The sequence below is a fragment of the Pseudophryne corroboree genome, chromosome 6 (assembly GCF_028390025.1).
Source record: "Pseudophryne corroboree isolate aPseCor3 chromosome 6, aPseCor3.hap2, whole genome shotgun sequence".
In the NCBI taxonomy this organism is placed as follows: Eukaryota; Metazoa; Chordata; class Amphibia; order Anura; family Myobatrachidae; genus Pseudophryne; species Pseudophryne corroboree.
Window position 1 is genome coordinate 428,975,053 of NC_086449.1, and position 553,110 is coordinate 429,528,162.

General features: G+C 45.3%; 2 protein-coding genes and 1 long non-coding RNA gene across 10 annotated transcripts; 1 reads left to right on the forward strand and 2 right to left on the reverse strand.

Moving 5' to 3' along the window:
• Positions 1-3,251: 3,251 nt before the first annotated feature.
• On the reverse strand, positions 3,252-31,553 carry EFCAB10 (EF-hand calcium binding domain 10). 2 transcript variants are annotated; one of them, XM_063927038.1, is made up of 5 exons: positions 31,395-31,553; positions 26,795-26,959; positions 9,639-9,720; positions 7,879-7,938; positions 3,252-3,550 (listed from the first exon to the last, which is right to left on the reverse strand). In XM_063927038.1, the coding sequence occupies exons 1-4, from the start codon at positions 31,495-31,497 to the stop codon at positions 7,896-7,898; spliced, it is 393 nt and encodes a 130-aa protein (XP_063783108.1). In that variant the 5' UTR covers positions 31,498-31,553; the 3' UTR covers positions 3,252-3,550; positions 7,879-7,895. The 2 variants fall into 2 exon arrangements, with proteins under 2 accessions (XP_063783108.1, XP_063783107.1); XM_063927037.1 differs by lacking the exon at positions 3,252-3,550 and adding an exon at positions 6,365-6,654.
• A 15,804-nt stretch (positions 31,554-47,357) lies between these two features.
• ATXN7L1 (ataxin 7 like 1) lies at positions 47,358-430,520 on the reverse strand. Of its 7 annotated transcripts, none has more exons than XM_063927041.1 (12): positions 430,252-430,520; positions 429,684-429,752; positions 328,183-328,287; positions 150,539-150,761; positions 102,718-102,977; positions 101,849-101,931; positions 100,840-101,096; positions 83,413-83,605; positions 73,706-73,827; positions 71,598-72,531; positions 67,786-67,860; positions 47,358-47,564 (listed from the first exon to the last, which is right to left on the reverse strand). In XM_063927041.1, exons 1-12 carry the CDS (start codon positions 430,502-430,504, stop codon positions 47,526-47,528), a joined length of 2,613 nt encoding a protein of 870 aa, XP_063783111.1. In that variant the 5' UTR covers positions 430,505-430,520; the 3' UTR covers positions 47,358-47,525. The 7 variants fall into 7 exon arrangements, with proteins under 7 accessions (XP_063783111.1, XP_063783110.1, XP_063783114.1 ...); XM_063927040.1 differs by having other exon boundaries at positions 47,358-47,567; XM_063927039.1 differs by lacking the exon at positions 47,358-47,564 and adding an exon at positions 61,420-61,563.
• LOC134932528 (uncharacterized) lies at positions 198,164-212,725 on the forward strand. Its single transcript, XR_010179384.1, has 3 exons — positions 198,164-198,289; positions 209,368-209,497; positions 212,347-212,725. It is a non-coding gene; the product is annotated as an uncharacterized LOC134932528 (long non-coding RNA).
• Positions 430,521-553,110: the final 122,590 nt, after the last annotated feature.

The window sequence follows — 553,110 nt, forward strand, 5'->3', positions numbered from 1 at the left end:
TCCATATTTCGGTCTGCCGGCTATTTTAGTGAAGCCGTGCCAGGTGCAGGGAGAATTACCTTCTTTGTCAACCTGGACAGTGCACTGTCTAACACAGGGGGTGTCTCCCATTTTTCCCTGTCCTCCACCGGGAAAGGATAAGCTATCTGAATTCTCTTGAGAATACGAAATTTCTTTTCGGGATTCACCCACATCCCTTCAAAGAGAGTATTAACCTCGTGGGAAGGAGGGAAGGTGACCTTGGATTTCTTTTCTTTATATAAATTAGCCTTCTCCTGAGGTACAGGGGTGGCTTCCGTGACTTCCAGCATTTCCCTTATAGCTACAATCATATATTGTATATTTTTTGCCAATTTATGATCTATTTCTCTGGAGTCACTATCGTCGACAACAAGAATCAGTGTCCATGTCGGTATCAGTATTCACAATATTCGCAAATGGTCTCTTATGTGACCCAGAGGGGTCGCCTGCGGATGGAAGAACAGAGCCCTGAAAAATCACATCTTCCACAGATTTTCTCCAGCACTCAGCATGACATTCAGACTTATCTAATCTCCTATTGATATGATGCATACTATCACGTATTTCTTTCACCCATGCAGGCTCTTGGTGTGCCGGCAGCGCCACCACATTACAACTCTGTGTCCCTAAAATGCCTTCCTCCGGGGAGGAACTCCCTGCCTCAGACATGTCACACACGTGTACAACACACTCTCAGACACGCTGGGACTTATAGGGGACAGACCCACAGTAAAATCTGTCAGAGGGACATAGTTTAGGAGCAGCCAGTTCACAACCCAGCGCCAAAGAAAAAGTCCCCGTGCCGCGTACTTTGTACCCAAAGACAAAATCCCCGTGTCGTGTACTCCGTACACAGAAACCTTTAAGCGCCATTATATTATGAACAATATGATTTAGCACCCAGGCCCCCCCTTTTGTCACCCTGATACTTGTTCAGAAGTGGATGAGGACCAGCGTCTTCTCTGCAGTCTGTGAATGAGAGATAATGGCGCTGAACAGTGCTGGCTTCCTGAGGAAGCTCTGCCCCCGCAATGGAGCGTTTCTCCTCAGAGATTTTTCACATAATATTTATACTGGCGGGGGTAGGGCTGTGCCTTGGCATCTTATGCCCCCTTTTATCCAGTTTACAAGGTTATTTGCTGCCCAGGGCACCCCAGCACCCTGCAGTGCCTGTGTATGTGTGGGTAGCAATGGCGCGCTGCGCTCCCGGCAGCCGCGCGGTACCTCAGCCGTCACTTTACTTCTGTCTTCTTAAACACTTTTTTCTGCTAAAAAGTACACTGAACTAGTGTGGGGAAAAAACTGCTTGCATAGAAAACAAAAATATGACAGGGATTTATTAGGATCTTTGATTGCTGTTTTTCAATCTAGTCAGTAAAAGTGGTTTAGGGACAGTCTTCTTATGTATTTTATATCTATATTTTAATAAAAGTAATTGAATTTTAGTATTGTTCAGTCTGTCAGCGCTTTTCTAGTTTTTTTTCTTAGAGATTGAACTCTTTGGCATGAATGTCAGGTGTCATGTTTGGCGGAAACCAGGCACCGCTCATCACCAGGCCAATACCATCCTACAGTGAAGCATGGTGGTGGCATTAGGCTGTGGGGATGTTTTTCAGTGGCAGGAACTGGGAGACTAGTCAGGATAGAGGGAAAGATGAATGCAGCAATGTACAGAGACATCCTGGATGAAAACCTGCTCCAGAGCGCTCTTGACCTCAGAATGGGGCGACGGTTCATCTTTCAGCAGGACAACGACCCTAAGCACACAGCCAAGATATCAAAGGAGTGGCTTCAGGACAACTCTGAATGTCCTTGAGTGGCCCAGCCAGAGCCCAGACCTGAATCTGATTGAACATCTCTGGAGAGATGTGGAAATGGCTGTGCACCATCGCTTCCAACCTGATGGAGCTTGAGAGGTGCTGCAAAGAGGAATGGGCAAAACTGCCCAAAGATAGGTGTGCTAAGCTTGTGGCATCATATTTAAAAAGACTTGAGGCAGTAATTGCTGCCAAAGGTGCATCAACAAAGTATTGAGCAAAGGCTGTGAATACTTATGTACATGTGATTTCTTAGATTTTACTTTTTAATAAATTTGCAAAAATCTCAAAATGACTTTTTTCACGGTCATTATGGGGTATTGTGTGTAGAATTCTGAGGGAAAAATTAATTTATTCCAGTTTGGAATAAGGCTGTAACATAACAAAATGTAGAAAAAGTGAAGTGCTGTGAGTGTCCGCTGCCCGGCGGCCTCTCTCCTGCTCTTCCTCCAGGCAACGCTGCAGGTGCACTATACAGTATCTCAGTGCCTTCAAGGGTGGGAAGACTGCGCAGGGCGGGTGGTAGGGAGCGCGGTGTGACATCAGCATGTCACATTGCAAACCAGATGGATCATGATGACGGGTAGGCTGTGCGGCCAGCCACCCACACAAGTAGTGCTGTGCTGGTGGGTGCTCGGGTCCGGGAGAGTGAAAATTAAATAAAGAGACCGATATTCCAAGTTATAGTGCAGAGATTTGGTTGCCTATAAATAGATGTAATTGCAACAAACCTGAATACAAAGCTGCCTCAATTCTTTGCCAGGCATCATCTTCCCAGGATGCTCTCTCACCAAGATGGGCTGTTTGTCTGGGTTATGTGTTCCCTCCATTCGCCTGAAAACTTGCACTTTGAAGAAAATCAGGGATGAACAGGTAAATGTGGCTAAGAAGAGCATGAATTTCAACCTATCTGGAAATGGGCACAAAAGAATCTTGCCTGTTGTCAGGTTGGATCAATTGCATCAGGGGCCACTTTTTCATCTGTAACTGGCAGGGCTCAGTTTGACGTATGGCGATTGAGTGGACATTGCTGAAAAAGGGCTTTCTGACCAGATAATTCAGGTCCCATTACAGGCATATTGCAGAATCTCGAAGACCTTTATCTCCTGTATAGGAACTATGGGCCTAATTCAGGGTTGTTCGCAAAAGCAAAATCTTTCTCTAATGGACAGAACCATGTGTAGTGCAGGTGGGGCAGATATGTAACGTGCAGAGAGTTAGATTTGGGTGGGTTATATTGTTTCTGGGTAAATACTGGCTGCTTTATTTTTACATTGCAATGTAGATTTCAGTTTGAACACACCACATCCAAATCTAACCCTCTCTGCACGTGTTATATCTGCACCCCCCCCCCCCCCCTGCAGTGCACATGGTTTTGCCCATTAGAGAAATATTTTGCTTTTGCGATCAACCCTGAATTAGGCCCTATGTTTGACTCTTTGAAAGTGAAGACTTCCTGGGTCCTGTACCTCCTACATGATGGTTTTATGAAAGGTTTAGCTGTGACAACAATGAAAGTACAGCTATCTGCTCGAAGTATTCTTCTGGATATGAAGTTAGCAGAAGAAGATTTAATTAAACAATTTTGTCCAGCAATAAAAAGAATTCAGCCACAGATTAGATCATTTGTAGCCCCATGGGATCTAAATTTGATCTTGAATGCCGTTATGTCCTCTCCATTTGAGCTCTTGAAGGAAACTTCTCAGAAGTATCTGAAATGAAATGTATTAATTGCAATCACATCAGACAGAAGAGTGAGTGAATTGCAGGCCCTGTTTGCAGAAGAGCCGTTAATGAACATTATGCTAGACAGGGTCATATTGAGAACAAATCCATTGGGTTTTTTTCTGAAAGCAGTATGTTCATCACACCTGAATCAGATTATGCTACCATCTTTTTATCCCTCAACCAAACAAAACACAAAAAAAAAAAGGAAGGAAAATGCATACTTTAGGCCTCGTTAGAGCAATATCAATATACCTATTAAGGGGTGTATTCAATAGCTGTCGGAGGCTGCCTTCTTGTCGGAAAGGCGGCAGCTTCCGTCAGATTTTGGTCGGAAGGGGTTCCGACTTATTCAAAATATGCATTTTTTTTCCCGACAAGCCGGGAATTCCTGACTTGTCGGAAAACATGTGGATCGGCGGAATAGCCACCGATCCATGTGCTTCTGTTGGAAATGGGGCCAAATCATACAGGTTTTGGCCCCCTTTCCGACAAACCCCTTGAAAACAAGTCGGATTGAGGGGAGGAGACGGGAAGTGGAGCAGCGGCTATGGGGAGCGGGGATGAGAGGTACCTTGATGGCTGTCCCCCGGCCAGGCACCTCTCTCCCTGCAGCGCCCCCCCCCTGCCGGCCGCCGATATCAGCTTCCCCCTCGCCACTGTCAGCGCACCCGGCAGCCACTGACAGCAGCGACAGGACACTGGGAACGGACAAATCCGACAGTCTGATTTGTCTGTTCATTGAATAGCCCCTTTCGGATCTATTCCAACAAATGCATGTCGGAATGGATCCGACACTTATTGAATACACCCCTAAGAGTAAAAGAGTTGCGGAAGACAGAACATCTCCCAGTGAAAATGTTAAAAATATTTAGGAGTTGATTCAGAGTTGAACATAAATTGTCTGTAATTACATATTTTATCTGCAGTCCGACTGCCCCCATCTGTACAAGATAATCTCCAGCGCTGACTTTAGGGTAAAGAAATGTAACTTTGTGTAAATACCATAAATGTTGATAAAGAGTACCCAGTATGGCCATAATGTTGTCTAATAAACAACCTGCTTGTTAACGCTCTTTACCTGAACTGTGCTCACAAGAAAAGGAGAATTGTCCACTACAATAGTTTAGATCAGTGGTTCCCAAACTTTTTGGAATCACAGCACCCTAGAGTATCAGACTTTTTTTCATGGCACACCTAGGCCAAACGTTTCTTATTGATAAATTTAGAAAACAAATATTACAATAATTAAATTGTGTTTATATGTCATCCTTAGGCTCAGTTATGTGCTGAGTGACAGGATTCACTTCTGTTTCTCCACATATTTTATGACTGGCAGCCACCAGCACTGGTTTTGGTGATCACATGGACCATAAATAATTGGAATTGGTCCTGGACACCAAACCAGGTCACCCCTGCAAGTGTCCCGAGACACCCCAGGGTGCCACGGCACACAGTTTCTAAACCACTGGTTTAGGTGTAAAAGAAATGCATTTTATATAATATACAGAATATAAGATACAAATATTTCTTGGAGCTCGTCAGTTCTTATAGCAGACCATACTAATAGAAAAAATAAATATATACATTTTAAAAGACTGTAGGCACTAAAAAGTCAGATAATACAAAGACCTAAAAATGCAAATCAAAAGAAAACAACATAATAAAAACAAAGTCTCACTTATACAGAGTCTTGCAATGTTTCACAGCTCAACCGTTTCCTCAGGCACGTCAGGTACAAAGTACACTAAACTCAGTGTATGAGATTATTTTTTATTTTACATCCATCTTTGGAAGCCATTTGGGAGACTTACGTTCATCTCTTCAGCTGCAGTCTTTAGATGCTGTGGCACCTGCCTTGCTGCTTGGTTTCATGGCATTCATCATTATGGTATACAATTAAAATACCGTCTGTGGTGATCCCAGCGTTCAGGAGACAGACGCTGGAGTCCCGGAAGCCGGTGAAATACCGCAGGGCGGAATCTCGACCTCTCCAGGGTATTCTGAGTGGGAATATAACCTGTGGCGAGCCAATGGGCCCGAAGCTTGGCGAGCATAGCGAGGGGAGTCGCTGCCAGGGTTCCGAAAGGCGGGATACCGCTGTCGGTATACTGACAGCCGTCATCCCGTCTGTCTGTAAAACATACCGATTCCAACATTATTAGTGCACACTTGCATCAGCCCTATCCACCTTGTGAGACTGCATGCTGTACTGATTTATGGATAGTGGAACTAAATAGAGGGGAAAATGTATTAAACCTTCTACAAAGTGGAGATGAAGACAAGTGGAGGAGTTGCCCATAGCAAACAGCTTCTTGCTAGAATTTATCAAGTACATTTTATTTTCCACGACTTCATAGATTTGATACATTTCTCCAATTGTCCTTTATTACACAACTAACGTTCACCTTCCCTATGACCTTCTAATGTAACTTACTGTACTCTTCTTTGAAGCCATTTAGTAAAACTGCAGACTGATTAATTGACAATATATCCAGTACAACTAAATTTAAAAGAAATGAGGATTGGTAGAAGTGAATCATTGACAGAATATGGTATGTGACATCTATGAAGTGTATTTCCAGCCAATTCAATTACTTTTTATTTGTTTACAAATGATGTTGCCCCAAGTATGCTGTTAATAACTTAAGCTTAGCAAGGAAACTTAATGAGGAAAAATATTAACCCCTGGGGAAGCTCTCTACTAAGCCCAAATTTACCTGTTAGGTAATTGACAATAACAATGTAGCAATAGAGTTATTTCCCTATAACCCCTTTTCCTAATCCACCTGCTTTTTCCATTTTTGTTTTCCATACAAAACATAAAAATTCAGCAGTTATAAGTGTTTACTTGGGTTTAACGGTCTCATTCTCTGATAATTATCTGTCTCCTTTATAAACGGTCACTTATTACTTTGAAGTGCTACAGAGCTGGCACCTTACACTCTATGTGGCTCATGGTTGAGTTGGACGTACACCGATCCGATTCTGCTTACTGTCAAATTTGCAAGTTTGTGCTGCTCATGCACTCCTCCCAAAAAAGTGTATAATTATGTCTGTATGCATTTCTAACACCTTTACCTTGGGGAAACTGAAAGAAAGAGAGAAAGGGCATGCAGTCAAAGTCGGGGACGGATTTTGGCTTTTGTTTTAGGGGGCAGTTTAGCAGCTAATAAAGATTCCTCCCTTTTCGATTCCTGGCTTTTCCCACATCTTAGTCAGTACTCCTCCATACTCTTACAATACAAATATAATAAAATAACTTGCCATTGAACATCATTCATAGTTCATCCTTTTAGTGGATTCAAACTACACACAACCTGTACCATAGTCGGGCATTTAACTGGCGAGTGATCAGTGATTTTATAGTATGTATTTTCACTGTGTTAATAATAACCTGCAGTGTTAAAATACATAATACTCCAGGCAAGGGATTTGAACACCAAACCTCTGGTCAGACACTTCTGTTACAATGTATTAGATATTTTCACCTGATTGCAGACTTGTATATTCTTGTCCACTTCACAACTGAAGATTTAATGGATTAGCAGGAGATGAAGACTAATATAGCTTCTAAAAAATATATATGTGCTTCATAAGTCAATAATCTAAAATATCTATGCAACATTTCTTCAACTATCCTTAAGTACACAACTTAGACAACATATTTTGCATAGTTGTTAGCATTACTACCTCACAGCAGTCACAATGATCAGTGTAATGGAGCTCAGTTGAGAATATTATTTCTGATATTGGAATATGTGCTCCAGAATGATGTTTGCACGGCATTCTGGGGCAGAAAATTGGCATGTAATGTCAGAGGTCAGAGACTGCTACATCACTCCAGCGGGGACAGATGATCGTGAGAAAATCCGCTCTGCGCATTTACAGTATAGATTTAATCTATCAAATGTAGGGGAAAGGAGGTAAGCATGATTGCATGGGATGCAACCACACTATTACGTCTGTGGTTGGTGTTATCTGCACCTCCATCTCAGCTGTCATCAATGACACTGTGGTAGATAAACTAGATTCTACACTACACTGAATAAAGTTGTTTGCACAGTGTTGCAGACTGTACTAGGATTATATAAATGAGGCATAATTATAACAGTTACTCTTTTTCTTCTATTGTTATATTAGACTTTTTGGGAGTGCTCCTTCAAAGGAGTGCACTTGATTTTGAGACAAGAGGTTTCAGTGTTATATTAAATGGAAAAATTACAATTTCATCAGCATGAAAAGCATTTTACTTATAAACAGACATGGTATTAAATACAGGACACAACTATTGTAGTCAGTAACCATAGCTTACATTATAACATGAAGGAATTATGCCTTGAATGTTGCACAGCTTTTTTTCAGCTGGATCCTCCTAAGGGGAGAAAGGAATTGTGTATTAGCTAGAGCCATAGTTATGGGTACTATTTAAAATAAGGTTTCAGGCTAATTGTGGTAACAAAGAAGGCAGGGACTCTGAACCTTGCATAACACATTCCAGGATAAGTATCTGCAGCTATGGATTAATGCATTTGTGGCACCCGAGATAAGGGCACTTACCACGGATTTATGTTCGAGCCTCCCTCAGGCTCAAACAGAAATCTACATTAAGTGCAGCCTAAGCGCTGATCACGGACTATAATTAAATACCCTGGCAGACAAATTAACCCACGGTTAATTGCCACAGCTGACTGAATCCGGCCCTAATTTTACCTATTTAATAGCATATATTTCTAGCATATTTCTGTTATTTATTTACATTACATTATATATCTATCTAAATAGACTGGCACTCCTCTCTCCAACTGGCGGTTGCTCCGGTGTGATCCGGATTAGTATAGAGATGTTCCAATTCAAGGGTATTAAAAAAGTGGTGACATACCAGCGTTTCTGGGCATAGTTATCACTTTGTCACGGTGAATACAATAAACTGGTAAAAGGCTTACTTGATAACAATGAAGAAGCCCGCCATGTGTGAAGGCTGGGACGGGGGAACGGGGTTGCTCCGCAGACACTTCCACCGTGACTCTCCCGGAAGACATCACGAAGATGGCCGCAGCTGGTTACCTTAGCAACCAGGAAACTTGCCACCTTGAAAGGCGCACCATGTGCTAAAAGTTACAGCACCCATAACTTTCAAGAGGAAAGGATTGCATGGAATTTCTACTTGAAATGACACAAGAAGTAGCGCGGCACCTGTGGCTAGCAACTGTGTGGAGCACAGAAGGAACTAGCACAGCACCTGCAGCCACTAAGTGCTCAGAGCCAAGTGATTATTGACTGCCTAGAGCCAGGAAATGGTGCTGTACATGAACATTTACTCCTATGAGCAACTCCAATTGTTCTGCCGATACCTGATGTATCAGCAGTTCACCACAACTCGTTAGAATGTAACCTTTTTTGGCTGGGGCCATATTTACCTTGTGATTAAGTCATTAGATTATATACTGATGCCCTCAATGTACAACGCTGCTTAGTACAGTATGCTGGGAAATTATATGGCTGCTATGTCTGCATACATTTCCATGATAGCATGTCATTACATGAGGGATATTGCTGTGGTGTCATGATCTACTCCTGCTTCCTCCTCATACTCTCAGTATTACACTGAATGTCATTTTGTTTTACATATTTTCTATATATTATATGCCATGAAAATGATGTTATTCAGTAGTGGAAAATGGTTCCTCACCCTTTCATAGTGGCCATGTTGATGTATCAAGAAGTGGACCAGTGCAGAAGTTGCCCATAGCAACAAACAAGCATCGATCAAGTACACGCTATAAATTATAGGTAGAAGCTTACTGGTTGCTACGGGCAACTTCACTCTTCTCACTACTGATTCATCAACCGTACATTATGTTACAGTGGAGAGCCACAGTCGCCTGATTACTGCGGCTGTAATGGTGCCCTAAGCTCTAATAAAGCGTCTGACTATTCTAGCTTTGATAAAAGGACATAATGAACTGTGACAAATAATTTTTCATTGGAATTCTGAGACTAAAAAAGTGGCCCACAATTGCATTACAGCTACATTTAGGAAAATGTGTTCAATAGAATATGTGTAATACCTACATATCGTATTTAAAGACTTCCAGTGTGATTTTCTCAGGTGGCGCTGGTAAGTTGGAAACATCTATACCCAGGGTTTTTAAAGCTGCCATTGGAAAGAAAAATAATAATGTTATATTGATAAGAAAAATGCACATCTAATCTGATTCTTTAAAAAATATCTTGTTTTAAGTGTAATTTCTTAATTATATTTTAAATTAAACCTTAAATTAAATATCTTTCTAGTTCTACTTTTTGTACAGACAGTAACCAAAATGTAGTAAAAACCATTATGGTAGCAAAGAGACTTTTGCAGGTGTAAAGTGTAAACAAGGGATACAATCACTTTTCCTTAATCCAACATATTTGTTGTCCAACAGCGCGCACACTGCCCAGGAGTGAGCACAGAAACATAGCGCACGCTACAAAAGAACAGTAAGGCATGAGAGTTGGCCTGGATCCTCATTTATTTCAGCTTTGAAGACTTTGCCTTTTGTACCATAGGTGTAAAAAAAAAAAAGAAAAAGGATTTTGGTACCTACCGGTAAATCCTTTTCTCGTAGTCCGTAGAGGATGCTGGGGTCCACATTAGTACAATGGGGTATAGACAGGTCCACCAGAAGCCATTGGCACTTTAAGAGTTTTAAAGTGTGGGCTGGCTCCTCCCTCTATGCCCCTCCTACCAGACTCAGTCTAGAAACTGTGCCCGAGGAGAAGACATACTTCGAGAAAAGGATTATACACAGATAGTGGTGAGATTCATACCAGCTCACAGATACAAGGCACATCAAGACAACTAGCTTGAACAACTCAGCAACAGCTGAAACATTACTTACCAAGTAACCATGCAGTACTCAACCAAATAACAATTGCAGGAAAACGAAGCACTGAGCGGGCGGCCAGCATCCTCTACGGACTACGAGAAAAGGATTTACTGGTAGGTACCAAAATCCTATTTTCTCTTACGTCCTAGAGGATGCTGGGGTCCACATTAGTACCATGGGGATGTACCAAAGCTCCCAGAAGGGGAGGGAGAGCGCAGAGGCTCCTGCAGAACTGATTGACTGAACTTCAGATCATCAGATGCCAAAGTATTGAACTTGTAGAACTTTGCAAACGTGTTCGACCCAGACCAAGTTGCAGCTCGGCAAAGTTGCACTGCCGAGACACCCCGGGCAAGACCCCACCTTAGGAGTAGAGTGGGCCTTAACAGATTTTGGACACGGCAGTCCTGCCGTAGAATAAGCGTGCTGGATAGTGAACCTAATCCAGCGAGAAATAGTCTGCTTAGAAGCAGGACACCCAATTTTCTTGGGATCATATAGGACAAACAGAGAGTCCGACTTCCTGTGATGAGAAGTTCTCTTCACATAAATCCTCAGAGCCCTCACGACATCCAAGGACTTTGAAGTAATTGAGGAGTCAGTAGCCACTGGCACCACAATAGGTTGGTTGATATGAAATGCCGACACAACCTTTGGAAGAAACTGCTGACGAGTCCGGAGCTCAGCTCTATCTTCATGGAAAATCAAGTAAGGGCTTTTACAGGATAAAGCCCCCAGCTCGGAGACACGTCTAGCAGAAGCCAAGGCCAACAAAGTGACCGCCTTCCATGTAAGAAATTTGAGTTCCACCTCCTGTAAAAGCTCAAACCAATCCGACTGGAGGAACTGCAACACCACGTTAAGGTCCCATGGCGCCGTAGGCGGTACAAACGGAGGTTGGATATGCAGAACTCCCTTCAAAAAGGTCTGAACCTAAGGGAGGGCAGCCAATTGCTTCAGAAATAGAAAATGGATAAGGCTGAAATCTGGACTTTCACAGATCCCGACCTAAGACCCATATCCACTCCTGCTTGCAGTTGAAATTCCACCGCATGAAACTTCTTGGACTCACACCAAGAAACATATTTCTTCCAAATACGATGGTAATGTTTTGACGTTACCCCTTTCCTAGCCTGTCTGAGGGTAGGAATAACCTTCTTCGGAATGCCCTTCCGAGCAAGAATCATGTGCTCAACTTTCATGCCGTCAAACGTAGCCGCGGTAAGTCTTGATAGGCGAACGGCCCCTGCTGCAGCAGGTCCTCCCGAAGAGGAAGAGGCCTCGGCTCTTCTAGCAGTAGATTCAGAAGGTCCGCGTACCAAGACCTTCTTGGCCAGTCTGGGGCAATGAGGATCGCTTGAACCCTTGTTCTCCTTATGAGCTTCAGGATTCTTGGGATGGGTGGGAGTGGTGGAAACACGTACACTGACTGGAACACCCACAGAGACACCAGGGCGTCCACTGCCACTGCCTGTGGGTCCCTCGACCTGGAACAATAACGCCAAAGCTTCTTGTTGAGACGAGAGGCCATCATGTCTATTTTGGGCAATCCTCAAAGATCTGTTATTTCCTTGAAAACCTCCGGATGGAGTCCCCACTCTCCTGGATGGAGATTGTGTCTGCTGAGGAAGTCTGCTTCCCAGTTGTCTACTCCCGGAATGAAGATGGCTGACAGCGCTAACGCGTGTTTTTCTGTCCAGAGAAGTATTCTTGTCACCTCTGACATTACCGCTCTGCTCTTTGTTCCGCCCTGTCGGTTTATGTAATCCACTGTTGTTACGTTGTCCGACTGCACTTGGATGGCCCGATTTCTCAGAAGAGGGGCCGCCTGAAGAAGACCGTTGTAGACGGCTCTTAGTTCCAGGATGTTGATGAGCAGGCCGGCTTCCAGGTTTGACCACTGTCTTTGGAAGGTTACTCCCCAGCCCCGGAGGCTCGCATCCGTTGTTAGCAGGTCCCAGTCCTGAATCCCGAACCTGCGGCCTTCTAGGAGGTGAGGCAATTGGAGCCACCAGAGGAGAGAAATCCTTGCCTTTGGCGACAGACGAATTCTCTGATGCATGTGGAGGTGAGATCCTGACCACTTGTCCAGGAGATCCAGTTGGAAGAGCCGAGCATGGAACCTCCCGTACTGGAGAGCCTTGTAGGAGGCTACCATCTTTCCCAATAGGCGAATGCATTGATGAACTGACACCCGGGGTGGCTTCAAGACATCCCAGACCATGGATTGGATCACCAACGCCTTGTCCCGTGGAAGAAACACCCGCTGCACTTCCGTATCCAGGATCATTCCCAGAAATGACAATCTCTGGGTTGGTTCCAAATGTGACTTTGGAAAATTCAGAATCCACCCGTGACTCTGGAGCAGTCGCGTTGTGAGAACAATGGACTGCAGCAGCTTCTCCTTGGACGATGCCTTTATCAGGAGATCGTCTGCGGTGACGTTGTCTGACTGGATCAGAACCGGTTGGTCGCGAAGAAAGGTCTCCGCTTGACGTAGGGCGTTGTATATGGCCCTTAGTTCCAATATGTTGATGTGAAGACAAGTCTCTTGACTTGACCAAAGACCTTTGAAATTTCTTCCCTGTGTGACTGCTCCCCAGCCTCGGAGGCACGCGTCCGTGGTCACCAGGATCCAGTCCTGAATGCTGAATCTGCAGCCCTCTAGAAGGTGAGCACTCTGCAGCCACCACAGGAGAGATACCCTGGCCCTGGGGGATAGGGTGATCAACTGATGAATCTGTAGATGTGACCCGGACCACTTGTCCAGTAGGTCCCATTGGAAAGTCCTCGCATGGAACCTGCCGAAGGGAATGTTTTTCCCAGGACTCGAGTGCAGTGATGCACTGACACCTGTCTTGGTTTCAATAGGTCCCTGACTAGAGTCATGAGTTCCTGGGCCTTCTCTATCTGAAGGTAAACCCATTTCTGGTCTGTATCCAGAATCATGTCCAAGAAGGGGAAAAAAAAGGAACCAACTGTGACCTCGGGAAATTGAGAATCCAGCCGTGTTGCTGTGACACCTTCAGCGAAAGTGACACGCTGTTCAACAACTGCTCTTTTGATCTCGCCCTTATTAGGAGATCGTCCAAGTATGGGATAACTGTGACTCCTTGCGTAGGAGCACCATTATTTCCGCCAATTACCCTGAAATTGGTAATGACAATCCTGTACCGCAATTGTCAGGTACGCCTGATGGGGTGGATAAATGGGAACATGAAGGTATGCAGCCTTTATGTCTAGATACACCATCAAATCCCCCCCTTCCAGGCTGGCGATGATCGCTCTGGGCGATTCCACTTTAAATTTGAACCTTTTCCCGTATAGGTTCAGAGATTTTAATTTTAAAATAGGTCTGACCGAACCGTACGGTTTCGGGACTACAGCCAAGGTTGAGTCATATCGCCTTCCTTGTTGCAGGAGGGGAACCTTGAGCACCACCTGTTGGAGATACAATGTGTGAATTGTATTTAATATTATCTCCCTTTCTGGGGGAGAAGCCGGTAGGTCCGATAAGGAAAAACCGGCGAGGAGGCACCTTTCGAATTCTAGCTTGTAACCCTGAGAAACAATTTTTATTGCCCCGGGATCCACCTGTGAGTGAACTCAGATGTGGCTGAAGAGTCGAAGACGTGCTCCCACTGGGACGGACTCCCTTAGCGGAGCTCCAGCGTCATGCGGTGGATGTAGTAGAGGCCGGGGAGGACTTCTGTTCCTGGGAACTAGCTGTGCCCTGTGCCCTTACCTCTGGTAAGAAAGGACGCTCCTCGTACTTTCTTGTTATTCTGCGACCGAAAGGACTGCATTTGATAATGTTGTGCTTTCTTAGGCTGTGAGGGAATATAAGGCAAAAGATCAGAATTACCAGCTATAGCTGTGGAGACCAGGTCTGAGAGCCCTTCTCCACACAATTCCTCAGCCTTGTAAGGTAAACCTTCCATATGCCTCTTTTAGTCGGCATCACCTGTCCATTGCATGTTCCACAGGACACGTCTAGCATAAATCGACATAGCGTTGACTCTAGAACCCAGTAGACTGAACTTCAGATCATCAGATGCCAAAGTATTGAACTAATGTCTCTTTGGGCATGTTTTATATATATATATATATATATATATATATATATATATATATATATAAGACAGCATCTTATATATATATATATATATATATATATATATATATATATATATATATATATATATATATATATATATATACTAGGGTCAATAACATGGTATCCGTATCTAGGGTTTCAATCTCCGCTGATATACCGCCTAGACACCATAAAACCTCGTGGGCTTAATGATAATATTCATTATGGCATTTTCTTGGATTAAATCTGGACTATCTATTTTCTTTTGCATTTCTAATTTTTTATTTATTTTTTATTTTTATTTTTACGTTTTCATCTTTATATATATTTTTTCTTGTTCCTGTGATGGTGGCTCATATATATGTGTATATATATTTTTTCTTTTTTCTGTATTCCTGAATTTGGTCCTTTCAATGGTTTAAATAGAAATGTTCACCTAATTAGGTGATTATTTCTATTTTTGATGGATACCATAATATTATGCTTTATTTAGTTGTATTGCTTGTCCACATGTATACAGGACTATATATCTATATCCTGTTGTACATGTGGTATACTTGCTATAGGGTTCTCCTACAGCTCCGCCCTACCTACCCAGTCCGGTTCAAGCTATTCATTACATTGCTAAATTGCTATATACCAACTTCGTTGGATATATCTAATATAGAATGCATACTTAACTATGATTCTTTAATGTCCACAATACAACATAGGACTTTGGGACCACTTGCGGGTGTCTGATCCCGGATATGCTGTGTGTAAATTCTATTATCCGGTTTGTTGTTTAGTTTCTATGGCAGCGCCCGACATCCGGTCAGGTGATGCGTTCCACTGGCAGGAAGTGAGGAGGCCGCTGGAACGCACGCCGGAGCGCTCGCCTCACTGATGTAATATCAAACACACACAGCTCTGTGATCTCTTCTTTGGACCTGACTGGATCTAGGTAGGATGGTGTTTGGTACTCTATGTACCTATTCATTTATTGTCTTGTATAAACAATGGGTACGTTTTTACAATTGTTGTTGTTATATTTATATGGGGTGTGGGGGCGTTGCTTTTGATTAACTAGTGGGTGGGTCTCTATGGGGGTATATAAGGGCACTCTGTTCAGTCTGTAATTATCTTGACAAAGGTCTACATGCAGACCGAAACGTCGATTTGATTCCTGCACTAATGATCTGAATAAAAACCAATTTTACTACTTTGAAGACTGGTGAGTGCTCCTGCCTTTTTTGTTGGATTTATATATATATATATATATATATATATATATATATATACTAGGGTCAATAACATGGTATCCGTATCTAGGGTTTCAATCTCCGCTGATAAGGTATCTGTCCACGCTGCTACAGCGCTATAAACCCATGCCGACACAATCGCCGGTCTGAGTAGTGTACCAGAATGTGTGTAAATGGACTTCAAAGTACTTTTACTGCATGCTATCTGCAGGATCCCTGAGGATAGCTGTTAAGTCAGCGCTACCTTTTGGGTAAACGTGACAAAGCTTTGTCCACCCTAGGGGAAGATTCCCATCGTATCCTGGCCCTAGTAGGGAAAGGATACTCCCTGAGAATTCTTTGTGGGAATCTGCAGTTTCTTGTCTGGAGATTCCCGCTCTTTTTCTTCATGAGAGGAGGGAAATTTACCTCAGCTTTCTTCCCCTTAAACATTTGTACCCTCGTGTCAGGTACAGAGGAGTCATCAGTGATATGCAAAACATCTTTTATTACAATAATCATATATTGAATACTTTGCTGCCAGTTTTGGCTGTAACTTTGCATTATCGTAGTCGACACTGGAGTCAGACTCCGTGTCGATATCAGTGTCTATTATTTTGGATATTGAGCGTTGTGAGACTCTGAAGGTCTCTGCGACATAGGGACAGACATGTGTAGATTCACTGTCTGTTCTCTAATCTTTTGTGCAATAAATTTACCTTAGCACTTAATTTCACACATCCAATCAGGTGTCGGCGTTGTCGACGGAGATACCGCTCACACACACATTTGCTCCATCTCCTCCTTAGGAGAGCCTTTTACCTCAGACATGTCGACACACACGTACCGACACACCACACACTCAGGGAATGCTCATCTGAAGATAATTCCCCCACAAGGCCCTTTGGAGAGACAGAGAGAGAGAGTATGCCAGCACCCCAGCGCTATATGACCCAGGAAAAAACACAGCAATTTAATGTTTATCCAGTAGCGCTGTTATTATCTGCGCCGAATTAAGTGCCCCACCTCTTCTTTAAAACCCTCTCTTCTACCGTGGTATAAGCAGGGGAGAGTCCGGGGAGCTTCCTCTCAGCGGTGCTGTGGAGAAAAACATGGCGCTGGTGAGTGCTGAGGGAGAAGCCCCGCCCCCTCGACGGCGGGCTTCTGTCCCGCTAAAAGTGTAAAATTGGCGGGGGCTCATACATATATACAGTATCCAGCTGTATATATGCTCCTTTTGCCAAATAAGAGGTTTATATTGCTGCCCAGGGCGCCCCCCCCCCCCCTACCTGCACCCTTACAGTGACCGGAGTATGTGAGGTGTGTGGGAGCAATGGCGCACAGCTGCAGTGCTGTGTGTTACCTCAGTGAAGATCATGAAGTCTTCTGCCGCCTCTGAAGTCTTCTTTTCTTCTCATACTCACCCGGCTTCTATCTTCCGGCTCTGCGAGGGGAACCGCGGCGCGGCCCTGGGCCGGACGGCTAGGGTGAGATCCTGCGTACCAATCCCTCTGGAGCTAATGGTGTCCAGTAGCCTAAGAAGCAGGACCTGCACTCAGAGAGTAGGGCTGCTTCTCTCCCCTCAGTCCCTCTATGCAGGGAGTCTGTTGCCAGCAGAGCTCCCTGAAAATAAAAAACCTAACAAAATACTTTCTATCAGCAAACTCAGGAGAGCTCACTGAAAAGCACCCAGCTCCTCTGGGCACAGTATCAAACTGAGGTCTGGAGGAGGGGCATAGAGGGAGGAGCCAGTGCACACCCAGGTCTAAAGACTTTCTTAAAGTGCCCATGTCTCCTGCGGAGCCCGTCTATCCCCATGGTCCTTACGGAGTCCCCAGCATCCTCTAGGACGTTAGAGAAAACCACCTTTTTTGAGAGTCTGGATACAGATGCGTCAACAATCGGCGGGTTTTCCCACCTTTTCCTATCCTCCGCAGGGAAAGGAAAAGCCACCAGAATCCTCTTAGGGATCTGAAACTTCTTTTCAGGGTTTACCCATGCTTTGTCAAATATAGCATTGAGCTCCTTTGACGCAAGAAAGGTTAGCGAGGCTTTCTTATTTTCAGTGAAAAAAGCCTCCTCAACCTGCTCAAGTGTGGTATCATTTACATTTAACACATCACTGATAGCCTCTATCAACAATTGCAGCCCCCTTGCAAGAGATGCGGACCCCCACAACACATCCCCATCACCATCTGTAGTGTCAGAATCGGTATCCGTGTCGTCTTGTGTGACATGCACAAGCGCACGTTTGTGGGGGTATATAGCGGGGTGTCCTGAGGTACCAGACACCGGTCATACTGCCATAGAGCTCTGTAATATCTGGGTTGCAGATTCATTACTAGCAACCCTGTCAGAAATCTGAGAAATTCAAGGTTTGATAGAGGAAAACCACTCTGGTTCCCTTGCTGTTATCTGTGCTAAACCAGTGCTAACCTGATTACATGGAATGGGATCACAACCCACACTTTGTAGCAAGGAGAAACCCCTCGTCAGCGCTGACTGTGCTCCTTAATAGAGCACACAGTCTAATTACAGCTTCCCCTCCTGTCTACAAGCCCCTGGTACTGTGTACAGTAAGCTGGAGTTGCTGTGAAGGGACCTGAATCTTCCTCTCAGCGCTTGCAGGCAGGAAAATGGCGCTGGAACGCTGCTGGGTCCGCTCTGAGAAGCTCTGCCCCCTTAATGGCGCTGTCTTCCCGCTCTTCAGATGATTATACTGGCCTGAGGAAAGTTGCTGGTTGAGATCCCTGGACCCCAACAGGCTTGCTGACCAGTATGGGGGGTATGCGCTGGCCCAGGGCGCCCCTCACAGCGCCGCACTATGTGCCTCTGGTACCATCCCAGGAGCACCCCTCCCCATTGCCGCCATCTTCACACTGGCTTGCTAGGTGGGTTGGTGACTAACTCACCACTCTCTTCAGCTCTGTAACAGGTTGGCGGCATGCTGCTGGGGCGAGAGGTTCCCCTGTGGCGGAGACCGATCAGACCCCTCTGGAGCTCAGTGTCCAGTCAGCAGAGTCAGTGGCTCAGACCCCGCAGGGCGGACACTGCTCCGCCCCTTAGTCCCTTGCTGCAGGCAGGCTGTTGCCAACAGCCTCCTGTAAAAAAATAAACTCTAAAATAAAACTTTTCTAGAAAAGTTCAGGAGAGCTCCCCTAGCTGTGACCGGCTCCTCCGGGCACATTTTCTAAACTGAGTCTGGTAAGAGGGGCATAGAGGGAGGAGCCAGCCCACACTCTCAAACTCTTAAAGTGCCAATGGCTCCTGGTGGACCAGTCTATACCCCATGGTACTAATGTGGACCCCAGCATCCTCTAGGACGTAAGAGGGGAAGAAAAAAAAAACAGTTTTACTCAACAGCAATTTTGTTTTGTTATTAATTTTTATTAATAATTTTTTTCGTTTTGCAAAACAGGTACAGAAGGAAAAAAAGAGGGGAGGGGAAGGTCATCATACAACTTCATGAGACAATAATATTAAAGAAGTTACATAATATTCAATACTGATCATACATCAATGAATATGCAAAACCTGATACAATAGAAAATAAAAGCAACAGTAAAAATAACACTAGTGAGAATGAGTCAATCCCAGAATTAAGGCTAGGAAGATTCCCTGTCGTCATGTGGACTAGGCAGACATGTGTCAGAGCAGGAGGTATGCGCAATCAATTTTGCGCCCTCGCCTTCCATGACGTAAACATGCCAAGGCATCCAATGGACAAGGGGAGGGTTAGCGGAAAAAGGATAAGGGATGTATTCAGTTTCCATTAGAAAATGTAGCTGGATTTTGTGAATAAATTTCAGTAGAGGGGGTGGTGAGGGTTGTTTTCAGTTCTGGGCTAGGGCCGCAATACATATGTGTCCTAGAACATAGTGTAAATGAGAACCTACTGAAAGTGGATACACGTTTAATAGGGCTATATGGGGAGAGGTGACAGGGAGACATCAAGAATCTTATTAATTAACACAAATATTTCATCCCAAAATATCTTAATAAGAGGACAAGTCCAGAAGACATGGAAGAGGTGGCCCACTTCTACGCAAAGGCGCCAACAAAACTGTGGACATGCAGGCTAAATCATATTAAACCTGTCAGGTGTAAGGTATAACCTATGCAGTAATTTGACGTGCATCTCGGAGTGGTTCAGACATTTTATAAGAAGACTGAAAAATATTTTGCCATTGAGAGTCGTGTTCTACCCAATATCCAATTCCCAACGAACTTGGGCTTTGGATTTGGGAGATGGAGATAGTTCTATTAACGTTTTGTACCAGAAAGAAATTTCACCTGGAAGTGTTTTATTAAAAAGCCGGCCTAATATAGATGCTATAAAAGGATTCGGTGGGTGATAACACGATGGAGACTGTTCCACCAGTGTTATATTTTGTTAGGCAAAGAGAAGCGAACTTGGAGATCGGAGTAGGAGCTAAGGACAGACCTATTTAGCAAATGTCCCAGAGAGCTAATCCCCTTGGAACACCACTTTGTAAGGTTAAGATTAGGGACGAGGGTGTAGAGAGATTAGGGACAAATTATGAAAGGAAGTGGATAGACCAGTGGTCATTCTGTCCCAAACCTGTAACGTCGCTCGAGTAGACAGAAGGAGATTTAAGCCCATTGGTGGCATAGATTTAGGTAGCCAGAGAAGGTCTTTCAAAGGAAATCTGGAGCAGGCCAAATCCTCCAGACACATCCACCCCAGACTCTTATCACTGCAATAAGCTTTAATATGAGCCAGGAGACAAGCTTCCTGATACAATGATAAATTTGGCATATTTTAAGCCACCTTTACTCTTTGGCAAGCGAGCTAGTTTGGGTGGGCGCGAAAACCATATGTATTTGGTTAGGATAGAATTACCTTTATCTACGTATTTCTTTGGGAAGGCGCAGGGAATCGTACAGAAAAGGAACATTAATTTAGGAAGCAATGACATCTTAAAAGCTGCTAAACGTCCTAACCATGATATGTCATAGTTAAGCCATGATTTAGTAAACAATAAAAGTGAGTTCAGTAGAGGAGGGAGGTTAATTTCAAAAACTGATGAGGAAGATGGGGGTAAGAATACCTAAATATCGTATCGAAGCTGTTTGCCAATTGTAGGGGTATACGGCACATAGAGAAGCAAGAGAATGGGCAAGATTAATGTATTAAGAGCATCAGTTTTGGATGTATTTAATTTGTAATAGGACGCTGCACAGTATTTATCCAGAATATTATGTAGATGAGGGAGTGTAGTGCAGGGGTCGACACTAAAAGAAGGACATCGTCCGCAAACAAAGTTTGTGAGAGGATGAGCCCATTTGGAGCCCCGGGAACAATGAGTCAGCTTGAATCTTAGCTGCTAGAGGTTTGATCGCCAAAACAAAAATGAGGGGAGAAAGGGGACATCCCTGACGGGTTCCATTGTGAATCAAGAAAGAAGTAGATAAGAAACCACTGCTAAAGACTCAAGCTTCTCTTCTCTATGTTATGTAATGTGTCGTATTTTGTCTGAAAGCTGCGGTTATCGGAAACAAATTCCTCATGTATTATGTACTGATGTACTTGGCAATAAACCGATTCTGATTCTGAGCTGAAGGGGAGCTATATAGGGCTAATACAGATCTGAAGGGGAGCTATATAGGGCTAATACAGATTAAAGAATTTGATCATGGAAGCCAAATTTTAATAGACCTTCACGCATATAGAGCCAATTTAGGCAGTTAAGAGCCTTCTCCGCATCTAGAGATAACAGAAGAAGACCTTGGTTGTGAAGTAGAGAATCAACGAGGTTGAATACTCTACGCGTGGTGTCAGATGCTTGTCTCTTGGGTACAAACCCGACCTGATCTGGGTGCGCTAGTCAGGGGAGAAAGACATTTAAACGGGAGGCTATTAGATTAGCATATATTTAATGTCCCCGTTCAGTAGTGCAATGGGACGGTAGTTCTGACAGAAAGCCTAATCCTTTTCAGGTTTAGGGATTGTGACAATTTGAGCCTCCAGCATCTCTTTCGGGAGATTACCCTGAGATGTTATTTTGTTGTAAACTGCGACCAGTGAAGGTACTAGGAGGTCCTGGAAAGAGACATAGAAGTTGTTAATAAAGCCATCAGGACCCGGTGCTTTACCTTTAGGGAGGGATTTAATTTCTCCAGTGATTTCCAAAGAGAACCAAGGGGCATTCAATAGCTTTAATTGATCTTCGGATATTGAAGGGTGTTTTAAATCTGCCAGGAATTAATTAATGGAAGAGAGAGTAGGTTGTAGAATGGAGGAGTCAGAGGAGAAATTATAAAGTTGAGAGTAGAAAGTTGTGAATTGGTTTGAAATCTCCAGGGGGGTAGAAATCTTAGTGCCAGAAGGGGATACAATGTGCTTAATTCTATTTCTAGCCTGTTGTGTCCGGAGTTTACAAGCAAGCATTTTTCCCGGTCTATTTCCTGCTAAGTAAAATTTTTGACGCATCCTATTTAAAGAAGCTTGAGTACGTGTCATAAGTAGTTTCTGTAATTGAGAAATAATATCAGTTAACTCTTTCTGAAGGGGTTTCGAAGGTCTAGTTTTATTTTTATCCTCCAACTCCTTTAAGTTCAGCAACGCCAGAACGATGTGGATTGAGTTTTTTGAGCTGTGCCCCCGCTTGTATTGCCGCCCCTCTAGTAACGGCCTTAAGTGCACACCAGAAGTTCAGGGTGGACATGTCTGATGGTCCGTTAAATTCCACATATGACGTGATGCTATCAGCTATGGCTTTTTTGGATACAGGGTCAATTAACAGATGAGGGGAGAGTCTCCAAGGGCGGGGAGGGGAATGTTGACTAGCAACATCCCATTTAAGAGTTATCAGGGCGTGGTCTAACTACGTTATAGGGAGAATGTCTATAGATCTAACAAATTGGAGAGTCTTCTTATCCGAGAACAAGAAATCAATATGGGAGTATGAGTTATGGACTGGTGAATAATAAGTGTATTCACGGCTAGTAGGATTCTGCACACATCATATATCATACTGGTCGAATTCCACTAAGAGATTATGGAAAGGCCAAACCTGGGGCAATAGAGGAGGTCAAAGAGGCGGGAGAAGACTTGGGAGATTTGTCTAACTTAGGGTCCAGTACTAAGTTGAAGTCCCCCCGTAACATGGAGAGAACCTTTACGAGCTTTCTGAATAGCTACGCAGAGCTTACGGAAAAAGGATATTTGATTTGAATTAAGGGCATATGCTGAAACCAAAGTAACTGGCTGGTCATCCAGAAGGCCAATTAAAATAAGATAACGGCCATTTTTATCGGCTATTTGGGAGTGCAAAGTAAATGGAACAGAATTCTTAAACAATATGGCCACACCATTCCTCTTGAAAGGACCATTAGCAAAATAACCAAGGGGAAATCTACGGTCTCTAAAGGTAGGGGGCACAAGAGACGAGAAGTGGGTCTCTTGCAATGTTACAATGTCTGCTCTGTGCTTGGCGAAATAGCCTAGCGCTAGCTAACCTTCGTTTATTGGGGGAATTCAACCCCTTAACATTCATAGGCAGAATCTGAACCACCAGGGATTAATAAAAAAGAGCAAATCACAACATGATGTATGCTATATGCGGTGTACAGCTGTGGCGTGATGAAAAGATACTGTCTTAAGCATCTAAAAAAACAAAAAAACAACTAGAAATGGAAAGGGCTGGGATGTCAGTAGGGAGGAGGAAAAAAAACAAACCAAAATTACCCAGTATATCAGGTCGGTTCAACTACTGCAGGGAAAAGTAAAAGGTGCAGTAGTGTAACAATGAGGGGGAACATGTGGCCTAGCGCCGCCACCCATTAACATAGAGAAAAACAATCGATAATAAGTACGCTCACCTAAAATGCAAAAGAACATGCAAACTGACCTAGAGACACGGAAACTTGGACTACGTCAGTAAAACCTCCAACATGTTAATTTACGTGTCCATATAACCCAACGAAATATAGGTAATACTGAGTCCCAATCATAGTAACTTCAGACTATATAGTCTGTAATAGAAGCCAAAATGTTTAGAGACGTTTCTCAAGTGATGGACCGGTCTGTTTGAAAAGTTGGCTGTTTCTTGGATACAGGGGGTAAGTTGACGGAGATATCCCATAACAATGATAGCTTGACTCCAGCATCTAGTGAAGAAACGCTGTATAGAAATGCTGTATAGGAAATTATTAGTTTCACCGGAAAATCCCCATCTATATGCTATTTCTTCAGCACGAAGAGCTGAGGTAATAGGGATCAGTTATGTCTGTTTAGCTAAAATCAGAGCAGAGAAGTCCAGGAAAAGCTTCAACCCACCAAGGATAACAGAGTCCGAGTCACCAGCCGCCCTCAGAATGTGCTCCTTCGTCGTAAAGAAGTGCACCCTCAGGAGCGTATCTCTTGGAAGCGAGGGGGCAAATGAAAATGGCCTGGGTAGGCGGTGTACCCTGCTGATGAGCAACTTCTTCGGATCTGAGCTAGGCAGTAGTTTCCGGAATTGTGAGAGAGCATAATCTTCCAACTCAGAATTCGCCACAGAGTCCGTGATGCCCCGAATTTTGATGTTGTTACGCATAGAGCGATCCTCTATATCAGCAAGCTTGACTTTAAATGCCTCAAAGTCACTCTGCTGTTGGTCGTGGGCTGCGGTGAGGTCGTTATGAGATGAAACCAACTCCTCTATCTTCGTTCCAGATGGTCTGTGCGCTCTCAGATAGAGCTCAATTCTGTCTTAACCTCACGTATAGCAGGCGTGAGATCTTGCGCTAACTCCGTTTTAAATGCTGAAAGGACTTGGTACAGAGTATTAACTGGAAGAGGAGCATCAGACTCAGTGTCGAACCCAGATACAGAGGAAAGGTCTTGAGGGTTACTCACTGCAGAGAAAAAAGCAGGTGACTTCGCTGCATAAGTTGAGGGGGGAGCAGCTTTCTGAGATGGAAAAGAACCTTTGGAGGGAGTACCCCCTTAGCCTTCTTCGGAGGCATTTTGATATATCACAAGTCCAAAGGTGGGGAGCCGATGTGGAAAGAGAAAAGGATCCTTAAAATACATTGAAAACATTCAGGTAAGCATAAAAATCATCGGTGGTGGAGAATAAATGGTCCGGACTACATTAAAGTGATGTAGGTACAGCTACTCAGTGATGAGGTACTTCAAACGGGCCTGATATCTGTACCCATGTTCAAACATTCTAGGCGGGGAGGTATACGGAGTCAAACACCAAGTAGGGCAACACAGCCAATTGGAGTAGGGGCCAATAAGGCAAGTGCCCATGTTAGGTGTCTATCACCCAGCTATAAATATCCTGATAGGCCCAAACATGGGACCGGTGCAGTAGAGAAATGTTAATCGGGGCCAATAATCAATCATGGGTAGAGAGGGTGAGGGGCTGAGTTTAGAGATTGCCAGTACTCAAAGCCCAGGAGAACAGTCTCTCAAGTCCACCTACGCAGGGTAATGAAGCCTCCTGCTGTCTCCCCTTAACGTAGCTACAGGCAAGAATAGGGGTGATGGAGGTGGAGAGGGAGTACCAGGGGCGCACTTCTGAAGAATGGGAGTCCGAGCGCCACTTCGCAGACTTCTGCGCCGATGGTGCACGTCTGCAAATTTAGGCTGCGGCTTCCGTATCTCGGGTAGGCCGCAACCTGCAGAGGCCTTATAAAGGTCTCCCGGCTCCGCGGCTCTATCCCGGATCACCTAGGGCGGCTGAAGGGATGTCTGACGGGCCGGTCAGGCTGAAGAGGACCGTGTAGAGAGGCAAGGAAAAGGTAGCCTGGCAGGAGCTCATCCTGTACCCGTCCTCACCGGACCACTGCTAGGCCACGCCCCCAGCAAGTTATTTTTTTAAGTGGTGTGGTGCAAGTATAAGTCTCCTATAATAGATATCCATGTAGCACTTTACAATAAAATTATCCTAAAACTTTATTTTAAATCCTGGAAACTAGACTTGAAAAAGTCATGTTAGCAATTTACAGCAACAAGTACATGATGGCAGAAGTAGAATGACCATCATAATATTGAGGTGAAGGTCAACAGCTATTTTGTTTAGATCATTACTTTAACAAGATATTTACTGTACATTGTCTTGTTGGCTAGGGATGCCTGTATTTGATTTATATATTTGAATCAATATCCAGACAGAGTTCACCTCTGATCTATACTTTTACAGAAGAACTCTACAGGGAAGAATTCAGTTTTCTTCAAGGGGATGTTGCTCCCAGGTAAACTGCCCAGCGCTATTCAGTTGTCTGCGCTGTAAATCCACAAATAATGGATTTCCGTTCACACCCTCCTGAGGTGCGAGCAAAAATCCTTGCTAACTAGTGCATCGGGGCTAGTTGCAGTGTTTCCATGAGCAGTAACTGCATTGAGTCTGGCACTTGAGCTGGAAAATGCAGTTTACCACAACTAAGCCCCAGCCATTCGTCAAACTGCATTTCCTGACTTAAGTGCCAGACCTAATACAGTCAATTGAATAGCTTTGAGCACTTAACCCGGGAGCTACATTCCCGCAAAGAGAACTGAATTCCCCATAAGTTAGCTGTATGTAGAGCATCACAGAATTGTCCCACAATAAGCAGTAATTCAATATGTTTATGTTACATGAATAATTAAAATGGAGTGTTCTTACAATTATTATATGTAATGTGTAGTTAATTATCATCCTGCGTTCACTGTCTTCTTTCTAACCACAGTAACAGACCCCAGTTATTCTGGATCTTTCCTCCTTTGGCCACTACATGTTGTCAAATTAAACAGTAGTCCTATTATCTTGTGCTCACTCGTGACAGTATCAGCCCATATGAAACCATCTACACTGACACATACAAGACAAGGGGCAGATGTATTAAGCCTGGAGAAGTGGTAAAGCAGTGATAAGTGCAAGGTGATAACGCACCAGCCAATCAGCTCCAATATGTAAATTGACAGTTAGGAGCCGATTGGCTGGTGCGTTATCACCTTCCACTTATCACTGCTTTATCACTTCTCCAGGCTTAATACATCTGCCCCAAGGAGAGAACAACATACAGATGTATATTCTTATTCCTTACATTCAACGTACTGAGTCCTTGTAATATAACCTTGGCCTGAAGGGTCCAGTATTCCAAAGACCGCATCCACATTAGATTCGTCAAAAAGGCAAGGATACTCTACATCGGCCAGCCTGGCAAGCTTTAACTTTTCCAGCTGAGTTATGAGAAATTCTTGTGGTTTTTCTGCAAAAACAAATATTGGAGGCGTGTAAGATCAAAGTAAGTATATTATTCTACCAAAAATGCAATTCAGCCATGAAGCTATGGGCCTGGGCTATATTAAAAAATAAGAATTATAAATAAGAATTATTAACTTCAATAACTATAGAGACCGGAAACCGCTATTTGCTGAAATATCAATAACCTGTACTTATCTATATTTTAGGACTCTAATCCAGGAGAGCCCCAATGTCCAAGTGTGAGGAGCGCGGTGACGCTGCCACTATAAAATGTTTCAATTCAGAGAGAGGAGGGGGTTCAAGTGCAATCTCAATCTGGGCCTCCTTCTTTCTGGTCAGCAGCGCAGTGGCACTCCAAGCGTTAGTAGGACAGTAGACAGTGGCACTATTTTCCTGGCAATTTTCCTACTTCGCATGCACAAAACACTGAGAAATAGTCCGCCATGCCATTTTCCTGGTGACCTGTGCAGCAACACAGGACTCCGGAGAGGAGGGTATTGAAGAAATGGACGTGTGGTGTGGGCCTCCTGGATCCAGGATCCCGTTTGCTGTGCACACCCTCCACTCATTATAGATACGCCACTGATTAACAGGGAATTACTCCTATGCCCTGCCCACTTCATTGGGGAAGTGGATAGGAGCAGGGAAGGCAGTCTACTCTTCTAGGAGAACTCACCAAAACCAGCATGTTTTCCATTTGTCCAATAACATGCTAGAAAAGTGACTTGGCTTCTGACAAAAAGGGATCCTAGCCTGTGTATGAATGTTAACGAACACAAGACTGTAAGCTCCAAATGAGTACAAACAAATATTTTTTAACCACTTAACGCGCAATTTTTCCCCTCAAAAACCGCTCAGAAATTCTCATTTTTCTTTAATGAGTGAGTTAGATGAAGAACATTAATTTAACCCTATCCAAAATGATTTTAGTTAAAAAAAATATATATATTTTTTAACCCCCTAAACATCGATCAGGAACATTGTGACCATCGAAAACATCGTGACCATTGTGGCATTCATTTTGAAAGCCAGGCCAGCCTCCAAGTATACAGGGGGGGTCTGGGGGTGGCTTGGGGGGTTAATTTACACTCCCCAGCGGTTGCTATTGTCTGCAGCTGCTGGAGGGGGGTCCGGCTGTGCTGACTGATCAGCAGTGATCGGCAGCACAGCAATCAGTAGGGGAGAGTGCAGGGAGGCAGAGGGACCGGAAATGACAGCAGCAGCGGAGGGAAGTTTCCCTTCCCTGCCGCTGCTAACACTGTTTATGTGACTGGTTGCATCCTGTGCACCCATGTCAGATAAGACACTTGCAGGCATGGTCGCATCTGATGCGACCATGCCAGGCAAGTGGTTAAACTAGTGCTATTAAAATCCTGCAGCTATGCTTAACAACAGGTGTACACCACACCAATGCTAAATCCTATGTATTCAACAAAGAGTGGTAAACTCAGCGCTGGATTTGTACACACAAGAGTATATTCAATGAGTAGCTGTTTCAAATATTCCATAATTCACAGAATGTTACTCCATGTGGTAAGTATATACTGAACATGCACAAATTAAATATGTGTAATACTTCGATGGTAAGTATCCTAAAGGTTTTTCAGTATGCTCTGTGTTGAAACTTGAAGTAACACTTAACAATTTGTCCACCTTGGTTCGTGCATGTCATGGTACCTTTATCATCTACTGGGACTTATCCTTTTCCTCCCGGCTGAGGGGCAGATTTATTAAGCCTGGTAAAGTGATAAAGTGGAAGGTGATAAAGCACCAGTCAGCTCCTGTCATATTTCACACCCAGCCTATGACATGGAAGTTAGGAGCTGATTGGCTGGTACTTTATCTCCTTCCGCTTTATCACTTCACCAGGCTTAATTAATCTGCCCCTGAGTCTTTTACGCTGTAGTGTTGGTAACCCGACACCCTCAGTATAGCGTGGGCTGTCAACCTGGTCAGTGTTCCCTTTTTGTTAAGGAAGAACGAGCCAGAGCCTGACAACCCATCATTAATGTCTAATCTGACACATTGGGAAACGCTTATCTGACACACTTGGAAAATCTTGCGTTTCCCAAGTGTGTCAGATAAGACATTGATAACTGCCATGTCACAGGCTGGATTTGAAAAATGACAGTTAGCAGCTGAGTGGCTGGTACTTTATCTTCATCCTCTTTATCTCCATCCAAAGATTTAGTAAATAGACCCCAAAGTAGCAGCCACTCAACTCCTGTCATTTTTCAAACAGTCGGTGACATGGCAGTTAGGAACCGATTGGCTGGTATTTTATCTCCATCCAAGGCATAGTAAATAGGCGGTCTATTCATAAAGCAGTGAAACGAGCGGAGAAACAGACCAGTGGAGAAGTTGCCCATTTAGCATCTCCCTTACATTTTATAGACTCTACTTGATAAAGGCTTCCTTCAAAGCTGACTGGTTGCTATGGGCAACTTGTCCACTGGTTCTTTTCTCCACTGCTTCATGAATAGACCCCTAGACCCCTTAGTTACAAAATGAGAACAATAGGTTAGAAAAATAGGAAAGCGTGTGAACTGCCATCTTAGGCTGGGTACACACCAGACAGATATATTAGTAGACCAGCCATCATGTCAACAGCAGCCGGTTCAGGTAGGTATACACACTTATTGATCGGCCGATTGATGTGTCCGTCTCCGCAGCAAGTGCACAGGTGGTCGGCAAACTGCCCATACACACAGTCATATGCGCTGACGAGATATGTCTGTGAACATTGTTCAGAGACATATTAGGTGTACATACCCACCGGCAGGCTTTGTTTGAACGCCCGATATATTGCCTCTTGTGTACCCAGTCTAAGGCTGGGTATACAAAGACGGATCCACTGGGCAGTTCTGGTAAGCGTATACACCTACCAATCGGTAACTTGATACGTCTGGATGTAAATCACAACTGGGCGGGCATTTAAATTTGCCCAATTGTGATGTAATTGTTGGCAGTTACTGTGGCCGTACACACATGCTGATGTACAAATATATTTGAACAAGAAAAAAAGCAATGGTTTCCCCAGCACCCTGAATGATAACAGTAACCAGATATAAATCCCACATGATAATAGAATTCAGAGATCTTCGTTACACATATTTGCGCAAATGTGTGGTTAAGCCCCAAAGCCGCATCAAGGCCTCTCTGTATATTTGGGGTCCCTAGCGCTATATCTAGGTGCAGAGTGTGGCACCCCAAAACACCAGAATGAGCCAGAAAGCCCAGCGTGGCATACCAGTGTAAAAAACTATAGTGTTAATAAATTAGTATTTAGGAAGCCGAAGCTATAGAGGGGGTGACACAAACATGAAATGTAATTAAAATAGAGAAATAGTGTTAGAAAATTATCATTATCATGTGGGATTTATATCTGGTTACTGTTATCATTCAGGGTGCTGGGGAAACAATTGCTTTTTTTCTTGTTCAGAAATACCCCTTCCTTTCGAGCACCTGAATGATATCACTAAGCTAATTGAGCATTTACCAATCTATATGTACAAATATATTTGCAAGATATAGTGGCACTGACTGTGCTGCAGGGCCGACAAGATATGTCTGTGAATAACGTTGTACAGGCATACAGACAGAAGAACTATGCGATATGTATACAATGTAAATGGTGGTATTAAATCGCGCCAATTTTTAACGGTGAATAGGGAATTTCTGTAGTTAACTTCTTACTAGGACTAGTTCATCTGTCTTCACCAGTATGTTGGCTCATCAATGGGAATGTTCATATGGAAAAAAAACACAAAACAAAATGTCTCAATGTGTAGTATTGTCTTAATAATAAAAGTCAAAGGGTCAAGGAATAATAGACGATCTTCAAATCCTCCACATTTATAGTGATGGAAAGGCGTAATGGGATCACCCAATAGGTGCAATAGTCAGAGAAGGTGATGCTCACTTCAAATCTTACTTTCAAAAGTCTGGTCCATACATATAAAGGTATCTTTAAATAGGTCCTGGGATGGCGTCCTCCAAACAAGTCTTATGCAGGCCCCTCCACAGGATATATATATAAATGTGGAAACAGAAAGGTATTCCAATATGTAGTACCGTAATAAATGATCTCTTGGAAAGGCGGTCATAGTAACCCTCAAACCGTGTCGCTAAACGTTAAGGGTCACCCACAACGTGTGTCTCAATAGTACATGATGCTCACTTTCATGCTTTAGTTCTATAGCGCCATCTGTTGGCCGAAAGTAGTTACACAGAAACGTTAATATTATTATTAGTTATTAATAGTAATAATCATCTGTATAATTATGTAAGCAGTATCTTCAGATGGGATCATACGTCCTCCTGGATGTATTATGTTTGTCCTGTCGCCTCTTACTGGTAACAGTAACGTGAGGAAGTCAAGACCAAGCTCACAGCAGCGCTCACACACAGTGTCACACAGTCACACACACGCGCGTTACCGGGCCGGTGGTAGAGGAGGAGACTGGTCAGGTTATTGACTAGCTCCATTATCTTATGTTCCCGAAGATAGTCTTGCGCTTCCAGCTCTCGGGCGGACGCCATGTTTGCACTCTGCGTTCCCCGTTGCCAGGTGACCGAAATACGTCACACACAGCGCGCACAGCACAGGATACAGAGTGTCTGACGTTTGAGCAAAAACTGTCCCCGAGTCCTGGGCACTGCGGGCTCATAGGCGCCATTTTCTGTGAGACCAACTTTATATTTTAAACCTAGTTTACTTTGTCGAGTGGTAACCATAACCAGCGCCAAAATAGGTCTCATCTTGATAATTTGCTGCCTACATGTAATCATCCGGGGCGGCGTCTCACTTATAGATTGCTCTGTAGATAATAAATACCGAGAGATCACGTCACAGCAGCTGCACATTTTCGTAGTAGAGACGACGGGATGTAGTTAAACCCAACCCGTAGAGACAATGCACTCTCTTCTGTAGTGTATTTGTATGTTATGTTAGAAATATTTTTGGCGCATCCCATCCAGCCCAAAAACAAACACTCTTATTTTGAAAAAGAAAACCTAATAGATAAGCATGGTAGATCTACAATAGTTATAGTAATGCAGATTTACCAAGGTGATGAAATGCAAGTGACTGGCAAGCAGTGAAGTTGCCAATCGCAACCAATCACTTTTGAGGTAGTATTTATCAAGTACAGTTTATAAAATGATAGCTCATAACTTCTCCACTAGTCCACGTCTCCCCTCTTTTTATGGCTTAATATACATATGCCCTTATTTGTCAATGAGTACAGGTTGAGTATCCCATATCCAAATATTCCGAAATACGGAATATTCCGAAATACGGACTTTTTTGAGTGAGAGTGAGATAGTGAAACTTTTGTTTTTTGATGGCTCAATGTACACAAACTTTGTTTAATACACAAAGTTATTAAAAATATTGTATTAAATGACCTTCAGGCTGTGTGTATAAGGTGTATATGAAACATACATGATTTGTGTGAATGTACACACACTTTGTTTATTGCACAAAGTTATTAAAAATATTGGCAAAAATTACCTTCAGGCTGTGTGTACAAGGTGTATATGTAACATAAATGCATTCTGTGCTTAGATTTAGGTCCCATCACCATGATATCTCATTATGGTATGCAATTATTCCAAAATACGGAAAAATCCGATATCCAAAATACCTCTGGTCCCAAGCATTTTGGATAAAGGATACTCAACCTGTAATAGATTTCACTGTGAGTGAAAAGTTGAACCAGCCAATCAGCTCCTAACTTCCATGTCACAGGCTGGGTTTGAAAAATGACAAGATCGGATTGGCTGGTGCAATTTATCACTCACAGTGAAATTTATCACTCATTGATAAATAAGGGCAATAGTGTTTAGTGGTGGGTTATAGTTTTATTTAGATGTTGGACAGTGTCACCTGCATGAACTCCAGCTCTAGAACAGCACTCCACTTTATTTGAACTAGATGACGACTGATAACTGCGCTAGATTTATCAGCTTGGAGAGAGGTGATCTGTTTCTAAACAAGAAAGGTTATGTTTAATAAATTTGAGATTTTCATAAAACCACAAGAAAAACTCATGTGAAATGTGAATAGGAGAAAATGATTTAGGCGGTAATTCAGTTAGCCCCGTTAATTTACCAGGGAATGAGATAGTGTGGTAGCTTCATGCTTTAACAACTCATGGCAATTCAACTAGAGCCCCTTTCCTGCCCCTGTAAATTACATTGTTAACAGGCGTTCATGCATAGAAGTTCCAAGACTTATGTGTTAATATATTCACGGCACAATTTATCGGACATTTCAGATTTTTAGAGTCCTGAAAAAAATCCCTGTAAACTTCAGTTTGCCAGCTACCTGCGGGGGTAAATTAATAGTGTGTCAGGGGATCAATTAATCCGTGATAATTTATCACGGATAATTGAATTACCCCCTTAAAGGGCAAACATAAAAATAATTGTACATACCGTATTTGCCGGCGTATAAGACGACTTTTTCCCCCTGAAAAACATGCCTCCAAGCGGGGGGTCGTCTTATACGCCGGGCGGGAAGTCGCGCTGTGGGAAGTCGTGAAACAGGGGCGTGGCCTAGCATAAGGGGGCGTGGCCTCACGGTCGGACCGCCGTTTTCAGCAATCCAGGGGGTTAAGAAGATGATGTTGGCTGCCCACCCCACTTCCCCCGTGAAGTGCCTCTATCTGTACGGTGATTGTATGGCGCTGCCGGCGGGTGAAGCTGTGTGAAGTCCGGCTCCTACACAGGGACAGGAGCCAGGCGCTGCACGTATTGTTACAGTGCAGCACCCGGCTCATGTCACTGAGCAGGAGCCGACATTCAGCAGTGACAGGCGGTTAGGCAGGGAGGACAGCGGCAGCACTGACATGTCTCTTACAGTATAAGAGATTTGGAGTATCAAGGAATGCATAAGAAGGGGGGGGGACGGGGACAGCGGCTTAGGCAGGGGGGACAGCGGCAGCACTGCAGGGAAGCTGCAGGTGAGGGGGGCTTACAACTTTATGTGGTGGGTTAATACTGGTACTACAGGTATCCATAATATGGATTCAAGGGCGGACCAGACAGCTGCTAGTGACAGGGAGACGGCAGAGGTAGTCTTATATGGCGAGTACATAACAAACTATGTTTTGAGTGGAAATGTTGGGGGGTCGTCTTATACGCCCAGTCGTCTTATACGCCGGCAAATACGGTAATTTATGTTGGCCTTAAGGACAGTGTGGATAACATTTTTGTAAAACTAGTGACTAGTGTTTATCAAACTAGATGCCACTGAATAGTGCAGCTTCAGATACGAATGTTTATTTTCTCTCTTGGTCTTGATGGGGTATTACAAAAAAGGTATATTTGGCTGCTCAACCTGAATTCCCTTAAAAATAAAAAAAGTACGAACTCTTGACACTGTACTAGGAAACCTACCACCCAACAGAAGTATCAAACTAAATTAGATCATATCTTTAGCATTAATTTTGTAGCCGAGTACAAATCAATACACTGCCCTTCTGTGTATTAATGAAAATGTTTTACTCTCTTACGTCCTAGAGGATGCTGGGGTTCACATTAGTACCATGGGGTATTGACGGGTCCCTTGGGAGCCATGGGCACTTTAAGAGTTTAATAGTGTGGGCTGGCTCCTCCCTCTATGCTGCACTCAGTTTAGAAAATGTGTCCAGTGGAGACGGTCACAGCTAGGGGAGCTCCTAGGAGTTCTTTTAGTTTTATTGTTTTTTTTTTTTTTTTATAGAGTTAGGCACATGGAACTTAGAGGGGGGGGGGGAGTAGTGTCCAACCCTCGGAGGTTAATGCCCACTATCTCCACTGACAGGACACTGAGCTCCTGAGGGTGATGATCGCAAGCCCTCAAGGCCACCGCTCACTCCCGCAGCATGCCGCCAACCCCTAACAGAGCCAAAAGACGTCGGTGGCGAGTAGGTTGCCGGCGAACCGACAGGTGGGGAGCCGGTGAGAATAGCGGCATCAGGGTAGGAGCGCAGCGCTGTGAGGGGCACCCTGGGCCAGCGCGATACCCTTAAAACTGGTCATCTGGGCTATCAGGGAAGTTATTCTACTGCTAGCAATGTGTTTTACCTCAGGCCAGTATAATCTTAAAGTGGAGGAAGACGCGCCATGACAGGGGGCGAAGCTTCTGAGAGCGGATCCAGCAGCTCACCAGCGCCATTTTCTCCCTGCAGATCACACACAGAGACGCTGACAGGGAGCGCTGACCCTCCACATAACTCCAGCTATCCTGTGCGGTACCAGGGGGTTATAGAAGGGGGTTAGTGTTATTCGCAATTTTACACTGTGTAGTCTATTAAGGTTGCACAGTCATCGCCAGGCCTTTATTATATAACTGCCTACTGTGTCCAGGGACTCTGGGGCAGGATTTATTAATCCTGGTGAAGGGATAAATTGGAAGATGATAAAGCACCAGCCAGTTATCTCGTAGCTGTCCTTTTTCAAACCCGGCCTGTGACATAGGAGCCGATTGGCTGGTGCTTTATCACCTTCCACTTTATCACTTCACCGAGCTTAATAAATCTGCCCTTCTGTGTCTTGTGCTGCAGAGTATGTATCTTCCCCAGAGGAATCCCTTCCATGTACTCAGGAATGTAATATCATGTCTCAGCCTTCTGCATCCGAACCATTGTGGGTGGCTTCAATTAAGGGAATGATATCCCAGATTTCATCTAGGATAGCTCATACTGAGACTGAAACACAGGTTTTGAGAAAATCTGTAGAGGTTTTGTCTGGTTCTGTTCCCACCACCTCATCAAACTCCCCTGGTATATGCCCAAAGAAGTGTGCCCTTGCCCAAATTATGCAAGTCGACACAAATATCGACTCTGATATGGGAGACGGTGATGGGGATATGCGGGGTGGGGGTGGGGGGTGAGGCATCCCTTGCAAAGGGGGTGCAGCTCATGATTGCGGCCATTAGGGATGTGTTACACATTACTGAAAGCACCTGAGCAGGTAGAGGAGGCTTACTTTACAGACAATAAGAAAGCCTCCCTGACCTTTCCTGCGTCTAAGGCATTAAACGCATTATTTGAAAAATCCTGTGAAAACCCGGAGAAAAAATTCCAGGTCACAAAAAGGGTTCCTGTTGCTTTTCCCTATCCTGAGGAGGATAGGAAAAAGTGGGAAAACCCCCCTATAGTAGACGCTTCAGTATCTAGACTGTCTAAAAAGGTGGTTTTACCTGTCCCTGGGTCTAGCGTTTTGAAAGAACCGGTAGACCGCAAGATTGAGACTATGCTCAAATCCATATACACTGCTTCAGGCGTGGCGATAAGGCCCACTATTGCCTGTGCATGGATTTCGAAAGCCATAGTAAAGTGGTCAGGCACATTACTTGAGGAATTAGATTCTCGGGATAGAAGTGACATTGAAATGTTTTTACGTCACATACAGGATTCTGCGGGTTTTATGGTGGAGGCCATGAAGAAACTGGGTCATCTGAATGCAAGGACGTCTTCCATGGCTGTCTCAGCAAGCAGGGGACTCTGGATGCGTCAATGGTCTGCAGACGCGGAATCCAAGAGAAGTGTGGAGAACCTACCCTTCACAGGTCAGGCTCTATTTGGGGAAGCATTGGATGCGTAGATCTCTACGGCAACTGCGGGTAAGTCAACCTTTCTTCCCTCAGCCACCGGGAAAAAAAAATTCTACATCTACAATGCAGTCCTTTCGGACCGCAAGGGTTAAGAAGTCCAAACCCCCTTACACTTTCTTCAGGAGGTGGTCGGGAAAAATCCAGAAAACCTGCACCTGCAGGTTCCCAGGAACAGAAGCCTGGCTCTGTTTCCTCAAAATCCTCAGCATGACGGTGACCCTCCCAGCGTGGAGAGCAGGCAGGTGGGAGCGAGACTCAGACTTTTCAGTCACGTCTGGATATCATCCGGCCTGGATCCCTGGGTACAGGATATTGTGTCTCAGGGGTACAGACTGGAGTTTCAAGAGCTCCCACCTCACAAATTCTTCAAATCAGGATTACCAGCTTTGGTGACAGAAAGGACTATCCTACAGGAAGCCATTAAAAAATTAGAAAAGACAAATGTCATTGTTCCAGTACCACCTCATCTGGAAAGCAAGGGTTACTATTCAAACTTACTTGTGTTACCGAACCATCAGATCAATTTTGAACCTGAAGTAGTTAAACATTTATTTGAGGGAAATCAAGCACAAAATGGAGTCTCTGAGAGCGGTGATCTCAGGTCTGGAGGAGGGGGAATTCCTAGTATCCCTAGACATCAAGGATGCGTACCTCCACATTCCGATTTGGCCGCCACACCAGGCTTATCTCAGATTTGCACTGTTGGACTGTCACTATCCGTTCCAGGCACTGCCAGTCGGCCGAAGGTGTTCACCAAGGTGATAGCAGAGATGATGGTACTCCTCTGCAGACGGGAGTGAAAATAATTCCATATCTGGATGATCTGCTGAAAAAGGCATCGTCCAAGGAGAGGTTGTTTCAGTCCATTGCTCTCACGACTCGTCTGCTCAGGGATCATGGATGGATCCTGAATCTTCCAAAGTCACATTTGGAGCCGACAAGAAGATTGTCTTTCCTGGGGATGATCCTCGACACGGAAGTGCAGAGGGTGTTTCTACTGGTGGATAAGGTTTTGGTGATACAAACAATGGTCCGGGATGTCTTGAAGCCTGCCCGGGTATCAGTTCATCAGTGCATTCACCTTCTGGGGAAGATGGTTGCCTCAGAGGCTCTACAGTACGGAATATTTCATGCACGGTCCTTCCAACTAGATCTCCTGGACAAGTGGTCCATTCTTTCAATAAACATTCTGGAACTAAGAGCTGTGTACAACGGTCTTCTACAAGCGGCACATCTTCTGCAAGATCAGGCCATTCAGGTGCAGTAGCACAATGTAACGACGGTGGCCTACATAAACCGACAGGAACGAAGAGCAGGGCTGCAATGTTGGAGGTAACAAGAATCCTCCTTTGGGCAGAAAGACAAGCAGTGGCGCAGTCAGCAATCTTCATTCCGAGAGTGGACAACTGGGAAGTGGACTTCCTCAGCAGACAAGATCTCCATCCGGGAGAGTGGGGCCTCCATCCGGAGGTGTTAACAGAGGTGGCAAATCTTTAGGGTGTACCTCAAATAGACATGATGGCCTCCCGCCTTAACAAGAAGCTTCGGAGGTACTGTTCCAGGTCGCGAGACCCACAGGCAGTGGCGGTGGACGCCCTGGTAACTCCGTGGGTGCTCAAGTCAATGTACGTGTTCCCTCCACTTACACTCATCACAAGACTTCTGAAACTCGTAAAGAAAACAAGAGTTCAGGCGATCCTCTTTGCTCCGGACTGGCCAAGAAGAGCTTGGTACGCGGATCTTCTGGAGTTACTGCTGGAAGATCCGAGGCCTCTTCCTTTTCGTGAGGACCTTCTGCAACAAGGGCCGTTCGCTTATCAAGACTTACCACGGCTACGTTTGACGGCATGGAGGTTGAACGCCGGATCTTAGCTCGGAAAGGCATTCCGGCCCAGGTTATTCCTACCCTGATACAGGCTAGGAAAGGCGTAAAATCAAAACATTACCATCGCATTTGGAAAAAGAATGTATCTTGGTGTGAATTCAGGAAGTTTCCTACGGTGGAGTTTCATCTTGGACGGTTTGTACTCTTCCTGCAAGCAGGTGTGGATGTGGGCCTGCATTTGGGATCCATAAAGTTCCAAATTTTGGCCTTATCCATTTTCCTCCAGAAACAATTGGCTGCCCTCCCTGAGGTTCAGACTTTCTTGAAAAAGGTTCTGCACATCCAACCACTATTTGTGCCTCCTACGGCACCCTGGGATCTTAACATGGCGTTGCAGTTCCTACAATCATATTGGTTCGAGCCTTTACAGGAGGTTGAGGTCAAGTATCTCATTTGGAAGGCTGTCACACTGTTGGCGTTAGCATCTGCTAGCTGTGTGTCGGAGTTGGGGGCTGAGCTCCGGACGCGTCAGCAGTTCCTTCCAAAGGTTGTGTCGGCTTTTCATATCAACCAACCTATTGTGGTGCCAGTGGCTAATTACTCCTCAATTCCCTCTAAGTCCTTGGATGTTGTGAGGGCTTTGAAGATCTATGTGAAGAGGACTACTCGTCACAGGAAGTCGGACGCTTTGTTTGTCCTTTATGATCCCAACAAGGTTGGGTGGCCTGCTTCTAAGCAGACAATTTCACGCTGGATTAGGTTCACTATCCAGCATGCGTATTCTACGGCAGGACTGCCGTGTCCAAAATCTGTTAAGGCCCACTCTACTCATAAGGTGGGTTCTTCCTTGGTGGCTGCCCGGGGTGTCTCGGCTTTACAACTTTGCCGAGCGGCTACTTGGTCAGGGTCGAACATGTTTGCTAAGTTCTACAAGTTCGATATTTTGGCCTCTGAGGACCTAAAGATTGGTCTATCAGTTCTGCAGCAGCATCCGCGCTCTCCCTCCCGTACTGGGAGCTTTGGTACATCCCCTTGGTACTAATGTGGACCCCAGCATCCTCTAGGATGTAAGAGAAAATACGATTTTAATTACCTACCGGTAAATCCTTTTCTCGTAGTCCGTAGAGGATGCTGGGCGCCCGCCCAGCGCTTCGTTTTTCCTGCAGTAGTTACTTGGTTCAGTACTGCCTTGTTACTTGGTTAAGTACTGTTGTTCAGCTGTTGCTGACTTGTTCAAGCTGGTTAGCTTGGTTTGCCTTGTTATGTGTGAGCTGGTGTGAATTTCGCCACTATCTGTGTATTTCCTTCTCTCGAAGTATGTCTGTCCCCTCGGGCACAATTTCTAGACTGAGTCTGGTAGGAGGGGCATAGAGGGAGGAGCCAGCCCACACTATTAAACGCCTAAAGTGCCCGTGGCTCCCAAGGGACCCATCTATACCCCACGGTACTAATGTGGATCCCAGCATCCTCTACGAACTAAGAGAAAAGGATTTACCGGTAGGTAATTAAAATCCTATTATTTTATGTTAAGCTTTCAGAGTGAAGACACGATGGTATTTGATAGAGTGTTTAGCATTTTTAATATATCATGCACATTTTTATTGTTACTGAAATTATACAGACCCTACACTTGTTCCACTGATATCGGGGTGTACTTTTTTCCTTACAGATGGACACTATATAACCATAGACCATTTGATCTACTTAACACACTATTCTGAACATCCAAATCTACAGAGTTGAGTGACATTATTATGACCACCAGCTAATAGTCGGGATTACCGCCATGTGCAGCACGGACAGCAGCTAGATGGGCTGAACTTTCATTTTAGACAAATGTCTGGTAGCCCCAAGGTTCATTTTGATGGTGAGCTGCTCCACTGTAGCGTGTCGGTCCACTCTCACGCACCTTCGTAGCAGACGTTCACCTCACATCAATGGCAGTTGGTGCTCCGCAGTTTCCACGTCGGTTATTCACAATTGCCATTTATCCAGACACGATACACCTTCACCACTTTCAGAAATACTGCAACCTTTGGCCCACATGCCGATAATCATCCCTTTTTGCAACTCTGATAAATCGCCCCTTTTACCTATGACAGCAACGAGTGATCTGTGTGCAGACAGCCTATCACATACCTTATATACTCACCAAGCCAGTGCACGGGATGTTGTGTACTTCATGGGCTACGCGCTGCCGACGTCAAATGTACGAGGTTGTCATAATAATGTGACTCGACCGTGTATATCTTAACATAGCCATAACAAACCCATCAATTTATTCAAAGAAAAAATGCAAAACAAATGTTTTTTTTTTCTTACAAACATATAAATTATTTTATTTACAAAGCCATGTTACAAAAAATAAAGAAAAACCAAAAATAAAAATAAATGTAAGACAATACCAATACATCCCTCACTGGAAAATATCTCCAGGCCAGGCACATGACCATGGCAGTATCAATCAGATACATTTGTTCAAAAATTTTTAAACTACTTTTTCATTTTTGAAACTTTATGCCATAGAATTTACTATTTACATCTACTTGAAACATATTGGGAGGGATTTTATTTTACAGTTTTACTCCACTGGAAAAAAAATACCCCAATATTTCTAGTTTTAGTTATTTTAATTACAGCTCCAGTCCAGCTTAACAGTCCATAAAAAAAGTATTTTTCCATTATTTTTATACAAAAATCAGTGTGAAATCCTCTACATAACTACCCATTATTGAGGACACTTCAAGTACATCGAAATTAAAATATCTAACTAAAAATACTCAAGCATATCCTTTCCTTAAATTTTTGCCCTGAATACTATCATAATCACCACACTCTTATATTTCAGTCAAATGTACCAGTTAAGGTTGGTTCTTATGTTACGCTGCATGACCTCTAAAGTGAGCTTTTCTGCATCTGGTTGCTCTCCCAAAAATTCAATTTAAAATGAGAACAGGATTTGTATTGTACTGCTTGACTACAGCATTGCAAAGTGGACTGGTGCCTGGGAGAAGGGGGAAAAAAAGTTTTTAAGGCCTTTGAGGAACAGACCCTATATGATCTGACATGATGAATCCTCCTTTAGTGTTGTTTAACCCTGTCAGTACTGGAGAGAGTTGTATGTTCTCCCCAACAATGAGAAGGTTAAGGCATTTGTGTTTCAAAAGACATCCTGTATGTGGAGTATCTCTATACATTGAACCAAACTGAGGCTCCACTGTACTCGTGGGACCCTGATCATTTGCCAGCTTCCCCCTTTAAAGCAGAAGTGAGAGGAGTTATAATTTGATCAGATTCCCATCACCCACTCTCTGCTCTCAAGTATTATAATCATGGAATGATTTACACTGGATACTGCTAATACATAAAAGTGCAGAACAAAGAAAGGAAATGCTTAATGTTACAAAGTCTGGATTTTTAAAATAAATTCCCACTAAACATAGGAACTGTAATAAATTATTTGGGCACACGTTCTTCAAAAGTCTTCTGGAAAGCGCATTAGATTTAGCCAAATTATTATTTTCTTTTCCGCACAATGAGCTTGAAAACCCAGGACAAACCAGCTAATCAATGCCCTGTTATACCGTTGTTCAAGTTTCATGGGAGAAACGGCATACCTAAATAAGAGCTGATGAAACAAAAATATTTTGTGTTGTTTTTAAACAGTTAGCCAATCATCCAGCGATAATAGACTACGCTGTAAAAACTATATTCTACAAAAGGTCAGTCGGTACTATGTACATTCTTACACTGCTAAAAAAAAGAAGGCAAATATGTTCTCTGTGTCATTTTTTTATGGCTAACCGGCCTATGCAGCCTGAGCTTCTGTTGCTGGGAATGTAATTCCAATTATTACATCACGAACACCGTTCCCTTCAGCATATTGTTGCTCTTTCAACAAAAGGGTTAATGTGAAATGAGGACTAGTGTGTCCACTGACATTTCCAGATGAGGAGACCTCTGCTCATATGGACAGTAATATAAATGTGGTGTGTCAGATAAACAGAGGTCTACTTTAATGTTATACAAAGCTTGTGAGCGAGATCATCATTTGGTACCAATATTTCGCATGGATTTACTGCCAATAGGGCTTGCAACCGAACGAGAAATACCAGGGCTATGAAGTACTGTAAAATACCCATTAATACCAGTCTTCTTTTTAATCATCCTTTTTATATTTCATGAGATATATTAAAGTGCAGTTACAAGAATTGCTTAACGCTATGGAGAAAGCAAAAGCTGTTTTGGGAGTTGCCATGGAGACGTCAATGGTAGTAGATTGTGGCCTTTAAGTTTTGGATCTCAAGTCTTCAGGAGCAAAACTGGAATGCTTCTTTTAATGCTTGAAAAGCATTAAAGGAAACTACAATGACGCTTATTTAGCCACAGGGATAAGCTGCCAGGAGAACTGCATTGTGCTATAAAGTTCAGTCTCCAAACTGAACTGGTACCTAAAATCTGTAATAGCCAAGCCAGGACTTATATGGGTTTTACCTCAGGGACGGCTAAAGATTCAATGCTGAATTACAATGCACTTCAGCCTAGCTCCAATTTAAAGTTGTTTCTACTTCAGAGTAAATAAAAGCATTAGTCATGTTTAATATTATGCACACATAATCTTCCTAAGTAACAGTAACGTGTAAATTAGATAACATAACTAAAATAAGAGGCATATGTTGTATGTAAATGGATGATAAATCCGCTAATGGAAGTACCACAATTTAAGAGCTATTTGCCAGCCAAATCCCTCTATTGTGTCATCTTGACACAAGAACAGTTCTACTTGCCGCTTCTGAGGAACTACAATGCACATATTTATAAAAAAAGAAAAAACAACAACACTGCAACCATAAATGAATGGATTGTACCTCTTACACATTAAGCCCACATACCTTCAATGTTATCTACAAAACCCTGGCATTTGCAGTGTACCAATGGTTTAAAGATAACTCTAAATACAAATGATTTCACTAACAACTAAAATTACTGTCACTTCTAAAAACGGTTTCCATCACAATAATTGTATGGCAACAATTACACATATATTCATCTTTGATCACAAAACACAAGTATTTTTTGCATGTTTCCAATCATGTGCAGTAGGTACAATCCATAGAAGTAACTGGACTCCATTTTTTTTTTTTTTTAAATATGTGCATATAACTTTTCCATGTTATTTCCCGGTAGAATAGTAGGTTACATTTATAACATTCTAAGCTACAGTGGACAGTACCAAAGAGTAGCGGAGATTAATGTGAGTAATAGTAGAACAAATAATTAGCTTTCATGTTAAAGTACTAAATGATTAATGGTTTAACGAGAATCTGTATAGCATGACATGTCCACTATAAAGTACAGTAACAGTGCCATGCCAGGACACTACAGTTCCATGGGCAGTCCCGTGACCCAGTCCCCCCAGGTGCACGTGCCATTATAACATTATGTGTGCTGTAAAGAGAAGGCTGGGACTATGAAGCTGGGCGCTTTCTATAGATGCATCTGTCACCTCTCATGAGGCCCAACAAGATGGATACAGGTATCACACTATCACATTGTGATCTGATGAGTTTGTGAAAACAGAGTTAAGCATTCAATGAATTTTTTACTTAAGCATTAATCTCCCCCTCATGCAGGTTACGTGCCTCTAAGCATATTTACCTTTCACATAATCTGCTCACTGCAATCTAGAATAATAGAAAATGTGCTTCTACAAAATAATGTGGTATAGCTCTTGGGGCGCTGATAAACAAAATCACCAAAAGTAATTTGATTCCCTTTCAAATGAAATATAAAACAAGCCCAAGCAAAACCTTTGCAACCAGGCAAACTGTATTCATTTGTTTAGATGTCTGTACAGACATCTGACAGAAGAAAATGACTTCAAAGTGTACAGTCATACCCATCATTCTACAAGGCACAGTGTCCTATTTTAGTACAGTTACCAAACTACTCACTGTAAAGACATTCCAGAAATGGGTATTTTAGTCGCCTCTGATTTGATAATGGGTACAAAGTACATGGTGGCAAAACAATTTGGTGAAATGTGCCACTAGCTAGGCATATCATCTTATAGATATTGCTTCATCATCTGCACTAACTGAAGTCTGGCCATAGTCTATTTGAGGCATATACAGTATGATGTAAGAATGTCAGACTTGATCTGCGGTGTCTTGTCTGGTCCTTCTGACCCCTAATTCGGACGCTAACAAATGTAGAAATTTTCCTTATGTTAGGAAGGAATGGGGAAGGAATGTAAAGCAGCAAAGGAAGAGGCAAGATTTTCAAATTACATCCTCAGTTTTAGAACCCCAGAAAGAGGAAAACAATAAATAAATAAGTAAAATGACCATAAGTAAGATCCTTACAATCTTTAAAAAAAATGTGCAAAAATAACCAAGATATGTACAGATTATTTTCATCTTTAGAAATATACAACACAATTCATATTAAAAAAAAAATATAAACATTGCTTTGACTTTCCTAATTTTCATTACTCAATCTCAGTCAATTATCTCAGCAAAACATAAATTATTATAAAATTAACACTTAATAACAAAAAAAGTCCTAAGTATCCTTAATGTTTTTCCCCTGAACAATCTTAGCATGGATTCATAATTGCTTTAATCCATTACAGATTCTGTATGGAGCAGTGTAGGAAAAACAAGCAGACATCCATTTCTGTACTTTGATGTAAAAGAAGCCAACATATTAAGTGCACTTTTAACACTGTAGAGACAAAGTGTTTGGTGTGACTGAAGTTCAGGAAACTTTCAGAAATCCCCTTTGACACTAGGTGAAACCAACCGATTGTACTGTAGAACAGGGCATTTCTTATTAAAAAAAACTGACCTTATACTTAACATTCCCACTACATCTGGCAGTGAAATGGTTGATTTTAAAACAAATCTATCAAATGTTGTTAGTAATTTATTATTTGCTGATGACACCGCCAAATTGCACAGATTTGCGTCTATGTGCTTGTTTATTAATGTATTTGTTGCAGATTTAAATTCAAACTCCTAATGTATAATCCTTGGTCCTGTAGCCCAACAGGAAATGACATTTCATCTCACAACACTACTGCAGCAACTTTCTAAGCATCTGTAAAAGCAGGCTCATACTCCGACCCCTTCTGGGTTCAGTGGTATAAAAACAGGATAGGGACAATGCTGCTATGCCACGCAGCACATAATTACTTACATTGCACTAATATTTAAATAAGGTCTTCTATAGCTACAAAGGAAATAAAGTTAAACAGCTGGACTGTCAAAAGTTGGCCAGACAAACCGATCCAGTGGATCCAGCTAAAAATAAGCTCACAATAACGGAGCGATAAAGAAGTGCAGCTTCACTACTGCAGTGAGTGCAGTTAAGTAAAGGACGCACATCACGAGCCGGATGTAATGTCTTGTGAGACGGCCGGAGCGCCAAGACTCTGGCTGAACTGGTAAGTTTTTTTTAAAGCAGTAAACATTTACAAGGCAAAACTTGGTTGGTATTGCCTTGTAAACGTTTGCCGCTTTTAAAAAAAAACGTACGAGTTCGGCCGGAGTCTAGGAGCTCCGGCCGTCTCGCAAGCCATTGCCTCCGGCACCACATTTCCAAAGCAAGAACATTGCAACAGAGTCCCACTCTGCACATATATGCATCCGTTTGATTTTTAACAATATTAGAAGATTCTCAATTATCCAACTCATGATATTTTTTGTATTGGTTAAAGTGTGCAAAATCAGATTACTAAATAAATTGCATCATCCAAGAAGGAGCCAGCGGTGGCATTATTTAGCCTCCTACTGCAGATAGCATTTCCATAAGTATCTTTTGTTTTTTAGTTATATCTCCACGTATATAAATATAAATATATATGTATGTACATAAAGAGTTATCAGTAATGTACACAAGTGAGATTGTATCTTTTTTAATTAATTTGTCAGCAGCTACTATGTTTTTTCTCTGTATACTTAATTTATTCAGTAGATTGGCTTTGGAGAAACTGAAGTACTAATATTCCCTCCCTAATGACCAGCATCATTAGCTCATTTTCTTTATAAGGGCTGGAGGACCAGGACCTACATTATAACACACAAGGTGGTAACTCCAGAGTAGTCACCAGATGCGGGCAGCATTGTCCCCTTACAGATCAGTCACTGAGGTAATGTAACAAAGACCCTCTTAGCAAACTGCAGCACAATGAGTGTGGGGGGACAGCTTCCAACACTGAACTGGTTTCAACTGAAAACAGCCATCTATTTGGGAGATGCTCTGCAAGTGAATGTTCCACAAAATATATGCAGTCAGTCACTCATACGAGGCCTCCAGTTATGCAAGTGCCCAGGAATATCATATTGTTGCATGATACAAAAGTGATCATTATATTATTTTAGGTTTTTTTTTCATAATTGTTCCTTATTTCTTCCTTTCATTGGCAAATGAGATTCCAAACTGGGAACAAAAATAATACAGGACATTTAACATGTAAACTTGATGTGACAGCATAGCTACACAAAAGATCAGGAACACTTCATAAAATGAAGGACAGAATTACTCCCTGCATCGTACAGCGCATCACAAACTAAAGCAGAACATTTGTACGCAGCACATCTCCCATGCCCACAAGTGGCTATAGCGGACTGCTAGCGCTATCAGACGTATGCACTCCCTGATTACCCTCTAATAAAAATCAGTGATTGTATACAATATTTCTTCACAAATGTAATTTGGATTCATCTAAAATGATTTCACCCAAGTGCCATATTTCCTCTGCTGCAGTTTTCATTCATGTAACGCAATATCGTAGTAGAGATGGGAGAGAAAATAAAATAAGGAGTACAGGCATCGCTGATGTGAATCAGAAGGGCTGGGATAGATGATCCTTCTTGCAAAAAAAAGGTTTCTAAATAGATTTTGCTTTTCTCCTAGAATACCTTTGAAATCAAGAAGAATGATTTGTACAGGAAAAAAAAGCAAACACACCAACATAAATGGCAAAAGCAAAAACACCCAGTTTGGTTCTGTAAACTTTAGACTGACAGGTCTCCATCACTTCGTTATGAAAGGCGACATTGTCTCTGCCCGCTGCAAATGAAGTGCTTGAGTAGGGATGCTGAGATCTCCAAGTAATCGGCTGATTATCTCCCAGTGTCATGGAAGTGTTCTTATCCTGCCAGTGCGGTTTGTAGTCTTCTTAAAAACAAAGAGAGAACAATTGTCACGACCATATTGCACCAGGATTCCAGTTTAATAAAAACACATTTTTGTTATTAAAATTTTGAAATAAAAAAATAACAGCTGCTACACAAACAATTTGAATAGGAAATAAATATAAGGTGTCAAACTGAACTGAAGCCAAATATCACAATTTAAGAGGATGTGCACTGCACAAAACATCGTAACAAGCTTCAATTACCACAACACACATTCACGTAATGTGTGTTGAGTCTAAAGGATGGGTGTTCCTTAGAGCATTATAATGAAAATCCCTTCAAAACATGATGGCATACTGTAGTTGACACCTTGACAGAATCACACTGTGTCATCAGTATACTGTGCTATGTGAATTACTAATGAAACAATGGAGCAAACCGTAAGCCACATCCAGGAACAAAAAACATGAAAGAACTGTAAGCGATCAACAGCTACTAACTGCTCAATCACAGATCATGCATTGTCAAGCTGCATGTACCTTCCTCAAATCCTCAACAAGCCTCCTCACTACACATCCAAGTCTGGTTTCAACTACAAAATGACCAGACCACCCGGCTACAGTGCTGGTGCCTCTATGGAAGGAAAGGAAGGGTATGTGATGGGATGGATTCAGCATTTTCCTCCCAGCTGTGTGCTACAAGGTAACTAACAAGACAGGGATCCTTGGAGTGTCCAGTTTGCTAGCACATGGTCCCGAGTTTAATTAGCAGGGGGGCTTAACCACTGTATTATTACTACTTGATGTGTTGTGGTCTTGATGAAACCCTCCCACTGGAAACACAATTCACCTGCTGATGACAGACATTAGATGCAAAACAAGCTGAGTAACTGAGAATCCCCTTTTCCACCAACCAATCCCTAGGTGTTTCTCAATCTTGGGTGGTAGGGGTGTGCTGTTAATCGTGGTTGTAGTCATTTAGCCGTGACCACTGCTATAGAGTGGGAGGGTCTGTTTTTATAAAGGAATTCTCTTGAGTTGGACTACAAACAAATATAAGATTTTAAACCTACCGGTAAATCTTTTTCTCCTTGTCCGTAGAGGATGCTGGGGACTCCGTAAGGACCATGGGGAATAGACGGGCTCCGCAGGAGACATGGGCACTAAAAAGAACTTTAGATATGGGTGTGCACTGGCTCCTCCCTCTATGCCACTCCTCCAGACCTCAGTTAGAGAAATTGTGCCCAGAGGAGACGGACAGTACGAGGAAAGGACTTGTGTTAATCTAAGGGCAAGATTCATACCAGCCCACACCATCCACACCGTATAACATGTACATACGAACCAGTCAACAGTATGAAACAAAACAGCATCAGCCCGAGACTGATCAAAACTGTAACATAACCCTTATGTAAGCAGAAACTATATGCAAGTCTTGCAGACTACGGACTAGGAGAAAAAGATTTACCGGTAGGTTTAAAATCGTATTTTCTCTTACGTCCTAGAGGATGCTGGGGACTCCGTAAGGACCATAGGGATTATACCAAAGCTCCAAAACGGGCGGGAGAGTGCGGATGACTCTGCAGCACCGATTGAGCAAACTTGAGGTCCTCATCAGCCAGGGTATCAAACTTGTAGAACTTTGCAAAGGTGTGTGAACCCGACCGAGTCGCCGCTCGGCAAAGCTGTAATGCCGAGACACCTCGGGCAGCCGTCCAAGAAGAGCCCACCTTCCTAGTGGAATGGGCCCCTACAGAATTTGGTAACGGCAATCCAGCCGTAGAATGAGCCTGCTGAATCGTGTTACAGATCCAGCGAGCAATAGTCTGCTTAGAAGCAGGAGCGCCAACCTTGTTGGCTGCATACAGGACAAACAGTGATTCTGTTTTTCTGACTCTAGCCGTTCTGGCTACGTAAATTTTCAAAGCCCTGGCCACATCCAGGGACTTGGAGTCCTCCAAGTCATGCGTAGCCACAGGCACCACAATAGGCTGGTTCATATGAAAGGATGATACCACCTTAGGCAGGAATTGAGGACGTTTCCGCAACTCCGCTCTATCGACATCGAAAACCAGATAGGGGCTTTTATGAGACAAAGCCGCCAATTCCGACACTTGCCTAGCCGAAGCCAAGGCTAATAACATGACCACCTTCCAAGTGAGATATTTTAACTCTACCGTTTTAGGTGGTTCAAACCAGTGTGACTTAAGGAAACTTAACACCACGTTAAGGTCCCAGGGCTCCACCAGAGGTACAAAAGTGCCTCTGTTTTCCCAACCCGAGCCGTTCTGGCCACATAAATTTTCAATGCCCTGACCACATCCAGGGACTCGGAATCCTCCAAGTCCCGCGTAGCCACAGGCACCACAATAGGTTGGTTCATATGAAAAGATGAAACCACCTTGGGCAAAAATTGAGGACGAGTCCGCAACTCCGCTCTATCCACATGGAAAACCAGATAGGGGCTTTTGTGAGATAAAGCCGCCAATTCCGACACTCACCCTGCCGATGCCAAGGCCAACAACATGACCACTTTCCAAGTAAGATACTTTGATTCCACCGTTTTAAGAGGCTCAAACCTGTGAGACTTAAGGAACCGCAACACCACGTTAAGGTCCCAGGGTGCCACTGGAGGTACAAAAGGAGGCTGGATATGCAGCACTCCCTTCACAAAAGTCTGTACTTCTGGAAGAGAAGCCAATTCCTTCTGAACGAAAATGGACAGGGCCGAAATCTGAACCTTAATGGAGCCTAATTTTAGGCCCAAATTCACTCCCGTCTGTAGGAAGTGAAGGAAACGGCCCAGATGGAATTCTTCCGGAGGAGCATTCCTGGACTCACACCAAGATACATACTTCTGCCATATATGGTGCTAATGTTTTGCTGTCACGTCCTTCCTAGCCTTTATCAGAGCAGGAATGACCTCATCCGGAATGCCCTTTTCCGCTAGGATCCGGCGTTCGACCGCCATGCCGTCAAACGCAGCCGCGATAAGTCTTGGAACAGACAGGGCCCCTGTTGTAACAGGTCCCCTCTGAGAGGAAGAGGCCACGGATCTTCTGTGAGCATTTCCTGCAGATCCGGATACCAGGCCCTTCGAGGCCAATCTGGAACAATGAGAATTGTCTGTACTCCTCTTCGTCTTATGATTCTCAATATCTTGGAGATGAGAGGAAGAGGAGGAAACACATAGACCGACTGGAACACCCACGGTGTCACCAGGGCGTCCACTGCTACCGCCTGAGGATCCCTTGACCTGGCGCAATACCTCGGTAGTTTTTTGTTGAGGCGTGACGCCATCATGTCTATCTGAGGCAGTCCCCACTGACTTGCAATCTCTGCAAAGACTTCCTGATGAAGTCCCCACTCTCCTGGATGTAGATCGTGTCTGCTGAGGAAGTCTGCTTCCCAGTTGTCCACTCCCGGAATGAAGACTGCTGTCAGAGCGCTTACATGATTTTCCGCCCAGCGAAGAATCCTGGTGGCTTCTGCCATTGCCACTCTGCTCTTTGTTCCGCCTTGGCGGTTTACATGAGCCACTGCGGTGATGTTGTCTGACTGAATCAGAACCGGTAGGTCGCGAAGCAAATTCTCCGCTTGACGAAGGCCGTTGTATATGGCCCTTAATACCAGTACGTTGATGTGAAGACAAGCCTCCTGGCTTGACCAGAGACCTTGGAAGTTTCTTCCCTGTGTGACTGCTCCCCAACCTCGGAAGCTCGCGTCCGTGGTTACCAGAACCCAGTCCTGAATGCCGAACCTGCGACCCTCTAGAAGGTGAGCACTCTGCAGCCACCACAGGAGAGATACCCTGGCCCTAGGGGACAGGCTAATCATCTGATGAATCTGTAGATGTGACCCGGACCACTTGTCCAGAAGGTCCCACTGAAAAGTCCTCACATGGAACCTGCCGAATGGAATGGCCTCGTAAGACGCCATGGTCTTTCCCAGAACTCGAGTGCAGTGATGCACCGACACCCTTTTTGGCTTCAAGAGGTCCCTGACCACATTCATGAGTTCTTGGGCCTTTTCCATCGGGAGATAAACCCTTTTCTGGTCTGTATCCAGAATCATGCCTAAGAAAGGCAAACGGGTCGTCGGAACCAACTGTGACTTCGGGATATTGAGAATCCAGCCGTGCTGCTGCAACACCCTCAGGGAAAGTGATACGCTGTTCAGCAACTGCTCTCTTGATCTCGCTTTTATTAGGAGATCGTCCAAGTACGGGATAATTGTGACACCCTGCTTGCGCAGGAGCACTATCATTTCCGCCATTACCTTGGTGAAAATCCTTGGGGCCGTGGAAAGCCCAAACGGCAACGTCTGAAATTGGTAATGACAATCCTGTACAGCAAATCTCAGGAACGCCTGATGAGGCGGATATATGGGAACATGAAGGTATGCATCCTTTATGTCCAGGGACACCATATAATCCCCGCCTTCCAGGCTGGCGATGACCGCTCTGTGCGATTCCATCTTGAACTTGAACCTTTTTAAGTATAGGTTTAAGGATTTTAAATTTAAAATGGGTCTGACCGAACCGTCCGGTTTCGGGACCACAAACAGGGTTGAGTAATACCCCATCCCCTGCTGAAGCAGGGGAACTTTGACCACCACTTGTTGAAGACACAATTTTTGAATTGCATTTAAAACTATCTCCCTCTCTGGGAAAGAAGCCGTTAGGGCCGATTTGAAAAACCTGCGAGGAGGCACCTCTTCGAATTCCAGCTTGTAACCCTGGGAAACAATTTCTATTGCCCAGGGATCCACCTGTGAGTGAACCCAGACGTGGCTGAAAAGTCGAAGACGTGCCCCCACTGGGGCGGACTCCCTCAGCGGAGCCCCAGATTTATGCGGTGGATTTTGTAGAGGCCGGTGAGGACTTCTGCTCCTGGGAACTAGCTGTAGTTGGCAGCTTTTTCCCCCTGCCCTTACCTCTGGCAAGAAAGGAAGATCCCCGTGCTCTCTTGGGTTCATGCGACCGAAAGGACTGCATCTGATAATGTGGCGTTTTCTTAGGCTGTGAGAAAACATAAGGCAAAAAAGTTGATTTACCTGCAGTAGCTGTGGAAACTAGGTCCGTGAGACCATCCCCAAACAATTCCTCACCCTTGTAAGGCAAAACCTCCATATGCCTCTTCGAGTCGGCATCACCCGTCCATTGTCGGGTCCATAGGGCTCGTCTAGCAGAAATCGCCATAGCGTTGGCTCTGGAACCCAGTAGGCCAACGTCTCTCTGAGCCTCTCTCATATATAGGACAGCATATTTAATATGACCCAGGGTCAATAATATGGTTTCCTTATCCAGCGTATCTATATCAGCAGATAAGGTATCTGTCCACGCTGCTACAGCGCTACAAACCCAAGCCGATGCTATCGCCGGTCTGAGTAATGTACCAGTATGTGTGTAAATTGACTTCAAGGTAGTCTCCTGCCTGCGATCAGCAGGATCCTTGAGGGTTGCGGTATCTTGAGATGGCAGCGCTACCTTTTTGGATAAGCGTGTCAACGCTTTGTCCACCCTTGGGCAGGATTCCCACCGTCTCCTGTCCTTAGCCGGGAAAGGATATGCCATAAGAATCCTTTTGGGAATCTGCAGTTTTTTGTCTGGAGATTCCCAAGCCTTTTCAAATAACTCGTTCAGCTCATGAGATGGGGGAAAGGTTACCTCAGGTTTCTTTTCCTTATACATGCGCACCCTCGTGTCAGGGACAGAGGGGTCATCTGTGATATGCAACACCTCTTTTATTGCAATAATCATATAATGAATACTTTTAGCCAATTTTGGCTGCAACTTCGCATCATCATAGTCGACACTGGAGTCAGAATCCGTGTCGGTATCAGTGTCTACAACTTGGGATAGTGGGCGCTTTTGAGACCCAGAAGGTCCCTGCGACATAGTAAAAGGCAGGGCTAGACTCCCTGTACATTCCCTGGACTCTGCTTTGTCCAACCTTTTATGTAATAAATTCACATTTGCATTTAAAACATTCCACATATCCACCCAGTCAGGTATCGGCGTTGCCGACGGAGACACCACACTCATTTGCTCCACCTCCTTCCTAGAAGAGCCTTCCGCTTCAGACATGCCGACACACGCGTACCGACACCCCACACACTCAGGGAAATCTCTAATCTGGAGACAGTTCCCCCACAAGGCCCTTAGGTGAGACAGAGAGAGAGAGTATGCCAGCACACACCCAGCGCCAATGACTTTGGAAAAAATTCCCAGATAGCGCTTTTTATATATATATTGATTGCGCCAAATTATGTGCCCCCCCCTTCTTTAAACCCCTCTGTCACCGCGTTCAGCAGGAGAGAGTCCGGGGAGCCAGCTTCTCAGCGTGTGCTGTGGAGAAAATGGCGCTGGTGAGTGCTGAGGGATCAAGCTCCGCCCCCTCAGCGGCGGGCTTCGGTCCCGCTCTAATCCATTCAAAAACTGGCGGGGGATACTCATATACAGCCCACATAGCCAATATATCTATTTTTACCAGTCCTAGAGGAGTAAATTGCTGCCCAGGGCGCCCCCCCCTGCGCCCTGCACCCATCAGTGCCTGCCATGTGTGTTCTGTGTGGGAGCAATGGCGCGTTACTTCAGTGAAGATCTGAAGTCTTCTGCTGCCTCTGAAGTCTTCTTATCTTCTTATACTCACCCGGCTTCTATCTTCCGGCTCTGGGAGGAGGACGGCGGCGCGGCTCCGAGACGAACAGCGAGAAGAGACCTGCGTTCCGACTCCCTCTGGAGCTAATGGTGTCCAGTAGCCTAAGAAGCAGAGCCTAGCATTTAAGTAGGTCTGCTTCTCTCTCCTCAGTCCCTCGATGCAGGGAGCCTGTTGCCAGCAGGCTCCCTGAAAATAAAAAACCTAACAAAATTCTTTCTTTCAGGAAACTCAGGAGAGCTCCCTGTAGTGCACCCAGTCTCCTCTGGGCACAGTATCAAACTGAGGTCTGGAGGAGGGGCATAGAGGGAGGAGCCAGTGCACACCCATATCGAAAGTTCTTTTTAGTGCCCATGTCTCCTGCGGAGCCCGTCTATTCCCCATGGTCCTTACGGAGTCCCCAGCATCCTCTAGGACGTAAGAGAAATAGATTTTAGTGAAGAAAAAAAGTTATGGGAAGTCTTTTTTTTTTTTTTTTTTAATTACATTTATTGAAAATTTGTGTGCACTGATGCTTTTCTTCTTCCTAAATTTCTTTTTATGGGTTCTGCATAGCCTGTATGTTATGCAATTCGAACTAGTTTAGGCTGTAGTAACAATGCTGCATACCAAGGTTTATACATAGAGGTGAAAGCTCAACAGAATAAATAGACATTACTTTCATACAACAATTATCTTTCTATACCTGTATGTCCATTGGAATACAAAAAAGGTTTTCTATATGCAGTGCGGTGTTGCTCTCTGCTGTAGTCTCTGCTGTAGTGCTCCTAGCACAATTTGGTCTTTATCTTGGCACCGAGATACAGACAATAAGAATTTACTTACCGATAATTCTATTTCTCGTAGTCCGTAGTGGATGCTGGGAACTCCGTAAGGACCAGGGGGGGTAGCGGCTCCGCAGGAGACTGGGCACAAAAGTAAAGCTTTAGGACTACCTGGTGTGCACTGGCTCCTCCCCCTATGACCCTACTCCAAGCCTCAGTTAGGATACTGTGCCCGGACGAGCGTACACAATAAGGAAGGATTTATGAATCCCGGGTAAGACTCATACCAGCCACACCAATCACACCGTACAACCTGTGATCTGAACCCAGTTAACAGCATGATAACAGAGGAGCCTCTGGATAGATGGCTCACAACAACAATAACCCGATTTAGTTAACAATAACTATGTACAAGTATTGCAGACAATCCGCACTTGGGATGGGCGCCCAGCATCCACTACGGACTACGAGAAATAGAATTATCGGTAAGTAAATTCTTATTTTCTCTGACGTCCTAGTGGATGCTGGGAACTCCGTAAGGACCATGGGGATTATACCAAAGCTCCCAAACGGGCGGGAGAGTGCGGATGACTCTGCAGCACCGAATGAGAGAACTCCAGGTCCTCCTCAGCCAGGGTATCAAATTTGTAGAATTTAGCAAACGTATTTGCCCCTGACCAAATAGCTGCTCGGCAAAGTTGTAAAGCCGAGACCCCTCGGGCAGCCGCCCAAGATGAGCCCACCTTCCTTGTGGAATGGGCTTTTACAGATTTTGGCTGTGGCAGGCCTGCCACAGAATGTGCAAGCTGAATTGTATTACAAATCCAACGAGCAATAGTCTGCTTAGAAGCAGGAGCACCCAGCTTGTTGGGTGCATACAGGATAAACAGCGAGTCAGATTTTCTGACTCCAGCCGTCCTGGAAACATATATTTTCAGGGCCCTGACTATGTCCAACAACTTGGAGTCCTCCAAGTCACTAGTAGCCGCAGGTACCACAATAGGTTGGTCCAGATGAAACGCTGAAACCACCTTAGGGAGAAAATGAGGACGAGTCCTCAATTCCGCCCTGTCTGAATGGAAGATCAGATAAGGGCTTTTACAGGATAAAGCCGCCAATTCTGACACGCGCCTGGCCTAGGCCAGGGCCAACAGCATGACCACTTTCCATGTGAGATATTTTAACTCCACAGATTCAAGTGGTTCAAACCATTGTGACTTTAGGAACCCCAAAACTACATTGAGATCCCAAGGTGCCACTGGAGGCACAAAAGGAGGCTGTATATGCAGTACCCCTTTTACAAACGTCTGAACTTCAGGAACTGAAGCTAGTTCTTTCTGGAAGAAAATTGACAGGGCCGAAATTTGAACCTTAATGGACCCCAATTTTAGGCCCATAGACACTCCTGTTTGCAGGAAATGCAGGAATCGACCTAGTTGAAATTCCTCCATCGGGGCCTTACTGGCCTCGCACCACGCAACATATTTTCGCCTAATGCGGTGATAATGCTTTGCGGTTACATCCTTCCTGGCTTTGATCAGGGTAGGGATGACTTCATCCGGAATGCCTTTTTCCTTCAGGATCCGGCGTTCAACCGCCCTGCCGTCAAACGCAGCCGCGGTAAGTCTTGGAATAGATAGGGTCCTTGATGGAGCAGGTCCCTTCTTAGAGGTAGAGGCCACGGGTCCTCCGTGAGCATCTCTTGAAGTTCCGGGTACCAAGTCCTTCTTGGCCAATCCGGAGCCACGAGTATAGTTCTTACTCCCCTCCGTCTTAAAATTCTCAATACTTTTGGTAAGAGAGGAAGAGGAGGGAACCCATACACTGACTGGTACACCCACGGTGTTACCAGAGCGTCCACAGCTATTGCCTGAGGGTCCCTTGACCTGGCGCAATACCTGTCCAATTTTTTGTTTAGGCGGGACGCCATCATGTCCACCTTTGGTTTTTCCCAACGGTTTACAATCATGTGGAAGACTTCTGCTGAGGAAGTCTGTTTCCCAGTTGTCCACTCCCGGAATGAACACTGCTGACAATGCTATCACATGATTTTCCGCCCAGCGAAAAATCCTTGCAGCTTCTCTACGTGGGCGACTGCCGTGATGTTGTCCGACTGGATCAGCACCGGCTGACCTTGAAGTAGAGGTCTTGCTTGGCTTAGGGCATTGTAAATGGCCCTTAGCTCCAAGATATTTATGTGAAGTGATGTCTCCAGGCTTGACCACAAGCCCTGGAAATTTCTTCCCTGTGTGACTGCTCCCCAGCCTCGCAGGCTGGCATCCGTGGTCACCAGGACCCAGTCCTGAATGCCGAATCTGCGCCCTCTAGAAGATGAGCACTCTGCAACCACCACAGGAGAGACACCCTTGTCTTTGGTGACAGGGTTATCCGCTGATGCATCTGAAGATGCGATCCGGACCACTTTTCCAGCAGGTCCCACTGGAAAGTTCTTGCGTGGAATCTGCCGAATGGAATTGCTTCGTAGGAAGCCACCATTTTTCCCAGGACCCTTGTGCACTGCTGCACTGACACTTGGCCTGGTTTTAGGAGGTTTCTGACTAGTTCGGATAACTCCCTGGCTTTCTCCTCCTGGAGAAACACCTTTTTCTGGACTGTGTCCAGGATCATCCTTAGGAATAGAAGACGTGTCGTCGGGATCAGCTGCGATTTTGGAATATTAAGAATCCAACCGTGCTGCCGCAACACTACTTGAGATAGTGCTACCCCGACTACCAACCGTTCCCTGGATCTTGCCCTTATCCGGAGATCGTCCAAGTAAGGGATAATTAAAACTCCCTTCCTTCGAAGGAGTATCATCATTTCGGCCATTACTTTGGTAAAGACCCGGGGTGCCGTGGACAAACCAAACGGCAGCGTCTGAAACTGATAGTGACAGTTCTGTACCACAAACCTGAGGTACCCTTGGTGAGAAGGGTAAATTGGGACATGGAGATAAGCATCCTTGATGTCCAGAGACACCATATAATCCCCTTCTTCCAGGTTTGCCATCACCGCTCTGAGTGACTCCATCTTGAATTTGAACCTTTGTATGTAAGTGTTCAAGGATTTCAGATTTAAATTAGGTCTCACCGAGCCGTCCGGCTTCGGTACCACAAACAGCGTGGAATAATACCCCTTTCCCTGTTGTAGGAGGGGTACCTTGATTATCACCTGCTGGGAATACAGCTTGTGAATGGCTTCCCATACCGCCTCCCTGTCGGAGGGAGACGTCGGTAAAGCAGACTTTAGGAAAACGGCGAAGGGGAGACGTCTCGAATTCCAATTTGTACCCCTGAGATACCACCTGAAGGATCCAGGGGTCCCCTGTGAGTGAGCCCACTGCACGCTGAAATTTTTGAGACGGGCCCCCACCGTGCCTGAGTCCGCTTGTAAAGCCCCAGCGTCCTGCTGAGGACTTGGCAGAAAACGGGAGAGGGCTTCTGTTCCTGGGAACTGGCTGTTTGCTGCAGCCTTTTTCCTCTCCCTCTGCCACGGGGCAGAAATGAGGAGCCTTTTGCCCGCTTGCCCTTATGGGGCCCAAAGGACTGCGCCTGATAATACGGCGTCTTCTTATGTTGAGAGGCTACCTGGGGTAAAAATGTGGATTTTCCAGCCGTTGCCGTGGCCACCAGGTCTGTTAGACCTACCCCAAATAACTCCTCCCTTTTATAAGGCGGTACTTCCATATGCCTTTTGGAATCAGCATCACCTGACCACTGTCTTGTCCATAACCCTCTTCTGGCAGAAATGGACAGCGCACTTACTCTTGATGCCAGTCGGCAAATATCCCTCTATGCATCACGCATATATAGAAATGCATCTTTTAAATGCTCTATAGTCAGTAATATACTGTCCCTATCTAGGGTATCAATATTGTCAGTCAGGGAATCCGACCAAGCCACCCCAGCACTGCACATCCAGGCTGAGGCGATTGCTGGTCGCAGTATCACACCCGTGTGAGTGTATATACATTTTAGGATATTTTACGGCTTTCTGTCAGCAGGTTCCTTAAGGGCGGCCGTATCCGGGGACGGTAGTGCCACCTGTTTAGACAAGCGTGTGAGCGCTTTATTCACCCTAGGGGGTGTTTCCCAACGTGCCCTATCCTCTGGCGGGAAGGGGTATGATGCTAATAACTTTTTAGGAATTAACAGTTTTTATCGGGGGAAACCCACGCATCATCACACACTTCATTTAATTCCTCAGATGCAGGAAAAACTACAGGCAGTTTTATTTTTCACCCAACATAATACCCTTTTTAGTGGTACTGGTATTATCAGAAATGTGTAAAAACATTTTCCATAGCCTCAATCATGTAACGTGTGGCCCTACTGGAAGTCACATTCGTCTCTTAATCGTCGACACTGGAGTCAGTATCCGTGTCGGCGTCTGTATCTGCCATCTGCGGTAACGGGCGTTTTAGAGCCCCTGATGGCTTTTGAGACACCTGGACAGGCACAGGCTGAGTCGCCGGCTGTCTCATGTCATCAATCTTTTGTAAAGAGCTGACTCACATAATTCCTTCCATAAGCTCATCCACTCAGATGTCGACTCCCTAGGGGGTGACATCTCTGTTACAGGCAATTGCTCCGCCTCCACCTCATTTTCCTCCTCATACATGTCGACACAACGTACCGACACACAGCACACACACAGGGAATGCTCTGATAGAGGACAGGACCCCACTAGCCCTTTGGGGAGACAGAGGGAGAGTATGCCAGCACACACCAGAGCGCTATATATATATATATATATATATATACACAGGGATAACCTTATATAAGTGTTTTTCCCCTTATAGCTGCTGTATTGTTATACTGCGCCTAATTAGTGCCCCCCTCTCTTTTTTAACCCCTTTCTGTAGTGTAGTAACTGCAGGGGAGAGCCAGGGAGCTTCCCTCCAACGGAGCTGTGAGAGAAAATGGCGCCAGTGTGCTGAGGAGATAGGCTCCGCCCCCTTCTCGGCGGCCTTTTCTCCCGTTTTTCTGTGGAATCTGGCAGGGGTTAAAATTCATCCATATAGCCCTGGGGGCTATATGTGATGTATTTTCGCCAGCCAAGGTGTTTTTATTGCTGCTCAGGGCGCCCCCCCCTAGCGCCCTGCACCCTCAGTGACCGAAGTGTGAAGTGTGCTGAGGAGCAATGGCGCACAGCTGCAGTGCTGTGCGCTACCTTGGTGAAGACAGGATGTCTTCTGCCGCCGATTTTCCGGACCTCTTCTTGCTTCTGGCTCTGTAAGGGGGCCGGCGGCGCGGCTCTGGGACCGAGCTCCGAGGCTGGGCCTGTGTTCGGTCCCTCTGGAGCTAATGGTGTCCAGTAGCCTAAGAAGCCCAATCCACCCTGCACGCAGGTGAGTTCGCTTCTTCTCCCCTTAGTCCCTCGATGCAGTGAGCCTGTTGCCAGCAGGTCTCACTGAAAATAAAAAACCTAAAACTAAACTTTCACTAAGAAGCTCAGGAGAGCCCCTAGTGTGCACCCTTCTCGGCCGGGCACAAAAATCTAACTGAGGCTTGGAGGAGGGTCATAGGGGGAGGAGCCAGTGCACACCAGGTAGTCCTAAAGCTTTACTTTTGTGCCCAGTCTCCTGCGGAGCCGCTACCCCCCCTGGTCCTTACGGAGTTCCCAGCATCCACTAGGACGTCAGAGAAAAGAGTGTTCTAGAGCCGCCAGAGCAGAGAGTGACACCCCAGGCAGGAAAGAGGAAATGCATGGTTTGTGACAGATGTAGGGTGCTTAAATGAACAGTATGGGGGGAATTCAAATGTTTGAAAAGTCGGTTAGGTGTCTATTTTTTCCTGTATAGTAGATAGGAAAAATAGACACCTAACTGACTTTTCAAACAATTGAATACCCCCTATGTATGGTACAATATATATATTTATTTTTGCTGCGTGCTTTGGTATCCTCCTACAAAAATCGGTACAGTATGTTAAATTACCCTGATATAAGCTCTAACAGGATAAAGGCTGAAGTTAATTTGCTCTAAAAGGCACTGTGTAATACGATGTAGCTATACAAATAAATGATAAGAATACTGTATACATCTAAAAGATCAACCTGTTACTGCCCAGCTGCTTTAGAACAGGGAGTCAAATACTGTCCATTTTTTAATTATTAATACTAGTCACGTCTCTATAGGACGGTCCTCCTATTAAGGGGTAATTCTGCCGATATGAACAAATCAGTACTCCAGGGAAAACAGACATCATAGCTCTACTATAGTTTGATTACCAGCCAGAGTACTAATCAGGCTGAGCTAAATACTATAATAGGTAAACCAGCGTCTGGTGATGTCTATGCGTTCCAGACTTCAGGCTGTAATTGACTGCAAAGGATTTGCAACAAAGTATTAAAAAGTGAAAGTTTGATTTAGGATTGTTTAGTTTGTCCCATTACTTTTGGTCCCTTAAAAAGTGGGAGGCACATATAGAAACCGTTGTAATTCCTACACCGTTCACCTGATTTGGATGTAAATACCCTCAAATTAAAGCGGAAAGTCTCCAGTTAAAGGACATCTTGATGGTTTCATTTCAAATCCATTGTGGTGGCGTATAGAGCCCAAAATATGAGAACTGTGTCGATGTACCATTATTTATGGGCCTGACTGTACCTGTCTATAGACCAAAGACGTTGTTATTAAATATACCAACTTAGAAAATTTAGTTTTAATTGAACAAAATACATACACTCCCCAACTCCCTAGTTAAGTAAGGGGTAGAGCTTAAACGTTATGAATACAGAAACTGACATTTCTAAATGAGTGCCTGTGCAAATGTGCTTAAAAATAAGAATTTACTTACCGATAATTCTATTTCTCGGAGTCCGTAGTGGATGCTGGGGTTCCTGAAAGGACCATGGGGAATAGCGGCTCCGCAGGAGACAGGGCACAAAAAGTAAAGCTTTCCGATCAGGTGGTGTGCACTGGCTCCTCCCCCTATGACCCTCCTCCAGACTCCAGTTAGGTACTGTGCCCGGACGAGCGTACACAATAAGGGAGGAATTTTGAATCCCGGGTAAGACTCATACCAGCCACACCAATCACACTGTACAACCTGTGATCTGAACCCAGTTAACAGTATGATAACAGCGGAGCCTCTGAAAAGATGGCTCACAACAACAATAACCCGATTTAGTTAGCAATAACTATGTACAAGTATTGCAGATAATCCGCACTTGGGATGGGCGCCCAGCATCCACTACGGACTCCGAGAAATAGAATTATCGGTAAGTAAATTCTTATTTTCTCTATCGTCCTTGTGGATGCTGGGGTTCCTGAAAGGACCATGGGGATTATACCAAAGCTCCCAAACGGGCGGGAGAGTGCGGATGACTCTGCAGCACCGAATGAGAGAACTCCAGGTCCTCTTTTGCCAGGGTATCAAATTTGTAGAATTTTACAAACGTGTTCTCCCCCGACCACGTAGCTGCTCGGCAAAATTGTAATGCCGAGACCCCTCGGGCAGCCGCCCAAGATGAGCCCACCTTCCTTGTGGAATGGGCCTTAACAGATTTAGACTGTGGCAGGCCTGCCACAGAATGTGCAAGTTGAATTGTGCTACCAATCCCACGAGCAATCGACTGCTTAGAAGCAGAAGCACCCAGCATTGTTGGGTGCATACAGGATAAACAGCAAGTCAGATTTCCTGACTCCAGCCAACCTGGAAACTATATTTTCAGGGCCCTGATAACATCCAGCAACTTGGAGTCCTCCAAGTCCCTAGTAGCCGCAGGTACCACAATAAGCTGGTTCAGGTGAAACGCTGACACCACCTTAAGGAGAAACTGGGGACGAGTCCGCAGCTTTGCTCTGTCCGAATGGACAATCAGATATGGCTTTGTGAGATAAAGCCGCCAATTCTGACACTCGCCTGGCCGAGGCCAGGACCAACAGCATGGTCATTTTCCATGTGAGATATATCAAATCCACAGATTTGAGTTGTTTAAACCAATGTGATTTTTTAGGAATCCCAAAACTACGTTGAGATCGCCCAGTGCCACTGGAGACATCAAAGGGGCTGTATATGCAGTACTCCCTTAACAACTTCTGGACTTCAGGAACTGAAGCCAATTTCTTTCTGGAAGAAAATCAACAGGCCGAAATTTGAACCTTAATGGACCCAATTTGAGACCCATAGACACTCCTGTTTGCAGGAAATGTAGAAATTAACCTAGTTGAAATTCTTCCGTGGAGCCTTCCTGGACTCACACCCTGGCACATATTTTCACCTAAGTGGTGATAATGTTGTGCGGTCACCTCCTTCCTGGCTCTGACCAGGGTAGGGATGACCTCTTCCGGAATGCCTCTTTCCCTTAGGATCCGGCGTTCACCCGCCTTGGCGTCAACGCAGCTGCGGTAAGTCCCGGAACAGACACGGTTCTTGCCGAATCAAGACCCTTCTTAGTATCTCTTGAAGTTCCGGGAACCAAGTCCTTCTTGGCCAAACCGGAGCCACGAGTATAGTTCTTACTCCTCTCCTTCCTATCATTTTCAATACATTGGGTATGAAAAGCAGAGGATGGAACACATACACCGACTGGTACACCGACGGTGTTACCAGAGCGTCCCAGCTATTGCCTGAGTGTCTCTTGACCTGGCGCTTCAGGTGGGACGCCATCATAACCACCTTTGGTCTTTCCCAACGGTTTACAATCATGTGGAAACTTCCAGATTAAGTTTCCACTTTTCCGGGTGGAATTCATTTATGCTGAGGAAATCTTCCCAGTTGCCCACTCCCGGAATGAACACTGCTGACAGTGTTATCACATGATTTTCCGCCCAGCGAAGAATCCTTGCTGTCATTGCCCTCCTGCTTCTTGTGTCGCCCCGTCTGATAACGTGGGCGACCGCCATGATGATGTCCTACTGGATCAGCACCGGTTGACTTTGAAGCAGGAGTCTTCCTAGGCTCAGAGCATTGTAAATTGCCCTTAGCTCCAATATATTCATGTGGAGAGAAGTCTCCAGACTTGACCACACTTCCTTGGAATTTTTTTTCCCTGTGTGACTACTCCCCAGCCTCTCAGGCTGGTATCCGTGGTCCCCAGAACACAGTCCTGAATGCTGAGTGTGCTGCCCTCTAAAAGATGAGCACTCTGCAGCCCCCACAGAAGAGACACCCTTGTCCTTGGAGACAGGATTATCCGCTGATGCATCTGAAAATGCGATCCGGACCATTCGTCCAGCAAATCCCCTGAGATCTGCCGAATGGAATCGCTTCGTAAGAAGCCACCATTTTTCCCAGGACTCCTGTGCATTGATGCACTGATACTTGGCCTGGTTTTAGGAGGTTTCTGACTAGGTCGAATAACTCCTTGGCTTTTTCCTCCCGGAGGAACACCTTTTTCTGGACTATGCCCAGAATCATTCCTAGGAACAGCAGACGTATCGTCGGAAAACAGCTGCGATTCTTGGAATATTTAGAATCCAGTCGTGCTGTCGTAGAACTACTTTAGATAGTGCTCGTCCGACCTCCAACTGTTCTCTGGAACTTGCCCTTTTCAGGATATCGTCCAAGTAAGGGATAATTTAGATGCCTTTTTTCTTTGAAGAAACATCTTTTCGGCCATTACCTTGGTAAAAGGCCCGGGGTGCCGTGGATAATTCAAACGGCATCGTCTGAAACTGATATTGACAGTTCTGTACCACGAACCAGAGGTACCCTTGTTGAGAAGGGCAAATTTGGACATGGAGGTAATCCTTGATGTCCAGGGACACCATATAGTCCCCTTTTTTCCGGTTCGCTATCACTGCTCTGAGTGACTCCATCTCGATTTGAACCTTTTATGTAAGTGTTCAAAGATTTCAGTTTAGACTATGTCTCACCAAGCCGTCTGGCGTCAGTACCACAATATAGTGTGGAAAAATAATACCCTTTTCCTTGTTGTAGGAGGGGTACTTTGATTTATCACCTGCTGGATATACAGCTTGTGAATTGTTTCCAATGCTGCCTCCCTGTCGGAGGGAGCCGTTGGTAAAGCAGACTTCAGAAAACTGCGAGGAGAAGATTTCTCGACTCTCCAATCTGTACCCCTGGGATAATACTTGTACTATCTAGGGGTCAACCTGCGAGTGATCCCACTGCGCGCTGAGACTCTTGAGACTACCCCCCCACCTTGAGTCCGCTTGCATGGCCCCAGCGTCATGCTGAGGACTTGGCAGACGCGGTGGAGGGCTTCTTTTCCTGGGAAGGGGCTGCCTGCTGCAGTCTACTTCCCTTACCTCTATGTCTGGGCAGATATGACTGGCCTTTTGCCTGCATGCCCTCATGGGAAAGGAAGGATTGAGGCTGAAAAGACGGTGTCTTTTTCAGCTGAGATGTAACTTGGGGTAAAAAGGTTGGATTTCCCAGCTGTTGCCGTGGTCCCCAGGTCCGATGGACCGACCCCAACTAACTCCTTCCCTTTATACGGCAATACTTCCATGTGCCGTATGGGATCTGTATCACCTGACCACTGTCGTGTCCATGACATCTTCTGGGTGATATGGACAACGTACTTATCTTGATGCCAGAGAGCAAATATCCCTCTGTGCATCTCACGTACATATATATAGAATGCATCCTATTAAATGCTCTATATGAATAAAATATTTTCAGTCAGGGAATCCGACCAAGCCAACCCAGCACTGCATCTCCAGGCTGATGGCGATCGCTGGTCGCAGTATAACCACCGTATGTGTGTATATACTTTTTAGGATATCTTTCCAGCTTCCTATCAGCTGGCTCCTTGAGGGCGGCCGTATCTGGAGACGGTAACGCCACTTGATAAGCGTGTGAGCGCCTTATCACCCTAAGGGGTGTTTCCCAACGCGCCCTAATTTCTGGCGGGAAAGGGTATAACGCCAATATTTGCTATCGGGGTAACCCCACGCATCATCACACACTTCATTTTATTTTATCTGATTCAGGAAAAACTACAGGTAGTTTTTTCACTCCCACATAATACCCTTTTTTGTGGTACTTGTAGTATCAGAAATATGCAACACCTCCTTCATTGCCCTTAACGTGTGGCCCTAATGAGAAATACGTTTGTTTATTCACCGTCGACACTGGATTCAGTGTCCGTGTCTGTGTCTGTGTCGACCGACTGAGGTAAATGGGCGTTTTTAACGCCCCTGACGGTGTTTCTGAGACGCCTGGACCGGTACTAATAGTTTGTCGGCCGTCTCACGTCGTCAACCGACCTTGCAGCGTGTTGACATTCTCACGTAATTCCCTAAATAAGCCATCCATTCCGGTGTCGACTCCCTAGAGAGTGACATCACCATTACAGGCAATTTCTCCGCCTCCTCACCAACATCGTCCTCATACATGTCGACACACACGTACCGACACACAGCACACACACCGGGAATGCTCTGACAGAGGACAGGACCCACACTAGCCCTTTGGGGAGACAGAGGGAGAGTTTGCCAGCACACACCAAAACGCTATAATTATATAGGGACAACCTTATATAAGTGTTTTCCCTTATAGCATCTTTATATATATCTCAATATCGCCAAAATCAGTGCCCCCCCTCTCTGTTTTAACCCTGTTTCTGTAGTGCAGTGCAGGGGAGAGCCTGGGAGCCTTCTCTCCAGGCTTTCTGTGAGAGAAAATGGCACTGTGTGCTGAGGAGATAGGCCCCGCCCCTTTTTCGGCGGGCTCGTCTCCCGCTATTTAGTGAATCTTGGCAGGGGTTAAATATCTCCATATAGCCTCTGGGGGCTATATGTGAGGTATTTTTCGCCAAAAAAGGTTTTCATTTGCCTCCCAGGGCGCCCCCCTCCCAGCGCCCTGCACCCTCAGTGACTGCCGTGTGAAGTGTGCTGAGAGGAAAATGGCGCACAGCTGCAGTGCTGTGCGCTACCTTTAGAAGACTGCAGGAGTCTTCAGCCGCCGATTCTGGACCTCTTCTTACTTCAGCATCTGCAAGGGGGCCGGCGGCGCGGCTCCGGTGACCATCCAGGCTGTACCTGTGATCGTCCCTCTGGAGCTGATGTCCAGTAGCCAAGAAGCCAATCCATCCTGCACGCAGGTGAGTTCACTCCTTCTCCCCTAAGTCCCTCGTTGCAGTGATCCTGTTGCCAGCAGGACTCACTGTAAAATAAAAAACCTAAGCTAAACTTTCTCTAAGCAGCTCTTTAGGAGAGCCACCTAGATTGCACCCTTCTCGGCCGGGCACAAAAATCTAACTGGAGTCTGGAGGAGGGTCATAGGGGGAGGAGCCAGTGCACACCACCTGATCGGAAAGCTTTACTTTTTGTGCCCTGTCTCCTGCGGAGCCGCTATTCCCCATGGTCCTTTCAGGAACCCCAGCATCCACAAGGACGATAGAGAAAAATCATGAGTGTAGGGATTTTTTATCACACAGTATAGGAGTAGTGGTCTGATCGGTGGCAACAATCAGACTCTTAAGGTGGGTACACACTAGTAGATATATCTGCAGATCAATTGATCTGCAGATATATCTATGTACGGATCGGGCAGTGTGCTGTGCATACACACTGCCCGATCCGTCGGGGGACTGACGTCATGAACTGGGCGGGCAGGCGCCCGCCCAGTTCACCTTTCAATCACCGCCGGCCGCCGCAGCATGTGTACGGGTGGTCGGACGACCGCCCCGTACACACACAGCGAAGCGCCAATATATCGTTAGATATATTGGCCGTCGGCTGTGCTGCGCAGCCGACGCGATACGTCTGTGAACGACGGAGTTCATAGACGTATCGCCCGTACACACTGGCCGACGGTCCCGCGATGTATCGGCCGTTCATGTTTATTTATACATGTATTTGCACTAAACAGTTAAACTTGAAATAAGGCAACAATCCCACTTATAACAAGTGTACTTACTTGTTTGTTGTGTGCAGGATTTGATGTACATGAAGAAGCAGATTGTGACAAAGCTACACTGCTACTTTTCCCCATCTGGAAAAAAGACATAAAAGAAAGTTACTGCAGGAAGCTTGTAGCCACAATAACAGCAAGAGTACGAGTTTGGCCAATTGCTACATACAGTAAATGTGCAACAGACATGGCGAGTTTCTACCACTGCAACAGACAATGCTGCATAATTCTCCCACAATCTGTGCCCATATTTGCACACTTTTTACATACAGTATTTTGGTGCAAAATGTTACCAATGCGGACACCCTGTTTTACAGAACACATCAATTATTGTGCTGCAGAGAAATTTATGCCAGCCTGTAAACACTGTTTAGAGCTTGCAGGATCTGTCTCCAACCCTTCTAGAGTCAGATTGGAGGTGGATGTCCAAAGATGTCCAAAGCTACTACCACAAATAAGATTTGGTGACAGAATCAAGTGAAAGCTGTTTAGTCCCAGCTCTGATGTTACACGAGTACCCACCAACACCACTATTAATCACTAAAGTATTTTTAGAGTTAAAGCAAATGTCCTGCTTCTTCTTCATATAAGGGGGGCAAATTTGGGTTGGTTAAAGGAGCTGTGTGATAGTTTACCCCCCACCAGAGCTATAAAAAGCAAACAAAAAAAAGTCTAGTAGTCCATGTTAAATGAATAACAATGTGTGGCATGCCCTGAAAGGTTCAGCTCTCATAACCGTAAATAAACATCAATACTACTCTGGAAGATGCACTGTCCCTGCTGAATCCCTGTGATCAGCAGATTAAAGTGCACACTTTACCCTGGTGTAGTACATGGAGCCCAACATCCTGTGTAAGCACAATCCAGACCACTGCCCAGCCGGGCCCTGAGCCACAGTAAGCAGTTGGCTAGGACGTACCCAGGAAAAGGTATTGGTCGACATGCATTAGGTCGACATTGGTCACTAGGTCGACATGGGAAAAGGCAGACATGCAGTTTTCTAATCTCTCCCCCCCCCCCATTTTTTAAAACTTTTTCATACTTTACAATCCACGTGGACTACGATTGGGAATAGTAACCTGTGCCGAGCGCAGCAAGGCACTTTGCCCGAAGCAGGTACACGGGTTCCCCGTCACTTTATGAAGAAAACGATACCAAATAAAGTAAAAAAAACAACTCATGTCAACCTTTTTCCATGTCGACCTTGTTCATGTCGACCAATAGTGGTCAACCTAATTGACTGTCGACCTAATGACCCATACCCATTGTGAAGGCAAGGATTAATTCCTTAATGTCTCCACTTGGTGGTGCGCCCAGAGTCAGAGGTAAGTATGTCAACAAACAGTTCGGAGAAAAAGAAGACTCTTATATAAGAGTGCGCCCACACAAGAGTCTTCTTTTTCTCTGAACTGTTTATAGGACGTACCCAGCTAAGAGGTGCTCCAGCAGCTATACACACTATGAATGAGAGTTAGCAGTACCTGGTGAAGGAGCCTGGTAATGGCAGCGATTACCCAGTGTAGAAGCAAATCACATATGTTCACAGCTGACACAGTGGTTAGCCAAGAAGCACCAACAGAAGTAGTCCGTAATGGCTAGCTGCTGACATAAAACCCCATAAAACATGATCGAGCAGGATGACAAGTTAACATGTGACACTGTAGCCAATTAGCAGCTGCCAGAAGGGAATGGGTTGATTGCCACAAGAATTCAAAACTAAATCCAAACAACTCCCCTTTAATCCCTAATTTGTGACATTAGTGCTGAAGAAAATAAATTTGCCAGCACTAAATGGCCAAAACATGATCAGAGAGAACAATTTACTAAGACAAAAATATTTATATGTCTGGAATGAGGGATTACAGGTAGATATGTAGTACTGTGCGGCGTCACTGCAATATTTCAGGTATTAATGAAGCAAAATGTTATTATACTTAAATGTCACTAATGTCAATTACCATGAAAAAATACTACTGCGGCAAAAACCTATAGATTCAGCAGTACACCAGTGAGTGTTGTTAGCACTAATAATTATTATAGATAAAAAAAACAGTGGGGTTAGTCAAGGACAGTAGTGTAATACTAATTATTTGCTGCATCCCTTTATATTAAGAATAATTTTGAAGAAAAAAAAAGTGTCAATAATGAAGGCGATAAGAATTATAAACAAAAAATAAATAAATAAATTATGAGATAACCCCAGATTAACAGTCTACAATTAAATCCTGGCTCCGATGCTACATGTAGGAAATCATCATCCTGTTATTTTAAATAGAACGTAACAGTTTTGAGACACTTTATCTTTTGTTTACGTAATACCCAGTGGATAAATCATACATGTTTGTAGAGATGAGCGGGTTCGGTTTTACTCGGTTCTCAAAACGGCATCTTATTGGCTCACGGATGTCACGTGTTTTGGATAGCCAATAAGATGCCGTTTTGAGAACCGAGTAAAACCGAACCCGCTCATCTCTAGTTTGTACTAGAAGATTCAGATGAAGAAAAACATAATTATTTAGCAAAAGGTTGCTATTTTTACACATTACCATTCTGTAACTGTAACATGTTTCACTTATGTAAGTAATCAAATTAAAACTTGCACAGTTCAATGATACTAAGAAACCAGTTAGCTAGGAAACTATCCCCATTGAACATAAGATACAAGTGCACCAAAACAAAATACTTCAAAACAATCAGACCAAACTACAGTATAAGAAGCGCCTGTGTGCTTATGTACTATAATATACAACATTGTACTTACGCAATGCACTAAAACACACACAAATACATTCTTCCATGTAAAGCTGGGATTAGTCTTACTCACTCCTTTAAAACAACCATATCTAGAGTCATAATTCAAAATTGTATAATGCTGTTTCAATTCTTATTAGTCTCATCAGTGCAACTCATTAATTATGGCAAATTTAGGGGGCCCAAAATCCTCAGGCAAGTTCTTTAAATTATTGCAATATCTGCCCTACAATGACATTTGCTCTTGTACACACTACACAAGTTTACCCAGCGACATTGTGGGTGACAGGAACCGGCATCGGCAACTGCATGCCTACACACTTGCGGATGCCAGCAGCAATGGAGCGACAGAGGGAGCCATGATGCAGAATGGCGGACGATACTCGGGAGGCACCACATAGCAGGTACACATTAGACGATGTACCAATATGTCGGTCCAATCCACTGGATCGGACGTCATATCATCTAGTGTGTACCCAGCTTTAGATGCTTGATCCTATCTATTAATTTTTGATTATGTTTGACTTTTTTTCTTAGAGAGAAACTGTATGGGATGTATGGGTCAATTTACCTACAATCAAAATCCCGACAGTGAAAATCCCGACAACCATTAACCGACGTTCAAAATCCATACAAGGTCAAAATCCCGACATTTAAAATATCGATAAGGTCAAAATACTGATGTTTAAAATGTCGACAGGTCAAAAAGTCGACATGAGTTTTTCATGATTCTTTTTATCGAAACAGACCTGTTCATACTTTACTATGCCAGTGGAGCTGGAGGGGGAAAATAATAGTGTGCCGAGCCATGCGAGGGGACGTGGCACACTTAAACGGTGTCCATGTCAACCTATGAAACACGCGTGTTGACTTTTTGACCCGTCAACACTTTAAATGTCGGTATTTTGACCTTGTCTGGATTTTGACCAAATACACATACAGTATACAAATATTATACAAACAGTATACAAATATTGATTAGGCAAACACACTTGCATAGAGATATATGCAATGCTAGTTTTTTACAATGAAGAATAACATGACAGAGAACCAATGAAGAAACCTACCTGCCGTGACAAGGAGCTATTTGGGGGATCTGGCACAGAAGATATAAGGTTGGTGGTGCTCTTTTTGTGAACACTGTTCATACCAGGCATTTTAGTGATTTTACAGGCCTTACTGCTTGCACTGGAGTTTTTACGCTTTTTGCCCTCTGATTTGTCAAAGGGAAGAGACATTGAAGACACTGCATTGTGCACTGCCAGTGTGTGCTCCCCAGGATGGTGCACCAGGGAAGACACCGACAGGCTGGAGTCAATACTGCTAACAACCATGCTCATATGTTTTATAGAGTCCGTTGAGCTACCAGATAAAGAAGTTCTTACTGGCGGTTCCAGTTTGGCACTGATTGGGCTTGTTCCATTGTTTGCATTGTGCACGGACACACTGTTATAGGAAGAAGTCGCCTGATAAGAGTTTATTGTCACACTAGAATTCAAAATGCAGTTTTTCTTGTGAGACCCTGAAAACGTAGACGATGAGGACGTCTGCAAAGGTAAAGAGGAGGAGGAGGTGGAAGAAGGCGTCTGAGGCTTTTTCTTTTTGTTACTTGAAGGCTCGTCGTTCCGCGAAGACAGGTCTTTTACTTTTGATGATTTGCCAGTCTTAGTTTTCGGCAGCTTATGAGATGGCAAAGGACTCATGGCCAACACAGGAGAAATGGCTGAAGGAGCTTTGAAAGTAGAGTCCATGATATTCAGTGTGCTTGTGACATGAGGGAATGCAGTCGTGTGCGATGTGACTGAGTTTGTGTCAGATGATGAAACAAAAGCCGCATTTGACAATACATAAGAGGAGGTGGTTCTGGAGTTAGTGGGAGGTGAGGGATGATATACTGAATTGGGGCTGCTGAAAGGCTGCAGAACAGATGCAGGGAAAGGGCTGCTGCTATGTGCAGCTGCTGGAGAAGGCATTGGACTGTCTGCGGCTGGTGGAATTTTTCTTTGGGAGACAAAAAATATTATATATCAGAACATAAGAATTCATACAGTCATTGAATAAATGAAAATATTACAATGAATAAATATGAAATAAGCACACTCGTTATGAAATAAAAAACAATATTGTATTCTGTATCTTGTGTTGTATATAGAACTATGATATCAAAGGTCACAACTACAGAGGTTTTTTTTCATATTTTTTCTTTAACACATTCAGGGAGAATGTATGAAGTGGTGATGTGGTTACAGCCACGCTATGTGCGTGCATCACCCACATGTATTAATTCCTGTTTGCCGGTAAATGCTGCAGGCGCAAAGCGCACGTGTCTTTACAGATGGCCAGTTATAAAGGTGGGCAGACGACAGACCCACCTGATGTATGAAAGGGCAGCTTGCATATACCAATCGGTAGTTTACCCCGAATGCATTCGGCACTTCAGTATGGAGCTGCATGCCCTCCCAGCTTCCTCTGTCACTTTTGTTTTTATTTTCCTGTTCCAATAAAGCTTTGTTTTAGAATGGTGCAGGATCCTCACTCCTGGCAAACCGGTAGTCTCTGAACAACGCGCGTCCACATCAGCCTTGGTGTCCCACTAATCGCACCATGAGCTAGGGATGGATGCGCTGGGAGAAGGAGAATCGGCACATGTGCAGTGAATACCACAGTGTCGATACCAAATGCCGAAAGTGGGAAAGTGCTCATCACTGGGAGGATGGTTTAACCCTCTTCCACTTCGGTATGATCAGGAGTAGTAAATTACGTTGATGTGTGGACCAGTTTCACCGCAATCTGGAGGTGAAGCAGGTCCACACACATAGGGGACAATACAAGAACATTAATACATTTACCCCTTAGATACAGTTCAATGTATAGAACCTATACACTATATATCAGGACAAAATGCTTTATTAAAACAAGGAGATTCCAGTCTAAAATGGGTTTACAAAAGTTGCTAGAAAACGGATTAGTTCTCTCTTTATGTTTTGTAGCAATTGTTCCTTTGTCTTAAGTTCACAACTGGTTTCAACTTATCATGAGAGTCTTATTTATAAGGAAAACACTCTGGCTGGCTTTTATACATCAAAACTGCAATAAAACACAAACTTCTGCCAAATAAGGAATGAATCAGGATATAGCACTGATGGAATAACATATTCAAACACTAAACACTTACTTCCACATCTGTGAATTCAAGTGTTTCTCCACCATGGAATTTAATGCAAAACGAAACCGGTCCCACCGCCTATCGAACACGTAGTACCCTCTTCCCATTAAACGACTTCCAAATGAGCAAAACTGCAAGTCAGCGCAATAAAGAACACATTAAAAATGTCTATAACTGTATAAATATATCTAGATCAGCAAGCACAACATTTCTAATAATTTTCTATTGTTGTTATAACATTTATTATAGATACTGCATCAATCATGCCATATAGATATCACATTTCTGTATTTATCACCCTACATTCTGTTAAGGACTATAACAACGTAGACTATCAAATTAAATACATTCTAAACATAATATAAAGAATTATATATTATTATAAATACATCTTACAACTGTTTTTCTTAATTATTTTATGCATTCCAGCTTTTCATAGTGAATAAGTTCATGCATGTATTTAGAGACACAAAGTGATTAGAGTAGGCAATTTACTTTCATGTGAAGGCACTAATTGAGCTCCACATGAACTAACGTAGTTCTGCCTATTTGAAAAATTATAAAAGTGTTATTAGATTTAATCTGGCGTTACACTGGCATTAAAACCAAAGGCAAACATAAGGAGAACATTCTATCAGCAGTCTCTACTTCAGAAAGACTGATTTGAAGCAACTAATGTGATTCAGATAACTCTCCAAAACAAACACCTAGCGGTATATTAACTAAAGGACGATTTTCATCGATTTAAAAGCTTCTTAAATAGATGTTGTGTTTCTGGGGCTAAAACACACACGTACTAACATTTAAAAAATAAGAATTTACTTACCGATAATTCTATTTCTCATAGTCCGTAGTGGATGCTGGGGACTCCGAAAGGACCATGGGGAATAGCGGCTCCGCAGGAGACTGGGCACAAAGTAAAAGCTTTAGGACTAGCTGGTGTGCACTGGCTCCTCCCCCTATGACCCTCCTCCAAGCCTCAGTTAGGATACTGTGCCCGGACGAGCGTACACAATAAGGAAGGATTTTGAATCCCGGGTAAGACTCATACCAGCCACACCAATCACACCGTACAACTTGTGATCTGAACCCAGTTAACAGCATGATAACAGAAGGAGCCTCTGAAAAGATGGCTCACAACAATAATAACCCGATTTTTGTAACTATGTACAAGTATTGCAGACAATCCGCACTTGGGATGGGCGCCCAGCATCCACTACGGACTATGAGAAATAGAATTATCGGTAAGTAAATTCTTATTTTCTCTAACGTCCTAGTGGATGCTGGGGACTCCGAAAGGACCATGGGGATTATACCAAAGCTCCCAAACGGGCGGGAGAGTGCGGATGACTCTGCAGCACCGAATGAGAGAACTCCAGGTCCTCCTCAGCCAGGGTATCAAATTTGTAGAATTTAGCAAACGTGTTTGCCCCTGACCAAGTAGCAGCTCGGCAAAGTTGTAAAGCCGAGACCCCTCGGGCAGCCGCCCAAGATGAGCCCACTTTCCGTGTGGAATGGGCTTTTACAGATTTTGGCTGTGGCAGGCCTGCCACAGAATGTGCAAGCTGAATTGTACTACAAATCCAACGAGCAATCGTCTGCTTAGAAGCAGGAGCACCCAGTTTGTCGGGTGCATACAGGATAAACAGCGAGTCAGATTTTCTGACTCCAGCCGTCCTGGAAACATATATTTTCAGGGCCCTGACTACGTCCAGCAACTTGGAATCCTCCAAGTCCCTAGTAGCCGCAGGCACCACAATAGGTTGGTTTAAGTGAAATGCTGAAACCACCTTAGGGAGAAATTGAGGACGAGTCCTCAATTCTGCCCTGTCCGTATGAAAAATTAGGTAAGGGCTTTTATAGGATAAAACCGCCAATTCTGATACACGCCTGGCTGAAGCCAGGGCTAACAGCATTACCACTTTCCATGTGAGATATTTCAAGTCCACAGTGGTGAGTGGTTCAAACCAATGTGATTTTAGGAATCCCAACACTACATTGAGATCCCAAGGTGCCACTGGAGGCACAAAAGGAGGCTGTATATGCAGTACTCCCTTGACAAACGTCTGAACTTCAGGAACAGAAGCTAGTTCTTTTTGGAAGAATATCGACAGGGCCGAAATTTGAACCTTAATGGACCCTAATTTGAGGCCCATAGACAGTCCTGTTTGCAGGAAATGCAGGAATCGACCCAGTTGAAATTCCTCCGTAGGGGCCTTCCTGGCCTCGCACCACGCAACATATTTACGCCAAATACGGTGATAATGTTGTACGGTTACATCCTTCCTGGCTTTGATCAGGGTAGGGATGACTTCATCCGGAATGCCTTTTTCCTTCAGGATCCGGCGTTCAACCGCCATGCCGTCAAACGCAGCCGCGGTAAGTCTTGGAACAGACATGGTCTCTGCTGGAGCAGGTCCTGTCTTAGAGGTAGAGGCCACGGGTCTTCCGTGAGCATCTCTTGAATTTCCGGGTACCAAGTCCTTCTTGGCCAATCCGGAGCCACGAGTATAGTCTTTACTCCTCTCCTTCTTATGATTCTCAGTACTTTTGGTATGAGAGGAAGAGGAGGGAACACATACACTGACCGGTACACCCACGGTGTTACCAGAGCGTCCACAGCTATTGCCTGAGGGTCCCTTGACCTGGAGCAATATCTGTCCAGTTTTTTGTTGAGGCGAGACGCCATCATGTCCACCTTTGGTTTTTCCCAACGGTTTACAATCATGTGGAAGACTTCTGGGTGAAGTCCCCACTCCCCCGGGTGAAGATCGTGCCTGCTGAGGAAGTCTGCTTCCCAGTTGTCCACTCCCGGAATGAACACTGCTGACCGTGCTATCACATGATTTTCCGCCCAGCGAAGAATCCTTGTCACTTCCGTCATTGCCCTCCTGCTTCTTGTGCCGCCCTGTCTGTTTACGTGGGCGACTGCCGTGATGTTGTCCGACTGGATCAATACTGGCTGACCCTGAAGCAGAGGCCTTGCCTGACTTAGGGCATTGTAAATGGCCCTTAGTTCCAGGATATTTATGTGAAGTGACGTTTCCATGCTTGACCACAAGCCCTGGAAATTTTTTCCCTGTGTGACTGCTCCCCAGCCTCTCAGGCTGGCATCCGTGGTCACCAGGACCCAATCCTGAATGCAGAATCTGCGGCCCTCTAGGAGATGAGCACTCTGTAACCACCACAGGAGAGACACCCTTGTCCTTGGAGACAGGGTTATCCGCTGATGCATTTGAAGATGCGATCCGGACCATTTGTCTAACAGATCCAACTGAAAAGTTCTTGCGTGGAATCTGCCGAATGGAATCGCTTCGTAAGAAGCCACCATCTTTCCCAGGACCCTTGTGCACTGATGCACTGACACCTGGCCTGGTCTTAGGAGTTTCCTGACTAGGTCGGATAACTCCCTGGCTTTCTCTTCCGGGAGAAACACCTTTTTCTGTACTGTGTCCAGAATCATCCCTAGGAACAGCAGACGTGTCGTCGGAATCAGCTGTGATTTTGGAATATTTAGAATCCATCCGTGCTGTCGTAGTACTATTTGAGATAGTGCTACTCCGACCTCTAACTGTTCTCTGGACCGTGCCCTTATCAGGAGATCGTCCAAGTAAGGGATAATTAAGACGCCTTTTCTTCGAAGAAGAATCATCATTTCGGCCATTACCTTGGTAAAGACCCGGGGTGCCGTGGACAATCCAAACGGCAGCGTCTGAAACTGATAGTGACAGTTCTGTACCACAAACCTGAGGTACCCTTGGTGAGAAGGGCAAATTGGGACATGGAGGTAAGCATCCTTGATGTCCAGAGACACCATGTAGTCCCCTTCTTCCAGGTTCGCTATCACTGCTCTGAGTGACTCCATCTTGAACTTGAACCTTTTTATGTAAGTGTTCAAGGCTTTCAGATTTAAAATGGGTCTCACCGAGCCGTCCGGCTTCGGTACCACAAACAGCGTGGAGTAATACCCCTTTCCCTGTTGTAGGAGGGGTACCTTGATTATCACTTGCTGGGAATACAGCTTGTGAATGGCTTCCAATACCGCCTCCCTGTCGGGGGTAGACGTTGGTAAAGCAGACTTCAGGAACCGGCGAGGGGGAGACGTCTCGAATTCCAATTTGTACCCCTGAGATACTACCTGCAGGATCCAGGGGTCCACTTGCGAGTGAGCCCACTGCGTGCTGAAATTCTTGAGACGGGCCCCCACCGTGCCTGAGTCCGCTTGTAAGGCCCCAGCGTCATGCTGAGGACTTGGCAGAAGCGGGGGAGGGCTTCTGGTCGTGGGAAGAAGCTGTCTGTTGCAGTCTTTTTCCCCTTCCTCTGCCCCGGGGCAGATATGAGTGGCCTTTTGCCCGCTTGCCCTTATGGGGACGAAAGGACTGAGCCTGAAAAGGCGGTATCTTTTTCTGCTGCGAGGTGACTTGGGGTAAAAAGGTGGATTTCCCAGCCGTTGCCGTGGCCACCAGGTCCGATAGACCGCCCCCAAATAACTCCTCCCCTTTATACGGCAATACTTCCATATGCCGTTTGGAATCCGCATCCCCTGACCACTGTCGCGTCCATAATCCTCTTCTGGCAGAAATGGACATCGCACTTACTCTTGATGCCAGAGTGCAAATGTCTCTCTGTGCATCTCGCATATATAGGAATGCATCCTTTAAATGCTCTATAGTCAATAATATATTGTCCCTGTCCAGGGTATCAATATTTTCAGTCAGGGAATCCGACCAAGCCACCCCAGCACTGCACATCCAGGCTGAGGCGATTGCTGGTCGCAGTATAACACCAGTATGTGTGTATATACTTTTAAGGATATTTTCCAGCCTCCTATCTGCTGGCTCCTTAAGGGCGGCCGTTTCTGGAGACGGTAACGCCACTTGTTTTGATAAGCGTGTGAGCGCCTTATCCACCCTAGGGGGTGTTTCCCAACGAGCCCTAACCTCTGGTGGGAAGGGATATAGTGCCAATAATTTTTTAGAAATTAGCAGTTTTTTGTCGGGGGTAACCCACGCTTCATCACACACTTCATTCAATTCATCTGATTCAGGAAAAACTACGGGTAGTTTTTTCACACCCCACATAATACCCCTTTTTGTGGTACTTGCAGTATCAGAGATGTGCAAAACCTCCTTCATTGCCGTGATCATGTAACGTGTGGCCCTACTGGAAAATACGTTTGTTTCTTCACCGTCGACACTGGAGTCAGTGTCTGGGTCCGTGTCGACCCACTGAGGTAACGGGCGTTTAATAGCCCCTGACGGTGTTTGAGACGCCTGGACAGGCACTAACTGAGCTGCCGGCTGTCTCATGTCGTCAACAGTTTTCTGTAACGTGCCGACACTGTCACGTAATTCCTTAATTACGGCCATCCATTCAGGTGTCGACTCCCTAGGGGGTGACATCACCATTATAGGCAATTGCTCCGCCTCCACATCATTTTCCTCCTCATACATGTCGACACACACGTACCGACACCCAGCACACACACAGGGAATGCTCTGATAGAGGACAGGACCCACTTAGCCCCTTGGGGAGACAGAGGGAGAGTTTGCCAGCACACACCAGAGCGCTATATATGTATAGGGACAACCTTACAATAAGTGTCTATCCCTTATAGCTGCTTATATCTGTTATTTTGCCAAATAAGTGCCCCCCTCTCTTTTTTACCCTGTTTCTGTAGTTGCAGGATGCAGGGGAGATTCTGGGAGCCTTTCTACCAGCGGAGCTGTGTGGGAAAAATGGCGCTGTGTGCTGAGGAGATAGGCCCCGCCCCCTTCACGGCGGGCTCTTCTCCCGCTTTTTTCTGGAAAACTGGCAGGGGTTAAATACATCCATATAGCCCAGGAGCTATATGTGATGTATTTTTTGCCAAATAAGGTAAATTCATTGCTTCCCAGGGCGCCCCCCCCCCAGCGTCATGCACCCTCAGTGACCGAAGTGTGAAGTGTGCTGAGAGCAATGGCGCACAGCTGCAGTGCTGTGCGCTACCTTATGAAGACAGGAAAGTCTTCTGCCGCCGATTTTTGGACCTCTTCTTGCTTCAGCATCTGTAAGGGGGGCGGCGGCGCGGCTCCGGGACCCATCCATGGCTGGGCCTGTGATCGTCCCTCTGGAGCTAATGTCCAGTAGCCTAAGAAGCCCAATCCACTCTGCACGCAGGTGAGTTCGCTTCTTCTCCCCTTAGTCCCTCGATGCAGTGAGCCTGTTGCCAGCAGGTCTCACTGAAAATAAAAAACCTATTTAAACTTTTACTCTAAGCAGCTCAGGAGAGCCACCTAGATTGCACCCTTCTCGTTCGGGCACAAAATCTTAACTGAGGCTTGGGGGAGGGTCATAGGGGGAGGAGCCAGTGCACACCAGCTAGTCCTAAAGCTTTTACTTTGTGCCCAGTCTCCTGCGGAGCCGCTATTCCCCATGGTCCTTTCGGAGTCCCCAGCATCCACTAGGACGTTAGAGAAAATGAATATTAAAAAAAAAAACCCCCATCTATTAGTACATGTGTGTTAAAGCCCCTGAAACTCAATATCGATTTAGGCAGCATTTCATCTATTTAAAGATTGATGAAAATCAATAAAAATCAACCTTTTGTAAATATACCCCCTGCTGTCTATATAATCTGGACACTCAACACTGAACTCCACTGCTTGGACACTGCAAGAACTTACCACGTCACTTGCAACTATCAGTGCTGGCTTTCTGTTTTTCACAAGCATCTGACTGCATATCTGTACGAGTGTCGTTTTGCCTTTATACTCTTGAAAGTCCTGTCTTAATTACCATTGCGCTTTAGCCTAGCTTCACATCCTCTAACTTCTAACATTTTCTATTTTAGTTTTTAATTTCTGCACCCATAAACGCTCCATAAATACTCATTTAGTATTTTACTACTGTGGTTTCTACATACATACTTACCAACCAAATACACTTTACCTGCAATTTTAGCTAATTTACTGCACTGTCACTAATACAACCTCCATTCCTACTTCTAATTTTCATCCCCCTATTTCCCTCAACCACACAATGACCCATCTTTTCTTCAACGCCTCCTCTCACTCAATGGGGGTCATTCAGAGTTGATCGCTAGCTGCCGTTGTTCGCAGTGATCAGGCTAAAAACCGGCATTTCTGCGCATGCGTATGCACCGCAATGCGCACGCGCGATGTACGGGTACAAAGTCCTTTGTGGTTTTGCACAGGTTCTAGCGACGCTTTCATTCTCACTGGTGACCGCAAGAAGATTGACAGAAAAGGGGCGTTTCTGGGCGTCAACTGAACGTTTTCAGGGAGTGCCTGGAAAAACGCAGGCGTGCCAGGGAAAACGTCAAAAGCCAACCCTCCAACGTTAGAATCAATGCACACAAACAGTAACTACAGGGCTGGTCTTATTTTGCACAAAATGTTTTTGCAGGCGCTCTGCTGCACAGGTGTTCACACTTCTGCAAAGCAAAAATACACTCCCCAGTGGGCAGCGACAATGCGTTTGCACGGCTGCTAAAAACTGCTAGCGAGCGATCAACTCGGAATGACCACTAGTGTCTGCATAATCCTTTACTCTACTCCCTATCCTCAACCTCCAGTCTCCTACACCAACTCCACACTCTCTCACTCCATTCACCCCCTCTGTCTCCCTTTCGCCCCTCTCCTTCCCTCTCCCACTCCTCCAAATCCTCCTTTTTAATTCTGTTATCCCCCACCATGGTCCTACTACCCCACCACTAAGCCCTGCTTCCTCACCTCAATCTGTATCACACTAAACTCCCTCAATGTCTGCAACATGAGGTTTCCATTCCTAACTCAAGCGCCCGCATATTCTCTTTATAACTATCCCCCAAAGTAATTTCATCCCCACACTACAGCAACCCTGATAATCTCATTCACATCTCTCCCACTAACCCAGTCCCTCTCTCCAGTGCCCTCTGTAACCGTCACCCATGACCTTTTTTCCCTTCACCAACTCCATGAATCTCCTAGCCATTACTGAAACCTGTACTCTCCCCCTCTGACACTACTACCGCGGCTCTCTCCTCTGGGGTTTCACATTCTCTCACACACCAGCCTGAAGATCACCTTGGAAGTGGTGTTGGGGTTCTTCAATCCTTCAGTCCCTGTGGCCCTCCCTCTAAATTCCTTGACAACCTTCCTTCCTCTCTCCCCCACTTCCTCTTTTCAGACCTTCCATCCCTCACGTTAGGTGACTTCAATATTCCAATCGATGTCCCCACAGAATTGTCTTCCTCTAAACTCATTACCTTCACCATCATTATTTGGTCTCTCCCAATGGACATTTCTCCAGTGGTCAATCACCTGAACTGGTCTTCAGTCACCATTGTGAAATATCTGATTACACTAATGTTTCATTCCCCCTCTCTGACCATCACCTTCTCTCTTTTAAATTATCCCTCACCCCTTCTCCACCTCTACCTCCCAAGGCTACCATCACTAATCGTTAACTTGAGGCTACTGACACCATATTCTTATTCTCGCTCTCTAAACAATTGCATTTTAAAAACCTTCTTTCCTCCCTGTCCTCAAACCCCCATTGTCTCTTTACCACTTTCAACTCTCTCCTCTGCCCCCCACCCTCACTCTCTGCCCTTGAATTTGCCACTTATTTCAAATCTAAAATTGACTCCATAGGTCAGGTCATTCCATTCCACCAAGCCCACAGCGCCCCAGCCCCTCCTTTCCCAGTGAAGTCATGTCACTTATCCAGGCCTACCCCTCTTCTTCCTTATCTCTATCCCCTCCAACCTCCTCCACTACCTCTCTCCTGTTGCCTGTTCACATCTTGCCCATCTATTTAATCTTTCCCTCACAACAGGCACTGTCCTCTCAGCATTCAAACAAGCCTCGTCTCCCCTGTTCTTAATAAACCCACCCTTGATCCTAACACTGTCTCCAACTGCCGCCCCATCTCTCTCCTCCATTTGCCTCCAAATTCCTTTAGCGTATTTTCTACAACAGCCTTTCTGCTTTCTGTCCTCCCACTCCGTTGACCCATTGCAGTCCATCTTCCGCCCATTCCATTCAAACTGTCCTCATGAAAGTCAGTAATGACCTCCTGCTGCTACATCCAAGGGCCCCTAATCTTGTCTCTTTCTTCATCTCTGCTGCTTTTAATCGTGCTTATCTTTTACTTGTAAGCCCAAAAACTGTGTAGCATAATAATGCCAGTGCAAGTTTAGAACCATTCAACTATGGAATCAGCAGAGCATTGGAGACTTGTACGCACCATATGCCTTATCAGTGGTTGACCCCACTCTGTGATTTTACGTGGTCTTCTGCTTTGTGGCTGAGTTGCTGTTGTTCCTAAATGCTTCCACTTTCTAATATCACTTACAGGTGACTAGGGAATATCCAGCAGGATGGCATCCTATAACAGTACCACGATCCAGTTTGTATTACAGATGTTTGCAAATGGAGACTGCATGGCTAAGTGCTTGATTTTATACACTTGTGGCAAGTGGTCTGATTGAAACACCTGAATTCAATAATTAACAAGTGTGGCCAAATACTTTTGTCCATATAGTGTACATTTCAACAACTTACAATATGCAACGTCAATGTGCTCATAAGGGAAAAAAAGAATGACATAACATTTACTGCGAAATGAATAATTACTGGACAAACCATGATAATGGGCACGGTAATATGGGTGTCACACTTCCAGTCCTGAAGGAATGAGGCAAGGTAATAACCTTTATAGAACCTACATACCGCAAGCGGTTTTGGATGATGCCCAGAGTAGTAACAGTCAAGTTTTTCTGCCTCTTCAACACCTTCTAATTCTCCTTCGTCACTGGAGAGCCGACTGGCCAAATCCCCTGCCGCAGTATTAATAGTGGTGTCTGGCACAAAAGCACTGTGGTTTACTGAACTTGTGCTGTTCATGATATTTGCAGTAGACTGTCTGGAAAAGTGGAAAATACACAAAGTTAGCTGCTACAGACAACATATGAATTATCGGCTCTGGTTTATTTATTAAAAAGTAGACAATATCATACTTGATAAACGTAGAATGGAAAAAAATAATAAGATTTTACTTACCGATAAATCTATTTCTCGTAGTCCGTAGTGGATGCTGGGACTCCGTAAGGACCATGGGGAATAGCGGCTCCGCAGGAGACAGGGCACAAAATAAAAGCTTGAGATATCAGGTGGTGTGCACTGGCTCCTCCCCCTATGACCCTCCTCCAAGCCAGTTAGGATACTGTGCCCGGACGAGCGTACATAATAAGGAAGGATATTGAATCCCGGGTAAGACTCATACCAGCCACACCAATCACACCGTACAACTCGTGATCTGAACCCAGTTAACAGTATGATAAATTTAAAGGAGCCTCTGAAAGGATGGCTCAACAATAATAACCCGAATTTTTTGTAACAATAACTATATACAAGTATTGCAGACAATCCGCACTAGGGATGGGCGCCCAGCATCCACTACGGACTACGAGAAATAGATTTATCGGTAAGTAAAATCTTATTTTCTCTAACGTCCTAAGTGGATGCTGGGACTCCGTAAGGACCATGGGGATTATACCAAAGCTCCCAAACGGGCGGGAGAGTGCGGATGACTCTGCAGCACCGAATGAGAGAACTCCAGGTCCTCCTCAGCCAGGGTATCAAATTTGTAGAATTTAGCAAACGTGTTTGCCCCTGACCAAGTAGCTGCTCGGCAAAGTTGTAAAGCCGAGACCCCTCGGGCAGCCGCCCAAGATGAGCCCACTTTCCTTGTGGAATGGGCTTTTACTGATTTTGGCTGTGGCAATCCTGCCACGGAATGTGCAAGCTGAATTGTACTACAAATCCAACGAGCAATCGTCTGCTTTGAAGCAGGAGCACCCAGCTTGTTGGGTGCATACAGGATAAACAGCGAGTCAGTTTTCCTGACTCCAGCCGTCCTGGAAACATATATTTTCAAGGCCCTGACAACGTCCAGCAACTTAGAGTCCTCTAAGTCCCTAGTAGCCGCAGGTACCACAATAGGTTGGTTCATGTGAAATGCAGAAACCACCTTAGGTAGAAATTGAGGACGAGTCCTCAATTCCGCCCTGTCAGAATGAAAATTTAGGTAAGGGCTTTTACATGATAAAGCCGCCAATTCTGACACACGCCTAGCTGAAGCCAAGGCCAACAGCATCGACACCTTCCACGTGAGATATTTTAAATCTACCGTAGACAATGGTTCAAACCAGTGTGATTATAGAAATCTCAACACAACATTGAGATCCCAAGGTGCCACTGGAGGCACAAAAGGAGGCTGTATGTGCAGCACCCCTTTCACAAATGTCTGAACTTCAGGTACTGAAGCCAGTTCTTTCTGGAAGAATATCGACAGGGCCGAAATTTGAACCTTAATGGACCCTAATTTTAGGCCCATAGACAGTCCTGTTTGCAGGAAATGCAAGAAACGACCCAGTTGAAATTCCTGTGTAGGGGCCTTCTTGGCCTCACACCACGCAACATATTTACGCCAAATGCGGTGATAATGTTTTGCGGTTACTTCCTTTCTGGCTTTTACCAGAGTAGGGATGACTTCTTCTGGAATGCCCTTGTCCTTCAGGATCCGGCGTTCAACCGCCATGCCGTCAAACGCAGCCGCGGTAAGTCTTGGAACAGACAAGGCCCCTGCAGTAGCAGGTCCTGTCTTAGAGGTAGAGGCCACGGTTCGTCCGTGAGCATCTCTTGAAGTTCCGGGTACCAAGACCTTTTTGGCCAATCCGGAACCACAAGTATAGTTCTTACTCCTCTCCTTCTTATGATTCTCAATACTTTCGGTATGAGGGGCAGAGGAGGGAATACATACACTGACTGGTACACCCACGGCGTTACCAGAGCGTCCACTGCTATTGCCTGAGGGTCCCTTGACCTGGCGCAATATCTGTCCAGTTTTTTGTTTAGACGTGACGCCATCATGTCCACCTTTGGTCTTTCCCAACGGTTTACAATTTGGTGGAAGACTTCTGGGTGAAGTCCCCACTCTCCCGGGTGAAGGTCGTGTCTGCTGAGGAAGTCTGCTTCCCAGTTGTCCACTCCCGGAATAAACACTGCTGACAGTGCTATCACATGATTTTCCGCCCAGCGAAGAATCCTTGCAGTTTCTGCCATTGCCCTCCTGCTTCTCGTGCCGCCCTGTCTGTTTATGTGGGCGACTGACGTGATGTTGTCCGACTGGATCAACACCGCCTGACCCTGAAGCAGAGGTTTTGCTTGAATTAAGGCATTGTAAATGGCCCTTAGTTCTAGAATGTTTATATGAAGAGATGTTTCCATGCTTGACCACAAGCCCTGGAAATTCCTTCCCTGTGTGACTGCTCCCCAGCCTCTCAGGCTGGCATCCGTGGTTACCAGGATCCAATCCTGAATGCCAAATCTGCGTCCCTCTAGTAGATGAGCCCTCTGAAGCCACCACAGGAGAGACACCCTTGTCCTTGGCGACAGGGTTATCCGTTGATGCATCTGAAGATGCGATCCGGACCATTTTCCCAGTAGATCCCACTGAAAAGTTCTTGCATGGAATCTTCCGAATGGAATCGCTTCGTAAGAAGCCACCATTTTTCCCAGGACCCTTGTGCACTGATGCACTGAGACCTGTCCTGGTTTTAGGAGGTTCCTGACTAGCTCGGATAACTCCCTGGCCTTCTCCTCCGGGAGAAACACCTTCTTCTGGACTGTGTCCAGAATCATTCCTAGGAACAGTAGACGTGTCGTTGGAATCAGCTGCGATTTTGGAATATTTAGAATCCATCCGTGCTGACTTAGCACTACCTGAGATAGTGCCACTCCGACTTCTAACTGTTCCTTGGTTCTTGCCCTTATCAGGAGATCGTCCAAGTAAGGGATAATTAAGATGCCTTTTCTTCGTAGAAGAATCATCATTTCGGCCATTACCTTGGTAAAGACCCGAGGCGCCGTGGACAATCCAAACGGCAGCGTCTGAAACTGATAATGACAGTTTTGTACTACAAACCTGAGGTACCCTTGGTGAGAAGGATATATTGGGACGTGGAGATAAGCATCCTTGATGTCCAGCGACACCATATAGTCCCCCTCTTCCAGGTTCGCTATCACCGCTCTGAGTGACTCCATCTTGAATTTGAACCTTTTTATGTAAGTGTTCAAAGATTTTAGATTTAATATTGGTCTCACCGAGCCGTCCGGCTTCGGTACCACAAATAGTGTGGAATAATACCCCTTCCCCTGTTGTAAGAGGGGTACCTTGATTATCACCTGCTGGGAGTACAGCTTGTGAATGGCTTCCAGAACTGCCTCCCTGTCGGAGGGAGACTTTGGTAAAGCAGACTTCAGGAACCGATGAGGAGGAAACGCCTCGAATTCCAGTTTGTACCCCTGTGATACTACCTGTAGAATCCAGGGATCCACTTGCGAGTGAGCCCACTGCGCGTTGAAATACTTGAGACGGGCCCCCACCGTGTCTGAGTCTGCTTGTAAAGCCCCAGCGTCATGCTGAAGACTTGGCAGAAGCAGGGGAGGGCTTCTGCTCCTGGGAAGCGGCTGCATGGTGCTGCCTTTTTCCTCTTCCTCTGCCCTTGGGCAGAAAAGAGTGACCTTTTGCTCGCTTGTACTTATGGGAACGAAAGGACTGAGTTTGAAAAGACTGTGTCTTTTTCTGTTGATGTGAAGTAACCTGGGGTAAAAAGGTGGATTTTCCAGCCGTTGCCGTGGCCACCAGGTCTGTTAGACCAGCCCCAAATAACTCCTCCCCCTTATACGGCAATACTTCCATGTGCCGTTTGGAATCTGCGTCCCCTGACCACTGTCTGGTCCATAATGCTCTTCTGGCAGAGATGGACATTGTACCCTGGCATCAAGAGTAAGCGCAAATATCCCTCTGCGCATCACGCATATATAGCAATGCATCCTTTAAATGTTCTATAGTTAACAGAATATTGTCCCTATCCAGGGTATCAATATTCTCAGTCAGGGAATCCGCCCATGCGACTCCAGCACTGCACATCCAGGCTGATGCGATTGCTGGTCGCAGTATAACACCAGTATGTGTGTATATACTTTTCAGGATATTTTCCAGCCTCCTATCAGCTGGTTCTTTGAGGGTGGCCGTATCAGGGGACGGTAACGCTACTTGTTTAGATAAACGTGTGAGCGCCTTATCTACCCTAGGGGGTGTTTCCCACCGTGCCCTAACCTCTGGCGGGAAAGGGTATAGTGCTAATAACTTATTAGAAATTAGCTGTTTTTTATCGGGGGAAACCCACGCTTTATCACACACCTCATTTATTTCCTCAGACTCAGGAAAAACTATTGGCAGTTTTTTCACACCCCACATAATACCCGCCTTTGAGGTATTTGTAGTGTCAGAAAGGTTCAATGCCTCTTTCATTGCCGTGATCATGTAACGTGTGGCCCTACTGGACATTACGTTTGTCTCGTCACCGTCGACACTAGATTCAGTATCTGTATCTGGATCCGTGTCGACCCACTGAGGTAGCGGCCGTTTTAGGGCCCCTGAGGGTGTCTGAGACGCCTGAACAGGCACTAATTGATTTGCCGGCTTTCTCATGTCGTCAACAGTTTTTTGTAAATTGCTGACATTATCACTTAATTGCTTAAACACAATCATCCAGTCAGGTGTCGACTCCCTAGGGGGTGACATCACTAACACAGGCAACTGCTCCGCCTCCACCTCATTTTCCTCCTCATACATGTCGACACACGCGTACCGACACACAGCACACACACCGGGAATGCTCTGATAGAGGACAGGACCCCACTTAGCCCTTTGGAGAGACAGAGGGAGAGTCTGCCAGCACACACCCAGCGCTATATATATACAGGGATAACCTTATATAAGTGTTAATCCCTTATAGCTGCTGTTAATCTAGTTATTTGCTGCCAAAATGCCCCCCCTTCTCTTTTTTACCCTGAATCAGATGCAGTACTGCAGGGGAGAATCAGGGAGCCGTCCTTCCAGCGGAGCTGTGAGGGAATAATGGCGCCAGTGTGCTGAGGAGTTAGGCCCCGCCCCTTCACGACGTCCTTAACTCCCGCTTTTTTGTGTAAAATGGCAGGGGAAAAAATACATCCATATAGCCCTGGAGCTATATGTGATGTATTCCTTTTGCCAGCTAAGGTATATGTGTGTTATATTGCGTCTCAGGGCGCTCCCCCCCAGCGCCCTGCACCCTCAGTGACCGGAGTGTGAAGTGTGCTGAGAGCAATGGCGCACAGCTGCGGTGCTGTGCGCTACCTTAGTCTTGAAGACAGGATGTCTTCTGCCGCCGCTTTCACCGGACCTTCGTCTCTTCTGGCTCTGTAAGGGGGACGGCGGCGCGGCTCCGGTGACCCATCCAGGCTGAACCTGTGATCGTCCCTCTGGAGCTAACGTCCAGTAGCCTAAGAAGCCCAATCCACTCTGCACTCAGGTGAGTTCGCTTCTTCTCCCCTTAGTCCCACGATGCAGTGAGCCTGTTGCCAGCAGGACTCACTGAAAATAAAAAAACCTAACTAAACTTTTATTCTAAGCAGCTCTGGAGAGCTACCTAGTTTGCACCCTTCTCGGCCGGGCACAAAAATCTAACTGGCTTGGAGGAGGGTCATAGGGGGAGGAGCCAGTGCACACCACCTGATATCTCAAGCTTTTATTTTGTGCCCTGTCTCCTGCGGAGCCGCTATTCCCCATGGTCCTTACGGAGTCCCAGCATCCACTTAGGACGTTAGAGAAATATTCATAAGAAAAACAGAAATAGATTTAGAGGAAAAGAAATTATTTTTGAAAAAAAACAAAACCCAAAAAACATTTTTCCAATATAAAAGTAAAAGGAATCAGAAAATGCCAAATTACACATATTCACAAATATGTAACCTTGAACAACTAAATAATTCTTACGTGGTTTTACCACGTACAATGTTGGTTTTTGCTTTGTGTTTGCCTTCGTGCAACTTTTACTAAATGAAGTGCTTTTCTTCCCATTCCTTCAGTATTGTAGCTATTTACATTATCTTGCTGAGTTGGTATTTTTTATAGCTTAGGGACATGTGCAAAGCACATGTAAAGCGCATGAAATTATATTCAATACAGTCAGCAGAGGTGCATCAAAAACGCTTGTTTCAACAGGTCTTGTTCAGGAGCTTATGTAAAGAAGTCCCAGCGAAATGCGCATTTTGTCTTGCCTGGGAGTGCCTTTGTGTGCACAAAGGATCCCTGCACAACGAACCCTGGACATTATAATTGTTTTTTTTAGTGCATTCTTTAAATTATACTTCTTTCTTTTAGTCTTCCTTTATTTATTTCAATTGTCCACATAGTTTGCCTTCACACACCATTATCACTATTTAACTGTGTTTCTAGAACTTGCCCCTTCTCAGAATAATACTCACCTTTTATACTTTATCTATTACAAAGAAATTTTAACTGAAGTATTTCAATTACTTATTAATTGCTAAATAATTCATATCCAAACATGTTTGTTCCAAATTTATATACTCATAGGACTATAATGGGTGATTCTCTGTGATGCACGGGACAGCTACACAAACTCAAACAAATACTTTTCCAAAATATTAAGATTTTAGTGGGCTTTAAGTTATAAGGTAAGGCAGTGGTTCTCAAACTGTGTGCCGTGGCACCCTGGGGTTCCTCAGGACACTTGCAGGGGTGCCTTGGATTGGTGGTCCAGGACCGATTCAAATTAGTTATGGTCAATGTAATAGGCAAAACCAGTGCTGGTGGCTGTCCGTCATAAACTATGTGGACAAACAGAAGTGAATCCTGTCCCTCACCACATAATTGAACGTAAAGATGACATATAAAGTACTTCATTTAATATTTCTTTTCAAATTTCTGAATAAGAATCTTTAGGCTTAGGGGTGCCGTGAAAAAAATTCTGATACTCCAGGGAGCCGTGATTTTAAAAAAATGGCGATTTTAACTTACCGATAAATCCTTTTCTCCTTCTTCCATAGGGGACACTGGAGTGAATATGCTGGGTATAGACTGTGGACGAGTGGAGCTGGCACTTTTTCTTTAGAATTTTAGTTGGCATAAACAACAGAGGAAGGTGAGAAAGTGTTACAGTACCATACCATGTAAATCACAGCAGATATGAAACTGATGAGAACAGAGATCACAGAAGATCTTAGCCCAAAAGGTCGAGAAGCGATGATGAAGAAGAAGGAACAAACTAAGAAGAAAAAAATTGGATTTTAATACCTACCGGTAAATCCTTTTCTCTTAGTCCGTAGAGGATGCTGGGGACTCCAAAAGGACCATGGGGTATAGACGGGATCCGCAGGAGACATGGGCACTTTAAGACTTTAAATGGGTGTGAACTGGCTCCTCCCTCTATGCCCCTCCTGCAGACCCCAGTTATAGGAACTGTGCCCAGAGGACACGGACATTTCGAGGAAAAGGATTTTGTCAAACTAAGGGTGAGATACATACCAGCTCACACCACAACACACCGTACAACATGGCATTTAACTAAAACCAGTTAACAGCGTGAACCAAAAAGATCAGAAACAGGCTGACCCTTACCAAAACACAACCTTTGTGCAACATAAGCAATAACTATTTACAATTACGGGCGCCCAGCATCCTCTACGGACTAAGAGAAAAGGATTTACCGGTAGGTATTAAAATCCTATTTTCTCCTTCGTCCTAGAGGATGCTGGGGACTCCAAAAGGACCATGGGGTTTATACCAAAGATCCAGACCGGGCGGGAGAGTGCGGATGACTCTGTAGCACCGATTGAGCAAACATGAGGTCCTCATCAGCCAAGGTATCAAACTTGTAGAATTTTGCAAAAGTGTTTGAACCCGACCAAGTAGCTGCTCGGCAAAGCTGTAAAGCCGAGACGCCTCAGGCAGCCGCCCAAGATGAGCCCACCTTCTTAGTGGAATGGGCTTTCACCGATTTTGGTAACGGCAATCCAGCCGTAGAACGAGCCTGCTGAATCGCATTACAGATCCAGCGTGCAATAGTCTGCTTAGAAGCAGGAGCGTCAACCTTGTTGGCCGCATACAGGACAAATAGCGCCTCTGTTTTCCTAACACGAGCCGTTCTGGCTACATACATTTTCAAAGCTCTGACCACATCAAGAGACTTGGAATCCGCCAAGGCTTCAGTAGCCACAGGCACCACAATAGGTTGGTTCATGTGAAACGACGAAACCACCTTAGGCAGAAATTGTTGATGAGTTCTCAATTCCGCCCTATCCACATGGAAAATCAGATAGGGGCTTTTGTGAGCCAGTCCGCCAATTCGGACACCCGCCTTGCGGACGCCAAAGCCAATAGCATGACTACTTTCCAAGCGAGAAATTTCAACTCAACCTTTTGTAAAGGTTCAAACCAATGTGACGTAAGGAACTGTAACACCACGTAAGGTCCCACGGTGCCACTGGGGGCACAAAGGGAGGTTGGATGTGCAGCACACCCTTCACAAAAGTCTGTACTTCTGGAAGTGAGGCCAATTCCCTTCGAAAGAAAATTGATAAGGCCGAAACCTGCACTTTAATGGAGCCTAACTTCAGGCCCGCATCCACACCTGCTTGCAAAAAGTGGAGAAAACGACCCAGCTGAAATTCTTCCGTAGGAGCCTTCTTGGATTCACACCAAGACACATATTTTCTCCAAATACGGTTATAATGCTTCGCCGTTACCTCCTTTCTAGCTTTAAGTAAAGTGGGGATGACTTCCCCGGGAATACCCTTTCTAGCTAGGATTTGGCGTTCAACCGCCATGCCGTCAAACGCAACCGCTGTAAGTCCTGGAACACGCACGGCCCCTGCGGTAACAGGTCCTCTCTTAGAGGAAGAGGCCAGGGATCTCCTGTGAGTAATTCCTGAAGATCCGGATAACAGGCCCTCCGTGGCCAATCTGGAACAAAGAGTATCGCCTGAACCCTTGTTCTTCTTGTGATCCTTATCACCTTTGGGATGAGTGGAAGTGGAGGGAACACATAGGCCGACTGAAACACCCACGGAGTCACCAGTGCGTCCACTGCTATTGCTTGAAGGTCCCTCGACCTGGAACAATATGTCTGAAGCATCTTGTTGAGGCGAGACGCCATCATGTCTATTTGAGGAAGTCCCCAACGACTTGTCACTTCTGCGAAGACCTCTTGATGAAGACCCCACTCTCCTGGATGGAGATAGTGTCTGCTGAGGAAGTCTGCTTCCTAGTTGTCCACTCCTGGAATGAAGACCGCTGACAGAGCGCTTGCATGTTATTCCGCCCAGCGAAGAATCTTGGTGGCCTCCGCCATTGCCGCTCTGCTCTTTGTTCCGCCCTTGCGGTTTATGTGCGCCACGGCTGTAAAGTTGTCCGACTGAATCAGGACGGGCAGGTCGCGAAGAAGATGTTCCGCTTGCCGAAGGCCGTTGTAGATGGCCCTTAACTCCAGCACGTTTATGTGCAGACAAGCTTCCTGGCTTGGCCATTTTCCATGGAAATTTTGTGCCTGTGTGACTTTTCCCCAGCACTCGAGTGCAGTGATGAATCGACACTCTTGGCGGTTTCAGAAGTTCCTTGACCATGTTCTGGAGTTCCTGAGCCTTTTCCAACGGGAGAAAGATCCTCTGCAGTTCCGTGTCCAGAATCATGCCCAAAAACGACAGCCGAGATGTCGGAATCAACTGCGACTTTGGACATGTTGTTGCAGCACCTTCAGGGTGAGCGCAACGCTTTTTAAAAACTGCTCCCTTGATCTCGCCTTTATCAGGAGATCGTCCAAGTATGGGACAATTGTGACCCCTTGCTTGCGCTTGAGCACCATCATTTCCGCCATTACTTTGGTGAAAAGCCTCGGGCCGTGGAAAGACCAAACGGCAACGTCTGAAATTGGTAGTGATAATCCTGAACAGCGAACCTCAGGAACGTCTGATGAGGAGGATATATGGGGACATGTAGGTATGCATCCTTTATGTTGACGGACACCATAAAATCCCCGCCCCCCCCTCCAGACTGGAGATCACTGCTCGGAGAGACTCCATCTTGAATTTGAAACTTTTCAAATACAGATTGAGGGATTTTAAGTTCAGAATCGGTCTGACCAAGCCATCCGGCTTCGGGACCACAAACAGGCTTGAATTAAACCCTTCTCCCCGTTGTGACCGGGGTACCGCGACAATGACTCGCTGCTTACACAGCTTTTGTATTGCCGCACACACTACCTCTCTTTCCGGAAGAGAAGCTGGCAAGGCCGATTTGAAAAATCGGTGTGGAGGCACGTCTTGAAACTCCAGTTTGTATCCTTGGGACACAATTTCCAGCACCCAAGGATCCAGGCTCGAGAGAACCCAGACCTGACTGAAGAGCTGAAGACGTGCCCCCAACAGTGCGGACTCTCGTAGGGGAGCCCCAGCGTCATGCGGTGGATTTGGCAGAAGCCGGGGAGGACTTCTGCTCCTGGGAGCCTGCCACAGCCGGCGATCTTTTTCCTTTTCCCTTACCGCTTGCCGCAAGGAAGGATGACCCATGTCCTTTCCGGAATTTTTGCGACCGAAAGGACTGCATCTGGTATTGAGGCGTTTTCTTTTGCTGTAGAGGGACAAAAGGCAGAAAAGAGGACTTACCCGCGGTAGCTGTAGAAACCAGGTCCACGAGGCCTTCACCAAACAAAACTCCACCCTTATAGGGTAGAGCCTCCATAGCCTTCTTAGAATCAGCATCACTATTCCATTGATGAGTCCACAATGCCCTCCTAGCCGAAATCGCCATGGCATTAGCCCTTGATCCCAAGAGGCCAATGTCTCTCGCAGTCTCCTTTAGATAGACTGCAGCGTCCCTGATATAACCCAGTGTCAACAGCACTCTCTATCCAGGGTGTCCATTTCAGCTGACAAGGTATCTGCCCAGTTTTCAATAGTGTTACTCACCCATGCCGCTGCCACGGCCGGCCTGAGCAGCGTATCTGTCGTGACATAAATAGATTTTAGGGTAGCTTCCTGCCTACGATCAGCCGGATCCTTAAGGGCCGCCATCCCAGGGGACGGTAGCGCCACCTTCTTGGACAAGCGTGCTAGAGCTTTGTCCACCGTGGGTGTTGACTCCCACCTAACCCTATCCTGAGAAGGAAACGGGTATGCCATAGCAATTCTCCTGGGAATCTGCCACCTTTTGTGCGGAGTTTCCCAGGCCCTTTCAAAGAGAGCATTCAGTTAATGCGAGGGAGGAAACGTTACCTCCAGCTTCTTCCCCTTAAACATACAGACCCTTGTCTCAGGGACAGCGGGGTCTTCCGTGATATGTAACACGTCTTTTATTGCCACAATCATGTATTGAATACTCAGCCACCTTAGGGTGCAACTTTGCATCATTATAGTCGACACTGGAGTCGGAATCCGTGTCGGTATCAGTGTCTGATATCTGGGTAAATGAACGTTTTTGGGACCCCGATGGGGTCTGAGTGTGTGGCACTAACTCTCCCATGGATTGCCTCCATGCTTGGTTCTGAGTCGGATTTGTCCAACCTCTTATGCAACAAAGCAACACTTATTTAAAACACTCCACATCTCAACCCAATCAGCGGTGCCGACGGAGTCACTCCCTTATTCTGTTCAGCCCCCACACGAGCCTCCTCCTGGGAAGAGCATTCAGCTTCAGACATGCCGACACACGCGTCTAGACACCCCCAAACACACTGGGCTAAAGGGGACAGACCCACAGTAAGGCCTTTCATAGAGACAGAGAGGGAGATTGCCAGCTCACACCCAGCGCCCCACCGGTCTGAAGAATGAAACAATGCCCCAGACCTATAAGCGCTGTTATATATTAATAATAATAATAATAATAATAACCAACACCGATTTTAGTGCCCCCCCTCTCGTTTTTAGCACCCAGTTACTTGTGCCAGCAGTGAAGGGCCAGGAGCAGCGTCTCTGCAGCAAGCTGTGGAGAGAAAATGGCGCTGGTTAGAGCTGGAGGACGAAGCCCCGCCCCCTACATGGCGCGCTTCCGTCCCGCAATTTTTCACACTGGTGGGGGTCCCCTGATTGTGCCTCCGCACTCCACATACATGCCAGTCACAAATTATGAGGTTTTTATTGCTGCCCAGGGCGCCCCCCCTGCACCAATGCAGTGCCTGTGTTTGTGGGAGCAATGGCGCGCAGCGCGACCGCTGCGCGTTACCTCAGGAAGACTGAAGTCTTCTGCCGCCTTCACTGAAGTCTTCTTTGCTTTGGTTACTCACCTGTCTTCTTAATTCTGGCTCTGTGAGGGGGACCGCGGCGCGGTTCCGGGAACGAGCAACTAGGTGACCCAAGTGATCAGACCCTCTGGAGCTAATGGTGTCCAGTAGCCTAAGAAGCAGAGCCTTTCAACTCACAGAAGTAGGTCTGTTTCTCTCCCCTCAGTCCCACGATGCAGGGAGCCTGTTGCCAGCAGTGCTCCCTGAAAATAAAAAACCTAACAAAAGTCTTTTTAGAGAAACTCAGGAGAGCTCCCCTAGTGTGTGACCAGTCTCCTCTGGGCACAGAGTCTAACTGGGGTCTGGAGGAGGGGCATAGAGGGAGGAGCCAGTTCACACCCATTTAAAGTCTTAAAGTGCCCATGCCTCCTGCGGATTCCGTCTATACCCCATGGTCCTTTTGGAGTCCCCAGCATCCTCTAGGACGAAGGAGAAATAAATAAATATATATCCAAATTACCACAATTAATCACGAGATGCCGCCGAGAAGCAAGAGCAGTAGGAACGTCGTGACAACACTGCAGTAAGAAGAACCAGCGCAGGGACGGCGTCCAGTGTCCCCTATGGAATCAGAGAAAAGGATTTATCGGTAAGTACCAAAATCCCATTTTCCCGTTCTTCCACTAGCGGACACTGGAGTGAATACGCTGGGGACGTCCCAAAGTTGACCTCCCGGGCGGGAATGAGCTGTCTGCAGCACCCCCTGACCGAGTCAAGGACAGTGGTCACATGGATCACAGTAATAGTCGCCCTTAAGCGGAAAAGGAAAGATCCGTGAAGAAACGACTAGCCACAGCTGGAAGATAAAAGTAGAAGTAAAACCAGCAGATCACCCGAAGATGACAAACAACCTCCAGAGGTGAAGATGCATGGGAATCGACCAAAGAGGAACTCCCAGATAAGGAATGTAGGAACGGGGCCCAGCAGTGACTAACAACACACTGTGAAGTTCAACACGACCCCTTGAAGAGGCACGCGTGACAGGGCAACACCCCAAACCCGACATCCACTGAGCTGTAGCGAAGGCCACAGAAGAACCACGTCTAGGGCGATATTGGAGATTGATCCACTGCAGCGAGTAAGCACAACCTAAGAGGAGGCAAACAACCTGAGAGATTGAGAGAATGCCAAGAGTGCGTAAAGCTGTCATCAAAGCAAAAGGGGGCTACTTTAAGGAATCTAAAATATAAAATATATTTTGTTTTGTTTAACACCTTTTTGTTTACAACATAATTCCATGTGTTCTTTTATAGTTTTGATGTCTTAAGTATTAATCTGCAATGCAGAAAATAATTTAAATAAATAAAAACCACTGAATGAGAAGGTGTGTCCAAGCTTTTGACTGGTACTGTGTGTGTGTGTGTGCGTGCGTGTGTGTGTGGATATATTATATATATTAATTATATACACACATATATATACATACATATAAACTCCACACAGTTAGGACCGTGGTGGGAATCAAACCCATGACCTCAGTGCTGTGATGCAGTAATGCTAACCATTACACCATCCATGCTGCCCATAGCGATAATGGGGATAACTTTAGAAAGGGGATTGGCCGTGATATATCATTGAATACCACCCACAGTGTGTTATTTAGTCTTCCAGCAGGGCCTTTTAAGCTCTGCAGCTGCCGATGCGCCTCAACCTAGATTCGTACCCAGAGTACTGGAAATATAATACATTGCCTAAACCACTATGCCACGTGCACAAGCCTTTTTGCTGTTTCCATTTGTAAAGCGCAACGGAATTTGCTGCGCTACGTAAGAAACTGATAAGAAATATGAAATAAATATAGATAGTACGGTTAATACTGCACCATCATTCACTGCTTAGCTGCCAAGATCAGATGAGATGGGGCATTACAGTAATGTATAGCAGAAAGCGTTTATGAACCTGGAAGTTCTGTTGTAGACAGTAATGCTAACTGAGCTATTCTGGTCAGTAATACTAAAGACATGCTGCCTTGTGCCATACCAGGGCTGTTCAGGTGGGATTTGGGCTTGCCACCATCAGGCAATTGCTGCATAGCCCTAGTCAGTTAGGTTATGTAAGCTTATTCATAAAATTACATCTTTAGCCCTATGCAAGTATGGGAAAAAAACACAAACTCCACACAGACAGGGCAGTGGCAGGCGCACTGTGGTGTCTGATCACCCTTGCCTGCATTAAATTGGGAGTGTGCTGCAATGTCTGAGTACTTGCAATTGTGCCAATGCCACACAACAAGCACCCCCCTGAATAAGAGAAGGGACCTAAGGAACAGCCTCTAACTGGGATCTGCATTTGTTTACTATAAACCTAGTATCAGTGCAGAATGAAAGGGGTCTATCTCCCTCCAAACTAGCAGTAAGCTGAGATATTGGGAACTTTTACATTAAAAATTCCCAGCACAGACCATGAGCAAAGGCAGTCAATTTTGTGGGTGCCGATGCCTAGCCCCGCCTCCCAGCTGACACGCCACAACTTTGAGTTTAAAAATAGCGCCTAGTATCGCTGCCACCATTAGTGCCAACGGGCACATAGCGTCCGCAGAGAGGAGGCTGCATGGAAGATCTGAAGCCAGCCGCCAGCGTGCAGCGCAGCGCACACACCACTCTTCCTCCCCCCACCCCCTCCCCTTCACCCCGTAGCGGATGTGTTCCTGACGCCGGGATCTGATCATCCCCTCCGGGAAAATCTCCCTCCTGTACCGGCTCCGTGTCCCCATGCTGCTGGAGCACGGAGTCTACCTTCCTGGCGCCGGTTGCAGAGAAATCCCCTCCGGGAAATCTTTCATGTGCTGCTACGGGGGCGGGCTGATCAGTGGGACACATGCAGCCCAGCTCCATGCAAAGTGGAGCCGCTCAGTTAAGCGCTGGCGGGAGCGCAACATGCCGGACAGCCTTTAGTGTTAAGCTGGGAGTACACAGCGTTGCTAAGCGCTGGCGGTAGTGTGTAGCTGCTGCTGCTCTGCATTAGGACACCCAGAGATACAATGCATAGCGCTGGAAGGCACCTGCTGCTAAAGCACCCACTAAGAAGTGTTAATTGCCGACTTCCTAGCCGTCCGGTGTGCGGGAGGCCGTGGGACCATGCTTTGTAATGAGCAGTGGTGGGTCCCCAGGATTCGGTGATCCTGTGGCCGGAGATCTAGACACAAGCTTTTCGGTAAGCTGTGTCAGTCCCGTCCGGAGGCTTCCCACGTTGCAGACAGACTGCAGCAGCATGCAGCCTGCCTGTTGAAGCCTTGATAGAAGTTCAAGGAAAATAAAAAGTAAAAGTAAAGTAAAAAGGCTGGAGACCGCCTTAAAAGCACCCGGCTCCCTCGAGCACTAATCTAAAACGGAGTTCATGTGGTGCATAGAGGGGGAGGAGCCAACTAAAATTCTACAGAATTTTAAAGTGCCAGCTCCACTCATCCACTGTCTATACCCCAGCGTATTCACTCCAGTGTCCCCTAGTGGAAAAAGGAGAACGTTTGGGAACCACTGGGGTAAGGCACTGCTGCTAAGCAATTAAGTTTTCATATAACAATTTCTTAACAGACCAGTTTAAAAGAAAAAAAACATTAAAAGTGTGTGATGCACGGGACTTTATGTTCACTTTCTGGTTAATATGTATTTAAATAAAGGTTATATTTTAATTTGTACAGTATCAACATATAAGGTGTAGAATATATTTCTGCTTGCTGTTTCCACATATTGCTTTGTTCTTGGGTGCACCTCTATCTTCTAGATATTAGTATGATTTACACTGTGAATCACAAATTATTAACGTATTTAGAACTTGTACAACCCATCCTCAATGACCGTTATTTATAATTTATGCAGAGGACACACTGCTCTTGTGAATCGATCATTCCCATTCCCCTTCTCCCCAATGGTATTTCAATTAAGGGGTCATTTATATATATATTTTTTAAATGATTCACAGGTAGAGGCTTTACTGAAAGCCAATTGTTAGGGCAATATCTTCATCTGTGTGGGAGCTTGAATACTTATGCAAGTAGCATTTTTCAGATTTTATTTATTTATTTCAACCACTTACCTGGCATGGTTCTATCACATGCGACAGTGTTGTCCCACTGCTTCCCCAGTCTGTAATGGATGAAATCCATTCTGCAAATGTGCAGGATGGATCACCTGCTTTGGTTCCCCGGGGGTTTTGGGGAGGTAATTGTACACATATGTTGTGACACATGGTTGGGGGGGGGGGTACTAAAACAGTGAGGACCTGTGGACACTTATGGGTGGGGGAAAGGTGTTCTAATAGACACTAGGGCAGTGGTTCACAAACTTTCTTGAATCATGGCGCCCTGGAGTATCAGCATTATCAGTATTAGGCACTCCTAGTCCAAAAGTTTCTTATTGTAAATGAAAAAATATATATATTAAATTAAGTAAATTGCTTATTTGTCATCCTTAGGTTTAGTTATGTGGTGGTGCATATAGTTGTGATTCTAACTGTCCACATATTTTATGACTGGCAGCCACCAGCACTGGTTTAGCCTTTCACTTTGACCATAATTAATTTGTTTTGATCCTGGACCACCAACCCGAGGCACCCCTGCAAGTGTTTCAGGGCACCGCAGTTTGTGAACCACTGCACTAGGAGTTGGGAAGTAATTCTACAAAGGGGGCCAATGGACATGGAGGTTGGGGAGCTTAAAACACCTCCTAGGTATTTATCTAATTTAAGTAAAAAAAAAATAAAAAAAATATATATATATATATATATATATATATATATATATATTTTTTTTTTTAAATATATTTATCAAAATGTCAAAAAAGGAAAGAAAAAAAAAGGCAATTTGAGCATATTTTTTTAAATTAGCCAGTGACGGTAGCCTACTGGTAGTGTCATTTGAAATATAGACATAGTTGTTGACTTATGAGACTGAATACGGTTGCAAACCACTGCACATTAATTTCCCCACAAAGCACATACTGATCATTGTTAGTAAATTCTAGGCTATTGTGCTCACCTTGGTAGGACAGAGTTTGGAAGTCTGGCTTTTGCAGGAGATGTCACTTTTGGTTCTGAAGTAGAGCTAGCAGACGGTCCTGATGACTGTTCTTGTGCTGGTGCAGGCTGGTTCTGATGCGTTTCTCGTGTATTCTGTGGGTGTTCTTTGTCTTTTGTCACCTCTTTTTCTCTCGATCGAGCCTTGTGTTCAGCTAGGAGAATATCAAATGGTTTCTTTCGACCTGGGACTGCCCGTCTGTGGTTAAGGGTGTGTGTCTAATGAGCAGAATTAAATGTAAGAAATTGATATTTCACCAGTTAACTTTATAGTCTACTCACAAAATGCTTTATGGAAAAAAAGAAAAGAAGGAGGCATGTCTGCTTCAGACACTCCAGTGTATACTATACTAATGAGAATAATACAGTTCCAGCAATTACACAGAGCGATCTACCAACAAGATCAGATGGGGGCTATTAGTACATTAGGAAGATGGCTGAACACATACGCATGCAGATAATGATCAGCATTTTTAGTTTTGTAACTTTGACAAGATATTCAACCATATTGAATAATAATGAATTATTTAATTTAACTGAATCAGTTACCTGTTAAGGAACTGGTCAATATAATGATGTCACCAACTCATGTCTTAAGGGCCTTACACACTGGCAGATAATACTGCACGATATGAACGTACTCGTTCATATAGTGCAGTGTGTAGGCACCAACGATTAACGATGCGCGGCCCCGAGCTCGTTAATCGTTGGTGCCCCATTGCTTATGCATGCAGGCCAATATGGACGAGATTGTCCATGTTAGCATGCATTGCTATGGCGCCGGGTGACGGGGGGGGAGTGAGGAAACTTCACTCCCCCCGTCACCGGGTCGCCCGTATTCGCCATCGGGCAGCTCGGCGGCGGATCTGCCAGTGTGTAGGGCCTATTAGATGAAACAATGGAACAATGGCATTACATGTTATGACAAGATGTCTTTACTTATTTTTGTGTAATTTTGTTCTAATAACTACCTTGCAAGTCAGAGATCTTGTACACGGCTTCTTTGTCTCTGGATCCAATACTCCACAGTGTTTATTTGGGTCAAATTCTCTCTCTATTTGACAGAAGATCAATAATTTGTATCACATTTCTATTGATTTTTGACCCATACCAGAATAAAATAGATAGATTATTAAGTAGTAGAATACATATATATCTTTGTGAATGTATTCCTAGATTTTCTTTTAGCCAATTTATACTTTCGGCTTAGAAATCCTTTAGTGCGCAGACACGATAATTATCAAAAGATTAAATGGTTACATTAAGAAGACTCAGATTTAAAGCTTGAAATAGTGGCGAGATAAGGACACATTTTTAAATATAGCCTCAAATGTATAACAGACACCGTTAAGAAAGCATATCAAATTAATTGTGACTAACAGCATTCCTATTTCAGGCCACTCTCAATTTTCTAAACATAGAGGTAACTGTTGAATGCTCTCGATTTAGTCAATGTCACCGGCAAACTGGTTTTACAGATCAACCGGAGTCTCTGTAAAAAGTAATAAACTTCACCAAGAAAGAAAGAGTCGGCAGCATCCACATTACTGAGAGAATATACATTTACAGAACTACCAAAACTGTATGGTAACTGTGGAGTCCCAATAATCTCCTCATCTCACTGCCTGGAGTTTGTAAGGTTAACGTATAAACAAGCTGCAGAAGTTCTTCTTCAAAACGCAGGCCAATTGAAGAGATTCTCACTAATGTCCTCAAGGCACATCAACATGGCATGTCTTATGGATTACTTCCCAGAAGCCCAACCAATGGAGTTCCTTGAGGACAGCATTGAAACCATGGTATATGCTGATACTGTGGGATTTAAACGCACTACACTCACCAGAAAGTCTTTTGTAAGGCTTGTTACTGCTTTTGGTACCATTTTGATGCTTTTTGTCTAGAGATGAAATTCCTTTCCCATTCAATATTTTTTCTGGTGAAGGCGGAACAGGTTTCGGTAACACAGACTGCTTTGCTAGGGAGGATGCTGAAGATGCTGCCGTAGAGGAAGAGTTAGTGGCTGAATTCATTTTAACATTGGCACCATCGGCTTTCACAAGATTTGGGATTTTCTCAAGGCTCACTACAGGAACAGGGCCACTGAAAAACAGTAAGGTTCACATGACATACAGATAATGCACATATTACACCCCAAGTAACCACAGACAACAGCTTTATATACCTATTAACAGTAGTTTTTATAGTGGCTACATATTCCCAAACTGACAAAAACAGGTATCACAGTAAGCCTTTGTGGCAGGAGGTCAAGCTTAACCTACGGATGTCATATCTGGCACTTACTTTGTCATATGTGTAATAAACATGTTATTTTAGAACTCATGAAGTGAAATGTCAGTTGGAACAGATAACATCCAACACAACACACACAACAGGCAGGTGGTTTATAAATCTCACTACGTAAAACCACAGAGTGGAACAGCAGATAACACATGTAGGGGGAGATCCCCACTATAGGAACTTGTAAAATTAATGTACACTATCAAGGGTATGTAGTTCAAATAATGTAATTACTTACATGTGATACTGCCCAATATATTCATATTATGGACAATTTACTATAGCCACTGTGTGCTCTAAATTATCATCCACATAATACTGACATTCTCTGTAATATATACACGCACACTGACATTCTCTGTAAAATATACATGCATACAGATTTATGGACATTCTCCAACATATACATGCTTACTGGTGTACTAAAGGAGATGTCCACCCAAACACATTTTCATAGTAAATGCTTAAGTACGATAATGACAGTGTCCAATTCCCTGGGATTTTGCAGCACTGACTGATCAATTCTTGTGTCATCATTTTCAATATTTTTCTGCCATTACTGGCAACAGAACCCACAATTAGTGAGGAGGTGTTGGATTCAACTAGCCATGAGGTTCCACATGCCAACAGTACATAGGTTACCACGGCAGGGAAAGCTTGCTTGTGTTTTATCCTCATGGAAGTGTGGGTAAAAAATAAAAATAAAATAGCAAATTTTCCTCCAGTAATAACCAGATATGTGCAGTTGAACATCATGCGTGGCTAATTGAATCTGCCACCAACAAAAGTAATCATAATAATCACTACACCACTGCCACCCCTCAAGAACTGACCCATCACTAAACTTTACTACCCTTTCACAAATTCATCCCTTATTATTTACTATATTATAACCGAACAGCCTTTAGAAAAGAAAACAACTTGAGCTGTTACTTTTCTCATTAGATTTCCACCAAATTGACAGAACCTTCACATGTGTGCGTGTGCACGAATACTTGTATAGTAACATGATCAGATACAGGAGGAAATACCAAACCCCTTATTGACCAAATGGATTTATAGGTAGCCAAGCAACCTCACAAAGCCAAAACAAATACACGCTGCACATCATAACACAGGCAGTGGAAAGAGCGATGGCGCTTAATGTAGGAAAAGGGATTTCACCGGGAAAGCTAGCTTTGTGCATCAAGGAGAATGTAATACTTTCACCACTGTATTTTGGTAGAGCAAATACATATTAACTCTTTTTAGTGGTGTGACGTACAAGTTCCAATAGCAATAGTGGTATTATTCCCCATAGACCTCACAAACAAACCCTGTTAACATTTGGGGGCCACAATATTTTTCAGTGCTATCTTTTAAATAATATAGCATTAGCAACAACTTACTTTATGTACTAGAGAGTGTCATAGAAAGCCATCTGGGCACCTGATTGCATAGATGTGACCAGTCCCTTCATCTTTTATAGATGTAATACAATGAGGGAGATTCAAATGTTTGAAAAGTCAGTTAGGAGTCTTTTTTTTCCCTATCTAATAGACAGGAAAACCAGACACCCAACCGACTTTTCACACATTTGAATTCCACCCAAAGTGTCTTTACAAGATAAACAAAGTATGTTATGCTTTAACACTTCTGGATAATCTGGGTTGCTTGCTCTTGCAAAGATCACCTTATATAATACCCATGACTTTATGTTGCTTGTTATATAACAAACACATAATATAGACTTATCACAACAGTATTTTTAGTACTGCACACATCACGACAACAAGAAATGTAATTTACAAGGGGCTGTCTGAATATTGTGTTGAACAAAAAGGTGCACAGTCTGAGACTGTAATACTACAGGGAAACTATTCTGTGGCTAGTAGTCGCAATCACACCCGCATTAAGCTGATAGAAACATCATACAGGTTATGCTGTAGTTTTATATAATGTACACTTTGTTTGGCTCTCAATAATGTGTGCACAATTTACACATTATTATGTACTATACACAACATAGTCTGTGGACTAGATTTCTGGTCTTAGCACAAGAACACTGCTCAGGCCACATTAGCTGCCACAGAAGTGGTATATTATAACATCATGGCCAAACACAAGTTTCAGAAATTAAAAGGAAAAACCAAAATCTCACACACCCAGTTTGATAGATTATATAAAAGTTACAAAGCCTTAGCTCATAGGGAATATTACAGAACAGAAAATCTGATAAATATAGATAGATGGTTGCAAAACACCATTTTATTCTTGGAATCAAGTCTTCCACTATGATATTGAAATTTGTTGCAAACGGTTGTTAGGAGTCATGGATGTTCCATTTCAGATAGTACTGGAGAGAAACAGTAACCACCATGCACCTCAGCAATAGAATTGAAACGCCAGTATAATCAAAGCATGGTTGCTTTGGGGCAAAATCACCCTCCTTGGTCTACGCATTGTGCAATATGAGGAAGATTTGGTCAATGTGTAACAAAACGGCTGACTAGATTAGATATACACATGTATCCTATTCAAATACAACCAACCAAAACCCCCATATAATAATAATAATACAGGTGGCATGCTATTATTACTTTAAAAGATAACCTCTCTCTGGTGTGATTTTAAAATAAAAGGATGATTAATAACCCTTTCACACAGTACATGTAAAACATGGGTTTTTGCATGTAAACATGAATCACCTCGGGTTTTTGGTAGATGTGAAAGATAACTTCGCTACGGGTCCACAACCCTGATCTTTACCAGGTCAGGCTGAGACCCGGGAATTTAATGACTTAATAGACCCTGCAATTTTCCAGGATGTATGCGTGAAAGGGGTATAACAGCAGCAAAGTATACAGATGAATTTTAAAAAGGCAACACTACGTGACTATTACACATGAATAAAAAATTATTTGGATAGTTAGGAAAGAATATTTATGATTTGCCAAATTACCACTGTAAATTTGTTTGAGAATGTATTTCTGAACAGATGACATTTACTATGATGGAAAAAAATGCTAACAGGTTTCATTTTGATCAAACAAGCACGGTTTACAAACTCATTTTACTGGATAGGAAACTAAACTTAGGAAAACAGTGCATCTTTAAGAAGGTGATGGCCAGCTCAATGCTATCTCACCTAAGGAGATTATAAAAAAAAAAAAAAAGTTCATGTAAGTGGGTTTTTTAAATTTGTTTTTGCAAGGGTTAAAATAGACCTTTTTTACAGCCTTTCACGGAAGCAGTGAAAATACCGCTAGTCGAGATCCCGGTGGTCATAATGCCAATGCCGGGATCCCGATTAGTGGTGAAATGCCGGCGCCGGAATACCAGCGCCACAGGCTTTTCTCCATCTGTGGATGTCCACAACACCCATAGAGTTAGAATATAAACTGTGGTGAGCGCAGTGAACCACCGTGCCCGCAGCGTGGTGAGCGCAGCATACCCGCAAGGGGTTTCTAGCATTCTCCCCGCTGCCGGCATACTGGTGACCGGGATACCGCTGTTAGTATACTGACGGCCGGCATCCCAGCCGCCGGTAATTCATACTGAATGCCCTGTCACTCACCAAAACGCAGTGGGAAAACTTACTCTGAAGCTGGTGAATAATTATAAATGTATTAACAGCTGTATTAGCAACTATAGAGGAATTTGCAATCCTTCAATTATGGTGTTCTCCTGAACCTGCACCGTACAGCAAATGCTTCACAAGTCATTGTTGCGACAGCAGAGTACATATTAAGACTACAGTATCAGATGCTAAATTCCTTATGTTCCACAATGTACATTACATCTGGGTAAAAATCAAATCCCATTAGGCTCACTGGTCTCACTGGCAGTCTGAGACAACAAGGTCTCACAGTATAGCAATACAGAAATAGTGACTGAAAACCAGAATGGGTTCAGTATGATTTACCAGCGGCCCGGATGCTGGCCGTCAATATACAGACGGCGGCATTCCAGCCGCCAGTATGTTGGAAGTGGGGCAAGCGCAGAGAGTCCACTTGCGGGCTCGGTGACTCGCCAGAGGTTCTAGTCCCACTCTATGGGTGTTGTGGACACCCATGAGTGGGAATAGTCCTGTTGCACCGGTACTCCGGCGTCAGTATCCTGAACGCTGGGATCCCGATAGGCGGCAAATTAAACATATACCACCAAAATAACATTAAATAGAAAGTTTATTAATAGCATTATAAAAGTTACCATTTTTTTTTGTCTCCATTTTTCATCTCAATATATAATCATTCCACCACAATTTACGAACGTGTAATAAGTTATTAAGATATAACAGTATACAAGGAATGAAATTAGCTGTATTTTTTCTATAAATGTAATTAAAAAATACAGTGACTTATTTATTGTAGACTGTAATCCTGGTTTTCAGTCACAGGTTCTGCAGTAATATAGGCCCATAGGTTGTAGTTACAAGGTACTTAATCAACAATGAATTTACTAAATAAAATAAAAAAAAGTTTGACCTAGTTTAAGAATAATCCTCCCGCATGTTATCAATGAAAGAAAGCAGGCAATGCTTCATTAGTAGAATTGCCTTGGACCGCCAAACATCCTTTCCTATTAGCTCACCTATGCTGATTCCCTCCTGTCTTCTCTAGAGCTGATCTAATTTTTCTCCTCTAGTTCTCTCCACCACACACTGCAAGAGAAAACAGTCTTTTACAATGTTCAAAGAGGAACTCTTGTCCAATTTCAACAAACAAAGGTGTACAACAAATAATGGCACATGAGAAAACCATATACATTAATTACTCTGATCTGGGTAGTTTCCTTATTATACTAATTATAATACACACCTAAATGACAACTTATTATAGGCTGTAAACAATGGAAAATTTGAAATGAACAGGACACCTATTTCTTAAAGATTTAATATTTTTTAATGATGGCATAATTCTCCTGAAATGTGGAAACAACACATCTTGTATCATTTCTTCTCCACTTTGGAAAACTGAGGGAAATACACTGAAGCAATAATTTATATCTATATATATTCTGACGCAAATATCTAATATATTTTTCGTAAATTAATTTTATTTTACGTTACTGATTTGAAACTAACACTTCAGTTGTAAGTCCTATTCAATATTACATGTGTATATAGATTTTCAGGCAATGCACGTATGATATGCCTCTTTCAGAATGGTTATCTCCGATTTATTTTTGGTTGTAGTGAAGTCTTCTCTGCCTGCCCCCCTAAAGTATCTTACTGCTTATGTCAACCTCCAGAATCTGGGGTCCAATGTAATTGACCCCTTTATATACTTTTTACCACATATATATTTATTGTATCATATGCATCCCAAGCTATATAAAACAATCAAAATATGGTGAACTACCTGTACTAATTATGATGACAAACCCACATTATGTAACACAACCAGGAGATACTACATATTTACTGAAGCAGTGCGTATTCCTGGATTAAGAGATCATGTCATATCACTAAATTTCAGTCATGTAGTGCCATGTTTGGGCCCTCACTGCTTTAGAGTTTAGATGGCCATATTCCCAAAGATTATTGTCCAATGTGGCTGGTTGGAACGAAAATCTGGTAATGTATGGGAGCAAATAACAAATGACCATTTGCTCCGAAATGCTGGAAAACTGACAAAAATGGTTTGTTGAAGTAACATTTATAATTTGAAGGAACATTTATAATTTGCATACTATACAATTGTACACAGGCTCACTTATCCACTCTTTTCAATGATTCATGAATAGACCCCCTCAGTGTTTAGGAGCAAATGGTCAATTGTCAATAGCTCCCATACATTACCAGATTTTCATTCCAACCAGCCACATTGGACAATAAATCTTTAGGTGTATGGCCAGCTTTTGTAATGTCACTTGGCTGATTGTGTGATCAGTTATTTTATGGGAGGTGGCACAATTCCTTTAAATTATTTATAGGTACTCCTACATGCTATACATTTCTATGTTACTCCCATGTAAGAAACATGCCCATAACAGTTGTGTACAACTCACTTCCTGGTATTATTCTTTACTTCCCAAACACTGTTGGGGATAGTTAAAAGTTGTTTTGTTTTCACTTTATTAGAAATAGCTAACACTAGAGCAATGATCACAATACACAATGGGGGGTATTAAATTACAGGTGAAAAACCATAAGAGTGCAGAAAACTTCCTTTTTTTTCTATTTTTCCCGATGTTTCACCCATATTTATTTTTACAGGCTATCCAATTTGGTCTCCTGTAAAAAAAAAACAAAAAAAAAACATTATCTCCCGAAAACACACAGGTTAAGTAAAACGTGTCTTTTCGGTAGAAACAACCCCGTTTTGGGGGATTTTGTTTCGGACTGCCTGAAGCAGGTAAAACAAAATCCCTGATAAGACGGCGTGAGCCACGGCTTTATGGGGCTAATTGGATACCCTCAAATATTTTCACACTGTTTATTTGCATTTTGTCACATTTTTTGTAAGAAAACCCAAACTTCATTTTTCTCTATCGTTCAGAGGGTGCAGCTGTTGATTAAATGGTTTATGAATGCCAAACAGGACCAAAGACCATGTACTGCTTTTTGTATACCATTTCAATAAAAAGATTATTTATAGGCTGCTAAACACCATGGGGTATATGCAATTGCGGTCGAATTCCCGAAATTGTCGAATTTCGGGTCATTTTCGACCAAAAAAAAAAATCGCCTATGCAATTCAGTGCTTTCCGACCAAAGAACGGACTTTCAAAATTCGACTTTTTGAAATTCGACTTTTTGCAAATTCGACTTTTCTGCAATGATACAAGTGCTGCAATTCGACCAAAGCATATTCAATTCAAGTTTGGAAATTCGACAGCAGTGCTTTTAGACCGCAAATTCGTCATTTTCAATCCGCCACACTTTGGAGGGTGAAAACAAATAAAAAAATTTTAAACATGTTTTTTTTGGTGTTTTTTGGGGGGGGAATAGCAGATCTATTTATATTAGAAGGGATTAGGTACTTTTTTTTTTTTTTTTGGAGGCACAAATATTATTTATATATTTTTTAAAATATTATTATTATTTTTTTTTTTTCTTTATGCTGGAACGGTGAAATCATAAAAAAAAATGGCGTGGGGTCCCCCCTCCAAAGCATAACCAGCCTCGGGCTCTTCGAGCTGGTCCTGGTTCTAAAAATGCGGGGGAAAAATTGACAGGGGATCCCCCGTATTTTTAAAACCAGCACCGGGCTCTGCGCCTGGTGCCAAAAATACGGGGGACAAAAAGAGTAGGGGTCCCCCGTATTTTTAACACCAGCATCGGGCTCCACTAGCTGGACAGATAATGCCACAGCCGGGGGTCACTTTTATGCCGTGCCCTGCGGCCGTGGCATTAAATATCCAACTAGTCACCCCTGGCCGGGGTACCCTGGGGGAGTGGGGACCCCTTCAATCAAGGGGTCCCCCCCCCCAGCCACCCAAGGGCCAGGGGTGAAGCCCGAGGCTGTCCCCCCCCATCCAATGGGCTGCGGATGGGGGGGCTGATAGCCTTTTGTGATAATAAAAAGATATTGTTTTTTCCAGTAGTACTACAAGTCCCAGCAAGCCTCCCCCGCAAGCTGGTACTTGGAGAACCACAAGTACCAGCATGCGGGAGAAAAACGGGCCCGCTGGTACCTGTAGTACTACTGGGAAAAAAATACCCAAATAAAAACAGGACACACACACCGTCGACAGTAAAACTTTATTTCATACGTCGACACACACATACTTACCTATGTTCACACGCCGACATCGGTCCTCTTCTCCATGTAGAATCCACGGATACCTGAAAAGAAAAGATCAATATACTCACCTCAGCCATGGTCCAGAGATAAATCCACGTACTTGGCAAAAAAACAAACCGAACACCCGCTCCATGCCGGACTGAAAGGGGTCCCATGCTGACACATGGGACACCTTTCCACGAATGAGACCTGTCAGTGACAGCTGTCACAGAAAGGTCTCTAAGCCAATCAGGAAGCGCAACTTCGTTGCGCTCACCTGATTGGCTGTTCGCTGTCTCTACTGTGACAGCACATCGCAAAGCCGCTCCATTACTTTCAATGGTGGGAACTTAGCGGCTAGCGGTAAGGTCACCCGCCGGTCAGCGGCTGACCGGCGGGTGACCCCACCGCTACCCGCAAAGTTCCCACCATTGAAAGTAATGGAGCGGCTTTGCGATGTGCTGTCACAGTACAGACAGCGCACAGCCAATCAGGTGAGCGCCACGGAAGTAGCGCTTCCTGATTGGCTGAAGGGACGTCAGTGACAGGAGTCACGTGATGTCCCGGCATTCGGGAGAAAGGGGTCTGATGTGAAAACATTGGACCCCTTTCTAGTCCGGTATGGAGCGGGTTTTTGCGGGGTTTTTTTTTTAAACAAGTACGTGGATTTTACTCTCTGGACGTGGATTTATCTCTGGACGCTGGAAGGTGAGTATAATTTTTTCACAGGTACCCTCGGATCGTCGGAGACCGTGGCAGTCGGCGTGTCAACATAGGTAAGTATGTGTGTGTCGGTAGTGTGTAATAAAGTTTTACTATCAAGGTGTGTGTGTCCTGTTTTTATTTGGGTATTTTTTTCCCAGTAGTACTACAGGTACCAGCGGACCCGTTTTTCTCCCGCATGCTGGTACTTGTGGTTCTCCAAGTACCAGCTTGCGGGGGAGGCTTGCTGGGACTTGTAGTACTACTGGAAAAAACAATATCTTTTTATTATCACAAAAGGCTATCAGCCCCCCCATCCGCAGCCCATTGGATGGGGGGGGACAGCCTCGGGCTTCACCCCTGGCCCTTGGGTGGCTGGGGGGGGGGGACCCCTTGATTGAAGGGGTCCCCACTCCCCCAGGGTACCCCGGCCAGGGGTGACTAGTTGGATATTTAATGCCACGGCCGCAGGGCACGGCATAAAAGTGACCCCCGGCTGTGGCATTATCTGTCCAGCTAGTGGAGCCCGATGCTGGTGTTAAAAATACGGGGGACCCCTACTCTTTTTGTCCCCCGTATTTTTGGCACCAGGCGCAGAGCCCGGTGCTGGTTTTAAAAATACGGGGGATCCCTGGCCAATTTTTCCCCTGCATTTTTAGAACCAGGACCAGCTCGATGAGCCCGAGGCTGGTTATGCTTTGGAGGGGGGACCCCACGCCATTTTTTTTTCGGGTTTTTCACGTTTTTTTACCGTTTTTTAAAATCGCGGCAAAATCCGCCAAATCGGCCGATTTTCGCCCGCGACTCTGGCGAATCCGTTTTTCATTGAATATGGTGAATTCCGGAAGCCACCTTCCGGGATTCACCTGTCGAATTGAGTCGAATTAAAAAACTGCGAAAATTGCCGCGAATTCGACCGCAATTGCATATACCCCCATATATTTTGTGTCATAAGATACACAGGAAATATTTGAATATAAAATTGGAAGGGAAATAAAATACTATGAGGTATACAGGGGGGGGGGATTCATCAGTGCGAAATAAATTTTCGCAAGCAAAAAAAAAACAAAACACAAAAAACAGGCTATACTGCAGGTTTTGGCCAAATGTTTTTTTCTGGCAATTCAATTAAACCCTTTTTTCCCCCTCACAATTAAAAAAACGTGTTTTCGTGATATATAGGATATATAACACATAGGACACTGGATAAGTTCCAAGACCTAAGTGTTTTCGCAATAGCAGCCAAGAAAACATGGCTGATTCAGGACCTCATTAGGTCCCGAAAACAATTAGCTTCGTAGCTAACTTGAAAGCCGTGGTGATTTTACTGCTGGTAATTGAATTCCTTTATGATACTTACTAGTCCCTCACAAACTATGGGACTTTTTTGTTTTGTTTAATTCAACAGTATTGGCATTTTCAAAAAGGACAATGCAGAGACCCTTACAACCGGTTATAAAACAGCACATGGTAGGATAAATCAGGTGTAGTATGGTATGCCTGCGGCGGCATACCGACAGCTGGGCGAGCGCAAATGAGCTCCTTGCAGGCTCGCTGCGCCACACTATCCTCCCTCCAGGGGGGTCATGGACCCCCAAGAGGGAGAAAAGGTGTCGGTATGCCGGTTGTCGGGATTCCGGTGTCGGTATGCCGGTTGTCGGGATCCCGGCGCCGGTATACTGTGCGCCGGGATCCCGACAGCCGGCAAACTGAAGACCACCCGGATAAATCAACTTAAAATAACATAGTAGTATGAGTCAAAGTATACAGAGGCAAAATAGAATAAGGCCAGGGAAAAGGAAGAGCAAATATGAATTAAATGGTGAAAAAAAAAAAAAAAAGGACTGTATTAATGTGACCATGACGCTGTCATATGACTTAACTACAAGCATAGACTCAATCCTTAATTAGTACCATTAACACTTCAATAGTCATACTGTAACACATCTCTTTAGCCCATTCTGATACTAAGTGATACATTGTTATTTTTTAACAACAATGTAAAAAACATCATCAAAATTGATCTCAAGAACGTATAAAAATTGTATGACTCATAGAAGCACAATACCTGATGAACATAACAGGATCAAATGTGATTCCATCTCACTGGATAAAATGTTTCAGTTATGTTTCTGATTTGCAAACACAAACAAACTGTAGCAGCGCTAATGAATAATTATCACATAAGATTAAGGTAAAAGTATATAACAATTTAATATATTGGCAATTTCTGCCTAATGAAACAAAAAGTGCACAGCTAGTATACTTAAAAATGTTAAAAATAACTTGGGTCTCATTTTGTAAAAATGCCTTTGGTAAGCAGTCCGTTCCTATTACATGAACTGGATAAGCAGATGAACAATTGTGAGTAAAGACTGACTGCGCAGTCTAACCATCCAACTTTACCCGTGCCGCTAGAGGTGAAGTCCCTTGGGAATGATTGTGGTATTGTACATCCAAACGGGTTTCCTCAGTATGATGCGGTGTCCTTTTGTTAAAGGTGATAATTGGCGGGATGTTGGAGAGTTGATTACTCCGTGTATCTGCAGCAGTAATTGTCCAGTTCTGGTCCGGATATAGGCAATAAGATGGCAGATGATGACCCAATGCAATGACTCCTGACGCGTTTCACTGTACAACCTACAGCTTTGAAAAAGCTGTAGGTTGTACAGTGAAACGCGTCAGGAGTCATTGCATTGGGTCATCATCTGCCATCTTATTGCCTATATCCGGACCAGAACTGGACAATTACTGCTGCAGATACACGGAGTAATCAACTCTCCAACATCCCGCCAATTATCACCTTTAACAAAAGGACACCGCATCATACTGAGGAAACCCGTTTGGATGTACAATACCACAATCATTCCCAAGGGACTTCACCTCTAGCGGCACGGGTAAAGTTGGATGGTTAGACTGCGCAGTCAGTCTTTACTCACAATTGTTCATCTGCTTATCCAGTTCATGTAATAGGAACGGACTGCTTACCAAAGGCATTTTTACAAAATGAGACCCAAGTTATTTTTAACATTTTTAAGTATACTAGCTGTGCACTTTTTGTTTCATTAGGCAGAAATTGCCAATATATTAAATTGTTATATACTTTTACCTTAATCTTAAGTGATAATTATTCATTAGCGCTGCTACAGTTTGTTTGTGTTTTGCCTTTTTGGGTGTGACTACCCCATTTGAATTAGCAGCAGCATTAGAGTTGCGGCAACCTACAGCGCCCGATCCATTACCTATTGGTATATTTTCTTGCATGTTTCTGATTTGATCAATGTTATGAAAAACAAAACAAGAAAATGAGGAAGCCGCCGATGCTTGCGAGTAGGCTGGGGAACGCGTCTGTCAGCACCTCCGGTTATAGACTACAGCGGACAACTTTTTATCAGCCGGCTGAGATACATTCACGCAGCAGGGGGATGCCTCTTTAATCACCTGCCCACGGACTCCAGATAAGGTCAAGGGTGCTTGCACCGGCCGGGAGGAAAAGGTCACCACACCGTGGATAAAGCAGATGCACGTTCCACTCCGTTAAAGGCTACCTGTGAGAAACCAGCCAGAAGGATCGTCACATGTACTGTGACTGAACATAGGCTTTTGTACGGTATACAAATTTGTTACAGATCACTGCAGGACAGTGACTGTCATTTACAATCAGCTTTGCATGAACTGCTTTAATACTACTAACGAGCTGATAGCAAGACTGCTCAATTCATTGCTACTAACACGTGTTCTACTAATTATATTAACGGACATATGGACATGAGCACTATATATCATTGATACAAAGGTACATCGTCCACTGTGAATCTGAGAAACTTATTAACAATGTATTTGAGTACAAGAGTTACATAGTTTGATACAGGTTACATACATAATATCTGTCTCACTAGAGAGATATTACAAGCCAGAGTTGCTTAACAAATACGGGAAGTGAATTGAACAGTGTGTGGATAGTTATAACCCACATGTGTATATGAAATCAATCATTTAGAGAATAAGTATTGATTATATTTTAGGGGTTTATTGTGATATTTTATTGTATTTTATGTATTGCCGGCCAGCATTAAATATATAATGTGCTTAAAAAATATTGATCATTGAGGAAAAATAAAATCCACATTAGATGTGAATAGCGCTCTCTCGTTTGGTTTTTCTTCTTATGAAAAACAAACCTGTAAATCCCAAAAAACTATTTGCTATATGGTACACAATGTAATTAATATAGTCATAGAAACCATCAGTTAGTCCGAACCAGGAGAGATTGTTTCTTACAAAATCACTTGTATTTTGTCAGGTGCTCAACAGATTAGCCTACTTTACAGCTCGGTATATCTTGTCTTTTTTGGCAAAATACATTGTAAAGTAAGATTACTGTAATCCACTGGCCTATGCACTAAAATGTATGTATTCTCTTGGAATACTTGCACTGTAAATGGTGTGGGATTCTAGGGCCTCTAGTACTACTAACCTTTTATCATCATTATGGAGGATCTTTAGGACAAGCTTGACTTTGTTCCTCCATTTGGCAACTACTGTACTGGGTTCTTGGCACAAATAGAGCTCTGGAGAAATCTTCATGTACTATATGAGACTTCTATGACTTCATCTACCCAACAAGTAACATGAAGACAGAGGAACAATTATAAAAATGTATTCTAGTAAAAATAAAGCAAAAATCTGTCACTGGTTGAAAACAAATGCAATATCCAGGAGGTGTAATGAAACCCTGAATGTAGCAATGCATAATTTTTTTTCTTACATGCAGAGTATAGTCTGCAGTAACACTTTCTTGTAGCAAGTCCATGTGCTGCTCAATACTCAGCTGTGTACTCCCAACCTGCAGGGAAGCTATTTACGGGTCTACAGACCTGGGGTTTCCATGTAGCACTACTACCTGCATAATATACTGTAAGGAGCTAACATTGCTAGCACATTATAAAGTGATACAGAATATAAAAGCCGCAGGAAATGTGGGTCTGCAGATCTGTAAAATAGTTTGCAAACCAAGCATTGCTTTGGAATCAGACAAATATAATTTAAAAAAATCTTTACCATTGCGGTGTTTGAGAGAAGTGATAAATAGGTGGATGGAGGGTAGAATCAACTAAAAACTGTTTGTTGGACCCTTACTGGGTTCAGCTAAGTAGCGTTTGGAGTTGCCTTTATTAGAACTTCAATTGTAAAACACTGAACAGGGGTTCACAAACTGTGTGGCTAGGTACCCTGGGGGGCCACAAGGCTCTTACAGGGGTGTCTTGGGTTGGTGGCCAGGACCAAATAAAATGATTTAATATTAATTAATTTCAATTTATCAATATAAACTTTTATCCTAGGGGTGCCGTGTAAACAACGCTGATAATCTAGGGCACCGTGATTCCAGAAAGTTTTAGAACCACTGATGTAATATGTTTGAGAACATTTAATATACTGGTTGATGAGCAATGCACTGCTGGCTAGTCAAACATGGGTTCAAAAGTTAAGGGCCCCACACACGTAAAGATTATGGGGTATATTCAATTGATGTCAGATCCCTTTCGACGGAAAGGATCCGACATCTCAGTATTCAATGAGCGGCCAAATCAGACAGGATTTTGCCGTACCCGACAATGCCAATCAGACTATTTTTTAAAGTCGGATTGACATTGACGGAAACGGGGCTAAAAGCTGTCGGATTTGGCCGCGCTTCCGACAAAACACGTGAATCCACGGCTATTCCGCCGATCCACGTGTTTTCCGACAAGTCAAAATTGCAGACTTGTCGGAAAAACGGCAGGGGGATTGAATAGGTCGTAACAGTTTTTGACCTATAAAAATGTCAGAAACTGCCGTCTTTCCGACAAGACGGCAGTTCCGACTACAATTGAATTCCCCCCTATCTGTTCAATTTGGCTGATTGGAAAAAAAAATCTGGCAATGTCTGGGAGCAAATGACAATCAACCATTTGATCGCAAAATACAGAAAATGAACAAAAACTGTTGTTCACATAAATTGGTTTAATGAAACAAACTTAACCAATTTGTCTGAAAGTCCATTTTTGTCTGTTCTCCAGTGTTTGAGAACAAATGGTCAATTGTCATTTGCTCCCATACATTACCAGATTTGTATTCCAACCAGAAAGATTGGACAGATAATCTCTAAGTGTACAGGGCCCTTTACTCAAATGGTGTTAAACCGCATTAAAAGAAGTGATTAACGCTACCTTGAAGCTCTATTAAGAAATCACTGTAAACAGCACATTAAAATGTTGCAATTTTTTAATACATAGTTCTGTTGAATGGACAAAAATCTGCAATGATTGTTCTGGTCTTCCTTGGTACCAAATTAACACTAATAAAAAAACATGCACAGTGGTTCTCTAAGTGCCTGATTTTGAAGCTTTAGGAATAGCACCCATTAACCTTTCTTTATCATGCAAATCCTCAACTCAGCCGGGGATGCTTTAAGGCAGTCCTGGCCAATCTGTGGCTCTCCAGCTGTTGTGAAACTACAAGTCCCAGCATGCCCTGCCAGAGTTTTGCTATTAGGGAGTGCTAAAACTGTGTCAGGGCATGCTTGGTTGTGTAGTTTCACAACAGCTGGAGAACCATAGGTTGGCCAGACCTACAATAAGGTTTCATTTTTGTATTTCATAATCTGTCGCTGTATTCAGATCATTTTCTATTTTTGTGATGAGAGCTAGATGTGGATAACAGGTAATTAGTCAACATGCAAGTCAGTTCTTTTGAACTGGAAGGATAAAGCAACTACAATGTGACTTGGAGACAAAAAAAATAATGCTAATTTTCCCTGGAAAATTCGATGAAATATTAACTTGACAAAATATGTTGCACATGAGGAGTATTCAACATTGCATACATGTGTTACCATTGTTATGCATGATAATGACAACGGCAGCCTAACTACACAAGCCCAGATATCACCAAAGCCCACAAAAACAAAGATGTTACATTGAGTATACATATAATTTATAGTGGGAATGCCAAGCAGCTGACAAAGCAGGGTAGGCTAGTTTAAACCATGGTTTAAAACAAATGTTTTGTGTTTTTTTGTGTTTTTAATCACTGTTTTCTTTATTATGCTGTGACTACAGGCATGGCGCTGTGACTCATTAAAAAAAAAGCCTATTATACGGGGGGGGGGGGAATAGAGTTTTTTATACAAAATGTTTAATTCTCGTGGCATGCTCAGTGCTAATGCTTAACTCCTCCTGTGTGTGTGTGTGTGTGTGTGTGTGTGTGTGTCTGTCTGTGTGTAATCCTGAAATGTGCTTTTGCATTTTTCACTTTGTGTTACTATTCAGATTTTTTAATTATAATAAGTAATGAGTAGGACTAATGCTTAACATTAACTTGTTCTTATTTTCAATTTCATCTATTTATGAGTGTACTTTGTATTAATATGTTTAGGGAGGAATTCAATTAGATGAAAAGAAACACCGGACATTTTTCACAATCTATCCTGATGTTTCTCTGAAATTATTTTTTGGGGCAATCCAATTTGGCCAACCCACCCCCAAATAAACTTTCTCCCAAAAACACACAGGTTCAATGAAACCTGTGTCTTTTCACTAGAAACAGCCCCATTTTTGACAGAAAACTGAGCTGTTTTCAGGGATTTGGTTTCGCCTGCCTGAGGCAGGAGAAACAGAATCCCCAAACAGCCGTGCCTCCCAACGGCTTATCTGGTCAAATTAGATAGCCCACAGCGATCATTAATAGCTGGTAATTGAATTATTCCATTAATCTATCTACATACATTCAGATGTAATAGGAATAATAAGCTGTCAAACATTGGTTTATTTAAAGATGTAAAATAAACCAAAGCCTAATAACATTATTAATGTTAGAAAATATTAAAACATGGTTGATCAAGGTTTACAATACATGTTCAATTTTGTTATATAACACATAAATGTAAAAAAAACCCGCAACAACCTGGTTTAAACATACAAACTTTTTTTTCCAACCCTATGACATACTGATGAATACTTAAGTGATGAGTACCATAATTTAGGAACTGGAGACTACATATGACTATTCATCACATTCTCACATGTGCCGACAATAGTTTCACATGGAACTTGCAGTATAATTCTGTTATTTAAAATTATACAAATTTAGCAATTTATAAACCTCACTGGGCAGTGGTCTGTCTGTGTCCTGTCTGTGTCTCTCTTTTCGCTGATGTAAAAACCAGGAAGGAAACCTGTCCATTTACTAGCATCTGCATGAACCTGCTGTCTCTCCCCGCATCTGCATGAACCTGTTGTTAGGAGACTACCGGTCACATAACCTCCCCCTACATCCCGCACCCTCACAATCCCAACAGGGACTATTCCCATGACATCCATAGAGTGGGAATAGAAGCCGTGGCGACCGCAAGCTACTTGTTGCACTCCCCCCTTCCCCCCAGCATTCCGCCGTCAGTATGCTGACCGGCGGTCTCCTGACTGCTGGTCACGCAATACACACCCGTATACTCATTACTATGCACTACTTTTCAAGGCACCGCCGTCCCCTTGTGGTGCCAAATAAATGAAAGATAATACTATGATAGCAATGTGTATGTTATAACTCATGGCATTGTAAGAGTTCTGACAGTACAAGGTGCCAGGTAAGCAGTTGCTACCTGAGGTGAGGAAGAGCAGAAGTCCAACAATGCTGTCACAATAACAACATCAGGGTGTTAGAGAACTGTGGTAATTGTCACCTGATCTGAGACCAAATATAAAATTGTGAACATTTTACCACACAATAACAATGCAGTAAAGGGTATAATTTGGATACATGCTATTACATAATCTGTGGGGCAAGTGTACCTGCAAAAACAGTGCATGGTCTTAAAGAATGTGTTGGGTAATGTTGGCCTTATACCAGACCGACTTTCCTCCAACCATCTGGACAAAAAAATCTGGTAATATACAGTATGGGAACAATTGGCAATCAGCAATTTGCTCCCAAATGCACGAAAACAGTTGTTCAGTCAAGGTGGTTAAATCTGTTTGATTTAATAACTTGTCTGAACAACAGTTTTGTCCATTTTCCGGCATTTTGGAGCAAACAGCTGCTTGACATTTGCTCACATACATAACCAGATTTTTATTCCAACTAACCAACTAGTTGGATGGTTGGAGGAAATTTGGTCTGGTGTATGATAGCTTTAGCATACACGTGTTTCTCCAAATTATGCAACGAAGCCCCCCTTTGCTCCAGGAGCACACTTTTAACTGTAATTAGTGGATGTTGCAAGACTGACTCCACGAGAGGCAGGATAAGACATATGCACTAAGTAGGTCTTGGCTCACTCTAAAAAGGTAGACCCAGGTCGTGCATGCAATGTGAAAGGCAGATCCACGTCATACATGACCTGGGTCATGCCTGAAAGGCTCCTAGCTGGAGGGCTCAGGACGCTTGGAGATGACGTCACGGGTCAGAACTGGGGCTTCATTGTGAAAGAGGTATTACAGAGAGAATTTTGCATGATTTCACATAGTATAAGTCCCAACTGTGAGCACACAGGCGATACAGAGTACGCCCACTGAAGAGGTATAACTGATCTATAAGAGGGCAGTCACACATAAGCAAAGTACAGTAAATGTGTGTCTACACCATGGTTGAGCTGGAAACGTGCAAATATTGTTGTTTTTAAAATCTTTTGTACCTACAGTAGTATAGAGCTGGTGAAAGTGCCCTCTGCATATATGCTTGATTGCTGTCTAAAAGCTGGGTACACACTGGAGCGATGTGTATGACATCTGAACCTGTGTACACATTGAGCGATGCTAATGAAGGACGGAACAATCACTTTTCGCACCGTCATTAGCATACACGTTGCCGCTAGCGATATTGTCATGACTGATGAGCAGCACATCAAACCTAAAGACACCACAGGCATCTGCATATCGGGCATACCACTGCCCGATATGCGCCGATGTGAGTGATATGTCGGTCCGATCCAAAGTCTATTAAACCGTCACAGAATCAGGAACAAACAATACAGTTTTGCATCAGAGTGTAAATGTTTTCACACCTTATAGTAAAATCTTGCCACCCACAAGATTCCACAGATATGTGATAAAACAATAGTTTTTGCAAGGACTTTTGTCTTGGTTCACCGTCCCTATTTGTGACTGAACTAAAATAATGTTTAAAACAGGATTTTATATATCTACCGGTAAATCCTTTTCTCCTAGTCCGTAGAGGATGTTGGGGTCCATATAATTACCATGGGGTATAGACGGGTCCTGTGGAGACTTTGGCACTATAAAATCTTAATAGTGTGGGCTGGCTCCTCCCTCTATGCCCCTCCTCCAGACCTCAGTTTAGGAACTGTGCCGAGGAGACGGACAAATTTGAGAGAAGTATACTACATATATGTGGCGAGATTCACGCCAACTCACACTGCATTTATAACCATGCAACCAGCATATAACCAAACGAAACATGCCAATATGCATGAACATAAGGTGGCAGCAACAGCTGCCATTACTTAACATGTAATAACCGTGCAGGAAACAGAAGCACTGGGTGGGCGCCCTACATCCTCTACGGACTAGGAGAAAAGGATTTACCGGTAGGTATATAAAATCCTGTTTTCTCTTACGTCCTAGAGGATGTTGGGGTCCATATAAATACCATGGGGATGATACCAAAGCTCCCACTAGGGGAGGGAAAGTGCAGATGTTCCCTGCAAAACTGAATGACCAAATTGAAGGACTTCAGAGGCCAAAGTATCAATCTTGTAGAACTTAGCAAACGTGTTTGACCCTGACCAAGTAGCTGCTCGGCAAAGTTGAACAGCCGAGACACCCTGGGCAGCCGCCCAGGAAGAACCCACTTTTACGAGTAGAGTGAGCTTTAACCGATTTTGGTTCTGGCAAACCTGCTGTAGAATAAGCATGCTGGATCCAGCATCTGATCCAGCGAGATATAGTCTGCGTCGAAGCAGGACTTCCGTCTTTCGAAGAGGAGCAGTCCTCTTAACATAAATCTGCAACGCCCGGACCATGTCCAAGGACTTTGCTGAACTAGATGAGTCAGTAGCCAGTGGCACTACAATAGGTTGGTTGATATTAAATGCAGATACAACCTTAGGAAGAAATTGCTGACGCGTGCATAGCTCAGCTCTATCCTCATGAAAAATTAAGTAGGGTCTCTTATGAGACAAGGCCCCCAATTCTGACACTCGCCTTGCTGATGCCAAGGCTAACAGAGTGACCACCTTCCATGTAAGAAACTTTAAATCTACCTCCCTTAAAGGTTCAAACCAGTCCGATTGCAGGAATCGTAATACCACATCAAGATCCCAAGGCGCCGTACGAGGCACAAAAGGAGGTTGGATGTGCAGAACTCCCTGTAAGAAAGTCTGCACCTCAGGGAGTGCAGCCAATTGTTTCTGGAAGAAGATGGACAAGGCCGAAATCTGGACCTTGAGCGAGCCTAATCTTAGGCCCACATCCACACCTGACTGTAGAAAAAGGAGTAAGCGACCTAATCGGAGCTTCTTGGATTCACACCAAGACACATATTTTCTCCAAATACTTTTCTAGCTTGAATAAGCGTAGGAATGACTTTGTCCGGAATACCCTTCCGAGCTAAGATCTGGCGTTCGACCTCCATCCCATCAAACTTAGTTGCTGTATGCTTGGGCAAAGAACTGGTTTCTGCCGACTCAAGTCAACCTGACGAGGAAGAATTCTTGGAACTGAGATTTCAATAGTAAAACTCTCTCCAGCCCTCTTGGGGCCACGATCAGATTTTGTGATCTTGCTAGTGGAACCGGAGGGAATGCTTCCCTTAACTAACACGCCCTTGGAACCAACCTGGGCTTTATTGCCACTGTGTGTGGCCTTGTCCACTTGGAACAATGTGTCTATAACCTCTTTTAACCTCTTTTTGAGGTAAAGCGGTCTTATGACCATTTGAGGGACGTTCAAAGGTCTTGTTTCCTTGTGGGAACTTTACAACGGAACTGTAGTTGATGTAGACCTAGACTTTGTCTGGTTATCCTTCTTTTCTGAATGTTTGTGTGAAGACGCGCTCTTGGTTTTGATACACTTCCTTGGAAGATCTTTCTTCAATTTTTCTATTGACAGAGGCGGATCTAGATCGGATTCCTGAACCTGCGTCCCATGCGTAGAAGGGACTTGTACCCTCTCTCTGATGATGACTTCCAAGCGTACGGCCAACGGCGTACCCCTTGCAAAATCCAAAGATGTGCACTGAACGTCAAGTTGTAGAGACTTCTCAGGAAGAATTTGTGGCAGAATATTTAATTCCCCTACAGCTGAGCTGCAAGACAACACCTTATCTATGGAGATGTCCACATCTGGACAAGAAAACTCTGCATCAGGAAGAGGTTCAATGACCTTTGGAAGTGCATTTAACAATACTTCATTGCCCATCATGTTTGGGCTAGAAACAAAGGACAAACAGGGTGTAGGTAGAGACCTGCTATTCTTAGAAACTCTCCTTTGAATTTTAGTCAGATTCAATAACTTTTCCTAATGTTTTCTGAAAAGTCTGCCAGGTGGGAGCTTTTAAGCCGGTGTGGCAATCCCTATCGTTAGTGGATTGTGGTCTCCCCCCTAACTGAACTCCAGGGTTGGGAGCCCCAGCATCATGCTGACGTAGATGGTGGAACAGCTGCAGTATTCTGTTCCTGAGTAACTCACGTTGCAGGTTTCCCTCCATGCCCCCGACCCCTTCCTCTACCAAAGAAGGGGGTAGAGCCTCTGGCCCTCCCCACTTTCCCACCTCGAAAGGAACTTTGGTCCTTATTCCGAGTTGTTCGCTCGCTAGCTGATTTTAGCAGCATTGCACACGCTAGGCCGCTGCCCTCTGGGAGTGTATCTTAGCTTAGCAGAATAGTGAACGAAAGATTAGCAGAACTGCTACTAAATAATTCCCTGCAGTTTCTGAGTAGCTCCAGACCTACTCCTAGACTGCGATCACCTCAGTCCGTTTAGTTCCTGGTTTGACGTCACAAATACACCCTGCGTTCGGCCAGCCACTCCCCTGTTTCTCCAGCCACTCCTGCGTTTTTACCTGGCACGCCTGCGTTTTTTTAGCACACTCCCTGAAAACGCTGCGTACCATGCGCATTTTTGCAGTTTTTTCACTTGATCGCTGCACTGCGAAAATCGTCAGCAAGCGAACAACTCGGAATGACCACCTTTGTTGCAGGCCAAAAAATGGTTTCTTTGCAGGAGGCGCTGCGGAAGGAAGAAAAGACGACTTACCCGACGTTGTCTTAGATATCCACTAATCTAATGAGTCCCTAAAGATGGCTTCCCCTTCATAAGGGAGGGATTCCACATTTTTCTTAGATTCTGCGTCCACTGCCCACTGGTTTAACCAGAGGCCTCTGCGCGCCGACACCGCCATGGATGACGACCGTGCAGCCATTAATCCAATGTCCTTCATGGACCCAACCATGAATCCCGCAGAATCCTTTATATGACCTAGGGTTGTGGTAAGTTCATCCTTGTCAATTGTGTCTATATTCTCTAATAGATTCTCTGCGTATTTTTTAATAGCATTTGAAACCCATGCAGCCGCAATAGTGGGTTTGATAATAGTACCACTAGCTGTATAAATAGACTTAAGCATAGTCTCAAGCTTGCGGACTGCCGGTTCTTTTAATGAAGCCGTGCCTGGGACGGGTAAGGTAATCTTTTTGATAATCTGGACATGGATGCGTCCACCAAGGGAGAATTTTCCCACTTCGCTCTATCATCCTCTGGAAAGGGATAGGCTATTAAGATTCTTTTATGAATCTAAAATTTCTTGTCTGGGCATTTCCAGGCAGTTTCAAACACAGCAGTCAATTCGGCTGAAACAGGGAAAGTTAGCACCGGTTTCTTATTTTTTATTAAAATAGGCGCTCTTCTCCTCTGCTGGAGGGGCATCTGTGATTTCCAACAACTCTTTGTAATCATGGACTGAATGCTTTTCGAAAGGGTAGCATCCGCTCCCCTCATGTCATCAACGTCCCCCATGTCGTCATCAGTGTCTGTGTCGACATTCATTATGTGTGCAAGAGAACGCTTTGAAATGGCTGAGGGGGGTTGTCGTGAAGAAGGCGACGAGCCCGTGTATAAGGCATCTTCCACGGATCTCCTCCAACCTTTAAATTCATTTTCAGATTGCACAGTTGAATGAGAGATTTACTCAATCATCAATTTAATGCCACCCAAACCCTTTGTGTCAATTTCAGTGGGATTGGGCACCCTGTCTTGTAGGAAAACATCACAAGTCGACAAACAGTCTGCATTGTCTGGATGTTTCTCATTCGACATGTTATTGTGCTTACACACACACACACACACACACACACACACACACACACACACACACACACTCAAGGTATTTATAACAAACAATTGCCTCACTGAGACTTTCAGAGTAACACAGAAAGAAGAGCCAGCCTCACCCAGCGTTTTTAGAAGTGTACAAAATAAACCTTCTACGCCAATTTTGTAACCCAATAGGTTATTCTATCACATATATAACTATATCTATATATATATATATATATATATATCTATCTATATCACATAAGCACCAATAGTACTCCCCCCCCCCCCCCCCCCTTTCTATAACACCCTGGCACCACAGTGAGTTATGAGGGAGGACAGCTTCCAGGCAGCCTGTTCACAGCGGTGACTGCAGCTTAAAATGGCGCTGGTGTGTTGCTGGATCTGAAATGAGAAGAGGCCCCGCCCCCAACATGGCGCGGCTCTCCCGGGATTTTTATACTTATACTGGCCTGAGGGAATTATTGTAAATGGAGGGTCTTTCACCCCCGTTTATTGTAGTGACCAGTGTGGGGATTATAGCCTGCTCAGAGCGCCCCTCCTGTGCTCTTCACCCGTGTGCTGTGTAAAGTGAACTGACGGAGCACAGCCTGTAGCTATGCTCCGTTCCCCTCAGCCGCCATTAACACCAGCTTTCCAGTCTAACGGATCGCTGGTGTGTAGTACTCACCACCATGTCACCTTCTGGCAGCTGCAGGGGGTGGCGGCTGGTGCTGTAGGAGTGAGCGTTCGCCATCGGAGGCTATGTGATCAGCACCCTCAGGAGCTAATGGTGTCCTGTCAGCGGGAGCAGGAGCCATTAACTCTTCAGGAAGTTGGTTCCTGCTCCTTCCCCCTGCTTCCCACGAAGCAGGGCAGCAGCCTCCCCTGTTTGTTGAACTTAGAAATATTCTTTCCAGAACTCCCTCTGTGGAGCTCCCTGGAAGTGTGTCCGGCTCTCTCGTCACAATTTTTAAACTGAGGTCTGGAGGAGGGGCATAGAGGGAGGAGCCAGCCCACACTATTAAGATTTTATAGTGCCAAAGGCTCCAGAGGACCCGTCTATACTCCATGGTATTTATATGGACCCTAACATCCTCTAGGACGTAAGAGAAATAGTGTCTCACTAATAAATGGATGAAAGAGCTGCTTTCCTTGCTGACACATTTGTGCTTCTCTGAATTGTTGGTGAGAAGATGATGAAGGAAAACTTCTATTTCTTGTAACATGTAGTAAATAGTGGGATTTACCTCCAGTAACTTTTTGAATCATTGTGTCCACTTTTCCTTCAAAACAAAAGTCTCCATCAATTTGGAGCGTGGTCAAACGATTGTATGAGTGTGGATTTATTATCAATGACTACTGTAGAGCTCTCCTGAGAAACGCGGCTAAATACAGATTTTCCAAAGAGTCTGGGTTTCTCTGCAGTCTACACATAATGGCCCCACCTAATCATCTAAAGCCATATCACAATAAGTTCAGCTAGTTTTGTCCTGTCCAGCAGGCTCTGCAAGACTACTAAGATAAATTCTAAATAAGTAACCATTGCCTAAAAAATATTTCATTTTTCCAACACAGTACCCTTAAGAAGGGTCTAACATAGACACGTTTTTCAGGTATTTTGGGAGATGGATTAGGCCTCATTACTGTAGAAATCTTCCTGGCACTGTGTTAATTTGTAGCTAAGCATACACACAAGCTTTCCAGCAGTTAGTACAGTGGTATGATCCAAAATGACATTATATGGGAGTCGGTGACATTACGGCAAGCTGAAACGGGAAAAAGTGGTGGGCCCTGCATTTGCTACATAAAGTAGCAACTAGGGACCAAAGAAGCCACCCTATACCAACTTGTACTCTCAAAAGGTGTGTTGCAGGAAGCATCTGAACTAACCGGATACAGATAATTAAATAAAGCTGAAAAATGAAAAAAACATTACACTTAAATCAATCTGTTGAAAGAAATAAAAATTAAAATAAAAAAAGACACCAAAGGACAAAGGAGTGACATTATATGCCCCCCATGGGTGCTTCTTTTTCCTCTCTATACACAGTTGATGAAGGTGTTAACCCAATCCCGAACGGTTGCCATATAGTTTTAAATGTAAAAATAGGATTTTAATTACCTACCGGTAAATCCTTTTCTCGTAGTCCGTAGAGGATACTGGGGTTCCATTTAGTACCATGGGTATAGACGGGTCCACTAGGAGCCATGGGCACTTTAAGAATTTGATAGTGTGGGCTGGCTCCTCCCTCTATGCCCCTCCTACTAGACTCAGTCTAGGAAACTGTGCCAGAGGAGATGGACATACTTTGAGAGGAGGATAGATAAAGATAGTGGTGAGATTCCGAATCAGCACACACAAAACAGAGGAAAGCTATGTTAACCCAACTCTAAACAGGAACAGCAACAGCTGAACCAACAATACCTAACCAAGTAACAGTGCAGGAATAACGAAGCACTGGGCGGGCGTCCAGTATCCTTTACGGACTACGAGAAAAGGATTTACCGGTAGGTAATTAAAATCTTATTTTCTCCTACTTCCTAGAGGATACTGTGGTTTAATTTAGTATCATGGGGATGTACCAAAGCTCCCAAACCGGGTGGGAGAGTGCTGAGGTTCCTGCAGAACTGATTGGCCTCTGAGGACCTTCAGTTTGGTCAAAGTATCGAACTTGTAGAACTTAGCAAACGTGTTCGAACCAGACCAAGTAGCCGCTCGGCAGGGCTGTAAAGCAGAGACACCCCGGGCAGCCGCCCAGGAAGAGCCCACCGACCTAGTAGAGTGGGCCTGTACAGATTTTGGACCCAGCAAACCTGCCGTGGAGTAAGCATGCTGGATAGTGAGCCTGATCCAGCGTGCAACTGTCTGGTTTGAAGCAGGACACCCAATTTTATTGGGATCATATAGAACGAACAGCAAGTCAGATTTCCTGTGACGAGCTGTCCTCTTTACGTATACCTTCAAAGCCCTCACAACATCCAAAGACTTTGAAGTAGCGGAAGTGTCGGTGATAACCGGAACTACAATAGGTTGGTTTGGTTAATGTGAAACGCAGACACTACTTTCGGAACAAATTGCTGACGAGTTCTGAGTTCAGCTCTGTCCTCATGGAAAATTAAATAGGGGCTCTTGTGAGACAAAGCCCCCAGCTCCAACACACGTCTTGCTGAAGCCAAGGACAACAGTGTGACGGTCTTCCACGTAAGATATTTTACATCCACCTCCTGTAATGGTTTAAACCAGTCTGATTGGAGGAGCTGCAGCACCAAATTGAGATCCCAAGGTGCCGTGGGAGGCACAAAGGGAGGTTGGATGCTCAGAATCCCTTTCAAAAACAAGGCCGAAATCTGGACTTTTAACGTCCCAGGTGAAATTCCGCCGCAGAATAAGTTCTGCTCTCACACCAAGAGACGTATTTCTTCCAAATACAGTGGTAATGATTAGCCATTACTCCCTTCCTGGCTTGGATCATAGTCGGGATAACTTTGTTAGGGATCCCTCTTCTGGCTAGAATCAGCCGTTCAACTTTCATGCCGTCAAACGTAGCCGCGGAAAGTCCTGAAAGATGAACGGGCCCTGTTGCAGAAGATCCTCACGAAGAGGTAGAGGCCACGGATCTTCAAGGAGCATCTCTAGAAGGTCCGCGTACCAGGCCCTCCTTGGCCAGTCTGGAGCAACGAGTATTGCTAAAACCTTTTCCCTTTTATTCTTTTGAGAATTCTTGTGATCAGAGGAAGTGGAGGAAACACGTTCACCATCTGATAGACCTATGGAGTCGTCAGAGCAACTACCGCCACTGCCTGTGGGTCTCTCAACCTGGAACAATACCGCTTGAGCTTCTTGTTGAGACGAGAGGCCATCATGTCGATTCGTGGATATCCCACCGACGTGTCAAGCACCTGAACACTTCTGGGTGATGGCCGCACTCCCCCGGGTGCAGGTCGTGTCTGCAGAGGAAGTCTGCTTCCCAGTTGTCTACTCCCGGAATGAAGACCGCCGACAACACCACAGCAGGTTTTTTTCAGCCCAGAGGAGAATTCTTGACACCTCTGACATTGCTGCTCTGCTTTTCGTTCCGTCCTGTCGGTTTATGTACGTCACTGCCATCACATTGTCCGACTGAACCTGAATGGCCCGATTGTGAAGATAAGAGGCCTGCAGAAGGGCGTTGTATATGGCCCTGAGTTCCAGAATTTTGATTGGAGGGATGACTTCCTGACTTGCCATCTTCCTTGAAACTGCGCCCCTTCTGGGTGACTGCTCCCCAACCTCTGAGGCTTGCGTACGTGGTTAACAGGATCCAGTCCTGAATTCCGAACCCCCGACAAGGTGAGAAATCTGTAGCCACCACAGAAGGGAGATCCTGGCTTTTGGCGACAGATGGATCCTCTGGTGCATGTGAAGATGCGATCCGGACCATTTGTCCAACAGATCCAGCTGGAAGGGTCTTGCGTGAAAACTTCCGTATTGAAGCACCTCGTAAGAGGCCACCATTTTCCCCAGAATGCGAATGCATAGATGCACAGATATCCGGGTTGGCTTCAGGACATCCCGAACCATCGACTGGATCACCAATGCCTTTTCCAACAGAAGGAACGCTTTCTGCGACTCCGTGTCCAGCATCATTCCCAGGAATGGGAGCCTCCGTGTTGGCTCTAGGTGAGATTTCGGAAAGGTTCAGAATTCACCCGTGATCCTGGAGAAGTTTGGTTGAGAGACCAATGCTGTCCAGCAACCTCTCCCTGGACGGCGCCTTTATCAGAAGATCGTCCAGGTACGGAATCATGTTCACTCCATGCTTGCGGAGTATAAACATCATCTCTGCTATCACTTTGGTGAACACCCTCGGTGCCGTGGAGTGACCAAATGGCAGGGCCTGGAACTGGTAGTGACAGTCCTGCAGTGCAAACCGTAGATAAGCCTGATGAGGCGTCCAGATCGGAATGTGAAGGTACACATCCTTGATATCCAGAGACACTAGGAATTCCCCTTCCTCCAGACCTGAGATCACTGCTCTCAGAGACTCCACCTTGAACATGAACACTCTTAAGAACGGGTTCAAGGACTTGAGGTTCAGAATTGGTCATACCGAACCGTCCGGTTTTGGTACTATAAACAAGTTGGAATAGTACCACTTGTTGTGCAGATGAGGTGGAACTGGAATAATGACTTGAGTATGTACCAGTTTTTGGATGGCCTGCTGTAAAGTTATACTTGCCTCTTGTGAAGCTGGTAAGCCTGATTTGAAGAATCTGTGAGGTGGGAGCTCTTGGAACTCCAGTCTGTAGCTCTGGGAAATAAGATCTATGACCTAGGGATCCCGGCACAAGCTTCACTAGATGTGACTGAAGAATTTTAGTCGGGCTCCCACGTGACAGTCCTCCAGGCATCGCGGTCCACCGTCATGCTGAAGGCTTTGAGGAAGCAGAGCCTGAGCTCTGTTCCTGAGCACCTGCAGTTGCTGGTTTGCGTGGTTTACCTCTTGCACCTCTGGAGGCCGTAGAAGCACCTCTGGATTTTCCCTTAAACTTGGCTGTCCGAAAGGACTGTAAATTAGAAGCTGAAGTCATGCTGAAGGCTTTGAGGAAGCAGAGCCTGAGCTCTGTTCCTGAGCACCTGCAGTTGCTGGTTTGCGCCTCTGGAGGCCGTAGAAGCACCTCTGGATTTTCCCTTAAACTTGGCTGTCCGAAAGGACTGTAAATTAGAAGCTGAATAAGCTTTCCTGGCTGGGGGAGCTGCGGAAGGAAGATATGTCAACTTACCCGCAGTAGCTTTGGAGATCCATTTGTCTAGTTCGTCTCCAAACAAGGCCTCTCCTGTGAATGGTAGGCTTTCCACGCCTCTCCTGGAGTCCGCGTCAGCAGTCCACTGGCTTAGCCACAAGCCCCTGCATGCGGACACTGCCAAAGCGGTGGTGCGTACATTAAGCAAACCAATCTCTTTTATGGTTTCCACCATAAAGTTCGCAGAGTCCTGTATATGCTGCAGAAGTAAAACAACACCCCCCCTAGACAAGGAATCTAACCCCTCAATTAGTTTACCTGACCATTTAGCAATGGCTTTTGTGATCCACAAACATGCAATAGTGGGTTTCTGGGCCACTCCAGCAGCTGTGTACAATGATTTGAGTGTAGTCTCAATTTTACGATCAGCCGTATCTTTTAGGGAGGCTGCACCAGGGACAGGCAATACAATTTTTCGTGACAGCCTAGAGACTGATGCGTCCACTATCGGTGGATTTTCCCATTTTTTCCTATCCCCCAGAGGAAAAGATGAGAGCAACCTTTTAGGGATTTGAAATTTCTTAATTTCTTATCAGGATTAACCCACGGTTCTTCAAACAGGGTATTCAATTCCTTTGACGCAGGAAAAGTGACTGAGGACTTCTTTTTTACATTAAAATAAGATTCCTCACACTCCTCTGACACCTCATCAGGAATTTGCAGAACATCTCTGATAGCTTCTATAAGAGCCTCTATTCCCTGTGACAGAGTAGCATCCCCCCTCCAAATCCACCTCACCCTCCTCCATGTCTGACCCATCAGAGTCAGACTGCAGGATATGGGCCAGAGATCGTTTTTGCGGACAAATGGGAGGTGATTGAGATGCTGGTTTGGGGACTGAGTCTCTATTCATAAACTCATCCACAGTCTGTCTTAAGTATTGCGTCACTTTCTCATTGCGGGTTTTGCAGAAACATTTGAAATAATTCCCTTAATGGAATTAACCCACTCCGGTTCAGCCCCGCTATTCTGGGAAGGTGCACTGCCCTGAGTACCCAGTAGTGAGCCCTCTGGTGAAGAGGAACACTCTGCGGTACAAGAAACACACTCTTTGCCTGACATAATGTAAATGTGACTGCGCACACACACACACACACACAGGAAAAGGTTAAGCACAATTAACCCACAAAGAGCCCTTCAGGGAGACACAGTTATTTGGAGCCAGCCCCCACCGCGCCTTTATCGCTAATGCCAAGCTTAGCCGGGTCGCAGACTAAGTACCCTGATAGGGGACTTAGTACACTAATAATCACTCCCCCCCCCCCCCCCCTACCCTGCTATGACCCCCCTGGTACCGCTGAGGTAATCTAGAGTCTCTCTGGAGGAGCTGCGTGTCCCTGTCAGTCAGCGTCTGTGTCCACTGCAGAGGGAAAATGGCGCTGGTGAGCTGCTGGATCCGTTCATAGTGAAGACCCCGCGCCTTCAATGGCGCGCGGTCTTCCTGCCTTTTTTATACTGGCTGAGGTATCTGGTGCTTAAAATGGAGAGAAAACTGTTTTAAGGCTGTTTTTTGCCAGTGTGGGTACTGTGTACAGTGTACTGAGACGCAGCTGTGTACTGTGTCTGGAGATGAATTCCGCCCCGGTTAGCAGCCATTTGTCTCCGTACCCTCATGCCACCATAATGGCCGGTGACCCGCTAGCTGGGACGCCGGCTTAGTACTCACCACTCTACATTCTTCTGGCTCTGTTAGGGGGGGTGGCGGCGTGCTGCGGGATTGTACGCTCGCCGTGGTCGGGCTTGCGAATAGTTCCCTCAGAAGCTCAGTGTCCTGTCAGTGGCGAACGGGACCATTAACCCTTCAAGAGGTTGGGCCGTTCCCCCCCTAAGTCCCACGAAGCAGGCAGGCTGGTGCCAACCAGCCCTGCCTGAAAATATCAAACATATAAAATAAATGCAGTAAACTCTTCAGGAGCTTCCATGAGCGAGACCGGCTCCTCCGGGCACATTTTCTAAACTGAGTCTGGTAGGAGGGGCATAGAGGGAGGAGCCAGCCCACACTATCAAATTCTTAAAGTGCCCATGGCTCCAAGTGGATCCGTCTATGCCCATGGTACTAAATGGAACCCCAGTATCCTCTAGAACGTAAGAGGAAAACAATATAAAGATCAAACAATGGGTAAAAATTAGTCCAAACAAGTAGTTGCTTAATACAGTACAATAAAAACAAACACAGAAACAGGGTATGTTGGCGAAATATAAATGTTAAAAACAGTAATAAAGGTATACACAAATATATGTCAATGACAATATATAATACAAAGTATGAACTCTATGATGGTACGCTATAAATTATCATACAAAATGTTTACTAACAAAAATGACAGTTGACTTTACTGGATAAATAAAAAATTATCCCAGTTAAGAGTTAGGGCGGTATCCAACTGCAGTCGATACGTTTTTTTTCGCTGGGGGAAAACAGACGGATATTGCGATTAATGACTGATGGTCAATATCGCGGTATCCTATTACAGGCCATTTTCATCAGCCGAAAACGGACCTGCAATCGCGCCTGAGGTACCCAAAGCATAATCCGCTATAAATGCCGGCATCAAGGTGAGGAGCTCGCCGCATCGGGGCTAACAGCCCCCGGCGATACAATAACCCGCTGTCATTGACCGCAGGTAATTGGATACCCCCATGAATGTTCATAATAATAGGGGGGAAAAAATAATATTTTAAACCTACCGGTAAATCTATTTCTCCTAGTCCGTAGAGGATGCTGGGTACTCCGTAAGGACCATGAGGTATAGACGGGCTCCGCAGGAGATAGGGCACCTAAAAAGAACTTTGACTATGGGTGTGCACTGGCTCCTCCCTCTATGCCCCTCCTCCAGACCTCAGTTAGAGAACTGTACCCAGAGGAGATGGACAATACAAGGCAGGATTTAGCAATCTAAGGGCAAGATTCATACCATCCCACACCAATCATACCATGTAACCTGGAACATACATAACCAGTTAACAGTATGAACAAACGACAGTAACGGTCCAAGACCGATGTCAACTGTAACATAACCCTTATGTAAGCAACAACTATATACAAGTCTTGCAGAGTTTCCGCACTGGGACGGGCGCCCAGCATCCTCTATGGACTAGGAGAAATAGATTTACCGGTAGGTTTAAAATCTTATTTTCTCTTACATCCTAGAGGATGCTGGGGACTCCGTAAGGACCATGGGGTTTATACCAAAGCATCCAATCGGGCGGGAGAGTGCGTATGACTCTGCAACACCGACTGAGCAAACGCTAGGTCCTTATCAGCCAGGGTATCAAACTTGTAGAAATTAGCAAAAGTGTTTGACCCCGACCACGTCGCCGCTCGGCAAAGTTGTAATGCCGAGACGCCTCGGGCAGCCGCCCAAGAAGAGCGCACCTTCCTAGTGGAATGGGTCTTAACCGAATTTGGTACCGGCAATCCAGCCGTAGAGTGAGCCTGCTGAATCGTATTACAGATCCAGCGAGCAATAGTCTGCTTCGAAGCAGGAGCGCCAATCTTATTGGCCGCATACAGGACAAACAGAGCCTCTGTTTTCCTAATTCTAGCCGTCCTGGCTACATAAATTTTTAAGGCCCTGACTACGTCCAGGGATCTGGAATCCTCCAGGTCACTTGTAGCCACAGGCACCACAATAGGTTGATTCATATGGAACGAAGAAACCACTTTAGGCAAAAATTGCGGACGTGTCCTCAATTCAGCTCGATCCAATGACAAAGCCGCCAATTCTGACACTCGCCTTGCTGATGCTAAGGCCAACAACATGACCACCTTCCAGGTAAGAAATTTCAACTCAACCTTGTTAAGCGGTTCAAACCAGTGTGATTTTAGGAACTGCAACACCACGTTCAGGTCCCATGGTGCCACTGGAGGCACAAAAGGGGGCTGGATGTGCAGCACTCCCTTTACAAACGTCTGGACTTCTGAAAGAGAAGCCAATTCCTTCTGAAAGAAAATCGAGAGGGCCGAAATCTGTACCTTAACAGAGCCTAATTTCAGGCCCATATCCACTCCTGTCTGTAGGAAGTGGAGAAAACGACCCAGATGAAAATCTTCCGTAGGTGCATTCTTGGTTTCACACGAAGACACATACTTTCGCCAGATACGGTGATAATGCTTAACCGTCACCTCCTTCCTAGCCTTTATTAAAGTAGGGATGACCTCATCCGGAATCCCCTTTTTCGCTAGGATTCGGCGTTCAACCGCCATGCCGTCAAACGTAACCGCGGTAAGTCTTGAAATACACAGGGCCCCTGCTGCAACAGGTCTTCCCTCAGAGGAAGAGGCCAGGGATCTCCTGTGAGCATCTCTTGTAGATCCGAGTACCAGGCCCTTCGAGGCCAGTCTGGGACAACGAGTATCGTTCGTACTCTTCTTCGTCTTATGATCCTCAACACTTTTGTGATGAGAGGAAGAGGAGGAAACACGTAGACCGATTTGAACACCCACGGTGTTACCAGAGCGTCTACTGCTATTGCCTGAGGGTCCCGAGACCTGGCGCAGTACCTCCGAAGTTTTTTGTTGAGGCGTGACGCCATCATGTCTATTTGAGGAGTTCCCCAAAGACGTGTTACGTCTGCAAAGACTTCTTGATGAAGTCCCCACTCTCCTGGATGGAGATCGTGTCTGCTGAGGAAGTCTGCTTCCCAGTTGTCCACTCCCGGAATGAAGACAGCTGACAGATCGCTTACATGATTTTCCGCCCAGCGAAGGATCCTTGTGGCTTCCGCCATCGCGACTCTGCTTTTTGTCCCGCCTTGGCGGTTCACATGAGCCACTGCTGTGACATTGTCTGATTGAATCAGAACCGGTAGGTTTCGAAGAAAACTCTCCGCTTGTCGAAGGCCGTTGTAAATGGCCCTGAGTTCCAACACATTGATGTGTAGACAGGACTCCTGGTCTGACCAAAGACCCTGAAAATTTTTTCCCTGTGTGACCGCTCCCCATACTCGGAGGCTCGCGTCCGTGGTAACCAGGATCCAATCCTGAATTCCGAACCTGCGACCCTCCAGGAGGTGAGCACTTTGCAACCACCACAGGAGGGACACTCTGGTCCCTGGGGACAGAGTTATTTTCCGATGTAAGTGCAGATGGGACACGGACCACTTGTCCAGAAGGTCCCATTGAAAAGTCCTTGCATGGAACCTTCCGAAGGGAATGGCCTCGTAGGCCGCCACCATTTGCCCCAGAACTCGAGTGCATTGGTGAACTGACATCGTTTTCGGTTTTAGCAGGTCTCTGACCATGTTCTGTATGTCTTGGGCTTTCTCTATTGGGAGGAAGACCTTCATTTGTTCCGTATCCAGTATCATACCTAGGAACAGTAGTCGAGTTGTCGGAATCAACTGTGACTTCGGTAGATTTAGAATCCAACAGTGTTGCTTGAGCACTCTCAGCGAGAGCGCCACACTGCTCAGCAATTTCTCCCTTGATCTCGCTTTTATCAGGAGATCGTCCAAGTATGGAATAATTGTGACTCCATGCTTGCGCAGGACCACCATCATTTCCGCCATTATCTTGGTGAAAATCCTCGGGCCGTGGAGAGTCCAAACGGCAACGTCTGAAATTGGTAATGACAATCCTGTACAGCGAATCTCAGGTATTCCTGATGGGGGGCATATATGGGGACATGAAGGTACGCATCCTTTATGTCCAGAGACACCATAAACTCCCCCTCCTCCATGTTGGCTATTATCGCTCTGAGAGATTCCATTTTGAATTTGAATCTTTTTATGTACAGGTTTAGGGATTTCAGATTCAAAATAGGTCTGACCGAACTGTCCGGTTTCGGGACCACAAATAGGGTTGAGTAGTAACCTCTTCCCTGCTGGTGCAGGGGAACCTTGATTATCACTTGCTGTATACACAGCGTTTGAATTGCAGCTAACACTACATCCCTTTCCGATGTGGAAGCTGGTAGGGCCGATTTGAAAAATCGGCGCGGGGGCACCTCCTCGAATTCCAATTTGTAACCCTGGGAAACTATTTCCAACACCCAGGGATTCAGGTCCGAACTGACCCAGGCCTGACTGAAAAGTCGAAGACGTGCCCCCACCTGTGCGGACTCCCTCAGGGGAGCCCCAGCGTCATGCTGTGGGTTTTGGAGCAGCCGGGGAGGACTTTTGTTCCTGGGCACCTGACAAAGCAGGTGCTCTCTTGCCTCTGCCCTTACCTCTGGCGAGGAAAGAGGATCCCCGACCTCTTTTGGACTTGTGCGACCGAAAGGACTGCATCTGATAGGGTGTTACTTTCTTTTGTTGTTGGGGAATATATGGTAAAAAAATTGATTTACCTGCTGTAGCTGTGGAAACCAGATCCGTCAGCCCATCCCCAAACAATACATCACCCTTATAGGGTAGTACTTCCATATGTTTCTTGTAATCCGCATCACCCGTCCATTGGCGAGTCCATAAGGATCTTCTCGTTGAGACAGACATGGCATTGGCCCTAGAAGCTAGCAATCCAATGTCCCTTTGAGCATCCCTCATAAATAAGACTGCGTCTTTAATATGGGCTAGAGTTAGGAATATAGTATCCTTATCCATATTATCAAATTGATCTGTCAGCTCATCTGTCCAAGCTGCAATTGCGCTACACACCCATGCCGACGCAATTGTCGGTCTTAGCACAGCAACCGTATGAGAATAAATACACTTTAAGGTAGTTTCTTGCCTGCGATCTGCAGGGTCCTTAAGGGCTGCTGTGTCAGGAGACGGTAGCGCCACTTTCTTGGACAAGCGCGTCAGGGCCTTGTCCACAGTGGGGGGTGATTCCCAAATCTCCCTTTCCTGCTTAGGGAAAGGGTATGTCATATAAATTCTTTTGGGGATCTGCGGTCTCTTATCCGGAGTCTCCCAAGCTTTTCCAAAGAATTCATTTAATTCATGAGATGTGGGAAAGTTAAATAATCTGTTTCTTTTCCTTAAACATGTGTACCCTTGTGTCGGGGACCGAGGGTTCATCCTCAATATGCAACACATCCCTTATTGCCACAATCATACACTGAATGGTTTTAGTCACCCTAGGGTGCAATTTTACTTCGTCATAGTCGACACTGGAGTCAGAATCCGTGTCGGTAGTAGTGTCTTGTGTTAAGGGACGCTTTTGAGACCCCGACGGGCCCTGTGAGTCGGTCCAATCCGAGGATTGACCCCCTGATGTCCCCCCTAAATCAGCCTTATCAAGCCTTTTATGTAAAGATGCCACACTTGCATTCAACATATGCCACATGTCCATCCAATCTGGAGTCGGCACCACCGACGGGGACACACCACTCATTTGCTCCACCTCCTCCTTGGAGAAGCCTTCCGCCTCAGACATGTCGACACACACGTACCGACACCCCACACACACAGGGATTAACCTATAAGGGGACAAAACCCCAACCAGGTCCTAAGGAGAGACAGAGAGAGAGAGAGAGAGTATGCCAGCACACACCAGCGCTTAAAAACACTGGAAAAAATATGTCCAGATAGCGCTTTTTTATCTATAATATGCCAATTCCCACTCACTGCGTCGCTAATGTGCCCCCCTCCTCTTTTTTCCAGCCTGTGAAGTTCAGCAGGGGAGAGACCAGGGAGCCAGCGTTTTCCTCATGCAGCTTCTGTGGAGAAAATGGCGCTGGTTAGTGCTGAGGATCAAGCCCCGCCCACCCAACGGCGGGCTTCGGTCCAAGTGATTTTTCAATAAAATGGCGGGGGATCATAGATTTACTGCCTCCGCAGTCTAATCAAACTGTTTTGTGCCAAAATGTGAGGTTTATTGCTGCCCAGGGCGCCGCGCCCCCCCCCCGCCGCGCCCCCCCCCCCTGCGCCCTGCACCCTTCAGTGCTGCTCTGTGTGTGTGTGACTGGGAGCAATGGCGCGCAGCTTACCGCTGCGCGCCTTACCTCATGAAGATCTGATGTCTTCTGCCGCCTAAGATGTCTTCTGCCTTCTCTATCCAGCTTCTATCTTCGGCATCTGTGAGGAGGACGGCGGCGCGGCTCCGGGACGAACCCCAGGTGAGACCTGAGTTCCGACTCCCTCTGGAGCTAATGATGTCCAGTAGCCTTAGAAGCAGTGCCCAACTTGACAAGCCAGCTCTGCTTCTCTCTCCTCGGTCCCACGATGCAGGGAGCCTGTTGCCAACAGGACTCCCTGAAAATAAAAAACCTAACAAAATTCTTCTTCCACAGAAAACTCTGGAGAGCTCTATGCAGTGCACCCATTCTCCTCTGGGCACAAGATCTAACTGAGGTCTGGAGGAGGGGCATAGAGGGAGGAGCCAGTGCACACCCATAGTCAAAGTTCTTTTTAGGTGCCCTATCTCCTGCGGAGCCCGTCTATACCCCATGGTCCTTACGGAGTCCCCAGCATCCTCAAGGACGTAAGAAAAAAATCTAAATTTCCTCCTCCAACCAAAAAGGTCTTATGTGAAGTTGTATTTGTTTTTTGTAGGATGACATAATAAAAACAATATTTTGAAGTATTTTTCTAAACGATTTAAAATTATATTCTTTATATGAGAAACTTTATTATAATTATTAAATAACAGAGAAGGAAACCACTGACTGCAGTACAGGAGCCAGGAAACATGATTTTTGGAAAGTAAAAAAAAGCATTGTGCCCTACCTATCTGGTAATCTTATGGTGGGTACACACTGCTCGATATATCTGCAGACCAATTTATCTGCAGATATATCTATAGGCGGATCAGGCAATGTGTTGTGCATACACACTGCCAGACTGACGTCACAAACTGGGCCGGCAGTTACATGCGCCCGCCCAGTTGAGCCGTCAATCGTCGGTGGCCTCTGCAATATGTGAACGGGCGGTCGGGTGAGGTGGACGCAGACACGGCTGCATCTTTTGGCAGTCGCACATCTGATGACCTTATGCAAATGCCGCTACAAATTCCTTCCCTAGCCTACATCAATGCGTAGCACTGTGCAAGGACTGAAACGCCCTTTTCAGCATCCACAGACGTTGATATACCGCCCGGTGAGTCTTTAGACGCCACCGTTGGTAGCACCATCAAAAGTTGCAGTTGCACTATTGCAGATACAGATTTTCTGTCTGAGTTCGGCCTCCAATGTAAACGATTGAACATCTGTGTACATAAACACTTAGCAACACTCCCACAAGACGCCTATAAGACTTTCTCTGTGCACCTGTTAAGCCATCTCCCAGTCATCAACCAGAAATGCCCATCACTTTGCCAAGACATTTCTTGTAACTTTAACTTTTAAACATTGCTAGAATACATCCTTTTCTTAAACCACATATAATAAACTCTCTTATCCATTCTCAAATCATCTGCTGCCTCCATTAATGTAGCACATACCTAAAGCATATGTTCCAACTTCAACCTGTCCTAAATACTGCTAAAAGATTATATTCCTCTTCTGCAACTCCAAAGCACCTCTCTCTGACCATCCCTACACAAATTACCCATATTCTCTAAAATCAAATCACTAATTCTGTTCCATACACCCTCTTACATCAACTCTGACCTGCTCCTCCTTTTTCATCATGACAACCTTTCACATTCAAGTATTTTTCCTTGCTGCCGCCATATTAAAATATCCACCATGCTCAATTACCTTTACTAGACCCTACTCTTACCCATACTACCCCGACTGCTAACACCTTTGATAATGTCACAATATATATTTTGGGTCACACTCTCTCGTCTCAGCTCTGCCCTTATCATACTACAGATGTGCCCACTTACATCTAGCCTCCCTGCATGTTAAACAGTTATGGCATGCCTTGGCATGGTAGTGCTGAGCTTCATTTCCTGCAACTTTTTCCATTAAAAAGCGTCTTATTCGCAAAACGATGCAAACAGGACGCACAAGCAGCTTTTGCTGCTAAAAATGATATGCGGCATGCCTATATTCTGTATGCGACTGCAGCTGTATCTGCATACGAAAAGCTATGCTACAGTGGTTTCCTAGAAAAAAACTAACACAGAAATTCGTATGCAGATACAGCAGTGCACACAATACAGGCATTCCGCATATAATTTTCATCAGCAAAGTCTGCTTGGCCGTTCTGTTAGCATAGTGATGATGTTAATAGAGTTTCTCAGGACCTGTCATATGTGGCATATTTAGGCAAGATGTATGATGACACATCCATATGCTGTAAACGCTCTCAGAAGCAGAGCAGCTTTGAATTTGTTTTCACATCCACATTTAAATTTTGTCTGTCTTGTATGTCCCTGTTTTATGGATTCTCTGTTTTGCGGCATGGCAACAAACAACAATAACTACAAAAAAATCTTCAAAGAACCAAATACAAAAACCCCATTAGAAACCTCTAGAATCTAATTTCTTCGATACTAAAGCTGAAAATGGAAAACAATGAAGGACTTCCCAAAACGTCCCATGGTGTTAAGAAATACGTTTGTGCACGTGTTTCTCCAGTGCAGAATATCACATATTTTCTTTGAAACAGTTAGACCAACCATACTTTTATTATCTACCCATTCAGTCTACAGAAGAACAAATAAGAAAAGGTTACATCTCCTTTAAAAACGACTGAGCCCTCATTCAGCTTCACACTGCCTGAAGAAGCAGTCTGTTGCACCAAGAAACGCGCTGCAGAGACACAAGCACTTTCATGTGAGAAATCCATTTACATTTTTTACTTATTTTACTTTTTTTTTCGTTTAATTAGTCATCAATATTTTTTTTGCCTATGTTGTTCTAAATTATGGGCTGTTATAATAGGATTTTAATACCTACCGGTAAATACTTTTCTCTTAATCCGTAGAGGATGCTGGGGACACCAAAAGAACCATAGGGTATAGACGGGATCCGCAGGAGACATGGGCACTTTAAGACTTTGAAAAGGGGTGTGCACTGGCTCCTCCCTCTATGCCCCTCCTCCAGACTCCAGTTATAAGAACTGTGCGCCTAGGGAGACGGACAAATTTCGATGAAAGGATTTATTGTTAATTAAGGCGATATTCATACCAGCACACACCGCAAACACGCCGCACAACGTGGCATTCAACAGAACCCAAGCCAACGGCATGAACCAATGTCAGCAACAGGCTGACTATCAACATAACACAACATACGTGTAACCAGAATTAATAACTGCAGATACAGTACGCACTGGGACGGGCGCCCAGCATCCTCTACGGACTAAGAACTAAGAGAAAAGGATTTACCGGTAGGTATTAAAATCCTATTTTCTCATACGTCCTAGAGGATACTGGGGACACCAAAAAAACCATGGGGTTATACCAAAGCTCTAGAACGGGCGGGAGAGTGCGGATGACTCTGCAGCACCGATCGACCAAACTTTAGGTCGTCATCGGCCAGGGTATCAAACTTGTAAAACTTCGCAAGAGTGTTCGAACCCGACCAAGTAGCAGCTCGGCAAAGTTGCAATTCCGAGACCCCTCGGGCAGCCGCCCAAGAAGAGCCCACCTTCCTAGTAGAATGGGCCTTCACCGATTCCGGTAATGGTAATCCGGCCGTGGAATGAGCATGCTGAATCGTGTTATAGCTCCAGCGTGCAATGGTCTGTTTGGAAGCAGAACACCCAATCTTGTTGAGAGCATACAGGACAAACAGAGCTTCGGTTTTCCTAACCCGAGCCGTTCTGGCGACATAGATTTTCAGAGCTTTGACCACATCCAAAGATTTTGACTCAACGAAAGCGTCAGTAGCCACTGGCACCACAATAGGTTGGTTCATGTGGAAAGATGAAACCACCTTCGGCAGAAATTGTTGCAGAGTCCTCAACTCAGCTCTATCTTCATGAAAGATTAAATAAGGGCTCTTGTGAGACAAGGCCGCTAACTCAGACACGCGCCTTGCGGACGCCAAAGCCAACAGGATGACCACTTTCCAAGTGAGAAACTTCAACACCACCGTCTGTAAAGGCTCAAACCAATGCGATTGAAGGGACTGCAACACCACGTTAAGATCCCATGGTGCCACAGGGGGCACAAATGGAGGTTGGATGTACAACACACCATTCACGAAAGTTTGAACGTCTGGAAGGGAGGCCAATTGCTTTTGAAAGAAAACTGATAAGGCTGAAATTTGAACCTTAATTGAGCCCAACTTTAGGCCCGCCTCTACACCTGCTTGCAGAAAATGGAGAAAACGTCCTAGCTGAAACTCTTCCGCAGGAGCCTTCTTGGATTCACAACAAGATACATACTTCCTCCAAATGCGGTGGTAATGTTTAGACGTTACTCCCTTCCTGGCCTGAAGAAGTGTGGGAATGACTTCACTGGGAATACCCTTCCGTGCTAAGATCTGGCGTTCAACTGCCATGCCGTCAAACGTAGCTGCGGTAAGTCTTGGTATACGCACGGCCCCTGCTGTAACAGGTCCTCGCGCAGAGGAAGAGGCCAGGGATCTCTTATGAGTAATTCCTGAAGATCTGGATACCAAGCCCTCCTTGGCCAGTCTGGGACAATGAGGATTGTTTGAACCTTTGTTCTTCTTATGATCTTTAGAACTTTTGGAATGAGAGGAAGTGGAGGCAACACATACACCGACGCAAACACCCATGGTGTCACCAGTGCATCCACTGCTATTGCTTGGGAGTCCCTGGATCTGGAACAATATCTCTGAAGCTTTTTGTTGAGGCGCGACGCCATCATGTCTATGTGAGGAATTCCCCAACGACTTGTGACTTCTGTGAAGACCTCTCGATGGAGGCTCCATTTTCCTGGATGGAGATCGTGTCGGCTGAGAAAGTCTGCTCCCCAGTTGTCCACTCCTGGAATGAAGATCGCTGACAGCACTGTTGTATGCTTCTCTGCCCAGTGGAGAACCTTTGTGACTTCTGCCATTGCCGCTCTGCTTTTTGTTCCGCCTTGGCGGTTTATGTACGCTACTGCTGTCACATTGTCCAATTGGATCAGCACGGCAGATTGCGAAGAAGATGTTCTGCCTGCACAAAGCCGTTGTAAATGGCCCTTAACTCCAGAACGTTTATGTGGAGACAAGTTTCCTGGCTTGACCATCTTCCTTGAAAGTTTACCCCTTGCGTGACTGCACCCCATCATCGGAGACTTGCATCCGTGGTCATTAGGATCCAGTCCTGGATTCTGTACCTGCGTCCCTCCAGGAGGTGAGAGCTGTGCAGCCACCACAGGAGTGAGATTCTGGTCTTTGAAGACAGGACTATCTTCTGGTGCATGTGCAGGTGGGATCCGGACCACTTGTCTAACAGGTACCACTGAAATACTCTGGCATGGAATCTGCCAAACTGAATGGCCTCGTAGGTCGCCACCATCTGCCCCAGCAACCGAGTGCACTGATGGATTGACACTCTTGGTGGTTTCAGAATTTGTTTGACCAGGCTCTAAAGTTCCTGAGCCTTTTCCACCGGAAGAAAAATTCTCTGTAGTTCTGTGTCCAGTATCATCCCTAAAAATGACAACCTCGTTGCCGGAATCAACTGTGATTTTGGCAAGTTCAGGAGCCAACCGTGTTGTTGAAGAACTGTCAGAGACAGGGCCACGTTTTTCACCAACTGGTCCCTGGATCTCGCCTTTATCAGGAGATCGTCCAAGTACGGATAATTGTGACTCCTTGCTTGCGAAGGAGAACCATCATTTCCGCCATTACTTTGGTGAAAATCCTCGGAGCCGTGGACAGACCAAACGGCAACGTCTGAAATTGGTAATGACAATCCTGAATTGCAAACCTCAGGTAAGCCTGATGCGGAGGATAAATGGGGATATGTAAGTAGGTATCTGTTATGTCCACCGACACCATAAAATCCCCTTCCTCCAGACTGGCGATCACTGCTCGGAGAGACTCCATTTTGAATTTGAATTTTTTTAGGAAGAAATTGAGGGATTTCAGGTTTAGGATTGGCCTGACCGAGCCATCCAGCTTCGGAACTACAAAAAGACTTGAATAAAAGCCTTCTCCCTGTTGTGACCGGGGAACCCTGACGACAACCTGATTTTGACACAACTTTTGTGTGGCGTTGCAAATTACCTCCATGTCTGGAAGAGAAACTGGCATGGCCAATTTGAAAAAAATCGGTGAAGGGGGACGTCTTGAAACTCCAGTTTGTACCCTTGGGATATTATTTGTAAAACCCATGGGTCCAGGTCCGAACGAACCCAGAACTGACTGAAGAGTTTGAGACGTGCCCCCACCGGTGTGGACTCCCGCATAGGAGCCCCAGCGTCATGCGGTGGAATTGGCAGAAACCTGGGAGGACTTCTGCTCCTGGGAGCCTGACAAGGCTGGTGACCGTTTACCTCTTCCCCTTCCTCTAGTAGCAAGGAAGGAAGAACCTCGGCCATTTCTGTATTTATTGGGCCGAAAGGACTGCATCTGATAGTGGTGCATTTTCTTTTGTTGTGGAGGAACATAAGGCAAAAAGGATGACTTACCCGCGGTAGTTGTAGATACCAAATCATCAAGGCCGTCACCAAATAAGGCCTTACCTTTATATGGTAGAGACTCCATACTTTTCTTGGAATCAGCATCAGCATTCCATTGGTGAATCCACAACGTTCGTCTAGCTGAGACAGCCATGGCATTGGCCTTTGATCCCAAAAGGCCAATATCCCTCGCAGCTTCCTTTAGGTAAACTGCCGCGTCCTTGATATAACCCAGCGTCAAGAGGATGTTATCCCTATCTAGGGTATCTATGTCAGATGACAAGTTATCTGCCCACTTTTCAATAGCACTACTCACCCACGTCGAGGCAATGACCGGTCTGAGTAGTGTCCCTGTGGTCGTATAAATGGATTTTAACGTAGCTTCCTGCTTACTATCTGCAGGGTCTTTAAGGGCTGCCGTGTCAGGTGACGGAAGAGCCACCTTTTTAGACAACCGCGATAGGGCCTTGTCCACATTGGGGGGTGACTCCCAGTTTTCCCTATCCCCGTGGGAAACGGATAAGCTACCGGAATCCTTTTGGGAATCTGAAATCTTCTGTCAGGACTTTCCCAGACTTTATCAAATAAAGTATTCAGTTCATGAGAGGGAGGAAACGTTATTTCAGGTTTCTTTTCCTTATACATACAGACCTTTTTATCCGGCACAGCAGGGTCCTCAGTAATATGCAATACCTCTATAATAGCCACAATCATGTACTGAATGCTCTTTGCCAATTTTGGATCTAATCTGGAATCACTATAGTCGACACTGGAATCAGTGTTCGTGTCAGTATCAGTGTCTGCCAACTCGGTAAATGTACGTTTCTGTGACCCCGAGGGGACCTGAACTTGTAATAACATATCTTCCACAGATTTCTTCCATGCTTGGGTCTGAGACTCAGACTTGTCCAATCTTTTACTAATACGAGCTACATTAGCATTTAAAGCATTCAATACATTTACCCAATCCGGAGTCGGTGGTGCCGACACGGTCACCCCCACCGCCTTTTTGCGGCTCTAATACAGTCTCCTCTTGTGAAGAGCACTCAGCCTCAGACATGCCGACACACGCGTAATACACACACACACAGACACACTGGGCTTATAGGGGACAGACCCACAGAGAAGCCTGTCAGAGAGACACAGAGGGAATTTGCCAGCTCACACCCCAGCGCCAAATCAATGGGTCAGCAGCGTTAACTAAAATGCCCCAGACCTGTAGCGTTTTTTATATTATATAATATTGCACCAAATAACCTGCCCCCCCCCCCGTTTTGCACCATGATACTTGTTCAGCAGTGTGAGGAAGGACCAGCGTCTCTGCAGCCAGCGGAGAAAAATGGCACCGAGTGAGCTGTGGGGACGAAGCTCCGCCCCCTTAATGGCGCGCTTCCGTCCCGCCCTTTTATAATACAGAATATACTGGCGTGGGTTAGGACAGTGTCCCCTTGCCAGACTTTTGATGAAGTATCTTAAGCTGCCCAGGGCGCCCTTCTCCCCCGCACCCAGTAGTGCTATGTGTGTGAGTGGGAGCTTAGTGCGTAGCGTCCGTCCGCTGCACGGTACCTCAGGGAAATGCCATCACTGAAGTCTTCTTTCTTCTTCTACTCACCTGTCTTCTGACTTCTGGCTCTGTAAGGGGGGTGACGGCCGGCTGTGGGAGCGAGCATCTGAGCGTACCCAGCGATCAAGCTAATGGTGTCCTGTAGCCAGAAGCAGAGCCCTTGAACGCACTAGCAGTGGGTCATACTTCTCTTACCTTAGTCCCACGAAGCAGGGAGGTTGTTGCCAGCAGCCTCCCTGAACATAAAAAAACCTAACAAAAACGTATTCTCAGAGAAACTCAGTAGAGCTCCCCTGTAGTGCGTCCAGTCTCACTGGGCACAATTCTAAAACTGGTGTCTGGAGGAGGGGCATAGAGGGAGGAGCCAGTGCACACCCCGTTTTCAAAGTCTTAAAGTGCCCATGTCTCCTGCGGATCCCGTCTATACCCCATGGTTCTTTTGGTGTCCCCAGCATCCTCTAGGACGTATGAGAAATATATTATATTGGTTCAGAAGCAATGTAAAACTCTTTTTTTTTTTTTTTTAAATAAAAAAATAAATAGTTTTTAAGTAGACGTGCCTTTTGCTCCCAATTACTTACTTGGTTACAGACTACGAATGGTGCGAATAGCCTAAATAAAATCTGCTATATGTCACTGTATACTATTGGTTTATGGGAGTAAAGGAATGAACACCCCGAAAGTGTTTTTATCAATTAATTCAATAAAATTAATTTACTTAATTAACCCATTGATTGATCTTTTCTATACACCAATTTCTCATTATCATATAAATAAGAGATTAGATAGCAATTCTATAAGAATATTTCTGACCACAACTAGAGCCCACAAAATATACTTTTGTTTACCAGGGCTTGCACATTGTTGGACTATTTTTAAAGAAAACATATGTGATATCCAGCGCTAGAGAAACACACACACACAAACATGGCTGGCTATGTGCCTACAAGCCACGGTGGACCTTTTTGTTGGGACAGAGACAGCCAAGACTGTGATGGTGCCTATTTTAGAAGCAGCAGCAGCAGCGCTTCCTGGCAACCGAGTGGCATGGATCAGGGCGAGAGGCTGTTAGAGGCCCTGCACTGGTGGAGTGGCAGCACTAATGTAGCAGGGGGTGGCCATGTTAAGGAGCATAAAAGAGATGGTGATAGGGCCCAGTAGGGTTCGCCCAGCACCCTTCTTGACCACAGGCAATCAGAGCTTATCTCCTTAACAGTGTCATCGGCGCATGTCGGTCAGGGGACACAGACCCGTCAAGGACATAAACTTGCTGAGTTACATGCATACGATACCTGACATGCAGGACAGTGTGCAACAAGTGATCTGGTTACTGTAGAATGAATGCATCAGCAGAAACAAGAAGGTAGGGTATTAATAGATCGTGGGGTAACATGACAGAGATGTTTTTTTAAATTATCTCAGTGCAAGGCCTCGACGTGTAGGCAGAGGATGGATGGTAGGATGTGAGGGGACCCATGGCCTTAACAAGGGTGTGGTTTCTCCTTCAACAAGGGGCATTGCAGGCATTCGTTTCAAACACGTGTGTGAAAAATCCACCGGTCCAAAACTGGTCAGATGGGTAGGGATCAGTGGGTTTCCCTTTCACCTTCTTAGAAAAAGAATATCCCGCGTCTGTTGGTAACACATGATGTGTCTCCAAGGCAAGCCCACAGGTCTGCCTGGTTCTTGCAGGAGAATGGTGCGTCTCTGACCAAATTTTAATTCTTAACAGTGTTCAAGAAATGTATTGCTGACTTGGGGTGGAATGTCAGGAACTTCAGTTCCCACTCTTTTCAGATTGGAGCAGCAACTATTGCTGCCACTCCAATAACATCAAGGCTCTGGAAAGGTGGAAGGAATAGTAACAAAAGTTACATTAGATAGGGTAAGTAGGCAGATGTGTGCCCACACTTACCACAATTTCAGGTAAGTTAAGGGGATCTTCCACTGGACTGGGATTTTTACTTGGGTCAAAATGTACTAACCTAATGGACTCATCGTTTTTTTACATCCAATCCATGAGATCTGAACCTGTGGGTGCTCATTAGGTGTAGTGAATTAGCGTTGGGGGGATTCTCAGTTTCTTGGTTCGTGACATTTTTACTTTTGTTTCCTATGACTCAGTCTCTGAATCTGTACACAAAGTGCTACAATGTAGCAGCTGCAGCTTTTCTACAATACAAGTTCTGTTCTGTATACAGACTCAGTCACACACAACATACAAGTGTCATACAGCAAATTAATCGGCATAGTCTCCTCATTCGTCCTAGTGCACTGTGTTGTGCCTAAGATGCATTTTTGACAAAAAAAAGACGCCCAATGTTAGCAGAGTTGCATGGGACCTGGCGGCTCACTCATGCCAGACGTCCTGCGCTACATGGGGTAATGAGGATAGATGTATGAGGACACATCTATAGCTTTTTGGGACACTCCGATCAATTCAGAGCTGATTTAATGGTCAATTATATGCATAGGGCAGGTGAAACTAATTTACTCACAACTCCGTGTATAAGACTTTGCTATAAAGTACAGTAAAGTACAGTAACCAGCACTGCTTTAGTGCACACAGCTATATGTAGTATTATTCTAATCAGCAATTACAATCATGTGATGCATATACCTAATAGTGGCCATTTTAAACAGACTAGTTTTGTCAGTTTGTGTCCTGAGCCCCAGCTCAAATAAAGGATGCCCCTTCATTATTTTTAGATAGCAATGAAGTTTTCACTGGTACCTTAATGCCCATAACCCAAACTATTATTAATTAATAATAATAATAATCAATAACACAATATTATTCCTTCTACTATAATTTTTGTCAACATACTTAAATACTACTGTATCAAACATTGAATTACCATAAAGGAAGAGTCTTCTACACAACTGAATGCTTTCACTTCAGTTGTATTCGTAGCTTTCTGTGGATTAGCACTTACCATGGTTTATCTCTTGACACTTTAGAAGAGAACACTGTGTGTTGTTTATTATTGGAGGTAAGTAGATTGTCTTTGGGCGCTTTGAATGGCTTTGAATTACTGTTGACAGGGTTATGGCTGCTGATACAGGTTTTCGTTTTCATTTGTAAATGTGATGCTCTGGTGTTGGAGGGAGGAGAAGCTGGGGATGTGGAAGGTTTGCACATTGAAACGTGTCTTCTTTCTGAAAGATAAATAAAAATTAAACTGCATGATACATACATTGCAGGGCTCACAACTTCATCCTGTTTATTCTCGTCTATGCTCTGCCAGAATCATGGGATTACCTGAAATCTAATATATGCAGTCAAATTACTATTTTATAGTGTGGGGAGGATTAAGGGGGAGATGTACTAAGCAGTGAGTGGAGAAGTAAGCCAGTGGAGAAGTTGCCCATGGCGCCAATCAGCACTGAAGAAACATTTATAATTTGCATACTATAAAATTACACAGAGCAGCTGATTGGTTGCCATGGGCAACTTATCCACTGGCTCCCTTCACTCTTTTCACTGCTTAGTACAGAGGTTCTCAAACTCGGTCCTCGGGGGCACACACAGTGCATGTTTTGCAGGTAACCCAGCAGGTGCACAGGTGTATTAATTACTCACTGACACATTTTAAAAGGTCCACAGGTGGAGCTAATTATTTCATTTGCGATTCTGTGAGGAGACCTGCAAAACATGCACTCTGTGTGCCCCCGAGGACCGAGTTTGAGAACCTCTGGCGTAGTACATCTCTCCCTAAGGCCTAGATGTATTAAACCTTGGACAGAGATAAAGTGGATAGAGATAAAGTACCAACCAATCCGCGTCTTTCACTTTACAGGCTGTTTTTGGAAAATGACAGGAGCTGATTGGTTGGTACTTTAGCGCTCTCTCTCAAAGAATTGATACATCTCCCCCTAGAACTTCATCTCCGCTACTACACTGCATTCATTCCAAGTCATAACACAAAGCCAGTTATCAGTAATGATTGGTAGGTACAGAGACACAATAAAAGAAGCATCTGCTAACAATTCACCCACTACCATACATGAAGAAGAATGAAAGCAATGTGGGTAAATAAAACTAGGATGCATAGAATATGATATTTTTTTACTACTCTTCTATATGAGCAATTCTTTAGGCTCCTTCCGTCACTTCTGCATTAATACGGATATGATGGAAATAGATCTGTATAAAGTAGCAGTATATATCTATATAATGTGCCATATCTGTGCCGCAGGAAATTAACACAAAGACAAAAGGTTTCATAAGTGGCTGGTAAACAATCTACTGGAAAATCTTACAGGAAATACTGTGATTCAAACTCCACTAAAGAGCTAAACAATATAGTAACATAAGTATGTTCATAGCACAAGTCATGTGGCTTATCGCACCAGCTATCATAGTTCCTCTTCAATCACAGTGATTTAATTATAGATAACAAAAAGAAGGTTTGCACAATCTTCTTTGGACTTGCCTACTCTGGAATGGACTCCCAATAGTGTAGACCAGCCTCCCGGTTCAGTCTGGGAGTTCACCGATGCCATTCACATTACTGCACCTCCCCCTATTCCTCCCTCTCTGGCATCTCCCAGGAAGCATGGGTAAATAGTCAGGGGTATCTTTCTGGGCCACCTTGTATATATCTAGGGCCGTTCAAATATGTAACCACAAGTAACAGACAAGTGTTTTCACATAGTGTAGTAGCACTTTACAACTACTTTAATGCCGTATTATTAGTCAAGTTTCCAAGCAAGATAAAAAAAATTCCTTGAGTTAAGCAAACTGCTAGAATTTTCTGGATATCATTATCCTGTTCTTCTGCATTAGAGAATAATGAACTTCAACACTGATGCAACACTCTAAACTACAAAAATTTTGCCAGAATGAATTCCAGCAGTCTCTTGTGAGTTTCACACAATCAGTTCACTAAAATCATACCAGACTAGGGGGTGCTAAGAACAAAGTGATTCATCGTGTAATAATATTAATTCATCTATTAAGCATGGCTAGAATATGAAGTTCTTTAGTAAGTCTTTTATTCCGTAAAATACAACAGATTTTAGGGGAAAAAGAGAGCTTTAAAGAGCATGTAGAAGAAGTTAGAGCATACTATCTAGGTCAGTGGTTCTCAAACTCTGTCCTCAGGACCCCACACAGTGCATGTTTTGCAGGTAACCCAGCAAGTGCACAGGTGTATTAATTACTCACTGACACATTTTAAAAGGTCCACAGGTGGAGCTAATTATGTCACTTGTGATTCTGTAAGGAGACTTGCAAAACATGCACTGTGTGGGGTCCTGAGGACCGAGTTTGAGAACCTGTGATCTAGGTTAATAGTGCTTTCAGAACAAAAGAAACTCCAGATGAAAACAAAAAACAAAACCTAATAACAAAACATACACAGACCTTTCGGCATGTCCTACGGCTTCTACATGTTTAATGCATACGCAATATTAATTTCTGCCAGCAAAGGACCTTTGAAAAAGTACATGAGAAACTGGCAGAGACACCTGGCAGACATCAGTGCTCACACAGGCCATAGTGTTATTGTGACAAAGGAAAATCCCTTTAGAGGCAGAGATAAATGTTTGTCACATTCTGTGTAAAGGTGGAATCCAGAAGCTTTACTAGTTGTGCCAGGGATGTAGTTGGAAGCGGTACCCTTGCTCTTCTATAGCGGACTGCTAATTATTAGCTTAAACCATTTCCACAAGCAAAAGCTAATAAACATAACTGTAGATTTCATTGTAATTGAATATTTAACTGAATCTTTAGTAACAGCGGTCACAAATGATAAATGTTTCAACACATGTAATGGATCTAAGAAAGCTAGTTCTTTCCAAAGGATGTCCCCAGACACTCTAATGACATACCTCCCAACATGACCCTCTCCAGGAGGGACACAATGATCTGCTCCTGGACTTCTCTATTAATTTATGATTACCAGCACCTGTGCTGAAACACCTTTCTTATCCATTAACCTGTTCAAATCAGGTGCCGTCAAATATCAATTAAGAGAAAAATAAGATTTTAAACCTACCGGTAAATCTATTTCTCCTAGTCCGTAGAGGATGCTGGGGACTCCGTAAGAACTTTGACTATGGGTGTGCACTAGCTCCTCCCTCTATGCCCCTCCTCCAGACCTCAGTTAGAGAACTGTGTCCAGAGGAGATGGACAATACAAGGCAGGATTTAGCAATCCAAGGGCAAGATTCATACCAGCCCACACCAATCATACCATGTAACCTGGAACATACATAACCAGTTAACAGTATGAACAAACGACAGTAACGGGCCAAGACCGATGTCAACTGTAACATAACCCTTATGTAAGCAACAACTATATACAAGTCTTGCAGAGTTTCCGCACTGGGACGGGCGCCCAGCATCCTCTACGGACTAGGAGAAATAGATTTACCGGTAGGTTTAAAATCTTATTTTCTCTTACGTCCTAGAGGATGCTGGGGACTCCGTAAGGACCATGGGGTTTATACCAAAGCATCCAATCGGGCGGGAGAGTGCGGACGACTCTGCAGCACCGACTGAGCAAACGCTAGGTCCTCATCAGCCAGGGTATCAAACTTGTAGAATTTATCAAAAGTGTTTGACCCCGACCACGTCGCCGCTCGGCAAAGTTGTAAAGCCGAGACGCCTCGGGCAGCCGCCCAAGAAGAGCCCACCTTCCTAGTGGAATGGGCCTTAACCGAATTTGGTACCGGCAATCCAGCCGTAGAGTGAGCCTGCTGAATCGTATTACAGATCCAGCGAGCAATAGTCTCTTTGAAGCAGGAGCGCCAATCTTATTGGCCGCATACAGGACAAACAGAGCCTCTGTTTTCCTAATTCTAGCCGTCCTGGCTACATAAATTTTTAAGGCCCTGACTACGTCCAGGGATCTGGAATCCTCCAGGTCACCAGTAGCCACAGGCACCACTATAGGTTGATTCATATGGAACGACGAAACCACTTTAGGCAAAAATTGCGGACGTGTCCTCAATTCAGCTCGATCCACATGAAAAATCAAGTAGGGGCTCTTGTGTGATAGAGCCGCCAATTCTGACACTCACCTTGCTGATGCTAAGGCCAACAACATTACCACCTTCCAGGTAAGAAATTTCAACTCAACCTTGTTAAGCGGTTCAAAAGTGTGTGATTTTAGGAACTGCAACACCACGTTCAGGTCCCATGGTGCCACTGGAGGCACAAAAGGGGGCTGGATGTGCAGCACTCCCTTTATGAACGTCTGGACTTCTGGAAGAGAAGCCAATTCCTTCTGAAAGAAAATCGAGAGGGCCAAAATCTGTACCTTAACCGAGCCTAATTTCAGGCCCATATCCACTCCTGTCTGTAGGAAATGGAGAAGACGACCCAAATGAAAATCTTCCGTAGGTGCATTCTTGGTCTCACACGAAGACACATACTTTCGCCAGATACGGTGATAATGTTTTATCATCACCTCCTTCCTAGCCTTTATTAAAGTAGGGATGACCTCATCCGGAATCCCCTTTTTTGCTAGGATTCGGCGTTCAACCGCCATGCCGTCAAACGTAACCGCGGTAAGTCTTGAAATACACAGGGCCCCCTGCTGCAACAGGTCTCCCCTCAGAGGAAGAGGCCAGGGGTCTCCTGTGAGCATCTCTTGTAGTTTCGAGTACCAAGCCCTTCGAGGCCAGTCTGGGACAACGAGTATCATCCGTACTCTTCTTCGTCTTATGATCCTCAACACTTTCGTGATGAGAGGAAGAGGAGGGAACACGTAGACCGATTCAAACACCCACGGTGTTACCAGTGCGTCTACTGCTACTGCCTGAGGGTCCCAAGACCTGGCGCAATACCTCCAAAGTTATTTGTTGAGGCGTGACGCCATCATGTCTATTTGAGGAGTTCCCCAAAGACGTGTTACGTCTGCAAAGACTTCTTGATGAAGTCCCCACTCTCCTGGATGGATATCGTGTCTGCGGAGGAAGTCTGCTTCCCAGTTGTCCACTCCCGGAATGAAGACAGCCGACAGAGCGCTTACATGATTTTCCGCCCAGCGAAGGATCCTTGTGGCTTCTGCCATCGCAACTCTGCTTCTTGTCCCGCCTTGGCGGTTCACATGAGCCACTGCTGTGACATTGTCTGATTGAATCAGAACCGAAAGGTTTCAAAGAAAACTCTCCGCTTGTCGAAGGCCGTTATAAATGGCCCTGAGTTCCAACACATTGATGTGTAGACATGACTCCTGGTCTGACCAAAGACCCTGTGTGACCGTTCCCCATCCTCGGAGGCTCGCGTCCGTGGTAACCAGGATCCAGTCCTGAATCCCGAACCGGCGACCCTCCAGTAGGTGAGCACTTTGCAACCACCACAGGAGGGACACTCTGGTTCCTGGGGACAGAGTTATTTTCCGATGTAAATGCAGATGGGACCCGGACCACTTGTCCAGAAGGTCCCATTGAAAAGTCCTTGCATGGAACCTTCCGAAGGGAATGGCCTCGTAGGCCGCCACCATTTGCCCCAGAACTCGAGTGCATTGGTGAACTGACACCCTTTTCGGTTTTAGCAGGTCTCTGACCATGTTCTGGATGTCTTGGGCTTTCTTTATTGGGAGGAAGACCTTCATTTGTTCCGTATCCAGTATCATACCTATGAACGGTAGTCGAGTTGTCGGGATCAACTGTGACTTCGGTAAATTTAGAATCCAACCGTGTTGCTGGAGCACTCTCAGAGAGAGCACCACACTGCTCAGCAATTTCTCTCTTGATCTCGCTTTTATCAGGAGATCGTCCAAGTATGGGATAATTGTGACTCCATGCTTGCGCAGGACCACCATCATTTCCACCATTATCTTGGTGAAAATCCTCGGGGCCGTGGAAAGTCCAAACGGCAACGTCTGAAATTGGTAATGACAATCCTGTACAGCGAATCTCAGGTATTCCTGATGGGGGGCATATATGGGGACATGAAGGTACGCATCCTTTATGTCCAGAGACACCATAAACTCCCCCTCCTCCAAGTTGGCTATTATTGCTCTGAGAGATTCCATTTTGAATTTGAATCTTTTTATGTACAGGTTTAGGGATTTCAGATTCAAAATAGGTCTGACCGTACCGTCCGGTTTCGGGACCACAAATAGGGTTGAATAGTAACCTCTTCCCTGCTGGTGCAGGGGAACCTTGATTATCACTTGCTGTATACACAGCGTTTGAATTGCAGCTAACACTACATCCCTTTCCGATGTGGAAGCTGGTAGGGCCGATTTGAAAAATCGGCGCAGGGGCACCTCCTCGAATTCCAATTTGTAACCCTGGGAAACTATTTCCAACACCCAGGGATTCAGGTCCGAACTGACCCAGGCCTGACTGAAAAGTCGAAGACGTGCCCCCACCGGTGCGGACTCCCTCATGGGAGTCCCAGCGTCATGCTGTGGGTTTTGGAGCAGCCGGGGAGGACTTTTGTTCCTGGGCACCTGACAAAGCAGGTGCTCTCTTGCCTCTGCCCTTACCTCTGGCGAGGAAAGAGGATCCCCGACCTCTTTTGGACTTGTGCGACCGAAAGGACTGCATCTGATAGGGTGTTGCTTTCTTTTGCTGTTGGGGAATATATGGTAAAAAATTTGATTTACCTGCTGTAGCTGTGGAAACCAGGTCCGTCAGCCCATCCCCAAATAATACATCACCCTTATAGGGTAGTACTTCCATATGTTTCTTGTAATCCGCATCACCCGTCCATTGGCGAGTCCATAAGGATCTTCTCGCTGAAATAGACATGGCATTGGCCCTAGATGCTAGCAAACCAATGTCCCTTTGAGCATCCCTCATAAATAAGACTGCGTCTTTTATATGGGCTAGAGTTAGGAATATAGTATCCTTATCCATAGTATCAAATTGATCTGTCAGCTCATCTGTCCAAGCTGCAATTGCGCTACACACCCATGCCGACGCAATCGTCGGTCTTAACACAGCACCCGTATGAGAATAAATACCCTTTAAGGTAGATTCTTGCCTGCGATCTGCAGGGTCCTTAAGGGCCGCTGTGTCAGGAGACGGTAGCGCCACTTTCTTGGACAAGCGCGTCAGGGCCTTGTCCACAGTGGGGGGTGATTCCCAAATCTCCCTGTCCTGCTTAGGGAAAGGGTATGCCATAAAAATTATTTTGGGGATCTGCGGTCCGGAGTCTCCAAAGCTTTTTCAAAGAACTCATTTAATTCATGAGATGTGGGAAAATTAATAATCTGTTTCTTTTCCTTAAACATGTGTACCCTTGTGTCGGGGACCGAGGGTTCATTCACAATATGCAACACATCCCTTATTGCCACAATCATACACTGAATGGTTTTAGTCACCCTAGGGTGCAATTTTACTTTGTCATAGTCGACACTGGAATCAGAATCCGTGTCGGTAGTAGTGTCTTGTGTTAAGGGACGCTTTTGAGACCCCGACGGGCCCTGTGAGTCGGTCCAATCTGAGGACTGACCGCCTGATGTCCCCCCTAAACCAGCCTTATCAAGCCTTTTATGTAAAGATGCCACACTTGCATGCAACATGTTCATCCAATCTGGAGTCGGCACAACCGACGGGGACACACCACTCATTTGCTCCACCTCCTCCTTGGAGAAGCCTTCCGCCTCAGACATGTCGACACACACGTACCGACACCCCACACACACAGGTAGTTCCCTATAAGGGGACAAAACCCCAACCAGGCCCTTAGGAGAGACAGAGAGAGAGAGTATGCCAGCACACCCCCAGCGCTTAAAAACACTGGAATATATGACCAGATAGCGCTGTTATATGTATATAATTGTAATCTCCACTCACTGCGTCGCCAAAGTGCCCCCCTCCTCTTTTTTCCAGCCTGTGAAGTTCAGCAGGGGAGAGAACAGGGAGCCAGCGTTTCCTCATGCAGTCTCTGTGGAGAAAATGGCGCTGGTTAGTGCTGAGGATCAAGCCCCGCCCACCCAACGGCGGGCTTCGGTCCCATACACTTTCTATAGAAAAATGGCGGGGGTTACCGGATTTACTGTGCCACAGCCTAATCCATGCTTATCAATGCCAAATATGAGGAATATTGCTGCCCAGGGCGCCCCCCCCTGCGCCCTTCAGTGCCTGCTTGTGTGTGTGTGACTGGGAGCAATGGCGCGCAGCTTACCTCATGAAGATCTGATGTCTTCTGCCGCCTGATGTCTTCTTTGCCTTCTCATACTCACCGGCTTCTATCTTCGGCATCTGTGAGGAGGACGGTGGCGCGGCTCCGGGACGAACCCCAGGTGAGACGTGTTCCGACTCCCTCTGGAGCTAATGGTGTCCAGTAGCCTTAGAAGCAGTGCCCAACTTGACAAGCCAGCTCTGCTTCTCTCTCCTCGGTCCCATGATGCAGGGAGCCTGTTGCCAACAGGACTCCCTGAAAATAAAAAACCTAACAAAATTCTTTTTCCACAGAAAACTTTGGAGAGCTCTCTGCAGTGCACCCATTCTCCTCTGGGCACAAGATCTAACTGAGGTCTGGAGGAGGGGCATAGAGGGAGGCGCCAGTGCACACCCATAGTCAAAGTTATTTTTAGGTGCCCTATCTCCTGCGGAGCCCGTCTATACCCCATGGTCCTTACGGAGTCCCCAGCATCCTCTAGGACGTAAGAGAAAGTACAGGAGCAGAGCATTGTGTCCCTCCTGGAGAGGGTCATGTTGGGAGGTATGTAATGAGAAAAGCATATTTTTCCATGAATTGATGCATTAAATCATAGGTCTGCAAACTCGTTCCTCATTACCCCACACAGTGCATGTCTTGCAGGTCTCCTCACAGAATCACAAGTGAAATAATTACCTCCACCTGCGGACCTTTTAAAATGTGTCTGTGAGTAATTAATACACCTATGCACCTGCTGGGTTACCTGCAAAACATGCATTGTGTGGGGGTAATGAGAACCAAGTTTGCAGACCTATGCATTAAATAGTCTGTAAATACTCTTTACAGAATGGACCAAGCCATGAACCATGTTGACCTAAGTAAAACATTTCTGTTGTGGGTCATATCTAATTATATCAGTGAATACACTTTGACAATATATGCTGGTTCCTAAATGTAAATGATAGCTCATAAATTCTACATTAATTTATCACCCCTGCTCTTGGAACTTATTTTGGACTGTTAAACGAGATTTCCACCTAAATTACACATATGATATTAAACGGGACTTTAAAAAATATATATACAGGTTGAGTATCCCTTATCCAAAATGCTTGGGACCAGAGGTATTTTGGATATGGGATTTTTCCGTATTTTGGAATAATTGCATACCATAATGAGATATCATGGTGATGGGACCTAAATCTAAGCACAGAATGCATTTATGTTACATATACACCTTATACACACAGCCTGAAGGTAATTTTAGCCAATATTTTTTTTACAACTTTGTGCATTAAACAAAGTGTGTGTACATTCACACAACTCATTTATGTTTCATATACACCTTATACACACAGCCTGAAGGTCATTTAATACAATATTTTTAATAACTGTGTAATAAACATAGTTTGTGTACATTGAGCCATCAAAAAAATAAGAATTTACTTACCGATAATTCTATTTCTCGGAGTCCGTAGTGGATGCTGGGGTTCCTGAAAGGACCATGGGGAATAGCGGCTCCGCAGGAGACAGGGCACAAAAAAGTAAAGCTTTTACCAGATCAGGTGGTGTGCACTGGCTCCTCCCCCTATGACCCTCCTCCAGACTCCAGTTAGGTACTGTGCCCGGACGAGCGTACACAATAAGGGAGGCAATTTGAATCCCGGGTAAGACTCATACCAGCCACACCAATCACACCGTACAACTTGTGATCTAAACCCAGTTAACAGTATGATAACAGAAAGAGCCTCTTAAAGATGGCTCCTTAACAATATAACCCGAATTTGTTAACAATAACTATGTACAGTATTGCAGATAATCCGCACTTGGGATGGGCGCCCAGCATCCACTACGGACTCCGAGAAATAGAATTATCGGTAAGTAAATTCTTATTTTCTCTATCGTCCTAAGTGGATGCTGGGGTTCCTGAAAGGACCATGGGGATTATACCAAAGCTCCCAAACGGGCGGGAGAGTGCGGATGACTCTGCAGCACCGAATGAGAGAATTCCAAGTCCTCTTTTGCCAGGGTATCAAATTTGTAGAATTTTACAAACGTGTTTTCCCCCGACCACGTAGCTGCTCGGCAGAATTGTAATGCCGAGACCCCTCGGGCAGCCGCCCAAGATGAGCCCACCTTCCTTGTGGAATGGGCCTTAACAGATTTAGGCTGTGGCAGGCCTGCCACAGAATGAGCAAGTTGAATTGTGTTACAAATCCAACGAGCAATCGTCTGCTTAGAAGCAGGGGCACCCAACTTGTTGGGTGCATATAGTATCAACAGCGAGTCAGATTTTCTGACTTCAGCCGTCCTTGAAATGTATATTTTTAAGGCTCTGACAACGTCCAACAACTTGGAGTCCTCCAAGTCGCCAGTGGCCGCAGGCACCACAATAGGTTGGTTCAGGTGAAACGCTGATACCACCTTAGGGAGAAAATGCGGACGAGTCCTCAGTTCTGCCCTATCCGAATGGAAGATTAGATAAGGGCTTTTATAAGATAAAGCCGCCAATTCAGATACTCTCCTGGCGGAAGCCAGGGCCAGTAACATAGTCACTTTCCATGTGAGATATTTAAAATCCACCTTTTTCAATGGTTCAAACCAATGGGATTTGAGGAAATCTAAAACTACATTTAGATCCCACGGTGCCCCCGGAGGCAACACAGGAGGCTGTATATGCAGTACTCCTTTAACAAAAGTCTGTACCTCAGGAACTGAGGCCAATTCTTTTTGGAAGAATATTGACAGGGCCGAAATTTGAACCTTAATAGATCTCAATTTGAGACCCATAGACAATCCTGATTGTAGGAAATGTAGGAAACGACCCAGTTGAAATTCCTCCGTCGGAACACTCCGATCCTCGCACCACGCGACATATTTTCGCCAAATGCGGTGATAATGTTTCGCGGTGACTTCCTTCCTTGCCTTAATCAAGGTAGGAATGACTTCTTCTGGAATGCCTTTCCCTTTTAGGATCTGGCGTTCAACCGCCATGCCGTCAAACGCAGCCGCGGTAAGTCTTGAAAGAGACAGGGACCCTGTTGTAGCAGGTCCCTTCTCAGAAGTAGAGGGCACGGGTCGTCCGTGACCAACTCTTGAAGTTCCGGGTACCAAGTCCTTCTTGGCCAATCCGGAGCCACTAGTATTGTTCTTACTCCTCTTCACCGTATAATCTTCAATACCTTTGGTATGAGAGGCAGAGGAGGAAACACATATACTGATTTGTACACCCAAGGTGTTACCAGTGCGTCCACAGCTATTGCCTGTGGATCTCTTGACCTGGCGCAATACTTGTCCAGTTTCTTGTTGAGGCGAGACGCCATCATGTCTACCATTGGTCTTTCCCAACAGTTTATTAGCATGTGGAAGACTTCTGGATGAAGACCCCACTCTCCCGGGTGAATATCGTGTCTGCTGAGGAAGTCTGCTTCCCAGTTGTCCACGCCCGGGAAGAACACTGCTGACAGTGCTATTACGTGATTTTCCGCCCAGCGAAGAATCTTGGCAGCTTCTGCCATTGCACTCCTGCTTCTTGTGCCGCCCTGTCTGTTTACATGGGCGACCGCCGTGATGTTGTCCGACTGAATCAACACCGGTTTTCCTTGCAGGAGTGGTTCCGCCTGGCTTAGAGCATTTTAGATTGCTCTTAGTACCAGAATGTTTATGTGAAGAGACTTTTCCAGGTTCGTCCATACCCCCTGGAAGTTTCTTCCTTGTGTGACTGCTCCCCAGCCTCTCAGGCTGGCGTCCGTGGTCACCAGGATCAAATCCTGTATGCCGAATCTGCGGCCCTCCAATAGATGAGCCTTTTGCAACCACCACAGAAGATATACCCTTGTCCTTGGCGACAGGGTTATTCGCAGGTGCATCTGAGGATGCGACCCTGACCATTTGTCCAACAGATCCCTTTGGAAAATTCTTGCATGGAATCTGCCGAATGGAATTGCTTCGTAAAAAGCCACCATTTTTCCCAGGACTCTTGTGCATTGATGTACAGACACCTTTCCTGGTTTTAGGAGGTTCCTGACAGGTCGGATAACTCCTTGGCTTTTTCCTCGGGAAGAAAAACCTTTTTCTGAACCGTGTCCAGAATCATCCCTAGGAACAGCAGACGTATCGTCGGAAAACAGCTGCGATTCTTGGAATATTTAGAATCCAGTCGTGCCGTCGAAGAACTACTTTAGATAGTGCTCTTCCGACCTCCAACTGTTCTCTGGAACTTGCCCTTTTTAGGTCGTGCAAGTAAGGGATAATTTAGATGCCTTTTTTCTTTGAAGAAACATCTTTTCGGCCATTACCTTGGTAAAAAGGCCCGGGGTGCCGTGGATAATTCAAACGGCATCGTCTGAAACTGATATTGACAGTTCTGTACCACGAACCAGAGGTACCCTTGATGAGAAGGACAAAATTTGGACATGGAGGTAATCCTTGATGTCCAGGGACACCATATAGTCCCCTTTTTTCCGGTTCGCTATCACTGCTCTGAGTGACTTTATCTCGATTTGAACCTTTTATGTAAGTGTTCAAAACATTTTAGATTTAGACTATGTGTCACCAAGCCGTCTGGCTTCAGTACCACCATATAGTGTGGAAAAATAATACCCTTTTCCTTGTCGTAGGAGGGGTACTTTGATTATCACCTGCTGGATATACAGCTTGTGAATTGTTTCCAATGCTGCCTCCCTGTCGGAGGGAGCCGTTGGTAAAGCAGACTTCAGGAACCTGCGAGGAGAAGATGTCTCGACTCTCCAATCTTTACCCCTGGGATAATACTCGTACGATCTAGGGGTCAACTTGCGAGTGATCCCACTGCGCCCTGAGACTCTTGAGACTACCCCCCCACCTTGAGTCCGCTTGCACGGCCCCAGCGTCATGCTGAGGACTTGGCAGACGCGGTGGAGGGCTTCTTTTCCTGGGAAAGGGCTGCCTGCTGCAGTCTACTTCCCTTACCTCTATGTCTGGGCAGATATGACTGGCCTTTTGCCTGCATGCCCTCATGGGAAAGGAAAGATTGAGGCTGAAAAGACGGTGTCTTTTTTAGCTGAGATGTAACTTGGGGTAAAAAAGGTTGGATTTCCCAGCTGTTGCTGTGGTCCCCAGGTCCGATGGACCGACCCCCAAATAACTCCTTCCCTTTATACAGCAATACTTCCATCTGCCGTATGGGATCTGTATCACCTGACCACTGTCGTGTCCCTGACATCTTCTGGGAGATATGGACAACGCACTTATCTTGATGCCAGAGAGCAAATATCCCTCTGTGCATCTCACATACATATATATAGAATGCATCCTATTAAATGCTCTACATGAATAAAATATTTTCAGTCAGGGAATCCGACCAAGCCAACCCAGCACTGCATCTCCAGGCTGATGGCGATCGCTGGTCGCAGTATAACCACCGTATGTGTGTATATACTTTTTAGGATATTTTTCCAGCTTCCTATCAGCTGGCTCCTTGAGGGCGGCCGTATCTGGAGACGGTAACGCCACTTGATAAGCGTGTGAGCGCCTTATCACCCTAAGGGGTGTTTCCCAACGTACCCTAATTTCTGGCGGGAAAGGGTATAACGCCAATATTTGCTATCGGGGTAACCCTACGCATCCTCACACACTTCATTTTATTTTATCTGATTCAGGAAAAACTACAGGTAGTTTTTTCACTCCCACATAATACCCTTTCTTGTGGTACTTGTAGTATCAGAAACACGTAACACCTCCTTCATTGCCCTTAACGTGTGGCCCTAATGAGAAATACGTTTGTTTATTCACCGTCGACACTGTATTCAGTGTCCGTGTCTGTGTCTGTGTCGACCGACTGAGGTAAATAGGCGTTTTTAAAAACCCCTGACGGTGTTTCTGAGACGCCTGGACCGGTCCTAATAGATTGTCGGCCGTCTCATGTCGTCAACCGACCTTGCAGCGTGTTGACATTCTCACGTAATTCTCTAAATAAGCCATCCATTCCGGTGTCGACTCCCTAGAGAGTGACATCACCATTACAGGCAATTTCTCCGCCTCCTCACCAACATCGTCCTCATACATGTCGACACACACGTACCGACACATAGCACACACACCGGGAATGCTCTGACAGAGGACAGGACCCACTAGCCCTTTGGGGAGACAGAGGGAGAGTCTGCCAGCACACACCAAAAACGCTATAATTATATAGGGACAACCTTATATAAGTGTTTCTCCCTTATAGCATCTTTTATATATATACAATATCGCCAAAATCAGTGCCCCCCCTCTCTGTTTTAACCCTGTTTCTGTAGTGCAGTGCAGGGGAGAGCCTGGGAGCCTTCTCTCCAGCTTTTCTGTGAGAGAAAATGGCGCTGTGTGCTGAGGAGATAGGCCCCGCCCCTTTTTCGGCGGGCTCGTCTCCCGCTATTTTTGAAGTTAGGCAGGGGTTAAATATCTCCATATAGCCTCTGTGGGCTATATGTGAGGTATTTTTTGCCTCTAATAAGGTTTTTATTTGCCTCTCAGAGCGCCCCCCCCAGCGCTCTGCACCCTCAGTGACTGTTGTGTGAAGTGTGCTGAGAGGAAAATGGCGCACAGCTGCAGTGCTGTGCGCTACCTTTATGAAGACTCAGGAGTCTTCAGCCGCCGATTTTGGACCTCTTCTCTCTTCAGCGTCTGCAAGGGGGCCGGCGGCGCGGCTCCGGTGACCATCCAGGCTGTACCTGTGATCGTCCCTCTGGAGCTAGTGTCCAGTAGCCAAGCAGCAAATCCACTCTGCACGCAGGTGAGTTCACTACTTCTCCCCTAAGTCCCTCGTTGCAGTGATCCTGTTGCCAGCAGGACTCACTGTAAAGTAAAAAACCTAAGCTAAACTTTCTCTAAGCAGCTCTTTAGGAGAGCCACCTAGATTGCACCCTTCTCGTTCGGGCACAAAATCTAACTGGAGTCTGGAGGAGGGTCATAGGGGGAGGAGCCAGTGCACACCACCTGATCTGGTAAAAGCTTTACTTTTTTGTGCCCTGTCTCCTGCGGAGCCGCTATTCCCCATGGTCCTTTCAGGAACCCCAGCATCCACTTAGGACGATAGAGAAACAAAGGTTTCATTATTTCACTCTCACTCAAAAAAGTCCGTATTTCGGAATATTTGGATATGGGATACTCAACCTGTATATATATTTTTTTTTTTAATGACATAATTGTAATTTGCATAGCGGTGTTTAAAAGTGAATATAACATGAGATACACTTAGGAAAATTAACAAAAGTTCCTGAAACCATTTGGGTACACATATGTTATGCAATTTATGATTCTAAGCTATCAAATGAGTCACAAACATCACCACAATTCGCACATCTGCAAATGCAAGTTCCAATTAGAAATGGGGAATCATGGCGAGATTGCATGACTTTTCTACAATACATAAACTAGCAGATGCATGAAAAAATGAGGAAATCAACTTGGACCCAAAAAATATGGCAACCAAGATAGCAGGACCAATGACTGTCAATGGTGGGAAAATGATATGCAACAAGTGTTCTCAGACAAATAAAAGTCTTTAAAGTCTTTAATGTATTTTGGTGTACAGAAAATTTGATTTTTCCGTGTTTTTATGCGAGTTAAAAAACAAAATGAAATATCTCCCCACTTTGGTGGTAATTCATTTGTTTTTCCCCCCAGCTGCCACTAGATGGCATCCAACAGAGCAATTCAATTGTTGCTCCCTTCAGGCACACATGAGGTGGCAGGCTGAAGTGTGCAAAAAATCTGTGGTTTAAAGCGCTCAAATGGGAGTTTGAATGCTCCATACATCACTTTACACAGGTTTACTTAATATCCATGGCTAAGCCCCGTCTATTTTGGCATGTTTAAAGTGATGGGCTTTGGGTTGGAGCAAACAATTGAACTTTTGGGTGCCCATTAAAACATTTAAAATCGCCCCCTTTTAGCTTTTATCTGCAAGTTCTAAAACCCCTCTACCATCAATACAACACCTCTATATATGTCCTGCATCATTTAACCCATTATTCAGATGTTTAGAGAAATTTGCCTGAAAACAGACATGTCTTTATTGGCCAAATTGTACTATTTACACCCCTGCAAGCACATGATCATTAATTCATTAAGATGTTTCCAACCTTTTTACTTTGTGCACAAAGAAGTGTAAATATGCTTGGAAAATGCAATGCGTGTGAATCCGCCGTGAAAAAGGATCACAGGACTCAATACACTCCTAACTGAATTAACTCCTCTGGGGGGGAATTTTATAGGTTTTGGGCGCTGCGCTAATTAATGGGTAGCCGATGGAGCAATTCAATTGTTGCTCTGGTCAGGCGCAAATGCCCATGTTTGGGCACTCTAACCAGGGCTTTAGAAATGTTTAATCGAAATACACAGCTAAACCCACTGTTTTGGGGCGTGTTAAGCACAATAATTAATGAGATGAAAATGAATGGGATTTATGAAAAAATTGCAAAGGGGAGTTTCAAGATGCTTTCAGTAAGAAGACAATAAACAAATGGTCTGCAATTCCAATCTGGACTACAAATTTTTCGACATATCTGTCCAAGGATCCAATTGGGAAGTCGAGAAGGAAAGACCATGGGTACTTCGTAATGGTCAGTTTACATAAGAGACATGTACTACCTTCAGAGTAAACTAACATTTTGGTACAGGATCACCATATGTGAATAATGGTACCCACACCCCCACAGGGACTATTTTTTTATTTTCAATTTTTATTTATCCTTTTAAATACATCATAGAATGAATGTCTAAAAACTATATTCAGTAGATCTGTTGTTCGTCTTCTCTTCCCCACAATCCCTTTATATACTCCCGTAGTTCTCATGTCCAATCTTACAGAGATGTGGTAAAATATAACAACCTACAGCAGATTTATGGTGGAAGATATTCAGACTTTTTTTTTTATTTTTTTATAAAAAATACTACAAAAAACGAAAAAAACAAACAAGCATTCGATATCCCGGCTGTCGGGATCCCGGCATGCAGCATACTTGCGCCTGGATCCCGACCACCGGGATACCGTCAACTATTCTCCCTCTTAAGGTCTCCACGACACCCCTAAAGAGAGAATAAATAGCGAGCCCGCAAGGGGCTCTTTTTGCACTCGCCCCACTGCCAGCATTTCGGTGGTCGGGATACCGGCCCCGGTATTCTGGTCGCCGGGATCCCGACAGCCGGGATATCATAGTATGCCCCTATAATTGGTATATTAATGGCTTTCTCAAACCACTGGTCAAACAAAAAAGTAAAAATAATGGCATGTTTTAAATCCAAATGGAAAATAAAAAAATTCTAGTGTAGGTCCACGAAAAATCGGTAGACGTTACTGTGACAATAACGCCTTTGGGGGGGTGGAAGTCAATTAGCTAGCTAAGATACGGTAACCCATTACTTCTGAGTTAAGTGCCAGGAGGCATGCAATCACAGCAGATTTCTGTTCGCACCTCAGGAGGGTGCATGCATAAAACACATTATGTTCACACACGGTTAGTCACGTGTTTACCACAGTTAGTAATGAAATAGTTCTGGGCACTTCACTCCAGAGCTAAAACCCTGAGGTTAAGTGCTGCGACTAATTGTATTCCTCCCTTTCTATTTTACTTACATACAGTATGTACAGTATAGCCATCCATGCAATGCATAACATATCAATAGAATATTCTATCTTAATATGCAATATTGAAATATTAGAAAAGGAGCTGACTGGTGAACCCTTACCTGCCTGTCATACCACTGTCTGAGTCATAAGCCCTGAAATACCCCACAAACCTGTATAGACATTAAACGTAGGAAAACTTTTAAGTATGGGTGCAAGTCCAAACATAAAAGCAACAATATAAACGCAGGGGGGGGGGGGGGGGGGGGGCGGTATCCGTTCACATGGTCGATCATGTTATGGTCGACAGTCATTAGATCGACCACTATTGGTCGACATTGACATGGTCGACATGGACACATGAAAATGGTCGGCACATGAAAGGTCGACACATGAAAAGGTCGACATGAGTTTAACTTTTTTTTCTTTTGGGGAACTTTTCCATACTTTACGATCCACGTGGACTACGATTAGAACGGTAATCTGTGCCGAGCGGAGCGAAGGCACCATGCCCGAAGCATGGCGAGCGAAGCGAGCCATGCGAGGGGACGCGGTGCACTAATTGGGGTTCCCAGTCACTTTACGCAACAAACGACACCAAAAAAAAGTAAAAAAAAAAAACCCTCATGTCGACCTTTTCATGTGTCGACCATATTCATGTGTCGACCATGTGTCCATGTCGACCAATAGTGGTCGACCTAATGACTGTCGACCATAACATGGTCGACCATTCATACCGGAACCGGGAAAAACAACACTGCTTCTTCTTCTAAACAAACAAGATATAGCTTTAACTCAATGGGACAAAGTAAAAAAAAAAAAAGAACTTGCATGCACAAATACTGTGCCAAAAAATGTAACAGTTGAAAATGGGACAAAAATACTGTACTGAATTGTTTTCTTTTTTTTTTTATAACCATCCCATAGTTCGCCAGGACTATGCGGTTATGTGTTCAGACCGTGTGAATGCCCTATATTGGTAAAGTCCATGACAAACTGCAAAATCAGAGGATTACGTGTGGGAAAAACCCAGTGATTCAGCAGTTTATACAGAATCCGTGAGTTCCACACCTGAGTCACGATTTTTAGGCATGTGAAAAAGGCTATGTAATGGAGTAGCCTTTACCCCCGCACTGCAGGGATTATAGCCAGCAACTGGCAGCGGGGATTAATTGAATAACCCCTAAGGATGCTAGTTTTGTAAAGTATTATTTAATACTACTTAATGTTTCAGATACAGTAATATAACAACTGTAGTGTTCAGAAACACAATGATATAAAATTCAACATAATTTTTTTTTTACTTTTCAAGTCAAACGGACGCTAAATTTAATGACATGATTCTGACACTGTAAGAGAATTCTTAAACTATTTTGGGTTAATATGTTTTTAAAATTTAGGGAACGACCTGTTTTTCAGGTTGTAAAAATAAAATTTCAAGTGAGCCTTTTTTCTCTGTTAGTGATTTGTGTAATTCCTGTGTGTTTTCACAAGGGCAGGTAAGCATTGGTGTTTCTATAATGGGTGCAATGTGTGCGGTGCACACGGGCCCCTGGGTCCAGGGGTGCCCAACTGCACCCATAGTTTAATACTTACCTTTCCGGAGTCCCACATCTTGTGCTGCAGCCATGGCAAAAATCACAGCCAAAATGGACGCCGTGCATTTGCAGTAGTGAAATTGTCTTCGGAACATGGTGGGTGCCACATTTACAGAGACCAGCGCATGTGCAGTAGACTCCAGCACAATGCCAGTGCCTACTGCAGCGGAGAGGTCTGGAGCCTGCACATGGGCCCCCTCCTCTGCTGAAACAGAGAGATAGATTTCTTAATTTCAATAAACTAGCTTGGTTTAGGCTGCCTAGTTCTAGACAAGCTCATTTATGGGCCTATTTAGTAAGGTGTGGCACTTGATATGCCGGCTGTCGGGATCCCAGCGCTCAGCATACAGACGCCGGAATCCCGACAGCCGGCATACCGACAACTATTTTCCCTCTTGGGGTGTCCATGACACCCCTGGAGGGAGAATAAATAGCGTGTTCCATGCCCGCAGCATGCTGAGCGCAGCAAGTCTGCAAGGGGCTCCTTTGCACTCGCCCCGCTGCCGGTATACTGGTGGTCGGGATCCCAGCGCCGGCATGCTGGGCTCCGGCATACCGTAGTACACCCTTACCCAAGGTGGTTTTTCAAAAAGAGTTTTTGCATAATTGTATGTATCTAGTGGCAGATGCTCAATTAGCTTATTGATATCATTCAGGTGCTTGAAAGGGAGGGTTATTTCTAAGCAAGAATAAAAAAGGCATTTTGTTTCCCCAGCACCCTGAATGAGAACAGTAACCAGACTTAAATCCCACACAATATTAGTATTCAGAGATCTTGGTTACATATATTTGCGCAAATGTATGAATAAGCCCCAAAGCCGCGTCAAGGCCTCTCTGTATATTTGGGGTATTTGCACCTAGATATAGCGCTAGGGACCCCAAATATACAGAGAGGCCTTGACGTGGCTTTGGGGCTTATTCATACATTTGCGCAAATATAAATACATGTAATCTCTGAATTCTAATATTGTGTGGGATTTAAATCAGGTTACGGTTATCATTCAAGGTGCTGGGGAGAAACAAAATGCCTTTTTTTCTTAATTGTATGTATCATCAATATGTTCTAATAGCCTAATACAGGCGATTTTTGCAGAAATCACAAGCAAAAGGCTAACTATCTGAGCAGATCGTAGTCCCTATTAATATTAATGAGGACTATGGTCTGACCACTTGTGTTGGTTACACGCAGGGTGCGCTGATTTAAAAAAACTTGATTTAAATCACGAGTATTTTTTTTTTTTTTTAAATCATTGAATTTGAATTGGGTTTTTTTTTTACAAAAAAAATCAAGGTGTTTAATGTATTACAGGTTGAGTATCCCATATCCAAATATTCAGAAATACGGAATTTTTTGAGTGAGAGTGAGATAGTGAAACCTTTGTTTTCTGATGGCTCAATGTACACAAACTTTGTTTAATACACTAATTTATTAAAAATATTGTACTAAATGACCTTCAGGCTGTGTGTATAAGGTGTATATGAAACAAATGATTTGTGTGAATGTACACACTTTGTTTAATGCACAAAGTTATTAAAGATATTGGCTAAAATTACCTTCAGGCTGTGTGTATAAGGTCTATATGAATCAGAAATGTATTCTGTGCTTAGATTTAGGTCCCATCACCATGATATCAGATTTAGGTCCCATCACCATGATATCTCATTATGGTATGTATTATTCCAACTACGGAAAAATCAGATATCCAAAATACTTCTGGTCCCAAGCATTTTAAAATAAGATTTTACTCACCGATAAATCTATTTCTCGTAGTCCGTAGTGGATGCTGGGGACTCCATAAGGACCATGGGGAATAGACGGGCTCCGCAGGAGACTGGGCACTCTAAGAAAGATTTAGTACTACTGGTGTGCACTGGCTCCTCCCTCTATGCCCCTCCTCCAGACCTCAGTTAAGGAAACTGTGCCCGGAAGAGCTGACATTACAAGGAAAGGATTTTGGAATCCAGGGTAAGACTCATACCAGCCACACCAATCACACCGTATAACTTGTGATAACATACCCAGTCAACAGTATGAACAACAACAGAGCATCAGACAAACCTGATGCAACCATAACATAACCCTTATTTAAGCAATAACTATATACAAGTATTGCAGAAGAAGTCCGCACTTGGGACGGGCGCCCAGCATCCACTACGGACTACGAGAAATAGATTTATCGGTGAGTAAAATCTTATTTTCTCTAACGTCCTAGTGGATGCTGGGGACTCCGTAAGGACCATGGGGATTAGACCAAAGCTCCCAAACGGGCGGGAGAGTGCGGATGACTCTGCAGCACCGAATGAGAAAACACAAGGTCCTCCTCAGCCAGGGTATCAAACTTGTAGAACTTTGCAAAAGTGTTTGAACCCGACCAAGTAGCTGCTCGGTAAAGCTGTAATGCCGAGACCCCTCGGGCAGCCGCCCAAGAAGAGCCCACCTTCCTTGTGGAATGGGCTTTTACTGATTTTGGAGGCGGCAAGCCAGCCGCAGAATGAGCCTGCTGAATCGTGTTACAGATCCAGCGAGCAATAGTTTGCTTTGAAGCAGGAGCACCCAGCTTGTTGGATGCATACAGGATAAACAGCGAGTCAGATTTCCTGACTCCAGCCGTTCTGGCTACATAATCTTTAAAGCCCTGACTACATCTAGTAACTTGGAATCCTCCAAGTCACGAGTAGCCGCAGGCACCACAATAGGTTGGTTCAAATGAAAAGATGACACCACCTTTGGCAGAAATTGCAGACGAGTCCGTAATTCTGCCCTGTCCATATGGAAAACCAGATAGGGGCTTTTACATGACAAAGCCGCCAATTCTTGACCACTTTCCACGTGAGATATTTTAACTCCACGGTCTTAAGCGGCTCAAACCAGTGAGATTTCAGGCAACTCAACACCACGTTAAGATCCCAAGGTGCCACTGGTGGCACAAAAAAGGGGCTGAATATGCATCACTCCCTTTACAAACGTCTGAACTTCAGGTAGAGATGCTAGTTTTTGTATGAAAGAAAATATAAGTGAAGGCGCACAATATATTAACCGACTGCTTTTTTGATACAAATAACTGATTTAATTCAAATTACTGATTAAAAATTAATCTTACATGTAAACAGTAAAACAGAATTAATAGCATAAAACCATGAACCAAATAATTATATCAATTACTCCGTGAGCAAGCAAATGTAAACTCCACACAGATTGCGCTTTGATTGGTAATGCTCCCTTTAAAAGCTTAATTGCAAGCACCTGTAATTGTAAAACCAATTAAGGAAGAATTCTCCTTCAGCCGAAAGTTCTTACACATGTATAAGCAAAGATGGTGTTAGTTCCAAAGCGAATAGTTGTTAATTCACAAAGTAATGAGTTAGTTGTATGCACTCATGCAGTTAAAGTGGTTAGAAATAAACTCTCCTTCGGCTGAGTGGATATAGTATCATGCACCGGTACTATGGAAGGTTTTAACTCCAAGCAGACTGACTGTTATGTCGTGCAAAGAATACTTATAAATGGTGACATGCCACTTTAAAAAGGATGCTGTTCATATATGGGGTGTTTGTGTAATGATACTTCACCCGTCCGTTATTGTCAGGAGCGCTCCTGAGTTGTGCAAGCCCGTATGTCCTCCTAGTGTTTCCTCCTGCCTGGTCCACAGTCCTGGAATCTTAGGGTGTGTACACACGGTGAGATCCTTGCTATGTTCGATTTTTACTTGCGATTTCCCTTGAACTCCCCGGAGCCCAGATAGGACAGATTTTGACTAACTTTTCTTGAGATATGGACTATGTGTGCTTATGATTTTGGCTTATGTGAGATTTTGGCTTATGTGAGATGTCATTGACATGTGAGATGAACTAGATAGTACACCGATCTAGCAAGGATTGACTTGCCTGCACAGTCTATCTTTTCTTGCGATGCCGACCTGGCGGGGCTGCGCATCGGGATCGCAAGGTGACTTTCACCTTGCGATTTGCACTAACTTTTCTTGCGATTTTGACTATACAGTCAAAATCTCAAGAAAAAATCTCACCGTGTGTACACACCTTTAGTGTCAGATGCAGGGGATGGGGGACTCGTAGCTGAGCCTACGGGATTCTTGCGCTGCCACAGACTGTGTGAAGGTGGACTGTCTGCAAGTGTCGCGTCCCGCGACTTCCGGGTTCGGGTTTCCGGCTTCCGGACTTTGCGTTCCACTTGCGGTTCACAGGAAATTGGTCACCTGACGCGTTTCTCCGCCCACAACAATGGCGGTTCATGGTTTTATGCTATTAATTCTGTTTTACTGTTTACATGTAAGATTAATTTTTAATCAGTAATTTGAATTAAATCAGTTATTTGTATCAAAAAAGCAGTCGGTTAATATATTGTGCGCCTTCACTTATATTTTCTTTAGGTACACATTTAGATGTTGAGTGGATTTCCAGGTCCACATTGTGAAGGCAGCCTTTTTTGGGTTGTCCTCTCTGTTTAGAGGCTACAGTTGGGAAAGGCTCAGCGCCAGACACATTCCTTTTCGTTTGTATGAAAGAAAATGGATAGGGCCGAAATCTGGACCTTAATGGACCCCAATTCTAGGCCCAAAGTCACTCCCGACTGTAGGAAGTGAAGGAAACGGCACAGCTGGAATTCCTCTGTAGAGGCATTCCTGGCCTCACACCCAGCAACATATTTTCGGCGTATACGGTGATAATGTTTAGCCGTCACGTCCTTCCTAGCCTTTATCAGCGTAGGAATAATCTCATCCGGAATCCCTTTTTTCTACTAGGATCCGGCGTCCAACCGCCATGCCGTCAAACGCAGCTGCGGTAAGTGTTGGAACATACAAGGTCCCTACTGCAACAGATCCTGCCCTAGAGCCAGAGGCCCTGGGTCCTCTGTGAGCATTTCTTGCAGCTCTGGATACCAAGTCCTTCTTGGCCAATCCGGAAAAATGAATATTGTTCTCACTCCTCTTTCCCTATGATTCTCAGCACCTTGGGTAAGAGAGGAAAAGGAGGAAACACATAAACCGACTGGAACATCCACGGTGTCACCAGTGCGTCTACAGCTATCGCCTGAGAGTCTCTTGACCTGGCGCAATACCTCTGTAGCTTTTTGTTGAGGCGGGATGCCATCATGTCCCCCTGTGGCAGTTCCCACCGACCTACAATCTGCGCGAAGACTTCTTGATGAAGTCTCCACTCTCCCGTGTGGAGGTCGTGCCTGCTGAGGAAGTCTGCTTCCCAGTTGTCCACTCCCGGAATGAACACTGCTGACAGTGCGCTTACGTGATTCACCGCCCAGCGAAGAATCCTGGTGGTTTCTACCATCGCCACCCTGCTCCTTGTGCCGCCTTGGCGGTTTACATGAGCCACTGCGGTGATATTGTCTGACTGAATCAGAACCGGTTGGTCGCAAAGCAGGGTCTCCGCTTGACTTAGGGCGTTGTATATGGCCCTTAGTTCCAGGATAATGATGTGAAGGCAAGTCTCCTGCCTTGACCACAGCCTCTGAACATTTCTTCCCTGTGTGACTGCCCCCCACCCTCGGAGGCTTGCATCCGTGGTCACCAGGACCCTGTCCTGAATGCCGAATGTGCGACCTTCGAGGAGGTGAGCACTCTGCAGCCACTACAGGAGAGACAACCTGGCTCTGGGGGATAGGGTGATTAACCGATGCATCTTGAAGATGTGATCCGGACCACTTGTCCAGTAAGTCCCATTGGAAGGTTCTCGTATGGAACCTGCCGAAGGGAATGGCCTCGTATGATGCCACCCTCCTTCCCAGGACTCGAGTGCAGTGATGCACTGACACCTGTTTTGGTTTTAATAGATTCCTGACCAGTGTCACGAGCTCCTGAGCTCTCTCTATCGGGAAATAAACCCTTTTCTGGTCTGTGTCTAGGATCATGCCTAGGAGAGGCAAATGAGCTGTAAGAACCAACTGCGACTTTGGAATATATAGAATCCAGCCGTGTTGCCGTTACACTTCCAGAGAAAGTGATACGCTGTTCAGCAACTGCTCTCTTGATCTCGCTTTTACGAGGAGATCGTCCAAGTACGTGATAATAGTGACACCTTACTTCCGCAGGAGCACCATCATTTCCGCCATTACCTTGGTGAATATTCTTAAGGCCGTGGAGAGACCAAACGGCAACTTCTGAAATTGGTAATGACAATCCCGTACCGCAATTCTGAGGTACGCCTGATGAGGTGGATAAATGGGGACATGAAGGTATGCATCCTTTATGTCTCGAGTCACCATAAAATCTCCCCCTTTCAGGCTTGCAATGACCGCTCTTAGCGATTCCATCTTGAACTTGAACCTTTTCAGTTATATGTTCAGGGATTTTAAATTCAATATGGGTCCGACCGAACCGTCTGGTTTCGTGACTACAACATGGTCGAATAATAACCCCCTCCTTGTTGAAGGAGGGGAACCTTGACAGCCACCTGGTGAAGATACAATTTGTGAATTGCAGTTAACACTGTTTCCCTCTCGTGGGGGGAAGCCGGCAGGGCCGTCGGTGAGGGGGCATCTTCTCAAAGTCCAGCTTGTATCCCTGCGACACAATATCTATTGCCCAGGGATCTAACAGGGAGTGAACCCACTCGTGGCTGAAATTACGAAGGCGTGCCCCCACCGGGCCCAGCTCCGCCTGTGGAGCCCCAGCGACATGCTGTGGATATTTGTAGAGGCCGGGGAGGACTTCTGTTCCTGGGAACTAGCTGTGTTGTGCAGCTTCTTTCCTCTGCCCCTGCCTCTGGCAAGAAAGGACGCACCTCGGACTTTCTTGTTTCTTTATTTGAAAGGCTGCATTTGATAATGTCGTGCTTTCCTAGGCTGTGCAGGAATATAAGGCAAAATATCAGAATTACCAGCTATAGCTGAGGAGACCAGGTCCGAGAACCCTTCTCCACACAATCCTCAGCCTTCCATATGCCTCTTAAGTCGGCATCATCTGTCCATTGCATATTCTACAGGACACGTCAAGCAGAAATCGACATAGCTTTGACTCTAGGACCCAGTATACTCATGTCTCTTTGGGCATGTTTTATATATATACATATCTCTTAAGACAGCATCTTTAATATATATCTCCAGTTTCCCTGCTAGGCTGAACTGATGTTGCACTGCTGCCACTGTTGACTCTGTTTGTTCCTTGAAAAAGGCCCCGCCAGGGACCGAAACGTTGGACACTGCTGGAGATCGTTTAGACCTCATATGAACTGTGAGACTACCTTTGCATTAAATTTATTTGGCTTTATTTATATACTTAGTCTGGAGAGTGCTATCTTTTCCCATGCAAGTGGGATTTCCTGTATTATATATATATCTCTATATATACATATATATATCTATATGCATACTAGGGTCTCAATCTCTGCTGATAAGGTACCTGTCCACGCTGCCACAGCGCTATAAACCCATGCCGACGCAATCGCCGGTCTGAGTAGTGTACCAGAATGTGCACGCTATCTGCAGGATCCCTGAGAATAGCTAGGGCTACCTTCTGGGCAAACGTGACACCCTAGGGGAAGATTCCCATCACATCCTGGCCCTAGTGGAGAAAGGATACTGCCTGAGAATTCTTTGTGGGAAGCTGCAGTCTCTTGCCTGGAGATTCCCGCTCTTTTTCCTCATGAGAGGAGGGAAATTTACCTCAGCTTTCTTTCCCTTAAACATGTGTACCCTTGTGTCAGGGACAGATGAGTCATCAGTGATATGCAAATCATCTTTTATTACAATAATCATATATTGAACACTTTTCTGCCATTTTGGCTGTAACTTTGCATTATCGTAGTCGACACTGGAGTCAAACTCCGTGACGATATCAGTGTTTATTATTTTGGATAGTGAGCATTGTGAGACTCTGAAGGTCTCTGTGACATAGGGACAGACATGGGTAGATTTCCTGTCTGTTCTCTAATCTTTAGTGCAACAAATTCACCTTAGCACTTACACATATCCAAACAGTGTCGGCGTTGTCGACGGAGACACCCTCTCACACACATATTTGCTCTATCTCCTCCTTAGGGGAGCCTTTTACCTCAGACATGTCGACACACACGTACCGACACACCACACACACTATTTGATGCTCTATTTGAAGACAGTTCCCCCACAAGGCCCTTTGGAGAGACAGAGAGAGAGTATGCCAGCACACACCCCAACGCTAACTTAGTGTTAACCCAGTAGCAGCTGTATATATTGTTTTTACGCCAAATTTATGTGCCCCCCCTCTCTTTTTCACCCTCTCTATTTGCAGGGGAAAGCCTGGGGAGCTTCCTCTCAGCGGAGCTGTGGAGAAAATGGCGCTGGTGAGTGCTGAGGAAGAAGGCCCCGCCCCCTCAGCGGCGGGCTTCTGTCCCGCGATTTTGTGTAAAATTAATGGCGGGGGCTCATGCATATAACAGTATCCAACTGTATATATGCTGCTTTTGCCAGGAGGTACTTAATTGCTGCCCAGGGCGCCCCCCCCTGCGCCCTGCACCCTACAGTGACCGGAGTGTGTGGGTTAGTATGGGCGCAATGGCGCACAGCTGCAGTGCTGTGCGCTACCTCATATGAAGACAGGAGTCTTCTGCCACCGATTTTGACGTCTTCTTGCTTCAACCCGCCGGCTTCTGTCTTCTGGCTCTGCGAGGGGGACGGCGGCGCGGCTCCGGACGACAAGGTTAGGTTCCTGTGTTCGATCCCTTTGGAGCTAATGGTGTCCAGTAGCCTAAGAAGCGCAACCTAGCCGCAGTTAGTAGGTTTGCTTCTCTCCCCTCAGTCCCACGTAGCAGAGAGTCTGTTGCCAGCAGAAGCTCTCTGAAAATAAAAAACCTAACTAAAATACTTTCTTATTAGCAAGCTCAGGAGAGCTCACTAAAATGCACCCAGCTCTGTCTGGGCACAGATTCTAACTGAGGTCTGGAGGAGGGGCATAGAGGGAGGAGCCAGTGCACACCAGTAGTACTAAATCTTTCTTAGAGTGCCCAGTCTCCTGCGGAGCCCGTCTATTCCCCATGGTCCTTACGGAGTCCCCAGCATCCACTAGGACGTTAGAGAAAATAAGAATTTACTCACCGGTAATTCTATTTCTCGTAGTCCGTAGTGGATGCTGGGAACTCCGTAAGGACCATGGGGAATAGCGGGCTCCGAAGGAGGCTGGGCACTCTAGAAAGATTTATGACTACCTGGTGTGCACTGGCCCCTCCCACTATGACCCCCCTCCAAGCCTCAGTTAGGACACTGTGCCCGGACGAGCTGACATAATAAGGAAGGATTTTGAATCCCGGGTAAGACTCATACCAGCCACACCAATCACACCGTACAACTCGTGATACTATATCCAGTTTGACAGTATGAAAACAACTGAGCCTCTCAACAGATGGCTCAACAATAACCCTTTAGTTAGCAATAACTATGTACAAGTATTGCAGACAATCCGCACTTGGGATGGGCGCCCAGCATCCACTACGGACTACGAGAAATAGAATTACCGGTGAGTAAATTCTTATTTTCTCTGACGTCCTAGTGGATGCTGGGAACTCCGTAAGGACCATGGGGATTATACCAAAGCTCCCAAACGGGCGGGAGAGTGCGGATGACTCTGCAGCACCGAAAGAGAACTCAAGGTCCTCCTCAGCCAGGGTATCAAATTTGTAGAATTTTGCAAACGTGTTTGCCCCTGACCAAGTAGCTGCTCGGCAAAGTTGTAAAGCCGAGACCCCTCGGGCAGCCGCCCAAGATGAGCCCACCTTCCTTGTGGAATGGGCATTTACAAATTTTGGCTGTGGCAGGCCTGCCACAGAATGTGCAAGCTGAATTGTACTACAAATCCAGCGAGCAATAGTCTGCTTAGAAGCAGGAGCACCCAGCTTGTTGGGTGCATACAGGATAAACAGCGAGTCAGATTTTCTGACTCCAGCCGTCCTGGAAACATATATTTTCAGGGCCCTGACAACGTCCAGTAACTTGGAGTCCTCCAAATCCCTAGTAGCCGCAGGCACCACAATAGGCTGGTTCAGGTGAAACGCTGACACCACCTTAGGGAGAAACTGGGGACGAGTCCTCAATTCTGCCCTATCCATATGGAAATTCAGATAAGGGCTTTTACATGATAAAGCCGCCAATTCTGACACTCGCCTGGCTGAAGCCAAGGCCAATAACATGACCACTTTCCACGTGAGATATTTTAGATCCACGGTTTTTAGTGGCTCAAACCAATGTGATTTTAAGAAACTCAACACCACGTTGAGATCCCAAGGTGCCACAGGAGGCACAAACGGGGGCTGAATATGCAGCACTCCTTTCACAAATGTCTAAACTTCAGGTACTGAAGCTAGTTCTTTTTGAAAGAAAATCGACAGAGCCGAGATCTGTACTTTAATGGAGCCTAGTTTTAGGCCCATATTCACTCCTGCTTGCAGGAAATGCAGAAATCGACCCAGCTGAAATTCCTCTGTTGGGGCCTTTTTTGCCTCGCACCATGCAACATATTTCCGCCATATGCGGTGATAATGCTTTGCCGTAACATCTTTCCTGGCTTTAATAAGCGTAGGAATGACTTCTTCCGGAATACCCATTTCCTTCAGGATCCGGCGTTCAACCGCCATGCCGTCAAACGCAGCCGCGGTAAGTCTTGGAACAGACAGGGCCCCTGCTGTAGCAGGTCCTGTCTGAGCGGTAGAGGCCACGGGTCCTCTGAGAGCATCTCTTGAAGTTCCGGGTACCACGCTCGTCTTGGCCAATCCGGAACCACGAGAATTGTGTTTACTCCTCGCTTTCTTATTATTCTCAATACCTTTGGTATGAGAGGCAGAGGAGGGAACACATAAACCGACTGGTACACCCACGGTGTCACTAGAGCGTCCACAGCTATCGCCTGAGGGTCCCTTGACCTGGCGCAATATCTTTTCAACTTTTTGTTGAGGCGGGACGCCATCATGTCCACCTGTGGTTTTCCCCAACGGTTTACCAGCATCTGGAAAACTTCTGGATGAAGTCCCCACTCTCCCGGGTGGAGGTCGTGTCTGCTGAGGAAGTCTGCTTCCCAGTTGTCCACTCCCGGAATGAACACTGCTGACAGTGCTAGAACATGATTCTCCGCCCATCGGAGAATTCTTGTGGCTTCTGCCATCGCCATCCTGCTTCTTGTGCCTCCCTGTCGATTTACATGGGCGACTGCCGTGATGTTGTCTGACTGGATCAGCACCGGCTGGTGTAGAAGCAGGGATTTTGCCTGACTTAGGGCATTGTAAATGGCCCTTAGTTCCAGAATATTTCTGTGAAGGGAAGTCTCCTGACTCGACCATAGTCCTTGGAAATTTCTTCCCTGTGTGACTGCCCCCCAGCCTCGAAGGCTGGCATCCGTGGTCACCAGGACCCAGTCCTGTATGCCAAACCTGCGGCCCTCTAGAAGATGGGCACTCTGCAGCCACCACAGTAGAGACACCCTGGTTCTTGGAGACAGGGTTATTAAGCGATGCATCTGAAGATGCAATCCGGACCACTGGTCCAACAGGTCCCACCGAAAGATTCTGGCATGGAACCTGCCGAAGGGAATTGCTTCATAAGAAGCTACCATCTTTCCCAGGACCCGCGTGCAGTGATGCACCGATACCTGTTTTGGTTTCAGGAGGTCTCTGACTAGAGATGACAACTCCCTGGCTTTCTCCTCCGGGAGAAACACTTTTTTCTGGACTGTATCCAGAATCATACCCAGGAACAGTAGCCGTGTCGTCGGAACCAGCTGTGACTTTGGGATATTCAGAATCCAGCCGTGCTGGTGCAGCACTTCCTGAGATAGTGCTACTCCCACCAACAACTGTTCCTTGGACCTCGCCTTTATTAGGAGATCGTCCAAGTACGGGATAATTAAAACTCCCTTTTTTCGAAGGAGTATCATCATTTCCGCCATAACCTTGGTAAATACCCTCGGTGCCGTGGACAGTCCAAACGGCAGCGTCTGGAATTGGTAATGGCAATCCTGTACCACAAATCTGAGGTACTCCTGGTGAGGGTGGTAAATGGGGACATGCAAGTAAGCATCCTTGATGTCCAGGGATACCATGTAATCCCCCTCGTCCAGGCTTGCAATAACCGCCCTGAGCGATTCCATCTTGAACTTGAATTTTTTTATGTATGTGTTCAAGGATTTCAAATTTAAAATGGGTCTCACCGAACCGTCCGGTTTCGGCACCACAAATAGTGTGGAATAGTAACCCCGGCCTTGTTGAAGTAGGGGTACCTTGATTATCACCTGCTGGGAATACAGCTTGTGAATTGCCGCTAGCACCGCCTCCCTGTCTGAGGGAGCAATCGGCAAGGCAGATTTTAGGAACCGGTGGGGTGGAGACGCTTCGAATTCCAGTTTGTACCCCTGAGATACTATTTGAAGGATCCAGGGATCCACCTGTGAGCGAGCCCACTGATCGATGAAATTCTTGAGGCGTCCCCCCACCGTACCTGGCTCCGCCTGTGGAGCCCCACCGTCATGCGGCGGACTTGGAAGAGGAAGCGGGGGAGGACTTTTGCTCCTGGGCACCTGCTGTTTGTTGCAGCCTTTTTCCCCTACCTCTGCCTCTGGACAGAAAGGACCCGCCTTTTCCACGCTTGTTTTTCTGGGTCCGAAAGGACTGAACCTGATAAAACGGCGCCTTCTTAGGCTGTGAGGGGACATGGGGTAAAAATGCTGACTTCCCAGACGTTGCTGTGGAAACTAGGTCCGAGAGACCATCCCCAAATAATTCCTCACCCTTATATCGCAAAACTTCCATGTGCCTTTTAGAATCTGCATCTCCTGTCCACTGGCGAGTCCATAAGCCTCTCCTAGCAGAAATGGACAATGCACTTACTTTAGATGCCAGCCGGCAGATTTCCCTCTGTGCATCTGTCATATATAAGACTGAGTCTTTGATATGGTCTATGGTTAGCAGGATCGTGTCTCTGTCTAATGTGTCAATATTTTCTGACAGTTTATCTGACCACGCAGCGGCAGCACTGCACATCCATGCTGACGCAATAGCTGGCCTAAGTATAATGCCTGAGTGTGTATATACAGACTTCAGGATAGCCTCCTGCTTTCTATCAGCAGGTTCCTTGAGGGCGGCCGTATCCGGAGACGGTAGTGCCACCTTTTTAGACAAACGTGTGAGCGCTTTATCCACCTTAGGAGGTGTTTCCCAACGTGACCTATCCTCTGGCGGGAAAGGGAACGCCATTAGTACCTTCTTAGGAATCACCAATTTTTTATCAGGGAAAGCCCACGCTTCTTCACACACTTCATTTAATTCATCTGATGGGGGAAAAACTACGGGTAGTTTTTTCTCCCCAAACATAATACCCTTCTTTGTGGTACCTGTATTTATATCAGAAATGTGTAACACCTCTTTCATTGCCTCAATCATGCAGTGAATGGCCTTAGTGGGCATCAGGTTAGACTCATCGTCGTCGACACTGGTGTCAGTATCAGTGTCGACATCTGGGTCTGCGGTCTGAGGTAGCGGGCGTTTTAGAGCCCCTGATGACCTGTGAGACGCCTGGACAGGCATGAGCTGAGAAGTCGGCTGTCCCACATTTGGCATGTCGTCAAATTTCTTATGTAAGGAGTCTATACGTGCATTCATTTCTTTCCATAAGCTCAACCACTCAGGTGTCTGCCCCGCAGGGGGTGACATCCCTTCTAAAGGCATCTGCTCCGTCTCCACATCATTATCCTCATCAAACATGTCGACACAGCCGTACTGACACACCGCACACACACAGGGAATGCTCCAACAGAGGACAGGACCCACAAAAGCCCTTTGGGGGGACAGAGTGAGAGTATGCCAGCACACACCAGAGCGCTATATAATGCAGGGACTAACTGAGTTATGTCCCCTATAGCTGCTTTTTCTATATAAAAGTATACTGCGCCTAAATTTAGTGCCCCCCCCCTCTCTTTTTTACCCTTTTCTGTAGTGTAGACTGCAGGGGAGAGCCAGGGAGCTTCCTTCCAGCGGATCTGTGAAGGAGAAATGGCGCCAGTGTGCTGAGGGAGATAGCTCCGCCCCTTTTCCGCGGACTATTCTCCCGCTTTTTCCTATATTCTGGCAGGGGTATTTTCCACATATATAGCCTCTGGGGCTATATATTGTGGTATTTTTGCCAGCCAAGGTGTTATTATTGCTTCTCAGGGCGCCCCCCCCAGCGCCCTGCACCCTCAGTGACCGGAGTGTGAAGTGTGTGTGAGGAGCAATGGCGCACAGCTGCAGTGCTGTGCGCTACCTTGGTGAAGACGGATGTCTTCTGCCGCCGATTTTCCGGACCTCTTCTTGCTTCTGGCTCTGTAAGGGGGACGGCGGCGCGGCTCCGGGACCGAACACCAAGGCTGGGCCTGCGGTCGATCCCTCTGGAGCTAATGGTGTCCAGTAGCCTAAGAAGCCCAAGCTGGCTGCAAGCAGGCGAGTTCGCTTCTTCTCCTCTTAGTCCCTCGCTGCAGTGAGCCTGTTGCCAGCAGGTCTCACTGAAAATAAAAAACCTAATTTCTATACTTTCTTTCTAAAGGCTCAGGAGAGCCCCTAGTGTGCATCCAACCTCGGCCGGGCACAAGATCTAACTGAGGCTTGGAGGAGGGTCATAGTGGGAGGAGCCAGTGCACACCAGGTAGTCATAAATCTTTCTAGAGTGCCCAGCCTCCTTCGGAGCCCGCTATTCCCCATGGTCCTTACGGAGTTCCCAGCATCCACTAGGACGTCAGAGAAATAAGGGATACTCAACCTGTATTAAAATTTACTTTGATCAATGACATTTTTGAGTCTTGTTTCAAGAATTCAATATCTCTCTCTATATACCTATCTATATATCTATATAGTGGAAAATGAACATTGGTTCAGTAACTGTGGTTGGCAGTGAAAATATGGTAGCAGTAGAGCAATTGCTAACAGCTGCATCATCATCAGCTTCAGTAGAAAGGGTATGCGGTCTCTAGGTCGACAGTGTCACTAAGTTGACATGAGTTTTTCAATTTTTTCTTCTTCATTTTTTTGAACTTTTTCCTACTTTACGATCCATGTAGACTACGATTGGGAACGGTAACCTTGCCCTAAGCATGGCAAGCGAAGCGAGCAATGCGAGGTGACAAGGTGCACTAATTGGGGTTCCCAGCCACTCTATGAAGAAAACGACACCCCAAAAAATAAAAACTCATGTCGACCTTTTGTCATGTTTACATATTTTAGGTGTCAACTTAGTCGCTGTCGACCAACAGTGGTCGACCAAAGTGTGGTTATCCCTAGGAACCACACCCAGTAGAAAGAATATTTTCCACATTTGGTTTGGTGCAGTGAAAACTGAGAAACTGCTTGGGTACTGACAAATCTACAAAACTTGTGTTTCTTTTTAAGGCGTTCAATGAACCTAATGTGTAGGCTTATACAGATTTACAAATTAGGCAAGACAATTGCCAACTTTTAACATCGTTGCTGTTTCTTTCCTTTTGCAGTTTGTGTGATGTGTGTGTATTTTGCTGTACCATGCCATAATTCATGGGGACACTGTCAAGTCAATAAAAATAAATACATTAAAATGAAAGTATTTTAAAAGAACTTTGAATTATTGTTTTTACTTGTAAAATAAGAATTAACTTACCGATAATTCTATTTCTCGTAGTCCGTAGTGGATGCTGGGGACTCCGTAAGGACCATGGGGAATAGCGGCTCCGCAGGAGACTGGGCACAAAAGTAAAGCTTTAGAACTACCTGGTGTGCACTGGCTCCTCCCCCTATGACCCTCCTCCAAGCCTCAGTTAGGATACTGTGCCCGGACGAGCGTACACAATAAGGAAGGATATTGAATCCCGGGTAAGACTCATACCAGCCACACCAATCACACCAAATAACTTGTGATCTAAACCCAGTTAACAGCATGATAACAGAGGAGCCTCTAGAAAAGATGGCTCACTACAGCAATAACCCGATTTTTTGGTAACAATAACTATGTACCAGTATTGCAGACAATCCGCACTTGGGATGGGCGCCCAGCATCCACTACGGACTACGAGAAATAGAATTATCGGTGAGTAAATTCTTATTTTCTCTAACGTCCTAAGTGGATGCTGGGGACTCCGTAAGGACCATGGGGATTATACCAAAGCTCCCAAACGGGCGGGAGAGTGCGGATGACTCTGCAGCACCAAATGAGAGAACTCCAGGTCCTCCTCAGCCAGGGTATCAAATTTGTAGAATTTTACAAACGTATTTGCTCCTGACCAAGTAGCTGCTCGGCAAAGTTGTAAAGCCGAGACCCCTCGGGCAGCCGCCCAAGATGAGCCCACCTTCCTTGTGGAATGGGCTTTTACAGATTTTGGCTGTGGCAGGCCTGCCACAGAATGTGCAAGCTGAATTGTACTACAAATCCAACGAGCAATAGTCTGCTTAGAAGCAGGAGCACCCAGCTTGTTGGGTGCATACAGAATAAACAACGAGTCAGATTTTCTGACTCCAGCCGTCCTGGAAACCTATATTTTCAGGGCTCTGACAACGTCTAGCAACTTGGAGTCCTCCAAGTCCCTAGTAGCCGCAGGCACCACAATAGGTTGATTCAGGTGAAACGCTGAAAACCACCTTAGGGAGAAACTGAGGACAAGTCCTCAATTCCGCCCTGTCCGAATGGAAAATCAGATGAGGGCTTTTACAGGATAAAGCCGCCAATTCTGACACGCACCTGGCCCAGGCCAGGGCCAACAGCATGACCACTTTCCATGTGAGATATTTTAACTCCACATATTTAAGTGGTTCAAACCAATGTGACTTTTGGAATCCAAAAACTACATTTAGATCCCAAGGTGCCACTGGAGGCACAAAAGGAGGCTGTATATACAGTACCCCTTTTACAAACGTCTGAACTTCAGGGACTGAAGCTAGTTCTTTTTGGAAGAAAATTGACAGGGCCGAAATTTGAACCTTAATGGACCCCCATTTCAGGCCCATTGACACTCCTGTTTGCAGGAAATGTAGGAATCGACCTAGTTGAAAATTCCTCAGTCGGGGCCTTACTGGCCTCGCACCACGCAACATATTTTCGCCAAATGCGGTGATAATGTTTTGCGGTTATATCTTTCCTGGCTTTGATCAGGATAGGGATGACTTCATCCGGAATGCCTTTTTCCTTCAGGATCCGGCGTTCAACCGCCCTGCCGTTAAACGCAGCCGCGGTAAGTCTTGGAACAGACAGGGTCCTTGCTGGAGCAGGTCCCTTCTTAGAGGTAGAGGCCACGGATCCTCCGTGAGCATCTCTTGAAGTTCCGGTTACCAAGTCCTTCTTGGCCAATCCGGAGCCACGAATATAGTGCTTACTCCTCTCCATCTTATAATTCTCAGTACCTTGGTTATGAGAGGCAGAGGAGGGAACACATACACTGACTGGTACACCCACTGTGTTACCAGAGCGTCTACAGCTATTGCCTGAGGGTCCCTTGACCTGGCGCAATACTTGTCGAGTTTTATAAACATGTGGAAGACTTCTGGGTGAAGTCCCCACTCTCCCGGGTGGAGGTCGTGTCTGCTGAGGAAGTCTGCTTCCCAGTTGTCCACTCCCGGAATGAATACTGCTGACAGTGCTATCACATGATTTTCCGCCCAGCGAAGAATCCTTGCAGCTTCTGCCATTGCCCTTCTGCTGCCTGTGTCACCCTGTCTGTTTACGTGGGTGACTGCCGTGATGTTGTCCGAATGGAACAACTCCGGGTGACCTTGAAGCAGAGGTCTTGCTGAGCTTAGAGCATTGTAAATGGCCCTTAGCTTCAGGATATTTATGTGAAGTGATGTCTCCAGGCTTGACCATAAGCTCTGGAAATTCCTTCCCTGTGTGACTGCTCCCCAGCCTCGCAGGCTGGCATCCGTGGTCACCAGGACCCAGTCCTGAATGTGCGGCCCTCTAGAAGATGAGCACTCTGCAACCACCACAGGAGAGACACCCTTGTGCTTGGTGACAGGGTTATCCGCTGATGCATCTGAAGATGCGACCCAGACCATTTGTCCAGCAGGTCCCACTGGAAAGTTCTTGCGTGGAATCTGCCGCATGGGATTGCTTCATAGGAAGCCACCATTTTTCCCAGAACCATCTCATTGATGTACTGAGACTTGGCTCGGTTATAGGAGGTTCCCGACTAGCTCGGATAACTCCCTGACTTTCTCCTCCGAGAGAAACACCTTTTTCTGAACTGTGTCCAGGATCATCCCTAAGAACAGAAGACGAGTCGTCGGAATCAGCTGCGATTTTGGAATATTGAGAATCCAATCGTGCTGCCGCAACACTACCTGAGATAGTGCTACACCGACCTCCAACTGTTCCCTGGATCTTACCCTTATCAGGGAATCGTCCAAGTAAGGGATAACTAAAATTCCCTTCCTTCGAAGGAGTATCATCATTTCGGCCATTACCTTGGTAAAGACCCGGGGTGCCGTGGACCATCCATACGGCAGCGTCTGAAACTGATAGTGACAGTTCTGTAGCATAAACCTGAGGTACCCTTGGTGAGAAGGGTAAATTTGGACATGAAGGTAAGCATCCTTGATGTCCCGAGACATCATGTAGTCCTCTTCTTCCAGGTTCGCAATCACTGCTCTGAGTGACTCAATCTTGAATTTGAACCTCTGTATGTAAGTGTTCAAAGATTTTAGATTTAGAATCGGTCTCACCGAGCCGTCCGGCTTCGGTACCACAACAGTGTGGAATAATACCCCGGTTCCCTGTTGCAGGAGGGGTACCTTGATTATCACCTGCTGGGAATACAGCTTGTGAATGGCTTCCAAAACTGTCTCCCTGTCAGAAGGAGACATCGGTAAAGCCGACTTTAGGAAACGGCGAGGGGGAGACGTCTCGAATTCCAATTTGTACCCCTGAGATATCACCTGAAGGATCCAGGGGTCTACTTGCGAGTGAGCCCACTGCGCGCTGAAATTCATTGAGACGGGCCCCCACCGTGCCTGATTCTGCTTGTAAAGCCCCAGCGTCATACTGAGGGCTTGGCAGAGGCGGGAGAGGGTTTCTGTTCCTGGGAACTGGCTGATTTCTGCAGCCTTTTTCCTCTCCCTCTGTCACGGGGCAGAAATGAGGAACCTTTTGCCCGCTTGCCCACGAAAAGACTGCGCCTGATAATACGGCGTCTTCTCATGTTGAGAGGCAACCTGGGGTACAAACGTGGATTTCCCAGCTGTTGCCGTGGCCACCAGGTCTGAAAGACCGACCCCAAATAACTCCTCCCCTTAATAAGGCAATACTTCCAAATGCCGTTTGGAATCCGCATCACCTGACCACTGTCGTGTCCATAACCCTCTACTGGTAGAAATGGACAACGCACTTAGACTTGATGCCAGTCGGCAAATATTCCGCTGTGCATCACGCATATATAGAAATGCATCTTTTAAATGCTCTATAGGCAATAATATACTGTCCCTATCTAGGGTATCAATATTTTCAGTCAGGGAATCCGACCACGCCAACCCAGCACTGCACATCCAGGCTGAGGCGATTGCTGGTCGCAGTATAACACCAGTATGTGTGTAAATACCTTTTAGGATGCCCTCCTGCTTTCTATCAGCAGGATCCTTAAGGGCGGCCATCTCAGGAGAGGGTAGAGCCCTTGTTCTTACAAGCGTGTGAGCGCTTTATCCACCCTAGGGGGTGTTTCCCAACGCACCCTAACCTCTGGCGGGAAAGGATATAATGCCAATAACATTTTAGAAATTATCAGTTGTTATCGGGGGAAAACCACGCATCATCACACACCTCATTTAATTTCTCAGATTCAGGAAAACTACAGGTAGTTTTTCCTCACCGAACATAATACCCCTTTTTGGTGGTACTCGTATTATCAGAAATGTGTAAAACATTTTTCATTGCCTCAATCATGTAACGTGTGGCCCTACTGGAATTCACATTTGTCTCTTCACCGTTGACACTGGAGTCAGTATCCGTGTCGGCGTCTATATCTGCCATCTGTCTTCTGGCTCTGTAAGGGGGCCGGCGGCGCGGCTCTGGGACCCATCCATGGCTGGGCCTGTGATCGTCCCTCTGGAGCTAATGTCCAGTAGCCTAAGAAGCCCAATCCACTCTGCACGCAGGTGAGTTCGCTTCTTCTCCCCTTAGTCCCTCGATGCAGTGAGCCTGTTGCCAGCAGGTCTCACTGAAAATAAAAAACCTAAAACTAAACTTTTCACTAAGCAGCTCAGGAGAGCCACCTAGTGTGCACCCTTCTCGTTCGGGCACAAAAATCTAACTGAGGCTTGGAGGAGGGTCATAGGGGGAGGAGCCAGTGCACACCAGGTAGTCCTAAAGCTTTACTTTTGTGCCCAGTCTCTGCGGAGCCGCTATTCCCCATGGTCCTTACGGAGTCCCCAGCATCCACTAAGGACGTTAGAGAAAAAATAGTTACCACCCTGATTCTCAGGCGCTTTCAATGTCTCTAAATCTTTAAATATATTTCAACCTTTTAAGACACAAAGAAATACTGACATAGCATAATACTGTTATAACATTGAATTTGTTTAATATGGAGAGGGAGATCCAGACTCGTACCAGAAATGGTGGTCTACCGTGGTAGACAAATGCGCATTAGATCAGGAGCGGATCACCATCCGTGTTTGCTGGAGTTCTTATATATACATATATCTCTCTCTTCCTTATTTCATCAACCGTAATGACATGTAAATGAAATGGATCTCAAATAGTGTTATACCATTTAAAATTTATTGCCACATAAAAACATAAAAAAAACCTTTGACAGATGGGTTCTCACCAGATGTGTTGTGACCGTTTTTGGGGCGTGTCACTGAAAGCTAGTTCTCATTTACTGAGCAAGTTGCAATGGCTTTTGTGGCCATCTCTGTTCACTTGCGAATGGCTGCTTCCTTTTAAAGCCATGCAGTTCTGCCATTAAAAATAAGATTTTACTCACCGGTAAATCTATTTCTCGTAGTCCGTAGTGGATGCTGGGAACTCCGTAAGGACCATGGGGAATAGACGGGCTCCGCAGGAGACTGGGCACTCTATAAGAAAGATTTGGTACTATCTGGTGTGCACTGGCTCCTCCCTCTATGCCCCTTCTCCAGACCTCAGTTAGGATACTGTGCCCGGAAGAGCTGACACAATAAGGAAGGATGTTGAATCCCGGGTAAGACTCATATCAGCCACACCAATCACACCGTATAACTCGTGATACTATACCCAGTTAACAGTATGAAATACAACTGAGCCTCTTAACAGATGGCTCAACAATAACCCTTTAGTTAGTCAATAACTATATACAAGTATTGCAGACAATCCGCACTTGGGATGGGCGCCCAGCATCCACTACGGACTACGAGAAATAGATTTACCGGTGAGTAAAATCTTATTTTCTCTGACGTCCTAGTGGATGCTGGCAACTCCGTAAGGACCATGGGGATTATACCAAAGCTCCCAAACGGGCGGGAGAGTGCGGATGACTCTGCAGCACCGAATGAGAGAACTCAAGGTCCTCCTCAGCCAGGGTATCAAATTTGTAGAATTTAGCAAACGTGTTTGCCCCTGACCAAGTTGCAGCTCGGCAAAGTTGTAAAGCCGAGACCCCTCGGGCAGCCGCCCAAGATGAGCCCACCTTCCTCGTGGAATGGGCTTTCACTGATTTTGGATGCGGTAATCCAGCCGCAGAATGCGCCAGCTGAATTGTGCTACAAATCCAGCGAGCAATAGTCTGCTTAGAAGCAGGAGCACCTATTTTGTTGGGTGCATACAGGATAAATAGCGAGTCAGTCTTCCGGACTCCAGCCGTCCTGGAAACATAAATTTTCAAGGCCCTGACTACGTCCAGTAACTTGGAATCCTCCAAGTCCCTAGTAGCCGCAGGCACAACGATAGGTTGGTTCAAGTGAAAAGCTGATACCACCTTAGGGAGAAACTGGGGACGAGTCCTCAATTCTGCCCTATCCATATGGAAAATCAGATAAGGGCTTTTACAAGACAAAGCCGCAAATTCTGACACACGCCTGGCCGAAGCCAAGGCCAATAACATGACCACTTTCCACGGGAGATATTTCAGATCCACAGTTTTAAGTGGTTCAAACCAATGTGATTTTAGGAAACTCAACACCACATTGAGATCCCAAGGTGCCACAGGAGGCACGAAAGGGGGCTGAATATGAAGCACTCCCTTTACAAAAGTCTGAACTTCAGGCAGAGAAGCCAGTTCTTTCTGGAAGAAAATCGACAGAGCCGAAATCTGGACCTTAATGGAACCCAATTTTAGGCCCATAGTCACTCCCGACTGTAGGAAGTGCAGAAAACGACCCAGCTGAAATTCCTCTGTTGGGGCCTTCCTGGCCTCACACCACGCAACATATTTCCGCCAAATACGGTGATAATGGTTTGCGGTTACTTCTTTCCTGGCTTTTATGAGCGTAGGAATGACTTCCTCCGGAATGCCCTTTTCCTTTAGGATCCGGAATTCAACCGCCATGCCGTCAAACGCAGCCGCGGTAAGTCTTGGAACAGACAGGGCCCCTGCTGTAGCAGATCCTGTCTGAGCGGTAGAGGCCATGGGTCCTCTGATATAATTTCTTGAAGTTCTGGGTACCAAGCTCTTCTTGGCCAATCCGGAACCACGAGTATCGTTCTTACTCCCCGCCTTCTTATTATTCTCAATACCTTTTGTATGAGAGGCAGAGGAGGGAACACATAAACCGACTGGTACACCCACGGTGTCACTAGCGCGTCCACCGCTATCGCCTGAGGGTCCCTTGACCTGGCGCAATCTCTCTTTAGCTTTTTGTTGAGGCGGGACGCCATCATGTCCACCTGTGGCCTTTCCCAACGGTTTACCAACAGTAGGAAGACTTCTGGATGAAGTCCCCACTCTCCCGGGTGTAGTTCGTGTCTGCTGAGGAAGTCTGCTTCCCAGTTGTCCACTCCCAGAATGAACACTGCCGACAGTGCTATTATGTGATTTTCCGCCCATCGGAGAATCCTTGTGGCTTCTGCCATCGCCATCCTGCTTCTTGTGCCGCCCTGTCGGTTTACATGGGCGACTGCCGTGATGTTGTCTGACTGAATCAGTACCGGCTGGTTTTGAAGCAGGGGTTTTGCCTGACTTAGGGCATTGTAAATGGCCCTTAGTTCCAGAATATTTATGTGCAGGGAAGTCTCCTGACTTGACCATAGTCCTTGGAAGTTTCTTCCCTGTGTGACTGCTCCCCAGCCTCGAAGGCTGGCATCCGTGGTCACCAGGACCCAGTCCTGTATGCCGAATCTGCGGCCCTCTAGAAGATGAGCACTCTGCAGCCACCACAGTAGAGACACCCTGGTCCTTGGAGACAGGGTTATCAGTTGATGCATCTGAAGATGCGATCCCGACCACTTGTCCAAGAGGTCCCACTGGAAGGTCCTTGCATGGAACCTGCCGAATGGAATTGCTTCGTATGAAGCCACCATTTTTCCCAGGACTCGTGTGCAGTGATGCACCGATACCCGTTTTGGTTTCAGGAGGTCTCTGACTAGAGATGACAGCTCCTTGGCTTTCTCCTGCGGGAGAAACACTTTTTTCTGTTCTGTGTCCAAAATCATCCCCAGGAACAGTAAGCGAGTGGAAGGAACCAGTTGTGACTTCGGAATGTTTAGAATCCAGCCATGCTGTTGTAGCACATCCCGAGATAGTGCTACTCCGACCAGTAACTGCTCCCTGGACCTCGCCTTTATAAGGAGATCGTCCAAGTACGGGATAATTAAAACTCCCTTTTTTCGAAGGAGTATCATCATTTCTGCCATTACCTTGGTAAACACCCTCGGTGCCGTGGACAGTCCAAACGGTAGTGTCTGGAATTGGTAATGGCAATCCTGTACCGCAAATCTGAGGTACTCCTGGTGAGGAAGGTAAATGGGGACATGCAGGTAAGCATCCTTGATGTCCAGGGATACCATGTAATCCCCCTCGTCCAGGCTTGCTATAACCGCCCTGAGCGATTCCATCTTGAACTTGAATTTTTTTATGTATGTGTTCAAGGATTTCAAATTTAAAATGGGTCTCACCGAACCGTCCGGTTTCGGTACCACAAACAGTGTGGAATAGTAACCCCGTCCTTGTTGAAGTAGGGGTACCTTGACTATCACCTGCTGGGAATACAGCTTGTGAATGGCCTCTAGCACAGCCTCCCTGCCCGAGGGAGTTGTCGGTAAGGCCGATTTGAGGAAACGGCGGGGGGGGGGGAAGCGCCTCGAATTCCAGCTTGTACCCCTGAGATACTATTTGAAGGATCCAGGGATCCACCCGTGAGCGAACCCACTGATCGCTGAAATTTTTGAGGCGGCCCCCCACCGTACCTGGCTCCGCCTGTGGAGCCCCACCGTCATGCGGCGGATTTGGAAGAAGCGGGAGAGGACTTTTGGTCCTGGGAACCTGCTGTGCGTTGCAGCTTTTTCCCCCTTCCTCTGCCTCTAGACAGAAAGGACCCGCCTTTTCCCCGCCTGTTTTTCTGGGGTCGAAAGGACTGTACCTGATAATACGGCGCTTTCTTAGGCTGTGAGGGGACATGGGGCAAAAATGCTGACTTCCCAGCTGTAGCTGTGGAAACAAGGTCTGAGAGACCACCCCCGAATAACTCCTCACCCTTATAAGGCAAAACTTCCATGTGCCTTTTAGAATCTGCATCTCCTGTCCACTGCCGAGTCCATAAGCCTCTCCTAGCAGAAATGGACAATGCACTTATTCTAGATGCCAGCCGGCAGATCTCCCTCTGTGCATCTCTCATGTACAAGACTGAGTCTTTTATATGCTCTACGGTTAGGCAATATAGTGTCCCTGTCTAGGGTGTCAATATTTTCCGACAGGGAATCTGACCAAGCAGCAGCAGCACTGCACATCCACGCTGAAGCAATAGCTGGTCTCAGTAGAACACCAGTGTGTGTATATATAGACTTTAGGATAGCCTCCTGCTTTCTATCAGCAGGTTCATTTAGGGCGGCCGTATCCCGAGACGGTAGTGCCACCTTTTTAGACAAACGTGTGAGCGCTTTATCCACCCTAGGGGGAGTTTCCCAACGTGACCTATCCTCTGGCGAGAAAGGGAACGCCATTAGTAATTTTTTTGAAATCACCAATTTCTTATCAGGGAAAGCCCACGCTTCTTCACACACTTCATTTAATTCTTTAGATGGGGGAAAAACTATAGGTAGTTTTTTCTCCCCAAACATAAAACCTTTTTTTGAGGTACCTGGGTTTATATCAGAAAGGTGTAATACCTCTTTCATTGCCTCAATCATGCAACGAATGGCCCTAGTGGACATTAAATTTGACTCATCGTCGTCGACACTGGTATCAGTATCCGTGTCGACATCTGTGTCTGCCATCTGAGGTAGCGGGCGCTTTAGAGCCCCTGATGGCCTTTGAGTCGTCTGGGCAGGCACGAGCTGAGAAGCCGGCTGTCCCGCATTTGGCATGTCGTCAAATTTTTTATGTAAGGAGTCGACACTTGCACGTAATTCCTTCCATAAATCCATCCACTCAGGTGTCTGCCCCGCAGGGGGTGACATCACATTTACAGGCATCTGCTCCGCCTCCACATAAGTCTCCTCATCAAACATGTCGACACAGCCGTACCGACACACCGCACACACACAGGGAATGCTCTTAAAGGAGACAGGACCCCACAAAAGCCCTTTGGGGAGACAGAGAGAGAGTATGCCAGCACACACCAGAGCGCTATAATAATGCAGGGACTAACTGAATTATGACCCTTTATAGCTGCTTATAGTATTAAACTGCACCTAAATTTAGTGCCCCCCTCTCTTTTTTACCCTTTCTGTAGTGTAGACTGCAGGGGAGAGTCAGGGAGCTTCCTTCCAGCGGAACTCTGAAGGAAAAATGGCGCCAGTGTGCTGAGGGAGATGGCTCCGCCCCTTTTTCGGCTGACTTTTCTCCCGCTATTTTTTGTATTCTGGCAGGGGTAATTACCACATATATAGCCTCTGGGGCTATATATTGTGGTTATTTTGCCAGCCAAGGTGTTTTTATTGCTGCTCAGGGCGCCCCCCCCCCCCCCCAGCGCCCTGCACCCTCAGTGACCGAAGTGTGTAATGAGGAGCAATGGCGCACAGCTGCAGTGCTGTGCGCTACCTTGGTGAAGACTGAAGTCTTCTGCCGCCGATTTGCCGGACCATCTTCATGCTTCTGGCTCTGTAAGGGGGACGGCGGCGCGGCTCCGGGAACGAACACCAAGGACGGGTCCTGCGGTCGATCCCTCTGGAGCTAATGGTGTCCAGTAGCCTAAGAAGCCCAAGCTAGCTGCAAGCAGGTAGGTTCGCTTCTTCTCCCCTTAGTCCCTCGTTGCAGTGAGCCTGTTGCCAGCAGGTCTCACTGTAAAATAAAAAACCTAAATTAAACTTTCTTTCTAGGAGCTCAGGAGAGCCCCTAGTGTGCATCCAGCTCAGCCGGGCACAGAAATCTAACTGAGGTCTGGAGGAGGGGCATAGAGGGAGGAGCCAGTGCACACCAGATAGTACCAAATCTTTCTTATAGAGTGCCCAGTCTCCTGCGGAGCCCGTCTATTCCCCATGGTCCTTACAGAGTTCCCAGCATCCACTAGGACGTCAGAGAAAAGGTAACTGCTGCGTCGGCATTGCGACGCATCTGAATCAGGCCCACCATGCGCAGTGTCAGATTCTCCAGGAGTCATTCAAAAATGTGAAAAAACTCCTCCGGTATGCCAGGAAAGTAACACACAGGGACCACAGATCACTGCTACTCTCCATGTAAGTTACCTATAGTGCACACCGGGGTATTTATAATGGTTGCAGTGTGTGCAGTGCACACGGGTCCCTTGGGTCCAGAGAGGGCCCACACCGCACCCATTTCTTTTCAATAATTACCCTCCAGAGTCCTGTGTCGCAGCAGCAGTGCTGTAGAAATCACTGGGAAAATTGCGCGGTGGACATTTTCACAGTGTTTCGCACATGTGCAGTAGGAAAATCACTGGGAAAATGGCTGCCGCACTATGTCTCTGGTGACCTGCGCATGCTTACTAGACTCTGGACCGCGCTAGGGTACCATAGTAACCCTAGTGCTCAGAGTCAAGAGCGCTGACGGCTAGTGAGAAGGGCGGCGCAGAAGGAGACTGCACACGGGCCTCCTCATCTCTGAAGACTCACCTGATAGTGCATAGTGGGGATATTTTCATTTCAAAAATATTTTGACTTATTAATTGCTGCAGTACCTAGATTATGTATACATAGGACCCTTAGTTCATGATAATACCAGTAATACCATTAGTACTGTCAGCAGCATATTAAAAGTGGCAAGCCAATGAGACGGCTGGAGAGAAATAAGTAGTTCCAATAATAAACCTGTAAAATTAAGACTTTCGGGGCAAAATTATATGACGCAATAGTGAATTGCTTCTAAAATTTATGATTAGCACACAATACAGAATAATATATATATATAACAGGTATACAGAGATAAATTGAAATATATAATTTATGGGTATTTGATATATACTATTTTATATTATCAGATATACAATGTAATGTTTGAACTGAGAAAAAGATACATAAATCGTAAAAGGCAACTCTGCAAGCACAGGACCTATCTGGAAGTAACGTGTCATACTGTACCTGTCAGTGATGAAGGGGTGGACAGAGAGCCACAGCGGCTACAGGCTACTGTGCCAGGGAACGAGCAATGGCCTAGTAAATTTTGCACAGCTGAAGGCACCAGTGCACGGATGACACCATTCCCTCTAGCAGTGTGCCAGTGAGTTCTGCATGCAGAGACACAACAACAACACCACCACACTGCTACTGTGCACAGGCAGGCAAGGCTTACGCGGAAGCCAGCAAGCAGGGACCCTTATCAGCCCAGTGCACAGGCAGCTGCAGAAGCGACACACACATACACACAGCGTGCTGCGCAGGCCGGTCCGGAGCCTGTTGTTATTGTGTGTGTGTGTGCAGCGCAGCACTCGGAGCAGGAAATCCACTAACGACAAAAGCCACTTCCCCCGTCACGTATGATGATTACACGGCTCATCCACATTCACCAACTAACGGCACGAGTGGGGGACACATGGAAGCCGCCGCTGGGGAGACCGCAGCATGCATAGGAACTAGCAGATTTATCATGGAGAACAACAAACACAAATGAGAGGGAGGGAAGAAGCGGCGGCCAACTCACTCTGCCTGCGCCGAGGCTGTAACATCCTCATGCTGTACTTGTGCTAGCCCTGACACCGCCGCTGCCGTCACACGGGCCGGCCGTGAGCCGCTCCTGGGGGAGAAGCAGCAGCAGCGCTGCCCGTGTGTGCTGCCTCGGTGCGGGCAAGTTTCCGCTCTCTCACCAACCGGGTACCAGAAGTTCAGAGGAATGGGACGATGCCAGAGACAACAACAATAACATCGGAAGCGCTCTCCACCCACAGGGCTGATATTCTGCTCATGCTGCTAAATAACGGGATCTATATATAGGTGAAACTCAGAAAATTATAATATCGTGCAAAAGTTCATTTATTTCAGTTACTCAACCTAAAGGTGAAAGTAATATATTATATAGACTCATTACATGCAAAGTGAGATATTTCAAGCCTGTATTTGTTATAATTTTGATGATTGTGGCTTACATCTTGAGAAAATCCCAAATCTCAAAAAATTTGAATATTACATAAAATCAATAAGGATTTTAAATACAGAAATGTCGGCCCTCTGTAAAGTATAATCATGCATATGTACTCAGTACTTGGTTTAGACCCCTTTTGCATGAATTACTGCCTCAATGCGGTGTGGCATGGATTCTATCAGCCTGTGGCGCTGCTGAGATATTATGGAAGACCAGGATGCGTCAATAGCGGCCTTCAGCTCTTCTGTATTGTTTGGTCTCATGTCTCTCATCTTTCTCGGATGGCGGTCGTTAGGTTGACAAGCATTAGGTCGACATACATTGGCTCGACCACTGAAAGTCAACATGCACTAGGTCGCCATGGTCACTAGGTCGACATGGGTTTTTCACCCTTTTTTTCATTTGTTGACCTTTTTCATACTTAACGATCAACGTGGACTACAATTGGGAACGGTAACCTGTGCCGGGCGCAGCAGTAGCGGAGCGAGGCACCTTGCGAGGGGGCACTGTGCACTAATTGGGGTTCCCCGTCACTTTTCGAAGAAAACAACACCAAAACCAGTAAAAAAAAAAAAAAAAATGTCGACCTTCAGTGGTCGACCCAATGAACCACACCCTCTTTCTCTTGGCAATGCCCCATAGATTCTTTTTTTTCTTTAGCCCAAGTAAGATGCTCTGACATTGTTGTTCAGGAGCGGCATGACAAGGAGGTATACAACATTTGAAGCCCATGTCTGTCTGTGTGTGGTGGCTCTTGATGCACTAACTCCAGCCTCAGTCCACTCCTTGTGAAGCTCCCCCACACTTTTGACTGGCCTTTTCCTAACAAGAAAAAAATAACTGGTCTGTTGCTCAGTGGTCCAAAGTCCTCTTTTCAGATGAGAGCAAATTTTGCATCTCATTTGGAAACCAAGGTCCCAGAGTATGGAGGAAGAATGGAGAGGCACACAATCCAAGATGCTTGAAGTCCAGTGTGAAGTTTCCACAGTCTGTGTTGATTTGGGGAGCCATGTCATCTGCTTGTGTTGGTCCACTGTGCTTTATTAAGTCCAGAGTCAGCGCAGCCGTTTACCAGGACATTTTAGAGCACTTCATGCTTCCTTCCGCAGACAAGCTTTATGGAGATGCTGACTTCATTTTCCAGCAGGACTTGGCACCTGCCCACACTGCCAAAAGTACCAAAACCTGGTTCAATGACCGTGGGATTACTGTGCTGGATTGGCCAGCAAACTCGCCTGACCTGGCATTGGCATTGCCAAGAGAAAGATGAGAGACATGAGACCGAACAATGCAGAAGAGCTGAAGGCCGCTATTGAAGTATCCCGGTTTTCCATAACACCTCAGCAGCGCCACAGACTGATAGAATCCATGCCACGCCGCATTGGGGCAGTAATTCATGCAAAAGGGGCCCAAACCAAGTACTGAGTACATATGCATGATTATACTTTTCAGAGGGCCGACATTTCTGTATGTAAAATCCTTTGTTTATTGATTTTATGTAATCTAATTTTCTGAGGTTTTGGATTGGGGTTTTCTTAAACTGTAAGCCACAATCATCAAAATTATAACAAATAAAGGCTTGAAATATCTCACTTTGCATGTAATGAGTCTATATAATATATTAGTTTCACCTTTTAAGTTGAATTACTGAAATAAATGAACTTTTGCACGATATTCTAATTTTCTGAGTTTCACCTGTATTACTGTTAGAACTAATACATAACATGGCAATGCACTGGGATAAGAAGGTGCAATTACACCCCCATTACAGCTTTTACACACAGAAAGGGAAACACATTTCCATTACACTAGAGAACAGAAAAATAAGATTTTACTCACCGGTAAATCTATTTCTCGTAGTCCGTAGTGGATGCTGGGTACTCCGTAAGGACCATGGGGAATAGACGGGCTCCGCAGGAGACTGGGCACTCTTTAAAGAAAGATTAGGTAGTACATCTGGTGTGCACTGGCTCCTCCCTCTATGCCCCTCCTCCAGACCTCAGTTAGGGAAACTGTGCCCGGAAGAGCTGACATTACTAGGAAAGGATTTGGAATCCAGGGTAAGACTCATACCAGCCACACCAATCACACCGTACAACTCGTGATAACTATACCCAGTTAACAGTATGAACAACAACTGAGCCTCATTAAACAGATGGCTCAGAACAAAAAACCCCATAGTTAAGCAATAACTATATACAAGTATTGCAGAAGTCCGCACTTGGGACGGGCTCCCAGCATCCACTACGGACTACGAGAAATAGATTTACCGGTGAGTAAAATCTAATTTTCTCTGACGTCCTAGTGGATGCTGGGTACTTCGTAAGGACCATGGGGATTATACCAAAGCTCCCAAACGGGCGGGAGAGTGCGGATGACTCTGCAGCACCGAATGAGCAAACTCAAGGTCCTCCTCAGCCAGGGTATCAAACTTGTAGAATTTTGCAAACGTGTTTGATCCCGACCAGGTAGCAGCTCGGCAAAGTTGTAAAGCCGAGACCCCTCGGGCAGCCGCCCAAGAAGAGCCCACCTTCCTCGTGGAATGGGCTTTGACTGATTTAGGATGCGGCAGTCCAGCTGCAGAATGTGCAAGTTGAATCGTGCTACAGATCCAGCGAGCAATAGTCTGCTTAGAAGCAGGAGCACCCAGCTTGTTGGGTGCAAGCAGGATAAACAGCGAGTCAGTTTTTCTGACTCTAGCCGTCCTGGAAACATAGATTTTCAGGGCCCGGACTACATCCAGCAACTTGGAAGCCTCCAAGTCCCGAGTAGCCGCAGGCACCACAATAGGTTGGTTCAAATGAAACGCAGATACCACCTTAGGGAGAAATTGGGGACGAGTCCTCAATTCTGCCCTGTCCATATGGAAGATCAGATAGGGGCTTTTACATGACAAAGCCGCCAATTCGGACACACGCCTAGCCGAAGCCAAGGCCAAAAGCATGACCACTTTCCACGTGAGATATTTCAACTCCACGGTCTGAAGTGGCTCAAACCAATGTGATTTTAGGAAATCCAACACAACGTTGAGATCCCAAGGTGCCACTGGAGGCACAAAAGGGGGCTGAATATGCAGCACTCCCTTAACAAACGTCTGAACTTCAGGCAGTGAAGCCAGTTCTTTTTGAAAGAAAATAGACAGGGCCGAAATCTGGACTTTAATGGATCCCAATTTTAGGCCCATAGTCACTTCTGACTGTAGGAAGTGCAGATATCGACCCAGCTGAAATTCCTCTGTTGGGGCCTTCATAGCCTCACACCAAGCAACATATTTTCGCCATATGCGGTGATAATGTTTTGCTGTCACATTCTTCCTAGCTTTTATCAGCGTAGGAATGACTTCAACCGGAATGCCCTTTTCCATCAGGATCCGGCGTTCAACCGCCATGCCGTCAAACGCAGCCGCGGTAAGTCTTGGAACAGACAGGGCCCCTGCTGTAGCAGGTCCTGTCGGAGCGGCAGAGGCCAAGGGTCCTCTGAGATCATTTCTTGTAGTTCCGGGTACCAAGTCCTTCTTGGCCAATCCGGAACGATGAGTATAGTTCTTACTCCTCTCTTTCTTATTATCCTCAGTACCTTTGGTATGAGAGGAAGAGGAGGGAACACATAAACCGACTGGTACACCCACGGTGTCACTAGAGCGTCCACAGCTATCGCCTGAGGGTCCCTTGACCTGGCGCAATATCTTTTTAGCTTTTTGTTTAGGCGGGACGCCATCATGTCCACCTGTGGCCTTTCCCAACGATTTACAATCAGCTGGAAGACTTCTGGATGAAGTCCCCACTCTCCCGGGTGGAGGTCGTGCCTGCTGAGGAAGTCTGCTTCCCAGTTGTACACTCCCGGAATGAACACTGCTGACAGTGCTATCACGTGATTCTCCGCCCATCGGAGAATCCTTGTGGCTTCTGCCATCGCCATCCTGCTTCTTGTGCCGCCCTGTCGGTTTACATGGGCGACCGCCGTGATGTTGTCGGACTGAATCAGCACCGGCTGGTTTTGAAGCAGGGGTTTTGCTTGACTTAGGGCATTGTAAATGGCCCTTAGTTCCAGAATATTTATGTGTAGGGAAGTCTCCTGACTCGACCATTGTCCTTGGAAGTTTCTTCCCTGAGTGACTGCCCCCCAACCTCGGAGGCTTGCATCCGTGGTCACCAGGACCCAGTCCTGAATGCCGAATCTGCGGCCCTCGAGAAGATGAGCACTCTGCAGCCACCACAGCAGAGACACCCTGGCCCTCGGGGACAGGGTGATTAACCGATGCATCTGAAGATGCGATCCGGACCACTTGTCTAACAGATCCCACTGAAAGATCCTTGCATGGAACCTGCCGAAGGGAATTGCTTCGTAAGAAGCTACCATCTTTCCCAGGACTCGCGTGCAGTGATGCACCGACACCTGTTTTGGTTTCAGGAGGTCTCTGACCAGAGATGACAACTCCTTGGCCTTCTCCTCCGGGAGAAACACCTTCTTCTGTTCTGTGTCCAGAATCATGCCCAAGAACAGCAGACGCGTCGTAGGAACCAGCTGCGACTTTGGGATATTCAGAATCCAGCCGTGCTGTTGTAGCACTTCCTGAGATAGTGCTACTCCGACCAACAACTGCTCCTTGGACCTTGCCTTTATAAGGAGATCATCCAAGTACGGGATAATTATAACTCCCTTCTTTCGAAGGAGTATCATCATTTCGGCCATTACCTTGGTAAATACCCTCGGTGCCGTGGACAGGCCAAACGGCAACGTCTGGAATTGGTAATGGCAGTCCTGTACCACAAACCTGAGGTACTCCTGGTGAGGTGGGTAAATGGGGACATGTAGGTAAGCATCCTTGATGTCCAGTGATACCATATAATCCCCCTCTTACAGGCTTGCAATAACCGCCCTGAGCGATTCCATTTTGAACTTGAACTTTCTTATATAAGTGTTCAAGGATTTCAAATTTAGAATGGGTCTCACCGAACCGTCTGGTTTCGGTACCACAAACATTGTGCAATAGTAACCCCGTCCCTGTTGAAGGAGGGGAACTTTGATTATCACCTGCTGGAGGTACAGCATGTGAATTGCCGCCAGTACTACCTCCCTGTCCTGGGGAGTAGCTGGCAAGGCTGATTTGAGGTAACGGCGAGGGGGAGACGTCTCGAACTCCAGCTTGTATCCCTGAGATACCACTTGTAGAACCCAGAGATCCACCTGTGAGCGAACCCACTGGTCGCTGAAGTTCCGGAGACGGGCCCCCACCGCACCTGGCTCCACATGTGGAGCCCCAGCGTCATGCGGTGGACTTAGTGGAAGCAGGGGAGGATTTATGTTCCTGGGAACTGGCTGTCTGGTGCAGCTTTTTCCCTCTATCCCTGCCTCTGGGCAGAAAGGACGCGCCTCTAACCCGCTTTCCTTTCTGAGGCCGAAAGGACTGTACTTGATAATACGGTGCTTTCTTAGGCTGTGAGGGAACCTGAGGTAAAAAAGTCGACTTCCCAGCTGTTGCTGTGGATACGAGGTCCGAGAGACCGTCCCCAAACAATTCCTCACCCTTATAAGGCAAAACTTTCATGTGCCTTTTAGAATCAGCATCACCTGTCCACTGCCGAGTCCATAATACTCTCCTGGCAGAAATGGACATTGCATTAATTCTAGATGCCAGCCGGCAAATGTCCCTCTGTGCATCCCTCATATAGAAGACTACGTCTTTAATATGCTCTATGGTTAGCAAAATAGTGTCCCTGTCAAGGGAATCAATGTTATCAGACAGGGAATCAGACCATGCGGCTGCAGCACTACACATCCATGCTGAAGCAATAGCAGGTCTTAGTATAGTACCTGAGTGTGTATACACAGACTTCAGGATAGCCTCCTGCTTTCTATCTGCAGGCTCCTTTAAGGCGGCCGTATCCTGAGAAGGCAGTGCCACCTTTTTTGATAAGCGTGTGAGCGCCTTGTCCACCTTAGGGGATGTCTCCCAGCGTAACCTATCCGTTGGCGGGAAAGGGTACGCCATTAGTAACCTCTTAGAAATCACTAGTTTCTTATCTGGGGAACCCCACGCTTCTTCACACAATTCATTTAACTCATCAGTTGGGGGAAAAGTCACTGGCTGCTTTTTCTCCCCAAACATAATACCCTTTTTAGTGGTAACCGGGTTAATGTCAGAAATGTGCAACACATTTTTCATTGCCGTAATCATGCATCGGATGGCCCTTGTGGATTGTACATTTGTCTCATCCTCGTCGACACTGGAGTCAGACTCCGTGTCGACATCTGTGTCTGCCATCTGAGGTAGCGGGAGTTTTTGAGCCCCTGATGGCCTCTGAGATGCCTGGGCAGGCGCGGGCTGAGATGCCGGCTGTCCCAAAGCTGCGTCATCAAACCTTTTATGCAAGGAGTTGACACTGTCGGTTAATACCTTCCACATATCCATCCACTCAGGTGTCGGCCCCGCAGGGGGCGACATCACACTTATCGGCACCTGCTCCGCCTCCACGTAAGCGTCCTCATCAAACATGTCGACACAGCCGTACCGACACACCGCACACACACACAGGGAATGCTCTGACTGAGGACAGGACCCCACAAAGTCCTTTGGGGAGACAGAGAGAGAGTATGCCAGCACACACCAGAGCGCTATATAACAGAGGGATATACACTATACACAAGTGAATTTTCCCCCAATAGCTGCTTATATCACAATATGCGCCTAAATTTATGTGCCCCCCCTCTCTTTTTTACCCTTTCTGTAGTGTATACTGCAAGGGAGAGCCTGGGGAGCGTCCTTCCAGCGGAGCTGTGAAGAAAAAATGGCGCTGGCTGTGCTGAGGAAGATAGCCCCGCCCCTTTAGCGGCGGGCTTCTCCCGCTTTTTTAATGAAAATTATGGCGGGGGATTAGGCACATATACAGTTTAGAACTGTATTATGTGCAGTTTGCCACCTTAAGGTATATTAATTGCAGCCCAGGGCGCCCCCCCCCCCCAACGTCCTGCACCCACCAGTGACCGGAGCGTGTGGTGTGCTGTGGGAGCAATGGCGCACAGCTGCAGTGCTGTGCGCTACCTTATTGAAGACCGGAGTCTTCAGCCGCCGATTTTCTACGGTATCTTCCGTCTTCTGGCTCTGCAAGGGGGACGGCGGCGCGGCTCCGGGAACGGACGATCGAGGTCGGGCCCTGTGTTTGATCCCTCTGGAGCTAATGGTGTCCAGTAGCCTTAGAAGCACAAGCTAGCTGCAAGCAGGTAGGTTTGCTTCTCTCCCCTAAGTCCCACGTAGCAGTGAGTCTGTTGCCAGCAGATCTCACTGAAAATAAAAAACCTAACAAATACTTTCTTTATAGTGAACTCAGGAGAGCCCACTAAGTGCATCCAGCTCTGGCCGGGCACAGATTCTAACTGAGGTCTGGAGGAGGGGCATAGAGGGAGGAGCCAGTGCACACCAGATGTAGTGCCCAGTCTCCTGCGGAGCCCGTATATTCCCCATGGTCCTTGCGGAGTACCCAGCATCCACTAGGACGTCAGAGAAATATTAAAACTTCTCAGTATTATAGAAACTAAAGATAACTATAAGCTGTCTGTACAGTAGGTCAGTCATGAAAAAAAAAATCAAGGTTGAGCCCCACTCATACATATTTTTTTATTTGAATTTTTGTAAATAACCGCTTTACCAACATGAACAGTACATGCTGGACGAATGTACTACTGTATAATTTCACCAAACTGTGCAGCTAAAGGTGCATACACACGGTGCGATGTATGCTTACGATTTTGAGTATATAGTCAAAATCGTAAGGAAAAGTTAGTCAATATCGCACTGTGTGTACACAGCTTGCGATACCGATGTGCGCTCCCGTGGGGTCGGTATCGCAAGAAAAAAATAGACTGTGCTGGCAAGTCAGAGATAGTCAATATCTCACAGTGTGCATGCACGTGCTCATACCAAGAAAAACTACAACATTTGTCAGTTTGTATCCAAGGGGACTACGTACAAAGAATAACCTTTTATCTTTTTCAATGTACCTCTAAATAGGGATAATTATTTTTTTAAATTATCCCTTCTATATACTAGATGTAATTCGCAGAGACAGGAGGTTGGGGTTCGAGGTCGGAGCTGGGCAGCGTTCCCAGAAATGGAAGTGTGTTGCCCCCGTTTTCTGGGAGAGACTAGCCCAGTGACTGGGTCCTGCTTAATAAGTATGCCCCATGGCTGATCAATATGTTATTCACTACTGTAAACTTTACATATATAATACATCACTGTTTTATTTTTATTTTTAATAAATCCTCATATCCGGGGCATATGTATTAAGCCTGGAGAAGTGATAAAGAAGTGATAAGTGGAAGGTGATAACACACCAGCCAATCAGCTCCAAACTGTCATTTTTCAAACCTGTAATGACTGGCTGGTGCGTTATCACCTTCCACTTATCACTTCTTTATAACTGCTTTATCACTTCTCCTCTATCCCATCATATCACTCTGAAAAGCAATTGAATATTGATGTTGCCCATGTAGTTTGCATAAGTAACTAGGAGGGCTCTCATTATTCATAGATTACAGATGCAGCTAACTATAGATATATAACCTTTCATAAAACCCTAAATGTATGTAATGAGTACAGTGATATGGAACAAATGGAGTAACTTGTGCCCGCTAACTGCAGCTCAATCCCAACTCACGAGCACCAATTCTTGATTAGCATATACTGAACACAAGAGTGGTCCATAAGCGCCATTACATTCAGGTATAGATTGTCCCAGATGCTTCAACAAACAGGGGAATAAGAATGAAATCCGGTTATTCAATATTTATCACTATATCTTCAGCTTAATTGATGAAACCTCTCGACACCCCAAAACAGTGAGATGTGTCCACATTAGGTTTTTTTTTTACACCTTCCTTGTTATACACCCTGTGTATAAAGATGTATAATATGGAAGGTGTAAAAGAACCCTTTGTGTGTAATGGGTAAACTGAGTAACATCACAGCTGTATGTGTGCTATAGTCAAACAACACAATGAAGTACAATTCCCCAGCCCGTGCTTATACAAAATAAAACCAAAGTGTTTTGACCAGCTCTGGCCTGACAATGCCATTCTGCGGTTAGATAATGATATAATCAGAGCATGCTGACTGAAATGTTTGGGCTCCTAGCAAATTGCTTACAGTATATGTCCAAACCACTAAATGATCTTTGCAGTCTTGGATCCTGCAAATATCCTACATTGCTTATTTGTAATGTGTATAAAGCAGCTCTCATTTTTTAACGGACAAACTGATCAAAAATAATTTGTGCCTCAATTTTATATTGAGAAATTGATGTGTGTGTGTATTGGGGCAGCTTTAAAACAATAGACAGTTGTATAAAATGCAAGAGATTATAATATGTATATTCCTCCTGTAAATACCTGTATCAATATACCTTTTCTACATAAATTCTGATACTATTGCTTTGATCGGGTGTGGGATGAGAGGTAGTGTCTAGTTAGTTAGTCAATAGATAGTCACCACATGTTAGATAGACAATAGGTCAACAAGGTCAGAAGGCTGACGGTCAGAAAAGGTCGACATGAAAAAAGTAGTACAAAAGGTCGACATGAAAATGGTCAACGCCTTTTTTTGCATTTTTGTGGTTAGTTTGGATAGTTTTTTGATCTGGGCCCCCCAGTTGTATAAAGGCATACCCTTGCAGGGCTCGCTGCGCTCGCCACAATGTTTGTAACCAACTCTATGCCGACATGGATAGAGAAGATATGAAATAGTCCAAAAAAAGAAAGAAAAAAAAACTACTTTTTTATGTCGACCATTTTCATGTCGCCCTTTTGTACTGTCTACCTTTTGACCCTGTCGACCTAATGTCTGTCCAACATATGGGGTGGAATTGAAATGATACATCACGCCCAATCTCCTGTCTAAAATGATCCCCGTTATCGTGCATATTGTGCCCACAGTAATCAGGTTTAGCCGTGTAAAGGGTTGGGTGCCTCGCTACTCCAAGGGCAGCAAGCTGAAAGAATGATACAGGTTGAGTATCCCATATCCAAATATTCCGAAATACGGAATATTCCGAAATACGGACTTTTTTGAGTGAGAGTGAGATAGTGAAACCTTTGTTTTCTGATGGCTCAATGTACACAAACTTTGTTTAATACACAAAGTTATTATAAATATTGTATTAAATGACCTTCAGGCTGTGTGTATAAGGTGTATATGAAACATAAGTGAATTGTGTGAATGTACACACACTTTGTTTAATGCACAAAGTTATAAAAAATATTGGCTAAAATGACCTTCAGGCTGTGTGTATAAGGTGTATATGAAACATAAATACATTCTGTGCTTAGATTTAGGTCCCATCGCCATGATATCTCATTATAGTATGCAATTATTCCAAAATACGGAAAAATCCGATATCCAAAATACCTCTGGTCCCAAGCATTTTGGATAAGGGATACTCAACCTGTACCATGTCCCAAAGGGCAGAAACAGAACAGGTGTGGAAAGGGGTGAAAAGAATACACCGCCCATGGTGTATCTATTGACTGTCTAACTAGACACTGTCCATCATCCGGATACTGCTTAGATCTGCCTTTATAACTCCAGTGTTAAAATGCTTGTATTATAAAATAACATACTCCTACCGCAAGTATTTCTGTGACCTGAATTGCAGGTACTAGGCCACAGTATTGTGACTTTATATGGCCACACTTCTCATCTGTGATTTCTGTTATCTTTATCACTTATTCATGATCCCATATATGCTGTAAATGGAATTTATTTTATATTTAACATCTGCCTACATGACATATTTAGGATCAGTCACTAGTTCCTGGTGCACCCTACCTAAATTTAGCCATAGACCCTAGTTTACTGGGATAGTGTTGTAAACTTGCATTCTTGTACTTGTGTCCAATTGCTGACTGGATGCATACCTTTTCTCCATGCCCCTAGGGACAGAAGACAATAATGTGCTGATGTATGGGCTTTCTAGGAGTACTGCACACCAGTGAACCAGTCTATTGCTTTCAATCTTCAGCTCTATTAATGATCATCCATCCCACCAGCTTGTTTACATTTACAGGTACTTGTATGTAGGTTTAAAGATGTAAGTATAGATGAAGGCAGTGTAGTTTCTCCAAACCTACCTAAAAGGTGCTACTGGTGGATTAGTTTATTTCATTGGGTACTAGTTTGTCAGTAATGCAACATATATGCAATGCCTAATAAAGAGACACACTGACACATGGGCCTGGATGGGAGCAGATTTTAAACTTCCGGGAAAACGACGGACAAACTTGGACATTATAATGTGCGACTTTTTTACGCAATATGAACAATGTAATGTCAAGCGTCTTTTGCGCTCACAATGCAAATTGGATCAGACTTCTTGCGGGATTTGAAGACCAGGAAACGCACATTTTTTCAGACCAACGAAATGCAGATTTTACTAGAACAGTTGCACAGTGTAAGAGATAGTCACACATTGGCACTCAAAAGTCCCAAGATTGAAGAATCACACACCTTCTATAAAACCCAGTCCACCATTTTGTCCTTTGAAAGGTAGTAGGAGTTTTGGAGAGGTGACCGTGGTGGTTTGTGATAGTGAGAGAGGGAGGTTGGTGATTTGTTTGGAGAGGTTTACCAGAGAGTTGGAGCAGGCATGGCATCCTTGAGAATGGGCAGTGAGAGGAGGAGGAAGCTATGTCCCAGCACAGCCTGTGTTTGACACAGAGCATAAAGAGCGTGAGGAGGAGGAGGTGCTGGAGAGTGGTGATGAGGACAGTGATTAAGAGTCTGCTGCATCTGAACCTGGCAAGACCAGGTCAGGGCGTATGTCCGGTTTTCTTATGATGAAAACTGCATTCTGGTCCATTCCATGGGGCAGGTGTTCACATGCCTGCTGGGTGCCCAGGCATATAGGACCCCTGCGTCCCAGAAGGTGGCCATGTGGAGTTCAGTCCTGGATGCAGTAAACGCAGTCAGCTCCTGCCATCGGACCTCAGGAGCATGAAGAGGATGTATGGACACATCACACGTGTCCTGAGGCAGAGATGGCTGAGGAGCGCCACAAGGGTTGCAGGATAGGAGTAGGACGATCTGCACCGGTCTATTACACGGAGTTCGAGGAGGAGTTGAAGCAAACAGTTCCTACGGAGGTGCTCCCAAGAGTGCATGTAGTGGACACGGACCGACCAGCGTCCCACCTTGTCCTGGTAAATAAATGAAAAATTGTTCCCTTTAAACTGTAACAACCTAAATCAGTGGCAAGTGCGATTTAAAAAAAAAATCTCTTTACAGATAAATTTATATACAGTATTTCACATAATTGTTTTGGATTAAATATAATATTGCAAACTTTTTGTAGTCCTATAAAGTACGCATAAATGTTTGCATTTGGTAAGTGGCAATATCCCTGAAGTGGTTAGAAGTTTGTGTATGTAATTAATGTAAATGTTATATTTATTAAAGTATAACTGTGTACCATCCTGAGCAGAGTAAGTATGGGCCATTTGGTAATGTGTGCTATGGGGGTAATTCAAACCTGATCGTATCAGCAAATTTGTTAGCAGTTGGGCAAAACCATGGGGGTAATTCCAAGTTGATCGCAGCAGGAATTTTGTTAGCAGTTGGGCAAAACCATGTGCACTGCAGGGGAGGCAGATATAACATGTGCAGAAAGAGTTAGATTTGGGTGCGGTGTGTCCAAACTAAAATCTAAATTGCAGTGTAAAAATAAAGCAGGCAGTATTTACTCTGCACAGAAACAAAATAACCCACCCAAATCTAACTCTCTCTGCTAATGTTATATCTGCCACACCTGCAGTGCACATGGGCCCTCATTCCGAGTTGTTCGCTCGCAAGCTGCTTTTAGCCTACTGGGAGTGAATCTTAGCTTAGCAGAATTGCGAACGAAAGATTCTCAAAATTGCGAATAGAAATTTCTAAGCAGTTTCTGAGTAGCTCGACACTTACTCTGCCACTGCGATCAGTTCAGTCAGTTTTGTTCCTGGTTTGACGTCACAAACACACCCACCGTTCGCCCAGACACTCCCCCGTTTCTCCAGCCACTCCCGCGTTTTTCCCAGAAACGGCAGCGTTTTTTCACACACTTCCATAAAATGGCCAGTTTCCGCCCAGAAACACCCACTTCCTGTCAATCACACTACGATCACCAGAACGAAGAAAAAACCTTGTAATGCCGTGAGTAAAATACCAAACTTCTTAGCAAATTTACTTGGCGCAGCCGCAGTGCGAACATTGCGCATGCACAGTTTGCGGAAAATCGCTGCGATGCGATGAAAAATAACGAGCGAACAACTCGGAATGAGGGCCATGGTTTTGCCCAACTGCTAACAAATTTGCTGCTACGATCAGGTCTGACTTACCCCCTTTGTGTCGATTCAAACATTTTAACAAGTCTTTTTGTATTGGGAAGGCCATTTGTACATTATATAAGGAATTATGTTTACTGTAGAATGCATCATGAATTTTTTTTTAAATAACAATACATTTGCCACATGACCCAAATGTGTTTTTTCCCCCAACGCAGCTGCTGTGCGCCAGTGTACGGCTCCACCAAAGAGGCGGTGGCAAGAGATAGACACAGAGGAGGCTGATGTGTTTTCAAATAACACACACACACACACACACACACACACACACACACACACACACACACACACACTACACACATATCAAGGCCTGCAACCATAACATTAATCAATTTGGACACAACCGCAGCCTACTTTAAATTGATATGTGAAGTAGATTTTCAAATAAAAGGCCCCCTGAAAACAGATTTTGTATCCCTGTTTACATTTTATGTCCGCTAGCATGGATCTTTAAGCATGTGCATTGGTAGGTGTACCAAATTAGTGTAGGTTGTATTTATTCTCCATTACAAGTGGGTTTTTTTTTGTTCCTTTGTAGGTCCTTATCGTGCTCACAGCATAGCCACTCCCCCCGCCACTTCCAAACCTGGTTACATATTTATCAGCGGAAGAGAAGTAGGATGATACCACCACCATCCTTGCTCCCATGGAGCCTACACCATATGTGCCACCGCCACAGCAAACACCACCGCCCAGCACACAGGCAAGTGCTCCAAGTATGGATGAACTCTCCCTGCCCCTCCACCATTTTTGGGAGCACCCACATCCAGGTGGCCGGCGAGGCAAATGGTCATCTGCAGGAACTGACCCACGTGACACGTGAGCGGTTACAGGTAGCAACTGCAGGTGACTGGGGAGTACACGCAGGTCATCCAGAAGCAAACGTAGGTGATAGTTGTCCTGCAGTGGGAGCTGATGTCACAAAAAGATGTGCCTGAAGCTCCCTCCAATCCAGCACACCAAGTGCGTCGCCAGTGACTCCCCCAAGGCGTAGTGTCTGTACGTGGGGGAGTGGGGGGCAGGGAGAGATTGAGGGCCTTCCGCATCCCCTCAAAAAAAAAAATTGTTTTTTTTCTCATCTGTTTCCCTCTGATTTTTTTGGAATGTGTTTGTTAAGCTGGGTACACACTGCAGCTATGTCGCTCCAAAACACAATTTTGGAGCGACATATCGCTTACATCGCCCAGTGTGTACTGCACATCAAACCAAGTGTCCGTCGCTAGCGTCCTCGGTTATTTTAATGAAGGACGGAACATGGTCATTCCGTCCTTCATTAAAGTCGCCCCAGTCGGTAGGTGCAAATCGGGCTGACAGGGATTCGTTCCAATGTCGGAATAAATCCCTGCCGTGTCAGTGTGTACCCAGCTTTTGACACAAAGTGGTTTCCCGAAAAGTGTGTTTGTGGATTGTTTCTAAATCATTATTTAATTTCAAAAAGTCTTAAAATGATTTAGGTGCTAATATGTTTTAATTACATACACTACTGTATTTAGGGGGTATATTAAGGGAATCTGGTACTAAAACACATGTAAGAACAGGATTTAGTGGTCACATTTGACCTAACATGGCTTATTATAATGTTCATTTACATTCATGTACCTACAGTACATCCTTGCTGCAGCCAGGCTAAACAGACGCAAAGTGAGTGTTTCTGCAAATTTTAACAGGGAAATGCGTCTTATTCACAAAGGGATGTATTAGGACACAGGCAGCTTTTGCCGATTAGAATGGTATGCGGCATGCCTATATTCTGTGTGTAATAGCGACAGTATTGGCATACCAAATTATGTTACAGTGTTTGGCAGGAAAACACTAGCATAACATTTTGTATGCAGATATTGCTATTACACACAGAATATAGGCATGCTGCATATCAACCAGCAAAAGCTGTAGAATAGAAATAACCAATTTTTTGCGCAATAAACACTCTGAGTGCAGCCCAGTTTTACACAAAAGGGATTTCACCAAAACCCAAAGAAACAAGTGCAAAGATATAGACTGAATAAAACCAGTGGCGCAGACAGAAGGAACATGCAAAATAATATCAACAATCACAACCTGATTAGCTCATTTGGGAATGCCAATGTTGTTTTGTTAGTGAATATATCCATTCTCGATATTGACCTCAAAAGAGAAAATAATTGATAGTGCAACACCGTTTAATAACAAAAGGAATCCCAATTTTTTATTAAGTCCCACTCACATGAAGGGACTTTATCATCGCATGTAATAGAATTCCACAGTGCAGCCAAGATCGTGCGTCTTTCCCGTATTCCGTTAGGTCAATACCTCTCGGAGGGGTTCACTTGGGACTCTTTACATCGGTGTGGACTTCCAGGACTTTTCTTCTGGGATTCATTTCTGCTGTTTGTGAGAAAAAAAACCCATGTCTCTATATGCTGATATTTTTTATGTGCAATGTGAGTGTGTTTTTTAAAGATTAAAACTGTTTTTAAGAAATATCTCACAGTGTTGCACTAATGATATTTCTCCCGAGGTATTGACCTAACGGAATACGGGAAAGACGCACGATCTTGGCTGCACTGTGGAATTCTATTACATGCGATGATAAAGTCCCTTCATGTGAGTGGGACTTAATAAAAAATTGGGATTCCTTTTGTTAATAAACGGTTTTGCACTATCAATTATTTTCTCTTTTGAGGTCAATATCGAGAATGGATATATTCACTAACAAAACAACATTGGCATTCCCAAATGAGCTAATCAGGTTGTGATTGTTGATATTATTTTGCATGTTCCTTCTGTCTGCGCCACTGGTTTTATTCAGTCTATAACCAGCAAAAGCTGCGTGTGCGTGCTAATACATCTGTCTGTGAATCAGACGCATTTTCCGGTGGAAAATTAGCAAATTTCCAATAATGACATGTACAGAACACTGACTATTTTGAAAGATCAACGTCTTTGTTTTTAAGGTTAGAATTTTTTTTTACAAATGTTTATCTGTTAAAAGTGTGCTGTAATTGACTGTAATTGTAAGTGCACTTGTAATTGACTGTCAAATACAACTCGCTCCCCCCCCCCCCCCCCCCCCAACACAAAAAAAACAAAAAACAGGTCTACTTTTGTCTGACATTGTGGAGCTGTTTTTTGTGAGATTTCCAAACTTGGACACCATTACATTGGCAAGTTGCATGTTTAACACGGGCAAAACCTCTGGCTCAGACATTTGGACGGCCGCTCTATTTAAAAGTAAAAAAACATCAGACTTTGCATGTACTCGGATGCCATTATATTGGCCGGGTTTGCAAAATGTCAGACTTTTGCAGCAAAATCGGACATTTTACAAACTTGGCTCAGAGAAGACAAATAAGTGTATAAACTAGCACTTAGTGATAGCAGCCAAATATAGGGTGTTTGTCCTTATCTGTAATGTAGTTTCTGTCAGTGTTGTAGCCCATGTGTATCCTTCACACATAAAATGTTATTAGCGTGTACATGACAGCTCTGTTTAAATAGGTTATGAAAATGTTTACAAAGTGTAAAGAGAGATAAGAATCCGATGTAATATGTAAAACAAAAATTTCAGGAGGCAAGTTTAGAATCATGTTACACACTGCCAAAGCAAAGTCATATTTAAAATACTTACTAGTATACAAATAAAAAGACAAATATTATTAGTAATAAACACCAAAAGGAGTATTTATCAAAGCTTTGAGAGATAAAATAGTGAGAGATAAAGGGTATATTCAATTAAAGTCGAAAGCTGCCATCTGTCGAAAAGACAAGTTTTCTACTTTTTAAGGTCGAATCGTGATTCGACCTATTCAATATATCCCAACATTTTTCGACAAGTCGATGAATTCGACTTGTCGAAAAGCACGTGGATCGGCGGAATAGCTGCCGATCCACGTGCTTGTGTCGAAAACGGGGCCAAAACTGACGGCTCCAGAAACTGAGGTCACGCTTGCTGGAGCCGGGTGGACACTGCCGTGAGGTCGGGCGGCTGTGTGACATCCTCCTGCAGCGCTACTGTTAGCGCTGATCTCCTCCGTCTGCCGGCAACTGTCCCCCGCTGGTCTCCACGCGACTGTCCCACCCCCTCCCCCTCCTCCTCCTCTGGGTCACTCATCTCAATTCGACTTGAAAAAGTAAAATTAAGATGAGATTTGAATAGGGGTTGTCGGATCCATTCCGACAAATGCATGTCGGAATGGATCCGACGCTAATTGAAAATACCCCAAAGGGGTAAATGTATGAAGCAGTAATAAGAGTGGAGAAGTGAGACAGTGGATGGCAACCAATCAGCTGCTCTGTATAATTTTATAGTATGCAAAATATAAATGTTACTACAAATAGGATTTTAATTACCCACCGGTAAATCCTTTTATCGTAGTCCATAGAGATACTGGGGATCCATTTAGTATCATGGGGTATAGGCGGGTCCACTAGGAGCCATGGGCACTTTAAGAATTTGATGGTGTGGGATAGCTCCTCCCTCTATGCCCCTCCTACCAGACTCAGTCTAGGAAAGTGTGCCCGAGGAGACGGACATACTTTGAGAGAAGGAAATAAAAAAAAATAAGAATTTACTTACCGATAATTCTAATTCTCATAGTCCGTAGTGGATGCTGGGACTTCCGTAAGGACCATGGGGAATAGCGGCTCCGCAGGAGACTGGGCACAAAAAAGTAAAAGCTTTAGACTAGCTGGTGTGCACTGGCTCCTCCCCCTATGACCCTCCTCCAAGCCTCAGTTAAGATACTGTGCCCGGACGAGCGTACATAATAAGGAAGGATCTTGAATCCCGGGTAAGACTCATACCAGCCACACCAATCAAACCGTACAACTCGTGATCTGAACCCAGTTAACAGTATGATAACCGTAGGAGCCTCTGAAAAGATGGCTTCCAACAATAAACAACCCGATTTGTTTGTAACAATAACTATATACAAGTATTGCAGACAATCCGCACTTGGGATGGGCGCCCAGCATCCACTACGGACTATGAGAAATAGAATTATCGGTAAGTAAATTCTTATTTTCTCTGACGTCCTAGTGGATGCTGGGACTTCCGTAAGGACCATGGGGATTATACCAAAGCTCCCAAACGGGCGGGAGAGTGCGGATGACTCTGCAGCACCGAATGAGAGAACTCCAGGTCCTCCTCAGCCAGGGTATCAAATTTGTAGAATTTAGCAAACGTGTTTGCCCCTGACCAAGTAGCTGCTCGGCAAAGTTGTAAAGCCGAGACCCCTCGGGCAGCCGCCCAAGATGAGCCCACCTTCCTTGTGGAATGGGCTTTTACAGATTTTGGCTGTGGCAGGCCTGCCACAGAATGTGCAAGTTGAATTGTACTACAAATCCAACGAGCAATCGTCTGCTTAGAAGCAGGAGCACCCAGCTTGTTGGGTGCATACAGTATAAACAGCGAGTCAGATTTTCTGACTCCAGCCGTCCTGGAAACATATTTTCAGGGCCTTGACTACGTCCAGCAACTTGGAGTCCTCCAAGTCCCTAGTAGCCACAGGTACCACAATAGGTTGATTCATGTGAAACGCTGAAACCACCTTAGGGAGAAATTGAGGACGAGTCCTCAATTCCGCCCTATCCGAATGAAATATCAGGTAAGGGCTTTTATAGGATAAAGCCGCCAATTCTGATACGCGCCTGGCTGAAGCCAGGGCCAACAGCATTACCACTTTCCATGTGAGATATTTCAAATCCACTGTGGCAAGTGGTTCAAACCAATGTGATTTTAGGAACCCAAAAACTACATTGAGATCCCAAGGTGCCACTGGAGGCACAAAAGGAGGCTGTATATGCAGTACCCCTTTGACAAACGTCTGAACTTCAGGCACTGAAGCCAGTTCTTTCTGGAAGAAGATCGACAGGGCCGAAATTTGAACCTTAATGGATCCTAATTTTAGGCCCATAGACCATCCTGCTTGCAGGAAATGTAGGAAACGACCCAGTTGAAATTCCTCCGTAGGGGCCTTCTTGGCCTCACACCACGCAACATATTTTCGCCAAATGCGATGATAATGTTTTGCAGTTACATCCTTCCTGGCCTTGATCAGGGTAGGGATGACTTCATCTGGAATGACTTTTTCCTTCAGGATCCGGCGTTCAACCGCCATGCCGTCAAACGCAGCCGCGGCAAGTCTTGGAACAGACAAGGTCCCTGCTGGAGCAGGTCCTTCCTTAGAGGTAGAGGCCACGGGTCCTCCGTGAGCATCTCTTGCAGCTCCGGGTACCAAGTTCTTCTTGGCCAATCCGGAGCCACGAGTATCGTTCTTACTCCTCTCCTTCTTATGATTCTCAGTACTTTTGGTATGAGAGGAAGAGGAGGGAACACATATACCGACTGGAAAACCCACGGAGTTACCAGAGCGTCCACCGCTATTGCCTGAGGGTCCCTTGACCTGGCGCAATATCTGTCCAGTTTCTTGTTGAGACGGGACGCCATCATGTCCACCTTTGGTTTTTCCCAACGGTTTACAATCACTTGGAAGACTTCTGGATGAAGTCCCCACTCCCCCGGGTGGAGGTCGTGTCTGCTGAGGAAGTCTGCTTCCCAGTTGTCCACTCCCGGAATGAACACTGCTGACAGTGCTATCACATGATTTTCCGCCCAGCGGAGAACCCTTGCAGCTTCTGCCATTGCCCTCCTGCTTCTTGTGCCGCCCTGTCTGTTTACGTGGGCGACAGCCGTGATGTTGTCCGACTGGATCAATACCGGTTGACCCTGAAGCAGAGGCCTTGCTTGACTTAGGGCACTGTAAATGGCCCTTAGCTCTAGGATATTTATGTGAAGAGACGTTTCCATGCTTGACCACAAGCCCTGGAAATTTCATCCCTGTGTGACTGCTCCCCAGCCTCTCAGGCTGGCATCCGTGGTTACCAGCATCCAATCCTGAATGCCGAATCTGCGGCCCTCTAGAAGATGAGCCTTCTGTAACCACCACAGGAGAGATACCCTTGTCCTTGGAGATAGGGTTATCCGCTGATGCATCTGAAGATGCGATCCGGACCATTTGTCCAGCAGATCCCACTGAAAAGTTCTTGCATGGAATCTTCCGAATGGAATCGCTTCGTAAGAAGCCACCATTTTTCCCAGGACTCTCGTGCACTGATGCACTGACACTTGTCCTGGTTTTAGGAGGTTCCTGACTAGCTCGGATAACTCCCTGGCCTTCTCCTCCGGGAGAAACACCTTTTTCTGGACTGTGTCCAGAATCATCCCTAGGAACAGTAGACGTGTTGTTGGAATCAGCTGTGATTTTGGGATATTTAGAATCCACCCGTGCTGACGTAGCACTACCTGAGATAGTGCTACTCCGACCTCTAACTGTTCCCTGGACCTTGCCCTTATCAGGAGATCGTCCAAGTAAGGGATAATTAATACGCCTTTTCTTCGAAGAAGAATCATAATTTCGGCCATTACCTTGGTAAAGACCCGTGGTGCCGTGGACAATCCAAACGGCAGCGTCTGAAACTGATAATGACAGTTTTGTATCACAAACCTGAGGTACCCTTGGTGAGAAGGGTAGATTGGGACATGGAGATAAGCATCCTTGATGTCTAGAGATACCATATAGTCCCCTTCTTCCAGGTTCGCTATCACTGCTCTGAGTGACTCCATCTTGAATTTGAACCTTTTTATGTAAGTGTTCAAAGATTTTAGATTTAAAATTGGTCTCACCGAGCCATCCGGCTTCGGTACCACAAACAGCGTGGAATAATACCCCTTTTCCTGTTGCAGGAGGGGTACCTTGATTATCACCTGCTGGGAATACAGCTTGTGAATAGCTTCCAATACTGCCTCCCTGTCGGAGGGAGACGTTGGTAGAGCAGACTTCAGGAACCGGCGAGGGGGAGACGTCTCGAATTCCAATTTGTACCCCTGTGATACTACCTGCAGGATCCAGGGGTCCACTTGCGAGTGAGCCCACTGCGCGCTGAAATTCTTGAGACGGCCCCCCACCGTACCCGAGTCTGCTTGCAGAGCCCCAGCGTCATGCTGAGGACTTGGCAGAAGCGGGGGAGGGCTTCTGCTCCTGGGAAGAGGCTGCATGGTGCAGTCTTTTTCCCCTTCCTCTGCCCCGGGGCAGGAACGAGCGGCCTTTTTCCCTCTTGCCCTTATAGGGACGAAAGGACTGGGTTTGAAAAGACGGTGTCTTTTTCTGCTGAGAGGTGACCTGGGGTAAAAAGGTGGATTTTCCAGCCGTTGCTGTGGCCACCAGGTCCGATAGACCGACCCCAAATAACTCCTCCCCTTTATACGGCAATACTTCCATATGTCGTTTGGAATCCGCATCACCTGACCACTGTCGCGTCCATAACGTTCTTCTGGCAGAAATGGACATCGCACTTACTCTAGATGCCAGGGTGCAAATATCCCTCTGTGCATCTCGCATATATAGTAATGCATCCTTTAAATGCTCTATAGTTAATAATATACTGTCCCTATCCAGGGTATCAATATTTTCAGTCAGGGAATCCGACCAAGCCACTCCAGCGCTGCACATCCAGGCTGAGGCGATCGCTGGTCGCAGTATAACACCGGTATGTGTGTATATACCTTTTAAGATATTTTCCAGCCTTCTATCAGCTGGTTCCTTGAGAGCGGCCGTATCAGGAGACGGTAACGCCACTTGTTTTGATAAGCGTGTGAGCGCCTTATCTACCCTAGTGGGTGTTTCCCAACGTGCCCTAACCTCTGGCGGGAAAGGGTATAGTGCCAATAATTTATTAGAAATCAGCAGTTTTTTATCGGGGGAAACCCACGCTTTATCACACACCTCATTTAATTCATCTGACTCAGGAAAAACCACTGGTAGTTTTTTCACACCCCACATAATACCCTTTTTTGTGGTACTTGTAGTGTCAGAAATGTTCAATGCCTCCTTCATTGCCGTGATCATGTAACGTGTGGCCCTACTGGACATTACGTTTGTCTCGTCACCGTCGACACTGGATTCAGTATCCGTGTCAGGGTCTGTGTCGACCATCTGAGGTAACGGGCGTTTTAACGCCCCTGACGGTGTCTGAGACGCCTGAACAGGCACTAATTGATTTGTCGGCTGTCTCATGTCGTCAACAGTTTTTTGCAAAGTGCTGACATTGTCACGTAATTCTTTAATTACTACCATCCAGTCAGGTGTCGACTCCCTAGGGGGTGACATCACTAACACAGGCAATTGCTCTGCTTCCACATCATTTTCCTCCTCATACATGTCGACACAATCGTACCGACACCCAGCACACACACAGGGAATGCTCTGATAGAGGACAGGACCCCACTAGCCCTTTGGGGAGACAGAGGGAGAGTTTGCCAGCACACACCAGAGCGCTATATATATACAGGGATAACCTTATATAAGTGTTACTCCCTGTTATAGCTGCTGTATTTATATATTAGCTGCCAATAGTGCCCCCCTCTCTGTTTTACCCTGTTTCTGTAGTGCAGGACTGCAGGGGAGAGTCAGGGAGCCGTCCTTCCAGCGGAGCTGTGAAAGAAAATGGCGCTTGTGTGCTGAGGAGAAAGGCTCCGCCCCCTTCACGGCGGCCTTTTCTCCCGCTTTTTTCAGGAAACTGGCAGGGGATAAATGCATCCATATAGCCCAGGAGCTATATGTGATGCATTTTATTTAGCCATATAAGGTTTTTATATCATTTTCATTGCGTCTCAGGGCGCTCCCCCCCAGCGCCCTGCACCCTCAGTGACCGGAGTGTGAAGTGTGCTGAGCGCAATGGCGCACAGCTGCAGTGCTGTGCGCTACCTTATTTGAAGACAGGAACGTCTTCTGCCGCCGCTTTCTCCGGACCTCTTCGCTCTTCTGGCTCTGTAAGGGGGCCGGCGGCGCGGCTCCGGGACCCATCCAGGCTGAACCTGTGATCGTCCCTCTGGAGCTAATGTCCAGTAGCCAAGAAGCCCAATCCACTCTGCAGTCAGGTGAGTTCGCTTCTTCTCCCCTTAGTCCCACGATACAGTGAGCCTGTTGCCAGCAGGACTCACTGAAAATAAAAAACCTATTTAAACTTTTACTTCTAAGCAGCTCAGGAGAGCCACCTAGCTTGCACCCTTCTTGTTCGGGCACAAAAATCTAACTGAGGCTTGGAGGAGGGTCATAGGGGGAGGAGCCAGTGCACACCAGCTAGTCTAAAGCTTTTACTTTTTTGTGCCCAGTCTCCTGCGGAGCCGCTATTCCCCATGGTCCTTACGGAAGTCCCAGCATCCACTAGGACGTCAGAGAAAGGATTTTATACCTACCGGTAAATCTTTTTCTCGTAGTCCGTAGAGGATGCTGGGGACTCCGTAAGGACCATGGGGATAGATGGGCTCCGCAGGAGACATGGGCACTTTAAGAAAGACTTCAGTTCTGGGTGTGCACTGGCTCCTCCCTCTATGCCCCTCCTCCAGACCTCAGTTAGAGAAACTGTGCCCAGAGGAGACGGACAGTACGAGGAAAGGATATTGTTAATCCAGGGCAAGATTCATACCAGCCACACCAATCACACCGTATAACTTGTGATAAAGTACCCAGTTATCAGTATGAAAAAACAACATAGCATCAGTGCAGGACCGATGCAACTATAACATAACCCTTATTGAAGCAATAACTATATACAAGTATTGCAGAAGTAGTCCGCACTTGGGACGGGCGCCCAGCATCCTCTACGGACTACGAGAAAAAGATTTACCGGTAGGTTTAAAATCTTATTTTCTCTAACGTCCTAGAGGATGCTGGGAACTCCGTAAGGACCATGGGGATTATACCAAAGCTCCCAAACGGGCGGGAGAGTGCGGATGACTCTGCAGCACCGAATGAGCAAACATGAGGTCCTCCTCAGCCAGGGTATCAAACTTATAGTATTTTGCAAAGGTGTTTGAACCCGACCAAGTAGCAGCTCGACACAGCTGTAGTGCCGAGACCCCTCGGGCAGCCGCCCAAGAAGAGCCCACTTTCCTGGTGGAATGGGCCTTGACCGATTTCGGTAACGGCAATCCAGCCGTAGAATGCGCTTGCTGAATCGTGTTACAAATCCAGCGAGCAATGGTCTGCTTTGAAGCAGGGGCACCAATCTTGTTGGTTGCATACAGGACAAACAGCGCTTCAGTTTTCCTGACTCCAGCCGTCCTGGCCACGTAAATTTTCAAAGCCCTGACCACATCAAGTAACTCGGAATCCTCCAAGTTACGCGTAGCCACAGGCACCACAATAGGTTGGTTCATATGAAAGGATGAGACCACCTTAGGTAGGAATTGAGGACGGGTCCGCAACTCCGCTCTATCCATATGGAAAACCAGATATGGGCTTTTATGTGATAAAGCCGCCAAATCCGAAACTCGCCTAGCCGAAGCCAAGGCTAACAACATGACCACCTTCCACGTGAGATATTTCAACTCCACCGTTTTAAGTGGTTCAAACCAGTGTGATTTTAGAAAACTTAACACCACGCTAAGGTCCCAAGGTGCCACCGGAGGCACAAAAGGAGGCTGAATATGCAGCACTCCTTTCACAAAAGTCTGAATTTCTGGAAGAGAAGCCAATTCTTTTTGAAAGAAAATGGATAAGGCCGAAATCTGGACATTAATAGAGCCTAATTTTAGGCCCAAATTCACTCCAGTTTGTAGGAAGTGAAGGAAACGACCCAGATGGAATTCTTCCGTAGGAGCATTCCTGGCCTCACACCAAGAAACATATTTTCGCCATATACGGTGATAATGTTTTGACGTTACATCCTTCCTAGCCTTTATCAGCGTGGGGATGACCTCAACCGGAATGCCTTTCTCTGTTAGGATCCGGCGTTCAACCGCCATGCCGTCAAACGCAGCCACGGTAAGTCTTGGAGCAGACAGGGCCCCTGCTGCAACAGGTCCTGTCTTAGAGGAAGAGACCACGGATCTTCTGTGAGCATTTCCTGCAGATCCGGATACCAGGTCCTCCGTGGCCAATCTGGAACAATGAGGATTGTTCTCACTCCTCTTTGTCTTATTATCCTCAACACCTTGGGTATGAGAGGAAGAGGAGGAAATACATAGACCGACCGGAACACCCACGGTGTCACTAGGGCGTCTACAGCTACTGCCTGAGGGTCTCTTGACCTTGCGCTATACCTCTGTAGCTTTTTGTTGAGGAGGGACGCCATCATGTCTATCTGTGGCAGTTCCCACGGACTTGTAATCTGTGCGAAGACTTCATGATGAAGTCCCCACTCTCCCGGATGTAGGTCGTGTCTGCTGAGGAAGTCTGCTTCCCAGTTGTCCACTCCCGGAATGAACACTGCTGACAGTGCGCTTACGTGATTCTCCGCCCAGCGAAGAATTCTGGTGGCTTCTGCCATCGCCACTCTGCTCCTTGTGCCGCCTTGGCGGTTTACATGAGCCACTGCGGTGACGTTGTCTGACTGGATCAGAACCGGTTGGTCGCGAAGTAATGTCTCCGCTTGACCTAGGGCGTTGTATATGGCCCTTAGTTCCAGGATGTTGATGTGAAGACAAGTCTCTTGACTTGACCAAAGACCTTGGAAATTTCTTCCCTGTGTGACTGCTCCCCAACCTCGGAGGCTTGCGTCTGTGGTCACCAGAATCCAGCCCTGAATGCCGAATCTGCGGCCCTCTAGAAGGTGAGCACTCTGCAGCCACCACAGGAGTGATACCCTGGCCCTGGGGGACAGGGTGATCAACCGATGCATCTGTAAATGTGACCCGGACCACTTGTCCAGTAGGTCCCATTGGAAAGTCCTCGCATGGAACCTGCCGAAGGGAATGGCCTCGTATGATGCCACCATCTTTCCCAGGACTCGAGTGCAGTGATGCACTGACACCTGTTTTGGTTTCAATAGGTTCCTGACAAGAGTCATGAGTTCCTGGGCCTTTTCTATCGGGAGATAAACCCTCTTCTGGTCCGTGTCCAGAATCATGCCCAAGAAAGACAGACGAGTCGTAGGAACCAACTGCGACTTCGGCATATTGAGAATCCAGCCGTGTTGCTGTAACACTTTCAGTGAAAGTGATACGCTGTTCAGCAACTGCTCTCTTGATCTCGCTTTTATGAGGAGATCGTCCAAGTACGGGATAATTGTGACACCTTGCTTGCGCAGGAGCACCATCATTTCTGCCATCACCTTGGTGAAAATTCTCGGGGCCGTGGAGAGACCAAACGGCAACGTCTGAAATTGGTAATGACAGTCCTGTACCGCAAATCTGAGGTACGCCTGATGAGGTGGATAAATGGGGACATGAAGGTATGCATCCTTTATGTCCAGGGACACCATAAAATCCCCCCCTTCCAGGCTTGCGATGACCGCTCTTAGCGATTCCATCTTGAACTTGAACCTTTTCAAGTATAGGTTCAGGGATTTCAAATTTAATATGGGTCTGACCGAACCGTCCGGTTTCGGGACTACAAACATGGTCGAGTAATATCCCTTTCCTTGTTGGAGGAGGGGAACCTTGACCACCACCTGTTGAAGATACAATTTTTGTATTGCATATAACACTATCTCCTTTTCCCGGGGAGAAGTTGGTAGGGCCGATTTGAAAAATCGGCGAGGAGGCACTTCTTCGAATTCCAGCTTGTAACCCTGAGAAACAATTTCTATTGCCCAGGGATCCACCAGGGAGTGAACCCAGATGTGGCTGAAACTCCGAAGACGTGCCCCCACTGGGCCGGACTCCGCCAGTAGAGCCCCAGCGTCATGCGGTAGATTTTGTAGAGGCCGGGGAGGACTTCTGTTCCTGGGAACTAGCTGTGTTGTGCAGCTTTTCTTCCTCTGCCCCTACCTCTGGCAAGAAAGGACGCACCTCGCACTTTCTTGTTTCTTTGTGACCGAAAGGACTGCATTTGATAATGCGGAGCTTTCTTATGCTGTGAGGGAACATAAGGTAAAAAATTTGATTTTCCAGCTGTAGCTGTGGAGACTAGGTCCGAGAGACCTTCCCCAAACAATTCCTCACCCCTGTAAGGTAAAACCTCCATATGCCTTTTTGAGTCGGCATCACCTGTCCATTGCCGTGTCCATAGGACTCTTCTGGCAGAAATCGACACAGCGTTTATTCTAGAACCCAGTAGACTAATGTCTCTTTGAGCATCTCTCATATATAGGACAGCATCTCTTATATGCCCCAGGGTCAATAAAATAGTATCCTTATCTAGGGTATCCATCCCCTCAGATAAGGTATCCGTCCATGCCGCTACAGCACTACACACCCAGGCCGACGCAATTGCCGGTCTGAGTAAGGTACCTGAATGTGAATAAATGGACTTCAGGGTAATCTCCTGTTTGCGGTCAGCAGAATCTTTGAGGGTAGCCGTACCCTGGGACGGGAGGGCTACCTTCTTGGATAAGCGTGTTAATGCTTTGTCCACCCTAGGGGAGGATTCCCATCGTAACCTATCCGTTGACGGGAAAGGATACGCCATAAGAATCCTTTTGGAAATCTGCAGTCTTTTATCAGGAGATTCCCAAGCTTTTTCACATAACTCGTTCAGCTCGTGTGAGGGGGGAAAGGTTACCTCAGGCTTCTTTCCCTTGTACATATGCACCCTCTTGTCAGGGACAGGGGATTCCTCTGTGATGTGCAAAACATCTTTTATTGCCATAATCATATAAAATGGATTTTGCCAATTTTGGCTGTAACTTTGCATCATTGTAATCGACACTGGAGTCAGAATCTGTGTCGGTATCTGTGTCAACAATCTGGGATAGTGGGCGCTTATGAGACCCTGACGGTCCCTGCGACATAGGATCAGGCATGGGTTGAGACCCGGACTGTCCCAAAGCTTCAGCCTTGTCTAATCTTTTGTGCAATGAGTTTACACTAGCATTTAAAACATTCCACATATCCATCCAGTCAGGTATCGGCGCTGTCGGCGGAGACACCACATTCATTTGCTCCCGCTCCTCTCTAACATAGCCTTCTTCCTCAGACATGTCGACACACGCGTACTGACACACCACACACACAGGGAATGCCCTCTCTGAAGACCGTTCCCCCACAAGGCCCTTTGGAGAGACAGAGAGAGAGTATGCCAGTACACACCCCAGCGCTATATAACCCAGGAATAACACAGTAACTTAATGTTTACCCAGTAACGCTGCTGTATGTAATTTGCGCCGAATTATGTGCCCCCCTCTCTTTTCAACCCTCTTGTCTACCGTGGTATAAGCAGGGGAGAGTCCGGGGAGCTTCCTCTCAGCGGTGCTGTGGAGAAAAAATGGCGCTGGTGAGTGCTGAGGGAGAAGCCCCGCTTAAACTGTAAAATTGGCGGGGGCTCATACATATATACAGTGCCCAGCTGTATATATGTTATATTTTTGCCAAAACGAGGTTTATATTGCTGCCCAGGGCGCCGCCCCCCCCCCCCCCCCCCCCCCTGCGCCCTGCACCCTTAGAGTGACCGGAGTATGTGAGGTGTATGGGAGCAATGGCGCACAGCTGCAGTGCTGTGCGTTACCTCAGTGAAGATCATGAAGTCTTCTGCCGCCTTTGACGTTCTTTTCTTCTCATACTCACCCGGCTTCTATCTTCCGGCTCTGCGAGGGGGACGGCGGCGCGGCTCTGGGACGGACGGCGAGGGTGAGATCCTGCGTACTAATCCCTCTGGAGCTAATGGTGTCCAGTAGCCTAAGAAGCAGGACCTTGCAACTCAGAGAGTAGGGCTGCTTCTCTCCCCTCAGTCCCTCGATGCAGGGAGTCTGTTGCCAGCAGTGCTCCCTGAAAATAAAAAAAACCTAACAAAATACTTTGTCAGAAAGCTCAGGAGAGCTCCTGAAATGCACCCAGTCTCCACTGGGCACAGTATCAAACTGAGGTCTGGAGGAGGGGCATAGAGGGAGGAGCCAGAGCACACCAGAGTCTAAATTCTTTCTTCAAGTGCCCATGTCTCCTGCGGAGCCCGTCTATCCCCATGGTCCTTACGGAGTCCTCAGCATCCTCTAGGACGTTAGAGAAAGGATAGTGGTGAGATTCTGAACCAGCACACACAAACAAGAGGAAAGCTAAGCTAACCAAACTTGAAAAAGGAACAGCAACAGCTAAAACAAACAACAATACTTAACCAAGTAACAGTGCAGGAAGAACGAAGCACCGGGCGGGCGCCCAGTATCCTCTACGGACTACGAGAAAAGGATTTACCGGTAGGTAATTAAAATCCTATTTTCTCTTACATCCTAGAGGATACTGGGGATCCATTTCGTCCCATGGGGGAAGTACCAAAGCTCCTAAACCGGTTGGGAGAGTGCTGAGGATCCTGCAGAACTGATTGACCAAACTGAAGTCCTCAGAGGCCAAAGTATGGAACTTACAGAACTTTGCAAACGTGTTCGAACCTAACCAAGTAGCTGCTCGGCAGAGCTGCAAAGCCGAGACACCGCAGGCAGCCATCCAAGAAGAACCCATTGACCTAGTCGAGTAGGCCTGTACAGATTTTGGAACCGGCAATCCTGCCATGGAATAAGCATGTTGGATAGTGAGCCTGATCCAGCGTGTAATTGACTGCTTTGAAGCAGGACACCCAATCTTATTGGGATCGTAAAGAACAAACAGCAAGTCCGATTTCCTGTGACAAGCTGTTCTCTTCACATACACCTTCAAAGCCCTCACAACATCCAAAGACTTTGAAGTAACAGAGGTGTCGGTAACAACTGGGACCACAATGGGTTGGTTGATGTGAAACGCAGACACCACCTTAGGAAGAAATTGCTGACGAGTCCTGAGTTCAGCTCTATCCTCATGGATAGTTAAATAGGGGCTCTTGTGAGACAACTCCTCAATCTCTGACACACGCCTTGCTGAAACCAAGGCCAACAGTGTGACGGTCTTCCACGTAAGATATTTAATGTCTACCTCCTGTAATGGTTCAAACCAGTCCGATTGGAGGAACTGTAGCACCAAATTGAAATCCCAAGGTACCGTGGAAGGCACAAAGGGAGGCTGGATGTGCAGAACCACTTTCAAGAACGCCTGGACCTCAGGGAGAGAAGCCAATTGTTTCTAAAAGAAAATGGACAAGGCCGAAATCTGGACTTTTATGGAGCCCAGACGTAGGCCCACATCCACACCTGCATGCAGGAAAAGCAGGAAACGTCCCAGATGTAATTCCACTGCAGAATATTTTCTGCTCTCACACCAAGAGACGTATTTCTTCCAAATACGGTGGTAATGTTTAGACGTTACCCCCTTCCTGGCTTGGATCATAGTCTGGATGACCTTGTCAGGGATGCCTCTCCTGGCTAGAATTAGCCGTTACACTTCCATGTCGTCAAACGTAGCTGTGTTAAATCTTGATAGGTGAACGGGCCCTGTTGCAGAAGATCTTGCGAAGAGGTAGAGGCCACTATCTTCCAGGGGCATCTCTAGAAGATACGCGTACCAGGCCCTTCTTGGCCAGTCCGGAGCAATGAGAATTGCTTGAACTTTTTCCTTTTTTATTCTTTTCAGAATTCTTGGGATTAGAGGAAGTGGAGGGAACACGTACACTATCTGATAGACCCATGGAGTCGTCAGAGCGTCCACTGCCACTGCCTGTGGGTCTCTCGACCTGGCACAATACCGCTTGAGCTTCTTGTTGAGACGAGGCCACCATGTCAATTTGTGGATATCCCCCATCGACGTGACAAGCACCTGAACACCTCGGGGTGAAGGCCCCACTCCCCCGGGTGCAGGTCGTGTCTGCTGAGGAAGTCTGCTTCCCAGTTGTCTACTCCCGAAATGAAGACCGCCGACAACGCTGTAGCGTGTTTTTCTGCCGAGAGGAGAATTCTCGACACCTCTGACATTGATGCTCTGCTTTTCGTTCCACCCTGTTGGTTTATGTACGTCACTGCCGCCACATTGTCCGACTGGACCTGAATGGCCCGATCTTGAAGAAGACATGAGGTCTGCAGAAGAGCGTTGTATATAGCCCTGAGTTCCAGAATGTTGACTGGAAGGACAACTTCCTGACTTGACAATCTTCCTTGAAACTGCACCCCTTGAGTGACTGCTCCCCAAGGCTTGCGTCCGTGGTTAGCAGAATCCAACTTTGAATCCCGAACCGTCGGCTCTCAATTAGGTGAGAAGTCTGTAGCCACCACAGAAGGGAGATCCTGACTTTTGGCGACAAACGGATCCCCTGGTGCATGTGAAGATGTGAACCGGACCATTTGTCCAACAGATCGAGCTGTAAGGGTCTTGCATGAAACCTTCCATACTAAAGAGCCTCGTAAGAGGCCAACATTTTCCCCAGAAGGCAAATGCATAGATGCACCGATATTTGGGTTGGTTACAGGACATCCCGAACCATCGACTGGATTACCAATGCCTTTTCCAATGGAAGAAAAACTTTCTGTGACTGTGTGTCCAGTATCATTCCCAGAAATGGGAGCCTCCGAGTTGGCTCTAAGTGAGATTTCGGAAGATTTAGAATCCACCCGTGATCCAGGAGTAGTTTGGTTGTGAGGCCAATGCTGTTCAACAACCTCTCCCTGAATGGAGCCTTTATCAGAAGATCGTCCAGGTATGGAATTATGTTCACTCCCTGCTTGCGAAGGAGAAACATCATCTCTGCCATCACCTTGGTGAACACCGTCGCTGCCGTGGAGAGACCAAAAAGCAAGGCCTGAAACTGGTAGTGACAGTCCTGCAGCGCAAATCTTAGATAAGCCTGGTGAGGCGGCCAGATCGGAATGTGAAGGTACGCATCCTTGATATCCAGAGACACTAGGAATTCCCCCTCCTCCAGACCTGATATCACCGCTCTCAGAGACTCCATCTTGAATTTGAACACTCGTAAGTACAGGTTCAACGATTTTAGATTCAAAATCTGCCTTACCGAACCGTCCGGTTTCGGTACCACAAAGTTGGAATAATGGGGGTCATTCCGAGTTGATCTGCGACGATCATCTTCCCTGACATGCGGGGGGACGCCCAGCACAGGGCTAGTATGCCCCACATGTCAGTGCGGCCCCCACCCCGCACAAATACAGAAGCATCGCACAGCGACTATGCTGTTGTATTTGTGGAGTAACTCCCGGCCAGCGCATCTCCTGTGGCTGGCCGGGAGTTGATCGTCGCTGCCACTGGCCACAGCGGCTGCGTGAGGCGTCACGCAGCTGCCGCGGCCCGCCCCCCCAACGGTCCCGGCCACGCCTGCGTTGGCCGGACTGCGCCCCCTAAACGGAGGCTTAACGCAGCCGTCCAGCCCCCTCCTGCCCTGCGACCGCCTCTGCCTGTCAATCAGGCAGAGGCGATTGCTACTGAACGACGACCTTGCGCAATTCCGACCCGATCGCTGTGCTGCTATAAACTGCAGCGAGCGATCGGGTCGGAATGACACCCAATATCCCTTGTTTTGGAGATGAGGTGGAACTGGAACAATGACCTGAGTCTGTACCAGTTTTTGAAAGGCATCCTGTAAGGTTATACTCGCCTCTTGTGAAACTAGTAAGCCTGATTTGAAGAATCTGTGAGGTGGGAGCTCCTGAAACTCCAGTCTGTAGCCATGGGAAATAAGATCTATGACCCAGGAATCCTGGCCTGCTGTAGTCCAGATGTGACTGAAATTTTTTAGTCGGGCTCCCACCTGCCAGTCTTCCAGGCATTGCAGTCCACCGTCATGCTGAAGGCTTTGAGGAAGCAGAGCTGGAGCTCTGTTCCATTAGAACCGGCAGTTGCTAGTTTGCGTGGTTTACCTCTAGCGCCTTTGTTGGCTGTAGAAAATCCTCTGACTTTTCCTTTAAACTTGGCAGACCAAACGGACTGTAGAGTAGGTCCTGAGTAGGTCTTCCTGGTTGGGGGAGCTGCAGACGGAAGATATGTGGACTTACCCGCAGCAGCTTTGGAGATCCATTTGTCTAGTTCATCTACAAATAAGGCCTCTCCTGTGAAGGGTAGGCCTTCCACGCCTTTCCTGGAGTCTGCGTCCGCAGTCCACTGGCGTAACCATAAGCCCCTGCGTGCACTAAGCAAACCTACTTCTTTTATGACTTCCACCATAAAGTTCACAGAGTCCTGTATATGTTGCAGGAGTAAAACGATCTCCCCCCTAGACAAGGAATCCAACCCCTCACTTAGGTTACCTGACCATTTAGCAATGGTTTTAGTAATCCACGCACATGCTATAGTGTCGGGTGCTGGGGCCACCCCAGCAGCTGTGTACAAGGATTTGAGTTTAGTCTGGCTGCACCAGGGACAGGTAATACAATTTTTTTGTGATAACCCGGACACTGATGCATTCACTATCGGTGGACTTTCCAAATTTTTTCCTATCCTCAGGAGGAAAAGGAAAAGATGAGAGTAACCTTTTAGGGATTTGAAATTTCTTATCAGGATTAACCCACAGTTCTTCAAACAGGGTATTCAATTCCTTTGACACAGGAAAAGTGACTCAGGACTTCTTTTTTTACATTAAAATAAGGACTCCTCACACTCCTCTGCCACCTTATCAGGGATTTGCAGAACATCTCTGATAGCTTCTATGAGAGCCTCTATTCCCTGTGACAGAGAAGCGCCACCCCCCCTCCCCTTCTGAATCCACCCCCACCCCCCCTCTCCTCGGTGTCTGACCCCTCAACATGAGTTAGACTGCAGGATATGGGCCAGAGTTCGTTTTTGTGGACAAAAGGCAGGGGACTAAGACGCTTGTTTGGGGACTGAGGGGGTCATTCCGAGTTGATCGCACTTTGCAAGTGTGGAACGCCTGTGCAGCCGAGCTCTGTAAAAACATTTTGTGCAGTTTCTGAGTAGCTCAGTACTTACTCAGCCCTTGCAATCACTTCAGCCCGTGTGGTCCCGGAATTGACGTCAGACACCCGCCCTGCAAACGCTTGGACACGCCTACGTTTTCCCAAACACTCCCAGAAAACGGTAAATTGACACCCATAAACGCCTTCTTCCTGTCAATCTTCTTGCGAAGATCCGCTTTGTAGCCGTACGACGCGCCTGCGCATTGCGGTGCATACGCATGTGCAGTAGTGACCTGATCGCTGCGCTGAAAAAAATGGCAGCGTGCAAACAGGTCGGAATGACCCCCTGAGTCTCTATTCATAATCTCATCCACAAATTGTCTTAAGTATTGCGTCTCTTTCTCATTGCTGGACAATTTATTAGAGATATTGGAAATCATTCCTTTAATGGAATCCAACCACGCTGGTTCAACCCCGCTAGTCTGAGACGGTGCACTACACTGAGTACATAGTAGTGAGCTCCCTGGAGAAGAGGAACACTCTGCCGTACATGAAACACACTATTTGACTGACATATTGTAAATGTGACAGCACACACACACAGGAAAGGTTAAAAGCACAATTAACCCACAAAGAGCGCTTCCAGGGAGAGACCGAGGTATTCTCGAGCCAGCACACCCCACCCTTATTGCTAATGCCAAGCTTAGCCGGGTCGCAGACTAAGTGCCCAGATTGGGGATTTAGTACACTAATAATTGCTCCCCCCTGCTATGACCCCCTGGTACAGCTGAGGTAATCAGGAGTCACACCAGAGGAGCTGTGCGTCCCTTTCAGTCAGCGTCTGTGTCCACTGCAGAGGGAAAATGGCGCAGGTGAGCTGCTGGATTCGCTCATAGTGAAGCCCTGCCACTTCAATGGCGCACTGTCTTCCCATTTTTTTATACTGGCTGAGGTCATTTGTGCTTAAAATGGAAAGAGAACCGTTTTAAGGCTTTGTTCGCCAGTGTGGGTACTGTGTGTGGTGTACTGAGACGCAGTTCACCCCGGTTAGAAGTCGTGCGTCTCCGTATCCCCAAGGAGCCATAATGGTCGGCAACCCGCTAACCGGGACGCCGGCTTAGTACTTACCACTCTTCTTTCTTCTGGCTCAGTGAGGAGTGGCGGCGTGCTGCGGGAATGTACACTAGCCATGGTGGAGCTTACAAATAGTTCCCTCAGGAGCTAGTGTCCTGTCAGCGGGGAACGGGACCATTAACCCTTCAAGAGGTTGGGCCATTCCCCCCCCCCTCCCCTAAGTCCCACGAAGTAGGCAGGCTGGTGTCATCCAGTCCTTCCTGAAAATAACAAACAGAAAAATAAATGCAGAAAACTCTTCAGGAGCTTCTATAAGCGTGACCGGCTCCTCCGGGCACATTTTCTAAACGGAGTCTGGTAGGAGGGGCATAGAGGGAGGAGTCAGCCCACACTCTCAAACTCTTAAAGTGCCCATAGCTCCTAGTGGACCCATCTATACCCCATGGTACTAAATGGATCCCCAGTATTCTCTAGGACGTAAGAGAAATGCTGATTGTCCACTGGCTCACTTCTCCGCACTGATCACTGCTTCATACATTTACCTAAAAGTACTAACCAATAAGCTGCAGTCATTTTTCAAACACAGCCTGTAAAATGTAAGATAGCAGCTGATTAGTTAGTACTTTATCTCTCACAATAGTATCTCTCTTCTAGTTTTGATAAATAAATCCCCAATACCCACCCCAACTAAGGCCTTTATAAGGTCTAAGACTGCTGTTGGCAATGATGATATTCCTGCATAGTTTAACTAAAGGTATATTGCAAAACGTACAACCAGCAGCAGATCACTTTACTGCAAATTGGGACCTGTGGTGTGAGTAGGCAGTTGAATCAAAACAATCAAAGGAGAACTCCACAGAGCAGGATATCACAGTTGAGTTGCAGTGCATGAACCACTCGTCACACCTGGCAATTCATGTTTGCAAGTTCAGTGGTGCAAAGGCAATAGACTATCAAGAAGCGGCGATAGGTGAAATTGTGAATTACACTTCTCTATGTTTGGCAAATTCATGAGTGCATGTGTTGCACAATCCTAAAGACCTATACTTCCACCAGTACTTTCGTCTTGCAGTGAAGGCTTCTGGTGGGTCTGTACAATTGTTTGGCTTATTTTCCTGGCATGGATTGGGTGCACAGGTCAGTTGTAATCACTCTCAAATTGTATGGCTTATGTTCAAAACATATTTTAGCATTTTTATACCTGGAGGGTTACAGTATATTGCAGAATGACAATGCCACAATCCATAGGGATGTGTGGTAGCCCTACTGTTTAATGAGCATGAGAACATCAATATTAGTTATATTATGGAACACCACATGATACAGCAGTGTACGTAACAATCAGGTTTTTTGTTTGTTTTGTGGAAGAATGATGTTGCCTCCTGTGACCAGATGCCCTCGCTCTGCCATCACAGATTTATTGTATGTCAGCTTATTTCACCACTCCTAGGGATTCCGTTACTGCCACCACAAAGCTAAATACACTGGTAAGCTGTAACTAGAAGTGTGCAAGCAGTGCCTTCACACCGGGTGCAGGGCTCGGGAGTAGCACAGACGATGCGGGAATCTACAGTCAGTAGCACAGGCAGCCTGTGTTACTGTCCGGAGCGTCCTTAGGACTCTCTGGACAGTGCTCTATATTCCAGAGCAGACAGCCTGGCCCCTAAGCATGACATCAAGGGTTTAGGGAGCTGCACACTGTCGTCCTGTTATGGAGCTGTACACCTGCACCTGTAACCACTTCTTCCAGGGTCCTACTGCTGGCACCTGAAACCACTTCTAGGTACAGTATGTGTGGTCAAGCTGCCGCAACACACCCTGCTTGGTTTCTGCCAATTTCCATAAGTCAATTGCTATACACCAGTCTGTACTAAGTAGTAGCAGAGAACTTGAGCTTGGAGACAGTAGGCTCAGCCCAGAACAGATGAAGAACGAAACAGCATTTTGCGCTATTCTGGTGGTCACAGGTGGCAAGTAGAGGTCAACGTCTTCAAGCAATAGATGTTTACGGCGCAAATTAGATGTCTTTACAATAAAACAGTTACTCAACAGCATACAAGGTGACAGAAGTAAACTCCTCTGAAGATGGCCAGAGGATAATCAATTTCAGAGCTCAAAGGTCACACTCATATTCAGTTCCAACACACAAAACCACAGACCACTCTGGACTCAATCTATGTGCACTTAGCTTGGATATCTAACATTGGGGCAAGCCTGGAGAAGGGATAAATAAGTGATAACGCACCATCAATCAGCTCCTGTTATTTTTAAAATCCGTAATTATTGTCTGGTGCGTTATCACCTTGGGTTTATCACTTCTTTATCCCTTTATGACTTCCTTTATCCCTTCTCCAGGTTAATACATCTGCCCCACTGTGCACCAGGCTTCCAATTGTGTAGCTATGCAATCCCTATGGCCTGCAATTAACCCTGCCACCTTTCCAATGATGAATGCTTCAGTGCATAGGCTCACTCCATTGCAGCTAGGGAGGCCAATCCCGGGCCATTTTTTCAATCCCGAGTATCGGGATTGAAAAATGGCCAATCCCAAATTATCCCGGGATTGGCTTTTAAGTGTGTGGCCGCCCCCTCGCCCCACCCCGACCCGCACACATTACTAACCGTATACCGACGGCGAGCGGGTGGGGAGCTCTTCCTGCACTCCCTCAGTGCTCGGTTGACGGAGCAGCGTAACCTCATGCTGCGCCCGGGGAGCCGGAAGGAGGAAGCTGGGCAGCGTATGAGTGTCCTGTGGACGCTCTATGTTGATCCCTCAATCCCCGGGATTGGACCTTCCAATCCCGGGATTGAATCACGGTCGTTTTTGGCCCTAAATCCCGGGATCCCGCCAATCCCGGGATTGGCCACCATAATTGCAGCTGTACACTGATCCACAAAGAAATATACACTTTTTAGATACTCTGGTTCAGGCATCGAGCATGGTGCCAGGGTTTAAAACCATGGGAGTGCAGAGTTTAAAAGATGCTGGGATTATCCCAGAGCTGCAGAAAACGAACATTGAGAATATAAATGCTTCCTTTCCCCGGTGCACTGGCGGTTTATCTACCGAGTGCTGCGGCCACTGGAGTTAGTCCGTGGCTGTGGCACAAAAATACATAGGAATAAAATACATTTACATGGTACCTGGGAATAAAATACACTTACAGTACATGGTGCCTAGTGCTAATAGTTTGAAAATGTCGCCCCAGCACAAGGGAACAACTCCCTGAGTGCTGCTAAGGCCGTTATGGCCGGGTTCACTATGGTATGCCGGCGGTCGGGCTCCCGGCGACCAGCATACCGGCGCCGGGAGCCTGACCGCCGGCTTACCGACAGTGTGGCGAGCGCAAATGAGCCGCTTGCGGGCTCGCCACGCTGTTTTATTCTCCCTCCAGGGGGGGTCGTGGACCCCCACGAGGGAGAATAAGTGTCGGTATGCCGGCTGTTGGGATCCCGGCGCCGGTATACTGTGCGCCGGGATCCCGTCAGTCGGCATACTGAAGACCACCCGTTATGGCCACATCCCTGTTTTGACAATTCCAAGCACTGGAAGACTAAATGACACAAAGTATACAGGCTATATTGGCCAAAACAACCCAGTAAGTGACTTTACATGAATGTAAGTGGAAAGGTACTGGAAACAGATCCTACATGTGGAGTAGGAGGTTTATTGTGACATTGACAAACATTTTGATTTACCAAACATAAAGCAGCAGTTTAAACGAATGGTAATTTCTCTGATATTTTTGTAAGTTGAAACTATTGCAGTAATGTAAGGACAAAACAAAGCACTTTCAGACGCTGTATATTTCTTAGCATGAAAGTCAGTCCTTCAAGACAGAAGAGAGGCTAAACGTATCCTGATAATCATCAGCTTTGTCCTCCCTACATGTACCAGATGTCTGCTGTCTTGTAAATTCATACACCTCATTGGGATCTCCCACAGAAAAGTTATGTAATAAACAAGTAGCACAATGTTAAAGCAGCACTCACGATATACTAGTGACATGGGATCAGAGCCGGCCCTAAATAATATGATGCCCTAGGCAAGATCCCTAGCACCACCACCAGCTCTGCAGGAGATGCCTGGCATGAGTCAGCTGGCAGCTCTGCTAACGTCGGGCGCCTTTTGTTTATGAAAATGCATTTTATTTGCATTACTTTGTGGCTAGGATGCACAAGCAACTTCTGCTGATTAAAACGATATGCAGCATGCCTATATTCTGTGTGCGACTGTGGCTGTATCTGCATACGAAATGCTACATTACAGTGATTTCCAGGAATACACTGCAATGTAGCATTTCGTATGCAGATACAGCCGCAGTCACACACAGAGTATAGGCATGTCGCATATCATTTTAATCAGCAGAAGCTGCTGGTGCCCCTAAGCATACCAAATGCCCTAGGCATTTGCCTAGTTTGCCTATGCCTAAGGCCGGCTCTGCATGGGATACTGTTTTGCACGATCTGCAATTGGGAGAAACCAACAACAGACAGAAGCACATACAATTGCTCCCTTTGGGGCATATATATTACCAGACCTATAATTATAATTTCTTATCACTGCTACTCAAGGCAATAAGAAATTAAGGGACCCATTTATTAATTATTGGGTTGCAGACCAAATTAGAATTCCTTATCAATGCTAGTCACGCCAATAAGAAATGGTGTACCACCCAGATGTATGAAGAAAGAAATCTATGGACAGAGGCTTCAACAGAAGCCTGTCACTGCAATGTGTAAAATAAAGTGTTCGCATCAGCAATCACTACTTTGTGCTGCGGGACCCTGGGTAACCTACTACGCATGTGTGCTTATCTCCCGGTAAATTGTGCGATATGTTAATGCTATTGTACTGCGATCACTTCAACTTTGTGGGGGTTGCCTCACTACTGCACATGTACATGTGTGATCAGCAGACTGCACAAGTGCTGATACCTCTTCCGATACTATTTGCAATCTGTACCCTATGGCCTACAATCTTCAGATGACGTTATCAACTTAAGCCAAACTTTTCGTATTCCGGAGCTTGGTAAATTAGTCAGGAAAGCAGCCCCATATTTCTATGGGAGCGACTTTTGCAAACGAAATGAATTTATTTGGGGAATAATTATTTGTGGATAACCCTGAAAATGGGTGATTTAGGGGGATATCCAGCAAATAATAATTGATACGTAGGCTCCTCAGAGAAAGCATACCGGAAAATGGACTGCCATGGCACTGTGACAGTACAATTTAGTTAAATACAGGTTGAGTCTCCCTTATCCAAAATGCTTGGGACCAGAGGTATTTTGGATATCGGATTTTTCCGTATTTTGGAATAATTGCTTACCATAATGAGATATCATGGTGATGGGACCTAAATCTAAGCACAGAATACATTTATGTTTCATATACACCTTATACACACAGCCTGAATGTCATTTTAGCCAATATTTTTTATAACTTTGTGCATTAAACAAAGTGTGTCTACATTCACACAATTCATTTATGTTTCATATACACCTAATACACACAGCCTGAAGGTCATTTAATACAATATTTTTAATAACTGTGTATTAAACAAAGTTTGTGTACATTAAGCCATCAAAAAACAAAGGTTTCACTATCTCACTCTCACTCAAAAAAGTCCGTATTTCGGAATATTCCGTATTTCGGAATATTTGGATATGGGATACTCAACCTGTATAGGGGTCTGTATACTAAGCCTTGGAGAGAGATAAACTGGACGGAGATAAAGTAATTCAACTTAAAGGTGAACTAATATATTATTTAGACTCATTACATGCAAAGTGAGATATTTCAAGCCTTTATTTGTTATCATTTTGATGATTGTGTCTTACAGCTTAAGAAAACCCCAAATCCAAAATCTTAGAAAATTAGAATATTACATAAAACCACTAAAAAAATGGTTTTACATACAGAAATGTCGGTCCTCTGAAAAGTATAATCATGCATATTTACTCAGTACTTGGTTTGGGCCCCTTTTGCTTGAATTACTGCCTCAATGTGGCGTGGCATGGATTCTATCAGCCTTGGCTGATAGATTTTGGATTTGTGGTTTTCTTAAGCTGTAAGCCACAATCATCAAAATTATAACAAATAAAGGCTTGAAATATCTCACTTTGCATGTAATGAGTCTAAATAATATATTAGTTCACCTTTAAGTTGAATTACGGAAATAAATGAAATTTTCTGAGTTTCACCTTTTGCAAATATGATATATTAATAATAACTGCCTTATCTACTCAGATATAACTGGAAGGAAAACAATCACTGAAGTACAGGACAGAAACAAGCAGAACTAGGAATCTCCTTTTTCCCAGTGGAGAAACAGTGAATGGTCATTTCTGTGCAAATGGAGCAGGGTCATTCCATGTCAGTTCAACCAGGCGTGTCCACCATCCATCTCAGATTTATTGGAATTTTTGTTAGTTAACAGAGGATGTAAAAAAAAAAACCTATTTCTGCCAAATATCTTGACTGTCTGACAATTTGTTTATTATATATTGATTTTTCAATGTATTAAATGATTTACTAATTGTGGCTTCTTTATCCAGTTCATTTGAAGTATCACAGGTGTTTATTAAGGAATCACCACAAATTTTGCACCCCTGAATCCAAAAATCCAAACCAAACCACTTTATCTGTCTTACGTTTCGAGTTACGGCAAAAGGCACGTTTTTCAAAAATAAATAAAAACGCTAGGTTCAATCAACAATAGATATCCCAATTTATTTTTAGGTGCTTGACAAAGGTATACATTACTACCACACAAAAAATCAGCATGCTACTCTGTTTCCTAGTGGAGAAAAATATTATGAAGTTGACGTTCAATTACTGTTGTATCGCATACGTAATTAACACAAGAAGCCATGTTGTAACGGTCTGTAATTTTCCTTAAAGTGTCAGCAGACAGTGCCTTCCAAAGTGTGCCTGCAAATACACGCCTATGGAGCGAACGCCGGCTGTGATCAGTCGCAGCACAGCGCATTCGTACTATGCCACGATGCGTATGCCATGCGCACGCATCGCAGCAGAGATGAGCATGGCTCTATCTGTATACAGCAAATGGGTGAAGTGTTGCTTGTGAAGTGTCCCAGTGGAATCCTTGAATTGCATCCTGACACACAAATTAATAATTTTCTGCAAAATCTAGTAACACGTAGCTTCTGTTTCTGGTAGAATGGTTTCTTCAAATGGCGTAGGTATTCAGCCTGCGGCTTTGCCGTTTATAACTTCACGGAATTGTTCCACAGTACTAGTGATTGTAACCAATTTACTTTGGTCAGTGTGGACCCGCTGCTTATAAACAACTGTGTCCTCATAATCCATGTCACTATCATGAAAAAGTTTTTCAACTTTTTTCTGAAGTGCTTCCAGACCTGGGCATTTATCACATCGATGAAGCATACAAGTTTTTGAAACTGAAGAACAAACAAGGATTTCAGTTAGGTCTTTGTAGTCCATCTTTAGGGGTAGAGCAGCAACCAATCATTTTTTCAGTTTTGGTGAGTTTCGCAAACACACGCAGAATGCATACCTCTTGTAGCAATGCTAACAAACACACCATGTAGGTTGTAAGTAACAAACCTTAAGGGCCCCATACACTAGTACGATTTTACACGATTTCATACAATTCCGATATATCCGTCTGATATATTGTATGAAATTGTATACAATCGTATGTGTTTTAGATTGTATCCAATCTGATGCGTGTCCCCGTGGCTGTCGGATAGGATCCCCTAGGTTGTTGGTGCTGCACTAATGATATATCGGAATTGGATGGAATCGGATGAAAAAACTGTGTTTTTTGTGCATGTGATGTATCGCATGCGATGTATCACAGGGAAGTTTGACTGGTATTCTCAGGACACTCCCAACCCCCGTAACCCTCTATCCAGCCCATCAGATATATCTCATGGTACAATTGTACATGCAATGTATAGCGGCTTCATCAATCGCATGCGATATATCTTATGCAAAAATAGCACAAAAGTACCAAATCGTTTGGAATCACTCTCGGGAAGGTCCCGGGGGAGTTCAAGGGAAACTGCATCCGACTTCAGCCTCAGACATATCGTTGTAGTGTATGGGGCCCTTTAGACAATCCAACTTGAATGTCTGGAAACTGTATTTAAAAGCAAGACAAAGCTCTTACAAGTTTACTAGGAGGAGCCTTTTCGATTTGTGAATTATTTTTCCTCCTGGAACTTTTACAGAAACAGACTTTCTTTCCAGGGCACATGCGAGAATGTTCATCATCTTCATAAAACTGCTGTATCTGATGAACGACTTGTACAGGAAGGGCTTTCCCTCTATATTTTTCAGGTTCTGCCAGTATGCCCATGGGTTTCATTAAGTTTTCTTGATTGTTTTACTAAGCACATAAAAAAAAAATTGGGATAACTTATGTTGATTAAACCTAGCGTTTTTAAGTCTTCTCGAAAAATGTGCGTTTCTGACGTAACTCGAAACATAAGGCAGATAAAGTGATTTGGTTTGGATTTTTGGATTCGGGAGGAAGAGTTACCTTAGGGGTACAAATTTCATGGTGATTCCTTAGTAAACACCTGTGATACTTCAAATAAACTGGATAAAAAGCCGCAATTAGTAAATAATTTAATAGATTGAAAAATCAATATTTAATAAACGAATTGTCAGACAGTCGAGATATTTGGCAGAAATAGTTGTTTTGACATCCTCTCAACTAAAAAGAAAAAAAAAACGGAAAAATCATCCGAGATGGGTGTTGGACATTTCATTTTTTTTTTTTGGGGGGGGGGGGGTGATTTGAAGTGGAATGACCCAGCAAGGCGTACCAACTCAGGTTCGATAGCTGCCACTTGCAATACATTATTTAAAAATCAACATAACATAGAATTCTTATTAGTCTATGTCACAACCAGGATAAATAAAGGTTTACAGGATGAGGTGGATTTATTGCACAGAAAAATGCTCATTCAGGGTATCCATAACACCAGCCTTGTGGGATGCCCTTGATATACATTGAAATTCTGCTGGAAAATTAGAGGGGAGATAAACAACTTCCATTAAAGAGCAGATGATGGGCAAAACTGTATAGTAATGAATACCGGATGTCTTCTTTATCCACAATGAATGATATGTATACGACCATCACTTTATGTGTGGACAAATTAAGCCTATGTATATTCTCTATTTGGGATATTTTTTCTTGCTCTAAGACAGGCATTCCCAACCTCAGTCCTCAAGGAACTCCAACAGTGCAGGTTTCAGTGATATCCAGGAATCAGCACAGATGGTTGAAGCTAAATAACTGAGCTACTAATTAAGCCACCTGGACTGTTAAGGTGCGTACATGCGGTGCCATTCTGGCTAACGGCCGATATAGTGTGTGCAGGCAGGGTCGATACTGACTAGATTGGAGGTTCATCCTCCGACTAGTTTCTAGTCAATATCGGCAGTTAGCCAGAATCGCACCGTGTGTACAAACCTTTTGATATGATGAAATATTCTGTGTCGATACAATTATTTCCACTGTCCAGATCTAAGCTTACCAGTTGTCATATTCAGGTACAAGGAACATAAATCTGCTGTAAAAATAAAGTAGATAATAAGATTTTACTTACCGGTAAATCTATTTCTCGTAGTCCGTAGTGGATGCTGGGGACACCGTAAGGACCATGGGGAATAGGCGGGCTCCGCAGGAGACATGGGCACTTTAAGAAAGAATTTAGATTCTGGTGTGCTCTGGCTCCTCCCTCTATGTCCCTCCTCCAGACCTCAGTTTAAAGAAACTGTGCCCGGAAGAGCTGACAGTACAAGGAAAGGATTTTGGTAATCCAGGGCAAGATACATACCAGCCACACCAATCACACCGTATAACTTGTGATAAACTTACCCAGTTAACAGTATGAGCAACAACAGAGCATCAGTACAAACCTGATGCAACTATAACATAACCCTTATTGCAGCAATAACTATATACAAGTATTGCAGAAGAAGTCCGCACTTGGGACGGGCGCCCAGCATCCACTACGGACTACGACAAAATAGATTTACCGGTAAGTAAAATCTTATTTTCTCTAACGTCCTAGTGGATGCTGGGGACTCCGTAAGGACCATGGGGATTATACCAAAGCTCCCAAACGGGCGGGAGAGTGCGGATGACTCTGCAGCACCGATTGAGCAAACACAAGGTCCTCCTCAGCCAGGGTATCAAACTTATAGAACTTTACAAAAGTGTTTGAACCTGATCAAGTAGCCGCTCGGCACAGCTGTAATGCCGAGACCCCCCGGGCAGCCGCCCAAGAAGAGCCCACCTTCCTAGTGGAATGAGCCTTAACTGATTTTGGCAGCGACAATTCAGCCGCAGAATGAGCCTGCTGAATCGTGTTACAGATCCAGCGAGCAATAGTTTGCTTTGAAGCAGGAGCACCAAGCTTGTTGGAAGCATACAGGATAAACAAAGACTCTGTTTTCCTGACCCTAGCCGTTCTGGCTACATAAACCTTCAAAGCCCTGACCACATCAAGCAACTCGGAATCCTTCAAGTTAGTAGTAGCCACAGGCACCACAATAGGTTGGTTTATATGAAAAGATGAAACCACCTTCGGCAGGAATTGTGGACGGGTCCTCAATTCTGCTCTATCCGCATGGAAAACCAGATAGGGGCTTTTATGTGACAAAGCCGCCAATTCTGACACACGCCTAGCCGAAGCCAAGGCTAGTAGCATGACCACCTTCCACGTGAGATATTTCAATTTCACCATTTTGAGTGGTTCAAACCAGTGGGATTTCAGGAAACTCAACACCACGTTAAGATCCCAAGGTGCCACTGGAGGCACAAAAGGGGGTTGAATATGCAGCACTCCCTTTACAAACGTCTGAACTTCAGGTAGAGAAGCCAGCTCTTTTTGAAAGAAAATGGATAGGGCCGAAATCTGGACCTTAATGGAACCCAATTTTAGGCCCAAAGTCACTCCTGACTGTAGGAAGTGAAGGAAACGGCCCAGCTGGAATTCCTCCGTAGGGGCATTCCTGGCCTCACACCAAGCAACATATTTTCGCCATATACGGTGATAATGTTGAGCTGTCACGTCCTTCCTAGCCATTATCATCCGGAATGCCTTTCTCTGCTAGGATCCGGCGTTCAACCGCCATGCCGTCAAACGCAGCCGCGGTAAGTCTTGGAACAGACAGGGCCCCTGTTGCAACAAGTCCTGTCTTAGAGGAAGAGGCCACGGGTCCTCTGTGAGCATTTCTTGCTGATCTGGATACCAAGTCCTTCTTGGCCAATCCGGAACAATGAGTATTGTTCTCACTCCTCTTTTTCTTATGATTCTCAGCACCTTGGGTATGAGAGGAAGAGGAGGAAATACATAGACCGACTGGAACACCCACGGTGTCACCAGTGCATCCACAGCTATCGCCTGAGGGTCTCTTGACCTGGCGCAATACCTCTGTAGCTTTTTGTTGAGGCGGGATGCCATCATGTCCACCTGTGGCAGTTCCCACCGACTTGCAATCTGCGTGAAGACTTCTTGATGAAGTCCCCACTCTCCCGGGTGGAGGTCGTGCCTGCTGAGGAAGTCTGCTTCCCAGTTGTCCACACCCGGGACTGCTGACAGTGCGCTTACGTGATTCTCCGCCCAGCGAAGAATTCTGGTGGCTTCCGCCATTGCCACCCTGCTCCTTGTGCCGCCTTGTCGATTTACATGAGCCACAGCGGTGATGTTGTCTGACTGAATCAGAACCGGTTGGTCGCGAAGCAGGGTCTTCGCTTGACGTAGGGCGTTGTATATGGCCCTTAGTTCCAGGATGTTGATGTGAAGGCAAGTCTCCTGACTTGACCACAGACCTTGGAAATTTCTTCCCTGGGTGACTGCTCCCCACCCTCGGAGGCTTGCATCCGTGGTCACCAGGACCCAGTCCTGAATGCCGAATCTGCGGCCCTCGAGAAGGTGAGCATTCTGCAGCCACCACAGGAGAGACACCCTGGCCCTGGGGGATAGGGTGATATTAACCGATGCATCTGAAGATGTGATCCGGACCATTTGTCCAGTAAGTCCCATTGAAAGGTCCTCGCATGGAACCTGCCGAAGGGAATGGCCTCGTATGATGCCACCATCTTTCCCAGGAATCGAGTGCAGTGATGCACTGACACCTGTTTTGTTTTTAATAGGTTCTGATCAGTGTCATGAGTTCCTGAGCTTTCTCTATCGGGAGATAAACCCTTTTCTGGTCTGTATCCAAAATCATGCCCAGGAAAGGCAGACGAGTCATAGGAATCAACTGCGATTTTGGAATATTTAGAATCCAGCCGTGTTGCCGTAACACTTCCAGAGAACGTGCTACGCTGATCAGCAACTGCTCTCTTGATCTCACTTTTATGAGGAGATCGTCCAAGTACGGGATAATTGTGACCCCTTGCTTCCGCAGGAGTACCATCATTTCCGCCATTACCTTGGTAAATATTCTCGGAGCCGTGGAGAGACCAAACGGCAACGACTGAAATTGGTAATGACAATCCTGTACCACAAATCTGAGGTACGCCTGATGAGGTGGATAAATGGGGACATGAAGGTATGTCCAGGGACACCATAAAATCCCCCCCTTCCAGGCTTGCGATGACCGCTCTCAGCGATTCCATCTTGAACTTGAACCTTTTCAGGTATATGTTCAGGGATTTTAAAGTCAATATGGGTCTGACCGAACCGTCCGGTTTCGGTACTACAAACATGGTCGAATAATAACCCCTTCCTTGTTGAAGGAGGGGAACCTTGACCACCACCTGTTGAAGATACAATTTGTGAATTGCAGTTAACACTATTTCCCTCTCGAGGGGGGAAGCTGGCAGGGCCGATTTGAGGTATCGGTGAGGGGGCATCTCTTCGAATTCCAGCTTGAATCCCTGAGACACAATATCTATTGCCCAGGGATCCAACTGGGAGTGAACCCACTTGTGGCTGAAATTTCGGAGACGCGCCCCCACCTGGCCTAGCTCCGCCTGTGGAGCCCCAGCGTCATGCGGTGGATTTTGTGGAAGCCGGGGAGGACTTCTGTTCCTGGGAACTAGCTGTGTTGTGCAGCTTCTTTCCTCTGCCCCTGGCAAGAAAGGACGCACCTCGGACTTTCTTGCTTTTCTGTGATCGAAAGGACTGCATTTGGTAATACGGTGCTTTCTTAGGCTGTGAGGAAACATATGGCAAAAATTTTGACTTTTCAGCAGTAGCTGTGGAGACCAGGTCCGACAGACCCTCCCCAAATAATTCCTCACCCTTGTAAGGTAAAACCTCCATGTGCCTTTTTGAGTCGGCATCACCTGTCCATTGCAGAGTCCACAGGACCCTTCTGGCAGAAATCGACATAGCATTTATTCTAGAACCCAGTAGACTAATGTCTCTTTGAGCATCTCTCATATATAGGACAGCGTCTTTTATATGACCCAGGGTCAATAATATAGTATCCTTGTCTAAGGTATCAAGTTCCTCAGACAGGGTGTCCGTCCATGCTGCCACAGCACTACACACCCAGGCCGACGCGATCGCCGGCCTCAGTAAGGTACCTGAATGTGTATAAATGGACTTCAGGGTACCCTCCTGCTTTCTATCCGCAGCATCTTTGAGGGTAGCCGTATCCTGTGACGGCAGGGCTACCTTCTTGGATAAGCGTGTTAAAGATACGCCATAAGAATCCGTTTGGAAATCTGCAGTTTTTTATCTGGAGATTCCCAAGCGTTTTCACATAACTCATTTAGCTCGTGTGAAGGGGGAAAGGTCACCACCTGCCTCTTTTCCCCATACATATGAACACTCTTGTCAGGGACTGAGGTTTCCTCTGTGATGTGCAACACATCCTTAATTGCTATAATCATATAACGGATGGATTTAGCCAATTTAGGCTGTAACCTTGCATCATCGTAATCGACACTGGAGTCAGAATCCATGTCGGTATCTGTGTCAACAATTTGGGATAGTGGGCGCTTCTGAGACCCTGACGGCCTCTGCGACATAGGATCAGGCACGGGCTGAGACCCTGACTGTCCTGAGGCTTCAGCATTTTCCAACCTTTTATGCAAGGAATTAACATTATCATTTAAAACCTTCCACATATCCATCCAATCAGGTGTCGGCGCCGTCGGCGGAGACACCACATTCATTTGCTCCCGCTCTGCTTCCACATAGCCTTCCTCGTCAAACATGTCAACACAAGCGTACCGACACACCAAACACACAGGGAATGCCCTTTTTGAAGACAGTTCCCCCACAAGGCTCTTTGGAGAGACAGAGAGAGAGTATGCCAGCACACACCACAGCGCTATATAATCCAGGAATAACACAGTAACTTAATGTTAACCCAGTAGCTGCTGTTATATTGATTTTTGCGCCTAATTATGTGCCCCCCCCTCTCTTTTTACCCTCTTCTACCATGTATCTGCAGGGGAGAGCCTGGGGAGCTTCCTCTCAGCGGAGCTGTTGAGTGCTGAGGAAGAAACCCCGCACCCTCGACGGCGGGCTTCTGTCCCGCTTAAATATGTATTTTCTTGGCGGGGGCTCATACATATATACAGTGCCCAACTGTATATATGTTCACTTTTCCCAAAAAGAGGTCCAAATGCTGCTCAGGGTGCCCCCCCCCCCCCCTGCGCCCTGCACCCTTACAGTGACCGGAGTATGTGAGGTGTGTGGGAGCAATGGCGCACAGCTGCAGTGCTGTGCATTACCTCAGTGAAGACCGGAGTCTTCTGCCGCCGATTTCGAAGTCTTCTTGCTTCTCATACTCACCCGGCTTCTGTCTTCCGGCTCTGCGAGGGGGACGGCGGCGCGGCTCTGGGATCGGACGACGAGGGTGAGATCCTGTGTACGATCCCTCTGGAGCTAATGGTGTCCAGTAGCCTAAGAAGCAGGACCTAGCTTCAGAGAGTAGGGCTGCTTCTCTCCCCTCTGTCCCACGATGCAGGGAGTCTGTTGCCAGCAGAGCTCCCTGAAAATAAAAAACCTAACAAAATACTTTCTCACATCAAGCTCAGGAGAGCTCACTGAAAAGCACCCAGCTCGTCCGGGCACAGATTCAAACTGAGGTCTGGAGGAGGGACATAGAGGGAGGAGCCAGAGCACACCAGAATCTAAATTCTTTCTTAAAGTGCCCATGTCTCCTGCGGAGCCCGTCTATTCCCCATGGACCTTACGGAGTCCCCAGCATCCACTAGGACGTTAGAGAAATTGAGATGTAAAGCATACAGCCAAGAAAAGGAAAAAAAAAAAAAAAGGGGGCCACCAGGTGAGAAGGCAGAAACTACCATCCCAAAGTAGCAAGAGGAGGATGGAACTGCTGGGTCTTTTTCGTTAAGACTGAGTACTAAGCAGGACGCCACTAGTAAAAAATGGGGAGGTGCAGTAATGATGTTGTGCCTAGGGGCGACCTGACCCCTAAATCTGCCTCTGCCCAGAACCTGTGGTATAGGCCTTTGCTTAGGTTCCACGTCAGGCGAGATTCTCTCTCCTGATATTTTCTGTTATACAGCGCTAATAGTAATTTCATAAGAGATGCCTTGCAAGTGGAATTTCATATCCAGATGGCTGGTACTCCATGTCTGTCTGGGTCTGTGGTCAGAAATGCTGTGTCGTGTCCAGAACTGAATTCAGTGTAAACAGTCAAGTAGATATAAACAGTTTTTTTTTTGTGTTGTCTCCAGTAACAGAACAAGATAATTTAATATGTATGTGCCCTGCTAAAACCTTCACCTGTGACTCCACTGCAGAGCCACCAGCAGCGATAGACATCAGCTGGCTACACTGCCACTGTGTGTCGCATCCTGACTGTGTCACTGTCGGGTCAGGCTTCACCCCTTTCACAAAGAGGCCGGCTGGTTTAAATCAGATGCCTCCAGAGTCTGGACAGGAGGACAGCAATAAGGTAGGTGGCAGTCTCAACTTCCTGCACTACAAATCTCTGCCTGTTACCCAAACCCTCTGCAATGTTTAAAGAAAAAAAAAATAGCTACTCTGATGTGGGGGTGTAGGGGCAGCCTGCTGTGCCGTCTCCAATGAGTAGTGCCCTCGTGTGCCTAGTGGGAAATCCGCCACTGGGTCAAAGTCTCTGATGCAGGTGTGTAGGAGCAGCCTGCTGTGGTGCCCCGAGGCAATTGCTTTATGTGCCTAATGGGAAATCCACCGACGGTGGGTGTTATTGCACCATTTGGGACCTTTATGTCAAGCCACTTAGGAAACATTCATATCCTTGGTTCTCGAACTCGGTGTTCAGGACTCCAAGCAGTTCATATTCTCCAAGTCTACTCACAGGATCACTAGTGAAATAATTAGGTCCACCTGTGTATCTTTTAAAATGTGTCAGTGAGTAATAAATACACCTGTGCACCTGCTGGGTGACCTTGAAAATGTGTACTCTTTGAGGTCCTGAGGACAGAGTTTAAGAACAAAAGCATTATATAAAAGTGTCTGCACTATGAGTCTTATATTTATTACAAAAGATGCTCAACAATTAAGATTATCTTTTAAATTAAAGTGTATTTTGGGATGTATGCACCCTAGTGAGAACTGATTTCTCCTTTCTTTCCCCTCTCTTTGGGGATTTGACCCTACATACCTTTAAACCGAACATTATTCACCTAACACTATTTCACCGGCATCACATCCGCATGATCCCTGCTAGTCCCAATTATAAATGTACAATATTAAACTATTCACTTCAGAAGGTGATCTAATTAGATAGAGCGGAGTTTAGTGAATGAGAGAAACTACAAGAGAACATAATAAGCTCTCACATTATTCTTGGCTGACTGATCAGATAGATAATATCCCTCTGTAAACCAGAGAGAAAGATTATTTTTGTGGCTAAAATCAACACCACCCCTTAGCAACCAGTTGGACCTTCACAGCTTACATGCAGGACTTTCAAACATTTATTTAGTACCTTCAGTGCAAAGCTGAATGAGTGTGAAAACAAAACAATCCAGTATAGCATTCATTAATAAATCTTCATTTTTGTGTACAAATCCCTAGGAATGTAAGTGAGATTGCATCCACACTAACCTGATCACTCAATCTCATTCACACTAATTTGAATGCATAAAGTTACATTTTTGAAAAAGATAGTGTTTAACTTTGCACAATAAAAACATTGTTCCTGTTTATATAGAAATATGTCACCGCTTGTTCACATCAGCAGCTCAGGCAAGTGAAACTGCAAAACAGTGCACTGATCTTCAGTTGGCACTCTGGCTCCTGTTAAATAGACAACACTGACAGGTGCAGCCCCAAAATAATTGTTCTGAATGATCAAAACCTGATACAAAGTGACAAACGCCAGTAGGTCAAATTTAGGAGCTATCAGGATCTTTAAAAGACATATTTCTATTAATGTCAATGGAAATAACTAAGAAAGTCAGACACAAGCAATAGATTATAGCTCCATTGACTAACTGGCTTCTGGAATATTCTCAAGCCCATAAATTAATTTATGCATAGAAAACTGATTACTTGCATGTCGGGTAGTAAGAGAGAACACTACAATCTTCATTTGGATTGGGATTGACATGACGTCGGTTGGGATGCCAGTAATACTGAAAAGATTTCGGCCTCAACGTCAGAGGTGCAGGACTTTGTGCAAGTCTGCCGTCATTTTAAAGCGTCAATCATTTACAAAGCAAAACCAGCTTGGTTTTACTGTGTAAATGATTGCCGCTTTAAAATTACAGGCAGACTCGCACATAGCCCCGCACCTCCGAGCCCAAAATCTTTATCACGGTATGATACATAACTGCAGATTATTCAGTAGTATATTACTGAATAAAAAAAATGATATGAGCACAGATTACATTCACTGTCAGTTTCAGGCAGCATGTAGCCAAAAGGATTAGCTAAAAGTCTTAAGGCCCATATATACGGGCCGATGCAGGAGAGATGTGTGCTGAGCGAACCGCTCAGCGCACATCTCTCCCGCCACTCAGCACAGCGCGATCTGTGTTGAGCGTGCGGGGGGAGACGGGGGGGGGGGGCGCTCACTTCACCCAGCGGGTGAAGTGAGCGACCCGCTAGATTGGCCTGCATGCAGGCCAATCTAGCAGCAGCGATAGCGATGCGCGGGGCTGCGCATCGCTATCGCTGTAGGGGGTACACACGGAGCGATAATGCTCATATTCTAAGCAATCTAGTCAGTTATGAGGCTTTGCACTACAGAAAACAAGGAAAATACACCTTAGTTAAGTTATACACAAATAATTACCTAAGTAAGACTGGGTACACACCTGCGCAACATGTCAGCCAACCTGTCGAAAAAACAGCCGATTAGGTAAGCTATACACACTTACCAATCAGCTGCTCAATATGTCGGTTCAGACATCACAGATAGGCAGGAAGTTGAATACGCCCACCCAGCTGTGATGCCAGTGTTGGCAGTCCCTGCAGTCAGTATACAGGCATTCAGTGGGTCACCCAAACACACAGCCAGACATGCCGACATATATGTCAGATATATACAGCTTTTCAGATATATGTACCGCTGGGCTGACCTGATATGTAAGTAAACAACGATTTTTCCAGACATATAGGGTGTGCACACCCACCGATGGGGTGGTCTTCAGTATGCCGACTGACGGGATCCCGGCGCACAGTATACTGGCGCCGGGATCCCGACAGCCGGCATACCGACACTTATTCTCCCTCGTGGGGGTCCACGACCCCCCTGGAGGGAGAATAAAATAGTGTGGCGTGCGTAGCGCGCAACCCTGCCCGTAGCGTGGTGAGCGAAGTGAGCCCGCAAGGGGCTCATTTGCGCTCGCCACACTGTCGGTAAGCCGGCGGTCGGGCTACCGGCGCCAGTAAGCTGGCCGCCGGGAGCCCGACCGCCGGCATATCGTAGTGAACCCCCGCCGATGTACTACAGATAATCTGGTTGTCACCAGAACGTAGGATACATCTGTCTAGTGTCTACCCAGCTTACTGTAACTTTCAAACTCAGCAAGTTGAAAATTGTCCAAAAGGAGACACCTGCTGGGCAAGACTATAAACGTCAACAACAAATGAACTCAAACCGTGAGTTTAATTACAAGCACTTATCACTGTTTACTGAATCCAGCCTAGCCACTTATAAAACAAAATAAAGAGGACCATAGGATAAGAATCTTAAACCAGAGCAAAACCCTAAGTACTTTCTAGCAATTAAAGGAAAATATTCAGTTAGATTTGCTTTTTTTTTCTTTAGTTTATGATGAGTTATTCTTGGTTTATTTATAAAATAAGATTTTACTCACCGGTAAATCTATTTCTCGTAGTCCGTAGTGGATGCTGGGAACTCCGTAAGGACCATGGGGGATAGACGGGCTCCGCAGGAGACTGGGCACTCTAAAAGAAAGATTAGGTACTATCTGGTGTGCACTGGCTCCTCCCACTATGACCCTCCTCCAGACCTCAGTTAGGATACTGTGCCCGGAAGAGCTGACACACTAAGGAAGGATTTTGAATCCCGGGTAAGACTCATACCAGCCACACCGTATAACTCGTGATACTATACCCAGTTAACAGTATGAAATATAACTGAGCCTCTCAACAGATGGCTCAACAATAACCCTTAGTTAGGCAATAACTACATACAAGTATTGCAGACAATCCGCACTTTGGATGGGCGCCCAGCATCCACTACGGACTACGAGAAATAGATTTACCGGTGAGTAAAATCTTATTTTCTCTGACGTCCTAGTGGATGCTGGGAACTCCGTAAGGACCATGGGGATTATACCAAAGCTCCCAAACGGGCGGGAGAGTGCGGATGACTCTGCAGCACCGAATGAGAGAACTCAAGGTCCTCCTCAGCCAGGGTATCAAATTTGTAGAATTTAGCAAACGTGTTTGCCCCTGACCAAGTTGCAGCTCGGCAAAGTTGTAAAGCCGAGACCCCTCGGGCAGCCGCCCAAGATGAGCCCACTTTCCTCGTGGAATGGGCTTTTACTGATTTAGGATGCGGCAATCCAGCCGCAGAATGCTCCAGCTGAATTGTGCTACAAATTCAGCGAGCAATAGTCTGCTTAGAAGCAGGAGCACCTATTTTGTTGGGTGCCTACAGGATAAAAAGCGAGTCAGTTTTCCTGACTCCAGCCGTCCTGGAAATATAAATTTTTAAGGCCCTGACTACGTCCAGTAACTTGGAATCTTCCAAGTCCCTAGTAGCCGCAGGCACTACAATAGGTTGGTTCAAGTGAAAAGCTGATACCACCTTAGGGAGAAACTGGGGACGAGTCCTCAATTCTGCCCTATCCATATGGAAAATCAGATAAGGGCTTTTACATGACAAAGCCTCCCATTCTGACACACGCCTGGCCGAAGCCAAGGCCAATAACATGACCACTTTCCACGCGAGATATTTAAAATCCACAGTTTTAAGTGGCTCAAACCAATGTGATTTTAAGAAACTCAACACCACGTTGAGATCCCAAGGTGCCACAGGAGGCACAAAAGGGGGCTGAATATGTAGCACTCCCTTTACAAATGTCTGAACTCCAGGCAGTGAAGCCAGTTCTTTCTGGAAGAAAATCGACAGAGCCGAAATCTGGACCTTAATGGAACCCAAGTTTAGGCCCATAGTCACTCCTGACTGTAGGAAGTGCAGAAAACGACCCAGCTGAAATTCCTCTGTTGGGGCCTTCCTGGCCTCACACCACGCAACATATTTTCGCCAAATACGGTGATAATGGTTTGCGGTTACTTCTTTCCTGGCTTTTATCAGCGTAGGAATGACTTCCTCCGGAATGCCCTTTTCCTTTAGGATCCGGAATTCAACCGCCATGCCGTCAAACGCAGCCGCGGTAAGTCTTGGAACAGACAGGGCCCCTGCTGTAGCAGATCCTGTCTGAGCGGTAGAGGCCATGGGTCCTCTGATGTCATTTCTTGAAGTTCTGGGTACCAAGCTCTTCTTGGCCCATCCGGAACCACGAGTATCGTTCTTACTCCTCGTTTTCTTATTATTCTCAGTACCTTTGGTATGAGAGGCAGAGGAGGGAATACATAAACCGACTGGTACACCCACGGTGTCACTAGAGCGTCTCTTGACCTGGCGCAATATCTAGTTTTTTGTTTAGGCGGGACGCCATCATGTCCACCTGTGGCCTTTCCCAACGGTTTACCAACAGTTGGAAGACTTCTGGATGAAGTCCCCACTCTCCCGGGTGTAGGTCGTGTCTGCTGAGGAAGTCTGCTTCCCAGTTGTCCACTCCCGGAATGAACACTGCTGACAGTGCTAAGACGTGATTTTCCGCCCATCGGAGAATCCTTGTGGCTTCTGCCATCGCCATCCTGCTTCTTGTGCCGCCCTGTCGGTTTACATGGGCGACTGCCGTGATGTTGTCTGATTGGATCAGTACCGGCTGGTTTTGAAGCAGAGGCCTTGCCAGACTTAGGGCATTGTAAATGGCCCTCAGTTCCAGAATATTTATGTGTAGGGACGACTCCTGACTTGACCAAAGTCCTTGAAAATTTCTTCCCTGTGTGACTGCCCCCCAGCCTCGAAGGCTGGCATCCGTTGTTACCAGGACCCAGTCCTGTATGCCGAATCAGCGGCCCTCTTGAAGATGAGCACTCTGCAGCCACCACAGTAGAGATACCCTGGTCCTTGGAGACAGGATTATCAGCCGATGCATCTGAAGATGTGATCCCGACCACTTGTCCAAGAGGTCCCACTGAAAGGTTCTTGCATAGAACCTGCCAAATGGAATTTTTCTTCGTAAGAAGCTACCATTTTTCCCAGGACTCGTGTGCAGTGATGCACCGATACCTGTTTTGGTTTCAGGAGGTCTCTGACTAGAGATGACAGCTCCTTGGCTTTCTCCTGCGGGAGAAACACTTTTTTCTGTTCTGTGTCCAGAACCATCCCCAGGAACAGTAGGCGTGTGGTAGTAACCAGCTGTGACTTTGGAATGTATAGAATCCATCCGTGCTGTTGTAGCACTTCCCGAGATAGTGCTACTCCGACCAACAACTGCTCCTTGGACCTCGCCTTTATAAGGAGATCGTCCAAGTACGGGATAATTAAAATTCCCTTTTTTCGAAGGAGTATCATCATTTCTGCCATTACCTTGGTAAAGACCCTCGGTGCCGTGGACAGTCCAAACAGCAGTGTTTGGAATTGGTAATGGCAATCCTGTACCACAAATCTGAGGTACTCCTGGTGAGGATGGTAAATGGGGACATGTAGGTAAGCATCCTTGATGTCCAGGGATACCATGTAATCCCCCTCCTCCAGGCTTGCAATAACCGCCCTGAGCGATTCCATCTTGAACTTGAATTTTTTTATGTATGTGTTCAAGGATTTCAAATTTAAAATGGGTCTCACCGAACCGTCCGGTTTCGGTACCACAAACAGTGTGGAATAGTAACCCCGTCCTTGTTGAAGTAGGGGCACCTTGACTATCACCTGCTGGGAATACAGCTTGTGAATTGCCTCTAGCACAGCCTCCCTGCCTGAGGGAGTTGTCGGCAAGGGAGATTTGAGGAAACGGCGGGGGGGAGACGCCTCGAATTCCAGCTTGTACCCCTGAGATACTACTTGAAGGATCCAGGGATCCACCTGTGAGCGAGCCCACTGATAGCTGAAATTTTTGAGGCGGCCCCCCACCGCACCTGGCTACGCCTGTGGAGCCCCCGCGTCATGCGGTGGACTCAGAGGAAGCGGGGGAAGAATTTTGATTCTGGGAACTGGCTGACTGGTGCAGCTTTTTCCCTCTTCCCTCGTCTCTGTGCAGAAAGGAAGCGCCTTTGACCCGCTTGCTTTTCTGAAGCCGAAAGGACTCTACCTGATAATACAGTGCTTTCTTAGGCTGTGAGGAAACCTGAGGTAAAAAAATTTCTTCCCAGCTGTTGCTGTGGATACGAGGTCCCAGAGACCATCCCCAAACAATTCCTCACCCTTATAAGGCTTTATGTGCCTTTTAAAGTCAGCATTACCTGTCCAGTGTCGGGTCTCTAATACCCTCCTGACAGAATGGACATTGCATTAATTCTGGATGCCAGCCGGCAAACTATCCCTCTGTGCATCCCTCATATATAAGACGACGTCTTTAATATGCTCTTATGTTCGCAAAATAGTATCCCTGTTTGACAGGGTCACAGACCACGCTGCAGCAGCACTATCTGCAGGTCTCAGTCTAGTACCTGAGTGTGTAAATACAGACTTCAGGATAGCCTCCTGCTTTTTATCAGCAGGTACCTTCAAAGTGGCCGTATCCTAAGACGGCAGTGCCACCTTTTTTGACAAACGTGTGAGCGCCTTATCCACCCTAGGGGATATCTCCCAGCGTAACTTATCCTCTGGCGGGAAAGGGTACGCCATCAGTAACTTTTTAGAAATTACCAGTTTCTTATCGGGGGAACCCACGCTTTTTCACACTTCATTCACTCATTTGATGGGGGAACCAAACACTGCCTGCTTTTTCTCCCCAAACATAAAACCCTTTTTTAGTGGTACTTGGGTTAATGTCAGAAATGTGTAACACATTTTTTATTGCCGGGATCATGTAACGGATGTTCCTAGTGGATTGTGTATATGTCTCAACCTCGTCGACACTGGAGTCAGACTCCGTGTCGACATCTGTGTCTGCCATCTGAGGGAGCGGGGGTTTTTGAGCCTCTGATGGCCTTTGAGACGCCTGGGCAGGCGCGGGCTGAGAAGCCGGCTGTCCCACAGCTGTTACTTCATCCAGCCTTTTATGTAAGGAGTTGACACTGTCGGTTTATACCTTCCACCTATCCATCCACTCTGGTGTCGGCCCCACAGGGGGCGACATCACATTTATCGGCATCTGCTCTGCCACCACATAAGCCTCCTCATCAAACGTGTCGACACAGCCGTACCGACACACCGCACACACACAGGGAATGCTCTGACTGAGGACAGGACCCCACACAGCCCTTTGGGGAGACAGAGAGAGAGTATGCCAGCACACACCAGAGCGCTATATAATTTAGGGATTAACACTATATTGAGTGAATTTTTCCCAATAGCTGCTTGTATATACAATATTGCGCCTAAATTTAGTGCCCCCCCTCTCTTTTTAACCCTTTGAGCCTGCAAACTACAGGAGAGAGCCTGGGGAGCTGTCTTCCAGCTGCACTGTGAAGAGAAAATGGCGCCACTGTGCTGAGGGAGATAGCTCCGCCCCTTTTTTGCGGACTTTTCTCCCGCTTTTTTATGGATTCTGGCAGGGGTATTTATCACATATATAGCCTCTGGGGCTATATATTGTGATATATTTGCCAGCCAAGGTGTTTTTATTGCTGCTCAGGGCGCCCCCCCCCAGCTCCCTGCACCCTCAGTGACCGGAGTGTGAAGTGTGTATGAGGAGCAATGGCGCACAGCTGCGGTGCTGTGCGCTACCTTGGTGAAGACTGATGTCTTCTGCCGCCGATTTTCCGGACCTCTTCTTGCTTCTGGCTCTGTAAGGGGGACGGCGGCGCGGCTCCGGGAACGAACACCAAGGCCAGTTCCATGCGGTCGATCCCTCTGGAGCTAATGGTGTCCAGTAGCCTAAGAAGCCCAAGCTAGCTGCAAGCAGGTAGGTTCGCTTCTTCTCCCCTTAGTCCCTCGATGCAGTGAGCCTGTTGCCAGCAGGTCTCACTGTAAAATAAAAAACCTAAAATAAACTTTCTTTCTAGGAGCTCAGGAGAGCCCCTAGTGTGCATCCAGCTCGGCCGGGCACATAAATCTAACTGAGGTCTGGAGGAGGGTCATAGTGGGAGGAGCCAGTGCACACCAGATAGTACCTAATCTTTCTTTTAGAGTGCCCAGTCTCCTGCGGAGCCCGTCTATCCCCCATGGTCCTTACGGAGTTCCCAGCATCCACTAGGACGTCAGAGAAATAAACATTGCAGAAACACGGTTTCCCCACATGCAATTCTTCCAGCTGTAGTTAGACCCCATGCAAATTTAATTTGCAAATGATTAATTAAATAACATGTACTATAAATCATATATATATTGGGCCTGATTCATAGTTGTCCAGTATTGCACAGCCACAAGCACAGACGCTTCCTGCCTGCTTGCGAGTCCAGGAAATCTGCAGTGTCCTTCACAGATCCTGGCCTTGACACACTCACACAGGCCAACCACAACCCCGGCTCTGACCCAAATGGACAAAGCATATCAATCATGGTGCAGCTTGGGGAGTCAGCAAGTGACAGCGCAGGACCTATTCTGCACATACGCAAAACAATCATAGTACAAAACAATCATAGTACACAAATCATCAGGTTTGCGTACTACTCTGAATCAGGCCCATTGTTCGGAAAATAAATTTAGAAATGTGTATATACATACTTATATAGAAATGGGGGGATAGGGGTATCAGCGACCAACGGTGTCCCAATATATAATACTATCCATGAAGAAGTGGCATAAAAAAAAAGAGATACGTAGTACTGGGATAAAGTAAAAATTGAAAGGTAAATTTATTTCTACAAATATAATAATAAAAAAAACTTTAAAACTGTACACTGAGGAGATATAAATAGTATGGCCGCATCGATTTTGCATATAGATAGATAGATAGATAGATAGATAGATAGATAGATAGATAGATAGATAGATAGATAGATAGATATAGATACACACACAGTGGGGCAAAAAAGTATTTGGACAGCCACCGATTTTGCAAGTTGACCCACTTAAAAAGGTGTGAGAGGTCTGTAATTTCCATCATAGGTACACTTCAAGTGTGAGAGACTAAGGGGTATATGCAATTCCGGGCGAATTGCGGCACTTTTTCGCCCATTTTTAAATTCGACACAATTCGACCGTCGAATTCCGGCCAGCGGGTGCCGGAATTCGACATATTCAATAAAAAACGGATTCGACAGTCCCGCTGTCGAAAAACGGACCAATTGACGGATTTTGAATAGACTTTTCAGACTGTACAAAAAACGGCAAAAAACCTGAAAAAAATTGCGTGGGGTCCCCACTCCTAAGCATAACCAGCCTCGGGCTCTTTGAGCCGGTCCTGGTTGTAAAAATATGGGGGGGGGGGGGGGGGGGAATGACAGGGGATCCCCCGTATTTTTAGAACCAGCACCGGGCTCTGCGTCCGGTCCTGGTGCCAAAAATACGGGGGACAAAAGACGTAGGGATCCCCCATATTTTTGGAACCAGCACCGGGCTCCACTAGCTGGGGAGATAATGCCACAGCCGGGGGACACTTTTATATCGGTCCCTGCGGCCGTGGCATTAAAACCCCAACTAGTCACCCCTGGCCGGGGTACCCTGGAGGAGTGGGGACCCCTTCAATCAAGGGGTCCCCCCCCTCCAGCCACCCAAGGGCCAGGGGTGAAGCCCGAGGCTGTCCCCCTCATCCAAGGGCTGCGGATGGGGGGGCGATAGCCAGATTGTAAAATGAAAGAATATTGTTTATTGCAGAAGAACTACAAGTCCCAGCAAGCCTCCCCCGCAAGCTGGTACTTGGAGAACCACAAGTACCAGCATGCAGGGGGAAATGGGCCCGCTGGTACCTGTAGTTCTTCTGCAAAAAAAATACCCAAATAAAAACAGGACACAGACACCGTGAAAGTAAAACTTTATTACATAAATGCCGACACACACATACTTACCTATGTGGACACGCCGACTCTGGCCACGTCTCCGTCTGTCGACGTCCGGGGTACCTTCAAATAAAATTATATACTCACCTAAATCCAGTGTCCTAATTTTTTATTTGTAATCCACGTACTTGGCAAAAAACAAACAAACCGCATTTACCCGATCCACACGGACTGAAAGGGGTCACATGTTTACACATGGGACCCCTTTCCCCGAATGCTGAGACCCCCTGTGACTCCTGTCACAGAGAGTCCCTTTAGGCAATCAGGGAGCACCACGTCGTGGCACTCTCCTGATTGGCTTTGCGCGTCTGAGCTGGCAGCGGCTGACCGCGGGTGACCTCACCGCTGACCGCAAAGTTCCCACCATTGAAACTAATGGAGGTACTGTGCGATGCGCTGTCTGCCAGCTCAGACGCGCATAGGGAATCAGGAGTGTGCCAGGACGTGGCGCTCCCTGATTGCCTGAAGGGACCCTCTGAGACAGGAGTCACAGGGGGTCTCAGCATTCGGGGAAAGGGGTCCCATGTGTAAACATGGGACCCCTTTCAGTCCGTGTGGATCGGCTATGCGTTTTTTTTTGTTTTTTTTTGCCAAGTACGTGGATTACAAATATCACAGGACACTGGATTTAGGTGAGTATAATTATCTTTTCTTTTCAGGTACCCCATGGATTCTACTTGGAGAAGTGGACGAACATCGTGTCAACATAGGTAAGTATGTATGTGTCGGCATGTGTGAAATAAAGTTGTACTTGTCAAGGTGTGCGTGTCCTGTTTTTATTTGGGTATTTTTTTTGCAGAAGAACTACAGGTACCAGCGGGCCCCCCCCCCCCCCCTGCATGCTGGTACTTGTGGTTCTCCAAGTACCAGCTTGCGGGCGAGGCTTGCTGGGACTTGTAGTTCTTCTGCAAGAAACAATATTCTTTCATTTTCAACAAGGCTATCAGCCCCCCATCCGCCACCCTTGGATGGGGGGGGGGGGGGGGGGGGGGAGACAGCCTCGGGGTTCACCACTGGCTCTTGGGTGGCTAGCGGGGGGGACCCCTTGATTGAAGGGGTCCCCACTCCTCCAGGGTACCCCGGGCAGGAGTGACTAGTTGGGGTTTTAATGCCACAGCCGCAGGGACTGATATAAAAGTGTCCTTCGGCTGTGGCATTATCTCCCCAGCTAGTGGAGCCCGGTGCTGGTTCCAAAAATACGGGGGACCCCTACGTCTTTTGTCCCCCGTATTTTTGGCACCAGGACCGGACGTAGAGCCCGGTGCTGGTTCTAAAAATACGGGGGATCCCTTGTCATTTTCCCCCACGTATTTTTACAACCAGGACCGGCTCAAAGAGCCCGAGGCTGGTTATGCTTAAGGGGTGGGAACCCACGCATTTTTTTTCAGGTTTTTAACCCATTCCATTAAAAAATATATTTTTTTTTTAAAATATATAAATAATACTTGTGCCTCCTAAATAGACAAACCAAGTACCTAATCCCTTCTAATATAAATAGATATGCTATTAGCAATAAAAAACACACAAAAAAAACATGTTTTTAAAAAAAATTATTACATTCCGCCAGCAAAGTGAATGTACTGTCGAAAAGCACTGTTGTCGAATTTACATTCTTCAATTGAATATACTTTTGTCGAAAAGCCGCATTTGTACCATTGCAGAAATGTTGAATTTGTCAAATGTCGAATTTCAAAAAGTCGAATTTGAAAAGTCTTTTTTTTTTGGCGAAAAGTACTGTATTGCATTGTCGATTTTTTTTTTTGGGCGAAAAAGTCCCGTTTTTCGACATTTTCGGGAATTTGACCGCAATTGCATATACCCCAGAATCTGAGAGAAAAAAAACCTAGGAAATCACATTGTATGATTTTTAAACAATTTATTTGTATATTCTTGCGGAAAATAAATATTTGGACAATCAAAAAGTTTAACTCAATACTTCGTATTACAGGTTGAATATCCAATATCCAAATATTCCGAAATACGGAATATTCCGAAATACGGACTTTTTTGAGTGAGCATGAGATAGTGAAACCTTTGTTTTCTGAGAGCTCAATGTACACAAGCTTTGTTTAATACACAGTTATTAAAAATATTGTATTAAATGACCTTCAGGCTGTGTGTATAAGGTGTGTATGAAACATAAATGATTTATGTGTATGAACACAGACTTTGTTTAATGCACAAAGTATATTATAACATTGGCTAAAATGACCTTCAGGCGGTGTGTATAAGATGTATATGTAACATAAATGCATTCTGTGCTTAGACTTGGGTCCCATCGCCATAATATCTCATTATAGTATGCAATTATTCCAAAATACGGAAAAATCCGATATCCAAAATACTTCTGGTCCCAAGCATTTTGGATAATGGATACTCAACCTGTATAACCTTGGTTGGAAATTACAGAGGTCAAACGTTTCCTGTAGTTCTTGACCAGGTTTGCACACACTGTAGCAGGTATTTTGGCCCACTCTTCCATGCAGATCTTCTCTAGATCTGTCATGTTTTGGGGCTGTCGCCGGGCAACACAGACTTTCAACTCCCTCCACAGATTTTCTGTTGGGTTGAGGTCTGGAGACTGGCTAGGCCACTTCAGGACCTTGAAATGCTTCTTACGGAGTCACTCCTTAGTTTCCCAGGCGGTGTGTTTGGGGTCATTGTCATGCTGGAAGACCCAGCCACGTTCCATCTTCAATGCTCTTACTGAGGGAAGGAGGTTTTTGCCCAAAATCTCACGATACATGGCCCCATTCATCCTCTCCTTAATACGGATCAGCCGTCCTGTCCCCTTTGCAGAAAAGCAGCCCCAAAGCATGATGTTTCCACCCCCATGCTTCACAGTGGGTATGGTGTTCTTGGGAGGTCATTCATCATTCTTCTCCCTCCAAACATGGCGAGTGGAGTTTATACCAAAAAGTTCGATTTTGCTCTCATCTGACCACATTACATTCTCCCAATCCTCCTCTGGATCATCCAGATTGTCAATGGAAAACTTTAGACGGGCCTGGACATGTGCTGGCTTAAGCAGGGGGACCTTTCAGGTACTGTAGTATTTCAATCCATGACGACGTAGTGTGTTACTAATGGTAACCTTTGTGACTGTGGTCCCAGTTCTCTTGAGGTCACTGACCAGGTCCCCCTGTGTAGTTCTGGGCTGATTCCTCACCGTTCTCAAGATCAAGGTGAGATCTTGCAGAAGCCCCAGGTCGAGGGAGATTCTCAGTGATCTTGTATTTCTTCCATTTTTAAATAATTGCGCCAACACCAAGCTGCTTGCCTATTGTCTAGTAGCTCATCCCAGCCTTGTGCAGCTCTACAATTTTGTCCCTGGTATCCTTAGACAGCTCTCTGGTCTTGGCCATGGTGGAGAGGTAGCAGTCTGACTGTTTGAGGGTGTGGACAGGTGTCTTTTATACAGATAACCAGTTCAAACAGATGCTTCTTCTTAAAGAAGTAACAGGTCTGTGAGAGCCAGAAATCTTGCTGCTTGGTAGGTGTCCAAATATTTATTTTCCGCAAGAATATACAAGTAAATTGTTTAAAAATCATACAATGCGATTTCCTGGGTTTTTTTTTTTTTCAGATTCTGTCTCTCACAGTTGAAGTGTACATATGATGGAAATTACAGACCTCTCTTATCTTTTTAAGTGGGTCAACTTGCACAATCGGTGGCTATCCAAATACTTTTTTGCCCCAGTGTGTGTGTGTGTGTGTGTGTGTGTGTGTGTGTGTGTGTGTGTGTGTGTGTGTGTGTGTATATATATATATATATATATACATACATACACACACACAAACATATATAATATATATATGTACACACATACATAACAGTGCTTGAAGTGGCGGTATAGTAACAGCAACTGAACGGAATTACAATGGAAGCATAGGTGAAATGCTGGAATGGCATACCACTGTATAGTGACCTTCTTTGACCAGTTTAAAAAAAAAAAAAAAACCTGTTAAACATTGAAACGTCAGAATAAAACTGATTTTATCATCCGACGATTGGAGAATACTGGTTTCTACTACAGTAAAACTTTAAATAGGGAGACGAGTCCCCTTTACCAAGCACACCATTTTGGATTTAGAAGTGATGAGCAGCAACATTTAATTTATATATACATATATATATATATATATATATATACACACATACATACATACATACATACACACACATTATATATATATATATATATATATATATATATATATACACACACACACACACATATATATATATATACACACACACATACATACACATATACACACACACATACATATAAATACATATATACATATACATACACACACCCCCCCCCCCTCCATATATGCCTGTTGAACATCTCATTCTCTAGTTGGTGCCGCCTTTGCTGCAATACCTGCCTTCACTATTCTGGATAGACTTTGGAGCATGGCTATATGCATCCACATCTATTCAGCCACAGGAGCATTAATGAGTCAGTAAGTAATGTTTAGCAATGAGGCCTGGATCACAGTTGGAGTTCTACTTCATCGCAAATGTGTTGAAGTCAGGGCTCTGTGCAGGCCAGTCAAGTTCTTTCACATCAAATTCAGCAAATCATTTTTATGGACCTCATGTTGTGCACACAGGGTTTTACCATGCTGAAACAGCAAAGTGGCTTTCCCAATCTGTTGCCACAAAGTTGGAAGTACATACATCTATAGACTCTAACTCTGGGCCCGATTCAGACCTGATCGCTGTTGTGCGGATTCGCACAGCAGTCGATTATCGAATGACTGAGCATGCATATGCACCGCAATGCGCAGGCGTGTCACCAAACTGCGACATGATGGTGCAAAAATTTCAAACACAAGGCGTTCACAAGGTGATTGACAGGAGGCGGACGTTTGTGGGTGATAACTGCCCATTTTCAGGGAGTGTCAGGAAAACGCAGGCATTCCCAAGCATTTTCAGGGAGGGCGTGTGATGTCAGCTCTGGCCCCTGAACAGCTTGTTTGTATCGCACTGTAGGAGTAAGTGTTGAGCTACGCACAGACTGGAAAATCATTAGATGGTGAGTGAGTTGCGAACGGATTTGCAAGCACTGTCTGACGGAATTTCCGCACAGCGTACACATGCATTCTGTAGTTTATTTTAATCAATTAAAATTCAGGGAATGAACAGAAGAGAAATCTAAATCAAATCACTATTGGTTTGAGCACCCTTTGCCTTCAAAACCGCATCAATTCTTCTAGGTGCACTTGCACAGTTTTCGAAGGAACTCGGCAGGGAGGTTGGTCCAAACACCTTGGAGAACTAACCACAGATCTTCTGTGGATGTAGGCTTGCACAAATCCTTCTGTCTATTCATGTAATCCCAGACAGACTCGATGATGTTGAGATCAGAGTTCTGTGGGGCTATATCATCACTTTCAGAATTCCTTATACTTCTTTACGCTGAAGATCGTTCTTAATGACATTGGCTGTATGTTTGGGGTTGTTGTCCTGCTGCAGAATAAATTTGGAGCCAATCGGACACCTCCCTGATGGTACTGCATGATGGGTAAGTACCTGCCTGTATTTTTCAGCAAAGAAGCACAAAGAAACTTGCAAAACAGAAGACCATATATGCAGTGGTCGGCCAAGGAAACAGTGCATCAGATGAAAGACACATCTGCTTACTTCCCTTCGAAATCAGAAGATGTCCAGCAGTGCCATCAGCTCAGAACTGTCAGAAACCAGTGGAACCTCGGTACACCCCATCTACTGTTTGGAGACGTCTCGCCAGAAGTGGTCTTTATGGAAGAATTGCGAACAAAAAGCCATACATTTGACTTCAAACAAAGCCAAGAGACTCAACTATGATCAAAAACATAGGAACTGGGGCGCAGAAGAATGGCAGCAGGTGCTCTGAACGAATGAGCCAAAATATGAAATATTTGGCTGTAACATAAAAGTCAGTTTGTTCGCCAAAGGGCTGGAGAGCGGTACAATAATGAGTGTGTGCAGGCAACAGTGAAGCATGGTGGAAGTTCCTTGCAAGTTTGGGGCTGCATTTCATCAAATGGAGTTGGCAATTTGGCCAGAATTAATGGTGTCCTCAATGCTGAGAAATGTAGGAAAACAGCATTCTGCAAGACTCAATCTTCTTGATGGATTCCATATTGACTGAGACAAACAGCTATACAATTTCTTTGCATATACAAAATTATCTTCTGCCCAATACATGACTATTGACACTGAGATCATGGTTCTGCTTCTTGCATCACTTGCCAGTTTAGGAAATTGATAGTCTAGTTGTCAGAAAAGTTTGTCAAATGTTTTTTTATAATGGAATCTTTTCGCTATGGAGCATTGTAAAACTGTAAGTAGAGTGCCCCAACCTCTGGAGTTGGTGTACACAATCCACTCTGTTTCCATGAAGGCCACTTCACAATACTTCAGCCTTAGATCCTGCCTCAATCCAAGGGATTACTTGTGCCATTTGTAAGGGTGATAAAGTGACCTACAAAACACAAACTGTAATCCAAATGAATAAGTAGATCTAGTTGAAAGTATTGTAAATGTTAACTTGTAGAATAAAAATCACAGAGACTGAATGATAACTTTCCTAGAAGATGGACACAGTCCCTTATCAAAATCAATTGCTGGGACTGAAGATGGCACTCTAAATGTTGTATTTGAGTCTTTTGCAGCAACTATCCATTTTACCAAGAACTCCAACTGTCGAGAAGACAGATGATGACCTATTGCTGTATTGATAACATCTGACTGTACAGATTCCTCGTGGAAAGGTCCTTAATTAAACCGCCTTATAACGAGGACGGGTGGTATTCATATGACCGCCGGTCAGCTGACCGACAGTCACATGACCTCCTCCATGAGCCCGACGGCTCACTATCCCGATGGTCGGCATGCCGACCAAAAGGGACTATTTCCACTCGTGGGTGTCCACGACACCCATAGAGTGGGAATAGAACCCGTGGCGACCGCAGGTTGCCACCCAGCCCGCAGCGTGGCGAGCGCTGCGAGCCCGCAAGGGGCTTGCTGCACTCGCCCCTCCCCGCCGGGATCCCGGCGTCGGTAAGGTGACCGGCGGTCAGGAGACCGCCGGTCACCAGTACTACACCCACGAGGACTGTTTGGAAAACCCTTATTAGGAAAAGTTTGAAATAGATATCTGAGCCTATGTCAAAAGAACACGAGAAATCAGTACGTGACACATACGATATACCGTCAGATGGGATCCTGGCGGTGTTATGACCGACACCAGCATCCCAAATCCCAACAGGGGTTGAGTAAGTATGCTAACCCTTCCCACAGCATAACCCTAACCTTCCCTCTCCCCCAATGGCCAATAGGTTGCACCGAGGTCGTTGGATGACTAAGCTAAGTGACACAAGTGGGCGGCACAAACATCTGGCCCATCTAGGAGTGGCACTGCAGTGGCAAACAGAATGGCAGCTTTAAAAACTAGGCCCCAAAGAGCACATAATGCAAAGGAAAAAAAAGTTGCACCGAGGTCACTGGATGACTAAGCTAAGCGACACAAGTGTGCGGCACAAACACCTGGCCCATCTGGGAGTGGCACTGCAGTGGCAGACAGGATGGCAGATATAAAGAAATGCCCCAAACAGCACATCATGTAAAGATGTAAAAAAGGTGCAATGAGGTAGCTGTATGACTAAGATAAGCGACACAAACAATTGGCCCATCAAGAAGTGGCAATGCAGTGTCAGACAGGGTAGCACTTAAAAAAAAAAAAAAAAAAAAAAAAAAATAGCACCCAAACAGCACATCATGCCAGGAAGTAAAAGAGGGCAATGAGGCAGCTGTATGACTAAGCTAAGCGACACAAGTGTGCGGCACAAACACCTGGCCCATCTAGGGTTGGCACTGCAGTCCCACTGCACTAATGGCGGATACCGGACGCACGTCTAACACCAGCATAGTTGTTATGGCCTCAGTAATCCGCTTTGCAACAGGGTATATATATATATATATATATATATATATATACACACATACATATATATACATACACACGGCAGTACCACTGGAATTATATGGCAGTACCACTGGGCATATACGGCAGAATCACCGGACTGGACATATACGGCAGTACCGCTGGACATACAGGATACGGCAGTACCGCTGGACATACAGTATACGGCAGTACCGCTGGACTGGACATATACACAAGTACCGCTGGACTGGACATATACGGCAGTACCGCTGGACTAGACTTATACGCCAGTACCATTGGAATTATACGGCAGGATCACTGGACAGTCCAGTGATCCTGCCGTATAATTCCAGTGATCCTGCTGTATAATTCCAGTGGTACTGGCGTATACTGTAAGTCCAGTCTGGACTTATACGGCAGGATCACTGGACATATACGGCAGTACCACTGGACATATATGGCAGCACAGGGACACCCCCACTGGACTGATGCAGGCAGTGCTTAAAGTGGTTCTAGAGAAGTGGTCGAACTCACCCCCCCCTGCCCCGGCGCCCATGCAATAAAAGTATTCAAACCGAAAGGGGAGTGGTCACACAATAGTAATAATGCCCACAGTAGTATCACCCCTAATACACATAATGCCCACAGTAGTAGCATCCCGTAATACACAATGCCCACAGCAGTAGTAACTCTTTTACAATAACCACAGTAGTAGTGCTCCTTTTACAATGACCACAGTAGTAGTGTTCCTTGTGCAATGTCCACTGTACTGGTAGTGCCCCTTATATAGAGCCCATAGTAGTGGTGCCCCTTATGCAATGCACCCAGTAGTAATGCCCCTTATGTACCCAGTAGTGATGCCTCTTATGAAGTGCCCCCTTTACAATTACCTCATTAGTAGTGCCCCCATTAGTAATGCCCTTAATGGTAATGGCCCTGTGTAGTATTGCCCCCAGTAGTAATGTTGGCTGTAGTAATGCCCCCTGTCGTTTAGCCCCCCATAGTTTAGTCCCAGTAAGTATGCCCCCAGTAGTTTAGCCCCCAGTAGTAATGCCCCTGCAGTTATGATCCCAGTAGTTTACCCCCACTTTGGTTTAGCCTCCCAGTGGTAATGCCCCCAGTAGTTTAGCCCCTGTAGTCTAGTCCTCGTGTAGTTTGCCCCATGTAGTTTAGCCCCCAGCGGTAATGCCCCTGTAGTTATGCCCCCAGTAGTTTAGCCCCCCAGTAGTATTGCCCCCAGTAGTTTACCCCAAATAGGAATTCCCCTGCAGTTATGTCCCCAGTAGTTTAGCCCCTGCAGTTATGCCCCCTGTAGTTTAGCCCCCCAGTAGTAATGCCCCCAGTAGTTTAGCCCCATGTAGTTTGCCCCAAGTAGGAATGCCTCCCTGTAGTTTAGCCCCCAGTAGTAATGTGCCCCTGTAGTTATGCCCCCAGTAGTAATGCACCCCTGTAGTTAGCCCCATGTAGCTTGCCCCAAGTAGTAATGCCCCCTGTAGTTTGCCCCCTTGTAGTAATGCCCCTTGTAGTTTAGCCCACCTGTAGTTTAGCCCTCAAATAGTAATACCCCAGTAGTTTAGCCCCTATAGTTATGCCCCCAGTAGTGTGCCCCAAGTAGTAATGCGCCCCTGTAGTTTGCCCCCAGTAGACGTGCCTTAAAAAAAACCCAAAAAGCACTATACTTACCAAGCCCCGCTCCCGCGTCCGACCGATGTGATCCTCCCGGCGTCCGGCTCCCTGCACTATGAGAGAGACGTCATGACGTCTCTCTCATAGCGCACACTAGAGCTGGGAGCCAGAAGCAGGAGCTCAGTACTGAGCTCCTGCCGCCAGGCTTCCACTGTGCGGGGAGAGCCAGGCACCACTGATAACAGCGGGCGGCCGGCATCTCCCTGCGGCGCCGGCACACATCGGGTTAGGTGAGCCGGAGGAGGCGGAACTGCGTTCCATCTTCAAGTGGAACAGACGGAACGCAGTTCCAGCTCACTTTAACCCCTGGATGCAGGACAACACAGCACCACTGCAATGGACTGGACTTATACAGCAGCACTGGACGGGTGGTCTTCAGGTTGCCGGCGGCCGGGCTCCCGGCGACCACCATACCGGCGCCGGAATCCCGACCGTCGGCATACAGACATTTTTTCTCCCTCTTGGGGGTCCACGACCCCCATGGAGGGAGAATAGACAGCGTGGCGAGCCCGCAAGGGGCTCATTTGCGCTCGCCCAGCTGTCGGGATTCCGGCGCCGGTATGCTGGTCGCCGGGATCCCGACTGCCGGTAAACCATACTACACCCGCACTGGACATATGTAAGCAGACGACACCACCACTGTAACTGGACTGATACAGGACAACACAGCACCACTGGACTGAACTTATACAACAGAACTGGACATACGGCAGCAGAGGACACCACCACTGTGACTGGACTGATGTAGCACAACACGCCACCACTGGACTGATGCAGTACAACACGCCACCACTGGACTGATGCAGTACAACACAGCACCACTGGACTGGACATATGGCAGCAGAGGACACAACCACTGTGACTGGACAGATGCAGCACAAGACACTACCACTGAGGACACGGAGGACGAAGACACGTCCTCTCTCTACACTCTCCAATGCCGGAGTGAAAATGGCGGGGACGCCCGGCTCCTTATATGGAATCCAAACCCTGCGAGAATCCGACAGCGGGATGATAACGTTTTGCTTCGTTCTGGTTTCCGAGTCAGGCGGGAAAACCTGAGCCTGACTTGGATGGGATCCGGACTCTAGGTCAACAAGACTTAGGTCGACCACTATTGGTCGACAGTAAGTAGGTCGACATGGTCTCTAGGTGGACATGACAAAAGGTCGACATGAGTTTTTCAGATTTTTTTTTCATTTTTCTAACTTTTTCATACTTTACGATCCACGTGGACTACAATTGGGAACGGTAACCTGTGCTGAGCGAAGCGAGCCATGCGAGGTGACACAGTGCACTAATTGGGGTTCCCCGTCACTATACGGAGAAAACAACACCAAAAAAAGTTAAAAAATGAATGTCGACCTAGAGTCCCTGTCGACCTAGACACCGTGTCAAGCTACTTACTGTCGACCAATAGTGTCACACTGTCGACCTAAGTCTTGTCTATCTAACATACCACACCCGACTCGGATCCGGGCTCGTGACATGAAGTCCGGGCGGGTTCGGTTCTCTGAGAACCGAACCCGCTCATCTCTAGCAGGAATACTTTAAATGTAATTTAATTTATGCTTTTGAAGCTACTAAAAAAACACTACTACTGACAGACTTACTACAGCTTGTGTCATAAATTGATTCTGTGGAGCATCATGAGCAGACCTGTGAATATATGTTCAGACAAAAGATGCCTCTATTCTAAGCTTCAGATTGACATGTGTAAAGACAATAGGGAAGAAACTAGACACATGAACACTAATCATATTCCCATTCTTCCAGTACAAAGTGATTACGTGTAAACAGAATGGAACAGGAAAACTACTGTGTGCCGGATTTTATAACACTTTTACCTAAACTTTATTCTAAATAATGCTGAATAAAGAAACATAACAGCACTAGGGAACAAGCATCACTATGGTTAAATGCGTATACAATTTTCATGGCCAAAAGACCTTTTGACAGATACCCTGCCATTACATAGCATCTCTGCTGATAGGCAAAGGAAACCCAGTCATACATGTTTAGGTGCCAATACATGGGCATAGTCATAATGGGTTCAGAGTGTGCAACGCACATAGGCACGCACCGCATATCATGAACCCACAGATGATACTTATCTGCCCTTTGGCGCCGCAGAAATCACCAGGAAAAAACGTGTAGACGTCATCCCTAAGATTTGCACGTGCATAGGGGTATATGCAAATGAGGTCGAATTCCGGCTGGAATTCGACCGTTTTTGGATTCGAAACAATTCGACAGTCGAATCCCGGCCGCCGGGACCCGAATTCGACACAGCAGTCACGGGGGGTCCCCGCAGTCGGGGAAAGGGGTCCCATGTGTAAACATGGGACCCCTTTCAGTGCGTGGTCCGTGTTTTGCGTTTTTATATTTTGCCAAGTACGTGGATTACAAACAGAATAGGACCGATCTACCCCGGATTGTTGTGAGTATAATTTTATTTACAGGTACCACGTGGATTCTACGTGGAGAAGGGGACCGAGCCTCGTGTCAACTTAGGTAAGTATGTGTGTATGTCGGTATGCATGTATGTAATAAAGTTATACTGTCACGGTGTGTGTACTGTTTTCTCTGACGTCCTAGTGGATGCTGGGAACTCCGTAAGGACCATGGGGAAAAGACGGGCTCCGCAGGAGACTGGGCACTCTAAAAGAAAGATAAGGTACTATCTGGTGTGCACTGGCTCCTCCCTCTATGCCCCTCCTCCAGACCTCAGTTAGATTCTTGTGCCCGGCCGAGCTGGATGCACACTAGGGGCTCTCCTGAGCTCCTAGAAAGAAAGTATATTTTAGGTTTTTTATTTTACAGTGAGACCTGCTGGCAACAGGCTCACTGCAACGAACCGGAAAATCGGCGGCAGAAGACTTCAGTCTTCACCAAGGTAACGCACAGCACTGCAGCTGTGCGCCATTGCTCCTCATGTACACCTCACACTCCGGTCACTGATGGGTGCAGGGCGCTGGGGGGGGGGGGGGGGGGGGGGGTGCCCTGAGGGCAATATAAACACCTTGGCTGGCAAAATAATCACAATATATAGCCCCAGAGGCTATATATGTGATAAATACCCCTGCCAGAATCCATAAAAAAGCGGGAGAAAAGTCCGCGAAAAAGGGGCGGAGCTATCTCCCTCAGCACACTGGCGCCATTTTCTCTTCACAGTGCAGCTGGAAGACAGCTCCCCAGGCTCTCCCCTGTAGTTTGCAGGCTCAAAGGGTTAAAAAGAGAGGGGGGGCACTAAATTTAGGCGCAATATTGTATATACAAGCAGCTATTGGGGAAAATTCACTCAGTTATAGTGTTAATCCCCACATTATATAGCGCTCTGGTGTGTGCTGGCATACTCTCTCTCTGTCTCCCCAAAGGGCTTTGTGGGGTCCTGTCCTCAGTCAGAGCATTCCCTGTGTGTGTGCGGTGTGTCGGTACGGCTGTGTCGACATGTTTTGATGAGGAGGCTTATGTGGTGACGGAGCAGATGCCGATAAATGTGATGTCGCCCCCTGTGGGGCAGACACCAGAGTGGATGGATAGGTGGAAGGTATTAACCGACAGTGTCAACTCCTTACATAAAAGGCTGGATGACGTAACAGCTATGGGACAGCCGGCTTTTCAGCCCGCGCCTGCCCAGGCCTCTCAAAGGCCATCAGGGGCTCAAAAACGCCCGCTCCCTCAGATGGCAGACACAGATGTCGACACGGAGTCTGACTCCAGTGTCCACGAGGTTGAGACATATACATAATCCACTAGGAACATCCGTGACTTGATCCCGGCAATAAAAAATGTGTTACACATTTCTGACATTAACCCAAGTACCACTAAAAAAGGGTTTTATGTTTGGGGAGAAAAAGCAGGCAGTGTTTTGTTCCCCCATCAGATGAGTGAATGAAGTGTGTGAAAAAGCGTGGGTTCCCCCGATAAGAAACTGGTAATTTCTAAAAAGTTACTGTTGGCGTACCCTTTCCCGCCAGAGGATAAGTTACGCTGGGAGATATCCCCTAGGGTGGATAAGGCGCTCACACGTTTGTCAAAAAAGGTGGCACTGCCGTCTTAGGATACGGCCACTTTGAAGGTACCTGCTGATAAAAAGCAGGAGGCTATCCTGAAGTCTGTATTTACACACTCAGGTACTAGACTGAGACCTGCAGTCTGTGACCCTGTGGTCTGTGACCCTGTCAAACAGGGATACTAGTTTGCTAACATAAGAGCATATTAAAGACGTCGTCTTATATATGAAGGATGCACAGAGGGATATTTTACTGGCTGGCATCCAGAATTAATGTAATGTCCATTCTGTCAGGAGGGTATTAGAGACCCGACACTGGACAGGTGATGCTGACTTTAAAAGGCACATAGATCTGCCTTATAAGGGTGAGGAATTGTTTGGGGATGGTCTCTGGGACCTCGTATCCACAGCAACAGCTGGGAAGAAATTTTTTTACCTCAGGTTTCCTCACAACCTAAGAAAGCACTGTATTATCAGGTACAGTCCTTTCGGCTTCAGAAAAGCAAGCGGGTCAAAGGCGCTTCCTTTCTGCACAGAGACAAGGGAAGAAGGAAAAAGCTGCTCCAGTCAGCCAGTTCCCAGAATCAAAATTCTTCCCCCGCTTCCTCTGAGCCCACCGCATGACGCGGGGGCTCCACAGGCGTAGCCAAGTACGGTGGGGGGCCGCCTCAAAAATTTCAGCGATCAGTGGGCTCGCTCACAGGATCCCTGGATCCTTCAAGTAGTATCTCAGGGGTACAAGCTGGAATTCGAGATGTCTCCCCCCCCGCCGTTTTCCTCAAATCTGCCTTGCCGACAACTCCCTCGGGCAGGGAGGCTGTGCTAGAGGCAATTCACAAGCTGTATTCCCAGCAGGTGATAGTCAAGGTGCCCCTACTTCAACAAGGAGGGGGTTACTATTCCACACTGTTTGTGGTACCGAAACCGGACGGTTCGGTGAGACCCATTTTAAATTTGAAATCCTTGAACACGTACATAAAAAAATTCAAGTTCAAGATGGAATCGTTCAGGGCGGTTATTGCAAGCCTGGACGAGGGGGATTACATGGTATCCCTGGACATCAAGGATGCTTACCTGCATGTCCCCATTTACCATCCTCACCAGGAGTACCTCAGATTTGTGGTACAGGATTGCCATTACCAATTCCAGACACTGCCGTTTGGACTGTCCACGGCACCGAGGGTGTTTACCAAGGTAATGGCAGAAATGATGATACTCCTTCGAAAAAAGGGAGTTTTAATTATCCCGTACTTGGACGTTCTCCTTATAAGGGCGAGGTCCAAGGAGCAGTTGTTGGTCGGAATAGCACTATCTCGGGAAGTGCTACAACAGCACGGATGGATTCTAAACATTCCACAGCTGGTTCCTTCCACACGCCTACTGTTCCTGGGGATGGTTCTGGACACAGAACAGAAAAAAGTGTTTCTCCCGCAGGAGAAAGCCAAGGAGCTGTCATCTCTAGTCAGAGACCTCCTGAAACCAAAACAGGTATCGGTGCATCACTGCACACGAATCCTCGGAAAAATGGTAGCTTCATACGAAGCAATTCCATTCGGCAGGTTCCATGCAAGAACCTTTCAGTGGGACCTCTTGGACAAGTGGTCGGGATCGCATCTTCAGATGCATCGGCTGATAACCCTGTCTCCAAGGACCAGGGTGTCTCTGCTGTGGTGGCTGCAGAGTGCTCTTCTTCTAGAGGGCCGCAGATTCGGCATACAGGACTGGGTCCTGGTGACCACGGATGCCAGCCTTAAAGGCTGGGGGGCAGTCACACAGGGAAGAAATTTCCAAGGACTTTGGTCAAGTCAGGAGTCGTCCCTACACATAAATATTCTGGAACTGAGGGCCATTTACAATGCCCTAAGTCAGGCAAGGCCCCTGCTTCAAAACCAGCCGGTACTGATCCAATCAGACAACATCACGGCAGTCGCCTATGTAAACCGACAGGGCGGCACAAGAAACAGGATGGCGATGGCAGAAGCCACAAGGATTCTCCGATGGGCGGAAAATCACGTCTTAGCACTGTCAGCAGTGTTCATTCCGGGAGTGGACAACTGGGAAGCAGACTTCCTCAGCAGTCGCGACCTACACCCGGGAGAGTGGGGACTTCATCCAGAAGTCTTCCAACTGTTGGTAAACCGTTGGGAAAGGCCACAGGTGGACATGATGGCGTCCCGCCTCAACAAAAAGCTAAAGAGATATTGCGCCAGGTCAAGGGACCCTCAGGCGATAGCTGTGGACGCTCTAGTGACACCGTGGGTGTACCAGTCGCTTTATGTGTTCCCTCCTCTGCCTCTCATACCAAAGGTACTGAGAATAATAAGAAGGCGAGGAGTAAGAACGATACTCGTGGTTCCGGATTGGCCAAGAAGAGCTTGGTACCCAGAACTTCAAGAAATGATATCAGAGGACCCATGGCCTCTACCGCTCAGACAGGATCTGCTACAGCAGGGGCCCTGTCTGTTCCAAGACTTACCGCGGCTGCGTTTGACGGCATGGCGGTTGAATTCCGGATCCTAAAGGAAAAGGGCATTCCGGAGGAAGTCATTCCTACGCTGATAAAAGCTAGGAAAGAAGTAACCGCAAACCATTATCACCGTATTTGGCGAAAATATGTTGCGTGATGTGAGGCCAGGAAGGCCCCTACTGAGGAATTTCAGCTGGGTCGTTTTCTGCACTTCCTACAGTCAGGAGTGACTATGGGCCTAAAATTGGGTTCCATTAAGGTCCAGATTTCGGCTCTGTCGATTTTCTTCAAGAAAGAACTGGCTTCACTGCCTGAAGTTCAGACATTTGTAAAGGGAGTGCTACATGTTCAGCCCCCTTTTGTGCCTCCTGTGGCACCTTGGGATCTCAACGTGGTGTTGAGTTTCCTGAAATCACATTGGTTTGAGCCACTTAAAACTGTGGATTTGAAATATCTCACGTGGAAAGTGGTCATGTTATTGGCCTTGGCCAGGCGTGTGTCAGAATTGGCGGCTTTGTCATGTAAAAGCCCTTATCTGATTTTCCATATGGATAGGGCAGAATTGAGGACTCGTCCCCAGTTTCTCCCTAAGGTGGTATCAGCTTTTCACTTGAACCAACCTATTGTAGTGCCTGCGGCTACTAGGGACTTGGAAGATTCCAAGTTACTGGACGTAGTCAGGGCCTTGAAAAATAAGAATTTACTTACCGATAATTCTATTTCTCGTAGTCCGTAGTGGATGCTGGGGACTCCGTCAGGACCATGGGGAATAGCGGCTCCGCAGGAGACAGGGCACAAAAAGTAAGCTTTTAGGATCACATGGTGTGTACTGGCTCCTCCCCCTATGACCCTCCTCCAAGCCTCAGTTAGATACTGTGCCCGGACGAGCGTACACAATAAGGAAGGATATTGAACCCCGGGTAAGACTCATACCAGCCACACCAATCACACCGTATAACTTGTGATCTGAACCCAGTTAACAGTATGACAAACGTAGGAGCCTCTGAACAGACGGCTCACAACAAATAACAACCCGATTTTTTTGTAACAATAACTATGTACAAGTATTGCAGACAATCCGCACTTGGGATGGGCGCCCAGCATCCACTACGGACTACGAGAAATAGAATTATCGGTAAGTAAATTCTTATTTTCTCTAACGTCCTAAGTGGATGCTGGGGACTCCGTCAGGACCATGGGGATTATACCAAAGCTCCCAAATGGGCGGGAGAGTGCGGATGACTCTGCAGCACCGAATGAGAGAACTCAAGGTCCTCCTCAGCCAGGGTATCAAATTTGTAGAATTTTGCAAACGTGTTTGCCCCTGACCAAGTAGCAGCTCGGCAGAGTTGTAATGCCGAGACTCCCCGGGCAGCCGCCCAGGATGAGCCCACTTTCCTTGTGGAATGGGCCTTGACAGATTTAGGTTGTGGCAAGCCTGCCACAGAATGTGCAAGTTGAATTGTGCTACAAATCCAACGAGCAATCGTCTGCTTAGAAGCAGGAGCACCCATCTTGTTGGGTGCATACAATATAAGCAGTGAGTCAGACTTTCTGACTCCAGCCGTTCTTGAAATATATATTTTCAATGCCCGGACCACGTCCAACAACTTGGAATCCTCCAACTCGTTAGTAGCCGCAGGCACCACAATAGGCTGGTTCAGGTGAAACGCTGACACCACCTTAGGCAGAAAATGAGGACGCGTCCGCAGTTCTGCCCTGTCCGTATGGAAAATCAGATATGGGCTCTTATATGATAAAGCCGCCAATTCTGATACTCTCCTGGCTGAAGCCAGGGCCAGTAGCATGGTTACTTTCCATGTAAGATACTTCATCTCCACCGATTTGAGCGGCTCAAACCAATGGGATTTTAGAAAATCCAAGACTACATTAAGATCCCACGGTGCCACTGGGGGCACAACCGGGGGCTGTATATGTAGTACTCCTTTTACAAAAGTCTGGACTTCAGGAACTGAAGCCAATTCTTTCTGGAAGAAAATCGACAGGGCCGAAATTTGAACCTTAATGGACCCCAATTTGAGGCCCATAGACAATCCTGTTTGCAGGAAATGTAGGAATCGACCCAGTTGAAATTCCTCCGTGGGGGCCTTCCTGGCCTCACACCACGCAACATATTTCCTCCAAATGCGGTGATAATGTTGTGCAGTCACCTCCTTCCTGGCCTTTACCAGTGTAGGAATGACCTCTTCCGGAATGCCTTTTTCCTTTAGAATTCGGCGTTCAACCGCCATGCCGTCAAACGCAGCCGCGGTAAGTCTTGGAATAGACACGGTCCCTGCTGAAGCAGGTCCCGTCTTAGAGGTAGAGGCCACGGATCCTCCGTGAGCATCTCTTGAAGTTCCGGGTACCAAGTTCTTCTTGGCCAATCCGGAGCCACTAGTATCGTTCTTACTCCCTTTTGCCGTATAATTCTCAGTACTTTTGGTATGAGAGGCAGAGGAGGGAACACATACACTGACTGGAACACCCACGGTGTTACCAGAGCGTCCACAGCTATTGCCTGAGGATCTCTTGACCTGGCGCAATACCTGTCCAGTTTTTTGTTGAGGCGGGACGCCATCATATCCACCATTGGTTTTTCCCAACGGTTCACAATCATGTGGAAGACTTCTGGATGAAGTCCCCACTCTCCCGGGTGTAGATCGTGTCTGCTGAGGAAGTCTGCTTCCCAGTTGTCCACTCCCGGAATGAATACTCACATGATCTTCCGCCCAGCGAAGAATCCTTGCAGCTTCTGCCATTGCTGTCCTGCTTCTTGTGCCGCCCTGTCTGTTTACGTGGGCGACTGCCGTGATGTTGTCCGACTGGATCAACACCGGCTGACCCTGAAGCAGGGGTTTTGCCAGACTTAGAGCATTGTAAATCGCTCTTAGCTCCAGTATATTTATGTGAAGAGACATCTCCAGGCTTGACCATACTCCCTGGAAGTTTCTTCCTTGTGTGACCGCTCCCCAGCCTCTCAGACTGGCATCCGTGGTCACCAGGACCCAGTCCTGTATGCCGAATCTGCGGCCCTCTAACAGATGAGCACTCTGCAACCACCACAGAAGAGACACCCTTGTCCGTGGCGATAAGGTTATCCGCTGATGCATCTGCAGATGCGATCCGGACCATTTGTCCAGCAGATCCCACTGAAAAGTTCGTGCGTGGAATCTGCCGAATGGAATCGCTTCGTAAGAAGCCACCATCTTTCCCAGGACTCTTGTGCATTGATGCACAGACACTGTCCCTGGTTTTAGGAGGTTCCTGACAAGTTCGGATAACTCCCTGGCTTTCTCCTCCGGAAGAAACACCTTTTTCTGAACCGTGTCCAGAATCATTCCCAGGAACAGCAGACGTGTCGTCGGGGTCAACTGAGATTTTGGAAAATTCAGAATCCACCCGTGTTGTTGCAGCACTAGTTGGGTTAGTGCTACTCCGTCTTCCAGCTGTTCTCTGGATCTTGCCCTTATCAGGAGATCGTCCAAGTAAGGGATAATTAATACGCCTCTTCTTCGTAGAAGGATCATCATTTCGGCCATTACCTTGGTAAAGACCCGAGGTGCCGTGGACAATCCAAACGGCAGCGTCTGAAACTGATAATGACAGTTTTGCACCACGAACCTGAGGTACCCTTGATGTGAAGGGCAAATTGGGACATGCAGGTAAGCGTCCTTTATGTCCAGGGACACCATAAAGTCCCCTTCTTCCAGATTCGCTATCACTGCTCTGAGTGACTCCATCTTGAACTTGAATTTTTGTATGTACAGGTTCAAAGATTTGAGATTTAGAATAGGTCTTACCGAGCCGTCCGGCTTCGGTACCACAAATAGCGTGGAGTAATACCCCTTTCCCTGTTGTAGGAGGGGTACCTTGACTATCACCTGCTGAGCAAACAGCTTGTGAATGGCTTCCAATACCGTCGCCCTGTCCGAGGGAGACGTTGGCAAAGCAGACTTTAGGAACCGGCGAGGGGGAGACTTCTCGAATTCCAACCTGTAACCCTGAGATACTACCTGTAGAATCCAGGGGTCCACCTGTGAGCAAGCCCACTGTGCGCTGAAATTCTTGAGTCGACCCCCCACCGTTCCTGAGTCCGCTTGTAAGGCCCCAGCGTCATGCTGAGGGCTTTGCAGAACCCTGGGAGGGCTTCTGTTCCTGGGCAGGGGCTGCTTGCTGCCCTCTCTTACCCCTTCCTCTGCCCCGAGGCAGATATGACTGTCCTTTTGTCCGCTTGTTCTTATAGGAACGAAAGGACTGCGGCTGAAAAGACGGTGTCTTTTTCTGTTGGGAGGGGGTCTGAGGTAAAAAAGTGGATTTTCCGGCAGTTGCCGTAGCCACCAGATCCGATAGACCGACGCCAAATAATTCCTCCCCTTTATACGGCAATACTTCCATATGTCGTTTGGAATCCGCATCACCTGACCACTGTCGCGTCCATAAACTCCTTCTGGCAGATATGGACATCGCATTTACTCTCGATGCCAGAGAGCAAATATCTCTCTGCGCATCTCGCATATAAAGGAAAGCATCCTTTAATTGCTCTATAGTCAATAAAATACTGTCCCTATCCAGGGTATCAATATTTTCAGTCAGGGAATCCAACCAGACGACCCCAGCACTGCACATCCAGGCTGAGGCGATGGCTGGTCGCAGTATAACACCAGTATGAGTGTATATACTTTTCAGGGTAGTTTCCAGCCTCCTATCAGCTGGATCCTTGAGGGCGGCCGTATCAGGAGACTGTAACGCCACTTGTTTTGATAAGCGTGTGAGCGCCTTATCCACCCTAGGGGGTGTTTCCCAGCGCGCCCTAACCTCTGGCGGGAAAGGGTATAATGCTAATAACTTTTTTGAAATTAGCATTTTTCTATCTGGGTTAACCCACGCTTCATCACATACATCATTTAATTCCTCTGATTCAGGAAAAACTACAGGTAGTTTTTTTTACCCCCCACATAATACCCCTTTTTGTGGTACTTGTAGTATCAGAGATATGCAAAGCCTCCTTCATTGCCGTGATCATATAACGTGTGGCCCTACTTGAAAATACGTTTGTTTCATCACCGTCGACACTAGATTCAGTGTCTGTGTCTGGGTCTGTGTCGACCGACTGAGGTAAAGGGCGCTTTACAGCCCCTGACGGTGTCTGAGACGCCTGGGCAGGTACTAATTGGTTTGCCGGCCGTCTCATGTCGTCAACTGATTTTTGTAATGTGCTGACATTATCACGTAATTCCATAAACAAAGCCATCCATTCCGGTGTCAACTCCCTGGGGGGTGACATCACCATTATCGGCAATTGCTCTGCCTCCACGCCAACATCGTCCTCATACATGTCGACACACACGTACCGACACACAGCAGACACACAGGGAATGCTCTTATCGAAGACAGGACCCCACTAGCCCTTTGGGGAGACAGAGGGAGAGTTTGCCAGCACACACCCAAGCGCTATAATATATATGGGAACAACCCTATATAAGTGTTGTTCCTTATAGCCGCTTAAATATATAAAAATATCGCCAAAATATGCCCCCCCTCTCTGTTTTACCCTGTTTCTGTAGTGCAGTGCAGGGGAGAGTCCTGGGAGCCTTCCTCACAGCGGAGCTGAGCAGGAAAATGGCGCTGTGTGCTGAGGAGAATAAGCCCCGCCCCCTATTCCGGCGGGCTTTTCTCCCGGAGTTTTAGACATTTGGCATGGGTTAAATACATACATATAGCCTTAATGGCTATATGTGATGTATTCTTTTGCCATAAAAGGTATTATATATTGCTGCCCAGGGCGCCCCCAGCAGCGCCCTGCACCCTCCGTGACCGTCTGGTGTGAAGTGTGTGACAACAATGGCGCACAGCTGCAGTGCTGTGCGCTACCTTCATGAAGACTGAAGAGCCTTCTGCCGCCTGTTTCCGGACCTTCAATCTTCAGCATCTGTAAGGGGGGTCGGCGGCGCGGCTCCGGGACGAACCCCAGGGTGAGACCTGTGTTCCGACTCCCTCTGGAGCTAATGGTGTCCAGTAGCCTAAGAATCCAATCCATCCTGCACGCAGGTGAGTTGAAATTCTCTCCCCTAAGTCCCTCGATGCAGTGAGCCTGTTGCCAGCAGGACTCACTGAAAATAAAAAACCTAAAAAACTTTTTCTAAGCAGCTCTTTAGGAGAGCCACCTAGATTGCACCCTGCTCGGACGGGCACAAAAACCTAACTGGGGCTTGGAGGAGGGTCATAGGGGGAGGAGCCAGTACACACCATGTGATCCTAAAAGCTTACTTTTTGTGCCCTGTCTCCTGCGGAGCCGCTATTCCCCATGGTCCTGACGGAGTCCCCAGCATCCACTTAGGACGTTAGAGAAATGTATGTTTCCAGGACGGCTGGAGTCAGGAAAACTGACTCGCTTTTTATCCTGTATGCACCCAACAAACTAGGTGCTCCTGCTTCTAAGCAGACTATTGCTCGCTGGATTTGTAGCACGATTCAGCTGGCGCATTCTGCGGCTGGATTGCCGCATCCTAAATCTGTAAAAGCCCATTCCACAAGGAAAGTGGGCTCATCTTGGGCGGCTGCCCGAGGGGTCTCGGCTTTACAACTTTGCCGAGCTGCAACTTGGTCAGGGGCAAACACGTTTGCTAAATTTTACAAATTTGATACCCTGGCTGAGGAGGACCTTGAGTTCTCTCATTCGGTGCTGCAGAGTCATCCGCACTCTCCCGCCCGTTTGGGAGCTTTGGTATAATCCCCATGGTCCTTACGGAGTTCCCAGCATCCACTAGGACGTCAGAGAAAATAAGATTTTACTCACCCGTAAATCTATTTCTCGTAGTCCGTAGTGGATGCTGGGCGCCCATCCCAAGTGCGGATTGTCTGCAATACTTGTATATAGTTATTGCCTAACTAAAGGGTTATTGTTGAGCCATCTGTTGAGAGGCTCAGTTATATTTCATACTGTTAACTGGGTATAGTATCACGAGTTATACGGTGTGATTGGTGTGGCTGGTATGAGTCTTACCCGGGATTCAAAATCCTTCCTTATTGTGTCAGCTCTTCCGGGCACAGTGTCCTAACTGAGGTCTGGAGGAGGGGCATAGAGGGAGGAGCCAGTGCACACCAGATAGTACCTAATCTTTCTTTTAGAGTGCCCAGTCTCCTGCGGAGCCCGTCTATTCCCCATGGTCCTTACGGAGTTCCCAGCATCCACTACGGACTACGAGAAATAGATTTACCGGTGAGTAAAATCTTATTTTTATTTGGGTATTTTTTTTGTAGTAGAACTACAGGTACCAGCGGGCCCGTCCCCCCCCCGCATGCTGGTACTTGTGGTTCTCCAAGTACCAGCTTGCGGGGGAGGCTTGCTGGGACTTGTAGTTCTGCTACAAAAACCAATATTCTTTTTTTTTTACACTTGGCTATCTCAGCCTCCCATCCGCCGCCCTTGGATGGGGGGGGGGGGGGGGACGACGACAGCCTCGGGCTTCACCCCTGGCCCTTGGGTGGCTGGAGGGGGGACCCCTTGATTTAAGGGGTCCCCACTCCTCCAGGGTACCCCGGACCAGGGGTGACTAGTTGGGGATTTAATGCCACGGCCGCAGTGACCGGTATAAAAGTGTCCCCCGGCTGTGGCATTATCTCTCTAGCTAGTGTAGCCCGGTGCTGGTGTTAAAAATACGGGGGACCCCTACGTGTTTTGTCCCCCATATATTTGGCACCAGGACCAGGCGCAGAGCCCGATGCTGGTTGTTAAAATACGGGGGAACCCCTGTCATCCCCCCCCCCCCCCCCGTATTTTTACAACCAGGACCGGCTCAAAGAGCCTGAGGCTGGTCATGCTTAGGAGGGGGGACCCCACGCATTTTTTTTAAGGTTTTTTAACCCATTCCCACCCCTTCCCACTGAAAAACATGCTCTGATCTCTCCATATTATTTTAGTCAGTAAAAAAATAAATATATATTATTTTAAAAAATATATTAAATAATACTTGTGGCTCCTAAATAGACAAACCAAGTAGATAATCCCTTCTAATATAAATAGATATGCTATTAGCAATCAAAAAAACACATGTTTTTAAAAAAAATTATTAGATCACGACAGCAAAATGAGGCGGACTGAAATTGACAAAATGACTGTCGAAAAGCACTGTTGTCAAATCGACATTCTTCAATTGAATATACTTTTGTCGAAAAGCCGCATTTTTACCATTGCAGACATGTCGAATTTTGAAGATGTCGAATTGCAAAAAGTCGAATCTGAAACGGCAGTTTTTTTGACGAAAAGTACTGTATTGCATTGTCGAATCCAATTCGACAGGTTTTTTTTGTCGAAAATGCCCCGTTTCTCGACATTTGCGGCAATTCGACCGCAATTGCATATGGCCCATAGTAATCTCTGGCACATTGGAAGAATCCACATACGCAAGTGACAGAGGGGGGTGCTTGCACAAAGGCAGCACACGGGCATAGTAACCAACCTTAGAATACAAATGGAAGGAAAGCACATATCAGCAGAACAGTACACAGGATCCATTTAATTCATTGCTGTATACCAAATGGCACCTAGGAGACAATGCCTCATCTGACTTTTCTGGCTTTAGTAGAAAACTTCCAACTATACACACACACACACACACACACACACACACACACACACACACACACACTTATTAATTGCCCTAACCAGTCAGTAACCATTTCACTGAGTGCACAGTAAAATTAGTGAAGATAAGGGGCACAAATGGCCTTCACCCACCCGTTATGGAGATGCTTTGCGGACACGATGCAGAATTCATACTACATACTCAAACTGTCTCTAGAACACTGCAACATGTGCATTCTGCATTTCATTGCTTCCTATTCAGCAATGAGGGCTGGAACAGTGCTTCACCAAAAAAATAAGAATTTACTCACCGGTAATTCTATTTCTCGTAGTCCGTAGTGGATGCTGGGAACTCCGTAAGGACCATGGGGAATAGCGGGCTCCGAAGGAGGCTGGGCACTCTAGAAAGATCTTAGACTACCTGGTGTGCACTGGCTCCTCCCACTATGACCCTCCTCCAAGCCTCAGTTAGGTACTGTGCCCGGACGAGCGTACACAATAAGGAAGGATTTTGAATCCCGGGTAAGACTCATACCAGCCACACCAATCACACCGTACAACTCGTGATATGAAACACAGTTAACAGTATGAAACAATAGAGCCTCTCAACAGATGGCTCAACAATAACCCGATTTAGTTAACAATAACTATGTACAAGTATTGCAGATAAACCGCACTTGGGATGGGCGCCCAGCATCCACTACGGACTACGAGAAATAGAATTACCGGTGAGTAAATTCTTATTTTCTCTAACGTCCTAGTGGATGCTGGGAACTCCGTAAGGACCATGGGGATTATACCAAAGCTCCCAAACGGGCGGGAGAGTGCGGATGACTCTGCAGCACTGAATGAGAGAACTCCAGGTCCTCCTCAGCCAGGGTATCAAATTTGTAGAATTTTGCAAACGTGTTTGCCCCTGACCAAGTAGCTGCTCGGCAAAGTTGTAAAGCCGAGACCTCTCGGGCAGCCGCCCAAGATGAGCCCACCTTCCTTGTGGAATGGGCATTGACAGATTTTTGGCTGTGGCAGGCCTGCCACAGTATGTGCAAGCTGAATTGTACTACAAATCCAACGAGCAATAGTCTGCTTAGAAGCAGGAGCACCCAGCTTGTTAGGTGCATATAGGATAAACAGCGAGTCAGATTTTCTGACTCTAGCCGTTCTGGAAACATATATTTTCAGTGCCCTGACAACGTCTAGCAACTTGGAGTCCTCCAAGTCCCTAGTAGCCTAGGCACCACAATAGGCTGGTTCAGGTGAAACGCTGACACCACCTTTGGGAGAAACTGGGGACGAGTCCTCAATTCTGCCCTATCCATATGGAAAATCAAATAAGGGCTTTTACAAGACAAAGCCGCCAACTTTGATACTCGCCTGGCAGAAGCCAAGGCCAATAACATAACCACCTTCCACGTGAGATATTTCAGATCCACGGTTTTTAGTGGTTCAAACCAATGTGATTTTAAGAAACTCAACACCACGTTGAGATCCCAAGGTGCCACAGGAGGCACAAACGGGGGCTGACTCTGCAGCACTCCTTTTATAAATGTCTGAACTTCAGGTACTGAAGCTAGTTCTTTTTGAAAGAAAATCGACAGAGCCGAGATCTGTACCTTAATGGAACCCAATTTAAGGCCCATAGTCAGTCCTGCTTGCAGGAAATGCAGAAATCGACCTAGTTGAAATTTCTCTGTTGGGGCCCTTTCGGCCTCACACCATGCAACATATTTTCGCCATATGCGGTGATAATGAGTTGCTGTAACCTCTTTCCTGGCTTTAGTAAGCGTAGGAATGACTTCCTCCGGAATGCCCTTTTCCTTCAGGATCCGGCGTTCAACCGCCATGCCGACAAACGCAGCCGCGGTAAGTCTTGGAACAGACAGGGCCCCTGCTGCCGCAGGTCCTGTCTGAGTGGCAGAGGCCATGGGTCCTCTGATATAAATTCTTGAAGTTCTGGGTACCAAGCTCTTCTTGGCCATCCACGAGTATCGTTCTTACTCCTCGCCTTCTTATTATTCGCAGTACCTTTGGTATGAGAGGCAGAGGGGAGAACACATAAACCGACTGGTACACCCACGGTGTTACCAGAGCATCCATAGCTATCGCCTGAGGGTCCCTTGACCCGGTGCAATATCTTTTATAGCTTTTTGTTGAGGCGGGACGCCATCATGTCCACCTGTGGCCTTTCCCAATGGTGTACAATCCTATTGGAAGACTTCTGGAGGAAGTCCCCATTCTCCCGGGTGGAGGTCGTGTCTGTTGAGAAGATCTGCTTCCCAGTTGTCCACTCCGGGAATGAACACTGCTGACAGTGCTAACACATGATTTTCCGCCTATCGGAGAATCCTTGTGGCTTCTGCCATCGCCATCCTGCTTCTTGTGCCGCCCTGTTGGTTTACATGGGCGACTGCCGTGATGTTGTCTGATTGGATCAGTACCGGCTGGTTTTGAAGCAGAGGCCTTGCCGGCCTCAGGGCATTGTAAATGGCCCTCAGGTCCAGAATATTTATGTGTAGGGAAATAACCTGACTTGACCAAAGTCCCTGGAAATTTCTTCCCTGTGTGACTGCCTCCCAGCCTCAAAGGCTGGAATCCATGGTCACTAGGACCTAGTCCTGTATGCCGAACCTGCGGCCCTCTTGAAGATGGGCACTCTGCAGCCACCACAGTAGAGATACCCTGGTCCTTGGAGACAGGGTTATCAGCCTATGCATCGGAAGATGCGATCCGGACCACTTGCCCAACAGGTCCCTCTGAAAAGTTCTTGTATGGAACCTGCCTAATGGGATTGCTTCGTAGGAAGCTACCATTTTTCCCAGGACTCGCGTGCAATGATGCACCGCTACCTATTTTGGCTTCAGGAGGTCTCTGACTAGAGATGACAACTCGTTGGCTTTCTCCTCCGGGAGAAACACTATTTCTGGTTTATGTCCAGAACCATCCCCAGGAACAGTAGACGTGTCATAGGAACCAGCTGTGACTTTGGACTGTTTAGAATCCAACCATGCTGTTGTAGCACTTTCCAAAATAGTGCTACCCCGACTACCAACTGCTCCTTGGACCTCGCCCTTGTAACGAGATTGTCCAAGTACGGGATAATTACAACTCCCTTTTTTTTTAAGGAGTATCAACATTTCGGCCATTACCTTGATAAAACACCCTCGGTGCCATGTACAGTCCAAATGGCAGTGTCTGGACTTGGTAATGGTAATCCTGTACCACAAATCTGAGGTACTCCTGGCGAGGATGGTAAATGGGGACATGCAGGTAAGCATCCTTGATGTCCCAGGATACCATGTAATCCCCCTCGTCCAGGCTTGGAATAACTGCCCTGAGCGATTCCATCTTGAACTTGAATTTTTGTGTTCAAGGATTTTAAATATAAAATGGGTCACACCGAACCATGCGGTTTCGGTACCCCAACCCGTGTGGAATAGTAACCCCGTCCTTGTTGAAGTAGGGGCACCTTGAGTATTACCTGCTGGGAATACCGCTTATTAATTGCCTCTAGCACAGCCTCCCTGCCTGAGGGAGTTGTCAGCAAGGCATATTTTAGGAAACGGCTGGGGGGAGACATCTCGAATTCCAGCTTGTACCCCTGAAATACTACTTGAAAGAAACAGGGATCCACCTGTGAGCGAGCCCACTAATTGCTGAAATTTTTGAGACGGCCCCCCACCGTACCTGGCTACACCTGTGGAGCACCCGCGTCATGGTGTGGCCTCACAGGAGGCGGGGGAAGAATCTTGATTCTGGGAACAGGCTGACTGGTGCAGCTTTTTTCCCTCTACCCTTGTCTCTGTACAGAAAGGAAGCGCCATTTGACCTGCTTGCTTTTCTGAAGCCGAAAGGACTGTACCTTTGTCTGTGAGGAAACCTGAGGTAAAATTATTTCTTCCCAGCAGTTGCTGTGGATACGAGGTCCCAGAGACCATCCCCAAATAATTCCTCACCCTTATAAGGCTCTCTATGCGCTTTTTAAGTCAGCATCACCTGTCCAGTGACAGGTCTCTAATACCCTCCTGACAGAATGGACATTACATTTATTTTGGATGCCAGCCGGCAAAATATCCCTCTGTGCATCCCCCATATATAAGACGACGTCTTTAATATGTTTTTATGTTTGCCAACTAGTATCCCTGTTTGACAGGGTCACCGACCACGCTGCAGCAGCACTATCTGCAGGTCTCAGTCTAGTACCTGAGTGTGTAAATACAGACTTCAGGATAGCCTCCTGTTTTTTATCAACAGGTACCTATTAAAGTGGCCGTATCCTAAGACGGCAGTGCCACCTTTTTTGACAAACGTGTGAGCGCCTTATCCACCCTAGGGGATATCTCCCAGCGTAACTTATCCACCTGGCGGGAAAGGGTACGCCATCAGTAACTTTTTATAAATTACCAGTTTCTTAACGGGGGAACCCACGCTTTCACACACTTCATTTATTCATCTGATGGGGGAACAAAACACTGCCTGTTTTTTCTCCCCAAACCTAAAACCCATTTTTAGAGGTGCTTGGGTTAAAGTCAGAAATGTATAACACATTTTTTATTGCCGGGATCACGTCACGGATGTTCCTAGTGGATTGTGTATATGTCTCCACCTTGTCGACACTGGAGTCAGACTCCGTGTCGACATCTGTGTCTGCCATCTGAGAGAGCGGGCGTTTTTGAGCCCCTGATGGCCTTTGAGACACCTGGGCAGGCGCGGGCTGAGAAGCCGGCTGTCCCACAGCTGTTACGTCATCCACCCTTTTATGTAAGGAGTTGACACTGTCGGTTAATACCTTTCACCTATCCATCCACTCTGGTGTCGGCCCCACAGGGGGCGACATCACATATATCGGCCTCTGTTCTGTCACCATATAAGCCTCCTCATTCAACATGTCGACACAGCCGTACCGACACACCGCAGACACACAGGGAATGCTCTAAACGAGGACAGGACCCACAAAAGCCCTTTGGGGGGACAGAGTAAGAGTATGCCAGCACACACCAGAGCACTATATATATACAGGGACTAACTGAGTTATGTCCCTAATAGCTTTTATACTGTATACAGTGCCAATTTTAATGCCCCCCCCTCTCTTTTCCCTCTTACTGTACTGTAGAATTGCAGGGAAGAGCCAGGGAGCTTCCCTCCAGCCGAGCTGTGAGGGAAAAATGGCGCCAGTGTGCTGAGGAGATAGGCTCCGCCCCTTTTTCGCGGCCTATTCTCCCGTTTTTTATGGAATTCTGGCAGGGGTATTTACCTCATATATAGCCCCTGGGGCCATATATTGAGGTATTTTAGCCAGCCAAGGTGTTTTTATTGCTGCCTCAGGGCGCCCCCCCCCAGCGCCCTGCACCCTCAGTGACCGGAGTGTGAAGTGTGTGAGAGGAGCAATGGCGCACAGCTGCAGTGCTGTGCGCTACCTTGGTGAAGACAGAGTCTTCATGCCGCCGATTTTCCGGACCATCTTCTTGCTTCTGGCTCTGTAAGGGGGACGGCGGCGCGGCTCCGGGACCGAACATCAAGGCTGGGCCTGCGGTCGATCCCTCTGGAGCTAATGGTGTCCAGTAGCCTAAGAAGCCCAATCCGGCTGCAAGCAGGCGAGTTCGCTTCTTCTCCCCTTAGTCCCTCGCTGCAGTGAGCCTGTTGCCAGCAGGTCTCACTGAAAATAACAAATTCTAAGACTATAACTTTCTAAGAGCTCAGGAGAGCCCCTAGTGTGCATCCAACCTCGGCCGGGCACGAAATCTAACTGAGGCTTGGAGGAGGGTCATAGTGGGAGGAGCCAGTGCACACCAGGTAGTCTAAGATCTTTCTAGAGTGCCCAGCCTCCTTCGGAGCCCGCTATTCCCCATGGTCCTTACGGAGTTCCCAGCATCCACTAGGACGTTAGAGAAAAGAAAAATATATTACAATTTCCTGGCTCAAGGTGCAACAATCTTATAAAAAAAGAAAGAAATGCATTAACGATTACACACATAATCCAAATGATTTCTATGTCAAACTGCAAACGACACTTAACGAAAACACTGAGATTTATGGTTTCTAAAATGCCATCAATCAGGTAAAAGCTAATAAACACAAGAGAATGTCCTTAGTTCACCTCGTGGGCCCCTGTTTAAACCACAAGCATATGATCCCTTTAAACTGCACTGCATTCTGGATCCCACAACAGAAGGCGACTGAGAATTTGATATTTTCTTCATGCAGAGTGGTAGCCAAATAACTATATGGGAATAATTAACTCACAATAATGGCATCCTAATATCTTCTGTATTTACAATAAGACACACAAGAAGCTCTGTGCCAAAAATGGAAATAGTTCTTTGTTTTTGTTTTGTTTCTTTATGTAGGGTGAACCATCCCCATTGCTGCTGATGTGTCCTCATACATCTTGCCTCAATATGCTACTGTATGTAGCGCGAGATGCCTGGTGTGAGTGAGCCGCCAGGTCCTGCGCAACTCTGCCAACATCAGGCACAGGACCAAAATTGCGTCTTAGTCGCAATACAATTCCACTAGGACGCACAAGGACACTGTGCTGATTGATTTGATTTGATATATAGTATGACACTTGCATATTGTGTGACTGAGTCTGTATACGTAGCAGAACAGAACTTGTATTGGAAAAAAGCTGCGGCTGGATTAGCATTGGTCCACTAGTTGTAATGCATGGTCACTTTAACTCTGAGAAGTAAAGAGATGTTCTCGATAACTCTGCTCCCTACATTGTGGGCTTTCTAATACCCCTTTCACACCGCACAAATAACCCGGTATCGACCCGGCATATTGGCGGGTCGACACGGGTCAGCGTGCGGTGTGAAAGAGGCATAGCCGAAATTGCGGGTCACCTGACCCGGCAAATTTGAACACTTTTTGAATGTTTTGTTTCCCATTCTAGAAGACCTCACAAAATTTGGCGGTGACAATCTAAGAAAACAGAGCCGTAATCTTGTGGTGACAATGATATAACACAGAGCCATATTGTATTGTTCTACTGCACAAAATATCATTACAAAAAAATTAGTACGTTAAAACAAAGAAACAATTTATGTAATTTAGGCTAAAGAAATTTCCGGAGTGCCTTTATCTTGAGAAACTATTTTCTTTGAGTCTTAAAATGAAACATCATGCCATGTACTTCAGTTCCAAATTCAAGTGCAGTTGTCATGGTAAACAATGTGGTAATGATGCGGATTTGGACACATAGTGGACATAATTTATGGTTACAAAGCTGCACAGAAAAAATAAGATTTTACTTACCGATAAATCTATTTCTCGTAGTCCGTAGTGGATGCTGGGGACTCCGTCAGGACCATGGGGAATAGCGGCTCCGCAGGAGACAGGGCACAAAAGCAAGCTTTTAGGATCACATGGTGTGTACTGGCTCCTCCCCCTATGACCCTCCTCCAAGCCTCAGTTAGGTACTGTGCCCGGACGAGCGTACACAATAAGGAAGGATCTTGAATCCCGGGTAAGACCCAAACCAGCCACACCAATCACACCGTACAACTTGTGATCTGAACCCAGTTAACAGTATGATAACAATGAAGTAGCCTCTAAAAAAGATGGCTCACAACAATAATAACCCGATTTTTGTAACAATAACTATGTACAAGTAATGCAGACAATCCGCACTTGGGATGGGCGCCCAGCATCCACTACGGACTACGAGAAATAGATTTATCGGTAAGTAAAATCTTATTTTCTCTAACGTCCTAGTGGATGCTGGGGACTCCGTCAGGACCATGGGGATTATACCAAAGCTCCCAAACGGGCGGGAGAGTGCGGGTGACTCTGCAGCACCGAATGAGAGAACTCCAGGTCCTCCTCAGCCAGGGTATCAAATTTGTAGAATTTTACAAACATGTTCCCCCCTGACCACGTAGCTGCTCGGCAAAATTTTAAAGCCGAGACCCCCTCGGGCATCCGCCCAAGATGAGCCCACCTTCCTTGTGGAATGGGCATTGACAGATTTTGGCTGTGGCAGGCCTGCCACAGACTGTGCAAGCTGAATTGTACTACAAATCCAACGAGCAATAGTCTGCTTAGAAGCAGGAGCACCCATCTTTTGGGGTGCATACAATATAAACAGCAAGTCAGACTTTCTGACTCCAGCCGTCCTGGAAATATATATATATATATATATATATATATATATATATATATATATATATATATATATATATTTTTAGGGCCCCGACAACGTCTAGCAACTTGGAGTCCTCCAAGTCCCTAGTAGCCGCAGGCACCACAATATGTTGTTTCAGGCGAAACGCTGACACCACCTTAGGAAGAAACTGGGGACGAGTCCGCAGTTCTGCCCTGTCCGAATGGAAAAACAAATATGAGCTTTTTTTAAGACAAAGCCCCCAATTCTGACAATCGCCTGGCCGAGGCCAGGGCCACAACATGGTCCCTTTCCATGTGAGATATTTCAAATCCACAGATTTGATCGGTTCAAACCAATATGATTTGAGGAATCCCAACACTACGTTGAGATCCCACGGTGCCACTGGAGGCACACAAGGGGCTGTATATGCAATACTCCCTTGACAAACGTCTGGACTTCAGGAATTGAAGCCAATTTTTTCTGGAAGAAAATCTACAGGGCCGAAACTTGAACCTTAATGGACCCCAATTTGAGGCTCATAGACACTCCTGTTTTCAGGAAGTGCAGAAATCGACCTAGTTGAAATTTTTTTCGTGGGGCCTTCCTGGCCTCACCCACGCAACATATTTTCACCACATGTGGTGATAACGTTGTGCGGTCACCTCCTTCCTGGCTTTGACCAGGGTAGGTATGACCTCTTCCGGAATGCCTTTTCCCTTAGGATCCGGCGTTCAACCGCCATGCCGTCAAACGCAGTCGCGGTAAGTCTTGGAACAGACAAGGTCCCTGCTGGAGCAGGTCCTTTCTTAGAGGCAGATGCCACGGTTCCTCTTGGAACAGACATGGTTCTTGCTGAAAGCAAATCCCATCTTAGCTCCCGAGGCCATTAGTCCTCTGTGAGCATCTCTTGAAGTTCCGGGTACCAAGTCCCTCTTGGCCAATCCGGAGCCACGAGTATAGTTCTTACTCCTCTACGTCTTATAATTCTCAATACCTTGGTTATGAGAAGCAGAAGAGGGAACACATACACCGACTGTTACACCCACGGTGTTACCAGGACGTCCACAGCTATCGCCTGAAGGTCTCGTGACCTGGCGCAATACCTGTCACGTTTTTTGTTCGGGCGGGACGCCATCATTTCCACCTTTGGTCTTTCCCAACGGTTCACAATCATGCGGAAAACTTCCCGATGAAGTTCCCACTCTCCCGGGTGGAGGTCGTGTCTGCTGAGGAAGTCTGCTTCCCAGTCGTCCACTCCCGGAATGAACACTGCTGACAGTGCTATCACATGATTTTCCGTCTAGCGAAAAATCCTTGCAGTTTTGACCACTGCCCTCCTGCTTCTTGTGCCGCCCTATCTGTTTACGGGGTTCACTACGGCTGGCCGGCGGTCGGGCTCCCGGCGACCAGCATCCCGGCGCCGGGAGCCCGACCGCCGGCTTACCGACAGCTTGGCGAGCGCAAATGAGCCCCTTGCGGGCTCGCTGCACTCGCCACGCCAAGGGCACGGTGGCGCGCTACGCGCGCCACACTATTTTATTCTCCCTCTATGGGGGTCGTGGACCCCCACGAGGGAAAATAATTGTCGGTATTCCGGCTGTCGGGCTCCCGGCGCCGGTATACTGAGCGCCGGGAGCCCGACCGCCGGCAAACAGAAGACCACCCCTGTTTACGTGGGCGACTGCCGTGATGTTATCCCACTGGAACAACACCGGCTGACCTTGAAGCAGAGGCCTTGCTAAGCTTATAGCATTACAAATTTGCTCTTAGCTCCAGTATATTTATGTGGAGAGAATTCTCCAGACTTGATCACACTCCCTGGAAATTTTTTCCCTGTGTGACTGCTCCCCAGCCTCTCAGGCTGGCCTCCGTGGATACCAGCATCCAATCCTGAATGCCGAATCTGCGGCCCTCTAGAAGATGAGCACTCTGTAATCACCACAGGAGAGACACCCTTGTCCTTGGATATAGGGTTATCCGCTGATGCATCTGAAGATGCGATCCGGACCATTTGTCCAGCAGATCCCACTGAAGAGTTCTTGCGTGAAATCTGCCGAATGGAAGCGCTTCGTAATAAGCCACCATTTTTTTTTTTTTTTTTTACCAGGACTCTTGTGCAATGATGCACTGACACTTTTCCTGGTTTTAGGAGGATCCCGATTAGCTCGGATAACTCCCTGGCTTTCTCCTCTGGGAGAAACACCCTTTTCTTGGATTGTGTCCAGAATCATCCCTAGGACCAGCAGACGTGTCGTCGGAACAACTGCGGTTTTGGAATATTTAGAATCCACCCGTGCTGTCGTAGAACTACTTGAGATAGTGCTACCTTGTTCTTATCAGGAGGTCGTCCATTTTCTTTGAAGACGAATCCTCATTTCGGTCATTACCTTGGTAAAGACCCGGGGTGCCTTGGACACTCCAACGGCATCGTCTGAAACTGATAGTGACAGTTCTGTACCACGAACCTGAGGTACCCTTGGTGAGAAAAGCAAATTTTGGGACATGGAGGTAAGCATCCCTGATGTCCCGGGACACCATATAGTCCCCTTGTTCCCAGTTCGCTATCACTGCTCTGAGTGACTCCATCTGGATTTGAACCCTTGTAAGTGTTCAAATTTTCCAGATTTAGAATCGGTCTCACCTAGCCTTCTGGCTTCAGTACCACCCTATAGTGTGGAACAATACCCCTTTCCTTGTTGTAGGAGGGGTAATTTTATTATCACCTGCTGGGAATACAGCTTGTGAATTGTTTTCAATACTGCCTCCCTGTCGGAGGGGGACATTGGTACAGCAGACTACAGGAACCTGCGAGGGGGGAAACGCCTCGACATTCCAATCTGTGCCCCTTTGATACTACTTGTAGGATCCAGGGGTCCTGTACGGTCCCAGCGTCATGCTGAGAACTTAGTAGAAGCGGTGGAGTGCTTCTGTTACTGGGAATGGGCTGCCTGCTGCAGTCTTCTTCCCTTTCCTCTATCCCTGGGCAGATATCTTATAGGGACGAAAAGACTGAGGCTGAAAAGACGGTGTCTTTTTCTGCAGAGATGTGACTTAGGGTAAAAAACGGTGGATCTTCCAGCAGTTGCCGTGGCCACCAGGTCCCATGGACCGACCCCAAATAACTCCTCCCCTTTTATACGGCAATACATCTTTGTGCCGTTTGGAATCTGCATCCCCTGACCACTGTCGTGTCCATAAACATCTTCTTGCAGATATGGACATCGCATTTACTCTTGATGCCAGAGTGCCAATATCCCTCTGCGCATCTCGTATATATAGAAATGCATCCTTTAAATGCTCTATAGTCAATAAAATACTGTCCCTGTCAAGGGTATCAATATTTTTAGTCAGGGAATCCGACCAAGCCACCTCAGCTCTGCACATCCAGGCTGAGGCGATCGCTGGTCACAGTATAACACCAGCATGTGTGTGTATACTTTTTAGGATATTTTTCTGATAAGCATGTGAGCGCCTTATCCACCCTGAGGGGTGTTTCCCAATGCGCCTTAACTTCTGGCGGGAAAGGGTATACCGCCAATAATTTTCTATCGGGGGAAACCCACGCATCATCACACACTTCATTTAATTTATCTGATTCAGGAAAAACTACAGGTAGTTTTTTCACCTCACACATAATACCCTTCTTTGTGGTACTTGGAGTATCAGAAATATGTAACACCTCCTTCATTGCCCTTAACGTGTGGCCCTAAAGGAAAATACGTTTGTTTCTTCACCGTCGACACTGAAATCAGTGTCCGTGTCTGGGTCTATGTCGACCGACTGAGGTAAATGGGCGTTTTTACAAGCCCCTGACGGTGTCTGAGACGCCTGGACCGGTACTAATTTGTTCGCCGGCCGTCTCATGTCGTCAACCCACTTGCAGCGTGTTGACATTATCACGTAATTCCATAAGTAAGCCATCCATTCCGGTGTCGACTCCCTAGAGAGTGACATCACCATTACAGGCAATTTGCTCCGCCTCCTCACCAACATTTTCCTCATACATGTCGACACACACGTACCGACATACAGCACACACATAGGGAATGCTCTGATAGAGGACAGGACCCACTAGCCCTTTGGGGAGACAGAGGGAGAGTTTGCCAGCACACACCAAAATGCTATAATTATACAGGGACAACCCTTATATAAGTGTTCCTCCCATATAGCATTTAATATATATGTATATCGCCAAATCAGTGCCCCCCCTCTCTGTTTTAACCCTGTTTCTGTAGTGCAGTGCAGGGGAGAGCCTGGGAGCCTTCCCCTCAGCCTGTGAGGGAAAATGGCGCTGTGTGCTGAGGAGAATAGGCCCCGCCCCCTTTTCGGCGGGCTTCTTCTCCGGAGATTGTGAAGTCTGGCAGGGGTTAAATACATCCATATAGCCTCAAGGGCTATATGTGATGTATTTTTCGCCATACAGGTATTCTACATTGCTGCCAGGGCGCCCCCCCCGCGCCCTGCACCCTCCGTGATCGCTGTGGGAAGTGTGCTGACAGACAATGGCGCACAGCTGCAGTGCTGTGCGCTACCTGAGGAAGACTGAAAAGTCTTCTGCCGCCTGGTTCCGGACCTCTTCAATCTTCAGCATCTGCAAGGGGGTCGGCGGCGCGGCTCCGGGACGAACCCCAGGGCGAGACCTGTGTTCCGACTCCCTCTGAAGCTAATGGTGTCCAGTAGCCTAAGAATCCAATCCATCCTGCACGCAGGTGAGTTGAAATTCTCTCCCCTAAGTCCCTCGATGCAGTGAGCCTGTTGCCAGCAGGACTCACTGAAAATAAAGAACCTAAAAACTTTTTCTAAGCAACTCTTTAAGAGAGCCACCTAGATTGCACCCTTCTCGGACGGGCACAAAAACCTAACTGAGGCTTGGAGGAGGGTCATAGGGGGAGGAGCCAGTACACACCATGTGATCCTAAAAGCTTGCTTTTGTGCCCTGTCTCCTGCGGAGCCGCTATTCCCCATGGTCCTGACGGAGTCCCCAGCATCCACTAGGACGTTAGAGAAAGAACTTATTTACAGTCATATGCTGAGGAGTACGCATTTCAACAGAGGAGTTTAAATGCGGCCAAAAAGAATTAAATTATGGGCGCCTGACGAGTAATTTGTTCTGCAGATGGGCCTGAGTGCCAAGGGTGCCCATTACTTATTGAGCCTTTCACGCCCAAATGCACTGGGATTATAGGTGTAAAGCGGTTAAACCCATGCAAAGTCTAGGGCACACTGCTGAAATGCAGTTTGGGCGCCCAAAAGCCAGACGTTGGGTAGATTTCTGCTCGCCACCTCTGGAGGATGCAGGCAAAAATAATGGGTGTCCATGGTATTTGCTCCCATAGGCGAACAAGAGAATAACTCCTGCCACTTTAGACAGTGCTGAGGGCGCCCAAAAACAATTGAATTCCCCCTAAAGATGCAATCTGTCTGGACTAGTAGCAAATGCACCTGGTTAATGTTAGGCATATTTGTAACACACTTTTGCACATGTTTTTAACCGTGTTATTTTTAACTATGGTTTTTGTTTTGCTTACGAAACACGGTCACTATTAGGTTTAATATTTTTTATTATTTTCTCTAACGTCCTAAGTGGATGCTGGGGACTCCGTCAGGACCATGGGGATTAGCGGCTCCGCAGGAGACAGGGCACAAAAATAAAGTTGCACCAAGGATAATAATATATTACCAGAGAGCGCTTTATCCAAATATATTGAATTTATTACATATATATCACAATAAAATATAAAATAAACACATGTACACATAAAATTATAATTGAAGTTAAAAAATCCTCCCAGCTGCAGCTGATTAAATTTAACCGGTTATTTATATTATATCCAAATAGAAGTACTTATTGTAACCATATTTTCAGTGAAAAGTCCCGAACAGTATATAGTCCTTATTAGGAACAATTTATGGATGCTTGCTGTTTAATTCCAGCTATAGGATTTTTTCCCACATGCTCATAGAGATCTCCTTATATGTCAGATAGAAGCCGGCTTTCTACTCCCGTTAATTAATGCCGCTGAGTGGCCAGGTGCGTAGGATACTTATGCTTTAGTATCTGTTTAACGGACTTTTTTCGTCCTACTCTCACTGTGCTAGATAGGGCCACATTTGCAAAATTGTCCACTTTACTCACAGCCAGGAGTGGATCCGTTTGATCTCCGTGGACGGCCCCCGTTGTCGAACACAGCCACAGTGGAGAGAGGCACCTTCCTGGATTACGGGATACCTGGAGAATCTCTAGAGACGATTAGCATCCATACATGGACAATAACACCAAGAGGGTATTATTCAGCCGGAATCCGCTGGTAGCAGGAAGGACATCCGTATAGAATAAGCCCCAGTCCTTACGCGTTTCTCCGCAATTGTCAGTGTGCGGTTTCGTCAGAGGATGACACAGGGCTGTCCAGCATGCTATTTAAATATCGGTGGACCAATCACATTAAGGATTACCTACATTGGCACACCTGAATAATCATTGATTCAATCACACATGTGTAAAATAAAATTCCAGTCACATAACAACCCATATACTACCAACTTTACAGTATAAATACATAGGATAGATTTATTATATCATATCTTTATAATGCTATACATTCATAGGTCATGAAGTGCTTTCTAAACAATAAAACTCTTTATATTATCTAATTAGCAAAAGACAAAGGTTGATGGCACTCGTTCACTAATTGCAAATGGAAACAACAAGTCTACACAGAATCTATATTTCCTATGCAGACTACTCTAGCTTAGCGGTCTAATGCCTTGTGTTAACAAACACAAGGTCCCAAGTTTGAATCCAAGGTGTTCCTACATGTATCATTGATTTTCTATTTTTTTATTTTTATTATTATTATTTATTTTTTATTTCTTTCAATATTGTTGTTATTTCTATTGAACCATTATATACTCCCATAAATTACAGCAAATGCGTAATTCTAACCAGTATATAGAAACAGAAATGGGAAGAAAAGAGAAAATGTATCAATACAACAACAGAGCAATTTTATACAATTTTGTTTATTTATATAGGGGACCATAATCAATAAAAATGAATCCCAATCAAAAAACGCACCCCTTATTTTAATGTACTTTTCAGAGTACACTTAGTACTACACAAGAGACAAAATTGACAGGTTAATAACAAACTCAACAACCTAATAATAGGTCTATTTATGAGATGTTGTGCGTGGTCCCACCGTTTACCAGATAGGTATAAACATATATATATAAATATAATCAAACATATAGGGAATGAGATAACAGGAAGAAAAAAGGGGGGGGGGGAATAGAAATGGAGAGATGCATGACCAGGAAAAACTGACAGCAAATATTTCAACTGGCACCTTGAAATCATCTGATATTATTGATCTCCATATTCTCATTTAGACCCTCGGGCATCAAGGTGCCCAGATTAAAAATCCAGAATGCTTCTCTTGTGCATAATTTATTGAACCTGTCGCCGCCTCTCGGAGTGGGGGCCACAGATTCAATGCCTTGTACCTTTAGTGAGTCCACATTACCATCATGATGATGAGTAACGTGTCTTGACACACTATGGTAAAGATTCCTCTTAAGGACATTTCGTCTATGTTCCAAAAACCTGATATTAAGACTCCTAACTGTCCTCCCCACATATTGTTTCCCACATATACAACTTATCAGGTAAATGACGTACGTCTGTTGACAGTTAATAAAGGTCTCAATTGCAAATTCCATTCCCATTGTTGCTGATTTAAAAGAAATACTTCTATGCATTATAAATTTACAAGTGATGCAATTGGTCTTACCACATCTAAAACAGCCTATGCTTTGATTAAGCCAGGTTTTTTTGACCAATGATTGTGTACTAGCTTGAAAAAAACTTGGAGATAGATGATTTTTTAAATTCCTAGCCTTCTGAAATACCACTCTAGCCGAATCTCCCAACCAAGGATTGAGAACTTTATCCAATTTCAGGAGTTCAAAGTTTTTATTTATGATTTTCCTAACATCCTCAGCATACGTGTTATATTTTGTTACAAAGGGCATGATATGGTTGTTATCATGTCTAGCTTTTAGTGCCCCCAAACTGGTAGTCGTAGATAAGAGAGAATTTCTTTCTCTATTGACTACCCTTTTGAGGGAATCCTCCAGGAGTTTCTTGGGGTAACCCTGGTCAAGAAATGCATCTGTAAGAACATTGGATTGTTCATAAAACATATCTTCATCAGTACAATTGCGTTTCATCCTAAGATATTGTCCCATAGGTATATTGTCTTTCCATTTACGGTGGTGGCAACTGCCATAATTTAAAAAACTGCTGCAGTCCACCTCCTTTCTATAGGTTTTAGTGACCAATTTGTTGTCCCTAACCGAGAGAGCAATATCCAGATAATTAATGTGTGTAGAGTGACAAGAGTGACTAAACTTAAGCCCAAAAGTGTTAGAATTAAGATAGGAAAGAAAAGAAGATACACTAGAAGCCCCATCCCAAATAATAAACAGATCATCAATGTACCGACCATAGAGCACCAAATTCACGCCGAAAGGTCCCCCCCAAATGTATTGCTCCTCAAAGAGCCCCATATATAAATTGGCGAAGCTCGGCGCGAACTTGGTGCCCATGGCGGTACCGTGCACTTGAAGATAAAACTGTGAATTAAATAAAAAATAGTTATGTGATAAAATGAAATTCATGGATTCCAATACAAACCCACATCGCTCGGGCGACAGCCCCACAGTAGATTCGAGAAATTGGTGGCAAGCTTCCACCCCTCCTCGATGGGGGATGTTGGTGTAAAGAGACTCGACATCACACGTCAAGAGTACATAGCTCTCTCGCCACTCGATACCACTCACTAGATGGAGAAAGTGATTGGTATCTCTAATGTAGGACCGGAGCCCGGCGACGTGGGGTTGTAAAAAGGAATCCACGAATGCTGACAGATTAGATGTGAGGGACCCTACACCAGATATAATTGGGCGCCCAGGAGGTGCTACCAAGGACTTGTGAATTTTGGGAAGGTGGTAATAGGTGGGGATAACTGGATAGGGAGTAAAAAGAAATAAATACTCATCTTTGGAGATTGCTCCCTCGGTTAGGGCTTGCTGGAGAAAGGATTTAAAGACCTGAACATAGGACGTTGTGGGATTGGAAGGAAGTCTAGCATAGAATTTCTCATTCCCCAATTGTCTCAAGGCTTCCTCATGGTATGTAGCCTTATCTTGTAGCACAACCCCTCCCCCCTTGTCCGCACTTTTGATGATGATGGTATGATCATCTTTAAGTGCTTTGAGGGCTCGTCTTTCATTAATATTTAAATTGTCACCCTTTCTAACTCCTTTTTTCTTAATACATAAGGAACGAAAATCATTCATTGTTGAAGTATAGAAGGTCTCAATATAGGAACTTCTGTGTTGTAGAGGGTAAAATTCTGACTTCTTTTTAAAGGCTTTATTACCGCCAACCCCCTCATATGTATTGTCTATAATATCAAAGACCCTCTTGATTCTTCTCTCACTATCTTGTTCTCCATCATCATTCTCCATTAATAACGAATTCAAAATCTCCACTCCCCTTTGGTCTTCATCATTCAATATGATGGGTATACCTTCAATGTCATGTTGTTTTAAAGATTTATTAATAAAGTACCTCTTGCGGCACAAATCTCTAGTATACCTGTTAAGGGCCACAAAAAGCTCAAAAATATCAGGTTTTACTGATGGAGCGAACTTAAGACCTTTGGCAATTACAGATTTTTCATGCTCACTCAGTACTCTGGATGATAAATTAAAAATACCCTTATTCCTTACCCTAGCCTTCCGTTTTTGGTGTTGTGTCTTAATTCCTCCTCTACACCCTCTGGTTCTTCTGGTCTTGACCTTTTGGGGGTATTTGGTTGTAACATCTGGAATCTGTTTTGTATTTCCAGATGACCCCTCCCCACTCCTAAAAAATCTTTCTTAGATTTCTGTTCAAATCTATATTCACCTTCCATCCTATATGGTTCCTTGGGTCTTGCTCCTCTACTTTCAAAAGACCCTCTCCTTTTATTTTGAATATAATTCCCTTCCTTATTGAAACCTCTTCCTATTTCTTGTTGGGTTCCTTCATAACTTGATCCTCCCCCATAACTGGTCGTTTTTATCTCATGATGACCGTATGTGGATGAAGTGTTTATTCTCTTGTTTTTATTTATATTGTACTGCTTATTATTATATGAATTTGTCTCTTGTTCTTTCATTCTAACCTGATATCCTTCTCTCTCATTCCCTCCATTCCTAAATCTCCTATTATAGGATCTCACTTGGTCCAGGTTATAATCTTTATTGTCTCTTTCCAGTTTTTTCCTTTTGAAAGCAATAAGTGATTGTTCAAAATCCTTAATCTCCGTATTTAATAAACCATCTCGTTCAATGAACTCTTTATTGGTTTCAAAAGGTTTGAGCTGTTCTTGTATCTTTTCAATATCTCTGGAAAGTTTATGTACCTTTTCTTCCCTATACTTGATTAAAAGTCTAATAAGGGAAAAAGAACAGGAATCTAATATATCATTCCATTGTTTCGTCAAGTCAGGGTCATCTTTAAATGAACATGACTTGTGAATACGTAAACCCCGTGGAATCACTTTTGTGTCCAAATATTTTGTGAGGGTCACTTGATCCCACCAGTGGCGAGTTTCTGTTTTTAATAATGTTTCTAGTTCAAAAAATAACTTGCCAATTTCTGGTGTATCCGTGCCCACAACATCATTTTGTATAGTATTATCTGCCATCAACCTCTGTCTCCTTAATAATCTATCCGTCACACTTTTAAAAGAAGACATATCTGCAATAATCTAAAAATATCTTATAACCGCTGCCAGAAACAAAACAGTAAATAAACACAACAAAAGAAACAAATATTCCAGCGCGTCACTAACACCTAACTCATGCACTTTTGGGTCGTATGTGCTGAAATAAGCAGCTCTCAACTGGACAGTACTGACCTGTCCACACACAAAACTGCACCAAGGATAATAATATATTACCAGAGAGCGCTTTATCCAAATATATTGAATTTATTACATATATATCACAATAAAATATAAAATAAACACATGTACACATAAAATTATAATTGAAGTTAAAAAATCCTCCCAGCTGCAGCTGATTAAATTTAACCGGTTATTTATATTATATCCAAATAGAAGTACTTATTGTAACCATATTTTCAGTGAAAAGTCCCGAACAGTATATAGTCCTTATTAGGAACAATTTATGGATGCTTGCTGTTTAATTCCAGCTATAGGATTTTTTCCCACATGCTCATAGAGATCTCCTTATATGTCAGATAGAAGCCGGCTTTCTACTCCCGTTAATTAATGCCGCTGAGTGGCCAGGTGCGTAGGATACTTATGCTTTAGTATCTGTTTAACGGACTTTTTTCGTCCTACTCTCACTGTGCTAGATAGGGCCACATTTGCAAAATTGTCCACTTTACTCACAGCCAGGAGTGGATCCGTTTGATCTCCGTGGACGGCCCCCGTTGTCGAACACAGCCACAGTGGAGAGAGGCACCTTCCTGGATTACGGGATACCTGGAGAATCTCTAGAGACGATTAGCATCCATACATGGACAATAACACCAAGAGGGTATTATTCAGCCGGAATCCGCTGGTAGCAGGAAGGACATCCGTATAGAATAAGCCCCAGTCCTTACGCGTTTCTCCGCAATTGTCAGTGTGCGGTTTCGTCAGAGGATGACACAGGGCTGTCCAGCATGCTATTTAAATATCGGTGGACCAATCACATTAAGGATTACCTACATTGGCACACCTGAATAATCATTGATTCAATCACACATGTGTAAAATAAAATTCCAGTCACATAACAACCCATATACTACCAACTTTACAGTATAAATACATAGGATAGATTTATTATATCATATCTTTATAATGCTATACATTCATAGGTCATGAAGTGCTTTCTAAACAATAAAACTCTTTATATTATCTAATTAGCAAAAGACAAAGGTTGATGGCACTCGTTCACTAATTGCAAATGGAAACAACAAGTCTACACAGAATCTATATTTCCTATGCAGACTACTCTAGCTTAGCGGTCTAATGCCTTGTGTTAACAAACACAAGGTCCCAAGTTTGAATCCAAGGTGTTCCTACATGTATCATTGATTTTCTATTTTTTTATTTTTATTATTATTATTTATTTTTTATTTCTTTCAATATTGTTGTTATTTCTATTGAACCATTATATACTCCCATAAATTACAGCAAATGCGTAATTCTAACCAGTATATAGAAACAGAAATGGGAAGAAAAGAGAAAATGTATCAATACAACAACAGAGCAATTTTATACAATTTTGTTTATTTATTTATTTATATAGGGGACCATAATCAATAAAAATGAATCCCAATCAAAAAACGCACCCCTTATTTTAATGTACTTTTCAGAGTACACTTAGTACTACACAAGAGACAAAATTGACAGGTTAATAACAAACTCAACAACCTAATAATAGGTCTATTTATGAGATGTTGTGCGTGGTCCCACCGTTTACCAGATAGGTATAAACATATATATATAAATATAATCAAACATATAGGGAATGAGATAACAGGAAGAAAAAAGGGGGGGGGGGAATAGAAATGGAGAGATGCATGACCAGGAAAAACTGACAGCAAATATTTCAACTGGCACCTTGAAATCATCTGATATTATTGATCTCCATATTCTCATTTAGACCCTCGGGCATCAAGGTGCCCAGATTAAAAATCCAGAATGCTTCTCTTGTGCATAATTTATTGAACCTGTCGCCGCCTCTCGGAGTGGGGGCCACAGATTCAATGCCTTGTACCTTTAGTGAGTCCACATTACCATCATGATGATGAGTAACGTGTCTTGACACACTATGGTAAAGATTCCTCTTAAGGACATTTCGTCTATGTTCCAAAAACCTGATATTAAGACTCCTAACTGTCCTCCCCACATATTGTTTCCCACATATACAACTTATCAGGTAAATGACGTACGTCTGTTGACAGTTAATAAAGGTCTCAATTGCAAATTCCATTCCCATTGTTGCTGATTTAAAAGAAATACTTCTATGCATTATAAATTTACAAGTGATGCAATTGGTCTTACCACATCTAAAACAGCCTATGCTTTGATTAAGCCAGGTTTTTTTGACCAATGATTGTGTACTAGCTTGAAAAAAACTTGGAGATAGATGATTTTTTAAATTCCTAGCCTTCTGAAATACCACTCTAGCCGAATCTCCCAACCAAGGATTGAGAACTTTATCCAATTTCAGGAGTTCAGAGTTTTTATTTATGATTTTCCTAACATCCTCAGCATACGTGTTATATTTTGTTACAAAGGGCATGATATGGTTGTTATCATGTCTAGCTTTTAGTGCCCCCAAACTGGTAGTCGTAGATAAGAGAGAATTTCTTTCTCTATTGACTACCCTTTTGAGGGAATCCTCCAGGAGTTTCTTGGGGTAACCCTGGTCAAGAAATGCATCTGTAAGAACATTGGATTGTTCATAAAACATATCTTCATCAGTACAATTGCGTTTCATCCTAAGATATTGTCCCATAGGTATATTGTCTTTCCATTTACGGTGGTGGCAACTGCCATAATTTAAAAAACTGCTGCAGTCCACCTCCTTTCTATAGGTTTTAGTGACCAATTTGTTGTCCCTAACCGAGAGAGCAATATCCAGATAATTAATGTGTGTAGAGTGACAAGAGTGACTAAACTTAAGCCCAAAAGTGTTAGAATTAAGATAGGAAAGAAAAGAAGATACACTAGAAGCCCCATCCCAAATAATAAACAGATCATCAATGTACCGACCATAGAGCACCAAATTCACGCCGAAAGGTCCCCCCCAAATGTATTGCTCCTCAAAGAGCCCCATATATAAATTGGCGAAGCTCGGCGCGAACTTGGTGCCCATGGCGGTACCGTGCACTTGAAGATAAAACTGTGAATTAAATAAAAAATAGTTATGTGATAAAATGAAATTCATGGATTCCAATACAAACCCACATCGCTCGGGCGACAGCCCCACAGTAGATTCGAGAAATTGGCGGCAAGCTTCCACCCCTCCTCGATGGGGGATGTTGGTGTAAAGAGACTCGACATCACACGTCAAGAGTACATAGCTCTCTCGCCACTCGATACCACTCACTAGATGGAGAAAGTGATTGGTATCTCTAATGTAGGACCGGAGCCCGGCGACGTGGGGTTGTAAAAAGGAATCCACGAATGCTGACAGATTAGATGTGAGGGACCCTACACCAGATATAATTGGGCGCCCAGGAGGTGCTACCAAGGACTTGTGAATTTTGGGAAGGTGGTAATAGGTGGGGATAACTGGATAGGGAGTAAAAAGAAATAAATACTCATCTTTGGAGATTGCTCCCTCGGTTAGGGCTTGCTGGAGAAAGGATTTAAAGACCTGAACATAGGACGTTGTGGGATTGGAAGGAAGTCTAGCATAGAATTTCTCATTCCCCAATTGTCTCAAGGCTTCCTCATGGTATGTAGCCTTATCTTGTAGCACAACCCCTCCCCCCTTGTCCGCACTTTTGATGATGATGGTATGATCATCTTTAAGTGCTTTGAGGGCTCGTCTTTCATTAATATTTAAATTGTCACCCTTTCTAACTCCTTTTTTCTTAATACATAAGGAACGAAAATCATTCATTGTTGAAGTATAGAAGGTCTCAATATAGGAACTTCTGTGTTGTAGAGGGTAAAATTCTGACTTCTTTTTAAAGGCTTTATTACCGCCAACCCCCTCATATGTATTGTCTATAATATCAAAGACCCTCTTGATTCTTCTCTCACTATCTTGTTCTCCATCATCATTCTCCATTAATAACGAATTCAAAATCTCCACTCCCCTTTGGTCTTCATCATTCAATATGATGGGTATACCTTCAATGTCATGTTGTTTTAAAGATTTATTAATAAAGTACCTCTTGCGGCACAAATCTCTAGTATACCTGTTAAGGGCCACAAAAAGCTCAAAAATATCAGGTTTTACTGATGGAGCGAACTTAAGACCTTTGGCAATTACAGATTTTTCATGCTCACTCAGTACTCTGGATGATAAATTAAAAATACCCTTATTCCTTACCCTAGCCTTCCGTTTTTGGTGTTGTGTCTTAATTCCTCCTCTACACCCTCTGGTTCTTCTGGTCTTGACCTTTTGGGGGTATTTGGTTGTAACATCTGGAATCTGTTTTGTATTTCCAGATGACCCCTCCCCACTCCTAAAAAATCTTTCTTAGATTTCTGTTCAAATCTATATTCACCTTCCATCCTATATGGTTCCTTGGGTCTTGCTCCTCTACTTTCAAAAGACCCTCTCCTTTTATTTTGAATATAATTCCCTTCCTTATTGAAACCTCTTCCTATTTCTTGTTGGGTTCCTTCATAACTTGATCCTCCCCCATAACTGGTCGTTTTTATCTCATGATGACCGTATGTGGATGAAGTGTTTATTCTCTTGTTTTTATTTATATTGTACTGCTTATTATTATATGAATTTGTCTCTTGTTCTTTCATTCTAACCTGATATCCTTCTCTCTCATTCCCTCCATTCCTAAATCTCCTATTATAGGATCTCACTTGGTCCAGGTTATAATCTTTATTGTCTCTTTCCAGTTTTTTCCTTTTGAAAGCAATAAGTGATTGTTCAAAATCCTTAATCTCCGTATTTAATAAACCATCTCGTTCAATGAACTCTTTATTGAAGAAGAACAGCTCAAACCTTTTGAAACCAATAAAGAGTTCATTGAACGAGATGGAGGGAATGAGAGAGAAGGATACCCCCAAAAGGTCAAGACCAGAAGAACCAGAGGGTGTAGAGGAGGAATTAAGACACAACACCAAAAACGGAAGGCTAGGGTAAGGAATAAGGGTATTTTTAATTTATCATCCAGAGTACTGAGTGAGCATGAAAAATCTGTAATTGCCAAAGGTCTTAAGTTCGCTCCATCAGTAAAACCTGATATTTTTGAGCTTTTTGTGGCCCTTAACAGGTATACTAGAGATTTGTGCCGCAAGAGGTACTTTATTAATAAATCTTTAAAACAACATGACATTGAAGGTATACCCATCATATTGAATGATGAAGACCAAAGGGGAGTGGAGATTTTGAATTCGTTATTAATGGAGAATGATGATGGAGAACAAGATAGTGAGAGAAGAATCAAGAGGGTCTTTGATATTATAGACAATACATATGAGGGGGTTGGCGGTAATAAAGCCTTTAAAAAGAAGTCAGAATTTTACCCTCTACAACACAGAAGTTCCTATATTGAGACCTTCTATACTTCAACAATGAATGATTTTCGTTCCTTATGTATTAAGAAAAAAGGAGTTAGAAAGGGTGACAATTTAAATATTAATGAAAGACGAGCCCTCAAAGCACTTAAAGATGATCATACCATCATCATCAAAAGTGCGGACAAGGGGGGAGGGGTTGTGCTACAAGATAAGGCTACATACCATGAGGAAGCCTTGAGACAATTGGGGAATGAGAAATTCTATGCTAGACTTCCTTCCAATCCCACAACGTCCTATGTTCAGGTCTTTAAATCCTTTCTCCAGCAAGCCCTAACCGAGGGAGCAATCTCCAAAGATGAGTATTTATTTCTTTTTACTCCCTATCCAGTTATCCCCACCTATTACCACCTTCCCAAAATTCACAAGTCCTTGGTAGCACCTCCTGGGCGCCCAATTATATCTGGTGTAGGGTCCCTCACATCTAATCTGTCAGCATTCGTGGATTCCTTTTTACAACCCCACGTCGCCGGGCTCCGGTCCTACATTAGAGATACCAATCACTTTCTCCATCTAGTGAGTGGTATCGAGTGGCGAGAGAGCTATGTACTCTTGACGTGTGATGTCGAGTCTCTTTACACCAACATCCCCCATCGAGGAGGGGTGGAAGCTTGCCGCCAATTTCTCGAATCTACTGTGGGGCTGTCGCCCGAGCGATGTGGGTTTGTATTGGAATCCATGAATTTCATTTTATCACATAACTATTTTTTATTTAATTCACAGTTTTATCTTCAAGTGCACGGTACCGCCATGGGCACCAAGTTCGCGCCGAGCTTCGCCAATTTATATATGGGGCTCTTTGAGGAGCAATACATTTGGGGGGGACCTTTCGGCGTGAATTTGGTGCTCTATGGTCGGTACATTGATGATCTGTTTATTATTTGGGATGGGGCTTCTAGTGTATCTTCTTTTCTTTCCTATCTTAATTCTAACACTTTTGGGCTTAAGTTTAGTCACTCTTGTCACTCTACACACATTAATTATCTGGATATTGCTCTCTCGGTTAGGGACAACAAATTGGTCACTAAAACCTATAGAAAGGAGGTGGACTGCAGCAGTTTTTTAAATTATGGCAGTTGCCACCACCGTAAATGGAAAGACAATATACCTATGGGACAATATCTTAGGATGAAACGCAATTGTACTGATGAAGATATGTTTTATGAACAATCCAATGTTCTTACAGATGCATTTCTTGACCAGGGTTACCCCAAGAAACTCCTGGAGGATTCCCTCAAAAGGGTAGTCAATAGAGAAAGAAATTCTCTCTTATCTACGACTACCAGTTTGGGGGCACTAAAAGCTAGACATGATAACAACCATATCATGCCCTTTGTAACAAAATATAACACGTATGCTGAGGATGTTAGGAAAATCATAAATAAAAACTTTGAACTCCTGAAATTGGATAAAGTTCTCAATCCTTGGTTGGGAGATTCGGCTAGAGTGGTATTTCAGAAGGCTAGGAATTTAAAAAATCATCTATCTCCAAGTTTTTTTCAAGCTAGTACACAATCATTGGTCAAAAAAACCTGGCTTAATCAAAGCATAGGCTGTTTTAGATGTGGTAAGACCAATTGCATCACTTGTAAATTTATAATGCATAGAAGTATTTCTTTTAAATCAGCAACAATGGGAATGGAATTTGCAATTGAGACCTTTATTAACTGTCAACAGACGTACGTCATTTACCTGATAAGTTGTATATGTGGGAAACAATATGTGGGGAGGACAGTTAGGAGTCTTAATATCAGGTTTTTGGAACATAGACGAAATGTCCTTAAGAGGAATCTTTACCATAGTGTGTCAAGACACGTTACTCATCATCATGATGGTAATGTGGACTCACTAAAGGTACAAGGCATTGAATCTGTGGCCCCCACTCCGAGAGGCGGCGACAGGTTCAATAAATTATGCACAAGAGAAGCATTCTGGATTTTTAATCTGGGCACCTTGATGCCCGAGGGTCTAAATGAGAATATGGAGATCAATAATATCAGATGATTTCAAGGTGCCAGTTGAAATATTTGCTGTCAGTTTTTCCTGGTCATGCATCTCTCCATTTCTATTCCCCCCCCCCCCCTTTTTTCTTCCTGTTATCTCATTCCCTATATGTTTGATTATATTTATATATATATGTTTATACCTATCTGGTAAACGGTGGGACCACGCACAACATCTCATAAATAGACCTATTATTAGGTTGTTGAGTTTGTTATTAACCTGTCAATTTTGTCTCTTGTGTAGTACTAAGTGTACTCTGAAAAGTACATTAAAATAAGGGGTGCGTTTTTTGATTGGGATTCATTTTTATTGATTATGGTCCCCTATATAAATAAATAAATAAACAAAATTGTATAAAATTGCTCTGTTGTTGTATTGATACATTTTCTCTTTTCTTCCCATTTCTGTTTCTATATACTGGTTAGAATTACGCATTTGCTGTAATTTATGGGAGTATATAATGGTTCAATAGAAATAACAACAATATTGAAAGAAATAAAAAATAAATAATAATAATAAAAATAAAAAAATAGAAAATCAATGATACATGTAGGAACACCTTGGATTCAAACTTGGGACCTTGTGTTTGTTAACACAAGGCATTAGACCGCTAAGCTAGAGTAGTCTGCATAGGAAATATAGATTCTGTGTAGACTTGTTGTTTCCATTTGCAATTAGTGAACGAGTGCCATCAACCTTTGTCTTTTGCTAATTAGATAATATAAAGAGTTTTATTGTTTAGAAAGCACTTCATGACCTATGAATGTATAGCATTATAAAGATATGATATAATAAATCTATCCTATGTATTTATACTGTAAAGTTGGTAGTATATGGGTTGTTATGTGACTGGAATTTTATTTTACACATGTGTGATTGAATCAATGATTATTCAGGTGTGCCAATGTAGGTAATCCTTAATGTGATTGGTCCACCGATATTTAAATAGCATGCTGGACAGCCCTGTGTCATCCTCTGACGAAACCGCACACTGACAATTGCGGAGAAACGCGTAAGGACTGGGGCTTATTCTATACGGATGTCCTTCCTGCTACCAGCGGATTCCGGCTGAATAATACCCTCTTGGTGTTATTGTCCATGTATGGATGCTAATCGTCTCTAGAGATTCTCCAGGTATCCCGTAATCCAGGAAGGTGCCTCTCTCCACTGTGGCTGTGTTCGACAACGGGGGCTGTCCACGGAGATCAAACGGATCCACTCCTGGCTGTGAGTAAAGTGGACAATTTTGCAAATGTGGCCCTATCTAGCACAGTGAGAGTAGGACGAAAAAAGTCCGTTAAACAGATACTAAAGCATAAGTATCCTACGCACCTGGCCACTCAGCGGCATTAATTAACGGGAGTAGAAAGCCGGCTTCTATCTGACATATAAGGAGATCTCTATGAGCATGTGGGAAAAAATCCTATAGCTGGAATTAAACAGCAAGCATCCATAAATTGTTCCTAATAAGGACTATATACTGTTCGGGACTTTTCACTGAAAATATGGTTACAATAAGTACTTCTATTTGGATATAATATAAATAACCGGTTAAATTTAATCAGCTGCAGCTGGGAGGATTTTTTAACTTCAATTATAATTTTATGTGTACATGTGTTTATTTTATATTTTATTGTGATATATATGTAATAAATTCAATATATTTGGATAAAGCGCTCTCTGGTAATATATTATTATCCTTGGTGCAGTTTTGTGTGTGGACAGGTCAGTACTGTCCAGTTGAGAGCTGCTTATTTCAGCACATACGACCCAAAAGTGCATGAGTTAGGTGTTAGTGACGCGCTGGAATATTTGTTTCTTTCACAAAAATAAAGCTTTAGGATCAGGTGGTGTGCACTGGCTCCTCCCCCTATGACCCTCCTCCAAGCCTCAGTTAGGTTTTTGTGCCCGTCCGAGCAGGGTGCAATCTAGGTGGCTCTCCTAAAGAGCTGCTTAGAAAAAGTTTTTTAGGTTTTTTATTTTCAGTGAGTCCTGCTGGCAACAGGCTCACTGCATCGAGGGACTTAGGGGAGAGAATTTCAACTCACCTGCGTGCAGGATGGATTGGATTCTTAGGCTACTGGACACCATTAGCTCCAGAGGGAGTCGGAACACAGGTCTCACCCTGGGGTTCGTCCCGGAGCCGCGCCACCGACCCCCCTTGCAGATGCCGAAGTTGAAGAGGTCCAGAGGTCCAGAAACAGGCGGCAGAAGACTTTCAGTCTTCATAAGGTAGCACACAGCACTGCAGCTGTGCGCTATTGTTGTCAGCACACTTCATACCAGCGGTCACTGAGGGTGCAGGGCGCTGGGGGGGGCGCTCTGGGCAGCAATGTATTATACCTTTTTATGGCTAAAATACATCACATATAGCCCTTGAGGCTATATGGATGTATTTAACCCCTGCCAGATATCACAAACTCCGGGAGAAGAGCCCGCCGTTTTAGGGGGCGGGGCCTATTCTCCTCAGCACACGGCGCCATTTTCCTGCTCAGCTCTGCTGTGAGGAAGGCTCCCAGGCTCTCCCCTGCACTGCACTACAGAAACAGGGTTAAAACAGAGAGGGGGGGCACTTATTTGGCGATATGATTACATATGTGAAAATGCTATAAGGGAAAATACTTGTATAAGGGGTTGTCCCTGTATAATTATAGCGTTTTTGGTGTGTGCTGGCAAACTCTCCCTCTGTCTCCCCAAAGGGCTAGTGGGGTCCTGTCCTCTATCAGAGCATTCCCTGTGTGTGTGCTGTGTGTCGGTACGTGTGTGTCGACATGTAGGAGGACGATGTTGGTGAGGAGGCGGAGCAAATTGCCTGTATGGGTGATGTCACTCTCTAGGGAGTCGACACCGGAATGGATGGCTTATTTAGGAATTACGTGATAATGTCAACACGATGCAAGGTCGGTTGACGACATGAGACGGCCGGCAAACAAATTAGTACCTGTCCAGGCGTCTCAGACACCGTCAGGGGCTTGTAAAAACGCCCATTTACCTCAGTTGGTCGACACAGACACAGACACGGACACTGACTTCAGTGTCGACGGTGAAGAAACAAACGTATTTTCCTTTAGGGCCACACGTTACATGTTAAGGGCAATGAAGGAGGTGTTACATATTTCTGATACTACAAGTACCACAAATAAGGGTATTATGTAGGGTGGGAATAATCTACTTGTAGTTTTTCCTGAATCAGATAAATTAAAGTGTGTGATGATACGTGGGTTTCCTCAGATAGAAAATTATTGGAGGTATACCTTTTCCCGCCAGAAGTGAGGGCGAGTTGGGAAACACACCTTAGGGTGGATAAGGCGCTCACACGCTTATAAAAACAAGTGGCGTTGCCGTCTCCAGATACGGCCGCCCTCAAGGAGCCAGCTGATAGGAAGCTGAAAAATATCCTAAGAAGTATATACACACATACTGGTATTATACTACGACCAGCAATCGCCTCAGCCTGGATGTGCAGCGCTGGGGGGGCTTGGTCGGATTTCCTGACTGAAAATATTGATACCCTTGACAGGAACAATATTTTATTGACTATAGAGCATTTTAAGGATGCATTTCTATATATGCGAGATGCGCAGAGGGATATTTGCTTTCTGGCATCAAGAGTAGATGTGATGTCCATATCTGCCAGACGATGTTTATAGACACGACAGTGGTCAGGTGAGGCAGATTCCAGACGGCACATGGAAGTATTGCCGTATAAAGGGACGGTCCATCGGACCTGGTGGCCATGGCAACAGCTGGAAAATCCACTTTTGTTACCCCAAGTCACATCTCAGCAGAAAAGGACACAGTCTTTTCAGTCTCAGTCCTTTCGTACCCATAAAGGCAGGCGGGCAAAAGGCCAGTCATATCTGCCCAGGGTTAGAGGAAAGGGAAGAAGACTGCAGCAGGCAGCCCATTCCCAGGAACAGAAGTCCTCCACAGCTTCTGCCAAGTCCGCAGCATGACGCTGGGGCCATACAAGCGGACTCAGGTGCGGTGGGGGGTCATCTCAAGAGTTTCAGCACGCAGTGGGCTCACTCGCAAGTGGACTCCTGGATCCTACACGTAGTATCCCAGGTGTACATTGGAAATTCGAGACGTCTTCCCCTCACAAGTTCCTGAAGTCTGCTTTACCAACGTCCCCCTCCGACAGGGAGGCAGTATTGGGAAAAAAATTCACAGGCTGTATTCCCAGCACGTGATAATCAAAGTACCCCTCCTACAACAAGGGAAGGGGTATTATTCCACACTATATTGTGGTACTGAAGCCAAACGGCTCGGTGAGATCTAAAAGATTTGAACAATTACATACAAGGGTTCAAATCAAGATGGAGTCACTCAGAGCAGTGATAGCGAACCAGGACGATATGGTGTCACTGGATATCAGGGAAGCTTACCTACAAGTCCAAATTTTGCCCTTCTCACCAAGGGTATCTCAGGTTCGTGGTACAGAACTGTCACTATCAGTTCAGACGCTGCCGTTTGGATTGTCCACGGCACCCGGGTCTTTACCAAGGTAATGGCCGAAATGATGATTCTTCCTAAAAGAAATATGGACGCTTTCCTGATAAGGGCAAGGTCCAGAGAACAGTTGGCGGTCGGAGTAGCACTATCTCAAGTAGTTCTACGACAGCGCGAGTGGATTCTAAATATTCCAAAATCGCAGCTTTTTCCGACGACACGTCTAATGTTCCTAGGGATGATTCTGGACACAGTCCAGAAAAGGATGTTTTCTCCCGGAGAAGAAAGCCAGGGAGTTATCCGAGCTAGTCAGGAACCTCCTAAAACCAGGAAAAGTATCAGTGCATCATTGCACAAAGGGTCCTGTGAAAAATGGTGGTTTCTTACAAAGCGATCCCATTCGGTAGATTTCACGCAAGAACCTTTCAGTGGGATCTGCTGGGAAAATGGTCCGGTTCGCATCTTCAGATGCATCAGCGGATAACCCTGTCTCCAAGGACAAGGGTGTTTTCTTCTGCGGTGGCTGCAGAGTGCTCATCTATGAAAGGGCCGCAGATTCGGCATTCAGGACTGGGTCCTGGTGACCACGGATGCCAGCCTGAGTGGCTGGGGAGCAGTCACACAAGGAAAAAAATTCCAGGGAGTGTGATCAAGTCTGGAGACTTCTCTCCAAATAAATATACTGGAGCTAAGGGCAATTTACAAGGCTCTAAGCTTAGCAAGACCTCTGCTTCAAGGTCAGCCGGTATTGATCCAGTGGGACAACATCACGGCAGTCGCCCACGAAAACAGGGCGGCACAAGAAGCAGGAGGGAAATGGCAGAAACTGCAAGGATTCTTCGCTGGGCGAAAAATCATGTGATAACACTCTCAGCAGTGTTAATTCCGGGAGTGGAAAACTGGGAAGCAGACTTCCTCAGCATAACCTCCACCCGGGAGAGTGGGGACTTCAGCGGGAAGTCTTCCACATGATTGTAAACCGTTGGGAAAAACCAAAGGTGGACATGATGGCGTCCCGCCTGAACAAAAAACTAGACAGATATTGCGCCAGGTCAAGGGACCCTCAGGCAATAGTGGTGGACGCTCTGGTAACACTGTGGGTGTACCAGTCATGGTATGTGTTCCCTCCTATGCATCTCATACCAAAAGTACTGAGAATCATAAGTAGGAGATGAGTAAGAACGATACTCGTGGTTCCGGATGGGTCAAGAAGGACTTGGTACCCGGAATTTCAAGAGATTCTCACGGAAGAACCGTGGCCTCTACCTTTAAGAAAGGACCTGCTCCAGCAGGGGCCTTGTCTGTTCCAAGACTTACCGCGGCTGCGTTTGACGGCATGGCAGTTGAACGCCGAATCCTGAAAGGGCATTCCAGATGAAGTCATTCCTACCCTGGTCGAAGCCAGGAAGGATGTAACCGCAAAACATTTTCACCGCAATTGGCGAAAATAGGATTTTGGTACTTACCAGGTAAATCCTTTTCTTTGAATCCATAGGGGGCACTGGAGTACTCTTGGGATATGGACGGCTTCCACCGGAAGAAGGCACTGAATAAATTAATTTTGAGACTACTCCTCCCCTCCATATCCTGCAGCACTTCAGTGTTTTTTACTGAGCCGAACAGGATCGATAGAGAGATTGACAAAAGGAGAATTACATATAGTCTCACAGACAACAATAAAGTTGACACAACGTAACAGACAACTAAACAGTTGACACCATAACTGATTAACCCTTGTTAAATTTAAACCAGTCGTGAAAGTGTGTTACCATAAGAACCACTGGACTCCTAAAACAGGTAAACTGCTCTGGGTGGGCGTCCAGTGCCCCCTATGGATTCAAAGAAAAGGATTTACCTGGTAAGTACCAAAATCCTATTTTCTTTTTCATCCACTAGGGGTCACTGGAGTACTCTTGGGATGTACCAAAGTCTCCTCCGTGGCGGGAGAGCTGTTTGGCACTTGTAACACTAAACGGCCAAAGCTAGATGCTGATGCCGCGAACGTATCAAACTTGTAAAAGCGCACAAACGTGTGCACTGACGACCAAGTAGCCGCACGGCAAAGCTGTGTCGTAGAAGCCCCACGACTCGCTGCCCATGACGTCCCCACAGAACGTGTGGAATGAGCTGTTACTGAAGTAGGTGGCTGTAACTTAGCATAAAGGTAAGCCTGACGTATAGTCAGTTTGATCCATCTGGATAAGGTCTGCTTAGAGGCTGGCCAACCCCTCTTAGCTGCGTCATAGAGAACAAACAACGTATCTGTCTTACGCACAGTAGACGTTCGGGAAACATAGATGCGCAATGCGCGAACCACATCCAACGTTCCAGAATCTCCTGTTAACACAGGAACTACTATTGGTTGATTGATGTGAAAAGACGACACTACCTTTGGTAGAAAAACGGGATTCGTCCGAAGTTCCGCTCTGTCATCATGAAAAATTAAATACGGTGACTTGCATGACAAGGCACCCAAATCTGAAACACGCTTAGCCGAAGCTAAGGCTAAAAGAAAAAACTTTTCCAAGTGAGAAATTTAATATCCACTTGTTGTAAGGGTTCAAAGTAATCGGACTGTAAGAAATCTAAAACCAGATTCAAGTCCCATGGTGCTGTAGGTGGAATGAAAGGAGGCTGTATCCTCTTTACACCCTGTAGAAACGTATGTATTGACTGCAACGAGGCCAATTTCTTTTGAAAATAAATTGACAACGCAGATACCTGCACCTTTAGTGTGGAAAGACGTAGTCCTCCATCTAACCCCATTTGTAAAAATAACAAAAGACGGGATAATTTAAAAGACGATGTCGGAAATTTCCGAGCTTCACACCAACCTATATAAGTACGCCAAATTCTATAATAATGAGCTGCCGTAACCGGCTTCCTAGCTCGTACCATGGTTGGTATAACAGACTCAGGAATGCCCTCTTTCCTTAAGATGGCCTTTTCAACAGCCACCCCGTCAAACGCAGCCGCGCTAAATCGGGGTAAAGGAACGGACCCTGTTGTAACAGGTCCGGACGTAGTGGGAGTGGCCACGGATCGTCTGCGAGTAACCCGAGGAGATCCGAGAACCAAGCCCTCCGAGGCCAATGAGGCGCTATTAGAATGACTGTGACGAACCCTCTCTTGATCCGTTTTAGCACCAACGGGAGCAGCGGAAACGGTGGAAACAGATACACAAGGCTGTATGGCCACGTGGCTGTGAGAGCATCCACCGCCACTGCCCCTGGATCTCTTGTTCTGGACACATATCTTGACACCTGATGATTGTGGCGGGATGCCATTAGATCCACCTGAGGGTAACCCCACTTCTGGATCAACATCTGAAATACTTCTGGATTTAATGCCCACTCTCCTGGATGAAAATCCCGACGACTGAGAAAATCTGCCTCCCAGTTGTCCACTCCAGGAATGAACACTGCCGATAATATCACCTGGTGATATTCGGCCCATCTGAGGATCCGAGCTACTTCCCGCATAGCCATGCGGCTTCTCGTTCCTCCTTGTTTGTTTATGTATGCGACTGCCGTCGCGTTGTCTGACTGCACCTGAACAGTCTGAAAACGAAACATGTACACCGCTTGTCTTAGAGCATTGTAAATCGCCCTGAGTTCCAGAACATTTATGGATAGCGATCTTTCGTGATCCGCCCAGAGGCCCTGGAGCCGATAACTCTGAACTACAGCTCCCCAACCTCTGAGACTTGCGTCTGTTGTCAGAATTATCCAATTCGCGACGCCGAATCGTCTCCCTGCAGATAGATTGTGTATTTTTAACCACCAGAGAAGAGACACCCTGACTTGTGGTGACAACCTCACCCTGTGGTGCAGCTGCAGATGTGATCCCGACCACTGTGCTAACACCTCCAGTTGAAACGGACGTGAGTGAAATCTTCCGAACTGAAGTGCTTCGAAAGCCGCCACCATTGTGCCTAAAAGGCGAATGCACAAATGTACTGAGACTGTGCGTGGCTTGAGCACTAATTGCACCAGATGACGAATGCCCTGTACTTTCTGTTGTGGCAGGAAAACCCTTTGTTTTACTGTATCGAGAATCATCCCTAGGAATTGAAGTCGTTGACACGGAATTAGATGTGATTTCTTTAAACTGACTATCCAACCGTGCTGAACTAGTACATTGTACGTTAGTAAGGCATGTTGGAGAAGCAATTGTTGAGACGGAGCCTTTATGAGTAGATCGTCTAAATACGGAACAATTATTACCCCTAGGGACCTGAGATGAGCTGTCATCACGGACATTACCTTGGTGAATACCCGAGGCGCTGATGAGAGGCCAAACGGTAGAGCCTGAAATTGGTAATGGTCTCGCCTTATCGCAAACCTTAAGAAACTCTGGTGAGGTGGCCAGATCGGAATGTGCAAATACGCATCCTTGAGATCTAGTGCAATCATGAATTCCTGTGGCTCTAACCCTGCAATTACTGACCTGAGAGATTCCATCTTGAATCTGTGGTAAGTGATGTAATGATTGAGACCTTTTAGGTTCAATATTGGCCTGACTGAGCCATCTGGTTTTGGTACCAGAAACAGACTGGAATAATAACCCTGCCCCTGTTCCTGCACAGGGACCGGAATTATCACTGCAGCATTCAGCAGAGACTGAATGGCAACCTGCAGAACTGCTTTCTTGTCGTCCGACACAGGCAGTCCTGTCGTGAAAAATCTTCCTGTCGGAAGATAATCGAACTCTATTTTGTAACCCTCTAATATTAAATTGCGGATCCACCCATCTGTGGACGTCTGCAGCCACGCCCCCTGAAAGCTCTGAAGGCGTGCTCCCACAATTGGAGATCCGAGATGGGCTGGGAGCCCGTCATGCCACTGGTTTGTTAGTGGTCTTGGTGTCTTGACGACGTGCATTGGATTGTCGGGCACTACGTCCCCGACCTCTTCTGCCCGGCGTGACTGCTCCTCCCTGCCCACGAAAGGGCTGAGTTCTAAAGGATTTGAACGCCGGACCAGAATATTTCCGTTTAGGTATAGTTGTAGGCGATGGAAGAAAAACAGACTTCCCTCCAGTAGCCTCAGAAATCCATTTGTCCAATTCAGGACCAAAAAGTTTCTCGCCATCATAAGGCAATGCCTCTATACCTTTTTTAACCTCCGTCTCCGCCTGCCACGAACGCAGCCAAAGTGCTCGTCGTACTGTGACTAGCGATGAGGACAGGCGAGAAGTAAGCTGACAGACGTCAGTAGAAGCTGTACATAGATATTCAGCAGCTTCCCAGATTTGATCCGCGAGAAGTATAAGATGATCCTCTTGCAGAGCCGATTTGAGCTCTTTTATCCATACCATTAAAGCTTTAGTAACCCAAATGCCAACCAACCCAGGTCTTAACAGCACTCCAGTTGCTGTATACATGGACCTTAGCATAGCCTCTATTTTACGATCTGCAGGGTCTTTAAGCGTAGTAGCAGTTGGTACTGGTATGGTTAACTTCCTCGTAAGTTTAGATACGGATGAATCCACCAATGGTGGGTTCTCCCATGTAGCTGTCATGGCCTCTGGAAACGGGTAACTCGATTTAAATCTACGAGGAATAGAAAACCGTTTGTCCGGATTTTTCCGTGACTCCAGTAACATTTTATTAAGAGATTCCGAGATAGGGAAACACATCGGAGATCTCTGTCGTTTAGTAAAGACTACTTCATCATTCGTCAGTGGCTCCTCAGTTTCCGTAAACTCCAGCGACTGACGAACTGCTCTGATGAGATTGTCAATACCTGGGCTGTCAAAGTCGTCACCTTCTGACTGTTGTTCTATTTCGCCCTCCTCATACTCCTGTTCAGTGAGATCTAGTATCCCAGAGACAGGAAAATTAGTAGGAAAAGGAAACTTATCTTTTCCACTCAAGGTGGACTTATGACCAGTTTGAGACTCCCCAGGTAACTCAAATGGTCTCATCTTAAACTCAGATCTTGCCGCCTCTCTTTCTTCACGAGAGGCGGCCAGCTCTGATTGTAAACCGACTAATACATCTGCAAGTAAAGCCCATGGAGGGTCCTGAGATGCTGGCTTTACTTCTGGAATGGAAATCGTATTTATGGCTGTATTAACAACACATGCTGTACATGTGGTGGATCCATCAGGCAACACACTCTTACAGACATGACATGACAAATGTTTCTTAGATTTTGCTGGTGTCTTACTCATTATGAAGACAGACAATACAAACTCCACACAGACAGACTGCACGACTCAGTAATAACACCAAAGTTCCTGGTATATATCTAGGCAAGTGCAGTGCCTGCCAGCAATACGAAAACTGACCCCAAAATTCCCCTAGTACCACTCTTAGCCGAGATGTAAAATAGGAAACCTGGAACAGACAGGAGAACATTAAACATACTAAGCACCAAGTCTTTCCTAAAAGCTTGACACTGCCAAATACTGTTAAAGTCTCCCCCCACTCCCACGACCTCCGTGTACAGCACCGGGTCTGGGCCTGTGGAAGTTTTGCAAAGGGCCGTGTGAGCGGCCTGTCCTGTAGACCCCGGACAACGGAACTCCTCGGCTGCTGCGGGCGGATGGCGGAAGCAGAGAGCGTGCTGCATAGAGCCGTGGAGCGGCCTATGCACACGTGCTCCCGCCCGCCACACACAGCATAGCGGCGTGTCTGTGTAGCCAAGCAGCGCTGCTGCTGCGCAGGGAACAGCGGTCTCTTAGGATGCTGGGAGCCGGAGAGTGAGAGCGCGCCGCATGGACCGTGAAGCGGCCCATGTACACGCGCTCCGGGCAGCGGTGAGTACCCAACAATCCCCAACAGTGGAGCGGCAGCAAGCGCTGACCGCCCCAACCCAACATACCTGGACCGTGACAAAAGTCTATGACGGGGCTTTCATCCAAGCTCCGTCCAGCTTTCCTGCAGGCAGCCTGCAAGTGGAGTGAGGGAGCTCTTTACAGAGAGGTCCGACACTCACGGCTACTCAGCCGCTTCCACTGTCCCTGACCCACGCCTGTTAGAAGGGGGGAAAGGACGTGGAAATTGAAGAAAAAAAAAAACTTAGAAAAAATTCCAATACTTTGTGGACGAGCTCCACTATGCCTTCTAACTGTGTCGAGCACAGAAAAAACACTGAAGTGCTGCAGGATATGGAGGGGAGGAGTAGTCTCAAAATTAATTTATTCAGTGCCTTCTTCCGGTGGAAGCCGTCCATATCCCAAGAGTACTCCAGTGACCCCTAGTGGATGAAAAAGAAAATATGTTGCGTGGTGTGAGGCCAAGAAGGTCCCTACAGAGGAATTCCAACTGGGTCGTTTCCTACATTTCCTGAAAACAGGACTGTCTATGGGACTAAAATTAGGGTCCATTAAGGTTCAAATTTTCGACCCTGTCGAATTTCTTCCAGAAAGAACTGGCTTCAGTGCCTGAAGTTCAGACGTTTGTAAAAGGGGTACTGCATATACAGCCTCCTTTTGTGCCCCCAGTGGCACCTTGGGATCTCAATGTTGTTTTGAGTTTCCTAAAGTCACATTGGTTTGATCCACTCACCACTGTGGACTTAAAATATTTCACATGGAAGGTGAAGATTCTATTAGCCCTGGCTTCAGCCAGGCGTGTGTCAGAATGGGCGGCTTTATCATATAAAAGCCCTTACTTAAATTTTCATTCTGACAGGGCAGAATTGAGGACTCGTCCTCAATTTCTCCTTAAGGTGTTTTCTGTTTTTCACATGAACCAACCTATTGTGGTACCTGCGGCTACTAGGGACTTGGAGGACTCCAAGTTACTTGACGTTGTCAGGGCCCTGAAAATATATGTTTCCAGGACGACTGGAGTCAGAAAATCTGACTCGCTGTTTAGCCTGTATGCACCCAACAAGATGGGTGCTCCGGCTTCTAAACAGACGATTGCTCGCTGGATTGGTAGTACAATTCAGCTTGCACATTCTGTGGCAGGCTTGCCACAGACAAAATCAGAAAAAGCCCATTCCACAAGGAAGGGGGCTCATCTTGGGCGACTGCCTGAGGGGTCTCGGCTTTACAACTTTGCTGAGCATTTACTTGGTCAGGGGCAAACACGTTTGCTAAATTCTACAAATTTGATACCCTGGCTGAGGAGGACATGGAGTCTCTCATTCGGTGCTGCAGGGTCATCCGCACTCTCCCGCCCGTTTGGGAGCTTTGGTATAATCCCCATGGTCCTGACGGAGTCCCCAGCATCCACTTAGGACGTTAGAGAAAATAAGAATTTACTTACCGATAATTCTATTTCTCGTAGTCCGTAGTGGATGCTGGGCGCCCATCCCAAGTGCGGATTGTCTGCAATACTTGTACATAGTTATTGTTACAAAAAAATCGGGTTGTTATTGTTGTGAGCCGTCTGTTCAGAGGCTCCTACGTTTTGTCATACTGTTAACTGGGTTCAGATCACAAGTTGTACGGTGTGATTGGTGTGGCTGGTATGAGTCTTACCCGGGATTCAAGATCCTTCCTTATTGTGTACGCTCGTCCGGGCACAGTATCCTAACTGAGGCTTGGAGGAGGGTCATAGGGGGAGGAGCCAGTGCACACCACCTGATCCTAAAGCTTTATTTTTGTGCCCTGTCTCCTGCGGAGCCGCTAATCCCCATGGTCCTGACGGAGTCCCCAGCATCCACTACGGACTACGAGAAATAGAATTATCGGTAAGTAAATTCTTATTTATTTTTTTTTAATCTCTACTACAGCAGGTACCACTCCATGTTGTGTAAGAAATAAAATTAAAAGAAAACCTTGCAAAAACATGCACACAAAAACATAATACAGGCATACACAACAAAGAAAGCACCTATTAGCTTCATAGATAAATTTGCAATTACCCAAAAGCGGTTTTCCTCAGCAGTGTATATTTGCATCAGCCTGTAGCTGATCGGAACTATTACAGCTGTACCGGTTGAGTCTGCCAAATCTGAAATCCTTTTGACCATAAGTAGTTTGGATATCGTATTTTTCCATGTTTGGGAATATTTGCATGGTAATGTTCCCATTAGGGTGCGGGTAGGGCAGGTTGCAGAGGTGCTGGGGCAGAGTGGTCGAAAAGGGTGTGTGGCTGGCCAGGGAGGCAGCGCAGCCCCACCGGTGTTACTACTGGGGGAGGGGTGGCCCCCGTCAGCGCCACCAATGGGGCGTGCCCCACCGTTGGCATCACTAAAGTGGGCATACCCATCATTTGCTGAGGTGCTGGGCTCCCCCCAAGCTCTCCCTTTAATGTTAATAGATGCTATGCGCACGGCAACTTATCATACGGCAGCAGCCCGGTAACGGGCGGGCTGTATAAGCAGGGTACTGCTAAAAAAGCATGGCGTATATTGCCCTTTTAAAATGGCGCAGCACCCTCAACATACCGTAAAGAGATATCTTGGGGATGGGACCCAAGTCTAAACACTAAATGCATTTATGTTTCATATACACCTTGGGGAAGCTTATGTGCCTCCAATGACCTCATAACCACATGTCAAATGTATTTGTGTATTACTTTCCATATGTACTGTAAAGCAAACACCAGATGATATGGGGTAGAAATGTCGAGATGTTAATAAGGTCGACATTTAACATGTCGACACCAGAATGTTGACATACTGTTTTCTTGCTTACTGCGACTAAGCCCTTCACCTCCTGGCTTAGGTGCCGGGTGTGATGCAGCCTATAGAATAGCTCCGGGCACTTAACCCTAGAGCCACATCCCCCATGATGCTAATTGAATCGCCTCCACAGAGCACATAAGAATGTAACATCCCTGGCATACGAGTAAAAGATACATAACATTATATTATATTTCATGTATTAGCAGGGCTAGTGGCAAAATGCCATGATTACTATTATCATCATTATTCATAGTCCCTACACCCACTCATGTTCATAATATAAATGCAACCAATACACATGCAAGATATGCTTATAAGTGTAGGCTTCAAATAAATCTATGCCATACAGAAATCCTACCTAACACAGGCTTTTATTGGAACAAGATGAGCAGTTATACAGCCTTAATAGAACTCACACACTGATAAAGAAATGTTTGGTTGATCGTCAGAACTGTAACACAAATGATCCGGTATAACTTCAGCACAATAGGAAATTTTTCTGAACCGTTCGCCTGTATGGCGCAATGCTGCCCGTCCACTACAAATACCTGAGTAAAAATCACCGATTTTACAAATATAGTATACAAAGGAACAAAGTAGGGTGGTATATGTCTGTGTCCAGGGCGCATAAGAAATATAAATTACATAAAATACATCCCTTTAATTACTGACGAGATGATGTATCCTTCATGTGACAACTTCAAAATCTCTCTGATTGGCTCTTCCTCCTCTTGAAAACACCATATAGTGATCCCAAGGTTCATAAAAAACAAGAGTAAAAGAAAAAATGTGTAGAACAGTTTCACACCAATCAAATTATTTCCACAACTTGGAAAGCAGAAGGGCGTACCCCACTCACACAGAAACAAGTGACTCCACTCACTTGTTTCTGTGTGAGTGGGGTACGCCCTTCTGCTTTCCAAGTTGTGGAAATAATTTGATTGGTGTGAAACTGTTCTACACATTTTTTCTTTTACTCTTGTTTTTTATGAACCTTGGGATCACTATATAGTGTTTTCAAGAGGAGGAAGAGCCAATCAGAGAGATTTTGAAGTTGTCACATGAAGGATACATCATCTTGTCAGTAATTAAAGGGATGTATTTTATGTAATTTATATTTCTTATGCGCCCTGGACACAGACATATACCACCCTACTTTGTTCCTTTGTAAACTTCAGCACAATGCCTCCCTCACAAAAACCAAAAAGTATTCTCTAATGGAAGTATTTGCCAGAATAACGCTTACAAGGCAAACGTTTGTATGAGTTCCATGCCAGATGCCAGGGGTGTCAATGCACATTTTTGGCCCACAAAAGGTGAAAATAAACACATACAAATACAGAACTCTGGACCTTAAATCAGAGATGGAATGCAGATCATTGCATATGCAGCAAGATCTGCATCCCTCTTCTCACATGCTGGGGTCCACCCAGCACAGGTCAGGGCTGCCCAGAATGTGTGGTGCCACCTCACGAAGCGTCTTGTAGACGCATTGAACTAAGGTAGACCCTTGGCTGCGCTGCCAGGTGGTTCGCCGACATTTTTAGAATTGAATCGGCTGCATGTGACGTCACGCAGCCGCCCTGAACATGCTCCCAGCACGCCCCCCCCCCAACGCCACATCCCTGCCCCGCGAACGCCTGCTTCTGTCAATCACATTGCAGCCGCAGCCTTCCGGGGTGCCGCCACAATGGTTGAGGCCGGGCATGTAGTTTGCTGATATAGGCAAACTGCACTGTGGGACGCAGCAGCAGCCAGGTCTGAATAAAGACCTCTGACAGGAGAGATTGGTGCCATAATAGCTGCACCACTGACATTTTTTGGCCATTCAACACCAATAATTATTTCAGTGTAATCAAATATATTTGTTTAATGCAACTGGTAAACAAAGCTGAATACCATCTCAGGTATTTCTGTATTTAAAACTATTTCTACAAGACCATCAAACTGCTGCAATGGAATGCACAAAGGAATTCCAAAACAACGTCCCAGTTTTCTCCTGTTAATCCTATGGAACATATTTGATCATTTCACAAAGAACACATAAGGGTAGTAAATTTATAGTGCGGCAACCAGAAGGGGCTGATTGAGTGTCCGGAGCAAAACAAATGTTACATGCAAGGGGTTCAATGTACTTAATTTGTCGTTTTTGCATGCAGGGTAGACTCTGCCTGCTTTTGCATGGGTATGGGTCGTTGGGTAGACCACACTTAGGTCGACAGTCATTAGGTTGACCACTATTGGTCGACGTGCAGTAGGTCGACAGGGTTGCTAGGTTGACATGGTCTTTAGGTCAACATGAGGTTTTTTGGGGGGGGGTTTAATTTTTTGGTGTTTTCTTCATACAGTGACTGGGAACCCAATTAGTGCACCATGTCCACTGGCAAAGCTTCGGGCAAGGTTCCTCGCTGCGCTCTGCACAGGTTACCGTTCCCAATTGTAGTCCACGTGGATCGTAAAGTATGAAAAAGTTGAAAAAATAATTTTTTTTTAAAAAACAACTCATGTCGACCTTTCACATATCGACCTACTGCATGTTGACCAACAGTGGTCGACCTAACGACCGTATCCCCTTTTGCATGTAGCCCACAAATACAAGACAGCTTTACCCTGCAATTTAGAGGCCAGTCTGGGCCGTCTCCTTCGAACTCTAAATCTAGCTGCACATTTTAAATATGTTCCAACCACAGTGCAGCATGAGTTTGCCTTTGTTCAACCCCAAAAAGTCAGACTAAAACAGGTGTAAGAAAACAAAGTGTTGCTCACTGACAAACGAGATGCAAAATGTAGAACATGCACTATACTTGTGGTATTTACATTTATATTAAATATGAAGGGGGAGAGCAAGTTTCATGAAATTGGAACTTAAAAGACTGACTTTTTAGCAATTACTTACCACAATGTGACTGGAATACTTGTGGCTTCACTACCTGATTGCAGATGTTACAGACCACTAGATAAAAGTCGTCATGAGCTGGATAATGCCCAAATAAGTGCATGTCTGTGGAAATAAAACAGGAATTAGTATATACAACTCATTCCAAACTTCTCTACACCAGTACTGCCATCCTTCTGATCAATGTACTTATTAGCATGTCCATAATACATATTTCTTTTTCTAAAAAACAATCAAAGCAACAGTGCATGTTTCATACATACCTGACACACAAACATATACATGCCACAAAACAAAACTGCAAAAGTAAAAGCATTGCAGTAAAATAGTTACAAGTGCCTAGTATACTGCCTAGTATACTGATGAGACACTAGTTATAGTGCCTAGTATACTGATGAGACACTAGTTATAGTGCCTAGTATACTGATGAGACACTAGTTATAGTGCCTACTATACTGATGAGACACTAGTTATAGTGCCTAGTATACTGATGAGACACTAGTTATAGTGCCTACTATACTGATGAGACACTAGTTATAGTGCCTAGTATACTGATGAGACACTAGTTATAGTGCCTAGTATACTGATGAGACACTAGTTATAGTGCCTAGTATACTGATGAGACAAAACATTAGGACCACCTGTCTAATATACTGTTGCTCCCCAGTGTGCTACCAAAACAACAGTGACCCACATAAGCACTACAAGATCTCTGAAGGTGTCCAGGGTTATCTGATACCTGGACATTAACAGCCTCCACTGATCGGACTTGTTGTTCCAGCACATATAACAGAAGCTTGATTAGAGACCAGGGAAAAACCTTGTACTCTGCATCATGTTGCTACAAGCATTGAACAAACTATGCAGTGTAGCTAAGTGCATCATCCTGCTGGAAGAGGTCACTTCAACTCACAGAATACCATTGCTATGAAAGGATGTACCTACCACAACAATGTTTAGGTAGGTGGTATGCACCACATAATGAATGACTGAACCCAGAGTATCCCAGCAGAACATTGCCAAAAGCATCACTCTCCCATCACTTTTTTTTTCTTCTCACAATGCAAACTGGTGCCACCTCTTCCCTTGGTAAAACACACACACACACACGCCTAGACTTCCACATGATGATAAAGAAAAAAGGGATTCACTGGATGCACCTCTTTCCACTGATCCAAGGTCCAGTTTCGACACCTGCATGCCCATTACAAGAACTTTTGATGGTATATAGAGGCTAGCATGGGCATTCTGAGTGGCCCGTTGCTACATAGCAGGGTTGGATGCACTGTGTTGGGACACATAACATTTTCTGCTTATTTGTGTCACAGTAGCACTTCTGATGGTTCATACCAGACAGGATAGTCTTCAGTGACTTCTTGCATTGACGAGTCTTAGCTATCACACACACTGTTGACAGTTTGTGATTTTTTTTTCTCCCAGGATCACTATCAGTAGGTACTCCTCACAGCTGACCTTGAACCTTTAGCACCAAACAAGCTTTGCCAGTCATCTGGTCATATCAATTTGGCCCCCATCAAAGTCACTCAGACCTGTACACTTACCCATATCTTCAACTACAAGTAACCTTATGCTAACTTTCCATCTACTATATCCCCACCATTGACATGTGCCGCTGTTATACGAGTAGTCAACTTCAACTTCTTCATATGGGAATTTTCATAATGTTTTTGCTCATGGGTGTAAATTGGAAATAGAAAGATAAAAAGACTCTCCTTTGGGGGAAAAGTGTTATTACAATAAGCTGGGTGACAGAAACAAAATAATTCAGAAATGTTAGAAATTTTCTTTAGCCAACATGGCTGGAAAGCCTACTACTTAGATCTTTCATGATCTGAACCAATCACAAACATATCATTCACTCTTTCACCTAACCTAGGATATAAGACTTATGAGTATTTATTTAATAGTAACCTCTACGAAGACAGTTGAGCTTATGTTTAATTGAAAATATATTTATTTATGTATTTATCTATCTTTAGCGCTTTTATTTGTAAGAAACATTATATCATACACAGGTAACGATCTGACATTGTTAACAACAGTGTAGTAAAGGTAAACTCTAACATGATCATTACACTGGTTCAAAAAAAGGATGACAGGTGACAGGAGTGCTAACCTACCTATCTGCATTAGAGGAAGACCTTGACGCTGGAGGAGAGAATCGACCAGATACTGGATCCGGAACCTATTTGTTCAACAACCACCATTTTGGCCTACTTTACACAAGAATCTGGTAATCTTCCAACCTTGCATGATTTTATTACCTACTGTATTGTTTTACTAAATCGTTATTTTGTATTACACTATGTTCTGCTACCGATTAGGTCTCCGTAGGTCACGGATTGCTGAATGTACACATGCCGGAAAAAGACAGAGCATCACAGACACAGATATCCCGAAGGGAAGTTGTATTTATTTCTTTATACTCTCTGTCACACTCTGTATTGCATAAGCGCACCTATGTACATTTATGTTTTCATCTTTAATGTGGCCTTACTCAGTAGATAATGTTAATGTTAGAACCCCAACAGAAGATGTGTACAGTACCTGGTTATCTGTTTGTATACATTACTTTCTGATGGAATCCATGAATTTCCGGGTTCTCCGTCCAGAGCAAACATAGTAAACCTTTTTTTATGAAAATTCGTTCTTATAATTGTATTTTGAATGTGTTTTATGTTCTTTTGTGACATCGTGTAGCGATCTTGATGAAGTCCATATTGGTACTAAATATTGGTAGGCATGGCCATAAACTGAATAGTTATTCCCCTACACCACAAAAAAGAAGGGTCTATGAAACACCTAAAGGTGACTTCACGGGAGCCTGGCTGACCTATTTGAACTTCGTCAACATCAGGAGTATTTAATAGAGATGAGCGGGTTCAGATTTACTCGGTTCTTTACGCCAGAATTATCGCCATTTCTTATTTTCTGGATTTTTCTTATTGGCTAACCAAAACACGTGACGTTCGTTAGCCAATAAGGAGATTCGGGTAAATCCGAGTAAAACCGAACCCGCTCATCTATAGTATTTACACAGGGACTTCTCTCCAAAGAAGTGTTATGAGAATGATCTGGTTTCTGCACAATGCTGTTTCCGGCATTCGTACAAAAGGAGGACAATATCTTGACTGGGTTGGTTATTATTGTTGTATATGTCTACTACAAAATGTAGTAATGTAAATGGTTTGATATTTCTTAATATTTAAGAAAATGCACTCAAGGTGCTTTTTTCTAAATGTTATTCTTACATATCCTGTTCAGCGATCATGATTTGAGAAGATACAATCAATATGCCAGTAATTAACCTTAGACCTACTTTGTTTGACTTAGGTCGACAGTAACTAAGTCGACACCTGAAATAGGTTAACATGAACAAGGTCGACATGGCAAAAGGTTGACATGAGTTTAATTTTTTTGTGTGTGTTGTTTTCTTCGTAGAGTGACAGAGAACCCCAATTAGTTCATCGTTTCGCTCGCCATGCTTTGGGCACGGTTACAGTTTCCAATTGTAGTCCACGTGAAAGTATGAAAAAGTTTTTACAAAAAAATTTTAAAAAGGGGGAAAAAACTCACGTCAACCTTTTGTTATGTCGACATTTTGTCATGTCGACTTAGTGTCCATGCAGACTCAATGCATGTCGACCAACAGTGGTTAACCTAGACACTGTCGACCAAAGTGTGGTCGACCAACCCTTTGTTTTACATCACAGTACTTCACTATTGCTCTTTATTTAATTTTTTGATGCCTAATTAGAAACCTATGGCGATATACATTGTACGTAAAGGATTTCAGTCAATTTTTAGGTTTGTGGCTCACACCATAATTTGCAAGCTTACTGGGGTCATTGTGTTTCCTCGCATTTAAAGTGTCCGTTAATAAATAATCTATTTTTTTTATTTGCTTTATTATACGATTTGAGCTACTAAAAAAACGGAACAGTGAAAACATCTCTGGTCAGCCCGATCACCCTATATCGGGAGAATGTTCCGACGACTGTATAGATGTGATATCTCAGTTACCTTTTCTAATTTATCTTATTCATGTAGAGTATTGGAGAAACTCTGTTTCGGGACAGACTGCAACTGCTAAGGAGTACAAGTTTAAGTTCTTTTCATTTACTCTATCTGTAAATTGGTAGTGGGAAGCGGGCAGTGTTCTGCAGCACTCAATACAATATTTACTACAAACCAGATATTTTTGCAAAACAATAAATCCTTAGTTGGTGTTCACAAATAATAATCAAAGTATATTTCAAGAATAAAAGAGAAATATTTTCTTTGTCACATTTGATTAGCCTGATGATGTGACTGCAGCTCACTTGCTGATATAAAAGCTTAAAGCTATTCTCAATATTGATGCAAATTGTCTATTCATTTATAATCACTTTCCCTGGCATGGAAACTTCTTTTCATCAGCATAAGAAGTTTGGAGAGGATGAAATTAATCTCTGCTTCCTTCAGCAGCACCCATAACGGTTTTAAGATTCTGCTTTACACAGCAACACCAAGTAGATATCCAACAGCAAATACATTTCTCTGACGTCCTAGTGGATGCTGGGACTCCGTAAGGACCATGGGGAATAGCGGCTCCGCAGGAGACAGGGCACAAGAACAAAAGCTTTAGGATCAGGTGGTGTGCACTGGCTCCTCCCCCTATGACCCTCCTCCAAGCCTCAGTTAGATTTTTGTGCCCGAACGAGAAGGGTGCAGGCTAGGTGGCTCTCCTGAGCTGCTTAGAATAAAAGTATATTTTAGGTTTTTTTATTTTCAGTGAGTCCTGCTGGCAACAGGCTCACTGCATCGTGGGACTAAGGGGAGAAGAAACGGACTCACCTGCGTGCGGAGTGGATCGGGTTTCTTAGGCTACTGGACATTAGCTCCAGAGGGACGATCACAGGTTCAGCCTGGATGGGTCCCGGAGCCGCGCCGCCGGCCCCCTTACAGAGCCAGAAGAGCGAAGAGGTCCGGTGAAATCGGCGGCAGAAGACGATCCTGTCTTCAGACTAAGGTAGCGCACAGCACCGCAGCTGTGCGCCATTGCTCTCAGCACACTTCACACTCCGGTCACTGAGGGTGCAGGGCGCTGGGGGGGAGCGCCCTGAGACGCAATATAACAGATAATACCTTAGGTTGGCTAAAGAATACATCACATATAGCTCTTGGGCTATATGGATGTATTTTAACCCCTGCCATTTTTTACAGAAAAAGCGGGAGATAAGGACGTCGTGAAGGGGCGGAGCCTATCTCCTCAGCACACAAGCGCCATTTTCCCTCACAGCTCCGCTGGAAGGACGGCTCCCTGACTCTCCCCTGCAGACTTGCTACTGAATCAGGGTAAAAAAGAGAAGGGGGGGCACTATTGGCAGCTAAAAACTATACAGCAGCTATAAGGGAATAACACTTATATAAGGTTATCCCTGTATATATATATAGCGCTTGGTGTGTGCTGGCAGACTCTCCCTCTGTCTCTCCAAAGGGCTTGTGGGGTCCTGTCCTCTATCAGAGCATTCCCGGTGTGTGTGCTGTGTGTCGGTACGTGTGTGTCGACATGTATGAGGAGGAAAATGATGTGGAGGCGGAGCAATTGCCTGGGTTAGTGATGTCACCTCCTAGGGAGTCGACACCTGACTGGATGATCGTATTTAAAGAATTAAGTGATAATGTCAGCACTTTGCAAAGAACGGTTGATGACATGAGACAGCCGGCAAATCAATTAGTGCCTGTCCAGGCGTCTCAGACACCGTCAGGGGCCCTAAAACGCCCGTTACCTCAGTGGGTCGACACAGACCCAGACACAGATACTGAGTCTAGTGTCGACGGTGAGGAGACAAACGTAATGTCCAGTAGGGCCACACGTTACATGATCACGGCAATGAAGGAAGCATTGAACATTTCTGACACTACAAGTACCACAAAGAAGGGTATTATGTGGGGTGTGAAAAAACTACCAATAGTTTTCCCTGAGTCAGATGAGTTAAATGAGGTGTGTGATAAAGCGTGGGTTTCCCCCGACAAAAAAACTGCTAATTTCTAAAAAATTATTGGCACTATATCCTTTCCCGTTAGAGGTTAGGACACGTTGGGAAACACCCCCTGGGGTAGATAAGGCGCTCACACGTTTATCAAAACAAGTAGCGTTACCGTCTCCTGATACGGCCACCCTCAAAGAACCAGCAGATAGAAGGCTGGAAAATATTCTTAAAAGTATATACACACATACTGGTGTTATACTGCGACCAGCAATCGCTTCAGCCTGGATGTGCAGTGCTGGCGTCGCGTGGTCGGATTCCCTGACTGAAAATATTGATACCCTGGATAGGGACAATATACTGTTAACTATAGAGCATTTGAAGGATGCATTACTATATATGCGTGATGCACAGAGGGATATTTGCACCCTGGCATCAAGAGTAAGTGCTATGTCCATTTCTGCCAGAAGAGCGTTATGGACGCGACAGTGGTCAGGAGATGCGGATTCCAAACGACATATGGAAGTATTGCCGTATAAAGGGGAGGAGTTATTTGGGGCTGGTCTATCGGACCTGGTGGCCACGGCAACGGCTGGAAAATCCACCTTTTTACCCCAGGTCACTTCACATCAGCAGAAAAAGACACCGTCTTTTCAAACTCAGTCCTTTCGTTCCCATAAGTACAAGCGAGCTAAAGGCCATTCCTTCCTGCCCCGGGGCAGAGGAAGGGGAAAAATACTGCACCATGCAGCCGCTTCCCAGGAGCAGAAGCCCTCCCCTGCTTCTGCCAAGTCTTCAGCATGACGCTGGGGCTTTACAAGCAGACTCAGACATGGTGGGGGCCCGTCTCAAGAATTTCAACGCGCAGTGGGCTCACTCGCAAGTGGACCCCTGGATTCTACAGGTGGTATCGCAGGGGTACAAACTGGAATTCGAGGCGTTTCCCCCTCGCCGGTTCCTGAAGTCTGCTCTACCAAAGTCTCCCTCCGACAGGGAGACAGTTTTGGAATCCATTCACAAGCTGTATTCCCAGCAGGTGATAATCAAGGTACCCCTCCTACAACAGGGAAAGGGGTATTATTCCACGCTGTTTGTGGTACCGAAGCCGGACGGCTCGGTGAGACCAATTTTAAATCTGAAATCCCTGAACACTTACATAAAGAGGTTCAAATTCAAGATGGAATCACTCAGAGCGGTGATAGCAAACCTGGAAGAAGGGGACTATATGGTGTCTCTGGACATCAAGGATGCTTATCTCCACGTCCCAATCTACCCGTCTCACCAAGGGTACCTCAGGTTTGTAGTACAAAACTGTCATTATCAGTTTCAGACGCTGCCGTTTGGGTTGTCCACGGCACCTCGGGTCTTTACCAAGGTAATGGCCGAAATGATGATTCTTCTTCGAAGAAAAGGCATCTTAATTATCCCTTACTTGGACGATCTCCTGATAAGGGCAAGGTCCAGGGAACAGTTAGAAGTCGGAGTAGCACTATCTCAGGTAGTGTTACGTCAGCACGGGTGGATCCTAAATATTCCAAAATCGCAGCTGATTCCAACGACACGTCTACTGTTCCTAGGAATGATTCTGGACACAGTCCAGAAAAAGGTGTTTCTCCCGGAGGAGAAGGCCAGGGAGTTATCCGAGCTAGTCAGGAACCTCCTAAAACCAGGCCAGGTGTCAGTGCATCAGTGCACGGGGGTCCTGGGAAAAATGGTGGCTTCTTACGAAGCAATTCCATTCGGAAGATTCCATGCAAGAACGTTTCAGTGGGATCTACTGGACAAATGGTCCGGATCGCATCTTCAGATGCATCAGCGGATAACCCTGTCGACAAGGACAAGGGTGTCTCTTCTGTGGTGGCTGCAGAGTGCTCATCTACTAGAGGGCCGCAGATTTGGCATTCAGGATTGGGTCCTGGTGACCACGGACGCCAGCCTGAGAGGCTGGGGGGCAGTCACACAGGGAAAAAATTTCCAGGGCTTGTGGTCAAGCATGGAAACATCTCTTCATATAAACATTCTGGAACTAAGGGCCATTTACAATGCCCTAAGTCAAGCGAAACCCCTGCTTCAGGGTCAGGCGGTATTGATCCAATCGGACAACATCACGTCAGTCGCCCACGTAAACAGACAGGGCGGCACGAGAAGCAGGAGGGCAATGGCAGAAGCTGCAAGGATTCTTCGCTGGGCGGAAAATCATGTGATAGCTCTGTCAGCAGTGTTCATTCCGGGAGTGGACAACTGGGAAGCAGACTTCCTCAGCAGACACGACCTTCACCCGGGAGAGTGGGGACTTCACCCAGAAGTCTTCCACCTGATTGTAAACCGTTGGGAAAAACCAAAGGTGGACATGATGGCGTCACGTCTAAACAAAAAACTAGACAGATATTGCGCCAGGTCAAGGGACCCTCAGGCAATAGCGGTGGACGCTCTGGTGACACCGTGGGTGTACCAGTCAGTGTATGTGTTCCCTCCTCTGCCTCTCATACCAAAAGTACTGAGAATCATAAGAAGGAGAGGAGTAAGAACGATACTCGTGGTTCCGGATTGGCCAAGAAGGACTTGGTACCCGGAACTTCAAGAGATGCTCACGGAAGACCCGTGGCCTCTACCTCTAAGAAAGGACCTGCTCCAGCAGGGGCCTTGTCTGTTCCAAGACTTACCGCGGCTGCGTTTGACGGCATGGCGGTTGAACGCTGGATCCTGAAGGAAAAAGGCATTCCAGATGAAGTCATCCCTACCCTGGTCAAAGCCAGGAAGGATGTAACCGCAAAACATTATCACCGCATTTGGCGAAAATATGTTGCGTGGTGTGAGGCCAAGAAGGCCCCTACAGAGGAATTTCAACTGGGTCGTTTCCTCCATTTCCTGCAAACAGGACTGTCTATGGGCCTAAAATTAGGGTCCATTAAGGTTCAAATTTCGGCCCTGTCGATTTTCTTCCAGAAAGAACTGGCTTCAGTACCTGAAGTTCAGACATTTGTAAAAGGGGTACTGCATATACAACCTCCTTTTGTGCCTCCAGTGGCACCTTGGGATCTCAATGTTGTTTTGAGGTTCCTTAAGTCACATTGGTTTGAACCACTCACCACTGTGGACTTAAAATATCACACATGGAAGGTGACGATGCTGTTAGCCCTGGCTTCAGCCAGGCGTGTGTCAGAATTGGCGGCTTTATCATATAAAAGCCCTTACTTAATTTTTCATTCTGACAGGGCAGAATTGAGGACTCGTCCTCAATTTCTCCCTAAGGTGGTTTCTGCTTTTCACATGAGCCAACCTATTGTGGTGCCTGCGGCTACTAGGGACTTGGAGGACTCCAAGTTACTTGACGTTGTCAGGGCCCTGAAAATATATGTTTCCAGGACGGCTGGAGTCAGAAAGTCTGACTCGCTGTTTATCCTGTATGCACCCAACAAGCTGGGTGCTCCTGCTTCTAAGCAGACTATTGCTCGTTGGATTTGTAGTACAATTCAGCTTGCACATTCTGTGGCAGGCCTGCCACAGCCAAAATCTGTAAAAATAAGAATTTACTTACCGATAATTCTATTTCTCGGAGTCCGTAGTGGATGCTGGGGTTCCTGAAAGGACCATGGGGAATAGCGGCTCCGCAGGAGACAGGGCACAAAAGTAAAGCTTTTACAGGTCAGGTGGTGTACTGGCTCCTCCCCCTATGACCCTCCTCCAGACTCCAGTTAGGTACTGTGCCCGGACGAGCGTACACAATAAGGGAGGATTTTGAATCCCGGGTAAGACTCATACCAGCCACACCAATCACACCGTATAACTTGTGATCTAAACCCAGTTAACAGTATGATAACAGAGGAGCCTCTGAAAGATGGCTTCCTAAACAATAACCCGAATTAGTTAACAATAACTATGTACAAGTATTGCAGATAATCCGCACTTGGGATGGGCGCCCAGCATCCACTACGGACTCCGAGAAATAGAATTATCGGTAAGTAAATTCTTATTTTCTCTATCGTCCTAAGTGGATGCTGGGGTTCCTGAAAGGACCATGGGGATTATACCAAAGCTCCCAAACGGGCGGGAGAGTGCGGATGACTCTGCAGCACCGAATGAGAGAACTCCAGGTCCTCCTTTGCCAGGGTATCAAATTTGTAAAAATTTACAAACGTGTTCTCCCCTGACCACGTAGCTGCTCGGCAGAGTTGTAATGCCGAGACCCCTCGGGCAGCCGCCCAAGATGAGCCCACCTTCCTTGCGGAATGGGCCTTAACAGATTTAGGCTGTGGCAGGCCTGCCACAGAATGTACAAGTTGAATTTTGTTACAAATCCAACGAGCAATCGACTGCTTAGAAGCAGGTGCACCCAACTTGTTGGGTGCATACAGTATAAACAGCGAGTCAGATTTCCTGACTCCAGCCGTCCTTTAAATGTATATTTTTAAGGCTCTGACAACGTCCAACAACTTGGAGTCCTTCAAGTCGTCTGTAGCCGCAGGCACTACAATAGGCTGGTTCAGGTGAAACGCTGATACCACCTTAGGGAGAAAATGCGGACGCGTCCGCAGCTCTGCCCTATGTCGAATGGAAAATTAAATAAGGGCTTTTATAAAACAAAGCCGCCAGTTCAGATACTCTCCCGGCCGAAGCCAGGGCCAGTAACATAGTCACTTTCCATGTGAGATATTTCAAATCCACATTCTTTAGTGGTTCAAACCAATTGGATTTGAGGAAATCTAAAACTACATTTAGATCCCACGGTGCCACCTTAGGCACCACAGGAGGCTGTATATGCAGTACTCCTTTGATAAAAATCTGGACCTCAGGGACTGAGGCCAATTCTTTTTGGAAGAATATTGATAGGGCCGAAATTTGAACCTTAATAGATCCCAATTTGAGACCCATAGACAATCCTGATTGCAGGAAATGTATGAAAACGACCCAGTTGAAATTCCTCCATCGGAGCACTCCGCTGCTCGCACCACGCAACATATTTTCGCCAAATACGGCGATAATGCTTCGCGGTGACTTCCTTCCTTGCCTTTATCAAGGTAGGAATGACTTCTTCTGGAATGCCTTTTCCTTTTAGGATCTGGCATTCAAACGCCATGCCGTCAAACGCAGCCGCGGTAAGTCTTGAAAAAGACAAGGACCCTGCTGAAGCAGGTCCCTTCTCAGAAGTAGAGGCCACGGATCGTCCGTGACCATCTCTTGAAGTTCCGGGTACCAAGTCCTTCTTGGCCAATCCGGAGCCACTAGTCTTACTCCTTTTTGCCGTATAATCCTCAATACCTTTGGTATGAGAGGCAGAGGAGGAAACACATATACCGACTGGTACACCCAAGGTGTTACCAGCGCGTCCACAGCTATTGCCTGCGGATCTCTTGACCTGGCGCAATACCTGTCCAGTGTTTTGTTGAGGCGAGACGCCATCATGTCCACCATTGGTTTTACCCAACGGTTTAATAGCATGTGGAAAACTTCTGGATGAAGTCCCCACTCTCCCGGGTGAAGGTCGTGTCTGCTGAGGAAGTCTGCTTCCCAGTTGTCCACGCCCGGGATGAATACTGCTGACAGTGCTATCACGTGATTCTCCGCCCAGCGAAGGATCCTGGCAGCTTCTGCCATTGCCCTCCTGCTTCTTGTGCCGCCCTGTCTGTTTACATGGGCGACTGCCGTGATGTTGTCCGACTGGATCAACACCGGTCTTCCTTGAAGTAGAGGTTCCGCCTGGCTTAGAGCATTGTAGATTGCTCTTAGTTCCAGAATGCTTATGTGAAGAGACTTTTTCAGGCTCGACCACACTCCCTGGAAATTTCTTCCCTGTGTGACTGCTCCCCAGCCTCTCAGGCTGTCATCCGTGGTCACCAGGATCCAATCCTGCATGCCGAATCTGCGGCCCTCCAATAGATGAGCCTCCTGCAACCACCACAGAAGGGATACCCTTGTCCTCGGCGACAGGGTTATCCGCAGGTGCATCTGAAGATGCGACCCTGACCATTTGTCCAACAGATCCCTTTGCATGGAATCTGCCGAAAGGGATTGCTTCGTAAGAAGCTACCATTTTTTCCCAGGACTCTTGTGCATTGATGTACAGACACCTTTCCTGGTTTTAGGAGGTTCCTGACCAGGTCAGATAACTCCTTGGCTTTTTCTTCGGGAAGAAAAACCTTTTTCTGAACTGTGTCCAGAATCATCCCCAGGAACAGCAGACGAGTTGTCGGCATTAATTGGGATTTTGGAATATTCAGAATCCATCCGTGCTGCTTTAGCACCTCTTGAGATAGTGCTAAACCCATCTCTAGCTGTTCTCTGGACCTTGCCCTTATTAGGAGATCGTCCAAGTATGGGATAATTAATACGCCTTTTCTTCGAAGAAGAAATATTATCTCGGCCATTACCTTTGTAAAGACCCGAGGTGCCGTGGACAAACCAAACGGCAGCGTCTGAAACTGATAGTGACAGTTTTGTACAACGAACCTGAGGTACCCCTGGTGTGAGGGGTAATTGGAACGTGGAGATACGCATCCTTGATGTCCAAGGATACCATAAAGTCCCCTTCTTCCAGGTTCGCTATCACTGCTCTGAGTGACTCCATCTTGAACTTGAACTTCTTTATGTACAGGTTCAAGGACTTCAGATTTAGAATAGGCCTTACCGAGCCATCCGGCTTCGGTACCACAAAAAGAGTGGAATAATACCCCTTCCCTTGTTGTAGAAGAGGTACCTTGACTATCACCTGCTGAGAATACAGCTTGTGAATGGCTTCCAAAACCGTCTCCCTTTCTGAGGGGGACGTTGGTAAAGCAGACTTCAGGAAACGGCGAGGTGGCTCTGTCTCTAATTTCAACCTGTACCCCTGAGATATTATCTGCAGGATCCAGGGATTTACCTGCGAGTGAGCCCACTGCGCGCTGTAATTCTTGAGACGACCGCCTACCGCCCCCGAGTCCGCTTGCGAAGCCCCAGCGTCATGCTGAGGCTTTTGTAGAAGCCGGGGAGGGCTTCTGTTCCTGGGAAGGAGCTGCCTGTTGCTGTCTCTTCCCTCGTCCTCTGCCTCGTGGCAGATATGAATAGCCCTTTGCTCTCTTATTTTTAAAGGAACGAAAGGGCTGCGGTTGAAAGGTCGGTGCCTTTTTCTGTTGGGGAGTGACTTGAGGTAGAAAGGTGGATTTCCCGGCCGTAGCCGTGGCCACCAAATCCGATAGACCGACCCCAAATAACTCCTCTACGCATCGCCTGTCCACTGTCGTGTCCATAAAGCTCTTCTGGCCGAAATGGACATAGCACTTACCCGTGATGCCAGTGTGCAGATATCTCTCTGTGCATCACGCATATAAAGAAATGCATCCTTTATTTGTTCTAACGACAGTAAAATATTGTCCCTGTCCAGGGTATCAATATTTTCGATCAGGGACTCTGACCAAACTACCCCAGCACTGCACATCCAGGCAGTCGCAATAGCTGGTCGTAGTATAACACCTGCATGTGTGTATATACCTTTTTGGATATTTTCCATCCTCCTATCTGATGGATCTTTAAGTGCGGCCGTCTCAGGAGAGGGTAACGCCACTTGTTTTGATAAGCGTGTTAGCGCTTTGTCCACCCTAGGAGGTGTTTCCCAGCGCTCCCTAACCTCTGGCGGGAAAGGGTATAAAGCCAATAACTTCTTTGAAATTAGCAGTTTTTTATCGGGGCACCCCACGCTTCATCACACACGTCATTTAATTCTTCTGATTCGGTAAAAACTACTGGTAGTTTTTTCACACCCCACATAATACCCTGTTTAGTGGTACCTGTAGTATCAGCTAAATGTAACATCTCCTTTATTGCCAAAATCATATAACGTGTGGCCCTACTGGAAAATACGGTTGATTCGTCACCTTCACCACCGGAATCAGTGCCTGTGTCTGGGTCTGTGTCGACCGACTGAGGCAAGGGGCGTTTTACAGCCCCTGACGGTGTTTGAGGCGCCTGGACAGGCACTAATTGAGTGTCCGGCCGCCTCATGTCGGCAAACGACTGCTTAAGCGAGTTGACGCTATCCCGTAATTCCACAAATAAAGGCATCCATTCTGGTGTCGACCCCCTAGGAGGTGACATCCTCATATTTGGCAATTGCTCCGCCTCCACACCAATAACGTCCTCATACATGTCGACACACACGTACCGACACACAGCAGACACACAGGGAATGCTCTATACGAAGACAGGACCCACTAGCCCTTTGGGGAGACAGAGGGAGAGTCTGCCAGCACACACCAAAAAGCGCTATATATGACAGGGATAGCCTTATGATTAAGTGCTCCCTTATAGCTGCTTTTATATTAATATATTGCCATTTATTTTGCCCCCCCTCTCTGTTATACCCTGTTTCTGTAGTGCAGTGCAGGGGAGAGACCTGGGAGCCTTCCTGACCAGCGGAGCTGTGACAGAAAATGGCGCCGTGTGCTGAGGAGATAGGCCCCGCCCCTTTTTCGGCGGGCTCGTCTCCCGCTATTTAGTACATTTAGGCAGGGGTAAATATCTCCATATAGCCTCTGGGGCTATATGTGAGGTATTTTTAGCCTTTTTAAAGGTTTTCATTTGCCTCCCAGGGCGCCCCCCCCCCAGCGCCCTGCACCCTCAGTGACTGCCGTGTGAAGTGTGCTGAGAGGAAAATGGCGCACAGCTGCAGTGCTGTGCGCTACCTTAAGAAGACTGCAGGAGTCTTCAGCCGCCGATTTTGGACCTCTTCTTGCTTCAGCATCTGTGAGGGGGCCGGCGGCGTGGCTCCGGTGACCATCCAGGCTGTACCTGTGATCGTCCCTCTGGAGCTTCATGTCCAGTAGCCAAGAAGCCAATCCATCCTGCACGCAGGTGAGTTCACTTCTTCTCCCCTCTGTCCCTCGTTGCAGTGATCCTGTTGCCAGCAGGAATCACTGTAAAATAAAAAAACCTAAGCTAAACTCTCTAAGCAGCTCTTTATGAGAGCCACCTAGAATTGCACCCTTCTCGGCCGGGCACAAAAATCTAACTGGAGTCTGGAGGAGGGTCATAGGGGGAGGAGCCAGTACACACCACCTGACCTGTAAAAGCTTTACTTTTGTGCCCTGTCTCCTGCGGAGCCGCTATTCCCCATGGTCCTTTCAGGAACCCCAGCATCCACTTAGGACGATAGAGAAAGCCCATTCCACAAGGAAAGTGGGCTCATCTTGGGCGGCTGCCCGAGGGGTCTCGGCTTTACAACTTTGCCGAGCAGCTACTTGGTCAGGGGCAAACACGTTTGCTAAATTCTACAAATTTGATACCCTGGCTGAGGAGGACCTGGAGTTCTCTCATTCGGTGCTGCAGAGTCATCCGCACTCTCCCGCCCGTTTGGGAGCTTTGGTATAATCCCCATGGTCCTTACGGAGTCCCAGCATCCACTAGGACGTCAGAGAAAATAAGATTTTACTTACCGATAAATCTATTTCTCGTAGTCCGTAGTGGATGCTGGGCGCCCATCCCAAGTGCGGATTGTCTGCAATACTTGTACATAGTTATTGTTAACTAAATCGGGTTATTGTTGTTGTGAGCCATCTTTTCAGAGGCTCCTTCGTTGTTATCATACTGTTAACTGGGTTCAGATCACAAGTTATACGGTGTGATTGGTGTGGCTGGTATGAGTCTTACCCGGGATTCAATATCCTTCCTGATTATGTACGCTCGTCCGGGCACAGTATCCTAACTGAGGCTTGGAGGAGGGTCATAGGGGGAGGAGCCAGTGCACACCACCTGATCCTAAAGCTTTTATTCTTGTGCCCTGTCTCCTGCGGAGCCGCTATTCCCCATGGTCCTTACGGAGTCCCAGCATCCACTACGGACTACGAGAAATAGATTTATCGGTAAGTAAAATCTTATTTTTACAACAACATACTGAGTTTCCCAGAGCCGGCCCTAACCAATATGATACCCTTGGCAAAATTTTGGCTGGTGCCCCCTAGCACCGCCGCTAGTTCTGCCTCTGACCCTGCACCCCTCACCCATAGCAGTCCTCATTATCTGTGCCCCTAGTTCCTATATTTTAAATATGAACGGTTCGCACATTTGGCGCACAGTTCAAAAGTGGTTCTTGCTGGGAAGGGGCTTGGCCAAACAATAGTACCCTCAATTCAAATTATGACACACAGTAGTGCAACTTTATTCACTTTACATCACACAGTAGTACCACTTCACCTTATATATACGTTACTCCTCACAGTAGTGCCCCTTATTCACATTACATCACACTGAATTGCTCCTTATTCACATTACACCACACCATATTGCTCTTTATTCACATTAGACCACACAGTACTACCCTTTCTATATGTTACGCCACATAGCAGAGCACCTTATACACATAATGGCACACATTAATAATGCATTTATACACATAATACCACACAGTAATGCCCCTTACACATATGACACACATTATAAATGTCCTTATAAACATAATGCGCCTTACACATTATGCCAACCTTTATTAATGCCCTTATATACATACATAATGTCCCATACACATATGCTACACATAATTAATGCCCTTATACACATAATGACACACAGTGTCCCTTAAACATATGCGGCACATTATTAATGCATTTATACACAACACACATAATGCCCCTTACATATATGCCGAACACTATTGCACAACCAACCCACCCGCACACTCATATATGGCCACTAACACTGTGACCTCTGCTTGGATACAGATGTGTCCACATGCAGCAGGAGATGCCTGGCGTGAGTCAGCTGGTAGCTCTGCTAACATCGGGCACCTTTTTTCATTGCTGTGGCTAGGATGCACAAGCAGCTCCTGCTGATTAAAATTATATGCGACATGCCTATATTGTGTGTGTAACTGTATCTGCATACAAAATGCTACGTTACAGTGATTTCCAAGAATACACTGTAATGTAGCATTTTGTGTGCAGATACAGCCACAGTCACACACAGAATATAGGCATGCCGCATATCATTTTAATCAGCAGAAGCTGCTTGTACCCCTAGGAATGCCAAATGCCCTAGGCATTTGCCTAGCTTACTTATGCCTAGGGCCGGCTCTAGAGTTTCCTCCACAACTGTCGGGCCTTATGGTATTTAACTACAGCCTTGTGGAAAACTTGAACATCTTAAACCATAGAGAAAGTGCAGAAAGTGCTCTTCTGGACACTTCACTGTCAAGTAGTTGTTTTGGGAGGCAATCACGAGATCGCCTGTCGGTATCCCGGCGGTCACAATGCCACCGCCAGAATGCCAACAGGCAGTGAAATGTCGTTGCCGATATACTGGCGCCACAGTCTGTTCTCCCTCTGTGGGTGTCGTGGTCACAGAGTCCACAAGGGGTTTTCTAGCGCTCGCCCCTCTGTCGTCATACTGGCGGGATGCCGCTGTTGGTATCTTAACAGCCGGCATCCCGGCCGCTGGTAAACCGTATGTATTCCGTTGTTTCATGTAGTCTTCATTTTTTCCACATGAGTCAGCCATTCATGGCTTTCATGTTGACCAAGGGTGTTCAAATATGTAGCTCTTCACACTTGTTGTGCCAAGTGTGCTGTAAGACGTCTCCTGTATCAGTAACACATGTTGTATGTACTTGCCTGTCACCGTGCAGGACTAATAATATACCCACTTGGCGTGATTAGCAGTTAGTCAGCAAGGTAAGTTGGCACAATTTTCCCAATTGCCTCTGTTCCTATCCACAAGTGGCCACAATCCAGCCAATATATGTTTTCTTCAGGCAGCAGCAGATGACTTGTTGTTAAGTAGTGAGCTACACGTCTCCCTGGCAATGGAAACCCTCTGCAGCTATAATGACAGCGAGCACATTTAGGTAAAAGAACTAGCTCAATGTCACTTTATGTGGTTTGGGTGTGTCTTCCAGCGTGTACACATGAGTTTTTGGGCTCCTACAAATCTCTTCTTTGGGAATTTATCACTCAGAACTAATATCATCTAGTTATGCCCAGGGACCTAGTCCTGTGCTCCATAACTCCCAATGGACAGCTACATTTCATGTGACTTGCTGTAAGACTTATTTCTTATAAATATACGTGTGTGTGTGTGTGTGTGTGTGTGTGTGTGTGTGTGTGTGTATAAATAGTAGCCCAGATCAGTGACTCTGTGCCTGTGTGTATAACGCTGGGCGTGGCTAGCTCTCATTTGGTTAGCAGCAGGTCTATCACACCCAGTCCACAGCTGATTGGGCAAGAAACACCCTCCCACACAGGTTACATCCAATGGGAGGCTCTGCCCTTTTGCTCCTGTGTGTTCTCAGAGCAGGATTAACAATGGGGCTGATGGAGCTGCAGCTCCAGGCCCACACCCCAAAATAGGCCCACTGCATCTGCAGCAACATACCCTCCAACAATTTACATATAAAAAAAGCGGTACAAATTCGAAAAGGGGGCGTGGCCACATGTAAAGCGATGTGTCCATGCCACCTTTCCTATACTTTCAATAGAAGTTTAGAGAGTCAAAAATCGGTACAGACCATAAAAAAAAGGTACTGTACCTGCCAAAAAGGTACAGTTGGAGTGTATGCCACTGCATTTGCAGCAAGTCTCTGCGCTGTAGATATGAAAAAAAAATACTTTTACTGCAGCGTCCTATGTCCTGCTGCCAGTCCGCCTGCCCCCTCTGGCATCAACAATCCCCACTCCCTAGCCGCGGCGCAGGTGGAACAAAAGCTGCTGCGGCCACCGGCATAGATGTGTATGAAAGCGGCACAGCAGAAGGCTTTCATAGCCCTCCCTGCGCCGCATACTCTCTGAGCCCCACAGCCTCCTCTGCGTGTGATGTCACAGAAGTGCCTACCCGCCACAGCTGCGCCCAGATCCCCAGAGGCCCTGACTCTGCAACACAGCACCTGGCCTGCCGGCCTGGAAGCACCAAGATGGCTAATGTAACGGATAGAGTGGGTGATATCGCGGAGGGTAATGTCTGGACGCTGAATCAATGTAAAAGGTGACAGTGCTGTGCAGTGCAGTGGGTGTGCAATGTAAAAGGTGCACTCACCTTTTACATTGATTCAGCCAGTCAGTCAGTTCTGCCAGCCAGTCACTATTGTTAGCGCCGGTGTCCCAATGCGCTGCATTACAGGGAAGTAGACGCACTAAATAAACTACAGCTCCCAGCAGCCCTTAGCGCCGAAGCATTCCGGCACTAAGGGCTGCTGGGAGCTGTAGTTTATGGAGTTCATCTTCTTCCCTGTAATGCGGCGCGTTGCTACACCAGTGCTAACAATAGTGATTGGCTGCTTGGCTACTGTGCGAGTCTCCGGGAGAGCCACTGCCAAAGGGAGGATAGCAGCTTAGCTGCTTCCAGGAGAAGCAGGAGAAGCATTACCCGCACCTCCCCCACTCACAGTACCTCCGGGCCCCATCCGCGGCACACAACCACCACCCACGGTGGTCCCAAACCCCAACCCGCAACACCCCCTCCCCCACCCCTCCCCGCGGCACCACCGCACCTGCCCCTCCCCCACCAACGGAACCCCCGCACACCGCCCCACCCGCGTCTCCCCTGGACCCCCATCCGCATCTCCCCCGCACCCGCCACTCCCCCCAACCACAACACCTACAAGGTGATTCATCAGGCCCTGCGTGCGCTGTTCATGCCGTTGCAAGGGGCTACGACCCCTTAACCATCGCACGCCCTTTGTCCGTGCAATATTTAACCACTCATACAATTATGATTGGAGGTTATACTCCATATAATAAAAATACTGCACACCACAAGGGCCTGCAAGGGTTAAGGGGGCGTAGCCCTTTACGATGGTGTAAAGAGCATCCGTAGAGCGCGATGAATCACCTAGCGTGTGTGTATGTGTATATATATATATATATATATATATATATATATATATATATATATAGAGAGAGAGAGAGAGAGAGATATATATAGAGAGAGATATATATATAGAGATATATATATATATATATATATATATATATTAGGGTGCATCAAATCGCCCGACATTCGGAATGCTTGCTGTCCCTATTCTTAAAATGTACCTTTTTAGCATAGAAACAACTGTGCAAATATTTTTTGATGTACGATTTGACTTAGGTGGTCCACCTCCACACCCAAAAATTGTCTATTGTATTGTATTGTACTGTACTATATTATACAAAACAACTAACTTTAGCAAAACGAAGCCAACTTTTGTATGTGTGCCAGGAAGGCGTGTCTTACATTGATTTAAGAACATAAGAACATAACAAAGAAAGGGAACAGCATGAAGCCTCATGGGCCTATCGTGGCTGTTCCCATCCAAATCATTAATCAAATCATTATTTCTTTTTCAGATAAAGTAAATTGAAATTTATAGAAATAAATAGAAATAAAATAAAATAAAGAGAAAAATAGAAATCTTTAATCTTCAGGGGCATGCTGGGCCACATAAATATCAATTAACAATTAAAAAAAATGTAGCATGGGGACGAATAATTTTTCTTACTTTCAAAATTTCATGGGGCCTTTGATGCACACATATATATATATCCGGTAAGTCCAAAACATATCCAAAAAGAGTACAGGCACTCACCACTTGCTTGATGATGAAAAATTTATTACAACTCACAGGTGTATCTCACATAGAGACAGTCAACAGCATGTCAGCAAAAGATGTTGACATTTCGGCTACATCTGAGCCTTTTTCAAGACAGATAGAATCACATCAGGTTCACACCCAGCAGCCCGTAACACACACCAAACCCTGAAGCACCTTTATAGCAGAGGCATATCACAAACCCCGCCCATCAATCAACCAACAGGAAGTAGCTAAAACACTAGTACTGCAGTGTCTAATCTGGAATATAGATATAGCCCATCCACTGTGTCATAGCGCCAAACACAAACATGGCATGTGGACACATTAAAGTATGTTGTTAATCCATCAAAGCGGCTAATTGCGGCTAATAGCCGCGATGCCGGAAGTGATATGCGTTCCATTACCCGTGGAACGCACTTGTCAAAATTGTTAATTGCGGATGTTAGCCATGATACCGGAAGTGGTGTACGTTCCACTGCCCATGGAACGCACCCGTGTGACCGGAAACGCAGGCTGCGTAAGACGGCTGCCGGCCATCGCTAAGCAACCTCACTGACAATACTGGTCACTGTGATGCACGTAATAGACCTGCATAACGCGATCACATGACCTGACTGAGCTGCCATGACAACAAGAAGAAACAAAACGATAAGAACCATAGTTATATCGTATAGAATGTGTGAATCAGATGAAACACACCAAACAAATATTGGATGTATTGAGCATGAGTATGGACTCCATAACAGTCCTGGGTAAAGAATAAACACTTATATCGCGATACACACATACTTGTTCAATTTCGATAAAGAATAAACATTTATATCACAATAAACACATATTTGTTCAGTTTCGATATTAACACAACCTAAGATAACCATATTCCTATAGTAAATACTGGTAGCCACCAAATAGTATCCAGGTAGCCCACCCACACTCCCCTATAGGTAGACAGAACAGTTCATAAAAACTATCAAGATAAGCTGGAGGATGTGTAATACAAAAATGCTAAATCTAAAGAATATGGATATACATATCCCAGGACGTAATGGAATCCATATAGGGTGTGTGATATAGCCTGTGCCGTTAGGTAATCCAGGGTGATCACCAACATAAAAGACAATATAGAAAAGACAACAGACAAAACACACATATATGCAATCATACATGTGAGAAACATGTATAATTAAAAAACATGTATAATTAAAAAAAAGATGTCTAGTCATAGCCTTATCCGAGAAAAATGTTAAATGGATTTGCCTCATTTAGTCCTCGTGGTGCTAAAGTGTCCAGCTCATAGATCCATTTAGCCTCTCGTTGCCGTAACAGCCTTTCCCAGTCACCCCCACGTGGAGGTCTTGGTACATGATCGATCAACATACACTTCAAGCTAGATATTGAATGCCCTCTAATTGCGAAATGTTGCGCTACTGGTCTAAGTCTTACAAATTGTGAATAGGGTATATTATTTACCCATCTCTTGTAGTGGCAACTCTGATAATACACATAACTGTTACGATCTGTTTTCTTGATATGTGTATACGTATTAACCCTTCCTCCCTCCATCCAATCCGTATTATCCAGCACCTGGTCCAAAAATTCAATCTTAGTTTTTTTAAAGTTGGAAGTAAATTTCAAATTGAACGTATTCTTATTTAGATAATCCATGAATTCATCAAACATCAATTTACTGCCAGACCACACCATAAGAATATCATCTATAAATCTTTTATATAGATGAATATATGATAAGAATGGGTTGTTATTTTCAATCACTTGTTCCTCCCATTTCCCCAAATAAAGTTTAGCCAGACTCGGTGCGTACGGTGTTCCCATCGCCACCCCGCACTCCTGGTTAAAAAATGATTCCTGAAATCTAAAATAATTATTTTCTAGGATATATTTTATACAATCTAAAATTAAAGATTTCCTGTTGACATTCAAACTTTCATCTGTATCCAAGAATGATTTCACCGCTTCCAATCCCCCCACATGGGGTATACTCGTATACAACGCCTCTACATCAATTGTAACCCATGAGAATGTAGTATTCCATTTAAACTTCTCCAACTCATTTAAAATTTGCGTTGAGTCCTTTGTATACGATCTCAATGAAACAACATATTCCTTAATATGTGCATCTACAAACTCAGAAATATGTGAACTTGCGGAACCAATCCCGAAACAATGGGGCGGCCCGGTGGTTTCTGTAACCTTTTATGAACCTTTGGTAAACTATAAAAAATGGGAATCCTAGGTTGTGGCATAAACAAAAAATTAGATTCCTCCTGAGATATACTAGAATCCTTGATACCCTCTACCAGCAATATTCTAATTTCTTCAACTATCCTATCCGTGGGGTCTCCCTCCAGTTTTTTTTTATAAGTACCACTATCACTGAGGAGTCTATTGCATTCATCCAAATAATCTTTTCTATTTAATACAACAATGCCCCCCCCCCCCCTTATAGGCCATCTTAATGACCAAGTTGGGGTTTTCTTCCAGGGTTTTAAGTGTCATTCTCTCACCCTGAGACAAATTGTCTCTGGATTTACTTCCATTCAAACATAATTCATCTAAATCCTTTTTAATCAAGGATGAGAAAGTGTCAATGAAACTCCCCCTAGATTCTATAGGATAATAAGTAGACCTCTTTCTAAATTGCTTTCCCTGTGTGCTGGTAGATTCTAGATCTCCTGTCTTATTTTTGGCAAAATGGCGTTTTAACTTTAAAACCCTCACAAATTTATTAACATCAATAAACAATTCAAAACCATTTGGTGCCATATTCGGGGCAAAGGATAACCCTTTAGTCAACAATTTTAACTCCATTTCATTTAAAGTATGGTCCGACAGATTAAATTCATTAAATTCTAACCGGGATTATGTCTCCTCATTTTTGTTCCTTTTTCCTCCTCGCTTCCCTCTTTTATATCGTCCTTCTTTCTTTTTGTGCTGATACCCGGACTGGATTCTACTTCTATCCCTCCTAATTGTCTCCTGTCCTCCCACATCTGTCCCCTGGGAAAAAAACCTCTCGCATGTTTGTTAATTCCCGGAGAGGCTAATGTTTCATATCTATTTCTTAGAGGAATATTAGTTGGCCTCCTTTCATTAACCTTATAGGGTCTCTTATTTTCTACTTTCTGCCACTTAAAATCCCTAGACTGATCTCTCTGCCTCCATTCCTGTTTTTGCCTTGGCCAGCTTTTAATATTCCCATTTCTATAGTCCATGGTATCCCGTTTAAATTTGAAAACCTTTGTGTTAATAGGGATTTTAAGTGGCAGAAAGTAGTATATTACGATCAGATGGTATTGAGGGTTTTTATGCATGTACGAAATGTAAGGTCTGCCAATATGTTAATAAAGATCATAAACAATTTTTTCATTTTAATAATGAGAAATCATGGAAAATTAAGGGAAAATTGAGTTGCTTGAGCACATATGTTATTAACCTACTAGAGTGCAAATGTGGTAAGCGCTATGTAGGTAAAACTAAGCGTATTTTAAAATTAAGAATTTTAGAGCATGTACGAAATATCACCCATAGGGCGGAAAATCACAGTGTACCACGACATTTTGCTGGTTGCTGTGACTCAAAACTTCATGGTTTTTCTTTTAAGGCGATTGAGAGGGTACAACTTGATGAAAGGAAAGGTGATTTATTAAATTTGCTCTCGAAGCGAGAAACATTTTGGATATATACACTAAATACGTTTGCTCCGCAAGGCCTAAATGAGGGCTGTGATTTCGTACCGTTCCTGAATGGTTAATCCCGTATGCATGTATCATAGAGTCGCCGGTGGCAGCGGCTACGTCCCGACCGGCGAACTCAAAATGTATATGCATGGCGGGTGACAAAGAGGTTACGGCATGATATAGTGGGAGTATATATGGATGTTATTCAATGTAATATATTTCCCCTCTCAGATGGATTTTATAATTAATTAACTTGGTATTACTGCTGTTTCTATGATGTATCGGTCAGGTTGGAATCATGGCTATGCATTATGTGGTTCAGCTGGACTCATTAAGTAGAGTGAAGAATAGTAGTGTTAAAAGGCTGTATAAATTATATTGAATTATTGAACCTGTTAAAACATGGCGATGATCTAACCTGACCTATTGAAATTTTATGTTATTGAATTTGTGAAACTTATGATATATGCAAATTGTTTAATTTATGGCTAATTGTATTTTAATTAAGAGCGACACCCAGAATGGGTATATATGGACAATACATAGTGGGTAAATCACACCCCCTGACGAAGTACCTGTAGTACGAAACGCGTTGGGCGTGGCTGATCTGACGTGGACGGTGGGACGTCATCCTCCGGGAACAGAGCCGGTGTTGAGACGAGCCGTGGATTTGAACATCTGAGTGGCTAAGTCGCGGTGCAAATACCGTTGTTGATGAATTTTAACCTCAATGTATGTGAGCAATTGTTACAAGTAAAGGTGTTACTTTTTATGCATACATGAGTGCGCTCTCCATTCTTTAACAATTATATATATATATATATATATATACATATATACATACATACATACATATATACTCACACACACATATACACACACACACACACACACTTGTTGAATTAGTGGTTACCTAAGTATTCAACCCATGTGCTGTGCTAGCTCCAAGTTTCACAAATTAAAGATTCTGCCTTAGTATCACGTTAATTAACCTCTACATATTAAGCCAACAAAAGTCAACTCTTCAGGATAAAATGCCCGTTAATTCAAATAACATTGCCTATACTGTAACCTGAAAGACAGCTGTGGAAAGGAGGAGCATCCTAAGAAAATGAAAAATAAGAAGTCATAGACCTGTACAAGATAGGAAAAATCTTCCAAAAGTAGACTTGTGAGGGAAGTCACTGAAAGCCAACGATGGCATTGTAGGGGGTACAGAGTTCAGTGGCTGATGGGTCTATTTACTAATCCTTGGATGGAGGTAAAGAGGACCGGGATAAAGTAACAACCAAAAAGCTCATAACGGTCATTTTTCAAACCCAGCCTGTGACCTGGCACTTCGGAGCTAATTGGCTGGTACTTTGTCTACTTTATCTCCTTCCAAGACTTAGTAAATAGACTCCTCAGTTTGAAGTTAAGCTGCACCAGTCAGCCATTATCAAGAGCTCTGACAGGTATGTAAAAGAAAAATCATTACATTACCAGTAAACATCACAGTTACCCAACTAAACTGTGGAGTATGGTTAAAAACATTAGGAATATCACATACCTAGCACTGCCTGTCACGATCCTAGGCATGGCGATTCCACAGATACGCCAATCTGTGAATCCCTGCTACATGACACTGTTACTGGATACCTGAGCGTGTGCGTTAATTTCAACACGGTCACTGCCACCAGCCAAAGTACAAACGTTTAGGGTATGACCCAAGGCAAACTTATGGTTTTTGCCTGCACCCAGAATTATTAATATTTTGGTAACGCCTCTTTCAGAGAGTTGAGTTGGATATACAACAGAAAACCAGAGCTAAAATTGATTATTTAATTTAAGCGAAACACTACAAAGCTTATGTTACAGAAAAGAAAGTTACAAGATATAATGGTAAAAAGTCAAAGTCACATGAGTAAAGACACAGTTTCAAGAAAAAGAAAAATAGGGAGATAAAACCCACAGATCCTAGCACATGCAGAGTGGAACAATGGGATGAAGTGAAGCCTCTTCAGATATTCAGGACATTACAGAGCCAGGATGCTTCTCCTGACTCGCTTTTTTGATAATGCACATTTTGCAGTCTATGTTTCTCCTGTTTAAAACTCAGGCTGCCCGTTCAGCCCCCCTCCCTCTAGAGAGATTGTTTTTAACCCTTCCAAAGCCAGAGAAGGTATTGAGTGTCAGCTCATACTGGGCTTCCCAGCCACTTGCTCAGGAGCAAATTGCCTTATCTTCTGATAGCCTTTGAAGCTCTGGCCATGGTTCTTGTGTAAACAAATGGCCAGTTCTGAGAAGACACAGGCCAAGAAGGGCTTAACACCTTTCTGGCCATAGCTCTGATTCTGGGGTAATTAAACTAGCTCTGGTCAGGAGAAATTTCATACCTGAGTAGCCAGGGTGTCTGAGTTCTGTGGGTATAATGAAATTCCAGCAGATCAATCATGCTTCAACCATTTGACATGCAAAGACAGTTATCACACACTGGTACATTGAATCATCGATCAGAATAGTGATATCACATATATTTATTTTAACAGGCTTATTTCTACTTGAAATAGCCTGGATCATGACAGCTCCCCCTTTAAGATCAGCATGGGAGCAGTGGCACGTCAGGCCAGTACTATTCTTCCATTTGTCCTGAGAAGACATTTACAACACATACAATACAATAGATCACATAAAGTACTTAATATAGTTTTTATGGAAACAGAGAGGAAGGGTATACAATATGCTTCCCTGAAGCCTTCTCTGCTTGACTTATCACAGCTTGGGTACCTTGACACATAGCAGAGTTAGAATGACCTTTTCACACAGGATTTATACATAACCACACACACAGGGCATTTGCAGAGATTGATCAATACAATATTATTTGCAGTTATGCACGTTCTGGCGTCAGAATGGCGTACAATCATGACACTGCCCACTCCTCAGCAAACACTATCTCAGTGAAGAATCAGGGTGACAGTATCATGTATGGATATGCTTTTATTCAATGGGGAAAGAGCATTGTTGAAACTGAAAGACCAATGGATGGATGGTGCAAAATATAAGAAGATAGTGCAAGATAACCTGCTAGAAAACTAAAGCTTGGAAGAATGTTCCTCTTTCTGCAGGACAGTGGGGGTTATTTAGGTATGTTAGCAAACCAAAAAAAGCTAGCACGTGGGCAAAACCATAGGGCAGATTTAACATGTGCAGAGAGATTTAGATTTGGGTGGGGTATATTGTTTCTGTGCAGGGTAAATACTGGATGCTTAATTTTTACACTGCAATTTAGACTTTAGTTTGAACACACCCCACCCAAATCTAAATCTCTCTGCACATTACATCTGCCCCACCTGCAGTGCAACATGGTTTTGCCCAGTTGTGTGCTTCTTTTAGTTTGATAACAAACCTGAATATAGCCAAATTATACCAAGCACAAGGCCAGGACTGGCTGGTTTAAACCAAATTTAAATAAAATAAAAATCACTTTTTTTTTTTTTTTTTTTTATGCTTTTAGTACAGGCACGGCGCCGTCACTTCTTATAAAGAAGCTTATTATACTAAAAAACTAGTGATTTTTTTCAAAATGTTTAATGCCAGTGACATTATAAGGAGTATGGTGTACTGTAGAGGACAGTCTAATGGGCCCTACACATTCGGCAACCACCGCCGAGCTGCCCGATGGCCGATACGGCAGATGGGCGATTCGGTGGCGGCGGGGGAGGTGACGGGGGGAGTGAAGTTGCTTCACTCCCCCCGTCACCCGGCTCCATAGCAGTGCAGGCTAATATGGACTAGAATGTCCATATTGGCGTGCATGCATAAGCGACCCGGCACCAACGATGAACGAGCGCGGGTCGTGCATCGTTCATCGTTGGTGCCTACACACTGAACGATATGAACGAGAACGTTGATATCGTTCAGTTATATCGCCTAATGTGTATGGCCTATAAGTAAGAGAAGGAAAAGCACATGATAAGCAGTGGCAGATGGAATGGATTGCAAGGTACAAATGGAGACAGAATATAAAACAAATTAAATACAAGTATTCTACAGGATTTACTATAAAAATTAGTCACAAGCGACTATGTATTAATATGTTTAGTCTATCTACATATATTCAGATGTAATAGTAATAATAAGCTGTAAAATTGGTTTTATTGAAAGATGTAAAATAAATCAAACCTTAATAACATTATCAATGTTAGAAAGCAGGGAGATGCTGAAGTGACCGCAGGTGCCAAACGGGAGACGGCCCGTGGTGTGAAACCCACTGACGAGCAAAAAGGTACTAATACCGTGGGGTATTGTAAGGTGCCAGGGCATAACTGTAAGGCATAAGTAGTAGTTCTGGTAGTGTTCATTCTAGCACCCTGCACCTTTCAAAATCCATGCAGTTCCTCTTTCCTGCCTGGGGTGTCGCTCTCTGCTCTAGTGCTTCTCAGCACACTGGTCTGTATTTCAGTGCTGAGATACAGACCAGAGTGTTCTGAGAAGCACCAGAGCAGAGAGCGACACCCCAGGCAGTAAAGAAGAACTGCATGTATTTTGAAAGGTGCAGGGTGCTAGAATGAACACTAGTTCTGGGCAGTACTGTGTGGGGCATAATAAAGTTTTAGGGGCATTAACATGTATGGCTTATTATGGTGCAGTGCATAATATGGTTCAAGTGCCATTACTGTGTGGGCCATAATATGGTGTGGTGGTCGAGGTCTGGGGGTGTCAAAAACTGGGGTGTAAGGTAGTCTTTTCCTGCAAGGCCACACCCATTTTTAGTGAGAACACAGCCATTTTAGCAAGGCCACGTCCACTCACATGGTTTTTATTGATCACACTGGGAGCCAAATTGTCTAGAAACGACCCTGCCTAATAAAGCTGTTACTGCAGCAAAAGGTGGGTCTACCCTGTACCAAGTACTAGTCTGCAGGGGTCCAATAATTATGCAACAGCTATTTTAAGTTTTTACTTAAAAATAGAAAAATCGGCAAATTAATTACGACTTTATACAAAATCAAGAGCCGTTGCATTAAAAAAATTTGTGCCGAGTTACATAGAAAATATATTATATATATATATATATATACACACACACACATATATATATATACATACATACATACATACATACATACATACATATACACACACACACACACACACACACATTACCATTCAAAAGTTTGGGGTCACTCAGACAATTACTTGTTTTCCATGGAACTGATTTGTTGAGGTAATCTGAACAAATGTCACCCCACGCTTCCTGAAGCACCTCCCACAAGTTGGATTGGCTTGATGGGCACTTCTTGCGTATCATACGGTCAAGCTGCTCCCACAACAGCTCAATGGGGTTGAGATCTGGTGACTGCGCTGGCCGCTCCATTACAGACAGAATACCAGCTGCCTGCTTCTTTCCTAAATAGTTCTTGCATAATTTGGAGGTCTGCTTTGAGTCATTGTCCTGTTGTAGGAAGAAATTGGCTCCAATCAATCGCTGTCCACAGGGTAAAGCATGGCGTTGCAAAATGGAGTGATAGCCTTCCTTATTCAAAATCTCTTTTACCTTGTACAAATCTCACTTTACCAGCACCAAAGCAGCCCCAGACCATCCCATTTACCTCCACCATACTTGACAGATTGCGTCGGGCACTCTTCCAGCATCTTTTCACTTGTTCTGTGTCTCACAAATGTTCTTCTGTGTGATCCAAACACCTCAAACTCTGATTTGTCTGTCCATAACACTTTTTTCCAATCTTCCTCTGTCCAATGTCTGTGTTCTTCTGCTCATATTAATCTTTTCCTTTTATTGGCCAGTCTCAGATATGGCTTTATCTTTGCCACTGTGCCTAGAAGGTCAGCATTCTGGAGTCGCCTCTTCACTGTAGACATTGACACTGGCGTTTTGCGGGTACCAATTCATGAAGCTGCCAGTTGAGGACCTGTGAGGCGTCTATTTCTCAAACTAGAGACTCTAATGTACTTGTCTTCTTGCTCAGTTTTGCACCGGGGGCCTCCCACTTCTCTTTCTACTCTGGTTAGAGCCTGTTTGTGCTGTCCTCTGAAGGGAGTAGTACACACCGTTGTAGGAAATGTTCAGTATCTTGGCAATTTCTCGCATGGAATAGCCTTCATTTCTAAGAACAAGAACTCTTTTTCTTGCCATTTTGAGAGTATAATCGAACCCACAAATGTGATGCTCCAGATACTCAACTAGCTCAAAGGAAGGACAGTTTTATAGCTTCTCTAATGAGCAAACCCGTTTTCAGCTGTGCTAACATAATTGCACAAGGGTTTTCTAATCATCCATTAGTCTTCTACCGCGATTATCAAACACAATATACCATTAGAACACTGGAGTGATGGTTGCTGGAAACGGGCCTCTATACACCTATGTAGATGTTCCATTAAAAACCAGACGTTTGCAGCTAGTATAGTCATTTACCACATTAACAATGTATAGCGTGTATTTCTGATTAATTTAATGTTGCCTTCATTGAAAAAAAAAAAAAAACAGTGCTTTTCTTAAAAAAAAAAGAAAAAAAAAGGAAATTTCTAAGATATATAGATAGATATAAACACACACACACACACACACACAATCAAGTGGAGGGTGCACACACAAAACTTAAATAAAGATATAGAAGTGTATTCAAATACAGGCATACTTTAGCTCATCAAATAACCTGAACTATATACCTTTATTTGAATAAACTTCCATATCTTCATTCAAGTTTGGTGAGTGCACCCTCCATTTGATTATTTGTGTTTTGAACTTTTTAGCCCCTACATGGGTTGCTACCCCAGAAAGTTTATGGACATGGCATGAGTGTGGACATGTTGAAATTGTGTGTGCGTGTGTAATATATATATATATATATATATATATATATATATACACACACACACACACACACACACACACACATATACACACACAATGCACACATGCGTTTCGTCCTGTCATACTGAGATTTTCTATAAAAGTGATTGGACTAATACAAAGAAGATATTTATAACAAATATCTTCTTTGTTTATTGTAATCCTTTTTATAGCTAACAACACTCACCGGCTTTTTGGAGATCCCTGGAGCTGTAGGGAGACGAGAGATGAGGAAGCAACAGCTCTGCCTCAGTACTACAGTCAGATTCTTGTTTGCAGGGCTGGGGGTGCAGCCACACCACGGACAGTAAAAGCTGCACAGAAAGGGAGCTAATAGAGGAATGCCTCTGAGAGAGGGGACGGGCCTTGTGCACTGGACACTTGGATGTGTCATGTGACCAGGAAGTGCACTGTAGTTGGAGCTCAGTCAGCAGCAGCAAGAGAAGACACAGGTATGCAGATAGGAGACTCAATGGTGTAGTGAGGGGAGTTACAGTGAGTTACAGGGAGTGAGAGACTCCCAGCATTCAGACGAATCCCCACGTGTGTCTCCCCAGCCATTAACCTCACCGCACGTCACTAATACACACATTCATGCACATACACAAACTTACATATATTTATACTACCATGGGCTGAGAGCAGACTGGCGGCATTGTGTGGCCAAAGGGAGCTGCTGTGATTGAGCATGCACAGCCAGCAGCTCCTCCTGGACATTCTATATGCAGAGATCTACAGAGCTCTCTATTGCTGCAGCTCCACGGTATTTGCTGAGGCTGAGAGACATAGCTTTCTTCATCTTTAAATTTAAAACAATTGGCACATCAGGGGGGTATCCAAGTACTCAGACCACCACTCCCAAGTTACAATAGTTGCCAATTGCTTTGCCTGATTTGTAAATCTGAATAAGCCTATTCATTAGGTTTACTGAACGCCTTAAAAAGAAATTTTGCAGCTTTGCTAGTACCCAAGCAGTTTCTTAGTTTTGACTGACAAACCAAATGTGGAAAATATTCTTTCTACTGAAACTGATGATGCTACAGCTGTTAGCAATTGCTCTACTGCTACCATGATATTTTCATTACCAGCTACAGTTTCCAAACCAATGTGCATTTTCCACCAATCTATTGGTGCCACTGTTGACATAACATCGTGGTCAAACAAGAGGTCTATAAACAGGGTTGTTTTTGCTTGGAACTTGACTAGTGTTGGTAGAAGGGTATTTCAATGTGGATATATATATTGAATTCTTAAACGCGACGCCCCCTCAGTGGCGTCAGGCAACATGGCGAAGACTGTGGAGACAGCTTAATCTATATTCCCTTTGTCGAAAGGACCCGATCTGCTGTCAGGTGATGGTGGAAGTTTTTTTTATGCCCTAAAGAGTTTTCATTGTTTCTCAAATCTATTTTTTTGTAGGTTATTTTGTTTGATTTGGACTCCAATGTACACTCACCATGCTTCAGGCGTGATGGCTCAATTCGTCCGCAACAAGTTATTCACAAAAGATGATTATGTTGATCAGTGTCTGATGGGAAAGATCCTTTCGGCGAAGGGAATCTATGCGCTACCATGGAGTGACTCACCTTCTCCCATCCTGCTGCAGCACACAGACTTTTTTGTCAAAACTTTATTGACAACTGGCCAAGTGACTCACTTCCTACTTCTGCAGTGTGGAAAAGCAGATACTAGCAGCTACAGGTGGCGATACCAGCGCTGTAGAAGACACCCAACAGTGAGCGACCTCTCCTCTTGGTAACACCAGGGACACTTAGCACTGCCATAGGTGCCTATGGCAGCGGTAAGTGACCAAGGTGAAGCACGACATTGTAGTCTGCTCTTAGTGCCGATAGGCTGCAGACAGAAAATCCCTTTAGTACATACTGAGAAGTGGTTATGTACAGGGATTTTCTGTAGTTTTTTCCACTTTTTCTCTACTTCATAATACCCCGTTCACACTTACAAAACGGGAAATTGGCAGGTCTATTACCCAGCAAATTCCCAGCTCTCAGCTGGACCCTGGTACAGAGCAGGGTCAAGAACCCGGGACAAAGTACTGGGCCCTTTGCCTTCACACAAAAATCCCAGGTTGATGCACATTCAAATGTAAAAAATAAGATTTTACTCACCGGTAAATATATTTCTCATAGTCCGTAGTGGATGCTGGGGACTCCGTAAGGACCATGGGGGATTAGCGGCTCCGCAGGAGACTGGGCACAACTAATGAAAGCTTTAGGACTACCTGGTGTGCACTGGCTCCTCCCACTAAGACCCTCCTTAAGACCTCAGTTAGGATACTGTGCCCGGAAGAGCTGACACAAATAGGAAGGATTTTGAATCCCGGGTAAGACTCATACCAGCCACACCAATCACACCGTATAACTCGTGATACAATACCCAGTCAACAGTATGATAACAACTGAGCCTCTCAACAGATGGCTCAACAATAACCCTTTAGTTAGGCAATAACTATATACAAGTATTGCAGACAATCCGCACTTGGGATGGGCGCCCAGCATCCACTACGGACTACGAGAAATAGATTTACCGGTGAGTAAAATCTTATTTTCTCTAACGTCCTAAGTGGATGCTGGGGACTCCGTAAGGACCATGGGGATTATTTCAAAGCTCCCAAACGGGCGGAAGAGTGCGGATGACTCTGCAGCACCGAATGAGCAAACTCTAGGTCCTCCTCAGCCAGGGTATCAAACTTGTAGACTCTTGCAAGAGTGTTTGACCCCGACCAAGTAACAGCTCGGCAAATTTGTCAAGCCGAGACCCCTCGGGCAGCCGCCCAAGAAGAAGAGCCCACTTTCCTCGTGGAATGGGCTTTTACAGATTTAGGGTGCGGCAGTCCAGCCGCAGAATATGCAAGTTGAATCGTGCTACAGATCCAGCGAGCAATAGTCTGCTTAGAAGCAGGAGCACCCAGCTTGTTGGGTGCATACAGGATAAACAGCGAGTCAGTCTTTCTGACTCCAGCCGTCCTGGAAACATATATTTTTCAGGGCCCTGACTACGTCTAGAAAACTTGGAATCCTCCAAGTCCCAAGTAGCCGCAGGCACCACAATAGGTTGGTTCACATGAAAAACTGATACCACCTTAGGAAGGAATTGGGAACGAGTCCTCAATTCCGCCTTATCCATATAAAATACAGATAAGGGCTTTTGCATGACAAAACCGCCAATTCTGATACACGCCTGGCCGACGCCAAGGCCCACAGCATGACCACTTTCCACGTGAGGTATTGTAGCTCCACGGATTTAAGTGGCTCAACTCAATGTGACTTCAGGAAATCCAACACTACGTTGAGATCCCACGGTGCCACTGGAGGCACAAACGGGGGCTGACTATGCAGCACTCCCTTAACAAAAGTCCGAACTTCAGGCAGTGAAGCCAGTTCTATTTTGGAAGAAAATCGATAGAGCCGAAATCTGGACCTTCATGGAACCCAATTTTAGGCCCAGAGTCACCTCTGACTGTAGGAAGTGCAGAAATCGACCTAGCTGAAATTTTTCCTTTGGGGCCTTCCTGGCCTCACAGCACGCAACATATTTCCACCATATGCGGTGATAATGGTTTGCGTTCACTTCTTTCCTAGCTTTAAATAGCGTAGGGATAACTTCCTCCGGAATGCCCTTTTCCTTCAGGATCCGGCGTTCAACCGCCATGCCGTCAAACGCAGCCGCGGTACGTCTTGGAACAGACAGGCCCCCTGCTGCAGCAGGTCCTGTCTGAGCGGCAGAGGCCATGGGTCCTCTGAGATAATTTCTTGGAGTTCTGGTTACCAAGCTCTTCTTGGCCAACCCAGAACAATGAGTATAGTTCTTACTCCTCTCCTTCTTATTATTCTCATTACCCTGGGTAAGAGAGGCAGAGAAGGGAACACATACACCGACTGGTACACCCACGGTGTTACCAGAGCGTCCACAGCTATCGCCTGGCGCTATATCTTTGTAGCTTTTTGTTGAGGCGGGACGCCATCATGTCCACCTGTGGCCTTTCCCAACGGTGTACAATCATTTGGAAAACTTCTGGATGAAGTCCCCAATCTCCCGGGTGGAGGTCGTGTCTTCTGAGAAAGTCTGCTACTCAGTTGTCCACTCCGGGAATGAACACTGCTGACAGTGCTAACACATGATTTTCCGCCCATCGGAGAATCCTTGTGGCTTCTGCCATCGCCATCCTGCTTCTTGTGCCGCCCTGTCGGTTTACATGAGCGACCGCCGTGATGTTGTCTGACTGGATCAGCACCGTCCGGTGTTGAAGCAGGGGTCTAGCCTGACTTAGGGCATTGTAAATGGTCCTTAGTTCCAGAATATTTATGTGTAGGGAAGTCTCCTGACTTTTCCATAGCCTTGGAAGTTTCTTCCCTGTGTGACTGCCCCCCAGCCTTGAAGGCTGGCATCCGTGGTCACCAGGACCCAGTCCTGTATGCCGAATCTGCGGCCCCCTAGAAGATGAGCACTCTGCAGCCACCACAACAGCGACACCCTGGCCCTTGGAGACAGGGTTATCCGCCGATGCATCTGAAGATGCGACCCGGACCACTTGTCCAACAGATCCCACTGGAAAATCCTTGCATGGGACCTGGCGAATGGAATTTCTTCGTAAGAAGCTACCATCCTTCCCAGGGCTCGCGTGCATTGATGCACCGACACCTGTATACGTATTAGGAGGTCTCTGTCTAGAGACGACAACTCCTTGGACTTCTCCTCCGGGAGAAACCCTTTTTATCCTGTTCTGTGTCCAGAACCATACCCAGGAACAGTAGACGCGTCGTAGGAACCAGCTGCGACTTTGGAATATTCAGAATCCAGCCGTGCTGTTGTAGCACTTCCCGAGATAGTGCTACTCCGCCGAACAACTGCTCCCTGGACCTCGCCTTTATAAGGAGATCGTCCAAGTACGGGATAATTATTTCGGCCATTACCTTGGTAAATACCTCGGTGCCGGGGACCGACCAACGGCAACGTCTGGAATTGGTAATGACAATCCTGTACCACAATTTTGAGGTACTCCTGGTGAAGAGGGTAAATAGGGACATGCAGGTAGGCATCCTTGATGTCCAGTGATACCATGAAATTCTCCAGGCTTGCAATAATCGCCCTGAGCGATTCCATTTTGAACTTGAACCTTCGTATATAAGTGTTCAAGGCATTCAATTTTAGAATGGGTCTCACCGAACCGTCTGCTTTCGGTACCACATCATTTTGGAATAGTAACCCCGGCCATGTTGAAGGAGGGGTACCTTGATTTCACCTGCTGGAAGTACAGCTTGTGAATTGCCGCCAGTACTACCTTTCTCCGAGGGCAGCAGGCAAGGCTGATGTGAGGTAACGGCGAGGGGGAGTCGCCTCGAACTCCAGCCTGTATCCCTGTGATACTATTTGCAGAACCTAGGGATCCACCTGTGGGCAAGCCCACTGGTCCCTGAAGTTCCCGAGACGCGCCCCTACCGCACCTGTCTCCACCTGTGGAGCCCCAATGTCATGCGGTGGACTCAGAGGAAGCGGGGGAAGATTTTTGATCCTGGGAACTGGCTGCTGGTGCAGCTTTTTTCTTCTTCCCTTGTCTCTGTGCAGAAAGGAAGCGCCTTTGACCCGCTTGCTTTTCTGAAACCGAAAGGACTGTACCTGAAAATACAGTGCTTTCTTAGGCTGTGAGGAAACCTGAGGTAAAATTTTTACTTCCCAGCTGTTGCTGTGGATACGAGGTCCCAGAGACCATCCCCAAACAATTCCTCACCCTTATAAGGCAGAATCTCCATGTGCCTTTTATAGGCAGCATCACCTGTCCACTGCCGGGTTTCTAATACCCTCCTGGCAGAATGGACATTGCATTAATTCTGGATGCCAGCTGGCAAATATCCCTCTGTGCATCCTTTATATCTAAGACGAAGTCTTTAATATGCTCTATGTTAGCAAACTATTATCCCTGTCTTAGAGTTTTAATATTATCTGACTGGGTATCAGACCACGCTGCAGCAGCACTATTTATGCTGAGGCAATTGCAGGTCTCAGTATATAACCTGAGTGTGTAAATACAGACTTCAGGATAGCCTCCTGCTTTTTATCAGCAGGCTCCTTCAAGGTGGCCGTATCCTAAGACGGCAGTGCCACCTTTTTTGACAAACGTGTGAGCACCTTATCCACCCTAAGGGATATCTCCCAACGTGACCTATCCTCTGGCGGGAAAGGGTACGCCATCAGTAACTTTTTAGAAATTACCAGTTTCTTATCGGGGGAACCACGCTACTTTACACACTTCATTCATTCATCTGATGGGGGAACAAAGCACTGGCTGCTTTTTCTCCCCAAAAATAAAACCCCTTTTATATGGTACTTGGGTTCATGTCAGAAATGCGTAACACATTTTTCATTGCCGAGATCATGTAACGGATGTTCCTAGTGGATTGTGTATATGTCTCAACCTCGTCGACACTGGAGTCAGACTCCGTGTCGACATCTGTGTCTGCCATCTGAGGTAACGGGCGCTTTTTTGAGCCCCTGATGGCCTTTGAGACGCCTGGGCAGGAGCGGGCTGAGAAGCCGGCTGTCCCACCGCTGTTTTACGTCATCCAGCCTTCTATGTAAGGAGTTGACATTGTCGGTTAATACCTTCCACCTATCCATCCACTCTGGTGTCGGCCTCACAGGGGGCGACATCCCATTTATCAGCCTCTGCTCCACCTCCACGTAACATTCCTCATCCCACATGTCGACACAGCCGTACCGACACACAGCACACACACAGGGAATGCTCTGACTGAGGACAGGACCCCACAAAGTCCTTTGGGGAGACAGAGAGAGAGTATGCCAGCACACACCAGAGCGCTATATAATGCAGGGATTAACACTATAACTGAGTGATTTTTCCCCCAATAGCTGCTTGTATAAACAATATTGCGCCTAAATTTTGTGCCCCCCTTCTCTTTTTAACCCTTTGAGCCTGAAAACTACAGGGGAGAGCCTGGGGAGCTGTCTTCCAGCTGCACTGTGAAGAGAAAATGGCGCCAGTGTGCTGAGGGAGATAGCTCCGCCCCTTTTTTGCTGACTTTTCTCCCACTTTTTTATGGATTCTGGCAGGGGTATTTATCACATATATAGCCTCTGGGGCTATATATTGTGATATATTTGCCAGCCAAGGTGTTTTTATTGCTGCTCAGGGCGCCCCCCCCCCAGCGCCCTGCACCCTCAGTGACCAGAGTGTGAAGTGTGTATGAGGAGCAATGGCGCACAGCTGCAGTGCTGTGCGCTACCTTGGTGAAGACTGATGTCTTCTGCCGCCGATTTTCCGGACTCTTCTTGCTTCTGGCTCTGTAAGGGGGCCGGCGGCGCGGCTCCGGGACCGAACATCAATGGCCGGTTCCATGCGGTCGATCCCTCTGGAGCTAATGGTGTCCAGTAGCCTAAGAAGCCCAAGCTACCACCAGTTAGGTAGGTTCGCTTCTTCTCCCCTTAGTCCCTCGCTGCAGTGAGTCTGTGTCACAACTGAGGGTTTAGGCTGACGGGAGGAAGCCTCAGTTGTAGGGGCTGGAATAAAGTTAAACTTAGATGGTTTAATCAGACCCCTGGACATGTAAGTGTGGAAGGAAACCCGAAGGTGTGACCATGACAAGCAGGTTAAAAGTCAAATGAAAGTTTATTAAATAGACTCCGTATAATCACAACAGTGTTCACAGTCAGTATTAGCAGTGGCAGATAATACAGTTCCTGGATCACTAAACCATAAAAGATATCACAGGGCACTGGTAGGTTGCAGAACAGGTGTTATAGTCCTTTGGTAGAATAACCTTACCAGGCCAGGCTGTAGTAGTGGAGATAACCGAGGAACATGCCAGTAGGTGTATGAGATGATGCTGGTAACTGGAATGCACTGTAGGAGTCACTGGACGGAACCAGCCAGATGGTGGAGACACGGAGTTAAAACTAAGAGATGCTAGGGTGCGTGGAAACAGATAAAATGAAGAGTGGTTACCGGTGGTAGTGGATACTGCTGGTAAGTAGAAATCCGCTGGGAGAACACCGGCTCTTTAAGGAGGTTGAATTCTGTTGGAAGCAGGTTGCTGGAAACAGATGGGTTAATAGCTGCAAGCTTGGAAGCTGGAAGCAAACGAGGTAATAGCTGAAAGCTGGATCAGTCACAGAGGATTGCAAAGTCAGGATGGAAAGCAGGTGCGGGTCTCTTTGTGGATGCTGGAGACAGGAGCTGGAACCTGGAGAAACAAGCCACAGGAGAGAGAGACTGGAACAAGGTATGACATTCAAAGCACTGACATCTATCTGGCCCAGACACAGGATACTTATACCTGCTGCTATGCAGGCATTGGCTGGGCAATTATGCAGATTCCAGCAACGGTGGATTGGAGGAATTGGAGCATGTGATCAAATCCAACATGGCTGCGCCCATGCTGGAACCTGGAGGGAAAACTGGTTTGAAATGAAATGTGCTAACATAATGATAATGGCGGCGCCGGCCGCAGAGGACAGGAGACGCCAGATGACAATTATATGCTGAGACACTTGGAGGGCAGCAGAGGCCGCGGCAGGCATGATACATGATTCTGAGAACCTGCAGCAATAATTTTACCAAAAAGAAAACAAAAAAGAAAGGTAGTTCTGTGGTGCACTTAGTCGATGAATTTAACAGTTTTATTTTTATTATTAAAACGTAACTTTTATTGGTATCATAAAATATATACTCTTCCCACTTGTCTATAAAAAAGCGAAATATTAAAATGTAGAGATAGAAAGAAATGAAATAATAAAATCTGGCGTTAGAGCACCCGATATTTCTCCTGTACTTATTAAATATTCGATCCAAATACCGATAGTATTAATGTGTCTGACCTATAATGATATATTAATTAAAATACTCTAAATATATCCTAAAGTGATCTATTAGTCGTGTCCTCCCACCTCTTATAAACCAATCCGAATGTGTGGTTATGAGGTAATTACAGGAAGGGTATATATAGATCACTCAATATTGAGTGGATAATATGCAGTACAGTTTAGTTGTCCTTTCAATTCAGTGATGTGTTTCCTCATGCAATGCTATGAGGTTGATACAATGTATTATGTTCAATCATTCACTGTTGCAAACTGACTGAGCGGATCACTGTAGCAGTATTGTGACGAATGGGCTGTTCACTCACTCCTCTTATGCCTTGATCTAGAGCATATTCCCAAATCAGTACATCTGTAATAATAATGTGCTGTGGTATGATAATACGGGGTTATCCCATTCGCAGTTCCTGCCTAAATGTGATCTTAGAGTGTGTATTGTCCCTTGGTGTTTGATAATTGGAGCTCGTGTAGGACTGCAGAGACTTAATTTATAAGTATACAGTCCTACATAGGACACTCGCAGACGTGTTAATAGTAATGTTATGTAAGTTTAAATATCAAATCTTTCCTCTATATAACTGTGACGTGTATGGTCCCAATCCGCCGCTGCTGTATAATAACATGCAGATAAATGAATAGTGCCCGTATATTATCACCTGGGGCTCAAATTGATCTCTATAAATCAACCTTTCTGTCTGCTAGCAGTGTACTGAGAACACATACGTGATTAAGCTACATGCGAAATGCGCATTGGAGTGAGGCGCTGATAGCCCCGTTTTTTGCTCCTGTAACAATGTACAAATATACTATGTGTCATTAATACCTATTAAATGATTTAACTCAAGTATACCTACATTAATAGAAGTTCCTAGTATTTTGGGAAAGCTCTAATAGATATAGCACGTGCAGACTGTTTTTGTGTGAAATCCTCCTACTTAGTATCACGTATGTGTTCTCAGTACACTGCTAGCAGACAGAAAGGTTGATTTATAGAGATCAATTTGAGCCCCAGGTGATAATATACGGGCACTATTCATTTATCTGCATGTTATTATACAGCAGCGGCGGATTGGGACCATACACGTCACAGTTATATAGAGGAAAGATTTGATATTTAAACTTACATAACATTACTATTAACACGTCTGCGAGTGTCCTATGTAGGACTGTATACTTATAAATTAAGTCTCTGCAGTCCTACACGAGCTCCAATTATCAAACACCAAGGGACAATACACACTCTAAGATCACATTTAGGCAGGAACTGCGAATGGGATAACCCCGTATTATCATACCACAGCACATTATTATTACAGATGTACTGATTTGGGAATATGCTCTAGATCAAGGCATAAGAGGAGTGAGTGAACAGCCCATTCGTCACAATACTGCTACAGTGATCCGCTCAGTCAGTTTGCAACAGTGAATGATTGAACATAATACATTGTATCAACCTCATAGCATTGCATGAGGAAACACATCACTGAATTGAAAGGACAACTAAACTGTACTGCATATTATCCACTCAATATTGAGTGATCTATATATACCCTTCCTGTAATTACCTCATAACCACACATTCGGATTGGTTTATAAGAGGTGGGAGGACACGACTAATAGATCACTTTAGGATATATTTAGAGTATTTTAATTAATATATCATTATAGGTCAGACACATTAATACTATCGGTATTTGGATCGAATATTTAATAAGTACAGGAGAAATATCGGGTGCTCTAACGCCAGATTTTATTATTTCATTTCTTTCTATCTCTACATTTTAATATTTCGCTTTTTTATAGACAAGTGGGAAGAGTATATATTTTATGATACCAATAAAAGTTACGTTTTAATAATAAAAATAAAACTGTTAAATTCATCGACTAAGTGCACCACAGAACTACCTTTCTTTTTTGTTTTCTTTTTGGTAAAATACTGGTTCTAGGTAGCGGGTAGCACATCCCCCCCTTTAGACACATCTAGAAATTAATACAATAGATGGGGATATAGTCGCATGGTACCTGTGCGGAAATCTCTGTTTTTTCTACATAACCTGCAGCAATAACACAGTAACGGCGGCGGAGGCCGCGAGACGCCATGTTGGATTCAAACATGGCGCCGCTGTGGTAGTGTCTCAGAATGACAGGAGGGATGTGCAGAGTGTTGACACAGATGAGATCCGGATTTGGAACGCTGGGCCAGTCTCAGAAGACACCTAAACGGCAGGTAATGGCGTCCAGATACCCAGATCGTGACAGTCTGTTGCCAGCAGATCTCACTGTAAAATAAAAAACCTAAAATATACTTTCTTTCTAGGAGCTCAGGAGAGCCCCTAGTGTGCATCCAGCTTAGCCGGGCACAAGAATCTAACTGAGGTCTGGAGGAGGGTCTTAGTGGGAGGAGCCAGTGCACACCAGGTAGTCCTAAAGCTTTCTTTAGTTGTGCCCAGTCTCCTGCGGAGCCGCTAATCCCCCATGGTCCTTACGGAGTCCCCAGCATCCACTTAGGACGTTAGAGAAATATGGGATTTTGACGTAAGTGTGAAAGGGGTATACATGGACCTCAAAGTACCAACTGATCAGGTTCTGTCATTTTTCAAACACAGCCTGTAAAATGACAGAAGCTAATTGGTTGGTACCTTATCTCTCTCCGAGGTTTGATATATCTCCCTCAATTGGGGGAATTCAATTGTTTTGGGTGTCTAATTGTCCCATCTAAATGGGACTGTTTAAATGCCAAAATATTTGTCAGAATTCAATTGTGTATGGGCAGCCATGCCTATCGCGCATGTCGTCCTCAAATACACAGTTTAGCCGCATAAAATGGCTAAACCCATCTAAAGTCCTGCTTTGGGCGTCCATACTACTGTTTGAACGCCTAAAGTGCTCAATTTGCACACATTTCTTATTGCATCTCAGGAGGCTGCAAGAAAAAAATGGGCCTTCTGTTGCTAATGGGCAACTGAACAGCAGAACAATTGCTGCCATTAGGCGCCATCTAGTGAGGGCGCGAAAAAAACAATTGAATTCTCCCCAATGACTGTGGTAAAACTACAACAAATACAAAATAAAAGTCATCTTATTTTCTGGACCAATGTTCTATAGAAGTTTATTTTCACACTGTATACTACAGGTAACCATCCTGTCCGGGTGCCAACATCCATTTACAATGCGTGTCCCCTGCTAACTGTGGATGACTTATCACAGTCCTCTTTACTATAGACATACATGTGCAGAAACACCTAAATATATTGTCAAAGTCGGAAAAATATCATGCTACACGTTGCCATATATTCACCTCATGCGCTTGCCCGCTGCACGTGCACATTCTCTCCCGTGCGTGCGGATACTCGCAGCTGCGTGATGGCGCCTCCTCGGCCATGCGCTCGAGCGCGTGGTATGTGCATTTACGGTAGAGTTTGTGTGCGTCTAGTGGGCGACTCAAACGTTAAATAATAAAACCAAATAGTATGTTTTATAGATAATGTTCCCCCTAATAATGACTAAGTTTGTTTAATGTAACTGGTCGCTGGACAGAGAAATTCCTCTTTGCATGATATGAAGGGTCAGACAGGGTTTGAGCAGTGGTGTTTGGTACCTAACTAAAGAACATTTTATTAGAAACAATCCGGTGCTGGTTAGGTAAAGATTAATCGCTCCTGCGTATAGTTATGTCTATTAGTAGTTTCTGGACATTTACTATATTTGCGGTTCATTATCCATGCGGCGGGAATTCTGAGATTCCCTCCCACCTGAGCAGTTTGATATAGTCACAGCCCACCTGTTCAAACTAACCTATGACCTTTTGTTATGATGCGAGGAGACATTCCTGTGTCCAATGAACAATGAGATTGTAGGTCCCTTTGTAGTATACTGTATGCAGTGTATATAAGGACAGCCAGCCTGGCCAGCCCAGTCTTCTCTCCACAAACGGTTTTCATCTTGACTAACTCGGAGCTGGTACCAGAGCTGCGCAGCGATCATTCCCCAGTGTGTGTAAGTTATTCTCTGTAACCATTCTAAATCTCTGTTTGTATTTGCCATATTCTCTCTCTCTGTTATTGTATAAGATTGTGACGATATTGTATATTTATGTGTAGTTAGCCTGCTTAGATATTGATGTTAGCCTGTAGTGTATGAACTGTTAACTGTTTTAACTTTTACATAGCTAGATATTGTTAGTAAAGGTGTTGGAACCTTAGCAAGGTATTGTGTGTTTATTACATTGCTGAGAGTATTCAGAGTGTCTCAATCGCTCAAGAGGCTTTCATACAATAGAGGTTAATTAGCATTGCATTGTGCTCACATTACAAAACCAAGGTTTACAGTACAAACTCAATCATTCACTGTGTTGCATACAAGGTTTACTGAGTGTCATCCCGTGAGCGTCTGCGCCGCTCGTGTTCTCCTCGTGGTCACGAGCGTACGCTACGCTAGTAGCGTAGCATTACGGTAGTCGGCCGCCTATAGCGTGCTCGACACCACGCGTTAAGTTGTGAGCGAGCGTGTCGCATGTGCGTCTTGACCACGGCTAAGCGTCTGCTACGCTAAGTGCGTACCCTTACGGTACCCCATACGCCAATTGCGTACTGAGTCTCTTACCCATTTTATAGTGAATGTAATAAGATAAATAGTTAGCTTTATCAATTGGCGGCTCGTCCGTCCTCCACATATCCGCACCAGCGAACACAGACTTTATCTGTCAGCAAGGGCGGGAAGGCAGTATCCCTTCGTATCGGGATACAGTAGTGATGGCTAGATAAGCGTCTGTTTCGCTACGCTGTAGGAGTGCTGGTGGAATCCGGAACCGGAAGGTAAGAACAGTACGCTATTGTCTTTTAAAACTGTTTATTTCTGTTTTGCGTACGCACACACGCACGCACGCACACACCTGTATTTCTTTTCATTTGTGTATTTTCACACCTCACCTTCCTGTTTGCCATTTCACAATTGATAACGTGCTGAGAAAGATTTGTTGCTATTGGTAGTTAAAAGTAATATTAATATGTTAAGGAATAATTTGTAAAACACGCACACGGCTTGCCTAAGATAGAAGGAAGTTCTGTGTGGTGTTCAGTAAATGATTACAGTTAAAGATCATCTACATTGATATAAACGTGTTAATTGTATTTCTGTGGATATACCTGGCTTGCGTACATGTGTCACTAACAAAGGGCGGGACTAGGGTACGCGACGCAAGGGCCGACGCACGGAGCGTATATTACGCAACAGAGCGTCTGGGTACGCCCACATAATACAAATAACACGATAGTATTGTTTTAGTTAGGCGATAAGGAGGCAAACGCGATAATAGCGCAAACCAATCTCAGTGTCCAAAATTTTAAGCTAATAGATCCTTCTCTAGTTGCAACTCCTCGGGATTAGCCTGCGATACTGAATGAAAGGGATTTCTGCGCAGAAACGAAAGTAAAGAGTATATGAGGTGAAAGAGTGTGTATACATATATATAAGTTTCTAAAATTTTGGGGTTGAACCACAGGAAATCATCGAGTTCTCGTGAGGTACATACGTGTAAGTGACGGCACGGTGGCTTGGGAGGCATCCCTTGTTAAACATTTAAAAAAAGAGCATTAGAGTATAGCAGACCAGGAGGTCTACTGTAGCACAGACCAGGAGGTCCAGACAGACCAGGAGGTCTAGGTACAGCAGACTAAGAAGTCCGCTATGGATAAAGAGTAAAGAAGCACAACACCAGGAAGGGTTGGTGCGGTACCCATATAGGCCATTAAGCTCTGGCTGAAGGAATTCGCAGCCACAATTTTCGATTCCACTGGTCGCTCCGCTAATAAGATTAGTTGCTTATGTGCAGAACGATTGTACCGCACGTAATTGTGTGCATTAGTTAGTAACTTGACCCAGTACCATTTGCGTACGCTAGAGGGGTCATAAACGCTATTTGTACATTCTAACGTGATTTGTGTAATTTTTTTTATTTTAAGGGAGGTTCGCTGGTCACTCGGGAATTCTCTAACAACCAATAGTTACTGGGAAGGGTTAAGTGCTCTTCGGATCACACCCACATGTTCCAGTAAATAGAGGTTCAGGTCGCAGGGGCCCTAGGTCGAGTACGCCAGTGCTAGGGCAGTGTGTGGGCGTATTGGTCGACGTAGGCGAGTGAGTGGAGGTACTCGGTAAACTTCCGCCGCCGGCCTACCCCGGACATCTTGGTTTTTGTAACGGTTCGCTGAAGACCCTGATTTGAAGGTCAGAGGTAGTGAAAGCAACACCTGCAAAGATGGGGGCCAGTTGTTCAGGTAGGGGGCGATCAACCTCGGTTCGGGTTGACTTAGTAAACCGACCAATCGGGTCGGCAAGGTATGTAATGTGTGAGAAATACGGTTCACACACAGAGGTTTTGTGCGATGAATGGCAAAGAATGACTGTGCATGATGGGGAGAAGTTCCCACGGGTAGGCAGTTTTAGTCCCGAGGTGTTACAAAATCTAAGGAGAAGGATATGTCTCATTAAATCTGCAAAGAGACGGATCAAACATTATGATTATTTACAGTTTTGGCAACAGGAAGGTGAAATACAAAGAGGATTGGCTCAAGCGGCTGGATCTAACCCTATCAGAAAACTGATAGCCACCGCGCCACCACCACCATACATAACGGGAGAGAAGGTGGTTACAGAGAATGGCACACTGGTGAATGATAAACATGCACTTAGTAACTGTATAAATGTTAAGAATAATGTAACCAAGATTGTTGATGCTAATATTAACCCGTGCAAGCTGTGCCCTGTTTTAAACTTTCCCCAGGATTGTGACCAAGAGGATGAGCCAACAACAATAATCGGCACTCTCTCTAGCAGCCACCATAGCAGAAACAACAGTGGGCACGTCCCAACCAGTAAGAGCAGTATCAAAGGCCCCTAGTGGAGGGACAGGTGAGGTCGTATCAACTGGTAAGTACGGCACCATACACTATGCTGAAACCATTTCACCACATGTTGTAGAATCTACTCAGAATGATGTTATTGAACTTAATCCCGTTAGGGTAATTGCAGTGCCAAATGGGAAAACTGACACTTCAGGAGTCACTCCTCTCAGACACATCGCCATGCACTGCCCCTTTTCCCGAATGGAATTAAGATTAATGGTGTCTGAATTCCCTGATCCTAGGAAAGATCTAGTTGCAAGCCAGGAATACATTAGAGAGCTAGGAAATACTGTGGAGTCCAATAACAAAGACTGGCAGATACTGCTGAGGGCATGTTTACCCTCCAATGTCGACTCAGCGAGATTTATAGCTGACTGTAAATTAGATGAAGAGGTACCCCTTACGGGTGTGGTATTGAAAGTCGACAGTAACTAGGTCGACAATGTCTAGGTCGACCACTATTGGTCGACAGTAACTAGGTCGACAGGGTGTCTAGGTCAACAGGGTCTTTAGGTCGACATGTTCTAGGTCGACAGGTCAAAAGGTCGACATGAGTTTTTATTGTTATTTTGGTGTCGTTTTCTTCGTAGAGTGACCGAGAACCCCAATTAGTGCACCGCGTCCCCTCGCATGGCTCGCTTTGCTCGCCATGCTTCGGGCATGGTGCCTTCGCTCCGCTACCGCTTCGCTCGGCACAGATTACCCTTCCAATCGTAGTCCACGTGGATCGTTAAGTATGAAAAGGTTCAAAAAAAGAAAAAAAATGTGAAAAACTCATGTCGACCTTTTGACCTGTCGACCTAGAACATGTCGACCTAAAGACCCTGTCGACCTAGACACCCTATCGACCTAGTTACTGTCGACCAATAGTGGTCGACCTAGTTACTGTCGACTTTCAGTCCGGATCCCACTCCTTACGGACATGTACAACCAAGATAATGTAAAGAGAATAAATTTACAGTTAAAAGAGTATTTTCCAGCTGTTGTCAAATGGAACAAATTTTTTTCCATCAAACAAAAAGAGGGAGAAACAGCAGCTGATTATTTTCATCGGGCACTACAGGATATGGCTAAGTATACAGGCATAGAAGACATTAAGACAAATGTGAATCATAGAGAAGTAGCAGTATCTGTGTTAATGGATGGTTTAAAGGAAGTATTGAGGACGAGGGTACAGACCACCCAACCATGTTGGCGAGGTCTGTCGGTGGCTACTTTGAGAGAGGCCGCTATTGATCATGATCGGAATATCACCAGACACAGGGAGTCACAAAGTGATAAGTTAATGGCCGTAAGTATACAGGCCCTGACCACAAGGCCACCTCTGTATAAATCTCCGACCCCTGTGGGTAAGTCAAATGTGGTAACTTGTTATTACTGTCATAAAGAGGGACATTTTGCACGAGACTGTAGATCGAAAAATGCACAAAGATCATATCAACCCCCTAGACAACGACATGACACACGAAATTGGGATCAAGGACCGCAGAGACGGAGTTATGAGCCACACGCAGGGGAAACAAAAAGGTATCCCCCAAAAAGAGACTGGCAAGTCACTGATAGTTCCCATTTACCCCCTTCACAGGTAATAGCTGCCAGCGCAATGCAGGGAGGTCACCACGCACCATAGGGGCGGGGCCACACCTGTAATCTGCAGCCAGTAAAATTAATTGCGAGCCTTGGAAGTGAACCCGAGGTCACAATTGACGTAGCTGGTAAATCTCTAAATTTCCTTGTAGATACGGGGGCGGCCAAGTCAGTGATAAATTCAACCGTGGGCATGAGAACCACTGGTAAAACAATTCCAGCCATGGGAGTAACAGGAGTAGTACAGAACTACCCTTTAAGCAAACCTGCAGAGATTACGATAGGGCCTTTGCATACCAAGCATTCTTTTCTGCTGGCTGCATCGGCTCCGACTAATCTCCTAGGGAGAGATTTACTGTGCAAAATGGGATGCGTCATATACTGTACTCCTGAAGGTGTATTCTTGGACATACCCGAAAACCACGCTCAGGAAGCGCAGGATATGCTAGACTCCCCAATAAGATTAATGTCACACACTGTTGTTGTAAATAGGTGTCCGTCCAAGGTAGAGGAAATGATTTCCCAGATACCGGAATCACTTTGGACCAAGGATGGACAAGACACTGGATTGATGGCAAACGTAGCCCCAGTAGTTGTGCAAGTAAAAGATGGTAAGATAGCTCCAAAAATCCCACAATACCCTCTGAAGCCAGAGGTGGAGTTAGGAGTTTACCCTGTAATAGAGCGCTTGCTACAACAGGGCATTCTGGTAAGAACGTCCAGCACTGCCAATAGTCCCATCTTCCCTGTTAAAAAGAGTGGGGGGAGGGGTTACAGATTAGTGCAGGATCTAAGAGGGATCAACAAAATAGTTGAGAGTCAATTCCCCGTAGTGCCAAATCCAGCTGTCATCCCTATGCAAATCCCTCCCACTGCCAAATTTTTCACTGTGATTGACCTCTGCTCCGCTTTCTTCTCGGTACCTCTGCACCCTGACAGTCAATACTTATTCGCATTCACATACAGAGGAGTTCAGTACACTTGGACTCGATTACCACAAGGTTTCATAGACAGTCCAAGTATTTTCTCACAGGCCCTGCATGATTGTTTACAGTCTTTCCAACCAGAGAGTGGATCAATATTGATACAGTATGTGGATGATTTACTGCTGTGTTCAGATTCACTGGAAGCGTCCCTGAGAGATACGAAACAACTCCTGTTTCATCTTTCAGACACAGGACACAAGGTTTCCAAGGACAAGTTACAATTATGCCAGACCCGTGTGAAGTATTTGGGACACTGTCTAACACAAGGACTGAGACACCTTACCGCTGATAGAATTCAAGCAATTCGTGACATGACCCTGCCACAAACCCAGCAACAGATTAGAACATTTTTAGGAATGTGTGGGTATTGCCGTAACTGGATCCCAGGTTTTTCCATACTAGCCCTACCTTTGCAGGAGATGGTCTCCTCAAACAAACCTGATCGGATTTCGCACACAGACGAATCTGAGATGGCATTTGAGAGACTTAAACAGTGCCTAACGCAGGCACCAGCATTAGGTATGCCTTACTATGGGAAACCCTTTGAGCTGTACGGAACAGAGAGTGCTGGGTGCGCAGCAGGTGTCTTAACCCAGAAGCATGGTGATGCCAGCAGGCCGGTAGCCTACTATAGCGCTCAGCTAGATACGTTAGCGCGATCCCTCCCCACATGCTTGCGAAGCGTTGCAGCAATAGCATTGCTAGTCCCAAAGAGCGAAGATGTAGTGCTAGGACACAACCTCACAATTCATACACCACATGCAGTGTCAGCCTTACTGAATTCGGCCCAAACCAGACACGTCTCATCAGCGCGGTTTACAAGATGGGAATTGGCATTGATGTCCCCCGTAAACATCACCATAAGGAGATGCAGCGCATTAAATCCTGCAACGTATCTCCCAGGTGTGCCTAGACAGGCACAAAGGGTGGAGGATGAGAGTGATGGTGAAGGAGGATTTAATACAGGGGATGACACGCATGATTGTATGGAATATTTGACCCAAAATTTCACGGCAAGGCCTGACATCAGTGACAACCCACTGGAAGATGTAGATTTTACTTTCTACACTGACGGTAGTTGTCACAGACAGACGGACTCGGGAGACTTGTGTACTGGATACGCAGTCGTAGATGACCAAGGTACCATAGAAGCGGAACCGCTAGGCCCACCACACTCAGCACAAGTTGCTGAACTGGTTGCCCTAACCAGAGCATGTGAATTGGCTAAGGGCAAATCAGTCAATATTTACACAGATTCTAGGTACGCCTTCGGAGTAGTCCATGATTTCGGGGCCCTATGGCGCCTCAGAAATTTCATGACGGCAGCTGGCACACCCGTAGCGCATGCAGCCCACATCAAAAGACTTCTAACAGCGATACAGGAACCCGACAGAGTGGCTGTTATCAAGTGTAAAGCTCACACATATAGCCAAGACCCGGTATCACTTGGTAACAGCCGAGCAGACGAAGCTGCTAAATCAGCAGCTAGTAACCCCATACAAACAGACAGTACACAACTGATGGTATTTAATACTGTAAACACACAGAAATTGTGTGAAATGCAAAATTTGTGTTCCCCACAGGAAAAGGCAGTCTGGAGGTCAAAAGGATATGGCCAGGAGTCCTCAGGACTCTGGACAGATGGACAGGTTAAGCCAGTGGCACCCAGAGCATACCTTCCAAGTCTAGCGGAAGCGGCACATGGGCTGACTCATCTAGGCAAAGAAGGAATGTGTAAGTTGGTAAGAGCTTATTGGTGCGCCCCAGGATTTTCTTCCCATGCGGGTAAAAGAGCGATGACATGTCTCACCTGCTTGAGGAAGAATATCGGAAAGGCAATACCGACAGAGCCATCCCATATCCCTCCGACAGATGGCCCTTTTCAGGTAATACAAATTGATTTCATACAATTGCCACCTTGTAGAAATTTAAAATATGTATTGGTCTGTATTGATGTGTTCTCAAATTGGGTTGAAGCATTTCCTGCGGCCACAAATACCGCTGTATTTACTGCAAAGAAAATTGTGCAGGAATTTGTGTGTAGGTATGGTATCCCTAGAATCATTGAAAGTGATAGGGGTACCCATTTTACAGGTGAAGTCTTTCAAACAATGTGTAACTGGATGGGAATTAATAGTAAGCTGCACACTCCGTACCGCCCCCAGGCGAGTGCGAAGGTGAAAAGAGTAAACAGCACTATTAAAAATAAATTGAGCAAGGTAATGACTGAAACAGGACTGTTATGGCCTGAAGCTTTGCCAATCGTATTATACAGCATCAGAACCACTCCCAGGTCCCCTCTTAATCTGTCTCCTTTTGAAATTTTGTTTGGTAGACAACCCCATGTTATGATTAACCCCCAGGATGATTTGAAATGTAACAATGAAGTAACCGTAAAGTACTTGGTTAAAATGAGTAAGCAATTGAGTAATGAGAATGATAATCTAAAGTTGGTGATTCCTGATCTGCCAGACAGTAATTGTCATGACATTGAACCTGGGGATTATGTAATGATACGGAATTTTCTACGCTCAGGTTGCCTTATTGACAGATGGGAAGGACCATATCAAGTCTTATTGACCAGCACAACAGCATTGAAGGTTGCCGAGAGAGAGACTTGGGTCCATTCGTCTCATTGTAAAAAGGTCTCTGACCCAGAGAGGTCCCGTGATAAAGAACAGACGGTAGAGGTTGTATCACTAGAGTGTCTGTTCAGGGAGGATTGAGACGACACCTGAGCGCTGAGAATAATAAGACCGGAAACTTGTCAAGCCAGATTTCTTTTTCCCATTTGTTATTTTCTCCAGTTCCCACCTCCCTCCTATTTCCTTTCCCCCTTCTTATTTTTCTCCTTTTACTCCTCTAAGATGGACTTGCCCCAAGAGACTGTGATCCGGATTTTCCTGTTGACCAGAGCAGTCTGTTTCGGTGAGAGTACCATGGAGGTCGAGAAAGGATCGGGAATGGGTTCTGATGACCAGGATGGAGGCGTAAATTTCCAAGAGCAACATAATCTCTGAGTAAAGGCGAGTATCAGAAAACGATCTGGTAGCATTGACAATAGAAGGAATTGTGAAGGATTGTTAGCTGAAGAGAACTGCATCTGTAGGCATTGTGACAATATAGTTGAGGATGGGTGCATAAAGAAATGTCAGTCCAGTTTTAATGTTCACATGGACCGGCATCCATTGAGTGACTATCACTCCTTAGTGGGTAAAGTGTTAAACCAGACAGACTGTTGGGTTTGCTCTCAAGTACCTCAAGGTTACAGCAAATCAGGACTAGTACCATTCCCTTTAACTGTAGGAGGGGTACTTGAGCTAAGTGGTGGGAGGCCGGTGGACAAGAGGTTTAATATCTCTAGTCCTCCTAGTTTGAAGCTCCACCAATATCATGTGGATAGGTCCTTAGTGTGCTTTAACATTTCCAATCCCCGAAAGCCGGGAAATTGGGAAGTGTCATGGAGTAATCAAACCATGACCTTTTCATACAGACCCGACAGAATGCCCATAGACACAGAACTTATACGCCAGATAGCCGACCATGGAAAATATTTCCGGTATAGGTACACTCTAGGAAGTAGGACCATGCGAGTTGGAGAAGTATCACCAGGATACTGTGCACATATCATACAACCTGATACGTGTACTAAACAGATGGGAGAATTAGGGTTAGGAGATTTCACATGGAAAATTTGTAACATGATAATGTCATACTCCGTCCCATATGTTCTCCCCGATGATGCATATTTCATAAGCGGGAGGAAGGCGTATAAGTGGCTTGCTCCAAACTCAGAGGGATTGTGCTATATTGGAAAAGTACTGCCTGAAGTAATGACTGTAACCCATAACAAAATGAAAGATATTCACCGCAGTGCCCAAGCTCCTTATACTCACACTCATTACGAGCACGTCGTTAAATGGCACCTGATAGAGAGGACAGAGCATTCAGCCTCTGATCTGATCCATGAATCCACCGGGATTCAATTCCTACTCGCGTTAGATATCACTCGTACCGCCAGAGGAGTGATAAATTATAAATATATATCTGCGCTTGCAAATTTATTAGACAATATCACCGAAATGTATGACGACATATTCAGGTACACTGGGAAAGAGTTACAAGCCTACAAAACAGAACTGGTTCAGCATAGGATGATTCTCAATTACCTCACAGCAGTGACAGGCGGGTATTGTGTTACCCTAGCAACTCAATATGGAATAAAGTGCTGCACGTACATTACAAACAGCACGGAGGACCCAGCCGAGGTCATAGACCAAAAGATGGATGACATTTTACAATTAAAGTGGGAGTTTCGAAGGAAACACAATCTCACACTCGCTGCTGTGGGTAATGAGCTGACCAGTTGGGTGTCATGGTTGAACCCACGAAATTGGTTCTCGGGCTTAGGAGAATGGGCCCAAGGTATTATTATGGATGTAGGGAAATTTCTTTTGTGTATTCTGGGAGTCGTCATATTGGTTGGCTTGATATTTAGATGCGTTCGGGTTTTAACGAAGTGTAAAGGTAGTACCAGGGTGATGAGTCTAAGGAGCGAGGACACTGTACTAACAACAACTAATCTGATTTATGACCCAACGATAGAGACAATGTTGTGATGAAAATGTGATTCCACGGTCCGTTTCTTTCACCCGTTTCTCCTTTGTTTTCCTCCAAGGTACAAAGACATCCGCTTGGAAGAAGAATTTGACAACCTCTTTTATACAGACCATTGATGAACTATGCTACAAGCCCCCAATTTCCCTAGTGACTTTAACTTTTACGATAGCCCAATACTTTAGAGACTGTAACTTTATGGACAATGGAACAACTTTTGCTCGTTATTTATAGCAAAAGCACCGAGAGACATCAGACAACATGTACATCAAGACAAGACTTCAGACAAGACCTCAATCGGCGAATGCATATTAAACTCACATAGTTTACGACTGCATTTATAATAATGGCTTCTTATCTTCATTTCTACAACCTTCAGGTAATGACACACATAGTCGATAGGGAATATAGACACAGATATCAGCACTCACATATCCCCCCATTCATGTATCATCAACTAAATGTGCTCCCCCATTTGTTGCAACCAAAAGCCGAAAAGAGCTCGGTAAAGTTTGACAGCCCATCCACAGACCCGTAATACGGGATAAGAAGGAATTCAAATGTATACTTCGCAATACCTCGAAGCTTGATCTAAAACACGTACGGCACGATGATACATGACCCCTCAAACATGGATTCATACACACATGCTTCTACTTTCTCACTAGGTCATACCTTTTTCCCACCTGCTCCTCTCCTCCCTTTACCCAATCATAAAATTGTATTTACATTATGACATATATTTTTCTTTTTGAACTGTTTTAGGAAGTGGCAGTTATTGATGACTGCCAAAGGGTGGACTGTCAAAGTTGGAAAAATATCATGCTACACGTTGCCATATATTCACCTCATGCGCTTGCCCGCTGCACGTGCACATTCTCTCCCGTGCGTGCGGATACTCGCAGCTGCGTGATGGCGCCTCCTCGGCCATGCGCTCGATCGCGTGGTATGTGCATTTACGGTAGAGTTTGTGTGCGTCTAGCGGGCGACTCAAACGTTAAATAATAAAACCAAATAGTATGTTTTATAGATAATGTTCCCCTTAATAATGACTGTAAGTTTGTTTAATGTAACTGGTCGCTGGACAGAGAAATTCCTCTTTGCATGATATGAAGGGTCAGACAGGGTTTGAGCAGTGATGTTTGGTACCTAACTAAAGAACATTTTATTAGAAACAATCCGGTGCTGGTTAGATAAAGATTAATCGCTCCTGCGTATAGTTATGTCTATTAGTAGTTTCTGGACATTTACTATATTTGCGGTTCATTATCCATGCGGCGGGAATTCTGAGATTCCCTCCCACCTGAGCAGTTTGATATAGTCACAGCCCACCTGTTCAAACTAACCTATGACCTTTTGTTATGATGCGAGGAGACATTCCTGTGTCCAATGAACAATGAGATTGTAGGTCCCTTTGTAGTATACTGTACGCAGTGTATATAAGGACAGCCAGCCTGGCCAGCCCAGTCTTCTCTCCACAAACGGTTTTCATCTTGACTAACTCGGAGCTGGTACCAGAGCTGCGCAGCGATCATTCCCCAGTGTGTGTAAGTTATTCTCTGTAACCATTCTAAATCTCTGTTTGTATTTGCCATATTCTCTCTCTCTGTTATTGTATAAGATTGTGACGATATTGTATATTTATGTGTAGTTAGCCTGCTTAGATATTGATGTTAGCCTGTAGTGTATGAACTGTTAACTGTTTTAACTTTTACATAGCTAGATATTGTTAGTAAAGGTGTTGGAACCTTAGCAAGGTATTGTGTGTTTATTACATTGCTGAGAGTATTCAGAGTGTCTCAATCGCTCAAGAGGCTTTCATACAATAGAGGTTAATTAGCATTGCATTGTGCTCACATTACAAAACCAAGGTTTACAGTACAAACTCAATCATTCACTGTGTTGCATACAAGGTTTACTGAGTGTCATCCCGTGAGCGTCTGTGCCGCTCGTGTTCTCCTCGTGGTCACGAGCGTACGCTACGCTAGTAGCGTAGCATTACGGTAGTCGGCCGCCTATAGCGTGCTCGACACCACGCGTTAAGTTGTGAGCGAGCGTGTCGCATGTGCGTCTCGACCACGGCTAAGCGTCTGCTACGCTAAGTGCGTACCCTTACGGTACCCCATACGCCAATTGCGTACTGAGTCTCTTACCCATTTTATAGTGAATGTAATAAGATAAATAGTTAGCTTTATCAATATGGAAATAGACTCCACATAGGCACATAACATTTAGATGACAATTTGACTTATGAACTCGTATCTCCTCAACTAATAGAACAACGAGAGTCCCAAATCTGGGACTACACAGATTCTGAGAAATACACTATATGCCAGTAATGGGCACTTGAATAATGCACAATGCTCAATGCAAAGTGACAAAGCAGATTTAATAGCATTCGTTATATTTACAAACTTCTTGCATTATCTTATGGTTAATGGACTTTAGAATGTACCAGAAAACCTGTGGTTGTCTGGTTAAAGTTCCCAGCATGCCCTAGCACCAGTAGACAACTGAAAGTGTTCATTGCAAAATTACAAATATTTAATCTCTGCTCACAGCATTTCATTCTGGGAAGCATCCAACCCCAAAGAAATGCTAGAAGACTAGAGACTAGTCTAGCAATGGGTGCGGGCATTTTGCCTGTGAGCAGAAAACACAAGGCGCTCCTTCTTCGCTGTGCTGTTTCTGCCAAATGTGCAGGTGTTATTACTGCTGTAGGCAAGGGATACACACTTCAGGCCTGGAGAGTCACAAGGAGGCCAGAACTCTGACTGCAGATGTATGCATTTCATTTACATGTACTTGGCCTACTTATCATTCAAATGCAGGACCAATGGATAGAGTTACAAGGGTTCACAGAACATTGTGACAAGTGAAACGCCAAGCAGAACAGGAGAATAAAATAATGAGAGGATGAGTAAGGCCATCTTGTGATTACTCTTCACTTTCTCTCACTAAATACCTCATATATTTGTACATACACTAAGTTACAGAACCAGAAATCAAGCACTTCACATGGGAAAATGACATTCACTCATCAGCAAAGAGACTCTCTATGCATCTAATTTTCAACAGCTGTGTATTCTCAATTGATATTTGAACACTACAAGTTTTAATTTGAGTGTACTGCCTGCATTTAAATGAATAGGATGTGCTATCACAGTCTTTTACATTTCATCTAAAGATGTTGTCAGAGGTGTGACTACTGTTCACAATCTCATGGTTTAGGCTCGAGAGCATATGCCATATGACTGGCTTGTGCTGCAGCATACACAAAATCAGGGTGCCACCTACAGGTGACAGCCTGCGATTACTAGTAGGACACAATGTTGTTAGACAAAACACATGTATACTTCCATTTGTCATGGTAATGTGACAAATCTAGACGATGCTTAACAATAGCTATATTACTGGGATGCATTCTAACGTGTTAAAAACATGAGGGCAGATGGAAACCTGGAGAAAGCATAAGGAAGTGATAAACCAGTGTTAAGTGCAAGGTGATAAACGCACCAGCCAATCAGCACCAATATGTAAATTAACAGGAGCAGATTCGCTAGTGTGTTTATCACCTTGCACTTATCACTGGTTTATCACTTCCTTATGCCTTCTCCAGGTAAATACATCTGTCCCATGAACTGTTATGCGATGAGCATTCTCCGTGCAGCTTAATCACTTTTCCTCTGTCCATCAAATAAACAAAGCATTGGTGTTAAGGGCCCCATACACTACAACAATATTTCTGAGACTGAAGTCGAAGACTATTTCCCTTGAACTCTCCCGGGAGCTTCCCGGGAGTGGTTCCATACGATTTGGTACATTATGCATACGATAATAAGATTTTACTTACCGATAAATCTATTTCTCGGAGTCCGTAGTGGATGCTGGGGTTCCTGAAAGGACCATGGGGGGATAGCGGCTCCGCAGGAGACAGGGCACAAAAAGTAAAGCTTTTCCGATCAGGTGGTGTGCACTGGCTCCTCCCCCTATGACCCTCCTCCAGACTCCAGTTAGGTACTGTGCCCGGACGAGCGTACACAATAAGGGAGGATTTTGAATCCCGGGTAAGACTCATACCAGCCACACCAATCACACCGTACAACTTGTGATCTAAACCCAGTTAACAGTATGATAACAGCGGAGCCTCTGAAAGATGGCTTCCTTCAACAATAACCCGAATTAGTTAACAATAACTATGTACAATTTATGCAGATAATCCGCACTTGGGATGGGCGCCCAGCATCCACTACGGACTCCGAGAAATAGATTTATCGGTAAGTAAAATCTTATTTTCTCTATCGTCCTAGTGGATGCTGGGGTTCCTGAAAGGACCATGGGGATTATACCAAAGCTCCCAAACGGGCGGGAGAGTGCGGATGACTCTGCAGCACCGAATGAGAGAACTCCAGGTCCTCCTTAGCCAGAGTATCAAATTTGTAAAATTTTACAAACGTGTTCTCCCCTGACCACGTAGCTGCTCGGCAAAGTTGTAATGCCGAGACCCCTCGGGCAGCCGCCCAAGATGAGCCCACCTTCCTTGTGGAGTGGGCCTTTACAGATTTAGGCTGTGGCAGGCCTGCCACAGAATGTGCAAGTTGGATTGTGCTACAGATCCAACGAGCAATCGTCTGCTTAGACGCAGGAGCACCCATCTTGTTGGGTGCATACAATATAAACAACGAGTCAGATTTTCTGACTCCAGCTGTCCTTGCAATATATATTTTTAATGCTCTGACAACGTCCAGTAACTTGGAGTCCTCCAAGTCACTTGTAGCCGCAGGCACTACAATAGGCTGGTTCAGATGAAATGCTGACACCACCTTAGGGAGAAAATGCGGACGAGTCCGCAGTTCTGCCCTGTCCGAATGGAAAATCAGATATGGGCTTTTGTAAGATAAAGCTGCCAATTCTGACACTCTCCTGGCAGAAGCCAGGGCTAGAAGCATGGTCACTTTCCATGTGAGATATTTCAAATCCACCTTTTTTAGTGGTTCAAACCAATGAGATTTTAGGAAGTCCAAAACCACATTGAGATCCCACGGTGCCACTGGAGGCACCACAGGAGGCTGTATATGCAGCACTCCCTTAACAAAGGTCTGGACTTCAGGGACTGAAGCCAATTCTTTTTGAAAGAAAATCGACAGGGCCGAAATTTGAACCTTAATAGATCCCAATTTGAGACCCATTGACAATCCTGATTGCAGGAAATGTAGGAATCGACCCAGTTGAAATTCCTCCGTCGGAGCACTCCGATCTTCGCACCACGCAACATATTTTCGCCAAATTCGGTGATAATGTTGCACGGTTACTTCCTTCCTTGCTTTAATCAAAGTAGGAATGACTTCTTCCGGCATGCCTTTTTCCTTTAGGATCCGGCGTTCAACCGCCATGCCGTCAAACGCAGCCGCGGTAAGTCTTGAAACAGACAGGGACCCTGCTGAAGCAAGTCCCTCCTTAGAGGTAGAGGCCACGGATCTTCCGTGATCATCTCTTGAAGTTCCGGGTACCAAGTCCTCCTTGGCCAATCCGGAACCACTAGTATCGTTCTTACGCCTCTTTGCCGTATAATTCTCAATACTTTTGGTATGAGAGGCAGAGGAGGAAACACATACACCGACTGGTACACCCAAGGCGTTACCAGCGCGTCCACAGCTATTGCCTGCGGATCTCTTGACCTGGCGCAATACCTGTCCAGTTTTTTGTTGAGGCGAGACGCCATCATGTCCACCATTGGTCTTTCCCAACGGGTTACCAGCATGTGGAAGACTTCTGGATGAAGTCCCCACTCTCCCGGGTGAAGATCGTGTCTGCTGAGGAAGTCTGCTTCCCAGTTGTCCACTCCCGGGATGAACACTGCTGACAGTGCTATCACATGATTCTCTGCCCAGCGAAGAATCCTTGCAGCTTCTGCCATTGCACTCCTGCTTCTTGTGCCGCCCTGTCTGTTCACATGGGCGACTGCCGTGATGTTGTCCGACTGGATCAACACCGGTTTTCCCTGAAGCAGAGGTTCTGCCTGGTTTAGAGCATTGTATATTGCTCTTAGTTCCAGAATGTTTATGTGAAGAGACGTTTCCAGGCTCGTCCATACTCCCTGGAAGTTTCTTCCTTGTGTGACTGCTCCCCAGCCTCTCAGGCTGGCGTCCGTGGTCACCAGGATCCAATCCTGTATGCCGAATCTGCGGCCCTCCAATAGATGAGCACTCTGCAACCACCACAGAAGAGACACCCTTGTCCTTGGAGACAGGGTTATCCGTAGGTGCATCTGAAGATGCGACCCTGACCATTTGTCCAACAGATCCCTTTGGAAAATTCTTGCGTGGAATCTGCCGAATGGAATCGCTTCGTAAGAAGCCACCATTTTTCCCAGGACTCTTGTGCATTGATGTACAGACACCTTTCCTGGTTTTAGGAGGTTCCTGACAAGCTCGGATAACTCCTTGGCTTTTTCCTCCGGGAGAAAAACCTTTTTCTGAACCGTGTCCAGAATCATCCCTAGGAACAGCAGACGAGTTGTCGGCATTAACTGGGATTTTGGAATATTCAGAATCCACCCGTGCTGTTTTAGCACTTCTTGAGACAGTGCTAATCCCATCTCTAGCTGTTCTCTGGACCTCGCCCTTATTAGGAGATCGTCCAAGTATGGGATAATTAATACGCCTTTTCTTCGAAGAAGAATCATCATCTCGGCCATTACCTTTGTAAAGATCCGAGGTGCCGTGGACAATCCGAACGGCAGCGTCTGAAACTGATAGTGACAGTTTTGTACAACGAACCTGAGGTACCCCTGGTGTGAGGGGTAAATTGGAACGTGGAGATACGCATCCTTGATGTCCAAGGATACCATAAAGTCCCCCTCTTCCAGGTTCGCTATCACTGCTCTGAGTGACTCCATTTTGAACTTGAACTTCTTTATGTACAGGTTCAAGGACTTCAGATTTAGAATAGGCCTTACCGAGCCATCCGGCTTCGGTACCACAAAAAGAGTGGAATAATACCCCTTCCCTTGTTGCAGAAGAGGTACCTTGACTATCACCTGCTGAGAGTACAGCTTGTGAATGGCTTCCAACACCGTCTCCCTTTCGGAGGGGGACGTTGGTAAAGCAGACTTCAGGAAACGGCGAGGTGGATCTGTCTCTAATTCCAACCTGTATCCCTGAGATATTATCTGCAGGATCCAGGGATCTACTTGCGAGTGAGCCCACTGCGCGCTGTAATTTTTGAGACGACCCCCCACCGTCCCCGAGTCCGCTTGAGAAGCCCCAGCGTCATGCTGAGGCTTTTGTAGAAGCCGGGGAGGGCTTCTGATCCTGGGAAGGAGCTGCGTGTTGCTGTCTCTTCCCTCGACCTTTGCCTCGTGGCAGATATGAATAGCCCTTTGCTCTCTTATTTTTAAAGGAACGAAAGGGCTGCGGTTGAAAAGTCGGTGCCTTTTTCTGTTGGGGAGTGACTTGAGGTAGAAAGGTGGATTTCCCGGCTGTAGCCGTGGCCACCAAATCTGATAGACCGACTCCAAATAACTCCTCCCCCTTATACGGCAAAACTTCCATATGCCGTTTTGAATCCGCATCGCCTGTCCACTGTCGCGTCCATAAAGCTCTTCTGGCCGAAATGGACATAGCACTTACCCGTGATGCCAGTGTGCATATATCCCTCTGTGCATCACGCATATAAAGAAATGCATCCTTTATTTGTTCTAACGACAGTAAAATATTGTCCCTGTCCAGGGTATCAATATTTTCAATCAGGGACTCTGACCAAACTACCCCCGCACTGCCCATCCAGGCAGTTGCTACAGCTGGTCGTAGTATAACACCTGCATGTGTGTATATACTTTTTTGGATATTTTCCATCCTCCTATCTGATGGATCTTTAAGTGCGGCCGTCTCAGGAGAGGGTAACGCCACTTGTTTAGATAAGCGTGTTAGCGCCTTGTCCACCCTAGGAGGTGTTTCCCAGCGCTCCCTAACCTCTGGCGGGAAAGGGTATAATGCCAATAATTTCTTTGAAATTATCAGCTTTTTATCAGGGGCAACCCACGCTTCATTACACACGTCATTTAGTTCTTCTGATTCAGGAAAAACTATAGGTAGTTTTTTCATACCCCACATAATACCCTGTTTAGTGGTACCTGTAGTATCAGCTAAATGTAACGCCTCCTTCATTGCCAAAATCATATAACGTGTGGCCCTACTGGAAAATACGGTTGATTCGTCACCGTCACCACTGGAGTCATCGCCTGTGTCTGTGTCGACCGACTGAGGCAAAGGGCGTTTCACAGCCCCTGACGGTGTTTGAGTCGCCTGGACAGGCACTAATTGATTGTCCGGCCGTCTCATGTCGTCAAACGACTGCTTTAGCGTGTTGACACTATCCCGTAGTTCCATAAATAAAGGCATCCATTCTGGTGTCGACCCCCTAGGAGGTGACATCCCCATATTTGGCAATTGCTCCGCCTCCACACCAATATCGTCCTCATACATGTCGACACACACGTACCGACACACAGCAGACACACAGGGAATGCTCCTAATGAAGACAGGACCCACTAGCCCTTTGGGGAGACAGAGGGAGAGTTTGCCAGCACACACCAAAAGCGCTATATATATATCAGGGATAGCCTTATAATAAGTGCTCCCCTATAGCTGCTTTGTTATATAAAAATATCGCCATAAATTTGCCCCCCCTCTCTGTTTTACCCTGTTTCTGTAGTGCAGTGCAGGGGAGAGACCTGGGAGCCGTCCTGACCAGCGGAGCTGTGAGAGGAAATGGCGCCGTGTGCTGAGGAGATAGGCCCCGCCCCTTTTCCGGCGGGCTCGTCTCCCGCTATTTAGAGAAATCAGGCAGGGGTTAAATATCTCCATATAGCCTCTAGGGCTATATGTGAGGTATTTTTAGCCTTTATAGGTACTCATTTGCCTCCCAGGGCGCCCCCCTCCCAGCGCCCTGCACCCTCAGTGACTGCCGTGTGAAGTGTGCTGAGAGGAAAATGGCGCACAGCTGCAGTGCTGTGCGCTACCTTTAGAAGACTGCAGGAGTCTTCAGCCGCCGATTCTGGACCTCTTCTGCCTTCAGCATCTGCAAGGGGGCCGGCGGCGCGGCTCCGGTGACCATCCAGGCTGTACCTGTGATCGTCCCTCTGGAGCTTGATGTCCAGTAGCCAAGAAGCCAATCCATCCTGCACGCAGGTGAGTTGACTCCTTCTCCCCTCAGTCCCTCGCTGCAGTGATCCTGTTGCCAGCAGGAATCACTGTAAAATAAAAAACCTAGCTAAACTTTCTCTAAGCAGCTCTTTAGGAGAGCCACCTAGATTGCACCCTTCTCGGCCGGGCACAAAAATCTAACTGGAGTCTGGAGGAGGGTCATAGGGGGAGGAGCCAGTGCACACCACCTGATCGGAAAAGCTTTACTTTTTGTGCCCTGTCTCCTGCGGAGCCGCTATCCCCCCATGGTCCTTTCAGGAACCCCAGCATCCACTAGGACGATAGAGAAATATCGTATGCGATCCCAGCCATGCCTGCAGGAACTGACATATCACGAGTGCAGCACTAACAATCTAGGGGAGATGATCCGACCCTCACGGGAACGCGCATCGGATCGGACACACATCCAAAACGTCCGATTTCACCCGATATATCGTTCTAGTGTATGGGGCCCTTTAGACATGGGTATTCTTTTATGAATACAACAGATGTTTTGTCCCTATTGTATATTAACTCCTGTATCCGTACCTGCCCAAACACACACGTTTGTCCTATACCAAATAAAGGACAACTCACGTGACAGGTATAACGTAGAAAACTAAACAAAAAAACAAATATTTTCTAAAATATACCCAGGGGCGTAGGGAGGGCTGCTACGGTGGGGCGCAAGCTCCAGGCGCCGGAAACTTCAGAGGGCGCCATGCAGCCACTAGCACACGCAGGGGGTTTTCTGAGTACCTAGAAACCCCCCTGCTAACCCGATCTGCTACTGCAGCGCACCGATTTATCCCCCTCTGATACACACTGAGTTGGCCAGGCAGATGTGTTTGGTGCTTGGCTCAGTGAGGAGTGGCTGCGAGTCACCTGGCGACACGTCAGAGAGGCGGAGGAGGGATGAGTGCTTCGTGCCAGCGGAGTGCAGCGCAGAGAGAGAGAGCGACTCCCTGCCCCCCCTCAACATGCAACCCATCAACTACAGCCGCCGAGCTCCCAAAGAAGAAGCAGGAGGTGCAAGTGAGCAGGACAAGTCTCCCCGGCAGAGAACGGGCGGCACTCCAAGGATTTTTCAATAAGCACAGCTACAAGCTCTTGGTGTCAAGTCAACGTTTCAGGTGTTTTTATTAACACCTTTCGTCAGGTGTTAATAATAAAAACACCTGAAACGTTCACCGACACCAAGAGCTTGTAGCTGTGCTTATTGAAATATCCTTGGAGTGCCGCCGATTCTCTGCTGCTGTTTACTGGTCGGTCTGTGTCCCGTGGGAGGGCACCCAGGTACCTGTGCTAAGTTAAGCGGAGTGCCGGTCACATATGTAATTACATTATTATATATATATATATATATATATATATATATATATAAATCCACAAAAGCAGCCGCTTCTCACTTATCATTTAGAAAACGCTGGTGCACGGTTGGTGTAATCATGTAGAAAAAATCCAAGAATAACCACACAGGTGATTGTACCCAGAAATACCAGCACACAGCTTAGATGCAAAAGAAGAAGTTTTACTTGTCCAGAAAAATCATTTAAAAAGGCAACAAGCATATAGCACACGTCACTTTGGAACCAGACACTGCGGATGGCAGTGTACAGCACCATGTCACTTTATCTATTCCCATGATGAAGATAGTCGAAACAGCTGTCGGAATGATAAGTACTCATTGATCTATTCATGCTGCTACCATCATGTGTGCTATATGCTTGTTGCCTTTTTAAATGATTTTTCTGGACAAGTAAAACTTCTTCTTTTGCATCTAAGCTGTGTGCTGGTATTTCTGGGTACAATCACCTGTGTGGTTATTCTTGGATTTTTTCTATATATATATATATATATATATATATATTTATTTTAATTTTTTTTTTGCTTTATAGGCAGCACGTACACCAATATAGTTTACAGCCCTGGTGCCCTCTCTAGGTAACCCCAGCCTGGGTCCAACAATGTGCAGAAAGTCCGGCGGCACTCAAGTAGTAGACAATTCTCATAAAAGCTCAGGTCATATCAGCGTTTCACTAGTTTATTCTAACGTCATCAGGACATCACGTTGATATGACCTGAACTTTATGAGAACTGTTTATTACCCGAGCGCCGCGGACTTTGTGTGTGTGTGTGTGTGTGTGTGTGTGTGTGTGTGTGTGTGTGTGTGTGTGTATATATGTATATATATATATGTAGAGACAATGGACAGGTTCGGCAATAAGTTGGGTATAAGGTTGTACTTGCTGCGGTGCCCTCTGCGATCTATGGCAAGATCCAATAAGGAGAAGCAGGAATCAGCGTCACTCTGCAGACAGAGTATCAGGATAAAAGGTCTTTAATGCGGACCGCATTAAAGACCTTTTATCCTGATACTCCGTCTGCAGAGTGCCGCTGATTCCTGCTTCTCTCTATATATATATATATATATATATATATATATATATATATAATACACACAACACAAAACTCCCTTTCTGCGCTAATTAAACTCAGAGTACTAGGGTAGGGATCTTTTTCAATGATTTGAACCGGCTGCCTTATTCCACTAGGTCCCGTTAGGAGGGTCTAAAACAATAGATATAACAGCCAAGGCACCAATTTCACTATTGCTGTATAACACCCCTAATTATACAATAGCGTGACACAATGTCCATATATAATCTTATTTAAAAAAGCAATCAGTAGGTTCCAATATACAAATGTCTTAAAATTTATAAAAAAACATCTGAAACTGTATTGGTATAAATGTTCGTAAAACGTTTCATCCACCACTAACATCCAATGGTGGTCCACATAAGAGCAAGTGTACAGATATTTATTTCACAAACTCCTCCTTCTATGATTGTAGACTGGAGGTCACATCATAACAAGACTGATAATCCAACGCGTTTTGTCTCTCACAGAGACTTCATCAGGGGTATAACTACAACATTAGAACATAACTTTAAGAACATATGCTCACAAGTTAAACTCCTTCCATCACAATATAAGGTAGGGCAGTGCCCTTACTTCAGTACTTGCGATACAAGGACACACAGCACAGGATATTTGTGGTAAGCTTTCTTTGGCTGCACTTTTTATGTATGCACTTTGTCTCACTTTATCTGATTTTAACCCCATCTGTCTAATTTGCACTGTGAATTGTGTAAATGCATTATATTAATTTTGATCCAATTCGTTTATTTTGTGACCATTGGTTACACATATCTTTCACTTTATTATTCTGATAATTGTAGTCTCTATATTTGAGCCACATTGTGGAGGAGATTTCCCTCTAAAGTCACTAAGCATATGTGAGAATACGTTTGTATTAATATGAGATAATGGTACTAAACACTTATTTTCGGTCAGGGTATAGCTCCTATACGTTTATATTTTTATACCAGTAGGCATTTTAGCCTTTTACTTTTTTCTGCTTACATTCAATGGTAAATGATTGATACTAATTTTACTTAATAATAAATCCCTCAGGTACAAAACCATAAAGTCCATCTATTGAATCTGACTCCCTGAGTATCACATGCCGATTTTTTTTTTAATTGATCAGGTATGTGCTATTGTTAACATTAAATGGCCCTGTGGACGATTGATGGAGTATTATTCTCTAAATAATTTTTGTAAATGAGTAAGTCTGTTCAATTGACATGGTTTATTGTAGTCAACTTTGGCCCCCACCTGTTTTGCAATCTATTACTGCTAAGGCTATGTAGCCTTCACCCCCCCCCCCCCCCTTCCTCTATATGCACAATGGCATAGAGCTGACACTAATTCTATTCAATAATAAATTCCATAGGTTGGAAATTATAGGAATCATCTGTTGATTCTGATTCCATAAATATAACACAATAATCTTCCATGACTGGCCAGGTATGTGCTTTCATATATATTAAACAATTGGCCTCAAGTTAATGTCAATTTTTTAAAAATATGTGCAAATAAGAATGTCTCCCCAGTAGGCATTTTTGGCTATGAGCTCATATTGGGTGATTCATTTTTAACCGATGTAAGTGTCCCAGAGCAATCGTATCTACTGATTTTTTTATGTTACCTACTCAAATGAGGTACTGTATGTGTCTGTATACCACATCTATGCAAATTGTTTTGTCATTTCTATGTTATCATTATTTTTATTTGTTATTTTATTTTTTGTTCCATTGGCCTGTATATAGCAGTTGTGTTCCAATTATTATTTCTATTGTAATTTGTGGTTAATAATTATGTTAACTTGTGAGCATATGTTCTTAAAGTTATGTTCTAATGTTGTAGATATACCCCTGATGAAGTCTCTGTGAGAGACGAAATGCGTTGGGTTATCAGTCTTGTTGTGATGTGACCTCCGGTCTACAATCTTAGAAGGAGGAGTTCGTGAAATAAATATCTGTACACTTGCTCTTATGTGGACCACCACTGGATGTTAGTGATGGATGAAACGTTTTACGAACATTTATACCAGTACAGTTTCAGATGTTTTTTTTAATACATTTTAAGAAATTTGTATATTGGAACCTACTGATTGCTTTTTTAAATAAGATTATATTTGGACATTGTGTCATTCTATTGTATAATTAGGGGTGTTATAACAGCCCCAAGGTGCCAATTTCACTATTGAGATATATATATATATATATATAGATATATATATAGATATATATATATATAGATATAGAGAGAGAGAGAGAGAGAGAGAGAGAGAGAGAGAGAGAGAGAGAGGGAGGAGTGGAGGAAAGCGCGCCTTCTAGTGTCTGATAAAATTATGAGGTGTATACCCAGTGTGAGTAGGAAAAGAACACTACTTATCTGGTATATAAAGACTTTTCATTCAGTCATAGGACCAATATAGGAACATGAAAAAAATAAGAACAAGATAATATCCCCATGATGAAATCTATCTATTGACAAAACGCGTTGGAACGGATGTACCTGGACCTCTTTTGTGGACAGATAAGCCTTTTTAATATTTATTTCCTGTAAGTTTGAATTTTTACCATTTATTTGGACACCTATGGAAAATTAGATGTATTCGATCTCCTATATGGATAGATAAGCTCGTTATACTTTTTTATCCTGTACGCTTGCATTTCTTCCATTTGTGTGTATATGTGTTGTATTAAACTTTGTGAAAAACCTTTTAAAAAAAAAAAGATCCCTGGCTGTGGATTTTAAATTGTGGGATTTGCCTATACCCACAAAGGTTTCTTATACACAACTGATAATATGTGATTTATGGTATGAAAACCACGTGAAAACTGTACGCGCTATGTTATCATGTTCTTATATTTTTCATGTTCCTATATTGGTCCTATGACTGAAGGAAAAGTCTTTTTATATACCAGATAAGTAGTGTCCTTTTCCTACTCACACTGGGTATACACCTCATATAATTTTATCAGACACTAAAAGTGCCCTTTTCTCCACTTACTAAAATTTTACTTATGTGTTCTCCAAGCACATATTTAATTGCTTAAAATGTAGCAGCCACTCTCATTCTAGAGGAAGTGTCACTCACGTTTTTAGATCTTAATTTTATCACGTGCTTTGGAAGTGCATTGCGGCACCAGAGCACCCCCGTTTCTATTTGTTATATATATATATATATATATATATATATATATATATATATACATACATATATATATACACACACACACACACACACACATACATACATATACACACGTGCGCGCGGAAACTCCCCCTCAGAAATCCTGCATTTGCCCCTGGGCAGCGGCAGCGCTGTAGAGTCTGTACCCACGCCGCATGTCCTATGTAGCCAGCACCAGCTTTTCCCAGACGCGGCCCGGGATGGCAGCAGCAGTGAGACAGAGCTCAAGCCACCCGTGTGGCTGCACAGGAGGCGGCTCCGGCTCCATAGGAGAGGAAGGCGGTGGTATGAGAATATAATTAAACTGGAACTGAGGATGGTGATGTGACTGGGGCAGGAGTATGGTGATGGGGCTGGGCAGGGGCTGAGTATGGTGATGGGGCAGAGGATGGTGATGGGGCAGAGGATGGTGATGGGGCAGAGGGCAGAGGATGGTGATGGGAGCTGTGGCTGAGAAGGGTGAGGGCGGTGTTGAGGGACTGAGGGCGGTGTTGAGGGACTGAGGGCGGTGTTGAGGGACTGAGGGCGGTGTTGAGGGACTGAGGGCAGTGTTGAGGGACTGAGGGAGGGCAGTGTTGAGGGACTGAGGGCAGTGTTGAGGGACTGAGGGCGGTGTGGAGGCTATTGTGGTTTTTTCCTTGTGGGGTAAATGCTTTCTTCCATGTCAGGAACTATGTGTTTGTGTGTGTATATGGGAAGGGGGGGGGGGGGGGGGGGGTGGCGCCGTGATGTGAGCTTGCTCCGGGTGCCATTGCTCCATGCTACGCCTCTGAATATACCATGCAGTAGCCAATACAGCCAAATAGCTAAAGGCGCATACACACTGGGCGATATTTTAGATGATATCGCTCATTTTCACCCATACTAAATGGGATAAAATTAGGGGATTCTGTACTGGAAAAGGACTTGGGTGTCCTCATAGATAGCAAACTAAGCAGTAGTACCCAAAGTAGGATTGCAGCAAAGAAGGCTAATAAGATATTAGCATGCATAAAACGGGGAATTGATGCTAGGAATGAGTGTGTTAAATCCCGTTATATAAATCACTAGAGAGGCCACACCTTGAATACTGTGTACAATTCTGGTCACCATACTACAAAAAGGATATCCTGGAGCTAGAAAAGGTTCAGAGGCGGGCAACCAAACTAATTAAGGACATGAAGACGCTGGAATACGAGGAAAGGCTTGCAAGGCTAGGCATGTTTACATTGGAAAAGAGGAGACTAAGAGGGGACATGATCAACATCTACAAATATTTAAGGGGACAATACACAGATCTTGCGCAGGACCTGTTTTTGGTTAGATCAACACAGAGAACTCGTGGACACTCGCTCAGGTTAGAGAGGAGATTCCGCACAATACGGCGTAAAGGCTTTTTCACGGTAAGGACGATACGATACTGCCTGAGGGAGTTGTAATGGCGGACTCAGTCAACACCTTTAAGAATGGATTAGATAAATTCCTAATGGATAAGGATATCCAGGGTTATGGTGCATAGTCACGCACTATAGTTATTATAAAAAAGAGGGATAAAACATAACGGCAGACATCAGCATCAGTCAAAATTTTATACCAAATAATCCTGCATGTAATCCTTCTCGTCCAAAACTGCATGTAAGGGCCAGCCACGGCGTGATGTCACTGAACAATATCAATAGCGATATCGTTCAGTGTATACGCACTACGTCAGCTGCCCAGGAGGGTAGGGGAAACACTAGACAATATCGCTCATGGGGCCTTACTCAGGATTGTTAGCAAACAAAAAAAGTTAGCAATTGGGTAAAACCACGTTGCACTGCAGGTGGGGCAGATGTAACATGTGGGGAGAGATTAGATTTAGGTGAGGTGTGTTCAAACTGAAATCTAAATTGCAGTTTAGAAACTAATCAGCCAGTATTTATCATGCACAGAAATAATAGAACCCATCCAAATGATAATCTCTCAGCACATGTAACACCTGCAGTGCAAACCTGAATAACCCCCATGGAGCGAATCGTCTAGTGTATACCCACCATTACTATTTTGGTAAACTGGCAATAAGCAAAAGTATTTAATTTTAATCAGCAGAAAACTAATTTAATATGATAGTTAATATATAAAAAAGAGCAAGGGTTCTCTGTTTTCAGTAGTCTGTATCTGTGTTTTATTTAGTTTGCAAAGCAAAGTAAACATAAAACCTAATTATTAACAATATGGCATGATTTCACTTTAAAGTGAATGGGTGGCATGTAGAAATGTATATATAAGAAGCAATAAAACAGATTATGATAATCATACAATTTTTGAAAGTCTTATTTAACTATAGAGAAGATACTATTTTGTTTGATATGTTTATCAAGTTAATACATTTTTCTACCATTCTTTTACATTTGGAGAAGCAATAGTGGTTAAAAGGCAAACTCTAAGCCCATTTATTTTATATGCATATGTATTTTCCTCTATAAACTCTTTAACAGGGATGATAACAGGCGTGTTGAATAAACTGAAAAAATAAAAATTTGATGTACTGTAGAAAAAGCATACATCCTAATATGGTGATCTCAAAGCTAATAAAAAAATAAAACCGTTTTAACGGGACTACTCCACATTTAAAATCATATTTTATTATTTATTACCAGTTATTTATATAGCGCACGCATATTCCACATCACTTTACAAAGAATATTTGGTAATTCACATCAGTACCTACCACAGTGGATCTTACAATACATATTATCTACCACATGTACATGCACACACACTCACAGTAGGGTTAATTTTGGATTGTGGGAGGAAACTGGAGTACCCGAAGGAAACCCACACAAGCATACATAGGGAGAATATACAAACTACACACAGTTAGAGCCATAGTGGGAACTGCACCCATGACCTCAGTGCTGTGAGGCAGTGATGCTAACCATTACACCATCCGTGTTGCCCGTTTAAAAGTGTACCTATAATAGCTTTGTTATTCTTCTTGGTGCTGAAGTTCGCTTGTAATATACTGTACAATACTATATCTTAGTCTAATGTTGCTTAATATGTTCCAATAATGAGGTGCAGTTGCCAAAGCCCTCCCCCTCCCCACCACCTGTGAATGCATCACAAAAAAGCAAGAGCCTCATGCACCAGGCTGAGATCCTACATGAATAATGCACATTATGGGGGGAAGGAGGTGAACTGCCGTTGACGAAGCATTTAAATGTCAGAAATGGCAACCCAACTTGCACTTTTCCCGAAGTGTGGCGAGCACAGCATTAAAAATAATACCTATCAGCACAGCGTTAAAGTGGACGTACACTGCCTTAGAGGCATGTCAAAAAATGTACTTGCATCCAAATATAAATGGGTCCCTAAGCCGGAGGTACTCAAACGCGGTCCTCAAGGCACCTCAACAGTCCATATTTAGGAATATCCATGGCTCAGCACAGATGCTTATATCAAATTCACTGAGGTGCTAATTAAGTCACCTGTGGCCAAACATGGATATACGTAAAACCTGGACTGTTAGGGTACCCTTGAGGACCACGTTTGAGAACCTCTGCCCTAAGCAGTTCTAGTTTGGCACCTATACAGTATATACTTTCAGGTGTCCATAGAAAACATGATTTGAAAATGCATGTAGCCATGGGGATCATTATGCTTTATAACCAATGCAGGGAAATGATCTCATTTGAACGTTTATATCTCTGATTTATTTATTATTTTAAGTATATAACAGCTTCATGGGGGTAAGGTGCAATTCAGCCAAATTGCTGCACTATTCAGAGAGTCAGGGAGTTTGCTGCTATTTCAGGGAATCTAAATTAAAACAAATGAGGGGCTTGAGGGAGCATACTTTTAAATATCATAATTAAATATAATAATACTTAACTTTTAAGAGTCATATTAAAATTGAAAGGCCAAACAAACAGACAGACACATGTAACATAAAAAAAAGATTTCCAAAACTCATAGAGGTCCAATTCCTCATATGATATTGGCACTTAATTGTGGAGGTAAAATTCCTCTCAAGATACTGTAGCCCGTTTAATAGAAGACAGATGCCTCATTAATAGCAGGCTCAGGATATAGAATTCTCAGGAATCCATGGGTACTCTTAATTGATATCAATCGTAAAGGATGCAAAAATTACAATTAAATACAAATACAATCAAGGTGCCACAAAATGATTGACATATGGACTGAAAGAATGGTCTAAGACGTTTGACTGAAGTCAATCTGGTGTCCGGAAAGCCTGAAGAGGAGTCAGGCGAACTGGAAATGGCTTCCATACAAAACATATCTGAGAAGCTGATAATGTTGGGCTGCAATATGAGTGTGTACATAAGCATCTTGTAGATCTATTGAAGGAAGTCACCCCTCTCTGCTGTGTGTAGGATGGAATGTACTGATCCCATGAAATAATGACTTCCATAAATGGAGCAATTGAGGCGTCTTAGATCTAGAACTTTTCTACTAGAAAAATACTGGTGTCAAATACTGCATCTATATGCCCCAGACAAACAGGTCATTACAGATTATTTTCAATAGAGTCTGTAGATCAGTATTCAACATACGGCCCTCCTGCTGCTGTGGAAATGCACATCCCAGCATACCCTGCCAGGTTTGCCATTAGTGCATGCTACAAATATGGAGAGGCATGCTGAGATGTGTACTTCTATAGTAACTGGAGGGCGCATGTTGAATACTTCTGTTGCAGATTGTTGTATTATGCCTTCAGCTCAGACTGTTTCACTAGTATGCTTCCTCTGGATGTAGAGTAAAATTCTATCTTGTACCCTTGACTGGTAATGTTGCAAACCCAATGAGTATTAAAACCATTTATCTGATAGCCAGTGCAAGGGCTGTGATCCTTGCTCATCTTTCTTTTTCCTGAAAGAATGTAAAGTATGTTTAAATGTGGTGCCTGTTTGATGTTCTTCTTCCCTGGTTGATAGCTTTGCGCTTATCTGAAATGCTGGTGAAAAAAATGACGACGTCATATTTACCTAAGGTAAATAATGAGATTTACCATCAATGACTTTTTGAATTATTGTGTCCAGCTTTTTCCAAACAGAAATCTCCCAGACATGGTAGCATAGTTCAACTATTCCTTGAGCTTGGGTCATAACCATAAAAGGTCTCCTGACCTTGTACTTTTGGTACAAATAAAAAAATAAAAAAAAAATAGTCTGTCTGGAGAAACTTCACACTGGGGGGAATTCAATTAGCCGCAGTAATTTACTGTGGGCTAATTGATCCCCCAGGAGTATCCAATTAGCCTTGAATGCAACCTGCCATGCAGCTCTTATCGGAGATTGTTTTTTTTGGGATCTCAACAGTCTCCATTAAAAAATCCCTGCAAAGTAGCCAGTTTTCACGAAGCCAGCAGTGTTAACACCGAGTCTGTGCACTTATCACGGATTCTATGGGGGGTATTCTATTAACAGCGGTAATTTTCCAATGCTAATAAGTTTGCAGAGGGCTATCCATTTAGCCCTGATACGGCGCACTCCTTCCCCGATGCCAGCATTTATCAGGGATTATGCTTCGGGTGCGCATAATCTATGAATAATGGCCGTCGGAGCCGGGATAACACATGGGATTGGGAATTTATTCCGGATCCCATATATATGTTATCACACTACCAATAACCCCCAATTGGATACCGCAATACTTAAAAAAGGCTGTAATTGAATAGCCCAAAGCTAAAAAGTGTTAAATTTTTGGGCCTAACTGAATTCCCCATAGAGAGACAATTTCTTTATGCATCAACTCAATAGTTCTTATTAAACACTGACCATTCCCAATTGCGTATCCTTAAGAGGGGTCTCTGCCCAAACTCTGAATGCTCTGGATACTGATGCTATAGCTGCACTGGATTTCAGCAATCACTGCACCTGAAAAATATGTTTATTTTTAAGCAATTTTCCATTTTCATATCCATAGGAATCTTTAGTGAGGCCTCATCTTCTAATAGGATAATTGTCATTTTAGACAGACTTGCCACAGCTGCATCAATTTTAGGCACCTACACATTTAGAAACGCATTCATCCTGAAAGAGTCACGTGACACAAATAGCATCCATGTCCCTGCTTCCACTCCCAGGAGGTGCATCGCAGCAATCATCAGGTCTCACAAATTACCGGTATTACAACAGTAAAACAATAAAATTCCACACTACCAGCATACCTCACACAGCTGAGACAGGTAAAAAACACAAATGGGAAGAAGGTGTAAAACTATATACCTTCCAGGTAGACTTATTTTTCCTGTCTCTGCTCAGCAGACTAAGGTGTGATAAATTTCCAGCCAATCAGCTCCGAACTGTCATTTTTCAAACATGGGGGGTCATTCCGAGTTGTTCGCTCGGTAAAAATCTTCGCATCGCAGCGATTTTCCGCCGCATGCGCACTGTCCGCACTGCGACTGCGCCAAGTAAATTTGCTATGCAGTTAGGATTTTTACTCACGGCTTTTTCATCGTTCTGGCGATCGTAATGTGATTGACAGGAAATGGGTGTTACTGGGCGGAAACAGGCCGTTTTATGGGCGTGTGGGAAAAAACGCTACCGTTTCCGGAAAAAACGCAGGAGTGGCCGGAGAAACGGAGGAGTGTCTGGGCGAACGCTGGGTGTGTTTGTGACGTCAAACCAGGAACGACAAGCAGTGAAATGATCGCAGATGCCGAGTAAGTCTGAAGCTACTCAGAAACTGCTACGAGGTGTGTAATCGCAATATTGCGAATACATCGTTCGCAATTTTAAGATGCTAAGATTCACTCCCAGTAGGCGGCGGCTTAGCATGAGCAAATCTGCTAAAATCCGCTTGCGAGCGAACAACTCGGAATGACCCCCATAGTCAGTAACATGGCAGTTAGGAGATGACTGACTGGTACTATGGGTTCTTATTTACGAAGCTTTGGATGGAGGTAAACTGGATGGGGATAAACAATCAGCTCCTGTCATTTTTCAAACCCAGCCTGTGGAAATTAGGAGCCGATTGGGTATCTCCGTCCACTTTACCTCCATCCAAGGCTTAGTATATAGACCCCTTCATCTCTCTTCACGGCTTAGAAAACAGACCCCTAAGGTGTTAACCTATTTGTGGATAGTTGCCACGGAGTTCAAATGGAAATTAAATTACAGATACACTTTACACGGGTTGGGGCTGTCAGACTGAAGGTGAAGTTACCGGAGGTCAGCATACCGACCCCGGGACCCCGACTGCAGAATGTCGGCGTGGGGGGCGAGTGCAACAGATCCACTTGCGGGCTCGCTGCGCTCACCACAAGTTCTACTCCCACTCTATGGATGTCGTGAAAATTCAGCCAATACCCCTGTAATATCCAAACTCGAAAATCATTGGATTGTGAGAGAATCCTAATACATGAATTAGATAGGAATTTTTCACACAATAGCAGAACAATGCTGGTCATGTACTGTATGTCTCAATCCTACCTCTTAGCCAGAGGAAATTAAGTCAAATGGAAATATACCCACAGCTATCCCCTAATATTTAAATTAGACAATTCAATAGGAAAATGGGAAAGAAAAAAAAGGTCTGTGAGCCTGTAAAAAAACAACACAGAATTCAAGTATAACCAAACCTTACTAATGCTAAAATTAATGTTTATATATGAAATATGAAAGTAAAATAAAGATAATCTTTTCTTGACCTTCCACTGCAACTGTTAAAACATAATGCGAAACCGATACAAATGCTTCAATCCTTTACAAATAATGCCAAATCTAATGGGATATTATTTTAAGGGAAAATCACACACACGCGCACAAAGAGCAGCCAGTTATATTTCTTGTGACATTACTACCTTGCCTGTATAAAGGTTTCACAGCTTTTACAGTAAAGAACCTTCACCACTTAGGGTGTTTAATACTACTTTCAGACATGCATCAAAATCCCAGGCTTATGCACGTGAACATGCATCAATCCAGAATTTTAGTATATCTGAAAGAAAACAACTGCGACCCATAAGGGTTATGGACTCATGCTAGACCCGGCAAATTTCCCTGGTCTGATGTCTGAAAGGGTATAAGGGGGGAACTCGATTAGCCCTGGTAATTTACTGCAGGTGAAAAAGAGTGGTAGACCCGGGCTTACACCACCTGGGGTTATTCAATTAGAGCCCCTATTTCTCGGTCAGGAAATTACCGTTTTAACGCGGGTTAATCCATAGAATCCAGGATAAGTTCCCAGACCTATGGGTTAACACGGCTGGGGCATCTGAAAACAGGCTATTTAAAAAAAATCCTTGTGAACTGCAGCCTTTCTTCTGGACTAACTGAACCGCCCAGCTGCTTATATTAGCACACTGTAAATTATTGCGGCTAATTAAATAGCCCCCCTAAATCTCTTTCCTTCCAGCCACAATTAGTGGCCTCATGTCCTTTATGGGGTCCTTAACTCATATAGGTCACAAAAATGTCATTAGTTTAGGTCTACAAAGTGATCATTTCCCCCTTAATCATTTGTGTAAAGAAACATAGCTTAAATGATCTGTCCAGTTACAAAACATCTTTTTTATTAAGTGGTGCCCAAAATAGAACAATATCCTAAGCCAGATCTCACCAGTACTTTATAATGGGGCAGAATGAAGCTTCTCTTTCTGAAGCCCCTTCTTAATGCAGACAATATGCTGCTGGCTGTATAGACATCAGATTGGCACTCAACTAGTTCTTTTTTTCTCCACTGACTCATTCTTACATCACAGAGCACATTGTGAAACAGACAAGGGAATATCAGGTGCTTCTCAAGTAAATCAAATAGAAATCTTAAAATGTGTAACTACTGTATTGTAATTCCACGGTTCCTTATCACTGTGATATTTGCACCCCAATACGTAATGATACAACTGCTTTGAAATCTTGACACAAAAAATGCATTCAAGTTGTCAAATTTCTAATTTTATAGCTCAAATTCTCCAAAGCACCAGATTGCATACAGCATAATTTCTTAAATATATCATTGATACTGTACCAGAAAGTAAGAACATAATTCTGCATAGAAGTTAATGTATAACTATGTAGATAACTTAGGGCCGGAATCAAATGTTTCCCCGGCAGCTATTCTATTGTGGCGGAGGATGGGCGCGACAAGTTCATTTCAGCTCGCTACCACGGGGGTAGCGAGCTGCAATGCACGTAAAGAGCTTTTCACGATCGTTACTTTAGTCGGGTTTAGGTGCTTTGTGCACCTAAACTCGACTGTAATGGTCGCGACCAGCACGATAAGTGGGGGCATTTGAATATCACTTCAGACGGGAGATCGGCTGTGCGATAACATTTGAACCCCCCCTTAGATTTGGCTTAAATATGGGAGCTCATAAACAATAACTACCTTAAACATACGTAATCATTTCTAGATTAGTAATGATTTCCTGAAATAAAATATTTATATCAATACACTGAGCACTATTATATGTAAGACTAGTAAATCCACAAAATTTTGTTTTTATGAAACTATAGTCATGTGAATTTATCTGGATGGCTTAGAATCCTGTGATTTTTACCTACAAATCAATGGTTAAACAGTTAGGACACCGCTGAATTCAAGTGAAGCAAAGCTCTTACAGTACCAGTAGTAGAAGTAGTAAATAGCTATTAGCAAACTTTAATTATTACTCAACTTCCCTCTTCCAACACACCCAGTGTTCTATTCATAACTATCTTGTAGCTATCTTTCTTGCCTTGTCCTCATATCATGGTGCAGATATGCACAGATATATTGGCATGTGTTCCATCAACTACCAGAGGAATCTACATATTTAATATAATACTACACCGATTACTGCTGGAAGACATATTTTATATATAAACACCCATCAGCTATAACATTAAAACCACCTGCTTAATATTGTGTAGGTCCCTTTTGTGCAACCAAAACATCTCTGACACATCTAGGTATGGACTCCACAAGACCTCTGATGGTATACTGTGGTACCTGGCAAAAACATTACTAGCAGATCCTTTAAGTCCTGTAAGTTAGGAGGTGGGACATCCTTGGCTCAGATTTGTTTTTCCAGCACATCCAACAGATGCTCTATCAGATTGAGATCTGTGAAATATGGAGACCAAGTCAACACCTTGAACTTTTTGCCATGTTTCTTAAACTATTGCTGAACAAGTTTTGCAGTGCGGCAGGGTGCACTATCCTGATGAAAGAGGCCACTGTTATCAGGGAATGCCATTACCATAAAGGGGTGTACGTAGCCTGCAACAATGTTAAGGTAGGTGGTACAAATGTGTCTTCAAACATTCTTGCTGCAGTAACAACAAATAGCCCCCTCTTGGCACACCAAGTAGCGTGAGAATCTCTTCGGCGTCTGGCGTCTTTTTTGCAGAAAATTATTCTTATTCGCAACGCAATGTGACTAGGATGCACTGTGCTAAATAATATGATATACAACACTTGTATATCTGTGTGTGACTGAGTCTCTGAATCTGTACACAAAGTGCTACAATGTAGCAGCCACAGCTTTTTTCCAATGAAAGTTCTGTTCTGCTCTGTATACAGTCTCAGTCACACACAATGTTGCATTGCAAATAAGAAACATTTTCGGAGAAAAAAAAAAAAGACACCAGAAGTTTCCCAGAAGAACATTGCCCACAGCATCACACTGCCTCCTATAGTGTGATCTCTTCCCCAGATAAATAATGCACACAGTCCCGGCCATCTACAGGATGTAAAAGAAAAAGTGACTTATCAAACCAGGCCACCTTCCATTGCTCTATGGCAGAGTTCTGACTCTCAGAAGCTCATAGTTGGCACTTTCAGCAGTGGACTGGGGTCAGCATGGGCACTCTGAGCTGGCTATGTGGCTATGCAGCAAGCTGAGATGCCCTGTGTGTTCTGACACCTTTAGATTATAGCCAGCACTAACTTTTTAGCTCTCTGTGCTATAGTAGCTCTAATCTGGGATCGGACCAGAGGGTTTACCCTCCGCTCCCCTCATGCATCAACGAGCCTTGGGCACACATGACCCTGTCACTGGTTCACTGTTTGTCTATCCTTGGACCGCTTTTGGTAACTGCTAACTGCATACTGGGAACAACCCAGAAGACCTGCCACTTTGGAGATGCTCTGACCCAGTACTCACATCACAATGTGGTCCTCGTCAAAGTCAATCAGATCCGTACTCTGTTTTTTTCTGCTTCCAACACGTCAACTTCAAGAACTGAGGGTATGATTCAGAGGTGGATGTATGGAAACCATTGGGTGCAAGGGCACTGCGCATGTGCGTGATGGTTACTGCTGGGGAAAGCAAATCGGAATTGCATGCGATCTATGCAATTTCAATGGGCATTTCTGGAAAGAGGGTGGATGGCGTGTTGGTGTCAGCAACTGCATCTATACACACAGTTCCCCTAACACCGGTGGAAAGGAGCCATGAAAATTCTGCGCCTGCCATAGGCAGATGCAATGTCCGACTGCCCGGCCAATGGATCACTAATAGTGTGTCTGTACACTCATCAGTGGATTCAAGCTGCAGCAGGAGCGCACTCTCAATAGGATGCCCATCAGCTGCATACATGCACAGTAGCAGCTGCAACAAAACTTGCAGACGCTAGTTTACTGCGTCCACCTCTGATTCTCACCATGAGTGGTCACTTGCTGCCTAATATATCCCACACCTTGACGTGATAATCAATCTTATTCACTTCACTTGTCAGTGGTTTTAATGAATCTGATAGGTATATATACAGTATTGTATTCAAAATATTAAGTTGTATACATGATTAGGCTTACTCAATTTATGGAAACATAAAATTACAATTTGCTGTACGATGACTGACATATGGCAGATAACAAAGAGGGGTCAGGTGGTACCCACATACTTGAGTGCAATAATAATAACTTTACAATTGGATTAAGTTGTAAGGATGGCTATACAAAAACACTTTCCAAAGAATTAAAACAAATCCTCAAATGACAAAGTACACACTAACATAGCACAAGCAAGTAATTGGTGACATTGCACTGTAAATAAACAAAAGTACTTACAAATACAGACGACACTACGCCATAGACTTTGTCATGTAGTGATGTATTATAACAAAAACAATGTGAAAAAGAAGTACTAAAAATGCACAAATCGACAAAAACAAGAAAACAATGGTGAAACTGGAACTGCACTGGGTCAAATAGATGGCTCTTGCCATTGCCAAATGTCAGTATGTTGCATAAGTGGATTGCAAAGCGATACAGTATTAGTGGAACAGAATGAAGAGTCTATTTATTAACATTTGCAATTCAGACCCAAAAATTATTATTGCTTGAAATGTTTTATCAGGATTATTTTTTTAGGCGACAACAAAAACCAGATGTCGCATGCGCTGCCACAAGGAGAGTCCACGTATGTTGAAAATCAAAACACATCCAAAGCGTACAAAAAGGGATAAGCTCTGAAAAGATAAAGCTTTAAATAGCCACATTAACACCTGCCTGCACAGTCTATTTTTCCTTGCGATGCCGACCCCGCGGGACAGCGCATCGGCATCGCAAGGTGTATACACGCGGTGCGATATGCACTATGTTTTCTACTGATATGGACTATATAGTCCATACCGGTAGTTATATTGCACCATGTGTATGTGGCAAAGACAGAAAAATAAAATGAAACAAAGACTAGCACAGCAGCGTTTAACTTCCGTTCTGATAACGATAAAGTTTTATCCAAAACAGAAAAACGAGCTGCATAGTTAAGTGATGTTATGTTTTGTTTTTTTGTCCAGACTGATCTGTGTGTAAGTAAGGAAAACATAACATGTATTGAACACTGAAGAAGCCGCTGAAACCGGAGGGTAGGCAAAGAAACGCGTTTGGAGACGCATCTGCTGGTTAAATACCACACTTTGCTGCTTATTTGAAGTGTTGGAGAATCGACTGTCATTTGCACTTTGGACAGTCACCTGCTGGCTAAATACCACACTTTGGTGCTTATTGAAGTGTTGGAGAAATTGGCTGTTATTGCACTGAGGAGAGGCACTTTCTATATAAAAAAAAGGAACGCTACACAGATTTCCTACTGTCCACCATACCCCATGGATGAGGCTGTCATGCCTACAGCCATCTAAGGAGAGGTAATAATAGGATTTTGGTACTTACCAGGTAAATCCTTTTCTTTGAATCCATAGGGGGCACTGGAGTACTCTTGGGATATGGACGGGCTTCCGTAGGAACAGCACTGAATATTTAAATTTAGAACACTCCACCCCTCCATATCCCCGAGTACCTCAGTGTTTTTTACTGAGCCGAACAGGAACTATAGAGAGGTTTGGAGTATTACATATAACATAACGGACAATAACGAAGTTGACACATAACGTTACTGACAACTAAACAGTTGACACCCTAACCAGCACTTGTAATTTGAACCAGTCGGCGAAAGTGTGTTACCATAAGATCCTCAGAACTCACCACAACTAGGTAAAACTGCTCTGGGTGGGCGTCCAGTGCCCCCTATGGATTCAAAGAAAAGGATTTACCTGGTAAGTACCAAAATCCTATTTTCTTTATCATCCACTAGGGGTCACTGGAGTACTCTTGGGACGTACCAAAGCTTCCCCCGTGGGCGGGAGAGCTGTTTGGCACTTGTAACACTAGGCGGCCAAAGCTAGATGCTGATGCCGCAAACGTATCAAACTTGTAAAAGCGCACAAACGTGTGCACTGAAGACCATGTAGCCGCACGGCAAAGCTGCGTCGTAGAAGCTCCTCGACCAGCTGCCCATGAAGTTCCCACAGAACGTGTGGAATGAGCGGTTACTGATGTAGGCGGTTGTAACCTAGCATGAAGGTAAGCCTGACGTATGGTCAGTTTTATCCATCTGGATAAGATTTTAGACGCTGGCCAACCCATCTTGGCAGCATCATAGAGAACAAACAACGTATCCGTCTTACGAACTGAAGACGTTCGGGATACATAAATGCGTAATGCGCGTACCACATCCAGAGTTCCAGAATGTTCCGTCAACACAGGAACTACTATTGGTTGATTGATGTGAAAAGATGACACTACCTTTGGTAAGAAAGCAGGATTCGTCCGAAGTTCCGCTCTGTCATCATGAAACACCAAATACGGTGACTTGCATGACAAGGCACCCAAATCCGAAACACGCCTTGCCGAAGCTAAGGCTAGAAGAAAAATTGTTTTCCAAGTGAGAAACTTTATATCCACTTGCTGTAAGGGTTCAAAATATGAAGACTGTAAGAACTCTAAAACCAGATTCAAGTCCCATGGCGCTGTAGGTGGAATGAATGGAGGCTGTACTCTGAGGACACCTTGGAGAAAAGTGCGTATAGACGGCAATAGAGCCAATCGTCTTTGAAAGTAAATTGACAAAGCAGATACCTGCACCTTTAGTGTAGATAAACGCAGTCCTCCATCTAACCCTGTTTGTAGAAACAACAAAAGGCGGGATAACTTGAAAGATGATGTCGGAAACTTCCGAGCTTCACACCAACCTATATAGGCACGCCATATTCTGTAATAATGAGCTGCCGTAACCGGCTTCCTAGCTCGTAACATGGTTGGTATAACCGAATCTGGAATGCCCTCTCTTCTTAAGAGGGCGGTCTCAACAGCCACCCCGTCAAACGCAGCCGCGCTAAATCGGGGTAAAAGAACGGACCCTGTTGTAACAGGTCTGGGCGTAGTGGGAGCAGCCAAGGATCGTCTGCGAGTAGTCCTCGGAGATCCGAGAACCAAGCTCTCCGAGGCCAATGAGGCGCCACTAGTATGACCGTGACAGACTCTCTTTTGATCCGTTTTAGCACCAGAGGGAGCAACGGAAACGGTGGAAACAGATACACAAGACTGTACGGCCACGCGACAGTGAGAGCATCCACCGCCACTGCCTTTGGATCTCTTGTTCTGGACACATACTGGAACGTTTGGTGATTGTGTCGAGACGCCATCAGGTCCACCTGAGGATAACCCCATCTCTGAACCAACATGTGAAACACTTCTGGATTTAATGCCCATTCGCCTGGATGAAAATCCCGACGACTGAGATAATCCGCTTCCCAGTTGTCCACTCCCGGAATGAACACGGCCGACAACATCACCTGGTGGCATTCCGCCCAATTGAGGATACGAGCTACTTCCCGCATTGCCATGCGGCTTCTCGTTCCTCCTTGTTTGTTGATGTATGCGACCGCCGTCGCATTGTCTGACTGCACTTGGACAGGCTGAGAGCGAAGCATGTGCACTGCTTGTCGTAGCGCATTGTAAATTGCGCGGAGTTCCAGGACATTTATAGACAGCAATTTTTCGTGATCCGCCCAGAGACCCTGGAGCTGACAATTTTGAATTACCGCTTCCCAACCTCTGAGACTGGCGTCCGTAGTTAGAATTATCCAATTCCAGCCTCCGAACCGTCTTCCTGCGGTTAAATTGTGTTCCTTGAGCCACCAGAGCAGAGATACTCTTGCCCTTGGCGACAACCTCACCCTGTGGTGAATCTGCAGATGCGAGCCCGACCACTGGGCGAGCACATTCAGTTGAAATGGACGCGAGTGAAATCTTCCGAACTAAAGCGCTTCGAAAGCTGCCACCATTGTGCCTAAGAGGCGAATGCACAAGTGTACCGACACTGTGCGTGGCTTGAGCACCAATTGTACTAGATGGCGTAGAATTTGTACTTTCTGCCGTGGTAGGTAAATTCTTTGATTGACCGTATCGAGAATCATACCTAGGAATTGAAGGCGTTGAGACGGAATTAGATGTGATTTCTTGAAGTTGACAATCCAACCGTGGTGAACCAGTACATCGTATGTTAGCAGCGCATGTTGGAGAAGTATCTGTTGAGACGGAGCTTTGATGAGCAAATCGTCTAAATACGGAACTATTGTCACTCCCAGGGATCTGAGATGAGCTATCATCACAGACATCACTTTGGTGAATACCCGAGGCGCTGATGACAGGCCAAACGGTAGAGCCTGAAACTGGTAATGGTTCTGGCGTATTGCAAACCGTAAGAATCTCTGATGAGGCTGCCAAATTGGAATGTGTAAGTACGCATCCTTGAGATCTAGCGCAATCATAAATTCCTTTGGCTCTAAACCCGCAATCACCGAACGCAGAGACTCCATTTTGAATCTGTAGTAAGTTACGTACTGATTGAGACCCTTTAAGTTCAATATTGGTCTGACTGAGCCATCCGGCTTCGGTACTACAAACAGACTTGAATAGTAACCCTGACCCTGTTGGTGTACAGGGACCGGAATCAAAACTGCTGAATCCAGTAGGGACTGAATGGCAATTTGCAGAACCGTCCTCTTGTCGTCCGACAGAGGCAATCCTGTCTTGAAAAACCGCAGAGGCGGAAGACAGTCGAACTCTATTTTGTAACCTTTTAACACTAAATTGCGGATCCACCCATCCGCGGATGTGTGGAACCACGCCAAATGGAACGTCTGAAGGCGTGCTCCCACAATTGGAGAACCGAGATGGGCTGGTAGCCCGTCATGCCACTGGCTTGTCGGTAACCTTAGCGTCCTGGCGAGTTGTGTTGGTTTGTTGGAAACCACGTCCGCGACCACGTCTAGCAGGCGTGGCTGTTCCTCTGCCACGTCCTCGAAAGGACTGAGGTCTAAAGGAATTGAACGAAGGTCCAGCGTACCTCCTTCTTGATACCGGTGGAGGCAATGGTAAGAAAACAGACTTACCTCCCGTAGCCTCAGCAATCCATGCGTCCAATTCAGGACCAAACAGCTTCTTGCCATCGTAAGGCAACGCCTCTATACCTCGTTTGACCTCTGCCTCCGCATGATAAGCACGCAGCCAGAGTGCTCTTCGTGCCGTAATTAGCGACGATGAAATACGAGAAGTGAGCTGACAGACGTCAGTAGACGCTGTACAGAGATACTCTACAGCTTCACTCATTTGATTTACAAGAAGTATCAGGTTTTTGTCATGTAAAGCAGATTTGAGTTCTGTAAGCCATATTATGAGCGCCTTAGTGACCCAAATGCCAACCAATCCAGGTCTCAGCATCACACCTGCTGCTACATACATGGATTTTAGCATAGTTTCTATCTTGCGATCTGAAGGATCTTTAAGCGTAGTAGCTGCTGGCACTGGTATGGTTAATTTCTTGGTAAGCTTGGACACTGAAGAATCAACTATTGGTGGATTCTCCCATGTACACGTTACCGAGTCTGGAAACGGGTAACTAGACTTAAATCTGCGAGGTATAGAAAACCGTTTATCTGGATTCTGTCGTGTTTCTACTAACATCTGATTAAGAGATTCCGACACAGGAAAACTTATTGGAGTTTTTTGTCGTTTAGTAAATACGACCTGATCATTTGTGAGAAGCTCCTCAGTTTCAGTAAACTTCAGAGACTGACGTACCGCTCTGATGAGATCATCAATGCCGGAACTGTTAAAATCCTCGCCATCTGACTCCACTTCGCCCTCCTCACCCTCATCTTGTTCCGTGAGGTCTGGCATGGAATCGTCAGAATGCAACATAGCTGAAACTGGAAAATCATAAGACATATGAAATTTATCCCGTTTACCCAAAATGGATTTGGACCTTACGCAAGGCTGAGACGCCTCCGGTAGTTCTGGCGGTCTCACCCTAGACTCAGATCTTGCCGTTTCCCGCTCCTGACGAGCGGCGGTCAATTCTGATTGTAACCTATCCAGTACATTTACGAACATACCCCACGGAGGGTCCGGTGAGGACATTGGTTGTAAAACTGGAGCAGAAATGGTATTCTGAACCGAATCCACAAAACATACTGTACATGTGGTAGATCCATCCGGTAACACACTGCCACAGACTTTGCAATTATGCTTTTTAGTTTTTGCTGGTGCCTTACTCATTATGGCGACAGACAATACAATACACAAAAAACAGACACTTGCACGACTCAGTAAAATAGTAGTAAGGTGTCTCTGTATATATATCTGGCCAAGTGCAGTACACGTGGCCAGTACTATGAAATGTGATCCCAAATTCCCACTAACACCCCTGCGCCTCCGGTGGAGTAGAGATGTAGTACTGGAACGTTCTGGAATCACAGAGGAAAACACAGGAAGCATGTTAAAATGGCCCCCATTCTATGCTTACACATATAATCATAGTGCTGGTTACAAACTTACAACTGATTATAACCCTGCACATACCCCTGCAGCCTAGCATCTGCTGTTGCTGCAGTATTTTCTTATGACGCTGTATTTATTGCCCCCCCCCCCCCCGTGAGGTAATGCCTGCATGCTCTTTGAGATGCAGAGCAGCGGGCAGCGCAGCGTGTGGGGCCGCCAGCGGGTATCGCCGAGCGGATCGCTGTGTTGTGAGCCGCGGGAGCCGGGTGAACAGCGGGTAAAACAGCGGTGGGACCCGGAGCAGTGCGAGCGGCCAGAGCAGCAGCGGCGGCCGGCGCAGTGAGCGGGAGAGCAGCGGCGGCTGGAGCCGTGTGAGTGGGGAGAGCATCGGCGGCCGGAGCCGTGTGAGCGGGAGAGCAGCGGCTGCCGGAGCCGTGTGAGTGGGGATAGCAGCGGCGGCCGGAGCAGTGTGCGGCGGCGGCCGGAGGCAGTCTGCAGAGTCCCCAGTAACAATGTCCCCACACCTCGGGGCGGCAGCGTGAGCTGACCGCCCCGTTCACATACCTTCACTCCTGCAGCTTGTGAGGAGGCTCCGACGGGGCTTCTGTACAAGCGCCGGCCAGCCTGAGCAGGAGGATCTGTGTGTGGCTGTGAGGGAGCTCTTTCAGAGAGGCCCGACACGCCCCTGCTGCTATCAGCAGCTGCACTATCCCTGACCCTGCCTTTTGGAAGGGGAAAAGGGATGTATAGAATAGAAAAATATAAAAATAAAAATTCAAAGTAATTGTGACTCTTAGCCACAGAGCTGTTACTACTTCGAGCACAGAAAAAACACTGAGGTACTCGGGGATATGGAGGGGTGGAGTGTTCTAAATTTAAATATTCAGTGCTGTTCCTACGGAAGCCCGTCCATATCCCAAGAGTACTCCAGTGACCCCTAGTGGATGATAAAGAAATATCTGGGTACAGAGCACACTGTACTCTAGGTGGACTATTGGACTGCGGTAATTGCTATTGCCTTTCACAAGTGTCATTTGGAAAATCAGAGCCCAGATAGCCAGCTGTATTGCTAACTATATGCTAATTGCACCAAAAATCAGCCTGCTTAATACTGATGGACTGCTAACATTTACACCGGCTTCATTAATATCTGCTGGACTAACATCTTGTGCTATTTTGCATGCGGACATACTAAATATTCACCTGCTATTTGCTGGACTAACATCTAGAGTTGTCTGTATGTGGGTTTATTATTAACACTATATTTAAATTATATATGCTAAACAGGCGACATTGAAAGTATAATTAATTATCTACAGAGTATTAATGTGCTCTTTTTAGATTTCCTAATTAGGAATTGTTTTATTGTTGTATATTTTAGTTTATTGGTACTGGCTGGTATCTTAATGTGATATTTGTGTATGTAAGTAAATATATATATATATTTTTTATGATATAAAGTAAAAATATTCTTATACAAAGTGAGAAGCGCTGTCTTATTCCTTGTTTGAATACATAACATGATTCTAATAATGTTTATAGTGGTACAGAACAGGCCAGGGATAGGCGAGTAGGGATCGGTATGGTATCCCGCCGCTCAGAATGCCGAAGATCAGTATACAGTCATCGGCATCCCGAGCGGCGGAATGCCGGCGGTGGGGGGGGGAGGGGAGCGCAACTAAGCCCCTTGCGGGCTTGGTGGCGAGCTATGCTCACCACAGGTTCTATTCTCCCTCTATGGGTGTCGTGGACACCCATAGAGCGGGAATCACCTACCTCGCCAGTATACCGGCAGTGGTATGATGCCTCAGTCGGGATCCAGGCGTCAGTATTGTGACAGCTGGGATCCCGTCGAGCGGTATGCTTACCGCATACCAGTGAGTACTATACTAATGTTGGCACAACAGGAGTAAGGATTAGCTGCATTGTGTATTAGTACTGGAGAATACATGACAGTGAACTTATGTATTGCATTTAATTAATTACCCTACTGTCATACTCAACACTAACTAATAAGTAATAAATTACATGTTCGCAGAAGTGGTCACTACATTTTTTGTAGAAATTAAATTAGTCCTCTCAACTATTTCTGTTCATATACGGTAAGAATATGGCAATATATAGAATGCCACTATAATTACCCCATATTGCCATCGTCACCCACGACTAGAATCCAATAATTAACCCATGCTGTCGTCATTCACTACACTGCTACAATTACCAGTTACCACATGCAGCCATCACAATTACATTACAATATAATTAACCCATTTTGATATCATAGTTTACATGTATTCTTCTATCTTTTGACATAAACTACTATTTGAACCTTAATGAATGATATATTGCACATATTTTGCCAAATAGCCTCTCTTGGCATGCCAGGTTGCGAGAATCTTTTACCGCTCATCGTCTTTTTAGCCAAAAATGAGTATTATTCACAAAGCAATATGACTAGGAAACACAAGGAGCCTGTGCCGATTAATTTGATATATGCAACTGGTATATCAGTGTGCAACAGGGTCTCTGAATGTTCTGTTCTGCTCCGTATACAGACTCAGTAACACACAATATACAAGTGTCATATTTCAAATTACTCAACGCAGTCTCCTCGTGCGTACTGGCCACACTTCGATGCAAATAGATGCATTTTCAGCAAACAAAGACACCTGCACGGAACCTGGCGACTCACTCACACCAGGCATCTCACACCGCATGGCGTATTGAGGCTGGATTAATGAGGACACATCTGTATGAAGGAGTTGGACAGTAGTAGCAGGACTTGAAGATTTGGTGTCCCTGGTTCTAAGGATTGAGGGGTAAATGTTCTATGGTGGTGCTGCTGCTATTGCTCTTTCTGCTACGCCTCTTTACCGAACCTAAGTGCAAAGTAGGGCACAGTGTGATTACCACTTGAATTTAGCACTGAAACATCCATGCATGTGTATGGACCATAATCTTCGCTTTATATATACAGTACGTCAGAGGTCTTTGTCTATTCAGCGCAAAATTCGCACCCCACAGTCCGGTACATGTTGAGACAACCATATCTGTGTAGCTAACAAAAAGAACTGGAAATGCTGTCTGTCACATGTCTGCATTCAAACAAAATCGATGACTATATTCATGAAAGGATAACCCCATATGACAAAAAGATTTTCAATTACATTCCAGTGATGTGAATCTGAAAGCCTGTTCTTTTTACAAATATGTTGAAGCCATATGAAATACAGACCATGACCTATAAGCCACTACTGAGATTTAGAATCCCCCCACCCCCCAAAAAAAAAAAAAACTATCACACTCATATGCTTTAAATAACACATTTTGCACAAGCAAGCAAAGCAATGTAAATACTGCATCTTACCTCAGACAGTCAGCAGTCACCAGTAAGTTGCACTATAACATGGCCCCAGTGACAGAATAACATCCAGGATGACACTGGGCTATTCTCAGTAGCAGAAGCTTACCGAAAACTGAAAGTCTCCCTGTAGGGGTCAGTTTAGCACATCAGCATGAATATAGAGAAAGGACAAATAACAACGGTTCGCACTAAGTTTATTTTTCCATTACGGTCATAGGCCAGCATAGCCATAAAATGGTATGTTTTACAGAATTAAAAAAATAAATAAATTACCACACAGTTTAAAAAAAAATAAAAACCCACAACACCACAGTTCTGGAACAGGACATATGGAATATTAGATTTGGGATTTATGTAGATTTGAAAACTGTTAAATAGATTTAGAAAACAAAAAAGGGAGGAGTAACAAACTGGTACACACATAAATATGGGTGGGTTGATAGCTGGATCTTTTAAGAATTAAAATTCATCACACTAGATTAATTTATATCTGTAGTCTACAACCCACACAAGTGGCTCAGGTAGTGCAGCTCATCCAGGATGGCACATCAATGCGAGCTGTGGCAAGAAGGTTTGCTGTGTCTGTCAGCGTAGTGTCCAGAGCATGGAGGCGCTACCAAGAGACAGGCCAGTACATCAGGAGACGTGGAGGAGGCCGTAGGAGGGAAACAACCCAGCAGCAGGACCGCTACCTCCGCCTTTGTGCAAGGAGGAACAGGAGGAGCACTGCCAGAGCCCTGCAAAATGACCTCCAGCAAGCCACAAATGTGCATGTGTCTACTCAAACGATCAGAAACAGACTCCATGAGGGTGGTATGAGGGCCCGACGTCCACAGGTGGGGGTTGTGCTTACAGCCCAACACCGTGCAGGACATTTGGCATTTGCCAGAGAACACCAAGATTGGCAAATTCGCCACTGGCGCCCTGTGCTCTTCACAGATGAAAGCAGGTTCTCACTGAGCACGTGACAGACGTGACAGAGTCTGGAGACGCCAAGGAGAACGTTCTGCTGCCTGCAACATCCTCCAGCATGACCGGTTTGGCAGTGGGTCAGTAATGGTGTGGGGTGGCATTTCATTGGGGGGCCGCACAGCCCTCCATGTGCTCGCCAGAGGTAGCCTGACTGCCATTAGGTACCGAGATGAGATCCTCAGACCCCTTGTGAGACCATATGCTGGTGCGGTTGGCCCTGGGTTCCTCCTAATGCAAGACAATGCTAGACCTCATGTGGCTGGAGTGTGTCAGCAGTTCCTGCAAGACGAAGGCATTGATGCTATGGACTGGCCCGCCCGTTCCCCAGACCTGAATCTGGGACATCATATCTCGCTCCATCCACCAATGCCACGTTGCACCACAGACTGTCCAGGAGTTGGCGAATGCTTTAGTCCAGGTCTGGGAGGAGACTTCTCAGGAGACCATCCGCCACCTCATCAGGAGCATGCCCAGGCGTTGTAGGGAGGTCATACAGGCACGTGGAGGCCACACACACTACTGAGCCTCATTTTGACTTGTGTTAAGGACATTACATCAATGTTGGATCAGCCTGTAGTGTGTTTTTCCACTTTAATTTTGAGTGTGACTCCAAATCCAGACCTCCATGGGTTAATAAATTTGATTTCCATTGAAAATGTGTGTGATTTTGTTGTCAGCACATTCAACTATGTAAAGAACAAAGTAATCAATAAGATTATTTCATTCATTCAGATCTAGGATTTGTTATTTTAGTGTTCTCTTTATTTTTTTGAGATATATATATATATATATATATATATATATATATATCTCACAGTCAGGTCCATAAATATTGGGACATCAACACAATTCTCATATTTTGGGCTCTATACACCACCACAATGGATTTGAAATGAAACAGACAAGATGTGCTTTAACTGCAGACTTTCCGCTTTAATTTGAGGGTATTTACATCCAAATCAGGTGAACGTGTAGGAATTACAACGGTTTCTATATGTGCATCCCACTTTTTAAGGGACCAAAAGTAATGGGACAATAGACTCAAAAGCTATTTCATGGACAGGAGTGGGCTATTCCCTCCTTATTTCATCATCAATTAAGCAGGTAAAAGGTCTGGAGAAGATTCCAGGTGTGACATTTGCATTTGGAATCTGCTGCTGTCGACTCTCAATATGAGTTCCAAAGAACTGCCACTATCAGTGTGAAGCAAGCCATCATTAGGCTGAAAAATCAAAACAAACCCATCAGAGAGATAGCAAAAACATTAGGTGTGGCCAAAGCAACTGTTTGGAACATTCTTAAAAAGAAAGAACGCACCAGAGAGCTCAGCAACACAAAAAGACCCAGAAGACCACGGAAAACAACTGTGGTAGAGGACAGAAAAATGATTCCCCTAGTGAAGAAAAACCCGTTCTCAACAGTTGCCCAGATCAAGAACACTCTCCAGGAGGTAGGTGTATATGTGTCAAAGTCAACAATCAAGAGAAGACTTCACAAGAGTGAATATAGAGGGTTCACCACAAGATGTAAACCATTGGTGAGCCACAAAAACAGGAAGACCAGATTAGAGTTTGCCAAACAACATCTAAAAAAGCCTTTACAGTTCTGGAACAACATCCTATGGACAGATGAGACAAAGATCAACTTGTACCAGACTGATGGGAAGAGATGAGTATGGAGAAGAAAAGGAACTGCTCATGATCCAAAACATACCACCTCATCAGTGAAGCATGGTGGTGGTAGTGTCATGGCGTAGGCATGTATGGCTGCCAATGGAACTGGTTCCCTTGTATTTATTGATAAATGTGACTGCTGACAAAAGCAGCAGGATGAATTCTGAAGTGTTTTCGGGCAATATTATCTGCTCATATTCAGTCAAATGCTTCAGAACTCATTGGACGGTGCTTCACAGTGCAGATGGACAATGACCCGAAGCATAGTGCGAAAGCAACCAAACAGTTTTTTATGGCAAATAAGTGGAATGTTATGCAATGGCCAAGTCAATCACCTGACCTGAATCCGATTGAACATGCATTTCACTTGATGAAGACAAAACTGAAGGGAAAATGCCCCAAGAACCAGCAGGAACTGAAGACATTTGCAGTAGAGGCCTGGCAGAGCATCACCAGGGATGAAACCCAGCATCTGGTGACGTCTATGCGTTCCAGACTTCAGGCTGTAATTGACTGTAAAGGATTTAGGTGTTTGCCACAGAATATTTACAAGCTTAGGTGTTTGCTTGTTCAGATGATAGGTCCTTGCTGCAGTACTTCCAGCTAATTGCGCAAATTCACCTGTCCAATCCTTTCTCTGCTAGCTGTAAAGGATTTGCAACAAAGTATTCAAAAGTGAAAGTTTGATTTAGGATTGTTTAGTTTGTCCCATTACTTTTGGTCCCTTAAAAAGTGGGAGGCACATATAGAAACCCAGAGATATGACGTTTTTTTCTGCTTTCTATCTATATCTTTCCAGAAGGCCCCATCTTGCCTAAGCCACCCCCTGCCACCCATGGCAGTAGCTTTACCTACTACAGAAGATAGGGGTGGAAACGCGTTGGAAATTGCTGCTGAAACAGGGGAACACGGGAGTCGCTGCCAGTGACCAACGTGGATACTGATTGAATCCATCTCCTTTATCCATGCTTGATTTGGAACTGTTTGGCCACGGTTCCATAGCCATCTGGTAATTACCCTGCATTCTTTTGTTATCAGGAGCTGCTTGGTGATTTTGGATCATATGTGTATAATTGAATTTATCTGTATATTAAAAACAAGCTTCACTATTATTACCTTTGTTTCATTTCCCCATGGTGAAACCGAGTGTTAAGTGAATAGGAGTGTGAAGACGACAAGAACTACATTCTGACAGCGCCGGCTAAGTCATATTCTCTAAATATATTTTTTACATATAGAAACCGTTTAAATTCCTACACCATTCACCTGATTTGGATCTAAACACCCTCAAATTAAAGCGGAAAGTCTGCAGTTAAAGCACATCCTGTTTGTTTAATTTCAAATCCACTGTGGTGGTGTATAGAGCCCAAAATATGAGAATTGTGTTGATGTCCCAATATTTATGGACCTGACTGTGTGGGCCTATTCATGAAGCAGTGAATAGAGTGTAGAACCAGACCAGTGGGGAAGTTGCCCATGAAAATCAATCAGCATATCCCTTACATTTTATAGAATGTAGTTAATAAAGGCTTCCTTCAAAGCTGATTAGTTGCTTTGGACAACTTCTCCACTGGTCTGTTTCTCCACTCTTTTCACTGCTTCATGAATAGACCCCAAAAGGCCCAAAACTTAAACAGTGATAAAGTAGAGATGGATAAAGAACCAGTCAATCAGCTTCCTGACTGCTATGTTACAGCATGTGTTTGAAAAATGACAGAAGGTAGATGGCTGGTACTTTATCACTCTTTATCCGTCTCCACTTCATCACTTTTTAAGGCTTAATACTTGTGGGCCAAAGTACCAGCCAATCAGCTCCTAACTGCCATGTTACAGGCTGTGTTTTAAAAATGACAGTTAGGAGATGACTTTCTCTCCATTCAAGGCTTAGAAATACACTCCCAAATTCTTTCCAAAAAGATGTGATTTTCATAAAGTACAACAGTGATTTTTTTGAAACCCCACGCAATGGGGGGAATTCAAATGTTTGAAAAGTCAGTCGGGTGTCTGTTTTTTCCTATCTAATAGACAGGAAAAAACAGAAACCCAACCGACTTTTCAAACATTTGAATTTCCCCCAATGAGTTCAGCAGTCTGGTCAGCTTAAGTATAAGTAGCCGCAAGCAGTTAAAGTATGTAGGGGTGCGCTACTGCTGTAGTAGACCAACAAGAAAATGGCTATATAGGCATACAAGGGTATGACCCAAGGCACTATTGTTATATGGGGTCAATCCTGCAACTCTGTACGTGCAGAGTGACAAATTCATTGTAAGGTGTGTCCAGAAATGTAGGTGCTTGATCCAAGTGGCCAGAAGATGTCCACAAGCATTGTCCAATAATGGTCTTCCATGATAATGTCACATTTCAATTGGATTTTTCTTGGTATTGCTTTTGGAGTAGATATTCTGCCATGTTACTCCAACTGCACCATAACATTTTCAGCTTAGAAGTACTGTAACACAGACTATGCTGACATAACTAAAATATGCTCCCATGACTTTGCTGCGATAGCCACAAGTAAGGAGGAGGGTGGATCCTATAGGGGTACATTACCGTGGGTAATGATATTGCCCAGGGTTATCCTACTAGCCCCGATAAGCTGGCACGAGCTGCGGCTTGTTGAGGTTTTCCTGATACTGCAGCGGGTGCTGGCTCCTGACAGCTCCCGCTGCAGCTCTGCTCCCTCGTCATGTGACCGCTGCCGTAGGTAGGGGAAAAGTGGGGATGGGGGTCACAGCGCTGCCCCGCCGGCGGTCCCAGTGCTGAGTGCTGGCTCCCGAGACATGGTGCTCTCACTTCAGTCCCAGCCTGCTGCTGCAGCTGGCATGGGAGACTGACAGGTCGCCGCAGCTTCTCAGGGACCAAATCCCCGGAAACAGCCTCGTTTTCAAGTGAAAAAGAGGCTGTTTCTCACAAAAACACACAGGTCTCACTAAACCTGTGTGGTTTTGGGAGCAAAGCTGTTTTTTTTTTTTTTTTTGTTTTTTTTTTTTTACAGGTGATTCTAATTGGGTAGCCTGTAAAAAAAACATCAGTGAAACATCGGAAAAAAGTGCGCAAAACGGACATTTTCCGCACCCAATGCTTTTTCTCAACTAATAGGATACCACCATTGAGCAGAAATAATAAATAGCATTAACTAAACAAACTTTATTATCTAATAATACAAAATGTGATCATAGGTCAACCTAAATAAAAACAATTACGAGTACAATTCTGGAGGAAATCCACACAAGCAAGGAGACACCATACAAACGCCACAAAGTTAGCGTCATGGTGGGAATCAAACCCATGACCTTAATGCTGTGAGGCACTAATGCTAACTATTACACCTTCCATACTGCCCAAAGTTTTAAAGTTTTAAACCAGGTTGGTTTTGCCTTTTAAAAGAATGCTGCTTTAAAACATCGGGCAGACTCACCGGGAACCCACCGATATCTGCAGTTACAATGACCCCAAAGTGTGAAATCAAGAGTAGCAGAGAAAGTTTGACAGATGTTTGATATATTAAAAAGAGAAATATTATGAAAAAAAATAGCATTCATCCATCTTTACGGTTATCGCTGGAGCTATTCAATTGTGTGTGTGTCCCCTTGGCTGTGCATGCTGCGTGTGCGTGCCACATATTACTGGGTTTAGCTGTGCAAAGCAGCTAAATCTGTCTAAATAATTGCTTGGGACCAAGTGCCGATTAATCGCACATTTCAGCTTACGCCCCAGGAGGCAGCGAGCTGAAATGCCCTCCAAAGCCATTACTTGGGCAATATCATGGGTTCCAAATTATTAGACGCTTATGTCTGAGTGAAATCTGCCAGATGCTGGAGGTAGAATGATGTGTGGCGGGAAGTAGGACTGGTCTGAGATGTAAGAAAATGTCAGAAGACATAAAAACATCATATGGACGGTATGCGGTTAGCATACCGGTCGTCAGGATCCCGACGTTCACAATACAGACACCGGTATTCCGACGGGGGCACCATACCACCGCCAGTATACCGGCGAGGTAGGCGATTCCCCCTTTATGGGTGTCCTGTTGCAAACAAAGAGAGCCCGCAAGGGGCTTTGTTGCGCTCACCCCCCCCTGCCGGCATTCCACCGCTCGGGATGCCGATGTTGGTATACTGACATTCAGCATCCCATGCGGCAGTGATTAATACCAAACTCATGTGGACATAAAGACAAACCAGTATCAGAGTAGCAGTGCAGGCAAAATCTCATCAGTGTCAAATAATTATAACTGCCTAGAAATATTACAGTATTCTTACAGGTTCAAATCTGCACCTTGCCTGTTTCTCATAACAATCTACAAAGAAACGCAGGAAACAAAGTCATACAATTTGCAAATGACCGCCACTGAAAACACACATCATAGTAGAAAACTGCCCTACAACTTGTAGAAGATAAACTTGCCTTCCCAAGTGCTCAATTATTAAGATGAACAGAACACCAGTCCTGTGCATTTTATTTTAAATGCTATCACTGGATTGACATGTTGACAAACAGATTTTAATATTCTAGTAACTAAAGGGTCCATTTATCAACGTGTTATAAAACTTGTGTATGATAAAACTCATTGCGTATGATAAATGGTGCTCCAGCCAATCAGCCCCCAACTGTCATTTTTCAAACACATGGTTTGCGTACATCTCCGATAGTTACTGCTCTGTGCAGGATCAGCACTGCACATATGGAAATCAGTAGATGCGATGATGCTGCAGTGCCCCCTAAGCCGTAGCTTGGGGGAGGGAGAGGGGTGTATACAGCATTTTGTAGGTGTATGGAGGCCAGGATCTGCACAGATTTCCTGCTCTCTGCTGCATGATTACACCGCCCATCCTGAATGGCCTGAGGGTTACTCCAATGGCCAATGTTCACGCACATGATCTGATGCTGCATCTTCAGACACAGCAGCAGATCAGAGAAGTCGGCAGGATGTGTCTTTTTAAACAAACACCTCCTGTGGAATAAGCATATTTTCATACGCAGCTGCTGTATGAACTGCCTACATCTCTGAATCAGGCCCATGTCACCGACAAAAATAATATTGGGAATATAACTGGTTTGAAAGCCTATTAGTTCTTCCTATGAACAGAGTCTACTGGACTCAGGGAATAAGATACAAGTGATAGAGATTCAATGGCAAGGCAAAAAAACAGCAATGGTGAACTAGGTCCAACGGTAATTGCCCAGCTAGACCTCCGACATGTTTTACACCTTATTTCTAACTCTTTTTTTCTAGTTTTGAAAAAAAATCATTAGTTAAAAAAAAAATTTGAAAAGTGTATTTTACAGAAAAGGAAATATCTTAAATCAGAATCATTTGCTTTTCCTACAATGTAAACGCGTCATTGGCATTTTAACACAAGATAACGGAACTATAGATTGCATTAAAAAATGTACATGGAAATGTACCTAAAACACGCCTAAAGCGGATGGTTGTTATATGTTTTTACTCATTTTCTCAGTGTATGCATGAGAAAAGGACCCCATACATTAGGGGAGTACCAGGACAATTCCCCTTTCTCCCAATGCCTGGATCTGGGAACTTGTTGGAAAGCCTCAATTTAACGATTCCAACCAAAAAAAAGATCACTTTCGGCGAGTCTGGGATGTAAGATGCTGTACATTGCCCAAATTACCCTTAAATAATCTTGTTGCTACCAGTAGGAGTTGCAGAACGGTTTCTCCTCATCACAAAAGAAACAAAGCGAGATCAGAAAACCATTGGCAAATCTGTATATCCAGGGGCTGTTCTTGGTGTCATGCATCATTGCTGTTTAAAGTGCACAAATGTCAAAGAAATCTGTCTAGATTAGAAGGACAGTACTTTTAAATTACAATTAAGTGATACAATTTAAGGTATTTCCACAAAACAAGTAAATCCTTATGTTTTGAGAGAACATCTAAAGCAGCATAAAGTGAAAAAGTTGAAATCTACACTTCAGACATAGTCCAGGGTAAAACCACGACTTCACCTCAGCAGGTCCCGAGAAAAATCCACAATAAATGCCAGCGTCTGACTTCCTACAATGCTAATTGGATAGCCTCAGAGGAACAATTAGCCCACTGTAAATTACCGCAGGCAATTGACACCCAATAAAACCTTTACACAGCACAGTCCTAAACACTAGAAACATTACATGATATACCGAATAGTGAACTGGTCAGAGTGAGGGCAATATATCGGGGATCAGTATGAATTACTGGCGGACGAGATGCCAGCCGTCAGTATTACCGATAACGGCATCCCGGCCGCCAGTATACTGGCAGTGGGGTGAGCGCAGAGAGTCCCCTTGCGGGCTCGCTGCGCTCGCCACAGGTTCTATTCCCACTTTATGGGTGTCGTGGACACCCACAAGTGGGAATAGCCCCTGGGCGCCGGGATTCTGGCGTTGGTATCCTGATCGCCGGGATCAACTGGAATTTCTTTATAAGACCTAATAAAAATCCCAAATATTCTGCTACAAATAATAACCTGCGAAATTGTGAACACGTTAGCTGACAGTTCTATTACCTTGTTACAAATGAGACATATGCAAATGGCCATTGTTTTCTAATGTCTACTTGTGTTCCAAGTAAACAATAGAAAACAAAAAGTCAGAATCACCATTCCTCTGACACGTAGTGAGGTTAAAAGTAGGGCTTGAGCAGTTTAACTACATGAATTTGATATCACTTCTGAAAAAAATGCCAAGCTATTATTCTGAACGGGTGGTCTTCTGTTTGCCGGCGGTCGGGCTCCCGGCGCTCAGTATACCGGCGCCGGGAGCCCGACAGCCGGCATACCGACAATTATTTTCCCTCGTGGGGGTCCACGACCCCCATAGAGGGAGAATAAAATAGTGTGGCGCGCGTAGCGCGCCACCGTGCCCGTAGCGTGGCGAGCGCAGCGAGCCCGCAAGGGGCTCATTTGCGCTCGCCAAGCTGTCGGTAAGCCGGCGGTCGGGCTCCCGGCGCCGGGATGCTGGTCGCCGGGAGCCCGACCGCCGGCCAGCCGTAGTGAACCCTTCTGAACATAGTTGCATATTTAATAAAAAGTGATATTCTTGTTATTACTCATTACTAATTTAAAACGGTGGCCCAACCAGTCAGCTCCTGTCGTGTTTGAAAAATTACAGCTAAGAGACGATTGGTTGGACCACCATTTAAGTTAAGTAATGAGTGATAACAATATCATATGTTATTAAATCTGCCCCTTAAATAGCACATAAACATCTACTTAGTGAAGTAAAAGAGGGAAGGCAGTGTCAATGATAAGGGTAGGGCTGCCACATATTTTAAATAATAAACAAGGACACCCATATGAAATTAAGCTTTGTCAAGTTATAAATGCCACAAACAAGGTAAACAATTATAGATGCTGAGTTTTCCAAATTACGTTAGTCTGGCGGTTTCTGGAGTCTGAACTATGAGAAATAAGCAATGATTATATAGCGGTAGAAAAGGGAGGATTGTCTTGAGACGCGAGAACCCTAGCTACAGTACACCAATGAACTGAAGATACCCGTTACGGAACCCTAGCCACACAAGATATATACATTAAGACACGCTGAGGAATAACAATTCTTAGCTCTAACAGTACTGAAACAGAATGAATACGCAAAACCAAGAGACAAAAAGTACAAATAAGACAGCCTAAACAAAAGAATAAGAGCCAAGTATGAAGAATATAACATGACTAACAGCAATTTTTGTAAAGCGCATTATTAGAAAAGTAATGCAGAATAGTACATCTGAAGAGAAAAAAATAAATAAATCAGTTCAAGTGTAATCCACGGTAAAAAAAAAAAAAACTTCATGAACTTTACAAAAAAAGGTGGCTGTAGATTTCTGCCAGGAGAAGGTCAATGCTAACGGATGGAACGCATACTATTATATGACTAACCCAGTGTGTGACTGAGGCAACATTTGCATTTTTCCGATCAACTGTTCTTGTCATTTTTGCACCACGCAATCATGAATCATGCTAGGACAGCAATGACAAGGTATAGTTTCCAAAATCACGCTGTTTGTATGTAAAACAAGAAAGCCAACAATATATACTTAACACCTGCTTTCAAATAAAATATTCATATAATAAAATGCAAAATGAGATATAAAACCTCAGAAGGACACGCTATACGTGGTACCACCGAGAGTGTACCATAACTGACATTTAGAGTATAGAAATGTATTTACGCTGGTTATGAGGCCTTTACCATGTAATCACCACTGTAGCATGATAATAACGATTGGTACGACACAGACCCAGGCAGTTTTCAGAACCACATAGAATGTCCTGTCACATGGAAGTAAAGATGAAAAGTACGCAGTATTTTATAAACAAGGACTAAAACAATATGAATGGTATATACATCTACACTGGCACAGAGCTGTATAGTAACACATCCGTAATTCCGTATAGCCTAGATTTTCTTAAACATATTGTGATCACATCGACTTACGTTTATGACAAGGATATGATGTAGTACAGCTGACAATGGGTACCTTTTCATTGAAGGACATGCAATGTACATGTGAAGGCCATGGATGAGAGCATACTGTATATATGTTTGTAGTACGACTGCTGCTCATTGGTCAACGTAACACACTAGGTTTTTGTATAATACATTTACACTTGAAATAAACCCTGCGGAACACTTACCTTCTTTATTAAGCCTCATAACCTCCCTGCTTTTTCCACCCTCTTTTCCAGTCTCTTCTAAATCTACATCTGTGGAAGAAAGAAAAGCCAAAGTAAGGATGAGCATCACAGCAGAAGCGTGAACAGCAATGTCTAGGAAATCTCCCAGCCAAGTCTCATTTTAGCAGCTTGGACCATCCAGGCTGCACAAACTGGGGGCATGGGCTACCGGCACTTCCATTATATCTGATTTGTAGCAAATACACAGGCGTGCATAGGAAGCCCCTGTGGATAAAACAGCACAGACAGCACTAAAGGATGGGCCTCTCTCTAATAGACACACAGTAAATCCACACACACTCAGTCAGTCTGGATCTACTAGCTCTCCCTCTTTCTAGATGTCTTTCTCTGGATTTGGGGACTGCCTTTATGTCTACTGCTATAGGGAGTAGCGCGGAGGACACCAGGGACCAGGCTCTCACTTTTATTTTATATATATCAATCTAGATGCCTGTATCAACCCAGGGTGTGCGGGGCTGATTGATCGGTTACAGAGCAATTGGGCAGGCGGATGGGGCCGTGTTCTTACTGTCGGAGCAGTGTATTTTAGCGGCGTCGATCCAGATGGACCACGGTTTGCCCAGAAAAGCCTCCGGACTGGGCACTTTGCGATCCAGTGTCGCCATTGCTCTTCCTTCTTGTTGCTTTTCCTTTCCTTCGGAAGCGGAGCGACACGGGATTCGAGGCTCTGTTACGTCACCTTCGGAACGTTCCGACATTGAGCTGAGTGAAGGGGAGGGGGAAGCCGAGCGGCTCTGATCCTCCATGCTCGTGTTTGGCATGCTCTGGGTGCTTTGACGCTGCTGGCCAGAGGGGGAGCCCCAGAGCAGCTTCCCATTCATATACTATAGAGATGTGTGAGAGAGAGCTGCGCTGGAGAGATAGATTCACACGGTATCCGTTCACATGGTCGACCATGTTATGGTCGACAGTCATTAGGTCGACCACTATTGGTCGATATGGACACATGGTCGACACATGAAAATGGTCGACACATGAAAGGTGGACACATGGAAAGGTCGACATGAGTTTTTTAACTTTTTTTTCTTTTGGGGAACTTTTTCATACTTTACGATCCACGTGGACTACGATTGGAACGGTAATCTGTGCCGAGCGAAGCGGTAGCGGAGCGAAGGCACCATGCCCGAAGCATGGCGAGCGGACGAGGTGCACTAATTGGGGTTCCCAGTCACTTTACGCAAAAAACGACACCAAAAAAAGTAAAAAAAAATCATGTCGCCCTTTTCATGTGTCGACCTTTCATGTGTCGACCATGTCAATGTCGACCAATAGTGGTCGACCTAATGACTGTCGACCATAACATGGTCGACCATTCATACCGGAACCGATTCACACACAGGGGTTACAGAGTTTCTCATTATAGTGAATACTTTTATGTACAAACAAAGATGAGGAAGTGTGTTTGCAGGTGTTCCCTCTGGCAGTTTTGTTTTCTTAACATAAATATATCCTAAAACATTAAAAAGTAAATTCAATATGTGAGTTAGCGAAAGTAAACTCCAGCATGAAACTTATATACATTTCCCTAACGTATGCCAAAGAAATGTGAGATTCAATTAGAAATGGTAAGCAGAGGGACTCACAGGGGGTCATTCCGAGTTGATCGCTCACTAGCTACTTTTTGCAGCGCTGCAATCAGATAGTCGCGTGCCTATAGGGGAGTGTATTTTCGCTTTGCAAGTGTGTGAACCAGTGCCGTAACTAGACATTTTAGTGCTGTGTGCAAGAAACTGCTCGGCCCCCCCCTCTATGCAAAACCAGGGGCAGTGCGCGCCGTAGGCGCGCAAAAAATAAATAGGGGCGTGGCAGACAGAGTCCTCTGTTTTACACATTATGGCAGGCCCCTTTTACACATTACGGCAGCCAGTCCCCCTTTTTACACAATACGGCAGCCAGTCCCCCTTTTTACACATTACGGCAGACAGCGTCCCTCTTTTTACACATTACGGCAGCCAGTCCCCCTTTTTACACATTACGGTAGACAGCGTCCCCTTTTTACACATTACGATAGACAGCGTCCCCTTATTACACACTACGGCAGACAGAGTCCCCTTTTTTACACATTACGGCAGACAGCGTCCCCTTTTTACACATTACGGTAGACAGCATCCCCTTATTACACATTACGGCAGACAGCGTCCCACTTTTTACACATTACGGTAGACAGCATCCCCTTATTACACATTACGGCAGACAGCGTCCCCCTTCTACACATTACGTCAGACAGCGTCCCCCTTTTTTCACATTACGGCAGACTACGTCCCCATATTACACATTACGGCCGATTGCGTCCCCTTATTACACATTACGGCAGACAGCGTCCCCTTATTACACATTACGACAGACAGCGTCCACTTTTTACACATTACGGCAGACAGCGTCCACTTTTTACACATTACGGCAGACAGCGTGCCCTTATTATGCATTACGGTAGACAGCGTCCCCTGTTTTACACATTACGGCAGACAGCATCCCCATATTACACATTATGGCAGACAGTCCCTACACACACACACACACACACACACACACAGCCTGTCACCTCCAGTCACACCACACACACACACACACAGCCTGTCACCTCCAGTCACACCACACACACACACACACACACACACACACACAGCCTGTCACCTCCAGCCACACCACACACACACACACACACAGCCTGTCACCTCCAGCCACACCACACACACACACACACACACACACAGGCCGTCACCTCCAGCCACACCACACACACACACACACACAGCCTGTCACCTCCAGTCACACCACACACACACACATCCTCCCCCCCCCCCCCCCCTCACCTCCCCTCCCACCAACTTTACCTCCAGGAGAGCTGTAGCAGAGACTGACGCAGAGTGAAAGACCAAACAGCAAAGTCGGGGCGTGGCCTAATCGCGGACCCGTGGCCACGCCCCCTTTCAGCACCGATAGGCAGGCCGCGAGGAGGAGGCGCAGGAGACGAGCAGGCGCTGGACGGACTGGACATTTTTCAATCAATTCCAGCGTCCTGATCTGCCGCTGCAGGTACAGTGCATCTGCAGACATCGCGGACCTGCAGGTGTTGCCGGCGGTCCTGCGCCCTCAGTGCTCATGCGCTGTGTGCCAGGCACCGCCGGCACACACCTACTTACGGCACTGGTGTGAACGCCTGTGCAGCCGAGCTCTGCAAAAACATTTTGTGCAGTTTCTGAGTAGGTCTGAACCAGTAGTGGATCTTGCTATGAGCACGCAGGATTTTTGCCTGGGGCGCCGCCTTCCGGAGGGCGCCGCCGCCATGGCAAGATCCGCTACTGGTGGTGTCCCCCGGTGCTGTGTGGTGCTGACTGTGCGGTGCGCGATCGTGCACCCGCACTGCATTGTGGGAGCGGCACATAGACACTAGAGGTCATGATTGACCTCTAGTGTCTATGCGGTACTATGGGAGAGACGTCATGACGTCTCTCCCATAGATCAGAGGAGCGGCGGCGGCCTGACACAGAGGGCAGCAGCAATCAGGGAATCAGGAGCGGGGATGGTGAGTATTGATTTATTTTTTTTGGTAAGCGGCACAAACTAGGGGCACAACTCTACTGGGGGCAATACTACTGGGGGCACAAACTAGGGATAACAACTCTACTGGGGGCAATACTACTGGGGGCACAACAACTCTACTGGGGGCAATACTACTGGGGGCATAACTGACCATGCCCCTTCATGAAGCCATGCCCCTATTTTTTTCACCCGGGGCGCCACAAGGGCTAGATCCGGCCCTGGTCTGAACTTACTCAGGCCTTGCGAACACTTCAGCCTGACTGGTCCCGGAATTGACGTCAGACACCCACCTGCTTTTTCCCAAACACTCCCAGAAAACGGTCACTTGAAACCCATAAATGCCTTCTTCCTGTCAATCTCCTTGCGATCGGCTGTGTGAATGGATCCTTCGTTAAATTCATCGCTCAGCAACGATCCGCTTTGTACCCATACGATGCGCCTGTGCATTGCTGTGCATATGCATGCGCAGTAGTGACCTGATCACTGCGGAAAAAACAGCAGCGTGCGAACAGGTCGGAATGACCCCCACAGTGCGGTTGCGCAACTATTCAAACGCAACCTGGTCGAAGTTCATGAAAAAGTGAGGAAATCATCCTGGACCCCGAAAAAGTGGGGTCTGTGACTCCTGGTCGACAATAAAAAGGTCGACACACCTTATGTCGACTTCAATTGTCGACACGCCTAAGGTCGACATGGACAAAAGGTCGACAGGAACAAGGTCGACATGGAAAAAGGTCGACATGAGTTTTTTTAAAAAAATTGGGTGTCGTTTTCTTCGTAGAGTGACCGGGAACCCCAATTAGTGCACCGCGTCCCCTCGCATGGCTCGATTCGCTCGCCATGCTTCGGGCATGGTGCCTTCGCTTCGCTCGGCACAGATTACCGTTCCAATCGTAGTCCACGTGGATCGTTAAGTATGAAAAGGTTCCAAAAAAGAAAAAAATTGTGAAAAACTCATGTCAACCTTTTTCCATGTCGACCTTGTTCCTGTCGACCTTTTGTCCATGTCAACCTAAGGTGTGTCGACCAATTGGCGTCAACCTAAGGTGTGTCAACCTTTTTGTTGTCGACTTGGAGTCCGGATACCATATGGGGTCTGGGACTCCAGGTTGACAACAAAAAGGTTGACACACCTTAGGTCGACGTCAATTGGTTGACACACATTAGGTCGACATGGACAAAAGGTCGACAGGAACAAGGTCGACATGGAAAAAGGTCGACATGAGTTTTTTATGTTTTTTGGTGTTGTTTTCTTCGTTTTTGGTGTCGTTTTTGCTTCGGGAATGGTGCCTTCGCTTCGCTCGGCACAGATTACCGTTCCAATCGTAGTCCACGTGGATCGTTACGTATGAAAAGGTTCCAAAAAAGAAAAAAAATTGTGAAAAACTCATGTCGACATTTTTGTTGTCGACCTGGAGTCCGGATACCGAAAAAGTGACAGCTGCCACTTAGAAGGTAGTTAGTGGCCATAGGAAAAGTACTAGAGGCTCTAATTTGGTGTAAAATGGGTGGTTTGTTTTTCTTTTTTATCAATGGTGGAAAAATGACTGCCAGCAAGTGTTTTTCAGCAAATAGTCTTTACAGACATGTTTCCTGTTCCCCAAAATACTGTTAAGCGATTTATCAGTGTTTTTATGTAAAAAGTTGGAAAAACACATAGCTATTTACTAAATACCAAGTTTTAGACTTGATAATGATATTTTTCTTATCACCACTATTCCTGGCAATAAGAAATTATAGTCATCCGTAAGTACTGTCACTTTAGTTTCCTCCAGGAGTCGAGTTCTGCACGTGTAGTCTGCGACACTGTTGAGAAGGGTACCTGGAGGAACCCTCACCCTGTAATTTCTGCTAAGTGTAGATCATAAGCTACAGCAGCTAATGCCATCTCTAAATACCATTAGCTGTCTGTGCCAAACTCCAGAATGTTTGAATTCTGGAGATTGGTAACTGACATCTTTCAGTCCCCAAAGAAATCTATGGGAGCTGCGGATGCTCTCAGAAATGGAGGGACTACAGCAGATATGGATATATCTGCTGCCCCTCCTTTATACCTTCCGGTTTTCAGGGGCTATACTGCAAATATAATTTGATAAATAGGCGCCTTATACCCCTTTCACACAGAAAATGAAATTACCGGGTGAAGCAGTTCTACCTGGTAATTTGCAGATAAACACAGGTCCTTAGTCTGTGTGAAAGTGTCAACACGGGTTTAAATTCCAGGGACATCAACCCAGGAATTGACCAGGGTCGGAGACCCGGGAATTTCAACCCAGGTTGACCCTTTCACACAGACGAAATACCACTGTTGATCCGCAAATTACCGGGTAGAAATTCTTGACCCGGTAATTTGCTTCTCTATGTGAAAGGGGGGTTAGGCAGAGACCGACAAAACAACCAGGCACTGAAGTGCACTAAAGTGCCGGGTAATTGCCAGGGTTTCTGTCTGAAAAGGGTATTCGAGATTTATAACGGGGAGTGATACATGCTGGGGTATTTAACATGCACCCCTCTAGATGCTGTGGAGTATTGATAATAGGGTATGCTAAAACTGTGGCAGGGTATGCTGGGTTGTGTAGGTCACAGCAATTGGAGTGCTGCATGTTGAATACACCTGGGGTACAATAACCTGAGTAAGGTGAGGGAGTTCCACAAAGGAGTGTCGCTTAGAGGAAGAGGGTATACTTTTTTATGTATTAACAATAAGCATAATGCACAACTGGAATCATCATCACATGGACCATGAAGTCTATTGTCTCTTCCAAATTATACGCTTATAGCAAGTTATACACCTTTAGCGTACACACACTATTTCATTGTACTTTACACAAATGTACACAATTTCCTTACTATAGAAGCTGACAGACATTTTAAGTAACTGCAACTACTTTTTATACAAATTATATATTTTCCATTGATGCAAGCTATGTCTACAACAGCCCCAAAGGGTACAAACTTGTACCTGGGAAAATAGTTTTTCAATCGTAGGGGTGTACATACTATTATTATTATTATTACTATTATTATTATTATTATGATGATTATTATTATTATTTCTCATACGTCCTAGAGGATGCTGGAGTCCACTTCATGACCATGGGTATAGATGGTTCCGCAGGAGCCATGGGCACTCGTAAGACTTTTCAATGGGTGTGAACTGGCTCCTCCCTCTATGCCCCTCCTCCAGACCTCAGTTTTAGAAATGTGCCCAGGCAGACTGGATGCACTCCAGAGGAGATCTACTGAGTTTCTCTGAAAAGACTTATGTTAGGCTTTTTATTTTCAGGGAGAACTGCTGGCAACAGTCTCCCTGCTTCGTGGGATTGAGGGGGCAGAAGTAGGAACCAACTTCCTAAAGAGTTTCATGGCTCTGCTTCTGGCTGACAGGACACCATTAGCTCCTGAAGGGAACTGAACACTAGCCGTGCCTAGATGCTCACTCCCACAGTATGCCGTCACCCCCCTCACAGAGCCAGAAGTCAGAAGACAGGTGAGTAGAAGAAGACAGATCTTCTATCAAGAAAATTGACGGCTGAGGTACAGGGCGGCTGGCGGAAGCGCAGCGCGCCATTGCTGCCCACACACACAGGCACTGCAGGGTGCAGGGCACGGCGGGGCGCCCTGGGCAGCAAAAACACCTCTATAAACTGGCAAAAAGGGGGCATAAGATGCCCAGGCACAGCCCTACCCCCGCCAGTATAAATATTATGAAAAGTTTCTGAGGTAAAAAGGGTGGAGCTTCTTCCTCAGGCAGCCAGCACACTGCTCAGTGCCATGTTCTCTCTCCTCAGGCTGCAGAGAAATCGCTGGTCCTCCTTCACTTCTGACTACAAGTATCAGGGTGCAAAACAGGGGGGAAGCACAAACGGATTTGGTGCTTTACAAGTGTGTTTTTACTGTGTAAAAAGCGCTGCATGTCAGTGGGCATTCTGTGTTCACAGGCATTAGATACTGGCGCTGGGGTTGTGAACTGGCTGCTCCTAAACTGTGTCCCTCTGACAGATTTTACTGTGGGTCTGTCCCCTATAAGTCCCAGTGTGTCTGTGTGTGTGTTGTACACGTGTGTAAGACATGTCAGAGGCAGGGAGTTCCTCCCCGGAGGAAAACATTTTAGGGACACAGAAGTGTAATGTGGTGGCGCTGCCGGCACACCAAGAGCCTGCATGGGTGAAAGAAATACGTGATAGTATGCATCATATCAATAGGAGATTAGATAAGTCTGAATCTTATGCTGAGTGTTGGAGAAAATCTGTGGAGGATGTGATTTTTCAGGGCTCTGTTCTTCCATCCGCAGGCGACCCCTCTGGGTTACATAAGAGACCATTTGCGAATATTGTGAATACTGATACCGACACGGACACTGATTCTTGTGTCGACGATAGTGACTCCAGAGAAATAGATCATAAATTGGCAAAAAATATACAATATATGATTGTGGCAATAAGGGAAGTTCTGGAAGTCACGGAAGCCACTCCTGTACCTCAGGAGAAGGCTTATTGCTATAAAGAAAAGAAATCTAAGGTCACTTTCCCTCCTTCCCACGAGCTTAATACACTCTTTGAAGGGATGTGGGTGAATCCCGAAAATAAATTTTGTATTCCCAAGAGAATTCAGATAGCTTATCCTTTCCTGGTGGAGGACAGGAAAAAATGGGAGTCACCCCCTGTGTTAGACAGTGCACTGTCCAGGTTGACAAAGAAGGAAATTCTCCCTGCATCTGGCACGGCTTCACTAAAAGAGCCGGCAGACCGAAAGATGGAAACTACATTGAAATCCAGTGGTAGGCTGCTCAGGCCCACAATTGCTTGCGCGTGGGTGAGTCGCGCTATTGAAAAATGTTCAGAAAGCGTGTTATCAGAAATTGACACAATTGATAAAGATGAGATACTCCTTAAGTTAGGGAATATCAAAGATGCTGCCGCATACATGCTAGAAGCGATGAAAGATATTGGACTCTTGAGTTCACAAGCCGCTACCATGGCAGTATCGGCTCGGCGGTCGTTGTGGATTCGCCAGTGGAACGCGGATGCAGATTCCAAAAGAAATATGGAGGCTCTCCCATATAAAAGTGAGGCCTTATTTAGCGATGGACTGGATGTGTTAGTCTCGGCGCCTACCGCAGGTAAGTCAACATTTTTGCCCTCTGCGCCTGCACCGGCAAAAAAGACATATCACCGCACATGCAGTCCTTTCGGCCCAATAAATACAAAAAAGCGAGAGGTTCCCCCTTCTTTGCGGGTAGGGGAAGGAGAAAGGGAAAGAAGTCCACAGCAGCTTCAGGTTCCCAGGAGCAGAAGTCTACCCCTACTTCTGCCAAATCTTCAGCATGACGCTGGGGCTCCTTTGCGGGAGGCCGCTCGGGTGGGGGCACATCTCAAACTGTTCAGCCAAGGTTATATTCTGTCTGGCCTGGATCCCTGGGTGTTGCAAATAGTGTCCCAGGGATACAAGCTGGAGTTTCAAGACGTTTCCCCATGCCGATTTTTCAAATCGACCAAGCTAGCTTCTCTTCCAGAAAGGGAAGCGGTAACAGCAGCAATCCAAAAATTATGTCAGGATCAGGTCATAGTCCTGGTACCTTTGTCACAACAAGGGGAGGGGTTTTATTCAAGCCTTTTTGTAGTACCAAAGCCGGACGGCTCGGTCAGACCGAACCTAAACCTGAAAAATCTGAATCTCTACTTGAAACGATTCAAGTTCAAAATGGAATCACTGAGGGCAGTGATTTCCAGTCTGGAGGAGGGGGACTACATGGTGTCTGTAGACATAAAAGATGCTTACCTGCATGTTCCCATTTATCCTCCTCACCAGGCTTATCTGAGATTCGCGGTTCAGGATTGCCATTACCAATTCCAGACATTACCTTTCGGTCTCTCCACGGCGCCAAGGGTGTTCACCAAGGTGATGGCGGAGATGATGGTTCTCCTGCGTCAAAAAGGAGTCAATATAATTTCTTATCTAGACGATCTCCTGATAAAGGCGAGATCCAGGGAGCAGTTGTTACAAAACATCACACTCTCCCTGTCAATACTCCAACAACACGGTTGGATCATAAATTATCCAAAGTCACAGTTGGAATTGACTACAAGATTGTCTTTTCTCGGGATGATTCTGGACACAGAAGTTCAGAGAGTATTTCTTCCGGTGGAAAAGGCTCTGAAAATCCAGAAAATGGTAAAACAAATATTGAAACCATCAAGTGTGTCGATCCATCAGTGCATTCGGTTGTTGGGGAAGATGGTGGCGGCCTACGAGGCCATACAGTTTGGCAGGTTCCATGCCAGGGTATTCCAGTGGGACCTGTTGGACAAGTGGTCGGGATCCCACCTACACATGCACCGGAAGATAATCCTGTCGTCAAAAGCCAGGATTTCGCTCCTGTGGTGGCTACACAGTTCTCACCTACTAGAGGGACACAGGTTCGGGTTTCAGGACTGGCTCCTGGTAACCACGGATGCAAGTCTCCGAGGCTGGGGAGCTGTCACTCAGGGAGAAAGCTTCCAGGGAAAATGGTTAAGTCAGGAAGCCTGCCTTCACATAAATGTGCTGGAATTGAGAGCCATTTACAACGGCCTTCAACAAGCGGTACATCTTCTTCAAGATCATCCCGTGCAGATCCAGTCGGACAATGTAACAGCAGTCGCGTACATAAACAGGCAGGGTGGAACGAAAAGCAGAGTGGCAATGGCAGAGGTGACGAAGATCCTCCTCTGGACAGAAAGACATGTAAAGGCTCTGTCGGCAATTTTCACTTCGGGAGTAGACAACTGGGAAGCAGACTTCCTCAGCAGACACGATCTCCATCCAGGAGAGTGGGGCCTACACCAAGAGGTCTTCACAGAGGTGACAAGTATTTGGGGAGTTCCTCAAATAGACATGATGGCATCTCGTCTCAACAAGAAGCTTCAGAAATATTGTTCCAGGTCGAGAGACCCTCAAGCAATAGCAGTGGATGCGCTGGTGGCCCAGTGGGTGTTCCGGTCAGTGTATGTCTTCCCTCCACTTCCACTGATCCCAAAAGTGCTCAGGAACATAAGAAGAACAAGAGTTCGAGCAATCTTCATTGCCCCAGACTGGCCAAGGAGGGCTTGGTATCCAGATCTTCAGGAGTTGCTCATAGAAGATCCTCGGCCTCTTCCTCTTCGCGAGGACCTGCTGCAGCAAGGGCCGTGCGTGTATCAAAACTTACCGCGGCTACATTTGACAGCATGGCTGTTGAGCGCCGGATCCTAGCCCGAAAGGGTGTTCCCAAGGAAGTCATCCCCACCCTTATTCAGGCCAGGAAAGGAGTAACATCGAAACATTACCACCGTATTTGGAGAAAATATGTGTCTTGGGGTGAATCCAAGAAGGCTCTTATGGAAGAGTTTGAGTTGGGACGTTTTCTCCATTTTCTGCAGGCTGGTGTGGAGGCGGGCCTACGATTGGGATCAATCAAGGTCCAGATTTCGGCCTTGTCAGTGTACTTCCAAAAACAATTGGCCTCTCTTCCAGAGGTTCAGACCTTCGTGAAAGGGGTTCTGCACATCCAGCCTCCATTTGTGCCTCCAGTGGCACCATGGGACCTTAACGTGGTGTTGCAGTTCCCTCAATCAGATTGGTTTGAGCCTCTACAAGAGATAGAGTTGAAGTTTCTCACTTGGAAAGTGGTGATGCTTTTGGCATTGGCATCCGCGCGGCGGGTGTCTGAATTGGGGGCCTTGTCTCACACGAGCCCTTACCTGATCTCCCATGAAGATAGGGCCCGGGGGGTCTCGGCATTGCAACTTTGCCGAGCAGCTACTTGGTTGGGGTCAAACATATTTGCTAAATTCTACAAGTTTGACACCTTGGCCGATGAAGACCTCAAGTTCGGTCAATCGGTGCTGCAGGGTCATCTGCACTCTCCCGCCCGTACTGGAGCTTTGGTATAAACCCCATGGTCATGAAGTGGACCCCAGCATCCACTAGGACGTATGAGAAAACAGGATTTTGATACCTACCGGTAAATCCTTTTCTCCTAGTCCGTAGAGGATGCTGGGCGCCCGTCCCAGTGCGTACTTTACCTGCAGTTTTGTTATTAGAGTTACACAAGTTGTGTTATATTAGTTTCAGCATGTTGCTGTAATTGGTTCATGCCTGTTGGCGTGTGTTTCTGTTGAATGCCATGTTGTGCGGCATGGTTGAGGTGTGAGCTGGTATGTATCTCACCACTAGTTTAAAGTAAATCCTTTCCTCGAAATGTCCGTCTCCCTGGGCACAGTTCCTATAACAGAGGTCTGGAGGAGGGGCATAGAGGGAGGAGCCAGTTCACACCCATTGAAAAGTCTTAAGAGTGCCCATGGCTCTTGCGGAACCGTCTATACCCATGGTCATGAAGTGGACCCCAGCATCCTCTACGGACTAGGAGAAAAGGATTTACCGGTAGGTATCAAAATCCTGTTTTTTGACTACAGGTAAAATACTGCTACACCTGCAGCACAATATGATTTTGCCAAGGTGCATAACTGCACATTCCAGATGGATTTACCCCTAACTCTAAATGAGGCCCAATGTCTGCATCTTGACAAAGAGTGAATTCTGTCAAACTGAAACCATTGTCATGCAATTGAGAATCATTGAAATTTTACAAAGTAGGCAAAATAAATTGTGTTTCTAGAAATATTCAGATTTCTCCAAATCCTTAGGATTTTACCAACATAGAGTGGAATTCAATTGTTCCTGATAATTTTTGCACAGTAAAAATGGAACTTTAATGCAATTATGTTTCTGGGTAATTCAATGACACCCCATTTTTACAGCATGAAAAGTGTCCCAATGTTCTCGGATCCATGTGTTTCTGTGTTTGCGGTCGCAAAAAAATGGTCAATTATGAGGATTTTGCTTGCATTTGTGCAGGTGAAACAAAATCTCTGATAATGCCGGCTATCGGGAACAATTGAATTACCCCCACCAGGCCTGGAAACAGGGGGGTACAAAGGGTACACCTGTGCTGGGCCGCAGTGCTCAGAAGGGCCCCGAGCTAGAAAGAGCCCAGTGCCAACCGCTTGAGTTTGAATTACAGTATTGATCGCGCCGGCTGGTGCAATACCAAGCACCTGCTGCCTATGCGCGTGCGCAGCAGTAGCGCTCCGCGTCATCCTTACTGTCCGTCTCTGTTTCATGGCAGTAGGGCAGACAACGCACTCTATAACCGCACTGCTATCCCTGCACAGACCGCATGCATACTTAAGTAATGCAGCGGCACATGCATCAGTTAGTGCTGCTAAAGCCACCGAAGAGGAGCAGGAAGAGGCAAGCTGGGTGGGAGCTAGCACACAACTTGGGCTGTGGCTCAACAGCACGCACCACCATCCGCTGCAGACAGCCTCAGCATGTACAGCAGCTCCGTGGACACAGACTGCTGTACAATAAGAAGTATGCACTGACTGGTGTATTTTTATTTTCTTCAATTGCCATTTCAAACCTGGTTTCTCTCTTCTCTTCTCTTCTCTTCTCTTCTTTTCTCTTCTCTTCTCTTCTCTTCTCTTCTCTTCTCTTCTCTTTCTCTCTCCTTCTGCACCTCTCTCTCTCCCCATCTCTCTTTTGTCCCTCCCCTCTCGCTCTCTTCTCCCCCCTCTGTCTCTCTTTTCCCCCTCTCTCTTTCTACCTCTCCTCTCTTTCTCTCTTCCTCCCCCTCTCCTCTCTTCCCCCCCCCCCTCTCTCTACTCTCCTCCCCACACCATCCTTCTCTCCCTACACTCCCTCTCGCTCTCTCTTAACATTCCTCTCCCACCCATCTTTCCCCTCTCTTTCCCTCCCCTCTTTCTCTCTCCTTCTCTCTCTTTATCCAGTAGGCAGAGAAGGCTGCTGCTTAGTATTCAGTGTTACAGCCCTAGGGATATGTAAAGCAGAGGGGCAGATTCTATTAGCCACGGAACTGCCATGAACTATTCAATTATTGGAGCTACCCCATGCAGTAAGCTCGAGCCACAATGTAATTCCAAAGCTCTTGGCGCTTAACCCAGGAACTATGAGTTAACAGCACATGCGTTAGCTGTGGGCTTACAGCGCATGGAAATTGGCAAGTAATTGAATAGCCTCGGGCATTAAACCACTACACCCATGGCTAATTATATCTTCCCCAAAGCGTAAGTAAATGTCTGATGGCTCGTGACTTTGCCCCTTATTTGTCCTACTCCTGCCCAGTCTGTGCTGTAATATTATTATTTGGTACTTAGGTGTTACAGGTATTGGAACAGGCAGGGAAGGTATGTGTGGGTGTGGGGGTCAAGAGTACCGGGCCCCAAGAATTCTGTTGCTGGCCTGACCCCCACCCCCCAGAAATGTAGACGATTTGTAATTCCGAAACAGCAAATCGTGTCAGCGACACTGTGGTGTGTACTTTGCCTTTTTTTCTGCTTTTTTCTGTGTACTTGTCCTGTGCACATGAACAAACCATTTTGCAATGTGCGGGGTGCAAATACAGACTGTTTTTGCATGTAGGCCTCAAATATTGGACAGCTTTATTTTAACAATGTAGTTTAATGCTGGAAGACACTGTGCAGATTATGCATGGTTAGGGGTACACTGCTATAGACCATCTGTATTTTTAATTACAGTGTATAACATACACTATCCAGTGTATAAGGAGATCAATGTGTACATTATGTCCAGGTTCTTCGGCCACTCCAATGTTTTGCAGAGCAGGAGACTTGAAGTCTGGAATGGTGTGATTATCAGTCACATACACTGCACTTTGTATGAGGCAAATGATAGTTGGTTAAGATGTTGGTTCTCAAACTGTGTGCCATGGCACCCTGGGGTGCCTCAGGGAACTTGCAAGGGTGCCTTGGATTAATGGTCCAGGGCCAATTCAAATTATTTATTGTCAATGTTGCCGCTTTGTAAATATACCCTTGTATACAGTAGTTGCAGTCTCTCTGTGTACCAGTGCCCAAGATGGTGTCCTCTTGTCAATCCATTGGTGTTTCTATAATGTGTGCAGTGTGCAAAGTCCACATGGGGCCCTGGGTCCAGGGGGCTCACACATTGCACCTATGTTTTATTATTTACCACCCCGGAGTCCCGCGTCGGAACTGCAGCTATGGTCAAAAATAACCAGAAAAATGGCCGCCACACATGCGCAGTAGGAATTTAGTCTCCGGAACATGGCTGGCACCATGTTTCCAGAGACCTGCGCATGTGCAGTATACTTTGGCACAATACCAGAGTCTACTGCGCCATGAAGAGGAGGGGACCCACCCGGAGTCGACACATGGGCCCCCTCCTCTGTTAAAACGCCCCTGTGTCCAGCTCTTATTTAATCGCTTCCAGGGTCCATTCTCATTACTAACTCATGTAACATAGATTTTAAGAAACTCATAGGTGTGGGTTAATTGTAAACTCTTGTTTACTATCATTACTAATGGACCAACTGAATTACATTTAGTGATAGCATATTATAAATGTTCAGTTCTTTTAATAGATGATTATTAATATTATTTTATTTATTTTTACTTCAGGACCTGTGCCCCAGAAAGTCATGTGATTATTTCACCTTATTCAAGATCATTTGTTTCTGATTTGTGGAGGCAAGCCTACACTGACCATAAAAATGTATTCATAACTGCCAAACATTAGTGGCCAAATGTAATAGAGTGAGAATTTCAAAAAGTGAGAGATTTGGTAAGGTTTTGCAGGCAATCATTTACACAGAAAGATCAACCTGGTTTTGCTATATAAATGATTGCCACTTTAAAAAAAAAACCTGAAAAACCTTACCAAATCTCTCACTTTCTGAAACTCTCACTCTATTACATTTGGTCCTAGGTGTGACTTAATTGTAACTACAAGTTCTAAGTTCTTGATTGCATAGCATGTTTAACATTACACAAGTAACTACTGAATAATATTAGATGATAATTATTTGCTTGAAAAAATTATATTATTTACACATGTGAAAAACAGCCGGTTCGCACCAGTTCCGCAGAACCAATACCTAATATTAGGTATGGTTCTGAGAACCGTTTGCTAATGAGCACCGCCCTCACACAGTGCCTGATCACAGGGCTGCAGCCTGGAGTGCATAATCCTGGGGGCGCACAACGGGTGCTGATGACATGACGTCACGCGCACGCGGCGCACGGACCTCACCCTGCCACCTCCCACAACGCCGCCTGCTGCCCCGGTCATTGCCGCCTGTCGCCCGCCCTGGTCATTCACTCCTGGGCTGTACTGGTGGTGCTGCTGCTTATCGTGGACCCGCAAAACGCTAATACTTACGGTTGCGGTCCGCCCTGCTGGCACTGCACTGTGAGAGTAACTGTGTCCCCACCCCAGGCTTATAATCTTCCTCGCAGAGCGCGCGATGTGATGTCACGCCGCGTGCCCCTGTCCTGGCTGTTCTGTACTGCACCAGAGACTGAGTGGAGGAGCAGTGCTGCTCTTCATAGTTCCTAGGTCAGCCAAGGAGGAGATAAGAAAAGAAGATCACTTGAAATCACTTCACATCAGTGCGAGGGTGACTGACTTACTGACTGACTGTGACCACCTAGTCATACCTAAGTTCTGCTATAATACAGTAACTGTTATGTTAAACTGTGAGTAAACACACTTACTAAACAGAAGCTGCATGGGCCATGTAATATTCTGGGCCTGAGGGTAACAATATTGTTTTTATTTGAGTATTAAATGCATGAATTATTAAACTACCTTTGGGTTAATCTTTTGGTATACTTAAAATGGTCATTAGGACATAGAACCTGTTGTTAATTTATTTGAATCCCACCACTGGTGAAAAATAATATTGCATCAACTTTACTGTTTGTTTGCTTACTATGACCCCAGCATGTTAGAAAACAGCATGAAATAGTAATAATTACCTACTTACATGCAGCATTCCAAAGCAATAGGAAAATCCCTAATAGAGCGCATGTAGTTTACCGAGAGTAATCAGCAGATCCTATACTAAAATGTCATCAAAACATTTATTTAACTGTGGAGACGTAACATTTAATTAACATAAATTGGGTGTCATGTTGTTTAATGGACTGTACTTTTACGTGTTCCACAAAAACATTCACAGTAGAATTACATAACAGAATCAGCTCCTATAAAACAAAATGATATGACAAATAAAAAATACCAGATTCTGAAATACTTTTGTCATGTTACTTATGCAGGGTCGGCAACAGAAATCGTGGGGCCCGGTACAGTGACATCCCTGGGGCCCCCTCAGATAATATATATATTAAAACGCAACAAAATTTGCTGGAGATTGGTAACTGACATCTTTCAGTCCCCAAAGATGATGATTATTATTATTTCTCATACGTCCTAGAGGATGCTGGGGTCCACTTCATGAGCATGGGTACAGACGGTTCCGCAGGAGCCATGGGCACTCGTAAGACTTTTCAATGGGTGTGAACTGGCTCCTCCCTCTATGCCCCTCCTCCAGACCTCAGTTTTAGAAATGTGCCCAGGCAGACTGGATGCACTCCAGAGGAGCTCTACTGAGTTTCTCTGAAAAGACTTATGTTAGGTTTTTTATTTTCAGGGAGAACTGCTGGCAATAGTCTCCCTGCTTCGTGGGATTGAGGGGGCAGAAGTAGGAACCAACTTCCTAAAGAGTTTCATGGCTCTGCTTCTGGCTGACAGGACACCATTAGCTCCTGAAGGGAACTGAACACTAGCCGTGCCTAGATGCTCACTCCCACAGCACGCCGTCACCCCCCTCACAGAGCCAGAAGTCAGAAGACAGGTGAGAAGAAGAAGACAGATCTTCTATCAAGAAAAGTGACGGCTGAGGTACAGGGCGGCTGGCGGGAGTGCAGCGCGCCTTTGCTGCCCACACACACAGGCACTGCAGGGTGCAGGGCACGGGGGGCGCCCTGGGCAGCAAAAACACCTCTATAAACTGGCAAAAAGGGGGCATAAGATGCCCAGGCACAGCCCTGCCCCCGCCAGTATAAATATTATGAAAAGTTGCTGAGGTAAAAAGGGTGGAGCTTCTTCCTCAGGCAGCCAGCACACTGCTCAGTGCCATGTTCTCTCTCCTCAGGCTGCAGAGACATCGCTGGTCCTCCTTCACTTCTGACTACAAGTATCAGGGTGCAAAACAGGGGGGAGCACAAGCGAATTTGGTGCTTTACAAGTGTGTTTTTACTGTGTAAAAAGTGCTGCATGTCAGTGGGCATTCTGTGTTCACAGGCATTAGATACTGGCGCTGGGGTTGTGAACTGGCTGCTCCTAAACTGTGTCCCTCTGACAGATTTTACTGTGGGTCTGTCCCCTATAAGTCCCAGTGTGTCTGTGTGTGTGTTGTACACGTGTGTAAGACATGTCAGAGGCAGGGAGTTCCTCCTCCTCGGAAAACATTTTAGGGACAAAGAAGTGTAATGTGGTGGCGCTGCCGGCACACCAAGAGCCTGCATGGGTGAAAGAAATACGTGATAGTATGCATCATATCAATAGGAGATTAGATAAGTCTGAATCTCATGCTGAGTGTTGGAGAAAATCTGTGGAGGATGTGATTTTTCAGGGCTCTGTTCTTCCATCCGCAGGCGACCCCTCTGGGTCACATAAGAGACCATTTGCGAATATTGTGAATACTGATACCGACACGGACACTGATTCTTGTGTCGACGATAGTGACTCCAGAGAAATAGATCATAAATTGGAAAAAAATATACAGTATATGATTGTGGCAATAAGGGAAGTTCTGGAAGTCACAGAAGCCACTCTTGTACCACAGGAGAAGGCTTATTGCTATAAATAAAAGAAATCTAAGGTCACTTTCCCTCCTTCCCACGAGCTTAATACACTCTGTGAAGGGACGTGGGTGAATCCCGAAAATAAATTTCGTATTCCCAAGAGAATTCAGATAGCTTATCCTTTCCTGGTGGAGGACAGGAAAAAATGGGAGTCACCCCCTGTGTTAGACAGTGCACTGTCCAGGTTGACGAAGAAGGTAATTCTCCCTGCATTTGGCACGGCTTCACTAAAAGAGCCAGCAGACCGAAAGATGGAAACTACATTGAAATCCATTTATGTTGCCGGTGGTACGCTGCTCAGGCCCACAATTGCTTGCGCGTGGGTGAGTCGGGCTATTGAAAAATGTTCAGAAAGCGTGTTATCAGAAATTGACACGATTGATAAAGATGAGATACTCCTTAAGTTAGGGAATATCAAAGACGCTGCCGCATACATGCTAGAAGCGATGAAAGATATTGGACTCTTGAGTTCACAAGCCGCTACCATGGCAGTATCGGCTCAGCGGGCGTTGTGGATTCGCCAGTGGAACGCGGATGCAGATTCCAAAAGAAATATGGAGGCTCTCCCATATAAAGGTGAGGCCTTATTTGGCGATGGACTGGATGTGTTAGTCTCGGCGCCTACCGCAGGTAAGTCAACATTTTTGCCCTCTGCGCCTGCACCGGCAAAAAAGACATATCACCGCACATGCAGTCCTTTCGGCCCAATAAATACAAAAAAGCGAGAGGTTCCCCCTTCTTTGCGAGTAGGGGAAGGAGAAAGGGAAAGAAGTCCACAGCAGCTTCAGGTTCCCAGGAGCAGAAGTCTACCCCTACTTCTGCCAAATCTTCAGCATGACGCTGGGGCTCCTTTGAGGGAGGCCGCTCGGGTGGGGGCACATCTCAAACTGTTCAGCCAAGGTTGTATTCTGTCTGGCCTGGATCCCTGGGTGTTGCAAATAGTCAGGGCTGGTGCAAGGTTTCTCGGCACCCTAGGCAAAATTTCTGCCTACACCCCCCCCCCCCCCCCCCCCGTCCTCCCGTCCTCCCGGCCCTCCCCTTCCCCTGTTGCTTGGACAGTGGAGTGATCACGTTATCTAGAGGCTGTGTTAACAGTATGTTGATCCTCCTGAAGCAGCCAAATAACAGCAAAAGATAACCTGACAAATATTATATTAAATGCACACAAGTTAAAAAGCATCCAGCCCCACATCCATATATAGTATAATACCACAGTCTGTAGTTTTATACAGTATTATAGATAGGCACCAGGGTTGTAACTAGAACTTTGTGGCAGTGACGTGCGGTGAGGTCATTGGCTGGGGAGGCACTGAGATTTTATATATAATATATATATATATATATACATATACACACACACACATACATATACAGTGGTCGAAGTGGACATTTTGAAGTGGGGGTATGGAAAAGTGAAGGTTGCAATTATGCGCGCGCCTCCGGAAGAGGGGGTGTGGCCACTCAAATGGGGGCGTGTCCTTCAGTGTATTAGGACCCCTTATACTATCTAGAAATTCTTATACTATCTAGAAATTCACATTACAGCATACGGAATGAGCCGATATTCACACTACAGCACATGGTATGAGCCAAAATTCACACTACAGCACATGGTATGATCCGAAATTCATATTTTACCACACAGAATGAGCCGAAATTCACATTACAGCACACCGTATGAGCCGAAATTCACATTACAGCACACAGTATGAGCCGAAATTCACATTACAGCACACGGTATGAGCCGAAATTCACATTACAGCACACGGTATGAGCCGAAATTCACATTACAGCACACAGTATGAGCCGAAATTCACATTACAGCACACAGTATGAGCCAACATTCATATTTTACTACACAGTATGAGCCGAAATTCACATTACAGCACACGGTATGAGCCGAAATTCACGTTACAGAACACGCTATGACCCAAAATTTCAGATTTTACCACACTGTATGAGCCGAAATTCACATTATAGCACACGGTATGACCCGAAATTCACATTACAGCATACGGTATGAGCCAAAATTCTGATTTTACCACATAGTATGAGCCGAAATTCACATTATAGCACATGGTATGAGCCGAAATTCACATTATAGCAAACGGTATGACCCACAAATCAGGGACAGGGAGAGAGAGTGACAGCAAGGACTGAGAGAGTGACAGCAGGGACTGAGAGAGTGACAGCAGGGACTGAGAGCGTAACAGCAGGGACATAGGGTAACATTACCTGATATGTGCAGCGGAGGTGCGGAAGGGACTGTGGTTGTCGATGGCGGATGAGCCCATGGTCTGCGGGGGATGCGGCGGTACTAAGCTGTCCTTCTTCGCTGAGGCGTTGATGTCCCTCTGACCACCGCCAGTTGTGGTCTGCGGTGGTCAGCTTTCAATGGCGGTGCAGCGTGCAGAAGTGAGCGCTGGTCAGCGGTGGGAGGCGGGCAGCTGTGATATAAATATATCATTTTTTTACATTTATTTTATTTATTTTTCCCTGTCCCTGCGTCCAAGTGATCTGGGGGTGAGCTGGAGTCCAAGTGATCTTGCCCAGATCACTTGGACTGCAGCTCACCCCCAGATCACTTGGACTGCAGCTCACCCCCAGATCACTTGGACTGCAGCTCGCCCCCAGATCACAAGGGGGGGAGCTGCAGTCCAAGTGATCTGGGGGTGAGCTGCCCAGACACTTGACACCAAGCACAACTCCCCCCACCCCTCGCCTTAGTGGTCCTGGTTCCTCAGTCCCGGAGGAAGCAGATGCTGCCGGAGATGCTGAGGGCACGGAAATAGAGGTAACAGCGCTGCCTGTTGTCTCCGGAGCTGCCGATGCTGTAGGCAACTCCAACATCGTGAGGCGCGGAGCGGCAGGGAGGGAGGGGATAGGGAGACGTGGGGTGGGAGGGAGGGGATAGGGAGACGCGGGGCGGCAGGGAGGGAGGGGATAGGGAGACGTGGGGTGGGAGGGAGGGGATAGGGAGACGCGGGGTGGAAGGGATGGGATAGGGAGATGCGGGGTGGGAGGGAGGAGATAGGGAGGCGCGGGGCGGCAGGGAGGGAGGGGATAGCGAGACGCGGAGCGGCAGGGAGGGGATAGTGAGACGCGGGGTGCGAGGGAGGGGATAGGGAGACGCCGGGTGGCAGGGAGGGAGGGGATAGGGAGGCGCGGGGCGGCAGGGAGGGAGGGGATAGGGAGGCGCGGGGCGGGAGGGGATAGCGAGACGCGGGGCGGCAGTGAGGGGATAGTGAGACACGGGGTGGGAGGGAGGGGATAGGGAAACGCGGGGCGGCAGGGAGGGAGGGGATAGGGAGGCGCAGGGAGGGAGGGGATAGGGAGGCGCCGGGCGGCGGGGAGGGAGGGGATAGCGAGACGCGGGGCGGCAGTGAGGGGATAGTGAGACGCGGGGTGGGAGGGAGAGGATAGGGAGACGCTGGGCGGCAGGGAGGGAGGGGATAGGGAGGCGCGGGGCGGCGGGGAGGGAGGGGATAGCGAGACGCGGGGCGGCAGTGAGGAAATAGTGAGACGCGGGGTGGGAGGGAGAGGATAGGGAGACGCGGGGCGGCAGGGAGGGAGGGGATAGGGAGGCGCGGGGCGGCGGGGAGGGAGGGGTTAGCGAGACGCGGGGCGGCAGTGAGGGGATAGTGAGACGCGGGGTGGGAGGGAGAGGATGGGGAGACGCGGGGCGGCAGGGAGGGAGGGGATAGGGAGGCACGGGGTGGCGGGGAGGGAGGGGATAGCGAGACGTGGGGCGGCAGTGAGGGGATAGTGAGACGTGAGGTGGGAGGGAGAGGATAGGGAGACGCGGGGCGGCAGGGAGGGAGGGGATAGGGAGGCGCGGGGCGGCAGGGAGGGGATAGGGAGACTTCTCTTGCCTTTCAGATGCTCCAATTAAATATATTTTACAAAAAAAAAAATATTTTGATAAGTAAGCCCAGACCAGGGGCGGCCGCGGCGAGGGTCTAGCCTGCCACAGCCGTCAGTCACCTCACCTACGCCAGTGTGTTGATTTCCCTGCTCCATGTCTCTAACAGAAATAGACGGAGCTGCGCGTATGAGAGAGCAGGTCAGGAGACGGGCGCCGCACAAGCGCACGGCATGTTCGTGCTGATGGCGCCTAGGATGCGTGTTAGGCTGTCAGTGTGGGCGGCGCCCATCTCCTGACCTGCTCTCTCATACGCGCAGCTCCGTCTATTTCTATTAGAGACATGGAGTAGGGAAATCAATACACTGGCGCCGGTGAGGTGACTGACGGCTGTGGCAGGCTAGACCCTCGCCGCGGCCGCCCCTGGTCTGGGCTTACTTATCAAAATATTTTTTTTTTTTGTAAAATATATTTAATTGGAGCATGCCGCCCTCCAGTGGCCAGCGCCCATAGGCAGCTGCCTAAAGCTGCCTAATGGTAGCGCCGGCCCTGCAAATAGTGTCCCAGGGATACAAGCTGGAGTTTCAAGACGTTCCCCCATGCCGATTTTTCAAATCGACCATGCTAGCTTCTCTTCCAGAAAGGGAAGCGGTAACAGCAGCAATCCAAAAATTATGTCAGGATCAGGTCATAGTCCTGGTACCTTTGTCACAACAAGGGGAGGGGTTTTATTCAAGCCTTTTTGTAGTTCCAAAGCCGGACGGCTCGGTCAGACCGATCCTAAACCTGAAAAATCTGAATCTCTACTTGAAACGATTCAAGTTCAAAATGGAATCACTGAGGGCAGTGATTTCCAGTCTGGAGGAGGGGGACTACATGGTGTCTGTAGACATAAAAGACGCTTACCTGCATGTTCCCAGTTATCCTCCTCACCAGGCTTATCTGAGATTCGCGGTTCAGGATTGCCATTACCAATTCCAGACATTACCTTTCGGTCTCTCCACGGCGCCAAGGGTGTTCACCAAGGTGATGGCGGTGATGATAGTTCACCTGCGTCAAAAAGGAGTCAATATAATTCCTTCTCTAGACGATCTCCTGATAAAGGCGAGATCCACGGAGCAGTTGTTACAAAACATCACACTCTCCCTGTCAATACTCCAACAACACGGTTGGATCATAAATTACCCAAAGTCACAGTTGGAATCGACTACAAGATTGTCTTTTCTCGGGATGATTCTGGACACAGAAGTTCAGAGAGTATTTCTTCCGGTGGAAAAGGCTCTGGAAATCCAGAAAATGGTAAAACAGATATTGAAACCATCGACTGTGTCGATCCATCAGTGCATTCGGTTGTTGGGGAAGATGGTGGCGGCCTATGAGGCCATACAGTTTGGCAGGTTCCATGCCGGGGTATTCCAGTGGGACCTGTTGGACAAGTGGTTGGGATCCCACCTACATATGCACCGGAAGATAATCCTGTCGTCAAAAGCTAGGATTTCGCTCCTGTGGTGGCTACACAGTTCTCACCTACTAGAGGGACACAGGTTCGGGATTCAGGACTGGCTCCTGGTAACCACGGATGCAAGTCTCCGAGGCTGGGGAGCGCTCACTCAGGGAGAAAGCTTCCAGGGAAAATGGTCAAGTCAGGAAGCCTGCCTTCACATAAATGTGCTGGAATTGAGAGCCATTTACAACGGCCTTCAACAAGCGGTACATCTTCTTCAAGATCATCCCGTGCAAATCCAGTCGGACAATGTAACAGCAGTCGCGTACATAAACAGGCAGGGCGGAACGAAAAGCAGAGCGGCAATGGCAGAGGTGACAAAGATCCTCCTCTGGACAGAAAGACATGTAAAGGCTCTGTCGGCAATTTTCACTTCGGGAGTAGACAACTGGGAAGCAGACTTCCTCAGCAGACACGATCTCCATCCAGGAGAGTGGGGCCTACACCAAGAGGTCTTCACAGAGGTGACAAGTCTTTGGGGAGTTCCTCAAGTAGACATGATGGCATCTCGTCTCAACAAGAAGCTTCAGAAATATTGTTCCAGGTCGAGAGACCCTCAAGCAATAGCAGTGGATGCGCTGGTGGCCCAGTGGGTGTTCCGGTCGGTGTATGTCTTCCCTCCACTTCCACTGATCCCAAAAGTGCTTAGGAACATAAGAAGAACAAGAGTTCGAGCAATCTTCATTGCCCCAGACTGGCCAAGGAGGGCTTGGTATCCAGATCTTCAGGAGTTGCTCATAGAAGATCCTCGGCCTCTTTCTCTTCGCGAGGACCTGCTGCAGCAAGGGCCATGCGTGTATCAAAACTTACCGCGGCTACGTTTGACAGCATGGCTGTTGAGCGCCGGATCCTAGCCCGAAAGGGTGTTCCCAAGGAAGTCATCCCCACCCTTATTCAGGCCAGGAAAGTAGTAACGTCGAAACATTACCACCGTATTTGGAGAAAATATGTGTCTTGGGGTGAATCCAAGAAGGCTCCTACGGAAGAGTTTGAGTTGGGACGTTTTCTCCATTTTCTGCAGGCTGGTGTGGATGCGGGCCTACGATTGGGATCAATCAAGGTCCAGATTTCGGCCTTGTCCGTGTTCTTCCAAAAACAATTGGCCTCTCTTCCAGAGGTTCAGACCTTCGTGAAAGGGGTTCTGCACATCCAGCCTCCATTTGTGCCTCCAGTGGCACCATAGGACCTTAACGTGGTGTTGCAGTTCCCTCAATCAGATTGGTTTGAGCCTCTACAAGAGATAGAGTTGAAGTTTCTCACTTGGAAAGTGGTGATGCTTTTGGCATTGGCATCCGCGCGGCGGGTGTCTGAATTGGGGGCCTTGTCTCACAAGAGCCCTTACCTGATCTCCCATGAAGATAGGGCAGAGTTGAGGACTCGTCAACATTTTCTTCCGAAGGTGGTTTCATCTTTCCACATAAACCAACCTGTTGTGGTGCCAGTAGTTACTGACACGTTCACTGAGTCAAAGTCTCTAGATGTGGTTAGGGCTTTGAAGATTTATGTCGCTAGAACGGCTCGAATACGGAAAACAGAGTCTTTGTCCTGTATGCTCCCAACAAGATTGGGTGTCATGCTTCCAAGCAGACTATTGTGCGTTGGATCAGAAGTACGATTCAGCACGCTCATCCTACAGCTGGATTTCCGTTACCGACGTCGGTGAAGGCCCATTCCACTAGGAAGGTGGGGTCATCCTGGGCGGCTGCCCGGGGGGTCTCGGCATTGCAACTTTGCCGAGCAGCTACTTGGTCGGGGTCAAACATATTTGCTAAATTCTACAAGTTTGACACCTTGGCCGATGAAGACCTCAAGTTCGGTCAATCGGTGCTGCAGGGTCATCCGCACTCTCCCTCCCTTACTGGAGCTTTGGTATAAACCCCATGGTCATGAAGTGGACCCCAGCATCCACTAGGACGTATGAGAAAACAGGATTTTGATACCTACCGGTAAATCCTTTTCTCCTAGTCCGTAGAGGATGCTGGGCGCCCGTCCCAGTGCGTACTTTACCTGCAGTTTTGTTATTAGAGTTACACAAGTTGTGTTATATTAGTTTCAGCATGTTGCTGTAATTGGTTCATGCCTGTTGGCGTGTGTTTCTGTTGAATGCCATGTTGTGCGGCATGGTTGAGGTGTGAGCTGGTATGTATCTCACCACTAGTTTAAAGTAAATCCTTTCCTCGAAATGTCCGTCTCCCTGGGCACAGTTCCTATAACTGAGGTCTGGAGGAGGGGCATAGAGGGAGGAGCCAGTTCACACCCATTGAAAAGTCTCAAGAGTGCCCATGGCTCTTGCGGAACCGTCTATACCCATGGTCATGAAGTGGACCCCAGCATCCTCTACGGACTAGGAGAAAAGGATTTACCGGTAGGTATCAAAATCCTGTTTTTTGACTACAGGTAAAATACTGCTACACCTGCAGCACAATATGATTTTGCCAAGGTGCATAACTGCACATTCCAGATGGATTTACCCCTAACTCTAAATGAGGCCCAATGTCTGCATCTTGACAAAGAGTGAATTCTGTCAAACTGAAACCATTGTCATGCAATTGAGAATCATTTAAATTTTACAAAGTAGGCAAAATAAATTGTGTTTCTAGAAATATTCAGATTTCTCCAAATCCTTAGGATTTTACCAACAGATAGGGAAATTTACTAAGCTCCCGATTTTGACCGAGATGGTGTTTTTTCTTTAAAGTGTCATCTCGGGAATTAACTAAACTCAAATCACGGCAGTGATGAGGGCATTCGTATTTTTTTGGAACTCAAAGAAAAAAATTACGAATGAATACACCATCGGTCAAATACGCCTGTTATTTGGTAGAACTCGGTAATTTACTAAAAAGTGTAATTCACAAACACTGCCGGCAATAGCCAAACACTGCCGTGAAAAAATACAAATCGTAAAAAAGTGCTAAAATAAAACAGACCTGCTTTTTTTTACCGTGTTCTGATAGGCATGCACGGATCCATGAGATCCGTGCATGTTTATCAGTGGGAAGGGGTGGGAAAGTGTTAAATTTGTTGAAAAAAAATGCGTAGGGTCCCCCCTCCTAAGCAAAACCAGCCTCGGGCTCTTTGAGCCGGTCCTGGTTGAAAAAATATGGGTAAAAAAATGACAGGGGTTCCCCCATATTTAATCAACCAGCACTGGGCTCTGCGCCTGGTCCTGGTTCCAAAAATACGGGGGACAAAAAGCGTAGGGGTCCCCCGTATTTTTGAAACCAGCACCGGGCTCCACTAGCCAGGTACATAATGCCACAGCTGGGGGACACTTTTATATTGGTCCCTGCGGCCCTGGCATTACATACCCAACTAGTTACCCCTGGCCGGGGTACCTTGGAGGAGTGGGAACCCCTTAAATCAAGGCCCCCCCCCCCTCCAGCCACCCAAGGGCCAGGGGTGAAGCCCGAGGCTGTCCCCCCCATCCAAGGGCGGCGGATGGGGGGCTGATAGCCTTTTTGTCAAAATGTGAATATTGTTTTTAGTAGCAGTACTACAAGTCCCAGCAAGCCTCCCCCGCAAGCTGGTACTTGGAGAACCACAAGTACCAGCATGCGGAGGAAAGACCGAAAGTAACCTCACCGCTGACCACAAAGTTCCCACCATTGGTTACAATGGAGCGCATAGGCGCTACATTGTATCACTGCCGTGTGCTGCCTGACAGACACTACAGGAGCACACAGCCAATCAGGAGGGTGTCACAATGTGGCACTCCCTGATTGGCTGAAGGAACCCTCTTAGACAGGAGTCAGGGGGGGTTCCTGGCAGTCGGGGAAAGGGGTCCCATGTGAAAACATGGGGCCCCTTTCAGTGTGTGGTCGGGTGTCCGTTTTTTTATTTTGCAAAGTACGTGGATTACAAAAAGAACAGAAGAGGACCGATCTACACTGGATTATGTGAGTATAATTTTTCCCACAGGTACCCCATGGATTCTACATGGAGAAGAGGACCGACCCTCGTGTGAACATAGGTAAGTATGTATGTTTGGAGGTGTGGATGTATGTAATAAACTTTTACTTTCAAGGTGTGTGTCTCCTGTTTTTATTGGGGTATTTTTTTAGTAGTAGTACTACAGGTACCAGCGGGCCCGGTTTTCCTCCGCATGCTGGTACTTGTGGTTCTCCAAGTACCAGCTTGCGGGGGAGGCTTGCTGGGACTTGTAGTACTGCTACTAAAAACAATATTCACATTTTGACAAAAAGGCTATCAGCCCCCCATCCGCCGCCCTTGGATGGGGGGGACAGCCTCGGGCTTCACCCCTGGCCCTTGGGTGGCTGGAGGGGGGACCCCTTGATTTAAGGGGTTCCCACTCCTCCAGGGTATCCCGGCCAGGGGTGACTAGTTGGGTATTTAATGCCAGGGCCGCAGGGACCAATATAAAAGTGTCCCCCGGCTGTGGCATTATGTACCTGGCTAGTGGAGCCCGGTGCTGGTTTCAAAAATACGGGGGACCCCTACACTTTTTGTCCCCTGTATTTTTGGAACCATGACCAGGCGCAGAGCCCGGTGCTGGTTGATTAAATATGGGGGAACCCCTGTCATTTCCCCCCCGCATATTTTTCCAACCAGGACCGGCTCAAAGAGCCCGAGGCTGGTTTTGCTTAGGAGGGGGGACCCCATGCATTTTTTTTTTGGATTTTTAACAATGTTTTATTTTTTACGAATGGTGCACAATGAAGCCCAGCACGGATCTCACAGATTCGGCCGAGATTCATTGTGTTAATGTCGGCAGTGTTTTACAATTCACTCCCGTAAAACACTGCCAAAAAATACGAATGACATCGACATCGGAAAATACGAACATGCAGAATACGACAGCTTAGTAAATTAGTCGTAAAAAATTCAAAAAGTTGCAATTTTACACTTTCAAAGTCATTCGTGTTTGAACTTTAACCTCATTCGGAAAAATACGAATTTTAGTAAATGTACCCCATAGAGTGGAATTCTATTGTTCCTGATAATTTTTTGCACAGTAAAAATGGAACTTTAATGCAATTTTGTTTCTGGGTAATTCAATGACACCCCATTTTTACAGCATGAAAAGTGTCCCAATGTTCTCGGATCCATGTGTTTCTGTGTTTGCGGTCACAAAAAATGGTCAATTATGAGGATTTTGCTTGCATTTGTGCAGGTGAAACAAAATCTCTGATAATGCCGGCTATCGGGAACAATTGAATTACCCCCACCAGGCCTGGAAACAGGGGGGTACAAAGGGTACACCTGTGCTGGGCCGCAGTGCTCAGAAGGGCCCCGAGCTAGAAAGAGCCCAGTGCCAACCGCTTGAGTTTGAATTACAGTATTGATCGCGCCGGCTGGTGCAATACCAAGCACCTGCTGCCTATGCGCGTGCGCAGCAGTAGCGCTCCGCGTCATCCTTACTGTCTGTCTCTGTTTCATGGCAGTAGGGCAGACAACGCACTCTATAACCGCACTGCTATCCCTGCACAGACCGCATGCATACTTAAGTAATGCAGCGGCACATGCATCAGTTAGTGCTGCTAAAGCCACCGAAGAGGAGCAGGAAGAGGCAAGCTGGGTGGGAGCTAGCACACAACTTGGGCTGTGGCTCAACAGCACGCACCACCATCCGCTGCAGACAGCCTCAGCATGTACAGCAGCTCCGTGGACACAGACTGCTGTACAATAAGAAGTATGCACTGACTGGTGTATTTTTATTTTCTTCAATTGCCATTTCAAACCTGGTTTCTCTCTTCTCTTCTCTTCTCTTCTCTTCTCTTCTCTTCTCTTCTCTTCTCTTCTCTTCTCTTCTCTTCTCTTCTCTTCTCTTCTCTTTCTCTCTCCTTCTGCACCTCTCTCTCTCCCCATCTCTCTTTTGTCCCTCCCCTCTCGCTCTCTTCTCCCCCCTCTGTCACTCTTTTCCCCCTCTCTCTCTCTTCTACCTCTCCTCTCTCTCTCTTCCTCCCCCCTCTCCTCTCTTCTCCCCCCCCTCTCTCTACTCTCCTCCCCACACCATCCTTCTCTCCCTACACTCCCTCTCGCTCTCTCTTAACATTCCTCTCCCACCCATCTTTCCCCTCTCTTTCCCTCCCCTCTTTCTCTCTCCTTCTCTCTCTTTATCCAGTAGGCAGAGAAGGCTGCTGCTTAGTATTCAGTGTTACAGCCCTAGGGATATGTAAAGCAGAGGGGCAGATTCTATTAGCCACGGAACTGCCATGAACTATTCAATTATTGGAGCTACTCCATGCAGTAAGCACCAGCCACAATGTAATTCCAAAGCTCTTGGCGCTTAACCCAGGAGCTATGAGTTAACAGCACATGCGTTAGCTGTGGGCTTACAGCGCAAGGAAATTGGCAAGTAATTGAATAGCCTCGGGTATTAAACCACTACACCCATGGCTAATTATATCTTCCCCAAAGCGTAAGTAAATGTCTGATGGCTCGTGACTTTGCCCCTTATGTGTCCTACTCCTGCCCAGTCTGTGCTGTAATATTATTATTTGGTACTTAGGTGTTACAGGTATTGGAACAGGCAGGGAAGGTATGTGTGGGTGCGGGGGTCAAGAGTACCGGGCCCCAAGAATTCTGTTGCTGGCCTGACCCCCACCCCCCAGAAATGTAGACGATTTGTAATTCCGAAACAGCAAATTGTGTCAGCGACACTGTGGTGTGTACTTTGCCTTTTTTTCTGCCTTTTTCTGTGTACTTGTCCTGTGCACATGAACAAACCATTTTGCAATGTGCGGGGTGCAAATACAGACTGTTTTTGCATGTAGGCCTCAAATATTGGACAGCTTTATTTTAACAATGTAGTTTAATGCTGGAAGACACTGTGCAGATTATGCATGGTTAGGGGTACACTGCTATAGACCATCTGTATTTTTAATTACAGTGTATAACATACACTCAGTAGCGGATCTTGCCACGGGCAAGCAGTACTTTTGCCCGGGGCGCCGCCTTCCGGAGGGCGCTGGCGCCATCCGGAGGGCGCCGCACCATGGCAAGATCCGCCACTGCTGTGCCCTCCGCTGCCCGCTGTGTCCCCCCGGCTCCTGCGGCTCTGGTCCCGTGAAGGGAACTAGACGCGTAGCGTCTAGTTTCCCTTCGCAAAGAGGACCATTACTGAGCGGTGCGCGATGACGTCATCACGCACCGCACAGCAAAGGTCCTCTCCGCGAAGGGAACTAGACACTACGCGTCTAGTTTCCCTTCGCGGAGAGGACCTTTTGCTGTGCGGTGCGCGATGACGTCATCGCGCACCGCTCAGCATTTAAGCGGCGCTTCTGCTGTACAGGGGGCGTGACTGACCACGCCCCCTGTAGTAAGACACGCCCCCATTCCCTGCCCGGGGCGCCAAGGGCATTCGAACCGGCCCTGCATACACTATCCAGTGTATAAGGAGACCAATGTGTACATTATGTCCAGGTTCTTCGGCCACTCCAATGTTTTGCAGAGCAGGAGACTTGAAGTCTGGAATGGTGTGATTATCAGTCACATACACTGCACTTTGTATGAGGCAAATGATAGTTGGTTAAGATGTTGGTTCTCAAACTGTGGGGTCGATTTAATTCGGCAATTTATGAATAGCGCCGGGAATTAGCTCCCGACGCTATTCAATTCAGCTCCAGTTAAGTCGGCGATGTCCCGTTCTCGCCGACTAAACAGGTTGAATTGTCGGGAGAACGGGCATTCTCCGACTTAACTCCCTGGCGCGAGGCTGATTCCCGACAGAATCAGCCTCGCGCCGGCCGCGAGGCAGCACTTTTGTCGGGTTTTTTCTCTCATCCCATCGGGGATGAGAGAAGAATTCCCGACAATTGCGGGTAACTAGCAGCTGAATTAAATAGCGTCGGGAGCTAATTTCCGGCGCTATTCATAAGTTGCCGAATTGAATCGACCCCTGTGTGTCATGGCACCCTGGGGTGCCTCAGGGAACTTGCAAGGGTGCCTTGGATTAATGGTCCAGGGCCAATTCAAATTATTTATTGTCAATGTTGCCGCCTGTCGCCCGCCCCGGTCATTCACTCCTGGGCTGTACTGGTGGTGCTGCTGCTTATCGTGGACCCGCAAAACGCTAATACTTACGGTTGCGGTCCGCCCTGCTGGCACTGCACTGTGAGAGTGACTGTGTACCCACCCCAGGCTTATAATCTTCCTCGCAGAGCGCGCGATGTGATGTCACGCCGCGTGCCCCTGTCCTGGCTGTTCTGTGCTGCACCAGAGACTGAGTGGAGGAGCAGTGCTGCTCTTCATAGTTCCTAGGTCAGCCAAGGAGGAGATAAGAAAAGAAGATCACTTGAAATCACTTCACATCAGTGCGAGGGTGACTGACTTACTGACTGACTGTGACCACCTAGTCATACCTAAGTTCTGCTCAGAGCCGGCCCTAACCAATATGATGCCCTAGGCAAGATTTTGTCTGGTGCCCCCTAGCACCGCCACTAGTTCTGCAGGAAATGCCTGGCATGAGTCAGCAGGCAGCTCTGCTACCGTCGGGCGCTTTCTGTTTATGAAAATGCCTCTTATTTGCATTACTATGTGGCTAGGATGCACAAGCAGCTTCTGCTGAGTAAAATGATATGTTGCATGCCTATATTCTGTGTGCAACTGCAGCTATATCTGCATACGAAATGCTAAACTTACAGTGATTTTCAGGAATACACTGCAACGTAGCATTTCATATACAGATACAGCCGCAGTCACACACAGAATATAGGCATGCTGCATATCATTTTAATCAGCAGAAGCTGCTGGTGCCCCTAAGCATACCAAATGCCCTAGGCAATTGCCTAATTTGCCTATGCCTAAGGCCGGCTCTGGTTCTGCTATAATACAGTAACTGTTATGTTAAACTGTGAGTAAACACACTTACTAAACAGAAGCTGCATGGGCCATGTAATATTCTGGGCCTGAGGGTAACAATATTGTTTTTATTTGAGTATTAAATGCATGAATTATTAAAATACCTTTGGGTTTATCTTTTGGTATACTTAAAATGGTCATTAGGACATAGAACCTGTTGTTAATTTATTTGAATCTCACCACTGGTGAAAAATAATATTGCATCAACTTTACTGTTTGTTTGCTTACTATGACCCCAGCATGTTACAAAACAGCATGAAATAGTAATAATTACCTACTTACATGCAGCATTCCAAAGCAATAGGAAAATCCCTAATAGAGCGCATGTAGTTTACCGAGAGTAATCAGCAGATCCTATACTAAAATGTCATCAAAACATTTATTTAACTGTGGAGACGTAACATTTAATTAACATAAATTGGGTGTCATGTTGTTTAATGGACTGTACTTTTATGTGTTCCACAAAAACATTCACAGTAGAATTACATAACAGAATCAGCTCCTATAAAACAAAATGATATGACAAATAAAAAATACCAGATTATGAAATACTTTTGTCAGGTTACTTATGCAGGGCCGGCAACAGAAATCGTGGGGCCCGGTACAGTGACATCCCTGGGGCCCCCTCAGATAATATATATATTAAAGCGCAACTAAATTTGCTGCGCTATATAAGAAACTATGAGAAAAATATATATATTATTTATTTATCTATACGCGTATATAAATATGTATATCTCTCCTTCTTCCCCAGTCTCCCTCTATCCTTCTTCCCACAGACTACACAGACTGTCTCTCCCCAATGACTGCGTGCTGAATTCCCAGCTCCCCCATCCCATCCCAAAGCCTTGTATCCCCTCACCAATCCACTCTTACCCCGGGGAGAGACTCACCTGCGCTGCTCTACCCAGTATCCAGACCCTCACACCACACAGCAGGTACCATGCGGACTACACACTCCACCAGAAAAGGCTGGCGCAGGGCGTGGGAATCCTGGCAGTGGAGCTGCTACCATATCCCATAACTGCCTGCAATAGAGCTGGGCCCAGAATGAGCAGGTGCACACTTGCACCGCACACAGTGTGTGAGAGGCTCCTGTCACTCTGAGGCTGTGCCCACATCGTCTACAGCTCGCTGCCCTATTTAGATAAGACGGCTCACATCCCTGCCGGGCACTAGGTGGCTGATCCTTGGGGCCCCTCTGATCCTTGGGGCCTGGTACAGGTGTCCCCTTTGACCCCCCCCCCCCCTTTTGCCGGCCCTGTACTTATGACCCGGGGCGCCACACACACTATCTAAATAGAATTTATTATCATGGCTGTTCAAGCAGTAAGAAATTAATTTCTCCCAGATGTATTAAAAAATCACAGGCGATCCGATACGAGTATGTCCCTGCAATATGTACAGTGATCCATTTACTTTATGTTGCAGACCTACTGTACATGCATGGTAATTGGATACCGAGAGAAAGGACACAGGGGGTTCTGGGGTTCTGAGGTACTGAGGAACCCCCCCATTCCAGCATCTATGCTTGTAACAATATTGAACTTCTTTGCTGCAGAGGGATGTTTCCTCCACATATACATTAAAACTGCAGACTGGTCTCACTCATTGAGTCAGGTCCATCTCTTAATACAGATGCAAACGTTCAGTTTTGCATACAGCACAGGCACAGAAGCGACTTTACGCTTTCTTGCGAATGTCCATCCTATTCTGAGTCAGACAGAAATTGCCAAATTTGTCCTTACATGAAATAGAAAGGTTCAGGGTGGGAAATGGGTGGTGGAAATACAATTGCACATAACAATCCTGATGTGAGAGTGTTAAGAGAACTTTGTGGGAGTGTCGTGATTATGTATCAAAAGCTCCAAGTGATTCTGAGTCGTGCATATGGGGAAGGAAAACCTGTTTCTGACGGATCTCTTTTACTTAGCATGGGGCTGGCGCCTGGTGCTAGTGCAAATACTATGGGGCTGATTTATCACTATCCGCATCTGAGGATGTGGATGTGAAGTGATAATATTGGCCCAATCCGCAATGCACTTATTAAATACATCGCATGGATGTATCAATAAACACATGCAGGGACAGAGTTTGCAAGAAAGCTCTGTCCCTACAATGCCATTCCGCAGACATGTTGGTATTTTTGGTGAAAAATACCCAGAGTATATGCTGCACATGCGCCGCCACTGACATCACAACTGCTGCCACCGGGCACACCCCCCAGTCGTGACTATCCCCACTCCTATGCTACCACCCCACCATTGCGCTATTCTCATTAAAAGCAGGGATCAGTGATCGGTGCTTCTGGAGGGCCGCTGGTCAACAGGGTTCCCTGCTGCTGTAACCTCCAGTGCTGTAAAGTGAGCTGCCGCATTGCAGCATCACTTTACTGCACTGGTGGTTTCAGGAGCTGCAGAGAGCCCCAATGACCGATCCCTGGTTAGGTGAGTATGATTTTTCCCATCGAATGGAATCAAAATACCGACACCAGAATCCCTACACTGTTCGGAATGCCAGTGCCGGCATCCTGAATAAGATCACAATCCCGGTGCCGGCATTCCAACAGCTGGGATCCTGAACCAGTGACTACCGGGCCACCAGAGAGGTAAACCGCTCCACAGATGGAGAGGCCCTGGCATCTTAGGAGAGGCACTCAGTCTGGGAAAGCATCGGGGTGCATCTGGTGTCGCTGCTTATGTATGTGAGCAGCGGATTTGAGACACCAGCAGTAGGTGTCTCTGTGTACAAGATGGCACATCTGAATCGGTGGTGGTGATGGGGGGTAGGTAGGCTGTGGGGATAGGGTGATTAGGTTTAGGCAACCACAGGGAGGGTTAGGCTAAAGGGGGAGGTTGGGTTTAGCCTGCAGGGTGGGGGTGGTTAGGTTTATGCACCACCGGGGAGGGTTAAGGTTAGGCTGAGGGGGGGTAGGTTTAGGTTGTGGTAATGGAGGGTTAGGGGGTTAGCGGGGAGGGTTAGTTTACTTATCCAACTCCTGTCGGGATTCTAACCATCGGGATGCCGCGGTCTGTATTCTGACCACTGGTATCCCAAACAATGGCATTTCAGCCACAACCCCATCGGACACATGTAGCTAATCACACTGCCGGGTCCCTGCACAGTTTTCTCTGCTTGTGGGCGCAGTTTGGAGCAGTTTTTCACAAAAACTGCTCCAAGAGTCCTTTAACACATTTAAGTGAAACTAAAATAATGTAAAAAGGATTTAAAAACACCCTTTTTCACATTATTTTAGCAAAAAATATAAATTGTTGATAAATCTGCCCCTCAATGTGACAGAAGCGGTAGGCGCCGTATAAACAATGGAACGGGTTTCCACTCACACACTCAGAAATCCCGGATTAGTTAAACTGTCTTCCGCGGCTTCCTGCAATTACAGCCACTTTGCTTGTAAATCTGCCCTATTGTCCACTGTGGGGGAAGTCCTGCAAATAATACAAACCCCAAACACATTTTCCTTATCTGCCATTATGGATGATCAAGTGTTAATAGTTTATTTTTTATCAATTAACAAAATGCAAAGTGAATGAAGAGAATCTAAATCAAATCATGGAGGGTAATTCCAAGTTGATCGCAGCAGGAAATTTTTTAGCAGTTGGGCAAAACCATGGCCCTCATTCCGAGTTGATCGGTCGCAAGGCGAATTTAGCAGAGTTACACACGCTAAGCCTACACCTACTGGGAGTGTATCTTAGCTTCTTAAAATTGCGACCGATGTATTCGCAATATTGCGATTACAAACTACTTTGCAGTTTCTGAGTAACTTCAACCTTACTCTGCCTGTGCGATCAGTTCAGTGCTTGTCGTTCCTGGTTTGACGTCACAAACACACCCAGCGTTCGCCCAGACACTCCTCCGTTTCTCCAGCCACTCCTGCGTTTTTTCCGGAAACGGTAGCGTTTTCATCCACACGCCCATAAAACGCTGTGTTTCCGCCCAATAACACCCATTTCCTGTCAATCACATTACGATCGCCGGAGCGATGAAAAAGCCGTGAGTAAAAATACTATCTTCATTGTTAAATTACTTGGCGCAGTCGCAGTGCGAATATTGCGCATGCGTACTAAGCGGATTTTCATTGCGATGCGATGAAAAATACCGACCGATCAACTCGGAATGAGGGCCCATGTGCACTGCAGGGGAGGCAGATATAACGTGCAGAGAGAGTTAGATTTGGGTGTGGTGTGTTCAATCTGCAATCTAAATTGCAGTGTAAAAATAAAGCAGCCAGTATTTACCCTGCACAGAAACAAAATAACCCACCCAAATCTAACTCTCTCTGCACATGTTATATCTGCCTCCCCTGCAGTGCACATGGTTTTGTCCAACTGCTAAAAAATGTCCTGCTGCGATCAACTTGGAATTACCCCCATTATTTGGTGTGGCCACCCTTTGCCTTCAAAATTACAATTCTTCTAGGTACACTTGCACACAGTTTTTGAAGGAACTTGGCAGGGAGGTTGTTCCAAACATCTTGGAAAACTAACCACAGATCTTGTGTGGATGTAGGCTTGCTCAACTCTTTCTGTCTCTTCCTGTAATCCCAGACTCAATTATGTTAAGATCAGGTACAATGGCCCTCATTCCGAGTTGTTCGCTCGGTATTTTTCATCGCATCGCAATGAAAATCCGCTTAGTACGCATGCGCAATGTTCGCACTGCGACTGCGCCAAGTAACTTTGCTATGTAGAAAGTAATTTTACTCACGGCTTTTTCATCGCTCCGGCGATCGTAATGTGATTGACAGGAAATGGGTGTTACTGGGCGGAAACACGGCGTTTCAGGGGCGTGTGGCTGAAAACGCTACCGTTTCCGGAAAAAACGCAGGAGTGGCCGGAGAAACGGTGGGAGTGCCTGGGCGAACGCTGGGTGTGTTTGTGACGTCAACCAGGAACGACAAGCACTGAACTGATCGCACAGGCAGAGTAAGTCTGAAGCTACTCTGAAACTGCTAAGTAGTTAGTGGCCCTCATTCCGAGTTGATCGCTCGCAAGGCGATTTTAGCAGAGTTACACACGCTAAGCCGCCGCCTACTGGGAGTGAATCTTAGCTTCTTAAAATTGCGACCGATGTATTCGCAATATTGCGATTACAAACTACTTAGCAGTTTCAGAGTAGCTTCAGACTTACTCTGCCTGTGCGATCAGTTCAGTGCTTGTCGTTCCTGGTTTGACGTCACAAACACACCCAGCGTTCGCCCAGACACTCCCCCGTTTCCCCGGCCACTCCTGCGTTTTTTCCGGAAACGGTAGCGTTTTTTCCCGAACGCCCATAAAACGGCCTGTTTCCGCCCAGTAACACCCATTTCCTGTCAATCACATTACGATCGCCGGAGCGAAGAAAAAGCCGTGAGTAAAAATACTATCTCCATTGTAAAATTACTTGGCGCAGTCGCAGTGCGAATATTGCGCATGCGTACTAAGCGGAATTTCACTGCGATGCGATGAAAAATACCGAGCGATCAACTCGGAATGAGGGCCTGTAATCGCAATATTGCGAATACATCGGTCGCAATTTTAAGAAGCTAAGATTCACTCCCAGTAGGCGGCGGCTTAGCGTGTGTAACTCTGCTAAATTCGCCTTGCGACCGATCAACTCGGAATGAGGGCCCATATTGAGTGTCTGCAGGCAACAGTGAAGCATGGTGAAAGTTTTTTGCAAGTTTGGGGCTGCACTTCAGCAAATGGAACTGGTGATTTGGTCAGGATTAATGGTATCCTCAATGCTGAGAAAAAGAGGCAGGTACTTATCCGTTATGCGATGCACCGTTGCAAGTGTGGTGCAGGAAAATATGGGTGGACCTGTCCGTTTTTGGGGCTGCTGCGTGACCGGGGAAAATGGCGCCAGCTTCCCTTATTAAGTGATTGCATCGCTGGCCGCCGTTAGCGGGGTAAAGTCCAACACATTTTTATTTCCACCTCAGGCAGGATACAGCTTTATATGCAGGATTTGCAGGTCAGGTTTACAGCCAGTTCTCACAACAGCAGATAACAGTCCAAATACTTGTAGTAACAAACAGTGTATATTCAAAATGGCTCCTAACGTAACCCCACACTCCCACCTATCACTTGGGCACTAACTGACGTCAGGAACAATGGGGGTCATTCCAAGTTGACCGTAGCTGTGCTAAATTTAGCACAGCTACGATCAGGCACTCAGACATGCAAGGGGACACTCAGCACAGGGCTAGTCCGCCCCACATGTCAGTGCCGCCCCCCTCCCCCCGCAGAAATGCAAAAGCATCGCACAGCGGCGATGCTTTTGCATCTCAGGAGTTACTCCCAGCCAGCGCAGTTCCTGCGGCTGGCCGGGAGAACCTCTATGCTGCCCCGGGTCGCAGCGGCTGCGTATGACGTCACGCAGCTGTCGCGGCCCGCCCCTCCAACGGTACGGCCACGCCTGCGTTGGTCAGACTGTGCCCCCTAAACGGCGGCTTAACACCGCCATCCATCCCTCTCCCGCACTGCGGCACCGGCGCATTTGTGCAGTTCCGACCCAATCGTTGCGCTAAACTGCAGCGAGCGATCGGGTTGGAATGACCCCCAATGTCTCTGCTCACTGTACACATACTTAAAGGCAGGTTACAAGTGCTGTTAATTAATTAGCCTAGCTTCTGGCTGACAACTGATTGAGTTAAAACCTGGACTGGACCCTTCAGTCCTGCTGCTGCTGCTCTGCTAAACCTGGGAAATCCTGATGTTCCACATTAACTTATCCCTGCTACATTCCTTCCCCCTTAGCTTCAACCACCCTGGTGAAGCTAAGAACTTTTCAGGAGAGCTCCCTGCCTTACCCACATCTATCTGTGGCATTCGTCTGGGTACACAACCCTCTACCTTTTTCTAGAGTTCACCTTCCTCCCCCTTCTTCTCCTCCTCCCCTAGCTTCACCATAGGGTTGATTGGAGGATCGGGACCCACAAACTTTCTGGAAAGGGCATCAGCATTGAGGTGGTTTCCCCAGACGATGCTGCGCCTCAAATTTGAATGGTTGCAAGGACAAAAACCAGCAGTTCAGGAACATTCACTACCTTGTTCGTGTGCATCCACTGTGTAGGGGCATGACCTGATTTGTCACCATCTGTATTGGGCCGTGTCACTGAATGCCTTTCTGCCATTTCATCTTGGATGACATCTCGCCACCTCAAACTTAATATTTCCAAAACAGAATTAATTATATTTCCACCGGCCAATAGTAGTTTCCAACCTGATATCTCTATCACTGTTGAGAACTCTGCAATCACCCCTACCCCACAAGCTCGCTGCCTAGGTGTCATTCTTGACTCTGAACTGTCCTTTGTTACCCACATTCAATCTGTCTCATGATCATGTTACATACATCTAAGAAACATATCCAAAATACGCCCTTATCTTACACAAGACACAGCAAAAACTCTAATCCATGCTCTCATTATCTCCCGCATTGATTATTGTAATAGTCTCCTGACCGGTCTTCCCAAACATAGGCTCTCACCACTACAATCCATTTTGAATGCAGCTGCAAGGCTAATCTTCCTTGCCAGACGTTCATCGTCTGCAGATCCGCTCTGTCAGTCCCTCCATTGGTTACCGGTATTCTACCGTATTAAATATAAAATACTTTTACTCACATACAAGGCTATTAACCAAACTGCACCAACATACATCTCTTCACTCATCTCAAAATATCTCCCTACCCGACCTCTCCGCTCTGCACAAGATCTACGTCTCTCATCCACACGCATTACTTGTTCAAACTCAAAATTACAGGACTTTATCCGGGCTTCACCCACTCTGCGGAATGCCCTCCCACGCACAGTAAGACTCTACTCTAGTCTCCAAACCTTTAAATGTTCCCTGAAAACTCACCTCTTCAGACAAGCCTATCAAATTCCAGACCCACCCACATAACCCTCAGTGCTTCCCTATCTAATTACATCCTTTGTAGAGTATTCATAACATCACATATCTTGTCTTTCTTTAGTCTCACACCCTCCTGACACTTGGATAACTTTGTGGGGTATCATCATACAACCCATTAAGAACCTAGCAATCTGGTGGACCATTATGCAATAGGTAGCATCTATCCTTGTGTATCTATGCCTATTTCCCTATAGATTGTAAGCTTGCGAGCAGGGCCTTCCTACCTCTATGTCTGTCTGTTTTTACCCAGTTTTGTTCTATTACTGTTGTTCTAATTGTAAAGCGCAACGGAATATGCTGCGCTATATAAGAAACTGTTAATAAATAAATAATAAATAAATAAATCTGTAGTTAGTAAGAACTCCCGCCCCAACAAATAATATTTTAATGAGTCTACTGCCCACTTGATTGCCAAGCACTCCTGTTCTGCAGTTGAGTACTTGCTTTCCCTGGACACCAATTTCTGTCTAAGGCAGAGGATGGTGCCCAGGAAAAGCTATTCCCCTTCTACCACTTGGGAAAGGTTTGCCCCCAATCCTGTACTTGAGACATCTGTCTGCAATATAAAGGGCTTTTTGAAATCAGGAGCCTGCAAAACAGGCTCTGCACAAAAGGCATACCTTAAATCCTGCCATGCACCCTTTGCTGGTCTAGACCATATTATCTTGTCTGGGGACTGTTTATTTCAGACACTCAGTTAGTGGTGCTGCCCTAGTGACAAAATCACAAATAAATCTGCAGTAGTAACCCAACAGACTGTCAGGAATCGGCGTTCGGCTGCGTCTCACTTACCAGCGCACTGGTGTGCAGGCCTCCGGAGGTCATGGCCCCAGTTGCGGCTGCATGGATGCGCTGGCCGCGAGCGCCATCTCCCGTGTCGCTGAGTACCCCCGAGTCTGGTCCTGTGTGTGTATTCTGCTGTGTGCCGGCATCCGGCCTCTATGGACGCTGCCATGACACCTGCACTCAGCTGATCCAGGCATCCAATCCAGAGCTGTGTTTCCAGCCATAGTTCAGTGACCAATCCCTGCAGAGCAAGGGGTATAAGTTCCAGTCCGTAGCTCACTCACATCGCCTCGGACAACGAGTCACATACGGTGTGCCTAGTTCTCCTGGTTCCTGTGTTCCTGTTTTTGTTTTTTGTTTTTTTAAATTCTTTATTTTGGTTGGTGTAACAAACTGGAAAGGCAATGCAAAAAAGAAAAGGACAAACGGTTACAGAACCACCGTCCAACATAGACCATATTATTTTTCGAATAGAGAAGAACAACATTTGAAAGAAAAAAAAAAACATTATCAAGAAGGCATCAAACGTAGGGAGGGGGGGAGGGATGGGGGGGACCACGTTACAGTCATATAGTAATAGTTATTTCGAGAACCTTCAGGGAAGAATAGAAAAAGAGAGAAAAGGAAAGAGGAAGGAGAAAGAGCAACACTTGTCGCCCATGGGTCCGCGGAGGGAGTTAACAGGAGGGAGGAGGTGATAATCTACGCTCTGCAAGGAGCCAGGGGGCCCAAACCTGATCAAAAGCGTGCCCTCGATCATGGAGATAGTATGTGATCTTTTCCATAGCTGCAATGTGCCACACCTTGTCTTTGAGGGCTGAGAGAGAAGGGGGGAAGTCTTTTTCCAATTAAGAGCGATCAACGATTTTGCCGCAGTTAAAATATGTGTAGCCAATTTTTTGGAGAATTTATCAGGGATCGGGGGAGGGTAACACCGCAAAAAAATCCAGGGATCTTTCAGCACCGGGGATTCCAAAAGGGAATTCAGGAGGGAGTGAACTAAGTCCCAGAAGGGAACGATAATAGGGCAGGCCCACCATATATGTAGCATAGTACCTCTGCAACCGCAATCCCTCCAACAGTTCGGAGAGGAAGACGGGAAAAGCTTGTTGAGTCTATCAGGGGTATAGTACCAGCGATGGTAGATCTTGTATGCCGTCTCCTTGATAGTTGTTGCAATAGAGCTCTTAGCTATCCCCAGTCTCATGTCATCCCAGTCCTCGTCATCCGGGGACGACTCAAGATCTCGTTCCCAAGCCATTTCGTGGGACCTGGAAGAGGGAAGGGTGGAGTCCAGGAAGAGGGAATAAAGCTGGGATATTAAGCCTTTGGAGAGGTGGCGATTTTTACATATATTCTCAAAGGGGGTAAGGTCCCGAAGTAGAGCAGAGGAGGGTAAGGAAGACAAGAAGTGGCAAATTTGTAAGAATTGGAAAGGGTTGAGTGTCTGTGAAGGGGTCATCTGTTGAAGATCAGGTAGAGGTAACCATTGGCCCCGTTTGGCAAAATCAGCTGGGAATTTAAGACCAAAGAGTGTCCATGTACGGAACCTCGTGGTCGAGGATCCCGAAGGAAACGGGGTTCTGCCAAATTGGGGTCAAGGGCGAGGGAAATGAGGTGAGATTCATCTTCCCAGAGTAACAGTCCCAGAGTCTAAGATTAAATTTAATAGTGGGGAGTAGTTTGGATGTTGGGGGTCGGGAAGTGGGAGCTAGACCCCACAAGGGGGTCAGGTCTGGAAGGTTAATAAAGGCTGATTCGATATCCAGCCAGGAGACTGAACCAGAAGGAGCATAGGAGGTGACAATGTGGGAGAAATGAGAGGCCAGATAATAGACTTTAATGTCGGGGAGACCCCTACCACCGGCGGAGACCGGTCTTTTCAGAATGTTAGCAGCAATGCGAGGGGGCCTGTGATTCCAAATGAAATGGACAAGGGCTTTCTGGATATTGCGGAGGAAGGATGCAGGGACAGCTACAGGGAGGGTCTGGAAGAGATAAAGCCATTTGGGGATTATATTCATTTTGACCGCTATAATCCTACCCAGCCACGAGATGATGAGACTATTCCAAGACGATAAATTAGATTGTGTCTTGGAGAGAAGAGGTGGAAAGTTTTCACGAAAGAGAGAGTCGTAGTGAGAGGTCAAATAAATCCCCAAATATTTGATCTTTGTAGGTTGCCATTTAAAATTGAAGCTAGTTCGAAGAGTTTCGGCCTCCTGAGGGGGGTGACGGGGGGGGACATGGAGCAGCATGGCCTCTGACTTGGAGTAGTTAATCTTATAGCCCAATATAAGACTATAAGAGTGGAGGACTGAGAATAAGTTCGGGAGCGATATGATCTGTTGAGTCAGGGAGAGGAGAACGTCATCTGCGAAGAGCGAAATTTTGGGGTTGGTATGGCCCACCTGGACTCCATGTATATCCCAATGGGATCTAATTTGAGAGGCGAGTGGCTTAATTATAAGGGCAAATATCAGTGGGGATAGAGGGCATTCCTATCGCGTACCATTAGAGATGTGGACTGGGGCAGACGGGACGCCGTTGATCAAGACCGTAGCGGAGGGGGTGGAGTATAGTGCCAGGACACCAGCGAGGAAGGCACCAGACAGGCCATAGGCCTCAAGAGCGGCTTTCAGAAAACTCCAGGAGATCCGATCAAAAGCCTTTTCGGCATCTAAAGAGAGCAGGATCGTAGGGGACCCCCTGGAGTTTGAGATATGAATGAGATCAACTGCACGTCTGGTGTTGTCTCTCGCCTGGCGGCCCGGAACAAACCCCACTTGGTCATAGTGAACCAGAGATGGGAGGTATGGGTTCAGGCGGTTAGCTAGAATTTTAGCAAATATTTTTAGGTCCAGGTTCAAGAGGGAGATAGGGCGATAACTAGCACAATTAAGGGTATCCTTACCGTCCTTAGGGATCACCACATATCTAGCTTCCAGCATCTCAGGAGGAAAAGAGCCGCCATGGATTATCCCATTAAACAGTGAGTGAAGGTGGGGGGTGAGCAAGTCAGATTTTTTTTTATAGTACAGAGCCGTGAACCCATCCGGGCCAGGATACTTGCCAATTTTTTGCAGGTTGATAGTCGGAACAATTTCCTCTACCGAGATCTCACTATTAAGATGAGCCATAGCGTTCTGAGGCAGTGTGGGGAGATTAGAAGCAGAGAGGAAGTGGGAGATCAGGTCAGAATGGGACGGAGAGGACGAGGTAGTTGAGGGGGATGGAAGATTATGTAAATCAGTATAATAGGATTGAAAGGCGGCCCTTATTGCAACGGGGTCGTGTACTAAGTGGTTGTGGGGATCTCTAATTGAAATGATATTCGTTTTGGCCCTAGTGGATCGGAGTCGTGATGCCAGGATTTTGTCCGCTTTGTCTCCTTTCTCATAAAAAGACTGGCGAAGCCATTTAAGACGTTTAGCCACTTGCCTAGAGAGAAGGAGATCAAGTTCCGCCTTAACTGTACGGAGTTCAGACAAAACAGTTTGGTCAGGAGATGTCTTATGTTGAGCCTCTAGGGTGTGGAGTTTAATAGAAAGGGTGTTAATCTGGGTAAGGGACTGCTTTTTGGTCTGGGAGGCCAGGCTGATCAGATGACCCCGAAGAACCGCTTTGTGAGCCAACCAAAGAGTGGATCTGGAAGTATCCGGGGAGTCATTCAAAGCAAAGTAGTCAGAAAGCTGGTCTCGGAGATGGGACAGAATCTTCGGGTTGTGCAATAGAGAATCGTTTAGGCGCCATGTCATAGGACGAGGGCGAGAGAGAAGGCCTGAGATATCACAAGAGATAGGGGCATGCAGGGCCGGATTAAGCCTTGGGGATGCCCGGGGCACTTTAGACAGGGGGGCCCCAGTGGAAGGTGGGGGGGTGGGGGGGGGGCTGTGTATAAGATTGTGCATACCTCCCAACATGACCCGTTCCAGGAGGGACAAAATGCACTTTACATGGACTTCCCGCTTAATATAAGATTGGTGTCACCTGGTTAAACTATTTAATTGATAAGAAAGGTAATTCAACCCAGGTGATTGCAATCATAACTTAAGAAGGAAGTCCAGGTAGAGAGCATTTGTCCCTCCTGGAATTGGTCATGGGGGTAGGAATGGATTGTGTATATTACATTTAGCCCAATGGTGTATACTAGATTTAAATTAATAGTTTAATAATGCCTGGGTACTGTTTATAGCTCCACATAATTGAAAGACAACTATTTTATAAAATATTCTTGTAGTGGAACAAAGACAACTTAACCAACCTTAAAATACACACAGAAAAATAAAATGTATAATTTATCTTGTCACATGCAAAAATAGCAGCAGCCTCTGTACAACTTACACACTGGGACAGGACTCAGGAGGACTCTGTGTGTGTGTGTGTGTGTGTGTGTGTGTGTGTGTGTCTCTCTCTCTCTCTAGACCCTCATTAGATAAGTTACACAGGAATCAGACACCCAGGCGTGGAGAGAGCTGTAAGTGACACAGGGATCCCACTCTGTGTCACTTACAGCTCTCTCCACCCTCCTATTTCTCCTTTGGTTGGGAAGTTCCATTGATAGGCTAGGACACCCTCTCTTTGTGCATTCACTGTAATAGGTAAATAATTACCAGGTCCCCACGTTGGTAAGCATCAGCGTTGGAACAAGTCCATTTGTAGCTGTAGGGGTAGATGAGACCGGTTCGGTAAATGGGTCCAGTGATGAGAGAGAAGTCCAAAATATGCCAAGGATGACAAAGGCTTTGCGGGCCGGTTTGGAGAGTGAAGTCCAGATGAGTAGAGTAAGCTCAACGCGTTTCACTGGTATAATCCAGTTTCCTCAGGAGCAAAAGTTCCATAGGCATGGGGTACTCTATTTATACCCTTACTGATAAATTGATAAGCACCACCTGTTTGGGTCAAATAGGGGCCGTGTTGACTTCCTGGATGTGACCCTCGAAATTAAAGAAAACACTATTATTACATCGAATTTTACTAAATCAGTTAATACTAACTCGTACTTACATTATAGAAGTGCCCATTATGCCCCATGGAAGAACAATATCCCCAAAGGACAACTAATGCGGCTTAGACGCAATTGTTCGAATATAGACATCTTTAAGACACAGGCCAACCAACTTATAGATTCCTTTAAAAATAGGGAATATCCACAACACATTCTTGATAAGGCTCTAGGGGAGGTCCTAGATATGGATAGACGAGATTTACTTATTCCATCTAAAAACAAAGATGTCCAACAAGACATAAAAGAAAGAGAGGTGGCGTTTATCTGTAAATATAACAGATGCGCCAATGAAATTAAAACCATTGTTAGTAGGAACTGTCACACCCCACGGGCAGCGGCGGCCGCGCTTACCGCTGCGGGTGTCCTGGATGGCCTGGCGTCTCTCCCCTCCGGCGGCCTCGGGGGTCCGGCGTCGGGTCGGCGGGTCTCTCCGGCGGCTCCCGGAGCGAGGGCGCCGCCATGCTGCTTTAGATTAGGTAGGCGGAGCGGGGCTGACGTCATCTGCCCGCTCCGCCAATCAGACCAAGGCGGGAGGTTCAAAGCCAGACGCCGAGCAGGGAGCCGGCGCCTGTGTATCATCGTTCTGCTTGTCAGAAGCAGTGATTTCCAGAGCTCCCTTGTTCCTATTTTCCGCAGTGTCTCCAGTGTCTCCAGTGTCCCAGTGTCTCCAGTGTCTCCAGTGTCCCAGTGTCTCCAGCGTCTCCAGTGTCTCCAGTGTCCCAGTGTCTCCAGTGTCTCCAGTGTCTCCACGCACCTCCGTGCCTCCAAGCGCCCGAGCGCCATCACGCACCTCCGTGCCTCCAAGCGCCCGAGCGCCATCACGCACCTCCGCGCCTCCAAGCGCCCGAGCGCCATCACGCACCTCCGTGCCTCCAAGCGCCCGAGCACCATCACGCACCTCCGTGCCTCCAAGCGCCCGAGCGCCATCACGCACCTCCGTGCCTCCAAGCGCCCGAGCGCCATCACGCACCTCCGTGCCTCCAAGCGCCCGAGCGCCATCACGCACTTCCGTGCCTCCAAGCGCCCGAGCGCTATCACGCAGCTCCGTGCCACCAAGGCGCCTGAGCGCCATCAGCACCTCAGTACCTCGGCACCTCAGTGCCTCTGTTCCTCAGCACTCCGGTGCCTCAGCACCATAGAACCTCAGCACCTCAGAGCCTCTGCACCTTAGTATCACAGAACTCCAACACCTCAGTACCTCGGTGTCTCAGCACCTCAGTGCCTTCAGCACCTCAATAATACCAGCATCTCTGTACCTCAGCACTCAGCACTTTCACTAGTCTTGTTTTTCAGGAGACCTTCATCATTCCTCCGTGCTTCCTGCTTACCGTCTTCATCCTGTATGAAGAAGACCTACATCCGGCCATCTCTATTGCGACCCAGTAGCGGTTCCTCTTCCCTGTCACCGGAAGAAGCCCCGAGTCCACAACACCCTTCGACCAGGTCAGTGATAGGAACTATAAGATACTAAAACATGATAAAGTCTTGGGAAGTCTACTACCTAATAAACCACAGATTATATACAAAAAGAATAGGACCCTTAAGACCATTCTGGCCCCTAGTCATTTTAGACCTGTATTAATGAAGGGAAAAGGAGATGGTTCTAATTGGCTAACCAGCAAACCAGTAGGATTCCACAGATGTGGGAAAAGTAGATGCACTATGTGTCACCATATGGACCGCAAGATCACACATATTTCTACTCCAGGCTCTTCTGAGAAATATACCCTTAAATCTTTCATGAATTGTGATTCCAAATTTGTGATATATGTGTTAACATGCGGATGTGGCCTGAATTATGTGGGCAGGACCACAAGAGCGATTACATACACGTTTCATGGAACATCGCCGAAACATAATACGAAAACTGGAGGCACATAGTGTCTCAAGACATTATTTAGAGAAACATGAAAGTAATCCAGCCTGTCTTTCTATCATTTGCCTTGAACACATTACACCAACAGATAGAGGAGGTGATAGGTTTAATCAACTATGCCGCAGGGAATTCTTCTGGATGCTTAAATATAATTCGCTACATCCAGATGGACTGAACGAAGCCATTGAACTAAACCCTGTCATCTAGGGGTCATGGAATATTTTCATATGTATTTTGATTTCAGTGCCACCATTTTTATATATATGTTTTTTATGATAACATCATTAATATTAAGAGTGTCATATGATTATTAGTAATTTTATTCGTTTCCCCTTTTGGGTATTTGATAGACCAACTTGAACTGATGGAGACCTCTTTTAGAGGCTACGTGCAGATACTCAGATTTTTATATAAATGAATAAATTAAAATTAAAATTAAAAGGAAAACAATTAAGGAATAATAATAATATATATTGTTTTGTACAAATTGGAGCGACATTTATGGATAACTGTATGTGGATTATAGACTGGGTGATCTAAATCTATTCATACATAATGGCAGTCAAAATATCCAATTGCATGTGGATTTATAATGTTACATACAGGAGGAAGAAATCTATGTCTATATCTGTATAAAGTAAAGGGAATTTGACAACTGATGAGTTCATAATGTTTATTCATCTGATTTTTATGCTACATTGTCTTTTATATTGACAAGAAAACACATCTCTAATAAAATAGTATAATCTCAACCTGTAAAACCCGAATAGAGGCTTGAAAAACCAGCCCTGTCAAACGGGTTTCCATGACAACTAGGAAGTACAAAGACTGCTATGAGGGAAGCCCGGGGCAGGTCTAGTATTCTACTAGGAGACCCTTTAGACTTCCGGGTCCTTATTTTGAAGGGCAGCTCACAGTACGGGGAATGCGCTCACGTGACGAACGGGATGACGACGCACGTCACGTCACGTGGGTGCTCCGTCAGGTGATACAGACGGACCTATGGAACGGAAGATTGCCGGGGTCCTTTTAGGAGTTAGTTTGTACCTTGGAGGAAGGTTTTTTTTTAGGAATACGGTCATGTGTTAGAGACCACGTGACCACTGAGATACATCTACTGACCAATAGGACTGCCTTTTTGCCGATCACGTGACGAGGCAAGTCACATGATCGGCACTATCTTACATTTCCTGTTGTTTAAATAAGGTAATAATACTCGTTTTTAAATGTAATATATTTTATAAATAGACACTAAGATTGTGCTTTATATTGCCAGTTTTGTATATTGTTTTTTTTGGATGGTTTGCCCGTATGTATTAGTAATGACCCAAACAGGTGGTGCTTATCAATTTATCAGTAAGGGTATAAATAGAGTACCCCATGCCTATGGAACTTTTGCTCCTGAGGAAGCTGGATTATACCAGTGAAACGCGTTGAGCTTACTCCACTCATCTGGACTTCACTCTCCAAACCGGCCCGCAAAGCCTTTGTCATCCTTGGCATATTTTGGACTTCTCTCTCATCACTGGACCCATTTACCGAACCGGTCTCATCTACCCCTACAGCTACAAATGGACTTGTTCCAACGCTGATGCTTACCAACGTGGGGACCTGGTAATTATTTACCTATTACAGTGAATGCACAAAGAGAGGGTGTCCTAGCCTTTAGGAATGGACAATTTCAATATAGGAGGATGTGAAATCCATGAAATTTTATCCAGATAAGACATCATTCAGTTTTATCGCCACCTTGTGGCAACAGGAATTCCTTCTTTTTAGATTTGTTTACATGAGATATGTTAATAAATTGTTACTTTTTTACATAGAGCAAACCATCTTTTATATTATTATTTTGTTCAGCCAGCGCTGGTATACATTTTCCTTCAACTGTTTAGTTTTGAGGAATTGACCTTCCTCTTACCTGCTGCTGTTGGTCGCGCACCTGCCTATTTATTATTTGTACTTTGAAGTTCCATTGATAGTTCATGAAATCTGATACTCCTGTGTCTTTGCCTGCACTGCATTCTATCCTGCGCGCATTCTGGCTGTCTGGTTCTGCTGATGCATAAAAGGGAAAGCTAATGATGTCAGTATGCTCTGGCCTGGGGGGCCCCCTGACAGAGGGGGGCCCGAGGTACAGTATGCCCTGCATCCCCCTCTTAATCTGGCTATGGGGGCATGGTTGGACCAGATAAGTGGATGGATATGGGCAGAGTGAAGGTGCAGAGCAAAGTCGTGGCTGAGCAGGATCATATCAATGCGAGAGTAGGAATTATGGGGTGAAGAATAAAATGTGTAGTCACGAGCTGATGGGTCTTTCACCCTCCAGGAGTCATAGAGGAGCTGTGACTTCATGAGACGGAGGAGGGATCTAGAGTGGAGAGAGTCCAATGAGGAGGGAGAGGGCAGGGAAGGAGAGCGGTCCAAGTTGGAGTTTAGAACAGAGTTGAAATCCCCTGCGAGTATGAGGTCTCCCTTCCGAAATTGAGTAAGATGGGTATCTAATTTGGCGAAAAACAGCTCTTGATGTTGGTTAAGGGCATATATATTAGCTAATGTGCATAATTTATTATTAAGTTTCCCCACTAGTACAAGAAAACGTCCCTCTCTGTCTACGTGGGAGTCAAGGAGTTCAAAAGTGAGGTGACGGGCAATCAGGATCGCGACCCCTCTTTTTTTGGCTGTATGGTCACATGCATAGAAGGAGTCAGGGTATGGCTTACAACGTAGTGTAGGATGGGAATTATGTAGGAAATGTGTCTCTTGGAGAAAGACCAGGTCACCTTTATGAAGCTTGAGCGAAGCGAAGAGCTTTCCCCATTTTTGGGGGCTATTAAGCCCCTTCACATTAAAAGAAAGGACCCGAAGACCCATGGGCGAGCAACTGAGGAGCAGGCAAGAATAGAGAAAATGTTGTGAGAGACACCGTGGTCGGAGGGAAGGGAGGGGGAGAGGAAAACCGGGAAGAAGGGAGGGGTAGTTGGTCATCCGGCAGTGGAGGCCAGGACCAGTGGAGCTGACAAGTGGAAGGGATTCTAGGTGTCCGAGGGGCACCTAGGTCAGCTAGAGGGCAATAAGCCCCCAGGGGGCGCGGCAAAGCATCCACACGATGCATCACAATGCGCGTAGCAAACGGTGGGAGACAGACCTCCCCTGGAGAACCTGAGTGAAAAGGCTGGAAAAGAAGACAAGATTGAAGAGCAGATGGAGCGCGAGCAGAAAAGGGATGCGAGAAAAAATAAAAAAGGGAACATGGAAAAAACAGTGTATCACATTTCAGTAAAAGTTAATAACATAATAATAGAAAGCTGAGTACGGGTTCGTAAATCCAGAACATGGTAAATCTAAAGTAAAACAGCTCCCCAGCTGGGGAGTACAACCGTGGGAGGCCGTCACAAAGGTAGGTACAAGGTGGCAAAATACAAAATGTGGGGCCAAATCAGGTTACTGGAGGCGGAGCTGGAGAGGCCGCAGCAGCTGGAACCGTAAACCACTCTGAGCGGGGGGGGCGGGGGTGCCTTCCGCTGCTCTCGTGGGGGCAGGCGTGTAGCAGTAGATTCTTGTAGGTCGGTGTGAATGCCTAGCTTGGACAATAACGATTGGGCCACAGACGGGTTCCTAGCCGTGAGTAATTTTCCTTGATGCCAGACCAAAATGCGGAAAGGAAAGCCCCAGCGGTACTTGACGTTGTGTTGGGAGAGCAAAGAAGTGATGGGTTTAAAGTCTCTACGTTTGGCCAGAGTGAGCGGGGATAGATCTTGGAAGATCTGTAGGGAGACATTCTGAAAGGAGACAGAGCCCAATAGGCGAACTTCCTTCATAATGGCCTCCTTTGCAGTGAAGTAATGCATTCTGAGAATGACGTCTCTGGGTTGAGAAGAATCTTGCGAGCGAGGTCGAAGGGCTCGGTGAGCACGGTCTAGAAGGAGATGATCTTCAGGAGTGTCAGGGGACAGCTGGGCAAAGAGACGCTTGAGGTAAAGGTCAAGGTGGGTCGTTTCAATCTCTTTGGGAATACCCCGAATCCTCAAGTTGTTTCTCCTTGCCCTATTATCCTGGTCTTCATGCTCCTCCCGCAGTTGGGCAATATCTTGACGAATCTGGGGGAAGTCGTCTCGACTGACTGTTGGAACGTCACCACCTCCTCCACCCACCTTTCAAGTTGATCAGTTCTGGAGCCAATTTCCGCAATATCGGACTTCAGGGAGTGGAGGGCTTGGACAGAGGTCTTAACATCCCTGACCTCCTTGAGGAGGGAGAGAAAGTCCCGCCGGGTGAGGGGTGTGAGATCGTCGTCTTCCTGATCGGAGTCGGAGAGACCGTGAGAGTGTTCAGAAGTATCGGATCTACTCTTGGCCGGGGTGCTTTTTTTTAGTAAGGAAGGGCGTGAGGTCGGACCCCTGGGACTTTTTACCACTTCTAGGCATCTTGAGAGTGTGGGAATATGGGTAGTCAGCAAAATAGAAGGTAGAAAGGGCGCTCCAGCAGCTCGGCTCAGGACCAGGGGGGGTGGTGTAACAGGTTCAGGGGGAGATCATGAGAGAGTCAACAAAAGAGCCGTAGGTGAGGCAGGGTCAGAGAACCACAGCACTATAAGGGGCCTGTATGGCATGAAGAGGCAGGCAGGAGCGGGTGGGGAGAGTAACTGGAGAGCACACTATCCTATGCAGTGAGGCCTATCCACCACAGGAGGGGACCAGACAAACACGGGTGATGGGTGCAGGAGATATAGCGTTGTAGCTGGGTCGTTCACCATCTCCAGGGCCAATATAGGGAGCACACCCGCAAGGTGAGGCCTGGGTACGGACCAGCCAGTGGGTACAGGCCGCAGCAGCAGAGGGGCCTCCTACAACCACCAGGGCAGACATGAGCTTGGCGGAGGAATGGTGGAGGCAATGCAGGACAGCCGAATGGGTGAAGCAGGGGCCAAAGCGGGGTCCGAGCCCGGAGCAGTGGAGAGTGTGCTCTGGAAGTCCGCGGTGGGGGCACCGCCAACCCGAGGCCCCAGTCCCCGAGGAGCGGGAAGGCCACAGATCACCAGGAGGTAGAAAGTTTAGTGCGGTATGGAGATAGTGGTCAGCGGGATGCCGGACACAGCGGGAGTCGAGAAGGCAGTGACAGGGGGGTGGAAGTGTGCAGGCCGCCGGGAGGCACCGCCACGGCCACACAGCTGCACTGGAGCTCACCTCAGATCCTCAGGCTCCGGATGGAGGGTAGGCTGGAGTCGATAAAGGCCCAGTTCAATGTAGAGGTCCCCAAGGCTGATCGCAGGCACGGGCTGTTCTCTGTGCAGTGTGGGAAGCTAAAGAAGCCAGAGCCAGTAAGGTGCAGTCTGTGAAGCTCCCGCCGCAGCACGTACAGGCCCGCCACCCGCAGCAGCAGTGATGTGATAGCCGTTGCGGATGTCAGCTCCCGTCCGGCCGTCACACACAGAGCGGGCGCCCGCCAGGCAAGGAGGGCTCCACTCCCGCGGCAGCCGATCCGACCCGGCAGGGGGGAGGTAGAGGTGGTCCGTTCGGCACGGATGTCCCGGAGCTCCAGATGGGCTGCTTCCAAAATCGAGGCCCTGGTTGAATGTCAGCAGGTAGGCCGCGAGTGGCAGCGGCGTCTGTGGGACTCTCCGGGCGTGCTGGAAGCTGCAGAGGGTAAGGGAGGGAGTTGGGAGGAGGAGTGGGGGAAGAAAAGGTGAATAAAAGCGGGCCAAAAGGGTACTTAAAGCACAATACGAGCAGGAGCTCAGAGATGCTGCGTCTGCTCTCATTCAGTGCTAGGCCACGCCCTCCCTGTGTTCCTGTTTCTAGCGTTCCCCCGTGGTTATCTTCACTGTTCCAGTTACCATTCTACAGCTCTCCTGTTTACTCCGGACTCCAGCCACAGCCAGCCACAAACTCATCAGCAGTAAGAGACTCTCCTCAGGTGTTAATTTCATTACCTTACCTGTGCACTTCGTTATCAGCATATCATCTGTGCATCTCAGCAGTTATACCAACTTATTGCTTAGAAACTGTCTCCTGCTTAAGCCAAGTGTGGCTATATGGACTTGTGCTGTATAGAGACTGTGTGCTTTCAAGTACTACTGGAGTTCTGTTTATTTCATCTGCATTCAGTATCAAGTTATTGTATATTTTGTTGCAAGAGACTTTCAGTTGTTTGGATTCAGTTATCAATCATTGTTTTCTACATTGCCGGTTTTCAGTTATTATTCATTATTATACCATCTGCTCTGTGCTAATAAACATCAGCGCATATGCACAGGACTTTTATATTGCCTCCACGCTTTGTACATCGCACCAAAACTGACCCACTAGTGCCCCCGCCGGGGACAGACAAAACCAGAGACCTGACAGTTTGTCTGAGGCCCATGGACCTGGACGGTGGTCAGAGTGTGGGGTCAGGGGCACTACAAGGTTTAGTGTCACGACTGGATGGTCAAGAGGCTGCGCAGCAGCAGATTATACTGCAAGAAATGTCTTCTCGTTTAGATACTCTGCAACAATCATATCCAACTTCAGCTCCTCCAGTGTCCTCTTCAGTTTCTGCTCCTGTTCCTAGTTCCTCAGTTTCTAGCTCTCCAGTTGCTTCTGTTCCAGTGTCTCGTATTAATCTTCCTACACCAAGTAAATTTGATGGTAATCCTAAAATGTGTTGTGGATTTCTGAATCAATGCGAAGTCCACTTTGAATTGCTGCCACAGAACTTTCCAACACCCAGAGCAAAGGTTGCATATATTGTTTCTCTTTTGTCTGGCTCTGCTCTGAACTGGGTCTCTCCGCTGTGGGAGCGAGCAGACGCATTGCTGAATATCTATACGGAGTTTGTTGCCGCATTCCGACGCATCTTTGATGAACCTGGGCGTACGACCTCTGCTTCTTCAGACCTCCTTCAGATCCGCCAGGGAACACGTACTGTGGGTCAGTACGTTATCCAGTTCCAGACATTGGCATCTGGGTGAAGTGGAACAACCAGGCATTGGTTTCCGCCTTCTGGCATGGTCTGTCCGACCGCATAAAGGATGAGTTGACTACCCGAGACTTACAAGAGCAACTGGAAGCCCTAATTTCCCTATGTGTCAAGTTGGATTTACGTTTACGCGAGCGAGCCTGTGAACGCTCCCGAGGTGATCTTCGCAATCACCGAGTTATGCCTCCTGTACAGTCTCTACCTGTTACTGCTGATGAACCCATGCAGGTAAACAAGTTTCGTTTAACACCTCAGGAGCGGTCCAGAAGATTAAGGGAAAGATTGTGTCTCTATTGTGCTGCTGCTGGTCATCTGATTGGTTCCTGCCCTGCTCGGTCGGGAAACGCCAGGTCCTAACTTGTAAAGGAGGAGTCAAGTTAGGGACCTTGAATAAAGCTCCTTCATCTCAAGACCTTATATTGCCCGTCACTTTGGAAATTCAAGATGGACTCCAGTCTCTGTCTGCTTTAATGGATTGTGGTGCTGCTGGGAATTTCATCACACAAGCTGCAGTGGATAGACTTTATTTCCCAGTGTTAAAGCTGTCTCGTCCAGTTTATCTCACTGCCGTGGATGGAAGCCGTATTGCTGAAGGTTCCATCATTCAGCAAACCAAGCCGGTAGTTCTGGGAGTAGGCTTCCTGCATTCCGAGCTCATCGAATTCCTGGTAATACCAAAAGCTACTTATGAGATTGTACTGGGTATGCCTTGGCTCCAATTGCACAATCCACAATTTGACTGGTCTACATTACAGTTAACAGCATGGAGTTCCTCCTGTCTTCATTCATGTCTAGCGCAAGTATTTCCAATAAAATCTGCAAGTGTAAAACCTCAGTCTGGCCTTCCAGAGGCCTATCGGGAATTCACTGACGTCTTCAGTGAGAAAGCTGCTGATATCTTGCCTCCCCATCGAGAATGGGATTGCCCCATCGATTTGGTTCCAGGGAGCAAGCCACCTAGAGGGCGTACATACCCTCTTTCAGTTCCAGAGACCCAAGCAATGAGTGAATATATAAAGGAGAATTTACAGAAGGGGTTTATCCGTCCATCCTCTTCCCCGGCTGGTGCGGGATTCTTCTTCGTTAAGAAGAAAGATGGAGGATTACGCCCCTGTATCGATTATCAGGGTTTAAATGACATCACGATTAAAAATAGCTACCCGTTACCTCTTATTACAGAGTTGTTCGACAGAGTCAGAGGTGCCTCCATCTTCACGAAACTGGATCTTCGCAGGGCTTATAATCTCATCAGGATTTGAAGTGGTGATGAGTGGAAAACCGCCTTCAATACTCGTGATGGCCACTACGAATATCTAGTGATGCCCTTCGGTTTGAGTAATGCCCCGGCTGTGTTTCAAAACTTTGTCAACGAAGTGTTCAGAGATCTCCTGTATAAGTGTGTGGTAGTTTACCTCGATGACATCTTGATATTTTCCCATGATTTAGTTTCTCATCGCCAACAGGTAAAAGAGGTTCTTCGACGTCTTCGACAGAATCATCTGTATGGCAAATTGTCTAAATGCACGTTTGAAGCTTCTTCAATATCTTTTCTGGGATACATCATTTCCGGAACAGACCTTCAAATGGACCCGGCCAAATTCGAAGCTATAGAGAACTGGTCTCTTCCAACAACACTCAAGTCAGTTCAACGTTTTATTGGCTTCGCTAATTACTACAGAAAGTTTATTAAGGTCTTTTCCACATTAATAGCTCCAATTACCTGCCTTACTCGGAAAGGGGGAAATCCTTCCCAATGGTCTGACGAAGCACTGTCTGCTTTTCATAAAATTAAACAGGCTTTTATTTCAGCTCCTGTGTTACAACAGCCAGATGTCAACAAGGCTTTCATTTTGGAAGTAGACGCCTCAACGGTTGGTGTGGGCGCAGTCCTGTCGCAGGTGGGCGTTGATGGTAAGACTCACCCTTGTGGGTTTTTCTCTCGTAGATTCTTGCCCGCTGAAATGAACTATACCATCGGTGACCAGGAGCTGTTGGCAATCAAATTGGCCCTTGACGAATGGAGGTATCTGCTGGAGGGTGCGAGATTCCCTATTACCATCTACACGGATCACAAGAACCTCCTCTACTTGAAGGCAGCGCAGTGTCTGAATCCTCGGCAAGCAAGGTGGGCCCTATTCTTCTCTCGTTTTGACTTTAAGTTAATGTTTAGACCTGGCTCACAAAATGTTAAGGCAGATGCATTGTCTCGCTCTATGAGCTCAAGTGAGGAATCATCAGAACAAACTGCTCGACCAGTACTAAATCCTGTGGTATTTGCAGCTACGAGGGTGTCTCAAGTTCCACCTCCAGGCAAGATGTTTGTTTCTCCTGAGCTTTGTCTAAACCTTCTGTCCTGGGCTCATACGTCCAAATTTACCGGTCACCCCGGAGTTCTAAAGACCTTCAAGTTCCTATCTCACAACTTATTGGTGGCCTCATATGAAAGTAGATATCCAAGAATTTATAGCTTCATGTCCCAAATGTGCTTAGCATAAAGTTCCTCGTCAGGCTCCCGCGGGCCAATTGCTCCAAATTCCATTCCCAGGTGTCCCTGGTCTCATTTATCGATGGATTTTATTTCAGATCTTCCTCCCTCCAAAGGGTATGATACCATCTGGGTAGTGGTCGATAGGTTTTCAAAAATGGCACATTTCATTCCACTCATGGGGTTGCCCTCTGCTCCAAAGCTGGCACAGTTATTTCTTCATGAAATCTTTAGGTTACATGGACTTCCAACAGAAATAATATCTGATCGACGTGTACAGTTTGTGGCAAAGTTTTGGAGGGCTCTGTGTTCTGCGCTGCAAGTTAAACTTAAGTTCTCCACGGCCTATCACCCTCAAACAAATGGGCAGACAGAGAGGGTAAATCAAAAGCTTGAGATCTATTTGAGACTGTATATTTCCTCTTCACAGGATGACTGGGTAGATTTATTGCCTTGGGCGGAGTTTGCTCATAATTTCCGTTATCATACTTCCACAGATACTACTCCTTTTTTTGCAGTTTATGGTCAGCATCCTAGAGTGCCGGATTTCCAAGATTTACCTGTCATAGATGTGCCTGCGGCTGCTTCTGCTCTTCAATGGTTTTCTCAGATTTGGAAGAAGATTCATTTATCTCTTAAAGTTTCTCAACGGTATAAAATGTTTGCTGATCGAAAGAGACGAGCAATCCCAAGTTTAAAACCGGGCGACAAAGTCTGGTTATGTACCCGAAATCTCCGTCTCAGAGTTCCTTCAATGAAATTTGCTCCACGGTTTATTGGGCCATTTCCAGTAGAAAGTGTTATTATTCCGGTGGTTTATAAATTAAAACTGCCTTCTTATTTGAAAGTTCCCAACTCATTCCATATTTCTCTCCTCAGACCATTAATTCTCAATCGTTTCCAGAGAACTCTTCCAGCAGCTCCAAAGGTACAAACTCATCGGGGTGTGGAATACGAGGTGGAAAAGATCTTGGACTCTCGGCATCGCTATGGTCATTTGCAATATCTGATTGACGGTTGGTACAAGCCTTCCATAGACTCTTCCCTGCCAAGCCTCGTGGGTGTTCGGTGCCCACCCATAAAGGAGGGGGTACTGTCAGTAATCGGCGTTCGGCTGCGTCTCACTTACTAGCGCGCTGGTGTGCAGGCCTCCGGGGGTCATGGCCCCAGTAGCGGCTGTGTGGATGCGCTGGCCGCAAGCGCCATCTCCCGTGTCGCTGAGTACCCCTGAGTCTGGTCCTGTGTGTGTATTCTGCTGTGTGCTGGCATCCGGCCTGTATGGATGCTGCCATGACACCTGCACTCGGCTGATCCAGGCATCCAATCCAGCGCTGTGTTTACAGCCAGAGTTCAGTGACCAATCCCTGCAGAGCAAGGGGTATAAGCTCCAGTCCGTGGCTCACTCACATCGCCTCAGACAACGAGTCACATACGGTGTGCCTAGTTCTCCTGGTTCCTGTTTCTAGCGTTCCCCCGTGGTTATCTTCACTGTTCCAGTTACCATTCTACAGCTCTCCTGTTTACTCCGGACTCCAGCCACATCCAGCCACAAACTCATCAGCAGTAAGAGACTCTCCTCAGGTGTTCATTTCATTACCTTACCTGTGCACTTCGTTATCAGCATATCATCTGTGCATCTCAGCAGTTATACCAACTTATTGCTTAGAGACTGTATCCTGCTTAAGCCTAGTGTGGCTATATGGACTTGTGCTATATAGAGACTGTGTGCTTTCAAGTATTACTGGAGTTCTGTTTATTTCATCTGCACTCAGTATCAAGTTATTTTATATTTTGTTGCAAGAGACTTCAGTTGTTTGGATTCAGTTATCAATCATTGTTTTCTACATTGCCGGTTTTCAGTTATTATTCATTATTATACCATCTGCTCTGTGCTAATAAACATCAGCGCATATGCGCAGGACTTTTATATTGCCTCCACGCTTTGTACATCGCACCAACACTGACCCACTAGTGCCCCCGCCAGGGACAGACAAAACCAGAGACCTGACACAGACCAAGGAATGTTCTGAGCTGGGATTTACATTTGGGTTTAGGCCATGTGAGGACTGACTCCACCTTACTGGGCTGAGGTTTTATCTGCCCTCTGCCTACAATATATCCCAAGTATTTCACCTCCACCATTCCAATGACACACTGCTCAGGATTAGCAGTAAAACCGTGTGCTTGTAAAGACTGTAACACCGCCTCTATCGTTGAAAGGTGTGACTCCCATTCAGAACTAAAGATAACTATGTCGTCTGGATATTCTGGAAAGTTGCTGGAACTCAAGGCAAACCAAACGGCCGCACTTTGTACTGAATTAAGCCCTCTGGGGTAGAGAAGGCTGGTTTGGCCTTAGCAGCCTCAGTCAAAGGAATCTACCAATGCCCTTTTGTCAAATCCAGAGTGGTGAGATCCTGGCTGTTTGCTAGGTTCTCCAACAGCTCGTCCACCCAGGGCATACAGATGGAGCCATCTTTATTTTGGCCTTTAATAGAATTAACTGAGCCAGGGCAGTCGGACTTAATCCCCTGCTGTAATGACTTAATCCCCTGATGTATTGTTCTCTCTGTATTGCATTGCAGCTGAGAACAATAGATGAAAGGTTTATGCTAATAAACCATGGTGTACCTAGGCGCAGCAGAAAGGCCAAGATGAGTGTGTCTCCATCTGTAGGGTAGGACTCAGACTGAGAAACTTTAACTTGCGAAAATCATCAAAGCACCAGAAGGGTTAGGCACTAAAACAATAGGATTATTCCATTCAATGTTTGATTCCTCTATGACCCCTAGGTGCAGCATATCCTCTACTTTTCATTTTACCGCTGCCCATTTTGCCCCGGGTTTACGGTATGGCCTCTGTTTTATTACCACCCTGGGAGGAGTTAAAACATCATGCTGAATGATTTGGTTTTCCCTGGGATGGCAGAGCATACATCCTGGTACCGTGCCACTGACTTTACCACTTCCTGTTTCTGGTTAGGATTAAGGGTAACTTCAATGGATACCAGACTTTCTAGGGTTTTCTTGGCCACCAAAGAGTGCTGACCAGCACTATCTTTCCATCGCTTTAACAGGCTTACATGGTAGATTTGTACTTCCTTCCTTCTACCCTCCTGTCAAACCCTATAATTTACAGGTGCCACTGTCTCTATGACTTCATAAGGTTCCCGCCATGGAGCATACAATTTACTTTCACTGGTGGGCACAAGAACCAGTACCTTGTCTCCTGGTTTAAAAGATCGGTTAGCTGCGGTCACGTCATAATTATGTTTTAGATGCTGTTTGGGCCTATCCATGTGATCATTCAGGAGTGGCGCAATCTGCCTTAAATTAGCATACAATTAGGACACATTAGGTTCTTGACATGCTCCCACCCTTTTTTTACCAAATATAAAATCCCCCTAGATTGCCTCCCATAGAGGAGTTCAAAAGGACTAAACCCCGTAGAGTAGTGGGGCACCTCTCATACTGCAAACATTAAGTAGGGTAGGAGTAAGTCCCAAACTAGCTTTTCTTCAGATACTGCCTTTTTATAGTCTATTTAAGGGTCTGGGTAAAGTGTTCTACCAGGCCGCCTATTTGCAGGTGGTAAAGTGAGGTAGTAATCCTATCCACCTTTAACAGTCGGCACAAATACTTCATTAATTTAGAGACAAAAAGGCTACCTTGGCCCGTTAAGACCGCTTTCGATATTCCCAGGTGGATGTACAGTGCCAATAATTCCCGGGCAATGGTGCTAGATTTCATATTCCATAGTGGTATAGCCTCCGGGTAACTGGTTGCATAGTCCACTACCACTAGTATTGATGCCCTCGAGCAGATTTCTCCATTGGCCCTATCAGGGTCTGTAATACCCCCACATAATAATGTTTTTATATATACTGTATAGGGTGCTCACTGTCTAGTGGGTTTCCCACCCATGTTCAGTACATAGCTCCCTAGTAGTTCAGGGGCTGAACTTTTGTTGGCCCTGTCAGCCCTGGCCGGGAGGTTTTGGTTCCACTTGACTTTGGTGTGTCAACCCTCTGACCAGCAACAAGGAAGCCCGGGAAACTGGGCCCTTACTATTGGGTTCCCAGGTTGCAGGGCAGACTGACCAGGGGGTGGGTTGTTGCTGGGGCCTCAGGAGCCAGTGACCGTGGAGGCAAGGAGAGGTACAGGAGTGCCAGGATCTATTTAAAGCAGACAACAGTGTGGGAGGAGTGAGTCCTCTGTAAGCTATACTGTGACTGAGTCAGTTAAAGCCAAAGCCAGCCTGTATTATTGCTTCACAGGTCTGTTATATATCTGCTAATGCTGGTTATCTGCGACTGAGTTATTAAAGCCAAAGCCATCCTGTGTTCTTGTCTCACCTGTCTGCTACTCTGCTACTGCTGGTTCATTATTGACTGTGAATGCAAGCCTAAGCTAGTCATGTACCTGCTTTAGTTAACTCACCTGTTTGCTACACTGCTATTGCTGGTTCGTTATTGATTGTGTATGCAAGCCTAAGCCAGCTGTGTTACTGCTTGAGTTAAGTTGCAGGACTGCTACTCTACATTTGCTAGTTCATAGTGACCAAATTTATAAGGCTCAAGCATCCGTGAAACCGTTTTGGACAGCTCTCCTGTCAGCTACCCTTCTACTACCGGCTGTCATCAACCCTGTGTAAAGCCGTCAATCAGCTGATGCCACGTCAGAGACTTCACTTATTCTCTACTGCTAGCTAGGAGTGACTGTGACTGAGGAATAAAAGGAAACCAGGCAGTGTACCGGTTCCAGACGATTCTTTGAGGTACTACCCATCTTCTGCCGTTGCTAGTAGCAAAGGCTATTGCAGAAACGGACTGCTTACATATCGGCTGCACCTGTTCCAACGGGATATTGTGTTTAATATTCATCTCCAGGAGAACTACAAACAAGTGTTTTATCTTAACCACTTAACTGACGATTTTTTTCCCCAATTGCCAGAAGGGTCGATTGGCTTGTGGGCTGGCCCTGTCAGGCAGAGAGCCGGGAAGGGCGCGCGCAGCGCAGCTTCTGGCTCTTTGTTCTGTTCGCTCCCCCGCCTCCCCTCCCGTCTCCATAGAAATGGAGGTGTGCCACGAGTCCACACCCCCCATGACTTGCGGCACGCCCCCGTGTGCTGGTCGCACCCCCCGCACCCTCCCGCCCATCTCCATGGAAACGGGGGCGTATGGCGAGCACACCCCAACTTTAGTGCCCGTGCGTCTCCGTAGACGGCGCGCGCACCCCTGGCAAACACATACCAGGACCGAATTTGGACCCCAGTCCATCCCTGGAGTAGTTAGATTGTAGAATCACAGATATAAGGCCCTTTATTTGAGATATATGATCATAGCTTAAATTCTAAGATCAGATGAGATTGAGCATGATGACTGCATCACAAAATTGTTTTTTTTTAGTTGTACTTTATATATGAGTTGATTACTTAGCTTCCAAGATCAGATGAAATTGAGCATGGTAATTTAATCATAAATATGTGTGAGGCTTAGAGAAAAATACAACTGCAATAAAACATTTAAAGTGATGAATTTCCTTTTTTTCATCAAGCTATACCACATATATGGATCCTTATAGACTGAAATTATATTTTCACCAGTTTATCATATCTTGAACCTTATTTGGTAACAGGTTAATCAAGACTTTTAATGATCACAAAGACTCTTGTTTGGTATTGAAAGAATATATTTTTTTTTAATATAGGTACCTAATAAAAGTTAAATTTAATATTTTTTCATTAGTACTACTCATTATTTATTATTATTATCATATTCAATAAGAGAGCTCCCAAAAAGTATTTTTGTCTTTCTCTCAAACTCAATTGTAGTCTAATCTACAAAAACATTTGTGAGCACCACCAATGAAATACTGTTTTATTTTTATTTAAACATTTCTTTTATTGAAGCAGAGAAATAGATAACATTCGACATGTTTTCTTGAAACATAAGTAATGTGAATACGTAGATACAATGATAATAAATCTCATATTGTTTGACACAAATGACAAGATAATCCGATTAACGATTACAGATACAGGTCAAAATTTTAGTACCAAATAGACAATAAGTGAACATAAACTGGACAAGATCCAGAGCCGCGGCCAACACCCATAAAACAGAGGATTATAACAACACTGGGGGATCTCGCAGATAGACTCTCGTTTCATACCACAAAGTATTGTGGAAACACTGCATAATCGCTTCTTTGGTAGGAATGGGTAGAGTTTCAATAAAACTTTCCCAAGTGTCAAATAACTTTTCTGTATGGGATTCTTTTTGAAGAGAGGCAAATCCAATCCATGTGGCAAATAAAGAAACATTTTTCCCTAAATATCTCTAGGGTTGGGATCGAGCTTTGTACCCATAGTTGTAGGATGGATTTTCAGGCTGCCAAGGAAATTGCTAATAAAAGTTTTTTAACTGCTTTGGGGGCTCTAGTACCCGTGGGCAGTATGCCGAAAATTGGCCATTCAGGTGTAAGAGGAGCATAATTGACTAAATGTTCTATAGAAAACTCCCAGATTTGTAACCAAAACCACTTAAATAGTGGACAAGCCCAAAGGCAATGATATAAATCAGCGGAGGGGTGACCGCATTTAGGACAAGAGGAATCCGCTAATAAACCAATTGTATACCCTCTATGAGGAGATATGTATGAGTGATGGAATATGTTATAATACTTCTCTGCATATTTTGCTGCTGGAAACGTAGTGACCGAGACAAGTAGCATTTTCAAGAGGTCTTCTATTGTTAAAGAGGGGTAGTGGTCCAATCATTTTGTCATCCCTGATTTTATCAAAGAATAATCAATGTTGTCATGAAGAAATTTATCAAATGTTAGAAGGTGATTCGCAACAGCGCCAACTAGTTCAAATGCAGCTCTAGTGACCAAACAAGACCCTGCACTGGTCTATAGAGATATACAATAAAACAGATAGATGTTCATTGATAGCGCACAAAAACAAATGTTCACATATATAAATGTGTGCCTTACATGAAAATATATCCACATCACACAATGAGATCTTTCTCTTAGGAGTTCTTCCAAAGTACCAAAAGTAATCAAACTGGTATTGCACTCCTGGTGTCTTATATTCAAAATATTTCCTTCTCTTCAATATATAAATGCTCAAACCAGATGAGGAATGATCGGTAAACGTACTTTACTTTTCAATATCTAAAAAAGAAAAGAATATAGTGCAATATAGCCAGATAAAATGACATAAAAATTTATTGCAGTACACTCTCAAACTCAGATGATTAAAAGCATGTAACCACTTGAGTGGATAGGACATCAACCCAGGCATATATGGAGTTACCCTCCCAGATCTTATGAGGGAAATGTAGATCAGAGCTCCGGAACCGCTGAACCACCAAGAAATGTATAATATTAAGAGACAGCCCCCTTAGACAAAGGAGGTTTTTATAAGAAATTATCTAGGGTATTATCCCAGTTATTTATTGGAATCTTTTTTATAACCGAGTTTACATAATGTTGCGCTTGTAAGAATGCCATCCTGTGGGGAACTATAGTTTTAAACTTTGTGGAAGCATCCGAATATAACAGGTTTATGGGAATTGGGGTTGACCAATTGACCGATGTAAAATAGCCCTTCCGAGGCCCATCTAGTGAACAGTTGGGCAGCCTCACCAGATTGGAATTGTGGGTTTTTCAAAAGAGGTAGATGAATGATGTAATGTTGATGAACCTTATAATTATGTCTAAGTATCAGCCATACTTTGCGTGTAGTCATTAAAAGAGGGTTATTGAACAGTTCCATAGGAACATCAGTTTCTGCTAAGTGTAGAAATGCCACAAGGGATATCGTCGGTGTAAAGCCTTGTTCCAAAAGAGAATTGGCATAAATTTGGTCGTTGGTAAACCAATCTTTAAGATAACGAATGTGTGCGGCATGGCTATATAATAAGACATCCGGAAAACCAATTCCACCATTAAGTTTTTTTTGGCAAAGTTTGAACAATCCAATTCTAGCTCGTCAATTATACCAGATAAATTTACGAAATGTTGAAGTAATTTCTTTGAGATCTCTTTGAGATAGTAATACTGGGAGAACCTGTAGGGGGTATAAAAGTTTGGGGAAATACACCATGCGTAATAGATTTGCTCTACCCAAGTATGATAACTGGAGACAGCTCATCCCCTCCAACTCAGCGGAAAGTTTAGAGACTATTTTCTTCATGTTAGTGTCATATAAATTATTGATATTTTGGGGAGAAGTATGCCTAAATAAAAGATTTGTTTTTTAGCCCATTTCACAGGTATATGTGCTGCCCATGTAGGTCAGTGAAATCCTTTTTTTTTAAATAGAATGCCTGTGTTTTATCAAGATTGACCGTGAAGCCAAACACAGAACCCATTTTGTTGATTAACTCCAAAAGTGGAATCAGCGAGGATCTGGGATTGGAGAGATATATTAATATGTCATCAGCAAACGCTGTGAGTTTGATTTCAGTTTGGCCTACGGAGATGCCTTTCAACAGAGGCCAGTATTCAATTATCCGCAACAAAGGATCCAAGGACAGATTAAATAAAATAGGACGAAGGGGACTTCCTTGTCGGGTGCCATGACACATAAGTATCGGTTCACTCTTAGTACCATTGATCAAGAGGGAGGTGGTCGGAGATTCATAAGTAATTAAATTAAATTAATAAAGTTTGGGCCAAAGTCACGGTGAGACAACACATTAAATAAAAAGGGCCATGATACTGTGTCAAAAGCTTTTTGGGCATCGAGACTCAAAAGCATGTTTGGAGTCATCGGGTGATTATTAGCGGCTACGATTGCTGCGATCGCTGTACAAATACCTTTCACCGACTGTCGTCTGCTAATAAATCCTAGTTGGTGTGTAGAGAAGATAAAAGTAGAGAATGATTGCAGTCTAGTGGAAACAATTTTGGATAGAATTTTAAAATCCACATTAAGTAGAGTTATAGGACGGTAAGAACTTAGCAGGATTAGGTCACGGTCAGGTTTTGGAATTTAGAGTAGTAAAAGCATCATTGAATGAAGAGTAAGTAGGATTGTTTTTATGTATTGAATGATAAAGTTCTAATAGCGTGGAAAGAATGTCAGTCTTCAGTATTTTAAAATATTCCCCTGAGAACCCATCAGGTCCAGGAGTTTTGCAAGTATGTAAAGATGCTATCGCCGAACTTATTTCTAATTAAGTGATGTCTGCATCTAATAATGCAATTTGTTCAGATGTTAGTTTAGGCAACTTGGCTTCCTTAAGTAAAGAATCAATGGTTAATTGATTCGAGGGCATTGCTGAATATAAATCATTATAGTATCTACAAAACACTGATGCGATATCTGAAGTCTTTGTCAGGTGAGGGGAATTGTTGTCCACCTTAATAGAGACTATGTGATTTCTTTGTTTATACGTTTTAGTTAAAGAAGCCAATAGGCGATCGGTACGTGCTCCCCATCTATAATATCTATTTTTCGTATAATCCAAACGCAATTGAGCCTGAGATAACAGGAAATTTTCCAATAAAGATTTCGCTTAGTTATATATGACGAAATTCTCTTCCGAGGTATTATTTAAATAGATAGAAAATTAGTTTTGTAAGCCATCCTGAAGAGAGTCATATTGTTTTTTTTTTAGTTTTATTGTGATTGGAGATATACGAATTTATGTGGCCACGCATTACAGATTTAGAGGCCTCCCAAAAAAGGACAGGATTGTCCCAGTGAGAGATATTGTTGTTTACGTAGTCCTGCCAGTGGTGTTGCAGATATTGCCGAAAATGTTCCGAATGGAACAAGTATGCAGGGAATTTCCAGGTGCGATGCTGAAAGCTTGAGACAGGTAATTTAAAAGAGAACTCAATGGGAGCGTGGTCAGATATGATAATGGCCCTGATATTAGCCGAATCTACTTCCGTGACTAAGCTATCGGCCACTAGAAGATAGTCTATTCCTGATGTTGAATGATGAACTCCTGAAAAAAAGGTAAAGGTCTTATCTGTTGGATGAAAAAGCCTCCATATGTCAGTGACATGTGAGTGTAACATAAATTTGGATAATGCAGTCCATGCTGGGGAATTAGGATTAGATGGGGTCTGGGATTTATCTAATAGTGGGTCCTTTACTGTATTGAAGTCTCCACCAATTATTAAAGTAAATGTTTCAAGTTGAATTAAGAGAAAAGATATTTTATCTAGGAATTCCGATACGTGAGTATTGGGGGTGTATAAGTTTAATATAGTATATGAGATGTCTCCTATTTTAATATCCATAAGCAGGACTCTACTGCCTGAGTCTTGGACCATGTCTAAAATCAAATAAAATATGCATCTAGAAAATAGTATAGCTACACCTCTGTTTTTTTTGGTGTATGAAGCTGAATAACAGTCACCCAACCAATTTGCCCGAAGAGATGAGCTGTCCCCAACCCTCCAGTGGGTTTCTTGCAAAAGAATTACATCTGGGTTAGATCTTTTTAAGTGAGCTAGAACCCTTTGCCATTTGATAGGGGAGTTGAGACCCCCGGTATTCCAAGATACACATTTAATTGAGTCAAAAGAGGCAGAGAAGGAAGAATACATGTATATTGTGCCATTATCAACCCCCATTTTAGTCACAGTACTTATAGAAAATAGTAAACAGTAGCATGGGGAACTCTCATCCTAGCGAGTGAGAGACATCCCTAGAAGGTAGGCCACGGCTTTGTATATCCATGGTACATATGTATCAGTTGTAGCAAACCAGTTGTTCACATAACGGAAGAGAGATAAAATCTTAAACATACAATATATAGTAATAAGCAAAATGGACTGCTTCAATGTCATTTTCAAATTTTCCTTAACCTGGATAACCATGGAGGACTTCAGGTGTAACACTGAAGTCATCCAAACAAAACTGAAACACATACAAATAGAAAAACGGGGAAAAATAGCATTATGACAGATATAGATAACTGCGTAGAGCCAATCCTGTAATCCTAATCAATGTAGGGATCTATTGGGGGATTGTGTTGGTGAACTATGGAGACTAGGCAGTGGCATAAAATGCCTACGAGCTTTGTCAGGGTCATCAAAGGTGAAAGTACGTCCATTATCCGTAACTCTAAGCTTGGCTGGATAAAGGAGCGCGAAACGCTTTTGAGATTCAATCAAAAATTTGCACACTGGGGAGAAACTCCGTTTCTGGGTGGCTGCGGCCGAAAAATCTTGGAAGATAAAAATACAAATATCATTAACCACAAATTGATCCAATTTTTTATACGCTCTCAGCACCATTTCTGTTGTGCGAAAGTCAAGATACCAAGCTATTACTAGTCTAGAGCAGAGATTTGGACCTTCCCTTTCTATTCCCACTCAATGTACCCTTTCAATTTGTGGGAATTCAACTGAATCCAATATCTTTAAAGCGAGTAGAATAGTATCAGTAAGAAAATCACTGAGAGCGGCTGGTTTTATATATTTCGGAATGCCAATGAATCGAATATTGTTTCTCAGATTTCTATTCTCAAGGTCCTCCAATTTATCTTAGAGTTCCCTGATCACAGTGGTGGAGGAATCATGGTAAGTTTGAACTATAAGAGTAGAACCTTCCACATAACTCACCCTCTGCTCTAATTCTGAGATTCTAGAAGTGTTGTAGGCTACTTCTCTGAGAGTTGACTGGAACGAGTCTTTAAATTCGTCCATTTTTTTGTCTATGTGAGGCATGAGGATTGAAAGAATTTCTTTTGCGGTTTGGGAAATAGATGCAGAGGGATTGCTTCGGATGCAGGCCCAGTTTTATCAGGCAGATGGGCCATCTGGGTATTATTTTGGGGTGAAGAACCTCCAGATTTTTGGGTTTTGTTTTTAACCATGGCTTCTGAGGATTTTTTTTGTGAGGAACGAGTATAGGTGGGCATGTGCAAGAATTTATCCATGAACCAGAGAGCTTTTGTGAGACACGGATTAAAGAAAAGCAATATATGCTCACCAGAAGATTAAAATAACAGATTAGGTACAGTCCCCATAAAACAGTTTGAGAACTAAACCATATTTAGTCACACGTTGGGTTCTAGTACTCTAAGTTATACAGTGTAGAATAGAGTTTGGAAGTAAATAACGAGATTATGTATAAAGAAAGACTAACTGTAGTCCCTCTGTCTAAGGAAACCAATAAGTATGAATCTAAGAGCTTCAGTTAGTCAACAATCAGTTATCGCCCGACTGTCTTAGCAGAAATGCCAGCCAGCCCCCTGTCGAACAACCAGGGAAGTCAGGGCTCCACCAAGGCAGTGCAGGCAAAGACATAAGCAAAAACAAAAATAATGAGTTGCTTCAATATAACAAAAAAATTGAATACTATCTGATATGAGGAGGACACAGTAGATTCAGAAAAGACGAATAGTAAAGCCGAACTAACAGCTCTGTCACATATTGTTGTGGTGTCAAGCAGAATCAGCAACAATAAAAATGGCCAGGGAAACAATCACCACAGGGTGGCAGCAATGGAAAATGGATCAGCCCTATGTAGGTATCAGGTTACCGAATCCAAAAAATGGCTGAAACAGAATATGATTTACGAAGGAATAATACAAATACAAATTCCTGAGTGGATAAATGGCTGTGAAGTAACAGCAGGTACCAGTTGCTCTACTAATCTAAATTAGATAAGTAATAAAAATAACAAAAGTCAAATAAATTCAATAATGGAAGTATACGGTAAAATAGAACAGGTATTCCAAACTGTATAGGAAGTACTGGTTACCATATATCAATATTAGGAATGTGACACCAATGATTAAGACGAAGGTTATACAATAAAATGACCACAAGATGGCATCAATAGCTATGATATTCTTGACCTTCTTAGCTAATACAGGTATAGACCTAACAAAATAATTCAGTAAGATGACCACTAGGTGGCAATAAAGACTGATATACTGTCAAGTAATATAGCTATATTAGGATAAGTGAAAAAAAAAAATATATATATGGGAGGGTGAAAACCTAAGCAGATTTTGTGAGAACAAGTATAGTTTGTGTAATTTTAGATGCCACTTATTTGCAACAGTTTTTCCTTGCGATAGAAGACAGGTGTCAATAAATGTCAGTGGCGTATAAAGACGTCAGTAGGGCACTGTAATGAACAGTAACTTTGTAAATAAAGTTGGTTGGTACTTGACCTGTGGACTTGAGTCGTTGAATAGAGTTTCAATGCAGTATAAACAGGATGATTCCTGAGGAATAAGCCAGCAGGTCAGAGGCCACTAGACGCCACTTATTATGGTGAAAGGGTAATAGTGGGCTCGGTTGTCACCTATTAAGGAAGGAAAAGAGGAAAGGGACAAAGATGCAGAAAGGGGCAATAAAGAATGGGGGGGGGGGGGGGAGGTCAGGACAAAACACTAGGTGGGGAGGGAAAGTGTGTTGATAGGAGGGGAAAACAAATACAAGCTTAATAGGAGATGAATCCACCAGGCACCAGCACAAGACGAATCTTAAAGCAGAGAAAAGGCAGTTCCAGCGTTAGACAGGGAGATCAGGATGCCTCCGTCACCGGAGCATTATTCCCCACCGACTAGGTGCTTCCAACGGCTGGCTCCAGCTGCAAGCAGGTGAGATCACCTCCGTCTTGCACACCTTCAGGGAATAGAAGTAGTTGCACCAGTTCCAGCTCACGGCCTCCGCGGTAGCAGACTCCAAGGGGTCTATTCATGCAGCAGTGAAAAGCCCTGTTTTGCGTTAAACAGGGCTTTTCTCTGCCTACTGCAATTCACAGAGCGGGTTGCCGTGGAGAAGTCTCTGACTTCTCCAGCGGTACCTCCGCTCTGTGCCTGAATCGCATCACCATACCTTTGTATGGTGAGTGCGATTCATGAAGGTGCGGAAAGCTCTGCTTTCCGCTTCTCCATGGAGTTCAGGGGCGTCATTCCGAGTTGTTCGCTCGGTAAATTTCTTCGCATCGCAGCGATTTTCCGCTTAGTGCGCATGCACAATGTTCGCACTGCGACTGCGCCAAGTAAATTTGCTATGCAGTTAGGAATTTTACTCACGGCTTTTTCTTCGTTCTGGTGATCGTAATGTGATTGACAGGAAGTGGGTGTTTCTGGGCGGAAACAGGCCGTTTTATGGGCGTGTGGGAAAAAACGCTACCGTTTCTGGGAAAAACGCGGGAGTGGCTGGAGAAACGGAGGAGTGTCTGGACGAACGCTGGGTGTGTTTGTGACGTCAAACCAGGAACGACAAGCACTGAACTGATCGCACTGGCAGAGTAAGTCTCGAGCTACTCAGAAACTGCACAGAGATGTCTTTTCGCAATATTGCGAATCTTTCGTTCGCAATTTTGATAAGCTAAGATTCACTCCCAGTAGGCGGCGGCTTAGCGTGTGTAAAGCTGCTAAAAGCAGCTTGCGAGCGAACAACTCGGAATGAGGGCCCAGGTTCGCCATCTCAGGACGGCGTAACCTGAACTGTAGTGCGGAGACATCAGGGAAGCTCAATGCTTCCCTGATCGCTGCTCTGCACCTCGCGCTGGCTCCGCCCCCGACCTCCCAGCAACTACTGCGGCCTGCCGGAAGGTCAACACCCTGCGCATGCGCAAAGGGACCCGCCGCTGGACCCCGCGCATCGCTGGGAAGGACCGCTAGAGATGACCTCACCGCAGGAGCCCCAGACACCGCAACGCATCGTCGGAAGGGTGAGTATACATGATTTGCTACTTATTACAGCTATACATCGCATCGAAGCGATGCGATGTATAGTGATAAGTAGCAATTATGTTTTCGTTGTCTGTATGAATAGACCCCCAAGCCTTCTGTCACACAGTGCCAGGGAAGGCAGAAACGGTGGTTCACGCTGCAGGCGCAGACCCCATCAGAGGAAGACAGTCGCCTGTGATCTCCACAGACCCCATCAGATACTGGCTCAGCATGGAGAATTATCCCTACAGGAGAGATGAGAGCTGCTAGGACACTGTATCGCTGCTGCACTGTCTACAAGCAGGGCTCAGTGAGCGGTAGCCCCAGTGGGCATAGGGAACAGCAGTGGAAAATGTGGAGCTGGGGTCTCTCAGGTCCCACCGAGCATCAAACTCTGGTCTGCAGAGTGGTAGTGGAGGATCACTGCAGGTGCAGGGAACAGCATCGGGAGGTGTGGAGTCACGGTCACTCAGGTCCCACCGAGCATCAGACTCCGGCCAGCAGAGCGGTAGCAGAGGATCACTGCGGGTGCAGGGAACAGCAGCGGGAGGTGTGGAGCCGTGGTCTCACAGGTCCCGCCGAGCATCAGACTCCGGCCAGCAGAGGGTCACCGCGGGTTCAGGGAACAGCAGCGGAAGGTGTGGAGCCGTGGTCTCCCAGGTCCCGCCGAGCATCAGACTCCGGCCAGCAGAGTGGTAGCGGAGGATCACCACTTGGCTTATGGATGGTCCCAGCAGTGAGAGGGCAGGTAAGGCAAGGCGAGGGGGATCAGGGAAAGAAACCCAATGGTGAGTGATGGCCTCACACCATGCAGTGGTTCAACGTTGAGCCCGGCTCCGGGGAACAAATCCTCCAAGCCACCCAGACACAAAAGAGAGGTACCAGCGTGTACCTTGCAGTAAGGGGAAACAAGCCCCACTTGTCAGGTGAAAATAAATAGTGGTAAAGTGGGCAGATGGGCTTGTAGAGCTCAATTAAGATGTGGCCATCTTAGATGCGCCACCCACCGGAAGTCGAAATACTGTTTTATATTGAGTTCAACAGTTCTTATATTAGTTTATTAGGGGTCTATTCATGCAGCAGTGAAAAGCTCTGTTTTGCGTTAAACAGGGCTTTTCTCTGCCTACTGCAATTCACAGAGCCGGTTACCGTGGAGAAGTCTCTGATTTCTCCAGCGGTATCCCTGCTCTCTGCCTGAATCGCATCACCATAACTTTGTATGGTGAGTGCGATTCATGAAGGTGCGGAAAGCTCTGCTTTCCGCTTCTCCATGGAGTTCAGGTTCGCCATCTCAGGACGGCGTAACCTGAACTGTAGTGCGGAGACATCAGGGAAGCTCAATGCTTCCCTGATCGCTGCTCTGCACCTCGCGCTGGCTCCGCCCCCGACCTCCCAGCAACCACTGCGGCCTGCCGGAAGGTCAACACCCTGCGCATGCGCAAAGGGACCCGCCGCTGGACCCCGCGCATCGCTGGGAAGGACCGCTAGAGATGACCTCACCGCAGGAGCCCCAGACACCGCAGCGCATCGTCGGAAAGGGTGAGTATACATGAATTGCTACTTATTACAGCTATACATCGCATCGAAGCGATGCGATGTATAGTGATAAGTAGCAATTCTGTTTTCGTTTTCTGTATGAATAGACCCCTTAATCTTTACAAGATATTTGATATGGTTCGTGCAGACCTCCATTTTTCCTTTGATCTTTGTTGGCTAGCAACCAGATTCTGTTGGCCAGCAGACAGCTTTTGCTGGCCTGTAGCCAATTCAGCAAACACCTTCAAAAACCTCCTTCATATTTCCCTGCTTCTTTTATACAAATTTAGCAGGCTTAATAAACTGGCTAGGGTAAGCTAGATTCCCAGTTCCCACACTATCTCAGCTGGTTATCCTTAACCCTGCACACCATTCCCTGGGCTACTAACCCCATATACAAGAATTAGTAACTGTTTTATAGCCTGCACAGCTTGGGAAAAAACACACATACACATATCCACTGCTGTTGAAAGATACTCACTCACCAAGCCGTTGTGCAGTCGGTAGCGTCTGGCAATTCCGGCCCCTGTTCAAGTGCCACATGTCACAGAAATCACAAAGATGGGGTAAAGTCCAACACATTTTTATTTCCACCTCAGGCAGGATACAGTTTCATAAGCAAGATTTGCAGGTCAGGTTTACAGGCAGAACTCACATCAGCAGATAACAGTCAAAACATAGGTGTTTCTATAATGGGTGCAGTGTGTGCACCCATATATTATACTTACAACTACAAAGTCCCGTGGCAGCAGCACTCCAGTGCGGGCATAAATCACTTGGAAAATGGCTGCCGCTACCATTTCCAAGTGATTTGTGCATGCACACTGGAGATGTTCACAGGAACAAGACGTGGGCACCATGTTCCCAGAGACCGGCGCATGCGCAGTAGCCTCTGGCATTATTCCAGAATCTACTTACTGCCATAGAGGTTATCACCTGAGACATTGTATGTGTTGTTATAAGCTGCTTTGAAGTGAGAATTTGGATATCCTAGATAAAAGGAAATTATTCTTTACTACATAGAAAGACAAAGAAGGGAATATCATATATTTTGTTCTAGCTACAAAACTGATAATAAGCATTGAATTTGATATATGTGTAAACTGATCATTTTCCCTTTTTTAAAAAATGAATCCACAATAGCAAAAAAAACTACATATCGGTATTCTTATTGTGATCGCCATGACAATAGATTTGTCTGGTACCATTGTGTGAAAGAAGTTGGAGGTTTTCTTCTGATTTAGTTATCAAATCTGTTTCTATCATCAGCGGACTCTAAACTCTAATTCTGGGCTCAAGTTTTTATTTGAACCCAGTCTAACAGTGACAGCAGATCCGTTTCTACACTTCCTTCTGACTATCCAACACTTCTTTTCTATGGTATAATCCTATCATATTTATCAATTTCTGGCACCTTTCCAGGTGCCAGGTGGACTCTCATTAGTGATCCCTCAGTCATTACCTTTATGATTACTACTATCATACCACACTGTCAACGCCCAATACCATCCAATCTTGGAAGCTAAGCAGTGTCGGGCTTGGTTAGTACCTGGAAATACCGAGTGTTGTAGAAATTGGGGAAATATTTGGCTTTGCGCCTAACGCTAACAGCAGATCCACCTTCTGAGACTTCCTTCTTTCTCATACTTTCACATTCTTCTATAAAGGTCTAGTAGGAGACAGACCCGGTTTGGCTAAAATTATGTGCACTATATTTGTCAAATGTGCTGAATAGGTAAAACATTTTTTTACGATATTATAAAATAATCACAATCTCTCCATTATTAGGTGTTATGTGTACTCTATATATACCTAAATCTTTTATTATTATTATTTTTTGTTGGTTCTAGGATACAACTATATACAATATGAGATAAAAGTTTACATTTTAACATTATTTTCATCACTTTATTGATATAAGGGTACACCTAAAATGTACACTGACTAATGGTGCACCACCTAGAACTATTAATCAAGGTATTGATACCTGGGGATCAATTATTTAGGTCTACATTTCATAACATACTGGTGCTGTCAAGTTTCCACAACACAGTATATAGAAGATGTTCTGCAGCAGCAGGAACCCACAGTATACATGTGAAGCAGTACAGCGGTAACACAGTGTCTTAGTACACACAGGATCCTGCTGTATACACACAGGGTGCGGCTGCGGGGTAGTCAAGGTCACACACTCAGGCGAGCAGAAGCTGCACATCAGTGCAGTTGTCACTCCCAGGAAGAACTCTCTCAGACTGTGCACTAAGCACCTCCTCCTGCACTGAGCTGACACTAGGAGGGAAAACATTAGAGCAGGGAAGCTGCCTCTAGTGCTGGGCATGGAGACAGACCACAGAGTGATCCACTGTCTCACCCCCCCCCCCCCTCGCTCAAGTCTGTCTCCAGTTACATACATTAGCATAACACTTCATCAAAAACCTTTCTCAAAGTTTTCCTGTAACCAAAAACACATTAATAAAGCATGGTAAGCAAACAGTAAAACAAATCAACATTTCTCAAAAGTATTCCATTCCACATTTTGTCATGAACATGTTCAGCAAGTGTGATGTCCCTTTGTCAACATATCAGCAGCATTGCTCTCGCTTGCTATGTAATCCACATTAACAGACTTCTTTTCCACTAACTCATGGATAAAGTGATGTCTAATGTCCATGTGTTTGGACTATCCATAATGCTTGGTGCTGGAAGACAAATCAATTGCTCCCTTGTTATCACATGCAATGTTGATAGTCTCACTGTGGTAAAGAAGGCTAAGCTCACATAAAGCCTCCTTTATCCATAAAGCTTCTTTTGCAGTTTCTGTAGGTGCCATATACTCCGCCTCAGTGGTGGATAGGGTAAACAGTGGGTTGCTTTCTGCTCACCCAGTTTACAGCTGCGCCTGCCAACAAGTATCCTGTATAGGAATGTTGGTCATCCTCATCTAATCCCCATTCGGCATCACAGAAAACTTCCAAAGTTGTATCTTTTGACTTTGTAAACACCAACTTTAATGAACTTGTACCTTTTAAGTACCTTAAGATTCTTTTGACTGCAATCCAGTGTTGCCTCCCAGGGTTAAATGCAAACTGGCTTGCCTGGCTCACTGCATGTGTGATGTCCGGGCGAGTCCCAATACTTACATACATCAAGCTACCAACAGCATTTTGATAAGGAACCTCTCTCATTTCCTCTATCTCCTCCTGGCTGGTTGGTGACATGACCTTTACCATCTTTATGCTTTTGTCAATAGGAGTGCTCACTGGTTTTGCATCAGACATTCCATACTTGCGAAGTATTGCTTCAATATATGTCTGTTGATCAATTGTAACAGTCCCATCTTTCAGGTTTTGTACAATCCCCATGCCTAACAAATGATTTGCAGGGCATAAATCCTTTCGCTTAAATCTCTGTTTCAGCTGCTGTTTTACATCAATAATGTGCTCTTCTGACCTGCTAACAATAGATCATCCACATACACAACTATGATAAACCACTTTTTTTGTGATATAAGCAGTGATCAGTCTCTGACCTAACAAAGTTCATCTTTAGCAGCACAGCGTCCAGTTTTACATACCAACAATGACCACTTTGCTTTAGGCCATACAAACATTTCTTTAAGAGGCAAACTTTTTCCTCTTGGAACATATTCTCGTCATAATGTTCAGGTGGTTCCATATAAATCTCCTCAATTAACTCTCCATTTAGGAATGCAGAATCAAAGTCTAACTGGTATAACAATAAATCATGAAGTATAGCAATGGCAATGACTAACCTCAAGGTGCTGTACCTTGCGACAGGCAAAAAAGATCTCTCCGTAGTTGATCCCGGATTTTTGTGTATATCTCTTAGCAACAAGGTGGGTTTTATAATGAGCAATAGCCCCGTCCGCATTCAGCTTTCTGCAAAAGACCCACTTGTTCTTGATTGTCTTACGGTTATTTGGCCTGTCAACTGCAGTCCATGTACTGTTATCATCCAGAGCTGACAGCTCTGTATCTATTGCTGACTTCCATTCTTTACAGTCGCTACTTTATTTTGCTTCCTGTATATTTTGGGGTTCACAGTAGGCTATATTTGCATATTCCGCACTCATTCCTCACATCTTTTGGATAGAACACCTTTATTGCTCTTCATGGAACTTCTGTTTCTTGATTGGGTATCCGCATTAACTCTTTCAGGTTCACGATAAAAAAGAAGAAAGGTGGGTGGGCGCTAGTTTAATGGCTATATGACACCTAAAATATAAATACTGTTTCACTGGTTGCAGCTTCCCAAAGTTGAGGTGCTGATCCTCAACCAAAAAAAGTTACAGAACAAAGAAATACTCAGAGAAGCGCTACCATTAAACAGCATTAATAAAATTTATTTTTAAAAGATGTAAAAACTTTCACAATTCAGTGAATACCAAGTATCCTGTTATGTGGTTAACTCATATAATATGTATCAAACATTTAGTAACTAAAATAGTAACAATATATAAGACACATTGTAGAGACTCCCTGGGAAAAAATATGACCACCTGTATTCCAGTGGAAAAAGCAGCATTTATAATTGACTGATGTTTCTTCTATTAAGCTCCATGCATGGGCTGATTAGTCATATAGATTCATTCAGGTTTCCTTTAAGAGTCCATCCACGTTTTAACGATATGAGTGTGATATAAATGTGAATTGACCACCATTTAGTGGAAAGCTTAAATGCTCACAGTTTTTATCCAAATAAAATAAAGGCTTTTACTGGGTAGCTTAAATGGACATGCTTCCATATAGATTGCAGTGACTTTTAAGCTATAGCCGCTATTAGTACAGTCCCGTGCATATAGCTTACCCAGGCCTTTCCACGGTGGGGAGATTGATCACTGTCTCCTTAATGGTAGTGGGCGCCAGCTGCCCACACTGCTATACGTCGACACCGAATGGCTGTTATTGAACCAGGTGGAAATCAGACTCACAAGACAGTGTCAGAGCGCGGCTCTGTGGCCAAAAGCCGTGCGCTCGTGGTTCCGTTTGCGGGAGCCGCTGGACACACTCCTTGTGTGTTGAATATTTGATAATACCAGGATACCGGACACAAACGTCTGGCGGATGCTTGACGCGTTTCTCAGCCTCGAGACAGGGGCTGTTTCATCAGAAGTACCGCCTCCATAGTGTTGGGCATTTTTATACCCCAGAGTTCTCTGATTGCTGCAGCAGATGTCAAATGTCAATCAACTAATTGAAAACTGTGTCCGCTGGATTCAGACCAACAAACTTTTACTTATATTGGAAGACAAATAAATATCTATCCATATCTGATCACTCGTCTTCCATATAAAGCACTAATAAAGGTTAAATTACCTTTTCTTTCTATTTGGTGTAAGAACATCAGAGAGACTCTACATATAGTTACTAAATATTTATTTTATATAAAAAATATATAGTATATATAATTAGGAATCATATATACCAAAAAATAAAATAATATAATAATAATAATAGGTGTCTAAAAGCCATATCATTACCATGCTTTTGAGATAGTTAATCCTAAAAATAAGATCTTATAATTATCACATAGTTAAAAAAGAAGACATAGCAGGGTGAGAGGGATGTTATTAAATCAATCACTAACATTATATGAATATAAACACAGACATATATAACATGTCATACAGGTATTGGATCATACCCTAACATTTCGAATAATACTCAAGGGATATTGATACAACATATTTCTCTAATATCCTACCAACACCCAAGGTGATTGAATAATGATGTAATATATAACCATTCATGAGAAGCGTATAGGTCCTACCTACAATAATTTTAGAACTTGATGAAAAAATACTAGATGAAAAAATATTTATAATGGGAGGATTGAGATGCAACCTGCGGAACGGGGGGAGGAAGAAACAAAAATGCAGCCTATGGGGTCAGGGGAGGGAGAGGGGATATTATATATTATTAAGTTCTATGGTGTCGTTAAGGCCTAGAGGGACCATAGTTCCAAGTTTGAAAATCCAGAATGCCTCTTTACGACAGAGCTTTGAAAATCTGTCACCTCCTCTAACTGATGGGGGAATCTGTTCAATAGCTTGTACTCTTATATCTTTAAGAATCCCCTTGGGGCATACTCCAAAATGACATGGCAAACTGTGTGTTCTGTTCCCTTTAATGAGGAATCTCCTATGTTCCAAAAACCGAACATTTAATGTTCTAGTGGTGCGGCCTACATATTGTATACCGCACCCACAAGAGATGACATAAATAACATAACCAGACTGGCAGTTAAGAAAGGAACCTAGTTCAAACGATTCTTTATTACTAAATGATGTGATGGTGTTACACCTATGTGCAGCATGATCACATGTGTGACACCTGGGTTTACCACACCTAAAAACCCTTTTGGTTTGGGGGCTAGATCTAACCAATTACACACAGCTAATGCCTTATTATGATCTGGTTTAAGCATACTGGGTGCTAGTTTCTGTTTGAGACTATCAGCCTTTCTGAAAACTACTTTCCGGGATTCTTGTAAATCTTTTTTCAAATATTTATCGAGCCTCAATAAACTATAATTTTTATTTATAATACGTTTAATTTCGGTAGCTGATGAGTTATATTTTGTTATGAAGGTGAGAGAACCTTTTGAGTTGTTTTCTCTTTGTGGTGCGGAATTTGTGGTTCTATTCTTCTTGGGTATTAGGAGTTCTTCTCTCGTCTTGGAACTAACTTCCACAAGGGTTCTATCTAAAAGATCTTTAGGGTATCCTTGTTTCAAAAAAGATGTGAACATATTTTCTACCTGTACGGCATAATCAGTATCATTAGAACAATTCCTGCGAACACGCATGAATTGGCCTTTAGGTATGTTTGTCTTCCAGCTATTGTGGTGGCAGCTATCAAAGTGAAGATACTTGTTACAATCAACTTCCTTAGTGTATGTGACAGTGTGGAGCTGATTGTTAATCACTTTTAATGTTATATCTAGAAAATTAAGAGTGGTGTCACTCACATTGTGTGTGAATTTTAGATTGAAATCATTATTATTCAAATTATTAATCAACTCTGTGACAGTGATAAAGTCCCCATCCCAAATAATGCATAAATCATCGATATACCATCCAAAAAAGACCAAGTTCACTCCATATCCGCCACCCCAAATGTGGCGCTCCTCGAAGCGCCCATATAGAGATTGGCGAAACTCGGAGCGAACTTGGTCCCCATGGCGGTCCCTAATGACTGCAAAAAAAATTGTGATTCAAACAAAAAATAGTTGTGCGTTAAAATAAATTGTATCGATGATAATAAAAAGTTACGCAATGAGTCAGATATGGTGCAATCTTTCTGTAGATAATGTTGCACTGCCAATATCCCCTTTTCATGTGGGATATTGGTATATAGTGCTTCTACATCACATACTATAATTTTATAGGTGTCTTTCCAGACAATTTTGTTGATTTTATTCAAAAAATCAGAAGAATCTCTTAAGTATGATTGGAGAGACATTACATAACCTTGTAGATGTGCATCAACAAAAGAAGATAAATTGGTGGTAAGTGACCCAACACCTGAAATTATAGGTCGACCTGGTGGCTTGGTGATATGTTTATGGATTTTTGGTAAATGATAATAAATAGGTATAACCGGGTGCGTAGAAAACAAAAAGTGCCAAGTGTCCTTTGATAGCGTGCCCTCCACAAGGGCTGTATCCAGGAGTATTTTTAACTCTTTCTGATAGGCAGAGGTGGGGTCTGATGACAATTTCTTATAAAATAATGTAATATTTAGCTGTCTATTAGCTTCAGAAAGGTAATCCTTTCGATTTTGTATTACTAACCCCCCACCTTTGTCGGCCTGTCTAAAGACCAAATCAGTGTCCGCCATTAGTTTCTTGAGAGCTAATCTCTCTTTTTTAGTGAGGTTATCCCCATGGAATTTACTTTTGCCTTCTCTAGATTCTATTTTTTTGACAAAGCTTCCTAAAGTCCTCCATAGTGGAGGAATAGAAGCTCTCTACAAATGGCCCTTGGTATTGCAGGGGATAGAACTCAGATGGTTTCTTAAAAATTTCTCTATTATTCACATCATAAAGCTTAATGGTTGCTTCAGGTACCTCACATCCTTCAACATTTTCTGAAAGGAGAGATTCCAATATTTCCAACGGGATTTGGTCGTTGGAATCCAATACAATAGGATTCCCCATGAGATCCTTTCTATTTAATTCCTTAATGGCAAAGTATCGCTTACGGCTTAGAGTTCTGACGAACCTATTCAGATCAACAAAAAGACCAAACAAATCGGGTTTTACCGAAGGGGCAAATTTTAGGCCCTTTTTGAGCAATGTTATCTCATCGACAGAGAAAGGTTTGTCGGAGAGATTAAATACCCCTGTGGGGCTTATCTCCTCCTGAGGTTTTTGTTTGGAATTCTTGCTGAATCTCCCCCCTCTACATCCTCTCTTTCTTCTTCTACCTCCTCTCTTCCCCTTTTTCCACTCCATTTTATCTCGTAATCCTCCCTTTCTCGCAATTGTGGGGACCTCTGATGATTGGTATAGTGGCCCTTTCCTAAAAAACTTTATCGTTGTCGGGTAGTTGGGGACCTTCTCCTGGCACCTCCATATGGGGAGAATGATTCAGATGTCTGATGTATTTTATCCCCTAGAGGCTCAAACCTGTTATAAGTGGGGATCTCTCTATATTGAACTTCCTTTATTTTAGTGTGATATTGTTTCTGACCTCCCTGGGAAGTATCCCTTCGCCTATAATTTTGTTGTCTAGATGGACTTACATTTCGTTTCATATAGCCTCTTTGGGTGGGGTTATAACGATCTCTCCTATTATTCCTATTACTCGAAAGGTCCCTATAAGGTAACATGTGACTAGATCTATTCTCTTTTCTATTATAGGTGCGGATCTGATCCCTGTCATAGTCTTCCTTATCCCTGTACATTTTTTCATCTTTTCTATTGATTAGCTCTTTTTCAAAATCTTCCACTCTGCTATTAATCCTACTGTCTCTCATTTCAAAACTGGGGTGTTGAGAAAATTTCTTTAAATCCCCATAAACTTGTTCAATCTCTTTTTGTATCTCTGAAACTCTTTCTGCTCTATATTTAATTAGCAGTTTCATAAGGTTTTTGGAACAGTCATCTAAAACATTATTCCATTTTTCCATAAATCCCTCATCTTCTTTGAATGAGGAGTTTTTAAATATTCTCAAACCTCTTGGGATCAGATCCCTGTCCAAATATTTTTGGAGAGTGATCTGATCCCACCAGTGTCGAGTTTCAGCTAGACAAAGTGACTCCATTTTGTTGAACAATTTAAACATGTCACTATTATCTTCAGAATCAATACTGTCAATATTATCCCCAAAGTTTACAGTATATTTACTTCGTCTTTCTAGACGTTCGGTTATACATTTGAGACCTGACATGGTAACAACTGAGCTGCCCACCAATCAGCAAAAATAAATGCACGATAAAAAAGAAGAAAGGTGGGTGGGCGCTAGTTTAATGGCTATATGACACCTAAAATATAAATACTGTTTCACTGGTTGCAGCTTCCCAAAGTTGAGGTGCTGATCCTCAACCAAAAAAAGTTACAGAACAAAGAAATACTCAGAGAAGCGCTACCATTAAACAGCATTAATAAAATTTATTTTTAAAAGATGTAAAAACTTTCACAATTCAGTGAATACCAAGTATCCTGTTATGTGGTTAACTCATATAATATGTATCAAACATTTAGTAACTAAAATAGTAACAATATATAAGACACATTGTAGAGACTCCCTGGGAAAAAATATGACCACCTGTATTCCAGTGGAAAAAGCAGCATTTATAATTGACTGATGTTTCTTCTATTAAGCTCCATGCATGGGCTGATTAGTCATATAGATTCATTCAGGTTTCCTTTAAGAGTCCATCCACGTTTTAACGATATGAGTGTGATATAAATGTGAATTGACCACCATTTAGTGGAAAGCTTAAATGCTCACAGTTTTTATCCAAATAAAATAAAGGCTTTTACTGGGTAGCTTAAATGGACATGCTTCCATATAGATTGCAGTGACTTTTAAGCTATAGCCGCTATTAGTACAGTCCCGTGCATATAGCTTACCCAGGCCTTTCCACGGTGGGGAGATTGATCACTGTCTCCTTAATGGTAGTGGGCGCCGGCTGCCCACACTGCTATACGTCGACACCGAATGGCTGTTATTGAACCAGGTGGAAATCAGACTCACAAGACAGTGTCAGAGCGCGGCTCTGTGGCCAAAAGCCGTGCGCTCGTGGTTCCGTTTGCGGGAGCCGCTGGACACACTCCTTGTGTGTTGAATATTTGATAATACCAGGATACCGGACACAAACGTCTGGCGGATGCTTGACGCTTTTCTCAGCCTCGAGACAGGGGCTGTTTCATCAGAAGTACCGCCTCCATAGTGTTGGGCATTTTTATACCCCAGAGTTCTCTGATTGCTGCAGCAGATGTCAAATGTCAATCAACTAATTGAAAACTGTGTCCGCTGGATTCAGACCAACAAACTTTTACTTATATTGGAAGACAAATAAATATCTATCCATATCTGATCACTCGTCTTCCATATAAAGCACTAATAAAGGTTAAATTACCTTTTCTTTCTATTTGGTGTAAGAACATCAGAGAGACTCTACATATAGTTACTAAATATTTATTTTATATAAAAAATATATAGTATATATATAATTAGGAATCATATATACCAAAAATAAAATAATATAATAATAATAATAATAATAATAATAATAATAATAATAATAATAGGTGTCTAAAAGCCATATCATTACCATGCTTTTGAGATAGTTAATCCTAAAAATAAGATCTTATAATTATCACATAGTTAAAAAAGAAGACATAGCAGGGTGAGAGGGATGTTATTAAATCAATCACTAACATTATATGAATATAAACACAGACATATATAACATGTCATACAGGTATTGGATCATACCCTAACATTTCGAATAATACTCAAGGGATATTGATACAACATATTTCTCTAATATCCTACCAACACCCAAGGTGATTGAATAATGATGTAATATATAACCATTCATGAGAAGCGTATAGCTCCTACCTACAATAATTTTAGAACTTGATGAAAAAATACTAGATGAAAAAATATTTATAATGGGAGGATTGAGATGCAACCTGCGGAACGGGGGGAGGAAGAAACAAAAATGCAGCCTATTGCTGACTTCCATTCTTTACAGTCGCTACTTTATTTTGCTTCCTCTATATTTTGGGGTTCACAGTAGGCTATATTTGCATATTCCGCACTCATTCCTCACATCTTTTGGATGGAACACCTTTATTGCTCTTCATGGAATTTCTGTTTCTTGATTGGGTATCCGCATTAACTCTTTCAGGTTCAGACACGATTTCTGCTGCCTGTACATCCAGTGATACATACTGTTGCTGTGACTCTTATTCCACTGTTCCAGTGATTGGTGCTGTCTCATGGAACACCACATCTCTAGACTTTAGAAGATGTTTGTTTGTAATGTCCCAAAGCCTGTATCCTTTGCTTTCTTGAAAAAGAGTTTTTTTTTTGGGACCGCACTAGTCTCCAATAAATTATCAATGCCCTCTGAAAAACTGATTTATGACGCTAAATTGCTTCTAGATATAGCAACCTTGTGCATGTGGATTAGTAATCCTTTTGCATATATCTGTTGCTATCAGTGGTGCTCCCTAGAGTCAAAAAATATATAGCAAGAAAAACCAACACTAGAGAGTTGGAAAGTAGACTCTTGTGTGGGAGCACTCTAATTCAGAGGATTAGGTATATAGTAATCAATACTGATAAAACATAACTTTATTAGTTCATTATTAAACAGTAATTATAGGAGTAAATTGTACGTAAATAATATAGCTACGTGGAAATATAACACTAAATTAAGTATAATTCATGAATTATACTTAATTTAGTGTTATATTTTCGCGTAGCTATATTATTTACGTACAATTTACTCCTATAATTACTGTTTAATAATGAACTAATAAAGTTATGTTTTATCAGTATTGATTACTATATACCTAATCCTCTGAATTAGAGTGCTCCCACACAAGAGTCTACTTTCCAACTCTCTAGTGTTGGTTTTTCTTGCTATATATCCTTTGCTTTCTTCACAGTATCCTAGCATAATACATTACAATGACTTTGGATCTATTTTCCATCTTTTCTCCTTCGGCATATGTGCATAAGCTTTACAGCCGAAGACACGGAGGCGATTGACAGCTGGCTTTTTCTTGGACCACGCCTACAATGGCATTTTACCTTTTACGGCTACTGTGGGCGCATGGTTTTTAAGATATACTGCAGTAGACACTGCTTCTGCCCAAAATCTTTTCTCCAGGACTGCATCACTCAACATAGTCCGTGCTCTCTCAACAATTGTACGATTTGCACGCTCACTCACACAATTTTGTTCTGGCGTTTAAGCAATTGTTAGTTGATGCTGTATGCCATATTTTTTCAGGAACTGTGCTAAAACTCTGTTGTCATACTCTCCGCCATTGTCGGATCTCTAGACTTTTAATTTCAGACCCGTCTGAGTCTCCAGCAGGTTCTTGTATTCCACAATTATATTGAAAACTTCACTTTTAGCTTTCCTGAAATACACAGTTGGTTGCATCGGGTTGCTGAAGCAATTACAGTCCCTTTCTCATTTTGCACCATATATTTGCCATTTGCAAACTGGACTCTTTAACCCTTTTTCTCCAGGACGCTTATAGCAATGAGATTGCTTCCCAATTCTGGCACAAACAAGATGTTTTGGATGTCTGTAATAACAGTTACATAGTTACATAGTGAAGTTGAAAAAAAGGCAAAATGCCCATCGAGTTCAACCTGTATCCGTATTAAGCAGTGTACATTATAATGCACCAACCAAAATAATGGTTTCGTACCTATTGACAACTATATTTAATATCACTCCCATATACATAATGTCAATATATTAAATGCTATAGCCTTGGATGCCTTTTTTCAGCTAGAAAAATGTCCAATCCGTTTTTAAATGCATTTACAGAGTCTGCCATTATTACCTTCTCCGGCAGGGAGTTCCAAATCCTTATTGTCTTTACGGTGAAGAACCCTTTCCTACGTTGTGTACGGAATTTTCTCTCCTCTAGCCTCAGTGAGTGTCCACGTGTCCTATAAATCCTATTTATTAATAAACAAATCCCCTGCTAACTCTTTGTATTGACCATTTACATATTTGAAGATATTAATAATGTCTCCTCTTAGTCTCCTCTTTTCAAGGGAATACAAATTTAACCCAGTAAGCCTTTCTCATACTCCAGTGTCTTTAACCCTTTTATCAGTTTAGTAGCGCGCCTTTGAACTCTTTCAAGCTCCCCGATATCTTTTTTTATAATATGGTGCCCAAAACTGAACACAATATTCCAGATGCGGACGTACCAATGATTTATACAGAGGCAGGATTACATCTGCGTCCCTTGACTCAATACCCTGTTTTATGCACGCAAGGACTCTACTTGCCTTCTTTGCTGCATTTTGAGATTATTAAGCCTATTATCTATGAGCACCCCCAAATCTTTTTCCACCACAGTTACCCCTATCTTTTCCCCGGGTGTGGATCATTAGATCGACAGTGTCTAGGTCGACAATGTTTAGGTCGACCACTATTGGTCGACAGTCACTAGGTCGACAGGGTTTGAAGGTCGACAGGGTTTCTAGGTCAACATGTTCTAGATCAGCAGGTCAAAGGGTCGACATGAGTTTTTCATGTTTTTTTGGTGTCGTTTTCTCTGTACAGTGACCGGGAACCCAATTAGTGCTCCATGTCCCACCTCATGGCTCGCTTCGCTCGCCATGCTTCGGGCAAGGTGCCTCGCTCTGCTACCACTGCGATCGGCACAGGTTACTATTCCCAATCATAGCTCGCGTGGATCGTTAAGTATGAAAAAGTTCAAAAAAAGATTTTTTTTTGAAAAACTCATGTCGACCTTTTGACCTGTTGATCTAGAACATGTCGACCTAGAAACCCTGTCGACCTTGAAAACATGTCGACCTGGTGACTGTCGATCTATAGTGGTCGACCTAAGCATTGTCGACCTAGACACTGTCGATCTTCAGACCAGATCCCCTTTTCCCCATTTAGAGTGTAGGATGCAAGTTTGTTTCTAATCCCAAAGTGCATAACTTTTTTGCATTTATCAATATTGAATCTCATTCCCCATTTAGACTCCCAAGTTTCAAGTTTAAATAAGTAATTTTGTAAAGTCTCCACATCAATTTCTGAATGAATTACCTTACACAGTTTAGTATCATCTACAAAGATTGACATTGTGCTTTCCAGGCCTATTCCTAGATCATTAATAAATATATTAAACAGTAGCTGGCCAATTACGGACCATTGTGGTATTCCGCTGACTACTGGTGACCAGCTGGAGAACATCCCATTAATCACTACTCGTTGTACCCTGTTATCCAGCCAATTTCCTATCCATGAACAAATAGTATTTCCTAGTCCAAATTCCCTTAATTTGATGATCAGTCTCCTGTGAGGCACTGTATCGAAGGCTTTTGCAAAATCTAAAAAGATCACATCCACTGCTTTACCCTGGTCAAGATTATTGCTCACTTCCTCGTAGAAGCTAATTAAGTTAGTTTGACACGATCTGCCCCTGACAAACCCATGCGGACTATTGCTAATACACTTAGAATTCTGTAGATAATCCTCTATGCTATCCCTCAAAATTCCTTCCAATATTTTACCCCCTATAGAGGTTATACTAACTGGTCGATAGTTCCCAGGATGATTTTTAGATCCATTTTTAAATAATGGTACTACCTCAGCTATACGCCAATCCCTCTGTACCATACCTGATATAATTTAACTATAGAAAATCAAGTATAAGGGTTTTGCCAGCTGAGTCCTAAGCTCCTTAATAACCCTCAGGTGAAAGCCATCTGGGCCTGGTGATTTATTAAACTTTATGCACAAGAATCAAAATGTGGTTTCTGCGCTGACCAGTAAACTGCAGCCACACAGTTTAAAGGAGAACACCTATAAATCTTCACAGGACACTAATACAAAAAAAATAAAACTGTGTGTAGGCGCTGTTCACTTGCAGTATACTGTTCTTAAATCCTTCAATATTCGCGAGTGGTACACCGGGAAACACACCCTCTTAATTAAGAACTTACATTAGGGTTCTTACCCGCAGGCCAAACAAGGTATCTTTAACCCCCGATATGATTTCTTTAATATATAATAAAACAGGATAACTTTATAAAAGATGAACACTTACATATTAATTCTGTCATGCGTTCATATAAGGATATCTTTAGATCGCCCCGGGAAACAGCTGTCCAGTACAATGTACGGTCCAAAAAGCTGATGTTTAATATTAAAAGATGATATACAATAAAATCACAAAGTTTGCAGCACAGCAAGAACAACACTGGGAGTCTGGTGCGGAAGCTGGCCTCCACTCACAGCTGGGTCCGGCTGCAGTCACGGACAGGGTATAGATGATATGCGCCGCTCACTCGATCACTGGTGAAGTTCATAGCTGAAGCTGGTTACACGTAACAGCAGGTCTCTAACATGTTATGGGGATTCCTATCCCCTTTATAAAAGAGTGCAGCTTGCTCCAACAGTTCAGGTTTATAAAGACCAGGTCTCCAAGTCATGTGAACGCTCTGTCCATTCACAACATGCACATCACACCAGGGGTATAATTAGTAGAGATGAGCGGGTTCGGTTTTCCTCGGTTTTTCTCGGATTTACTCGGTTCTCAAAACGGCATCTTATTGGCTCACGGATGTCACGTGTTTTGGATAGCCAATAGAAAAAATCCGGATTAAACCGAACTGGCGTTAATTCTAGCGTTAAATCCGAACCCGCACATCTCTAATAATTAGCAATCAGCTATTTCTAACTGCAGTACATGGCTAATAAACACATCCATTTCCCTAATACTGCATGGTAACAATTAGATGAATATTTTCAATCACATAGATGTACAAATGAATATACATATAAAAAATACAAGTACATAACAGGCATAAAAAAGTATTTATAAATATATACAAATATATATAAAAACACATAACTATATAAAAATATCTAAACTAGATGGTACAATAATTGTACTGTGTAAATTTCTTTTATTAATCTTTATGTTGCTTAGTCTCTCCAGGACTAATTCCTCACTTAAACAAGTATCTAGCCACGAATCATTATCGTCTATGTCGTTATGCACTACTGTAACCGTCTGATCCTCCCTGGTGAGTACTGAAAAAAAAATTGTTTAGTATATCCGCTTTTATTTTGTCATAATTTATCAAGGCTCCCAGTTCATCTTTTAATGGACCTACATTCTCCTTTTTTTTAACCTTTTACTATTTATGTACAGTATTTCACCTTTAATTCTTATTTATGTATTTCACCTTTAATTCTTAGACGCACTGTGATTGTCCCAAATTTTGAAGCAGTAAGGACTCCCTTTTACTGTAATGGGTTGACACAGTGTCAGTGAATTTAACCATTCTTGATTACAACTGAAATGCCTAGTGGCCCCCGAGTCCATATACCAGCAATCCTTCTTGTGACTATCTGCTGCAATCAATGCTGACTAATTTGGTTTGTCACGCTTCTTCTGGGTACCACTGCAATTTCTCAGTCTGCAAACTGAGGCCTTGTGCCCCACCTTGTGACATATAAAGCACTTGTACTTGAGCTTTTTGGACTTAGTACCTTTTGTGTATAAGGCAGAACCCTCAGCATGTGTCTCGGCAGGAATATGTTCTTGGAACTGCAGCAGCTTGGCTCTTCCAATTTCTGTTGTTAGCTTTTGTTAGACTCCAAAGCTACTACCAGGAAATCAAATTCTGGTGTCAGATTATGTAACATTGCCATTGCCACTTCCTCGTTGTCCACCTGTGCCCACACAGATGCAACTGCTGAGCTATTGACAGTATTTTATCAATATAATCGTTCATGTCCTTACAGGCACTTAACTTTGTCTCGTACAGCATGCGCCTCAAGTTTATTCTTCTCATTAGACCTTTGTCCTCATACGCCATTTGCAGAGCTGCCCACATGTCTTTGGCTGACACTTTCCCGCTGATAATTGAGTAGACATGTTGTTCCATGGCCAAGCCTATCCTCCCGATGGCTTTATCCACTTCAACTGGGTTTGGGTTTGCTCCTGGCTCAGTTGTGACTTTCCACAACTTTTCCCGCTTAAGCTGCATCTGCAATTTCCATGTTGTGTAATTCTCGGAGCCTTTTAGCTTTGTAAAGTTCATGCCATTCCCTGTACTGTACATTCTTCTCTATATTCAATAAAAGTACTCATTCTTTAATCAGCTGCACTTTTATTTCTTATGTACCTCTGTTTTAAAATGCCTTTCCGACTTGGGGTCCTGGGCCCATAACCTGTTGGCAGAATGTTGCGGTGTCGGATAGGGATGTTAATCCAAACAACGGCACTTAACCAAGATGATTGGTTTATTAAGATAACAGAGATAACAGCCTGAAGTATATAGATGTTCTGCAGTAGCAGGAACTCACAGTATACATGTGAAGAAGTACAGCAGTAACACAGCGTCTTAGTACACACAGGATCCTGCTGTACACAGGCGTGCGCAGAGACTGACTGGCGGGTGCCGCTCCGGACTTCCCCCCCTCCACGGCATTATAATGTTCTCTCACCTCCCCTGTCCTGGATATAAACTGCTCACCTGGGCGGCCCAGGTGAGCGGACCAGGTGAGCAGTCTATATCCAGGACAGGGGAGGTGAGAGAACACTATAATGCCGTGGAGGGGGGGGAAGTCCGGAGCGGCACCCGCCAGTCAGTCTCTGCGCACGCCTGTGCTGCTGTATACACACAGGGTGCGGCTGCGGGGTAGTCAAGGTCACACACTCAGGAGAGCAGAAGCTGCACATCAGTGCAGTTGTCTCTCCCAGAAAGAACTCTCTCAGACTGTGCACTAAGCACCTCCTCCTACACTGAGCTGACACTAGGAGGGAAAACACTAGAGCAGAGAAGCTGCCTCTAGTGCTGGGAACAGAGACAGACAGCAGAGTGATCCACTGTCTGACAGGTGCCAATCCTCCTGGATGGTGATTCCCTTTCCCCCTGTTTCCTGGGTCTGGACATAGCTGTCCCATTGTATGACTCCCTTTTCTGACTGCAGTTAATTACTATGACACTGCTGGCCCCTGAGATGTGATTGCTGCTGGATGTATTTAAAGGCAGGTAGCTGACCAGCACTTTTTGGGGACCTGAGAAAGGGATGCCTGGCTTCTACACTGGCCTCTCTGTTGATGCAGTTCTACAATACGATCACCGATCAGTTGATTTCTCCCATGTCTGCTGATTACTGTGCATGGTTATTAATACTGTTCTTCGGTTTGAGCTGGCATGCCCTCAGAAATTACAGCTGCATTATATCTGACTTTTCTTCTGTTGTGATCTGTGACACAGATTCACTGTGGACAGTCCTAATTGGAAGCATATATCATGACCTCACTCCTGATGGGACTTCAAACTGATACCATTCTGGGCCTCATGTAGGTGTTTTCTGCTCACTATGCCGCTCCACTAATGGGGGAATGTGATCTTCATCATGCATTTTGTTCACAAGGCTCTCTTTCTATGTGACGTTTACTGCTCTCCGTCTGTAATGGGCAAAGCAAGGAAAGGATCCAGAGTTAGTCTCCGCAGAAATCACGTGTAAATACCGCTCAACAGAACTGGCTCTCCTATTTGTTGGCTTCACATGCCACAGACTCCTCTGAGCTGCCTCCTGCGACTATTACCAGTCCCCATTCTACCATGGCCGCTACTCCTCCCTCCAGTGCTTTTGCAGATCAAATGTCTCAATTGACGGATGAAATTGCAGAAATTTTGATTCACGTAAAGTCGCTCCCTTCCAAACAAGATATACAAGCACTCGAATTCGACTCCATGAATCTCTGCAAACTCAGATCCCTCTGGTGCAGACCGATTTCACTCATCTGGGTTCCATGTGCTTCCTTTGGAAGAAGACAGGGATGCTGTACATTCCCAGCTATCCATCCTTCATGAGATGATCACTCAACAGTCTCTGGATATGAGGTCTATCAAAATAGATTGGATCATTTGGACAATAGCGGGCATAGAAACAATATCCCGGAAGATGTTCCTCCCTCGGGCATTATAGGCATTGTTAATAAGAGTTTCTGGGAAATTCTGGACTTTGAACAAAATGATTCCATTGAATTCGACCGAGCTCACAGAACCCTCCGTCCAAAAGGTCCAGCGTGATGTGATCTTTCAGGTTCACTATTTTGCAGCACAAAAAGAGGACATGCTCTGTAAGGTCTGCAACTTGGGCTGTGTGGACTTTAATGGTTTCCACCTGCAAACCTTCTAGGACCTCTCATGGTGAAAGCTACAACAGCAACGGTTGCTGAATCCCCTTCAGAAGCACTTTGTGAGAAGTACATCAAATACAGATGGGGATTTCCTCTATCCGTCCAAGTTTCCCATGGTGGCAAGTCCCTTACTCTCCAGGGGCCATCTGATCTTTCTGAGTTCTGTTCAGCATTGGGTCTGGATGCCATAGCATTCCTGTTTTACAGGCACTTTCTTTCCCAATTGCATTACTGTATAGTCTTCCAAGTAGACCACGTTGGGAACAGGCCTAAAATCCTGAGAAGAAGTCTAGAGGTGATGATCCCCCTCGTGGAGCTGACCCCCCATGAAATATAGCTGGTTTGCCATACATTTTTCTTCCCTGACTCAAGTTTCTTTTTTTGTATCTGGGTATTGTTTCTGTTGTTATTGTGTGCCAGTATGTATTTTTGTGGGCCCATTTCCAGGTGTAGTTATTAAGGCCGTACTATGTTCCCCATGCTGGCCATTGCCAGAAGTTCCTTCTAGTCCTTTCTGTTCCCTGGCCTCATCATACAGGTTCCCTTTCATCTAGATGGGTGCATTGCCTAGACCCCCATTTTGGATTTACTGCCTTTCTGTTAGCCCATTGGGGTGGTATCCTGGGTTACCGAGAAACTAAAATTGACTGGCAATGGCAGTGAACACACAATGATGTTTGTGATAAACCCGTGATACAAAATGATACTTGACAGATGGTCACAGGAGCAGGGATACTTGAAATGCAGATGCTGATAATGTAAATGAATCACTGATAAAGCAGGTAACTTCACTTGTATGAATTATAAGAAAAATAAAGTCCAGGATCACAGCAGAATGCAAACAAACTTGAATATGCGGGATGTCAAATGAATAATGAGCAAACAAATATCCAGAAGGATAACCTGAACTGGTGAAGTTCCTTCACCACTTAACTGACGATTTCTTTCCACAAAAACCGCTCAGAAATTGTTTTTTTATTTTATTTTATGAGTAAATTAGGTGAAGAACATGAATTTAACCCTATCCAAAATGATTTTAGTAAAAAAAAGTAAAATAATATAGTTTTTTCCCCCCAAACATCAAAACATTGATCAGAAACATCATAACCATCGGAACCATCGGGATCATCGTGGCTTTCATTTTGAAAGCTGGGACAACCTCCAGGTACACAGGAAGGGGTCTGGGGGTGGCTTGGGGGGAGGGGGGTTAATTTACACTTCCCCAGCAACTGCTATTGTCTGCAGCCGCTGGAGAGGTGTCCTGCTGTGCTGACCATTCAGCAGTGATCGACAGCACGACAATCAGTAGGGGAGAGTGCAGGGAGGCAGGTTCCTCTGACAGTAGCAGCGGAGGGAAGTTTCCCTTCCCTGCCGCTGCCAACACTGTTTATCTGACTGGTCGCATCCTGTGCGACCAGGTCAGATAAAGCAATAGCAGGCTTGGTCGCATCTGATGTGATCATGCCAGGCAAGTGGTTAAGAGATGCAGACTTGTAGCTGATACTAGAGTCCAAAATGCAGGAACTAAACTGGAAGCATGAAAATGGCATCCACTTGACTAACACAGGAATTCAGATCACAGGCAGAAAACATTAATGACCCAGCACTGAATGCTGAGCCTAGGGGGATTAAATAGGCCAGGGACCGGGTGTTTTCTATGCTGGTAATTGAATTACAATACCTGATACCTGACCACAATTCCAAGACAGAACTGCCGTGTCTAGGCAGAATCCAGAACTGCAGCACACAAATAAGATCCCTGGTGACCCCTAATGGTAGGGAAACATACTGCTGGGGAACAAAGCTAAATATAACAGACAGAACAAACACATGTAACATCAAGTTACATGGAGTGTTCAAGATTTAGCAGTTAGCATTGTTTTGATTTTTGCAATCTAGTTATTACTTTATTGTCTTGGTTGACAAAATCATTGACCCCAAGTCATACTTACCTACTTTGCTGCCTCCTACTCCGGGAGGAGGCAGCGTTGTAGGTGCATAGGGGCGTAGCCGGCAGCAGGACGGGCGGTTCGGGGGAGTGGCCGGCAGCAGAATGGGCGGTCCGGGGGCGTTGCATCAGGGTCACGTCATTGTGACTTCACCCCCCGCTGTGCTGTGCCGAGAAACGAGGCGCTGCATAGCGGGGGGCGGAGCTACGATGATGTGATTCAGCGCGAATCGCGTCATCGGACCCCCTCGGGCCGCCCACTTATTCTCTGCTGCGGGCGGCCGAGGAGGAAAGCGGGAGGCTTGCCCACCTTTCCTATGGGGGGGGGGGGGGGGCGGGAGGGTCACCCGATTTTCGGGAGCCTCCCGGCCATTCCGGGAGGGTAGGCAAGTATGCCCCAAGTGTGCCCCCACCGCAATTTTCCCCCCCGAAACATTGGTATCCTGGTCGTCCCCTCTCTGTCCGGATGCATTTTTTAAAATGTTTTTTTTGTGCATTTCAAATTGTATTTTTGTTTCTCGAATGGTTTCTCTGTCTCTTTTGCCCTTTTTGTCCTCTTTCTCTGACCCTTTTCTCTCTGCTCCTTACTTCCTTCTCCTCTTGCTCCATCTCCGGTCTCTTGAAGCTTTGTTCATTCTACTATTCTTCCCATGGTTACCTCTCTAAGAATGCTCTCTGTTAATGTCAGAGGGCTGAATGTCCCTGAAAAGCAGGTTAAGGCCCTGCGCTCATTTCATGCCGATAGAGCTGATATCGTCCTAGTCTAGCAGACCCACTTTTCGACACTCTGACTCAGTCTCTCGCCTCAGCAACCGATTTTACCCCACAGCTTATTATTGCAATTACACTCATTCTAAATCAAAGGGAGTGGCGATTCGCTAAACATTTGCTTGTGTCTAGTGGTTCATCAGTTGGAGGAGGGGAGGTGCCTACTTGTTAAATGTGCCATGTTCACACAAGTCTTTACCATTGTCAATGTCTGTGCCCCTAATCAGGGTCAATCAGCCTTTCTAGACAGGATATTTGATAAGATTGATTCTCTTCAGGAAGGGATCCTAGTGATCGGACGTGACTTTAACTGGACTCTAGATCACCAAATGGATGTGTCCTCCGGTCCCTCTGCCTACCCTGAACGTTCGACTCGCAAGGTAAGATGCCTGCTACACACTCACCAACAGTCTGATGTTTGGCGTAGCCTTCATCCCACAGATAGAGATTTTACCCTCTAGGTTTAATTTGGCTGTCCGTCAAATTTGTTGGTGTGGAGATTGCTTCTCTTCCCCTTTGTTTGTTTTTGCAGGACCCGGAGTTGTTCTTTTCTTTCCCTCTTTCCTTCCCTATTTGCTCCTCTTTCTCTTTCTTCCCGTACTTTATCAGATTTGTTGCCTCTTTTTTGACGTTTTCTGTGAATGCCTAATGTGATTTTGCTATTTTCACAGTATGTTACCTCCTCATTCCTGTTTTGTTTGTAGACTGTGATTATTATATCTAAATCGAATTATTGCCTTGTCTACCCATTTAAGGGGGGTACTCACGGAGCGATAATCTAAGCAATCTGACTAGATTGCTTAGATTTTAAGCATGATAGCTCTGTGTGTACCCCCCACAGCGATAGCGATGCGCAGCGATTGGCCAATCTATCAGGTCACTCATTTCACCTGCTGGGTGAAATTAGCGCCCCCCCCCCCCGTCCTCCCCTGCATGCTCAGCACCCATTGCGCTGTGCTGAGCGGGGGGAGAGATGTGTGCTGAGCGGTTTGTGAATACGGGCCTTTAGTGAAAACCAATAAAATCAATTTGCACTAAAAATTGTAAAAAGTTTGCACGATGCAGTGGGTTGCTTGCTGGGTTGGTGTTAAAATGATAGGCAACACTAGCCACACCTCTTATGTGGCACTAGCTTCACGTTCTCTGTGCATCTGCTCCCTTTCTGCCCCATAGCTCTGTGTCTCCACTCTCTGCCCCCTGTCCTTTATGCCCCCTCTCAGCTTCCTTTCCCTGCAAATCATGTCTCTAGTCTGGCCTACGTCCTGGTGTACCCATCCCATATCTGTGCTGTGAGTGTAGCAGGTTGGGTCTTGTAACGTCAGTGGGAGTCTGGACTGCTGGGTGCAGGGAGGGGGGACAGACTGCTCGCCACTGCTGCAGTGATAACAGCAGCCATATATACCTTCTTCCTGCTCAATGTGCATGGCGCTGCCTGGGAGGTGGGAGTACCAGCTCCCAACACTCTTGGTGCCTGTTACCTTAAAAACAAAAGGGGAGGCAAGTTCCTTGGTGCCAACCCCCCTCCCCCCCCCCTGACTCCGCCTATGGAACAGGCTACTCCTGGCAAGAGTGGCAGCATCTGTTCTCTCCCTGTGAATTGCCACTGATATCCCTAGCCTTTCCCTCTTGTTGCCTCAGCTCACTCACCTGTTCACCATGGAGCATATAGCAGATAGATTCTTTGCTTATTTGGATCCCATATGTTAAGACCCTACCTATTCAGGTCAAGAATGTTCTTAGAGTCACTATACAGCTGACATACTTGTATAACTTATACATTCTGTCTACAGGCTCTTTCACTTTTCCATGAGTAACATCTGGCCATAGTTCTCCTTACACTGCTGCTTCCATTAGTTTATCCTTAGGTTCAATGTTTTCCAAATTAACCATACCTTTGGATGTGTTTACTTACTTTCAAACTATTTTTACCATTTCCTGACTGTACCATGTGTAACCCATTTATGAGTGTTTTTATTAGATAAAATTGATTCTAAAGCTGGGTACACACTAGACGTGGGGACGAATTTATTTTTTAAGGGGCAGTCATTTATAAGGCATTCCTTCGACTAGCATGCTGTATGCCGGGCGAACCCGGACTCCATTATATCCTGCCCGATTAGTATACCCAGCAGAGCCGGATTAAGGTAGGGGCGAGAGGGGCGGCCGTCCCTGGGCCCCCACACATTAGAGGCCCCCACACCGTATGTTTTGTATGAGTCTTCATTCGGCGGCACAGCTGTTCAGTAACAGCGGCCTCCGAGGAGCTCCTGCACAGTCAGTCTCGTGGGACAGGGAAATCCCGCGAGACAGTGACTGCAAGCCGCCGGACAGTCTGCGCTCCCTGCTGCAGTGTAAGTGAAGGTGTGTGAGTGTATGTGTGTGCGTTTACGTTTGTGTGTATGTGTGTGTGTGTGTGTGTATGTGTGTGTGTGTATGTATGTGTGTAAGTGCACACGGCGCCGGGAGGGGGAGGGGGGGGCGAGGACTCTGCCATAAAATCATAGGTGGGGACCCCCACAATCTACGTTGCCCTTGGCCCCCACCACCCTTAATCCGGCCCTGATACCCAGTGATACACACTTGCTGATACCAGCAGTGATAGCGGGGACCATGCTGCATGCAGGTCGAGTGACATAATCTGTTGGACCTGTCATTCCAATCCGTCGGATTCGGGCACATCCTTCAAAATATCGCTTGGTGTGTAACCGGCATTACTCAAGTCTAGGCTATGAGCAACACACCAACTACAGTATTTCTTCATCTGCTGTTATAGTTTTATTTATTCATTTATATTTCTTCTCTATTATCTTTTTCGATTGTAATATTGCTATTATGGTTAACCTTCAATAAACTATGTATATCAGAAAAGTTAACAGTTGCAGAAAGTTTGTCAACTAGTGTAATTATTTGGAAATCTCACTAGGGGGAGCACCTTCCTTATAGATAGCCCCTGATTTATTTCTTTATTATTTATTAACAGTTTCTTATATAGTGCAGCAAATTCCTCTGATGCAACACTGTCAATAAAAATACAGAAACAATACTATGCAAACGAATTTGGCTACAATCATATTCATTCAAGTGGAATAATCCTTGGAAAAACTGTGATTTTAACAGTGATTTTAATTTATACTATTGTAGTTTAGTCCATAGTGCAGGATTCAGTATGATATACTGGCGGCTGGGATGCCGGCCGTCAGTATACCGACAGCGGCATCCCGGCCACCAGTATGCTGCCAGCGGGACGAACACTAGAAACCTCCTTGCAGGCTTGCTGCACTCGCCACGCTGCAGACACGGTGGCTTGCTGTTCTCGCCTCAGGTTATATTCTCCCTCAATGGGTGTCGTGGAAACCCACAGAGGGAGAATAACCTGTTTTGCCGGTATTCTGGTGCCGGCATTTGACCGCTTGTCGAGATTCCAGCATCTGTATTGTGATTGCTGGATCCTGACTGGCGGTTTGTTATCAGCTTCCCCATAGTGCGCCACATAATTAACTCATCTTATTTTGTTTGGGTATGAGGTAAAGATGCTGAACTGTAACAAAATGCTACTTTAATAGGCTTTAATAGCTGGATAAATGCTAAGATAACATTAGGCACAATTTTGAAACAAAATAGTTTATCAAAACCTGTCGTAGTACACGTATGCCACCTTACACCTTACGGCCGCATCCTTCCAGGGGCAAAACTGCTGTGGGCATTGTGTAAAGGGCATAACTGCTGTGGGCATTGTGTAAGGGGCATAACTGCTGTGGGCATTTTGTAAGGCGCACTGCTACTATGGGCATTGTGTAAAGGGCACAACTATGGGCATTGTGTAAGGGGTGCTACTACTATGGGCATTGTGTAAGGGGCACAACTGCTGTGGGCATTGTATAAGGGGCACTACTGCAGTGGGCATTGTGTGTAAGCAGCACTAGACACAGAGTGAATGGAGGTGGAGGCATGAAAGGCACATAGTGAAGGAGCCAGGTTGAGATACACAGAGTGAAGGATTGGAGGCTGAGAGACACAGAATGAAGGAAGCAGGCTGAGAGACAGAGTAAAGGGTGGGAGACTGAAAGACACAACATGAAGAAGGCAGGCTTAGAGACAGAGCGAAGGGTGGGATGCTAAAAGACACAGAATGGGGGCAGGCTGAAAGACACAATGTGAAGGGGGGCAGGCTGTGTGACACAGATTGAAGGGGGGAGTCTGTAAGCCACAGAATGAAGGGTGGGAGGCAGAGAAGAACAGAGTGAAGTGGGTGCTAAGAGGCACAGAGTGAGGGAAATTATGGCATGGCAAGGAGACGCAGGCGGTGATGGTATGGATGAGAGACGATGCAGGAAGGAGATGATTGGTGTGGCTGAGAGATGACACAGGGAGGGAACAAGATGGTGTGGCTGAGAGACGCAGGACAGAGATGAGGGTGTGGTTGAGAGACACAGGAAGGAGATGATGGTGTGGCTGAGAGACACAGGAGGTATGAGGTGACGCAAGTCTGGTTGAACGTCTCTTGCATGATGATGATCTTGGTTATATTCCTACACAAACAGGCATCTTGTGGCCTTTGTCATTTCCTACATGAATGGTGGTAACCAACTGAAGACGCTGGCTGCCCAGGGAGGATACATTTCTTCAGAGGTTCCCTGTTGTGAGAAATCACCTTATAGGTAAGGTGCATATGGAATGAAAAGGAATGCTCCCAGAGTGATGAGAAACAGGTAGCGTGTCATGTTGACATGCCCCATGTTTGCAATGGCCACGCCCCTTGTGTTATGTGATTTATATTTCAGTGAGTGCCAATAGCGGTGCTAGACACGCTCGATATGTGGTGCTAGACACGCCCCTCCAATGGTGCACCAATTAACAAAATGTTCTGCGCATGCCTATGATCTTCACTGTGATTAGGGAATTCCGGAATCCTGATTGGGATGACTGTTAAATTACAAACACAAGGACCCATATTCAGGAAAGAAATTTCTTATTATTATTCATCCCTGGAAAATCATATTAATCACGCTACTTCACAAAAAGGAATGCAGAGGCGTAACTGTGGGAGGCAACGGAGTTGGCTGCCACCGGGCTCCTTCTCTATAGGAGGCACCTCTCCTCCTGTTCCGTGTTCAGTGACACCATTCAATTGAGTTAATTAATTGACAGCCGCTGCTATCTCCTCTGTGGCCATCTCCCCTCCCCCGCTAGTCCCTGCCCTTTACAAGTCACACCCTCTTTTTCTCTGACGTCCTAGTGGATGCTGGGGACTCCGTAAGGACCATGGGGAATAGACGGCTCCGCAGGAGACTGGGCACATCTAAAGAAAGCTTTAGGACTATCTGGTGTGCACTGGCTCCTCCCCCTATGACCCTCCTCCAAGCCTCAGTTAGATTTCTGTGCCCGGCTGAGCTGGATGCACACTAGGGGCTCTCCTGAGCTCCTAGAAGAAAGTATAGTTTAGGTTTTTTATTTTCAGTGAGACCTGCTGGCAACAGGCTCACTGCAACGAGGGACTAAGGGGAGAAGAAGCGAACCTACCTAAGTGGTGGTAGCTTGGGCTTCTTAGGCTACTGGACACCATTAGCTCCAGAGGGATCGAACACAGGACCCGACCTCGTCGTCCGTTCCCGGAGCCGCGCCGCCGCCCCCCTTACAGAGCCAGAAACAAGAAGGCTGAAGACTTCTGTCTTCTCCAAGGTAGCGCACAGCACTGCAGCTGTGCGCCATTGCTCCTCATGCACACCACACACTGCGGTCACTGATGGGTGCAGGGCGCTGGGGGGGGGGGGGGGGGGGGCGCCCTGAGCAGCAATAATAACACCTTGGCTGGCAAAACTAACACCATATATAGCCCCAGAGGCTATATAGGTGTATATTAACCCCTGCCAGAAACGATAAAATAGCGGGAGAAAGCCCTCCGAAAAAGGGGCGGAGCCATCTCCCTCAACACACTGGCGCCATTTTCCCTCACAGCTCTGCTGGAGGGATCGCTCCCTGGCTCTCCCCTGCAGTCCTGCACTACAGAAAAGGGTTAAAAAGAGAGGGGGGGCACAAATTAGGCGCAGTATATATATATTATGCAGCTATAAGGGAAAACACTCTCTATAGGTGATATCCCTGTGATATATAGCGCTCTGGTGTGTGCTGGCATACTCTCCCTCTGTCTCCCCAAAGGGCTTTGTGGGGTCCTGTCCTCTGTCAGAGCATTCCCTGTGTGTGTGCTGTGTGTCGGTACTGCTGTGTCGACATGTATGATGAGGATAATGATGTGGAGGCGGAGCAAATGCCTGTGTATGGGATGTCACCCCCCTGCGGGGTCGACACCGGTGTGGATGGACTTATGGAAGGAATTACGTGACAGTGTCAACTCCTTACATAAAAGGTTTGACGACATAGGACAGCCGCCTGCTCAGCTTGTGCCTGTCCAAGCGTCTCACATGTCATCAGGGGCTCTAAAACGCCCGCTACCTCAGATGGCAGACACAGATGTTGACACGGATACCGACTCCAGTGTCGACGACGATGAGACTAGTGTACCTTCCAATAGGGCCACCCGTTACATGATTGAGGCAATGAAAAATGTATTACACATTTCTGATAATACCCCAGATACCACAAAAAAGGGTAATATGTTGGTGACAGAAAACTACCAGTAGTTTTCCTGCATCTGAGGAATTGATATGAGGTGTGTGAGGAAGCGTGGACTTCCCCCGATAAGAAATTGATAATTTCTAAAGCAGCGTACCCTTTTCCGCCAGAGGATAGGTCACGTTGGGAAATAACCCCTAGGGTAGAAAAAGCGGTTACACGCTTATTAAAAAAGGTGGCACTACCATCACGGATACGGCCGCCCTGATGGGCCTGCTGATAGAAAGCTGAAAACTACCCTTAAAGCTATATACACACACACGGGCATTATATTGAGACCTGCTATTGCCTCGGCATGGATGTGCAGTGCGGCAGCTGCGTGGTCAGATTCCCTGTCGGATAATATTTATACTACAGATAGGGACAATATTTTGCTGAAAATAGAGCATATAAAAGACGCTGTCTTATACATGCGTGATGCACAGAGGGATATTTGCCGACTGGCATCACTAATAAGCGCTATGTAAAACCATTGCCGCCAGACGGGGGTTATGGACTCGGCAATGGTCGGGCGATGCAGATTTAAAATGGCACATGGAAGTTTGCCCTAGAAGGGGGTGGAACTGTTTGGGGATGGTCTTTCAGACCTCGTTTCCACAGCTACGGCTGGGAAATCAAAACTTTTGCCACAAGCTACCCCACAGCAAAAGTAAGCACTGTATTATCAGGTACAGTCCCTTCGGCCCCAGAAAAGTAGAGAGCTAGGGGCTCATCTTTTCTACCAAGAGGAAAAGGTAGAGGGAAAAAGCTGCAGCACACAGCTAGTTCCCGGGAGCAGAAGTCCTCCCCTGCGTCCGGTAAGTCCACAGCATGACGCTGGGGCTGCTCAGGCGGACCCGGGTACGGTGGGGACCCGTCTCAGAAATTTCAGCGCACAGTGGGCTCTCTCACAGGTGGATCCCTGGGTTCTTCAAACAGTATCTCAGAGGTTCAGGCTGGAATTCGAGACGTCTCCCCCCCGCCGTTTCCTAAAATCTGCCTTACCGGCAACTCCCTCTACCAGGGAGGCAGTGTTGGTGACAATCCAAAAAACTGTATTCACAGCAAGTGATTATCAAGGTACCCGTCCTTCAACAGGAAAAGGGTTACCTTTCCACAATGTTTGTGGTACCGAAACCGGACGGTTCGGTGAGACCCATCTTAAATATAAAAAATCCTTGAACACATATAACAAAAGATTCAAGTGCAAGATGGAATCGCTCAGGGCGATTACTGCGAACCTGGACGAGGGGGATTACAGGGTCTCTCTGGACATCAAGGATACTTACCTGCATGTCCCCATTTACCCTCCTCACCAGGAGTACCTCAAGGTTGTGGTACAGGACTGTCTCTATCAGTTCCAGACGCTGCCGTTTGGATTATCCACGGCACCGAGGGTCTTTACCAGGGTAATGACCGAAATTATGATATTCCTTCGCAAGAAGGGAGTTTTAATTATCCCGTACTTGGATGATCTCCTGATAAAGGCGAGGTCCAAGGAACAGTTGGTAAAGGGGGTAGCACTTTCTCGGGAAGTGCTGCAACAGCAGGACTGGATTCTCAATTCCAAAGTCACAGCTGGTCCCGACGACACGTCTTCTGTTCCTGGGAATGATTCTGGAAACAGACCAGAAAAAAGTGTTTCTTCCAATGGAAAAAGCCGAGGAGTTGTCATCTCTAGTCAGAAACCTCCTAAGACCGGGAAAGGTGTCGGTACATCAATGCACACGAGTCCTGGGAAAAAATGGTAGCTTCGTACGAAGCAATTCCATTCGGAAAGTTCCACGCAAGGATTTTCCAGTGGGACCTGTTGGACAAATGGTCCGGGTCCCATCTCCAGATACAGCAGCGGATAACCCGGTCGGCAAGAACCAGGGTGTCGCTGCGGTGGTGGCTGCAGAGGGCTCATCTACTAGAGGGCCGCAGATTCGGAATACAGGACTGGGTCCTGGTGACCACGGATGCCAGCCTTCGGGGCTGGGGTGCAGTCACACAGGGAATAAAATTCCAAGGACTATGGTCAAAACAGGAGTTTTCACTTAACATAAATTTTCTGGAGATAAGAGCCATTTACAAGGCCCTAAGCAAAACAAGGCCCCTGCTTCACCAGCCGTACGGTTCCAATCAGACAACATCACGGCGCTCGCCCATGTAAACAGGCAGGGCGGCACAAGAAGCAGGAGGGCAATGGCAGAAGCCACAAGGATTCCCCGTTGGGCGGAAAATCATGTGGTAGCACTGGCAGCAGTGTTCATTCCGGGAGTGGACAACTGGGAAGCAGACTTCCGCAGCAGACTCCACCCGGGAGAATAGGGACTTCATCCAGAAGTCTTCCAAATGCTAGTAAACCGTTGGGAAAGACCACAGGTGGACATGATGGCGTCCCGCCTCAATAAAAAAGATATTGCGCCAGGTCAAGGGAACCTCAGGCGATCGCTGTGGACGCTCTAGTGACACCGCGGGTGTACCAGTCGGTTTATGTGTTCCCTCCTCTCCCTCTCATACCCAAGGTACTGAGTATAATAAGAAAAAGAGGAGTAAGAACTATACTCATTGTTTCGGATTGGCCAAGAAGGGCTTGGTACCCGGAACTTCAAGAGATGATCTCAGAGGACCCATGGCCTCTGCCACTCAGACAGGATCTGCTGCAGCAGGGGCCCTGTCTGTTCAAAGACTTACCGCGGCTGCGTTGACGGCATGGCGGTTGAACACCGGATCCTGAGTGAAAAAGGCATTCCGGAGGTAGTCATTCTTATCCTGATCAAAGCCAGGAAGGATGTCAGCCTGAAGTTCAGACGTTGTAAGGGAGTGCTGCATATTCAGCCCCTTCTTTGTGCCCCAGTGGCACCTTGGGATCTCAATGTGGTTTTGGAGTTCCTGGAATCACATTGGTTTGAGCCACTTAAAACCGTGGATTTGAAATATCTCACATGAAAAGTGGTCATGTGTTGGCTCTGGCTTCGGCCAGGCATGTGTCAGAATTGGCGGCTTTGTCATAAAAAAGCCCTTACCTGACTTTCCATAGGGATAGGGCAGAGTTGAGGACTCGTCCTCACTTTCTCCCGAAGGTGGTTTCAGGTTTTCACTTGTACCAACCTATTATTGGTGCCTGCGGCTACTAGGGACCTGGAGGATTCCAAGTTACTGGACGTAGTCAGGGCCCTGAAAAATTATGTTTCCAGGACGGCTGGAGTCAGGAAAACTGACTCGCTGTTTATCCTAGATGCACCCAACAAGCTGGGTGCTCCTGCTTCTAAGCAGACTATAGCGCGCTGGATTTGTAGCACTATTCAGCTTGCGCATTCTGCGGTGGGACTACCGCAGCCTAAATCTCTAGAAGCCCATTCCACAAGGAAGGTGGGCTCATCTTGGGCGGCTGCCCGAGGGGTCTCGGCTTTACAACTTGGCCGAGCTGCTACTTGGTCAGGGGCAAACACGTTTGCAAAATTTTATAAATTTGATACCCTGGCTGAGGAGGACCTGGAGTTCTCTCATTCGGTGCTGCAGAGTCATCCGCACTCTCCCGCCCGTTTGGGAGCTTTGGTATAATCCCCATGGTCCTTATGGAGTCCCCAGCATCCACTAGGACGTCAGAGAAAATAAGATTTTACTCACCGGTAAATCTATTTCTCGTAGTCCGTAGTGGATGCTGGGCGCCCATCCCAAATGCGGATTGTCTGCAATACTTGTAAATAGTTATTGTTACACAAATCGGGTTGTTATTGCGAACCATCTATTCAGAGGCTCCATTGTTATCATACTGTTAACCGGGGTTCCTATCACGAGTTATATGGTGTGATTGGTGTGGCTGGTATGAGTCTTACCCGGGATTCAAAATCCTTCCTTATTGTGTCAGCTCTTCCGGGCACAGTGTCCTAACTGAGGCTTGGAGGAGGGTCATAGGGGGAGGAGCCAGTGCACACCAGATAGTCCTAAAGCTTTCTTTAGATGTGCCCAGTCTCCTGCGGAGCCGTCTATTCCCCATGGTCCTTATGGAGTCCCCAGCATCCACTACGGACTACGAGAAATAGATTTACCGGTGAGTAAAATCTTATTATTATAGACGCACATTTTAAAAGTGTCATAACCAGGATTAGAACCCACGGCCTATTACAGTGCATGCAGGAACTTTACTGATTGAGCTATTTGCTCCTGTATATAAAATACTGACTATATGAAGTTACTTCTCTGACAATTACACATAACTTCATATAGTTAGACTTCTCATGCTTTCTATACAGGATCAAATAGCTTCATCAGTAAGGTGCCTGCTTCCAGCGTAATAAGTCGTGTGTTCTAACCCTGGGTATGACATTTGTAAAATAATTGTCAGAGAAATAATCAGCATTGTGAGTGACAATTAATATATACATTTTCTTTCAGAACACTCTCTCTCTCTTTATATATGTACATACATATTTATCTATATATCGGAGGCACTTTACTAAAGGACTCGATTTGACTGCATATTCACCTGATAGCCTCCTAGTCGGGTGTACCGATTGGATTTCTACCGCTATTTACGGACAATCTATTAGCGGTGCAACTGTCTGTACACCTACTGCATCGAGCCGTTGCATACCCGGCTCAGTACAGCGTTTACAACTGAAAGATTTCTTCACATCGGACACCGTTTAATAGGAGTGATCGGCTCCCGTTTAATCAGTACGTATGAGCAGTTCAGTGTCAACGTCCAAGATTCAAACATTGAGACGCTGCCCGAGCCGTCTCTAACATCACAGCGGGACTCTCATACGCATAAGGGGGGGGGGGGGGGGGGGTAATTCCAAGTTGATCGCAGCAGGATTTTTGTTAGCAGTTGGACAAAACCATGTGCACTGCAGGGGAGGCAGGTATAACATGTGCAGAGAGAGTTAGATTTGGGTGGGTTATATTGTTTCTGTGCAGGGTAAATACTGGCTGCTTTATTTTTACACTGCAAATTACATTGCAGATTGAACACACCACACCCAAATCTAACTCTCTCTGCACATGTTATATCTGCCTCCCCTGCAGTGCACATGGTTTTGCCCAACTGCTAACAAAAATCCTGCTGCGATCAACTTGGAATTACCCCCAAGGAGAGGAGAGACTCTATTCAGTATAACAGCAACAACTATATTAAGAGGTACCTCTCACTAGTCTCCCATCCATAATACCTTTTAGTCCGTGGACGCACGGCCGAAATACTGGTTATATGAAGTGTTACTTCACTATTTATTTTAGTCTATAAAGACTCATATTATTAATTCAGGTGATACATTTGTGAATGCCAAATTGGTTTCTCACAAATATTTAAAATGCCCGCTCTAATATATATTGCAGACGCCAGGCGCATCTTATTACCATATACGATAAAAGTGCGCTGTACATCGCAAAACACTGCATCCCATAAGAGAAAACAATACACCCACACATTATCTGAGTTCCAAAGCTCACTGATGTATATATTTGTTATTAAAAGGAAATGGATTCAATATATTACAATGTACAGTATACCTATAGTTACAACTCATACAGTTACAGTTACATACAATTACAGGCCAGCAATACAATACCATTCCCTCAATGCTTATGTCTCTCTCTCTCTCTAAAATCATGCTGGGACTCCATATTACGCTGAGACCAAAACAGTAACTGATCTGGCAATAACTCCATCATCGTCTAAGACAGAACAGGAACTGACCTCCTGTGTGATCAGCAATGTGTTATCTAGTTTTTGGGGGAGGTAACTTACTCATTCATGATGAGTCACTAGTCTCTTTGTATATGCTAATCAGGTTCAGCCTTGGGGATGTCCAAAGGGGCTGGCCTGAGCTTCCTGTCCACTACCTGTTTGGAATATCTATTGTTCTAATAAAAGTGATTTTAGCTTTTATACATTTAATCATAATTATTTGTTGCAATGTCCTATAACTTAATAACAAGTATCAAATGAATCTACACATTAATCTGGTTGCTTTAATAGTAAATATGACAGGTCTATCTGGTTTCGTTCAAATAATACACATACATGACATTACTTCATTATATAATTTTAAATCATCAGGATGTCTGGCGCTTGATATTATTATAGTTATGTACTGTATGAAATAAATGTCGAATCCATCTCTGTGGCATGTCCGTGTAAATGCGTGTGTTACCATATATTGCTGTGCTCGCTGCGCGTATTTGCAAGTATAGCGACTCATATGTGTGTAGTTTGTATGTTCTTTCTATGTAATATTTTTTTTGACTTTGACACATTGCAGCCATATCTAATATTGTCTTGTATATTTTATCAAATAAATGTATATATATTTTTTATTAGGTTATTTTATTGTGATTCATGTGGCATTTGAAACACTGTTTCATTAATAAATGTAATTATTAGACTCTCCTAGCGCTCCCCTCTTTTGCTTCCTTTGATCATATTGATGATCTGTTGGGGCAGCCCGCCCTCAACTGGTGAGCAGCTATCAGAGTTTAATTGGGTTTGTGTGTACTGTGGAATGCCGATTCAACACCTATTTCCAGTTCAATATTGATCTTGCCTCCGGGCACCTGGGACGAACTTACGCAACTGCAGGAATGGGCAATGGCTCATCCACTTTCCTAGTCTTTCCGTTTCCACTCAGGATCTCCTGCCTTTCCTTAATGTTTCCTGCTTACTTTTGTCTTCAGTATGATTCATAGAACTTATCTCTTTCCCAATAAACACTATTTCATGGGACTGACTTCTTCATATAGATGTCCCACATGTCACCGTAACATAGCTGATCTGTATCACTGCCTATGGGACTGTCCGATAAGCGGGATGCAGAGAGAACATTGATGAATTATGTTCCCCTTAACTCCAGAATGGGTCATATTTGAATTTCTCACTAAATCCCAATGTGTTACAACAGGGCCGTAACTAGGGGGGGGCTAAGGGGGCATGCGCCCCGGGTGCAGGATTTGAGGGGGCGCCAAGGAGTTACAGAGGAGCAGGGTTTTTGGGTTTTTTTTATTACCGGCAGTGCTGTGCTGCTCCAGTGAGACAGCAGACAGGTCCCAGGGCAATGTTTCTGACCCACCTGTCTGCCTGCAGCTGGCTCCGACGCTGTGTGGGTGAGCTTCAGTACCAGGGATCTCTCCTATGTCAGCTACTGTCTTAAACTCTCTTCTTTGCCATGCAGTGCTGCGACTAGCGTGCGGTGCACCATACAAGCTATAGAAGCCCACTGTGCTCCCAGTTAGCAGAATCAACCTCCGCTTTGCCTCACAGATGGGAGGATTTGGTGTAGCTCATAGGGTGGTGTAGTGCAGTGATGTAGTGTACCATATAGGGTACGTAGTGTAGTAATGTATTGCAGTATATAGAAGCATGTAGTGCACTTATGTGGTGTAGCATATAAGGGGATGTAGCGTAGTAATGTAGTGTAGCATATAGGGTACTATGTAGTGCAGTGCGTAGGGGCATGTAGTATAGTGATGTAGTGCAGTGGATAGGGGAATGTAGTGCAGTGATGAAGTGTTATGATATAGTGCAATGTATGGAGACACACAGAGGAGCATGTAGTTGAACACGCTGGCGGGGCATGTGACGCATAGGGCATTTGAGGCACATAGGGGAATGTTGTCCAGTAGTGTCCCGTTTTTTCAAAACTCTTCGCAATCTGATTATTTTAAACAAAAATGGAGCCTCACCACTGCGCAAAAAATGGCTGCTAATGTGTGAAATGGAAGGAGTGTCACCCACACCCACACCCCAAACAGATAAATACAATATGGAAAAAAAGATACCACCACACAAAAAGCGCACAAATTCTTCTGTGTATATATATCGACAGGGACTGTGTCTTTTTCTTTCTTTCTAGTGTGATAGTCAATAAATCAATAAATGTATTTTTAGGTGATTATCCGTACCCCTTCCGATGGTCTACTTTACGTAGACAAATCAAGCTTTTAGGGAGCGGATGGCACCGTCCGGACAAATCAAATTTCCTTTCAAACAGACTCCTTTTAACAATGGTTTCTCTTCCACAAACATAAAATCAAGAAGAAAAAACCTCCATAGTGTAAAACCTTTAGGATAATTTATTAAAATGTAAGTGGGACAATTGCTTGAACCCACACGATAGATATCAGTAAAACATAAGCCAAATACAGAAGCTGGGCCTCCTACCAGATGGTAATGTCCACTTGAAATAGTAGACAATAAAGCATGGATGGGGAGAATAGGCAGGCGTCCCTGGATCTTAACCTCCTAATCCTTAGGTAGGGGGTCCCTCTGTCTGGTACACCTTCCTTGCCAACGCGTTTCGATACCAAGTATCTTCCTCAGAGCATAAGGATGGTGTATAACTGGTGGGCAATTTATACCCCCAGGATGTTGGTATAACTATTCCCTAAAGCTAGACATGGATCAACTAACACTGGATTCCTACATACATTCAACCAAGAAAATTCCCCCAATCCAATCCATTGCATGTATTATCAAAGTCCCATTCAGATAACGAGTCCGCCACAATCAGTATGTGTCATTATAGAGCGCCTTACGCGCGGCCGCATTCGTCATCTCCGTCTGTCATCACGGAAATGGTAATCACCGTGTCATCGTGGTTTACGTCGCGACCGGAAGTTTCGTCATCCTCCTCTCCTTCGTAACCGGAAGTTCCGTCCTTCATATCAGTTCTCTTCATTCGTTCTTAGGCGTACCAAGTTTCATAGAAAACATGAACTGGAGTTCGCGGAACTAAAATTTCATTCATTGGTGACCTGATTCATATATAGCGGTGGATTGGGAGGATTTACAAACGAATCATATAAAGTTCCCCATCAAGAGTACCTTAATAAAAACACATATGTTAGTTTCCTCATAAACATGTTATAAAAACCATTTTAACTCGAAGTCTTTATTAATACCGTCCGGTGTTAATGTTTTAAAAGAGTAGATCATATTCATTTCAGTTTTAGCCAACCTCTTGCTAATATCATTATGTCTTGTGTCTCCACATATCTTTTTTAAACCATAAAAGTTAATAACATGTTTTACATCACAACTATGTTTTTCTTTAAAATGTGCAGATAGTGCATGGGTTTCAACACCTTTTTTAATGTTACGTAGGTGTTCACTAATGCGAATTTTTAGTGGCCTACTTGTCCTTCCAATGTAGAATAATTGACAAGAACATTCTACACCGTAGACAACATTGTTCGTATTACAGGTGATAAATTCTTGGATCTTACATATCCGACCATTTATATCTACATTCTCTTTCTTGTTTCCGAATGTATTTTTCACATTTTTACACCCCACACAGTCTCCGCACCTATAAAAGCCTTTAGATGTTATCATGGGAATACTTGAGGGTGTCGGACATAAACTTTTCACCAACTGCGATCTAAGGTTTGGTGCTCTCCTGAAAATACATATTGGCTTTTCAGGAATCTCATCTCCGATAACAGGGTCCCTTTTTAATAGGTTCCAATGTTTTTTCAATATACCCTCTACTTGTTTGTGCTGCGAGGTAAACTGAGTAGTGAATGCCCATTTAAACCTTTCATCATCCTTCTTTGTTTCTCGTTCTTTGCATATTAAATCTTTCCTATTAGTATTTAGGGCAATTTCAAATGAGTTACAAACTGTTTTTTTATCATATCCACAGGTTAGAAAGTTTTCTTTCATCTCACTCGCCTGTTCATTAAATATAGATGTCTCCGTACAGTTACGTCGTAACCTTTTAAACTGCCCTATTGGCACAGACTTGTTTGTTTTTAAAACCCCCTCCTCTATATATATACTTAAATCCAAAAAATCTACCTGGTGTTTGTCAATTTTGAAAGTTAATTCTATATTTCTATCATTAGAATTAAGATATAGACATTGCCCTAAATACTAATAGGAAAGATTTAATATGCAAAGAACGAGAAACAAAGAAGGATGATGAAAGGTTTAAATGGGCATTCACTACTCAGTTTACCTCGCAGCACAAACAAGTAGAGGGTATATTGAAAAAACATTGGAACCTATTAAAAAGGGACCCTGTTATCGGAGATGAGATTCCTGAAAAGCCAATATGTATTTTCAGGAGAGCACCAAACCTTAGATCGCAGTTGGTGAAAAGTTTATGTCCGACACCCTCAAGTATTCCCATGATAACATCTAAAGGCTTTTATAGGTGCGGAGACTGTGTGGGGTGTAAAAATGTGAAAAATACATTCGGAAACAAGAAAGAGAATGTAGATATAAATGGTCGGATATGTAAGATCCAAGAATTTATCACCTGTAATACGAACAATGTTGTCTACGGTGTAGAATGTTCTTGTCAATTATTCTACATTGGAAGGACAAGTAGGCCACAAAAAATTTGCATTAGTGAACACCTACGTAACATTAAAAAAGGTGTTGAAACCCATGCACTATCTGCACATTTTAAAGAAAAACATAGTTGTGATGTAAAACATGTTATTAACTTTTATGGTTTAAAAAAGATATGTGGAGATACAAGACATAATGATATTAGCAAGAGGTTGGCTAAAACTGAAATTAATATGATCTACTCTTTTAAAACATTAACACTGGACGGTATTAATAAAGACTTCGAGTTAAAATGGTTTTTATAACATGTTTATGAGGAAACTAACATATGTGTTTTTATTAAGGTACTCTTGATGGGGAACTTTATATGATTCGTTTGTAAATCCTCCCAATCCACCGCTATATATGAATCAGGTCACCAATGAATGAAATTTTAGTTCCGCGAACTCCAGTTCATGTTTTCTATGAAACTTGGTACGTCTAAGAACGAATGAGGAGAACTGATATGAAGGACGGAACTTCCGGTTACGATGAAGAGGAGGATGACGAAACTTCCGGTCGCGACGTAAACCACGATGACACGGTGATTACCATTTCCGGGATGACAGACGGAGATGACGAATGCGGCCGCGCGTAAGGCGCTCTATAATGACACATACTGATTGTGGCGGACTCGTTATCTGAATGGGACTTTGATAATACATGCAATGGATTGGATTGGGGGAATTTTCTTGGTTGAATGTATGTAGGAATCCAGTGTTAGTTGATCCATGTCTAGCTTTAGGGAATAGTTATACCAACATCCTGGGGGTATAAATTGCCCACCAGTTATACACCATCCTTATGCTCTGAGGAAGATACTTGGTATCGAAACGCGTTGGCAAGGAAGGTGTACCAGACAGAGGGACCCCCTACCTAAGGATTCGGAGGTTAAGATCCAGGGACGCCTGCCTATTCTCCCCATCCATGCTTTATTGTCTACTATTTCAAGTGGACATTACCATCTGGTAGGAGGCCCAGCTTCTGTATTTGGCTTATGTTTTACTGATATCTATCGTGTGGGTTCAAGCAATTGTCCCACTTACATTTTAATAAATTATCCTAAAGGTTTTACACTATGGAGGTTTTTTCTTCTTGATTTTATGTTTGTGGAAGAGAAACCATTGTTAAAAGGAGTCTGTTTGAAAGGAAATTTGATTTGTCCGGACGGTGCCATCCGCTCCCTAAAAGCTTGATTTGTCTACGTAAAGTAGACCATCGGAAGGGGTACGGATAATCACCTAAAAATACATTTATTGACTGTATTCATACAATATCACACTATGTCCACATGTGTTTCTATTTTGAGGTATTGAGGACTACGGATTCATGTGACTCTTGAAAGAAAAAGACACAGTCCCTGTCGATATATATACAGAAGAATTTGTGCGCTTTTTGTGTGGTGGTATCTTTTTTTCCATATCTGATTATTTTAGTCTGATAGGTTTTTTTTTTTTTTTGGGGGGGGGGGGGGATTACTGCCTTGCCCCGGGTGATGAAATTCCCAGTTTCGGCCCTGGTTACAAAGGGTAGCAGGAAATTGTTATTAGCTCTAAAGATTGGGTACACACTAGATGACATTTTAAACAAATTTGCCAATAACGACCATTCGTAATGACAAATGTCTTTTATTGTCCAGTGTGTAAGCACTATATCGCTAGCGATGCACGCTCCTCAGTGGCGTAAGTTCGTCCCAGTAGCCCGGAGGCGAGATAAATATTGGTGCCCCCCCCTATATTTATATAAGTGTGTGTGTGTGTGTAGTGTTCTGAAAAAACCCCCATATATACTGTATTTATACATTTCATTGTCTTTTATTTTAAATCACACATTTCTTAGCAGTCATACCCAGGATTAGAACCCATGACCTGCTTCACTGACAGCAGACACTTTACTGATGGAGTTATTTGCTCCTGTAGAGGAAGCAGGATAATTCTTACTATATGAAGTTACATGTAATTGTCAGAGAAGTATCTTCATGTAGTTAGAATTCTCACATTTCCTATACAGGAGCAAATAGCTTCATCAGTAAGGTGTCTGCTTCCAGTGTAATAGGTCATGGTTTCTAATCCTGGGTATACACTTGTAAAATGTGTATCTAAAGTATAATAAAAAGGGTGTGATTTGTTAGGTACAGGGACCAGTGAGGCAATTGGCTACTGATAAGAGAGTAGCAGCTATCAACTTAATTTAATGGTGTCACAGAATGGGAGGAGAGGTGCCCCCCTTCAGAGCAGGAGCCCGGCGGCAGATGACTCCGTTGCCTCTCAGAGTTCTGCCTCTGACGCTCCTGCAGGTCGCTAGCGACATCCTCTGTCGTTTTACATGCAATTTCGACAATGTCATTAACGACTAGGACCATATCGTCCAATGTGTACGCTACCAATGATGAACGTTTGGAATTCAGGACCTGCGTCATCAGAGCCGCTCCCTGAACACTTTTGTCATCTATTTTATGGGCTGATCGCTGGCAGATGTGTGCGGAGATTGTGCTGATTGAGAGGATCAAGGATTTAAAGAATCATTGCATTGGTACATACAGTACCCACTTGTATACCCACTTGTTCACCAATGTTTATGTCGCTGCCCACCAATGTTTTTAAAATATGCTGCTGCCCACCAATATGTGTCACACATATGCCACCCAAACACTTCTGTCCACCAATGTTTTCAAACATTCTGCTGACCACCAATATATGTCACACATATGCCACCCAAACACTGCTTTCCTTCAATGTTTTTAAACTATGATGCTGCCCACCAATATATGCTACACATATGCCACCCAAACACCACATGTGTTTTTAAAATATACTGCTGTCCACCAACATGTGCCACACATATGCCACCCAAACACTGCGGCCCACCAATGTTTTTAAAATATGCTGCTGCCCACCATAATTGGGAATTGCTGCACTAAAAGAACCGGACTGTGGCCAAGGACCTGAGCTTTCAATAGGACTGCATCATCTGTCCATTATCAAGCTACTAGGGGGTCTTTGCCACTCACCATGGAGTTGGTAATTATTACACCTTTTAGGTGGACTGATTATTCCCAGGACTGTGGCTTGTTTCTAGAACTGTCCATACACTAAGCCCCTAGCAATCTAAATAAGCTGTGCTACTGGGATGCGGTCAAGATCCCGCCTGACGGGAATCCTGACATATTCTCCCTCTGTGGGTGTCTACGACACCCACAGAGGGAGACTATATTAGTGTGCCAAGCGTAGCGACGCACACCGTGCCCGCAGTGTGGCGAGCGCAGCGAGCCCGCAAGGGGCTGCATTGCGCTCGCCCCCTGTCAGGATTGTGCCGGCTGGGATCCCGGTGTCGGTATTCCGACCGCCGGGATCCCGTCCGGTGGTATCTCATACTGATCCCGTGCTACTACTAGTGCCTTTTTTATTAACTGTTGCAACACAATATAACAATAATGTTTCTTTTTAAATGTCTTTTATTTTATTTTTTGCTATGTGATTAAAAATTATTCTTCTTAATTCACCACACCCTGTTTAAGCGCTGTTTTACTTTAATTTAGTAATGTGTGATCGCTATCTGCACATGCACATTGCAAATCCACTCGATAGGGACTTGACAAAGCATAGAATGCTTCTCTGCAGCCAGAAAGACTTTTGCTGGGTCTCCATTACTAGTGATGGGGACCGCTCCGCTAATGCTATCTATAAATGATAAGCTATCCTTAATGTTGCTTGCTAAATGCAGATTGAAGATCACAAGCACAAGTGTCCTGTGGGTGGCGCAGCGGTTACCATGGAAACAGCCTTGTCAGTCCAGACATGATCCTCAATGTGAGCGATGGCAGGATGTGGTGATGGTTTCCTTGGTGATAATCACTGATGTCACCAGATGGTTCCCTGGGGATACGTCACTCTCACATGGTGGAGGTGAGTAACCTTATCTTATACTAGCTACCTGTGCTTTGCTACTGAATTTCAAGTATTTCCATGCGTATAACTTTAATTTTGAAGGACTTATCACAAAATCTCCTGAACCATAAGGCTGCACTTCCTTGCCAGTGGCAGTATTAGAGCAGTCCATTATTCAAATAGGGGAGCCACACTCAGCAATGTTTGACAGTGTTTAGGGGTGACAGTTCATGTGGCTTGCGTATTTAAATAATGGACTGCTATTCAACTGCCACTGCAAGAAAGTCCAGCAAGTCCAGGAACAGAGCATTGTGTCCTCCCCCTTCCACTACTTGGTTTCATGGGCACCATGCGTTCTTTATAGCCCCGGCTGGGTGGGCTGTCTTAACTCTCCTCTGTGATGGGGGAATTATCTCAACCCTTGTAACCCCTTTGTGGGTGGAATTTTTTAAAATCCTGTCTTAGTGGGTGCCTACGTCACAAAATCAAGCTACTGTCTAAGTTTCAAGTTCCTAGTCTTTATAGTTCAGGAGATTTTGTGATGAGTCAGTGGTATTTGCCTTATGTATATATATATATATATATATATATACACACACATATATTTATAGATAAGGCATTGTCCGTTCACTTTTTACTGTAAGTCTATTCTAATTACCAGCGCCCGGGCTTTCCTGACAAAATGATGGACTTGATACCCCCCCCCCCCCCCCCCCATTGTCAATCCGGTGCAGTCTTCCCTTATAAAAAGGGGTGGATGTTTAGCTATGGTGCCAGTGCTTCAAGTTACTTGCTGCTGTAAGGGGTGCTCAAGCTCTGTGCTCCTGTTAACCCCTGGGATCCTGGTTCTGCTGTGGCCGCCCGGTGGTCAGTTCTTTTATTGCAGTTCTTTGCTCTAAGTTCACCGACCCTTGCAGTTTAACCACTGGATCCACTATCCAGTAGAGGGTTTCCGTTTGCTGACGGTGCTCACAGCGATCCTCTCTTCAATATCATATCACAAGTCATCTCTCCAGTCAGTATTCTTCAGCATCGTTTACAAATCACAAGTCATCTCTCCATTCAGTCTTCTTCAGCATTGTTTACAAATCACAAGTCATCTCTCCATTCAGTGAACTTCGGCATCGTTTACAAATCACAAGTCATTTCTTCATTCAGTATTCTTCATCATTGTTTACTAGTCGTGAACATTTCGTCCTTCAGAATTTACTCAGACTTATCTCCTAGCCGTTGTGTATGATTGAAGTCTCATGAAAACTGAACTAATCTTTCCTCAGTGTTTCATTCTCAGTCATTGATCATTCATCAGATTCCCAACTCAAGCCGAGCATGACAGTAAGCACTGGCCCCATGGATCCGATGGGTGATCAGGCTGGGGGTGATGCAGCCTCAGACATCCAGTCACGTTTAAACAAACAGGAAGCTACGCAAGCTCAAATCGTGCATTTTATGCAAAATATGTCAGCTCGTCTCGACTCTCTCCATGCAGTCATATCCATAACCTCAAGTGCCAGCTCCCATTCCTGCCACTCCAGTTCTAGCAGCTCCTGTGCCTATTCCAATTCCACTGTTGCAATTACCTTCACCTAGCAAATGTGATGGTACTCCAAAGCAATGCCGCGGATTCCTCAACCAATGTGAGATTCAGTTTGAGCTACAGTCGGCAAATTTCCCAACCGCCCGGACCAGGATTACTTATATTATTTCTCTGACGTCCTAGTGGATGCTGGGAACTCCGTAAGGACCATGGGGAATAGCGGCTCCGCAGGAGACTGGGCACAACTAAAGAAAGCTTTAGGTCACCTGGTGTGCACTGGCTCCTCCCACTATGACCCTCCTCCAAGCCTCAGTTAGATTTTGTGCCCGGCCGAGGTTGGATGCACACTAGGGGCTCTCCTGAGCCCTTAGAAAGAAAGTATAGATTTAGTTTTTTTATTTTCAGTGAGACCTGCTGGCAACAGGCTCACTGCAGCGAGGGACTAAGGGGAGAAGAAGCGAACTCGCCTGCTTGCAGCCGGATTGGGCTTCTTAGGCTACTGGACACCATTAGCTCCAGAGGGATCGACCGCAGGCCCAGTCCTTGGTGTTCGGTCCCGGAGCCGCGCCGCTGTCCCCCTTACAGAGCCAGAAGCAAGAAGAGGTCCGGAAAATCGGCGGCAGAAGACATCAGTCTTCACCAAGGTAGCGCACAGCACTGCAGCTGTGCGCCATTGCTCCTCATGTACACCTCACACTCCGGTCACTGAGGGTGCAGGGCGCTGGGGGGGGCGCCCTGAGCAGCAATATTAACACCTTGGCTGGCAAAAATACCACAATATATAGCCCCAGAGGCTATATATGTGGTAAATACCCCTGCCAGAATCCAGAAAAAAGCGGGAGAAAAGTCTGCAAAAAAGGGGCGGAGCTATCTCCCTCAGACACACTGGCGCCATTTTCTCTTCACAGTGCAGCTGGAAGAAAGCTCCCCAGGCTCTCCCCTGTAGTTTTCAGGCTCAAAGGGTTAAAAAGAGAGGGGGGGCACTAAATTTAGGCGCAATATTATATATACAAGCAGCTATTGGGGAAATTTCACTCAGTTATAGTGTTAATCCCCACATTATATAGCGCTCTGGTGTGTGCTGGCATACTCTCTCTCTGTCTCCCCAAAGGGCTTTGTGGGGTCCTGTCCTCAGTCAGAGCATTCCCTGTGTGTGTGCGGTGTGTCGGTACAGCTGTGTCGACATGTTTAATGAGGAGGCTTATATTGTGACGGAGCAGATGCCGATAAATGTGATGTCGCCCCCTGTGGGGCCGACACCAGAGTGGATGGTTAGGTGAAAGGTATTAACCGACAGTGTCAACTCCTTACATAAAAGGATGGATGACGTAACAGCTGTGGGACAGCCGGCTTCTCAGTCCGCGCCTGCCCAGGCGTCTCAAAGGCCATCAGGGGCTCAAAAAACGCCCGCTCACTCAGATGGCAGACACGGATGTCGACACGGAGTCTGACTCCAGTGTCGACAAGGTTGAGACATATACACAATCCACTAGGAACATCCGTGACTTAATCCCGGCAATAAAAAATGTGTTACACATTTCTGACATTAACCCAAGTACCACTAAAAAAGGGTTTTATGTTTGGGGAGAAAAAGCAGGCAGTGTTTTGTTCCCCCATCAGATGAATGAATGAAGTGTGTGAAAAGCGTGGGTTCCCCCCGATAAGAAACTGGTAATTTCTAAAAAGTTACTGATGGCGTACCCTTTCCCGCCAGAGGATAAGTTACGCTGGGAGATATCCCCTAGGGTGGATAAGGCGCTCACACGGTTGTCAAAAAAGGTGGCACTGCCGTTTTAGGAACGGACACTTTGAAGGTACCTGTTGACAAAAAGCAGGAGGCTATCCTGAAGTCTGTATTTACACACTCAGGTACTAGACTGAGACCTGCAGATCGTGCTGCTGCAGCGTGGTCGGTGACCCTGTCACACATGAGAACATATTAAAGACGTCGTCTTATATATGAGGGATGCACAGAGGGATATTTTGCCGGCTGGCATCCAAAATGAATGTAATGACCATTCTGTCAGGAGGGTATTAGAGACCTGTCACTGGACAGGTGATGCTGACTTTAAAAGGCGCATAGAGACTCTGCCTTATAAGGGTGAGGAATTATTTGGGGATGGTCTCTGGGACCTCGTATCCATTACCTCAGGTTTCCTCACAGACTAAGAAAGCACTGTATTATCAGGTACAGTCCTTTCGGCTTCAGAAAAGCAAGCGGGTCAAAGGCGCTTCCTTTCTGTACAGAGACATGGGGAGAGGGAAAAAGCTGCACCAGTCAGCCTGTTCCCAGAATCAAAATTCTTCTCTCGCTTCCTCTGAGTCCACAGCATGACGCGGGGGCTCCACAGGTGTAGCCAGGTACGGTGGGGGGCCGTCTCAAAAATTTCAGCGATCAGTGGGCTCGCTCACAGGTGGATCCCTGTTTCATTCAAGTAGTATTTCAGGGGTACAAGCTGGAATTCGAGATGTCTCCCCCCCGCCGTTTCCTCAAATATGCCTTGCCGACAACTCCCTCAGGCAGGGAGGCTGCGCTAGAGGCAATTAATAAGCTGTATTCCCAGCAGGTAATACTCAAGGTGCCCCTACTTCAACAAGGACGGGGTTACTATTCCACACGGTTTGGGGTACCGAAACCGCATGGTTCGGTGTGACCCATTTTATATTTAAAATCCTTGAACACATACATAAAAAAATTCAAGTTCAAGATGGAATCGCTCAGGGCGGTTATTGCAAGCCTGGACGAGGGGGATTACATGGGATCCCGGGACATCAAGGATGCTTACCTGCATGTCCCCATTTACCATCCTCGCCAGGAGTACCTCAGATTTGTGGTACAGGATTACCATTACCAAGTCCAGACACTGCCGTTTGGACTGTACATGGCACCGAGGGTGTTTACCAAGGTAATGGCCAAAATGATGATACTCCTTCGAAAAAAGGGAGTTTTAATTATCCCGTACTTGGACAATATCCTTATAAGGGCAAGGTCCAAGGAGCAGTTGCTAGTCGGGGTAGCACTATTTTGGAAAGTGCTACAACAGCACGGTTGGATTCTAAACAGTCCAAAGTCACAGCTGGTTCCTACGACACGTCTACTGTTCCTGGGGATGGTTCTGGACACAGAACAGAAATAAGTGTTTCTCCCGGAGGAGAAAGCCAAGGAACTGTCATCTCTAGTCAGAGACCTCCTGAAGCAAAAACAGGTATCGGTGCATCATTGCACGCGAGTCCTGGGAAAAAATGGTAGCTTCCTACGAAGCAATCCCATTCGGCAGGTTCCATGCAAGAGGGCCGCAGGTTCGGCATACAGGACTAGGTCCTAGTGACCATGGATGCCAGCCTTTGAGGTTGGGGGGCAGTCACACAGGGAAAAAACTTCCAGGGACTTTGGTCAAGTCAAGTGACTTCCCTACACATAAATATTCTGGAACTGAGGGCCATTTACAATGCCCTGAGTCAGGCAAGGCCTCTGCTTCAAAACCAGCCGGTACTGATCCAATCAGACAACATCACGGCAGTCGCCCCTGTAAACCAACGGGGCGGCACAAGAAGCAGGATGGCGATGGCAGAAGCCACAAGGATTCTCCGATGGGCGGAAAATCATGTGTTAACACTGTCAGCAGTGTTCATTCCCGGAGTGGACGACTGGGAAGCAGATCTTCTCAGCGGACACGACCTCCACCCGGGAGAGTGGGGATTTCATCCAGAAGTCTTCCAAAGGATTGTACACCATTGGGAAAGGCCACAGGTGGACATGATGGCGTCCCGCCTCAACAAAAAGCTATAAAAGATATTGCGCCAGGTCAAAGGACCCTCAGGCGATAGATGTGGACGCTCTGGTAACACCGTGGGTGTACCAGTCGGTTTATGTGTTCCTCCCTCTGCCTCTCATACAAAAGGTACTGAGAATAATAGGAAGGCGAGGAGTAAGAACGATACTCGTGGTTCCGGATTGGCCAAGAAGAGCTTGGTACCCAGAACTTCAAGAAATTATATCAGAGGACCCATGGCCTCTGCCGCTCAGACAGGACCTGCGGCAGCAGGGGCCCTGTCTGTTCCAAGACTTACCGCGGCTACGTTTTGACGGCATGGCGGTTGAACGCCGGATCCTAAAGGAAAAGGGCATTCCGGAGGAAGTCATTCCTACGCTGATTCAAGCCAGGAAAGATGTAACTGCAAAACATTATCACCGCATATGGCGAAAATATGTTGCTTGGTGTGAGGCCAAAAAGGCCCCAACAGAGGAATTTCAACTAGGTCGATTTCTGCATTTCCTACAAGCAGGAGTGTCTATGGGCCTAAAATTAGGCTCCATTAAGGTACAGATCTCGGCTCTGTCGATTTTCTTCCAAAAAGAACTAGCTTCAGTACCTGAAGTTCAGACATTGTAAAAGGAGTGCTGCATATTCAGCCCCCGATTGTGCCTCCAGTGGCACCTTGGGTTCTCAACGTGGTGTTGAGTTTCTTAAAATCACATTGGTGTGAGCCACTAAAAACCGTGGATCTAAAATATCTCACGCGGAAAGTGGTCATGTTATTTGCCTTGGCTTCGGCCAGGCGTGTATCAGAATTGGCGGCTTTGTCATATAAAAGTCCTTATCTGATTTTCCATATGGATAGGGCAGAATTGAGGACTCGTCCCCAGTTTCTCCCTAAGGTGTTATCAGCTTTTCACTTGAACCAACTATTGTAGTGCCTGCGGCTACTAGGGACTTGGAGGATTCCAAGTTACTGGACGTAGTCAGGCCCTTGAAAAATTATGTTTCCAGGACGGCTAGAGTCAGGAGAACTGACTCGCTGTTTATCCTGTATGCACCCAGCAAACTGGGTGCTCCTGCTTCTAAGCAGACTATTGCTCGCTGGATTTGTAGCACAATTCAGCTGGCGCATTCTGCGGCTGGACTACCGCAGCCAAAATCTGTAAAAGCCCATTCCACAAGGAAGGTGGGCTCATCTTGGGCAGCTGCCCGAGGGGTCTCAGCTTTCCAACTTTGCCGAGCTGAAACTTGGCCAGGGGCAAACACGTTTGCTAAATTCTACAAAATTGATACCCTGGCTGAGGAGGACCTGGAGTTCTCTCATTCGGTGCTGCATAGTCATCCGCACTCTCCCGCCCGTTTGGGAGCTTTGGTATAATCCCCATGGTCCTTACGGAGTTCCCAG

Excerpts from the sequence above, each read along its gene's own strand:
- EFCAB10 (XM_063927038.1), bottom strand. The coding sequence starts at position 31,497 with ATGGCGTCCGCCCGAGAGCTGGAAGCGCAAGACTATCTTCGGGAACAT. Across the intron at positions 9,721-26,794 it reads AAGGACTCAGTACGTTGAAT|CTTTAAAAACCCTGGGTATA; the intron begins GTAAGGAATAAG and ends TTCCAATGGCAG. Across the intron at positions 7,939-9,638 it reads GAAGTCTTTAAATACGATAT|GAGGATCCAGCTGAAAAAAA; the intron begins GTAGGTATTACA and ends TTCTCCCCTTAG.
- ATXN7L1 (XM_063927039.1), bottom strand. The coding sequence starts at position 430,504 with ATGCCAAACACGAGCATGGAGGATCAGAGCCGCTCGGCTTCCCCCTCC. Across the intron at positions 429,753-430,251 it reads TAAAATACACTGCTCCGACA|ATGTAGATTTAGAAGAGACT; the intron begins GTAAGAACACGG and ends TTTCTTCCACAG. Across the intron at positions 83,606-100,839 it reads CCAAACTCTGTCCTACCAAG|ACAGTCTACTGCAAATATCA; the intron begins GTGAGCACAATA and ends CCACTTTTCCAG.